This window comes from Phocoena sinus, chromosome 5 (assembly GCF_008692025.1).
Source record: "Phocoena sinus isolate mPhoSin1 chromosome 5, mPhoSin1.pri, whole genome shotgun sequence".
NCBI lineage: Eukaryota > Metazoa > Chordata > Mammalia > Artiodactyla > Phocoenidae > Phocoena > Phocoena sinus.
The window spans coordinates 31,862,063-32,438,778 of record NC_045767.1 but is presented as its reverse complement, the minus strand read 5'-3'; the positions used below and the strand labels follow the sequence as shown (position 1 = coordinate 32,438,778).

Below are 576,716 nucleotides of genomic sequence, written 5' to 3'. Positions count from 1 at the left end.
ACTCATAGAAACAAAGTAAAATTGTGGTTGCCAGAGACTGGGAAGGGGTGGAAAATGAGGAACTGTTTTTAATGGGTAATAGAGTTTCAGTCACGCAAGACGAAAATGTTCTAGCAATCTGCTACACGACAATGCACACACAGTTAACACTACTACACTACACACTTAAAACATGTCAAGACAGTAAATTTATGTTGTGTGTTTTTTGCCACATTTTTTATAAATGTTATCTACTGACCTACTGAGGAAAGTTCCTAAGTTTTTGTTTCTCTCTCCTCCTCTCTTTCAGTTGTAAAGGTGGTTCTGCACTAACATTTCTGAATTTTCTCACCAATTGATACTTGTCTGTAGAAAAACAGATTTGGATTAGATTGCTTATAACCACACTTCAAACAATAAAATTGTAAGATTCTGTTTATTTCCTTTCCAATGGTACCTATTCATAAAACAGCAAACTTCGGGTTAAAAGGGCCTTGATATCAATAAGTCTTCACTGAACTAAGAGGAAGAAACAATTTTGCCGGGTTATGTAAATTACAGGGTTAGCCCAAGCACCTTAAACCTTGATCTAGACCAGTGGTTCTAAACGTCACCTAAATATTAGAATCACCTGAGAGCTTTAAGACTCTTGCTCCTCAAGCCATGACTCGGACAAATTAAGTTAGAATCTCTAGCATTGAGATCCCGGTAACTGTTTTTTTTGAAAGCTCCCCAATCAGCCGTCATAGTTGAGAACACTGGCATAGGCTCATCTGATACACAAACCATCAAAAGTGAGAAAATTTATTCAACTGAAGTACAGTCATCAATTTTATATATCAAACAGAATAACTATTAATCTTCCAGTAGATCTTTCACTGAGTTAGGCGCCAGTCAAAAATTCCAGAATATTTAGTATGAAATAAATGTGCTATAAAGATCTCCAAGTGTAAAGGGAAAGCAAGCGAACGTTTCATTTTCCTGTGCATGATATGAAATAACTCCCTCTCACAGGCTATATTTTAGTTGAAGATAAACAGGGCTGATCATGGTAAAGATACAGAATTTGTAAAGGACGTCCAGTCTTTCCTGCCTTTCTCTAAATCAATTCAGATGCTACCTTCCCACCCCACTCCGCCCCAACCCCATTCCCTAAGTTGACCATCTGTAAGGGAACAGGCAGAATTCTGAATTTTTTTTTTCCATCTGTATCTCATTCACAACGTGTTACCTAAACAGCACTTTAAGCTCTTATTTTTAATTGTGTAACTATAGGCTCTCTCCCTGCATACTTGCAAATAGAACCTGGGTTTGGCTCAAGCTTTGTAGGGTATTGTGTTAGTGAGACTCAGTTTCTGCCTGCAGCAAGGTCTCAAGTCAGACCTTTTTAGGGGAGTTGGAAAAATGCCTGGAGAAGGGAGGGATGAAGTGATTGTCTGAGCTTTCCCAGAGTTAAGGGGGGAATGGCTGCAGTTCGCTGCTCCCCAGCGGTCCTGTATCAGCTGAGGACAAGGAACGTGAAAGACCCTGAGCCTCTCTTTTAAATCTACCCAGGAACACTCCCCTTTGGCAACAGATCACTCCACGACAAACCAGGGATAAATACTGAGAGCTACTAAATATGGGAACAGGTACACAGGAAGTCTCAACTCAGGCCATAAATGAGAGAAGCAGGGCCCCAGGGACCTTCCAGGCTGGTGAATTAGGTGGCTTCCAGGGTTGATTATTTATCCTGTACTAAGTGCCTTACATGCATACCAAGTTTAATCCTCCCCACAGTGCTGGGTTGCAAATATTATTTTCATTTTGAAGATGAGCAGATTGACCCTCAGAAAGGTTAAGTAACTCACCCAACATCACTCAACCTGTAGCTTTCTGTGCATTCAAAAATTTAGAAGTAACATTAAACATAACTTCCAAGTTTTATCATAAGTATCTAAATCATGGCCAAGACCAATCTTCATAAAATTTGGTATGAAACAATTGTTTCACCTGAAATCTTTCACTCACTTCAACTTTAAAATATAAGAGATTTAAAATGCAGTGCACTCATTTCCATTTTATAATGTAAAACATTAAAAGAAAAGCAATAGGAATTTAGAAATTCATCATATTGCAAATGGTAGGGGAAAGGTGGTTATTTATTATTGAATTTGTGGTTATGTCCAAAATAAAACGATTTTTTTTTTTTGCTCTGGCATATTCAATTGCTCTCTGATCTTCTAAACTCAAAGGGATTCTCTTTTAAGGCAAACTTAATTCTTCTAAGATTTGCATACTACATTCTAAATATTAAAGCTATAAAGCCCAGAAACACACCTGGATATCCCAGGTAGACGGAGTCCAAAAAGAGATAATATGATTTAACTTGAACAGCAGTATATCAAGTGTGCATCATATTTTTATCCTTATATTTTATAAACTTGTTTACCAGGCATATGCTATAAAATACACATCACTATAGGCCCATGGAGAAAAGAAATACATTGAGAAGTATGATTTGTCCAAAATAGGTTAGAAAAAAATATGCACATGCATGACATTTCTGACAAGGTGGTTTTGACACAGCTGTGCACTGATGCAGCTGTTTTCATGTGGAGGATTTTTAAACACAGCCCCCAAAACAAACACTTAAACTTTCAGCTCTTTCTATTAACAAGTAATGTGTGAAACGCACATTCTTCCCATTCTAAAATCTCTCCACAGCCTTGAACCTCACCCTGTTGTAGATACCCACCCCCTGGGGTAGAAAGCAGGGATTATGTGGGGGTCTGGAATAAGGTGGGGTCAGGGATGGGTTGAAGATGAGGGATGGGGTGAGGTTAGGTATCGTCCGGCAGACAAACTCTATGTGACCAGAAGTTACATGTTTACGACACTTACTCATCTCGGAGAGGGCCATCCATCATTCTTAGCAAAGTGCTTGCTTATTCTGAGAATTCATTTATATCTTAAACAGTCTGCTAAACTGACAAGGGGCATACTCCTTTACATTCATGAATAAACAGAACTGTCTGTGTAAAAATACTACTTCATCTGTTTTACATTTGAACATCTAGAGAACTCAATTGTGGATACCTCTGAGTTTGGACGTTTCCTAATTATGCAAACTTGACTTGATTGGCTACATAGATATAGCACACTGAAACAGGGGAGAATATTTGAACTATGATATTTTTCTACACAGAAAATGTTCAATCTATTTTCTAGCAGTTCTCAGTGGGGTTTTTTTCTATTTACAAAAGTAATGCATAAAGAATTTCCAGGATTAGATAAAATAAAAAGAAAATGGGGAAGGCATCGGGGATGACAGGGAATATCGGTTGCATCCATTACACTGAAACAAGCGATCTAACCTTTTTAAAAGAGAAAGGTTACTACCACCATGTCAAAGTAGATGAGTCCAAAGGATGATTTGGAAACCCATATTTTGGAGAAGCTGCATCAACGTGTCTGATTTGGAGCAATGCTTACATATGGCCACACCTAAATCCTCTACTTCAAAATAGTGAAGACATTCTTTCTCTCTTATATCCCCTTTTGCATTTTTTTTTTTTTTTTTTTTTTTTTTTTTTTTATGCGTTACGCGGGCCTCTCACTGTTGTGGCCTCTCCCGCTGCGGAGGACAGGCTCCGGACGCGCAGGCTCAGCGGCCATGGCTCACGGGCCCAGCCGCTCCGCGGCATGTGGGATCCTCCCAGACCGGGGCACGAACCCGTGTCCCCTGCATCGGCAGGCGGACTCTCAACCACTGCGCCACCAGGGAAGCCCCTCCTTTTGCATTTTTTATTCAACTGCTTTATTGAAGTCTCTAATGGAATGGAATCAAATTATGACCTTGCTCCAAGAAAATATCTGATGATGACTGACTTTAGCTATCCTACTACAAAGAAATATATACATGCAAGTTGTCCACTATGTTACAAAAGGAACTACTTATTAAATTAGGACTATCTTGTTCAGTGGTACTTATTAAGAAACAGTCCTAATTTGGTTAATTGCCTAAATGAAAACACTTAGTATATGAGTGGATTCCTACAGTAAAATCTATCTTTGAGCTACTATACAATCCAATAAATGTATCCATTGTTCGGGATGAGAACTATTTCTTCTGAATGAAGGATTTGGTGCTTTACCTTTAGGGAGTTCTTTGTGTATCATCTGGTTTCAATTTCTTCTTGGGCTCCATCTCCCAATGGGTGTGTGTGTGTGCTTGTGCTTGGGTAAAACGCGTACATAACTAATCCAAACGTATCACTGAGGATTCACATACGTATGAATATACATCCAAATTATTTCAAAGTAAAACTGTTACATTAAAGTCTATACACACAGAAATAGGAAGAAATGAAACCTGAAGAGACAATGTACAAGGTTATAAAATCAAGATGGAGCTTAAAAACCCCATATATTAGGTCTAAAGTAGCCACTATAGAACAAAATGAAAATTAGAAAATCAAGAAAGTGGTGAATCTGCATAGAAGTAATAGAAAGCATTGTCATTTCACATGAAGCTGCTTAGCACATAAATGTATCAGTCCATATTTTTGAGCTCCTCTTGAATGTCACTCACCGTTCTGGTCATTAGGGATACAGTGATGCACAAGATGGACCAAGTCCCTGCTCTCAAGAGGCTAACAGTCAAGCAGCATAGACAGATGACATGGGTAAACAACTAATTATGTAATTTCAGATCATGATAATTTCTTTAAAGAAAAGTAAAGCAGAGTTAGGGAATTCATAATGACTATGGGGTAGGAGAGAGAGCAGAGATCTGAATGAAATGAGTTAACCATGCAGATGTATGAGGGGAAAGTGTACCAGATGGAGGGAAAACAAATGCAAATGATTTTGGTTTGTTTTTTTGTTTGTTTGGTTTTTTTTTTTGCGGTACGCGGGCCTCTCACTGTTGTGGCCTCTCCCGTTGTGGAGCACAGGCTCCGGATGCGCAGGCTCAGCGGCCATGGCTCACAGGCCCAGCCGCTCCACGCCATGTGGGATCTTCCTGGACCGGGGCACAAACCTGCGTCCCCTGCACCGGCAGGCGGACTCTCAACCACTGCGCCACCAGGGAAGCCCAATGCAGATGATCTAAGGCAGGAAAAGCATGGTGTGTTCAAGAATCATCAAGGTCAGCGTGATTGGAGAAGAGTGAGAGAAAGAGAGAAAAGTAAATAATGAAACAGGAAAATCAGGCAGGAACTGGATGATGTCCTCTCAGAAAGAAGAGGGGAAGGAGAGGTCAGGAAAATAGGAGTGTGTGACATCACAGAAGCCAAAAGAAACAGTTTCGGGAAGAACCAATACACTGTGTCAGATGACACTGAGAGACTTAGTAAAATGAGGACTGAGAATGAACCATGAGATTTGGCAAATGGACTTGTTTCAGTGGAAAAGAGATCCTTTCCAAGAGTTGTTCCAGCAGAGAAATGGAGTATTGGCTACCAGAGAACATGGGATCAAGAGAGGTGTTTTTGTAAGATGAGAAACATTATAAATGTAATAAATGGCCAATGCAAGTCAAGCAACAATAACAAAGATAAATCTTGCACTGTTTATTGCAGTGCACTGATGTGCAAATGTCATATACACAAATGCACACACTCACACTGAAATTCCCAAACACCAACTTGTTTAGCAATGCTAAGTCAGGTCTTTAACTTTCTGTCAATATTTGTCTTTACCCTTTACCCTAACCTATTGAGTTAATTTACTTCCCAGGGACACTAAATTCATGAACAATATAAATTATTACAGAAATTTTCAAAATGCCATCTTTTTTTATATTAGGTAATTTTTTTAACATCTTTATTGGAGTATAATTGCTTTACAATGGTGTGTTAGTTTCTGCTTTATAACAAAGTGAATCAGCTATACATATACATATATCCCCATATCTCCTCCCTCTTGTGTCTCCCTCCCACCCTCTCCAAAAATGCCATCTTGAGGAACACACCAAAGTAAGTTAAAAGTTAAAATTTCAGTCACAAATTGCATTTGACTGTTCACTTTTATAATTTGAAGTTCTATCAGAGTGTAATCAATATTAACATAACTTTTTTTACCCTGAGCACTACTTTGGAGGAGATAATGTCTGTAAACACATACAGATTTTGAAGGACATTGGCAGAATATATAAATCGGTACATAAACACAACTGGATTTGTGGAAAGAGTGCAAGTATTGAAATGAGAGAAAACTAGGAATGACATCCCAGCTCCATCACTTACTAACATGTTACCTTGGGCTCCTGAGTCTCATTTCCCTCATTTGTGAAGTGGAGATAATGATGTCCAGCTCGCCAGGATGCGATAACAAATAAATCAGTAAAAAATGTAGGGAGAGTACCTGGCATACAGACAGTGTGCTCAGTAAATGGTAGCATTGATTTTTTTTATTGCAATATAGTTGATTTACAATGCTGTGTTAATTTCTGCTGTACAGCAAAGTGATTCAGTTATACATATTTTTATATGTATTCTTGTCCGTTGTGGCTTATACAATATTGAATATAGTTGCGTGCATTATATAGTAGGACTTTGTTGTTTATTCATTCTATATATAATAGTTTGTATCTGATAACCCCAAATTCCTACTCCATCCCTCTCTCACCCCTCCTTGGCAACCACAAGTCTGTTCTCTATGTCTGAGTCTGTTTCTGTTTCATAGATAAGTTCATTTGTGTCATATTTTAGATTCCACATATAAGCGATATCATGATGTTTGTCTTTCTCTCTCTGACTTACTTCACTTAGTACGATAATCTCTAGGTCTATCCCTGTTGCTACAAATGGCATTATTTCGTTCTTTTTTGTGGGTGAGTAGTGTTCTATAGTATGTATGTATCATATCTTCTTGATCCATTCATCTGTCAGTGGGCATTTAGGTTGCTTCCATGTCCTGGCTATTGTAAACAGTGCTGCTATGGACATTGGGGTGCATGTATCTTTTTGAATTATGGTTTTCTCCAGATATATGCCCAGGAGTGGGATTCCTGGATCATATGGTAACCCTATTTTTAGTCTTCTGAGGAACCCCCAGACTGTTCTCCACAGTGGCTGCACCAATTTACATTCCCACCAACAGTGTAGTAGGGTTCCCTTTTCACCACATCCTCTCCAGCATTTATTATTTGCAGACATTTTGATGATGGCCATTCTGAACAGTGTGAGGTGGTACCTTATTGTAATTTTGATTTGCATTTCTCTAATAATTAGTGGTGTTGAGCATCTTTTCATGTGCCTCTTGGCCACCTGTATATCTTCTTTGGAGAAATGTCTATTTAGTTCTCTGCCCATTTTTCAATTGTGTTCTTTGTTTTTTTTTTGTTGTTCAGTTGCATGAGCTGTTTGTATATTTTGGAAATTAAGCCCTTGTCAGTCGCATCGCTTGCAAATATTTTCTCCCATTCTGTAGGTTATCTTTTCATTTTGTTTATACTTTCCTTTGCTGTACAAAAACTTATATCTTTGATCATGTCCCATTTGTTGATTTTTGCTTTTATTTCTATTGCCTTGGGAGACTGACCTAAGAAAACATGGGTATGACTTATGTCAGAGAATGTTTTGCCTATGTTCTCTTCTAGGAAATGGCTTAAAGACTCAAACATAGACCTGACATCATAAAACTTCTAGAAGAGAACATAAGCATTGATTTTTAATAACAATGAGGTATGCCTTTTGATTTACATTACTACAAATTTTCTACTCTCCATCAATATTCTTTCATTGCACAGAAGTACAACAATATAAGGTATTCAGTCCTTAGGAAGTGGTTTCCCACAGTCAGTTGAAGCTGACAGATCATAAGGAAGTTATTATCTCTTGGGTAATAACTAATTATTCCTTCAAAGAGGCAGAAAAAATATGTACATTAAACTTTCTACTAGAGTGAAAATCTTTTTGGAAAATGACTGTATAGGATATTTACCCTTTTAAAAGTCTTAAAATGCTCTCAAGTGGTAGCTATTAAACTAGTTCTCAGACCTAGGGGATCCTCAGTGGTGCCTCAAAGGCCACAAGGCGGGCAGGACAGGAGAGATGGATGGGAGTTCACGCTGCTTGGATCAGAGCAGTTCCACTTTCTCTGTTTACGCTGGACTCTACACTGGATTTCATTTGAAGAAACACCCTTAAGATAAAAGAAAATTTGAAATCCTTGCCCTAAATGAACAGTTAGAGGCTACAGTGATTCTCTCACTAATCACTCAAGACCTTTTCTCTCAAAGTCCTTTTCACCAAATTTGATTTAAACACTAAAACCATACAGAAAATTAAATTACAAACAATGCATAATCCAAGTTAGAAATAAGGCTTAAAATTAAATTAGCAACACTGAGAGTTGACAGGTATCTCAAACTATTTCTTCATGACACACCACATCATTGAAGACACAAGCGAACACTTGCTTTGCTTTGCTTCTTGTACACCGCCCCGTGCCATAATAGGGTTTTCCCCTCTTCAATAGTCCGCAGTATAACGGCGAGCTGGAAAATTAACTCTGAATTTCCTCTTTTCAAATGCTCATAACTCACCCGACCCTTGAGTGAGAAATTCTCACACTTTCTCAGGGTGAGGGCCATGTGATTCCCATCGTCTTAATGGAAATCACACTTCTCAGACCCTACAAAGGGCTTTAGCAACTTAGGGATTCACATCTCCACAGCCAAAGCTGTTGCTTTTTATGTCCTCTGTTAAAACTGTTGTAAGATATTTATGATGCATGTCCATGAACAAGACACTGCATACAGCGTCCCTTTCCTCCTCCCACTGTGTCTGTCCATAGCACTATAGTTTCTTCAAATAATCTTCTACATGGTACAAGAAATGTACAATAGTAAACTCATGTATAAATAGGTATAATCCTACTAATCACGGAGGCTCATGAACTCATGTGATTTGTTACGTCTAATACTTTTTAAGTGTGAAAGCCTTTTTAACTTCAAAAATACTCATGAATTTCCACTTAAGTGTAATTGCACTTTTAGTTTCTGAACACTGAGAAAACAAATGGCAAGAAGACACTATGGATTATAAAGTCCTATTAATGAACCTTTGCTTTCTTAATTACAAGAGTAGGTTTGTGTATGTTAATCACAGCATACGTCTGAAAATGGTACATTTGTGTGTGAAATACATCGTACATTTAATTTACAGACAAGCTTAGCACAGTCATGGATTTATAGAGCCTTCGTACTAACTCTGGGCCCTCTGGAAATCCTCTCCCTACATGTCACAAACTCCTAATAGAGGAAAAAGGACATGGTCTTGAGTCAGAAAAATCTGGTTTAACTCACAGGTCTTCTTCTTATGATCTACATGAACTTACCCTATTTGACTCCCAGCTTCCTTATCTGATAAAGTTTAGGATCAAGGCTGTGTACATTAAAATATATGTAGTGCAAATATACAAACAATAAATGCTGGAGAGGGTGTAGAGAAAAGGGAACCCTCTTGCACTATTGGTGGGAATGTAAATTGATACAGCCACTATGGAGAACAGTATGGAGGTTCCTTAAAAAACTAAAACTAGGGCTTCCCTGGTGGCGCAGTGGTTGAGAGTCCGCCTGCCGATGCAGGGGACGCGGGTTCGTGCCCCGGTCTGGGAAGATCCCACATGCCGCCGAGCGGCTGGGCCCGTGAGCCATGGCCGCTGAGCCTGCGCGTCCGGAGCCTGTGCTCCGTAACGGGAGAGGCCACAGCAGTGAGAGGCCCGCGTACCGCAAAAAAAAAAAACAAAAAAAAAACTAAAACTAGAACTACCATACGACCCAGCAATCCCACTACTGAGCATATACCCTGAGAAAACCATAATCCAAAAAGAGTCATGTACCACAATGTTCATTGCAGCTCTATTTACAATAGCCAGGACATGGAAGCAACCTAAGTGTCCATCAACAGATGAATGGATAAAGAAGATGTGGCACATATATACGATGGAATATTTCTCAGCCATAAAAAAACAAAATTGAGTTATCTGTAGTGAGGTGGATAGACCTAGAGTCTGTCATACAGAGTGAAGTAAGTCAGAAAGGGAAAAACAAATACCGTATGCTAACACATATATATGGAATCTAAAAAAAAAAATGGTTCTGAAGAAACTAGAGGCAGGGCAGGAATAAAGACGCAGACATGGAGAATGGACTTGAGGACACGAGGAGGGGCATGGACATATATACACTACCAAATATAAAACAGATAGCTAGTAGGAAGCAGCCACATAGCACAGGGAGATCAGCTCGGTGCTTTGTGACCACCTAGAGGGGTGGGACAGGGAGGGTGGGAGGCAGACACAAGAGGGAGGAGATATGGGGATGTATGTATATGTATAGCTGATTCACTTTGTTATACAGCAGAAACTAACACACCATTGTAAAGCAATTCTACTCCAATAAAGATGTTAAAAAAATAAATAAAATAAATTAAATATATGTAGTGCTTAATATGTAATGGTATTAACGGCTAATATTTATTACATGTTTACTGTGCACCATAAGTTGGGCTTAAAATGTATAGATATACAAACAGTGTAAGACATAAACTCATAAACAACAATTCCATGAAGTATATTGTGGTGGTCAGGAGAATCCACATCAGAGTCCAAGCACTTGGGTTCAAATCTCGGCTCTGGGCTCTAAGACCTACTAGCAACATGACCAAGGACAAGTTATTTAACTCCTCCAGTATTTTCTTCCTCATCAGTAAAAAGGAATAACAATAATCCTTACTTTACATTAATGATATCTGTCAAGTGCTTAGCCATAATGCCTGGAACAGAGTAAGAGCATGTAAGTATTAGATTCTATTATTTTATAGGTGAGGCAATTGGGTTCACTAAATTAACTTGCCCAAGGTCACACAGATGCTAAAAAGCATAACTGGGGCTCTAATCAGATTTCTCTAACTTTACACGTGTCGGCTTCTTTCAGACAGATACTTGCTCCTCTTCCCATTACTCCTATTTAGGTTCAACCGTCCTGGGTAATGCAAGGAAAAGGCAACTCAATCTAAACACTACTCAGCTATAATGACTTCAATCACGCACCAATTTATATAGGCCACCAGGAGAGTGAACTGTTTTCCCATGTGAAGCCGCTCTCAGGGAACAATGGAAACCAACTGAGGCAACATAGACTTGCAGACCCTTGATTTAGCATATTGCTTGCAACTCAGTGGCAGGTGAGATGAAAAGCAAGCAGAGTATCCAGAAGCACTTGAGCACACAGACCCCATCAATCCTTGAATGCACAACCCAGGCCTACCCCCTATGATTCCTCATCACCCTCTGCTACGCAAACATCTGACTTGCTTTCACTAAATTTTTCTCAAGATGGAGTTACCTTAATCAGGTTTCACATCTTTCCTAAATATTACTCTATTGATTTACATAAGACTTGTCTCTTCATAATATGATTAACATAAGGAAAATGCCCTCTTACCAAGCCAACTCAGTAGTACAGGCACAGATAAGTCTTTGCAGAAATCTGTACCCAACTTGGTTGAGCCCCAAATATCCATACACCCCATTCCCAGGGTACAAGTAACCCGAAACAGGGCCAAGTCCTTTCTCTGTAACTCACTGGCCAGATTTATCTTACTGCTAAAGATAAATGATATTATAAGTGTTATTCCACTCAAAATCCTAAGCCCAATATAGTTTATTTTTATTAATTCAACACGAACTAAATTTAAAAACTCAACTTCCAATGTATTTCATAAGACTTTTACCACATCCTAGTGTGACTTATAACCCTTAAACTAAACTTCTATTTTAATACATCCCAGTTCTATCAACTAGTCTTGATAACAATCTCTCCTCTCCTCTAACACAAGAGTATTCACTTCTCATCAGTACTTAATAGGACTTTCTATTTTAACTTGACATCAGAAGTATCTGAAAAATTCCAAGGCATAAATTATAGCAGGCTCAAAGGGCTGGGAGCTCAATGAAGTTCTCGTCTGTGAACTCTTATACATCTGTATGATGCAAGGAATAAACTTTGATCACATGACCTCAAAGACCTTCACAATCTGCTTCTCTCTGCATACCCCTAGGGTTTATTTTAATTTTTTTGAGACATTCCCTCTCGAAAACGTTCAAAGATTCAAATCTGAGGGTTGGTCTCAAGCTTATACATATTCCCAGAGAGCCCTCATTTTTAGCCATATTTTAATGGACCATGCTTTCTGATCAGTACCACAAGCCTTCCACTACGTCCCTCCATTAGACAAAATTGTCACTTAAGTACTAGCAAAGTGGATTGGCATGTCCTCAGCAATTAACAGATAAACAGTGAACTGAAAGCTAGGTCTCCATTGCTACTGAGATGGTCAATATAGTCTTTTTTTTAATTATAATTAAAATTTCCGTTAGAAACGCACAAAGCTCTCTTTGCCAAGCTGAAAAGGACAAAACTGATACGAAGAGAATTTCCAAGCTTTAAAAGGTCATTATGAACAATAGGATTTAAAAAAAAAAAACTTTTAAAAAAAATTGGCACTACCCCTTGAAACAAATTGAAAGAAAAATTAAGCTAAACTGTGACGTCTATAACCAGGGTGCTCAGTCAGCCAGTTCCTTGCCAAAATAGTCCCAGAATCATAACTCTGTTCCATTATTCCTGCCTTACTTGTCTGAAGAATTTTCTTTTGATTAAACCCCTTACAGTGCGGGACTCCACAGCATTCTGAAGGCGAGCTTGGAATGCAAGACAACTAATGACAGGGTGGTTTCCCACAGGCAGGCCTTCAGGAAGAGGTGGGCAGATTAGCCCAATTTAGGGCTCTCTTCTCAAGGAGCCTCAGGATCTAACAATCCAGAAAATGAGCTAAAAGGCAACAAAAGGCTCAATCTGGAAGACACCCAGTCAAAGCTATTTTCTTCTCCCAACACAAACTCAAAACAGGTGTATCACTTATTTTTATTTTAACTCTGATAAACGCTCTGAACTTTCTGCTTATATACACAATGACTAAATTTAACCACTAATTCAACCAAATGGTTGACAATTAAGCCCATCACTGTTATTACCGATTATATAATAAATAATCACAGAGGGGTTTAAAAGCTGGAGCCCAAAGGGCCATGAAGCCTTACACGGGTAAGGAAGCTGAGGAAAAGGATTTTTTGTCATCTTATAAGGTATCAGGTTTCCAGTCAGCTCACTTTATAAACACACACTAAGCCTGCCAGTCTCACTGATACCCTTCCTTGAAGGGTAAGGAAATAAGAGTATGAGGAATGAGAATTTATTTCAGGAGTTATACCAGGCATCGCTCAGGTAAAAGGAAGTAAAAACATGTACCGTGGCCTAAAGGAAGGTGGTGATTATGAGCAAAATGGCTTCCTGGCAAGTTCCTTTCTAAACAAAATCTTGTTTCTCTTTTTAAAGTACTGAACAATCAGCACCATTCCCCACCCACCCACCCACACACACACACATTTTCTCAAATCATCAGCTATCCTATTCTACCAAATAATAATCGCTATCATATACTGAGCACCAGGCTAAATACCATATTGTATCTCATTTAAAATCTCACAGCACTCCACAGAAGGTAAATATCTTCCTCTTCTTTTCATAAATGAGGGACAAGGAAACCAAGTTTTAGAGAGCTTACATAACTTGCCCAAGTTAGCACAAATTGCAAAGGTGAGATTTTTCACCCAGGTGTTACTGGTTTCAAAGTTACCTCTAAACACAATTAGATCTAATATAAGGAACAAATATCTAGTAAAACCTTACAATATTGTGCCTCACTTTTTACACTTTCTCATCATCTTAACATTCCATCATGGGAAAAACAAAAAGGTGGTAGCCAGAAAATAGTAATGTTTAAAGGGCTCAAAATACAACGTCCACCAACATACAACAAATTAGCAACCAGAAACCATGAGCTATGGGTCCGAATTTGACACAAAAGCTTGTTAGCTCCTGACTTCTTGACCAAAAAATCTTCGAGGATGTTTCTGATTTTAAGAGAAGAGATATCATCATTCCAAGGGGCTGAGTTTCAGAGACAGTAAGAAGATTATCTATATTGTTGGGCTGTACCACACAGGCCTACAAGCCCTGTACTCACCCAGCTTCAAGACTGAAGAAAGAGCCCAGAGTCAGTGACAGAGACATCAATGGTTTAATGGATGAAGCTTAAGGTCTGAAGCAAGGTCCCGGAACAACACCCCACTGTGTGTGGCCGACAGTGGGCAGGACACGGCAGCAGGCTTCACTCCGGGGGAGAAAGGGGTGGTTACTAGTTATAGGGGGAATTGACATCAGGTTGGCTCATCAGTTACCAGGGAAACCAGCAGAGGGACACACCCCTTACCACACCTTTGATTAGCTATCTTGTGGAGATGTTCTGATTTAAAGCTAGAACAATGATTAGCTGGGGCCTAGAGCAAGTATGTAGGATATGTAGGGTATAGGTGAAGCAGGCATTGGTTGAGTAAGGGATGTACAGAGAGCAAGAGAATAGCCATCTTGAGTGGCCTGATGATACATACATCCTGGAAAGAAGGAAGGAAGGAAGGAAGGAAAGAAGGAAAGAAGGAAGGAAGGAAGGAAGGAAAGAAGGAAAGAAGGAAGGAAGGGAACTAACAGCAAAAAGCTTTCTCCTCATGATACCTAAAATTTCTTTGATCCTTAATCTAGCTACAAAACAGGTTATATATATACATCTATAAAATTATTCAAACTAAGATGTGAATGATGGAGCTCATAGCTTTCCTGAAAGCATGTCCTTCAGGTGGAAGAGTAAACCAGGGCCCTATAACGGTGGTTTTCAAACTTGAGTGTCTATCAGAATCACCTGGAGAACTAGTTAAACAGACTGCTGGGCTCTGCCCCCATTACTGATTCAGTACATCAGCTATGGGGCTGAAGAATGTGCATTTCTAGAAAGTTCCAAGATGTTGCTGGTTTTAAGACTACCCTTTCTGGGCTTCCCTGGTGGCACAGTGGTTGAGAATCTGCCTGCTAATGCAGGGGACACGGGTTCGAGCCCTGGTCTGGGAGGATCCCACATGCCGCGGAGCAACTAGGCCCGTGAGCCACAACTACTGAGCCTGCGCGTCTGGAGCCTGTGCTCCGCAACAAGAGAGGCCACGGTAGTAAGAGGCCCACGCACCACGATGAAGAGTGGCCCCTGCTTGCCACAACTAGAAAAAGCCCTCGCACAGAAACAAAGACCCAACACAGCAAAAATAAATTAGTTAATTAAACTCCTACCCCCAACACCTTCTTTAAAAAAAAAAAGAAAAACTACCCTTTCAGAACTGCTGCTGTAGAACTGAGGCAGAAGTTTTTAACAGAAGCTGCCGAAATAGTAGCTGAACAGATTTCTAAATAGTAATTTGAAAAATACAAACACTTCATGCTTCACCAGGAGTTAAAGGGAGACAGAAGGTGGCTCATTTAGTCAAGAATAGAAAAGAATTAAAATTCAGAAGCTTGGATCTCTCTGGGCATGAGTGTGGTTTTGGTTGTGCTGTGTTTACTCTTGGAAAAATGTGGCATCCCACTTTTATTCTCAAAGGGCTTTAAATGCTTATTAAAAATGTTCTTTGAAATCAAATATCTCTTTATAGCATCTGTATTTTTTATGATTTGATTGTAAATGAATGAAAAGCATATGGATTAAGTCACACATGGTTTTAAAGAACTTCAGGCAAAAGTGTCTAATAAGACACATTGAGTTTACCAAATTGAAATGTTTGAAAGAAAAAGTCACTGGATAGAGGAAAACAATCTGACTTCATTCTAACTGGAATGCTTACATAGCTATATGTAAATATCTATATGTTAAGAATGTGAATATCACCTCTAGGTATCTGCATTTATTATTTCTGCCAAGGGTCTAATACATTCCCTTATTGTATTTAAGCTAACCACTCAATTGGATAATTATAAAAAAGAAAGTTTATTCTGAAATAGGAGTTTCAGATAAATAATTAATAAGATAGATAATATTTGCCTTCTGACCATGGCTGAGCTTCAGCACCTAAGACAGCTATTGTATTATCATTAGTGGATGATCTACATGTACAAAACATATGTGGTAAAGAATATATTTAGATCTTAAATAAGATTTGTTTTCTTAGAGATTTACTTTTTTCCCTCCCAAAGCACATTTTAGAACAATGCTTTCCTGGGTTTATTGCAGAGGGAAGGGAAAGGGCACGGTAGAAGAGATTCAAAGGGAGGATCCACTTGGCTTCGTGTTTCAAAAACTATGAATTTAGGAGAACCAAGAGAAAAGAAAAATGGTTTGAGGGTTAGAGTTTGAACATGTGGGTTTCTACAGCTGTGGGTAAGCAAATGGAATATATGTAAATAGTGAGGAGAGTGGCCAGGCTAAGAGGCTGGACCTAAAAGACCTGGAGACAGAAATGCAGGAGCCATTTTGAAAGCAGAGTCAGCATCTGGGCTGCACTTGAGAGAATATTAAATATGACCTCTGCTCCATAACCCCATCATCATTCCTTTCTGGATGGCAGTTAGAGCCACCTTGCTGTTGGTGTTCTTATATTACGGATTTATTCCTTCTGCTTACTTTTCATGGTCAGTCCTTCCAGAAACTTGTCTGTGTTATTAAAGTTACTACTGTTATTAAAACTTTCAAAGGACCAGATTTCAGTTTTGATGATCATCTCTGTTGGTTTTTCTTTGTTTCCTTGCTTTTTATGTCATCTTTATTATTTCTTTTTTCTATTGTTTTCATGTTTCTTCCATATTCTTTTCCTAGCTTTATGAGTTAAATGCTTAATATTTTTATGTTATTTTTTTTAAAGAAATACATTTTAGGCTATAAATCTTCCTCTGAGTGCTGCTATAATTGCATCTCACTAATTTTCACATGCACTAGTTGTATTGTCATGTGTTTCAAAATTCCAATTTATATTTCCTTTTTAACCCTTAGTTTACTTAGAATTATGTTTCTAGGTTCCAAATGCATAACAATAGTTTTTATTTTATTGTTGATTTATAATCTATGGGTATTTTGGACAGGGACTGTGGTCTCTACAAAATCAATTAGTTGGGGAATTGTTATTAATGTTCCATGTTGTTCTTAGAAAAACCTGTGTGTTCTCTAATCTCTGAGCTCTATCATATCTAAATGAACTTGTTAAGCACATCATTAAAATTTTCTATATATAGTTATCAAATTTTTTATTGCTGGTCTATTATTTATGACACTCCTCACACCCTGTAAGTAAGCAATTTATTAGTTTCTGCTTTATCTCATCTATATTTCTTTTTGCACACACAAGCAGATACATATATTTTTTTATTTCCCCTTTCTCTTACACAAGAGATTATATATATACTTCTTGTGCTTTCATTTTTAAAATTTAACTATACATCTTAAAAGCACACTCTATGAGTTTCATAGGTTTGCTTTTTATCTTTTCTTACTCCACTGTATAAATGTACCATAACTTAGTCATCCAGTCTCTAATGTATGGGCAAATTACAAATAATGCCTCAATGCATAACTTTTTATATATATTTTTTCAATTTGGTGAGGTATATTTTTAGTGTAAAGTCCTAGAAGGGGGGTTTCTAGGTCAAAGAGGAAATGCATACGTAGATTTGTTATATATTGCCAAATTCTTCTCCATAGAAGATATACCATTTTTGCATTCCCATCTGCAATAAATAAGAGTGGCTCTTTCCTCACAGTCTGGCCAACAGTGTATGTTGTTAAGCCTTTAAATATTTGTCAACCTGGTAGGTTAGAAATGTTATCTCAGCACAATTTCGATTTGCATTTCTCCTATTATGAATAAAGTTGAACATATTTTCACATGTTTAAGGCCATTTTATATCATTTTTGTGAATTGTCAGTTCACGTCTCTTTGCTTATTTCTCAACTGAGTATTTTATCTTTTTTCCTCAAATGTTATTTTTAAATATATTAGAGGTGTCAACACTTTACCTGTGATATAAATTGCAGATTTTTTTTACAACTTGTCACTTGTCTTTTGATTTTGTTCATGGTGCTTTTTTCCATGAAGATATTTTGTAATTCCATAAAATTTATAAATCTTTTCTTTTATTGCATCAGGATTTTAAGTCATATTTAGAAAACCCTCTCCTACACATAGGTTATAGATGAATTCACCAATGTTTTCTTCTAGTTTCAGTTTTATGTTTACATCTCTGATCCATTTGATGTTTATTCTTTTGTATGGTATGAGGAATAAATCTAACAATTTTAAAATTCATCCCTGCCCCAGCAATTTTAAATAATTTTTATCCTATGATAAACTTCTGTATGTACCTGGGTATTTTGAACTTTATATTCTATTTCACTGATCTGAATTTTTATGCACCAGTACCTCATTATTTTATTATTGATTACCTTAGTTATTGAAAACCTTTTTTTTATAGAGAGTTATTGTAGTCCCTCCCCACATCAACCCATAGCAGTTCCTTTTCAATGTTTATTGGCCATGATTATGGGTTTTTTTCATATATATTTTAGTATCAACTTGATTACCTCCAGGTAAAAAGCTTGGAGGTATGTTTGTTGGGATCATCCATGTATAAATTAACTTAAGGAGAATGATACTGAGATGTCTTATCCAAGACCAAGGATGTCCCATTTATTTTATTTAGGGGTACTACATAATCTCCATATAAGGTTTGCACATTTCTTAAGTTAATCCTAAGCATTTTTAGTTTTGGTGAGGAGGGGTGTATTATAAATGTATTCCATTATAATTCCTAAATAATGTTATTTGTGTGTACGAAAGCTATTTCTTTTATTTCTTTTTCATTTTATATCTTGCTACCTTGTTAAATTTTTTCAATGCTTAAGTTAGTTTTATCATTGATTCTCTAAGGTTTTTTAAGTAAACCATCTGCAAATAGTCACTTCTTCTTTTCCAATCCTTATGTCCTTGATCGTTTCCCTTTGTCCAATCACATCAGCTTATACATCCAGTGTTAAATAATACTGGAAGTGGCGAGCTTACATGTCATGCTGCTAGGCTCTATGGGAGTGCCAATTTTGAATTTAAGTGTAGATTTTTTACCATATTAAGGAAGTATCCATTTATTCCTACTTTCTCAAGTGTTTTTATTAGGATGGAATTGTGTCAAAGTCTTTTTTCAACAGCTATGGAACTATTTATATAAATTTTTTTTCTCCTGAGATATACTGTATGGAGATTCATATTAATAGATTTTCTAATATTGAATCATCTTTCCCTTACTGATATAAATCACACTTGGTGGGCTTCCCTGGTGGCACAGTGGTTGAGAATCTGCCTGCTAATGCAGGGGACACAGGTTCAAGCCCTGGTCTGGGAGGATCCCACGTGCCGCGGAGCAACTAGGCCCATGAGCCACAACTACTGAGCCTGCACGTCTGGAGCCTGTGCTCCGCAATAAGAGAGGCTGCGATAGTGAGGGGCCCGCACACCACAATGAAGAGTGGCCCCCGCTTGCCACAACTAGAAAAAGCCCTCGCACAGAAACAAAGACCCAACACAGCAAAAATAAATTAATTAATTAATAAACTCCTACCCCCAACATCTTCATTAAAAAAAAAACAATCACACTTGGTCATGGCTTATTGATTCTTTAATGTGGTGATGGAGTCTGTTCACTAATATTTTATCAAGGATTTTTGCATTAATATTCATGAGTCATATAGTATCGTTATCTTTATCAGGCTTAGGTATCAATGTTACACTAAATTCACTTAAAGAATTTGGATATTTTTCCTCATTTTCTTTATTTTCTATACTCTAAAACAATTTGAGTAGTATTGGGTTTATCTGACGCTTAAGGTTTTACATTTACACCTTAAAACTTGATTTTTCCTGTGTTAGGCATTAGGATTACTTCTTCAAGATCAACCTCATTTGTCAGTAGAGTGAATTGCAGTTACTTTAGTAGATGACAATATTGGTAGGGTGAAAGGGAGGAGTTGGTGTACTCTTTTTCTTTTAATTTCTGTGTGATTCTTAATTCTTCCCTCTTACTTCCTTCTTTTCCTTCTCTCTTACTTCTTCAAGGAAAACCCCATTTTCTCTATTTACCTCTTTATATCCAGAAGCAATGCTTCTGTAAGGCTCTTACCTCCAGTTACACTCACATTCAAGCCCCCTATTTGTGGCTGCTGCTATAAACTAAGTCTCCAGAAGCAATGCTTCTGTAAGGCTCTTACCTCCAGTTACACTCACATTCAAGCCCCCTATTTGTGGCTGCTGCTATAAACTAAGTCCAAGACCTTAGTTTGACATTTTAGCTCGCAATATCAGAACTTTTTGGTGGAAATTTCTTAAATCTATGCTACATCTTTGTCCTTCATGCTCCTCTGTCCCACCTTGGGTATGTACAGACTAGCAGTGGCAATGGGTACTCCATAGGTAGCTCTACTTAAACTAGTATTTATTTCTCTACTTATAGGTAATTTGAAGTTTGTGATATTCTCTGTCTCCTAGAAATACTATAGACATGGGTCATTTGTGGCTCCTTTGTGTTGCATTTTTATTTTATAGTTTTGTAGGAGGGTTTGTGGAGAGCTCTGGATTTTGGTGGTCATCATTATCCTAGAGCCAACGAAAACTCTCCCTTATCTCTTTAAACATTTCCTCCCTCTTATTTTTCTCCTCTCTCCTTTCAGAACCCATATTATACATGTATTGGACTCTCTCATTCTACCTTATATCTCTCTTAATTTTTCATTTGTATTTGCATAATTTTATATCATTTTTAATTTTTATTTTCTATCTCTTTGCTTCTGCTGTATAATATTCTCAGAATCTTGTAATTCATTAATTCTACCTTCAACTGTATATATTTAACTCTCCCATGGAGATTTCCTTCCCAAATTATTCTTTCATGACTCCTGGATTTCTAAGATAATAAGAGTATGTACTTAATACTTCATAGGTATGTACTTAAGAGTATTAAGAGTTTTACAGACATACAGATAAATGGAACACAGTAGAGAGCCCAGAAATAAATCCACACACTGGCAGTCAATTAATATTAAACAAAGGAGGCAAAAATATACAATGGAGAAGAGACAATCTCTTCAGCAAGTGATGTTGGGAAAGCTCGACAGCAACATGGAGATCAATGAAGTTGAACACTCCCTCATACCATACACAAAAATAACTCAAAATGGCTTAAAGACTTAAATATAAGCTGTGACACCACAAAACTCCTAGAAGAGAAGATAGGCAAAACATTCTCACACATAAATCGCAGTAATATTTTCTTAGTTCAGTCTCCCAATGCAAAAGAAATACAAGCAAAAATAAACAATATGGGACCTAATCCAACTTATAAGCTTTTGCACAGCAAAGAAAATCATAAACAAAACAAAAAGACGACCTGTAGAGTGGGAGAAATTATTGCAAATGATGCGACCAACATGGGATTAATTTCCAAAATATACAGATAGCTCATGCAACTCAACATCAATTAAAAAAAAACAATCAAAAAAATGGGCAGAAGTAGAGAACAAATGTATGGACACCAAGGGGGGAAAGTGGGGGGGGGGGAGTGGTGGGATGAACTGCAAGATTAGGATTGACATATATAGACTAATATGTATAAAATAGATAACTAATAAGAACATGCTGTATAAAAAAATAAAATTCAAAAAAAAAAAAAGGGCAGAAGACCTTAACAGACGTTTCTCCAAAGGAGACATACTGATGGCCAACAGGCACATAAAAAAGATGCTCAACATCGCTAATTATCAGAGAAATGCAGATCAAAACTACAGTGAGGTATCACCTTATACCAGTCAGAGTGGCCATAATCAAAAAGTCTACAAATAATTAATGCTGCAGAGGGTATGGACAAAAGGGAACCCTCTTACACTGTTAATGGGAATGTAAATTGGTGAAGCCACTATGGAAAACAGTCTGGAGGTTCCTTAAAAAACTAAAAATAGTTATCATATGACCCAGCAATCCCACTCCTGGGCATATATCCAGAAAAGACAAAAACTCTAATTTGAAAAGATACATGCACCCTAACATTTATAACACCACTGCTCACAATAGCCAAGACATTGAAGTGAACTAAAAGTCCATCAACAGACGAATAGATAAAGAAGTATATTCAATGGAATATTGCTCAGCCATAAAAAAAGAATGAAATGATGCCATTTGCAGCAACATGGATGGACCTAGAGATGATCATACTAAGTGAAGTCAGAGAAAGACAAATTTTATGTGATATCACTTATATGTGGAATCTAAAAAGATAATACAAATCAACTTATTTACAAAACAGAAACAACTCAGAGACATAGAAAACAAATTTATGGTTACGAAAGGGAAAAGGGGAGGGAGTGGGATAAATTAGGAACATGAGACTAACAGATACATACCACTCTTTATAAAATAGACAAACAACAAAGATTCACTGTATAGTACATGGAACTATATTCAGTATCTTATAATAACCTATAATGGAAAAAATCTGAAGCTCTAAAACTAACATAATATTGTAAATATAGTTTAATAAATTAAATAATTTTTTAAGGTATTAAGAGTTTTAAAAGGTTATGGTGGGGCTTCCCTGGTGGTGCAGTGGTTGAGAGTCCGCCTGCCAATGCAGGGGACACGGGTTCGTGCCCCGGTCCGGGAAGATCCCACATGCCACAGAGCGGCTGGGCCCGTGAGCCATGGCCGCTGAGCCTGCGCGTCCGGAGCCTGTGCTCCACAACGGGAGAGGCCACAATGGTGAGAGGCCCACGTACCGCAAAAAAAAAAAAAAAAGGTTATGGTGTTTCAAACATTTCCTGGTACCTAGTTGGTACTCATAAATGTTGGCTATTGTTATTATATATTTAAGATACTCAGCTCTAGCTCTCATTCCCATAGGGCCTTCAACATAGCCTTCTCTTCCTCTGCAGACATCAAAATCCTAGGCGCCAGGCATTTAGACCTCTACCTACTTTCCATAACTCCATCATCCAATTTGATTTCACCTTCCACACACCCCTCTAACTTTCTGGAACCTCTTTTGGGTTCTGGCTTGGTTGTGTGTCCAAAAATTCCTTTATTGTATTTTATAATAACAGTAATAATAAAATCGAAGACATTGTTAGCAATTTTTATAGACTCCATTCAAAAACCAAGATAACTGTCCTTTCCATCCACGTCTGATAAGAAATTCCCTGCAACAACAAACTGCCCAGTGGAATTTATGTCTGTGCAAATTCTGAGAATATGTTTGGTTCCTGGCTTTCCTGTCCATTTTGGAAAATCTTTTTGCAGTATCCTAGAACAGTCTAAGTTCCAAAGAAGGGGAAACTCTTGACTGCTACCTGTATGGAAGGACGAGGGGAACACTCGCATACCCATCTGTGTATAGAACAAGCTTAAGTACTTTGAGTTTAATTGCGTTATACTATAATTTTTTCCAACTATACGAAAAGAACTGTATTAAGAAGGAAAAGCTTCAAAGTCAAATTCCCTTTAGAGAATTTATTTTACTATTTCTGAAACCTGAGTCAAATCCTCTAAGCCAAATAATTTAAAAAAAAATCAAATTGTCAGCAAATAGGAGAAGGGGAAAAACGAAACAGAGAAGGAAAAGGAAGAGGAGACACCAACTCCAATATATTCTAGTGTACAGATTAGTGAAATTTTTGTCATTTCTATTGTTGGTCAACAACATTTGCTGTAGAAACGCTTTTTTAAGCCTAGGGGTCAAAGTCAGCCAGGTTTCCTGCTAAAAATGGGCCCTGCTGTGAATAATATTGAGGAGAAAAAGAGCAGTCAGAGGGACTGAGCACAGCCTGGGCAAAGGATGATGGAGAAGATGAAGCTGGAGGCCAGGGCTCTGAAGGAGACACTTGAGTTATACTAATAAGGCGGTTGCAAAGGGAAATGCAGAATAATATGAAAACTACCAAGAACTACCCAAAAGTATGCTTGGATTTTTTTGTGGAACTGGTGAAAGGGTGGGGTTTTGCATCAAAGTTTGTTTGAAGCTGGAAAGTACTGCATGCAGACAGAGGGCAATTCCTACGTCTGGGTTATGGCAGGAATTGGATCTCTTAAAAGGTTATAGTAGGAATTGTGTCTCAACATAATAAAAATTTTAATGTATATAGTGGAAGGAAATAAATATGCTTTCTGCAAGGAAAAATAAAAAATCTATCTTTACAAAATGTTGTTGTTGTTTAACCACGGTCTCTTTTCATAGCTCCCCCAGTGGCTTCAGTTAGGGACATTGACTCTGAAATACTTTGGATAAGTATTGAAGGTATTGGTCCCATCTCCCAGGACCACCATCAGTAGGAATAGAATTAATACTCGCTAACCAGCCCAGCACTGTATTGCCTTAAGCAGTAGAGGTGGCCAAATCTAGATGAAATGCAGAAATCCCTTCCATTCCTGTGTGTTCTTGCCTAGTAATCTATAATTCTCCTGGCTATAAACCGTTCCTTCCTAGCAACAACACACCATGATTTCACTGGCCATTCTTATTCATTAATACCAGCTGCTTAGCCGTGCCTGAAGGTATCAGAAGAAGTATGTGTGGATGTTTTTACCATATGGTGTTTTAAAAGCTGATGAAGCCCTTTCATGTAAATCCGGGGTTGGCCAAGCGCAATGTGCACACAGCAAAGTCCAGCAAAGTGAAATGAGGATCAAGGCTTCCTTCAAAAGAAGAGTTCTTTTCTCTTTGTCACTTTTGACTTATGACCTTCTTTGTACCTGGGTTACTAAGATTATCTAAAAATATCTCAGACAGTGTCACCACTGTGAATTTATAAATTGTATGTCAAAGATTACTCCTTATTGCCAGCATTGAACCCAAAGGCAGGGAATGTAACTCTTCTGGTAAAAATGAAATCTCTTTTACAAAGTTGTTTCAGGTTGACAGTTACTTGCATTATAATTTCTTATTTGAGAGTCATGCTCAACAACAGGTTTTTATTACACCGAATGACACATAAAAATGCTAAGAATAATCTGCAAAACTTTTACTTCAGTTATTTTTATATTTTTTAATGTATGTGTGTGTACGCATGTGTGTCTGTTAAGGTCTTCTGCCCTTTTTTTTTGTAAGCAAGAGTCTTAAAAAAAAAAAAATGTTGTTAATCACGTTTCTCCAGTAGTAGCTGGTCTCATTTTGTCCCTGAATATGGGTAGATTCTTAGAGGAAGAAATCATCTCAAGCTTAGCCTTGCAAAGCTAAGGCAAGCATGCTGCTATAATTGAATAGGACACTATGCAGAATTCATAAAGGCTTTTGCCTGACAGAGAATCATTAAGATAAATCAACTGGAAAAGAACAAGAATCTGGTACCTTGGCATGGATCCATAAAAAATGTTGCTTTTCATTATGAGATACCCTTTGTTCCTTGTGGAAAATTCTGAATCTACACGGATGTATATGTATATGTCTACATGGGAGAGCTACAAAGAGAGAATAGACAGTTAGGCACGCAAAGCAGCTATGTAAATATACACACAAGGGTATGTCTTTAGAAAGAGGATCCTTAAGATGTCATCTTTTTAAATGCCTTTGGGGCAACTGGATGATTTTTTTGAGGTAAAGATCAAGTTACATAATTTCAAAAGTGATGACTTTCTAATAACATTTAAGATCAGACTAAAGCTTAAGTCAAGTGTAAGGTGAAGATTCAAGACACGTGAGAATGTAAGATACAGGGTATATTTCTTTTTCTCTCATGTGGGCCCAAAAGGAACTCCTGCCTGTGCTCCCCCTCATTTTTTTTCCCCCTCAAGAATGCTGTTAATTACCAATAAGCCTCAACCACCAAAGACCTCTACGAGGGGGAATTTCCTGGCCGTCCAGTGGTTAGGACTCTGTGCTTCCAGTCAAGGGGTAATGGGTTGGATCCCTGGTTGGGGAACTAAGATCCTGCAAGCCACGCAGCACAGCCACACACACACACACAAAAAAAACACCTTTATGAGGGATGCGTATTTATTCTTTATGTTTTGGATGAGGGGGGAGGGTGTACTTACTGCTACATTTATAGATATCCTGGACAAAAATAATATCTACAGAACATTTCCACGTTTGGCAATGCAACTACCAGAACTGAAACCAAAGAGACATCTTTTTCACAATAAACACCTAAAAAGGCTATAATCATTCACATTTCTGATGAGAAGCCACTTTTAATTTCCTAAATAACATATTTGTTACATGGAACAGGGAATGGGGGCAAAAGACATGATGGAGGCCTGAACTCCCATCCCAAGGGCCTCAGAGTCAAGGAATTGTGTGTAATTCATCACAATAATAAGCTAAACATACATATTTAAAGGTCATGGGAATCTAATCTCTAAAGATCCTTTTAGCCACTGCTTCCATGTGGAGGCATAGTCCTGCAGTGACAAAGGCATACTGGATAATAGCTAACCTGCTCCGGTTACTTTAGGAAGTGAGCTGAGTGAAATGATCTTAGGTCTAGGGTATAAAGGCCATTTTATGGTTCTAGTTGAACACACAAATACCATACCCACATGCTCAAATCTTTCCTTTTTATTTTTTTCTCTTGCCTACATTGAAATTAGAAGAGGTATATATGATAGCCAAAGGAATTGCCCTGTGTCTTTAAAAATTAATTTTTTTAAATACCTTTGAGTTTAAACCAGGCATGGAAAATTTCAACCCAAAAGATTAAATTTGGAGAAAGTTACTAGCAGATGAGGACTAAAGTTATAATGGAAACCACATTGCAGACACTATTATGTATGAGTCATTACTAAAACTGTTGCTTCATATATATAGTAAGCTACATGTATATACTGTATGCTACAAATTTACTGAGGTCAGCTCTATGCGTTATCTTGAAGATGTCCACTAATGTTTGCAAAGCATTTTAACCTTCATAAGGAAAGGTACAAAAGAAAGATCCTTTCCCATAGAAGGTATTCAATACAATTTGTGGCAATGAATTAAACTGGATTGCATTATTTCAGATTTTGTGATAACCTCACCAGTGCTAGAATTAAGGTTATCTTTTCTAAATACCAAAAAAAGCTCTGATTTCCTTAAGTAATGCCAGCAGGATGCTAGAGATGAAAGTGGGCATATTTAATTTGAAACCAATTTTTTTAAGTTGAATAAATGATTTGTGTACAAATGCACGTTGCTGATAACAAATAACTCTAAACTACCAAAACAGACTAACATTCAGAGAATTAGCCCTCAACTCTGTGTGTTTTGAAACTGAAGTCTTCTTCCCGCATCTTCAATAACGGGGTGAGACACAGAGGGGAGGGAGCATGGGATAGACAGCAGTTAAGGCTGGTCATCAAAAAGCTTCACATTTAGTTGGTGTTACCCATCCTAAATAACAAAGAAAGAGCCACTTACATCTAATATAGACACTCTGTTAATAAAAACCAAACACAGAACTGAGTCATAATGCTCCATAGCATGTAAGTGCCATGAACCCAGGAATTTTTGTCCATTTATTCACAGCTATGTACTCATCAACTGTAGTCACTTAATAAATATTCAATAAATATTATTGAATTCTTCCATGAATAATAAAATAACACCAGCTTTATCATTTCACAAGGAATAGGGTTGAAGTTATCTTAACAGAAGAATTTCCTTTCCTATGCCGTCTGGAGAGGAATTAGTCATGATCTTAGAGATAGGTTTGGTCCTTGGTAATGAGTGAGGAAGCAGCAACAACTCCAGCTGGTGGGGAAGCCATACTGGAATCACAACCCACATTCCAGGCAGGACCTCCTTTAATATTTACAGGATAGAAAAATAGTATTGGCAAAGCCCTCCAGCCAAAGACCACCAGGAAGGCCTCTGTAGTGTGTTGGGCTTATGGGGAACATGGGCTTTCTTATTAAGAAGGTGTTAGAAGGGACATACAGGATCTGGGCTATGTTAAGTAATTCTGAGGACAGTTTAGGGAAGTGGGAATTTGCCTAGGATTGTGTGCTGCCAGGAAACAGATATAATTTTATGTTTGTGAATTTCAGTAATTCTTCTTTAGAAAATACAAACAAAAGAATGGAAATTAAGTTGTATCCATAAAGAAGTAGCAGCCTCTCACAATAACCAGAAGGGGAGGTTTGGCCAGGTTTTGGTTTGGAAAATGTTCTTGTACTCAGAACATGATTCTCAGGTGGTCCTGTTTCCATCTTGCTCCATCATGGTCACAGACTGACCTTGTCTGATGATGGTGTTCTGTGAAATTGCCCATGTTCCGTGGAGAACACCATTACCTAGCTGCAAGTACCAGGTCAGCTCCTAGCCACCTGAAGCCAGCTCTCAGATGTCTGGAATGGCTTTCCTCCTTCTTGGGACAGAGGGACACCCATATATCATTTATCTAAGTCTTTAAAAGTTAAAAATCAACCTAACTGTCAAATAAATTATGTTTAATCCTTTTTCCTTGATAAATACATTCATAACAACAAAACTGAAAAGACTGTATAAAGCCATGGTTTTTATATGACTGAAAGTTGGCAAAATATTTTAAAAGACTGAATTTAAATACTATTCTGCATGTCTGAATGTCCTATTGATGAGTCAGTGATGTTTATGTGAATAATAAAAGAAAAGACCTATATGGTCTATAAATTACTATGTTATTTATTTTATAAAATTTTCTTACGTACATTCTATGCAGAACAGTATGGAGGTTCCTTAAAGAACTAAAAATAGAACTACCATATGACCCCACAATCCCACTACTGGGCATATACCCTGAGAAAACCATAATTCAAAAAGACACATGCACCCCAATGTTCACTGCAGCACTATTTACAATAGCCAGGACATGGAAGCAACCTAAATGTCCATCAACAGGTGAATGGATAAAGGAGATGCGGTACATATATATAATGGAATATTAGTCATAAAAAGGAATGAAATTGGGTCATTTGTAGCAACGTGAATGGACCTAGACACTGTCATACAGAGTGACGTAAGTCAGAAAGAGAGAAACAAATATCATATATTAACGCATATATGTGAAATCTGTATAGACGATCTTACTTACAAAGCAGAAATAGAGACACAGACGTAGAGAACAAACGTATGAATGCCAAGGGGGAAGTGGGGGCAGTGGTGGGATGAACTGGGAGATTAGGATTGACATATATACACTATTGATACTATATATAAAATAGATAACTAATGAGAACCTACTGTATAGCACAGGGAACTCTACTAATGCTCTTTGGTGACTTAAATGAGAAGGAAATCCAAAAAAAGAGGGGATATGTGTATACGTATAGCTGATTCACTTTGCTGTACAGTATAAACTAACACGATATTGTAAAGCAACTATACTCCAGTAAAAAGAAAAAAAAAAGAATGCTAATTCCTTCTGCTTTAAAAGTATCCACTCTTGGGACTTCCCTGGCAGTCCAGTCGTTAAGACTCCACCCCTCAGTGCAGGGGGCATGGGTTTGATCCCTCATCAGGGTAAGATCCCACATGATACACGGCACAACCAAAAAAAAAAACAAAAGTATCCACTCTTAAACACCACAGAGTCGGGCTTCCCTAGTAGCGCAGTGGTTGGGAGTCCGCCTGCCAATGCAGGGGACACGGGTTTGTGCCCCGGTCTGGGAAGATCCCACACGCCGCGGAGCGGCTGGGCCCGTGAGCCATGGCCGCTGAGCCTGCATGTCCGGAGCCTGTGCTCTGCAACGGGAGAGGCCACAACAGTGAAAGGCCCGCGTACCGCAAAACAAAACAAAACAAAACAAAACAAAAAAAACAGAGTCATTCAGATCTCTGACTTTACAGAAAATATTATTGCCTGTTGTAATCTGAAAAAATTTGCATTAAGTGAAAGGAAAACTATTTTAACTCAGTGTTAATTTAATGGTTTCTGAGCTTATAGAATTTATTCTTGCTTAATGGTACTTTGTACTCTCAAACTAGGGGGTGTTTGTTGATATTGCGTGGCAGCTTTATGTCACAGACATGTAGGTGCTAACTTCAAATAACTCCCATATTTAAGCCCTTAGTTTACTATGGGTCTATGTATTAGTCAGAAAAAAAACCAATAGGATGTATATATACGAAGAAAGAGATCTATTATAAGGAATTGGCTCATGCAATTATGGAGACTGACAAGTCTAAATCTGCAGTGTGGTCTGGCAAGCTAGAGGCCTTGGAGAGTCGATGCAGATGACATCCGAAGGCAGACTCTGTAGAATTCCCTCTTGACTGGGGAGGCTGGTCTTTTTGTTCTATTCAGGCTTTTAACTGATTGAGAGGCCCGCATACCGGGCCTTTAACAGTGAGAAGCCCGTGTACTGCAAAAAAAAAAAAAGTCTACAGGTAAAAATTGCTGGAGAGTGTTGAGACCATCAGCACTGATTATGTGCCTGAAACCCAGTTAAAGCCTCTATATAAAATTTTAAGATTCTGGCAGGCAGGTGCAGAGAACCACTCATCTTAACATCTGCAGGAGACAAGTCTCTTATGTTCGCAGGTCAGAAACATGCATGAATCAAGAGCAAATATATTTCCACCCATGTGGCTAACAGGGTCTTGATGCTCCGGCCTGGTGTCAAGCCTGAGCCTCGGAGGTGGGAGAGGCAAGTTCAGGACGCTGGACCACCAGAGACCTCCTGTCTCCACGTAATATCAATCAGCGAGAGCGCCCCCAGAGATCTCTGTCTCATCCCTAAGACCTAGCTCAACCCAAGGGCCAACAGACTCCAGCGCTGGACGTCCCATGCCAAACGACTACAGGAACACAACTACACCCACTAGCAGAAAGACTGCCTAAAATCATACTAAGTTCACAGACACGCCAAAACACACCACTGGATGCAGTCCTGCTCACCAGAAAGACAGATCCAGCCCCACCGCCAGACCACAGGCACCAGTCCCCGCCACCAGGAAGCCTACACAACCCACTGAACCAACCTTACCACTGAGGAAAGACACCAAAAACAACAGGAACTACAAACCTGCAGCCTACGAAAAGGAGATCTCAAACACAGTAAGATAAGCAAAATGGGAAGACAGATATGCAGCAGATGAAGGAGCAAGGTAAAAACCCACCAGACCAAACAAATGAAGAGGAAAGAGGCAGCATAACTGAAAAAGAATTCAGAGTAATGATAGTAAAGATAATCCAAAATCTTGGAAACAGAATGGAGAAAATACAAGAAACGTTTAACAAGGACCTAGAAGAACTAAAGAGCAAACAAACAATGATGAACACCACAATAAATGAAATTTAAAATGCTCCAGAAGAAATCAACAGCAGAATAATTAAGGCAGAATGAACGGATAAGTGACCTGGAAGATAAAATAGTGGAAATAATTACCGCAGAGCAGAATAAAGAAAAAAGAGTGAAAAGAATGGAGGACAGTCTCAGAGACCTCTGGAACAACATTAAAGGCACCAACACTTGAATTATAGGGGTCCCAGAAGAAGAAGAGAAAAAGAGAGGCTCTGAGAAAATACTGAAACAGATTATAGTCGAAAACTTCCCTAATATGGGAAAGGAAATAGTCAATCAAGTCCAGGAAGCGCAGAGTCCCATACAGAATAAATCAAAGGAGAAACACGCCAAGACACATATTAATCAAACTATCAAAAATTAAATACAAAGAAAAAATATTAAAAGCTGCAAGGGAAAAGCAACAAATAACATAAAAGGGAATCCCCATAACGTTAAAAGCTGATCTTTCAGCAGAACCTCTGCAAGGCAGGAGGGAGGGGCAGGACATATTTAAAGTGATGAAAGGGAAAAACCTACAACCAAGATTACTCTACCCAGCAAGGATGTCATTCAGATACAACAGAGAAATTACAACCTTAACAGACAAGCAAAAGTTAAGAGAATTCAGCATCACCAAACCAGCTTTACAACAAATGCTGAAGGATCTTCTCTAGGCAGGAAACACAAGAGAAGGAAAAGACCTACAAAAACAAACCCAAAACAATTAAGAAAATGGCAGGAGGAACATACATATCAATAATTACTTTAAATGTAAATGTATTAAATGCTCCCACCAAAAGACACAGACTGGCTGAATGGATACAAAAATAAGACCCATATATATGCTGTCTACAAGAGACCCACTTCAGACCTAGGGACACATACAGACTGAAAGTGAGGGGATGGGAAAAGATATTCCATGCAAATGGAAATCAAAGGAAACCTGGAGTAGAAATTCTCGTATCAGACAAAATAGACTTTAAAATAAAGACTATTACAAGAGACAGAGAAGGATACTACATAATGATGAAGGGATCAATCCAAGGAGAAGACATAACAATTGTAAAGATCTATGTACCCAACATAGGAGCACCTCACTACATAAGGCAAATGCTAACAGCCGTAAAAGGGGAAATTGACAGTAACACAATCATAGTAGGGGACTTTAACACCCCACTTTCACCAATGGACAGATCATCCAAAATGAAAATAAATAAGGAAACACAAGCTTTAAATGACACGTTAGACCAGATGGACTTAACTGATATTTATAGGACATTCCATCCAAAAACAACAGAATACACTTTCTTCTCAAGTGCTCATGGAACATTCTCCAGGACAGATCACATCTTGGGTCACAAATCAAGCCCTGATAAATTTAAGAAAACTGAAATCATATCAAGTACCTTTTCCAACCACAACACTTTAAGAATAGATATCAATTATAGAAAAAAACTAAAAAATACAAACACATGGAGGCTAAACAATACACTACTAAATAATCAAGAGATCACTGAAGAAATCAAAGAGGAAATCAAAAATTACCTAGAAACAAATGACAATAAAAACACAATGACCCAAAACCTATGGGATGCAGCAAAAGCAGTTCTAATAGGGAAGTTTATAGCAATACAATCCTACCTCAAGAAACAAGAAACATCTCACATAAACAACATAACCATACACCTAAAGCAATTACAGAAAGAAGAGAAAAAACCTAAAGTTAGCAGAAGGAAAGAAATATTAAAGATCAGATCAGACATAAATGAAAAATAAATGAAGGAAACAACTGAAAAGATCAATAAAACTAAAAGCTGGTTCTTTGAGAACATAAATAAAATTGATAAACCATTAGCCAGACTCATCAAGAAAATAACTCAAATCAACAGAATTAGAATCAATTTGAGAAGACCCAAATCAACAGAATTAGAAATGAAAACGGAGAAATAACAAATGACACTGTAGAAATACAAAGGATCATAAGAGATTATTACAAGATTACAACTATATGCCAATAAAATGGACAACCTGGAAGAAATGGACAAATTCTTAGAAAAGCACAACCTTCTAAGACTGAGCCAGCAAGAAATAGAAAATACAAACAGACCAATCACAAGCACTGAAATTGAAAGTGTGATTAAAAATCTTCCAACAAACAAAAGCCCAGGACCAGATGGGTTCACAGGTGAATTCTATCAAACATTTAGAGAAGAGTTAACACCCATCCTTCTCAAACTCTTCCAAAATATAGCAGAGGGAGGAACATTCCCAAACACATTCTACGAGGCCACCATCACCCTGATACCAAAACCAGACAAAGACGTCACAAAAAAGGAAAACCACAGGCCAATATCACTGATGAACAAAGATGCAAAAATCCTCAACAAAATACAAGCAAACAGAATCCAACAGCACATTAGAAGGATCATACACCATGATCAAATGGGGTATATCCCAGGAATGCAAGGATTCTTCAAAATACACAAATCAATCAATGTGATACACCATATTAACAGATTGAAGGAGAAAACCCATATGATAATCTCAATAGATGCATAAAAAGCTTTTGACAAAATTCAACACCCATTAATGATAAAAACCCTCCAGAAAGTAAGCATAGAGGGAACTTACCTCAACATAATAAAGGCCATATATGACAAACCCATGGCCAACATCATTCTCAATGGTGAAAAATTGAAAGCATTTCCTCTAAGATCAGGAACAAGACAAGGTTGCCCACTCTCACCGCTATTACTCAACATAGTTTTGCAAGTTTTAGCCACAGCAATCAGAGAAGAAAAAGAAATAAAAGGAATCCAAATCAGAAAAGAAGTAAAACTGTCACTGTTGCAGATGACATGATACTATACATAGAGAATCTTAAAGATGCTACCAGAAGACTACTAGAGCTAATCAATGAATTTGGTAGAGTAGCAGGAAACAAAATTAATGCACAGAAATCTCTTGCATTCCTATACACTAATGATGAAAAATCTGAAAGAGAAATTAAGGAAACACTCCCATTTACCACTGCAACAAAAAAAATAAAATACCTAGGAATAAGCCTACCTAAGGAGACAAAAGACCTAGATGCAGAAAACTATAAGACTCTGATGAAGGAAATTAAAGACAGTAAAAACAAATGGAGATATATACCATGTTCCTGGGTTGGAAGAATCAACACTGTGAAAATGACTATACTACCCAAAGCAATCTACAGATTCAATGCAATCTCTATCAAACTACCAATGGCATTTTTCACAGAACTACAACAAAAAATTCCACAATATGTATGGAAACACAAAAGACCCCGGATAGCCAAAGCAATCTTGGAAAGAAAAACGGAGCTGGAGGAATCAGGCTCCCTGACTTCAGACTATACTGCAAAGCTACAGCAATCAAGACAGTATGGTTCTGGCACGAAAACAGAAATATAGATCAATGGAACAGGATAGAAAGCCCACAGATAAACCCACACACATATGGTCACCTTATATAAAGGAGGCAAGAATATACAATGGAGAAAAGACAGCCTCTTCAATAACTGATGCTGGGAAAACTGGACAGCTACATGTAAAAGAATGAAATTAGAACACACCCTAACACCGTATACAAAATAAAGTCAAAATGGATTGAAGACCTAAATGTAAGGCCAGAAACTATCAAACTCTTAGAGGAAAACATAGGCAGAACATTCTATGACATAAATCACAGCAAGATCCCTTTTGACCCACATCCTAGAAAAATGGAAATAAAAACAAAAATAAACAAATGGGACCTAATGACGCTTCAAAGCTTTTGCACAGCAAAGGAAACCATAAACAAGACCAAAAGACAACCCTCAGAATGGGAGAAAATATCTGCAAACAAAGCAACTGACAAAGGATTAATCCCCAAAATATACAAGGAGCTCATGCAGCTCAGTATCAGAAAACAACCCAATCCAAAAATGGGCAGAAGACCTAAAAAGACATTTCTCCAAAGAAGATATACAGATTGACAACAAACACATGAAAGGATGCTCAACATCACTAATCATTAGAGAAATGCAAATCAAAACTACAGTGAGGTATCACCTCACACCGGTCAGAATGGCCAGCATCAAAAAATCTACAAACAATAAATGCTGGAGAGGGTGTGGAGAAAAGGGAACCCTCTTGCACTGCTGGTGGGAATGTAAACTGATACAGCCACTATGGAGAATAGTATGGCGGTTCCTTATAAAACTAAAAATAGAACTACCATACAACTTAGCAATCCCACTACTGGGCATCTACCCTGAGAAAACCATAATTCAAAAAGAGTCATGTACCACAGTGTTCATTGCAGCTCTATTTACAGTTGCCAGGACATGGAAGTAACCTAAGTGTCCACTGACAGATGAATGGATAAAGAAGATGTGGCACATATACACAATGGAATACTATTCAGCCATAAAAAGAAACGAAATCAAGTTATTTGTAGTGAGGTGGATGGACTTAGAGTCTGTCATACAGAGTGAAGTAAGTCAGAAAGAGAAGAACAAATACCGTATGCTAAAACATATATATGGAATCTAAAAAAAAAAAAAAAATTGTTCTGACAAACCTCGGGGCAGGACAGGAATAAAGTTGCAGACATAGAGAATGGACTTGAGGACATGGGAGGGGGAAGGGTAAGATGGGATGAAGTGGGAGAGTGCACTGACATATATACACTACTAAATGTAAAATAGATAGCTAGTGGGAAGCAATCACATTGCACATGGAGATCAGCTCAGTGCTGTGTGACCACCTAGAGTGGTGGGATAGGGAAGGTGGGAGGGAGATGCAAGAGGGAGGGGATATGGGTATATATGTATACATATAGCTGGTTCACTTTGTTATATGGCAGAAACTAACACAACATTGTAAAGCAATTATACTCCAATAAAGGTGTTAAAAAAAAACCCCAAAAATTGCTGGAGAGCATGTGGAGAAAAAAAAAACCTTTCTACACTGTTGGTGGGAATGTCAATTTTTGCAGCCATTATGGAGAACAGTACAGAGGTTCCTTAAAAAACTAAAGATAGAGTTAGCATATGATCCAGCAATTCCACTCCTGGGCATATACCCAGAAAAGATGAAAACTCTAATTCAGAAACATACATGCACCCCAATGTTCATAACAGCACTACTTACAATAGCCAAGACATGGAAGCAGCCTAAGTGTCCATCAACAGATCAATGGGTAAAGAAGATGTGTCATATATATGTTTGTGTGTATATATATGTAAATATAATGGAATATTACTCAGCCATAAAAAAGAATGAAATAATGCCATTTGCAGCAACATGGGTGGACCTAGAGATTACCATACTAAGTAAGTTAGACAGAGAAAGACAAATATTATATGATATCACCTATATGTGGAACCTAAAAAAATAATACAAATCAACTCATTTACAGAACAGACTCACAGACTTAGAAGAGAAACTTATGGTTACCAAAGGGGAAGGGGTGGGGGGGAGGAATAAATTAGGAGTATGGGATTAACAGACACACACTACTATATATAAAATAGATAAACCACAAGGATTTACTGTATAGCACAGGGAACTATACTCAACATCTTGTAATAACCTATAATGGAAAAGAATTTTTTTAAAGAATATATGAGTGAGTGTGTGTGTATATGTATGTATATATCTGTATATATGTATACTTTTATTATACTTTAATATATATACATATTTATATATAAACCAAATTACTTTGTAAATCAACTATACTTAAATTCTTCAATAAAAAAACTATAAAATTTAACTGTCATTTAATCCTTAACATAACCCTCTGAAGTAAGCATACTAATCATTTAACAGATGAGGAAAATGAATCCTAGAGGTTCGGTAACTTGCTGAAGGTTGCACAGGTAAGTGGGGGAAACTGGGATTTGAAACCAGATCTGTTTGACTCCAAACACTGTGTTTTTCTCATCTTCCCACACTGGAAAATATTGGCGTTTTCTCTGGTAACATCAGTCAAATAGAGGTTTGCTCCTGAAAACTTATGAGAAACACTGTCAGTGCCAGTACCTTGTTTGTCCCATCCTTCCTCCTTATAGCTATGTGCTCAACTCTCCCTGCATACACATATGTTGGTAAAAGTAACAAAATCTCAAGATGCACTATCCCTATCCTGTGGATAGGCTAGAAGATTCAGGAGGTTAGGGAGAACAGAAATAGAAAAGGAACGAACTCCATCACAAAACGGCACCTGCATGTCTGCAATAAAAAATGGCTATCTCTACAGACCACTCGATGACTGTAAACACCCAGACACCAGGATTGAATCCATTAATGACTGTGCAACTAAAATAGAGTCTTGTACAGTCACACTGCAAAGAACATCTCCCTGGATAATGTTTTTTGGCAGAATGTCTTTTGGTTTTCAATACCCAACCTTTATGGAACATATGTTTCATATGTTTATCTTTCAGCACAACTTATTTTGGCTGACGTCTACATAAAAAGAATCTATATTTATATCCCTAAAACTCATTGTGTTAATAGGGTTCTCCAGAGAAACAGAATTAATAGGATATGTAATAAGGAAGAACAAATCTGACTCCATGTTGGATCTGTTTCTCTTACTTTAACCTTTGTGCTCTGTTGCCTGTGCTTAGTCATGTTGCCTCTGCACCTTTTGTAAAAGATTGTTGCCTATAGCCTGAAATATACAGGATAGCCCCAAGTTCTCAAGGCTCTGACTTTTAAAGGTATAACACTCTTCCACTCAGATAGAGATAAAAAGCTGCAGAACAGAGAATAACATTTGTTACGGGAACATCCTGACCTGACCTATGCTGGACAGCTGCAAGAACAAAGGATTCTGACACCAAGAAGTTTGCAGCAACCAACCACACCCCCTTCCCTTTTAGTATAAAAGAAGCCTGAATTCGAACTGAGGTAAGATCATTATCTAGGACAGGGGTCCCCAACCCCTGGGCCACAGACCAGTACCTGTCCACAGCCTGTTAGGAACCAGTCCACACAGCAGGAGGTGAGCAGTGGTCGAGGGAGCAAAGCTTCATCTGCTGCTCCCCTTCACTCACATTACCGCCTGTGCCATCCCCCCACCCCACCCCCGCCCGCGGAAAAACTGTCTTCCACGAAACTGGTCCCTGGTGCTAAAACGTTTGGGGACCGCTGCTCTAGGACATTAGTCTGCCATCTTCTAGGTCTGCTGCCTTTCTTTGCCCCAACAACTCATCTCCCAATTTACTGGCCTGTTGTGGGGTGAGCGGAACAATTTTGGACTTGGTAGCTGATATATACAGATGTATATAAGCGGAGATCTATTACAGGAATTAGCTCATGTGATTATGGAAACCAAGGACTCCCATGATCTGCTATCTGCAAACTGGAGACCCAGGAAATCTGGTGGTGTTCAGTCTGAATATGAAGGCCTGATAACCAGGGAAGATGATGGTATGAGTCCAAGTCCAAAGGCACGAAAATTAGGGAGCTGAGGGTGTAAGCCCTGATATTAGTCCAAAGGCCAGAGAACCAGCAGTGCTGATGTCAGATGGCAGGAGAAGATGGATGTTTCAGCTCAAACAGAGCAAATTCACCTTTCCTCTGCCCTTTTGTTCTATCGAGGCCCTCAAGAGATTAGATGATGTCCACTTGCATTGGTACAATGATCATCTTTACTCAGTCTAACAATTCAAATGCTAATCTCTTCCAAAAACATGCTCACAGACACACCCAGAAATCATGTTTCCTACCATGATTTTACCATCTGGGCATCCATTAGTCCACTGAAGTTGACAGATAAAATTAACCATCACACTCATTACAACATATTAAACAAAATGATGTATAGGAAAATTCTACAATTCCAAGTGCAATTGCTAAAATGTCAGACTCTACAGACATTTTTTAAAAGCTGAAGAGTGCTAACAGAGGGGAAGTGCAATGTTACTGTAAGCAAAACAACTATTTATAACCACTATTTTTACTGTGTGGGAATCAGGAAGCAATATTGCAAGCATTTTACAATTATTACTTATGTATGTAAGTAATATACATAATAACTGTTTTAGTTCTATTTAAGGAAATTGGTGGTACGGGAATGGTATATCATACTTATATTTACTACTTAAAGTAATGGGGAACGAGCTGAAAGTCATCATTTGTTGCACAGAACATCTGAGTTTCAGAAATGAATTTCTGATATTAAGAAGGTTACATGCAATTTTATTTCAATAACTTAGGTAGCAGTGAGGATCACCCTATCTTAAAAGAATACAAAGTATCCATTTCCTTTCTTACACCCTGGACATCAGGAAGCTTCAATTGCTACCTCATCCTGGGACTTGATTCCCTTGGAATCATGGACATCAACGGATTAACAAAGTCAGCAGATTGTTCGGTTTCCCTCTCCCTGTCAGCAAACCCCGGGCACCGTGGTGGCGAGCAAGATTTTTGGTGGCAGGAAGGCCTTTGTGATGTTGCCAAACTCCTGTGGAAGGTTGTGGAGCCCGAAACAACTGTTGTCTGCACAGATGCTGACTGCCAGGATTCAGTAGCCTAGAGTAACAACTTTTAAATATTTACCGAGCGATCACTGTACTGGGATTATGTTGATTGTTTAAATACAGATAATACACAGAAAGCCCTGATTCCTCTTCTCTTGGAGTCAGAAATGAACACAAAAAGGAGGACATGGACTGAGGCAGCTTTTCAGAAGTGGATGAAGTCCCTTGATGCAGCCTGCGAGAACTTCCTCATATATTCGCCACGTTGTGGATAAATAAGTTCACTTTTGTGAACTCTGAGCATGGAAATGTGCTTAAAGTTGCTGGGACCTTGCCTGATGACACTCCTAATTTAGACCTTGATGCTGTCAAAGATACAAAAAAGATCCTTCCTCTTAGACAAAGAGATAATGATGGGGGAGGTGCTACTATTTCTTAAAATCCATCCCATCTTCATTTGCAAACAGATGAGCTAAAGAACAGTCTAACTTTAAAAGCATCAGTACATGAAGATGAATCTGCTTAAGGCATGTAGAGGATAAGGAAGGCTTCCGCTTCAAAATCTCTGTACTTTATAAACATGAAAGTTTTGTGTTTCTCTTTTCAAATCAAATATATATAATTTAATGGATTTTATTTAAAAATCTTATCTTCTATTATCTTTGCTCATGGGGAGGAAAGATGACAACTGTTAGTCTAAGTTGGTAACAATGCAAAGTAAACTCCTACTTGTCCTATCAAAACAGTAAGACATCTTGGGCTTCCCTGGTGGCGCAGTGGTTGAGAGTCCGCCTGCCGACGCAGGGGGCACGGGTTCATGCCCCGGTCCAGGAAGATCCCACATGCCGCGGAGCAGCTGGGCCCGTGAGCCATGGCCGCTGAGCCTGCGCGTCCGGAGCCTGTGCTCCGCAACGGGAGAGGCCACAACAGTGAGAGGCCCGTGTACCGCAAAAAAAAAAATTAAGATATCTAAATATGGTAACATTCATCACACTTTAAAAAGGGGCTGACAATCTACTCTCCAAAAGAAATATTTTTTTCTTCCCATGGAAAAAAAAGAAGTTTTCATAGTTATGCAAGCAAACACACACACACACAATCTGCATGATCTCATATTTTCAAGCTAAGGAGCAACGACACAGAACGTAAATTATCTTCCATATGTTATGTATTAGTTATTTCTCTTATCGAACACTCCACGTATAAAAACCGAAGCACATGCACATAACACACTCGCTTTCTTCTTCCAGAAACATTCAGATTTGTGGTGTCTAAACTAGATACTCTCCAATGTTTGTTTCTTTCCTTTCTTTATAAAGAAATATAAAAACATAAAATCCCTTCAGGTATTGTAATGTGATAAGGGTAGACCACAGCTCATAATTATTACCCAGATCGGGAGACTTTATGGCAAAGAAAATGAACGATTTACCGGTCACACGTAACAACAAGAATGACTCCCACAAACATCAAACCAAACATTAGAATCCAGACGAAAGAATACATACTGTATGACGACGTATACATCAAGTTTTAAAGCAGGCGAAACCAAGCTCTGATATTTAGGGATGTACACTTCAATGATAAAACTATAAATAAAAGCAAAGAAACAAAATCCCCAAAAAAGACCGTGGTTTCCTTTGTGGAAACACCAAGAAATAATGACTGAGAGGGGCATGAAGGGTATTTCTGGACCAGTGACAATATAAGTAAACTAGTGTTTGCTTTGCAGTAAATAGATGAGAAATAAACCGTGCTTATGGGTGTAGGCACTTTTCCATCAGTGTGTTTCACTGCATAATGTAAAGTTGGAAAAGACATAATTTGGGAATCCAATTATATTTCAAGAGTCTTAAGAAAAGGCTAATACCTTCTGGTCCTCAAATTCCACCTTTGGAAATCTACTTTATAGACATAATCTCTTTAAAATGTCTTATTCCTCATGATATTCACTGAAACTTTATTACCACTTTGGAAATTAATATAACCTAAAATCCAACAACAAAGAAAATGGCTTAAATTGTGTTTATAAATGATCTGATCTAACTATAAAGGTAGTATAATTATGACTATGTTTTTAAAAAAATTCTATCCATGGAAACAAGACTTGAAAGATACAATAAAATGTTAAAAGTGAGTTTGAGTAGTAGGAGTACAGCTGATTTCTTCTTCATGTTTGATGTGATTTCTCTATTTTCCTCTAATTAGCACTTATGAATTTAAAATATTTTAAAAACAGACTGCTGTCCAGTTTGGGGAGACCTTTTATATGGTTATGACTTAACAAGACTTATTTATATTTGACTGTGCAATATGCTGGAGTTTCAAGTGTCTTACTTCTTCAAAGCCTCCTGGGAATCTTATAGAGAAGGATTATCATTCTTTGGTCAGCTGAAGAAACAGAGGCACACGGAGCTTAAGTAACTTGGCCTAAGTCACACAATCAGGAAGTAGGAGAGCCAGAATTTGAACCCATTCTTCTTAATTCAAACTTCTGAAATTCATAAAATTATACCATACATACATGTAGGGTTACACATATATGATTAGTTACAAATAAGAATAACAGTAACTAATCCTCTCTAAAAAATATAGTAGCAATGTCCAACAGTGAGATCCACACTTACCAGACGGATATCATATTAACAGTGATTCTCAACATTTTGGGGGAAGATACAGATGCCTTTGAGACTCTGCTGAAAGCCAGAAAAAAAAACACACACACATACAGCGTTTGTTTTTTTTTCCACATTTAATTCATAAAATCTATGAAGCCTATCCATATACCCCTGGTTTTAAATCCCTGCCTACATGAACATGAATACTAGATAGCAACAGACTAGTACTGAGTATCTAAATGGCTGGAAAAAATACAGCTTAATTATGCAGAAAGGAGTGTTTAGGACAAACATTTTTTTTCTCCTCAAGCTTCAGTAAAATCCCACAAAAAAGGACAAAGACAGTGGAAATAGCACTACTCGTTCTCCACTGTGAAGTTTTCAAGGATGGCAGATCTTATCCTTTCCTTCCCACACCCAGAAAACGTGCAAAGAACTCCTCAAGGTCAATGATAAATCCCTACTGCCTCTGTATATTGTATAAACGAGAAGCCGAAGGTTTTCTTCACAATTATTCTTCCCTGTACATAGTCCTGAACCCAGATGGATAAAAATGGAAATATAGCAATACAAAGCTGATGAGACAGCTCCAGGCATGAGACCAACCTTTCTTGCTCAGATCTTCCCTGGCAAGTGCATCTGAGATACTTGAAGGAGAGAACAAAGGAGACCCTCAGGGCCCTGACATGCTCCATGCTGTGCTTGCCAGGAAGCTCCCAGCACATCACACTGGGCCAGATCATCATTCATACATGTTTAGCCATATTCTCTCATCCTAGCTCCAAATCCCAAAACATACTCATTGGATTATGACTATGAGCCTATTTATGTTGCCTCTCCCCATCCCATCATTCTTTCCCCTCCCAACCCCACAAGAATAAAAAACTGACTCAAAGCATGTGATGTTTAAGGTTATAGATATAAATATCTGGAATCTGAAGTGTTACAGAACAAGCGGACTACCACGTGCTGTAGCACAGAGTTGGAGGACCAGGTTGTAGCGCTTAAACTGATGTTTGTTCCCTCTGCAGCCATGGTCTATATCCTCCTTGCCTACCCCAGTGCCACATCAGATGGGGATGCAGGTTCTGACTAGAAAATATGGGACAACTACAATAAAGTTCAGAATGAACATTTATGAACCCCTTACTATGCGCCAGGAACTTTGAGTTAGCGGCTTTCAAATATTTTATCTTACCAAACCCCAAATCCCTGTGAGATCCTCATTTTATAGGCAAGAAAAAACCTAGAGGCTCAGAGAAGTCAAGTGACTTTCCCAGGGTCACACCTGCCCTTGACCCTTGCTCAGAGATATAGAGCATTTGGCTCACAGCCCTACTGAAATCAGCTTTCTAACCGCAGCCAACCATGACACACAATTAATGACACTATCCGTTTATAAGCTTAAATTCAGGATCCCTCAACAAAGCTTTACTAAGGGATCTCTCCCAGACCCATCCTCCACCAACTGTCTTGGGGACATAAGCATGACAACTGCTTGTCTTAGCTAAGGTTTCTATGCTTCTGATTTTTATAAAATGGGGAAGGCAATATCAGACTGTTTTCTACTTTCTGAGCTCACATCAAGAGCAAAAATAAGTTATGTGGATGTGGCTAATTAAACAGAATGTCCATGTAGATGTCTTGTTTGACCCAGACACAGGGAAATTGTTTTGGAGTATGAATTCTGAGCTGGCACAATGAGAAAAGGAATAGCAACTATGGTTGTATCATAAGTAAGAAAAGTGTTTCAAGCTCATACAACATAAATGCTTAGTACAAAATATCTCACCTTCATTTTTTCATTGTCCTCATTCAATTATTATTTTATCATGTTTTCTCATTTGCATCCTCATAATATAGCTTATATCTTTTTGGGAAAAAAAAAATCAAGATTTTATTTTTTTAATTGTGACAGAGACTAGCTAAATGTTCAATAATTCCTTTAATGCTTCCTGAGAATTCAGGGAAACTACATTTCTCAGTATCCCACACAGTTAGTTTGGAGTTATGTGACCAATCCTGGTCAGTGGAATGAAGATAGGATGAGATAAAGACCACTTTCAAGGCCTGGCCCTAAACCCTTGCATGATTATTTCTGCTCTCTCTGTTCTTCCACAGTGATCAAGGAATCCACAGATTGAAAGTAATGATATCAAAACATGGAATGATCTACATCTACCTGCAGACTGTGATAAGTGCAAGAAATAAACTGGTTTGTATTAAACCATCGAGATTTAGGTATTATTTTTATAGCAGTTAGCATTGCTTATCCTGATTATATAGTAAGAAAATTTATATTATTCTATCTTGTAAGACTGGGAAACAAAAGGTAGAAAAAAATAATTTTTGAAACCCTAGCAAATTATACAAACTTATAGGTCATTAAGCCCAAGGGAATGTTTCCAGTTCCAGGCAGAATTCCCAACATTGATGCACAATTTTCTGAGACCCTGTTTTCAGTTCTTTTGGAGATATACCGAGAAGTCGAGTACTGGATCCTACGGTAATCCTAGGTTTAACTTTTTGAGGAACCACCATACTACTTTCCACAGCTGTTGCACCACTTTGCATTCCCACGAACAGTGCACCAGGGTGACAGTCTCTCTACATCCTCACCAACACCTGTTATTTTCTGTTTTTATAATAGCCAACGTAATGCAAGTGATATTTATGTTTATACATGTGTCCGCTGTAATTAGTCTTTGTTAATTATGAAAGGTAAGAACAGATTAAATTTGAAAAAGATAGATAATATCTATATTTTTAAATAAATTTAAATTTTTATTAATGTTTCTCAGAACACTGTTTTATACTAAAAATTTAACACTAACTAATGATTTTAGTGAACACAAAGTGATTAAGTATATACTGTCACAGGCAAAGCCCATTAACAATTCCTGGGGAAAAAAAATAGAACCTGGGTAATAAAGTCTAACCTTTTTTTCCTTTGGTTTAGTCTAGTTTCACTTGCTCACAGGATGCCGCATACAGAGGCCTCGCACCCGGCACTTCAGAGCAGAGTCCCTTGTGATAAACGGCGGCACTCCGCACTTCAGCTCCGCAGGCGTCCTGCAGAAACACTACCGCAAGACACTGCAATTCAAGATGGCGGCAGCAGGCCGTGCGCAGAGACGCTGCACCTGGCACTTCCAAGCACCCCGCCCCTCCCCCCGCCCAGATTCCTGTAAAGCAGCCCCTCCCATGGCCTGTTGAGGAGAGCCTGTGCTCTAGAGCTCTGTCTCATACCTCTCCAATTCTCTGATCAAAGAATAAAGCTTGCTTCCCTTTTCTCCTGAACCGAACTTGGTCTCATTCTATTGGCTCAGATGACACCAGGCAGGAGGACCCTTGTTGGGGACTGTCTGGGGAAGGTCGGTAACAATACTTTGTTATATGTTTAAACCTTAATTCAACATTTTGTGGTGTCACTGAGTTTTAGTGGCTGTCATCTGCAAAAATTTCCTTGCACCGATATTTAGAGCCACATGGGAAAAACTGTATCATTGGTTGTAAATCCTGGAGTTTAATTTTCAATTTCATCTACCAATTTTTCTGTTAAAATACCACTACTAGTGGTATTTTTTCATTTTTTCTGATACATCTGTTTTCTTGTAAATGAATCAGAAAGTATTAAATTTTTTAATTATTACCAAATAGTTTCAAAACTCACTAAAACTCTCAATTTGAAGGATGTTTTTTATCAGTTTAGATATGAGAAAATTTGTATGTGACACATTTATGTTGTTTTTGACAAGAAAATAACAATGGAACATTTCCAAACATCCAGGTTCAAAATGCTTTGTTCATAGGCAGGAGTTTCTTTTGAAAAGCAATTACTTTCTCTTTCATTGTTAAAACATCACTTTAAACTTGAAGGATAGATTGTGTTTATATTTTCAAAAAATGCCTGCTGTGTAGCATACTACTGACAGCCACTTGTCATCAGAGAAGATACCAAATTTGGAACACTTGCCTTTTTGTTTAAAAAAGGCAAAATACATTTTTAAGTTAAACAACCCTTTAGTACTTTGCCATGAGAAATGTGGTGAAACTGTTATAGTACAGAAGATTTCCACAGTCTCTTCCCATCTCATTACAAAATCCACTGTTTTATTTTGTTTCTGTAAAACTAAGTGCATCAGTACCTTCTGTATCGTGGAAAAGGCAATACTTCAGGGTAGGATTGTAGCAAGTGAAAGAGGAAGTCAAGCCCCGCTGCTTGGTGGGATTCCCATTGGTAACAAAGTACTAAAGTGACCACAAAATACTATCTCCCTCCTTCTATCCTTTGCAATGTGACCTTGCAATTTGACTTTGCAGCTTCTTCCATTGAGAGATAGACTATTTCCCCTCGCTTTGAATCTGGGCAACCCTGTGACTTGTTTCAGCCAGTGGAATGTGGCAGGAACACCAGGATGAGAGTTTCAAATCTGGGCCTCTAGGCATCTCATGCTCCTACTCTTCCTCTTGAAATTCAGCCACCAGGTGATCAAGCAGGGGCTTCTTAGAAATACAGATCCTTGAGGCCCTTTCCCCAGAGATTCTGATTTATTGGGTCCGGAGGTCTATATTTTTATCAAGCATCAGAAGCAATTCTGACTCAGGAAACCTTCAGATAACACTTCAGAAACCCTGTGAGTCTTGGTTATGAAGCAGCCTCAACTCTAAGCATATTATAAGAATCAGAAAATACATAAGAACTAGTGTTCACTCAGTCTAAAATGTGTGTCACCTTTGCAGAATTCCTGGGTTCGACTCTAGTCCCGACTTTGCATTTTACTAGATTTGTGATCTTAATTCCCCTAACCTCTCTGAGTTTCAGTTTACCTAGTTGTAAAATGGGAATTTTCCCTAGCTCTTTAGTCTTCTGTAAAAATTAAATGAGATAAGTTGTATAAGCATTCAACACAGAACCTGGGTCACAGTAGATGTTCAACTGTTTATTATCCTTGATTCATTATTATATTGTCCTCTTTAAGTAACTACTCCTCCCAAAGGACTAATGTGCATTTCTGGACAATGCCAAATCCCTCAACAAAAACCCTGTCTCACACCAAGTCAGGCTCTGGAATCAGTCACACTTTGGTTCTTGTCCCCAACTCTACCTCTTATTAGCATGTGACCTTGAGACTTAACGTAAGTCTCAGTTTTTGCATCTGTAAAACAGGGACAAAGGTATTACCTTATACCATAAGGTTGTGAAGATTAGAAGAGTTAATGTATGTAAAGCCCTTCGCCCAATGCCTGGCACATGGTAACCCACAGTAAGTATTATCTATTAGGATTATTTCCTCAGGGCTCTTTTTTTTTTTAATGGCTGCGTCAGCCCTTAGTTGTGGCATGCAGAATCTTTGTTGAGGCATGTGGGATCTTTTGTTGTGGTGTGCGGGCTCTTTGTGGCAGCATGTGGTCTTCTCTCTAGTTGTGGCGTGCAGGCTCCAGAGCACGTGGGCTCTGTAGTTGTGGCACAAGGGCTCTCTAGTTGGGGCGCATGGGCTCTGAATTTGTGGCGCACGGGCTCTGTAGTTGTGGCGTGTGGGCTTAGTTGCCCCTCAGCATGTGGGATCTTAGTTCCCCAACCAGGGGTCGAACCCGTGTCCCCTGCATTGAAAGACGGATTCTTTACTACTGGACCACCAGGGAAGTCCCAGGGCTCTTTCTCATACATCCTGAAACTCCAGTTAGGAAAAGACACCTGCATTTTTACAAGAAACAATCTAGAAACTCAGTGGTAAGGTCGCATCATCACAGGTGTTCTTAGTATATACAGGGAGTAACCTGTAACATGACAATATCGCTGGAGCGATAAGAGGGAGGGCCACCCGAGGAGAGGGAGAGGCCGCTAGAGGTTTTCCTGAGGCACAGAACCTAAAAGCAGACACATCTGGTATCTGCAGCTGCCACAACAGGAATAAATTTGAACGATACTGTCAAAAGCTCACCTGTGAGTGAACAAGTGATGTTAAAGCATATGTGGCCACCAAAGAACAGGTCAGACAGAGCTGCGAGGCCCAGGAGTTATTTGGGAAGATGTAAAGGCATCCTCTCTTCTCCACTGTTTCTTCCAACACAGGCCCTCCTAGCCCCTTGTCTGAAAAAACACAGCCCTTTTAACTGATCCCTCTGCAGTTTCTCCTCTCCACTCAGCACACTGTGGCCAGAGTTATCTACTTGAAACTTGAAACCCTGGCAGGATTGTCATGAAGAAAGAGAGGTGGAAATGCTGAGAGACTGGGAGACTAGCTTGGCCCTGAAGAGAAAAAGGCCTGTATTGAGTTCCTGAAAGGGCAATGGGAAGCCTTACACCATGTGGGGCTACATCTGCTTATTTCCCTAGTGTTGGAGGGTCTTCTAAAGCAGGATTGATTTGGAGGAATCTGGAGATGTCTATAGGTACTCCGTATGCCTGTTAACTTTTCCTTCTTAAAAGTTAAAATCCGGGACTTCCTTGGTGGTCCAGTGGTAAAGAATCCTCCTTATAATGCAGGGGACGCGGGTTCCATCCCTGGTCAGGGAACTAAGATCTCGCATGCCATGGGGCAACTCAGCCCACGCGTCACAACTACTGAGCTCGCACACCTCAACTGGAGCCCACGTGCTGCAAACTACAGAGCCTATGCTCCCTGGAGCCTGCGCGCCACAACTGGGAAAGAGAGAACCTGCATGTCACAACTAGAGAGAAGCCCGCACCCCACAATGAAGAGCCCATGCACCGTGATGATAGATCCCGCATACCTCAACGAAGATCCAGCGTGCCACAACTAAGACCTGACGCAGCCAAAAATAAATAAATAAATAAAAAGTTAAAATTCCATTTAATTGATTGTAAGTTTTTCAAGTAAGGACCCTGGGCTACCTAGGGGGTATTTTGTCATTTCCTGGATGGAGTCTTATTTTTTGTGTGTGTGTGTTTTTTCATTTTTTGTTTTTTTCTTTATTAACTTTTTTTATTTTGAAGCAACCTAAATGTCCATCAACAGAGGAATGGATAAAGAAGATGTGGTACATATATACAATGGGATATTAGCCATTAAAAGGAACGAAATTGGGTCATTTGTAGAGACATGGATGGACCTAGAGACTGTCATACAGAGTGAAATAAGTCAGAAAGAGAAAAACAAATATTGTATATTAACGCATATATGTAGAATCTAAAAAAAAATGGGCATAGGCGATCTTATTTACAAAGCAGAAGTAGAGAACAAATGTATGGATACCAAGGGGGATGGGGGGATGAGATGAATTGGGAGATTGGGATTGACATATATACACTACTATATATAAAACAGATAACTAATGAGAACCTACTGTATAGCACAGGGAACTCTACTCAATGCTCTGTGGTGACCTAAATGGGAAGGAAATCCGAAAAAGAGGGGATATATGTATACTTATAGCTGATTCACTTTGCTGTACAGTATAAACTAACACAATATTGTAAAGCAACTATACTCCAATAAAAATTTTTTTTTAATTATTCTGGGTATACAGAAAAGTCGTCCAAATAATTTCCAAATACTCAAGAGTCTCTACATGTTAACATTTTACTGCATTTGATTTCTCTGATTCCCCCTCTGCCTTTCCTGGATGGAGTCTTGAACCAAGCAAACCGCAATCACCTGAAGAGGTAATCTAGGATCCAAGAAAAAAAGAAATTTTTTTTAATGTTCTCTTTTTAGCGGTGGTCTCGTTATATTCCTTAAAAAGATTATATGGACTTTTAGTATCAGGAATCCCTGAGAATTATTTATGGGAGAGCAAATAGGTTTTAACCTTTTAGCAAAGGGAAATAGACTTATCAAAGCCATAGTCAGGTGAGGACCATCCTTGATCCACCTCTGTCTCTAGTTGCAAATTCTCAACATGTTTCTCAAAATGTTCAAAGGACCAGGGCTTTACTAAGTGGTTCTCAACAATAACGTCTCCGTAAACCTCACTTTCTGGAGCTGATAGCCAAGACCGAAGCTTATTAAAGTCTTTCATTGGAATGTATATGCAAATCAAAACATGTTATAACTTTTAAACAAACCGATTCAAAAGAACTATCTACCTGAGCATTTACGCCACCAGATATCATACTTTAGGGTGCATAAGAACGACACAAAGCACATATTTAAATGTATATTCCTGGTTTCACCCAGCGATATCAACCCAGGTATCTTTAATAGATGGGTCAAGGCCACAATTTGAAAAACATTTCTTTAGACTTTTTCAAATACAGCAGAAATTGCTAAATACCATGCATCATATCTTGTTACCGAGTTCGCCAAGGAAGCATTCTGAAGTCTGCCTACCAGACAGGAAGGAAGGAAATACCATGTGGCTAGCTGTGTCCTCTCTCTTTATAAGAAAAGCAAAGCCCCCACCCTAACAGAATTCCTCTTATGTCTTCTTGGCCCAAATTGGTCCCATGACCAATGATAGTTACGAGAGAGTCTGGAAAACACGTAGTGTTTACTTCAAAAGGGGAGGAAGCAAACATATGTTGAATACCTATTATATGGAAAGGTCTGGATCAAGTACTTTCACATTTTTTAAAAATCCCAGTTAACATAATACCCCAAAGTCCGTTGCTTTCACCACATCACCTCTGCTCTCTTTCAGAGTTATCACGGTAGACAGTGTCATCACCCCAGTCCCTTTTCTAAAAAGACAGCCTTTTAAAAGTTTCCATTTTAATCACTCAAAACTGAGTTTCCAGGTTTGTCCCTAAGCTGTATTACATTTTCTTTTCTTGATTGAGGTCCTTTGTTCTCTTTTGTTTATTTCTGGCAGTAAAAGAAAAAATTTTATGCAAGCTTTGAGCACAATACTTTTAATCCATTAGAGATATGAATAAAAGGAATCAAATCCCTTCCCAATGTTCCAAACCTAAGACTCTCGAAGCAGCTATTATGTGGTATATGGTGATTGTCCTGAGAGATTGGGATATTAAAATTTTTCTTTTGTTCTCATTTTTTAAAAGGAAACTAAATGCAAAGAAAAATGTTAATACAATGCACAGGATACAAATTAAAACATGGAAGTCAGGAAATGCAAAGGTGGATGTTCTCATAGGAACCTCAGCTTATATGCCCTGAACACACGCATGATGACCTGTCAGCGCTACACATTTTGTGTTTCTGCTAATAAACCTGATGTTCCTGTCACCAATCATTGTGAATCTGTAATTGCCTGGACAGTCATTGTAAGTATAAAAGTGAAAGAACTACTATTGGAACCCCTGCTTATTAAAAGTTGCATTTACTTTTATTCTCTGCCTTGTATGTATTTTTAAAATATACCTATGTGGATTCACAAATTTTTAGCTCCCATCACCAGAAGAAATACTGCTGGGGGACTTCCCTGGCGGTCTAGTGGTGAAGACTCTGCACTTTCACTGCAGGGAGCAAGGGTTCAATCTCTAGTCGGGGAACTAAGACCCCACATGCTGCGTGGTGCGGCAAAAAAGTTAAAAAAAAAAAAAGAGAAGAAGAAGAAGAAAGAAGAAATGTTTTTGGATCAACATGTTGCTAAAAACTCTGTTCTAGTAATCACAGGATTCCTATAAGAGGGAGGCAGGAGAACCAGAGTCAAAGAGAGAGAGAGATCAGAAGATGCTACACTGCTGGCTTTGAAGAAGGAAGAGGAGGCCACTAGCTGAGGAATGCCGGTGGCCTCCAGAAGGTGGAAAAAGCAAGGAAACATATTCTCACCTAAAGTCTTCAGAAAAAATGCAGTCCTGCTGGATGCCTTGATTTTAGCCCATGAGACTAATTTTGGACTTCCAACCTCCAAAACTGTAAGATAATAAATGTGTGTTGTTTTAAGCAAAAAACATATATACACTATTGATACTAGGTATAAAATAAGTAACTAATGAGAACCTACTGTACAGCCCAGGGAACTCTACTCAATGCTCTGTGGTGACCTAAATGGGAAGGAAATCCAAAAAAAGACGAGATATATGTATACATATAGCTGATTCACTTTGCTGTACAGTAGAAACTAACACAACATTGTAAAGCAACTATACTCCAATAAAAATTAATTAAAAAAAAAAGAAATAAGTAAAATAAAATAAACACTGTTTTATTCAGTAAACAGTTCAATCAACATAGCTCCAAATCGAGTCAGACTGCAAGTCTGACACTTAATTGAATTATTTGGACATGTTACTATCAGAAGCATCCAATCTCACTCCCATGATAGGAGGCAGTTGACCATGTACCACTCTGATTTCTCTGACTTTGCAGGTTAAACCTGCTGAGGGTCTGGGTCTCTTCCCCGTTGCCATCTCACTCCCATCCAAGCTGAAGAAAGGAACAGAAGGGTGAGCTATACAGACTAAATATTGAGTGTATTGCTCCATTCCCCAAGTCTGTCCCCTTCTTTTAGTAGGAACCCTGCTGTAGAAGTAATTGTCAGCTTAGAGCAGGGGTCGGCAAACTCTTCCTGTGAAGGGCCAGATGAAAAGCATTTTTAGCTTTTCAGGCCATAGGGTGCCTGTCTCCACTACTCACCTGTGCTGCTGGAACACAAAGCAGCCTCAGATAATACTTACACGTGTGTAGCTATGTTCCAACACAACTTTATTTACAAAAACGGACAGCAAGCCAGATCACTGTTTGCCAACTCCTGGTCTAGAGAATTCTGCTTCTCTGTTTTTTTCTTATTTTATCAAGGTATATTCTATTTTATAGCTCTGTAACTCAACACTTTTTTTTATATACAGTGTTGCCTAATTCTGTTTTATCTTGCCATTGCTGTTTTAATTGGTTCTACCATTTATCTTTCTAATCATAAAGCTTCTAGGGGCTACTCCAGTTTCCCTTCTTTTTTTTACCTTTACCACAACCCAAATTTCCCCAGCCATCATCAGCTGGTGAGTATAATTGATACATGGGCTGTAATGCCTGTATTAATTAGTTATTGCTGTATAACAGAGCACCCCAAAACTCAGTGGCTTAAAAACAACTACTATTATTTTTCCTGAGTCTTTGGGTCATATAATTATCTTGCCTTTTTAGTACTTGTTATTCCAAATGAATTGATAAAATTGTAATTCCCCCCTAAAAAAATTCATTGAGCTTTTAATTGACTCAAAATCATGAATTTTAGGAAAACTGACATTTTTATGCTATTAAGCCTTTTCACCTGGGACCAAGGTATACTGTTCCACTTTTTTAGACCTTGCTTTTATGTCTTTTCATAAAATTTTATAGTTTTACTCAAGTAGACCGTTTCTTTTCTTCTTAATTCTGTTCCTAAGTATTTGACAGGTTGTGTGACTGTCATTGTTGGGACATTGTTGGTTTACAAAACTTAGGAATTTCCCCAGTGAAATCTGAAAACAGCTCCTGAACACAGAGGGCAGGGAGAAAAGAAAGAAGCAGCCACTCCAGATGCCTAGGCGGCAGTTTTAATAAGCAAGGGAAACTTACAAGGCTTGTCTCCTAAGGCTGCAAAATGAGTACATCTCCACCCCCACCCGTCAGACTCTTGAGTGTGTATAGCAGCCTTAACAGGGTTCAGCCCCGCGTACCATCCAGATGGTCTCAACAACACATTATCTCTCAAGGCTGCATCCTTGAAATGGCTCTGGCTGTGGGAATGGTGAGCGGAATGTACATTCCAAGGATGGAGAGGGATGAGGAATCTCTGATTGCCTGCGTCCAGTTTGCAGGTCAACTGGCAGTCATGTCCTTTTGATGACCCCTGCAACAGACATTTTCACTTGTAGTCAATGATTGTTAATACAGATTTTGATTTTGGCATTTATGTGACTGGTTTTTGCACATTTCTCTTACACTCAACCTCTACCAAAGTTAATTTTAATGTTAATTTCTCTTCTAACAAAATTATATTGTTAATTTCTACTGCAATTCTTTGAAAAAAAATTTTCTTCTCCTTTCTTAACATTTCTTACTATGCCAGTTACCGTTATAAGCATTAAACAAAATAATACATGTAAAGCACTTAGCACAGTGTCTGGCAAATAAAATAGTAAGCACTTAGCAAATGTTAGCTATTATGATGATTTTGATTATTCAAGATAAATTTAAATTTTATGCTATTCTTTAGTCATTATCCTACTCTTAGCTATGAGATCTTTTGACTATATAAACAGGAAAAAAAAATCCCTGTGTGGAAAACTGGGAAACAGTATATACTATTTTGTATTTCACATTCCTAATACCTTTATTCCTGTTATGTCCATAGAAAATACAAATAATTTTCTAGTGCATGAAACACCACTTACAGTTCAATTCTAAAAGTTAAATATATTTAAGATTTTATGCTTTGATCAGAGGTATCAACAAGCTGAACTTTTAAATGAAAAGTGTAACACTTGTAAAATGCAGCTTTAATATAGGCAATGACCACATTAATTAAGGCAGGCCTTCTTCAGTAAACTTAATGCTGAGAATAAACTACCTTTCTAATCTTGATCTTCCTCTCCATGATGCTTTCCCAAAGTACTATCATTTTTTCACAGGATTAGTCTATGCTTGCTTTAGGCAAATGTGTATATTTTTCTGCTTTTTCTCTTTGCAAAAATGTACTAGTTTTCTTAATCTAGAAAACACAGAAGTTGGACACGGAAAAACTGAGGGGAAAGTATGGCTGAAACAGGGATACTGTGTCTGCCTTTAGATTTGTATCTAACATATACCTGTATTTAGTCACTTTGCTCAGTGGGCTAGAGAATGGTTTTATGAAGCAAAGATTACAAGGTATAGTCTCATAAATATTGATATCACTGTGTTTCCTGGCCAAAACACTACATCTTTAAATAAAATAATAATAATAAAGGAGCAGTGCTTTACAAGCATTACCTCATATAATTCCTGACTATAACCTTTGGTCCACAGATAAGGAAATCAAGGCCTCATGAAGCTGAAGGTCACATAATCAACAAGGAATTGGTCAAGTTTGACTTCAGAGCCTGAATTCTTTTTTTTTTTTTTTTTTTTGCGGTACGTGGGCCTCTCACTGCTGTGGCCTCTCCCGCCGCGGAGCACAGGCTCCGGAAGCACAGGCCCAGCGGCCATGGCTCACGGGCCCAGCCGCTCCGCGGCACGTGGGATCTTCCCGGACCGGGGCACGAACCCGCGTCCCCTGCATCGACAGGCAGACTCTCAACCACAGCGCCACCAGGGAAGCCCAGAGCCTGAATTCTTAACCACAAAACTATACGCCCTCTTTTTTTTTTTTTAAGAAGATGTTGGGGGTAGGAGTTTATTAATTAATTAATTTTTTTTTTGCTGTGCTGCGTCTTCGTTTCTGTGCGAGGGCTATCTCTAGTTGTGGCAAGTGGGGGCCACTCTTCATCGCGGTGCGCGGGCCTCTCACTATCGCGGCCTCTCTTGTTGCGGAGCACAGGCTCCAGACGCGCAGGCTCAGTAGTTGTGGCTCACGGGCCTAGTTGCTCCGCGGCATGTGGGATCCTCCCAGACCAGGTCTCGAACCCGTGTCCCCTGCATTAGCAGGCAGATTCTCAACCACTGCGCCACCAGGGAAGCCTTATACTCCCTCTTTTACGCTTGTGCTTCTGTTTAAGTCTAAATGGGTCTTAAATAAACTTTTTTTACTCAAAACTAATGATTGCAAATGCCCACTAGAATTGCCCACAACGTATCAAAAGTCATATTGCTATAACTGCACCTATGTACGACATATAGATCACACAAAATAGCACTAGCCACACACTGAGATTCAATGTCATTCAGGGCAGGCTCTGGACAGCCAGGTGGTGAACCAGTCATGGGTCAGACAGAACTCAGTCTCTCCTTCGCTTGGCTTCTTTTTCTTGAGGACCTGATTGTGCAGCAAGGCCCCAGTTTACTTTTAACAGATAATTACCTTCTCTTGGGCAATAGAAGTGGTTATGCTCTCCGAGAGAACAGACACTTTTCAAAGAGGACAAGCCAGAGCTGTTGGAAGAAAAGCAGAGAGGGAGTCGGTGTTCTAATTCATTTCAGTGGAGAGGTTTTCCCGTTTCCTTTTTCAAATTGAAGTATAGTTGATTTACAATTTTCAGGTGTACAGCAAAGTAATTCAGTTTTACATATCTATATCTGTGTATGTTTTTTTCAATTTTCCAGATTCTTTTCCATTAGAGATTATTATAAGATATAGTTCCCTGTGCTATACAGTAGGTCCTTGTTGTTTACCTATTTTATATATGGGAGAGTGTATCTGTTAATCCCAGATTCCCAATTTATTCCCCCCGCCTTCCTCTTTGGTAACCGTAATTTCTTTTCCTAACAAAGGCAGATCATTACAGATGCTCAGTGCTGATGCAGGTCTGGGAAATAAAGGTCCATGATGAGATTTTTCATGTTTCTAATTTCAGTTCTTCAAATCTAGGCCCTAAACTCTAGTGCCATTTTCCTGAGGATCTGTTGAAACAGGAAGTTAGGAAAAAGAGGTTCTGATCTCAACACACCCCTGGCTCAATTATAGTCCTCAAGTACTTACCTTTAGGGAGCCCAGCTTTTACCTTAGTCCAGAAAAGACTGACCGAGAGTTAGGAGGGCAGAATGTGTTTTGCACAACTTATATATAATTATATTCAGGACAAGACTGTGTGGAGGAGGAAATGGAATCCGCAGAAAATACAAAGAGGCTTAGAGGCCCTCTAAGAAATAGAGCCCACACATAAAAGAAGCCTGGTCGGCACATACTTCCTTACTTTGTGAGCCAACTCACCCCTGGATACATATGTGCTAATAAAAATATACCATATGTGGGAAGCATGACTTCTGAATTTTTCCTGATAAGGTATTTAAATGCCAACTTCCAAGATATGGACATAATTGTTCCCCTCTTGGATGGAAATGAAACTCAAATATGTGGTCTTGATTATCAGAGTGGAATACAGAACTGACAGATTTAAAACATTATATTTCTGCACTTTCTTTTCCTCCTTCTTTTTAAAAAAATAATTATTTTTCCATTCATTTTTCCAGCTGATGGATAGATAAAAATGGCATTCAGATTTCCAAGACCACTTGGCAGTAGAGGTTTGGTGTAAGGGGTGAAGGTTTTAAAGATTGGTTTGGGGTCATCTTTATGAGCTGGGAAAGAAAAATAAAATTTCTACATATTTCCTATTTGTAGATTAAAGACACACATACCAATACCAACCTGTGGACTGGTAGAAATCACTGGGTACTTTTATTTTCTTCTCCGTCTCTCTAAAACACACAAGTGGGTGGCCAATCCCAAGAGCAGAGGGGCTTAGAATCATGTTCTCATCATGTCCCACTCTGGTGGGTTGAGGACAAGGGGCACTATGGGACTAAGAAAGGACAATTACGTGACAGAACACAAAGCTCCTTTTTCGATCACATTTCACCCTGATGCTGTTGATTTCTGTTCTAAAAGTTCTCAGCTTGATTTTATGAGTATATTTTTGTAATTTTAGAAGGATAAGTTTTCTGAGTGCTAAGTATTAAAATTTTTTCTCTATATTTAAACTTTTAAAATATGCTAACAGGGACTTCCCTGGTGGCACAGTGGTTAAGAATCTGCCTGCCAATGCATGGGACACGGGTTCAAGCCCTGGTCCGGGAAGATCCCACATGCCGCGGAGCAACTAAGCCCGTGCGCCACAACTACTGAGCCTGCGCTCTAGAGCCTGCGAGCCACAACTACTGAACCCACATGCTACAACTACTGAAGCCCACGTGCCTAGAGCCCGTGCTCCACAAGAGAAGCCACCGCAATAAGAAGCCCACGCAATGAAGAGTAGCCCCCACTCACCGCAACTAAAGAAAGCCCTCGCACAGCAACGAAGACCCAATGCAGCCAAAAATAAATATATAAAATTTAAAATAAATAAAATATGCTAACAGTAAAAATCACCTTGAATTTAGCAGTATCAAGATTTTAATGTGAAGTATACATTTTTTTCACATCACCTGTTACAATCAGGTTCTTGGCAAACAACAGAAACTCTAGATAATTTAGGCAGCAAAGGAATATATGGGGAGGCTGTTGGGTCTCTTACAGAATTGATGGAAAATGCAAAAGAATGAGGCTTGGAAAATGGTCAGGAGAACGAAAGGAGGTGAGTGGCAGAGGACTCAGCCAAAGTCATACGCCCTGGAATATTCAAGATAGGGTACTACTTTTGCACAGGAGACCCCCACTGCCACGAGCACCACCACCACTGCGCCCAGAATCTTGACTGTCGCTGCCACCATGAAACCACGACTCATTCTGTCCTTACATCTTTGCATCATTCCTACACATTCAACACTTCAGGTTGGAGTTTCTGAATTAGCTGAGCTGAAGCGCTATGTCACACCTTAGCTGTCTGTGGTTGGAGAGCCGCTCTGCAATCTTTCAACCTCTATATACACATAAAAATTGAAGATTTATACAAGATTTATATAAAGGAGATCTCCCTAAAAGAGATCTAGATAATGTGTAACCAAAAAAGTCATATCAACTATCACCTCTAATTCTTCCCATCAACATATGCATTCATATACTTTTTACATTGTCCACTAATATTTTCATTCAGTATCCACTAGTGAATAAATCCATCCACTAGAAACTTTTACTCATATTCTCTGTTTTTTTTCCATTTATCAACTTTCTAATTGATTCCCTCAGTGATCTGCTTTTACTTTGTTTTTGTTTTTCCTTCTATTTCTTTTCCTAGTGGTATTTTATTCCCATTTGCCTTAATGACAATACACTATCTCTGTGTATAATCTGCCATGTCTTTGTAATGCTGAATTTTCAAGGCCAGATCACGCAAGATTATTTCATCATAGGAAATACGACTGCAAATCAAAAATGCTGGCATCTCAACCAAAATTAAATATCCAGCCCCTAAATAAGCATCTCCTCTTGAATATTCTACTTGAGGATATACTACAAAAGCAAACTTGATATGCTGCCCGCCCCCTGCCATGAACTAACCTCCCTCTATCATGTCTCTATTACTAGTACCACCACCTTAGGTACTTAAGAATATTAGAGAGATATTTGGGGAAACAGGTTGAGCTTTTGGATGGAATGAAAATGCATTATTATTTTCCCACTTAAAAATTCAGTATGAAACAGTGCTTGGAACTAATTATTATCAATAGATTCCAGTAATGAAAGATGCCTGACGCCTGTATTTTCCCTTCCCCATGAGAAATTTCTTCACAAGGAGGATAAGGTATGTGTAAACAAAACAATATTTTTAAAAAGTCACATAAATAAGAAGCCAAAAAGTTTAATTTTATTGAATAAAGTTCATTCAGGGCTTACATAGATATTAATATATTTTAGATTATAACAGTTGAGAGATCAATAGCTGATGGGAAGGAAGGAAGAAAGCAGTTTGTACTTTCAATGTAGAAAAAAAAATCTAAATGCTACAGACGTCTTGTAAAATTCCCAAAACAAGGTCTAGCCAAGTTTATTGTTTAGTGGATTTTTTTTTCTTTTTTCAAGAGATGAAAAGTGAGATTCAATGTGTAAACTATTGGTTACATCTGATATAACAGCTTGAAAAATAATGAGACAGAAGCATAAATATAATACGAAAAGAATGTATTGTAGGAATATTTAACTATAGTAAGTGGAAAAGATACATTAAAACCAGGAGTGTGTTACACTAGTTCAGAACAGAACTCATAAGGCAGACCAAAACTGATGCTAGTTAAGGAAAAGGGTCTGTTTTTAGGAAGCATGTCCATACAGATACCATCACAAAGAAATGCCAACAGTAACTACGTGGTCCCCTCTTGTTACTCAGTGAGGTGTCAAAGGTGAAATGACTGGGTTAACAGCTTAAGCTTTCTCCAAGGATTTGTAGTATTCCATCAGCACGGTCCAGGCCTTGGGAGCCATGAAACCTTCAGGAGGTTTCTGGCCTTCTCGGGCAAGTTTGCGCATTCGTGTTCCTGAAATAAATTCAAAGTCTTCATGGCTGAAAGGGAGAGAAAAAAGAAAAATATTTCACATTTTTATAAACTTAGTTATAGTGAAATTTAAAAAAAAACATTCGTTCCTTCTGTTCATGGAAGACAAGCTTAATGAAAAAAATATCTGGATGAAATGTACTACTTATGAATATCAACCTGATTTTAAGTTTGTCATTGAGCAAAAAACACCACACTATCAAAACTTACCAAAAAAAAACCAACAAAAAAACAATAATGATCCCTCAGGTTGCCCTTTTATAGACATACCCATTTCCCTCCCTCCTCCCCAACCCCTGGCAACTAATAATTTAGAAATTTTTTTAGAAAAACATCCAATTTAGATGCACATATTGAAAACTTTTTAGGAAGTCTGAATCTGGAAAGCTAAATGCATTTTGGAACATTAAGAGAAAAACTGGAACTTAAAAAATAACAACAGCACGCAAGTAGCAATAATTAATATTATTCCATTGATAAGCTATTACACAAAGGTAGTGTTAGTTCTTTTCACCTTCACACCTACAAAAACACACAAAAGCCCTTAGACCATTAAGCACAGAGCACCTATGGCTATGACACATACTGTCTATTGGTAATTTCAACCTCTTCCCTCAAACAAGGGAACCAACTAGATAGCAGACCCAAGAACAGAGCAAGAGTTCTGCGTCACTCAAGTCACCAGATCACATCCCCTGTTTACTCCTAGTCAGCGACTGTTATGTTCCATCCCCACTTTGCTATTTGTGGAGTTAATCTGAGAATTGAGTGAAACCATAAACTGCAAATGCCCCTTGTTTCTAGAGGTATGCCAGGTATGTTTTAACTAATAATCACACTTCTAGGAATCTACGTAAAGGAAATAATCAGAGATGCCAACAAACATTATGCATAAAGATAGCTGTCTGAAAACTGTTTTATGATAGTTAAAATGTTGTAAATAATCTAACAGTTGAAGGTCTAAGGAAATTGTGGTACAGTCCTGAGCAGAATTACATAGTCATTAAAGTATAGTTAAAGATTGGATAAAATGTTCACGATGTACTAATGGGAAGTGAAATAATCAGGACGCAAAACTTTATATACAATACCAATGCAATTCTGTTAAAATAAGGGGGTGCGGGGAGGAGAAGATCATAAAGAAATACACCCAAACGTTAATAGTGGTTATTTCTATGAAGTGGTATCACAGGTGCTTTTAGTTTTGTCATGATGTTTTCTGCAGTTTTCTACAATGATGATTTATATTATCAATATCAAAATAAAATAATATATTATTATCAATAAGAGCTTATTTTTAAAATCTCTATCCAAAAGTGATTTAAATAATTTTAAATAATGTGACCTTTAACTGATCTGAAACCTCAATCATTTAGAACACTGCCCTGATGAGAGCAGATAAACAGGATGCTGACATAGCATTACACTCCCTATTCTGGCCCAACAGGAGTTACAATGGCTATTAATTCACCCCTAAATGACAGACATCAGCAGTAAACAGTATATCTGAACAGTGCTGGGACATATAGCATATTCAGTAAATAATGACCAGTGATCAAGTACTTTATTAGCTTTCTAACTAGGAACTCAGTAAATATTTGGTGAAATATGAAAGAATGAAAAGGTATATGTACAGAAAATTTTTATTCAATAGAGAACCATTTAGAGTTTTATACAAGTCACTACTCTCCATCCTCTGGCCAAAAAAGGGTAAGAAGGGGTTTCTGATTGCTGTGGTTCATCTGAGCTCCTTATATATTATTCCCTTCCCTCTAAATCTGGACTATTCACACTAGAGGTTTCTACATGCCCTTCATGACCTCTTCAATAGTCATCTTCCGATCTAGCTTCTCTCTTGACCTTGCTCACCTCCACTTTATTTGGGGGAACCTGGTTCACTCAGTCTATCTATGAGCTCTTGAGTTGTCCACTTGGTAGGACTGAGCTCCAGACCAAGGAAGAATTATTGTGATTTCCTCATGATCCAGCGTGCCCCAGTTTCTGGCCTCTCCTGCTTTTCTAATTTGCACTGTCTGTGTGCTCAATGACCCGACTGCTCACTGGTCTTCTGAACATTGGACTTGGTTATATTATCACCAGCCTCTACGTATCTTGCATCTGGCCTGTCCTTAGGCCTGCCCACTACTGTTAGTTCCTAAGATCAACTTGACTCTTGGTCCTGGATCTAGGTTTCCCTCTCATATTTGCTGCTGTCCCTAATTCTGGCCTTTCCAACTCCCCAGTGAAGTACCCAGACTTTAATGAACGTCCTACCCCACTCTGAAACACCTAAGAGTCTGAGAGTTTTATTCTGGAATGCTACACATACAGGATAAGAATATTAAAAAGTGGGCTTCCGTGGTGGCACAGTGGTTGGGAGTCCGCCTGTCGATGCAGGGGACACGGGTTCGTGCCCCAGTCAGGGAAGATACCACATGCCGCGGAGCGGCTTGGCACGTGAACCATGGCCGCTGAGCCTGCGTGTCCGGAGCCTGTGCTCTGCAACGGGAGAGGCCACAACAGTGGGAGGCCCGCGTACAGCAAAAAAAAAGTGTAACTCATTTAATCAGCCACAGGAAAATCAACGTTAATGCTTTATAATCCCACCTCTTGCTATAAAGCAGAAGTCAGTACTTCTTTAACTCAGGCATGTGACACCTTCCCCTAGCCACCTGTCCGCTCTTCTATTCCCTGCACTACGAGAAAGACAGGAAGATATACATTCAACTCGATATTTCAACAGCTCTCATCTTCTTAGGTAAAACATCTTTTAAATGTCTGCTCACATTTTCAAAGATGACCGAAGAAAAGGAAAGTTTAACAGATATTGCTCCAAAGCAAGATGGATTTAAGTAGTTTAAATCTAGGGAGTATCTCCCACTTCTATCATGTGTTCAATGTGCAAGAAAAGTCAAATCTACTATAATAAACTGGCCCATGCAGATGTGTTGGTTACAATAGTTCAAATATGAAGTAAGCTATCATCTTTCTCTTACATAAATGACTACAAACTTAAGGGGAGAAAAAGAAATTGACTGCATGTGAGATGGGCCCAGGAAAAAAAGCAAGACTATAAGAGGAGATTTCCAAAAAATTCAGGAAAGGTTGGGATTAGAAACGTAATTTTTAAATTCATCAACACTAAAATGAAAACCCAGTTTGAGAAAATGGATAAGTTCTCCAAGAAAGAAGACTTGCCAAAAGGGAAAGCATTTGTCGAAAGAGTAAGAAGAAAACCAAGATGATTATATGCAGGTCATGGAAAAAGAAAAAATTTTAATGTGAAGGCCACAGAGGGGCTAAGGAAGATGACCATGGGGGGCGGAAAAATCCACTGGATAAACGCATCAGAATTTAAATTTTCTTTAATCAAGGAGTTTCAGTGGATGATGAAGGAAAGAGATGAAGTGGTAAAGTGGCAGAGACACACAGTGGAGAAGATTTTTTTTTTTTTTAATAAGAAAAGAGAGGTCTTAGCATGTGTATAGGCAGAAGAAAATAAGTGGCATAGAATGAGAAAAGGGAGAAGGATGAAAGCCAGGAGAGGGTAACAGGAAAGAAATGAAAGATGGAGAAGTCTGGGATGAAGAACACACAGAAAGGAGCTCTGACAAGGAGGGTGAAAAATGAAGAAATAGTGATGACGTGGAGTTAGAAGAAGATGAAGCGGTTAATGTAAGATGGTCTCAACCTTCTCAATAAAAATGTAAGGTTGTCTCCTGTGGGTAAACAACCTGTGTGGGAATGAACTGATAATAGGATCCATCAACACAGTTTGGTGACTATCTCTAGGCTAGAGAGGTTACCCCTCAGGGCAGGGCTCAGCAAAGCAGCATCTGGAGAGGAAGTCAAGGGTGTGGAGGGGTCCAGATCTCTCCAATTGCATCTAAAAAACCCTCATTCCAACCTGATGTAAAACTGGTTAGTTCAGCTGAGAATCATTTGACAAATCTTGCTTGAATGTTTTAGTTCCTTAGGAGGGTCACTTATCAATTCCCTAAATAAGTGTCATTAAGGAAAATTATGACCATAGATCTTTCTGGCCATGTCAATTTAAAATTTTGAATTCAGAAAGGAAAACCCTGTGTCCCATGCATAAAGTACCTGTTCCTGATGGGGCAATGAAAAAGAAATGAGGGAGCAGCCTGTAGAATGACTCTGTCCTGACTTTGTGATTAAAGGGAAAAAGCCAGACCAATTAAAGTCCTTTCTTTCCTCACAATGCCAAACAGTCTGAAATCCAGAAGTCTGCTTGCATTCCTTCTGAAATTGAATTTTAAAACCAAAGTCCCTGGGTACCTCTTTTCCTGACGCTATTTCACACTCTATCTGCCCCGCATGCCACAAGCATTTCTTCATCACATGAAACGGGAGTTTCTGCTGCCACATGCTGGTGGTTCCACTCCACCCTGGCTACGGAAAACATTTATTTCCCTCTGCCTCAGACTTGTATTTCTGTCCCTCACATGAGGATTTTGTTTCTTATCAGAAGTCAGGTGCAAGGCCTTGACACTAGAGTCACTATCTGTAATCTAATCACAGTTTTCACAATTACATCTTTAAATGGACAGCATTTTACAGAAAAAAATAAATCAAGTAAAAACTGAGGCATTTGGGGGATGCCCTAAAACTAGCTCTGAACTTTACCTGTGAGTAATCGGGAATCTGGCAGAAGCAGAAAAGGTTACTAAACCTTAGGCTTTCACTACAAAGCAATTCTAGCTAGTCCATCTAATTACACTCGTTAACCCATCTCCATGGCACCTGAAAAAGGAAATGCAAGTCTTTTTTTTTTCTTCCCTTTTCAAAACCACTTGGTCACAGATTCGTACAATCCACAGCTGACAGAACACCTCCTCTTAAAACACACACACACACACCAAAAAACAAAACAAAACCAAAAAAAAAAAAAAAAAAAACAACTGCAGGGGAAGGGGTTAGAACGCAAGGACAGAAAAAGCACACCATCCAGCACACTATGTGGGACCCTGTGGGTCCAGCATCTTGTTCCATGTGGGACACACAACTACATATGGCCAGCTTCTTGACCAACTGCAAAGTACAACGGCTCTTGGCCACTTGTTGAAGATTTTAATTCTTTACAAATATCTGCTGACTCTCTCGGTCTACATATGTGGCCATCAGAGCCACCAGCACAAGCTGTTCAGACAAGAAGCTGGGGTCAGCCCAGGGGCCTTCAATTTTATCTTTCAAAAGTTCATATTCAATTAGACCAGCTTCTTAAAAAACACTAATTAGATGATAAGCAATCAGAGACGCAAAGGGGAGCTTCTTCTCTGATAGAACTAAAAATAATGGTAGTAACTTATAAGTGAATCTAATTAACTATTTGGGGGCTAACTACCTTTCATTTAACTCGAAAGAAACTCATATATAATACAGTATACATAAAAACACTAAGAATTCTCTTCAAATACAAATCATCTGTTCAAAACCAGATAATTAGTTATTTATGGCTTTCTTTCCAGGAGCCAAAAAGCATGGCATCATGCAGGACAAATTTTAACAATTTTTGTTTCCAAACCAAAGACCAACTGAAATACATGAAAAATGTAATTGTCTCGAACTAATTTATCAAAATCCTTAATGCATCATGTTTTCCTCCCCTCAAAAATCTTATAACTAAAAGCTAGAGAACAGCTCCTATCAGACATTCAGTCAAACAAGAAGTTTCCAGGGAATGCCTACTCATCTTTCTTCCAATCCCCCTGTTGCAAGCTACCTAAAGCTAAACCATCATTTCATTAATTCTTGCCTGCACTAATGCACACCTTCACGCTAACTTCCCTCCCATCTTTCTCTTTTCTATACTGCTAGGTCATTTCTATACTTTTATGTGCCACGTAGTAGTTTCAGACTTGTTTTTGTTTTAATAAACACTGCAAGTATAGTTACTTTGTAATCCATGTCTGGTAATTCTAGTATGTGAAGTCTCTGCAGGTCTGCTTGTGCCAACTGTAATTTCCCTTTTTTTTTTTTCCTTGCTTTGGTGCTATGTTTCCTTGTATACTTTATCATTTTTTACTTAAGCTTGTATAATTATTTGTGGGAATAAGTTACGCTTGTATAATTTGTGGGAATAAATTGAGGTCTAGGACAAAGAAGTAATGCTCTAGCGACAGTCTACATTTGCTTCTGCTGAATATTTAGAGGCATGCCCAGTTAAGAACCACCAAGAACTAATTTCATGGCTTGAGGGCTTTTTGGTTGTTTATCTGTTTTGTTTTGATACAACCCGGGTAGTATGAGTTTGGCCCATGTGAACAGTTCTGAGCTTTGAAGCCTAAAGTCTCAGCTCAGTCTCCTGGGGTAGGGAAATGGGTGGGGTTCACTTCAGATTCTCTCTTAACTACCTACGGTGGGAGGGAGCATCAGCTTAATGGGAGTGTCTCCTGTTGGGACTCCCCACCTCGGTCAAGACCATGGAAATCAACACTCAAATTTGCTAGGTCAACCAGGACAAAAGCAACTTCAACACTCAACTTACCTGAAGTTCTAACCTTCATTTAGTGGCTTAGCCTCACAGTTCTTATCAGCACCACAATACTTTTATGAAAACGTTCTCCTTTATCCAGAATTTTTAGTTAATTTCTCAGGAGAATCAACCTGTATAATCCAACTTACCTAATTACCAAAAACCTGAACTTCCCAATATTTAATGTACATGGTAACAACACACTATCTTTTCAAAATCTATTCCAGTGTGTACCTTTCAAAGAACCGCCTTATCTAGTCCCCGTCTCATCCTCCTCCTTTCACTCTCTTTTCCAACCCACCCTGGCCTTCTTCCCAAACCCTCTGAGTCTATCTTACCTCAGCACCTTTGCATGCACTTATCCCTCTGTCCAGAATGCTATTACCTCCTTCTTTACCAAGGGAATGCCAACTCATCTTTTGGAGCTCAGCTCATATGTCTCTTGCTCCAGGAACCCATCCCTGATAACCCAGACTTGGTCACATAAGTGCTAGCAGAGCTTCCCACAAGTCTTCTGCAAAGCACATGCCATCCTTAAGTGGTTTACTGTCTGTCTTCTCTAGAATGTAAGTCCTATGAAGGCAACAACAATATCTGCTCGTTTCCAACCACAGTGCCCACATTTAACAATGACATGTATGTAGTAAAGACTCAACAAGTAGTTAATAAATGAATAAAGCATAGCAAAGTTGGCAAGTTTTATACTAATTTCAATGTAACATGTTGACTTTAAAACAAGACACAGCACATATAAAATATATAATTTGACCTTCAAAAACATACATAGTATTATGTCCCTAATTATGATTAAAATGTATAGTAAGAAAAGACAATGCAATAGATTTTAAATTAGACCTTATCAGTTAATGGTTATGCAATAACCCCCTGCAATAAAATATGTGCAAAATCTACAAACACAGGACAAGATTCATTGGCAAGTTCATGCAGTTACAGTCAGACTTCTACAAGTTTTTAAAAGAAACATCAAAATTAATAAATGGAATTTATTTAATGAATGGAAAAGACAGTTCCCCAGTACTCTAACAGAAATATTTATGTATGGCAAAGACTACATAGCAAGAAAGAAAAAGAAAAGAATTCACACAAGAAATATTTCAGGGGTCAATATGACAAGACCTGGATGTGAAGAGTGAGGTGGAAGGATAAAGGACTTCAAGATTCTACACAACGGAGAGAACAAGTAACTAAGGAAATTTAGGATTTGGAGATATATGAGGGGAAAGGTAAAGTTGCTTCTGGGCATTTTAAATAATAACAAGAAATCTAAGCAGAAAACACCCATTAGCGTGGTAGACAGAATTCTAAGATGGCCTTCATGACCTTCACCCCATGGTGTTACTACCATGATCTGTCCTTATATGGCAAAAGGAATTTTGCAGATGCCATTAAAGTTGCTAATCAATTGATCTAAAATAGTGAAATTATCTGAGTGGGCCTAACCTAACCACTAAAGCTCTCTAAAAGCAAATATTCTCAGATGACAGCAGTAGTCAGAGATTTGAAGCCTGAGAGGGATTTGACCTGAGGGAGGTTCTACTGCTGAGATGAGGGGGCCCACAAGGAAGACTCTCAACGTGGCTTCTAGCTGCAGAGAGCAATCCCCCCGCACTGTGATAGCCAGTAAGAAGATGGGGAGCTCAGTCCTAAACCCGTAAGGAACTGAATTCTGCCAACAAGGGTCATCTTGGAAGTTGATTCTTTTCAGAGCCTTCAGATAAGAGCCCAGCCTGGCCAGAGAGTCCAGCTTGGCCCACCCAGACTTCTGACCTAAGGAACTGTGAGGTAAGAAATGAGAAATGTTTTAAGCCACTAAATTTGTGTCAATTTGTTACACAGCAATAGAAAACTAACATAATTAGCAACTTGGAAACACTGAGGAATAGCTTTAAGAGTCACCACACAGAAACCACGAGAACAAATGAGCTTTCCTGTAGAAAGTAAATAAAAGAAGTTAAGAATATATGAGAAAAGCCTTGAAGGATGCCTCTAAGTAGAATGCTTTTAAAAAATGACACTAATACTGCTTCCCTGGTGGCGCAGTGGTTGAGAGTCCGCCTGCCCATGCAGGGGACACGGGTTCGTGCCCCAGTCCAGGAAGATTCCACATGCCACGGAGCGGCTGGGCCCATGAACCATGGCCGCTGAGGCTGCGTGTCCGGAGCCTGTGCTCTGCAATGGGAGAGGCCACAACAGTGAGAGGCCCACACGACGCAAAAAAAAAAAAAAAAGACACTAATAGTACATGATTTAAGGTATACTCTAGCATTAAAAAGTATGAAAGAAGTACTCTACTGATAACATGGAAATAACCAGACAGCAAACATTTATGTCCACCTGTCCCTTCACTGGCCCATTTCCACAAGGCACTCTCACTCATGTGCACTCTCTTTTTGGTGAGGTGCTACTTCAATAATCTCAACCAAAATTTTGCATTTATCTATCCAAATACAAAGAAGATTTACTGCATAAAGGAGAAAAAAATAGAAATAGCTGAATTATCTCTAAAAGTTTGTAATATCTGAAAGAATGGGCTTTAATCTTGTACTCCTAAAACTAAATTTCCTTGAGTCATTATTACAGCTAATATGAACCTACTTAACTTCCTAAGTATAAACAGATGATTTTTATCATAATTCTTATCAATATCTTGCCTGTAATCTTGATGAAGTTTGTTTCTTTCTCCCTAAGCCTTGCCTTACACTGGTATTTAATCAAATCAAAAGCTACAAAATCATTAATTACATAAAATCTGGCATTGAATAACATCCATTAATCAAACATAAGACAACCTCATATGTGCATAATTAATAACTGTGTTTTCTCACTACATCAAAGACTATCGCCTTTCCACAAAATTTTAATCACTTTCCAACACACGCCATCAACTTAATTATATCTAAACATAAATATAAAAAATTAGAAAACTAAGGCCGTTTTAAAGCTTCCCAAGTTACAATTTATAAAGATTTGGTAACTCAAAAAAAATTCCAAGAAAATGCGCCAGTTATGCAACTAATATAGAATTCATCACTGGAAAATCTTATGAGAACTGATGCAATTATTTAGCTTTTGAATGATTAAAAGAGAGACTTAAAGAAATATTACACAGATTTAACAAAACATGCAAGTTATCAAGGGCTTCCCAGCACATCATTCAGCTACATACAGATGGGTTCTAGGATCCTGTGTGTGATTAAATCAGCTGATCACGCAAAGAAACCACAGGAAGGAAACACAGCGGCACAAGAAGTGTAAAAGAAAAGCTCAACTCTATTTAGTTTTGCTTCCTTAACTCATCAAAATGGAAACTCACCTAAGTTTTAAGCATTTGGCCACTAGCAGAACAATTCTATTTCTCACCCCTCACTCTGTAAGTGATTGTTACTTTCAGAACAAGGTTATGCTCAAACATCTTGTACACAAAGTATACAAATAAATTGCATGCTGGGTGAGAAGTGAAGGGTTGCCCTGCCCAGGATTCCATCTCTGACACTATACAGTCTACAGATTTGTAGGAAGGCAAGGCTACCCTCTGTGGGGCGGGGTGTGGGGGGGGAGGCTTTCAAAAGAACTGTCAACGGGTAATCCTCTCTCCAGACTAAGGAAATTAAAATCTCTGATGGTGGCCCTACATATTTTGAACCACAGAAGGACAGACCTATATTTGAAACTTTTTTATTTTCCTTAACATTTAATTTGTACTTTCAATCACCTTTTGCAGTAATATAGTTCAAGGTTTACTCTAATTGCTTTTTCTTTAAAGAAATTTTCTCTAAGCTTGTAAGGCATCTCTTTGGTAGAAAAAGTCCATTTACAGCTCTCAGCCCATCACTTTTATAGCTACACTTTTTTTTAGACAGTGAAATTGTAGAATGTGTGTATGTATGTATATAAGTATACATATATAGACATACATAAACACATTTATTTTTAGGGCAAAACAAAACACGCCACGATTTAGAGCTATTTCTAGGTATTGGCAAACCCTGATTTTGTACAAGGGTAGAAATATTCTGGTTTATTGCAAATTCTTCTCATGGTGTGGTTCTGAAGTATACTATAACCTGGGCCACAACTTGGATCTTCAGAAAATAACAGTCTCGAGTGGCCACACCAAGGCTATTGGGAACAGTCAGGAGTTCTTTCATATTTCCCCAAACCAGCTATCCAATAAGCCTTTCTGTTCATTGACTCATAAAGTTTTCCTGTATATTGCTACAGTCCATCACTCAGAGAAGACTGCTATCATCTAAAATTACGCATTTTCTCCAGAATTATTATCATTAAACGAGAAGCCAACAAATGCCTCAAACTCCATTGTTAACAGTAGTTTCTTTATCCAGATAACTTATCATTTAATTAAATGACACCACATTTTATGTCCCTTTCAGAAACGAGAATGTGCTGATTTTTAAAAAGTTTCTTTTTCCTTCTTGTCTGCACCATTACAAAAAAGGCTACAACAAATGAGGACACAGGGTTAGGATCAGCGTTATTCCTGAATGCGCAGTCAACTGAACAGTATTAAGGGAAAAAGGATGAGCGCTCTCAGATTAGAAGTTATTAGACTCAGTCAGTTTTTAATTAGCACCTGCCAGTAGAGGTGAACTGATAAAACATAAATTAAAAATAGAGCCAACCCTCTATATCCATGGTTTCCACATCCAAGGATTCAATCAACCTCTGATTGAAAACATCTGGAGGTAAGGGGCGAATTCCAGAAAGTTCCAAAATATAAATCTGTAAAAACCAAGAGCGGGTTTTTTGAAAGGGTAAACAAAATCAACAAACCTCTAGCCGGGCTCACCAAGAAGTAAAGAGAGAGGACCCAAATAAACAAAATAAGAAACGAATGAGGAAAAAGCACAACTGATGCCACAAAAACACAAAAGGCCAAAGATAAAACTTGAATTTATCATGGGCAGGCAACTACTTACATAGCATTTACAATTTACACAGCATTTATACTGTATTAGATATTGTAAGTACTCTAGAGGTAATTTAAAGTAGAGAGGAGGATGTGTGTAGGTTACATACAAATACTATACACCATTTTATATAAGGGACTCGAGCATCTGCAGATTTTGTTACCTGTGGGGGGTCCTGGAACCGATCCCCCCACCCCCAGATACTGAGAGACAACTACTTACTGAACATGAATTGCAATTTATACTAAAAAAGCAGGGGTACTAAATAAGCAGATGTAATTTGTACTAAATAAGCATCAATCAACGAAGCATGAAGCACCTACTAATGTAAAAATAACTAGGAGCTACGATTCCCAGAAATGACTACAGATTTTGAGCTAGAAGGGAATCAGCTCCTCCACTGCCATCATTGTAGAGAGGAAGAAACAAGGCCAGAGGTGACACAGGAACCTCAAGTCACGCAGGAAGCACAGGGCTAGCACTCGTACCTTCTGATTCTAGAGCCTCACACTGCCACTCTAAATTTACAGAGTGTACTACCTGCAGGCCTATCTCATTTATTGCACTTCATTTTGTAGCACTTTTCACATATTGAAGGTTTGTGGCAACCCTGCATCAAGCAAGTCTGTTAGCGTCATTTTTCCAACAGCATTTGCTCACTTCATGTCTCTGTGTCATAGTTTGGTAATTCTCACAATATTTCGAACTTTTTCATTATTATTATATTTGGTGATCTATAATCTTGGATGTTACTACTGCAATGGTTTTGGAGCGCCGTGAACCACGCCCGTATAAGATGGTGAACTTGATCAATAAATGTGTGTGTTCTGACTGCTCCACCAACTGGCAGTTCCCCAGTCTCTCGCCCTCTCCTTGGGCCTCCCTATTCCCTGAGACACAACAATATTGAAACTAGGTCAGTGAATAACCCTACAATGGCCTCTAAGTTTTCAAATCAAAGGAAGAATTGCACATGTCTCACTTCAAATCAAAAGCTAGAAATGATTAAGCTTGTTAGTGAGGAAGGCATGTTGAAAAGCAAGACAGGCTGAAAGCTAGGCTTCTTGTGCCAAACAGCCAAGCTGTGAGTGCAAAGGAGAAGTTCTTGAAGGAAATTAAAAGTGCTGCTCCAGTGAACGCATGAATGACAGAAAAGCAAAACAAGCCTTATTGCTGATATGGAGAAAGTTTTACTGGTCTGCACAGATGATCAAACCAGCTATGACCTTCCTTTAAGCCAAAGCCTAGGGCCCTAACTCTCTTCAGTTCTATGAAGGCTGAGAGAGGTGAGGAAGTTTAAGAAGAAAAGTCTGAAGCCAGCAGAGGTTGGTTCATGAGATTTAAGGGAAAGCCGTCTCCATAGCATACAAGTGCAAGGTGAAGCAGCAAGTGCTGGGGTAGAAGTCGCAGTGAATTGTCCAGAAGAACCAGTTCAGATCATTAATGAAGGTGGCTACACTAAACAACGGATTTTCCATGCAGATGAACAGCCTTCTCTTGGAAGATGACGCCACCTAGGACTTTCACAGCTAAAGAGAAGTCAACGCCTGGCTTCAAAGCTTCAAAGGACAGGCTCTCTTGTCCTTTGGCCTCTCTAATGCAGCTGGTGACTTTAAGTTGAAGCCAATGTTCGTTTACCATTCCAAAAATCCTACTGTCATCAAGAATGATGCTAGATCTGCTCTGCCTGTGCTCTATAAATGGAACAACAAAGCCTGGATGACAGCACATCTGTTTACAACACGGTTTACTGAATATTTTAAGCCCACTGTTGAGACATACTGCTCAGAAAAAAAGATTCTTTTCAAAATATGACGACTCACTGACAATGCACCTGGTCACCGAAGAGCTCTGATTAAGATGTACAGCGAGATTAATGCTATTTTCATGCCTGCTACCACAACATCCATTCTGTAGCCTGTGGATAAAGGACTAATTTCCACTTTCAAGTCTTCTTATTTAAGAAATACATTTCATAAGGCTATAGCTGCCATAGATAGTGACTCCTCTGATGGACATGGGCAAAGTCAACCGAAAACCTTCTAAAAAGGATTCGTCAGTCTAGATGCCATTAAGAACATTTGTGACTCCTGGGAAGTGGTCAAAATACCAACATTCACAGGAGTTTGGAAGAAGCTGATTCCAACACGCATGGATGACTGGAGGGGTTCAAGGCTTCAGTGGAGGAAAAATCTGCAGATGTGGTGGAAATAGCAAGAGAACTAGAATCAGAAGTGGAGCCTGAAGATGTGACTGAATTGCTGCAATCTCACAATAAAACTTAAACGGATGAAAAGCTGCTTCTAACGGATGAGCAAAGAAAGTGGTCTCCTGAGGTGGAATCTACTCCCAGTAAGATGCTGTACAGATTTTTAAATGACAACAAAGAATTTAGAATATTACATAAACTTTAGTTGATAAAAAGCAGCGGCAGGGTCTGCGAGGACTGACTCCAATTTTGAAAGAAGCTCTCGAGGTCAAATGCCATTAAGCAGCGTTGTGCGCTATCGAGAGACCATGTGTGGAAGGAAGAACCTTCACTGCTGTTCCGCTTTAAGAAATCACCACAGCCCCCCACACTTCAGCAGCCACCATCCGATCAGTCAGCAGCCCTCAACACCTAAGCAAGACTCTCCACCAGCAAAAACATTACAACTCACTGAAGGCTCAGATAATAAAGTTTATTTTTTAGCAATAAATTAGTTTTTAATTGAGGTATGTAAATTGTTTTTTTCGAAATACGGCTATTGCGTACTTAATATACTACAGTATAGTGTAAACACAACTTGTATATGTACTAGGAAATCAATATATTTGCCTGACTTGCTTGAGTGAGATACTTGCTTTAATTACAGTGGTCTGAAACCGAACCCACAGTATCTCTGAGGTATGTCCATACCGATATTATCTATAGATAGCAATAAAAGTTTGTCAGTCAAAGGAAGATAGATGCATGCTCAATACTACCAATAATTTGTATTAAAAGGTTATTTTTTTGCTCCTTCTAAGATCTTTGAAGAAAGAAGTTGCACTCTTAGTGGTCAAGAGCATAGGCTCTGGAGCCATACTGCTGGAGTTCAAGTGCTGAGCTGCCATTTACTGGCTCTGTGACCTTATGCAAGTTATTTGAACTTTGTAGCCCTCAGCTTACTACCAACCTACAAAAGGGGGATAATAATTGCACCTACTGCACAGGATTATTATGGGGTATTAATTACAGGTATTAATACCTGTAAAGCAATTATGACAGTGCCTGTTCACCCAACGATTATACAAATATTAGTTGAACTCACTCGCATTACATAGATCCCCTGGGCTTACCAGCAAAATCATCACTAGGCCTTGGTACTAAGTCCTAAGCACTTCTATATGCTCAGTAATATGGCAGACAGAAATGTCATTACTGCCCTTAAACACTTCACAACAAAATTCCTGAGATCACGAACCATGAAACCAGATTCAATTTTTATTTCTACTTCTAACTTCTGAAATATTGAGAAATTCGTTTCCCTGGTTTGCCTTTCTCTGAAATGGGTACAACAAAGCTTGTCACTGATAAGTTATAGTAAAGGTGAGACAATGCGTTAAAGCCCTCGGAGCAGCTTAGAGCACAAAGTGTTTCACAGATTCGTGCAGAGACTGTAAAGCTTACTGCTCAGAGTCATAGTAGTCCATCTGCTTCTTTTTCTTGTTATAAGCCGCAACTCGAAAGGGAACTATTTCCAAGGTGATTAGGCCAGGGGCCATGGTCAGCACTTTGGCGCCATGAGTTGGCTCATAGAGACCCTTCCCTGTTTCTGGATGAGGCATGCCAGCAGGGTCTCGTCCAACGATGTAAAAGTTGGCTCCTGCAACCATCCGTGCTCTGCAATGCCACTGGACCTAGAACAAAAATTTTCTTATTAGATAACCATGATTTTATGACCGGTACTTAGGAGTAGTAAGTGGATAATAAATGCATATACTTCTTATACAGTCAGTATCAGTAGGAAATCTCAACAGATTAAAATGTTCACTTTGGGAAGCGAGAAACAAAACTGGCAACCCCTCGCCTTCCAAAAAATCTAAAAGTATATGTGGTATGGATGTTTACGTACACGTATCTATATATTTGTTTTACCGGTAAGAGATATGTGAATGTACATCTGTGTCTATGTGTAGGATTTCATACAACTACTAGATGTCATTCATATATAGTTCAAAATCTAATATGTTGGTTAGAAATCAGGCTAGTGGTTGATCCTCTGAGACAGGCAACTGAAAGGGGCTTCTGTGGTAACGATAATGTTCTTTTTTTCTCCGCAGCTTTACTGAGTATAATTGACAAATAAACCTGTTTATATTTAAAGCCTACAACGCAATGATTTGATATACATATACATCGTGAAATACCACAATCAAGTTAATGAACACATTCACTACGGCACAGTTACCATTTTGTGCCTATGGTGAGAGCACTTAAGATCTACTCTCTTAGCAAATCTCAAGTATGCAATACAGTATTATTAACCGCAAACACCATGCTGTACAACAGATCCTCAGAACTTACTCATCTTATAACTGAAAGTTTGAATACTGTGACCAACCTTGGAAATCAAAGCTTGTACCTAAACCACTTCGATGTTAGTTCTAGGAGTCCCTGGTAATGTTGTTTCTTGACCCAGGATCCAATCCGGGTGCTGGTAATCAGAGTACGCTCACTGTAAGAGTTCACTGAGCTGTGTGTACACTGTGATGTATGTACTTTTCTCTATGTTATATTTTAATAGGTTAAAAAAAATTGGATGAAAATTATTTAAGTTATATGAATATTTACATAAACCGGTACTGAGAAAATCCTGTCACCTAAATGATTACTACCTAAGATACTAGGTAAGAATAAAACAAGGTGTTGGTCGTGACTAAACAGCCATGCTGCATCCAAAGCTACCTCTGTAGCCTATACTTTCACATTAATACTGTTTAAAAACAAAAATTAGTTAGTCTAACACCTAGAACTATAGAACGTTAGAAGTTAAAGTAACTAAGAGACCATCGTTCTCATTAAAACTCCAAGGAAGTAAACCCTCAAAGGTTAAGTGACTCGGCCAATAGAGTGTAGGACAAACCCAGGTCTACAAACTTGGTCTTAGCTCCCTTTCAGTGTATGGCTCCATTATTTAGTGATTTACAAAACCATCTCAGTTCTGTGTGAAAAGAGGTATAAATGATGACCACTACACATCACTTTCATTTTATTTCTCTTGACAGTTTCTCTTATACCAAGTACTTTATTTTTATTAACATAGTTCAGAAAGTGCAAGAGCACAGGGGCAATCCCATACCCTATGCTTGAATTGGTCACCCTGAGGAGTTTCAACTTTTTTAGTTGTTTCTACAGATACTTACCTCTGTATTTCTTTTTCTTTTAAATATTTATTTCTTTATTTGGGTGCACCGGGTCTTAGCTGCGGCACGCGGGATCTTCAGTTGGGGCACGCAGGCTCTCGTTCCCTGACCAGGGATTGAACCCAGGCCCCATGCATTGCGAGTGCGGAGTCTTAACCACTGGACCACCAGGGAAGTCCTTACCTCTGTATTTCTAAGCAGCATGTGTACACTGCTGCATCTTGATTGTTTAATTTTAGATATTATACACTGTCATCCTCGGTATCTGTGGGTGCTCATGTCTCACAGTCAGCCCTCTGCACCCAAGGTTCTGCATCCATGGATTCAATCACCCAAACACTATGTAGTACCGTAGATATTTACTGAAAAAAACCTGCGTATCAGTGGACCCGCACAGTTCAAATCGGTGTTGTTCAAGGATCAACTGTAACATAGCCATTATTCCCACATTACTTATATTTCCTACTGTAAAAGAAGATATGGGACTTCCCTGATGGCGCAGTGGTTAAGAATCCGCCTGCCGGGCTTCCCTGGTGGCGCAGTGGTTGAGAGTCCGCCTGCCGATGCAGGGGACGTGGGTTCGAGCCCTGGTCCGGAAAGATCCCACATGCCATGGAGCAACTATGCCCGTGCGTCACAACTACTGAGGCCTGTGCTCTAGAGCCCACAAGCCACAACTACTGAGGCCAGCATACCTAGAGCCCGTTCTCTGCAACAAGAGAAGCCACTGCAATGAGAAGCACACGCACCGCAATGAAGAGTAGCCCCTGCTTGCCGCAACTAGAGAAAGCCCGTGAGCAGCAATGAAGACCCAACATAGCCATAAATAAATAAATAAATACATTTTTTTTAAAAAGAGAAGAAGAAGATATTTGGCTTTTACTCCACTATCTCATTCCCTATCCATTTTATCTAAGAAATACAGTGCTACCAATACTTTGGTGAAATAAACATTCATCTGTAAGATGGGAATTACAATAATATTTATCGCATTCAATTTTTAAGAAAATTAACACATGAAACATGTGAGGACTTTGAATAGTACCTGGCATCAAGTAAGTACACAACAAATGTTAGCTGTTATCATCTTTATTTTATTCCTCTCCTTGTACAACTGTTTGCTTTTCCTAGAGTTAATAATTGTCTTGATTTTCTTCCACTTGCTTAGTTTTCCGTATACCTGTGTTTCTATGTACCTTGTACCATCCTTCTTCTTCCTGAACACACAGTTTAATACAATTCTCAGTCTCCCTTGCAGTGTGGCCATATGGCTGAGTTCTGGTGGAAGGAATGAGAGCCCAAGTGATGTGTGCCACTTCCAAACACAGACCATTAAAAAGCCTCCAGAGTGCTATCCTAGTTTGCTTTCCCCATAAGCCAACTAAATAGAAAGGACCCTAAGGCCCTATAATAAACTACCTATTTTCCTACTACAGTATTACTTCTGCTTGCATTGAGCTGCAACAGTTCTGTATGAACAAGATGGCAAAGCACGCTGCTCTGTTCCCCACATACGCCCACCCATCCCAGATTCAGCTCTTCATGAAATTTCGGCTCATTCCCCTCTGCCCCTTCACAATAGACCCACAGGAGACCTTTGCTAGTTCACACTCAGAATTTTTATCAAGGGGTCAGTCAGAACCAAATCATCAATTAACTACTCTGCAACTCCACTTAAATGGAAAATCTTTTCTGCCTCAGGAAAAATAGCTACTGCTTACATAGTTAAATTAAAAGGGCAGTCTAAGTTTTCTGAATTTAGGTGAACTTACTTTTCTCATTAAGTATTTATGTCTGGATGCTTAAATCATTCAAGGGCCAAATGGCCATTAAACTAGGAATATTTTTCAAAAGCATATTGGTGACAGGGGCCAGTGCTAATTCTGTCTTGTAAAATTGCCAGAAATTTAAACTGCTTCTCTGACTTCTTTTAGAAGGTATATGAGTAAATTAAATGTAAACACAACAAACACGGAGTCAGCATTCTCCTGCAGGTGACCTGAATGATTTCAATATACATTTTAGTGAATGGTTCCCTTATGAGAATACTTTTTAAATTTTAACAGCCATGAATAGGCAAATCACACGTAACTCTTCCAAGAATGCCTAGTGTGAGTCAAGTTACAACCTACTGAACAGGTAATATGTTTTCATCTAGAGAATGCAAGTCAGCCCACAGCCATCAGTATCTGGTTAAGAATACAGGCTTTATATTTAGCGTCAGGTTGTCCTAGATTTGAATCCTAGCTTTGCCCCTTGGTGATGGAATGCCCTTAGGCAACTTCCTTATATAAGCCTCAGTTTCCCAGTTTATAAAAATGAGAATGATAACACTTAATGCAAAAGATTGCTGGGAGTTTTGAAAATATTCAGGACACCACCCGGCCCTCAATACAGGACAGTCACAAATATTGCTGCTGTTAGTATTATTCTGTAAAGTATTTTCTGACAATCACAGTTGAATTAATTGCTTCCTAACCAGTGTTTCTAAAGAAAATTCATTCACTCTCTAAAGGTGACATACTACCCAGAAGACGGCTGCTAAAAATCAGTAAGAGCTATCTATCTACCCAGCAGACTGAGGTCAAGATGTATTATTTATCTTTTCATGCCCAGTGGCTAGCATCATTATCGGGAAACTGAATGCACAGTGAAGAAGGAACATAAGATGATACCTAAAAGTTTCCTATAAGCCCCTCTAAGAATCCGTAAATGGCCAACTGAACAACAAATGACTTATTTTTGGCTTTACTTGCACCTGTGTAGCAAATAACAAATAGCTTTGTCATTCTTTTTCTGATTATAAAAGTAATTTAATTCAAAGGTGGCAAAGACTGCTAGTTGCCTCCACAACAACTGATTTCTCTTTGCCCTGATCTCGCTATTCCTTGATGACAGAAACGGCACCCTAAATGATGAAAATGTCGGGTCCTTGCTTTTCAGCCTTCCCTTGACATACAGCCCTACAGCATGAGCATCTAAGCAAATAATAGAATCTCTTGGGAAGTCTGCTGGAGGGTTCTGAAAAACTTTTCCTCCCTAATAAAATTCTCAACTTTTATTTATCTGAAATGTCTTTACTTCACCTTTATTTTTGCTTGAATACAGAATTCTAGATTACAGATTTGTTTTTACTTCTTTTCTCGCTTAAAAATGTTACTCCGTTGCTTCTAATTCATAATGCTCTTGAGAAGTCAGCCATCATTCCTATTATTTCCCTATTGTTCCCTCTTCCTCTCACCTTCCCCATCCCTCTACTTTTAAGGTTCCTCTCTTTATCATAAATTTTCAGCAGATTGACTACTATGTGCTTAATTGTGCTTTCCTTTGAATTTTTTTTTTTTTTTGCGGTACGCGGGTCTCCCACTGTTGTGGACTCTCCCGTTGCGGAGCACAGGCTCCGGACGCACAGACTCAGCGGCCATGGCTCACGGGCCCAGCCGCTCTGTGGCATGTGGGATCTTCCCGGACCGGAGCACGAACCTGTGTCCCCTGCATCGGCAGGAGGACTCTCAACCACTGCGCCACCCGGGAAGCCCGAATGACTTGTTTTAAGGAGTCTGAATGGTGCTTTTTTCCTTTAGAATGTTAAGAGCCTGATTCTAGCAGGCAGGTAATTTACTGGCACCTCTCCTTATCTTTTTGAGGCTCAGTTTTAAACCTTGTTGGGCAGGTCCAGTCTAGCTTTTTGGGCCAATTATCAACCCACTGCCTTTCAAATCCAAATTCACCATCAGTATTTGCTCTGAGATAACGGATTGAAAACTAAGCATTTCCCCTTCACAGTGAGCAAAATGTTAAGTTTTATCAGTAGAGGGACATTGTAGAAGGAAGGGTGTGTAGTGGTACCTGAGTATGGGGATAGTTGGCGGCAGTCTGGTCCAGCAGCAAACTCAAAGTGCACAATCCTTCAACAACCTCAGAGCCCTAGCCTGAGTCCAGTGACCACCTTGCTGCAGCCCTCCTAATGCAAACACCAGTGTGCTCCAAGCCTACCACCAGCAGCTCCCAGACTCCCTCTGCTCACTCACTCACCACCCTGTGCTCACCTGTGCCTCAGAGGGTTGTTTCCTGCATTAATTCCAACATGGGTACCACACTGTGCACCGATCTGGCAGCAAGCCACCTCCCAATGCCCTGACCCCCAGTGAGCCCAGTCTCTTAGCCTCAGCTAGCTTGTGAACCAGAGGGCTGTTCCCTGCTATGTGGCATCTGTGAACCAGTGCGGTCCAGGCAATCCACTGAACTTCACCATCCAGTGGGATGAAACCATACCTTTTCCAATGAGATCTGAAGCCCAGCTTTGGGGAGAGGATCCCTTTTCCAAGTGTATCTGTTTTTCCTTTGGTAATCTCCCTCAGCCCCAGGACACCCTTTAGAGTTCATTCTACATTTTTATAGTTACTTCTCTATTAAAGCTTAACAATTCTTTAAACTTCCCGTCCAATTCTGTGCGATTTCCCACCTCCTGACTGTACCCAAATTGATACACTGTTTCTCTAGGGTGTGGTCTTTGTTCCTAAAGCATGTGTTTCTGATGTCTTAGTTGAATGCCAAGGGTGTTAGCAAGGTTTCTCCACGCCAGCTGAGCTGGAATGTCATCTTCCAACAATGAATAACTTCTGGTGTCTTCAATCCACTCTCAAACTTACTGCAGCCACTCTCCACCAGGCCTCAGAGTCTTGCCCTGCACGAATGCAGTCCAAGGAACCATGGGGAACACCCTCACAGTCTTCTGCTGCCTTAGCTCTATACTGCAAGTCTCAGCTGCTCCAGCAGCCCTAAAAGCCAATCTCTGCCTTCTCAGCTCAACAGGTATATTTATACAATGGAATATTACTCAGTGACAAAAAAACGAAATACTGCCATTTGTAGCAACATGGATGGACTTAGAGATTATCATACTAAGTGAAGTCAGAGAAAGACAAATATTTTATATCACTTATATGTGGAACCTAAAAAAATGATACAAATAAACTTATTTACAAAACAGAAACAGACTCACAGACACAGAAAATAAACTTATGGTTACCAAAGAGGAAAAGGGAGGGGGAGGGATAAATTAGGAGTACTGTATGGGATTAACAGATACACATGACTACGTATAAAATAAACAACAAGGATTTACGGCATAGCACAGGGAACTATATTCAATATCTTGTAATAACCTATAATGGGAAAGAATCTGAAGCTGAACACCTGAAATTAACACAATATTGTAAATCAACTATAGTAAAATAAAATAAAATGGATGCCAGAATAATGACTACTCAGAATAAGTCATAGAAATAAATCAATATTTGTTTCAGAATTTCCTCCCCAAATACATTTTTGCAGCTAATGTTTACTTGACTCTTTACTTAACTTCCACAATGTAACAGAAGTAAGAATTAAGTTCTGCTACCCAATAGTGCTAACAGGGGAGTAGTTCATGATTCAAATTATAATCAACTCTTAAAGAAATGAGATTGATCTATGCAAATCCTATAACGGCTTCTCCCTGCCAGCCATCATAGATTAAGATATTGTGCAGGACTTCCCTGGTGGCACAGTGGTTAAGAATCCGCCTGCCAGTGCAGGGGACACGGGTTCAAGCCCTGGTCTGGGAAGATCCCACATGTCGCGGAGCAACTAAGCCCGTGCGCCACAACTACTGAGCCTGCACTCTAGAGCCCACGAGCCACAACTACTGAGCCTATGTGCCACAACTACTGAAGCCCGCGTGCCTAGAGCCCGTGCTCCACAACAAGAGAAGCCACCGCAATGAGAAGCCTGCGCACCGCAATGGAGAGTAGCCCTCACTTGCTGCAACTAGAGAAAAGCCCGCGCACAGCAACGAAGACCCAACGCAGCCAAAAATAAACAAATAAAATTAATTAAAAATAAATATTCTTAAAAAAAAAGATATTGTGCGACTAACAAACCAAAAATCATTGATATATAGAAACCTAAATTACCCATCTCCATACACATAATATTTATAATGTAAATTCTTTAGAATTAGAACTGTTCCTGAATCATCCCACTATGGCATATTACCTCGGAGTGTGTCTCTCCCCCATTTTTAATTCACGCCCCTTTTTATAAACATAAAAGTCTCATTTGCTCCCTGACTCCATTAGAAAATAGTACCTATCATTTACCTCTCTACTTGCAAACCTAGCAAGGATTTTGGTAAATTTTATTTTCAGTAGTTTCTGAGAGAAAAATTAATTACTTTCCATATTTAAAATATTACATTATAAAATTATAAAACTGGACTATACACTTACATACAACACCACTAGTACTACACCATCTTCTTCGTACCCCACAATGGAGAAATTCCACTGTCCTAGAAGCCTGGTTAAGTATGTAATATTTTCAATTTTGTTTAATTAAAAATACTGAAGATAATAAATAGAACAGTTATTTAAGTCCCCACTTAAATAACCTATTTCTTTATACATTTCACATCAAAATTTTCTTCAAGTGTAATGAATTTTATTAAAGTCAACATTCCATAAACCCAAACTCATATACTCAACTGGTTTATGAAAGAACTTCAGGCACAGGGACCTTTTTTTTTTTGTAAATGTGCAAATTTGTTTTTTCTAAATCATCAAAAATGTACTTGTTTTAATGTACAAAAATTCTTTAGAAGGTCAATTATCTATTTTTGTTGGGTAAGAAAATCTGTATCTTCATCTCATGAATTTCACATTAAAATACTTGGTTGTACGTTATCACATCACTTTAGTATTAACCTATTTTCTTGAAATTCCCAAATCTTAATGGTCTGCCTCTTGATTTCTCAATGGTAGGAACCATTTTAAACTCTTCAAGTTGACTGGGAAAATCAAGAGAGGCAAATGAAAGACAAGGTTCATCCTTCCCATCATGTAGATTCTGGGTACTTATGACTTTCAATCTTTGTACAGCTAAGTATTCTAAATGCTTCTAGAATTTCCATCCCTCTGTACAGGCACTGAACAGTATTCAGTCGTCATGAGAGTCACATTTCTGATTTGCAAAAATTATGAAATCTACTTAGACATTCCATTCTCCAGCTTGTAGGAGAGAATTAGACACACCTTATAATTACTCCCATCAGAGAATTTTAAGAGTTGAAAGGGAATTTAGATTGTGGAATCCAAACCCTTCAGTCTGCACGCCAGGAATCTGAGGCCTGATTCCTCACAAAATACAGACTTTCCCAAAGATTTCCTTTACCTTCAAGGATAAACCTCAGCTGTCTTAGGATTCAAAATAACACAATTCAAATGTAAGAGAAGTATTTGCTCAGAACCATCAGCAACCAAACTGATTTTATTCTTGTAAATTACCTTGCCCTGGCTGAGCCCAGGCCCCCAGCAGGTGTGAAGAGGATCATGGGATACAGAGCAAATCCAGTATCCTCCTCCCTCTTCCTGCCTCCCAAGCACAGGGACCACAAAATTTGCTTTTGATAAAAGCCAAGGGGCTTCCCTGGTGGTGCAGTGGTTGAGAGTCTGCCTGCCAACGCAGGGGACACGTGTTCGAGCCCTGGTCCGGGAAGATCCCACATGCCCTGGAGCAACTAAGCCTGTGTGCCACAACTACTGAGCCTGCGCTCTAGAGCCATCGAGCCACAACTACTAAGCCCGCGTGCCTAGAGCCCGTGCTCTGCAACAAGAGAAGCCACCACAATGAGAAGCCTGTGCACTGCAATGAAGAGTAGCCCTCGCTCGCTGTAACTAGAGAAAGCCCGTGAGAAGCAAGAAGACCCAACGCAGCCAAAAATAAACAAAATAAATTTTTAAAAAAAGCCAGGGCTGCCCTGGCGGCACAGTGGTTGAGCCGATGCAGGGGACGCGGGTTCGTGCGCTGGTCCGGGAAGATCCCACATGCCGCGGAGTGGCTGGGCCCGTGAGCCATGGCCGCTGAGCCTGCATGTCCGGAGCCTGTGCTCCGCAACGGGAGAGGCCACAACAGTGAGAGGCCCGCGTACCGCAAAAAAAAAAAAAAAAAAGCCAAAAGTCCTTGATAATCTTCTGTCTCTCCACCCGCTCACTGATTATTAAGGAAGCAAAGGAAGGCAACCATGGTGGTGTGTCATTGGAAAGCATTTCATGATATCCCTTACAGGGGTGAGAGAAGAAAAAAATAGGTACCAGTTACTGAGTTCTTCCTAATATGAAAACAAAGTGTTTTATAAATACCTCATTTAATGTTTAGAGCAAATCAGTAAGATAATATTTCTGTTTCACAAATAAGAAAACTTTCAATAACACATTCAAAGCTGCAAAACGAACGACTAAGAGACGGAATATTTGAACTGGGTCTTTCCGACCCCAAAGTCCATGCATACCTACTCTTATTGAGCCACTTACACTGCGTCACGCCCTACAACACAGGACGTCAGAGCAGGACAGGAAACACAAGTTAGTACTACATTTAAGGAAGAAACAGCATAGATTACAATTGCAGAAAAAAGTGAAAAGCCAAACTAAAACACAGTATCTGAACTTGATGCTGCCTGAGTAAGAAACAGGCAGAAAGAGATTCTGAGTTGGAAATCTACAGAAAAGTCAGGAGAAAAACAGGGTTTCCCACTCCCCCAGGAAAAGCATCCTAAAACACCTGTAAAATCTAATGTTTCTGAATTAAGTTAGTAATTTCAGTTCTTAAGACACATATAAGCTAAAAGTATATAAAACAGACTATAGGAATCCCCAAATTATTTTTTAAATAAATCAACAGACTCTAAATGTTTTGGTGATAAAGATCCGCAACTGCTTACCAGAAAATCTGAAGTTCAATTTTTTTCCAGCTTTGTTGAGATATAATTGACATACAACTTTATGTAAGTGTAAAATATACAACATGATGATTTGATATAGGTACATGCTACCAAGTGGTTACCATAAGAAGACTACTTAACACATCCATCTGAAATCCAAAAGCCCAGTTTTTTAACTAACTTAGCAGAACCTGATCAAAACTGACATGAAGTTATCTATGGCCTTTGCTGATCCCAGTTACTGTGGAAAGTCATTCACTTTGCTACAGAAATATTAATGTGTTTTATGTCTCAGAACCATCAGGAGAATTAAGTAGTAATACATGACCCCAAGTGTTTTGGATAAGAGACTGTGAATCTGTGTTACGCTATTCCAGATACATCAATAAAATAAATGAGCAGAAGACAAAATTATCAAAGACCTCAAAGAGAGTCAAAGGTTACAATTAAAACTTGGGAGTTTATGGCTCCTATAATTAGGCTCAGACCCTAAGAGTGTCCCTGTAGGTTGTTAAAGCTCTTGGAAGTGTTTAAGGGGAAGAACAGGGTTTATACCCTAACAGACATCCTATTTACTACTCCAAATACCGGTGTAAAGCAGGAACTAATTAAATATACTGGCATCATGTGGCAATATGTTCCTACTGTAGCTGTTTAAGGGCATCTGCTCACTTAAATACAATCAGTTGCTATTAAGGAGTCATTTACCAAGTGCACGGATAACTTTCATGGCAAAGAAAAATCCCAGCTTCTAACAATGCATTTTCTCCAAAATTCAGCTCGTAATTTTCACTCAAATGCCTTAAGCCCAAGACAGAACTTATTATTTGTACATATCCACATTCCAAGATATATCTTACTTTCAGCACTTTCACGTAACATGTCTTAAAAAGTATTATTTGTCCTTTACAGAAATGGATTTAGCATTTAGTGAGATGGGACAATTTTCTACATAGTGGATTAATGCCTCCAAAAAAAAGTACATGTATGACACATTTTTAGCATTAGAAAAGTAGCTCTCCCACATGCTGCCCTGCACCCCACCTATCCAATTCCTAAAATGGAATTTAGGAATCAAGCCATTAAATCTTTACAGACTGAAAAATCAGGGACATCCTGTTGATAACCAAACAGACTAACAGCTGCTCATTGTTCTGAGAAGCATTTGTGCTGCGGAAGCAAATCTAGTACCAATGCCTTCTAAATGACCTACAGAAAACGATTAAAGGAAGAGTCACTGTTTTTTATTTTATTATTATTAGTTGGCAAATGAGCATTACTGGCAGACTTTTTCCTGATGTCACTGGGTCAGCTACAAAATGAGTGTTGTGTTTTGGTTTTTTTTTTTTTTTTGAACTATAAAAAAATCCTTCACTTGAGGCTGTGAATAAGCCAAATAAGTCAAACACACAAGTGAGGCACTTGAGAAAAAGAAATGGATAGTTTTCAAAATCCACTCAATCTAACAGTTTAAATCCTGCCAGTTCATAAACATTAACATATTTAATGGTTTAAAATATGAAGCCGTGGGCTTCCCTGGTGGCGCAGTGGTTGGGAGTCCGCCTGCCGATGCAGGGGACACGTGTTCGAGCCCCGGTCCGGGAAGATCCCACATTCCGCGGAGCGGCTGGGCCCATGAGCCATGGCCGCTGAGCCTACGCGTCCAGAGCCTGTGCTCCACAACGGGAGAGACCGCAACAGTGAGAAGCCCGCCTACCACAAAAAAAAAAAAAAAAAAAAAAAGGAAGCCGTTTATCAGAATTTCTAAAGTTTGTTCTATAAAAGTTCAGAAGTTAAAAATGGCCTTTGCTCAGGCACCAGATGCGGTGCTTCGTGAGAAGAGCTACACCTCTTAGCATGTAACTGACACTCCAAACAGAGATCTACGGACAGAAACTACTCTAACACACCTTTATACCCTTCTAGGAAACCTGGGAGCTCTGTGTAGGCTCAGGGGATCCTTAACTTCTTTGCCCTCCCACCGACTGCTAAGGCCCCTTTGAGGCTTCCAGGCAGCAAGGAGCCTTGTGCAAAGAACACACAGGCCTTGGAGTCAGAAAGGCTTGAGTTTCAGTTCCAGCTCTGTGTCTTGCTGGCTGTAAGATATGACCAAGACGCTCTCCCTGACCTAACTCTGGTCAGGTTCCTCCAAGCCCTCTATGCCTCGACTTTCAGTGTCCATCCTTGTAGGGCCTGTACCACCCAGTTGCAGCAAAAATCTAAGTCAGTCTTGAAACCCTCCATCCTCGATATCTGATCAAATTCTTCATCCCCACCCCCCACCCCCAAGTGATATCTGATGAGGCTGTCCTGCCTTCCGCAAGGATCCTGCTAGGTCTGTTTAACTAGAATCATCCCATGCCCATTGTTTCTGATGTTTCCTCTTAGTAATTTTCCATCCACTGACTCCCACTCTGCTCCTTGGCTATAAATCCCCACTTGACCACGATGTATTCAACTGAGCCCAGTTCTCTGCTGAGGTCTCTTTTCCCCTGCTGCAGTAGTTCCTGAATGAAAATCTGTTTTTATTGCTTTAACTACTATCCAGCTCTGGTTTTCTTGGACAGACCAAAGTTATGTTACTTGGTCTCTCTGAGCTTCAGTAACCTCAGCTATAAAATTGAAATAAAACCTATCTCACTGAGCTGTTGTGGGGATGAATACAGACTAAACAAAGATCACAACCCACAACTCTAGGCTATGATAAACAAAAAATACGTTTGAAAGGCCCTGTACTAGAGATTCCACCTCTAATGAATGTCAGCCAAGGCCATCCTAATTCAGTGTTCTGGAACTCCCACAGGATATTTTAAGAATTTATTTCCAGTCTGTTTTCCAAAAATCTGCAGCCACATATTTTAATATTATACGATAAGATAAAAAATATTCTGTGGCAGTTATAGGTACCTGGCTCTGGAGCCAGACTATCTCGACACTACTGTGTGATCCCGAACAGGTTATTTAACCCCTCTACCTCCATTTCCTCATCTCTGAAGTGAGAATAATAATAATATTATTATTATTATAGGTGTCGTCCTAAGGATGAAGTTAGCGAATACATGTAAAGCACTTAGAACATTGCCTGGCAAATACAGTAAGAGCGCAATAAAAATAGGCTATTCTTATATTCTCAATCATGGTATATAACTTACTTCTCCATTTCCTCTTCAGTGAAACTGTTGCAATGAAAAAAATTTTGAGGTTCGTTAAGAAATAGTAAAATATTACAGAATGTTTGGTTAAATAGGGCTAGAGGGCCCAAATGGCTAAAATGAAAACAGTCATCAAGTTTAGATGAAGAAATACACTGCTGACGAGAATATAAAATGGTACAACCACATTGGAAAATTGACTGGCAACATCTACTAAAGGTGAACAAAGGCATACCCCTAAATTGTCTAGAATTCCTAGGTATATAACCAACATAAATGCCCACAAAAAGTCATGCATTAAAATCTTCGTACCAGCAAATAGCAAACAACTGAAAACTGCACAAACGCCCATCAACAGTACTGGGTGCAGTCACACAATGGGGCACTCCACAGTACTGAGTGACCAGTTACAACTAACTACACACAACACTAAGGGTGAGTTTCCCCAACATAATGTAAAGCGAAAGAAGCCGGACGCCAAAGGGTATATACACTGTATAATTTCGGTTATGAAAAGCACTAGGACAGGCTGGACTAGATGCTGTGATGCAACTCCCTGGTCCCCCCAGGAAGGAAGGATTATTCCCCCAGCTTTAGGAGTTGCCAACACAACGCCCAGCAGCTATCAGCCCTCCTTAGAAACTGCCTCTGTGGAAAAGAGCAGCAGTGCCCAAAGGCATCATGCCCTTCTTGTGCAACTCAGAACATCTCTGAAGGGCCTTTCCAGAATTCCACATGGGGTCAACTGAGGCTTCCACTGAGACTGAACTGCAGCTCAACTTCTCCCCCTGCCCAATCTTGCTCCCTTCCTATCTCTTCTCTTCCACAAGCGTTGATCCCAAGAGCCATCCCTGATACATTTCCTGAACGCTAATCTCTCACTCTTATTAGAGTCTGCCTCCCAAAGTATCCAACAAGCAAATGAGATTTACGATGTGAGAAGCGAGAACAGTGACGACTACCGTGGGGAGAGCAGGTAATGACAGGAGACGGCAGGAAGGAGACCATCTAGGGTGCTGGTAAAAGGCTTTTTACCTATCTGGGTGCTGGTCCTGTGACTGTTCAAATGGGAAAAATTCATTTAATTGTAAACCTATGAAATATGCACTTCTTCCTACGTATATTATACTTCAATACAAAGTTAAAAGAAAATAAGGCAAATAAGAAAATGATGAGAATGGGACAGAACCTTAAAGAATATTTAGTCTCACCTCCTTGTGCATCCCTTAAATAACCCTCTTCTGTGCACTTAAACATAGCTCAGCAAAGTCTAACCTGCTATTACAGACCAGCTGGTGACAAACCAGGCCAAGAACAGGCCCAGGCTTCGACAACAGCCTGTGTTGTCTTGACCAGACCACACTCTTGTGGGTAGGAACAGGAGTCAAATCCGAGGCCGGGGAAAGGCCTGCTGCAGCCGGCTCACCTCGCTGTCAGCTTTGCCTTGCAAGGAGGGAGACTCTGAGGTTAGCCGAAATGCAAGCATCCCAAAGGCACCTTTAGGTACCTTCACCTTTGAATCTTGAGAAACACACCTGGCTCTGAAATCAGAACGCTTAAAAATGTTTCTAGTGTAGACAAAACAGCATGCTTGACCCTTTGTGGTGTTATCTCAAGAAAGGCCTTTCTCTCTTACCATAGCTGTCTGTTTTGTTTTGTTTTTTGATTAGTTAATTAATTAATTTTGGCTGTGTTGGGTCTTTGTTGCTGCGCTCAGACTTTCTCCAGTTGCGGCAAGCGGGGGCTAGTCTTCGTTGTGGGCATGGGCTTCTCATTGTGGTGGCTGCTCTTGTTGCGGAACATGGGCTCTAGGCGTGCGGGCTTCAGTAGTTTGCGGTACAAGGGCTCAGTAGTTGTGGCTCACAGGCTCTAGAGCACAGACTCAGTAGTTATGGCACATGGGCTTAGTTGCTCCGCGGCATGTGGGATCTTCCCAGACCAGGGCTCGAACCCGTGTCCCCTGCATTGGCAGACGGATTCTTAACCACTGAGCCACCAGGGAAGTCCCATCTGGCTGCTTTTATTATTTATCTATCCCTTCATTGCCTCCTCCTCAAAAGCAGCTTTTAGTTTATTTAGGTAATAAAATGTCACATCTTCCCCTTTTACATAGGGAATAAAAAACACAAACAGGACAAAATATGTCCTCAATAGGGAAGATAAATTCCTTCATTTGCTTCACTGGCTCTTAATGAGATTATTGATAAACTCATTCCTGACCCTAGATTCACCTGCATCATTCCCACAGTGAAAAGCACTTACCCTATAATTCTGGAAAACTTCAGTCCAAATGATTCCCTTAAAATGATGATGATGAAGACAGCACCAAAAAAGCTGAGAAACTATTGGAACGAAATTGTTACTTTATTTCCAAAATAATTTAGTTCATTGAGATGTAAGAACTAAAGACCATGGTGGTCTCTGGGAAACTAAAAGGGCTTTTGGTGCCCAATTCTTATGAACATTTTATACCAACAACCAGGGAAGAATATGAGGAGTTTCACCTCATATGGAAGTTCTAATGCATTATTTAGGCTGGATCCAAGTAAGAGTCAAATACATTGTAATCTTTTAACTTGTTGTTATTGTAGTTTTCTGTCAGTATTTCTTAAAGAGTTGCACAGCCCCACAACTAAGGTCCAATAAAAATTTTTAGGCTTGCATAGCACAGGGAGATCAGCTCGGTGCTTTGTGACCACCTAGAAGGGTGGGATAGGAAGGGTGGGATAGGGAGGGTGGGAGGGAGATGCAACAGGGAGGGGATATGGGGATATATGTATACGTATAGCTGATTCACTTTGTTATACAGCAGAAACTAACACAACAATGTAAAGCAATTATACTTCAATAAAGATGTTAAAAAAAAACCACAAAATTTTAGGCTTGATCCCAAAGAATAGCCAAACACACTTGTATTTCCTTTTAAACTTTGTTTTTGAAGGAAGATATCACAGAGTATATACAACTAAATTATTTAATTCTTTCTAAAAGGGTTTGCCTCACAGATAAATCTAAGTAAATTCATCTCCCTTCAAGGCAGGGATGAAAAAGAATGCAATAATAACATGCATTCCATTCTCTATCTTAAACACTCAACAAGAAGCTGGCTAGGAATTTCCCACACACTGTTTTTTAGGTCATTTATTCATTTATTCAAACAAATATTTTTGGAAAGCCAACTCTACTTTGAAGCAAAAACCTAATTAACTCCTCTTCCTTACATATGGTTATAAAAAGATCTCAAAACCTCCCTTTTGACCACTAAGTAGAACTCGAAAACTCTCTTCCACCCCATAACAAGAAGCAATTTTACTTCCTAACCCTATTAGTCCTTCAATAAAGAACAGGTGAAGAATGTCTTCTGAATGTTTTTTTGAAAAGATACCATGCTTTCCTTCCCACTGAAATACCAGAAGCAAAAGTCAGACCAAATCTGTCCCCTGGGAAGAGTAACTCTGGACTTTGCTAAAGGGATAAGATGAGTGTTATCAGATCTGTATAACATGGTCAGACAAGAGCCTGTGTCACACCTTTCCAAGCTCGCCCATGCGAGCATGCCTTGTGTTTAGAATAGACCTACAGATGAGAGAAAAATCAAAAGTCAGGTCTGTTGTTGACACCTACTGTGTCAGTAACAGTGGTTCAGCACTGCTGCTGTGAATACCTCAGTTGGTCCAGCATACATCATGGGAGACGGGAAGATGGCCACCACTGTGGTTTCAGGATTCAGGACTCCTTCCTCCAGCACTGCAGCATGCTGCTTCATACGCCACATCAGAGGAACATCATCGTCCTTTGTCCAGCCACCAAGAGGGTGAAGGAGAAGGACAGGGCGCCGGTAGCCCCTCTCTAGAAGTTGCTTATGGGTATCCTGCATTAATAGAGCATGGCCATTGTGCACCGGGTTGCGTAACTGAAATGCAAAGACAGCATCTGAAAGAGAATATTCAGAGTTAATAATAGTCCTTTTCTAACAGATTACCTTCCAAAGGATAAGCAATGCTTCTTGAAGCTTGATGCTTAGGATAAAGCAAACACGCATGCTCAGAATCAGAAACTGGTGAAAAACATGTACTGCGCTGACCATTTACTCCAAGGCAACACGATACAGTAATTATTACTTTACAAATCTTACAAGCCTGAGCGTGTGTCACATAGTAGTGATGGATTTATAACAATTACTTTCTGAATTCATGGGCAACCTGAGAATGATAATCAGACTTTCTGGCCCTAACATCTCGGTTCAACTGCTTGCAGTGGATCTAAATTCTTGGTCTATGCCTTAATTACCCATCAAGTCAATCCTGCCGTTGGATCTAAGATACTCCTTTATTGAAGGAAGACAGAAAGACAGAGATATGTAGAGTTTAAAAAATTTACTTACTACCAAAGTAAGCTCATTTATACTGATTACTCTGCTTGACTGGAACCCAATGTTGTTTTGTGATGCCAGGTCTCGATTTTGGATTATAGTTTAGCAACAACAATATCCCTTACAAGGACCGTTGCTATTACTCAAATGTTGAAAACTGCTGGATTAATTAAACTGGTTAACTATGTAACATCTGATTACAACCCTGGCTTCGCTCCTACATGGGGCTCTTGCTATCAGAAGACCTTTCTTAGAAGGCATGCTTCCTTGGAGTCATAGAGTAATTTCACAGAACAGAGTAACAATGCAGTTAGAGGAGCTCTGTATTTGATGCCCTCACAATATCTGATACATCATCACGCCCTGTTGATCCAATCTTGACCCAGAGAGGAACAACTTCCTCTTCCTGCATAATTTCAAGCCGAATAGTACAACATCCCCAATCTATTCTCAGTTCTGACCCTCTTCTATCACCGTGACAAAAGGCACAGAAAGAAAACTATGGCACCCTACTTGACCAGGAGATTTTTGGGGACACATCCTGTGATATTCCAAGATTTAGAGCATTTTCACTATGCTTTGAAGTCCTCAAGTTACCTTTTCTTGAGAAACAAGGCTGGTTTTCACCAAAGAAATAGCTGCTAGCTTTTATCTGCTAGTTTCAGCATGCTGCAAATACTGTCAGATGGTGATTTTTTTCTAATTCCATCATTCCATCCACATTTATTAGTTGAATTTCTACTATAAGTTAGAGTTTCCACTTCTCCTCCTTATATGACATAAGGTACAAAAAAGAAGTCTTGATACAAATATGTGAGTATTTAAAATTATGCTGCTTTAAGGAAAGGGGAGGAGGGGTACAGACCAGAAAGTTTCTCTATCCTTCTGAAATCACTTCAAATTTTGGATATAGTATATGGATATCAAAAGATTTCAAAACATCCCTTTTAGCCATTAAGTAGAACTCCAGAACTCCCCTTCCCCAAGACCAAGAAGGAATTTTACATCCTGACTCTATTATACTCCAGTCCTTCCAAAAAAGAACAGACGAAGGCTGTCTCCTGCATATGAGCACTGAGGCTGCTCCATTTAGGGGCGATTACTGCCTGAACTGAACCTGCATTCTGATTCCGGCCTACGTCTCATCAGCAAGTTTAGTGCTCTCCCCTCTCTTCCCTTCCCTTTGTACTGCCCATTCTTTGTAAACAGCCTTGAAGCACAACAGAGACACTTACTAAGCATTAATAAATCCTACTTCTGGGCTAATGTGAGTTACTGCACTGATGGAGAGGTTGGGGGCGAGGAAAGAGAGTAAGAGGACTCTGGCCCAGCACAAGCCTGTAGCAGCAGGGCCGAGGAGATGCCTGCGTGGTAGGGGCAAACAGGGCCAGGGCTGAGAAGACAGCTCATTTGCCTGGGAGCGTAAACAGAGCAAATAAGAACAAATAAGTAAATAGGAGAATGGCAGCCAGGATTCTCACTGTAGGAGAGGAGGCAAAAATACCAAAAAGAAGAAAGGCTAGAAAACACCGCGTGGTATTGGATTAGGGTTGAAAATGGCAGCGTGACCTCATGGTTTTCAGCTACACAGACAGATATACACAGGAACACATATAAATGTGTGTGAGTGTATGTGCTTATGCACATTTCTTGGTTCTGTCCGCTGAAAGGTCCTACGAGCAATGACTACCCAGTGGCAATGAGCAAAGCTAAAGCCCAAATCTTACATTCTAAATACTATTCCTCACTTAAAGCAGGGTTCCTTGGCAAAATGGCCAATTCTAGGGCTAGGGCACGGAAAGTACAACATGAGCTGGAACGCCTTCTGTGTCATAAGGAAAGGAAGTGCTCAGAGAACAACGAGGACTTGTCAAAAGGATACAGCAACCAGTCTGACACGGTCCCAAAGGCCAACCTAGGACAAGCTAAATATCAAGTAAATAATAATATTAATGGATTGTAAATCACCGAGTAAAATAGGAACCTGTAAATCCAGAAAGAATAGAATAAATGAAAAAACCAACGGAGGAGAAGTGGAAACTCTAACTTACAGGAGAAAGTCAACTAATAAACGTAGATGGAATGATGGAATTAGAAAAATCACCATTTGGCATGCATCTGCAGCTTGCCAAAACCAGCAGATCAAAGTTCGACGACAAGGGGATATCTTATGGAGTCTCAAGATCTCTGCCCCCCAAAACACCCTGTTAGTACAACAAAATAATTTGTTAACTTCACAGCACAAAACCTCGGTAAACGGATCTTAAATGATAAAAGTCTAACTTGGAAAAAGTTAACCTCATCTGTAATGGGACAAAATCAAATTGTGAGCCACCAAATACGATCTGCACCAAGAATTCAGCAGTGTTTTCCTGCAGGATCCCTGACCAAAAATGTGTAACTGGAACCTAATCGTGAGGAACAGCAGATAAACCCAAACTGAGAGACAGTCAAGAAAGTAAACGACTATTGACTATTCAACAATGCCAAAGTCTGTAAACAAGACACGACAAAGACCTCAGCGACCTGTTCCCAAGAATTAGACTAAAGACGACCATGACTGACCCTACCTGAACCAGGAAGAAAGGGGCAAAGAGAAGATTTTTAGTGTCATTGTTGTTTTTGTGATAAAAGACATTATTGGGGACAATGGCACGATGTGAGTGCAAGTGCACAGATTAGACCAGTATTTTATCATGCGGTATCTTCCTGAGTTTGACAGACACACTGAGGTTAGGTAGGAGACTGGTCCTTACCTTCAGGAAACTACATATGGAACTAAACTAATGAGTAATGATGGCATTCATGTCTGCAACTTTCAAAGAAAGTGCAGAATGAGAAAGCAAAGAAGTATAGTGTTAATTACGGAAAATGGGTGAAGAGTGAGAGCTATAGGAGTTCTTGGTACTATTCTTGTAAATTTTCTGCTAAATTTCAAAATTATTTCAAATAAAGTAAAAACAAGTAAAAAATTCATGACAGGAGACACTGTGAACTGGTTTATAACATGTAGATTTTATTTAGATCCTGATTCAAACAAACTATAAAAAAATGAAATGTGACTACTATGAAATTATCAGAAATATAAACACTGACTAGATTATTTGATAGTATTAAGAAACTATTGATATTATTATTATTTAGGGTGCAAAGTGATATCATGGTTGTATTTTTTTAAGTCCTTACCTTTAAGAAATACTTTCTGAAATATTAGATGGTAATGACATAGGGTTTGAGATTTGCTTCGAATGATATGCAAGATGCAGTGGGTAGGGTAGGGGTACAGGTGAAACAAGAGTAGCCAAGAGTTGGTACCACTGAATTTGGGTTAAAGTATATAGGGATTCATTCACACTATTGTATCTACTTACCAGATTAAGTCAGCATATGTTTCAATTTTTCCCTAATTATTTTTAAAAAGAGAAGATACATGTAGAAGCAGCACTGCTTTGGAACATGATATTTACGGGTTCAAATTACATGGTCTAACAATTTTTAACCATGGACTGTGGTCTTTAAGGACTTAATTTCACTTCTGACATCTTCGTAGTGGGATGATACTAAGGTTACTGTTATGAAGATAAATAACATAAAGTACCCAGCACGGTGATATGTACGGTGCAGTCACTTAAAACTAATCTAAGTTCCTTAAGACAATTCATTAAAAAAAAAACAAAAAAACACCATATCTAAAAGTTCCTGGCAGAGAAATTGAACCCACTGTTCTACTGGTGACTTCAAGGCTACTCTAGTACGAACTACACACTCCAGTGAGTGTTTCCAGATGAGGGTGCATTAGCTCTGTGCTGCAATATGCAGCCTTTGCCTTCCTTAATCAGGAAAAGGTGCCTAACTGGAATAGGACCCCCTGGGTAATACATCTCAGGTGTATGATGACTACATATCCTAGACTCCACTCAGGTCAAACCTGATTGTGTAAAACTGCCATTTAGCAAGATTATTTATATGAACAGCATGTGCAAAAGGAAACATAATAAATTCTGTCTCAAATATACGTATTTCACAGATTCTAATAATTCATCTACCTAGGTTTCCTTTCCAAAAAGAATTTAATCTAGCTCCACACTGGACATTTAACAGATAAAGTTAAGACGAATGACTTATTAAAAGTTTCCATTAGCACACATAAAGGATTTTGCTGCCAAAATTTCTTCAGGTAGAATTATTTCCTTATTATCAGTTCCATTCAGAAATCCAATGATCAGTTGCTCTGTCTGCCATTTTTTCTTGCCAATATTACCAGGTCTTTCCTAAACTCCAGCCTTTTCAATCCCTTGTAACTATTTATCAATGAATTACACAAATGGCTTTAACTGCCTGTAGCTCCAGACTGCATTTTTCATCCCTACCATCTGGTTTCCCCACTAGAGAACTTATTGGGATGAACGATGTAATGGAAGCACCTGATCCACTGGAAGCTTACATTCCCAAGGTACTGTCCCAACTAACATAACCCAGTATGCATCACCATTACATTTTCCTCCAACAATTTTCCATCAAGGATGGAAAAAGAATAATGGGCCACTATGGACCTGGGGCCACTGATACTTAGAGCAACTTTCAGTAAATTCTTCACATTCTTCATCTCCCATTTCTAAAGGACAAGTGAATTCCCCGTTGTACACCATAACTGGTAGAAAATACTTGTCTTTCGCTTATAACTCTTTATGGATTAGTTTAAGACTGCTTTACCTGAGAGCAGGTTTCAACCGTGTTGAAAATGGACATTATCTTCAAAATGACTGGAATTTAATAATTAACATTATGATTTCCATTTCTTTTCTAGCCTTCTGCCGCTCATCCCTGGAAAGGACCAGGAATTCCGTAATTGTGATTTACAGAAATTACACTGGGAAGCTGCTGATGCCGTGCACAAAACAACCTTTTTCCTTCAAGAGCTAGAGTGAATATTTTACGCTTTGCAGGCTACTGGGCTTCTGCTGCAACTACTCACCCTGCCGAGCAATGCAAAACCAGCCACAGGACGATGCATAAGTGACTGTGGATATTTCCCAGTAAAACTTTATTTACAAGAACTGGCAGTGGGCCAGATTTGGCCTGCAGGCTGTGGTTTACCAAACCTCTGAAAGACAAATGAAATTCAGGTGATGGAAGTAAGAGCACTGCGACCGAGACGCCTGGTGTGAGCAGAAGTGTGGAGGCAGCAAGGCAGATAGATGCGTCCTGAGGGACACAGAATCATCCATCTTGTCAAAGACGGACACAAAGCCCTAGCACGTGCTAATCATGCAGAATTTTGAATGATAGGTTAGGAGGGATACTGTGTTCCAACAGAGGTTGTGAGTTAATCAGTAATGTTGCCAGAAAATTAGGCTAGTAGGACTGTGTGGGACTGAGGCGGGGGAGGGTCAGTGGGTGGAGTGGGGAGACAGCAAAATCAGAAGACTGTGGCGCAGAAAGAGCTCCCATATTTTCCATAATAAAATAAACCATCGACCAACTTCCATTCTCCCCCACTCACTCAATCTATTCCTCCCCCAGGATACAGACAGGCTAGTCTGACCAATCATCAACTCTACACAGTGGGAATGCGGGTCACAACGGCAGAGACTGGCGCTGCCCACTCCCTCAAACCCCTCCCCGGTGCTGAGGTCACTGAGTAGCGCTCTATGTGTTACTGACTCACAGATCTACGTCATCTGACCGAAAACTCCCCTAAGCTCCAGACCGTCTCTCCACCTGCCTCATAGCACTCCACGGGCACCTCAAATCACCTCCTGCCAGCCTCCTTCTGTACCTCTGGTCTCCTCCACGACCTCTGAGAGCAGGCACCACTACCCACTGCAGAGTCTTAGACTCCGGAGGACCCACTGCCGTCCTCCACACGCAGTGCATCACTCTGCTCCTAAACCTCACTAAACCCCTGCTTTCTTCACTCCCTGTGCCCACATCAGCCCTTCATCCCTGCTTCCATGAGACAACTGGTCCCCCCCGCAACCCCCATCTAGCCTCCATCCAGCAGCCAAAGCAGGCAGGGGGGCAGGGAAGAAAGGAGTTGGGACAGGATGAAAATTTCTGTTTTAGATACACTGTCCTGGGGGGACAGTGAAACTGGTCCTGGCCCCCAGGAGCTTACAATCTAGTCAGAGGAGGGAAAGCAAACAGTCACTAATCAGAGAATAAATCCATGTTAGAAAAGAATATACTGCCTTCAGCTCCAAGAGGACATGATTAGATCTTTGTTTCAGAAGCTAAGTCTGGTGACAATGTGAAGGATAAAGTGATGGAAGAAAAGATACAGGAATGGAGTCACTCCTTCAACTAATTCCTTCCTGCTCTGCCACATGGTGAGTATGAAAGCCCTGCCAAACCCAAAGGTACTTTTCCTGTTTTAAAGTCCTGACCTCTCTGCTGCCTCTGACATTAAAAAAACAAAAAAAAAAAAAAAAAAGGCTATGCCACTGTCTTCATAGCCTCGAGGCCTGTTAACCATGGCACCAACCTTTTCTATTTCATCTGCCTCTTTATGCTTTTTCTTTAGTAAAAAACCATGAAACACTGAAGAAAACTTGGAGGGGAAAAACCACCCCAAATGCACTATCTTTTTTTTTTTTTTTAAACATCTTTATTGGGGTATAATTGCATTTACAATGGTGTGTTAGTTTCTGCTTTATAACAAAGTGAATCAGCTATACATATACATATGTTCCCATATGTCTTCCCTCTTGCGTCTCCCTCCCTCCCACTCTCCCCCATCCCACCCCTCCAGGCTGTCACAAAGCACCCAGCTAATACCCCTGTGCCTGCGGCTGCTTCCCCCCAGCTATCTACCTTACTACGTTTGTTAGTGTGTATATGTCCATGACTCTCTCTCGCCCTGTCAAAACTCACCCTTCCCCCTCCCCATATCCTCAAGTCCGTTCTCCAGTAGGTCTGCGTCTTTATTCCTGTCTTACCCCTAGGTTCTTCATGACATTTTTTTCCCTTAAATTCCATATATATGGTGCACTATCTTAATATAACTGTGTTTTGGGGTTTTGCGTAGTCCTCCTAGTTTTTCTCCTTATGCACACGTTTTTACACAGATGTGATCAAATGTGTATGACGTTTTATATTCTGCCTGGCCCATTTTGGTCTAGTCACCTGTTTCTGACATCCTGTAGTCCTCTCAGAGCCACAGAGTTCATTGCTGGGTCCTAGGAAATTCTTTCTTTACGTACTCATTCAGGAAACTTACCCCACTTCGCCTGGATTCAATTACCAGGCGCATACAGATGGCTTCTGTTAGCTGCATCCCTAAGTCCGGAGCTTCCGACTCATCAGTTACAGAGACTTATTACTAACAATGTTTCAATAGACGCTGCTCATTACCACCCCACCCCTCAATTCCTTCACCTTCACTTACCACCCTCACATCTCAAGCCAAAAGCAGGTCCAGCTGCTGAAACCTGCACCTTCTCCTATACCTCACTGTCTAAGTAAAGGAAGAAGCCCCAGACTACAGTTTCTCTCCCTCTCCTCCGGATTCGACACCATCCAGTCCAGGAGCCAACACACCATGTTACAAGTACGGTCTGATCCCTTCCCTCCAGCAGACGGGAAGGGGAAGAAGACAGTGAAGAAGGTTCTTCTCAGGATGCGCTGATTTCTGACAGGGGAAGGAACGGCAAACGTGAGTGTTTTCTGGTGGTGGGAGGAGGATGGGCCCTGACCCCAGAATACGTGGCAGGACACAGGCTGCCTAATCTAGCGCCACGGCCACGGAACCCTGATAGTGGCACGTACAAACACCTGGGCTGACCCCTGTGCTGCACTTTCTCAGCGAGGGGGTCCGGGGACAACTGCAGCGCACCCAGCAGGGCATTTGTGGCAACGAATGAGCTGGTCAGGCAGGGGAGCGCTGCTAACTCCTTCCCCCAGATTTCTCAGACCCCGCGCTTCGCTGCCCAGCCCACAGGCAAGCCCCGGCCTGCATCCCAACCACTAGACCCAGAATTACAACATCCGCCTGCTGTCGTCCGTTCAACTTCTCTGAAACTGGCCTGCATTACAGCAGTAATTAATAAATCTTCTCTTGCAGTCCTACGCAAGCTCTATTATCTGCCACTTTACCCCAAAGCTCTAAGTACAGGCATTTCTGAATTTTCCCCAAATCAATACGGTAGCTGAACAAGAGGGTCCTGACAAACGCTCTAGCGTTGCTGGGAGGCAGGCTGGGGTGCACGCACGCTATGTTTTCTGTGGGAGTTTTTTGAAGAGAGCTGGAAATGAGAAAAGAGTTTGATCCCCCTCCTCCCTCGGGACTGTCATTTCTTTTACTTAAACTGCTCATGAGGGGGGGAAAAGAAATCAACAAGACAGGGCTAGGCTACTTGAGTAAATATGAATAGACTAGAATTTTTCACCAACAGGCACTCTCATACCCCACAGTACGGCACCAAGTTGTTTTTCTTTCTCAGGACTAGAATGCTTTAAACTTAAAGTGAAAGATAAATGTTGGATATAAAGCATTTTTTGCCAGCTGGACACTGTACTGCCTGTTCTCCACTCCCCTCCCTGTCCAGTCCTGTCTCGTGCCTCTGTGCGCGTGTGCACATGTGCATGTGTGTGCGTGTTTGGGGGCGGGAGTGCTGTACTCCTGCCTCCATACGGGAGACACCCGTAGGCAACCAGAGGACGGAGGACAGAAGTCTCGCCCCCAGTAGCATCCTGCTTCAGCGCTGGGATCCCAGCGGGGTCTACACCCCAGACAACTAGCTCCTGCCCGGCAGCCCCTTGCCACAGCTCCAGCTCCTCTTATCCCACTTCAGAAACAACGCTGCCTTCCGACGCCCTGCAGGAATGGTCATACTACCCCAAATTGCCCGTCCCGGGACGCCTCATCATTCTGTGGCGGTTCCCTCAGCCCTGACCGCCCATCTTTAAACACTCACGTTGTCAGATAATGTTCACAGCCTCATCTGAGTGGGCCTTGACCTGACTGACAAGAGGCTCCATCACCCAACCTCAGATTACAGCATCTCCAGCCCACTGCCACGTACAGGCAAGAAGGCCCAGTGCCTTCAGAGGCAAACTATCTGCTTCCACCTCAGCTTTCTCAGGCATCTGTTGTTCCCCCACTTTGCCTAATATATCCAATCTACCGTCTCTATCCATTCATTTAAAATACAGTCTGTGGTTCAACCAACTCGACAAAGCTTTCTCAGATTTACTCAACACCGTGCTACCACATACTAGCTTGAGAGAAATGATGTCAGCGTTTCCCTTTGTAACCCAGCAGGACACCAGTACTCTGTGTGTAATAAACGCTAACTGGCTCTTACTTGGCTTAAGGTGAAATTCAGTCTTTCTTTCCAGGACAGTGGTCAATCATCGGTGGTTCAAAGAACTTGCCATCAGGAAACCGTGTCACCTTGCAATCACTGACGTGGGTATTAAAGACCTCTCAATCCTTCCAGCTACAGAATGGTCTAAGAAACAGCAAAACTGATATCAATGTGCACAGGACAACAACCCACACAGGGTAATCAAAGATTACCCAATATTCCCTAAGACGAGGGAAGGAGAAGGAGGAGAGGTAAGAAAAGAAACCCTAAGTAAAAGAAAAAAAATATTCCCTGTTTCCTCTCCCTTGAACTATGATTTGTACACAAGAGTAGATGACTTGTTATTGGCTTCCAGAAAGAGTTGAATAAGAACTATAAAGGGACCTCCTCAGTCTGTTGCTTATTTGCCTTAGTCTAAAATGGAAAAGTAAACAAAATAACACTCCATCATCTTTTTTGCTGGATTTAAGGCTAATAAGCAGCTCTCAGCTACTTTAAACAAAGTTGCAATCACTCATTATGCAACAAATCCTCTAAATGATTTTAAATGTTTGGTACACAAGGAAGAATGTAAAACAGACGTAATACAAAGTCTTGGATTATGAATGATAATTTCTTGATAAGACCCCTCAACAGTGCTAAAAATTTATTTAGTAACACGAATTCCAGATATAAATTATTTTGAAAACAAATTAAAGTAAGCAAGGTGGTCTCGGCAAGTCCTCAGTGAAACATGTCCTGTTCACCAGAAAAAAAGGGAGAAGTCTACACATATTAAACTATCAGATGCTTCTGGATGGAAATAAACAAAGACCCAACTAGAAGTGTCTTATACAACTCAAACATGCATTAGGTCTTTGAATAACAAATCTGGATACAGAGGACCCAAGGGCTGGATCAGAAACTCAAACAGTATAAGATTCTTATGGATTCTCAGGGTACAAAATGGCTACCAGAGCTCCAAACACTGTACCCTTACATGACAGCATCCAAAGCAGGAGGAAGAGGAAGGATGGGAAAGGATAACTTTTTGTCCTCAGCCCGTTTCTTTTCAGGAAGGAAAACCTTTCCCAGAAGCCCCACCTGCTTACATCTCACGGGTCAAAACTGACTTACACACAGACCTTTAAGTCACACCGTGACAAAAGAGAAAGCGACACCATCACTGACTTATAGCAGTCATGATACAGTTCATGATACGGTCCTCTATGACTGGGCCCAAAACATGTTAGCAAGAAAGAAGAAAACAAGCTGCTGTATAAGCAAGCGCCGAGTGTAATATTCGGAGAAATTCCCGCACAAGTAGTTTAAGCCAAATATGTGCTTCAAATTCAGAGGAGAGGAATAAAATTCGGAAGGAGGAATGGGGCACCACACTATCAAATACCGTAAGGGGGCCAAGCAAAAAACGTGCATGAACGAGGCAGGCTGGTGGGGACTGTGGAGCTCTGAAGAGTGTGTGTCCATCTCGGGCCTCCAGTTCTTGATCCCTTTCACATCATGTCAAGTAACAGCTAATTACGACACAGCTTAAGAAAAAAACAGATACTCTTTCTCTTCCCTTTACTTGTATCCCCTTTACTTACTGGTAAAACTAGCTTCCAACTCACGTAACAGAAATAATGACACCTTAACCTCTTGCTGTGTGCCAGGTACTGTTACAGTGCCTAAGCATCTGGGCTCATTTCACTTTTTAAAAATAAAAACCTATGTGTCAGGTACCATCACTGTCCTCGTGTGTACAACTAGGGAACTGAGCGGTAGAGAGGAAACCCCTTTCCCCACAGCCACGTAACTTCTAAGTGGTAAAGTAGGGGGCAGTGTGCACACAGGACTCTGAATGACTACCAAGGATCTGAGAGGTCACAGGACCTAAACACAACTGATGAAATGGGAGCTCTTGCCCACATTCTGGAGTCACTTGGGAAGGCGGGCTTCTGCTTAATAAATACGGCTGGGTGGCCAGGTAGTTCCTTAAAAGGCATCCATATCCACCTGACTTTTCTCAGCCACATCTCCTCAATTTGTACACAGAAGGTATTTTTAAAAGCAGCACCAATGCTTAATGTTTAACCATTTCTGTAGTGGGTGAGAATTCACTAGCAGCATGATTGTAGGAGGCTTCAAATTCTTCAGACCTTAAAAAACAGCCTCCTAAAATCTACAGCGAATGCTGTGGCAGGCACCCGGAATTTGCAAGTGTGGGTGCACCCGTGTAAACACATCATTTACCTACTTCTGTGTAAAAGATCTGCTAATCACAGATGTCTAATATAAAAATCCCTGTCCTGGGCACTTTCTAAGACAGTATTATAAAGAACAGTTTCTACAAACTCTCTATATTTACTGCTCCATTTCCTCCTAATCCAGAAATCTGAAATCATTATTAACCTACTCTTCAACAACTTTTTCTGTTACTTGTTGACAGTCTCTCTCTTCTACACCAGAAACTCCTGTCTTATTTATTTATGAATCCTCAGCACTTGGTACTCTGGCACATAAAGACGCAAAACAAACACTTGCTGAATGAATAGCAAATGTGATACTGTTGTTCTATTATTTTCTGCAGTGGTACATTGCACTCCAATAAGACATTCTGGGATATAAGGCACATTGATATGAGTGAACTACACAGGTTGATTCAGATTGACTACCTTTCCTTACATATTCCATTGCTAACTAAATTTATCTTTACTCCTCATTCTGTCTTACATTTTAGCAAGCATTGGAAAAAATCTTCAAGAACCTCCCCATCAAGGAGAAACTCCAAGTAATCCCATGTTAGATAATTAGGTCCATGTCTTACCTGCATTCATATCTTTAAACTTCTGCTTTAGCTCAGTAGGAGTAAGACGGTACTGATCAAGACCATCATTCCAATAAATTCGGTCCAAGACTTGAAGATCTCCTCCAATCAGCCAATCTCCTTGTTCCATAACCATCTAATGGCAAGAGAAAGGAGATCATTTTTTTTTAACAGGAACCAATATCAAAATAAGTAAGAACATTTCTCTCATACAAGCTAAATATACCTGTAAACTACTCTCATCTTAAGGTCAATGGTAAATCTGTTTGGTTTATCAACTGAACTGGCATTAGAGATGCTGGCAGAATTAGAATATATTTTATAATTTTGCAAAGGATTTGTGACGCAGCTATTATATTTGCATACGAAACGCAAACAAAATCAGAATGAATAATTACGACTTTTTTAAGCAACCAAAACATTCTTTTCATTGCTGTTGTATGTTGATTAACAGAAAAGTGTGTGAGCCTGGGTCACCCCGCCCTCTTGTGTTCTCCAATCCTAAACTTTTGAGCAATTAAAGTATTGATGATGGAGCTGAACACAAATTCATGCCTTCCAATCTCCACACCATCTCAAATTTCTTTCGGCTCCACTCGTGTCCTTTCTCTGCATCTGAGAGGAGAAGATATACCCTCAAGGACCCATCCATTTTTGCAATGCAGCTCAAGCTCTTCCCCCACGGCTTCAACTTACCTGCTAACAATGCACCTCAACTGTGTAGTCACTTCCTGCCTGGTCTCCCTCACTAGTAGGTCTCTACCCATCCACCAAACCACTCATTCAACAAATATTCACTGAGCACTGGTATGTGTCAGGGCCTGTGCTAGGCACTGGGAAATACAGCAGAAAACGAGAGAGAAAGATCTTACTCCAACGGAGCTTATGTTTTAGTGGGCGAGACAGAGGAGAAACCAGAGAACTATCAGCTAGTGATAAATAAACGTCGCAGAGAAAACAAACAGGGCACTGGAACACAGTGTCCAGGGAGTAGAGTGAATGGCATTCAAGAGAAAGGAGTTAGTAAATGCCTCTCTGAGGAAGGTGACATTTAACCTGAGATGATGAAAAGGAACTCGTCACGGAGATAAAGTAGTTCATGCAGAGGGACACCAAGTGCAAAGTCCTGGCGCAGAAACACGTTTCTGTCCTTGAGGAACAGAAAGAAAGCTAATGTGGCTAGAAGGTCAGAAAGGCCAAAGCAAGGAGAGGGGCAGCAGTAGTGGAAGAGATGGTGGAAGAAGGCCAGGGCCGGATCCCACAGGGCCTCACAGGTTTTATTCCGATTACAATGAGCAGCCACTGGAGAGTTTTGAAGCGGGCAGTGATATGTTCAGATCTGTATTTTTAAAAGACTCACTCTGGCTGCACTAAGGAGAATGGATTTCAATGGGTATGACAGGAAGCTGGACTCCAGACAGGAGACCGGGAGGGCATGGCCGGTACCGGGGGGCATGGGGCTGGAAGAGGGACACCCTGCTCTGGACCACCCGGCTGGCTTCCTAAATCACCACGTCGTTTGTGACCCTGTCAAACCTGCCTGCCACCTCTCTGTTCCTAGGAAGGCAGAGCAGCACAGGGGAAAGAACACAGAAGACCTAAGACAGACTCTAATCCTGACACCTCACAGGTACCTCTGCAGCTCTGGGCAAGTTGAACCCACTCTAAGACTCCTCAGAATAAAGAAAATAACCTTGTCTACTTCTAAGGGTCACTGTAAGGACTGAAAAAGCAGAAAACGTGCTGAAAAGCATAAATACATGTAAATTGCTATTATGACTTAACAAAATTTTAACACCTTGGAGTAGAAACTGAAGCCCAAGGTCCTCTCTCCCACTCGAACCACCAACTCTCTCTCAAACGCACCGAGTCTTTGCTCCCCCTGCCGCAGAAACCTGGGAAGCCGTTTCTTACAGCTCCCTCCTATCCAAATCCTACTGGTTCCTCAAGGCTGCACACCAAGTACTAACTAACCTAAGAAGTCTTACAGACTGCTCTAAATAAAAGTGGCACACAATATAAACAGCATTCACATATGTTCAGTGATTAAAAAATGTCTCCTCCAATGAATTCATACAAAAAGTACTCTCTAGTGGTAGGGATTACAGAGTACGTGAAGCTCTACATAAGCCAATAATGACTTTCTGCTAAGGATTATGGAAGATGGCTTTAAAGCCCAAGGTCCTGGATTCAAATTAGACCCTCATCCCAACCATAAGCTGCCTAACTTTGGCCAAGAACATATATCCCCCATAAAGTCTCAATTCCTCCATGTGTAAGATGGAATGCCACCCATCCTATAGGTCTGCTATGTGGTTCAAAAAAATTTACATAAGCATGGTTTGTAAACTGTGTTATTATTAACTGTAGAATTTTAATGCTGAAGGAATGTCTGACACCATTAGTTCAACCTCCTTATTTTATAAAACAATATATTTACCTGTTTTTTAAGTTTATCACTTTTTTGTCCTACATAAGACAATGAAATGAAATTTAACACACTTCCATGATCTAAACAGCTGCTATATAAAGTTTCTAGGTAAAGCTACTAAAAATTTCACTTAGTTTCTTTTCTTTTCTTTTTTTTTTGGCTGCACTGTGCAGCTTGCAGGATCTTAGTTCCCCGACCAGGGGTCCAATCAGGGCCCTGGCAGTGAAAGCGCTGAGTCTAACTACTGGACTGCCAGGGAACTCCTTCGCTTAGTTTCTTTAAAAGTTCACACTAAGTTCCAGCCATGATTCTACAAAATATTAACAGTTCCAATGGCATAGTTGATATACAGGTAATGCCTCACATTTCAGCACAAACATTATTGGCAAATCAAGACAAAATGCGGCAAGGTTTACTTAGGACCTTGATGTAGGGGTGGTTCTTGCATGTTGTTCCCCACTGCCTGGCACAGCGCTCCTCCTTCCTGTGCTCAAAAAAACTCTGGATTGCGAAGAATAGCCACGCGGCGGCCCTCGTACATCAGAGCAAAAGCTGTGCAGGCCGTCCAGCCTCTCTTTATCTTCCTGAGTAGCTGTCAGAACTATCGGTACTGACAAGTTAATGACACCCCCTGCAGGGCACAAAAGAACATAAAGCACACAGCTTGCATTACTCAGCGGGCCTGACATCTACCTTTCACACTTCAGTAGACACTCTTCAAATAATAAAAGATTTATTGCTCCAGTGACACTGTTCCACTGGTACCTGGCACAGAAAAGCAGGGAGAGAACAAGCAACAAACCCAGAGTTGAAAACAAAACAAAACAGCAAAAATTAAGAACATCAACACTGTGTGCAGCAATACTCCTCACAACCACCCATGAAACTGTCTTTAGGGGGAAGAATCGCAGAAGTTTAAGCAACTGTTGAATAAGGAAGAATCAGCGGGTTAAGCCTAACATCACCAAAAATATATGAGTAAGACAAAGAATTATGCTTCAGGGCCTTTACAGGAAAAATATTATAACTGATACTGCTGACAACTACATTTTGAGCGGCAAGTTGGTTAAGTAACTTGAGTATACTTGGTATACCTGGATATCCTTGAGAGAGGAAGACGAAAACACTCAAAAAGTTTTTTGTTTTTTAATCAGAATGGAACTGATGCCAGCTATCACTGGTCAGGAAACAAAAGTAGTAAATAATCAGTGGCTCCATTTAAACCAAAATATGTTGCCAGTGAGACCAAAAGCACATTCTCAGTTCCCAACCTTTCAAGCGCTGAAAGTGTTTTTTTCTTTCCTATTCGTCATGCGCAAGTTAGAAAAATAAAATACACTCTCAGATTCATATGTGGATATTATTTACGTTATCAAAGAGAAAGCACACTTTTTGGGAAATCATGGCATGCCTTCTTTGGGCAAAAGACGTCAACAAAATCAATGTTAACAGTTTGGTTGTTTTAAAATTACCACCGTAAGGTGGAGTTCAAAATGGAAAATTAATAGGTAGATTTACACCACACCCAAGACTAAGTCATAACTAAGGAGGCAGTCCACAAAGACTTTACCATTATTTCCAAGGAAGAAAATCAAGAAGTAAAATTTAATTCCTATGTTAAAGGTTCTTGAGAACAATGAGTAGGAATTACATTTTCTAGTATCTATTTTACTCCCCAGTCAAAAGAAGTTATAACACAGAAGAACGTGGTCGCAACTTTGCAGGGTTCTATGACTTTTTTTTAAAAGTTAAGTATTATCGTGGACGTACACTATTATGTTCGTTTCAGATGCGTAGTGATTCGTTCCACAGCATAGTGATTCAACATTTAAACATATTAAGAAATGATCACCATGATAAGTCTAGTAACCATCTGTCACCATACAAAATTATTACCATATTATTCCTTATGCTGTATATTATATACCTGTGACTTATTTATTTTATAACTGGAAGTTTATACACCTCTTAATCCCCTTCACCTATTTAGCCTACCCCCACCCCCTTCGGGCAACCACCAGTTTGTTCCCTGTATCTACAAGTCTGTTTTTGTTTCATTTGTTCTTTTGTTTTGTTTTTTAAATTCCACATATAAGTGAAAGCATATGGTATCTATCTTTCTCTGTTTGACTTATTCCACTTAGCATAATACCCTTCAGGTCCATCCATGTTGCAGCAAATGGCAAAAGTTCATTGTTTTTTATGGCTGCATAGTATTCCATTGTGTGTGTGTGTGTGTGTGTGTGTGTGTGTGTGTGTGTGTGTGTGTGTGTGTGTGTGTGTATATATATATGTATATATATATACACCACATCTTCTTTATCCATTCTCCTATTTATGGGCACTTAGGTTGCTTCCATATCCTGGCAATTGTAAATAATGTTGCAATGAACATATGTGAACATATATCTTCTCTAGTTAGTGTTTTTGTTTTCTTCACATAAATACCCAGAAGTGGAACTGCTGGATCATATGGCATAGTTCTTTAACATTTAGCAATATTTTCTTTATTGTAGTACATTAATCTTACCAACAATATACAAAGTTTAAGGTAGCTGGAATGTAATTACAATACCCTAAATATCAATTTCTTTGGCAAATTTTTTTTTTTTAGTGTTTTAAAAGAGTAGGAAGAACCATCCTTTTAACCACCTATTTCAGGACTCCTTAACTTGGGACTCCCTGATTCCTTGTTAGAGCACCCGGCTTAGGCAAGCATGGGCTTCAGCACAGCACAATTAGTAAGTATGTACACTTCCTGGGGAGAGGCTTTTTACTGTGATCAGGTAGATATGGCATAGGGAAACTGTATTTGTTTTTTAAATCCATTTTCAGCCTTAATCCACAGATTGTCCTTCTCCCCCTGCAATAAGTCACGATCAAGAAAAGTAAAAATGGAAAGATCTCATGATACATTTAAAATATTCAGTACTGATATAATTTAGCCTTTAAGTGCTATCTCCGTTAAGATGTTACCAGTACTCTCTATAAATAGTGACGAATCCCTGCAACTGTATGCTTTCTTTTCCATACTCAACGTACTTGAACATTTTACAATGTCTTACCATCCAGAAGACAATCGAAATGAAGACACTGCAAGTACTCCCTCTCTCTCATAAAGCCATTCAGCGGGGTTGCCCAACCTTCTGCCAACACCTGCACCCACTGCATATCCACCTAGTAAACGAGATAGTAAAGAAAAATGCTTTATTTCATGTACTTATGAACAAAAGCATTAATGGCTTTTTGGAGTTTAATTTTGAAAGCAATGGAAACGAACTTCTCAAGAATGTTTATAGATTTTACAAATCTAATAAACAATAAGGTCACTAGGAAAGTATGTATTTTTCTTAATAAATCTGAATAACATTAGGCTTCCCATAAGAAGAGCATCTCCTAAACCAGCGGTCCTCAAACTTTAATATGTATTAAGAAACCTCTGGAAGGCTTGTTAAATGAAGACTGCTCCACCCCCCCAGTTTCTGATTTAGCTAGTTTGCTGTGGCACAAGGATTTGTATTTTTAACAGGTGCCCAGAAAATGCTAACAATGATGGTCTGGAAACTACACTCTGACAACCACTGTCCTGAACTAAAACAAACTTTAGATAAAATATTTACCAAAAAAAAAATCCCTCACCAATGACAGAATACCCTTCATTTTACAAACACTATATTATTTCTTGAACTTTAAGATTTCTAGTAGATCCCAGCAGAATATTAAAGAATTGATGAACTAACGCAAGTTGGATATGCTCATTTTTTAAGTGTGTGTGTGTGTGTGTGTGTGTGTGTGTGTGTATATATATATAAATATATATATATATACACATACATACATACATACATACACGGAGCACTGATTCTCATATGAGAAAAGATAAAGCACCTGGCCAAGAGGTGTGCGTTATGATGTGACTTACCATGTATACCCAAAGTATTAGGTTGGCATGTTCCACTGAAAAATCAAATAAAGCACTCCCCTCCTTCAATTCACAGGAAAAAATTATATTTGTGCACCAAATTGTTTCACTTTCAAGTTCTCCTCTTACTAATTTTTCCTAAACCTTTGACAATGGCCACTACTCTTCTCTATTGGAATCTAATTCTAGATGGTATCTATTATGGACTGAATGTTTATGTCCCCCTGAAAATATGTTGAAGCCCTAACTAACCCCCAATGTGAATGTATTTGAAGATAGGGCCCTGAAGAGGTGATAAAGAATAAATGAGGTCTAAAGGGTGGGTCCCAACCCAATAGGTCTGGTGCCCTCATAAGAGAAAGAGACACCAGAGCTCCCACGGACACCCTGTGAAGATAAGGTGAGAAGGCGTCTGACAGCAAGTCAGCAAGGGAGCCTCGCCAGGAAACAAATCAGCCAGCTCCTGGATCTTGGACTTTCTAACTTACTGAACTATGGGAAAATTAATTTCTGTTGTTTAAGCCATCCAGGGTATGGTATTTGTTATGGCAGCCTAGTATACATTATATGATGTAACCTAATTTTTTTAATTAATTACTTTGCATACTGCTGTGCAAAGAACAAACTACCGTATTGAAAAAAAGATCACATTTAGAAAAGGCAGCTGTTTTTCTGGGTTTATTGAGTCTAACTGACCTGGATTCATATGCATTCATTCTCAGTGTCGTTCTCTCTCTCTCTCCCCTTCCCTCCTCCCTGCCCAATGTGTGTGGGGTGTGTGTGGTGTTCGTTCATTTGATGCACAGTCTGTCAGTGACAAAATCTATTGTGCCTTTGCAAAGTCAGCTTTGAGTGTCTCTGCTCTCCAACTCTCCCTCTCTCTGCTCCCCTGCAGCATGTCTTAGCCTCTGGTCAGAAAGCCCAATCACACAAATCACCTAGATAACGTAACTCCTATCAGGAATGTAAGTCTTTGAAGAGTCTTCCTCCGACCTCAGAAGGCTTGGGAGGTTATTTTTCTTTCTCCTTACTTGCACATTTGGCACCTCCCTGGGTGTCCGGGATTTAAACTATATTAAAAAGAAAGGCTGGGAAATTCTAGTCCCGGTCCACATTCTTATTCCTAAATCTCTCCATTTTTAAAGTATATCTGAATGACACAATTTAAAATTCTCTAAGATTTGAAGTGATAAATTATAGGTCACCATTGTCCATATCTAGTTTAACTAAGCAGTTTTTTTATTGGGAAAAAACACCTAATGCTATTATTAGAGCTAACATACACAACAGAATTATTCTTCACGATATAAGAAAGGGAAAGTCAGGGTTTTGACAAGGGATTAGAAAACATGTTTAAAGGGAAAAAATGTTCATTTTAATTATTTAATTATTAAAAGTTTTTAACCTTTTAGAACCCATTCCTTCTGATAAGCCTAAAAATCTTACATAATCTTTGTTCTTTGATATTTCATAATAAATAAATGTTATGACTAAAATGAAATCAAAGCCATGGTAATTTGGAAATATGGTTTTACAAATGAAACATATTTCCCATCCCTCGGGAATTGTGATATACACAACTACCACTATCACCCACACCCTCAAACACAAAAATAAAATCACAAATTCTATAGACTAACCACTATACATAAGGTTAAATCACTCAGTAGGAAAAGGAACAAAGCACTCACTTTATTAATTTTCAATGCTGGTAATGTTTCTGCATCTGTTTTTGCCAAATGAAGTTTATTTTCTGGCACATACAGTTCTTTCACTTCGTAAGAGGCATCCACAGGTACAATATCCTATACATCCACAAAAGTACAGTTAAATGTTTGATTCAACAATTTAGCTTTCCCCAAAGGGTATCTTAATGAAGAAAATTAACATTTCAAAATGAGACTTAAAAAACGAAGTATAAGACAGGGATCTAACGCTGTACCTCCCAATCAATTTTCCTAGTGACAGCTGGTCTACTTGCAAGCAGGTAACATCCCACACGCAAGACTTCATTAATCATAATCTCCCACTATCTAGTGAGACAGAAATTCCTGGAATATGCCATATAAGTCAAGATCATGCAACGGCAAAGAAGAGGTAACCTCAAGTAAGGGGTAATGATAAAAATAATTTGGAAACAAAGAAACAGACAAAAAACGCACTCTAAACATAATCATTATTTTCTGTAACATATTATAAAACCATTTCATTCCAGCTTCCACATGCATCTTTGCCACCACTGTCACTAAAGCCACCTTCTTAGTCATGTAACACAGTATTCCAGAGCACGTCAGCTCTACTCCCACCACTGCAGTTTGAGAAACAGTACTCTCTGATGTCTTACGAAATGTAGTCCGGAAATTTTAACCAAGCTTCCTAGTATTCATTTATATCACATTGGGACAGTGCTCTATCTCATTTGTCCCACAAGTATCTGTCTGTAATTACCACAAACTTATATACTGCTCTTATACACTGCTCATCCAGTGATCTTTACAAGGCCTATTCACACTTGTCATATACCTAGGAATAATTAGTAAATGTGTTTTTTGGGGTTTTCCTTTTTTTTTCTTTTTTGGCCACACTGCACAGCATGCAGGATCTTAGTTCCCTGACCAGGAATCAAAGCGGCGCCCCCTGCAGTGGAAGAGCAGAGTCTTTTTTTTTTTTCTTCTTTTTTTTGACATCTTTATTGGAGTATAATTGCTTTACAATGGTGTGTTAGTTTCTGCTTTATAACAAAGTGAAGCAGCTATACATATGAAGGGCAGAGTCTTAACCACTGGACCACCTGGGAAATCCTACCAAATGTGTTTAATTACTTTAAAACTTTCCAGTCAAATCAATCAAGTAATCTCTATAAGCATACAAAACTGGCACTGATTAAGGGTTTTCCATATGTATCCAAGCAATAATTTCTTATGCAAAATAAATTAATTCTCAAGAGAATGAGAAGACAAGCCACAGACTGAGACAAAATATCTGGAAAAGGCATATCTGAAAAAGGACTGTTACCCAAAATATACAAAGAACTCTTAAAACTCAACAGTAAGAAAAGAATCCTATTAGAAAATGGGACAGAGACCTGAACAGACAACTCACAAAAAAGATATACAGATGACAAATAAGTATATGAAACGATACTCTACATCATATATCATCAAGGAAATGCAATTTAAAACAACAATGAGATACCACTATTAGAATATACTTATTAGAATGACCAAAATCCAAAACACTGACCACATCGAATGCTGACAAGGATGCGGAGCAACAGGAACTCTCATTCACTGGTGGTGTGAATGCAAAATGGTACAGCTGCTTTAGAAGACGATCTGGTGATTTCTCACAAAGCTAAACATACTCTCACCAAATAATCCAGCCATCATGCCCCTTGGTATTTATCCAAATGAGGTGAAAACTTACATCCACCTGCACACAGATGTTTATAGCAGCCTTACTCATAATTGCCAAAACTTGAAAACAACCAAGAAGTCCTTTAGTAGATGAATGGATAAACTGTGGTACATCCAGACAATGGAATATTAATTATTCAGCACTAAGAAGAAATGAGCTATCAAGCCATGAAAAGACATGGAGAAAACTTAAATGCAGACTACTAAGTAAAAGAAGCCCTTTTGAAAAGGCTACATATTGTATGATTTCAACTATGTGACATTCTGAAAAGGCAAAACTATGGAGACAGTAAAAACATCAGTGGTTACCCAGGGTTACAGGGGAGGGGAGAAGGGACGAATAGGAAGAACACAGGGGATTTTCTAGGACAGTGCAACTATTCTCTATGATACTACAATGGTGTATAAATGTCATTACACATTTGTCAAAACCCATAGAAGGTTCAATGCTAATGTAAACTATGAACCATGGATGATAACAATGTGTCAATGTAGGTTCTTCAATTATAACAAAGGTACCACTCTGGTGAGGGATACTGGTAGCAGGATAAGCTGTGTGTGGCAGGGAGGGGAGCCATGGGAGTTCATTCTCTATACTTTCCACTCAAGTTCTGCTGTGAACCTGAAACTGCTCTAAAAAATAAAACCCATTTTAAAAAAGGCATAACAACAGAAAAAGTAATTCAAAATGAATATTAATGGAAGAACCAGGTGTTTAAGGACAATACCTACTACTTTTAGAAAGAAAATGTTTGGGAAGAAACTTCAACTTACATTCGGACTTTCATTAATATCTTCAGTAGTGGAAAAAAGCAAAGTCAGATATGTGTCTCAACGCTAGACGATCTCACGAAAGCCTGAGTGCTACCACTCAAGCAGTCCGTATGGGTTCTGAGAATCTAGAAAGAATTATTCTACTACATTTTTCTGATATTCTGTTCCCTCAGAGATGGAAGAGCACTGGCTAAATCATGTACCAAAATCAAGCGCCTCCTACCAGTAAATTCAAGGCCTCTGATCTTTTTCATGAAAAACCCAAGAATGAATAAGAAGAGTAAACATGAAGGAAAAAAGAATAAAATTAAAAGACATAAATAAAGAAGCACTGCTTACTACCACACCACGTTCAGCTAGGTCTCTGGAGGCCCTTTGTCCTTTGAGCATCCCAGTACTCATGGGAAAGTAGAAAGTGTGTGTTAAGCACAAACTCCGCACAGCACAGGGCACTTCATAAACCTTCCAGACCGCCTTCTGCAATTAAGCCTGCAGTAGGTACCCATAGCAGACGCTATTTATTGTATTTACTAACGGTAAACACGACGTGAGGGCATCAAAGAATAATGATGAAGAAGAGAGACAGCTTCCACTGGCTGCCTCAATTTTCTCTTTGTAGATGTAAATACCATACAACCTTGTAAAGACTCTTTTAAATCTAGCGAGAGAAATAGCTTAAGGTAGTCCATTCTGTACCTTCTAACTCCAGGAATTATTTTTAATACATTTATTTTAAATTATAAAACAGCAATAAAGAGAATGTGGAAAGGAGAAAAACCCATCACCCTATATATGGCTATTATTGTCATTGCTGTATATTCCCCTCCAAGCGTTTTTCACCCATGGGCATTACACGGCAACTGGTAGTTTCAGCATATTTTACAAAGGCTATTACTCCATCAACCAGAAAACAAAAATTCAGAATCAGCTTTTCCCAGAACAGTATGATGTGCATTAAGGGAACTGCACACACTCCCTATATGTTCAATTAGCTTCTTGGACATGTAAAGCTCTGAAAGGTACCTTGAGGAACACACATTTTTGTAAAATAAAGAATTTAAGTCCTCCACACTAGGAACAAATGCTAAATTAAATTACACAAAAAGTCAGGCATTCATTAGGGCTTTTGTGAGAAAGAGCATGGTAGTTTCACAAAACACACTTGAAATTAAATATCTGCATTAATCACAAAACATTAGACACACAACATTTTCAAAACCAAAAAGAGCTACAAGAACGCAACACAGGTCTATAGGTCAGTTATTTCTGATTTTTGTACTTAAGACCTGTTCAGATTCTAACAGTGCAACCTTGAGCAGGTTATCTAACATTTCTCACCTTGTCTCCGTCTCAGCTGTTTAACAACACTGCCACCAAAAAGTGTGTGTGTGTGTGTGTGTGTAGTTACAGGGCTGCTGTGACAAATGACTTAAAGTATGTAAACTGCGGGGCTCACATTTACTGGATGCTAACAACAATACCAACAAAGTTCTAAGGGCTTCACGTGAATTAATTCATTTAATTTTCATGCAATCCTACCTATGAAAATAGAAGAAGCTATTGCTATCCTCCTTTTACAGATGAGGAAATTAAGGCTCAGGAGACGTTAATAACGTGCCCCAAATCCCTGTTGTACTGTGTTCCAACGTGCTTACCACACAAATAAATACTCAATAAATAATAGTTACAGTGTGCTTGCTACATGCCAGGAACTGTCCTAAGCACTCTACATTTATTAATAGAATCCTCAGTACAATTCTGAGACAGGTACTATTTTTATTTCCCATCTCACAGATGAGAGAATTGAAGCCAGAGAAATCAGGTTATTTTTTCCAAGGTCGTACAGTTAATTGATAAGTGTTGGAACTGGGATTCCAACTCAGGTCCCAATACTATTCTCCTCCAAATAAGAAAACAAATTTTAAAAAAAAATTAAAAGAAAAACCTTTACTGTTTTTCCCATAAAACTAAGTTATGAAACATTTTGCCACATAAATTGTTCTTAGTTTACTTTCATGATTTTATTAAACATTTACAGTTCCCAGGGTTTCTGGTCAGTGTGTGATCTTTCTGTGTCCTAGACAAAAGTAAAGATATTCAACATTTCAGTTACATCTAAACATTTCTATTAATAACGAGTGAACGATGTTCAACCAACTTTCTCAAACTCCATCACTGTGAATAAATTGAAAACCTCCACTTCCACCACTTGAGACCCCTTAGAACTTTGAAAACCAGAATCACAGTCTGAGGGCTTCCCTGGTGGCGCAGTGGTTGAGAGTCCGCCTGCCGATGCAGGGGACACGGGTTCGTGCCCCGGTCTGGGAAGATCCCACATGCCGCGGAGCGGCTGGGCCCGTGAGCCATGGCCGCTGAGCCTGCGCGTCCGGAGCCTGTCCTCCGCAACGGGAGAGGCCACACCAGTGAGAGGCCCGCGTAACGCATAAAAAAAAAAAAAAAAAAAAAAAAAAGAATCACAGTCTGGGAATAAATGACACAGGAACTCCAGGGAAGAGAAGAATTTCACTGATACAAACAACTCTACGTAAAACATTCTTTGCCATCTCTGAAGCGTATATTATTTTGTAAGGATGAGATGCCTTTTTTGTGATGGGTGTTGACTACTCTCCCCCACCTCCCATTTACCACTAATAGCTGTCAACAATCTTGGAGGGTCAGAGGAGCGCATCCAACAGACTAAATCTTTTCATCTCTGTTGGACGCAACAGGGCATTTTTAGCTGGTTTCCTAAGCCATCATCACTAGAGTCAGCTCACAAATACTAATGAATAGCAGCAGTGCACACCGCCCACTGTAATGCTCCCAGCACAAGGCAGGGTGCGTCTCCGCCTTGCCTCCACCCTGGAATCCCCCCTTCCGTAGAACGCCACGACACTGGAGTGTACACTCAGGTATGTGAATCTGCTCCCTCTGAAGAGACTCTGTTCAGAGTAAGAACTGAGAACCAACAAATGTTTCTTTCTATACATCGTGTCTATTTCTTTCCAACCACACCCTAAGTTAAAAAACAGATTACAAACAGTTTGTGAGCAAATCTAAGAGAACTAGTTTGAACATGAAAGAGTGGTATCTATATTATAAATCCAACCAAATTATTTTTTTATGCTCTGTACACTAATAATGCCACAGCTTTAGTAACGCATGTTAGTAATGTGCTGCTTTGTATGCATGAACTTACAGGCTGTAATCACTTTCTTTTTTTTTTTAATTTTTTTTGGCCATGCCACATGGCTTGCAGGATCTCTGTTCCCCAACCAGGGTTCAAACCCGTGCCCCCTGCAGTGGAAGTGTGGAGTCCAAACAACTGGACCGCCAGGGAATTCCCCTATAATCACTTTCTTTTCAAAATGGAGGGAAGTCGTTCGAGAAAATAATTTTAAATTACATAAAATTTTATTGTTTAACATTTATAATTAAAATTTTATTAAAATTATTTAAAAGGCTTCCCTGGTGGCGCAGTGGTTGAGAGTCCGCCTGCCGAGGCAGGGCACACGGGTTCGTGCCCCGGTCCGGGAAGATCCCACATGCTGTGGAGCGGCTGGGCCCGTGAGCCATGGCCGCTGAGCCTGCGCGTTTGAAGCCTGTGCTCCGCAACGAGAGAGGCCACAACAGTGAGAGGTCCGCGTACCGCAAAAAAAAAAAAAAAAATTTAAGTATAAAACTGTTTCCATTACAAGCATGTCACAAAATTCTTCCCTTTTCAAAATTCACACCCTGCAATTATTTTAAACTGAATTTTAACCTCACAACTTAGATATAAAATTCTTCTGATATCTAACCAATGGCAAAATAAAGGTTCAAGAGGTTGCTACTGTTTTTCTCTTCTAAAAAGGTAAATAAAGTGAGCACTTTTGGAATTAACACAAACATAGCAGGAGCCAACAGGAACATGGAACACATACTCAGAGGAAGCGAGTTCTCTGTGGACTAGACAACTATCAGGAAGACAAAAAGGTTTCAAAATGCAGACACAGCCAGTTCCTAGCACATTCTACTGACAAATAGTTTTCGTTTCCAAACCCACTACTGAATATCTAAAAGAGTCAAAACCACCTCAAAGTGAGACAAGAGATCTGGACAACAGAACATGAAGTCCCTGCCACACGAGCTACCCATTTTAGTTGGGATTCATCTGGATTCCCAGAGACACAGTCAGCCGTTAGAAAATAATGTGTTCTTCTGAAACCTGTACAAATGAAACCCTTCATTTCAGGAAATTTCCTTTAAAACAAAAATAGATCACAAGCCAGGTCAGGAACAAGTGTTCATGTACCTAACCCCTTACTTCCAGTTTTAAGAGCTCCATAGTCGCCAAGTATTTAAGGGTAGAGAGGAAACAGGGAGTGCTCCTAGGAGTTCTCCTGAGTAGGGGGTCAGTAAACAATTCACATGCTACCATTAATGAGGTAGGTCTAGAAATATTTTAAAATTCAATTTTAAAATGTAACATGGATACTCAAAACTTTTTCTTTTTTTCTTTGCTTGACTGACTAAATACAATCTAAGACCTAACATATGTTGTATCCATATCTTTGTTCAAAGAGAAAATTGTTTTTTTCCTGGAAACTGGCCGGCAGAACAAACAACATTCACTACCTGAAAATAGTAGTTCTCGCCTTCTCTTTTTAATCTTCCTAAAGAACTGTGAATAAGTTAATAAAGACAGTGACTTCACATTTAAAATTTTTCCTATAAGTATTTTCTGAACTTTTTCTTGAGCCAAATCTCAACAGATTTGAACACTAGAGCTCAATCATCTTTTTATGAAACTATTAAATTTCTATTATCTAAGCTACATGTCTGCAAAGCACGAACACCAACGACATACTGGCATCACTTTAAAACTGAGCTGCAAAGTCTGGTTTTACATGCAGTATAAAACCCATTTAGAGCACTAAACCACCATTTCATAAGAAGACAAACCCTTAAATAATTTATAGCACTACTAAATCTAGAGTTCCTAGTAGATTTTAAAACAGTATTTAAAATATCACTTTAGATTAAAACTATCAGCAAGAAGCCTACTTCTTTATGTCATAACCCGCCAAGTTAAAATGCAATACCAGCAGGCCATCTAGTGACCATTCAAGGGTTAGGAAAAAACTTAAATAAAAAACCCTCAGTATTTTCCAGTGTCTTCTATCTTCTTGGATAAAAATGTGCCAACTGAAGCATACTGAGAAAATAAAGATGCTCTGACCAAATACTGAGAAATTAAGTATTTATTTAAATGACCACACTGCCTATACCAATTATACTACGTAAGCCAGATCAAAAGAGAAATATGACAATCCAGAGATGACAGAAACAAAATACCCATCATCCTAAAATACCCACTGTAGACCACACTAAAAATATTTTTTCCTGGGCTTCCCTGGTGGTGCAGTGGTTGAGAGTCCGCCTGCCGATGCAGGGGACACGGGTTCGTGCTCCGGTCCGGGAAGATCCCACATGCCGCGGAGCGGCTGGGCCCGTGAGCCATAGCCGCTGAGCCTGCGTGTCCGGAGCCTGTGCTCCGCAACGGGAGAGGCCACAGCAGTGACAGGCCCGCGTACCGCAAAAAAAAAAAAAAAAAAAATTTTTTTGTTGGACAGTGAAAATCAATTCCATATCTTAATAATGATAAAATTTCATATTCTAAGGCAAATCAAGGAAAATTTAAACATGAAAATTTTTCACTGCCCTTTGACCTCTCTCCCCTCTACTGTGCATTGTGTATCTGCATTATGCATTGGCCTAACCTTCCCCACTGGCAGAAATTCATGTTCAATCATAAAGAGCAATGTTCTCCTAGCACCAACAAGACAACTCCTTAAAAGATAATATTCCTTCTTGGGGACTTCCCTGGTTGGCGCAGTGGTTAAGAATCCGCCTGCCAATGCAGGGGACACGGGTTCGAGCCCTGGTCTGGGAAGATCCCACATGCCACGGAGCAACTAAGCCCATGTGCCACAACTACTGAGCCTGCGCTCTAGAGCCCGTGAGCCACAACTACTGAAGCCCGCGCACCTATAGCCTGTGCTCCACAACAAGAAAAGCCACCACAATGAGAAGCCTGTGCATCACAACGAAGAGTAGCCCCCACTCGCCGCAACTAGAGAAAGCCCACGCGCAGCAACGAAGACCCAATGCAGCCAAAAATAAATATATTAATTAATTTAAAAAAGAAGATAACATTCCTTCATGATCTTTAAGAGGCCACAATGACCCCCACTTTGTACTCACAGATCTGGATTGTGAAAACTATCTACGCCATTTAATGTACAGCCCTCTGTCTCAAAAACCTATATAACTGTGCTTTGACCTTTAAGGGCAGAACAGTCCTCAGAGCTTGCTGAGGGCCTGTTCCTGGGTTAAAATACTCTATCTGACTCGAATAAAGTTTTCCATTTCTTTCTTAGATGGATTAATTTTTTTCTCGACAGTAAAGAATGTTAAAGAAACAATACCTGGTAGAATTCATTTCAGAAGAGTCTCTCCAAAGTAATACGGAGCATCAGACAGAAAAAATTCCACTTACCACCAGAGGAGGCAGCACTTGTCAAACACCTGAACTATCCTGAGACAAACAACTTGACCTCCCTGAATCTGTTTCCTCATCAGTAAAATGAGGAAAATTATAACTACTTCTCAGAGTTTTAACAAAAATTAAATGCAATAATGCTACTGAAGGGACTACCAAAGGCTTTGCACATGCTAAGAGTTCTGCTCTTCCATCTCTACCTGTGCCATTCCCTGCCAGCACTCACAATTATATTCTTAGACATAATGCTAGTCAATGAAGAACCTCTAATCTTCACACCCCCACTCAAAGCACACACTAGAAAGCTATGGAGATTTAGTTACTATTCCCTGAAAACACCATTGCATTCGACATCTTCATCCCCTCCACCCGCAATCTGTATTTGTGATATTAGCTCTACCATGTGAGCTCACATAACCCACCCCTGGAAAACCTAACAGATTATCTTTGTGGAACTTCCCTGGTGGTGCAGTGGTTAGGACTCCAAGCTCCCAATGCAGGGGGACCGGGTTCGATCCCTGCTCAGGGAACTAGATACCCCATGCATGCCACAACCAAGAGTTCACATGCCGCAACTAAGGAGCCTACGAGCCGCAACTAAAGGAGCCTGCCTGCCACAACTAAGACCTGGCACAACCAAAATAAATAAACAAATAAATAAAATATTTTTTTAATGTCTTTGTGATGACAATGAAGTTGAATTGCACTGGCTACCCCTGGACCACCAGGGAGAAGGAGCTTGTTAGGAAAAGCACATTACACTAAGTCACCTTGCGATAAGGGTGCAGCAGGCAAAGAAACTCCTTGTATCACCAACTGACCATAAACTCTGAGCTGAACGTCAGGTATGCACCGGCTTCCCCATGTATCCTAATGTTCATCTGAGATTCAACTTTGTGAGAAAATCAAAGGAGAATATGCCAGAACAGAAGTAGTTGGGTACGTGTGCATATTTCTTCCTTCAATTGTACTCTTCAATTCTACATCATGTTATAAAAGAAAAAAAAGAATTTATATAGTCATTGTAGTTTATAAATAATGGTAGTAAGGACCAAAAATTAAGGTCCATGAGGCAGGAATCTGTACTGTCTAATTCACTGCCACATCCACAGTGGTTTACAACAGTGCCTAGCATGTATGGCACTAGGTATTTGTTAAATTAACTCACAGGATCAACCAGTACAAACAGAAATACATACTTTCAATGGGAAGTGAAGTCATTTACTTAGGAAAGCATATAACTGAAATCTTTTCGCCAAAAGAGCGTGGTTCCCAAAAAAGCAATTGCATTAAGGAGGCATTTACATTTATTCTTTTGTCACCACCCAGCTTTAGAATAAAAATGAGTAATTTTCAAAAGAAAATTTCCCTGTCTTAAACTAACATAACCAGAATACCTTTCTGGCCATAAATTTAATTATATTGTACTTGAGTTGTAATAAGAACACTCTTGAAAGTAAAAGCCAGAGGCATATGAAAATGAATTCTAGGAATTCATGTACCTGGAATCCTAGGTATGGAATCCAGTAAGTTCATGAACAAGTCAGTTAATATCTCTGAAATACTTCATAGGCTTACTCTGTGAATAAAACTAGACAACATACACAAAGTACTCTGCAAAGACCAAGTAGGAAACCACCAAAGTAATTCAAGGGTGAGGTGGTTAGAAGCTAAAGTAGGACAAAAGACCACTTCCCCTGAGATTCTAACAATCAAAGCAAATATTTTAAAAGACACAAAGCCCCACATACATGTCCCTTACAGTAAGTAGTCACTAGATGTTAGTTTATCTATCCCTCTTTTTCAAAACCTTGAATGAAACTGTCCAATTATCAGATTGTCTAGCAAGAATAATATAGACTAATATCTGTATAAAAGGAAGAATAATAGGTATAACCATTAATTAGGAACAAACAAATTGGGAGCAAGGCATTAAGGCCACAGAGACCAGAGACTAAGGCAAGCCATGGCATCAAAAAAAGAAAAGAAGTAAACACTGTGGTGAAATGCATAAGGACAATAATTTTTAAAAAAGCAGCTTGAAACCAAACTATGGAGAAGCTTGAACACAAATTACCTTAATTCTATAAACAATGGGAAAAAAATCAATATATATTTTAGAGTAAAAAAAGGAAAGGATTAGACTACACTTTAGAAAGATGATTCTGCCAACAATATAAAATGGAATAAAAGGCAGACAGGACTGGAGGTGGGGTGACCAATTGTACAGTGGCAGTCAACACTCAATTTTTCACTGTTACGGGGGGAAAAAAGGCAAAGTCCTGTGCATAACAGACACCACATGAGCCTGCATTTTCATTTTACGGAATCATGGTTAAAAATAATTTAAGTCTAAATACAGTGAGGGATCTTGGATTGAATCCAAGAATAGGAAAGGATAATAGTGGAAAAGCTTGTGAAATCCAAATAAGTTTGTGCTTTAGTACAAAGTACCAAGCTTAATTTCTCAGTTTTGAGAAATGGTCTATGATCATGTAAGTTATTAACCTAAGAGGAAGCTGGGTGAAGGATATACAAGAACGCTCTGTAATATTTTTAAATTTGCAGAAGAATTGCCAAATTTTCTCAAGATAAATTTTTCTTGAAAAACAGGAAGGAAGGAAGGAAGGAAGGGAGGAAGGGAGGGAGGGAGGGAGGGAGGGAGGGAGGGAGGGAGGGAGGAAGGAAGGAAGGAAGGAAGGAAGGAAGGAAGGAAGAAAAAAAGCCTCTATTAGGTAAAAGTGTCAAACTCAAAGGACACAACTCTGAGTAGGGCCCCAAAGAAGTATTCAGGAATTGAAGGAAAGAAAGAATGGAAGGAGGGTAGCCATCACACTCTAAGTTTAATAATCCCTTAAGTGTCTGAACTATCTGGAATTATCTATAGCCCATAAAATGGCTTCTGAGATTCATGAGCCCCCTAAAATTTTATGAGAATATCTATGTGTATTTTTCTGAAGTTTTGTAAAACACTTAAGAATCAGTAATTAGATATAAAAAACAGACAATCCAAACTAACAGAAAATAGAACTATCGGGAATTCCCTGGCAGTCCAGTGGTTGGGACTCTGCACTTTCACTGCCATGGGCCAGGGTTTGATCCCTGGTCAGGGAACTAAGATCCTGCAAGCCACATGGTGTGGCCAAAAATAGAAAAATAAAAAAGAAAATAGAACTAAGTATAACTTTCTAACATTGATATGACAAATCTCAAGTTAAAAAAAAAGATAGGTTCAACATATAAAAAATGCAAGCAAAACTACAATCTAAATATAAAGGAAAAATACTGAAAACATAGTTTCAATGAAAATGGCATAGAATTAATATTTATTGATTTCATACAAATTTATAAGAAAACTATAAACAACCCCAACAGAGTAAAAGTAGAGTAAGGATAGACAATTCACTGAAAACGAAACAGAGATTACACAATAGACCACCACCTAACAAGCAGAATGGCCAGCTCATCTATAAAATCAAACTTTCTTGAGCCCATCACAGAGCTGAGGTCCTAAAGCAGTAACATGAGTTGCTTCCAAAGAGTGACAAGTCCCACCAAGAAAAGTCAAAACACATGAATTATCTCCCTTTAGTAAAGCCTGGGAGGAAGAGATGGCTGCAAGAAAAGCAGGAAGAAGAAAACAGCTTTAATGTTTTGAAAATTCTTCAAGGCTGAGTGTGGACTAGTGTGACAGGTGAGTATCCCTGGGAACCCAGACGTGAGGAGCTCTGAGCTCACTCACAAGCAGGCCTACAGGAGGTATGCAGAAGGAACGTGAAGAAAGAAGAAAAAAAAAAAAAAGAAGGAACGTGAAGAGCAGGTCTGGAGACCAGAGCGTGCTCCCTCGGTGGCGCACAGCACAAAGCTCTGCCCACTCCCTGCAGCACTCTCTCATCCAAGACAAAAGCCTTAGGCTGATGGGGGAGGGCAGGAAACCGCTCCCCACCCGAGCCCTAGCCTCCCAGGGTCTGCTGTTTTGGGGGAGGGGTAGAAGCAAGTATGGTCTGCCGAAAGGAGGTGGAAGAAACTCTCTTGGCGCAGGATCCTGAACCGATACAAACCAGGGATCTGCACGTGAGGAGCAGAAAACTCACCCTCCAAGACCTCCCAGGTTCAGAGAGAGGCTGCCTACCATGCAGGGAGGGGACGCAACACTGAGAAAGACCCACTCCAAGATCCAGAAGCACAGGTCCTGCTTAAGGCTGAATCTGGACCAGCAGAACTGAAAACCACCACTGCTCCCCCATCGTGAGCTTGGCACTAAGTAATAAGCAACAGTAGTTTACTGCTCTGAGAGAGGAGCAAGAGCCTGGAGGGGGACCCCTTCTGCGGTACAGGCACATAGGGAATGCTAAAAGCTGAGGACAGAGCAGAAACACTGGGGAAAACCCTCTAGCAGGCCAGATCCCACACTAAGCACAAGGAAAACAGCTCACCCCTGGAGAAATGTGAAGCGGGTGCTGCATGAAGAATAACTATAGAATAAGGAAACCCTAACCCAGCTGAACTACTTATTAAACTAACTCAACTCGCTACACTGACAGTGTGACAGAAGAAGCATAAATGCCCAAAGCATAAATACCACTTACCTCAATCTCTACTGTTCTTCCAGACACAACACCCAGCATTCAATAAAAAATTAGGACACATCAAAAAGAGCAAGAAAAAACACCCACTGTTAAGAAATACAGCAAGATCCAGAAATGACCCAGAGGTTAGAACCATCTCAGGCAGGACTTTAAAATAATTAAAATTACTATGTTAAAAGATCTAGTGCAAAAGCGGACTGCATGCCTAAAAAGATAAAGGATTTCAACAGAGAGGTGTACACTATACTAAAAACAAAAAAGCCAAATGATGATAGAATTTTTTAATTATCAGAGTTTAAAAATTCTTCCTATGGGCAAATCAATATATTGGATACAGCTAAGGAATCAGTAACCTTGAAAATAAGTGAATAGAAATTAATAAAGCTGAAAAGTTAAGACAAAAAAGGGTGAAAGAACAGAGCATCTTTAGGCTGTGGGAAAATATTATATTGTCTAACATATGCGTAACTGGAGTCCCAGAAGGAGGAGAGAGAATAGGACAAAAGAAATATTTGAAGACATAATGGTCAAGAGTTTTCAAAAACCAATAAAAGAATAAACTACCAACCCAAGAAAGTAAAAGAACTCTGAACTGAAAGAAATCGATCTAAATATATTGAAAGACCTATAAAGTTCATACTAAAACTGCTGAAAACCAAAAAGATTAAGAGCAAATGTTGAATTTAGGCAGAAAAAAAAAGAAACATTATAAAGAGGGGGGAAAAAAGAAAAGAATCACATCAGACTTTCATCAGAAACAATGCAAACAAGAGGACCATGGAACAACATCTTTAAAGTACTAAAAGAAAAACACCTGTCAACCCAGAACTCTATGCCCAACAAACACATGAAAAGATGTTCATCATCACTAATTACGAGAAAAATACAAATCAAAACTACAGTGAGGTACCATCTCACACCAGTTGGAATGCCCTTTATTAAAAAGTCTACAAATAATAAAACGCTGGAGAGGGTGTGGAGGAAAAGAAACCCTCTTATGCTGTTGGCGGGAATGTAAACTGGTGCAACCACTATAGACAATAGTATAGAGGTTCCTCCAAAAACTAAAAATAGAGTTGCCATATGATCCAGCAATCCCACTCCTGGGCATACACCCAGACAAAACTATAATGCAAAAAGATATATGCAGCCCAATGTTCACAGCACCACTGTCTGCAATAGCCAAGACATGGAAACAACCTAAATATCCATCGACAGATGAATGGATAAACAAGATATGGTATATACATACAATGGAACTACTCAGCCATAAAAAGGAACGAAATAACGCCATTTGCAGCAACATGGATGGACCTAAAGATTATCATACTAAGCAAAGTTAAGTCCGAAAGAGATAAATATCACCTTACATCACTTATAAATGAACATATCTACGAAACAAAAACAGATTTACAGATATAGAGAACAGACTTGTGGTTGCCAAGGGGGAGGGGGGTGGGGGGAGGGAAGGACTGGGAGCTTGGGATTAGCAAATGCAAACTATTATATGTAAGATGGATTAATAACAAGGTCCCATTGTATAGCACAGGGAACTATATTTAATATCCTGTGATAAACCATAATGGAAAAGAATATGAAAAAGAATATATATATGTATAACTGAGTCACTTTGCTGTACAGCAGAAATTAAACACAACATTGTAAATCAACTGTACTTCAATAAAATTTTTTAAAATGTATCCTACGCCCTCCCCCAAAAAACCTTTTAAAAATGAACAAACAGATGAGAAAGATCTGATACAAAGCCCTTCCAAACTCAGTCCTCTGTGCCTCCCAGTATGCTATGTATACATTGAAACTATGGTTTCTAGGACACTTTCTAGGAGTTATATACTCTAATTTCTATCACCTACAATGTAAATTCCTCAAGGACAGAAACACAGCTGGTTAAGCTCTGTAGTGCCAGTGCCCTAGAATGTGACTAACTACAGTAGCGGGCTTTTAACAGATATCGGATTGATGATGGATAATGAAAGAATGAATAATGAAGGGATGAGAGGGAAGCCAGAAGCAGAGCAATAGGACTAGCTCAAGAGCTCAGAAGTTGGTTATCCAACAGGAAAATGAAGAAGAGCAGAAAGATGAAGTACGAAACCTTCTGGGATTAGGTCTCATTGACGTGCAGAGAGTACATCAACATATATGAAGAAAAACATCAGAGCAGGGCAGTTAGCAACTCATTTTGTTTCTATTTATTCAGCTAAAATGCTTATGTAAGGGAAATAAATTAGGAAAGCAAGTCCCAGACTAATCATCTGGTAAACATTTTATAATATGGAAAAATTCAAAGGCTAAACATTCATAGTATATTCAGATATAGGTAATTTTTATTTAAAAGTTGTATGCCTAGTATATCCAGTGAGAAATACTAGATGAAAGAGTTTTATGGTAATAGGATTTTAAAAGTCAAGAGTGGGTTCAGAAATCACAAGCCACAGTTAGGACAGGATAAGGAGCAATGATACAACGCCGACTGTGTACCACCATATCAGGAGTTCCTGTGCAGCACTGAACAGCAAAGGCAGGAACCCCATGACTGGGGAGAAAGGAACTACTGACTCCCACATGAAGGCCACATCCTCTTCAGCTAAATGAACTGTGACCCTCCACTGGAAAAGGGGAAGTATGGAGAAAGGAGCAGAGAAGGGAAGAAAAATAACTTCTAAAAACTGAGATTAAACTAAACTCAGAGAATCACACACCCAGTGGGCCTGCGTTCTGGATAACATCAAACCTCTTTACGTTTCCATATGTTCAGGAACGAGACAAAGGTCGTTATGTCCTGGAACCTTCACCTCCCTAAAATTCAACCATAAGATGTCATCAAGTTATCACAGGGGAAATCTGGACTCTCTAAATGCTTAGGAAAAGTTAAATACATTATGTAACTCAACTTAAAAATATATGGATGCCAAGTTGTAGAGCTGAATAACCAAGGCTGAATCTCCTCTATAAAGCATTTGTGTGTTCAAATTACAGGTAAAATAAAAGATTGTTAGTCTCTCAAGCCTCCTGTGGTTTAGACTGACTGGAATATTTCACATGTGATACATATATGGTGCCCCCCACAGCACCTAACACAGTGGTGCACATGCACAGAAAACCGTCAGTGCTATAAGGAATTTAAAATGCATGTATTCAGCACTTAATGGATTCAACAACACATTAAAAGGATCATACACCTTGATCAAGTGGGATTAATCCCAGGGATGCAAGGATGGTTCGATATCCACAAATCAATCGATGTGATACGCCACATTACCAAGATGAACAACAAAAATTATATGATCATCTGCATAGAGGCAGAAAAAGCTTCTGACGAAGTTCAACATCCATTTATGGTAAAAACTCTCAACAAAGTGGTTATAGAGAGAACACACCTCAATAGGATAAAGGCCATATATGATAAGCCCACAGCTAACAGCATACTCAATGGTTAAAGCATTTCCTCTAAGATCAGAAACAAGACAAAATTGTCTACTCTCACCATTTTTATTCAACATAGTATTGGAAGTCTTAGTCACAGCAATCAGACAAGAAAAATAAATAAAAGGCAACCAAATTGGAAAGGAAGAAGTAACACTGTCACTGCAGATAACATGATACTTTACACAGAAAATCGTCAAGACACTACCAAAAACTACTATAGCTAATCAACGAATCTGGTAAAGTTGGAGGACACAAAATTAATGTATAGAAATCTGTTGCATTTCTATACACTAAAAATGAGCTATAAGAAAGAGAAATTAAGAAGATAATTCCATTTACGATCGCATCAAAAAGAATAAAATAGGAATAAATCTAACTAAGGAAGTAAAAGACTTCTTCTCAGAAAACTATAAGACACTGATGAAAGAAACTGAAGATGACACGAACATGCAAAGATATACCTTGGTCATGGACTAGAAGAATTAATATTATTAAAATGACCACATTACCCAAGGCAATCTACAAATTCACTTCAATTCCTATCAAAATACTAATGGCATTTATTACAGAATTGGAAAAAATAATTGTAAAATTTGTATGGAAACACAAAAGACCCCAAACACCCAAAACAATCTTGAGAAAGAAGAACAAAGCTGGAGGTATCATGCTCCCTGATTTCAAACTACACTATAAAGCTACTGTCATCAAAACAGTATGGTACTGGTACAAAAAGAGACACACAGATCAAAGGAACAGAACAGAGAGCCCAGAAGTGAACCCACACTTATATGGTCAATTAATCTATGACAAAGGAGCCAAGAATATACAATGGGAAAAAAGACAGCCTCTTCAATAAATGATTTTGGGAAAAGTGGACAGCTACATGCAAAAGAATCAAACAGGAGCAGAAGCAAGAAGAACTACAATCCTGCACCCTGTGGAACAAAAACCACATACACAGAAAGACAGACAAGATGAAAAGGCAGAGGGCTATATACCAGATGAAGGAACAAGATAAAACCCCAGAAAAACAACTAAATGAAGTGGAGAGAGGGAACCTTCCAGAAAAAGAATTCAGAATAATGATAGTGATGACCCAGGACCTCGGAAAAAGAATGGAGGCAAAGATCGAGAAGATGCAATAAATGTTTAACAAAGACCTAGAAGAATTAAAGAACAAACGAACAGAGATGAACAATACAATAACTGAAATGAAAACTACACTAGAAGGAATCAATAGCAGATTAACTGAGGCAGAAGAATGGATAAGTGACCTGGAAGACAGAATGGTAGAATCCACTGCTGCAGAACAGCCTAAAGAAAAAAGAGTGAAAAGAAATGAAGACAGCCTAAGAGACCTCTGAGACAACATTAAACACAACAACATTCGCATTATAGGGGTCCCAGAAGGAGAACAGAGAGAGAAAGGACCCGAGAAAATATCTGAAGAGATTATAGTTGAAAACTTCCCTAACATGGGAAAAATAGCCACCCAAGGGAAGCACAGCGAGTCCCATACAGGATAAACCCAAGGAGAAACACGCTGAGACACATAGTAATCAAATGGGCAAAAATTAAAGAAAAATTATTGAAAGCAGAAAGGGAAAAAAGACAAATAATATACAAGGGAACTCCCATAAGGTTAACAGCTGATTTCTCAGCAGAAACTCTACAAGCCAGAAGGGAGTGGCATGATATACTTAAAGTGATGAAAGGGAAGAACCTACAACCAAGATTACTCTACCAGGCAAGGATCTCGTTCAGATTCGATGGAGAAATCAAAAGCTTTACAGACAAGCTAAAGCTAAGAGAATTCAGCACCACCAAACCAGCTCCACAACAAATGCTAAAGGAACTTCTCTAAGTGGGAAACACAAGAGAAGAAAACAACCTACAAAAACAAACCGAAAACAATTAAGAAAATGGTCATAGGAACATACATATCGATAATTACCTTAAATGTGAACGGATTAAATGCTCCAACCAAAAGACACAGGCTTTCTGAATGGATACAAAAACAAGACCCATCTATATGCTGTCTACAAGAGACCCACTTCAGACCTAGGGACACATACAGACTGAAAGTGAGGGGATGAAAAGAGATATCTGATGCCAATGGAAATCAAAAGAAAGCTGGAGTAGCAATACTACGATAAAATAGACTTTAAAATAAAGAATGTTACAAGAGACAAGGAGGGACACTACATAATGATCAAGGGATCAATCCAAGAAGAAGATATAACAATTATAAATATATGTGCACCCAACATAGGAGCACCTCAATACATAAGGCAACTGCTAACACCTATAAAAGAGGAAATCGACAGTAACACAATAATAGTGAGGGACTTTAACACCTCACTTACACCGATGGACAGATCATTCAAAATGAAAATAAATAAGTAAACAGAAGCTTTAAATGACACAATAGACCAGATAGATTTAATTGATATTTACAGGACATTCCATCCAAAAACAGCAGATTACACTTTCTTCTCAAGCGCACACAGAATATTCTCCAGGATAGATCATGTCTTGGGTCACAAATCAAGCCTCAGTAAATTTAAGAAAATTGGAATCATATCAAGCACCTTTCTGGACCACAACGCTATGAGATTAGAAATGAATTACAGGGAAAAAAAACGTAAAAAACACAAAGACATGGAGGCTAAACAATACGTTACTAACTGACCAAGAAATGACTAAAGAAATCAAAGAGGAAATCAAAAAATACCTAGAGACAAATGACAATGAAAACACAATGATCCAAAACCTATGGGATGCAGCAAAAGCAGTTCTAAGAGGGAAGTTTATAGCTATACAAGCCTACCTCAAGAAACAAGAAAAATCTCAAGTAAACAATCTAACATTACACCTAATGCAACTAGAGAAAGAATAACAAACAAAACCCAAAGTTAGCAGAAGGAAAGAAACCATAAGATCAGAGCAGAAATAAATGAAATAGAAACAAAGAAAACAATAGCAAAGTGCAATAAAACTAAAAGCTGGTTCTTTGAGAAAATAAACAAAATTGATAAACCATTAGCCAGAATCATCAAGAAAAAGAGGGAGAGGACTCAAACCAATAAAATTAGAAATGAAATAGGAGAAGTTACAACAGACACCACAGAAATACAAAGCATCCTAAGAGACTACTACAAGCAACTCTATGCCAATAAAATGGACAACCTGGAAGAAAGGGACAAATTCTTAGAAAGGTATAACCTTCCAAGACTGAACCAGGAAGAAACAGAAAATATGAACAGACCAATCACAAGTAATGAAATTGAGACTGTGATTAAAAATTTTCCAACAGGGCTTCCCTGGTGGCGCAGTGGTTAAGAGTCCGCCTGCCGATGCAGGGGACGCGGAATCGTGCCCCAGTTCAGGAATATCCCACATGCCGCGGAGCAGCTAGGCCCGTGAGACATGGCCGCTGAGCCTGCGCATCTGGAGCCTGTGCTCCACAACAGGAGAGGCCACAACAGTGAGAGGCCTGTGTACCAAAAAAAAAAAAAAAAATCTTCCAACAAACAAAAGTCCAGGACCAGATGGCTTCACAGGTGAATTCTATAGAACATTTAGAGAAGAGCTAACACCCATCCTTCTCAAACTCTTCCAAAAAGTTTCAGAGGAAGGCATACTCCCACACTCATTCGATGAGGCCACCATCACCCTGATACCAAAACCAGACAAAGATACTACAAAAAAAGAAAATTACAGACCAGTATCACTGATAAATAGAGATGCAAAAATCCTCAACAAAATACTAGCAAACAGAATCCAACAACACATTAAAAGGATCATACACCACGATCAAGTGGGAATTATCCCAGGGATGCAAGGATTCTTCAATATATGCAAATCAATCAATGTGATAAACCATATTAACAAATTGAAGAATAAAAACCACATGATCATCTCAGTAGATGAAGAAAAAGGTTCTGACAAAATTCAACACCCATTTATGACAAAAACTCTCCAGAAAGTGTACCTCAACATAATAAAGGCCATATATGACAAACCCACAGCAAACATCATTCTCAATGGTGAAAAACTGAAAGCATTTTCTCTAAGATCAGGAACGAGACAAGGATGTCCACTCTCACCACTATTATTCAACATAGTTTTGGAAGTCCTAGCCACAGCAATCAGAGAAGAAAAAGAAATAAAAGGAATACAAATTGGAAAAGAAGAAGTAAAACTGTCACTGTTTGCAGATGACATGACCCTATACATAGAGAATCCTAAGGATGCCACCAGAAAACTACTAGAGCTAATCAATGAATTTGGTAAAGTTGCAGGATACAAAATTAATGCACAGAAATCTCTTGCATTCCTATACACTAATGATGAGAAATTAAGGAAACACTCTCATTTACCATTGCAACAAAAAGAATAAAATACCTAGGAATAAACCTACCTAGGGAGACAAAAGACCTGTATGCAGAAAACTATAAGACACTGATGAAAGAAATTAAAGATGATACCAGCAGATGGAGAGATATACCATGTTCTTGGATTGGAAGAATCAATATTGTGAAAATGACTATACTACCCAAAGCAATCTACAGATTCAATGCAATCCCTATCAAGTCACCAATGGCATTTTTTACGGAACTAGAACAAATCATCTTAAAATTTGTATGGAGACACAAAAGACCCCGAATAGCCAAAGCAGTCTTGAGAGGAAAAAACGGAGCTGGAGGAATCAGACTCCCTGACTTCAGACTATACTACAAAGCTACAGTAATCAAGACAATATGGTACTAGCACAAAAACAGAAACGTAGATCAATGGAACAAGATAGAAAGCTCAGAGATAAACCCATGCACCTATGGTCAACTAATCTATGACAAAGGAGGCAAAGATATACAATGGAGAAAAGACAGTATCTTCAATAAGTGGTGCTGGGAAAACTGGACAGCTACATGTAAAAGAATGAAATTAAACTCAAAATGGATTCGAGACCTAAATGTAAGATCAGACACTATAAAACTCTTAGAGGAAAACATAGGAAGAACACTCTTTGACATAAATCACAGCAAGATCATTTTTGATCCACCTCCTAGAGTAATGGAAATAAAAACAAAAATAAACAAATGGGACCTAATGAAAGTTCAAAGCTTTTGCACAGCAAGCGAAACCATAAACAAGACGAAAAGACAACCCTCAGAATGGGAGAAAATATTTGCAAATGATTCAATGGACAAAGGATCAGTCTAACAGCTCATGCGGCTCATTATTAAAGAAACAAATAACTCAATCCAAAAATGGGCAGAAGACCTAAATAGACATTTCTCCAAAGAAGACATACAGATGGCCAAGAGGTACATGAAAAGCTGCTCAACATCACTAATTATTAGAGAAATGCAAATCAAAACTACAATGAGGTATCCCCTCACACCAATTAGAATGGGCAACATCAGAAAATCTACAAATAACAAATGCTGGAGAAGATGTGGAGAAAAGGGAACCCTCTTGCACTGCTGGTGGGAATGTAAATTGATACAGCCACTATGGAGAACAGTATGGAGGTTCCTTAGAAAACTAAAAGTAGAATTACCATATGATCCAGCAATCCCACTACTGGGTGTATACCCAGAGAAAACCATAATTCAAAAAGACACACACACGATAATGTTCATTGCAGCACTATTTACAATAGCCAGGTCATGGAAGCAACCTAAATGCCCAATGACAGAAGAATGGATAAAAAAGTTGTGGTATATATATATACAATGGAATATTACTCAGACATAAGAAGGAACGAAACTGAGTCATTTGTTGAGATGTGGATGGATCTAGAGACTGTCATACAGAGTGAAGTAAGTCAGAAAGAGAAAAACAAATAACATATATTAACGCATGTAGGTAGAACCTAGAAAAACGGTACAGATGAGCCAGTTTGCAGGGCAGAAGTTGAGACACAGATATAGAGAACAGACATACGGACACCAATGGGGGAAAACTGCGTTGGGGTGGGGATGGTGGTGTGCTGAATTGGGCGATTGGGATTGACATGTATACACTGATGTGTATAAAACTGATGACTAATAAGAACCTGCAGTATAAAAAAACAAACAGAACAACTAATACTAAACTTTCATTGGGTTATTTGTATGGATATATGTTAATATAAATGTTTCAGACATTACATGAAATTTCTAAAAATCTTGTATGTTCTGGTATGTTATAAGTAATAATTCTAGTTATTACTTTTAAATGTATATCTCAGAAATAACTAAATTTCCTTGTCAATTGCATTATTATGAACTTTCATCAAATCTTTAACCGTGGTCATTTTTAAGTCTTTTGTCATTCACAGACAGTTCTGGGTGTACTCTGAGGCCTTTGCAAAAATGTTCCTATAAAAGGGTTTCATCTTCAATGAATTCATGGAAAAGACTATGACAAGTACAGGTTTCTGGTAACTGACTATACTGCTGAACTGAATGAATAAGCATTTTCAGAACTCTAATGGAAAACTGATGAATTCATACAAGTGCTAACAAAAGATCAAGATGAAAAAAAAATTAATTACATGGGATTGAGTGAACTGATGAGGATGATTATAATTTTTGTGACTTTCTGTTTGAATAAAAAAAAAAATCCCACAAGGACTCAGAGGCAAAAAATATACAAATCAATTTTCACTGCAAAGTAAAGGAGCTGTTACAGTGGAGGATTACTGGACTGAATGTCAGTATTATGACATAGTATGAGTGTGTTTCGTGTTTGGTAATTACATTCATTGTTGCTTTTGCTGTGGCCATCCATTTACAATGCTTGGTGTCAGTCTATCTCTTGTAAAAATAAAATGCAGCGTGTGTGTGGTGTGTGTGTGTGTGTGTGTGTGTGAGAAAAAATAATTAATTTTTAAAAAAAAAGAATCACATTGGGACTACTTTCTCACACCATATACAAAAATAAATTCAAAATGGGTTAAAGACTTAAATGTAAGGCCTGAAACCATAAAACTTCTACAAGAAAACATGGGCAGTATGCTCTTTGGTCTTAATAGTATTTTTTTTTTTTTGGCTATGTCTCCTCAGGCAAGGGAAACAAATGCACAAGTAAACAAATGGGACTACATCAAACTAAAAAGCTTTTGCACAGCAAAGGAAACTATCAACAAAACAAAAAGGCCACCTACTGAATGGGAGAAGATATTCGCAAATGATATAGCTGGTAAGGGGTTTATATCCAAAATATACAAAGAACTCACACAACTAACATCAAAAAAACCAAACAGGGCTTCCCTGGTGGCACAGTGGTTGAGAGTCCGCCTGCCGATGCAGGGGACATGGGTTCATGCCCCGGTCTGGGAGGATCCCACATGCCGCGGAGCGGCTGGGCCCGTGAGCCATGGCTGCTGAGCCTGCGCGTCCGGAGCCTGTGCTCCACAATGGGAGAGGCCACAGCAGTGAGAGACCCACGTACCGCAAAAAAATTAAAAAAAACAATCCAATTAAAAAATGGGCAGAGGATCTGAGGATCTGTTTTTCTAAAGAAGACATGCAGTTGGTGAACAAGCACATGAAAAGATGCTCAACATCACTAATTATCAGGGAAATACAAATCAAAACCACTATAGAGACAACACCTCACACCTGTCAGAATGGCTATTAACAAAAACACAGCAAATGACAAGTATCGTCGATGATGTGTGGAAAAGGGAACCCTCATACACTATCGGTGGAAATATAAATTGGTGCAGCCACTATGGAAAACAGTATGGAGATTCCTCAAAAAATTACAAATAGAACTATCATATGATCCAGCAATACCTCTCCTAGGTATTAGAAAACACTAGTAGAAAAGCTATACACACCCCTATGCAGCATTATTTACAACAGCCAAGAAATGGATGCAACCCAAGTACCCATCAATAGATGAATGAAGTTGTGGTATATGTATATAATGAAATATTACTCAGCCATAAAAGAGAATGAAATCTTGCCATTTATGACAATATGGATGGACCCACAGGATACTATACTAAGTGAAATAAGTCAGACAGAGAAAGACAAATATGGTATGATTTCACTTTTATGTGGAATCTAAAGAACAAAACAAATGAACAAACTTAAAACAGAAACAGAGTTACTGATAGCAAAAAGATTACCAGAAGAGAGGGGACTGGGGGAGCAAGAAAGAAATAGGTGAGGGTGATTAAGAGGTACAACCTTACAGTTGCAAAATAAATGAGTCATGAGTATGAAATATACAGTGTGGGAAATACAGTTAATAACTAAGTAATATCTTTGTGGCAACGTAACTAGACTTATTATGGTAATCATTTTGAAATGTATATAAAACATCAGTATGTTGTGTAACAGAAACTAACAGTGTTATAAATTATACTTCAAAAACAAATGAACATACAAACAAACTCACAAAAAAAGAAATCAGATTTGTAGTTACCAGAGGCAGGGGGTGGGGGGAGAGGGAACTGGATGAAGGCAGTCAAAAGGTACAATCTTCCAGTTATAAGGTAAATAAGTACTAGGGATGTAAGGTACAACATTATAAATATAATTAACACTGCTGTATGTCATATATGAAAGTTTCTAAGAAAGTAAATCCTAAGAGTTCTTATCACACACACAAAAAAATTTTTCTATTTCTTAAATTCTGTACCTATATGAGATGACGGATGTTCACTAAACTTATTGTGATTATCATTTCGTGATGTACATAAGTCAAATCATTATGCTGTACACTGTAAACTTATACAATGCTGTATGTCAATTATATCTCAATAAAATTGGAAGAAAAAAAAGAATATAAAATACAAATGTTACTCCATATTACCACCACCCTTTTTTTGGAGGGGGAATGTTATAAGATGGATATAATTATTCTCTGGGGATTCCCTCTTGGACCTCCTCTTACCCGTTCCTGTAGGAGTTCCACAACCTGCTGGACACAGTCATTTACATCACAGGAGTCTGTTTTCAGCACCAATTCCGGGCCTCTGGTTTTTCATATTCAGAATCAATCCCAGTGAAACCTATAAAAGGTAAAAGATAATAGAGGGAGTGGAAATTAAAATAGGTTTGTTTCCTCAGTGCAAGTCTCTGCTATGCTGAAGTTCATATTTATGCTGCCCCTTCTAAGTTACGGGGTTATAATATTGAAACTTCTTTCCTGGGAGAAGATTTCTAATTAAACTTTTGTTTCTTCTTTGAATACAAACAGTCGATCCTTCTTATTCGCAGTAGTTCTCTTCAATAAGTTGCCACACACACAAAATTAATGAATACTGAACCACTGCTTCTAGGAGAAATGTGGGTTTGGTTTTCTGTGGGTCTCTAGTTACCAAATTTTGTCAACCAATTAATATATTTGTTTTATGAGTGTTTCTGTTTAAAGACACCTTATTTCATATATAGTGCTGATTCATTAACACCGAACTCATGGCCAACAGCACCAGAACTCATGTCTGAACAAAGCTAATCTAACACATGTATTTTCTCCACAAGGCAGGTCAGTCTTCCTGCACTTGGGAACACTGGACAGTACTTCAGCATTGCGCCAGGGGGGCCATTTTAAACAGCAAAATCCCCAACAAAAAGAAAAAAAAAAAAGTAAAACACATGGCACTAAACAGGCCATCAAAAGGATACTTCTTGGGCTTCCCTGGTGGCACAGTGGTCGAGAGTCCGCCTGCCCATGCAGGGGACACGGGTTCGTGCCCCCGTCCGGGAAGATCCCACATGCCGCAGAGCGGCTGGGCCCGTGAGCCATGGCCGCTGAACCTGCGCGTCCGGAGCCTGTGCTCTGCAACGGGAGAGGCCACAACAGTGAGAGGCCCGCGTATCGCAAAAAAAAAAAAAGGACACTTCTTTACAGTATGAGAGCTGAAACACAAAAGCCTTGTTCAACTTCAGCTGGGAATGTATATTCCAGGTGACTAAAATTTTGCTGCTCTGTGTGTGTCTACAAGTGACAGCCAAAGCACTGTGGGTATATGGATGTGGGGTAACAAAAGTGCCTACAAGTGACAGCCAAAGCACTGTGGGTATATGGATGTGGGGTAACAAATTTTAGTGAGTAGGCACATTTGCAAATCTGGAATCTTCCAATAATGAAGATGGATGATATTTCTATCACCCTTCCTTTTTTCTGTTAAGTAAATGCCTACAGTGCCTGTGAAGAAAACAGGAATGAGTACCAAGTAATCCAGAGCATCCAATTTCTCCACAGGAACACAGGATATAGTGCCGAAACCCTGGGCATAAATCCAAACTCGACAGGATTTCTTTCCCTCTCAATGCAAAAACCAACGCCAAGTCAATCTGTCCATCATATTCACCAGGATTATCTACAGCCGAATTGAAGCTCTGCAGGGTTCTTCTGCCATCACATTAAGTGTTCAGGCAAGACAGATTAACTACTATTAGCTTAAGCAGAACATAAGTAAGGAATCCTGTTATATTACCAAAAATGTTCCACAATCAAATGTAACCAATTTAGATATTAACCACTATTTAGATTTTCCCTATCTGTACATGTGCTACCGTGGAACTGCCTAGAAGAGAAAGAACACATGATGTTAACCACAGAATGGGCTGGCTGAGCTGAAGATATGCTATTCCTGTCTTTCATATTATTCCATACCTAAGTCATTCGAGATCTGTCTGCCTTGGAATGCCAAGTCATTCTTGGGTTAGAATGGTCAACATGAACTTAAAATCATTACTAAAAAGCTTTAAAATAAACACTACAAGTCTATAGCCCATCTATTTCTTTTTTTTTTTTTCTATTTCGTATTTTTAAGTATCACATGAAGTTCTGAACCCAAGAAGAAATTTTTGCATTACCAATATTCCCAACAGTATTAGTGGTGAGTCACAGTAAAATAGGTGGGGAAAAAACAAACCTGGTTAAAACACTAGTTCTTAAGCTCTGATTCTCAAATGTGGCTACACACTGGAATCACTGGGTCCCACCCTTAAGAGATTCTGATTTCAATGGTCTGCGGTACAGCCTTGGCACTAGATTTTTTAAGTCCCACCAGATAATGCTTATCTGCAGCAAAGCTTTGAGGATCACTGTGTTAGAAGACTTGGTTTAACATTTTAAAAGCCCAGGAAGTCTCTTCCTAGTTAATTTAGCCCATAAATGGTTACAGTAAATGCATACTGTGAGAAAAACGTTTATATTTCAGTAAATAACAACTACTTGAGCGTTACTCATGAAAATAATCCAGGTATTTAAGAGTAGCTGACACAGGCATATATTTCCAGTTTAGTAAATGCCATATAAAGGCCTATAAAAGCCTGAAGTCTGCTGAATGTATGCAATCTCACCTGTCCCTGAAATGTTTACCATCAAGGCTCTGAAATAGCATTGGTAGGAAACTTTTTAAGCACCATTCTTACAGTGAGTAAATGATTTTGAAAACTGTCCAGTCAGGAACTCTAGAACCATGGCAAACCTAAAATAAATAAACATGTGTACACACATGCACACAAGTATACATTAACCTAAGAACATTTTATCAATGTCTATTCAAAGGAGTTACGAAACACCTGGTAAACAAGTAAAACACAGAAAACTGAACTAATACAAGCACATTCCCAGCAACAGAATGCAAACTGTAAGTGACTCAAGGTATTTTGGATTCAGTCTTATTATTCATCTTTGCATCCCCAGCACCAGATATAAACCTTGCAAACAGAAAGCATTGATCAAAGTGTTGAACATCCAATTTCCACTCCACCTTCTAATCCATTCGAGAAGCATTTACTGTGTGTGTGTGTACCAAGTATTATTCTTTGGGCCACGCTCTGTGCTAAATTCTAAAAATACAAAAACGGTAAAGATGTTGTCCTGGCTCACAGGGTGCTTACTCCAGCTGAGCAAACAAATCCACCTCCCTCACCAATCCATCCTTGCAAAAACAACAAAAGCAACTACAGTTAAAATAAGTAGAAGATTCAGACTTCAGGATCCTGGACACACTGTTCTGCTTCTCTTTGCAGAAGTGCACACTGGCCGTCAACAGAGAGAGGGTGACCTAGAAATTAAATGGATAAACTGTTTTCCCTCCTGTTGTCATACATTATTCAGGTCAGGCAGCCTATCCTCACTGAGTCAAGAAAGTACAGGCTTAACGGGTGAAACTTGAGTCTCCATGATGGCCAAGACTGGATACGAGCCCTGCCCAAGGAACCAGATTCACCACGGCCCGTGGAACTTGCCCCAACTGCTAATGGGCTCCCAGGTCCAAACAGAAGAGCCCAGAATAACAAGCATTTTCCTTCCTGTTCCACCTTTTCCTTTCTAGGGCCAGAAGCTGGTGCTAAAATCTACACTTCCTAGAGCTCCTGGGAGCTCCTGGAGTCTGAGGCTATCACACTCCCTGCTGGGAAGGCAAACAAAAGTTAGGGGCATGAATTGATCCCAAACAATGCTGAACCTACGTGCCCTCTGTTACTGTTAACAATAATACCGGTAATAGACCAGGGCTAATGTCGAAGGATGTCTAAAAGATAAACAGAATGACTGGTATCAAGGGCGACAGCAGAACGGGTTCTAAATGTCTCTTTCTATGTCCAAATTTTCATCATAGTTGAAACTCTGGGAGCAGACCATAAAATCGAAAATACAAGCTGTATGTACTTTGATAAAATCACAGATATGTGAAATTTAATCTAATGCAACAATCATACAGAGAATGAATTTCAGACCATTCCAGGCACTATGATATAAATAAGAATGAGACATTTTCCTTGCTCTCAAGATGCTTATAATTCAGGCATTTTTCCCAGCAGCTATGGAATGTCCTACATCTTCACTGGAACAAAGAGAACAGAAGTGGCAGCAACTATCCAACTAATAGCCAATCTAATGCTAGGTACCTAATTATACCAAATAGGCTTCCCAAAGTCCCAATCCTCTAAAACTGCCTTGTGAGTAGGATTTCAACCTGATTGATGATACTGAGTGTACACAGTGCCAGGTACTACTGGTAGGCCTGAGAGATACAACAGTGTAACAAGACCTGCTTTCTCTTCTCAAGGAGCTCCAAGTTGTTCGAAAACTTCCATCTCTTAGAAAAGATTATCAGTCTCAGATATGGTAAGATGAAACATCTAAGGAAAGACAAACTGGGAAAAAAATATTACTTACCTTTAATTTCTCCAGCCCGTGCTTTTTTGTAGAGTCCTTTGACATCCCTCTGTTCACAAACATGCAGGGGAGCATCAACAAACACTTCAAAAAAAGGTAAACTTGCACCCTCATGAATTTGCCTTGCATTGTTGCGATCCTTAGAAAAAAGGCACATACAGAAACGTAATAAAGAGTGCTCATATGAATCAAGGGTACTATATTAATGTCAAGGACAAGTAAAAGTGCTTTTCAGCTGTGTTAGTGGACAACAGACAAAGTTTAATTTATATTTTGAAAATATAAACTGAAAAAGAATAAACCCAAGAAATTATTAGATTAACACACCCATTCTCCATTAAGGATTTTTTTTTTTATTTATTTTTTTAACATCTTTATTGGAGTATAATTGCTTTACAATGGTGTGTTAGTTTCTGCTTTATAACAAAGTGAATCAGTTATACATATACACATGTTCCCTTATCTCTTCCCTCTTGCGTCTCCCTCCCTCCCACTCTCCCCATCCCACCCCTCTAGGTGGTCACAAAGCACCGAGCTGATCTCCCTGTGCTATGTGGCTGCTTCCCACTAGCTATCTATTTTACGTTTGGTAGTGTATATATGTCCATGCCACTACTCTCACTTTGTCACAGCTTACCCTTCCCCTCCCCGTATCCTCAAAAGGCCTGCTATTCTGAGATACTGGCAAGTTCCAGGAGGGAGAACAATGGATGCCCCATTAAAACTTTCACCCTAAATTTTACGAGGAAGCTGAGCCAAAGTCCAGCTTAAATGCAGATGTCAGTCATCAGGCCTCTCTCTTAACAACAGGCTCAACCTCAGCCTGAGCTAGCATGAAAGTAACTTCACAAGGGATCCATTCAGAACCCTGAGGCTAGTTTATTCACTTGCCAAACACAAACCCCTGCAGCCGCTACACATCTCTAGCATTTCCAAAACTTACTTTTCTGCATGGCTCCTAACCCCCAACTCTGCTAATACCTTCACTGCTCGGCCTAAACTCTCTCTGGAACACTGCTTCCTTTGTAAGTGCAACTCCTCTTTCTGGTCTTAACTGAAACCAAGTTCTCCCTTGAGGATTCACTCATCTTCCTGTTCTCAAACGCAGGCTCCACATTCATATTCTATAGACAAGGCAGTGCCACCATTTTCAAAGCTAGCCCCTGCACCTTCCTCCATCCTATCCCCACATGGCTCATGTTATCATTTACCACCTTTCTTACGGCCCCTCAACCCATGCCTACTTCCACTCTTATCAGATGGCCACACTTCTAATTTCAAAAAGAAAATCCCCAGGGACTTCCCTGACCATCCAGTGGTTAGGACTCCGTGCTTCCAATGCAGGGGGCGTGGGTTCAATCCCTGGTCAGGGAACTAAGATCCCACATGCCGTGTACCATGGCCAAAAAAAAGAAAGAAAGAAAAGAAAAGGAAATCCCCAGACACAAACGCTCTCAATCTCCCCTCTGCCATATAATTTACCTATATCCCCCACCTTTATCTCCTTCCCTCCTGCCGCTCCTCCCTTCACGGATCCAAAATCCCCTACTCTGCAATGGAATACTATTCAGCCATAAAAAAGAATGAGATTTTGTCATTTGTAGTAACACGGATGGGCTTGGAGGGCATTATACTAAGTGAAATAAGTTTGACAGAGAAAGACAAATACTGTATGATATCACTTGTATGTGGAATCTAAACAAATACAACAGGACTTCCCTGGTGGTGCAGTGGTTAAGAATCCACCTGCCAATGTAGGGGACACGTGTTCGAGCCCTGGTCCGGGAAGATCCCACATGCCGTGGAGCAACTAAGCCCGTGAGCCACTACTACTGGGCCTGCGCTCTAGAGCCTGCGAGCCTAGAGCCTGTGCTCTGCAACAAGAGAAGCCACTGCAATGAGAAGCCCGCACACAGCAACGAAGAGTAGCCCCTGCTCGCTGCAACTAGAGAAAGCCCACGTGCAGCCATGAAGACCCAATGCAGCCAAAAATAATAATAAAATAAATAAATTTTTAAAAAATACAACAAACTAGTGAATATAACAAAAAAGAAGCAGACTCACAGAGATGGAGAACAAACTAGTGGTTACCAGTAGGAGGGGGGGAAGGGGCAACATAGGGGTGGGGAGTCAGAGGTACAAACTATTAGGTGTAAGATAAGCTAAAGGATGTAGTGTACAACATGGGGAGTAGAGCCAATATTCTGTAATAACTGTAAATGGAAAGTAACTCTTAAAAATTGTTCATAAGAAAAAAAAAATCCCCTTCCTGCTAATGAACCTTGCTCAATCCATTATTGCTGTTGCATCTGGAATTTTCAACCTCCTCCTTCTCCACTGGCAACAAACAAGTGAAAGTCACTCTCTTCCATTAAAAAGAGATGAGCTAACAAATCATACAAAAGTTCCCTCAATCCTGGCACTTTCCAGGCCACATTTTATACTACTAACCCTGTGTACTGAAATCGTGCTACTCCCCGGTCGTTCCTATGCAGGCTCCCATGCGGCACTGGTGTTGCCCACATTCTACCAGGAGACCACTGCTCACACTGCACAGTCCCTGAGCACTTTTCTCAACTGCTTTCACTTTGTAAACTACCGCATATAAACCAACACTCAAGCCTGAACTCTGGACCTCTCCCGAAATTAAACACACCTTTCCAACTTCCTCCAAAATACACCCACCTGGAGATCTCTCAGGTACCCTCAAACTTAACACGTCCAAAACTGAACCCACTCTCTTTTCTCCCAAGCTTGCATTTCCCACCTATACTGCCCAAATCAAGGGATGACGACACTACTCACCCAGAATCCCCAGAGTGTGTCTGGTTTCCTTCCCTTTGCCGTCCCACCCCCTGCATTTTGTCACCAAAGTCCTTCAGATTTTACCTCTAGACATTACACTAACCCAGCCTGCACTTCTTCCCTAGCTCCTGGTTCAACCTCATTTTTCCTGCCTGGACAACACCCTTTTAATACATCTGCTGGTTTCCAGCTTTGACCTGCTCAAAGCCACACTCTACACTGTCCCCAGGATGACAGAGGATGCAAATTCAACCACGTCACTAAACTCTTCAGAGACTGCCCAGCACCATCAGGGTAAAACCCAAGCTTCTCAGTGTGAATCGTCAGGCCTTCTCCACCTGGCCCCACCATTCTCAGTCTTGCACCTGATGTTCTATTGATAATTAACACCTACCTGGTCTACCAGGCTGTTTGGGCCTAATGCCTTTGCCATCCCCCCTGCCAAAAACACTCCACCTCTCTCCTCTGGCTACAGCAATGTGTCCCCTCACAGCACAGCTCCATGCTAAGCCCTCCAGGAAGCCTACCCTCATGTCCAGGCCAACTGAGGCCTCACTTCTGCTGGGTTCTCAGAGTACCCACCATATACCTCTGTCACAGATCTCATCCCAATATACTGAAATAATTTCAGTAGCTTTATAGCCTTAGTATCTGGCAGAGTGATTAAGTCGTGATCCTACTATTCCAACTGTCCTTTTAAATGAAGGTGTTCCCCAAGTTTCCATCTGTGACTCGCTTCTCATTCTATATACTCTTTTGTACACTCAACTTCATCAAGGTTTCAACAATAAAGTTAATGATTCCCCAACTTTTTTTTTTTTATTTATTTTTGGCTGCACTGGGTCTTTGTTGCTGTGCGTGGGCTTTCTCTAGTTGTGGCGAGCGAGGGCTACTCTTCGTTGCAGTGCACGGGCTTGTCATTGTGGTGGCTTCTCTTGTTGCGGCGCACGGGCTCTAGGAGCACAGGCTTCAGCAGTTGTGGCACATGGGCTCAGTAGTTGTGGCTTGCAGGCTCTAGAGCACAGGCTCAGTAGTTGTGGCGCATGGGCTTAGTTGCTCCATGGCATGTGGGATCTTCCCCGACCAGGGCTCAAACCCGTGTCCTCTGCACTGGCAGGCGGATTCTTTAACCACTGCACCACCAGGGAAGCCCCTGATTCCCAAATCTTTATCTCAATTCTACACAACGTTCCTGAGTTCCAGAACCAATTTCCCAATGACCCAGTGGTCATCTTCACCGAGATACGCCACCAGCATTTCAAACCTAACCCAGCTAAAATCAAACAGTCATCTTCTCCCTTCCTACCCTATATTTTCTAACTCAGTCATACCATCTTCTCTTCTGAAAGCACCATCCTTCATGTTCACCCCCAAATTCAGCAATCAACCCGGGCACCACGTTCCACTGATGCTACAGGCTCAAGAGCCCTCAAATATGCCCCATCTTTTCTATTCCCATGGCCGATACCTCAATTCACTCCAAAAGCCTCCTGACTAGTCTCCTACCTCCAGACCCTTCCCATTCCAGGCCTTAAGGGTGACCTCACTAAAATACAAAGGCACCAGAGACACTATTCCCCAGTAGAATCTCCAACTCTCAACCACCTGTGGGGCAAAGTCCCGAGCAGTCCGGAGTTCACCATCAGACCTCTGCAAATCGCTCGAGCTTCATCTCCCCTCACGTTCATCCGGAAGAGCAGCCAAAACAAACTACCTACAGTCCCCCAAAGACCTAAGTCCCTCACATTTCCATGCTTTTGCAAATCCTGTAGCATCTCCTCTGTGAAATAGTTTTCTCCTGCGAGAAAACTGACTCATCTTTCGTGATGCATTTCAAGCAGCACTTCCTCTGTGAATCTTCCATAGCACCTTTATATACATGCACCTAATCACTTGCCTCACGATACTGCAACTGTTCGCATCTCTATGCTCCCACTACCTACTGACTCTTCAAGGGTAAGAACTATCAGGTTTACTTTTACAACCAAGATGCCCAAGGTTAGTGGTGACAGAGAATACGCATATCCTATAATATATGATTTGGTCCAAATATTACCATGAATTTTTTAATTTATTTATTTTTTTTTTTTGCGGTACGCGGGCCTCTCACTGTTGTGGCCTCTCCCGTTACGGAGCACAGGCTCCGGACGCGCAGGCTCAGCAGCCATGGCTCACGGGCCCAGCCACTCTGCGGCATGTGGGATCTTCCCAGACCGGGGCACGAACCCGTGTCCCCTGCATCGGCAGGCGGACTCTCAACCACTGCGCCACCAGGGAAGCCCTATCATGAATTTTGACATGACCTAAGCATAGTCCGAACCTCATTTTCATTCTTAGTGCTTTTGGGGGTGAGATCAAGAAAAGCGTTGCTCCGTGTTATGGAAACAACGGAGCCAAAAAAACAGATCAGCGTATACTTTTCAATACCCAGGTCTCAGCTGCTCGCTCTCCAAATTAGGTGTTACTAACTTTCTCTTTTTCCAAGAGTTGCAGAGCTTCCCAGAAAGTGCAAGAAAATCACTGTTACTATATTACTATGAAAACTGTTTATATCCTAGAATTCAGGAACTCTGACAACTCTCATACACTTCATCATTCAGGATACCTTAAACTGACATACTGACACCAATCCCAGTGTTTCAGGAAAATGAAAAGTACCTAGTCCTCAAAGAACCTTTTAGGACTCCTGCCATGAGTGAACCTGTATGATTAACACTCAGTCTCACACTTATCTATAACCCTTACAGCTCAAATTTAGTTTTTGTTTTAAAAAAAAGTCTAAGTAACCAGACAGATTTATGATACAGTACTAGAATTGCACTATTATTTACTACACTTACTGAATATCTATTACACATCAGGCACTATGCTGAAAGCTGTGAATGCATGATTTGCCTAATCCTCAGAGCAACCCTACGAGGTAGGTATTATCTGAGCTTGGAAGGTTAAGTAAATCGGCCAAGGTCCTAACAGTAACTGGCAGAGCCGAGATTTCAGTCTCTTGTTTCTGGCTTCAAAGCCGCTGTGTTTAACTACTACAGTAACTCACCTGTTCTTTCATATCTGGGCTTCCTAAGGGGCTATGCTATCATTTAACAAACACTAAATATCTACCGTGTTCCAGGATCTGGGCTTGGCATCAAGATTATAAAGATAAATCAGACGTAGTCCCAGCCTTCAAAGAGCCAGCAGGGTTTAGAGACAGCAGAGCACAGTGGGCAAGAGCACAAGTTCCACTGACACTGTCTGGGTGCAAATCCTTGCTTTGCCACGTAAAGCGTGTGAGGTGGGGTGACTGACACTTCTGTTTCCTCACCTCCACCCTCCTCACTGGGTGATGAGAACTAAGTGAGCTAATTCACATAAAAGCACTTTAAAACTGTTACCAGGGCTTCCCTGGCGGCGCAGTGGTTGAGAGTCCGCCTGCTGATGCAGGGGACACGGGTTCGTGCCGCGGTCCGGGGAGATCCCACATGCTGTGGAGCGGCTGGGCCCATGAGCCATGGCCGCTGAGCCTGCGCGTCCAGAGCCTGTACTCCGCAACAGGAGAGGCCACAACAGTGAGAGGCCCGCATACCGCAAAAAAAAAAAACTGTTACCAGTACACAGTAAGCGTTCAATCAACGTTAGCTGCGATTATTATTATTATTATTACTGCTGCTATCAGCACCACCAACCAAAGAACTGGTATTTATAATAAAACAATGTGCTATGGTACAATAACAGGGGCACCAAAGACAGGTACCCAACAAAGCCTGAGAGACTTAGGAGGAAGAAATACCCAACCTGAGTCTCAGAGCATGAACAGGTGTCAACGGATGCTGAGGGGAGGCTAAGAGGAAGGAGAAGAGGGCCTTCGAGGCAGAGGGAAACAAAATTCTCGTGGTGAGAAACAATGTGATTTTTTTCAGAGAAATACAAAAGAGTGAACTAGTGCTCTACAGTCCCTAAAATAAGAAACAGTGTGATGAAAGATGAAACCCAAGAATTGTGAGCAAAGAAGCCACGACAGGACACATGTTAAGAAACCTAAGATTCTCCCTGGTGTTTGATACATGTTGAGTATTTATTATAGGATTTCTGAACTGAAAAGTCAAACTTGAAATAATTTGGCCATTGACTTGTTCAACAACTTTGATTATACTTTGGAGGGGGGCGGTGGGTGTGTGGGTTATAGCAAGCTTTTCAGAAACGAATTTACTCAGGAAGTTGCGGCACAAAAACGCTGTAGGTTAATTGTTTGAATTTGGATTTAGCCTCAAAGTACATGTCAGTGTCTAAATTATTCGCTTTGCCTGACACCATATCCTCAATACACGTAATTATAACAGCAATGGCGCAAAAGCCACATACCTGAGTATAAGGTGATATAAAACTTGTGATGCACACTAAGCCAGCATCTGCAAACAGCTTAGCAACTTCTGCGATGCGTCGAACATTCTCTTCTCTGTCTTCAGGACTAAAGCCAAGATTTTTGTTGAGACCTTGACGAATGTTGTCACCATCCAAAGTGTAGCATGGAATACCATGGCAAACCAAGTACTCCTCCAAAGCCATGCTTACTGTGGTCTTTCCTGCTCCCGATAAGCCTAGAAGTGAACAGTCCAAACAGATTCCACACGTAAAGTTAGGGGGATAAGTAATAAAGAATTTTAACCACAGGCTTAATTATATTCATTATTCAGGGCAGTCTCTTAGCAACATCCTTGTCTAATATTTCTCTGTAAAATTTTACTACATCTTAGCTAGAAAAACATCTGTAGTTTAAATATAATAAGCATAAGCATTTATCTTTTTTTTTTTTTTTTTTTTGCGGTACGCGGGCCTCTCACTGTTGTGGCCTCTCCCGTTGTGGAGCACAGGCTCCGGACGCGCAGGCTCAACAGCCATGGCTCACGAGCCCAGACGCTCCGCGCGGCATGTGGGATCTTCCCGGACCGGGGCACGAACCCGTGTCCCCTGCATCGGCAGGCGGACTCTCAACCACTGCGCCACCAGGGAAGCCCAAGCATTTATCTTTTTAGTAACTTCTGTCTAACCCCGAAGGTATCCTAGAAATCACTGAGCTACAAAGGCTTAACCAATTTTAATATTACACATGGTTGGGTAGATATTCACTTTGTCCTCTTGTTACCACTATTCTAAAGCTGCATGCCAATTTTAAAAGAAAGTTATATGACCAAATTATTTCTGGTGAGGAAAGAAAAAGAAAGGACAAAAGTAAGTGAAATAAATATTAGAAAGTTACCTCTATATCCCAGGATCACCACCTCCCCAAAGCACCTGGGAATCCAATTTATAATATAATTAACCTTGAAAGAATATCCTCATTTCACCTTCCTCTACCAATGTTTAGTCACTAAACGATGAGGAATAAAGGAAAAGGAAAGAGTACATGAGTACATTTATGCACTAATACTTGCCACCCTGGTGAGTGTATCAGAATTCACAACCAAGACAGGTACTTCCCTGGTAGTCCAGTGGCTAAGACTCCGCCCTCCCAATGCAGGGGGCCCAGGTTCAATCCCTGGTCAGGGAACTAGATCCCACATGCCACAACTAAGAGCTCGCATGCCGCAACTAAAGATCCCACATGCCACAACTAAGACCCAACGCAGCCAAATATATAAATACACAGATAGATATTTCAAAAAAAAAAATTAAGATAGTTATGAGACAAGAGATAAAACACTGAAACCTAATGTACTGATACTTTGACATGCTAGTATAGAAGGCTAACTGAAAAATCAATTTTAAAAAGGATGATCTGTTAAGAGGATCAATACAGTGTTATATGGTTTCTACATTAAAAATGTATATTAACATGAGTACAGCAGGTAGTATTTTCCAAAGATTGACTGAAAGCTTGTTTATAATGTGACACTGCCACTGTCACACCCAGAGGTAGAGTATTTCTCAGCCCTTGAATCTGGGCTGGACTTAGGAGTCGCCTGTAGCCAAAACAATATAGTGAAAATGATGAGCATGACTTCCAAGACTGGGTCAGAAAAGGCCATTCAGCTTCTCTTTGGATATTGAATTGGGGAGAAGCCAGCTGTCAAATACTCTGAGACCACCGTGCTAGAGAAATCAGAATTAGGTGTTCCTGTCGATAGCCTTAGCCAGCTAAGCTCCCAGCTGACCGGCAGCATCCACTGGGGAGTCATTGCGGACACCCAGCCAGTTGTGGCTTTAGATGACTGGAGCCCAAGCCAGCACAACTGCAACCAAGCAAGGCCCAGGGGGGAACCGCCCAGTGGAGCACTCCTGAATTCCTTACCCACAAAACAGTGAGCAAGTTAAAATGGTTGTTTCACACCACTAGGTTTTGGGTAATTTGTTACATAGCAACAATGACTGAACAAAGAGATGGATGTTGGGGAGACTAGGTTTTTCTGTTCCTTGTTATTGTTGTTTTTAACTACCAGTTGAACACTAAGTATCAGGGGAAAAAAAACTGAAAACATCAACTTCTTATACAACAAAGACAACCTAATCAACTATATTCCAATATAAAATAAAAATTTTAAAAAACACAAAGATAACCTAAACTACAATTAAACTGTCTGTTTATACATACATGTGTACGTGTTTATGTATATATTTAATTTGAAACAAAGAACAGACACTGCTGAAAACTGAACTAATGACACAAAATTTCACTGAGATGATTATAGTGAACGTAGACAAAAAGGCTAGGAAATCAAAGTGGTTAGAGAAAATTAATAGATAATGCAAGACAGATAATCCAAAACTAAGATAAAGAAAACTGGTATGCCAAAGAGAAACCAAATGTACTAGATTGAAGAGCGTCCTCCCCAAAATTCACATACAGCTGGAACCTCAGAATGTGACCTTATTTGGAAACAGGGTCTCTGTGCATGTAATTAGTTAAATTAAAATGAGGTCACACAGGACTACGGTGGGCACTAAACCCAGTGACTGAAATCTTTATAACAAGGCCATCTGAAGGCGAAAGCAGAGACTGGAGTGGTACCTCCACAAGCCAAGGAACGCTAAGGATTGCCAGCAGAACCAGACGCTAGGAGAGAGGCATGGAACAGATGCTTCCCCAGAGCTGACAGAAGGAACCATCCTTGATTTCAGATTCCCAAACTGTGAGAGAATAAACTTCTGTTGTTTGAAGCCACTCGGTTTGTAGTGATTTGTTACAGTGGCCCTGGGAAACTCATATACCAATCAATGTAAAAATACAAAACCAGAAAGTTTATCCGAAATAAGATGTAAGAAAAAACAGTGTTCCAAGAAAATGACATACAAACCACTCCATACCTGGACAGATGTGGTTAAGCTACTGAATTGCAAGAAAAAGAAAGAAATCATGACTTCCGTTTCCAATAATATCAAAAAAAAAAAGTGAAGGCTATAAATTTGACAACATAATTAACAACCTTGATCTGATGAACGTATATAGAATATTGCCCACATCAGGGGAACACATTTTCTTTACAAATACACATTTATGAAACTGATTACATCCTACACTGTAAAGCAAGTACCAAAAAAATCTGATAAAAGTATTTATAAGCATCATTAGTGGTAAAATAAGTGGAATATACCATGTTTAAGAAAAGGAGTACCCAATATTCTAAAGATCAATTTCCTCCCAAATTGACCTTTAGATACAATATAATCCCAAATCAAATCCCAACTGGATTTTGGTGGAATTAGTTAAACCTATTACAAAATTTATACAATACAAAGAGCCAAAAAAAAAAAAGTCAAGACATTCCTAATGAAGAAGGTAAGAGGATTTACTCCACTAGATTTCAAGACTCTACAAATATATAGTAATTAAGACAGTGTGGCAATAATAGAGCAACAGACAAGTATACCAGCGAAATAGATCAGAGCTCCCAGAAACAAATCCACACATAAGTGGAAACCTGATCTATGACAGCTGGCACAGCAGATCAGAGAAAAAGGATACCCTCATCTTGGGACAACTGATTATCCATATGGAAAGAAAAGAAAATGGATCCGTCCCTCACACTACACGCAAAAATCAATTGCAGAAGGAAAAGGGCCTAAACGAGAAAAGCAAAACTTCTGAAAGAAAATATACAAAAAGAAGTAATTCTTCAGGCATGCAGATGAAAAAAGGGAAGCTCCTTAGAAGAAGAAGAAAAAGAAATTGGATTAGTCACAACATTTAATAGTAGAAATGTCTGCCTCTTATGACAACTTGGCTGGGTAAAAATATATATTTGGTTCATACTTTCTTTGTCCTGGAATTCTTAAAACATTACTCCAACATAAAAACCCAGGGAGGGCTTCCCTGGTGGCGCAGTGGTTGAGAGTCCGCCTGCTGATGCAGGGGACGCGGGTTCGTGCCCCGGTCCGGGAGGATCCCACATGCCGCGGAGCGGCTGGGCCCGTGACCCATGGCCGCTGGGCCTGCGCGTCCGGAGCCTGTGCTCCGCAACGGGAGAGGCCACAACCGTGAGAGGCCCGCTTACCACAAAAAAAAAAAAAAAAAAAACCAAACCCAGGGAATTCAGAATCCAACGGAAAGCCATCTTATAAAAACCACTGAACAAAAAAATACAGACCATAAAAACTTGACTCAAAGAAAGAGCTCATAAGTGGGCATGCTGTAATAAAAGAACTGACGGGAAGGTGGTAAGGTTGAATCAATTTACTTACAGAACTCAAATACAAACACCTATGGAAATTTAAGATTTGGAACAGAATGTGTCACAAGCCTAGACACTATAAATTTAACAATTTAACATCAATCTAGACTTAAGAATGAGGAGATGGGAAGAACTCAAAAATGCTCTCTACTTTCATACAGAAACACACAGACCTATCTACAGTTGAAATTTTCAATTTATAAAAACAGAAAATGGGAATGCTGTTTTTTGGCAATCAGCAAAAGTTTTAAGGATGGGTAATATCCATGTTGACAAAGACATTGGAAAATGGACCCTCATCCACCTTTGGAAAATAAATAGGTATAAATTTTAGTGGGTTGTATGGCTGTCGGCATAACTGATGCCAACTTGGTGCTTCTTTGTCATCAAGGCTTTGTAGTTAACAGATTAATGTTCGTTAGGTCCAGGTGGCCTCTATGCTCTGTTAGTCCCCAAACAATGATGAAGACCTTTGCTAATATATTCCTGGTGCCCAGAAGACTAGTTACCCATTCATAAATCGTGACTTAGGAATACACTTCCTGTTTCCAAGCACGTACCCCCGTACCCTAGGTTAACTATGAAATTGTCCCAGTGGCCCCTCAGCAGTGCAGAGTGCAGCTGTGAATGCTTCCAGATCACTGTTTGCCAGATCCCACCCTGTGAATAAGTTACCCTATAACATAAACTGATCCACTGATTACATGGAGCTGCCTGCCTTGCTTTTCAGTCTCAAGACTCCTTCTCAATTCAGTGGGCACTTTTCATTCCCTCTGTCCTCCAGCATGGGTAAATTGGCAAGATGCAACAAAATGTTATTTAAAACTCTTAGAAGTGAAAAAAGATCCATCATTTTTAAAACCACCTCCAAAACCTGGATCAATTTACCCTCTCAAAGAGAGATTCTGGGAAAATCAACACAAGAATCGATCAGAAGCCAAAGCAAAAGAAGAATCATTAGAAACTGATTGTGTGAAATTCTTTACCACTCATTCTTTCTCTTCATATGGTCTACATTATTAGCCATCTTGAAGGCAGAAGAATCCAGGTCCTATTTGCATGCAGAATTTTATAGAATGTACGGTAGTTATCAACTAGAAAGTAGTTTTAAGCTGCATTCTGATTTTTCCCCTTTAACAGCAATTTTGTAAAGAACGAAAGGAATTACCAAAAGAAAATATGTTATTATTAAGCAACTTTGTCAGTTACATATTATGGTGCTCCAGATACAAGAACAGAGCTCAAAATGTAAGGATCCTTACTCCTGGCTCAAGGCTGTCTATACCACTGCTTTCGAAATAGACTGGCTTGTCTCTCCAGACCATACCTGTTAGCCAAACCGTGCAACCACGAAAGCCACCTCTGGTCCCCACCACCTGACCTCTCTTGTTCCTGCTGACGTGGTGAGCTTGATAGGTGACATTAGTGGCCCTCTGCATCCCCTGGAAAAAAAAGAAAGAATTCTGGTTTACCTGAGTCCCTTAAAAGGTAAACATATATTCCTTGCAAACATACAGTAACTGCCCTATGTAACATGCCAAAAGAAAGGAAAAAGATGAAAACTACCAGCTTTTTCTTTCTTTAGAGTACCTGGCACGGTGTTCAGTTCTTTACAAACACCAATTAATAAGTCTGCAAAGCCCCTCAAGGATGCAGAAATTCCTACTACTGTGGTTTTCCAGATGAAGGTGTTAAACCTGAGAAAAGTTAAATAACTTGCCCCAGTTCCCCTGACTGGTAAGTGGCAGACTCCAGAGCCCAGTCTTCTCACTCATTCATTCGTTCAACCACTGTTTCCTGAGGCCCTACTAAGTATACCAAGTAAACAAAACAGGGTCCCTACTCTCACTGAGCTCATTCCACTGGCAGGAGACAGACCAATAATAACACTTAATTATTAAATCAGAGAGTGACAAGTGCACTCTGAAAATAAAACAGGGTAAGAATGGAAAGAGAGATAGGGGATGAGTGCCTCTTTAGGCAGGATGATCAGGAAAAACCTCTGAGAAGGTGGCATCTGAGCAGATTCCTGAATGAAGTGTGGAAGGGATGTCTGCAGGTATTGTGAAATGCATGATGAAAAAAATGGAAGGTAATTGTTGTTCTCTCAAATTTTCTTCTCCTTAAACAAAAAGGGCATAAAATTACATAGGTCTCAAAGGATCTTAATAGACGTTTCTCCAAAGAAAACAATACAAATGGTGAATAAGCACATTAAAAGATGCTCGACATCATTAGCCAACCAAGAAATGCAAATCAAAACCACGAGATACCACTGCACACTCACTCGATAACTATAATCAAAGAGACAGGAAATGACAAGCGCTAGTGAGGATATGGAGAGATTAGAATCCTCGTACGCTTGCTGGTGGGACTGTACAGTCACTCTGGAAAAGAGAAGTTCTACAAAACATTAATTATAATTATCATATGTCCAAATGATTCCCACTCCTAGATTGATGCTCACAAGAAACGAAAACATGTCCACACAAAACCTGTACACATATGTTCTAGCAGCGTGACGCATAAAAGCCAAAAGGTGAAAACAACCCATTTGTCCATCAATTAATAATCAGATAAACAAAACTGTTTAATTGTATGGTATATACATACAGTGGAATATTATCTGGTAATAAAAAGGAATGAAGTACTAATACAACCTACAATACAGACAAACCTCAAAAACATTATGCTGGGCTTCCCTGGTGGCGCAGTGGTTGAGAGTCCGCCTGCCGATGCAGGGGACACGGGTTCGTGCCCCCGTCCGGGAAGATCCCACATGCCGCGGAGCGGCTAGGCCCGTGAGCCATGGCCGCTGGGCCTGCGCGTCCAGAGCCTGTGCTCCGCAACGGGAGAGGCCACAACAGTGAGAGGCCCGCGTACCGCAAAAAAAAAAACCATTATGCTAAGTGAAAGATGCCAGTCACAAAGACCACATATTGCATAATTCCATTTATATGAACCATCCAGAATAGGAAAATCTAAAGAGACAGAAAGCAGATTAGTGGTTACCTCAGGCTGGGATGTTGGGAGAGGAATGTGGAGTGACTTCTGATGGTTATGGGTTTCTTTTCAAAACTATCAAATTGTACATTTTAAGTGGGTAAATTGAACGGTGGGCAAATTATCTCAATAAAGCTGTTTTCTAAAATTAAAAAAATGAATCACATAGCCTCTATTTTCTCCTCCTATGGAGCAAAAACATAATTTAGATTCTTTTCAACAAGTTATGCCTTTATAAAATAGGTAAGTGTCAGCATTCTTTTAACAGGGTGTTCGTATTTGATACTGCGTATAGCTCTTATTTTTTTTCAAGACAGTTTTATTCATCATTCACTCAAAGATATCTACTGAATGCACACTACATGCTTGACATTCTTCTAGGTGCTGATGAAACAGAAGTGCACAAAACCAGTAAAATCACCATCCTCCTGGGGCTTCTCTAGTCTTCCCTCCCAGGGCAGAGGTTCTCAAAGCGTGGTCCCTAACCAGCAGCTTTGGCATCTCCTGGGAACTGCTAGAAATGCAAATTATCAGGACCTGCCCCAAGGAGACTAAGTCAGAAACTCTGGGGTGGGGCCTGACAATCTGCATTGTAAAGCCTCCAAGTGACTCAGATGCCAGTTCAAGTTTGAGAACCACTGGACTAACAGGAAAAATAGAGCTGAGAAAAGAAAACACCAAGATAAAGAAGGAAATTATGTAAGTTAGAAATAAGTATCAAAGAGGGGGAAAAAGTAAATAAAGCAAAAAAAGTGAAGAAATGTCATACGAAGTATGATATTTAGACAGGGTGGCCAGAGAAGGCTTCAGCAAAAAGAGGATATTTAAGATCTCTGATGACCTCTAAGGGAAGCACCTTCCAGACAGGGAACAGCAAGTGCAAAGAAAAGTGAAAAAGTAACTGGGGAAATCCAGAATGATTGCTGGGCAGTCCAAACAAGCCGTCTGGAGGCAACGGTCATACATCTAAAACAAGAGCCGTGGCCATGACCATGTTTTCTGCAGCCACGTGAGTGGCTCAGGTTGAGGCACGAAATAGTCAGACTGATTCACCCTTGACCCAGAGGTCTTCAAAATGGGGAACAAACACCCTGATAGGTACATGAACATGGACTTTGTCAAGGGACCGTCTCTATCCAGATCTTCAACTTCCAGATGTGTTCTTTTCTAAAACTGGTTGGCCTGAGAAGGTGCCTGAGGTTCAGGATCTCTTTCCCCCTCTCCCTGCACAATTCCCCTAGTGTACAGGAGAAAGCATCTCTGCCCATCTGCATCTTACTCTCACTCACTGCCCTGGGGGTGTCCTTGGAAGCCAAAGGGACAATTGGACAATTCTTTTAATAGGCCCACCACAAAAGCTGCACCCCTCCCCCACTAACCATCTCATTAGCAGATGTATCCATAGTTCCAATAATCACAAAGAATTCTACTATGGGTCTCCCAAACCATTTCCTTTCAATTAAACTGATGAAGCAAACATAACTTTCCAGCTCTGCATTTCCAGGATTTTAAACAAAACCCGGGGTGTCTGACCCAGACATCTGTGTCTCCCGGGAAGCAGCGGCCCCTCTTTCCTGAGGTATCCAGTTTTAGCTCCCAGGCAGGTAGCCTGGGAGGAGAGGAGACAGGAGCTGGGTCTGCTGGAAGGGGACAGGGCAGGGATAGGGGGACAAGGAGGGTGCTATACACATTAGCTGCCTACACTTGCAGAACCTGTTTGACTTCGTCATTTTGTTTCGGGATTTTTTTCCAAGTTACTTTGTTTTGGGGCAAGAAGAAACATGTATTTAATGAGTTTTAATTCATTTTGGCACCATAAAATATCTTCTGCTTTTCTTTTTAAATTGAGTAGAATGTATAAAAACTGAGAAGCTACAAAATGCTGAGGCTGTGGTTGAGAGAAAATATAGCATAAGAGATTGTTTTAATCACTAGAAAAGTATGCTCCCTCCGGGCTTCCTGCCTCCCACATTTAAAAAAATTCTGGCAGTAACTATGGCAGTCTGGGTACAAGGAGGCTTACTGTTTATGTATGCTTGATATTTTCCATATTAAAACACAAACTTAAAAAAAGATTTGCCACAATCTCCTACCTCCTGGTTTTTCAGAATAAATCAAAGAGCACTTTTAAAAACTCTTAGAATTGCAAGGTGGTGGGTGTATGCCTGAATTTTACTAAAACTCTAAAGGTCACTTCCATATGTAACCTTCTAGTTCCCCTTCCCCTCTTTTCCTTTTCCACCCACTCTAGCCAAAGCCTTCCTATAATCCCGCCAGGAAAACATGACATTAGCGGGTGCATCAGTGAGTTATTTCCTTCCAACTCTCCATTCCTGTTCTCAGAGTCTTCAATGCCCTAGTTTCTATTCACAGAACAATGAAATGAGGCTTATTCTTTTCTAAGAGTCTGGGTGGTTGATAGTAATATTTGGCTTGTTGTACATATATCCAAGGCAGTCCCTGTAAGGTTGATAGTAATATTTGGCTTGTTGTACATATATCCAAGGCAGTCCCTGTAACATTTACCGCCCATAGGATTTGTCTGTTATTTATGGACCGTTTTATACGGTGTCTTTTTGTATATAATTTTTACTTCCTTGGGAGAATAGGTCAAGTACTATGAGTTATAGTTCTTTGTGTTTTTCACAACACCCAACCTCTTTTCTTGTGCCTAGTCAGTGCTCAGTAAAAGTTAGATATAAGGCATTTATTCTAAAGCGTGATTTGTGTTCTCCGTATAACCTGCAAATGAAATGATGATTGACATTCAAAGTCTTAAGAATAGCGGAACTGGGACAATTCATTTCAAAAGAATTCCTTCTCTTTCTACGATTGGGACTAAATGACTACCAGTCCTGTTACTAAGCTAACGTCAGGTGGCCTCTCATATGTGTGGTGTACATTTCCTACACATTCTACAAACTGCTGTCCTCAACACCCACACGAGTGGCCCTGTGCCCCTTTTTGACCCACCTTAACTTCCACATGGGCTGTTTTGTTATCTTATCCACTTCCGTACGGGACAAATTAACTTCTCCTATGATGCTACTTAGAGAATTTCATGGTCTGTGAGTTTATGATGATTTTATGAAGAACTCTGCATTTTTCAGTGAAATTTGTAAAGGCACAGAAAATATACCAAATATCAAGCGTAATTCTGGACTTCAACATCTATCACTCACCCCACCACCCATCTTAAACTGACTGCCAAACAGTATATTCTTCCAAAGAGAATACCTGAAATGGTAACACGGGTGTGTCTTTTATATCCCAAAACACTGTGAGTAAACTGGAGAGATGGTAAAGTACCATGTGGATAAAACTGAAAAGAATACAGTGAGAAGAAAGCTTTAGTTCACAGAGTTATTGATAACTGAAGTTAATCTTTTGAACGTTAACAAGCCAAAGACAAACAGCAAAACTGAGGTTCATACATTCCTGGAGGTTAAGAAAACAACTTGAAAAGGCTACACTTAAAACCTTGCTGCTGCAAAGCATGGGGCACAGCAACACTGGCAATGACCTGGTTGCTTCTCAGCAAGTGAATCTCAGGCCCGACCCCAGATCTCCTGAATCAGAGCTAAGATACTGGCATGCCCATTCGATCACCGATTGTCATGCATACACTCCGCATATACATTATGGCTCTCCGACTATTCTGTTTTAAAGATTAAAGAACACTTAAATATTTACTTAATGGATATTTTAAACTGTCAATACTTTTCATGGAAGGGGCCCCGAATGGCCTCCAGTTGGGAAGTCCAGCCAGAAGAGATTCTTAGAAGTCAGAAATGAGCCTGAGACTACCTGTTCATTCATCATTTGTTGATGGATCCCTCCTAGATACGGGGAGTAAAACGGATCAAAAACATTTCAGGGAAGGAGACAAACAATGAAAAGAGAAAGACACCTTTACACTATGACAGGCCCCTGCCTCCCACTATGGTGACAGCGGGGCTTTCCCTACAAACATGATGGGGACGTGTCCTCTACGAGTGGTTGTGCTTTCATGTACTTTACTGTACAATACTGTATAGAGTACAGTAGTACAGTATCTTTATTTCAAGCCCAGGATGTCCAGAAGCAAGCATAAAAGCAACAGTGATGTAGCCAGTACTGTACTGTACTTTTCAAGGTATGTACTGTAAGATTAAAAATGTTTTATTTTTTGTGTTTGTTTGTTTTTTATTTATTATTTTTGTGAAAAGTATATAAACCTATTACGGTACAGTACCATATAGCCGACTGTGTTAGTTGAGTACCTAGGCTAACTTTGTTGGACTTACAAACAAATTGGACTTATAAATGCGCTCTCGGAACGGAACTCGTTCATACGTAGGAGACTTACTGTACATGAATGTTCACAGCAGCATTATGCATAGCAACTGAAGAGGAGAAACAACTCAAATGTTCATCAACTAATGAAAGGATAAGCAAAATGTGATACATCCATAAAACATAATATTATTCAAGCACATAAAGGAATGAAGTATTGATACATGCTACATGGATGAACCTTGAAAACATTATTCTAAGTTAAAGAAGTTAGACACTAAAGGCCATATATTATATCATTACATTTATAGGAGAGTCTAGAATAGGGAAATCCAGAGACAAAAAGTAGATTATTGGTTGGCAGGTGCTACAGAGAGGGAAAGGGGAAGGATAGGGAATGATTGCTAATGGGTACAGGGTTTCTTTTTGGGGTGATGAAAATGTTAAAAGTAGATATTGTGATGGTTATAAAACTGTAAATATACTAAAAAAACAATGAACTGAACACTTAAACATATGAGAAATAAAGACAGAGGAAAGGGATGCAACCATCAAAGAAACTACAGAGAAGAATAAGAACAATGGCTGCAGTCATCTAACTGGATTTCTATATGTACTGTCCAATATTTCCACTGTTTACTCAGCTAAAACTTGCTTGGTAGAGAACTGTGTCCTTAGGAAAGGATATTTCACGGAAATAACTACCACTTAGGTAAATACCAAAATAAAAACAACAAGCGAAAAAAAAAAAGTCTCTTCATTTGAGCTAATTACTTAGTAATTTGCTTTCAAAACAATTCAGGGTTGGATTTTACTGTTTTGTTGTTGGTATGCTATGGGTAATTGATCCATCTCAGAGCAAAAGATGGTAACATCCTAGCTGGTGGAGGAGAAAATGCTAGTATCGGATTTTATTTTAAATTACTAGTTTTGCATTTCAGAGTTACCTAATTTATTTCCCCTTTTTCTTACTCAAAGTGAAGAATAGAACAGGGTTTCTCAACCCCAGCATTAATGACTTTTGGGCCTCAGCATTAACGATAATGCTTTGCTGTGGGGACTGTCCTATGCACTGCAGGATTTGTAGTGGCATCCCTGGCCTCTACCCAGCAGATGTCAGAAGCAACACCCCCTACACACACACACACACACACACACACACACACACACACACACACACACACACACACAAATGTAACAACCAAAAATGTCTCCAGATATTTTCCAAACACCCCCCTGGGGGAAGTAAATTTTTACCTGGTTGAAAATCACTGGAGAAGAAAACTACTCCTCAAAGGTCAATGTAATAGAGCCAAGTTGGGGAAGCTTACTTCATATTTCAACTTTAGAGAAGCCACTATGCTAAAGGGGAGGCTAACTGACAGCTGGGTACCCTGCCGGAGCCAGGACTACAGAATTGCCCAAAACCGTGATTCCAAAGTGGCTACCATCTCTCGAAATTTCCTTCCCCGGGGAAGAAAGTAAGAACAAATACACGAGTACAGAAATATACACATAAGTATGAAAAAATGTCAGCAGCCATCCCAAAGTTACTACCTAGACCTGTCCAGTATAACTTTCTGAGATGATGAAAATGTTCTATACTGCACAGTCCAATACAGTGGCCACGAGCTTCCTATGGAAATGTAGCACTTGAAACATGGCACGTTTCATCTTAGTTTAACTAAATTTAAGTTGCCACAGGTGGCTAGTGGCTACCAGATTGGACCATGCGGAGCCAGACCCTGCTGTCATTCTTCCCGTTCTTGTTTTCAGTCAACACGGAGTGCATTCTTGGTAAAGTCCAGTTCTCCTTCTCCTTTAGGCAACTTTTCCAGCAGTATCTCCCTAGCTTCCAGGGAAGGAAACTCAGTAGCTGCCCCTGCACACAGCCAGGCCAATGCTCTGAAGGAGGAATACATGGCTTTCCATATGCTGTGTGTTCCATTTCTGCATGCTTGCTTCATTTTTGGACCACCTCAGTCTTCCCCCAAATCCAGAACGGGCTGCTGGCCTTCTATGAAAGGCATCGAACAGTATGAGGGACAAATTGTTCAGAAAAGGGAGAACTGATAAAAAGGAAAAATATCTCATTCATTTATTTGCTTTTCGATTAACCCTCTCCCAGGTAGAATGTAATATCCATGAGAGCAGGACCGTTGGCTGTCTTTTTACCACTGCATCCCCAGCACCTGGAACACAGGCACACACAAAGCAGGTGTCAAATATTCGATGACGTAATAAATAAGAACACCTTAAACAGTGCTCATGTGCCAGCACTAGAGTGCTCTAAATGTATTAAATAACTGAAACCTCATTATAACCCTATGAGCTATGCCCTATTAGCTCCACTACAAGCTGTGTTTCATTATCCACATTATTACATTTGAAGACAGTGAGGCACAGAGGAGTTAGGCAACATGCCCAAGATCACACAGGTAGTAAGTGACAAAACCATAATTTTAATTCTACCACGTATGGAGCTTATTCTCTTACTTAAGCTGTGCTAAGTTACTAGTAAGTTATCTAAGACTTTTAATAACAGAAGTACCGAGGCCTACTCAGCACCCTAACCTTTATCCCCATCCTGTTATATAAGGAAAAGCTCCGTGTAGACGCAAAACCTCTATAACGAAATATGATTACATGATACACGATAATAGCAGACTGCAACATAACACAGAGGTGCACAAAGAATTCAGCCTATGTGCAACAGTGTGTGGACACAGGAGGCCACAGTTTCAGTACAGGAGCCCAAGGCTCTTAAGATTTCCACAAGTGATAAAGGTCAACAGGCATCAGGGCAGAAGGAAAGGCTTGTGTAAAACCCTGAGGATACAAGGTATAGAAAGAGAGTTGGGGCTTTCCTGGTGGGGCAGTGGTTGAGAGTCCGCCTGCCAATGCAGGGGACACGGGTTCGTGCCCCAGTCCGGGAAGATCCCACATGCCGCGGAGTGGCTAGGCTCGTGAGCCATGGCCGCTAAGCCTGTGTGTCCGGAGCCTGTGCTCCGCAACGGGAGAGGCCACAACAGTGAGAGGCCCGCGAACTGCAAAAAGAAAAAAAAAAAAGAAAGAGAGTTGGTGCTGGAGATATGGAGCTATAGGAATTTGGGGCGTGGAGGAGAGAGGGGAATGGAACGGCAAACCAGAATGAAATCGTCATATGTGCTTCCGAACGGCAATGCTAGATCTCAGACTACTCTGTGGGTAGTAGAGTCCAGCTCCACTGTAAACCGGGTCCAAGCAGGGATTTGGCCCAACATGAGTCTACAAAATAGGTAGTGACACCTGGGTCTGAACTGAGGGCCAGATAACCCACAGTTTGAAATGTTTTACGGAAGGCAGATGAAAACCAGTCCCAATAGAGAAAGGTTCAATCAGACGTTAAATGAAACTCATTACACCTGATGCTTCGTCAGAATGAGATAAGAGGAGACTAAAGGGGCATGTTCATTCTTGATTTTCTTTACTATTCTTGTAGGTACATGGAGACACCTCCCTTCTCTCTAGTATATTCTCTAACTCGAATTTAACCATCAAATCTTTATTTTCGACCTTAACCTAACTCAATCCTTATAGTTGTGCTGTCCACAGGTCCTGACTGAGTTTTTAAAATGTGGTTATTAAATGTAAAATAGATAGCTAGTGGGAAGCAGCTGCATAGCACAAGGAGATCAGCTTGGTGCTTTGTGACCACCTAGAGGGGTGGGATAGGGAGGGAGACACAACAGGGAGGGGACATGGAGATAAATGTATACATACAGCTGATTCACTGTTATACAGCAGAAACACAACATTGTAAAGCAACTATACTCCAATAAAGTTGTTAATTAAAAATAAATAAATAAAATGTGGTTAGTCTGAAGTGAGATGTGTGCTAAGTTAAAATATATACTTATGTATATTTTTTAATAATTTTATATTGATTATGATAATATTAAACTCATTTTTATATTGAGATGACAGTACTTTAGCTATACTGGGTTAAATAAATATTAAAATTTATTTCAACCTGTTCCTTTTACTTTTTTTTTACTATGACCTCTAGAAAAATTTAAATTACATTATGTGGCTCACGTTTTATTTCTATTGGATAGCCTTGTTCTACAGACTATCTCTACTAAGGCCATCTGTCCCTTACATGCAGCATACTTAATATTGGGTCCACCTTTTACAAGCTCTATGACATCTCTGTGCCTCAGCTGCTTCATCAATAAAATGGAGATACTAATTGGAATAAAGAGAATAACTAACAATAACAGCTAACACACATAATACTCAGACTCTAACAGCTAACACACACACAACACTTACAATATGCCAGACACTGTTCTAAGCATTTTTCATATATTAACTCCTTTAATCTTCACAATATCCCTGTGAGGCCATCACCCCATTTTACAGATGAGCAAACTGGCACAGAGAAATTAAGTGACTACCTAAAGGTTACACGGTTAGTAAACAGTGAAGCCCAGGTTCGAGTCCAGGCAGTCAGTTCCAGGGTCCTTGCTTTAAACCACTGTCTCTCATGATACCCACCTCAAAAATGGTACAGAAATTCAACAAGTTAATTTAGGTAAAAAATTTCAAACTGTCTCCAGCACATAGTAAACTTTCCTTCAGGGTTTAACTATTATCACCATCACTCCAGCCCTCAACCTACCTCCCAAATTCCCTGCATGCCGCGACTTTTCTCCTCATTTCCCAGGATTAAAACCTCAGGATCCTCTTTTAATACGTCTCCCTCTTTCATTGCCTAACTCTTGTCAGGTCCTTCTTACTCAACCTTGAATGCTCTTAACGCATCTATGCTGCTTTTCCACTACCACCTTAGTCCAGTACTCTGCACCCTCACAACTGTATGAATTAACAGCAGTAACAAGACAAAGACCTTAACTGGTGCTCATGTACCAGGCATTCCTCAAGTCTATTAATTCATTTAAACCTTACCATAACCCTGTTCGTTCTCCAGGACTTCTATACCTGGGCTCTAACAGTGTCAGACCTGTCTTCCTGGAATACCAATTTCATCATGAGATGGGAACTTTAAAGGTGTCTGGATTCGCTACATGTGTCCCTATCAGTTGATGTATGTGAGAGGAAAAGATGATGGGTGTTCCCTACTGGGGCAAAGAAAGATTTACAAGGCCCTGAAAATTAAAAATTCTAGCCTCATCCAAAATCTCTCACAGAATCTAGTTTCAACTCAGCAACCAAACATTAACAACTATACAACCTAGCCCCATCCTGCTCATTCAATCTTATCTCCAGTCAACAAAAGCCCTCCAGAGTGGTTAAACAGGTCTCTTCATTGTTCCTGGAGTAAATAATGGTAATTATTATTATTATTTATATTATTTATAATAATAATATATTATTATGACTAATATAAATTATTATTATTAGACCTTATTCATACAGTTCCCCTCTGCCTCAAAAATCTGAGCACACTTCTCCTCCATCACACCCAGACTAAACTAATCTCCCCTCTAAACTGTGATAAAACAGCTGTCTTACCCCACTCACTGGGGTCTATAATGATATATTCATCATCCGGCAAATGCCAATCACAACCCCAACCAGGCCCTGAGCAACTGGAAGGCAAGCACTGAGTCCCTCATTTCTCACCTTCCCCGTGAGTAGCACATGCCTCTACAAAGAACACGCACTTATTTGGCAAATGGAACAGTAAATGGGTTACAGTGTAGCTGAAATGACATGTAAATACCCTAATTCAGCCAACCATATTTCCCTAACCAGGAAACACCTCAAGGTAACTGGAGCAGTATCAATAGTTTCATAGCAGTGTTATCACTGCACTCTCCAAGTCATTATCTTCTTTACTCCTCAAAACTCTCCAGTGAAGTACCACTACTATACCTTTAAGTCAGCTGAGGTTTAAAGAAGTCGAGGGTTTTTACTCAGGATCACACAACTACTACATGGCAAAGCTGGAACCAGAGACCAGGCCGCTAGTCCAGCACTCTTTCCAATGGTCTAATTCCCCTTTTATCTCTTCTCCGTCCTTATCACCTAAGGAAGAGTTAAATAACTAAGAGGGGAAAGAAATCGGGTGAGAATACTTGGTAACAACAGATGTGGTAAATTAATGACTTGAACATTTGTCTGAAATGGCTTTTTTTTTCTTTGACTCACCAAGGGTAATGACGATTTACAAGGCTGCATTTAAACCTCACGATCTTGCTGTACTGTGAAATAAAAATTTCCACCCAAACTTAAAACCAGTATCTTTCCGGCCTCCAGAGCTGGACATCACCTGCTCCACCCCACCCCCTCTACACTTACAAAATCTTAGCTTAAGGCTGTTTCTTACCAAGAATAATTAAGGAAGCAAGCAACCTTCCGAGGTTGCTTAACCATCAAAGCAAACTGGCAGTCCTTGCTAAACGTTATAAACCATTAGTTTCCCCACACTTTACTGTTTCCATGTTATTTGCTGGATATTCCGATTTAGCACCGAATCACAAAGAACCTCAGTTCAGGGCAGTCTCAGCTCATGAATGGCCGCATTGTTGGGTACTCTCCCTTCACGCTGAAAGTCAGAAATGGAAAGACGTGGAGATGGACCCAAAACCTGGGCTCACTGCACTGGCAGAGCCAAGAAAAACCAGGAAACGTACCAAAGACGCCTGCCTCTGCCTCCTCCGCAGACCTTCAGGCCACTGGAGTGGGATGCGGGCAGCTCCCCCTCGAGGGATGCAGGTTTCAGCAGCCGCCAGCTCACTGCCGAAAAGAGCGTCCTCGAGGTCTCCTCTGAGGCGAGGAGCTGGAGAACGGGGAGTTCTTCCCACGGACCCTGGATCGGACCCCCGCCTCCGCCGCGCCACTCCACCCGGCACAACCCACCGCCCCAGGTGGAAGGCGCCGCGGCCTCGGGTACCACCCCAAATTCTTCAGGGCGGATACAGAGGAGGCGGAAGGGAGGCAGCGGCTACGAAACAAGCTGCAGCCGGAGCCTCCCAGAGCCTCCTCCGCACCTCTGCTCCGACTCACCCAGTTCTGCGCGTTATTGCTCAGCTTGACTTTCTTGCACAGGCTACCGGGAACCTCCATGGCTGCTCAGCGCGCGGGTGCCCGCGTTCTCAGCTCCCAGTGAGTAGTCGGAGGACTGGAGGCCGGCGGGGGCGGGACGAGAAGGCGGGGTCTCCTCGCGACCGGGATGGCACGCGCTGTCGTAGGCACGCGCTCGTGCTCGCGGCTCCGACTGAGCGGCGCCTCGGCCCCGCCTCCTAAATGGGTCCGGGGCAGAGGTGTGTGGGGTGGGGCGAAGCAACGGACGAGAACCGGACGCAGGGGATGGGAGCGGGCCTTCGGGGCGCGCACCGACGCGAGCGCGCACGACGCTCCTCCCTCTTGATTCTGAAGTAGGGGCGGGGCCTGAGAAGGTAGTCGTGGAACTTCCAGGGTCCCTCCCCCGCTCGCCGCCTTGCGCTGCGCATGCGCAGAGGCTGGAAACGCGTCCCAGGCCTCGACCTGGAAGGGCAAGGGAGATACTAGCCCCCCACCTCTTTGCGGGTTTGGGTGCTTGCTGCTGTTTACTAGATGGCAGAAGACATTAACGTGGTCTCCCGGCCCTCTGGTTTTTACTCCGTAAACCTGGCCACCAGTTTCCTATCCTCCATATCTGTGCCCTCCACTCCCTGGCCACATTTGAAAAGGAATTTTCCAGCTTCGCGGAGGGAAGATTTGCTAAACAGTTCATTCTCCACACGTTCCACTTAGCTTTAAAATTCTGCTCAACGCACAGTTTCAAAAAAAAAAAAGTCAATACCCCATCCCTGAACATCAGTAATTAATATCTCTCAGGTTTTAGTGGTTATCTGCAAGGTGCCTCCTTCCCCACTTGCAGATGTCTCTTCAGGAGATTTCTGTTGGATACCTCTCACCCGGTAAGCCAGAAAGAGACCTCTATTTTATTAGCTTCTCAGGAAATCCTTAGAGGAATGAAATCCATGCTGCAGGAGGGCCCTTAGTTACCACAGAGTAGAATGTCCATGTGTGAAGGACATTTTCAAATTCACCGAAGTATACCATGGCTACTTCACGGGAGGATGGGCTGGGGATGGAGGGGAGCCTGCTCTAGGAGTTATCTCCCCTTCCACCCCCAGTACCCTAAGGGATTTTCCATAGCTTGTCCCTGGCACCAAGATAGTTGTTTGAAGTGCTTCTCCTCCATAACCCGATGCCCTACCCTACAAATACACACCAATCCCAAAGACCTGACATTACTGCCTCTTTGCTGGAGGACAAGAGGGAATGAAAAATGCCCACCAAACTAAGAAGGTATCTTGCAGGTGGCTCCATGTAATCAATGGATCCGTTTATTATACAGTAACTTACAGGGTGAGATCATGGAGGACTGTGATCCAGAAGCATTTACGGCTGCATCCACACCGCTGAGGGGACATTGGGACAGTTTTATAGCTAACCTAGGGTATTGGAGTAGTGCTTAGAAACAGGAAGTGCATTCCTAAGTCAAGGTTTATGGATGGGTAAGTAGTCTCCTGGGCACTGGGAATATGTCAGCAAAGGTCTTCATCATTGTCTGGGGACTAAGATAGCATAGAAGCCACTGGGTCCTAACGATTATTAAACAATATCTATTAACTTCAAAGCCCTTGACGACAAGAGAAGTGATTTACTGCAGAGTACAGTCCTGGGTAGGGCCAGTGGAAGGACAGGAGGAACTTCTACAGGCCCAAGTTGCCATCAGTTATGCTGAGAGTCATACATTCTTTTTTTTTTTTTTAATTTTTATTTTTGGCTGCATTGGGTCTTCGTTGCTGCGCATGGGCTTTCTCTAGTTGTGGCGAGCGGGAGCTACTCTTTGTTAAGGTGCGCGGGCTTCTCATTGCGGCGGCTTCTCTTGTTGCGGAGCATGGGCTCTAGGTGCGCGGGCTTCAGTAGTTGTGACTCGCGGGCTCTAGAGCACAGGCTTCAGTAGTTGTGATGCACGGTCTTAGTTGTTCTGCGGCATGTGGGATCTTCCCGGACCAGGGCTCAAACCCGTGTCCCCTGCGTTGTCAGGTGGATTCTTAACCACTGCATCGCTAAGGAAGTCCCAACAGTCATACATTCTTAATAGCTAGCAAATCAGTTCCCTGTTTATTTACCCCACTGCTACTGTGTTAATATTAGGCCTTTCCTATATCCAGGATGAATCACAACTAATCCCCGTATCTGGGCATCCTGTGCATCTGCTGCCCACACACTCCATTCTTAACATTGCTGTCAGAGTGTTATTTCTAAAACTTCAATCTTGTTACTTGACCTCAAACTGTCAATGGTTTCCTTGTAGCTTTTTCTTTGGGGACTCTTCATTTGCAGTCTGTATATAGAACTTAATTTCAGTATATTTCTGAACTCTGCCAATAACGGAATGAGCTTAGAAGAGGATCCAAAGCTTCAAATGAAAACACAGCACCGCATTTGGAATCAGCCATTTCTCTAAGGAGCCCCAGGATTCCTGGTTTTCAGAAGGGAGTGGTATTTAGATATCACAATCTGGGCTTCTAAAACTGTTTAGTGCTTCTGAGTCAGTCCATATTTCTGGACTTTTTCAGTGAAAGACTTTTTTCAGGTAAAATATATCATGAGTTTACGTTGATACTATCAATTCAAATGTATTATTTCAGACATCATTCATGCAAGTGAGCCTGAAACATCCTGTCAAATCCAAAACAAGGAATTATCAGAAACCACCAGGATTATGTCAAAAGGACTCAGAAGCCAAACTGAAGCTTTCCCCTGTCAAAATTACACAATTAGAGCACTAAAGAGATAATATCTATAAGGTATAGAAACAAATCAAATATGTTTAAATCTAAATGTTCATAATGATGACAATTTAAAAAGAACTAATTGTCACACTTGGACGACGCTAACAAACCAACTCATTGTTTTGAAAACTTATAAATAAAAGGAAAGAATTAAGCATTTACCCTGGCTTCCATCACTAACTGTAAGTCAGGTAATGAAAAAGCTGATTGTAAGGAACGGCACCAAAAACGGAGGAGAGCTTAAACAAGCTTTATTTGGGAACGCTCCCGGGCGAAGTTCACTGTTCCGAGAGAAAGGGGCCAGAAAAGTCGCGCGCAGGCAAGAGTTTGGGCAGAATTTATACGGGAAGAAGGGAAAGGGGTGTGGTGAATCCGGGAGGACGCTGGGTATTCCTTATTTGGTGGTCTTTTCGGGTATCATGGGGGTCCGTTAGTCCCGCCCCTCGAAAGGCGGGAAGGCTGGGCCGGGTGGAAAGTCCCCAGGTCAGTTCCTGGAACTGGGTGGTCCGGAAGGTCTCCAGGTCAGTTTCAACCTGTGAGTCTGATTGCTGCGTTCCCCTGCCGGGCCAGTTGGCCTTACACTGATGAGCGGAAGTTTTTCTTTGTAGACATACAGCTAATAAATTAGGAAGGAAAGGTAGATTTTATAATGTCACCATTTTACAACTTTAAATGAAATAAATGGATAAAGACAATGGTCCTCAATGGCTGCTAAATCATGAAAATAAAGAACATTAGAACTTTTCTGCTTCCTGATGAAGTATTAATGCCCCCCAAAAAGTTAAAACTGATCTTAAGTCTTCAGGTTTCATTATCAATTTATAGCTAATGCAGAGGAAAGAGGAAGATGTAAAATCACCATAAATGCAATCAGTCAAGTCCAAACTGTGAAAAACTACATCATAAATGACCTGACTTATAGGAAAAACTAAAGAACTAAAGATTAAAAGGTAACTTATGAGAACTATCAAGCAGTTGAAATACATGAACTTATCTGAACACTGCTTCAAACAAAAAAATATCTTTAAATACAGGAAATTTAGAGAGTCCCTAGACTCTTGATATTAAAGACATTCTTTTGGCATGATAATAGTGTTGTTATTATATCTTTAAAGGAGTAATTTTAGAGATTGGTATTGAAAGATTTACCAATGAAATGGCAATGCCATTGGTATTCAGGAAACAAAATTTGTCTCCAGGAAATTAAAAACAAGATAGCAGGAGTGGAAGAAAAGGTGAAGATATCTTTCAGAATGCAGAGCAAAAACCCCAAAAGATGAGAAATAGAGGAGAATTTTTAAAAAGAAAGAACAGTCTAGGAAATTTAAGATTCAAATATTAAGAGTTCCAAAAAGAGAAAACCCACCAGAGGAAATAACCAAGGAAATTATTCAACAAAATTTCCTATAACTGAAGGATTTTAGACATTCGTTGAATGTCCAGCTTAACAGATAAAAATCAAAGCACAGCACTATGAAATTTCCAAACCGTGTTCCCCAGTGTTCTGAAATTGTTTGGAAATCCTACAAGCTTCCAAGGAGAAGATGGAGAGTTCACAAAGAAAGAATCAGGAGTATAAATGAATTGAAGCTATCAAGAAACACACCAAGAGCTAGAAGACAAATGGAACAATAGCTTCAGAGCGCTAAAAAAAGGTATTTCCACAAAAGAAAAAAAAAAGGGAAAAAGAAAAATATTTCCAATTTAGAATCTAGAATTATCATATGCCCTCTCTTAAAGAAATGTTAGAGGATATGCTTCACCTAAATAGGAAGAGAAAAACATGGCATCCAGAGAATAGGAGTTCCCACACAGGAAACAACTGGAGGGAGTTATAGTGAAGGAAGATCCCAGGATGACGGCAGTGTACCAGGTCTAGAAGATAATCATTCAGAAGCCTCTCCAAGAAGTCAGGAAGCCCTTGGAGAGCCCTGTTTAGGAAGATGAAATTGATAGAGCATTTGACGGGAATGACCATACTGAAAATAATTTAGATAGGTGACAGAGTTTGGGATTAAATTAGTGATAACTACTTAGAAAACTAAGTCATCAAAAAGGATACATTGGGACTTCCCTAGTGGCACAGTGGATAAACTCCACACTCCCAATGCAGGGTGCCTGGGTTCGATCCCTGGTCAGGGAACTAGATCCCACATGCATGCCGCAACTAAGAGTTCTCATGCCACAACTAAGGAGCCTGCAAACTGCAACTAAGGAGCCCGACTACCGCAACTAAGCAGCCCACATGCTGCAACAAAGGAGGCCGCCTGCCATAACTAAGACCCCACGCAACCAAGACCCCATGCAACCAAATAAATAAATTTTTTTTTTAAAAAAAGGATATATTTATCGCAGCCTTTCTGTACAAACTGTATTTCAGGGTAATCAAATAGTTGATAAGGGAAAGTTCAGACTGATAGAATTTTAGCTAATAAATGCAGAAGAAATGTTGGCATTTAAAAATCACCATTTTAAACAACTGACGAGGGAATTCCCTGGCGGTCCAGTGGTTAGGACTTGGAGCTTCCACTGCAGGGGTCACGGGTTCGATCCCTGGTTTGGGAAATGAGATCCCGCGCTGTATGGCATGGCCAAAAATACACCTGAGGGGGTAATTGATATAGGCAATAACCATTAGCGACTGATAAAAGTATTAGGTGAAAGGTAGTGTGATGGCTAATTTTGTGTCAACTTGGCTGGGTCATGGGGTGCCCAGATATTGGTTAAACATTATCCTGGGTGTGTCTGTGTTTCTGGATGAGATTAACATTTGAATCAGTAGACTGAGTGGCTTGCCCCTCTAATGTGGTGGTCTTCATCCAATCAGCTGAAGGTCTGAGTAGAGCAAAAAAGATGACTTTTCCACAAGTAAGAGGGAACTCCTCCTGCCTTACTTCCTGGAGCTGAGGCATTGGTCTTTTCCTGCCTTCAGACCTGAACTGAAATGTTGGCTCCTGGGTCTCCAGCTTGCTGACTGCAGATCTTAGGACTTCTCAACATCCACGATCACATGAGCCAATTCCTATCTATCTGTTTATCTATCCTTTTGGTTCTGTTTCTCTAAAGAACCCTGACTAATACAGGTAGGAAGGGGAATTTTATAATGGACACATCAGGCTGACACCACCTGCGTCCACTTGTTAATCTTAGCATCTGTAAAACTGGGACAGCAGATATCTTGTACCTTGAAATGTGAAGTAACAAGAAATACTCAGCACTATTGTTTTAGTTTGGGTTGTTGAAGAAGCAGGCATGGAAAGAAGGATTCGAGTACAAGTCATTTATTTGGGAGGTGATCCCAGGAAACACCATTAGTGGAGTTATACAGGAACAAGAAGGAAGTCAATAAAGAGTGTGCTATCAGGCTACCCTGGTGGCGCAGTGGTTGAGAGTCCACCTGCCAATGCAGGGGACGCGGTTTCGTGCCCCGGTCCGGGAAGATCCCACATGCCGCGGAGCAGCTGGGCCCATGATCCATGGCCGCTGAGCCTGCGCGTCCGGAGCCTGTGCTCCACAACAGGAGAGGCCACAACAGTGAGAGGCCCGCGTACCGCAAAAAAAAAAAAAAAAGAGTGTGCTATCAAGCAGCCATGGTGGGTAACTGGAGCTAAATCCCACCAGGGAACTCTGAGAAACAGTGTAGAGCATGTCCTTCAGAGTATCTCACCTGAGGGAGAGAACTAGGGCATTGATACAACTCCCTTCAGTCATTATTCAAGGACTACTACCAGGGAGTGTTCATTCTCTGGTACTTTTGGATTGCAATGCACATCTATAGAGAGGGCACTAGTCCCAAAGAAAGCCCTCATGCAAAGAGATGGCAGTAAGGGCAAAGTGGATGTGGATGGGCACCAGAAGTGTTTGCCAGAGCCACTAATGAAGTATTCTCTTTTTTTAAAAAAAAAGCATATTTCTATACTATTTCTTTTTTATGTAAGAGTACTTTTTTTTAAGATGAGAAAAGACAAAGAATTTTTCAAAGAAAACCACACAAGCCCACTTAAAAGAAAAAAAAAGAAAAGAAACTGTCTCCAGAGGAAAAATATCATGCTGGAAAGGAGGGCTAATAATAGTTTTACTACATGGCTCCACTCTAAATCACACATATTTAGTCATAATAATGTAAACTATGAATATAAACATTAACAAAATTGCAGTATGACTAGCTGGAGAGTTTGAGGGGATACAATGAGTGTGTCTGTGTTGGTGTGTGTGTGATGATAATAGGAGAGGAAACAGATAAATCCTCATTTTCCATAGTGAGAGAACAAGAGATATTGTCTAAAACATAAAGACCAAGAATACCAATACACCCATTGTTTCAAGATATGGAGATATATACCAAGAGAATTTGCTAAAAGACTTAAGAGTGGTCGCCTCCAGGGAAGGAAAATTGCTCTCTGTTTTAAAATTCCTTATTGAATTATTTGACTCTAAACTATTTGGATATTATCATTTTGACACACATACAAAAAAACTTTTTTTGGAAAGAGTGAATTAGAAGTCAAATGAAGTTAGCATGTGAGAACAACCCTGAAGATGTCTGGCTTGAAAAAAGGAGCAGAGATATGGGACATAGTTGAAGGATAATACAGAATCAAGATAGGATAGTTTAAAAAGAAAGGAGAAAAACTAGAGTAAATTGTATGCTGATGAGAATGATCCAACAGAGAGAGAGGGTAACTGATGGATGGAGGTCCTTGCGGCTGAGAGTCCAGAGCATAAGACGGGCCTTTAATGAGCAGTAAGTAATTCCTGCAAAATAAAGTAAAAGGAGAGGATGTGCACAGATGCCAGTCCATTTGTATAGGTAGTGGAAAGATGAGGGAATTTCCATTGAAGGTTTTTATTTTCTCACTTAGTATGAAGCAAGGCCATTAGTGAGAGAGGACCATACTTTGAGAACTATTGCTGTAAATAATGGATGGGCATTCCTAAATATCTATAACTAAGTAATTAACCTTAGGCATTAAGATCTCTCTCGTAATTTAACTGTATATTTCAAACACCATAAAAATTGAAAAGAAAAAATTAAATATTTTAAGCTAAACTGAGGAGCTATAAAAATTAGGAAACCCAGAGCAATGTGTATTTTAACTCTTTGGGTACACAGGTATTCTCAGTAGGAGAATAATAGGTAAGTAAGCTTGGTCATATTGTAAGGCATTTACCTTGGTATTATTGGAGCATCAGTCTCAGAAGTTCACCTGGGAGAATTAAAAAGATGCCACACAAGTCAGAGATAAATGGTCATTAGGATCTCATTCACCTCCGTACTCCCTCATTAAATCGCCACCAGCTGAGAAACTGGTGTGATGGTTTGGAAGCAGTCACGGATATTTCGTTTCCACCTGGGAGGAATCACCATATATTCAGGAGAGTTCCCCTCAAGTCTCTGGGACTTGCCAGAAGATTTCTAAGTCAGGCTGTAGAGAAAATGACCCCTCTAGTCAAGGTGGTTCCATTTTCTCCACATTTTCTGTGTGAAGATATATGAAGATACGTAAAGGCGTATCTTCTCCACTAGGGGGATTTGATTGAATAAAGAAAGGACTGAAAGAATCCTTGAAACATCGTTCAATTTCATCTGAAGCATTTCCTTCTGGCTAACATTGTCTTTTTCTTCCTTAGAAAAAAGTCTCCAAATAGTGAATTGCATAAGACCAGTTACTAAAAAAAAAAAAAAGATTATATTTTAAAATTATGGCTCATTCAAAATTCAAAGGAGATCTTCAGAGTGACTGGAAATAACTTGCTAGAAATCTACGTTCTCTACTTTGCCCATATGACCTTGGGGAAATCACATAACTTCTGGCGGGGGCAGTTGGATACATTTATCTCAAAGGATTCTTCCTCTAAAATGATTCGATGTTCTTAATTTGTGTCATCTATACATGTAAATAATAATTTAATCAAAACCACAAACTGTCTTTAAGTACCTTACTATATGTAAAGCACTGTGTTAATAATTTCTGTGTGTTAAAGTAGCTAAGTAGTAAGTAATAGGATACATCACCAAACACAGCACATATTCTTCTCCCTACATTCTTTCACCGTAATTATTGAGATTCATCCATGTTGCTCTGTGTATCAATAGTTCATTCCATTTCATTGATGGTTAATATTTCATTGTATGTTGTTATGACTTGATCAAATCACATTTGTGAAGTGGAGCATAGGGAGGGTGCTGGATGGTGAGCTGTGACTCCACTACCGACAAGAGAAATTGAGGCTGCTTAAAGGAGCTCCAGAGACGGGCGCGAGCTGAGGCTAACAGCACGGACCCCAGAGACGGGCATGAGACGCTAAGGCTGCTGCTGCCGCCACCAAGAAGCCTGTGTGCGAGCACAGGTCACTCTCCCCATCTCCCTTCCGGGGAGCCTGTGTAGCCCGCCACTGCCAGGGTCCCGGGATCCAGGGACAACTTCCCCGGGAGAACGCATGGCGTGCCTCAGGCTGGGGCAACGTCACGTCGGCCTCTGCCGCAGCAGGCTCGCCCCGCACTCTGTACCCCTTTCTCCGCCCCCCCCCGGGCTGAGTGAGCCAGAGCCCCCGAAGCAGCGGCTCCTTTAACCCCGTCCTGTCGGAGCGAAGAACAGACACCCTCAGGCGACCTACACGCAGAGGCGGGGCCAAATCCAAAGCTGAGCCCTGGCAGCTTTGCGAACAAAGAAGAGAAAGGGAAATCCCTCCCAGCAGCCTCAGGAGCATCAGATTAAATCTCCACAATCAACTTGATGTACCCTACATCTGTGGAATACCTGAATAGACAGCGAATCATCCCAAATTGAGGAGGTGGACTTTGAGAGCAAGATTTATTATTTTTGCCCCTTTTCCTCTTTTTGTGAGTGTGTATGTATATGCTTCTGTGTGAGATTTTGTCTGTATAGCTTTGCTTCCACCATTTGTCCTAGGATTCTATCCGTCCGTTTTTCTTTTTTTAATTAAAAAATTTTTTTTTCTCAATAATAATTTTTTATTTTAATAACTTTATTTTATCTTTATTTTCTTTTATCCTCTTTCTTTCTACTTTTTCTCCCTTTTATTCTGAGCCGTGTGGATGAAAGGCTCTTAGTGCTGCAGCCAGGAGTCAGTGCTGTGCCTCTGAGGTGGAAGAGCCAACTTCAGGACATTGGTCCACAAGAGACCTCCCAGCTCCACATAATATCAAACGGCGAAAATCTCCCAGAGATCTCCATCTCAACACGAGCACCCAGCTTCACTCAACGACCAGCAAGCTACAGTGCTGTACACCCTATGCCAAACAACTAGTAAGACAGGAGCACAACCTCACCCATTAGCAGACAGGCTGCCTAAAATCATAATAAGTCCACAGACACTCCAAAACACACCACCAGACGTGGACCTGCCCATCAGAAAGACAAGATCCAGCCTCATCCACCAGAACACAGGCACTAGTCCCCTCCACCAGGAAGCCTACACAACCCACTGAACCAACTTTAGCCACTGGGGACAGACACCCAAAACAATGGGAACTACGAACCGGCAGGCTGCAAACCCCAAACACAGTTATAAGATAAGCAAAATGAGAAGACAGAAAAACACACAGCAGATGAAGGAGCAAGATAAAAACCCACCAGACCTAACAAATGAAGAGGAAGTAGGCAGTCTACCTGAAAAAGAATTCAGAATAATGATAGTAAAGATGATCCAACATCTTGGAAATAGAATAGAGAAAATGCAAGAAACATTTAACAAGGACCTAGAAGAACTAAAGATGAAACAAGCAATGATGAACAACACAATAAATGAAATGAAAAATACTCTAGAAGGGATCAATAGCAGAACAACTGAGGCAGAAGAACGGATAAGTGACCTGGAAGATAAAACAGTGGAAATAACTACTGCAGAGCAGAATAAAGAAAAAAGAATGAAAAGAACTGAGGACAGTCTCAGAGACCTCTGGGACAACATTAAACGCACCAACATTCAAATTATAGGGGTTCCAGAAGAAGAAGAGAAAAAGAAAGGGACTGAGAAAATATTTGAAGAGATTATAGTTGAAAACTTCCCTAATATGGGAAAGGAAATAGTTAATCAAGTCCGGGAAGCACAGAGAGCCCCATACAGGATAAATCCAAGGAGAAACACGCCAAGACACATATTAATCAAACTGTCAATAATTAAATACAAAGAAAACATATTAAAAGCAGCAAGGGAAAAACACACAAGGGAATCCCCATAAGGTTAACAGCTGATCTTTCAGCAGAAACTCTGCAAGCCAGAAGGGACTGGCAGGACATACTTAAAGTGATGAAGGAGAAAAACCTGCAACCAAGATTACTCTACCCAGCAAGGATCTCATTCAGATTTGATGGAGAAATTAAAACCTTTACAGGCAAGCAAAAGCTGAGAGAGTTCAGCACCACCAAACCAGCTTTACAACAAATGCTAAAGGATCTTCTCTAGGCAAGAAACACAAGAGAAGGAAAAGACCTACAATAACAAACCCAAGGGCTTCCCTGGTGGCGCAGTGGTTGAGAGTCCGCCTGCTGATGCAGGGGACATGGGTTCGTGCCCCGGTCCGGGAAAATCCCACATGCTGCGGAGCAGCTGGGCCCGTGAGCCATGGCCGCTGAGCCTGCGCATCCAGAGCCTGTGCTCCGCAACGGGAGAGGCCACAACAGTAAGAGGCCCACGTATTGCAAAAAAAAAAAAAAAAAAAAAAACCAAATCGGACCTAATGAAACTTCAAAGCTTTTGCACAGCAAAAGAAACCATAAACAAGACCAAAAGACAACCCTCAGAATGGGAGAAAATATTTGCAAATGAAGCAACTGACAAAGGATTAATCTACAAAATTTACAAGCATCTCATGCAGCTCGATAACAAGAAAACAAAAAACCCAATCCAAAAATGGGCACAAGACCTAAATAGACATTTCTCCAAAGAAGATATACAGAGTGCCAACAAACACATGAAAGAATGCTCAACATCATTAATCATTAGAGAAATGCAAATCAAAACTACAATGAGATATCATCTCACACCGGTCAGAATGGCCAGCATCAAAAAATCTAGAAACAATAAATGCTGGAGTGGGTGTGGAGGAAAGGGAACACTCTTGCACTGCTGGTGGGAATGTGAATTGGTACAGCCACTGTGGAGAACAGTATGGAGGTTCCTTAAAAAACTGAAAATAGAACTACCATATGACCCAGCAATCCCACTACTGGGCATATACCCTGAGAAAACCATAGTTCAAAAAGAGTTATGTACCAAAATGTTCATTGCAGCTCTATTTACAATAGCCCAGAGATGGAAACAACCTAAGTGTCCATCATCAGATGAATGGATAAAGAAGATGTGGCACATATACACGATGGAATATTACTCATCCATAAAAAGAAATAAAATTGAGTTATTTGTAGTGAGGTGGATGACCTAGAGTCTGTCATACAGAGCGAAGTAAGTCAGAAAGAGAAAGACAAATATGGTATGCTAACACATATATATGGAATCTGAGGGAAAAGAAAATGTCATGAAGAACTTAGGGGTAAGATGGGAATAAAGACACAGACCTACTAGAGAATGGACTTGAGGATATGGGGAGAGGGAAGGGTAAGCTGTGACAAAGTGAGAGAGTGGCGTGGACATATATACACTACCAAACATAAAATAGATAGCTAGTGGGAAGCAGCCACATAGCACAGGGAGATCAGCTCGGTGCTTTGTGACCACCTGGAGGGGTGGGATAGGGAGGATGGGAGGGAGGGAGGTGCAAGAGGGAAGAGATATGGGAACATATGTATATGTATAACTGATTCACTTTGTTATAAAGCAGAAACTAACACACCATTGTAAAGCAATTATACTCCAATAAAGATGTAAAAAAAAAGAGAGAAATTGAAATAGAGAAGTTTATTACTCACAGATCCTGAACAAAGTACATGGCACACCTTGAGGGACCACATTGGTAGATCAAAGCAGGGTGCAGGCCGAGAGAGAGGCAGGACCCGGGGCATATGCCTCTATTAGGGTCTGTGGGTGAGTGCTTTGGGGCTAACACTGTATTGTATTGGTTAATTCAAACCAAAGTTAATGCGGCTTGGTAAGGCTTTGGTAAGCCCTGTGAGGGGGTCTTATTTAAGAGGCACACAAGGAAAGGTCTTGGGAGGCCGGGAAGACTTGATCACAGGGGCTGTTGGGGGAGTTGCCTCAGGAATGTTCACTTGCTTGTGACTCTGCAGGCTATTTTCTAGGGCATATACTTGCATGATGGAGCTAGTGTCAGTTTAAGTCCCCTCTCCCCCCAAAGCCTCTTAGCCACACAAAATAATGCTGAAACAGCAATACCATTGAGTAGCTTAGCTAAACTCTCAACACATGGATACACCATGATTTGTTTATTCGTCTGTTGATGAATGGTTAGGTAATTTCAGTTTGGGGCTTTTGCAAATAAAGCTGCCATGAACATTCATATACAAGTCTTTGTGTGGGCATATGCTTTCTTTCCCCCTGGGTAACTACTTAGGAGAGGAATGGCTGAGCCATATGGTAGGTATATGTTTAATTTTTTGAAAACCTGCCAAAACCATTTTCCAAAGTGGATGTACAATTTCACATTCCTGCCAACAGTGTATGAGAATTGTAGTTGTTCCACATCTTTGCCAACACTTGGTATGGCTGGTCTTTTCAATTTTAGTCATGATTGTAGTACGCAATGGTGTCTCATTGTGGTTTTAATTCCACTTCCCTAATGTCTACTGATGTTGAATGTCTTTTCATGTGCTTATTTGCTATTTGTATATCTTCCTTGGTTAAGGGTTTGATCAGATCTTTTGCCCATTTTCTAACTGAATTGTTTGTTCTCTTGTTACTAAGAATAATATATATATATATTCCATCTCAAACATTTTACTTTTCATCTCTAGAAATTCAACACGGGGCTTTGTAAAATATATGTCTTCCGGGTTTCCCTGGTGGCGCGGTGGTTGGGAGTCCGCCTGCCGATGCGGGGGACGCAGGTTCGTGCCCCGGTCCGGGAGGATCCCACGTGCCGCGGAGCGGCTGGGCCCGTGAGCCATGGCCACTGAGCCTGCGCGTCCGGAGCCCGCGCTCCGTAGCGGCAGAGGCCACGACAGTGAGAAGCCCACGTACCGCCAAAAAAAATATATATGTCTTCCATGCCTCCATTTAACATGAGAAGTCTTTCCTCTACCAGTTTGAATGTATGTAATGTAACTGTTTAATATCCTTATATACTAATTCTATTATTTGTGTTTACACCTTTTTTGTATTGATTCATTTTTTTCTCATGATGTGTCATAGCTTCCTCCTTTCCCCCACTTCTTCCCTCCTCCTTATTACACCCCTGATAGTGTGAATTTTACCTTGTTGAATGCTGCATATTTTTGTATTCCTATAAATATTCTTGAGTTTTATCCTGAGTCACAGTTAAGTTACTTGGAAACAGTTCGATACTTTCAAGTCTTGCTTTTAGCATCATTAGGTGCTGCCCAAGCAGCCTTTAGTCTATGACTAAATGTGCCCTACCACTCAGAGCATGATTTTGAATACTTTGCCCAAAGCCAAGTTTTTCTACTCTAGTCAGTGGGAACGCTATCTATTTCTGCTGGTGTGAGCTCCCGGCATTTTCCCCTGTGCTCCTTTTGGGTGGTGTTTTTCTCTGTCCTACATTAGTTTCCTCACTTGCCTCTGCTCAGGTGGACATTCTGCCATCTCTGGAGCTTTCTCTGTGGTAGCTATCTCCTCTCCTGCACTCCACTGTGTCTCTCGGATTCCCAGCTCTATCTCCTAAACTCGGGGGGACTCCTGGTCTCTGCTTGGGTTCCCTCTTCCTTCCACGGTAAGGTAAATGTTAACAATAGGGAAAACTGGGTGTGGGGTATTTGTGAATTCTCTGTACCATCTCCTTAGTTTTTCTGTAAATATAAAACTGTTCTGAAAATAGAGACTATTTTTTTTTAAATAAAAGAATCCTGACACCCTAGAGCAAACATGTTTCTCTCGTGCACTAAATACGCAAATGCTCACCATCCACTGAGCCTGTTCAGACAACAACAGTAAAATTTCATTTGCTCCTGGGGTCTCGACTTAATTTCTTCTCCCTCATGTAAATTACACTGTAGCCTCAAAACTCTCTCCAGGTAGTAAGCTGAGGCAATTGTAGGGCTTACCTTGTTTATTTCCCCATCTCACTGCCCTGCATTGCCTGGTATCTAATGTCTGAAAATCATTGTTTCACGTATTATTTTGTTGGGTTTTTTACCTGTTTCAGGTGGGATAGTACATCCAATCTCTGACACTTTATCTGCCCAGAAGTAGAAGTTACTTTTTATGTGGTTACTGTTATAGTCATAACTTCTTTGCTTTTTTGTTTGTTTGTTTCACCATTTAAATGTACATCTCTAGATAGTGTAATTAATTCTTACCAATTTAAAAAGTATGATATTGTCTTTAAGACTATTTTAATCTGTAAATTTACTTCTCCATCCTTTTCATTTCTTCACAGCATCACTAAAGGGAAGTGGGTGCTGAACTAAGTAAATTTGGAAGAGTGGGATCTGTAAAACCAAACGCAAAAGGAACTTCACATAAGCACCATACTCTAGTTGATAAAGTCATTCCCATGAGTGTACTGGTTAACAATTCTGACGCTACTGTACATGTACAATGGAATTGAACAATTAAGTAGATGGATGGCACAGAATGAGAGCTAACTTTCTCACTGTTGGAGTGGGATTCAGATAAGCAAGGGGTAGGGGTTGAGGAGAGGCTAGAGTGATTCATTTGGTAATGGATTAGAATTGCAGACACTCGTAAGAACTCATGTGTAAATTATTATAGATACAGATGATTACATATAGAACTATTTATTGATATGTGTATATATGTAAGTGATATGCACATGTATATTTCTTTGCTCTGTCAGCTGAGAAGACTCAAGAGAAACAATGCCCCACTCCTAGTAACAAGTACACCTAATGCCCAGATCTTGGTTTCTAATGCCACTTCCAATAACTAACCAGGGTTCCTTGGAGTAATGGCTGATTTTAGGACTAGCTAAGAAATAAACGAGATGAGCCTGGGACATCTTGTAGTGTCAGAAAGTAAGGAAGTACAAAAACCAACAACAAAACGAAACAGAATATAACAAAATAACACATTCATGTGGTTCTGTCGAAGGAGCACAAGAGCCACATGAGAGTTGCCAATGGCCAAAGCTGGAACAACTTGGGCAACAAAATAAAGTAGTGTTGAATCATCACAAGTATAAAATAAATATCTGTGAGTCCATATTGATATAAATAAATGATTGAATGAATAACTAAATGGGAGAAGAGACAAGTCTCCCATGGAGAAGAATTCCAAATAATTTATGTAGATACTTTACCCTCAAGGAGAGGGACCATAAATCTCCACTCCTTAAATATGGGCTGTGCACACTTCCTTCCAAATGTACATTATGGAAAGGGAGAGAAAAAGAGCAACTTTACAGTGAATAAACTTGACAAACACTACCTCAACCAGGTAATCAAGATCGACATCAACAGTGATAAGTCAGGTTGATGGTATGCAGTCTTAATGGGATGTGATGAAAATAACACTTTACCTCTGTGATCCTCCTTCAAAAACCCATGGCTGCAGTTGAATCATGAGGAATACATCAGACAAATACCAGCGGAGGAATAACCTACAAAATACCTGATCGGTACTCAAAACTGTCAAGATCATCAGAAACAAGGTAAGTCTGAGAAACTGTCACAGCCAGGAGGAGCCTAAGGAGACACGACAACTAAATGCAATGTGATATCCTGGATGGGAACCTGGAGCATAGAAAGGAATTAAGTAAAAGCTAAGAAAATCTGAATAAATTGTGGATTTTAGTTAATAATAATACATTAGTATTTGTTCATTAAGTGTTTCTTCTGAAGCTATTAACCAAAGAGTTTCCTACAACAGTTGAAAGAACTTCCTGAGCAATTTGTGTGCCAGCCTACCCTACCATTCTACCTATTATTGGCACCACTAGTAGCAGTTCCCACTGTGTTTACAGGCTTCTGAAGAGAGCGTGTCATAGTGGCATTTCTTCCCTGAGTAGATAATTGAATAGAGTGTTTTCTCGTTCTGAATAAGAGAGCATCAGGCCTCCCTGACATCACATATTAGACTCTTTCAGATACTAAGAAATAGGGACATAGTTGGGCTACCACAGTTAATGGGTTTTATTCTAAAGATGGAGGAAGAAAGGGAAATAGGAAGTGTTTTCAGCAGCCACAAAACCAGGATCATGAAGAAACAGCAACCTAGGGCTGCGTACAATGGAAACGCATGTGTTCTCTGCTTCTGCTTCTACGGCTCCTACCCCGGCCAACTAACTGACTGATTTTCCCACATTCAAACTACCCAAGTGACAGGATCTAATTTACTCTGCCGATCACAATCCAATTCAGACTACTTTTGGTGAAAGCTCTTTTGCCAGGCTATCTTTCCAGTTGCTAGCCAGCCTGTAGACAACTGCCTTTGAGTCAGGTGCCCATGCGAGTCTAGTCACTTGCAGCCAAGAGATGGGAGTCATACTAAAGTACAACAATTAATTATTAGGAAGCACCTAGATGGGGGCTGTAGATCAGGAGGAAACCCAGAATCACATACTCCTTTCACAAAGTTCTTTCCTGGAAACACCAATTCTTTGTAATGTACATGTATGTTTTGTGAAAAGGGGATAAATCTCATTCAACAAATATTTATAAGTGATTACTAAGTGCCAGGCACAGTTCTATGCACTTAAATGTTTGGGAAATGCCAGGTTAAACAAAGTACATATATTTTTATACTGCAAAATCCTTACTGTTTTTAGTAAGCCATTATAAACCCAAGAGAAGGGCTATCATTTCTACTGTCTCCCAAATTATTAAACTAAGTGCTCTTTTTCTGAAAGGCATTTCTTAAGCCTCAGATAACACAAAGGATACATCCGGAGAAATACTCAGTTTTACCCTTGAGGATGCAGGAAATGATGCCATCAAGGGACACATGGACCGAAGTAGCTAAACTCCACAAGGCACCTCCTCTCCCATGATGAACTGCTCATCCTGGTATTCACACCCTGTGTAGTTCTCTTCCACCCTGAATTCATGCTGACCCTGTGATATACTTTAGTCAACAGAATGTGGCAGAAGCGACCGTGTATCTGTTCCAGGCTTCCACCTGACAACTTGAGTCTAAGCTACTTTGCCGGAAGAACTAGAGAGAGGCCACGTGGAGAAATAGAGGTTCTAATGCTATCTGGAGAAGACCAAGGAACACAGCCAGCAGGGGGAACCAAAGCCCCAAATATCTGACGGTAAGAGAGCCATTCCAGTAAGACCCATCATTCAATCCATCCTAGTCCAAGTGACAAATGTGAGTGAAGCAGCCATCCTGGACATTCCAGTCTAGTCCAAGTAGAGAAATCAACAAGCCACAGCCAAATCCCAATCCACGAACCGTGAGGCATAACAAAGTTGTGGTTGTTTTAAGCTAATAAGTTTTGAAGTAATTTTTTAAAACAACAGTAGGTTAACAAGATGTATATTAACTGTTTTGGAAAAAATATTGCATAAACTTAATATATTGTGCCTAAACTATATTTATAAACACGTGTCTGCTTCAGAAATGACCCATTTTAGAGGAAATACATTAGATATTTACTTACAAATACTTAAATAATTTCACTGTTTACTACAATCATTTGCCTTCATTTACTTTTGAAAATAACCACTTTATCAGTAAAAATTACAAATCAAATAAAGGAAGTTATGAAATATTTAATCACACAGAAGCCAATTTAATTATGCATATTTCTTACAGTAAACAAGACTAAAATACTTTCATACAATAAGGAACTAAGCAAAAATTGTATTGAAACTGAGACATCCATTAGTTTATAATAGGCAAATCTAATTTACAAGAATATCTGCTTGTTTTAAGTTGCAACATACATCAATAGCAATTAGGAAATTATAAATTCATAACATAAAAACAAGGTCCTAATTTCAGTGAAGGAACATTATCCTGTTATTTACAAGTTTGCGGATACTCAGGATTTGCCCTAAGACGATGAAATGTTAAACACAGTTCTCTTTCTTTCTTCCTCCTCCTCCTTTCCCCTTCCCTTCCGCCCAGCCCTCCCCTCACCCCTAATTCTTTTCTCCCCGGATGTCCAGGATACTAGGTAGGTCACACTGGTCTGAGTTTTTGTGAGGTGGTGTTCTGAGAAACCCACAGGGTCATTTCACACAAGCCAGTCAGAAGCCCATGCTGTGTTATTATGTTGTAATACTGAAAAATCGTCCCCACTTTAGGATTTGCCCCTTTCTAGGTTGAGCAATCTAGCAACATAAGATGCACAGGATCCCAAATCAAGCTCCTCACTCCTTCCATAAAAGCTGTATTCTTGGTTAACTTTATTGGGCATGGCTTCCAGAGAGTCACACAAAAATTATTCCATTTTGATATTTTAGTACATGAAATTCATGAAAGCAAGAGTTGTAGAACAAGAATTCCAATATTTAAGAGTAAATGTTTATTTTGGAATTATAAGAACACATTTCAAGATAATATGAAAAGACACACTAATAGCATTAAGTCCAATAAAACACAAAGTTAATGTTGTTAAAAGAAAGGGTAGAAGAAAGGAAGGCATCATGGAGCCTCAAAGACAAAGCTTCTGCTCTTCAAACCAGTGTGTCATAGTGTTTGCTATGGACTTGATATTTGTGTGTCCCCCGCCCCCAAATTCATATTTTGAATCCAAAGTGTTGGTATTAGGAGGGAAGGCCTTTCTTTGGGAGGTAATTAGGTCATAAGGGTAGTCAACTTTAAAAACATAATAGCCAGTTATATTACCAGAAAAACTGAGTTTATTCAGAAATAGCAGAGGAATCGCAATCCAGGTTACGTGAACCATGGCAGAGCACAGGCAAATCCAGAGAACGGGGAAGGGGAACTTGCCTTTATAGGGGAAAGGTGGGAGTTGGGAGGGGCTGTGGTAACCAAAGAGTCCATTGGAGTCCGAAGTATGGAGGCTTTTTATTCGTTGGGCTGCCACTGTCTCAGATTGGCTGGGCTGTCACAGGGCAGAGAGTTTTCTTCTTCCTACTGGATGGTAGAGGCACCTTCCTGTTGGAAATATAGGCAGAAATCTCTTCCTAGTTGAAGTGATGATTGATGATGTATGGCAGGATGTGAGAGCTCCCCCTACAGGCCTGTCCTGATTCCAGTTTTAGCTGAGCTTCCTCAATTAATTCCACAGGTGGAACCCTCATGAATGGGATATAAAAGAGACCCCAGAGAGATCCCTAGACCTTTCAAATATGTGAGGACAAAGTGGGAAGACACCAGCTATGAACCAGGAAGAGGGCTCTCGTGAGAACTCAACCCTGCTGGCGCCTTAATCTTAGACTTCCCAGCCTCCATACATAACTGTAAGAAATAAATGTCTGTTTTTTATAAGCCACCAAGTCTGGGGAATTTTGTTACAACTAACTGAACAGACTAAGACAGTGCTTACGTCTATAGTTTCTCCAGGGCACTCATTTATGTCTCATTTCATAATTTATGCAGAAACACAACTTGAGAACTAGATTCTTGATATATCTAGGTACAGTAACTTTAATGAACTATTTCCTCCAAAGTAAATTTAGATTTAAATTAGTGATACTGCTCTGTTTCCTTCAATACAACAGCTGCTCTTAAGATAAGTACAGTGGGATCTGATTTATGATTAGAAGAGGAAGGACAGTTAAAACTAGGCACTGAAAGCTAAAAGATGAAACAAAGTAAAGCAGGGTACTATTGTTACTTGGTAGCGCTCATAAATTCTTACAGGAGACAGAGAGATGAAAGTCTGCCTGAACTTGCAGTACTCCTCTATTAAATGTGTGTGTACATCCCAGCATTTAACCTGGAATAGTCAGATGTAGGAAAGCAATTGAAAGGTCAAACCTGAGGAGAGTGAAGCCAGCATGTTAAAAAGAAACAAAATTAATGCAGCTAAACTTATGCTGACCTCCAAACACTGGGATGCAAGAAACAGCAAAATAATTGTCTGTTGCATTCAAGAGAAAACCTGGATAGAGCAAAAAAAATATAGAAAAATATATGCAAGTATGTTTTCTCTCTCATCAAATCCTAAAAAGGTCATTTTATCTAAAGAGAAAGAAACCAAGATGAATAAAATCTTTGATATATTTACTCCATTTTTTCCTTACTCTGTGTGTGTTTGTGTGTGCATGTGTGGTGTATACACACTTATATAAAAACAAGGCCAAGTTTTTTTTTATTTGGACATCAAATTAGAGGTACTATAAATGTTTGTTAATCAGAATGATTAGAGGAAAATCTGTAGTAATTAACTATTTTATTTAACCAATAAAATGAGTCAAGAGTCTTTTGGTTGCAAGTGACTGAAGACATTCAAATGGATTTAAGCGGAGAGTGACCTTACTGGCGTAAGGAACTGAGAAGTCCAGATGCAGTGCAAGCTTCAAGCACAGCTGGTTCTAGGTACTCAAGGGATATTAGGACTGTGTCTATTTATCTTTTGTCTCTACTTTCCACTGTGTCGATTTTACTCTCAGGAAAGTGCTCATCAAGGAGTATCAGTTTAGTCAACAACAGCTCCATGCTTGTGTCCTAGCCTAGCAACCACAGCAGAAAGAGAGGAGCCAGGAGAGGCAAGTTTGTCGTTCTAGGAAATATCCTTAGACTGAGTCTCATTAGTCTGTCCCGGACAATTTTCCTGCCTATTCTAGAACTAATCACACGGCTGGGGAGGAGGGCTGGTATGTGTATGTTCTGATTGGCCAAACTGAGCCTAAGTCTTCTGCAACTTGGGCTGGAGCAGCAGAGTAGGGAATGTTATCCCCACAGAAACTATAGGGAAAGACAGGGGGAAGGGATGATTCACTGAGGAAAACTGGGGATTCTTTGACCAGCCTAAGGAGGAATAACTACTTGGCAAGCAACAACTTCGTATCAACCTGCTTAATTTCTTTCTTTCTTTCAAAGGTAGACAGCAAGGCGGGGTGAGGGGTCCAGCTATTTGTGCTCGATAGTCATTTGATTTCTAGACAAGGGAGAGTTTTTATCCAATGAAAATAAAAATAAATTCAAGAAGAGTATAAGAATTAAGGAAATGACAACTAAGTCTCAGAGAAATGTACCAACAGAGCAGCTGGTCAAAGACTCGTACTACTGAGGTTTTAAAATGGATTCCCTTTATGTGCTTTTTCTGGTTTACCACCACCCTTTCCCTGTCTAGACAATTTCCTGCCTTTTGATCCACCTGCACACGGCAGGAGTCAGAAATCTCACTCTCCCAACTCACTCACAGCTAGGCTGCAGGCACAGAACCTAGGCTCCCCAAATCTCACACACCCACTAGAGACGTCAGACCACAAATGAGCTACATGGCAACACAGGGCTGCAGGAAATCCATTTTGGGGGCACAGGTAGCCTCTGAGATGTTATCTTCCATGGTCAGAAGGTGAAAGTCCTGGCACCTCATTTCCACAGTGAGTGGTGTGTAATGCAGTGTCTGATTTCATTGGAGCCTTTACTGGCACAATCTCAACGTGGTTTGGGCATTGTTTCTCACTGCATGGCCTCCAAACCTGGCTCTCTAGTTCTCCAAAGATTCTCTGAGCTATCTAATATTCCTTAGGAAATGTCTTTTTAGTTTCTCCGTAAACTTGTATGTACTAAAACATGTATGTACTAAAGTTTATCAAAAACGTAGCACAGGTGTAAAAGGGAAAACTGAACAATTGTTAGATGAGTTTATCGGTTCAAACACCAGATCCAGATAATAAAAATAATAAGATTTTGTCAGCATTATTTGGATAGTTGACTAAACTTTCTATCTAATGTTATATGGTGACCCCAGACCAAGTTCTGTACTTATTTTAGATGGAAGTGTATAGCATGTGTGTTAAGAGCATGGATATTGGAACCAGCCTCTTGGTTTAGAAAAATCAAATGGCAATGTTTTTTCACTTACCAGCTTTGTAACCTTTCTGTACCTCAATTTTCTTATCTTTAAAATGGGGGTAACAGAGTAATTACAGAAGTCAAGTATGTATTACATGCAAAGCATTTAGAATATCTGGTACTCACTAAATACTCAATAAATGGTAACTTTTTTATTATCTAAAACAGAAATCCTTCAAAAGTTGTAAACATCTAACACATTTTATTTCTAAAATTTCCCATCTAATACATTTCAAAGACTAATTTCACTATTTTTCTACTGCTTCAAAGATTTGACCCTCAGCCTTCTCACATTCTTTATTCTCCCTAAAGAGTCCTGGGCATTTGCCGTTTTCTCTTTCCATTGTCTATCCTCATTTATTATGGTCCTCACACGTATGTACACACATCTTTAGTAACCTCCTCCTTTCTTTCCTTAATTTAAAAAATTCTCAGTTACCTCAGGAAACTCTCTTGATCTCTGGCTCCAAGTTCAAAGAGTCAAGATCTTAACTATATTTTTAAAAAATAGTTCTTTATTGGAGTATAACTGCTTCACAATACCGTGTTAATTTCTGTTGTACAACAAAGTGAATCAGCCATATGCATACACATGTCCCCATATCCCCTCCCTCTTGAGTCTCCCTCCCATCCTCCATATCTATTATGCTGCTGCTTCCCACCAGCCAACTATTTAACATTCAGTAGTGCATATACGTCGATGCCACTCTCACTTTGTCCCAGCTTCGCCCTCCCACCCCATGTCATCAAGTCCATTCTCTGTGTCTACCTCTTTATTCCTGTCCTGCAACTAGTTTCATCAGTACCATTTTTCTTTTTTTAGATTCCTTATATATGCGTTAGCATACAGTATTTGTTTTTCTCTTTTTGACTTAACTTCATTCTGTATGACAGACTCTAGGTCCATCCACCTCACTACAAATAACTCAATTTTGTGTCTTTTTATGGCTGAGTAATATTCCATTGTATATATGAGCCACATCTTCTTTACCATTCATCTGTTGGTGAACACTTATGTTGCTTCCATGTCCTGGCTATTGTAAATAGTGCTGCAGTGAACATTGTGGTACATGACTCTTTTTGAATTATGGTTTTCTCAGGGTATATGTCCAGTAGTAGGATTGCTGGGTCATATGGTAGTTCTACTTTTAGTTTTTTTTAAGGAACCTCCATACTGTTTATAGTGGTTGTATCAATTTACATTCCCACCAACAGTGTAGGAGGGTTCCCTTTTCACCACACCCTTTCTAGCATTTATTGTTTCTAGCTTTTTTGATGCTGGCCATTCTGACTGGCATGAGGTGATACCTCATTGTAGTTTCGATTTGCATTTCTCTAATAATTAGTGATGTTGAGCATCTTTTCATGTGCCTCTTGGCCATCTGTAGGTGTTCCTTGGTGAAATGTCTATTTAGGTCTTCTGCCCATTTTTTAACTGGGTTGTTTTTTTGATATTGAGCTCCATGAGCTGTTTGTATATTTTTGAGATTAATTCTTTATCTGTTATTTCATTTGCAAATATTTTCTCCCATTCTGAGTGTTGTCATTTTGTTTTGTTTATGGTTTCCTTTGCTGTGCAAAAGCTCTTAAGTTTAATTAAGTCCCACTTGTTTATTTTTGTTTTCATTTCTGTTACTCTAAGAGGTGGATCAAAGAAGATCTTGCTGTGGTTTATGTCAAAGTGTTTTTCCTATGTTTTCCTCTAACTACATTTTGAAATAATCTGTTCAGGTTACACTAATTTTGTGGGACCAATTCTAAAAGTGAACACTAGATGGCAACCTTCCTAAACTGTGCTGTTTTCCCAGGAAACAGTTTCTGACCAGGACAAATGTTGAGAGCCTCAAAATGGGACTGAATGATTATTTAATTTCTTAAACTTTTGTTTGTTTGTTGTAAAAATCAAATAAGACTTTGGATCTCTCCATAAAGGATCTCTATAGTGGCTCATTCTTGAAAATAAAGTATTCCTTTTTATATCTTGCATGATCATTAATCTCTACCTTTAAAATTTTGTTTTAAATTTTGTTTTATTCCTTAAACAAATTCCTTATTAACGCAAATAATAGTTGTGTCCATTTATTCATTATACCATATGATGCTTATGGCATATTAAATAGATTTAGTTCTTTGTTATATCTAATATATTTTTTATGTAATTTTATAGCCATCCAGAAATGATATTTTATATAATATACATAACAGAAGAACATATGCTTTTTTAAAATTTCTCCATGCTATCCTTATGGAAATTTGAGCTCAGAAACTGTATAATAATAGCTGAGAATTTCCTGATAGTGAGGATGAAGGAGAGCAGAGGTATGTTTTCTTTGAAAAGGGAATTGTATAACTCTCCTAAATTTCCTTAGGAAATTAAAATGTTAACTGGGAAATTATCTCTGGTAAAATGAAAATTTTATTAAATAAAAATACATGTTATTGTGGTAAGGCAAGGAGCTTTATGACTCCAAGATAAAAATAGACAAAGAATATGAAAAATGGACTAGAGAAGAAATGCAAAAAGCTAAGTACTACATGAAAAAACGTGAAAATCACTAGCATTAAAAAAAGCAAGGGAGGGCTTCCCTGGTGGCGCAGTGGTTGAGAGTCTGCCTGCCGATGCAGGGGACACGGGTTCGTGCCCCGGTCCAGGAAGATCCCACATGCTATGGAGCGGCTAGGCCTGTGAGCCATGGCCGCTGAGCCTGCACGTCCGGAGCCTGTGCTCTGCAACGGGAGAGGCCACAACAGTGAGAGGTACCGCAAAAAAAGAAAAAAAAAAAAAAAAGCAAAGGCTTCCCTGGTGGCACAGTGGTTAGGAATCCGCCTGCCAGTGCAGGGGACATGGGTTTGAGCCCTGGTCTGGGAAGATCCCACATGCCGCGGAGCAAATAAGCCCATGCGCCACAACTACTGAGCCTATGTGCCACAACAACTGAGGGCCACACGCCTAGAGCCTGTGCTCCGCAACAAGAGAAGCCATGGCAATGAGAAGCCTGTGGACTGCAGTGAAGAGTAGCCCCCGCTCACCACAACTGGAGAAAGCCCCCTCCCCCGCAGCAATGAAGACCCATGCAGCCAAAAATAAAAATAAACAAAATAAATAAATTTATTTTTTAAAAAAAGCAAAAATAAAATTTTCTTTTGCCAAAAACAACGTTTTGGTTTTATCCCTCCTTTATAGTATAGTTAACAACTCAAGCTCAAATCCCAGCTCAGAAATCTACCTAGCTATGTGACCTTGGCCAAATTTTTTGACCTCTCTCTGCTGCAGTTTCCTAATCTGTAAAACAAGGTTAATCAGTAAAATGAGAGTTAAATGAGTTAATGAAAGTAAAGTTCTTAAAAGAGTACCTGGTTGAACTAATACTTTGGGTATACTAGGTTAAAGAAAATAACTCACCAGTTAAATGACTGATTATACAATTATATTTTTAAAAATCCAGCTAAATACTGTTTAATAGAGAGGGACATAAAACATAAGGACAGGGGCTTCCCTTGTGACACAGTGGTTAAGAATCTGCCTGCCAAGGCAGGGGACATGGGTTCGAGCCCTGGTCAGGGAAGATCCCACATGCCGCGGAGCAACTAAGCCCGTGTGCCACAACTACTGAGCCCTCGTGCCACAACTACTGAAGCCCGCGCGCCTAGAGTCCGTGCTCCACAACAAGAGAAGCCACCGCAATGAGAAGCCCGCACAACGCAACGAAGAGTAGCCCCCGCTCGCCGCAACTAGAGAACACCCGCAATGAGCAATGAGGACCCAACACAGCCAAAAATAATAAATAAATATATATATTTTTTAAAACATAAGGCCATAGAAAGGTTGAAAGTAAAAGTAAGTGAAAAGACATATGTGGCAGATAGTAACCAAAAGAAAGCTTGTTGTCATGTTAGTATTGAAATGGGGGGGTTGGGTTTTGTTTTGGGGGGGGAGTTTTTTGTTTTGTTTTGTTGCTGAAAAAAGCTTTATTGTTTCCATTTGGTCCAAGGCTTAGGGGAGGGCTCCAGGGTGGTTAAAAAACTGCCTAGTGGCTGCAGAGAGGCTTCAGGCAGAAGCCCTGGACCAGAGGGCTCCTCAAAGGCCGCTGGGCTCCAGAGGCTCCTTCTTAGTCATGCTTGACGGTGAACCTTTGGAAGAGATACTCACACAGCCCAGCCTGGGGACCAGAGAGCCATTGGAAGTTAGTCAGGTGGTTGCCCATCTTCTTGATGAGTTTCACCTCCTCATCTAGGAGGTGGCTCTCCAGGAAGTCACAGAGCTGAGGGTCTGCGCGGGCAGAACCCAGAGCAAGCAGATCTAAAAGGGCCTGGTTCAGCTTCTTCTCCATGAGAATGGCAGCTTCCATAGTGTCCTGGGTCTTATTCCACTCATCTTGAGATGGCTTCTGCCCGTCCTGGAAGAGGGCACAGCTGCTGTGCTGGTTTTTCATTTTCAAGAGAGGCTTGGCACCCTCCTGCTTCTTCTCAGCCAATTTGAGGAAAACGTGGCCCAAGCCCTCCAGAGCTGTGGTGGAAATAGAAGCCCAGAGACAGGTAGGTGTAGGAGGCCGGCCCATGCAAGGTGACCGGGTGGGTGAAGGCGGCTTCCACCTCGATGGAATAATTCTGAGGAATCTGGTTGATGGGTAATAAGGAGTTAAGTTCGAAAAACAGTGCTGACTGGTCCCAGAGGCCGAGGATAACTGAGGGGCTGGTTCTGAAAGTTGCCACTGGAAAAAAGATGGAGGGTAGTCGGAGGCTTGGAGGAAGAGGCCTCCCTGGGTCTGTTCCGTCCAAACACTGTTGAAGCAAGAGACAGATCTGCGGGACCTCTGAGCGCACTGCCTTGAAATAGGTTTCATGACCAAAATATAAAAAACAAAACACTAAAAATCTTATTAAGAGAGACTGAGTTCATCAAGATGCTGCAACAATTTTAATTTTGTATGCATCTGATTAAAAAAAAAACCTTAAAAATTTAAAGCAATAGTTGATATAATTATAGGAAGAAATTAACCATGTAATGGAAGATTTCAGTGTCCATTTGCTCATTTTAACTAATAAATGTTCTTGGGTTCCTGCATGCTAGGAATTCTTCTAGCATACATATGGCTAGAATGAAATATAAAAGTCCTCAACCTTTTGAAGTTTACCATAATGGAAGGAGAGGGGGAAACACACAAACAAATACAGTAAAATCCTGTGAAAATACACCCAGGATATCATGAATTCTGAGATCATAGAATGAAGGATTTGCTCCTACCCACCACCAAATGCCACAGGTGGTAGGAAGGAAGGAGAGTAAAGTTCTTATTCTGAGGTTGGGGAATGGAATATGACAGGGGGTGAAGGGAGGAGCCTGGCAGGAAAATAATACAAAAGCCAGAGGGGAGGTGAAGTTTGAATCCTGCTAGCGCAGTGATCTACCAACTCAGTATTCCCAAACTGGGCCAACAAAACTATTGCCAACTGGCCAGCATTTCCTGGAATCACTGGTGCTTTCTTGAAGTCCAGTCAGCTGCAGACCCTGAATCCTTCCCATCAATATGTAAACTGGAGTGGACGATCACCACTAGACGGTTCCAAACTGTAGTGGGGACCCCGATGGATTCTGGGTAATGAAGCAACAACCCAGCATTGTGCACGGTCCCCTGCCCATTTTATTAATCTCATGCTGAAAGACAAAAAAGAAATCAAAGACAAAAAGATTGGAAAGGAAGACAAAGGACTGCATTTTTTCAAAAAGGATGTGATAGCCTATGTAAAAAAATCTAAAAGACAGCTTATTAGAAGTAATAAGAATTTACCATAAGATCAATATGCAAAATTCAGTTGCATTTATATAAAATTTAACAAGTATTCAGAAAACAATTCTGTAACAACATGCACATAGAAAACATAATTTAGAAAGAGATTACATTTAAATAGCTTAAAAATAGATATCTAAAATGAAATCTAATAAGATATATAAAGCCTATACAGAAAAAAATATAAAATGTTATCAAAAGACACTCAGAAGACCTAAGTAAATGGAGAAATATGCTATGTTCATGGAAAGGAAGGATCAATTTCTTTTAAAAGAAAGTTGTTCTCCCCAAATTGATGTGCAGAGTTAATGTAATCCTAATTAAAATATCAACAGAGGTTTTGTGAAACATGACAGTTGATTCTGATGTTTACATGGAAAAGGAAGAATAACCAAGGCACTTTTCAATTTTTATTGAAGGAGAAAACTTGGTCAACCAGACACTGAAACTAATGATGAAGACATAATAATTGAGATAGTGTTGTTTTGGCACAGAGAAGGCCAAATGATCATTGAACAAAAGAGAAAGTCAAGAAAGACCTGAGAACATTCGAAAACTTGACATATGACAGAGGGGAAAATGCTGATTAGTGAGGAATGTTTATACTGAGATTAAATAAATAGATGAGTTTCTTCTGATAATAAATAAATAAATAAGGAAGAAGGAAAACTTCTCCCTTGTAGGAGAATCTCATGTAGAAGGAATAAAGTAGAATATCACCATTTAGCGCTAGTATAGCAGTAATTGATTCAGACAAAATTGTCAATGAATGCCAAAACTATTGGGTCGAAATTTGATGAAGATAGCTACATAGTCTCAAAGTATCTCTCCACAAATTACTTATTAATTACAAAGGGGGAAGATAGTGCTTTTAGAGGGGATAAACCTGGAAGAGATCACCGTAACCAAGTAGTCAAAGTCGACATTACCAAAAATGGAGAACACTGACACCATATGCTGAGTGTTGCATTGAAAAGGACACAACCTCATACAGTATTACTGCCGAAAGGTCATCACCTAAGTCTAACTGAAAAAACATTCCACGAAGAAAATCATGAAGAAAACCCACATTGACAGACATTCTACAAAATAATTGACCTGAACTGTTCAAATATGTCAAGGTCAAGAAATACAAAGACTGACTGAAGAACTGTTCCAGACTAAGTGAGACTGAAGAGACAATTCAACTAAATGTAATATATGATCCTGGACTAGATCCTATAATGGGGAGGTGGGCTTGCGGGGTGGAATAGAATGGCTACAAAAGATATTTATTAGGATAACTGGTGAAATTTGAAAATGGGCTATAGGTTAAATATAGTAATGCATCAGTGTTAATTTTCTGATTTTGATCATTGAATGTCCTTGTTTTTAGAAAACATACACCCAAGGCAAAGAGGTGTAATATCTACAACTTATTCTCAAATGGTTCAGAAATAACAACAACCACCATATGCATAGAGACACAAAACAAGAAAACAAATGTGGCAAAATAATAACAATTGTTGAATTTAGTGAACGGTATACAGAAATTTTTTGTAATAGTCTTTTTTTTTTTTTGGCAAATACATGAAGTTTCCATTTTATTACAGTTTTATACCACATTAGTTCAAATACATTTCTCTACAACTACTCCAACAGAGGTCCTCTGGAATTACTTCAGTCATCCTTAACATGTGACTTTACCAGACTCTGAATGTAAAATAAACATATAAAATTTAAAATTAGTAACTTTTAATTATGAATGGGATAAGAAATAAAGTCATCAGATGATGGCTGGGGCTATTAATTTCCAACAAGACACTTTGTTGAAATGTTTCTCCTGATACGCCAGGTATAAATGAGAACCTTCAAAAAACAAGGGCAGAACCAAAGTTCAATAAAGAAGCCTCTGCAGCTTAAGCCTCCCATAGTCCTAAACCTCTGACAGAAGCTAGGCAAAGCACAGTTCTTGCAAATTAAGTGAGTGTCCAGTATTTCCATGTAGTTGAGCTTTCAGAGACAGACAGCTCTCAGGTATATCATTAGGATATACCATCTTGGCTCTGGTTGTATTAATTATGCCTGAAGAGTTTAATACCCATCCAAGTCCAAAGGTGGAAGAACACACAAAGGGGTATGGTAATCGGCAAGAGCCAACTGTAAAATCACAGGCTGGCTGTGCTAGTGCAGCCCTGTGGGAAGTTTTCTTCCACAGAGGCCGAGTATAACAGCCCTGGTAACGAGACCAATGGAATGAGGACAGTCAACGTAGGAAGAGACAGAAACATTCTTCACTTATTATGCGCCACTCTTTTTTTTTTTTTTTTTTTTTCCGGTACGCGGGCCTCACCGCTGCTGCCTCTCCCGTTGCAGAGCATAGGCTCCGGACGCGCAGGCTCAGCGGCCATGGCTCACGGGCCCAGCCGCTCCACAGCATGTGGGATCCTCGCGGACCGGGGCACGCGGACTCTCAACCACTGCGCCACCAGGGAAGCCCTTGATTTTTTTTTTTTTTTTCCGGTACGCGGGCCTCTCACTGTTGCGGCCTCTCCCGTTGCGGAGCACAGGTTCCGGACGCGCAGGCTCAGCGGCCATGGCACACGGGCCCAGCCGCTCCACAGCATGTGGGATCCTCCCGGACCGGGTCACGCAGACTCTCAACCACTGCGCCGCCAGGGAAGTCCTTGCTTTTTTTTTTTTTTTTTGCGGTACTTGGGCCTCTTACTGCTGTGGCCTCTCCCGTTGCGGAGCACAGGCTCCGGACGCGCAGGCTCAGCGACCATGGCTCACGGGCCCAGCTGCTCCGCGGCATGTGGGATCTTCCCGGACCGGGGCACGAACCCGTGTGCCCTGCCTCGGCAGGCGGACTCTCAACCACTTGCACCACCAGGGAAGCCCCACTCTGGCTTTTTAAAAGGTGGGTGGTATTTAGAAAATTTAGTTGTGTGTGTTGTCGTTTTCAAGTATGACCTAATGCTGCTCCATTTCTTTTTCTTATTTTGATGTGTCATCCTAGCTGCCTGTGGTATCATATTAGGAATCCCATCAATAATTGGATAGGCTATTTCTAACTCTTCGTTAATTAATTCATTTGGCGATGCTTCATATCGGAGCGGCTTCTTGGAGAATGGGCACACCAGGAAGTCCAGCAGCGCTGGGTCGAAGGCGCGGGGCGGTTCCCTTGTCCTCTCGCTCTGGTCTGAGGACGGCCGCGACACCGACGCGTGCACACACCTGTGGGCGACCGCGGGCGGCTGTGCGCGCGTCCCCCGCAGCGCTGAGGCGAGCCGGCTGCGCACTCCGCTCGGCACGGCCTAGCAGCCCGCGACCGGGCCTCCGCGCGCCCGTGACCACCCTGTAATAGTCTTTAAACTTTTCTGTGTTTTAAATTATTTTGAAATAGAAAGTTTAAAAATAGCCAGGGAATAATACAAAACTGAAAACAGTGGTAGCCTCTGGCAGTGATGGGAGAGGCCTGAGGGTGGGAGAGGGACACATAGGTAGATGCAACAGTACTGATTGTGTTCTAGTTCCTAAATCAGATGATGAGATTGTGGACACTTATTTTATTATTTAACTTTAACAATTACATTATATATTTTTGTACGTGTAAAATGTTCTACTTTAAAGGATAATAAAGGGAAAAACAAAGGAAAAGATAATAAGGCATGAGTCAGAGGCTATCTGATGAGCTGTGTGTGCTTATGAGCTCTGTGCCTTTAAGTATGTTTCTTTTCCTCTCTGAGGTCGTCCTCACCTACACAAAAAGAATAAAAGATCTACTGTGTAGTTTTGTTGTAAGGCACTTGGCAATAAGTGCTCACCAAGTGGCAGGTGCTCTTGTTATTGTCTCTGACAGAGCAGAGAGAAAGGGAGTATACATACCTACAGCGGTGGGCTTGAGAAAAGTGATAGAAGTTTGGAATAGTCTTTGGGGTCAGTTGGTAAGCAGGTTATCTAGGGAATAAAACTGAGCCAATGTTGGAAGTCATCAAGTAGTTGTAGAGCCAATGAGCTTTGTGTATTTTTCCCAAGCTGCACTCCATGGTCAGGAAGTAAGACTTGGAAAAACACAGATCTTTATGCTGGAAGGTCTAAAGGAAGGTCAACAAAGCAGAAAGGCTACAGAGAGTGAAGCAGATATGACAGGTCAGAGCATCTTACCTAGGCAATGAGCTTTCTCTCATCTAAAATTTTGGAAAAGGAGACACAATTTAGAAGAAGTGGAAGATAAAGAGTGAGCTGTTAATTTACTAGATTAACTGGAGACTGTATGAAGCACACCTAGCAGAATAATGATTTTCCAGCCCAGAATAAGGACATCCATTCCTACCTTTTATGTATCAAATAAAAAATAATTCTATCATGATATATGTACACCTAGGTTGCACAAATTCCCTCATAGTTTACCAACATTTTATATATGAAAGTCCTTAACAAATTGCAACCAAAAAAAAAAGCAAAAAAGCAAGCAAATATGTATTGAGCTGCCACTTCATTCAAAGATAGCTCTGCTGTAAGAGTTATAATTGAGGATCTAGTATTAGCCAGTCCGTGATTGATTGAAATTTTAATTTTTCAGTATTAATTGCTTTCTGAGTATATACACACAGCTAATTTCAGCCTATCGTGCATGAAATTAAACTCAGAAAGTATAAACAGTAGGGCAAATTTGATGATGCTTATACGTTACTAACACTTAATTCAGTGAAGAAAATAAATAATATCAGTTTTCTGGCATCTCAAACCCCAAATGTTTTTCAATACAGATAGGATACAGAGACAGTCTGTCACCCTAAAGTACTAGAGATACTGCCAAAGAACCACTATATTAGCTGTTGGTGTATGGGAAATGCTTTTGGTTTCTTACTTCAGTGTTTATTTCTTAAATATTAATTATCTATACTATATATCAACTATTATCACTGTATTTTATATCGATATGGTATATATTCATTAACACATTATTATCCATTATTTATTCTTTCCTTGCTTCCTGTACTAAATGCACAGACAATTCCAGAGATGAAGGCGGGTATATGTGGTATTAAGTTAGGGATTTTAAAAGAAATTCATTATAAAATTTTGGGGTTAACGTGTATAAGACTTGGTAACCCAATCATTGTCTTGTTCTGACTTTGACAGTTTTGCATCAGCCACTGTATTCTCCAGAAATACAATTATAGAGAGAAGTTATAATAACTAATGTAAATTTCCTGAGAAATGCAATTCTAGAGGAATTGAAGAATATGTGGAGGAATACTTGCAGAGACTTAGGAATGTTGTATTTGAGTCAATATAACAAACTAACCAGGAGGCACCAATGAAATGAAAAGATTTTGAAGAGAAAGATAAAAAGTTACTTGTGACCAACTAAAAATCCGATTTTCAAAGGCAGCCCAAAGAATGATAATGCTACACTTATTTTTTTTTTTTTTTTTTTTTTTTTTTATGCGTTACGCGGGCCTCTCACTGTTGTGGCCTCTCCCGTTGCGGAGGACAGGCTCCGGACGCGCAGGCTCAGCGGCCATGGCTCACGGGCCCAGCCGCTCCGCGGCATGTGGGATCCTCCCAGACCGGGGCACGAACCCGTGTCCCCTGCATCGGCAGGCGGACTCTCAACCACTGCGCCACCAGGGAAGCCCAATGCTACACTTATTTTAATTCCCGTGTTTAAAAAGAAGAGTAGGATGACTCAGTTCGTGACATATTTCTGCCAAAACTATGTTTGAAAAATAAATTTCACAATGAATGAAATAAAATACTATACTACCACCACAGGATTTTAAATAGAAATAGGGATTTCTGATTCCATATGGTAAATTGAACGGATGTATCACTCCCATTCTCTCCTGAATGCCTATTAAAATGACAATCATAATATTTAAAATATATAGGCCTAAAAGACTAAAAAAACAGGGGAGAAGACACGGGGGGATAGGAGATAGCAACAGGTATTGGAGGATGGAAAGCTGATGAATTGGAAGAATAGAGGAAACTGAACATAATTTCTTCAGAACAAGGAGAAAGAACCAAGCTGCAAAGGCTCAGGAACTTGGTTTTACAGAAAGGAAGTATGAGGCACAGATCTGGAATTCAGAGAGTCGTTTGAAAGTCTGCACAAGAGGCCGCTGGACCTCAAAAAGCCTGGTGACTTCCTCTTACAAATCCTCGGACATGAGATTGATTCCTTGTAGAACATGAATCAAAAAGGTTCTGAGCTTAAGGAGAGAAAAGTTTCAGAAAAGCGCACGGGGAGCTGAGGGGCCGAAAATAGGTGGATTAAGTGGAAGTATATACATTTATGGGAGAAACACACCTGCACCCTTCACCAGCCCTCTTTCCCCATCCAGGTCCTCAAATACCTGTAGCCAGGCACAAGGCTTGAGGGTTTTTCTGTGCAGAAACTGAGTGACCCCTGAGAATACTCCACAAATTCAAAGCCATTGTCAGGCATGCAAGTCTCAAACAAACATACAAATTATAAAATATGGCTAGAAAGCAACCATTCAAGATTGGAGCAGGAGAGCAAAGTTTTCTAGAAATAAATTAAAAATGGAACTCAGATTATCTGACAAGTATTGGTCCATATTTAGAAAATTTATTTAGAAGACTTCCAAATGAATAACTGATACAACTATTGACTCCAGGGGAAAAGAAAAGAAGCATAATCATGGTACACTACTAGATTTAGCAGTGAAATATGTGTAGACAGTCAAAATAATGTAAATACATAATAACATTTAGCCAAATCTGTGATTTAATTATATTGGGAGGTCAGAGGGAAAGGAAGCAGCGTGATTGTATGAGAGATAAGTCCTCATTTATCAATGTGAAAAGTCAATAGATCATGTATAAAATAGATAGAATAAGATATAGCAGCATAAATATATAATTCTCATGTATAAAGATAAATATCACAAGACACAGGGAAAGGACTAGAAATAGGGGGTGAGACTGGCCACAGGGAGAGGTGGGTCATTTTTAAAAATTGTAAGTGTCTATTATATCTCATTTTTTACATATACTAGTGAAAAGTAGCTTATACATGACCTTATATTCTGTGTTTTTCAATCATTTTTAAAACATGATTGCATTTGATAAACAAACAAACCCATGTATTATTTTAATTTTATTTGGAGATTGAAATGAAGCAAACTTTGTAACTAAAAACAATTTAAAGCAATGAGACAAAATGCTGTTTTGTTTTCAAACTGAACATGCTCCTTCTTGCCCCTGCCACAGAATTGGATAAGAACATGCCTCCCCATCCTGGTAAAAAAAAAACAACTGTTCACTTTTTCTCATTTCCTGGCTGAGGATCTTCAAGTGTCTCCTTATTTCAGTCAATCCAATTTAATGCATTCAATCTGAACTCTTTTCTGCCTGGCTTTCAAAGCCTGTCCTTCTCTCCCCCAGTCTTCTACCTATCTAAACTTATTTTCCGTTACATCACAACAGACACCTTCTGTTCAAGTTATATGGATCTCTCAGAACCCTGCATACTCTGGGCCATGCCTGTTTTCATCTTTTGGGTCAAGCTATTACTTGAATACCTGGGCCCATTTCCTCTGTACCTGGCCAAGGTCTTCTTGTGCTTCAAAGCCTGCTTCAGGATTAGCAAAGATATGTCTTATCATAATTCTGCTATTTTATCATCCTTGGCACTTTGGTTTTTTATCATTACAACTTGAAAATACTACTTATTGAAGGAAAAAATTTGAAAATTTTCTTTATGACCTTCTTAGATAAAAGGGAAATTTAAACAAATGGAAATTTGTCTAAAGTCAAGACAAATGTGCTGAATCTTTTGGGTTGGCACCATACCAGTAATTTCCACAATGTGATGTGCCAATAATTTTTTTCAGCATTGTAGCATTCCCTATTAAAGGACCATCTCTTTAAAGCACCTAGTCCCAACAACATGAACACACATATAATTTTTCAATGTCTATTTGAAGGGACAAATAGCAAATCAAGGCTAGATTGAGATACCAATAAATCTGATAAGAATTTATTTTTATATTGATCCTTCCTATTAATTATTTAAAGGTTATCATTTTTATTGTATTTATTGTAGAAACAATATAATAATAATAACAGAAGACAAAAAAAGGAAAAAAACTATCTCTTTTTCTACCACCCAAAGAAACTGTTTTTACTTTTTTCATGTAACTCTTTCATTTCTCATCCCCATAAACACATAATTTTACATATAAAGTATTCTACTTTTTGCCTTAGCATTGTATTATAAACATTTTCATGTTGTAAGACTTCCTTCAAACTTATTTTAATAGTTATACAATAATCCATCTATAAATATCTATATAATAATTCATCTGTTGTAGTACCATAATTATTTGTTTCTCTATCATTAGTCATTTACAGTTCCTTCCAATTTTTTTAGTAGGCTGTGGGCAAATAGGGAATGAATTTGGGTAGTCTAAGTGATCTAGTTTGGCTGACTAGATTTTTTCCTTAATAAAACAGTCGATTTTTCTCTTCACTTTGTACCTGAGAAACTTAGTACAAGGGTACTCGTTTATAATTTGAAGTGACCTGTTTTTCATGATTTTCCAGTAGTGCTAATACCTATAGAACAAATATTTTCTCAAAATTTTGTGCTCTACTGATAGCATATTTTTATCCACTAAATAAGCATTTTCTTGTGTATATTCTTGTGTGGGATAGTTCTTCTTAAAACCACTGTAATTATCCATCTACTTATCTTACAAGTGGGAACATAATTTTTGTGGCTGTTTCACTTACTATGGAAAGAATACAATGTTTTACTACAAAAGTACATCAAAAAGCCCTTTAATTCTGGTACTTCTTATCCTTCAGTCATAAAAACAGGCTAGGATTATGGAAGAAAAGAGATTAGAAGGCAGTGTAGGCAAAACTATACCCTAAACTAGCTACAAAAATAAGTCTTTTTAAAAACATCACACTCAGAACTATGATTTTAAACCCCTTAATTTAACTTTGCCTTGCCTTTGAAAGGAAAAACTCCTTGAACTTTAAATAGCTTTTAAATTTTAACTCTGCTCTCTCATTGAATGTTTCAAGTCCCAAAGCCACTGTTTGTTGGATGACAAATAACATTTGTAAGAGAGGCCCTCACTAACTATGCATGTGTACTTGTCAGCTATCATTTCTAGAGCTAATTTCCATACCAGTGACCAGATAAACCCAGGGGGTAAGACAACAGCTAAGAGAGCAAAACTCTGTAACCTACAAAATCTTTCTCACACTGAATTTTTAAATGTACTGAATAAAAGTGGGAAGGAGGAGAAGGTAGAGAAACTATTTTCTCTTGGCTTAAAAAAGATTGGGCAAATGCCTACATTAAATCTCATAGGAAACCTAAGTTGTTAAAGATAAATGATTGAGAAATGAAAACCTGTAATCAGGTAAATGTTAAAATAAATTTCCCAAAACCTTGACCTGCTGGGGTGGTTCTCAACCCCAGCACACATTAAAATCACCTGGAAAGCTTTTAAATAATACAAAATGAGGTACTGAATTGCCCTGCTGTGAGGCCTGAGCATTGGCATATTTTAAATCACCAAGACGGTTTAATATGCAGGAGGACTGATAACACAGACCCACATATTACCAAATAAAATGGCAGATTTTTTTTTTTTTTTGGTCTTAGTTCCCCCACCAGGGCCAAACCTGTGCCCCCTGCAGTAGAAGCATGGAGTCTTAACCATTGGACCATCAGGGAAGTCCCACTGGGGTAGATTTTGAACCAAAAGAACTTGTTGCTTTAGCATGAATAAATCCTCACCAAGGGCCTGCAAGGGCCAGGCACCGTGTTAGGCTCTGAGGATACAAGAGTATTTGAAAATTAAAGACTTCATGACATATCTGCAGTTCAGATTCTTTAAAAAGTATTATTTTAAAAAATCTTCCATCATTTTTTCCTGTAAAAAGAATATACACCAACACATATTTCTGATGAAGTCCACTCTTTAAGCTTGATTTGAAAATGAGGGAGGGATGGAGACGCAAGAGGGAAGAGATATGGGGTTATATGTATATGTATAACTAATTCACTTTGTTATAAAGCAGAAACTCACACACCACTGTAAAGCAATTATATTCCAATAAAGATGTAAAAAAAAACAAAAAAATTTAAAAAAGAAAATGAAAAAAAGAAAATGAACTATAATTTAGTTTCTGGTCTTATGTTTAGGTCTTTAATCCATTTTGAGTTTATTTTTCTATATGGTGTGAGCAAATGTTCTAATTTCATTCTTTCACATGTAGTTGTCCAGTTTTCCCAGTGCCATTTATTGAAGAAACTGTCTTTTCTCCATTTTATATTCTGCCTCCTTTGTTGTAGATTAATTGACCATATGTGCATGGGTTTATTTCTGGGCTTTCTATTCTGTCCCATTGATCTATGTGTCTGTTTTTTTGCCAGTACCATGCTATTTTGATGACTGTAGCTTTGCAGTGTAGTCTGAGGTCAGGGAGCGTGATACCTCCAGCATTGCTCTTTTTCCTAGTGACTGTATTCTTGAGTCAACATTTCTGAAACACAAATTTCAGAAAGTGTAGTTTCTTGTGACTTCTTTGAAGGGAATTTTGGAAATAACTATAGGAGTGTAAAGTATGCTTACTCTTTAATCAGCAGCAGTTTAATTTCTAGAAATTTATTCTTCAGACCTACTCAAATAAGTGCACAAAAAACATGTACAAGGATATTAGTAGAGCATTGTTTGTAATTGAGAAAAATTAGAAAGCACTTACATACCCATCAGTGAGGGACTATGGTAGGTGCTGGGGACACGGAAGTGGTACCCACCCTGCTGGAGTTTCATTCCAGCAGATATATGACTTATCCTGAAGTATATGTCTTAGTTTGAAGCACACTCTGTGAATTTGCATTCTGGAACCTTTCCATTGCTACCTCAGATGGTATCACTGAGAGATCATAAAATTAGCTTTTCTTATACTGGCACAGCAGGAACCACTAAATGGAGGACCAGCTAAGCTGTGTCATTATTTGTTCTGTTTAAACTAATCCACCTTTAAATATTTTTTCTACTGGAACTCTTAATGTATGCTTTTCTCTCCCCAAAGTGTCAAGGAATTCACATTCCCTGTTTGCCTTCTAGATTTTCTTGCAGTGACATGGCAGCTGGGTATCCAAATCAGTTTTTAAAACACCAGAGCCACCACTGGTATCCTTCCAGAATTTCCATGAAATACAGAAATTGTGGAAACAGGAGAATAAGAGTGAAATTCCTTCATAGCCACTTTCCCCAAGCAGAGGTTCAGGGACAAGGATTATAGCGTGTGTGATAGCCTGAAGTCAAACATTTCAAAATGTGAGCAAAATATATATTTTGGAACAGAACTGAGCAACAAATATTGTAAATCTTTGAATGGGATTTGCAGCCAACCATTGTGTGTGTTTTCTAGAATCTATTTACCCTTTTTTGCTAATGCAACTCATTAGGAAAAGATGGGGATGGGACTTCCCTGGTGGTCCAGTGGTTAAGACTCCACGCTCCCAATGCAGGGGGCCCAGGTTCGATCCCTGGTCAGGGAACTAGGTCCCGCATGCATGCCGCAACTAAGAGCCCGCATGCCGCAACTAAAAGATCCAACATGCCACAACAAAAATCCCGCGTGCCAGAACTAAGACCTAACACAGCCAAATAAATAAATAATTTTTTTTTTAAAAAAAAAGAAAAGATTGGGACTTCCCTGGTTGTGCAGTGGTTAAGAATCCGCCTGCCAATGCAGGGGATATGGGTTCAATCCCTGTTGCAGGAAGATCCCATATGCTGTGGAGCAACTAAGCCCGTGTGCCACAACTACTGAGCCAGTGCCCTAGAGCCCTCAAGCCACAACTACTGAGCCCATGCGCCTAGTGTTCCACAAGAAGAGAAGCCACCACAATGAGAAGCCCATGCACCAAAACAAAGAGTAGCCCCCCTCACCACAACTAGAGAAAGCCCGCACACAACAATGAAGACCCAATGCAGCCATAAATCAATAAATAAATTTATAAAAAAAAAAAAAAGAAAAGAAAAGATGGGGAAAATCAGGTCAAAATCAATGTCAAGACTGTATATTTACTTTTAATACAATTTTATTGATTTTATACAGTAACATATATGTAACTACCATAAGAATCATGCCAAAATTTTTAACAAAAGATATAGAGTATCCGTCCTTTAGATTAGGACATTAACTATATGCAAATTGGATTCCCAGGGTTTTGATTGGGCAAAGGGAAGCTTCAGCATAGCCAAATCCACTATGCTACCACAAATTCAGAATAGTGAAATAAGGTTGGAAGAGATCTTATAGGTTATCTGGTTGAATCATCAAATCAATACTCCCTACCAGTTAGTAAGTATGTATTTGTTAGGCACATACTATGTGCCAAGCCTGTAGTAGGTGATTTCTAGCCTATTCTGCAGAAAATCTCCAAAAGGAGGAACTCCCCACCTCCCCGAGCAGCCCGTTCCTTCTTGGGCAGCTCTAACGATTAACTCTGAGCTGCCAGCAATGTATCTTCTGAAACTGCCCTTACCATGTTTGTCACTGACCTCCCTATTGCAAGAAACAGTGCCCTGTTTTTAATTGCATATTGCTTGAAGTACCTGGAGCACTTGACACCAATGACCACATCTTTTTTTGAACTTCTGGTCTAATTTCATGTCTTCCCCCCAAATTAGATCAAGATCCCCTAGTTAGAAGCTGTTATTGCACCCTATTGCAGTTTTCCTACAGAACACTGATGAGAGTTTGTAAATGAATGTTTCAGAGCCTGGACCTCACTTCCAGACAGCTTAGATTCAAATCCTGCTCTAACATGCACTAGCTGTGTGACCTTGGGCAAGTTTTCACTATACATCTATAAAATTAAGTTAATATATTGATACCTACCTCACAGGCTGTAATGAGTATTAAATAAGTTAATATTTATAAAGTGCTTAAAACAATGTAACTGGCAAACAGTAACCACTATGTGTTTGTAAATTAAATAAATTTGATTAAAATCTGTGGTCTCTACTAAATTATAAATTCCATGAGGATAAGATGGAATCGTGTCTACTCTGCTTAACATTTTATGTCCACTGCCAAATTCTGTGTCTTTCACGTCAAAGTGCTTGTTGAATGAGTGAAAGAATAAGTTTACACATGAAGGAAGAATCAAACAATTCTGGTATAAGTTTTATCATCGCATATGCAGAGTGCACCCCCTCAAGTATCATCCCACATCTGGCCCATGATGGTTACTGGCAAACGCCTATTCTAGACAATCTCTCTGGAGTGTACCCTCCTTGCTAGTACTCAATTGGCAACCCTTGGTCGCTTCTCTTGACTTTCATGTTTCTGATTCCAGAAGCTGAGCTTGAGAAATGCTCTGACCCCTTCAATCTCAGCAACCTGAAAAGATATCATTTTCTAGCACGCTGAATGGGCTTCCCCCTTAGCCTTCAGTTTTGCTCACTCCCTTAATTTTGGTGTTTCCTCAAAGCCCGAGGTCCATAGCTGGTGTGTGTTTAAGCTGACACTAAACCCAGGTGTCAGCTTATGATATATGATGTCATTTAAACTCTAGAAATATGCAGTTCTTGGATAGAAGGTAAAGAAATTTGGCAATCTACTACTCAGAACATTTTATTCTCTTTATTTCTCTGAGGTAGGATCTTTCCATTTTGGCCAGATCGAAAGGTGTGGTTACTATTCAAGGTTTGCCTAGTATATGTTCTATAAAATCAGCTTTGCATTTGCAACGTTGCTCTGTTTTGTTCTTGTTGCTGGGTTCTCTGTCATCCTTTAAAGGAGCTGCTTTATAGCATTTAGATCCTGAAAAACACTGGGACCATGCCAGAAATTATTTGGCAAAAGGGAAGATTATGGGGGTAAAAAATCTGCACTGCTATAAAACAGTGGCAAAGATCCTCATAGTTTTCAGGTTAAGAGATAATAATAGGATGGAGGAGGAAAAGGATAACAGCAAATAGACTTTGGGTAAAAATCTTAGTTTCCTCATATAATATTTAGTCATTAGGTCGTGTATATGTGCCCACTGTAAAACACCTAGGCACAGAAACAAAACTTGAAAGCTACTACATGACAAATTCATGGGTGTCAAAAATGAGTTTGTCTCCATTCAGTCCTCCAGGCAGAACTATTAGTAGAACTTGGTTGAGGAGGTAGACCTGCTAACCTTTGAAAGTCAAGAGAATTAATACAACAGAACCATAGGATAACTAAGGTCAAAGTTCACAAAAAGGGCTCTTCAAGTCAGTCATTTCTCACCATCTCAATTTCTCCTCTGGTTAGTTCTCAAGAAATAAACTAAAAAGATGATAGATAGATAGATAGATAGATTCTATTTGCCCAGAAACAAGTCCTTCTCTAAATCTAAGACCAGAAAATTGGTGGTACAGTTAACTCCAAATGATTTTTTTTAATCATTAAAATGTTCAAACCTTTCAAACACACACACACACACATTTCAAGTTAACGTTTGAAAAATTTTTATAAATATTAATTTTGTTGTTAAAGATTTATCTGGTGATACTATTTGCTATATATCTAGTATTAGAGGAAAAGTTTAAAATTTTGTAGCAAAGACTCAACAACCTCAGTGGACTAAAAATAATGAAGTCTATTTTTCTCTCATTTAAGAGTCCCACAGGGTGAACAAGTGGGCTGCTCTGCCCCACAGAGTCATTTGGAGATCCAAGCTCTCTTCATCCCTCTAACTTTTTTTACTCGCCTATCAGGACATCACACTTACCTGGTGTACTTCCTATCTTTCTTGCTGCTCTTTCTCAGTTTTGGGGGGTGGGACTAGTTGTCCATCATCAGCCATACCTCTGAAGGTATAGACTTCAGTCCTTGGACCATTCAACTTTTCTGTAGCACTCATTCTCTAGGTAATCTCGTCCAGTCTCATGGTATTAAATAACAACAATATTGGTGACTTCCAAATGAATACTTGTAGACTGGATCTCTCTTCTGAACTGCAAACCCATATTTTGCTGGTCACCGATCACCTCCGTTGGAGTCTAATAGACATCACAACCTTGATATACAAAACTGAGTTATGGATATTTCCCTCCAAACCCTCCTATGGTCTTCCCACTCTAACTTAACAGCAACACTGTTTTTCAAAAGTCTTGGCGTTAACTTTATCTCCTTTGTTTTTTAATCTCTCCCATGCTCCATTTCCAGTCCCTCAGCAAACCTCCTTGGATCTCCCTTCAACATACATTCAGAATGCAACAGCTCCTCCTCCCATTGCCTTGTCTACACCACTATTTGGTCACATTTAATTTCCTATAATTGCCTAATATCCAGTCAAGATTTCAAGTCTCCCTTCCCTGCTTTATTTTTCTCCTTAACATTTATTTCTAACAAACAATGCATGATATTTACTTATTATTTTATTGTCCATTTGAGCTCAAAGGGAGCAGGGACTTTGATCTCTTTTGTTCACTGATGTATCCCCAGAATTTAGAATGCTGCCTGCCTAGAGTAGACATTCAGTAAATATAAGCTGCAAGAATGAATGACTCTTGCTTCTCCTCCATAGTCTAGGGTGTTTTACTTACCTACATGATTGAGACCTGGTCCCAGGATGGTTCATGTTTGACTCCTGGAGATGGGAAAGAGCACAGAGGAGTTTACATATAGTGTTTCACAGTCTGAACCAGGAAATGGCACACATCACTTCCATTTTTATTCTATTAGGGAGACCTTAGATTCATGGCCATAACTAGCTGTCAGGGGGGTTGAAAATAGCACTCCTAGCCTGTAAGCCATGACTCACCTGCAGCTCTATAATTTAAAAAGGTGGAACAGAATCTAGTAGGCAGCTGGCAGTCTTCACCTTACCTGCTACTTACACAGCTCATTTTATCCAGAATGACAGTTCAGTCAAACCGCTTTGGAGTTCCGGAAGTAAATTATAGACTGAAGGTAGACCAAGCTGTTCAGTGGTGTGCAAATCAAGAGTACTTTATAAGCCATTGATCACAAGTTTGTTCATTAAAGCATAGCTGAGGCAAATCCCATTGGAAAGGCTCAGCCAAGCCTCAGGTGGTCTTACTAACTGTTTTATGTGTAAACTGCCTGGAACACGTGGACCATATCTTGAGACTTTTCTTATTTTATTGCTTAGGGCAACTTACAAAAGTTGTGCAGAAATAATATTGAGAACTAAGGGTAAAAAGAAGCGTGGGTGAAAACACCTGAAAGAATATAATGAAAGAAACTTGTTATTGAGTTTTCTGCTCTTATCACCTCAGTTACTAGAACTCCTGAAATAAAACAATGGACTAATTTTCCTCCTTCTAAGAGATTCTAGCAACCTATGAAATGACCTCCAGAGAATTGGATGATGTAGAAGCGCTGGGTGTGGAAAATCTACAATCCGAAGTCCAAGCATGGATCTTTGTAGGAAACATAACCTTAGGTGTTGGAATTAATCAGTAGGCTAAAAATTACATTGTTGTGCTTTACCTAAAATTTTTTTAAAAATCTGAAATCCTTTCAAATCTTGCAAATTAATTGAAGTTAATTCCCATAGTTAGCAGATAGAGTTTATGTTTTTATGCATCAGGATATAAACATAACACCAAAAAGCATTTGTTAATAAGGCCTATTCTTTAAGCAAATAAAATATATTAATATTTTATAAATAAACGTGGCTCATATCAAAAAGATATATTATTGCCTTATTGAAAATTTCTGGTACTTTAGGCAGTGAGTTTGTTCCTCTGCCAAGGAATCCGAAGAAACAGTTTCAAATGACCATCCTTTTTTCCATTTTTCCCACTGTCCCATGAAGAGTGTTCAGATAAAGGCAGCTGGTGGGAGCAAGGCAGGGAGATGAGGCCTCTCAACTGTACACGTAAAACTAGTATCTCAATTGCTGTAACTCCAAAATAGCTCAGGATCTAGATGTTCTCTCCTCTTTTTAAAATAACTAACAGAATTTTGGATTTCATCTGACTTATAATTTATTGACATATGTGAAACATATAGGATATGCAGAGTTAATTTTTAGTTACTATTTCAGGAGTTCCTTTTCTTGATTATAGCTGTATCAGAAACCTCTCAGTTTATTGAAGTTATGCACCTTGTGCTCTCAGCATTTACTTGTTTTTATTTTATTTTATCTATTTTATTGAAGTACAATATTATATAAGTTATAGGTATACAATACAGTGATTCACAATTTTAAAGTTTATGCTTCATTTATAGTTACTATAAAATATTGGCTACATTCCCTGTGTTGTACAATATACCCTTGTAGCTTATTTTATTGACTGATTGACTGATTGATTGCAGATCTGACCAACTTTATTTTACTTAGTGAGTAAATAACATACATATAGCAAAGTGCATAAAGTGCACTAATCTTAAGCATTATAGTTTGAATTCTTACATATGTATACATCTGAATAACCACCGTTAAGATAAAACTGCAGAATATTTCCTGCCCTCTATAAGATTCTCTCATGCACTTTTCACTCTTTTCCCTGAAGGGTTGATCACTGTTCTGACTTCTAAAAACATCTTCTGGTTTTGCTTGTTCTTAAACCGTATATAAATGGAATCACATACTAGAACTCTTTTGTGCCTGGCTTCTTTCACGCAATAGAGTATCTGTGAGATTTCTCCGTCTTGTGTTGGAGCCATCTTGTTTTAAAGTGATGGGTAGTATTCCATTATGTAAATTATCACAGTTTATTTATCTGTTTGTGTGCTGAACACTTGCATTGTTTCATCTTCTGGATATTATGAATAAAACAGCTATGAATATAATGTACAAATGAGAGGGTATATGCATTTATTTCTTTGGGGGATAAAAAGTGGAACTGCTGTATCATGAAGCATGACTCTAGTAGAAACTAATAAATGGTTTTCCAAAGAGATTGTATCATTTTGCAACTCCCACCACCTTGTAGCTTATTTTATACCTGTTAGTTTTTAACCTCTTACTCCCCTATTCTTACTTTGCCCCCTCTTCCCTCTCCCCGCTAGTAACCACTAGTTTGTTCTCTATTCCTGTGAGTCTGCTTCTTTTTTGTTCTGTTCACTAATTTGTTGTATTTTTTATTTTTAATACATTTATTTATTTTATTTATTTATTTTTGGCTGCGTTGGGTCTTCGTTGCTGCACGCAGGTTTTCTCTAGTTGCGGCGAACAGGGGCTACTCTTCGTTGTGGTGCACAGCCTTCTCATTGCAGTGGCTTCTCTTGTTGCAGAGCACAGGCTCTAGGAGAGCAGGCTTCAGTAGTTGTGGCACGGGGTCTTGGTAGTTGTGGCTCACGGGCTCAGTAGTTGTGGCACACGGGCCTCAGTAATTGCAGCACGTGGGCTTCAGCAGTTGCAGTGCGTGGGCTCTAGGGTGTGTGGGCTTCAGTAGTTGTGGTGCGTGGACTCGGTAGTTGTGGCTTGCGGACACCAGAGCACAGGCTCAGTAGTTGTGGCACACGGGCTTAGTTGCTCCGTGGCATGTGGGATCTTCCTGGACCAGGGCTCGAATCTGTGTCCCCTGCATTGGCAGGCAGAGTCTTAACCACTGTACCACCAGGGAAGCCCAGTTGTGATCTTTTTGATGATAGCCATTCTGAGAGGTGTGAGGTGACATCTTATTGTGGTTTTGATTTACATTTCCCTAATGATTAGCAATGTAATTAGCCATCTGTGTGTCTTCCTTGGAAAAATGTGTATTCAGGTCTTCTGCCCACTTTTTAATTGGATTGTTTCTTTTTTTGTTATTGAGTTATATGAGCTGTTTATATATTTTGTATATTAAACTCTTATTGGTCATATCATTTGCAAATATTATCTCCCATGCAGTAGGTTGTCTTTTCATTTTGCTGATGGTTTTCTTTGCTGTACAAAAGTTTTTAAGTTTAATTAGGTCCCATTTGTTTATTTTTGCTTTTGTTTCCTTTGGGGAGACACATTTATGTCAAATGACTTATGTCAAGGAGTGTCCTGCCTGTTTTCTTCTAGGAGTTTTATGTTTTCTGGTCTTACATTTAGGTATTTAATCCATTTTGAGTTTCTCTGTGTATACAGTATTAGAGAATATTCTAATTTCATTCTTTTACATGTAGCTGTCAGTTTTCTCAGTGCCACTTATTGAAGAAACGGTCTTTTTTCCATTGTATTGTATATTCTCATACCCTTTGTGGTAGATTAATCAGCCATAAGTGCATGGATTTACTTCTGGGCTCTCAATTCTGTTTCATTGATCTATATGTCTGTTTTCGTGCCAGTACCATACTGGTTTTTTTTTAAGATTTATTTATTTTGTATTTGTTTTTTTATTTTTTTGGCTGCCTCGGGTCTTAGTTGCAGCATGTGGGATCTTCGTTGAGGCATGCGGGATCTTTCACTGCGGCACACAGGCTCTTCATTGTGGTGTGCAGGTTTCTCTCTAGTTGTGGAGTGAGGGTTTTCTCTTCTCTAGCTGTGGTGCATGGGTTCCAGGGTGTGTGGGCTCTGTAATTTGCAGCCCGCAGTCTCTCTAGATGAGGCACATGAGCTCAGTAGTAGTAGTTGTGGCGTGTGGGCTTAGTTGCCCTACAGCATGTAGGATCTTAGTTCCTTAACCAGGGATTGAACCTGTGTCCCCTGCATTGTAAGGTGGATTCCACTGGACCACCAGGGAAGTCCCCATACTGTTTTGATTACTGTCACTTTGTAGTATAGTCTGAATACAGGGAGTCTGATTCTTCCGGCTCTGTTCCTCTTAAGATTATTTTGGCTATTTGGGGTCTTTTGTGTTTCCATACAGATTTTTAAATTATTTGCTATAGTTCTGTGAAAAATACCATTGGTATTTTGAAAGAAATTGCATTGAATCTATAGACTGTGTTGGGTATATGGTCATTTTGACAATACCGATTCTTCCAATTCAAGAACATGGTATATCTGTCCATCTATTTATGTGGTCTTCAATTTCTTTCATTAGCATCTTATAGTTTTTGGAGTACAGGTCTTTTGCCTCTTTAGGTAGGTTTATTCCTAGGTATTTTATTCTTTTAGATGTGATGATAAATGGGACTGTTTCCTTAAGTTCTCTTTCTGATGGTTCGTTGTTAGTGTATAGAAATGCAACAGATTTCTGTGTATTAATTTTGTATCCAGCAACTTTACTGAATTTATTGATGAGCTCTAGTAGCTTTCTGGTGGCATCTTTAGGATTTTCTATGTGTAGTATCATGTCATCTGCAACACTAACAGTTCTTTTCTTGATTCTAGCTATATCAGAAACTTTCAGTTTACTGAAGAAGTTATGTACTTTGTGTTCTCAGCAATTTTTTTTATTTTTAAAGACTTCACAACTTGTTGGGAGATTATAAAGAATCTTTATATAAAGTGTGAGATATTAGAATAGAGAAATTACATAACATTTTCTTTCTTTCTTCCTTTCTTTTCTTTCTTTCCTTCTCTCTCTCTCTCTTTCTTTCTTTCTTGTTGTTTACCATGCTGCATGGCTTGCAGAATCTTACTTCCCCAACCAGGGATCAAACCCAGGCTATTGCAGTGAAAGCACTGAGTCCTAACTGCTGGACTGCCAGGGTATTCCCAACATTTTCTATTTTAATAATACTCTAATGTACTTTAACTATAACACCAAAAAAAGCATCAACACAAGCCATAAAATCAGAAGAACTGTGTATACAATTCTAAATAAAACAGTGATTAGCATGGTCAAACCCTTTCCTTCTTTATTAGCCTTCTCAAATATTAATTAATAAATCTTAGGAGCAACACTTTTAGGGATCATTCTTTAAATATTAGCATGTTACCGAAATGCGTCCTTAAGTTTCTTGAAAACTAAGTAACTGCAAAGAAAAATTAATTTTGAAACAATTAAAATATGGTACAAAGCATTTGGAATCATCTGGGCTCTGAATGAGCATCAGAATTTTACCCTCTCACCTTCATGCCATTTTCACAGCTGAGTGAGAAGTGCTCATTTTCACAGCTGAGAAGTGCTCATTTTCCTTGTACTCTAGCATGGAATCATCTGGATTTTTTTTTTCTTTTTCTTTTTGCGGTATGCGGGCCTCTCACTGTTGTGGCCTCTCCTGTTGTGGAGCACAGGCTCCGGACGCGCAGACTCGGTGGCCATGGCTCACAGGCCCAGCCGCTCTGCGGCATGTGGGATCTTCCTGGACTGGGGCACGAACCCGTGTCCCCTGCATCGGCAGGCGGACTCTCAACCACTGCGCCACCCGGGAAGCCCCATCTGGATTTTTAAAATGGGAATCAGTGGGCAATGGAGAATCAGTAACAGTAATGATGAAGTATTTATGGAAGACTGAGTCTCTTCTCATCTTGTTTATATCACATTTTATGGTTAGACTGTTTAGTTCAGCTGGCTATATCCAGTCTCATGGTCCAAGACTAGCTAGGGGATAAGAATGGTCAGGCTGTGCTCTCTAGAAGGCCAGCTTCACAGTCCCATGGCAGTAGGACTTGAGAAATATTTGTTCAAACTGCATACTGTTCAGTTCTGTGGATCCACTGGATCTGCCAATGGCTTTAGAATCATTTTTTTCATGGTCATACTTCTAGTTGTCGAGATTATTATCTTCCATTTTTCTTAAGATTAGGCAGATGAAACAGAGGAAAGCAAAGTTATTTTTCTATGAACTAAGGCACATAATGGGATAAGTATTAATTCAGATTTACTGCTTTAGGAAAGGAGGCTGTTGTTCATCTATTGAGCAGAATTCACATATACTGTGCATTCCTACCATATTTTTGTTCTCATTCTGTCCTTTGAAACAATTAGTCCATTGCCTCTCCAGCTCATTCAGATTCATTCTGTAGCAGTCATGGTTGTGATTTGTATTTACTTAAAGCCGAGAATTTATTACTCTTCTAACCTAATACATCTGTAGACAATAGATTATATATAATCCATCTGGTAGTCTATGAATAATGCTTTTAAGCAACAACTTTTTTTTAATATTTGATGGCTGAACTCATAGAAACATAACTTGAAATGATAGCCCTTTCCTCTACTAATCCATAAGTTTTTCCCTGGTTCATTGGGGTAGGTTTTAACACATAACTGTTTATATTCTTCCCATCCACCAAATTTAAAAAGAAAAAGAAATCACTTCCCAAGTGAAATGCAAAGCATGTTGAATTACATACTTACAATAAACATCTTACAAGGTACCTACTCCTTGGAATTATTGTTAGAATCTTAATCAAAAACAAAAACCCAGTGGATAAACAGCAAAGTCCTACTGTATAGCACAGAGAACTGTATTTGATTTCCTATGATAGGACTTCCCTGGTGGCACAGTGGTTAAGACTCTGCCTGCCAATTCGGGGACACGGGTTCGATCTCTGGTCTGGGAAGATCCCACATGCCACAGAGCAACTAGACCCGTGTGCCACAACTACTGAGCCTGTGCTTTGGAGCCCGCAAGCCACAACTACCGAGCCCACGCACCACAACTACTGAAGCCCGCACGCCCTAGAGCCCGTGCACTGCAACTGCTGAAGCCCAGGCGCTCTAGCGCCCACGTGCTGCAACTGCTAAGCCCACGTGCTGCAACTACTGAGACCTGCATGCCTAGAGCCCGTGCTCCACAGCGAGAGAAGCCACCGCAGTGAGAAGCCCACGCACCGCCAACAAAGAGTACCCTCTCACTCGCTGCAACTAGAGAAAGCCCACGCACAGCAATGAAGACCCAAAGCAGCCAAAAATATATATATATATATATCCTATAATAAACCATAATGGAAAAGAATATTTAAAAAATAATGTATATATATATATATATATATATATATGTATAACTGAATCACTTTGCTGTACAGCAGAAATTAACAAAACATTATAAATCAACTATACTTCAATAAAAACAATTTGATTAAAAAAAAAAGTCCCAGCCCAGGCTTTGCGAATATGGGCAGCACCATAGGCGATGCTTTGGAATGTCAAAGATTTTGCAGCTTGGTAATTTTTGGTTACCCTTTCCTAAGAAACATACAAGAAAAAAATTTTTTTCAAGCTTAAGAGAAGGGTCCAGTGAATGAGTTGTTTAAACGTCCCTCCTGTTTCCTGAACTGCGGGGCAGGAGGGAGCAGCTTACAAGGAGAAGTTCTAGTAGGGCAGGATGTAGGGTGAACAATTGTTTGCAGACTCTGCTGTCAGCAGGGACCGTGGTGTTCACTGACTGCCTTCCTGAACGTCTGCACACGTGCTCATGGTGTTCGAGGTTTGGGGGCGATCAAACAAACGTGAAGTATTTTCTTGCATGATTGCATTCCTTTTTCACTACCTTGATAAAGCACTATCACCATAATTGATAACCTACAAAATGTGTTATGAAATGTGAGCCTGTTTCACTGGCACTGCACCCAAGGTCACACTCCAATCCCGGGTCACTTACAAGAAGAGAAGCACCACCATTCAGGTTAACAGCTGGCGTACACCCCAACCCGTCTTCCCACAGCAGGTCACCAGCAAACACGCTTCGTCCTTAGGATAAATCACAAATGTTACACATGGCCCACGAAGCCCTGAATGGCGTGGCCCCTGCCTGCCTCCAGCTTCAACTCATACCCATAATCTGCTTCACACACACCACATGACAACCACGCCAACTTGCTTTCAGTTTCCCGAAAGAGCCAAGCTTTCCCCACGGGATCTTCGATGTTCCTTCAGCCCAGGACGCTTCCCATGTCCTCAGCGCTCATCTTGCACTCCTCACACACACAGGCACATGTACACACGCACACACACACTCTGCTAACTCCAAGTCCAGGCTTCAGCTCTTAGCTGAATGTCATTTACTCAAAATAGGGCCTTCCCCACCCCCCAAATCTCTTGCTCTAAGTCAGCTGATTTTACAGTTCTTGGGCCATTTATTTTAAGTGTAGTTCCCTTGCAGTTCCTAATAGGTCTTGGCTATCCATAATTTATGGCTTCTATTTTAAAAGTGCTATCAGAAATCAGTAAGAATACAAGCACACCCGCTGTTTAAAATGTCCTCACAGCAAATATCGTCCCGTGCCATGCTATTCTTTTCACAGAGGTGACTAGAACAATTGATGCCCTTCTTACATCAGTTATTTCACTCAGGTTGAGCCACAGCTGAACGAAACATTAGCTAGTATTAATACCTCGGGACTTCTAACTCAGGATGAATCATTTAAAACATAGGTAGAACTCAGCAGCGCTGTAGCACAGTTGAGGTTTCAATATATTAAAGAATGTTTACTGTATAGATTATGTCAGGATATTTTTCCAACTAGCAAATCTCATTTAAGTTACTACCATGCAAATCACTTTTTGGTATTGTTTGAAGTCTTCAACTATATTACATTTATTTAGTAGTTTAACTTACAATGTTATTGTTTTATTAATGTATGACAAATACCGTCATTAAGTCGTTCAATAAACATTTATGAAATGCTTCCTACATGCCAGCCACCATGCCAGGGACTGGTGTTACTGTGATGAATAAGTCCCCATCCCTGCCTTCAAAGTGTCTTCAGTCTACTCCATTTCCATGTTTAAATTCTCCCCTAAACCCTGGAGGATAGGCGATAGGTCTCACTCATCTATATCCTCAGTGTCCTACCTAGTGCCAAGCACAAAGCAGGTCACAATAAATGCTTATTGAGTAAATTAATAACTGGATAAACTAATAAATTGATAAACAAATGAATGAATGAAGAAATAGAAACTACTGAACAAGTACTTAAAAGATCCAAGCTGCCCAGAGACCACCAGGCCAAGAAGTAATATTCATTTTTCTCTCTGAGTTTAGAAAACAGAAGAGATATAGTCTTTGCCACCATTCCTACTGTTTGGCTTCCACTCAGCCTCCAGTACCTGCCATTTTCTCATGAACGTATTATTTCCCCCTGCTCTTCCATTTGTTCTATATGAGAAAATCATCTAGAGTAGCACAAGGACCAGGGTGTTTCGTTTAAATAAGCAGCTAATAGCTGGGGCTTTCTCTCCTTCCATTTCCCAAAGCAGGTCACATGGTCAGCTCCCATTAGATTTTGATTTGAGATTCTTCTAATAGGCGCATGTCCCTCTGTGAATTTATTAGACCAAGCCTGTGCCCCAGGGGTTCCAGAAATCGGGCACCTCGTGGGAAGCAGAATGTAACACAAAGGTCAGCCAATTGCTTGTGTTCCAAAATTCACTATGTAAATGAACTCCAGATTTGAATGGGGCAACAGATTGATCTGCGGTTCTCTACTGACAATGGCCCAGAGTCACCCCTGTCCCACCTATCTTAGGAAGAGTCTGAGTCAGTGACCACTCAGCAGTGGTGAAGACACCAAGGCACCTGGCACTGAGCACCGTGCCCTGGACACTTCCACGAAGAGACCCAGGAAGAAATCGGGCTCTCTCAGTTTAAACTGTGGGGAAAGTTCTAAGTAATGAAAGAGACTGGTCAGCATATTGTCACTGCTGTAATACAGGTCATTAGCCTGGGTGTCTGTTTCTGCGTGGGACGCAATCACAATTCATGAATCATACTACTTTGAAGACTGTACTAAGTGTGTGGATCAGAAAAATCTTCAAGGGTTCTTTAGTAAAAAGTTATTCATTGATTTAATCAAAAAGTTACCTACAAGGTGACAGACAGCAAATTAGGCAATGAAGGTGAGTGTGGACCAGTTCCTGTCCTGGAGGGGCTCACAATCAAGGAAGGGAATAGCTCCAGATGTATTCAGTGCTGTGGAAGAAATTACATAAACTGTTTTCAGGACACAGAGGTAAGAGCAGCCTCCTGTGTTTCAGACAAAGGAGGCTGTGTAGCTCAGTGTTTAAGAGGACAAGCCCTAGAGACAGATGGCCCTGCCCCACAGCGCACCAGCAACACTCACAGGGTGTGAGGATTAAACAAGCTAGTATGTGTGAGGCCCAGGGTAAACACTCAACAATTGTAACTCCTCTCCCCCAGCGAAGACACCTGACTTGTTCTACCCATTGCTATTTGAAACACTGTCTTTGCTTGGTGTGTACCTCCATCTTTTCCCCTCATCCAAATCTTTATTAAAAATCTAAATATATATTGCTGTTGTGTATTAGCTGTTAATAGTTGTTTCTAAGACTAATGAGGATATTTTCTCCCCCATCCCCCAGAAAAGGTCAGGCTTGAAAGAACCTTGTTCCCAAGGGCACAGCCAATTGAAAGTGGCCCCAAGTGCAACACCAGGGAGTCCTCAAGTTCCCCAGCATCTAGGTAACCAGTTTTTTTCGGTACACGCAGGTATACCCTTGAGCTCCAGGAGAGACAGAGGGACTCCAACTGGCAAATTTTAAGGCAGGACCACAAGCAGTTCTGAAGACCTATTTAAACCTGAAGCCATCCTTGGACTGCATTTTGGCAATGGGGGTGGGAATGGGGATGTTTCCCTACTTCCTCATTTTCTGTAGAGTGGGGGGAGATTTCTCAATTCCAGCCGGAGGAGGAGAGAAAGGACTTGGGAGCACTTCTGGACTTCCTTGACCCCCTTTCACTCCTCCCCAAGGAAGGAGACATGATGTCTCTGACTGGTGACATGGGGAAGAAGGATCAGAAATTAGCTTAAGTCCCTTTTCCTCTATGTTGGATGGCCTGGTCTCAGGATGTTATGGGTTGCATTGTGTCCTCCTAAAAAGGGTATGTTGAAGTCCTGACCCCCAGTACCTCAGAATGGGACCTTATTTGGAAATAGGGTTTTTACCGAGGTAATCGAGTTAAAATGAGGTCATGGGACTAACCTGGCAGTACAGCAGTTAAGAATCCATGCTTCCACTGCAGGGGGCACAGTTTCGATCCCTGGTCGGGGAACAAAGATCCCGCAAGCCGCACAGCACAGCCAAAAAAAAAAGAAGAAGAAGAAAAAAAATGAGGTCATTTGTGTGGTCCCTAATCCAATATGACTGATGTCTTTATAAAGAAGGGAAAATTTAGACATAGAGACAGACACACGTGGAGGGAGGGCTGTGTGAGAACAGATGGGGAAAATGCCATGTGATGATGAAAGCAGAGATGAGAACCATGCTGCCACAAGCCAAGGAACATCTGGGGCTAGAGAAACTGGAAGAAGCAAGGAAGGATCCTTCCCCTACAGGTTTCAGAGGGAGCATGGCCCTGCTGACACCTTGATCTCAGACTTCTAGACTCCAGAACTGTGAGACAGTAGATTTCTGTCGTTCTAAGCCACCTAGTTTGTGGTACTTTGTTAGAGCAGCCCTAACAAACTAATACACAAGACAAACACTTACTTTGTTCACTCTGCTGTAATTACCTGACCCTACCAAGAAAACCTGCATATCCATCTCTGCCTGTGATTGAGAGGCTGGAATAAAATGGGGGTGCAGTGGGTGAGGTGGTGAGTCCTATTCACAAACGTAATAGCAAAGCTTCCTCCAAACAGCTTTTATTGGTAGCAAAGCCAATAGTTTGATGACATCTTATTTCTGATTTTTTTCTGAATCTGAATTAGGGAGAGAGGCCTGATTTTCTGACCAAAACTCCAAATTTAGGCTGAGATACATAGTTTATATGTATTAACTCATTTAACCTTCACAACAGCCCTATAAGAGTATGTCTTACTATTACGCCCATTTTACAGATGAGACAGTTTAGGCAAGTAACTTGCTTAGGTCAAGTAACTTACCCAAGGACAGTGAACGCTGAGGATTGGGTTGTAGGCAGCTTGGAGCCAGAGTCTGTCCTTGCTGCCTCTGCAAGGGCTGCATTCCAAGGAGCAAGTCCTTAAATGATCCCATTAAAAGGATCCCATGGCCAAATATATGAAGAGAATCCTGGGTGAAAAAAGTAAACTTTTCTTTAATCTCTCCTGATCTTCTCAGAGCCTTTACAATGCCAGTGTGCCTTGTGACTCTATCAGGATATAGACTGCAGCATTTGACCACAGAGCACTTTTCAGGGAGCATCTTTTGGGACTAATGTTCTGAGGAACACCAGTTTGGGAAACACTGAGAGAATACTTTAGGTGGGAGGTACTCTTTTCTTTGAATACATTTCTAGGATTTTAAAATAATTTCTATATGCCAATTAAAATACTCAGAAATCCCTTCATTTAAATTTTACAGAGAGTTATATAGGTTTACATCGTAAGGCTGGGCCTTGAGATCTGGGGGCTGAAGCTGACACAAATCCAAACCGTTGTAATATAAGACAGTGGAACTCCTGTAACAGAGGTACAAAGCAGAGCTAGCAGAAGGTAAGGCTCCATCTCTGAGGGAGAAAGGGATGATTTCATGGAGGAGTGGGGCTTTGAGCAGGCCTTAAAGGCTAGGTGGGACTTCAGACAGTCATTTTGGATTAACTACTTGAGGCCTAAATTGGTTCTGCTCCAGGATGGAGTCAGAAACCCTGGTGACTCTCGAGGGAAGTTAAGGTCTGAGTTTGTACAGGGAGCATTATTCCCACAGCTAAGCAGAGATCACAGATTGGTAGCCCCTGGGAAAGACACGAGCAGCAGACTCTTGTTTGGCCAGCACAGAGCGGCTGGTGTGTGTATGTGTATGTGTAAATGTGGGTTTGATTTAATCCATGTATTCTTGGGTCTCACTCTCACTCCCATTTTACTTGTCTGGTCCCTGAAGGCGTCTGAGCGTTGTCTTCCAGGCTAGTGTAGCCACACAGCACAGCTAAAGGGTGTGGAGCCTTTACTGCTCTATCAGCATTTCAGTAGACTGACAGTATCATGGAAGACATCAAGGAGCTAGGTCCCTGATGGGGAATATTATGAAATATCCATCTGGAAGTGGTTGGCTGATTCTTCGCAAGTTAGCTACCACAACTTCCCTCCAAAATGAATCCCCACTCCAGGGCAGTGGCATATGTCTGCACACTAGCCCTGCCTCTAGCGTTCGAGTTCAGTAATCTTTTTTTTTTTTTGAGTTCAGTAATCTTTATAATGAATGACATTGCATTAAACCCGGCAGACCTGTCATCCTCTTAAACATGCTGTAAAAGAAGAAGCATAGAGCTTCCCTGGTGGCACGGTGGTTGAGAGTCCGCCTGCCAATGCAGGGGACATGGGTTCATGCCCTGGTCTGGGAAGATCCCACATGCCGCGGAGCGGCTGGGCCCGCAAGCCATGGCCGCTGGGCCTGCGCGTCCGGAGCCTGTGCTCCGCAACGGGAGAGACCACAACAGTGAGAGGCCCGCGTACCGCAAAAAAAAAAAAAAAAAAAATCATTAGGTAATGATCTACAGGTCATTTTCCTTAGGGACTTTTTATGTTTATCTTAAAATCTCTCATAGATCTGGTTGTTCTTCTGTACTAGTGTGGTTGTTTCATTAATGCTCAGAAAGTAAGTACTGTATGTTCACAATATATTGTTATGGTTATAGGCACTTGAGTGCAATAAAATGTATCCCTACCTACAGCACCCTCAGTAGAGGTGTGACCACAAAAAACCATCCTATGCCTCTTTATAATTATGGTATACAGGGTCCGGATAAAGATACAACAGAAACTTTTGTGAGCCTCTTTTCACCTTTTCTTCCCAATGGGGGCAGAGAGCAGAAATCCCTCTCCTGAATTCCCCAAATCGAATTTAGACCTCACAGCTTTAAGCTATGCCGCAAACAGAACTGGATTTTTCTTTCCCCTTTGCACAGGTCGTAACGAGGACTCTGATTCTGAGAGATCACAGGATTCTGCAGAGTAGCGCCACAAAAATGCCCTAACTGCATGCTTCTCAGCTTCCCCTCTGGGCTTTCCTCTCTCCGTACGGGCTGGGTGGTGGTAAGACCTGGGCCGAGCAGTGTGCCAGTCGGCTTGCTCACGGACTGGTGAGACACTGCTCTCCATTGGCAGAAATCCTGTCTCTGCCCTCCTCTCCCAGGGCACTAAACTGCACTAATGCTACCGGGCTGAGAGAAGCCATAGTTTAAATGTTTACAAGTGAATGGAAAGCAATGTGTTGGAAAGGGTGTGTGGGGCAGGAAACGTTGCTTTCCATTATAAACCCTGCACTATTTGATTTGGTAACTAATATTCTCACTTTAATTTAAAAATATTTAGATCCAGGGAATTCCCTGGCAGTCCAGTGTTTAGGACTCCTGAGCTTCCACTGTAAGGGGCGTGGGTTCAATCCCTAGTCGGGGAATTAACATCCTGCGTGTCTCAAGCAAAAAAAAAAAATTTAGATCCACCCTTGAATGTTTGAGCTGCTACCCCATCCCTTTGCTCCCCTCAGCCTGCAAAGCTTCTTGAAAGAGCTGTCTGCACTTCCTATCTCTTTTTTTAAACCTCCTGTACGATATATTTTATGTATTTAATTTTTAATTGAGGTATAGTTGCTTCACAACATTATATAAGTTTCAGGTATACAACACATCTCTTCACAATTTTTAAAGGTTATACTCCATTTACAGTTATTATAAAATATTGGCTATATTCTGCTGTATAATACATCCTTGTAGTTTGTTTTTTTTATACACAGTAGTTTGTATCTTGTAATCCCCTACCCCTATCTTGTCCCTCTTCCCCTCCCCCCTCCCCACTGGTAACCACTAGTTTATTCTCTATATCTGTGAGTCTGTCTCTTTTTTGTTATATTCACTAGTTTGTTGTTGTTTTTATTTTATTTTATTTATTTATTTATGGCTGTGTATGGCTCTTCCTTTCTGTGCGAGGGCTTTCTCTAGTTGCGGCAAACGGGGGCCACTCACTATCGTGGCCTCTCTTGTTGCGGAGCACAGGCTCCAGACGCGCAGGCTCAGTAATTGTGGCTCACGGGGCTAGTTGCTCCGCGGCATGTGGGATTTTCCCAGACCAGGGCTCGAACCCATGTCCCCTGCATTGGCAGGCAGATTCTCAACCACTGCGCCACCAGGGAAGCCCTAATTTGTTGTATTTTTTATAGTCCACATGTAAGTGAGATCATGCAGCATTTGTCCCATACAATATACATTTTTTAGTTTTTTTATTGAAGTATACGTACAATATATTTTGAAAAGTTTTGTGTATCTGATTTTTGTCCAATATATGCAAATAAGTTTTAAATATTCAGCTAGTACTAAAAGGCTCTAGTGAAGACCACACTCCCTGGCCCAGTCTACGGTCTTGCTCCCCACCCCACTCACTCCCAGTGGAAACACTCCCACTTTCAACTTTTATTCTCTTTCTACTAGTAATTATTGACACATTTTTATAGGATTATACTGCTATTTCTTGAGCGATTTTAAACATTTCCTAAACACCTCCTGTTTCAGAAGTTAAAGTATGTTATATCTCACACACACACACGCACACACACACACACACACACACACACACACAACTTCCCTTTCCTTCTTCATCCGCTTCATGTAACCTTATAATTTTTGGCTAAGTCGGCCATCATTTACATTTCTATGCCCAGTAACGATTCCCTGTTTAACCCAAGATGCATGTTATGAATATTTTCTTTTCATACAACATTTTTGTTTTTCCTGGAGTTGAAATTGCCTTGCTTAGCTTCCCATGTGCTTATCACTTATTTTTTTCTAAATACTTCAATAGACTTGCTGAACCTTTACCAATAGTTTTTCTCAAATGTTTGAACAAATCAGTTCCATTTTTCGTTTGGTGCCCTTCCTCCAAAAGCCCCCTATGTTCGGTTCTATGCAGGAGAGGTTAGTTGCCCTCTAGAAAAGTCTGGTGCGTGGCTCTCTTTTCACTATTCTCCTCTGTTGGAATTGCTTGTATTAATCAAGGTGGGATAACTGCCATTTAAACCAGATCCCAAATGTATAAAAAGGCACACTATCAGTGTTTATTTCTTATTCACTGATATGGACTGAATTGTGTCCCCCACTAAATTAATATGTTGGAGCTCTAACCCCAACGTGACTGTATTTGGAGATAGGGTTTTTAGGAGGTAATTAAGATTAAATGAGGTGGGACTTCCCTGGTGGCACAGTGGTTAAGAATCTATCTGCCAATGCAGGGGACACGGGTTCAATCCCTGATCCAGGAAGATTCCACATGCCGCAAAGCAACTAAACCCGTGTGCCACAACTACTAAGCCTGTGCTCTAGAGCCCGCGAGCCACAACTACTGAGCCCATGCGCCTAGAGCCTGTGCTCCACAACAAGAGAAACCACCGCAATGAGAAGCCCGCACACCGCAACAAAGAGTAGCCCCCGCTCTCTGCAAGTGGAGAAAGTCCGTGTGCAGCAACAAAGACCCAACCCAGCCAAAAATAAATTAATTAATTAGTTTTTTAAAAAAAAGATTAAATGAGGTAATAAATGCAATAGGATTGTTGGCCTTATAAGAAGAGGAAGAGAGCAGCTATCTGCAAGTCCGAAAGAGGGTGCTCATCAGACACTGTACCTTCCAGTGATCTTGGACTTCCCAGCCTTCAGAACTGTGAGAAATGTGTCTGTTGTTTAAGCCACCCGGTCTATGATATTTTGTTATAGTAGTCTGAGCAAACTAAGACACCACCTTTTTATTGTATGATTCTGAAAGTACCAGTATCTGTCAGTCTTTTTGTGTGTGTAGTTTACATTCTCCAATCTACTCTCCAGTCTGTTCACAGAATTCTGGGAGTACAGCAGGAGAAGGGAGTCTAAGAATTATAATTCAGTATGAAAGTTTTCACTTAATCCCCACATTTATAACTCCATGCCTTATTTACTCTTCTATCTAGAAGAGAATAGGGAACCACCAAAGTGTTGCCAGCCAGGAAAGATAAGATCAAATATGCTGGTAGGTCTGGGGCTCAGAGAATTATGAACAGCAGCAAGCAGCTTACTTGGGACACAGATGACCCTTGCTCAACAAACAGTGGACTCATCCTACCTCCCCAAGGGTACCTCCAGTAATTCCCTATGGTAGTGTTTTCCAGAATGGGGCATGACTATAACTGGGGGCTCTAGGGATCATTTTAGTGGCATATAACCAAATATTTTTCAAAGATTAACATATTTATTTCAATGGGAATTCAAAAATAAAACTTGCATTCAAAACCCATGGAAAAAAAAAAATAACTCCATGCCTTGTTCTATCCTTGTCTTAGACCTGGTGTCCCAAAGTCAAGTGTCTCTCTCTGATCCAGTTTCTCCAGAGCATAAAACTCTTTGGGCAGGCTGGAGGTACATGGATTTGTAGTCCTCTGGGTAGGTCATGTAAGGAAGGGAATCAGTGAGCTCAACTATTCTATAAAAATTTTCAACTACCATCCCTGTTTCTATCCAGACATACTACCTTTACCTTCTGTAGTACCTGCTGGATCCAAGTGCAGAACATCTAAAGAGTTCTACATGGCAAACTGACTTGTTCATCATTAAAACTCCTCAATTCTGCCACTGTCCCCGGGCACATAGGCATATATCCCCCTGCTCTGCTAAGTTAAGTCAGCTTCTACTTCTTCACATCTTCCAAAAATGTCTTGACATTGCTGATCTGTTGCTGCCTCCTTTCCTATTAGTTCTGACCCTGTGAGTTATTATCCCTTGTTATCCTTTGTTCTTATTTAGTGGAGTTATATTAAAGAACAGTCCTCCAGTATATCCTCAAGCCACTTTTTTTTAAAAAGAATCAATTTTATTTATTATATTTATTTTTTGGTTGCGTTGGGTCTTCGTTGCTGCACACAGGCTTTCTGTAGTTGTGGCGAGCAGGGACTACTCTTCGTTGTGGTGCGCAGGCTTCTCATTGCGGGGACTTCTCTTGTTGTGGAGCATGGGCTCTAGGCGCACGGGCTTCGGTAGTTGTGGCCCATGGGCTTAGTTGTTCCTCAGCATGTGAGATCTTCCTGGACCAAGGCTTGAACCCGTGTCCCCTGCATTGGCAGGCGGATTCTTAACCACTGCACCACCAGGGAAGTCCCCCTGAAGCCATTTTGGCAAACCCCACCTCAGCTTCCATCTTCCCAGAGACCGTTCCTACCTGGGTGGGCAAAGATCTCCTTTGTTGCCAATATAATGGAGGATTTTCTAGGCTTATCTCACCTAGCTACACAGGAGGAGATGACATTGTTGACTCCTCTTTCCTTCACACAGTACTCCCCCCATCCCGTCCCACCCAGGCATCTCCTGGTTTTTCTCCTACATTACTGGTTCTAAATATCTGCCTTCTTTTATTGGTTTCTCCATCTCTACCTGAGGTCAAAATGTTGACACTTCCTGGGTCTTAAAATTGGAATGTCTCTTTCCTAGTCATGTCTTTACCTTGGGTAACTTTATTCATCCTCATATTTTTAACTAATTTATCACAGATGAATACTTCCAGACCTCATCTCTTCTCTGAGGTCTAGACTCATCTATCCAACCATATATTTGACATTTCTTAGACATCGAATAATTATTTTTACTCATATTTAACCATACTCATAGTAACCAATATTTATTGGGTACTTACTACGTGCCATGGAATATTCTAGATTCTTGGGATATATTAGTATCATATTTCTCTCCTTCGTGATGCTTACGCTCCAACGAGAGGAAATGAAGATTAACAATTGACCTTATAAAAGAATCATAGTATAGGGAATTCCCTGGCAGTCCCATGGTTAGGACTCCGTGCTCTCACTGCCGAGCGCCCGGGTTCAATCCCTGGTTGGTGAATTAAGATCCCACAAGCCATGCGGCGGGGCCAAAAAAGGGGGTCATAGTATAATAGAAGGTGATGAAACAGAAGTGCTATGTAAAAAGAGAAAGTAGAGTGCTAGGGATGGAAAAGCAGTTGTGGTTTTAAATAGGGTGATCAGCGTAGACCTTACCAAGATGCTGAAATCTGGGCAAAGGCTTAGAGGTGAGGTCAGTAAGTTAGCTAAGATATCTGTAGGAAGAGCATTCCAGAAAAAAAAAAAGACACTACAAAGATCCTGAGGTGGGAGTGTACCTGGTATGTTCATGGGACAGCAAGGGGAACAGTGCAGCTGGAAGGGAATGAGCAAGGACGTGTGTAGAAGACGAGGCCATGACTTTGGCTTTTACTCTGAGCTGGATGTGGCGTCACCGGATGGCTTTGAGTACAATTTAAAAGGATCCTCTTGCGGCTGCACCATGAAAAGATACTGTAACGGAGTATGAGTAGAACAAGGGAGATCAGGTAGGACCCTCGTGCAGAAATTTCAAACTTAACATGTGCAACATTGAATTTAAAAATTTTTTCCTCTAAATCTCTTCTTCCCTATGTCAATAACAGACTCCACCCAGAAGCTAAAGCCACACATCTAGGGATCACGCTTGTTTCTTCCTTTTCTATCACCTTCTTCTCCTTAAATCCATTAACAAGTCCTATCCCTTATCCATGAACTCCTCTCCACCACCAAGCCATTATCCCTGATCAACAACCCTTGTCTCTTGTCTCTTAACAAAAGACAGCAGCCAAGTCGAATAAGGTTCTAGCCTCAGCCTCCGGACGATTACTGCCCGCTGCATCTTCTGATGATAGGGGATCCCTCACTCACTCAGAGATCCTCTTGCCTTCATATCCCCCAAGTCATCATTCTCCCTCCATTCTCCAAAAAGTAAAATGTTTTCCATGAATTATTCAAATTTTTTCTGTTTTATCAAAAGGAAAAACCTGCTGAGATGATTTTTTAAAACAAGTCAGTGTCACAGAAACCATCAAAACAATTCAGAAATCAGAAGAAACAGCAATAAAATTTTCCATTTGGGGAAGGGAGGAAAATACAACTACAAAAGCATTTCTTGGCTTTTTTCTCTCTGCCACCCAAGTCCTATTTGTACTTGACAAGGCCAAATGAAACTTTTTTTTGCCTTGTTAGGAACTGCAAGGATTTTTTCATTCTTCTCTTTTTCTCAGACAACAGCAGTGCTCTTCCAAGACAGCAGACTGACTTCAATTTTTCACCATAATCCGACCGGATTTCCCTCCCCATTTTCTCTAGAGAATGTCATTTGAGTATATATTGCAGTGTTAAAAAGGAAATTTTAGTTGAATGTTTTTTAAATCACTGATTACTGCTCAGTGAAGCTGAGACACTGCAATATAGAAAATGGTTTTTTCTTCCAGACGTGTTTTCATTTGGTGAGAAAACTATGCATCTATCTTTCTGTTGTGGGTAATGTGAAGACTTCATGGGAGGCTGTCTGAAGGACTAACAAATTGCCTAATTAAAGATGGTCTTGGGGAATTCCTGGTGGTCCAGTGGTTAGGACTCTGCGCTTCCACTGCAGGGGAACCCAGGTTCAATCCCTGGTTAGGGAACTATAATCCCGTGAGCCACGTGGTGCGGCCAAAAAAAAAAAAAGTAGTCTCGATTTGTTTTGCTTTATTGACTGTCTCACCTCTTTCCTTAACATTTCTGCAACTTGAAGCATTTCTGCTCATGCAAAGGGAGGACAGTCTAATGGTTAAGCGTGCAGAAGTTCTGAAGCCAGATGCTTAGGTTTAAATCACAGCCTGGCTACTTCCTCGCTGTGTGACCATGGGCAGGTCACTTAACCTTTATCTCAGTTTCCCCATCCTATTGACATAAGATTGAGATATGCCCAGCACATTCTAAGTGCAATGTAAGTGCTAGCTACGACTAAGGGCTAGGCATACATTTGTTGCCAGGGATCAAATGATAGGCAAGAGCAACGCCATCTTGCCCTATGGAACCTTCTAGCTGTAGGACTTAAGCAAATAACTTAACATGAGCCTCGGTTTAATTATTTGTCATCAAGTGTTTCCCTCACAGGATTCTTACAGGAATCACATGAGATATGCCAAGGAAAATGCTTAATAGGGTGTGGTGAATATTAAACACTCACCATGAGCTAATACTGTACAGCAAGACGGGCAGATCATTAAACAGCCTAAGAGATGCAATAACTTATAATAGAAGTTTAGAATGCTATAGGAGCGCCCACTAGGATATCGAAAGGGAGTCCTAAAAAATAAGGAGGAGTTCGCCAGAATTAAAAGAGGAAGAGAGTTCCCAGAAGAGGAAGCCAGAGAGCTTCACTGGTTTAAACAAACTAGAAGTTTAATGTAGTAAAGAATGGAAGCCGGGAGTGGCAGGCAGAAATCGAGTCATTAATAGAGCTTTTCAGCTATACTCAAAGTTGACCTTATCCTGAGAAATGGGAGAAATGAGAAGCCAGGTAATGGGCTCAAATAGGGGGTGATAAAACCAGAATGGCATTTTAGAAAGAGCCTGATGGCTGCAGACTAGGGAGTGGAATGGAGGGCGTCAGGAGGCAGGACGCCCTTTGGGAAGCTGCTGCAGTTTCTAGGTTCTAAGTGAGGGCTGGAAGGTGGTGAACTGGGACAGGGTAGTGACAATGGGATGGAGAGACCTGGTGTCCTTCCTCAATCCTGCTGCTTTGGTGGGCATTTCATGTCTTCAGTCTTCTTTCCTATGTAGATCCCACTGTGACTGTTTCTCACCTACTGCAGTGAGGGGTGTTACTGTCCTCCTGAAACTTCCCCAAACATCCTGCCCGAGCAGCAGGCACTGGAGGAGAGCTCGCCAGCTTAGCTGGTTTGAGTGTTGATTTCCTCCCACAGAGAGAACAATTCTTAATCAAATATTGCTTGAGGCCCCCTATCATTTGTTTTACGTGCTGCCATCTGGAGCTGCCCCCAGGTATGTCATATGACCACAGTGTCGCCAAGATGATTAGGACTTCAGTTTTCCGGCTAGAAAGTTAATATTTACCTCACCTGGAGGAGAAGTGCAACTACTTCTTCACATAATAAAATAATGATTTACAAACTTCTTCACCACCTGACCGTACTGTATCCAACTATTTATAAATAATTCCTTGGAAATGACTTGGGTGTTGGGCATTGGGGAGGGTAATTATGGGAGCCCAACCCACTCTAATCACCTAACGCACCTTATCTACGGTCAGAGTTCAATGTAATCCCATATAGAGGTTGTGGGTTGTGATAAGTGAGCAGTAAATATCTAATCAATTGAAGAAGAAATGCCATTTGAGAGGTCATTGGCCTCACTGTGCTTCTCCAAAACCATTATGGGATTTGGGTAGGAGGTTAGCTTTATGGTTTGTTTTTGTTTCTGTTGTCATCTTTGCTCAGTAGCAGTCCTGACTGGAATAGCCTCAAGCAAAATTGTAAGGGTGGTGAATTGAGACGGCGTTTTCCACATTTCACCACTCTTTGCTTTCCTAAACTTCAATGTCTTCACCTGATACTCTCTTGAAAGCAGGAAAAGGTATGAACTAATTTACAGTAAGACTAGTGTGTGTGTCTTAGCGTAAGGTGGACCCAGTCCCAGGGAAGCAAAGGTGATCTCAGACTCAGAAGGCCTGGAAAATTTGCTGAAAAACATGAATTTACGATCATGAAGATAATAGGGGGAAGTGCAAGTCAGAACCAGTTCAACTGAAATCAACATCCAGCCTGAGAGCCATGAACCTCAAGTCTTCCTCCCCTGCTTCCCTCTGGCCATGCCCTGCGCAACTTTAAATTTTAACTTCACAAACCATCCAACACCATAACTTCAGATCTTTAACTGCCATGCTGTAGCAAGCTTCACCCCCTGGTACTTATGCAAAATCCCTTCGCCAGAAATAGGTGAAACCATACCACTTGAACTGTGCCTACTCCAAAATAATAAACTTATAAATCCCTCTCTGAAAACAATGGCCTCAAACCTACACTTCAAGTTCATGGAGACTTCAGTCTTTATCCCTTTTCCCAACCTCAGCCCTTCCTAGTTTTATTTTTATTTATTTATTTATTTTTGGCTGTGTTGTGTCTTTGTTGCTGCGTGCGGGCTTTCTCTAGTTGCGGTGAGCGGGGGCTACTCTTCATTGCTTGCAGTGTACGGGCTTCTCATTGCGGTGGCTTCTCTTGTTGCGGAGCATGGGCTCAAGGCGCACAGGCTTCAGTAGTTGTGGCTTGTGGGCTCTAGAGCGTAGGCTCAGTAGTTGTGGCGCACGGACTTAGTTGCTCCGTGGCATGTGGGATCTTCCCAGACCAGGGCTCGAACCCGTGTCCCCTGCATTGGCAGGCGGATTTGTAACCACTGCACCACCAGGGAAGTCCCCCTTCCTAGTTTTAGAGCCTCTGTAATCTGACCTGAATTCCATTCACTGAACTGAATTTATTAGGTTTCTACTTTATGCCAGACATTGTTCTAGACCAGTTATTGTCAGCCTTGGCTGTAGACTGGAATCATTCAGAGACCTTTAAAAAAATACCATGCCTGGAACTCACCTAGAGAGTCCAATTTAATTGGTTCAAGGTGCAGTCTAGGCATAAGGACTTTCTAAAGCTCTCCAGGTGATTATAATCCACAGTTAATAGCCATTGCTCCAGGTGGGAGATACAGCAATGAACAAGACAAACAAGGCAGAACTCTTATTTTAACAAGTTCCAATTCTGCCCCTCCTCTGATTACTAGCTGCCTCAATTCTCTTGCTAGCTTATCTTTTCTACTATTCTGGCTCTTCCAGGTCATGGTCCTAAACAAAACCGTCTAACACTGTCTTTTCTCAAGCCCCCAGGTGTCCTGTCCCAGCTGTGTGAAACATATAACCGCTGATTAGCTTCATTACACATTTATGAGCTCCGTTCTCAGTCTGGCTCTCAACACTGGCAAAATTTTACTTATCTTTTGGCAGCTTCCTTTCTCATTTTTGATAGCAAACATTTCAAATCTTTATTTCTCTCTTAAAACCCCATATCAAGATCCTGTCTCTCTCACTCTCAGCAGATAACTCAACCTCTTTTTAACAAAGAAAATAGTAGCCAGAGTGGTGAAATCCTTTAGCATTCTTCCTTCCCACCTTAACAGTGCCTTCCTTTTCTCCCCCTTGTATCTGTAATTTCTCTCTACAGCCAGACCCTTCTCTACTTGTTACAAATGTCCTCAAGCATCTGCCTATTAAACCTACTTAGAGGGACCTTCCTGATGGTCCAGGTAAGACTCCGTGCTCCCAATGCAGGGGGCCCAGGTTTGATCCCTGGTCAGGGAACTAGATCCCACATGCATGCCACAACAAAGATCACACATGCCGCAACTAAGACCTGGCTGTCTTCCACTGAAACTGGTCTGGCAAAGGACACCAGTGACCTAACTGACAAATGCAATGTCCGCTTCTCTGTTCTCATCCGTTCTATAGCACAGTTTATTGAACATGGAGATTCTATTTAAAATGACCACGATTTGGTCAAGATAATGTGGAATTGGAGGCCAGGAAGTAGGTGGAGATGAGAAGAGCAGGCTACTTTCCTTTCACTGTCTCCTTAATCAAAGCCCAGTTGTATAGGAGAATCAACAGGCAACGCCTGGGAGTCCATGCAACGCCTGGGAGTCCATGGTCAGATTACGTGGCCAGAGAAGGTCGTTTGCCCCAGGCAAAGGGCCCCAGAGTCTTTTTTTTTTTGGGCTGCCTCCTGCAGTTTGAGGGATCTTACTTCCCCAACCAGGGATCAAACCCGTGCCCCCTGCAGTGGAAGCATGGAGTCTTAACCACTGGACCAGTAGGGAAGTCCCAGGGGCCCCAGAGTCTCAACTGACTAAGCAATTGGTAAATTGTGACACTCAAGAACATTTTGTGTATTACTGTACCCCTAGAATGCTTTCACAAATTAATTCAAATTCATTAAGATCCTGACCATAGACTATCTGCATATTTCTGAGGAGAGGCCATTTAGGGAGTCTTTGCATTACAAACCTTAGGATGGTGTTTGTTGTGTGTGTGGTTTAATTTGGGATTGTCCACAGCATCCCTGCGTCACTGCTTACCTTACCTTCATGTTGGCTTCATTTTCTCCCAGTTGGCCCTTACTCTAATGGTAAAGTTTGGCCTGACAAAAGAGCATTTTCCCACCAAAATAATAGGGGTAAAATGTTAACAACTTGGCTACATTTAAACTATATAGTACGTAGTTGGTGTGTAGTGGGAGGGGGTTTGGGAGACTGACTCGTTACGTTAAATTCTAAGGTCATTGGTCTCTTCAATTTGCCCTATTATGCCTATTGCCAACCAGGCTGAGTTTGCTGGAGTTCACTGCCTTGGAAATCCCTTACCATAAACCTACCTGCGGAGACTCCTAAAACTCTGTAGGGATTTGTGCTGGTTATTCTCTATTTGCCCTTCCAGATCCCTTCTCACCCATCTCAGCTCTGTTCTGTACCCCTGGACACTAAACCTTTACCAACGGTATGGTCTGGGTTTTCTTACCCTTCAGCTTTGGGTTAGGGTCAGTCACCAGGAGGAAATCTGAGGGCAGGAGGAGAGGGAAGTCAGGGTCATTGTTCTCACTCTTTCCCCTCTTGTAACAGTTCTGCCTGGTTACACTCCTCCCCCTAAGGCCATAGCTCCCGTCAGGCTGCCCCTTTACACAGAGCTGGCTCTTATCTGCTGCTGGAAACATCTTTCCCTTTCTTGCCCCTTCAGGCCTAGAGTTAGTAATGACTTCCCAATGTCCCTGGGCACTTCATCGTCTTATTTTGTCTTTGTACTGGCCTCTCTGACTATACCCTTTATAACTAGTCCCTTCATTAAACTCTTTGTAGTTAAACCCTTTGGGTATATCATCTTTTCCCTGACAAGACCCTAACTGTATGAGGACATGTATAGCTGTATGCCAATGGTTCAGCATTTCAGTGAATATAATTACTATTGTTACTCTATGTTTTCCTCTTAACTTTTTCATTTATTTAGATATCTACTACTTTAATTCCCTAACATGTTTCAAGGGGTATTATCCTAGTGATGGAGGGACCGGGGGAACCCAGAAGCTGTTGGCACTAGTAGACACAATTAAAGTGGGTTCTAAACAGCATGGCATGTCATCCATGAGTTGGGTTGAAAAACTTTGAAAACAAATGTGAAATAAGTACATTAAGTTTTAAGTTACTTCCAGGTGAAATAGGATCACATTTTCATCAATGTAATTCTGATGTGTTTATCTTATTTTCCCAACGGTATTGAGAACATTTTGAAACCAGGAATATAGGCTCTACTTTTGTCTCCCTTATAAAACTCAGTATTTTCCAGAGTAAATACTACAGTACTACATGATCTACAGTACTACATGATCTACAGCTGGTTTAATCTGCAAGAGGAACCAAGGAAATGAAGGGCCAACTATCAATTGTACTCAGATTTTTAACTGTGTGGAGGGTGGTCACCCGTAACCCTCGAATTGTTCAAGTGTCAACTGTATAATGAAGGAAACCAGACCAGAGGAAGAGAGGATTAAAAGAAGGACACAATTAATTTATGAGACCTAGCTACAAAAGGGCAAGGGCAACAGAAAGTGAGGAATGCCAGGTTGGGTGGGTAGGGGTGACGTAATGTCAAGAAATTAGATGGAAAACAATGGGTTTTAAAAGCACAAAAGAAAACAGAAAGTGGTTTTTTAAGACTGTTATAGGCAATTACTTTCTTCTGAATCTTAGAGCATTTGATATTAAATAGTGAATGCAGACTAAGGAGTCACCAAAATTTAAGAGAATGTTGTAAAGATATAATAAATGAGTTAATGACATGAAAGTACTCTGGAAGTTTTTCAATAACAGCATTAGTATAAAAGCAAGATGTTATTTCATGTTAAATTTATAGATTGCCTATATGATATACACTCTAATGGCCACTGTCTGAAAACACACCTAAGATTAGAAGGGTTGAAGAAACTGGGAAGTCAAGATTTTCGTCTATTATTTCTCATCTTCTATGTCTCTCTATCCCTGACAAGATTTAACTACTAGAAAGTTGTAAAGATGATTGATATAGTATTTATTACATGTCTGAAGTCATTGACTGAATACTTTCATATAGAAAGCACAACACGATGCAATTATTACCCCCCCTTCATTACAGAAAAGGCTTGAATAAACAGGCAGACTTTGTACCTTTCTCGTTCGACATTTTGGTTTGAGCTAACAGCTGAAAAGTCAGGGCTGCCTAAAGTTACCATGTCCTTCAGCAATATCATCCTCCTTCACATTTTAAATTAGAGGGGTAAAAAGTCTGTTTTAATTTGCAATTCAAGTCCCATCCCTTTTTTTTTTAAACATCTTTATTGGAGTATAATTGCTTTACAATGGTGTGTTTGTTTCTGCTTTATAACAAAGTGAATCAGTTATACACGTGTTCCCATATCTCTTCCCTCTTGCGTCACAATCGCTCCCACCCTCCCTGTCCCACCCCTCTAGGTGGCCACAAAGCACCCAGCTGATCTCCCTGTGCTATGCAGCTGCTTCCCACTAGCTATCTATTCTACCTTTGGTAGTGTATATATGTCCATGCCACTCTCTCACTTTGTCACAGCCTACCCTTTCCCCCTCCGCACATCCTCAAGTCCATTTTCTAGTAGGTCTGCGTCTCGATTCCCATCTTACTCCTAGGTTCTTCATGACTTTGTTAACATGTGTTAGCATACGGTATTTGTTTTTCTCTTTCTGACTTACTTCACTCTGTATGACAGACTCTAGGTCCATCCACCTCACTACAAATAACTCAATTTTGTTTCTTTTTACGGCTGAGTAATATTCCATTGTATATATGTGCCACATCTTCTTTATCCATTCATGCGATGATGGACACTTAGGTTGCTTCCATCTCCTGACTATTGTAAATAGAGCTGCAATGAACATTTTGGTACATGACTCTTTTTGAATTATGGTTTTCTCAGGGTATATGCCCAGTAGTGGGATTGCTGGGTTGTATGGTAGTTCTATTTGTAGTTTGGTGTTTTTTTTGTGCTACACGGGCCTCTCACTGCTGCGGCCTCTCCCGTTGCGGAGCACAGGCTCCGGACGCGCAGGCTCAGTGGCCATGGCTCACGGGCCCAGCCGCTCCGCGGCATGTGTGATCTTCCTGGACAGGGGCATGAACCCGTGTCCCTTGCATCGGCAGGCGGACTCTCAACCACTGCGCCACCAGGGAAGCCCTATTTGTAGTTTTTTAAGGAACCTCCATACTGTTCTCCATAGTGGCTGTATCAATTTACATTCCCACCAGCAGTGAAAGAGTGTTCCCTTTTCTCCACACCCTTTCCAGCATTTACTGTTTCTAGATTTTTTGATGATGGCCATTCTGATGGGTGTGAGATGGTATCTCATTGTAGTTTTGATTTGCATTTCTCTAATGATTAATGATGTTGAGCATTCTTTCATGTGTTTGTTGGCATTCTGTATATCTTCTTTGGAGAAATGTCTATTTAGGTCTGCCCATTTTTGGATTGGGTTTTTGTTTTTTTGATATTGAGCTGCATGAGCTGCTTGTATATTTTGAAGATTAATCCTTTGTCAGTTGCTTCATTTGCAAATATTTTCTCCCATTCTGAGGGTTGTCTTTTGGTCTTGTTTATGGTTTCCTTTGCTGTGCAAAAGCTTTGAAGTTTCATTAGGTCCCATTTGTTTATTTTTATTTCCATTTCTCTAGGAGGTGGGTCAAAAAGGATCTTGCTGTGATTTATGCCATAGAGTGTCCTGCCTATGTTTTCCTCTAAGAGTTCAATAGTTTCTGGCCTTACATTTAGGTCTTTAATCCATTTTGAGCTTATTTTTGTGTATGGTGTTAGGGAGTGTTCTATCTCATACTTTTACATGTACCTGTCCAGTTTTCCCAGCACCACTTATTGAAGAGGCTGTCTTTTCTCCACTGTATATTCTTGCCTCCTTTATCAAATATAAGGTGACCATATGTGCGTGGGTTTATCTCTGGACTTTCTATCCTGTTCCATTGATCTATATTTCTGTCTCATCCCTTTTAAGGTCAAATTGGAGTAAGGCGATATCATCATGTACAGTGCCCTTATGTAAACAGTTTGTAAACTGTAAAAGAGTTATGTAGATAATGGCCTTATTGTTATCACTATTAACAATATTAAAGTGTGAATAATTTTAAAAAATCACAGTAAAAAAAAATCATATACAGTGCCCTAATAAGCTGTATGGAGGAAGATGCATGTGTGTATGCACATTCTAATTGGAATATAACCAGGGATACAGCTGGAGATCCAGCCAGTGAAGAAAGAGAGTGAGGCCTGGGAGGCTAGCAAGCTGTCCAGATGTGTTCTACAGGGGGTCATTTTGGACACCAGTCTGTGAAGTCCAGTCTTTAGTTTGGTAAGCTTAAAACTCAACTTTGCTAGAATAGCAAGGTGACTGGCTTTCTAGAGGCAGCCTGACCAGAATTATGTCATAGAACACTCTAAACATCAGAATATAACTATTAAGCTCATTAGTGAATTCTCTTCCTCTTGGCTAGAGTCCAGACCAGTGACTGTCAAACAGAGAAGGAGGTTGGAAGTAGGGTGGTGGAGGATGACCCTCCCTAGTGAGAAGGAGCCTCAGTTTCTCTGGGGAATCTGTTTAAAGCGACTTAAATCCACACTATGCTCCCTTCGTTCCTCCTTCTTACCCAATCCCAGACAGTCGTGTAATTCTGATAGCCCCGTCCAGGAGGGCATGGTCCCTGATTGAAAATTATGGCTAATATTTCTTATTATTAGAAATAATAATAATTATTATTGAGCAAATTACACAACTATATAGGGAAATTTGCTCAACTATATAGGAAAAAGGTAGAGAATCATTGCCTTAAGCTAAAATTTTCCAAGTTTTTCCTCAGCGTAAGAATCACCTCAGGGCTTCCCTGGTGGCGCAGTGATTGAGAGTCCGCCTGCCAATGCAGGTGACACGGGTTCGTGCCCCGGTCCGGGAAGATCCCACATGCCGCGGAGTGGCTGGGCCCGTGAGCCATGGCCGCTGGGCCTGCGCGACGTCCGGAGCCTGTGCTCTGAAACGGGAGAGGCCACAACAGTGAGAGGCCCGCATACCGCCAAAAAAAAAAAAAAAAGAGAGTCACCTCAGGGGAGTTGGGTTCAATCCCTGGTCAGGAGGGAGCTAAGCCCATGTGGCGTGGCAAAAAAAAAAAGAATCACCTCAGGCACGTACTTAACATGGTGTCAGGAATCCGTCCCCTGAAGGTTCATTGAGTCATGGGTGGGCCCCACGTGATGATGGTATTTAGCAAACTGGCTAGTTTGGGCAGTGCTGCTCCAGGCTAACCTCTGTGGGAATCAAGTCATTATCATGCAGGCCTCCTTTTTGCTGTTGCTGAATTTTCCAAGGCACCTGTTCCCACTGCCCTCCAGGAGACTCTCAGAAATGTATCTGCCATTTCTCATGTGGTCCCAACACTTACCCCTTTATGGTAGAAGTGAGGGTCAAAGAGTAAAAACAAAGCAAACTCAAAGTTAGCCAGTCAGGCATATACACAGACCCCAGAGGTTAGACCAGCCCTTACTTCTGATTCAAGTACTATATTTCAACCAGTCAGATTCCCCCTACTTATGCACCTTTGGTACTATTCTCTCGATCCCTTGGATGCTGGCCCCATAAAGACCACCTGGAGCCGTCGATATGACAGATCTCAATATTAAAATGGAAGGAGGGACTTCACTGGTGGCTCAGTGGTTAAGAATCCGCCTGCCAATGCAGGGGACACGGGTTGGAGCCCTGGTCCGGGAAGATCCCACATGCCGCGGAGCAACTAAGCCCGTGCGCCACAACTACTGAGACTGTACTCTAGAGCCCGTGAGCCACAACTACTGAAGCCTGCGCTATAAGAGCCCGTGCTCCGCAACAAGAGAAGCCACTGCAATGAGAAGCCAGTGCATTGCAACAGAGTAACTCCCGCTTGCTGCAACTGAAGAAAGCCCGCGTGCAGCAGTGAAGATCCAATGCAGCCAAAAATGAAAAATAAATAAATTTATTAAAAACAAAAAAACCATACGGCACTGGCACGACAGACACATAGACCAATGGAACAGAATAGAGACCCTTTGCCTGTCTATTCCATCACTACTCCCATTCTCTGCGCCATGCCCAAGTGGCTGAGTGCTGCCAGAGAAAGCCACTCTTGGTATCACCATGGCCCCAACCGGGCCATCTGTCACATTTACAGAGTTTCTCTAGTCAGTTCATGTTCTTACTCTCCAGTGTGGTTACTTCAAACTTTTCCCATTCTCTCTAAAACCTCCCACGTCTTCCACTTCCTATTCTCAGTTGATGATGTCACTTTGCGCTCAGCAGAATGGGCCTCCCAAAGATGTCCATGCCCTAATCCCTAGAACCTGTGAATATGTTACATTACATGGCAAAAGGGACTTTGCAGATGTAATTAAGATTATGGGTCTTACAATAGAAAAAGTATCCTGAATTATCCAGGTGGGCCCAATTTAATCACATGCTCCTTAAAAACAGAGAACTTTCTCCAGCGGAGGCAAAGAGATGTGGCAGAGAAGTAAGAAAGATTCCAGTTGTGAGAAGGATTCAACATGCTGTGGCTAGCTCTGGGACAGATGCCTCTGCTGCCAAAGGTGACCCCCCCACACCCCCCAGCTGACAGCCAGCAGGGAAATGGAAACCTTTGTTCCGCAAGCGGAAAGAACTAGATTCTGCTAATGACCTGAGGAGTTTGGAAGCCTGCCAGAACCTGCTGAAACTTGGAGCAGAGAAACCAACAGACCAGCACAACTGTGAGCTAATACACTTGTGTTATTTCAAGCTAGTAAGTTTGCGAGCATTTGTTACAGCAACAATAGAAAACTAATACACACCTCCTGACTCACAGAAAAATGGAAGCATCCAAATGGGTGAGTTCAGGGCTTCCCCGGTGGCTCAGTGGTTGAGAGTCTGCCTGCCAATGCAGGGGACACGGGTTTGTGCCCTGGTCCGGGAAGATCCCACATGCCGCGGAGCAGCTGGGCCCGTGAGCTATGGCCGCTGAGCCTGCACGTCCAGAGCCTGTGCTCCGCAACCGGAGAGGCCACAACAGTGAAAGGCCCGCGTACCGCAAAAAAACCCCAAAAAACAAAAAAAACACAAAGGGGTGAGTTCAACATTCTACACGCAGTCTACAGACATAACTGTGTCACTCCCATGCTTCTCTTTCTTCCTTTTTCCCTCTTGTTGTATTGGACTAGCTGTTCTTTCTCATCTCCCAGGACATTCCTTCCATCTGTTCTGAATACCATCTCCTCTTGACTTCTGAACTTTGACTATTGATTATCCGCCCCATTGTCTCCTTCCTCAACCCCCTTACTGATTCCTTCCCATCAGCAGTCCATTGTAGAAAGTTTTCCTCACCTCAGAAAGAAAACCTATACCATTAGCCCTCATTTCCCACCAACCCAAGTTTATTTTACAAATTTATTCTGATACTGCTTTAGCATCCCTGATGGATCAGCCCTCCAGGAAGACAGCTCACTGGCCTGCTGCTGAACCCAGCTTTTTTTCACTCCCACTCAACGAGGATTCCACTCAACATAGCATAACCAAACTCCCTCTGGCTAAGGCTAACAAAGACCTCTATGTTACCAAATCCAATGGACTTTTACATCTTCATTTTACCTGCGCTCTCAGGAGCATTCGATATATTATAGATGGCCATTCTACCTTTCTCAAAAAGTCTTTTCCTTGTTATCCTGGATACTGCACTCTTTTGGTCTGCTTCCTATTGCTCTAGTTATGAATTTACGGCATCATCTTCAGTGTTCTTCTTTACCAAACCTAATATTTTAGGCTCTCTCTTAGACACTCTGTATTCTCTTTCCAGGCCATCTCATTTTGTCCTATGGCTTGCTTTTTTTTTTTTTTAATTGAGGTATAATTGATTTACAATATTATATTAGTTTCAGGTGTACAGCACAGTGATTCACTATTTTTATAGCTTATACTCCATTTATAGTTATTATAAAATATTGGCTATATTCCCTGTGCTGTACAATATATCCTTGTTGCTTATTTATTTTGTACATAGTAGTTTGTATCTCTTAATCCACTACTCCTATCTTGCCCCTATCCTTTCCCTCTCCACACCGGTAAACACAGTTTGTTCTCTATATAGACTATTTCTGTCTTGTTGTATTCATTCTTTTGTTTAAATTTTTAGATTCCACATTTCCACATATAAATGATAACATTCAGTATTTGTCTTTCTGTATCTTACTTATTTTACTAAGCACAGTACCCTCCAGGTCCATCCCTGTTGTTGCAAATGACAAAAGTTCATTCCTTTTAATAGCTGAGTAGTATTCCATTTTATATATATACCACATCTTCTTTATCCATTCATCTGTTGATGGACACTTAGGTTGCTTCGATATCTTGGCAACTGTAAATAATGCTGCTACGAACATTGGGGTGCGTGTATCTTTTCAAATTAATGTTTTAATTTTCTTCAGATATATGCCCAGGAGTGGAATTGCTAGATCATATGGTAGTTCTATGTTTAGTTTTTTGAGGAGCCTCCATATTGTTTTCCACAGTGGCTGCACCAGCTCACATTCCCACCAACTGTGTCCAAGGGGTCCCTTTCCTCCACATCCTCACCAACATTTTTTATTTGTGGTCTTTTTGATGACAGCCCTTCTGACAGGTGTGAGGTGATATCTCATTGTGGTTTCAATTTGCATTTCTCTGATGATTAGTGATTTTGAGAATTGTTTCATGTGCATGTTGGGCATTGTTATGTCTTCTTTGGAAAAATGTCTGTTCAGACCTTCTGCCCAGTTTTTTCTATTTCTGATATTCAGTACTATGAGCTGCTTAGATACTTTCAACATCAACCCCGTATTGTTCAGATCACTTGCAAATATTTTCTACCCTTCAGTGTGTTGTCTTTTTGTTGTCAATTGTTTCTTTTGCTGTGCAAAAGCTTTTAAGTTTAATTAGGTTCCATTTGTTTACTTTTTCTTTTGTTTCATGTGCCTTAGGTGACAGATCCAAAAAAATATTGCTACAATTTATGACAAAGACTGTTCTGCCTGTGTTTTTTTCTGAGTTTTATGCTTTCCAGTCTAACATTTAGGTCTTTAATCCATTTTGAGTTTATTTTTGTATATGGTATGAGAAAATGTTCTAATTTCATTCTTTTACATGTAGCTGTCCAGTTTTCCCAGCACCACTTATTGAAGAGACTGTCTTTCCTCCATTGTATATTCTTGCCTCCTTTGTCGTAGATAAGTTGACCATAAGACGTGGGTTTATTTCTGGGGTCTCTACTCTGTTCCACTGATCTATGTGTCTGTTGTGCCAGTACCATAGTGTTTTTTTGTTTTTTAAAAATTTATTTATTTATTTTTGGCTGCATTGAATCGCTGCTGCACACGGGCTTTCTTCAGTTACAGCAAGTGGGAGCTACTCTTTGTTGTGGTGCGCGGGCTTCTAATTGCAGTGGCTTCTCTTGTTGCAGAGCACAGGCTCTAATAGTGCAGAATTCAGTAGTTGTGGCTCACGGGCTTAGTTGCTCTGTGACATGTGGGATCTTCCCAGACTAGGGCTCAAACCCGTGTCCCCTGCACTGGCAGGCAGATTCTTAACCACTGCACCACCAGGGAAGCCCCAGTACCATACTGTTTTGATTGATGTAGCTTTGTAGTATAGTCTGAAGTCAGGGAGCATGATACCTCCAGCTCTGTTCTTCTTTCTCAAGATTGTTTTGACTATTTGGGATCTTTTGTGCTTCCATACACATTTTAAAATTATTTTTTCTAGATCTCTGATAAATGCCATTGGTATTTTGAAAGGGGTTGCAATGAATCTGTAGATTGCCTTGGATAGCTACTATGGTCATTTTAACAATTATTAATTTTTCTAATCCATGAACACAGTGTATCTTTCCATCTGTTTGTGTTGTCTTCAATTTCTTTCATCAGTATCTTACAGGTTTTTTTTTTTGGCCACACTGCATGGCATGCAGGATCTTAGTTCCCTGGCCAGGGATCAAACCCATGCCCCCTGCATTGGGAGCATGGAGTCTTAACCACTGGACCACCAGGGAAGTCCCATCTTAAGTTTTCTAAGTACAGTTAGATTTATTCCTAGGTATTTTATTCTTTTTGATGAGATTGTAAATGGGATTGTTTCCTTAATTTCTCTTTCTTGTAGTTGTTAGTTTTAGAAATGCAACTGATTTCTACATATTAATTTTGTATCCTAAATTTTACTGAATTCATTGATGAGCTCTAGTATATTTTTGGTGGCATCTTGATGATTTTCTGTGTATAGTATCACGTCATCTGCAGTGACTGTTTTACTTCTTCCTTCCTAATTTTGATTCCTTTTATTTGAAAAAAATTACAGTTACCCTGGGCTTCCCTGGTGGTACAGTGGTTGAGAATCTGCCTGCCAATGCAGGGGACACAGGTTCGGCCCCTGGTCTGGGAAGATCCCACATGCAGTGGAGCAACTAAGCCTGTGTGCCACAACTACTGAGCCTATGAGCCACAACTCTAGAGCCCATGAGCCACAACTACTGAGCTTGTGTGCTGCAACTACTGAAGCCCGTGTGCCTAGAGCCCATGCTCTGCAACAAGAGAAGCCACCGCAATGAGAAGCCCATGCACTGCAATGAAGAGTAGCCCCCATTAGCCACAACTAGAGAAAGCCCATGCGCAGCAACAAAGACACAATGGAGCCAAAAAAAAAAATTACAATTTCCTTTATTGCTGTTTGCTTTGATTATTGTATCACTTAGCTATTGCTGTGTAACAAGTGTCCTTAATTCAAATGGTTTAATATAATGCCTTTATTTTTCTTAGTTTTTATTGAAGTGTAGTTGATTTACAATTTTACAATGTTGTGCTAGGTTCAGGTGTACAGCAAAGCAATTCATATATGTGTGTGTGTGTATATGTGTGTTTGATATATATAGTCTTTTTTAGATTTTCTTTCATTATAGGTTATTACAAGATAATGAGTATAGTTCCCTGTGTATACAGTAGATCCTTTATTTATTTATTTATTTTTGGCTACATTGGGTCTCCATTGCTGTGCATGGGCTTTCTCTATTTGTGGCGAGCAGGGGCTACTCTTTGTTGTGGTGCATGTGCTCTCATTGTGGTGGCTTCTCTTATTGTGGAGCATGGGCTCTAGGGTCATGAGCTTCAGTAGTTGCAGCACGTGGGCTCAGTAGCTGTGGCTTGCGACTCTAGAGCGCAGCCTCGGTAGTTGTGGCACACGGGCTTAGTTGCTCCGCGGCATGTGGGATCTTCCCAGACCAGGGCTCGAACCCATGTCCCCTGCACTGGCAGGCAGACTCTTAACCACTGTGCCACCAGGGAAGTCCCTACAGTAGATCCTTGTTGGTTATCTATTTTATATATAGTAGTGTGTATATTTTCAATTTGGATTCCTTCTATTTATTTTTTTGTCTGGTTGCTGTGGCTAGGACTTCTAATACTATGTTGAATAAAAATAGTGAAAGTGGGCATCCTTGTCTTGTTCTTGTTCTTAGAGGAAAAGCTTTCAGCTTTTCACTGTTAAGTATCATGTTAACTGTCAGCTTATCATATATGGCCTTTATTATGTTGAGTTATGTTCTCTATATACCACTTTGTGTAGAGTATGTGTGTGTGTGTATGTGTAGAGTTTTTATCATAAATCGATGTAGAATTTTTTCAAAAATTTTTTCTGCATCTACTGAGATGATCATATGATTTTTATTCTTAACTTTATTAATGTGGTGTATCACATTGATTTATTTGCAGATACTGAACCATTCTTGCATTCCTGAGATAAATCCCACTTGATCATGGTGTATTAGCCTTTTAATGTATTGTTGGATTTGGTTTGCTAATATTTTGTTGAGAATTTTTGCATCTGTGTTCATCAGTGATATTGGCCTGTAATTTTCTTTCTTTCTTTTTTTTGATATCTTTTTTTGATTTTGGTTATCAGGGTGATGCTGGTCTCGTAGAATAAGTTTGGAAGCATTCCTTCCTCTACAATTGTTCTACAATTGTTTGGAATAGTTTGAGAAAAATAGGGTTAACTCTTCTGTAAATGCTTGGGAGAATTCACCTGTGAAGCCATCTAGCCTTGGACTTTTGTTTGGGAGTTTTTTAATTGGAGTATAGTTGCTTTACAATGCTGTGTTAGCTTCTACTGCACTGCAATGAATCAGCCATACATGTACATATATCCCCTCCCTTTTGGATTACTCTCCCATTTAGGACACCACAGTGCATTAAGTAGAGTTCCCTGTGCTATACAGTATGTTCCCATCAGTTGTCTATTTAATACATAGCATCAGTAGCATATATGTGTCAATCCCAATCTCCCAATTCCTCCCACCCCACCCCTTTCCCCCTTGGTATCCATACATTTGTTCTCTATGTCCATGCCTCTATTTCTGCTTGGCAAATAAGGTCATCTATGCCATTTTACTAGATTCCACATATATGCATTAATATACAATATTTGTTTTTCTCTTTCTGACTTACTTCACTCTGTATGATACTCTCTAGGTCCATCCACGTCTCTACAAATGACCCAATTTCATTCCTTTTTATGGCTGAGTAATATTCCATTGTATATATGTACCACAACTTCTTTATTCATTCCTCTGTTGATGGACATTTAGGTTGCTTCCATGTCCTGGCTTTTATAAATAGGGATGCTATGAACATTGTAGTGCATGTGTCTTTTTGAATTATGGATTTCTCTGGGTATATGCCCAGTAGTGGGCCTGCTGGGTCATAGTGTAGTTCTATTTTTAGTTTTTTAAGGAAACTCCATACTGTTTTGTTGGGAGTTTTTAAATTACTGATTCAGTTTCATTACTGGTAATTGGTCTGTTCATATTGTCTATTTCTTCCTGATTCAGTCTTGGGAGATTGTACATTTCTAGGAATTTGTCCGTTTCTTCTAGGTGGTCCATTTTATTGGCATGTAGTTGTTCATAGTAATGATGCTTTGTGTTTCTGTGGTGTTCATTGTAAGTTCTCCTTTTTCATTTCTGATTTTATTGATTTGGACCCTCTTTTTTTCTTGATGAGTCCAGCTAAAGGTTTATCAGTTTTATGTTTTCAAAGAACCAGCTCTTAGTTTTACTGATCTTTTCTTTCTTTCTTTCTTTTTCTTTCTTTCTTTCTTTTTCGTTCTTTCTTTTTTTTCTTTGTCTCTATTTCATTAATTTCTGCTCTGATCTCTATGATTTCTTTCCTTCCACTAACTTTGTTTTGTGTTTGTTCTTTTTCTAATTAATTTATGTGTAGGGTTAGGTTATTTATTTGAGATTTTTCTTGTTTCCTGAGGTAGGCTTGTATCACTATAAACTTCCCTATTAGAACTGCTTTTGCTGCATTCCATAGATTTAGGATTATTGTGTTTTCATTTTCATTTGTCTCTAGGTATTTTTTTTTTTCATTTTTTTTGCCGTACGTGGGCCTCTCACTGCTGTGGCCTCTCCCGTTGCGGAGCACAGGCTCTGGACACGCAGCCTCAGCAGCCACGGCTCACGGGCTCAGCCGCTCCACGGCATGTGGGATCCCCCCGGACCGGGCACGAACCCGTGTCCCGTGCATCGGCAGGCGGACTCTCAACCACTGCGCCACCAGGGAAGCCCTCTAGGTATTTTTTTTATTTCTTGTTTGATTCCTTCAGTGATTCATTGGTGGTTTAGTAGCATATTGTTTAGCCTCCATGTGTTTTTGTTATCTACATTTTTTGGGTTATTTTTAGTTGATTTCTAGTCTCATCACATTGTGGTTGGAAAAAATGTTTGGTATAATTTAAATTTTCTTAAATTTACCAAGGCTTGTTTTTTTTTGTTTTGTGGTCTAGTATGTGATCTGCCCTGGAGAATGTTCCATGTGCACTTGAAAAGAATGTGTATTCTGCTGCTTTGGGATGGAATGTTTTATATATATATATATGTCTATTTGTTTTATGTGTCCTTATTGATTTTTTTCTGTCTGGATGATCTGTCCATTGATGTAAGTGGGGTGTTAAGTTTCTCTCCTATTATTGTTTTGCCATTGATTTCTCCCTTTATGTCTGTTAATATTTGCCTTATGTATTTATGTGCTCCTAACTTGGGTGCATACATATTTACAATTGTTATATATTCTTCTTGGATTGATCCCTTGATCATTATGTGATGTCTTTCTTTGTCTCTTGTTACAGTCTTCGTTTAAAAGTCTATTTTGGGGCTTCTCTGGTGGCGCAGTGGTTGAGAGTTCGCCTGCCGATGCAGGGGACACAGGTTCGTGCCCCGGTCCGGGAAGATCCCACATGCCGTGGAGCGGCTGGGCCCATGAGCCATGGCCACTGAGCCTGCGCGTCCTGAGCCTGTGCTCCACAATGGGAGAGGCCACAACAGTGAGAGGCCTGTGTACCGCAAAAACAAACAAACAAATAAAAGTCTATTTTGTCTTGATATAAATATTGCTACCCTGACTTTCTTTTGATTTCCATTTGCATATTGCATCTTCTTCCATCCCTTCCCTTTCAGTCTCTGTGTGTCTTTAGATCTGAAGTGAGTCTCTTGTAGGCAGCATATAGATAGGTCTTGCTTTTTTTATCCATTCAGTCACCCTAAGTTTTTTGTTTGTTTGTTTTTTAGAATTCTCACTTCTCTTTAATCACTGAGTTTCAGATTTTACAAATAATCTTAGAACAATTCAGGTAACTAAGGTTTTGGGGGGAAACAGTTCTTACTTGTACATGAAAAACTACTACATGCTACATTTTTCTGTAAATAACTCCATTGGCTAGATTAACAAACATTGTCACAGAAACACAGAATTTTTTTAAAGCCATAGATCACTGCATATATATTCACAAGCCATAAACAAACGTGCATTTCTCCTTACTAGGAGAACTTAATTAGATGTTTGAACATTAAGGCAGTGATGATTCTAAAACATAATGAAATTCTAAGTTAAGCCTTTATGTTTATTTTGAAACCCATATTCATAAGCAACTGTGACCAAAGCAAACTTTTTTTTTTTTTTTTTTTTTTTTGCGGTATGCGGGCCTCTCACTGTTGTGGCCTCTCCCGTTGTGGAGCACAGGCTCCGGACACGCAGGCTCAGCGGCCATGGCTCATGGGCCCAGCTGCTCCGTGGCCTGTGGGATCTTCCCGGACCGGGGCACGAACCTGCATCCCCTGCATCGGCAGGCGGACTCTCAACCACTGTGCCACCAGGGAAGCCCCAAAGCAAACTTTTATCTACCAGGTTGAGTTCACCTGCCCAGGGTATGTTATTTATCCACTACCAAAAATTTTTCTACAGGATAGGAATTAGTAGAGACACCACTGAGTTACTTTAATGAATTCTTAGTCCCCTCCTTAGGTTTTATTTTGAGGATTTAGCTTTCAGCAGCATAAGCATGTGCCACAGGAGGAACAGAGCATTTTTCTGGGTAAACTTAGAAAAATTTACAGACCGCACTGATTTTTACTTGCTTGAAAGTTGGCCAACAGTCAAGAACTCAGAATCTCCTAAATACAGAAAACCCCAAAAGCATGCTTCACCACACACCCATCTCAAAACATAGATGTTCTTGATTGTTGAAGCACTTGGTCTTCCTCTCATTTTCTTTGAAGACTGTTTGGTATTACCCTCTCTAAACAAACAAAGCAAGAAAATGCAGAATACGATATTTTAGATGGATCGATTCTATAATTGCTATCCTCAAGGCACAGATACTATCCTTGCTAGACCAATGTGTTTCCTCATTTAAGGAAAAAAACGAGAGGTGGATGAAAAGAAGATTCACTTTAAAATAGTTGTTGATGGCACTCTTGCCCTATCAAGCTTATGCAAAGTGTTCACATTTAGTGGGGAATGTCCTTTTCTCCTTATGTTATTTTTTTTTAACATTTAGAGAGACAAAACTCAGACTCAGGGCTTCCCTGGTGGCGCAGTGGTTGAGAGTCCGCCTGCCGATGCAGGGGACATGGGTTCGTGCCCTGGTCTGGGAAGATCCCACGTGCCGCGGAGCAGCTGGGCCCGTGAGCCATGGCCACTGAGCCTGCGCGTCCGGAGCCTGTGCTCCGCAACGGGAGAGGCCACAACAGTGAGAGGCCCGCGTACCGCAAAAAAAAAAAAAAAAAAAAACAAACCAAAAAACTCAGACTTAGCTGGTGGGTGCACTTTGAGGAGCAGCTCTGGGGCACCATCTTGGCCTTCTGTAAGGAGTAGGAGGGATGCTCATAGGACACACTCCAGTCTGAGCTAACAGACATGATTTCACAGCCCAGCGTTTCCATAGTTGAGGTGACTTACTGTCACTTAGACTGAAAGTCAGTCACCCTAAGTTTTTTGATTGGGACATTTAGTCATTTACATTTAAAGTAATTATGGACAGGTTGTATTTAATCTCATTTAGTTAATTGTTTTCTGGGTGTTTTTGTAGTTCTTCGTTGTTTCTTTTTCTCTTGCTCTCTTCATGATTTGATGACTTGCTTTAGTGTTATGTTTGAATTCCTTTCTCTTTATTTTTTATGTCTCTCTATTAGGTTTTCGGTTCATGGTTACCATGAGGTTTATATATAGCAATCTTTACATATACATGATTATTTTAAGTTGCTGATGTCTTAATTTCAAATGCACTGTAACAACCCTCCAGTTTTACTCTCCTCCCCCCATCATTACTGTTTTTGACATCATGTTTTACATCTTTTTGTTTTGTGTATCCCTTAACTGCTTATCACAGATATGAATGGTTTTACTACTTCTGCCTTTTAACCTTCCTGCTAATTTTGCACATGGTTGATTTACTACCTTTTCTGTATATTTGCCTTTACCAATGAGGTTTTTCTTTTTTGTAATTTTCACGTTTCTAGTTGTAGCCTTTTCTTTTTCACTTAGAGAAATCCCTTTAACATTTCTTGTAAAGCTGGTTTGATGGTGCTGAACTCTTTATCTTTTGCTTATCTGTAAAACTTTTTTTTTGAATTTTAGAATTTTATTTATTTTTTTATATAGCAGGTTCTTATTAGTTATCCATTAAATACATATTAGTGTATATATGTCAATCCCAATTTATCACCCCCCCCACACCACTTATCTGTAAAATTTTTTTTTTTTTTTTTTTTGCGGTACGCGGACCTCTCACTGTTGTGGTCTCTCCCGTTGAGGAGCACAGGCTCTGGACACGCAGGCTCAGCAGCCATGGCTCACGGGCCCAGCCACTCCGCGGCATGTGGGATCTTCCCGGACCGGGGCATGAACCCGTGTCCCCTGCATCGGCAGGCGGACTCTCAACCACTACGCCACCAGGGAAGCCCATCTGTAAAATTTTTGATCTCTCCATCCAATCAGAAAGCAAGCCTTGCTTGGTGGATTATTCTTGGTTGTATGTTTTTCCCTTTCATCACTTTAGATATGTTGTGCCATTCCCTTCTGGCCTGCAGAGTTTCTGCTGAAAAGTCGGCTGATAGCCTGATGGGAGTTCCCTTGTATGTAATTTATTGCTTTTCCCTTGTTGCTTTTAATATTCAATTTTTGTCATCTTAAATACAATGTGTCTTGGTATGTTCCTCCTTAGGTTGATCCTGTTTTGCACTCTCTGTGCTTCCTGGACCTGGATGTCTGCTTCCTTTCCCAGGTTATGTAAGTATTCAGCGATTATGTCTTCAAATATGTTCTCAGTCCCTTTCTCTCTCTCTCCTCTTTCTGGGACTCCTATAATGTAAATGTTAGTATGCTTGATGTTGTGCCAGAAGTCTCTTAAACTGTCCTCATTTCCTTTTATTCTTTTTCCTGTTCAACCTCAGTGATTTCCACAGCTCTATCTTCCAGCTCGCTGATACATTCCTCTGTATCATTTAATCTACTCTTGATTCCTTCTAGTTTATTTTTCATTTCAGTTATTTTATTCTTTATCTCTCATTCTTCTTTATATTTTCTAACTCTTTGTTAAAAACTCCTAATTTCTCACTCTGTTCATCCATTTTTCTCCTGAGCTCTTTGACCATCTTTACAGTCATCACCTTGAACTCTTTATCAGGTAGACTGCTTATCTCCATTTCACTTAGTTCTTCTTTTGGGGCTTTATCTTGTTGCTTCATTTGGAACATTGTCACCTCATTTTCCAAGTTGCTATTTTTACTTCTGTGTATCTGATAGGTTGGTTACATTTCCAGACCTTGGAGAAGCTGCTGTTTGGAGGAGGTGTCCTATGCATCCCAGCAGCGCACTCCCCTCTGGTAACCAGAGCTATATGCTCGAGGCATGCTCCCTATGTTGGGCTACATAGGTCCGTCTCTTGTAGTGGGCTGACTACTGTGGGCAGTTTGGTAGGTGTGGCTGGCCCCCTGTCCAGTTGGTTGCCAGGCCCTGCCTTGTGTGGAGGCTGCCAGCTGCTGTTTGGTGGGGCCAGGTCACAAGTCGGCTAGCTATGGAACCTCGGTGGCTAGCTTGTGGTGGGCAGAGCTAGGTCTGTAGTGTGTGGTTGTGGGGCTGGACTTCCCAAATATAGTGTTGGCGGTGGGTAGGACCAGTTCCTGACACAGCTGGCTGCAGGTTCTGGGGTTTCCCAAAGCTGGTGCTGGCCCACTGGTGAGTGGGGCTGGAGCCTCAGGTGTCTGAGGAGTCCAAGTATCTCAGACCTGGTGTTGCCCTGCTGGTGGGTGGCCCCAGGGCCCAGGGGGGTCCCAGGACTAGTGCTGGATCACTGGTGTGTGGAGCTGGGTACCGGGGTCTCTAGCTGCAGGGCCCTGGGTGTTCCAAAGCTGGTTTCAGTCCACTGCCGGGTGGGGCTGGATCCTTGGGCTGCTGGCTAAAAGGCGCAAGGTGTCCCAGAGCTGGTGGGCATGGCCGGGGCCTGGGGGTTTCCAGGGTTGGTGCGTTGGCTGTGACCTGACATGTCAAGCTGCAGAGCTGCACTGGTCCTGGGGCCAGTGTCTGCCTGCTTCTGTGTGGGGTCGTGGCCCAGAGATCCCGGGACCGGTGGGTCGCCCACTTAGGTGTATGAGTCTTGACTGTACTGTGTGTGACTCCACTCCTCCTACCCATCTCATTGTTGTTTCTTTCTTTATATCTTTAGTTGTACAAGATCTTTTCTGGTAGATTCTGGGTTTTCTCATCAAACGTTGCTCTCTAAATATGTGTAATTTTGGTATGCCTGTGAGAGGTGGTGAGCTCAGGGTCTTCCTACCCCGCCGTCTTTGCCAAGGTCTCCTGTGGCTTTCTTATCTACATGCTGACTCTCCCCAAATTTATATCTGCAGTTCCTGGTTCTTTTCTGAGTTCCAGACCACTATCATCAGCTCCCCACTTGACATCTCCAATTATACGTGTCAGATCTCAAAGTCATCATGTTTAAATATAATTCATCATCTTCCTTCATAAACCTGTTCTTATCTTGGCATTCCTTGTCCTGGTACAAGGGCACTACCATCCATCCACCCAAGTGCTCAAGTCAACAAAAAAAGTAGGAGTCATCTTTGGCTCCATCCCCATATCCAATTGATTTGCAAGTTCTGTCCATTATGCTTCAGATCTGCTCTACCTTCTACATTCCCATCACTACTCTCCTAATGCAGACCACGGCCATGTCACACCCGGACTGCGGCAAAACTGCGTATTGCTGTTCCTACACCCTCCTCATTTTCCTCCAGTCCAGAAACAGCATGGACAGTAATGTTCATAAAATGTGGCAAATAGTACATTTCATTTACTCTTCTGAATATCCAAAACACTTTCATTTAATATAGAACATTTGTATAGATAGTGTAGTAGTACTAACTCTAAAAAAGATAGCCCAAGGATTTTCATTAGTAGAAAAATATTAAAATATTAAACTAAATTGCTCCCCAATCAAGAACTAGACTACCAGATTTCAGAGAGACCAAGTTCAGTGCACACACATACATGTACAAGCATATATATATATTTTTGGCATACCTTCCAGCCACTAAAGTAATAATCTTGAGGAAAGAGCATATGATACAGTGCTCATTTTTTTAAAAAAAATCAGAATAAGAATAACTTGTATGCTGTTGTTGAAATTATCTTAAACAATGGAAATCTAAGGGAAGGAGACTGGACACCAAAATGTTAACAGTGTTTACATTTTTTCTTCATTTTCCAATAGCAGCATAGTATGGTACTATTACCTTATTTTATTTTATTATTTATTTATTTATTTATTTTTGGCGATACGCGGGCCTCTCACTGCTGTGGTCTCTCCCGTTGCGGAGCACAGGCTCCGGACGCACAGGCTCAGCGGCCATGGCTCATGGGACCAGCCGCTCCGCGGCATGTGGGATCCTCCCGGACCGGGGCACAAACCCGTGTCCCCTGCATTGGCAGGCGGACTCTCAACCACTGCGCCACCAGGGAAGCCCCTATTACCTTATTTTTAAAATTAGTTTAAAATAAACATGTTTTAAAAACCAAAGTAAGAGTATTGTTAACATCAAAAGAGTTATATCAGTGTGGATGCAATTTTTTTTTTTTAGAGCATGTTTCAATGTCAGTGTTTAATGTGTCACAACATTTGGCTCATCTTGGCAAATCATGAAATTTTTCTAATTCCTAAGGTATCATTAAACAGCTGTTGTTGTTTTTTCTAAATAATAATAACTCTGCCCCCTCCCCAACCAGGACTGTCTAGGTTTCAATAGCCTAGATTTTCAGTGCAATGGTGTCAATTTCACTTTGGAATCCTTTCACAGATTATGGATGTCCACTTCTCATGCGGGGGTATGAACATGCAAGAAATGGTCAAGAGTTTGCTGTTCGTGAAAAGACTCAGCTGTAGCGGCAGCTGGACAACACACTTTCAAAACGGGTTTATTTCATAATTGCATCGGCTCAACTCTGACTGCGCTGGACCTTGTCAGTTTATTGTTGGCTCCGCAATTTCACGCTCCAGGGTGGCAAGAACTGCCCTGCTTGGCCAGCCTGGAGAAGGCTTGGTGAATACCTGCAGCCGTGGCTCCATTTCTTGCTGCCCACGATTGGCATGGCATTGGAGTGAAGTCCATTTGGCCTGTGACTGGACCTCTTATTAGTCACAGGCAAAAAGTCCACTGAGGTCCCCAGGAAAAATAAGATGGAATCCAGGTGATAAGGTCTTAACCTCTTCTTGCGCGCTTGGTCTAGTTTCACTTGCTCACAGGGTGCCGCATGCAGAGGCCTTGCATCAACGACCCTTCACACCACAGCTCCTAGCATGAAAGAGCCGGGCTTGACCCCTCAGCTCCGAGATCGTGTGCAGAAGCGCCATGCACAACACTCAGTGTGGATGCAATTTAAGGAATAGTGGCTAAAAGCATGAACTTTAGGGCCAGAAGACCCTGGTTTTATGTCCTAATGACGCCACTTACTTTTTTTTTTTTTTTTTTTTTTTTTTTTGTTGCATGGTTTTAGTTCCCTGACCAGGGATTGAACCTGGGCCCTCAGCAGTGACAGTGCAGAGTCCTAACCACTGGACTGCCAGGGAATTCCCATGATGCTACTTACTTGGATGTGATCTCCAGAAAATGACAATCTCTCTTTTCTTTGGTTACCTTATATGAAGAGAAGGGCATTATGAGTACCTATCTCAGATTGTTGCTGAAATTGTTAAATGAGATAATATAGGTAAAGCAATTTGCACAGTCCCCGGCATACAATAAGTACCAATAAATGGTAGGTGTTTGCTCTTTGGATGGACCTGGCACAGAATAAATATCTGAAACCCCAAATTCAGAGGGTGATCAGCCTTAATCTCTATTGTTCTGGGTGTTATTATCTCTCCAACTAGACAGTAAGCTTCCTTATGTCATGGACTCGTATTACTGCCTTCTCAGTTGTAATATTGCTTGTGTTGTCGTTTTTGATTTCAAAAGTAATATGTCTTATTGAAAAATAGTCCAGAAATACTAGTTTCCCCCTCACTTTCTTACTTTCTATACAGGTGCCCTCAGTATCTGCAGGGTATTGGTTCCAGGACCCTGGTGATACCAAACTCCATGGATGCTCAAATCCCTTATATTAAATGGCAAAGATTTTGCATATAACCTATACACACCCTCCTATATACTTTAAATCGTCTTTAGATTACTTACAATATCTAATACAATGTAAATGCTATCTAAATAATTGCTGGCACTCAAATTAAAGTTTTGCTTTTTGGAATTTCCTGGAATCTTTTTCTGAATATTTTTGATCTTGGTTGAATCAGAGGCTACAGAACCTGCAGATACAGAGGGCTGACTGTATCTCATTGCAAGAGGTAATATATAGTTTGATTCTGGATTTTTTGGGGGGAAGTTTTGTTTTTTTTTTTTTAAACCTGTCTTCCTCCTTTTTTAAAAAATGTTTTCTTTTTGGCTACCTTGGGTCTTAGTTGCTACGTGCAGGCTTTCTTCTAGTTGCGGCCAGAGGGGGCTGCTCTTCGTTGCAGTGTGCGGGCTTCTCATTGTGGTGGCTTTTCTTGTTGCGGAGCATGGGCTTTAGGCGCGCAGGCTTCAGTAGTTGTGGCTCACGGGCTCTAGAGCACAGGCTCAGTAGTTGTGGCGCATGGGCTTAGTTGCTCCACAGCACCTGGGATCTTCCTGGACCAGGGCTTGAACCCACGTCCCCTGCATTGGCAGGCGGATTCTTAACCACTGCGCCACAAGGGAAGCTGTGGGAAGTTATGGGTTTTTTTTTTTGCTTTTAAAATTTTATTTATTTTTGGCTGCGTTGGGTCTTCGTTGCTGTGCGTGGGTTTTCTCTAGTTGTGGCAAGTGGGGGCTACTCTTTGTTGCGGTGCACGGGTTTCTCATTGCGGTGGCTTCTCTTGTTGCAGAGCTTGGGCTCTAGGTGTGCAGGCTTCAATAGTTGTGGCACGTGGGCTCAGTACTTGTGGCGCACGGTCTTAGTTGCTCCGTGGCATGTGGGATCTTCCTGGTTCAGGGATCGATCCCGTGTCCCCTGCATTGGCAGAAGGATTCTTAACCACTGTGCTACCAGGGAAGTCCCGGAAGTTATGTTTGATTCATAAAAATTGAGTGTGTGAATATATTTCTCATCAACTCATATTTTTCACTTAACACAGAGTTTTCTAAGAGCCTATGGAACTATCTTATTCTTTTTTTTTCCATTACCTATATAGTATCTCATAACATGGGATTACTTCACTATTAGTTTGTTCTTTGAGGCTTGTTCATTCATTTATTTCACTCACTGAATAATTACATGCCAGGCACTGGACCCTGGGGAAATTATAAATAATTATAAACATCCTCAGGTAATTTTTCTAAAAAAGCAAACATTCCCATTGCTGAGACATATGTTTAGAAGATGCACATGGTGATTCTTAGACAAACAATGTGGGCACAAAGTGGGAACTCAATAAACATTTGTTGCTTGAGTCAATGACTTAGGTACATCTAGAGTAGGAGTTATTATAAGAGCAGGTAAGTACTACAGATATGTATGTTTTCCTAACTTAACCAGTATGTTGTATCATACCAAAGAAATATATGTAAAACTCGCTTTACAGCATGTACTGGTTTAGAAAAAAAATTGACAGGAACACAACTGTCAGCCCTATCTCTCCTTTAGAACATTCAGCATTATTATTTTCGGAAGGTGATTAATCAGGGACTTAGTAAACTTTGATATGTTGTATGAACAAAAAGTTCAGTTGAAAAAAAATCACCTCTTTCTGTGAGACAATCAATCAGTGTTTTTCAAAACATGGAAATTAAGATGAATAATTTGCTTTCTCATATGTTGATAATGAGTAGAATGGAAAAACTTCATGGAACTCAGTCACAATTATATTATTCAATATTACATTTACTGGGGTATATTTAAGTGGTATAATAAAATCACGTAATTATTTATTTCACAATATTTAAACTGAGACATAATAGTAACTGCAAATTTAAAACTACCCATTAAACAGCCTCTCATACAGACGGAGACCTTTGTATGATAGGGCTGCAGGATTTACATCTGCAATAAGACACATAGGATGGGAGGCCTTCTTTTGAGCTTCTTGACTTCACCCATGTGCACAGACCCCAAAGCCCACAATATCATTTTCTGAGATCTGTAGAAAATCTTACTTGAACATATCTCCATAATGCCTGAACATTTGGGTCATAAAGTAGGGAGTAGGTGGGATATTCACTCAAACTTTCCTGTGGCTACACATTTGAATCTAGTCCTTCTGTGTTACCAGCGGACAGGACACCCAAGCCTCTGATTACATCTGTGATGGTCTATAAAAACTGTTGGTTTGAATTTCTATTTACTTTACATCCTAGCAAACCAATCCATTTGCTAGTGCCTTCTGGGCAAAATGCCTGGGTTTTGTAAAAAACGAACTCCTATTGAAAAGGAAACATAAACCCAAGTGAAATAAATTTCAATTGTTGGTGTTCTGGGTTGTTACCTTTCTGTACCTTGATGTACATTTTCCACAACAATGATGTTGAACCTCTGGTTAACTCAGGAATGTTTTCATTTCAGGGAAACTCCTGTAGTGACATCATACAGTTGTCTGTTTTGGGACTGTCCTGCAAGGTTTTTTTTTGTGTTTTTTTGTTTGTTTGTTTTTCTGTTACCATCCTGTTGAATTATCATAAACAGATGATTGTTTACCTCCATGATTTCTGCACTGAGCACCCAGACATGTCTCTTGATTATTTTTGTTGACTATATGTAATCACCCATAAGTCAGTGCAAATCCTAAGCATAATTACCCTGTCCGAAAGTAGAAATTAACATAAAACATATCTGTCAGTTAAATTCAATAAGAATTTGACCAAATTCCCTCTGATTCATCCTAGTTAGAATCCGAGGCAGCCATCGTTTACTTTGAAAACTGCCCAGCAGGTGTATGAATAGCAACTCCAAAAAGTGTAGAGCCTTGACGATTTTAAAGAAGGCAACACCCCTTCTAAAAACATAACTGCTGAGCTCATCAGAGAAATCTCACACCGCCGTCTTGTGCTCTCGAAAAGCTGCGGAAAAGCGCAGTGTTCCGCTGAGCAAAGAACTACTCTCTCACTGTTCATTTTGGTTTCTGTTTTCTATCCTTAATGAGAAGCAAATCAATTAACAGGACATATGACATGGTGGTTAGTCACCTAAGGGAAAGTATTAGTAGCCTTATTAACTTGGTGAACCCTTCCAGCTCTCACCTAGAGTTACCATCGTGCGGACCCATGACTAATCCTGCCCGGCAATCCTTTGAGGTCTGGAAACCCACTCTTTGACCCAGGCCAAGGCAATACCTAGTGAATAACCGCTGGTGCCCCAAGCCCACTCACACCGACGTCAGGAAGCCGTTTCCGAGAACGGCAACGTGCGGGTGTGGGGGGATCTCTTCCCGGCCCCACCCTTGAAAGTTGCAGGGAGTGGCACCGTAAGAACTTTCCCAGATTGTTCTCTGTCACCATTCAGGGAGGTCCGCTCCAGCCTTTCCCCGCTGAGCCAATCTGCCCCGCCTGCCAAGCCCCTCCTTCCCTGCACCTTTAACGGCTGGGAGCAGAGAGCCGCGGCTGAGGGTTCACTTCTCAAGAAGTCGCACCGGTTTTTCGAGCTCCGCTCTGCGCCTGGAGAGCCACAGCAGCGGGAGCGGGCGCCGCCGGGTGAGTCACTGTTTGGAAACGGAGTGGGCGGGCAAGGGTGTGAGAGAATGAATGATGTCAGGAGCGCGCAGGGCGGCGGGCGGGGAGAGCGGGCCGCGGGGCCGCGGTAAACACCGAGCGCCGCGGCGCGGTCTGAGCGGGGAGACCCCGCCCTCCGCGCGCAAGGAGCCGTTCTCCGGCAGCCAGAGCCCGGCCGGTGCTGCAGCGCCGCCGAGAGCGGCCTCGGAAGCGGCAGCCGCGGGAGCGACCCGGGAGGTGCTTCCCTGGCAGGGCCGAGGCAGGAGAGGGCGAGACCCCGAGCAAACTTTACAGCGGCTTCGGCCGGGGGCGGCTGCGGCTGCGGCTGCGGCAGCGGGCTCCGTCCGCTAGCAGATCCCGGGCCCGGGAGCTGGTGCGTCCGGCCGGGAAGGTCTGGAGCCCCAGGTGAGAGCGGGTAAGGAGCGCCGGAGGGGCCGGGGAGGAGGATGGGCTGGAAAGCCGTGCGGCGGGCGCAGCGCGGGGAGGGCATGGTGGACTGCGAACGCGGACGTGGCTCTAATTCGGCTCCCACGCGCCCCGCCCCAAGGCATCCTTCCCTGATTTTGCCTGATAGAGAGGATGGACGTGTGGCTTCGTCTCCACGCTCTGAGCATTCATCTCATTCATTTGCAACCATTGCGGGTCACTCGGTCCTGACGTTGAAAGGACACAGACTGAACCATAGATTGTCCTGAGCCACTCTGGAGGTCAGGACTTTAGTTCAAAGGAGGTGGAGGAGGGACTGTCTTTAAGCTTTTTTGAGAGGCACTTACTGATGATGTGTGAACGGTAAGAACCCAGCTCTGGGCTGCCCACGCTGAAACGTTTACACGTTTGGCATTCCAAAGCTACTACCCTTAAGGAAAGGGAGGCTTGGTGTTTCAGCGCAGATAGGTGCGACTGGACCCGTCTACTTCTCTGAGGTATGGATGGTTAATAGCCCGTGGCTACGTCTTGAAACAACTCAAACGTTATGTCCTGTCAGTCTCTGCCATTCTTCTATTTCATCTTGCTTGCTCTAATACGACCTTAGGATCGTTTTGACATGTATGTTAAATTTTTGAAGAGATTCAATTGTTTAGTGCCTCTAGGTGGGCGTGGATTTTGAACTTAACTTTCCAAATCCTTGGTTTCAATCCTAGTCACATCTGTTAATGGTGGGTTCTCAGTCGCATTAAACACTCTGAACTAGTAAAATGGGACTGTAACAACTTCAGAGGATAATAATGAGAGTTAAACCTTAGAAGACCTATCATAATGTCTGGCACAAAGCAGACCTCAACAAATTTTAACTGTTTATATATAAATAGTGTGTTCCAGCTGGCTTAGATAATCACCAATTAATTTCCACAGAATTTCCTACTTACAAACGTGGTGGGTTGAGGTTTAGGGTGTGAAATCCTTTGGCAAGTTCCTCAGAGTGTGAAGTAAGTTCAACACTTCTGTGTGGATACCTGAAAGAGTTCAGGTTCCCACCCCATACCAGGGGAACTGCCATTCACTAAACAGAGTCAGAGCAGTGGCTGAAAGTGACAAATGGAATTTGGAGGAAGAAAGGATGTGTGGATAACTCTCTAACTTTACCCTTAACTTGTTTTTTTGCCTTTTAAAAAAATACGCAGGACAAAATTGTAGCCCTTTCCTTGGTTTGCTGCTGGCCTTACTTCACAGTAGTCTTCTGGTTGAAGTGTTTTTTAACGAGTTAATGTTTAATTTGGTTTCTCTAGTTTCATTTTTCAGTAAAGCTGGTTGACTTTTGAACGTGGAGGGAAACACTTGGACACCTTTGGGTTTTCACGGAATCTTATAAAAACCCCTAGGAGACAGTTGGAGGGATAGGGAGCATTTGCTCAGGTGTTACTGAAAACGTTTGTTCTTACCTTATATCTGCAACAACTTTTAGGGTCAAAGGTTACAGGGAATGTTTTTTTCCACAGTGTGATGCAGAGATCTTGGGCATCAGAATCCAGAAGACCTAAGGCTATCCGGGTGGTAACTTACTGGCTGTGTTTCTCTGAGCAATTAAACTCTCTGGAATTCTTGTGGGACTTTAAATAAATATAGGGAAAAACATAGAAATAATCTTACATCTATTAAAATAGACAATGGAATACAAATGAGAACTTTTAAAAAAGTGATACGTTAAAGTGAGATGTTGTTTGTTTTCTTTTCTTAAGGAAGAATTACCGAGAATTCTAGACAGTTTCAGATAAGAGTAGCCTATCCACCTTTATCTAATTCCCTTATGAGGGATTTGAAGCCTCCATTGTGAACTACTACTATCAGATATTTATTCAGTTGGTGAATGTTTAGTGAGCAGCTACTATATTCCAGCCACTATGCTGGGTACTAGCAACGCTAACATGAAGGAGGCACTGTAACTGGCTTAAAGACTGGTAGAAAGAGCCCCTAGGCTTTGATTATGGAGAGGAAAAGAGTCAAAAAGAAGGAGAGAGGAAGGGACTTGGGAGGACACCAGAAATGATTAGGCTATGATAGGCCACCTCCCACTGATAATTTGAGATCTGCTGGCTTTCTAGTGAACTGGGTCTCATAAGTTTTGAGGCTGAACCATGCACGTATGCCTTGCTTTACCCAATAACAGTATTATATAGACAAATTTAGCCCTTAAGTCAATTTTTTTTTTTTGCGGTACATGGGCCTCTCACTGCTGTGGCCTCTCCTGTTGCGGAGCACAGGCTCCAGATGCGCAGGCTCAGCGGCCATGGTTCACGGGCCTAGCCGCTCCATGGCATGTGGGATCTTCCCAGACCGGGGCACAAACCCGTGTCCCCTGCATCGGCAGGCGGACTCTCAACCAACTGCGCCACCAGGGAAGCCCAAGTCAAGTATTTTTTTTTTTTTTGCGGTACGCGGGCCTCTCACTGTTGCGGCCTCTCCCATTGCAGAGCACAGGCTCCGGAAGCGCATGCTCAGCGGCCGTGGCTCACGGGCCCAAGCCGCTCCGCGGCACGCGGCATCCTCCCGGACCAGGGCACGAAACCCGCGTCCCCGCATCGGCAGGCGGACTCCCCAACCACTGCGCCACCAGGGAAGCCCCCAAGTCAAGTATTTTTAAAATAAATTTATTTTATTTTATTTTAATTTTTGGCTGTGTTGGGTCTTCATTGCTGCGTGCGGGCTTTCTCTAGTTGTTGTGATAGGGGGCTACTCTTCGTTGTGGTACGTGGGCTTCCCACTGCGGTAGCTTCTCTTGTTGTGGAGCACCCGCTCTAAGCACGTGGGCTTTGGTAGTTGTGGCTCACAGGCTTAGTTTGCCCGCGGCATGTGGATCTTCCCAGACAAGGGCTTGAACCTGTGTCCCCGGCATCGGCAGGCGGATTCTTAACTACTGTGCCACCAGGGAAGTCCCTTTTTTTTTTTTATGTGACCATTTTTTAAAAGTCTTATTGAATTTGTTACAATATTGCTTCTGTTTTATGTTTTGGTTTTTTGGCTAAGAGGCATGTGGGATCCTTAGCTCCCCTACCAGGGATCGAACCTGCACCCCCGCATTGGAAGGTGAAGCCTTAACCACTGGACTGCCTGCAAAGTCCCAAGTCAAATAATTTAACCATATCAGAGCAAACCTTGGTTAAATGAAATCTGAAGGGTAAAATCAGTTCAGCCAGATTTATTTACTGTGAGCAAAGAAAGCACCGTCGTAGATTTTAAGAGAATAATCACTGTATGTGAATAGTGTAATATTTCAGTTTCTTACTTGTGGAGGTTTAAAAGTACAAGGTAAACAAATCAGCCGCCACCCAGAAAATTACTTAGTGTTATATCCTCAAATGCTTTCTCACCGCTATGAACATACAACATCGAGAGCTAACATGTATAGCACTTACTTTGGTAAGTGCTATATGCCAGTTACTTTATACAGAGAATCTCATGTTATCCTCACTCTAACCTATGAGGTAGGTACAATTATGGAGGAAAAAAACTGCTTTAAGGAAATTAAGGAACTTACCTGAAGTTACACAGCTAGAAAATTATTCTCTACAAAACCGGGTTTGTTCTCTACATACTGTTCTCTAACTTTTTTTTTCACCCAAATATGGATGCCTCTATATCACTAAAATATGCTTAAACAGCGTCTTTTATAGTTTTCTACTGAATGGCTGCATCTCAACTTAACCAATCCCTTATCGTTGGACAGTTAGTTTGTTTCCAGTTTTCACTATTTTAAGCAACTCTGCAATAAGTATCCTTCTAACTATATATGTGTGCAATCCATGATTATTTTAGTCATTTTAAAAAGTGAATTATGATCTTTAATTTATCTGCCTTTTTTTTTCACCATATTCAGAATTAGAAACTTTCTCCTTTCTCTTTCAAATTTGTTATAATTTCTGTTCCTTTAGTGTTTCTCATAAGATTTCAGCAATAGGATCAACATTCTCTATGGAGGGGCGCAATAGGTCAGTAGCTCATTACGCAAGGGATTTATGATGAAAACGGAACACAGAGGCCTTTCTTAACAACTATTTGTGTTTGTATTATTGTTATTAGACATAAAGCTGAACTTCTTTATGGGGAAATATAGCAGAATGGAGCAGTGCTGATTTTGCCAGGCAGAAAAGAAATTTTTAAAAAAAATTTTATGAAGTATAGTTGATTTACAGTGTTGTGTTAATTTCTGCTGTACAGCAAAGTGACTCAGTTATATGTATATATTCTTTTCATATTGTTTTCCATTATGGTTTATCACAGGATATTGAATATAGTTCCCTGTGCTATACAGTAGGACTTTGTGGTCTATCCATCCTGTATATAATAGTTCGCAAATGCTAATCCCAAACTCCCAAACCTTCCCTCCCCCTTGGCAACCACAAGTCTGTTCTCTATGTCTGTGAGTCTGTTTCTGTTTCATAGGTATGTTCACTTGTGTTGTATTTTAGATTCCACGTAATAGTGTTTGTCTCTCTTTCTGACTTACTTCGCTTAGTATGATAATCGCTAGGAAGGCGGATTCTTAACCACCGGACCACCAGGGAAGTCCCAAGTCAAACTTTAATTTTGCTTTGGGTTTATATTTCCATATCCAATGCTAGTTATTTTATCCTCATGGTTTTGATAAAGAATGTTGGAATATGAGTACTGTTCAATTCAGCCTCTTCATACAAGAAACCCAGATAAGTTCAATTTGTTAATTCCTAACAATGACTTTTAATTCAAAGCAGATTTAAAAACAGCTAATAAAATTGCAGTATAAATAGGTTAATCAGTTATTTGCTGATCGGTTTTCCCTACTGTCAAACCCTAATTTGATGATTTGCTTACAGTTTAAAATTCAGCCTTACAATTTTGTGTCTTTAGATTGATAGTGTCACTTAAAACTTTCAAACAAACTTGTGCACGTTCTTAGATCGTTTTTTTAAAAGCAGCATTAACTGGATTGAGTGTTTGTCTTATATTTACATCTTTTCTCCCAGTAGACCCCTTGTACTATTTAAAAAGAATAAAACCACCATACTAAAATTGTTAAAGAGGAAGGAATAAAAGGAGATGAAAGATAATTTTGAAGCCACAGTTGTCAGAAAAGACAGCTAGCTACTAAAAGTCGGATGAAGTGAAAGGCTCTGGAAGGGACCTTCAGGTAAGTGTCATTTCTCCGCCTGGTAGTAGCTGTGCTGAGCTTCCTTTAGGGTAATACATTTGACTGTGGAAAGAGAAATACCCAAGTGTTAGGGCTGGCCTCAGGCAAAATTGAGACCTTGAGCTGAAATACTCACCTTAGGGCATCCTTAACTCTGAGTTTACCGGGCAGGACTTGCCTATACCGAGAAAGTGCTCGATGAGTACCTGTATAAGGGCAAATTGCTATCCAGTTGAAACTGTGGACCTGGAGGCATCATATTTATGGAAAACTAGGGGATGAGTACCCACCTCTGGAAGTTATTTTATTTTTGGCCACACCACGCAGTATGCGGGACCTTAGTTCCCTGACCAGGGATCGAACCCGCCCCCTGCAGTGGAAGCTCTTGACTGCTGGCCCAGGGAAGTCCCCTACCTTGGGAATTTAATGACCTCTTTTCAATTAAGATGATTAGAAATGCAAAATACGCGATAAGAGTTAAACTTCTGAAAAGCTTTTCCACAAATGGGAGGGACTGAAGGGAGGAGTAGCCCTGGAGGTGGGGAAACAACTGTAGAAAGATGCAGATGTGCCAAAGGCAGACTCTGTGTCCCTTGGAAGGTAGTACCTAATCCCAAGGCTTGCTGGGAATTGGCTCCTGCTGTTGAAACTGGGGTCACCTGTGATCCTGTAGGTTCTGGCCTGCCAGGGGTGAAAATGCATGTTCCGGGCCTCTCTTCCCTGCTCTGTTGATGAGAATCATCCTGGGAAGCCCCTCTTAACATGCACCCCACCCAGATGGGTTAAGGATGCTTTTCCTTACCTGGGAGTACTTTAAATAGGTCGTCTGATCTAACTAGAGAAAATGTGAAGGAATGAGTTTGCATTTAGGGAGTAGGGAAAAGGGTTAAAGTGGTTTTGGATTAGGGATCACTTAGCTAATTGGTATGCCAAGGAGGGATACCTCTAGATAGCAGCCCACTTCCAGTGAGAAGTAAGACCTTTCAGGAAAAGACTGGCAGCAGGAGTTGAAAATGAAGCTAAGCCTTTAAAACAGAGAGCCTCCAAACGCTTGAGTTGGTTCTCCAAGCTTCACCAAACACAGACGCTGGAGATAGCGCAGTAAAATAGCCATGGTTAGATAATGGTAGATACTCTGAGATAGGTTCTAGAGGAGATTAAATCAAATTCTCTATCTTCAGACAGCCCTGCAAAATAGAAATTGTGTTATCTCCACTGTGGAAGTAGGGAAGCAATTTAGAGAGGTTAACATACTCAACGCTGCAGAGCTGGTGAGAAGAAGAGCAGGGTTTTGAAGCCAGGGGCAGCCGATTCTCTTGCCCACGCACTGCCCAGTATCCCCTAGGCTTTCTGTAATCTCTCCGCTAGCTTTGGAGATACAGCAGATTTGAGGGGGGGACATATTTTGATATGGGATTGTATGTCTACCACCCATCTCTGGAATGCTTCTCTGGTCTGTGCTGCTTCAGGCCATGAAGTAATGCCAGAGAGATGAAGGCCCATAGGCTTACTCGGGCCACACTTGGACTTGAGTCCCAGCAACATCCCTCACCACTAGGTGACCTGAGCAACTTCCTCTGATGAACCTCCATTTCCTGGCTGTGAAATGGGAATAAGATAGTTTTTACTTCCTAAGGTGATAATGAATTATATTACTTTAAATGTGTAAAACACTAAGGATAATGCTTGGTTCATAGTTAATATTTGGTGGCTCAGCTATTACTTTTTAAAAAATATTTATTTATTATTTATTTTTGGTTGCATTGGGTCTTATGCTGAGCGTGGGCTTTCTCTAGTTGTGGCAAGCGGGGGCTACTCTTCATTGCGGTGCGCGGGCTTCTCATTGTGGTGGCTTCTCTTGCTGTGGAGCACGGGCTCTAGGTGCGTGGGTTTCAGTAGTTGCGGCACATGGGCTCAGTAGTTGTGGCTTGTGGGCTCTAGAGCACAGGCTCAGAAGTTGTGGCGCACGGGCTTAGTTGCTCCGTGGCATGTGGGATCTTCCCGGACCAGGGCTCGAACCCGTGTCCCCTGCATTGGGAGGCGGGTTCTTAACCACTGCGCCACCAGGGAAGCCCTCAGCTATTACTTTTTGCATATAGACTGTATTTCTAACTTTTAAAACAAAGGGTTCATTCCTGTTGTCCCCATAATCAAATTGTTTCTCATTATTTCTCATGAAGGTAGTGTATTTTTCTTGTAACCTAATAGCCATTTGTTACATCTTGCCTGCATTGGTAGGATCTGGGTCCTATCCCTCTCTCCTCCTCCCTTCCTTCAGGGTTAAAATAAAATTATTAAAATTGGTCGTCTACTGCCATTGGATTCAAGAACTTTCGTAAGAAGTATATAACATCAGCTGTGAATGCTGAAAAGCTTTCAAAGCTGCCATCGCAGTGTGCCAGCCCTCTCAGCAGATGCTGGTGGCGCTGGTGAGCATAACTGCCACCGTCCCTCACAAAGCTCAGCCTTCTGCGGAGTATTGTACCATGAACACCACTGTCCCAGAAAATGCGGGGCCGTTAAGAATCACAGACCCTACTGTCCTCCCCGGACAGTATGCTCTACATCTTTCTTTAGGAGGCCCTGAGACGGTCTATCTAACACAGCCGCTACTGTTTTGTGAGATTTGCATTTGATCTGCAAGTTATTTAACCATCCAGTTATTACTGCCCCAGTAGTTGCTACCAAACTTTAGTAGCAACAAAGGGCATTGTTTCTGTTAAATCAATATTTATGTGTGTATATATATATGATATCATATCCTCTGTGATGGGTTAGCTAGTGCTGAGAGGTACACTCCCTTGGTGTATAGTTTGGTTGGCAAAGTTATAAGCAGCAAAGCAGGAACATTTACAATTTTATTTTCCAAATACTTAAAGCATTCGCTATATGCCAGGGTTTGTTCTGAGCACGTAGAACTCTTATACTCATCTCTTCCTCCTTAAACACTCTGCGACAGATATTATTATCCCCATTTTAAGAATCCTCTTTTGAGACACAGAGAAGTTAAGTCACTTGCCTAAGGTCACACAGCTAGTATGAGGCACTGTCGTTTGTAGAATCTAGCATGTATCTCACACCTTGGGCCTCATTTTATCCTTGCACATGCAGTTTTAGCAAAGGGAACATCACACCTGTCCACACATGCTATCACCTCCTTATGATTTACCGTGTGGAGGACTACAGCTAGGCCATATATTTCAGTGTTGCTATTGAAATGTATTGATGATACAGTATTGTCAAACATTTCTCTCAAAAAGCTTGTGAGTGCTCAATCAGGCCTGGTGTTGTGTCTGGGAAAGGAGCAGTGCCTTCATTCTCCCAGTCCCCTGATCAGACACTCAGCTGCAACCTATTCCTGCTGCTTTGTTTTTTTTTAACATATTTTTTGAGTTCTCAATTTTTAAAAAAATTATTTATTTATGGCTGTGTTGGGTCTTCATTGCTGGGCACGGGCTTTCTCTCGTTGCGGTGAGCAGGGGCTACTCTTCGTTGTGGTGCGCGGGCTTCTCATTGCAGTGGCTTCTCTTGCTGTGGAGCACGGGCTCTAAGGTGCGCGGACTTCAGTGGTTGTGGCACATGGGCTCAGTAGTTGTGGCTCACAGGCTCTACAGCACAGGCTGAGTAGTTGTGGCGCACAGGTTTAGTTGCTCCGTGGCATGTGGGATTTTCCCAGACCTGGGATCGAACCCGTGTCCCCTGCCTTAGCAGGCAGATTCTTAACCACTGCACCACCAGGGAAGTCCTCCTGCTGCTTTAATGTTACTTATTTTTTTAAGTTTTAGGGCTTTCACCCATTGTAAATTAAAATATTTAAAAATCCTTATTGGAGGAGAATAGCTTGCACATGTGAGGTTTCTTTGAATGTTTTCTAGTTACTCTTGGAGATGGTGGTAGGCAGAATAATGGTACCCCAAAGATGTTCACATCCTAATCCCCAGAAACTATGAACCTGTTATGTTACTTGGCAAGGAGGGATTAAGGTTGCTAATCAGCTGACTTAAGGTACGGAGACTATCCTGGGTGATCTGGGTAGACCCAATGTAATCACAAGGGTCCTTATAAGTGGAAAAGTGAAAGAGAAGAGTCAGAATCAGAGAGTTGGCACCATTAGGAAAACTTCAAACGGCCATTGCCGGCTTAAGATGGAAGGGGGCCACGAGCCAAGGAATGCACGCGATCTCTAAGAAGCTGGGAAAGGCTGGGAAATGGATTCTCCCCCGGGCCTCCAGAAAGGAGCACAGCCCAGCTGACATTTCAGTGTTAACCCACTGAGTCCCCTTTTGGACTTCTGATTTCTAGAAGTGTAAGAGAAGAAATTTGTGTCGTTTTAATCCATTAACTTTATAGTCACTTATACAGCTGCAACAGGAAACTAATACAGAGATTTTCTAGAACAATCAGTGCTTTGATTTGTTCCTTTATGCCAGCCCTGTGAAAGAGCTGCTTCATCTCGTGATTTATTGTATGCACATGTCAAGTATAGCAAGTATTTACATTTGCGGGGGGCTGTTTTATTTTGCATATAAACTGAACCACTTTGGGGCAGAGGGAGTTAACTTTTGATAATTCTATACATTTGTGTACAGATGTATACTGTCTATTTTAAAGGACAGTATCAAGGTTTTAGCAAAAAAAGAAAAGTCTTGTTGATTCCAGAGCAAGTAGAGCCACCCGGGCCTTTCATCAGAGTTGCCTAACAGAAATGTGGCTCTGTACCCCATGTGGCAATCCTTATAGCCTTGCATTTGTTTGGGGTAAGATGATGGTCCACATGCAGTGGTGGTGATGGTTGTGGGCATTATCCCTTGAGTTTTGACTCCAGATTCTCTTTATTTTATTTTTTATTGAGGTATAGTTTATTTACAATATTATATTAGTTTCAGGTGTATGACATAGTAGTGATTCAAAATTTTTATAGATTATACTCCATTTATAGTTATTATAAGATATTGGCTGTGTTCCCTGTGCTGTACAACATATCCTTGTAGCTTATTTATTTTATATATAATAGTTTGTACCTCTTAATCCCCTACAGCTATCTTGCCCCTTCCCCCTTCCTCTCTCCCCACTGGTAACCACTAGATTGTTCTCTATATCTGTGAGTCTGTTTCTTTTTTGTTATATTTGCTAGTTTGTTTTATCTTTTAGAGTCCACATATAAGTAATAACATACAGTATTAGTCTTTCTCTGTCCAAGTTATTTCACTAAGCATAATATATCCTCCAGGTCCATCCATGTTGTTGCAAATGGCAAAATTTTATTCTTTTTTATGGCTGAGTAGTATTCCATTGTATGTATATGTATCTCACATCTTCTTTATCCACTTGTTTATTGATGGGCACTTAGGTTGCTTCCATATTTTGTCCATTGTAAATAATGCTGCTATAAACATTGGGATGCCTGTATCTTTTCGAATTAGTGTTTTCATTTTCAGATATATACCCAGGAGTGGGATTGCTGGATCGTATGGTAGTTCTATTTTTAGGTTTTTGAGGAACCTCCATACTGTTTTCCACAGTGGCTGCACTAGTTTACATTCCCACCAACAGTGTCCAAGGGTTCCCTTTTCTCCACATCCTTACCAACATTTGTGGTCTTTTTTTTTTTTCTTTCTTTCTGCGGTACGCGGGCCTTTCACTGCCGTGGCCTCTCCCGTTGCAGATCACAGGCTCCGGACGCGCAGGCTCAGCGGCCAGGCTCACGTGCCCAGCCGCTCCGCGGCATGTGGGATCTTCCCGGACCGGGGCACGAACCCGTGTTCCCTGCATCGGCAGGCGGACTCTCAACCACTGCGCCACCAGGGAAGCCCATTTGTGGTCTTTTTGATGATAGTCATTCTGACAGATGTGAGGTCAGGTCCCCTTTACATTTTAAAAATCTTTTTCTTGCTGTGCTTGCCTAGCAATGTTATTATGAATTCTTTGAGAGCAAGAGCACTTCTATACAATGGCTTTTCAAATTGTAATAAATTAAACAAAAGGTGGTATCGTTCATTGGGTCATCTGTAGTAAGTACCTAGAGGGTTATAGACCCCAGAGTAGACGATATCTTGGAATCAACGTGTCAATTATGGAAATTAAAAATAGCAAGAATTATCATAATGGACGGGGTTAGTTTTTGGTTTTTGTTTTGTTAAGGAATCCTCCAGTAACAATGTTAAATTGTTATTTGGAGACAGCTTGCATCAGTTAAGGACCCCTTTGTGCAATGTAGAAAGAGCACCAGTGTAAGAACTAAAATCTTGGGAATTTTCCTGCTTAAGAAATGAAATAAGGGATAATATAAGATTTTTGGTAGTTTTAAAGAAATGTGGGTGGAACACTAGCTGGATGGTGTAATATATGCATATAGCAGTTTCTAGAGGGAAGAGACTGTCTTGTGTAGAAGTAGAAAAAAATTGGAGACTCTTAAAACCACAGAGATAGGATATTTGGAGTCATTTTGTTAAGGACATATTTTATTTGAAAACATATTTTATTTAACCAATGTATCAAAATGTTATCATATTTAGTATTATCGATTATAATCAATATAAAAATTCTTGACATTTTAACTTTTTTTCTAAATCTTTGAAATCTGGTGTGTATTCTGAATTTAACTACGCATGTCAGCTTGGATCGGCCACACTTCAAGTGCTCAGTAACCACATGGAGCTAGTGGCTGCTTTGACAGGCAGTGCAGTTCTGGCCAGTCTTATCCTTAAGGAACAATACCCTGCATGAATCTGAGGTTATCCTCAGAACTATCCCTGTATTTTATTTTATAAACTGAATAAAATAATCTATATACAATAATATAAAATATTATTGCATTTTATAAATTTTTATAATAATAATTATAATTTATTGTATTTTATAAACTGAATTATATCATGGAGTCACCAGAGAAAACTGGTTCTGGTGCCTTTTGCTAGAATGAGTGAACTGGCTGAGATACAGTGAAACATGTCTCTAAGGTTGTCTGTAATATACATTTGTGAATTTCAATGCCAGGAGGTGTGCCTGGGCCTATAAATGAAATATTTAGATTATTAGGTTCTTATTATTATGCTTATAGGAAAGATGGCTGCTCATATGCCTTTGTGAGCTGTGATAAGTGGGATGTGTGTGGCATCTACCCTGGTCTCAGTCCCAGAGCCTCACCACACTTACTTCCTCTCATGTGTCACCTCGCTGTCTACCTGTTCATCCATCACCACCTTCACCCTATCCTTGCCCTGTTTATATGCATGATGCTGCTTGCTAATTTGTGTTCTTGTTCAGTTGCTTATTGTGACAATTTAGGAAGCAAGGCCACTGTAAGACCTAGATCAGAGAAATCATTACTTGATATCAAATATCAGTCTGCCAGGAATAGATAAGATTAGACTGTAAGAAAACACAGGTGCAGTATGAGAGGGAGAGGGCTAGGGGAAAGAGAGGTAGAAGGTGGGGGAGGGAGGGAGGAAGGAAGGAAGGAAGGAAGGGAGAAAAGGAGGTCGGGAGAAAGGGAGAAAGGAGAGAGTACCATTCTGTGCAGGAAAATCACCTAAATGAAGAGGAAGGAAATCGTGGTGGAGGATTTTGTAGCAAAACATCCCCCCAGCCACTGGACAAGCTGCTGTTCTCACCAAGGTCTCAAGATAGTTTGCTCTGGATTTCATAAATATATTGACTTTATCAAATACCTGTACTACACAGGTGGCTGAGACTAGTCCTAAGCCCTCCTCAGTCCCTTCTGAAATTGATAAATGCATTCAACAGTTTTTGAGCACTTGCTATGTGCTAGACTTTATTCTTGATTCTAGGGATTCAGTGACCAATAGATAATCAAGGTTTCTACCCTTAATGCAGATTTTATGAGTTTATGTGTTGAGAGAGGAAAAAGTGCTGAAAAGGGAGGTTGAGCAGATGATAAGCAAGTAAAACTAATAAACAAGATCAGTTCAGACTTGGACCAGTTCTTTCAAGGAAACATGTAGAGATGACTGGGGAAGCCTGCCCTAGCACAGTCAGGAAAGTTTGTCAGAGGTTGGACTTGCACTGAGGGGTGAATGGTGAGAAGGAGCCAGTAGAGGGAACAGGGAGAGTGCTTGGTTACACAAGGGAAGGAAGGGAGACCAGTCTGGCTGCAGTGTCTGCGCAGGAAGGAACAGTGAGAAAGATGGTGGCAAGGCAGGCAGGACCCGGTGAGGAGGGGCTGGTACTTGCAAAATTTGTAAGGCCTATGGATTTTATTCCAAATGCAATGAGAAGGCATTGTGAAGTGATCTAAGAAGGAGAGACACACGGTCCGACTTACATTTGTAACAGATCTGTCTGCTGGGCAGAGTGGAGTAGAAGGGGTCCAGCATAGAAGCAAGGAGACCAGTTATGAAGCTATTGGCAGCATTCTACGTGAGAAGTGATGCGGGCTGGAGCAGCGTGGCAGTATTAGAGATGGAGAGCAGTGCATGGTTTTGAGAGGTTTGGAGATAGAGTCGACAAGACTTAATGGATAGGCCTGGATGGGTGATGTGGCAGAGTAGGAGAAATCAAGCAGGACTCCTTCTGGTAGGTGACGGGGTTGTAGGGAATAGAGTTCTGTTTTGGCCGTTGGTTGGTATAAGTTGTCTGTTAGTCGTCCTAACGGAGATAGTTGTCAAACAGCCAGTAGTGATTCTGAGAACTGCATTCAGGGACAAGATCAGGGCCAGTGGGTGTCAGCATAGAAGTGGTGTATAAAGAGGTGGGAAATCTAGAATCACCTGGGTAGATTTTGTAGGCAGAGAAGAGAGGCAGCGGAGATCAGGCCTTGAGGAATAACGGAGTTAATAAATAGATCAAGTAGGAGACCAGGGAGTAACCAGTGAGGTAGGAGGAGCACGAAAAGAGCAGTGTTCCAGGGGCTCCCCTGGTGGCGCAGTGGTTGAGAGTCTGCCTGCCGATGCAGGGAACACGGGTTCGTGCCCCGGTCCGGGAAGATCCCACATGCCGCGGAGCGGCTAGGCCCGTGAGCCATGGCCGCTCGGCCTGCGCGTCCGGAGCCTGTGCTCCGCAACGGGAGAGGCCACAGCAGTGAGAGGCCTGCGTACCGCAAAAGAAAAAAAAGAGCAGTGTTCCAGATGTCAACTAAATTGAGTGTTTAAGGCAGGATGGAGTAATCAGTTCTGTTGTAAGTTTTTGAGGAGTTGAGTAAGGTGAGAACACAGTGCTCATTGGGTTTTACAATGTGGAGGATTCCTTTACATGGTGATCTTGTTGAACCTTTTCGAGGAGTGATTTAAAGCACAAATGACCTCCAGCATCTCCTGCAGGGAGCTTTCCTCACTCTCTTCCTTCTCCGGTTCACCCTCATAGGCTAGGTGTCCCCTCTTTGTTCCAGAATAGTTAGGCTTTTCTCTTGTCACTGGACTACCATACTGTAATATGATTTTTCTGCTGAAACTATGTTTCTTGCAGCCTAAGCTCCTCCGGAGCAAAATTTATACTTTTTTGTTGTTGTTCTTATTTCCTAGCATGATGTAGGCACTCAACACATGTTTTCTTTTAATATATATATATTTTTAAATAAATTTATTTATTTTTGGCTGCGTTGGGTCTTCGTTGCTGCGTGTGGGCTTTCTCTTTAGTTGCGGCGAGCAGGGGCTACTCTTCGTTGCAGTGTGCGGGCTTCTTACTGCGGTGGCTTCTCTTGTTGCGGAGCACGGGCTCTAGGAGAACAGGCTTCAGTAGTTGTGGCACACAGGCTCCGTAGTTGTGGCTCGCGGGCTCTAGAGTGCAGGCTCAGTTGTTGTGGTGCATGGGCTTAGTTGCTCCGCAGCATGTGGGATCTTCCAGGACCAGGGCTCGAACCCGTGTCCCCTGCCTTGGCAGGCAGATTCTTAACCGCTGTGCCACCAGGAAAGTCCCTGAACATATGTTTTCTAAATTAATGGGTATTTTTTTTTTAAACAAGATGTTGGGGGTAGGAGTTTATTAATTAATTAATTTATTTTTGCTGTGTTGGGTCTTCGTTTCTGTGCGAGGGCTATCTCTAGTTGTGGCAAGCCGGGGCTACTCTTCATCGCAGTGCGCGGGCCTCTCACTATCGCGGCCTCTCTTGTTGTGGAGCACAGGCTCCAGACGCACAGGCTCAGTACTTGTGGCTCACGGGCCTAGTTGCTCCTCAGCATGTGGTATCCTCCCAGACCAGGGCTCGAACCCATGTCCCCTGCATTAGCAGGCAGATTCTCAACCACCAGGGAAGCCCGGTATTCTTTTTTTTTTTTAAATCGTCTTTTATTTTTAAATTTTATTTACTTAATTTTTTATATAGCAGGTTCTTATTAGTTATCTATTTTATACATATTAGTGTATATATGTCAATCCGGATCTCCCAATTCATCCCACCATCCCCCGCCCCTCCATGGGTATTCTTGAAAACTGCTTTTTTGCTCGCATTATTTACCACTGTGTTGTGTCAGGCAGAAGCCAATGAAGAGCCCAGGTTTCCTGATTCTCAAACTGCTGCCCTCTGCCTTCTGTAGCCACTGTCGGGCCTGGGCTGGATATATTTTGCCCAGGATGGCCCTCCCCCCGTCCCCCTCTCCCCCCTTCCCCCCCTCCCCCATACACACCTCACCAGTTGCCAGGGTTTGGTTTGGGAGGGTTACAAAGCTCTAATGCCCTCTTAGACATTTACCTGTACCTTGTTCCCTGTACCTTCTTGAGAGCCACATGTGAAAACCTGTGGAAATCACTTCTTATCTATTTCAGGAACCTCATCTCTTCCCCACCTCAGAGTTCTTTGGGTGAAGTCATCTGCGCTTGCTCCATAGGATTCACCATTTTGGAAACTTTCATTTGCTTTGTTGGATACTTCAGTATCTTTTTTATTTTTATTTTTTGTGGTACGTGGGCCTCTCACTGTTGTTGCCTCTCACTGATGTGGCCTCTCCCGTTACGGAGCACAGGCTCTGGACGCGCAGGCTCAGCGGCCATGGCTCACGGGCCCAGCCGCTCTGCGGCATGTGGGATGTGGGATGTGGGATCTTGGCGGACCGGGGCACGAACCCGTGTCCCCTGCATTGGCAGGCGGACTCTCAACCACTGCACCACCAGGGAAGCCCGATACTTGAGTATCTTAAAGCCCTAGTAGTGACTGCGTAAAGCCACCCCCGAAGGGTTCTTTTTAGCAAGTTTCCTTGTTTCTTTTTGGTAGTTATTTTCCCACCAAGGCTGTGAGGAAGTGGTTTTTTCTTCTATGCTACTTCTATCACTTTGTTTTGCACTTCACTATCCTCCTGTTGCAACACCCCAATTATACTAGTTGCTGTGGAGATATAAAGTGTATTGCTAATAATGGAGGACTATTCTTTTAGGTGGAAGAGTAAAAGCAAGGAAGGATATAAATCTTGTTTTTGTGCAAATGTCTCCTAGTAACAGCAATAACTAAGTGGTACTAGAGGCTATGGCGCAGAAATATCTATACGGGGTTGGTTTTTGTTTTTAGAAAGGATTGGCTCTCTTAATTAAAGAAAATATTAATTTAAGCTTCTGGTTCTATTAGAGATTAACTCCTTATGTTAATACTTTACTATTCATTCTTTAATTTATATCCCTTGTTTAGTAGGATGTTGCTTCATATGGACAAAATCTTTTGTGGACTTTAGCCTTTACGAATCCATTTCTTAAAACCTCTTTTTTCTTTAAAAACTTTACTAAAGGAGAGACATTTTTAAATTGTTCATCTGGTTTGTATTTCATGAAATCTTACAATTTTCTATGAACTCTATTATAATTAAGGTGATTATGTGTCCTGATTTGCCCAGGACAGTCCCAGTGTATACATATTGTCCTGGTTTAATTATTAGTAAGTCTCTCTTTGACTCAGAACTGGCCTGGTTAGGGTGGTAAATTATATGGTCACCCTAATTAAAGACCACGTTCAATAGAAAACTGAGGGAATGAAGTATCTTATATATTTTTTGGTTTTAGTCCATATAACTTAGATAGATAGATATAGATATATATGGATATATATGTGGATTATATACATACATGCATACATACACACACACATAAGTATATCTATGTTTTTTCTTTTACTTTTTCCAACTAAACTTATAATTGAGAACTTGCCAAATATCTTGATACTGTGGAAAGATATATATTTGTTGTTGTTCTCAGCAAATCAAAAGACTTGCTCATCTTCCTGATTTCCTCACGTAATATTTTCATGAAGATAATTTTGACTGTGATAACGCCTGACCTGACTCCTCCTAGGTGGGCAGGATCTATTTTCAGGGGGCGATATCATCCTAACGGCAGCTGTTCTGATTCTTTTTTTTTTTAAATAAATTTATTTATTTTAAAATTTTTGGTGCATTGGGTCTTTGATGCTCTGCGCGGGCTTTCTCTAGTTGCAGCGAGCAGGGACTACTCTTCATTGCGGTGCGCAAGCTTCTCACGGCCGTGGCTTCTCTTGTTGTGGAGCACGGGCTCTAGGCGCGCAGGCTTCAGTAGTTGTGGCTTGCGGGCTCTAGAGAGCAGGATCAGTAGTTGTGCCGGCTCAGTAGTTGTGCCGCACGGGGCTTAGTTGCTCCGCGGCATGTGGGATCTTCCCCGACCAGGGCTCGAACCCATGTCCCTGCGTTGGCAGGTGGATTCTTAACCACTGCGCCACCAGAGAAGTCCCAGCTGTTCTGATTTGAAATGACTTCCTGTATGTCAAGTTTTATTTCCGTCTGCCCAATACACGTGTCACCTCTTGTTCACGTTAGAATTTCCCCTTCAGCATGTGGAATGGGTGTATGTCCTAGACTGTTCTATTGCCTTGTCTGTTAGTGGTTCCATTATTGATACACCCGGAAGCAGAACAACAGCTGTGGGGTAAGAAATGAAAGGTCTTTTAAAATCTTAGATACCTTGAAGAATAAAAAGTGCTATTTTGATATTCATTCTTGCATTTTAAAAATATGCACATTCCTTGCCTATTCCTTTTCTCTTAATATCAGGTTTATTATTGTAAAAACTCTGAAAATCATACTAAAGTTTTTATAGTTGATCAAAGATCCTTGGGAAAATTTCTGGCAGGTTATGCTCTGGGGCCAAGGGGACCTTGAAGTGGTTTTAAAAGAAAGTAAGAGTGAATTAGGAGCATTGGAGACCATCTCTTGCAGTAATGTCTGGAAAAGGGTTCTGACATGTCCTTCAGTATGTCAGGAGAATAAAAGTTGGTTAAGGGGAAAGGCTTGGCAAGAACCAGCAAGCACCTGTTTTGTGCCAGACAGGGTGAACTCCTGTAAACAAACAGACATGGTCTATCATCTCGTGAAGCCTGTCACCCAGTGTGGGAGACACTCAGACAAAACAAGGAAACAAGGATATAATTAAAAATTATGAAAGTGGATCAGCAGTGCTGAGAGAGAATAAGAGGAGAGACTTACTTTAGACAGTGGTTAGGAAAGGACCCCTTTGAGGAAGGAGCATTAAAGTTCTGTCTGGGTTCCTCTCTCAGTGTTTTTCCACCTTTTGCTTTCATTATTGCCTTTTTCGACAGTTTTTTTCTAACCACTCCCTTCCCCCTGAGTAATTGTAATGCCCTTTGGAGGTCCACTCTTAGAGCACTCATTTTCACCACTGAGAATGCACACTCAATCAGTTACTGTCTGTGGACCTCATTTTGGGGGCAGTCAGAAATAAACTTTTATTAGGTTTAACATAGCATCCTTGGATCCTCAACTGGATTTTAAGTTCCTTGAGGCAGGGAACCATCATCTAGTAATAATAGATGCCACTTAACATGACTTAAAAAAAAAATCTTCCATGAGGTTGAGAAAGGTGGAATAAAAATGTTGGAAGTAGAGCATGAAAAACAATCCTTCAGTGGTCTAGTTAGTCTAATTTTTCATTTAGATGAAGAAACTAAGATTACTAGGAAGTTATTAATCAGTCTCTCTAAGCCAGTTTAGTGCCATTTCCAGGCCACTCTGGGTAAGGAGAAGATTCAGGAAGGTGGTGATTGTCAAGAGGAGGACTTCAGGTTTTATTGTAGAGCCCGAAGATTTGCCTGTGCACAAAGTTGAAATCTTAGAAAGACTAATTTGGCAGGCTCTTCTAATACTTTTCTGGAACATGATAAAGATCATGACAAGGGTGCTGTTGCTAATAGGGACAAAAAGGAAAAATTTGATTAATAATTGCTTCTGTGTTTCAGAGGCAGCACGACACTGGTCTACAAAGAAAACTTTATAGGACTTGAGGAGAAAAGTGAACTAAAGATATAGAATACTAATAACCTTTTCCAGAGAAAGGAATTAAGGGGGTGATATAACTGTTCTTTATCATTGAGATTCTTTTTTTTTTTTTTAGGGTGAGATTATACATGTCTAAAGGACATGGGTTTATCAAAGATAATTCATGTTATATATATTAGGTTGGGAGGAAGGTAGAGAAATATATTTGAAATTAGGAGAAGGAAGCTATATTCTGGAGCTTTTTCTGTGTCTCTATTTCTCTGTGTTAGTGTGTATGTGAGAGAAATTTAGCTCAAGCTACTTCTACTTATCTGGCAAACAGTCTTGGAAACTGGAGTAAAGTGTACCTGTCTTAATGAACGTTCGTCTTTCCAGTTGTGCCTCAGTGAATTTTGGAGGTCGGCTCAGTCTGTCAAACAGACATACATTTTGCAGTGATTTTTTCCTTTTACTGTTTCTCCATTGACCACTAGTCACATATAGATCTTAATTTTTTTTAAAGGTTCTTTATCCAGTGGTGTAATCTAAGCCTACTCCCCCCACCCCCCACCCCTGCCGACCCCTTTTAATCTTTTTTTATTTTGTTCTCCTTCTTGACAAGTCAATTGCCTTTAGTAGGTGAGCAAGGAGCAGGAAAATTGTGAGACAACAGCCAGAAGGATATAATTTGCAAAAGTTCTTTCTAAATGGTTTAGTAGAGAAGACAGAATACTAAAGGTAATATGGTGTTAGACCCTAAGTTTCATTTCTGTTCTTTTTGCCCCATTTGCCAACCACTTGAGCCCCTGCCCTACTCTACCATCATCATTAAAGAAAACGAGGGTGAATTCTTCTGTTTTAAACGATGTACTTGAACCTAGATTCTAAAGTGCTATTTGTAAAAATAATCTTAAGATTGGGTACATACTCACTTTTTCATACAAGTAATTAATTAGCTATTTTTGAATTCTAAGAATCCTTTGATCCCTTTCAACATGAATCTTAAAAAGAAGGAAATATTGACAAAATGCTTTTTTTGAATCACTTGTCCTCAAACACATTTTTATTCATTTAAATGAATAAATTTGATTATATTCTAATGAGAATTTGGATTTGACTCTTTAAATACAACCAGTTTAACAAATATAGTTGTCTGATGAGCCAGCTTTATTATTGTTTGTTTATAAACCACAAGTGTTACTAATAGTTTCTAAATATTGTATCTGAAAAGGGAAGTAGTGGAAGTACTGTGGTGTCAGCCATGAGTTGCCATGGAAACAGTTGTCATCACCTTGAGTTGCCAGGGACATGGTTGTCAGTGAGAAGTAGAATGAGCAGAGGGTGTGACTGCAACAGGAAATTAGAGGTGGAGCTCTGAGGTCTAGCGTCCTTAGGGTCTACCTCCATCCGAAGGCTGCCTACACAGGAAAAGGTTCAAAGATCCCACACCCTTTGAGGTGGGACTGAAGAGTAAAATTACCACTCAGGGGGTGCTACTTTACAAAAGGTGCTCAGGGTGACCACCTAGGTCACCTGCACATGGTTCCATGTGTAATTCTGAACTGTAATTCACAGAAGGCTTAAGAAGGCTGTTTGAAGTTGAAATGTTTTAATTTAAAATCACAGTATAAAAACTTACATGGAATTTTGCAAATAGCTGAAAAAATATCTTTTGGGACCTGGCTGTTATTTCTGTGGTCAGATTTCTGTTTTATTGCCGGATGTGTCTCACGTTACCTGCATCTTCTTAGCTGATAGCAAGGCTCTTGGTAGCAAGGTTCCTTCCTTGAGGCAAGCAGTTTGGGAACTCTTCACTTAGGGAGCTCTATTAAAGTGCATCTTTGGCTAGGAGAATGTTCTTAAGGGATGTGGTAAAAATGTCATTTTGGAAGGAAAGCAGGTCTTCTCTTAGGTGTAGTTTCATCAGGGTACAAGTTTGCAAATGGCACATTACGTATTTGTGCTGAGCCCCCTCCTTATATGTATGTGCTTATGTTGCGCCCTGAATGAAGCCTTTAATTTCAGCAGGATAAGGTGTGCCCTGCCATGTGGTACACAAAGCATCATCTTCATGTCTGTTGGAATAAATATGTACATAAAGTATGAAAACCTGTGGCGGCAGAGTTATGGAATGGAGCGCTGCCCTGACCACGAATGTTGCTTCATCAACATTAAGCAGTATTTAGAAAGTTCTCTGTATTTAAAAGACTTAAGTGTTTTTGAATTACAAGGCAGTTTTAGATTAGTGGTTGGTGTTTGAGCAAATTGTCATTGTCCTTAAAGAACATAACTGGAGGCTATTTTGCCATTAATTTTCGAGTGTTGCTTTACAGGTTAAATCACAATATTTGGAGTATTTCTTGTTTTTATTTTTGAAAAAATTATTGCTCTCTTAAAAATATCTTTAAAATGAATGAGTTTATAGCTAATTCTGAGAAGTAATTTTTTGGAAATTAATAAGCTTTATTTTTTGGAGCAGTTTTAGGTTTACAGAAAAATTGAGCAGAAAGTACTGAGTTCTCATATATGTCCCCTCCTCCCCCAGTTTCCCCCTATCATTAACACCTTGCATTAATGGGGTACATTTGTTACAACTGATGAGCCAGTGTTGATACACTATTTTTTTTGAATTTTATTTTCTTTCTTTTTTTTACACAGCATGGTACACTATTATTAACTAAAGTCCATAGTTCACATTAGGATTCACTCTTGTACATTCTATAGGGTGTTTTTTTTAATTGGGGTATAGTTGCTTTATAATGTTGTGTTAGTTTCTGCTGTACAACAGAGTGAATCAGCTATATGTATACATATATCCCCTCCCTCCTGGACCTCCCCCCCCAGTCCCACCCATTTAGGTCACCAAAGAGCGCTGAGCTGAGCATAGCCATCATTTACAGTATCATATAGAATAGTTTCACCACCCTAAAAATTCCCTGGCAACCACTGATCTTTTTACTGTCTCTGTAGTTTTGCCTTTTCCAGAAGGCCATGTAGTTGGAATCATATAGTATGTAGCCTTTTCAGATGGGCTCTTTTACTTAACAATTTGCACTTAAAGTTCTTCCATGTCTTTTTGTAGCTTGAGATAGCTCATTACTTTTTGTCACTGAATAATATTCCATTGTATGATGTATCCATTCCCCCACTGAAGGGCATCTTGTTTGCTTCCAGTTTTTGGCAATTCTGAATAACCTTGCTATAAATATTTGTATGTGTGCAGGTTTTTGTGTGGACATAAGTTTTTAACTCCTTTGGGTAAATACCAAGGAGCACAATTGCTAAACTGTATGGTAAAAGTGTATTTAGTTTTGTAAGAAACCATCAGACTGTCTTCCAAAGTGGTTGTACCATTTTGCATTTCGACCGTCAGTTAATGAGTGTTCTTGTTGCTCTATGTACTCACCATCGTTTGATTTTGTCAGTGTTCCAGATTTTGGGCATTCTGATAGGTGTAGTGGTATCTCATTGCTGTTTTAATTTGCATTTCCTTTGTGACATGTGATGTGAAGCACCTTTTCATATGCTTATTTGCCATCTCTGTATCTTCTTTGATGAGGTATGTTCAAGTCTTTGACCCATTTATTTATTGGGTTGTCTGTTTTCTTATTGTTGAGTTTTAAGAGTTTTCGGTATATTTTGGAGAACAGTCCTTTATCATATGTTCTTTTGCAAACATTTCCTCCCAGTCTGTTGCTTGTCTTCTCATTCTCTTGACATTGCCTTTCACAGAGCACAAGGTTTTAATTTTAGTAAAGTCCAGCTTATCAGTTATTTCTTTCAAGGATTGTGCTTTTTGCTGTTGTATCGGAAAAGTAATCTCCATATCCAAGGTCAATTGGTTTTCTCCTGTCTTATCTTCTAAGAGTTAGTTTTGTGCTTTACATTTAGGCCTGTGATCCATTTTGAGTTAACTTTTGTGAAGGGTGTAAGATCTGTGTCTAGATTCATTTTTTTGCATGTGAATGATCAGCTGTTCCAGTACCATTTATTGAAAAGACTATCTTTGCTCCAAGGTATTGTCTTTGCTCCTTTGTCAAAGATCCATTGTCTTTATTTATGTGGGTCTATTTCTGGGTACTCTATTATATTTCATTGACTTCTTTGTCTATTCTTTCACCAATATGAGACTATCTTGATTACTCTAGCTTTAAATTGTCTTGAAGTCAGGTAGTGTTATTCTCCTTCAGAATTGAGTTGGCTATTCTGGGTCTTCTGTCTCTCCATATAAACTTTATTTATTATTTATTTATTGGCTGAGTTGGGTCTTTGTTGCTGGGCGCAGGCTTCTTCTCTAGCTGTGGTGAGCGGGGGCTACTCTTCTTTGCAGTGCATAGGTTTCTCATTGCAGTAGCTTTTCTTGTTGCAGAACACGGGCTCTAGGCGCACGGGCTCCAGTAGTGGCAGCATGTGGGCTTAGTAGTTGTGGCTCGCGGGCTCTAGAGCGCAGGCTCAGTAGTTGTGGCGCAAGGGCTTAGTTGCTTTGTGGCATGTGGGATCTTCCCGGACCAGGGATTGAACCTGTGTCCCCTGCATTGGCAGGTGGATTCTTAACCACTGTGCCACCAAGGAAACCCTCCATATAAACCTTAGAATCAGTTTGTCAATATCTACAAAATAACTTGCTGGGATTCTGATTGGGATTGCATTGAATCTGTGCTTCAATTTGGGAAGAACTGACATCTTAACAACATTGACTCTTCCTATTCATGAACATGGAATATCTCTCCATTTAGTCAGTTTTTCTTTAATATCTTTAATCAGTCTTGTAGTTTTCCTCATGTAGATCTTATACATATTTTGTTAGATTTATACCTAAGTATTTCAATTTTGTGGGGAGAGCTGCTAATGTAAATAGTATTGTGTTTTAAATTTCAAATTCCAGTTGTTCATTGCTGGTATATAGGAAATTGGTTGACTTTTGTATGTTAACCTTGTATCCTGCAACCTTGCTATCATTGCTTATTAGTTCTAGGAGTTTTCTTGGTCATTTCTTTCAGATTTTCTACATAGATGATCATGTTGTCTGTGAAACAAAGATAGATTTCTTTCTTCCTTCCCAATCTTTATATTTTTTATTTCCTTTTCTTATCTAATGGTATGAGCTTGGATTTCCAGTTTGATGTTAAAAAGCAGTGGTGAGAGGACACATCCTTACCTTTTTCCTGATCTTAGTGGTAAAGCTTCAAGCTTTCAGCATTTAGTACGATATGATATTAGCTATAGGCTTTTTGTAGATGTCCTTTATCAAGTTGGGAAAGTTCCTCTCTCTCCCTAGTTGACTGAGAGTTTTTATCATGAATGGGTGCTGGATTTTGTCAAATGCTTTTTCTACATTTGTTGGTATGATCATGTGATTTTTCTTCTTTAGCCTGTTGATGTGATGGATTACATTTTCAGATGTTTAATTAGCCTTGCATACCTTTTATAGATCTCATTTAGTCATGGTGTATAATTCTCTTCTTACATAGTTGGATTCAATTTTTGATATTTTGTTGAGGATTTTTCATCTGTGTTCATGAGAGATAGTGGTCTACAGTTTCCTAGTATTGTTTTTGTCTGGTTTTGGTATTAGGGTAATGCTGGCCTCATAGAATGAATTAGGAAGTATTCCCTCTGCTTCTATCTTCTGTAAGAGATTGGTATGATTTCTTCCTTAAATACTTGGTAGAATTCACTGGTAAACCCATCTGGGCCTGGTGCTTTGTATTTTATAAGGTTATTAAATTTTTTTTTTTTGGCTATACCTAACCACTGGACTGCCAGGGAATTCCCAGAGTTATTAATTATTGATTCAATTTATTTAATAGATATAGGCTTATACAGATGGCTTGTTTCTTGTGAGTTTTGGCAGATTGCATCTTTGAAGCAATTGGTCCATTTCACCCAGTTTATTAAATTTATGGGCATAGATACATTAATAGTATTCCTTTATTATCCTTTTAATGTTTGTGGGGTCTACAGCCCTCTCTTTTATTTCTGATATTAGAAGTTTGTGTTCTTTTTTTTTCTTAGCCTGCCTAGAGACCTGTTGATTTTATTGATCTTTTCAAATAACAAGCTTTTTGTTTCATTAATTTTCTCTTGATTTCCTGTTTTCAATTCCATTGATTTATGCTCTAATTTTGTATTATTTCTTTTCTTCTATTTACTTTGGGTTTAATTTGCTATTCTTTTTCTAGTTTTCTAAGGTATAAGCTTAGATTATTGATTTTAGATCTTCTTTTCTAAAATGTGCGTTCATTGCTATAAATTTCCTTCTGCTTCTGCTGCATCCATAATTTTTTTTTTTTTTTTTTGCCATACCATGTGGCATGTGGAACTTCCCCGACCAGAGATTGAACCTGCAGTGGAAGCGCAGAGTCTTAACCACTGGACCACCAGGGAAGTCCAAAATAATTTTTTTTTTAATTTGGCCACGCCATGTGGCATGTGGGATCTTAGTTCCCTGACCAGGGATCGAACCCTCGCCCCCTGCATTGGAAGCATGGAGTCTTAACCACTGGACCACCAGGGAAGTGAGTCCCTGCATTCATAAATTCTGATGTTATATTTTCATTTTTATTTAGTTCAAAATATTTTAAAAATTTCCCTTGGGATCTCTTTATTGGCTCATGTGTTAATTAGAAATGTATTATTTAATCTCCAAGTATTTGGGGATTTTCCAGCTATCTTTCATTATTGATTTCTAGTTTAATTCCATTTTGATCTGAAAGGAGACATTGTATAATTTCTGTCCTTTTAAATTTATTAAGGTGTGTTTTATGGCCCAGAATGTGGTCTCTCTTGGTGAATGTTCATGTGAGTTTGAGAAGAATGTGTGTTCTGCTGTTACAAGAAGAAGTAGTCTAGAGATGTCAGTTAGATCCAGTGGATTGATTGTGTTGTTGAGTTCAACTTGATTTTCTGTATGCTGGATCTGTTAAAGTGACTTTTAAAGATCACACTTAGCAATGTCAGAATCCAGGTTAAAACCAGGTCTCCTGACTGTAATAAAGTATTCTTTGCTCATGCTCTGTCCCTCAGGAAGCCTCTTTCCTTTCTTGTTTTCATCATATTTCCCACTGCTCTCAATTAGAGAGTGACTCACCACCTAATACATTATTACAGTTTAAAGTACCATGAAAAAGTGAAAAATGAATGTGTGTATTCTCAGTGGGGAGAATACGCATGCTTGCGTTTCCTTGACATATTTTTGTTTGTTTAGAAATGTGATCCAACATTGGGATTATTTACTGTCTGTAAACCTTTCTGTAGGGTGAATAGGAATTATTCTTTACTTTTCTCTAGAGCAAGCTTTAGACACTTCAGGGAGGTTAGGGAGGACCTCAGAGTTTCTTTCTCAATGCGCTAAACCTCATCCTCTCTTCCCTGAAATCAAGGTGGTGTCCAAAGTATTCAAAGCCCATGGGTTGATTTCAATAGCAAGAGAGAGGGTAGGATGGTCATTAATAATGACATTCATAATGTTTACTCAGACTTTTCCTTCGTGTACTCTGAGATATAGCCTCTGACCGTGCATGACTTAGAAGCTCAATGTGAAAGTACACAACTGATTTATTTACTTGGTCAGCATCACTATCCATTTTTATGACAGCCCGTTAGAGCCTGGTTTCTACCAGCAGGTTCTACCAGCAGGAGCTCTGGTTTACATCTTGATTCTCACCACTGGCCCCTGCCCTCAAAATATGTTCATCATCCCTGGGCTTTGGATGCGTTGCTTCTTTTTCCTTTATTTTGCTCAAGGTTCAGTTGCAAAACCTTCTGCTAGTGTGCCCCTCATTTCACTTCTTTCTTCTTCCCCCTTTCCAGTTATTCCTGGTATTTTAATTGTTCTTTTATTTGGACACCAAAGAACTCTTCGTGGTCCTGAGAGTTTGCTTTCTTGACTCAACATTTTGTTCTCTGAACATCATCTTTCCTCCAAGACTTAAAAAGAGGATCTTGAAAGACATTGCTTTGTGAAACACAGGATTATGTAAATATGCCAGTATGTATTTTGCTTTGATATTGCTTAGAAGGAATGTTGGAAACCTGTTGGGTGAGGATGTCTGTGATGGGTCATGATACACAGGTAGACCAGGTAAACTTTATAAGAGTTAAAGTAAGTACAAATTATTCATTTTCTAAAACAAGAGAAGCAAACTGCTGATAACTAGTGAGGAGGCTGGAGTAATCAATCTCTTAGAAACGTTAAGAGCAAGGACACCAAAAGATTAAGAGAGAGAAAAATAAGAACTAGAGGAAATGGATTACAGAAGCAAGAAACTTGGGAATCTAAAGGAGACTTCCCAAGCTAGAGCTGGAGACCTAGCGCCAGTTTAGTGCTGGCTGAATTACTCAGGTGTAGCTAGTCTGCTCGTTCTGTTAATCTACTCAGGTACCTGTACTACAGAATCCTTGTGGTTTTGATTATAATGCTTCTGTATCCTGAGGAGTTACTCTGCCTCCCCACAAAAGTCCTTTCTCCCTGACCAGAGGTGAATTCTTTCTGTCTGGCAGCCTCCTTCTAATAATACCCCCTCCACTGCCGCCCTCCCCCCACACCCCACAGTTTGTTTCTGTCTTAATTCATATTTACCCATGTCTGGTTTCATTTTTACTTCTAGTTTCATTTTTATTTTCAAAGAGAGCCTTTTATTTAAGCAAGAGTAGTAATCACAGCAAATATGTACATTTTACTTTAATTTTATGAACTATATAATTATGCTATATTTAACTAGAGGGGCTGATCTCTTTGCTACCTGGTGGCATGTGACCACAAATGGCATCTTGCTAAAAAGAAAACTTTTTAAGTTTCCGAGACAGAATGTTTTTATTTGCCTACCCCACACATAGTTACCAAAATGAAAAATGAGGTTTATTATTTTTATCCTTGGTACGTGATATTAAACAGACTCTGTGCTTATCATAATACTAAACTTCTTTAAGAGACTGTTACTATAATAGCTGATATTTGGAAATTTATTTGGGGAGTTTAAGACTCACCTTTTCTCTTTAACTTTTAAATTATAGTAACAACTCCTGTTTATTTTAGAAAATTTTGAACCTTGATACGCAAAGGGAAACCTTAAGTCATCTATAATCTATCACCTGTTAAAATTTTGCGTGATCTTTCCAACATTTACATTTACGTGTGCAACTTTTTTTCTGCAGTGCCGCCCGGCATGTGGCATCTTAGTTCCCCGACCAGGGATCGAACCCATGCCCCCTGCAGTGGAAGCACAGAATCCTAACCACTGGACTGCCAGGGAATTCCCATGTACAACTTTTAAAAAACAAGATAAATAAGGTCATACATATATCACTGTTTTGCACTCATGGATATATCATGAACCTCTTGTCACTCCCCACTCAACATGGTAGAGAAGTATTTCAGTATTCTGTTGCATTCATCCATCACAATTTATTTAAGCAATCCACTGTTGTTGGATACTTAGTTATTTCCAGTTTTTCACTGTTATTAATAATGTCAGAGGCTCAGAGTTAAATCTTGTTCACATTCTTAGGGTGTTTGTAAAATATAAGAAATGTATTTTACAGTAGTCCTAGAGAGCAGCTTGATAATTTTGTGGGTTTTTTTAACACAAATATTTTGATTTGGGTTTCTTTGCTCACCAGTAAGTTTAAAACACCTTCTCACTTTCAGTGTTAAAGTATAAAAATATTGTTTTCTTTGGTTGCAGTAGGTCTGAAAGCATTTCTTAAAATTAAGTAATTATTGAAGTTTCACTGTTATGATACTATGTGGTACTATTTCTTGTGACTTTTACTCTAAAGAGTTGAGGAATTCGAATGTAACAACAACTTTGTGTCCTGAAGGAAAGAACTAGATTGACAATTGTCTCTTCATGGAAGACCTAACAGAAAAACTGTAGAGGCTGGGAGACACAGGGCTTTTTAAATCTGTTCAACTTTTTCTCTCTGGGCTTTAAAAAAAAAAAAAAAGCGCTCCTATTTCTGGGATGTTTGAATGCTGCTTGTATTAGGCAGAGAGAAGTACAGAGTGACCTTTCAAGACATTTCAAATTTGAGTCTATAATTAGAAAACACTATTTGAGTTCTCATCATACAGTTTTACTCTTAAAGCCCCCGCCTAAATTAGTCCGTCCTCCCTCCCTGCCCCGTTTCTCCCTCCCTCTCTCACTCATACCTGCCATGTGTACATCCAAGGACTCTGCTTCTGAAAATTTTCAAGGCATCAAACTTGCGGGTTTCATGATATGTAATGCTTTCCTCTCTTCCTCCCCCCTTTATCAGATTACTTCAAGGACTTCATTGTCTTACTGGCAAGGGGCTTACATGGGAGTTTTCAGGAACACAGCTGGCTAACTTATAAAGCGGGGGTTACTCAGTGAACAAATAATATCAACTATGTGCCAGGAACAAGATAAACCTGACAGATGTGGTCCCTTCCCTCATGGGGTTTACAGTCTGACAGAAAAGAGCCAGTAAACCTTTACCAGTAGTTGACTAGTTAGTTACAATTAGCAAACAGTTATGGTGGAGAAAAAGTATAGAGCGATGTGGAAGCAGGTAAAGGGACCCTAATCCAATCTGGAAGAGTCAAGAAAAGGCTTCTTTGCAAGGAAGTGATGTTTGTCCAAAGATGCACGGGGATTTATTATACATGCCACCCTCGGTTCTTCTTCCTTGCCAAGTGCTATGTTTAGTGCCTGTAAACTGCAAGTGAATTCATCTATTTCTGCTTTCTTTGGGTGGCTTTAGTAATACCCCCCAAGAATTAAAATGAAAATACATTGCTACAGTTGATTAACAACTTTAAGATGGAACACTATTTCAATCTGAAGAAACATTCTTAAATAATCAGTCCTAAGAACAACATACTTTGCCTGATGGAATGAAAAGAGCTGACAAACCACTGGAACATCAGCTAATCCACAGGGTTTGTGGAATAGCGTGGGAGTTCAGCTGTGTCATGTCTTCCATGTACAGCAGGGGAATATCTGAAGGAACAAAGGTCCTTTGCTAGCTAAGGTTTGCTCTCTAATAACTAGTCTTTAAAATAAAAATTAATCTATTTTCCAACTTACAATAAAATGTGCCTCCAGCACAATGGCTTTTGTAATTTGGAAATGCTCCATGTTTAACTGTTAGGCAGAGCCTGAGATGACTGTGACAAATAGGAATATTCTTTGAGCTGTTCAATCCCCTGAGATATTATGGCTGTTCTTTGGCCAGATGGTGACTCTCAAGTCCATTAGACTTAAAAACAGAGGCTTCTGTGGAAAGTCACTTTCAATGCATCAGGTTACTTAGTGTTTTTACGTGGCTGTATCTTGGCCATCTCCCGATGGTAGAGGATTTGTTCCACAAATTTGGAACTGTCTTCTCTTCAGCTCTTATCAGATGCATGGCTGAGGGATATGGAAGTAAAGGATGGATTTCTGGTGCAGTTGTGTCCCTGAAATGAGCCAGACCATCAGAGCTGCTTATTTGTATTGCATCGCGTTGGCTTCCTACCAAAGAAACTCTAGAGAGCCATGCTTCGGAATTTATTGAGGGTCACGATGAAAAGCTAACATGTGACATGGTCTCCCTGATCTGTGCTGTTGCTCACTGCCTCTTGTGTCTGTACACAGTGAGCATGTTAGAGCTAAGTGTCAAGAAAAGCTTTTTTTCCCCTAGGGAACAAACATGGTTCCCCGTTCCCCATCCTCCTAATACTTGCAGATATGGAGATACTCACACTCTGAGTTTGGAAAATTTTGTCTCTTCTCTTTTTTGCTTTAGCTGCAAAGGAACTGAGAGCCAAATATGTATCCCAGTTTTTGTCAGGTTGTAAGACTTAACCAGTACACTCAATTCCCCCTGTTCTTTCCTTTCTATTTTAGTTAGTTAACAAATATGAATAATGCATACTATATTCCAGGTGCTGTTTCTAAGGTCTTTATAAATGTTAACTCCTTCACCCCTCTTAAGGACCCTGTGAAGTTAGTGTTGTTGTTATCCCTACTTATAGATGAGGAAACTGAGGCACAGGGAGGTTATGTATCATGTCTGGAGTCCCAGAGGTGCTGAGTGTGGCGATTCCTTACTGGGATTGGGTGAGACAATATTCAGTCACAGGAAACACACCCACACTCCTCCCACTGCATCTTGTGATCAAGAACCCCTGGGCTTCCCTGGTGGCACAGTGGTTGAGAGTCCGCCTGCCGATGCAGGGGACACGGGTTCGTGCCCCGGTCCGGGAAGATCCCACATGCCGCGGAGCGGCTAGGCCCGTGAGACATGGCCGCTGAGCCTGCGCGTCCGGAGCCTGTGCTCCGCAATGGGAGAGGCCACAGCAGTGAGAGGCCCGCGTACCGCCAAAAAAAAAAGAACCCCTGGTCTCTATTTACCCGGCTTTCTGATCCTATGTACTCCTTTTACAGGAGTATTTTACTTCTTAGCTGTATCATTTACTTTATTCCTTTCTGAAGTGATGCATGGTATATATACTTCAAATTAAAATAAATGAACTTCCATGACACTCTTTTAAATGGGTCTTCTCTTAACTACTTCAGGATGTGTACAGAGTGTTTGGAGTAGTGAGCATGAATTTGCAGTCTAACATCCACCCCCTTTACCCATCTCCTTTGCAACAAGAGCACACATTTTGAGTTTGACTAGATGAAAAGAACTATAAGCTGATGATGTTATCAGTATCATTAATACCATGTTAGAAACAATTATAAATGTCCACAGACTTAAGTTATGGCCCAGGAACCACTATCTGCTCTTCTTTAATTTGACTTACCCCTGCTACCTAAGAAATAAACTGTTGCCCTGTTTTATGAGCTACTTTAAGTTTCAGCTTCTCCCAACTTGACACTCTGGGCTTGTTTCTACATACCGCTGTGTGTAGGTACATGAAAAGCATTGGACCTTCGGGATGTGTGTCTTCTTGAGAAATCTCTTTCTTAGCCCAGTTCTTACCTTATCAGGTATCTTACCTTATCAGGTATTTATCTAAGCTAACTTGACTCTTGACCTTATAAATAGGCAATTGAATTGATCCTTTTGATAGAGTAGCTCAAGTTGGCAGATGCAAAGATTAGCCCATGAGATTATTGGTGGGTGTTAACAGTACAACCAGTGTCCCTACAGGCAGGGACAGGCATGGTTTGGGAATACTTTGAGGCCATATTTTTAGGCACCTTTATTATTAAGAGGCACATGTACTACCTGACTGAATATGAATATACATTAATTTCTTCTAATAGTACCTCAGTGTTCCAGAAATGGCTTAAATATGGGGAACCTCTGAAGGGTTTCAAGTGAGAGTAAATTTTTAGAAAGATCAGATTTTCCTGTGGAAAATCCGGAGCGGGAGAAGATTAAGGCAATCCAGGGGAAACACTGGTGGCTGGAAGTAGGGTCAGGTTAATGGCAGTGGTGGGTGAAGTCAAGAGAGAGGTCATAGCTGGCACCAGGTCCCAAGTGAAATGAGAAAGACATTCTCTGAGGGTGGGGCGGTCTTTTCAAAGGAGTGAACATGGCCCACTGAGAGTATTGTATGGTGTCTGCAATGTAAACTAAGTTGCTTCCTATTATGGGCCTTATTGGAACGTAGCATTGTTGACCAGTTGAAGTCTACTCATCTCTACCCGGCATTTCAGATATACTTACATTTTTTAATTTTAATTTTAATTTTTGGCCACGCCGAGCGGCTGGCAGGATGTTAGTTCCCCAGCTAGCAATCGAACCTGGGCCCCGGCAATGAAAGCACCAAGTCCTAACCACTGGACTGCCAGGGAATTCCCTTGTTCTTTAATTTTTATAACAACTTTATTGAGATGTAATTCATACCATAAAATTCACTCTTTTAAAGAGTACAGTTCAGTGATTTTTAGTGTATTCACAAAGTTGGGCACCATCACACTATCTAATTTTAGAACATTTATATCATCCCCAAAAGAAACCCCATACACACTTTTGAAAAAGATTTACTTATTTTTGGCTGCGTTGGGTCTTTGTTGCTGCACGTGGGCTTTCTCTAGTTGCTGTGAGCGGGGGCTACTCTTCTTTGCGGTGCCCGGGCTTCTCATTGTGGTGGCTTATCTTGTTGTGGAACACGGGCTCTAGGTGTGTGGGCTTCAGTAGCTGTGGCTCACAGGCTCAGTAGTTGTGGCTCGTGGGCTCTAGAGCGCGGGCTCAGTAGTTGTGGTGCGCGGGCTTAGCTGCTCCACGGCACGTGGGATCTTCCCGGACCAGGGCTCGAACCCGTGTCCCCTGCATTGGCAGGTGGATTCTTAACCACTGCGCCACCAGGGAAGCCCACTGCACCACCACTGCGCCACTAGAAACCCCATACACATTGATATTCACTACCAATTCTCTTCTGCCTCCAGCCCTTGGCAATTCTCATCTACTTTCTCCATACCTACTTCTCTCCAAGGTATGGATTTGCCTCTTCTGCACACTTCAAATAAATGGAATCATGCAATATGTGATCTTTTGTAACTGGCTTCTTTTATTTAATGTTGTCAAGGTTCATCCATGTTCTAGCATATATCACTCCTTCATTCCTTTTTATTGCCAAATAATATTTTATGATATGGATACACCACATTTTGTTCATCCATTCATCAGCTGATGGACGTTTGGATTGTTTCCATTTTTGGCTGTTATGAATAATGCAGAATGAACATTTGTGCACAAGTTTGTGTGTGGACTAGGGCTTTCATTTTTCTTGGGTATATAACTAGGAGTGACACATTCGTTCTTGAGTCTCTTCCAACAGTTGAGTATTTTTGGTGAAAGTGGGATCTCAGTTGAAAATCAGTTTCTGGTTGTGGATATGTATGTATATGCCCTGTAATTGTTAAACATACATTTTAATGAAATTTGTTAAGCATTTAAAAGGTATATATACGTCAAGTACCAAATATCGTGTGTGTGTGTGTGTGTCTGTGTGTGTATCTCAGTCTATACTCTTAGGATATTCATATAGTGGTTCTATGAATTGTAAACTTCTGGAAAATGGTATACATTTTACTTCCACCCACCAGTCAAATTTCAGCTACTGAAAATCCATTGAAAGAGAGGAGGGAGAGATGAATAGGTGGAGTGTAGCGGACTTTTAGGGCAGCGAAACTATTCTGATACTTTAATAGTAGATACGTGTCATTATACCCATGTCCAAACCCATAGAATGTATGCCAGCAAGGGTGAACGTTGCTGTAAACTGTGGACTCTGGCTGATTATGATGAGTCCATGTAGGTTCATTGATGGTAACATATGTACCACCCACTCCATGGGGGACGTTGATGATGGAGGAGGCTATGCATGTGTGGGGAAGTATGGAAAATCTCTGCACTTTCTGCTCAATTTCACCGTGAATCTAAAACTCCTCTAAAAAATAAAGTCTATTTAAAAACCCATTAAAATATCACAGCAGTTGTGTGTATTTCGAAGGGAATCCTCCACCATTTTGTTTGAACATGACAGATTATGCACCACACAGCAGCCTGGGTTTTGGTGACACTGAGTTTGCCTGTGTATTGGCGGTTCCTCACCTGCTCTGCAAAGCCCTCGGTGACCTGGCCTCTGGCCTCTGGTCTCCGCTGCACTTCTCTATTCCTGAGTTTCAGTGCTCCATTGCCTTTCCATTCTCTCAACCTGCCTGGCTCATTCCTGCCTCAGGGCCTTTGAACCAGCTGCTTCTTTGACCTGCAATGCTCTTCTTCCATATCCCAGCCCCCATTATTATTAAGTCTTAACTCAAATAGCATCCCCTCACTCCCTAACCACTTGCTCTAAATCAGCCGCGCCAGCCTCGCTCTGATTCTGGCTGACTTCTCTCAGTGGCATTTATCACAGGCTTCTTTTATCTGCTTGTGAGCATCGTGATGGGAATCCACCTACCTTCCTTGCTCCGCCTCTGAACAGGTCTGTCAGGTATTAAATTGATGTTGGTGGAATGCATGGCCAAGTTGCTTTTCTCCCCCTGAAATTCTGGTACCTGTTAGAGCCAGTGTTCTCCCATGACTCCTGCAGGGAGGGCAGTATCATAGAACTCATCATTTCACCCTCACCCCCAGAAAACCAGCAAAACATAACAAAGCATCATTCTTATTTAACCTCTCACTTTCTCTGCCTTTTAGAGCTATCATCCCCTGCCCCCCCCCCCCCCACTCTTCGCAGAAAGGATCTGCTACGAGACTGAATGTGTTCACTGCTTCGAGGACCAGGGACCACGGTGGGATTTGCTGTGCTGCCATCTGCAAACAGTAGGTTGGGTGCTTCCTGGTGCTAGATCGTAAGTGTGATTTGCGTCCGCTGAAGGTTGGTTGCCTACCAGTTGTCCTGCAACTTCTCGGCTATCTTCTCTTTTCTAGTTAAGACATTTGGAAAATGCCTTAACTCTGAGAATTTCTATTTTATCCTCAAGAGAGTCTTAGATTTCAAGCTGTTTCAGGTGAGTGGATGTTTCCTTACTTGTTGGATTGTTGTCGTAAATGACAGCAAGAGAAATAGAGGTGACACCAAAACTTCCCAACCTCTTTGTGTGACTGCCAAAATACGGCACTCAGTAACCGCCTCAGCTGTGCATTAAGAAAAATTAGTGGCACTAAAAATCTTCAAAGAAACATTGGTCAGCTGTGCACCTGTTCAACAGCATTACTGAAATGATTACTAGCAAAGTTATCCTGTTTCTGCACTTTTTAAACTAAGGTCAAAGAGATGTGGTAGTTATACCCGTTCTCTGCCCACTGAGGAGGAAAGTTTTCGCGTTCATGGTTGACATTGTACAACTCAACTCACTGTCTAAACTAATTTGAATTTAGTTCCTAGGATAACTTTACTCTTGGAAATATAAATAGGAGTTGCATTTTTAATGCACAAGATTTTCTTTTTCTTCTCTATAGATAGGGCACCTTAGGAGCGGGGCTCTTATGATAGCCATTCTTCTTCATCATTACTAGTTAATGTGGTGTTTGCCTAAAAAGTCTTCAGCCCAAAGATGGACCCCAGGGCCATGTAATCCCAAGTTAATTAAAAATAAATTTTTAGGAATATTTAAGAGTCACTGTTCAGCACAGCATTCCATAGGCGTATTTGTTTGTCTTCTGTAAAATTCAAAATAATTCTAAGAATGTGGCTAGGATTAGAATGCCCATATGGGCCAATACTAGGAATGACAGCTATTTCTGAATATTTGGCCGCAGTGATATCTCTCCCTTTGTCTGATAGTGTCTGTCCCATGGAAGCTGGGTAAAGAAAAGAATTCATGTATTCAACAGATACTTACTGAACAATTTCTGTGGGCCACACGCTCATTTCAGTGTTGCGAATGAGGCAGTGAACAAAGCAAAATTCCTGCTTTCGTGGAGCTTTTAAAAAGCCCCCAAATAGGGCTTCCCTGGTGGCACAGTGGTTGAGAATCCGCCTGCCAATGCAGAGGACGCGGGTTTGAGCCCTGGTCTGGGAAGATCCCACATACCACAGAGCACCTAAGCCTGTGAGCCACAACTACTGAAGCCCGCGCGCCTAGAGCCCGTGCTCCGCAACAAGAGAAGCCACCGCAATGAGAAGCCCGCGCACCGCAACAAAGAGTAGCCCCCGCTTGCCCCAACTAGAGAAAAGCCTGTGCGCAGCAACAGAGACCCAACCCAGCCGTAAATAAATAAATAAGATAAGCCCCCAGATATCCTCAGCAAACAGATGGGAGAAGGGAGGCGCAGATAACTTGACTCACTCTCAGGTGTCCTGGGAAGTGCTCCTTCTAGATGGCAGACAGGCACAGATGAAAAGGAGAGAGTTGGAACCTGATTCGGAAAATAAGAAAAAGCAATGTTAATGCTCTAGTTTAATCACTGCAAAATAGAGAAGCTTGTTAAAACAATAAACAAAAATCAGGTGCCAGGGTGTTGTGACCTAGGCTTAGAAAAGAAGGATTACTTTTCAAGGATAGCATTTTACTTCATGTTTTTCAGGTTCACAGATTCTGCCCAAATTCTGCCTCCACCACCCCCTCCCAGCCTCAGCTATCAGTGCCTAATGCAGCCTTCCAGAGTATCTCTGTGCACAAATAAGAATTCATATTTGCCCCCTTCATAAAGTAAAAGATAGCAGACTATACTTTTGAACAATGTATTTTTTTCTCCTGATATATGTAGGAGGGTTTAACAAATCAGTACAAAGAGAGCGTCCTCATTCTTTTTTTTTTCTTCTCTCAACAGTCACAGAGTGGTCCATTGTATGGATGTACCACAATTTAAATAGTGACCTATTGATGCACATTTGGGTTGTAGCCAATCCTTGCTCTTAAACAATGCCGCAATAAATAACTTTGTGTGTAGGTTATTCTGCATATACACAATTATATGTGTATAAATTTGCAAAGTAGAATTGCCAGTCATAAAGGATGTGTATAATTTTGATAGCTGTCTTGTCAGATTGCCTCCCAGAGGGGATTTATCTTATTCTCACTCCCTGCTAGAAACTTGTGAGACTAGCTGTCATTTGGGTCGGGATTTTTCACCAATCTGATAAGTTAAATGGTTTCTCACAGTTTCAGTGTAGGAATACTATTCGTTCAGAATTTTCAATGGCATTTTTAAGAAGAAAGTGCCCAGAAAAGTAAACATGACTAGAATTCAGCTCTTTTTATTATGCAAAAAAAAAGGACACTGAAGGCCATCTTAGCTCTTCTACTATGTAAGTTAAGACAATGTCCACGTTAAAAATGCTGCATTTTAAATCCTGAAAGTATTACAGGGTAAAAGTGCTTCTTAGGCTCTTGATGTACCTAGGTGACCTGCTAAGAGTAAGACCTTTCTCCTATAGTTTGGTCCTGTATGGTAGCTAATTGAAATAGAACAGTGTACAAAAATGAGTTAACACAGCAGGTCTGAGACTGCGCTCCTTAGAAACACCCACTTGCAAGGTTGGCCCTTGACTGGTGGTACCTGGTAACTTAGATTTGAGGAGGGTTCCCACCATTTCCTGGTAAGAATGGCTCACTGTGCCTGGACTGTTTGTGCAGACGGTATGGTTTCTGTTGAATGCCTGCTTGCATTCCGGGAGTGTAGAATTTAGGTACATGTCTAGCAGAAGGTTCCTATGTGACCAGCCCTAATAAAAACCCCAGACACAGAGTCACTAATGAGCTTCTCTGGGAGACGATATTTCACAGGTGTTGTCACAACTTCTTGGGGAAATTAAGCACCACCTGTGTGATTCCACTGGGAAAGGACTCTTGGAAGCTTGCTCTGGTCTCCTCTGGACTTTACCCCATGTACCTTTTTCCTTTGCTGATTTGCTTTGTATCCCTCTGCTGTAAAAATAGCCATGAATACAACTGTATACTGGGTCCTATGAGTCCTCCTAGTAAATCATCAAACCGGGAGTGGTCTTGGGGACCCTGACCCAGTCAGCTTGCAAAGACTTTAATATTCTCTCTGTCTATATTGGTATTAGTGGTGAGTGACACATATTTTTAGCATGCAATTAATTGACCTTTGACATTGTATCTTGACTTGTAGTCTGTGTTCTATTGTAAAATGTGCTTCAGAGTTCTAACTGTGATTTAGCATTTACATCTAACAAGTGGAGGCAACAAGACGGCGGCTGGATATTGGAGAGGTTTTTTTTAATATAAATTTATTTATTTATTTTTGGCTGCGATGGATCTTTGTTGCTGTGCGCAGGCTTTCTAGTTGCGGTGAGCGGCGGCCACTCTTCGTTGTGGTGCGCAGGCTTCTCATTGCAGTGGCTTCTCTTGTTGTGGAGCACGGGCTCTAGGCGCACAGGCTTCAGTAGTTGTAGCTCGCGGGCTCTAGAGCGTAGGCTCAGTAGTTGTGGCACACGGGCTTAGTCGCTCCGCGGCATGTGGGATCTTCCCAGACCAGGGCTCGAACCTGTGTCCCCTGCATTGACAGGCGGATTTTTAAGCACTGCACCACTAGGGAAGCCCTGACATGTATTTATATTCACAGTGGTGTTTGAGGGTGAACCCCTTCAATTCTGAAGCTACTTGTATTACGGTATCAATTCTTTCAGGTAAAAAGACAGGTATATGTAAAGGTGTAATACTTTTTCTGGCCTGAAACATGGCCCACCAAATGAGTCAACCCTCTGGTTGACTGAAAAAAATTCCTTCTTTGACTATGAGGTCAGAATTAGTGACTCAGGGCTGTTCAGGAATATATAAACTATGAATTCATGAGAGAATTAATTCTTATAGGGATGGCAAGTAACTTCCATGACAGCCTATAATTCCAATTCACTTTTATATGTAAGAATCCTGTAATTGCTTTTTGTGTTAAAGCTCTTCTTCAGAGCTCAATAGAAAAAATAATGTAGCCTGTATTTCAGCTACAAGAGATCTGTAGATTCTGTGCACAGCATAGTGGCCTTTGAATTCCCTGACTTGAAAAGAATTGAAGGAGCCTCTGCTCCCAGTGACATGGAAAAAAACAGTGTCAAGGTTAAGCATGAAACCCACTGTCTAGTGCTGGGAGGAGTTCGCACCGAATAAATATCTGTCCTGCATCTGACTGTACCTGTGCCTGAGTCACTTTCCTCCTGCCAAACACAAACAGGTTACTAGGCAACAGGAGTGATTCAGACACTCTAAACATGTCACCACAGTGAAATGTCCATCTGCCAGATTTCCAGGAAATGCCCTTCTTGTAAGTCACTGGGGAGCTAGATAAACATTCACACAGGCACCGAAGGCATCAGATGACCCAGAGCTAGTAGCTGTGTGTTAAATTGTAGGGCCAGCTAATATCTGGAAGGAAGTCATCTCTCAGGGCAAACACAGACTGTTATCTGCATGGTAACTGTGGGAAGGAAACATGGAGGAGAAAAAGGTGAAATCTCTCCCCGGAAGGACTCATGGGGAAGGAAATCCATTGCTCTTGGGGTGGGAGGGGGGAATAAAAAGCACATTCCAGATTGTTAAAGTAGACCAAGATTTCAGAAAACCTAGCAGAGTGGCTAAGATTACCTGGGTTCAAATCCCACCTTTGACCACTTGCTGGATTTCTGGGTTTCACTTCCTCATGCCTCACATGGAGGTGGTAATGGTACCTACTCTGTAAGGTGGTTGTACGTATTAACATGTTGATGTTGGGGAAGCTCCAATGCCTGGTATCATAAGCTCTGGGGAAGTGTAATCAATCACGTCCTCCATCCTCCAGGCATCTCCCTAAGTAAGGGTTGGGGGCAGAATTGTGTAGGAATGAAGGAAAACCCAAAAATAGGTGAGAACTTTTCAGGGATTTATCTATTCTTTTTATCATTTTGAGAACTGCAATTATAGAAATTATAGCATCTTTTAAGAAACGTCTCCAAGGGTTTTCAGCATTACATACTTTGAAAATTATTTGTATATTGATAAAGTACATCAGGATTATGCAGGGGGAGGAGGATATAATCATGGAGATTGCTTGGGGGCTTCCAGGGTATCAGTAATATTCTGAAACCATGTATGGGTTTTTGCTTTACTATTTTTTATACTTGATGTTTTATCCCCCTCTTTATATAAGATGTATTATAATTAAAAATGCAGTCACCCAAAGTAAAGCACTCTTAAGTTGGGTGAAATTTGGGGGTCTTGTATCCCGTATGGAAATTATAATTATGCAGATCCATTATTGACTCCTTTAGAAAAAGAAAGGTGCTGGTGGTATTTTGGAAAAGGGTGAGATAGAGCTGGAGTCTTTCAGTGTGTGAACTGACACGTTCATTCACAGCCATTCTAGTGCCTCTGAATGCCAGGCCCTTGGCTGGTGGCCACATTGACACAAATCAGACGCGGACTGTCCTTGCACCTTCTAACCCAGCAGAGGAGATACCCTGTGTAGGCTGCAAACTACAAACCGTAGGCTAGACTAAAGAAATGGGAGGAGCATAGGTAAGGGGAGAAAGGCATGGCATTGAATCCCAGTCTGATCTTTTAAGAGTTCTCACTTCCCTTGAATTTATTTTTTGAAGGGAAAGCAGAACGTTAGCAGATTGGATTGAGAATATGTTGCTGCACGTTGGGCTGGGCTTAGTGGCACGGCAGTGCTGCGGTGACCTGAGAGAGTTGTGAGATTAGGAACTGTTTTTCCTCCTGAATTTGTAGAGTCTGGTTCTATCAGGTGGGGATGCATCCCAGGGAGGGATCCACTGTAAAGTCAAGTGAAAGAAGGGGATTAGAGAAGTGCCTCTCAGGGTTGTCTCAAGAGCTCACCATAGTCGTCCATGGTGTAGCACTAGTACCTGACACCATTTTGTTCAATAACCATACAGATTCCTTTATTACCGAATTAGCAGCCCAATGACTTAAGGTTAACTTTTAACTTTCTATAAAAGGTAAGAGACAAATCCATTTAACTCTAAAATTTTTCACTTTCCCTAAAGCCGCAATGTATAGCGCTTCACTCACTGAATTTAGCATTGAAGGTAGCATTGTTTTATATCGAGTCTTATACCTTGAATAACTTTCTGAGTGTAGAACATTGATTTTGGGGAAATACTTTTTTTTTTTTTGGCCACTCCGCACGGCATGTGGGATCTTAGTTCCCCAACCAGGGATTGAATCCATGCCCCTTGCATTGGAAGCATGGAGTCCTAACCACTGGACCGCCAGGGAATTCCCAGGGAATGCTTTTAAGTTTGACTTGTTTTATAAAGAACCTAGAGTTTTCCCATTAATTAATTAATTATTCAGTAATTAATTATTGAAGATAATTGGTAATATTATGTAAGTTACAAGTGTGCAAATAGTGATTCACAATTTTTAAAGGTTATACAACATTTATAGTTATTATAAAACATTGGCTATAGTCCCTCTGTAGTACAGTATATCCTTGTAGCTTATTTTATAGGTAATAGTTTGTACCTCCCATTAATTTAGATTCTCAGTCTTTCATCAGGAATCTTTATGTTATTTGATGGAAAACTGTATTAACCATTATTTACAAAAGCTGACTGAACCAACATAACTTATTTTCAGAAACACAAGAAGCCATAAATAATGCCTCAAATGATTCAGATGAACTTTGATGGAGTTCACTTAACTTTATTTGTTGCAAAAATGTTTGCAGTAGGAATTTGTTATTTTAATTAATGAAGTTCTAACACATGATCGGCTGCTTTTCTAAAGTTATTTGTTCCTCTGCGTGTGTGTGTGTGAGAGAGAGATGTGTGATATTAAAAGTGGAATAGTCTGCTACCCAGAAAAAAAAATCAATCTAGGATTGCTAATCCTGATTACCAGAGAAATCTAGTCTTATTTGACTCTGTAAATTGTCTGCCTTTAATCATTAATGCTAGTAGAATAGGTAGTTTAACTCTTCAAATCAAGATATACAATTTCCAGTTACTTGGAACATTTTTATTTCTTAATTTTTAATATTTCATAAAAGGCCTTTTACAATATAGTTTATACTAATTTGTATTATTTCCTAATTTTGAATCTGCATCCACATAGTGGTCAGTTGGTATAATAAAGAATAATACTTGATTCTTTTATACCCTTTGGTGTTGGTCCTGAGCTGACTCAATAACTTTCTATCTACCTTGCATCTAATTAACCACCTCTTATTCTATGGGATAGGACCTTTCACTTCAACCTTATGAAATGATTTTCTTCAGTTTTAATGTCTTATTTCTTCTCTATTTAATTAACCTGAAATTATTTTCTTCAGTTTTTTTTTTTTTTTTTTTTTTTTTTTTTTTTTTTTTTTTTTTATGCGTTACGCGGGCCTCTCACCGTTGTGGCCTCTCCCGTTGCGGAGGACAGGCTCCGGACGCGCAGGCTCAGCGGCCATGGCTCACGGGCCCAGCCGCTCCGCGGCATGTGGGATCCTCCCAGACCGGGGCACGAACCCGCGTCCCCTGCATCGGCAGGCGGACTCTCAACCACTGCGCCACCAGGGAAGCCCTTTCTTCAGTTTTAATGTCTTATTTCTTCTCTATTTAATTAACCTGAGGTCAGAAGCTCTTTGTTAAAATTTTATTTTCTTCAGTTTTAATGTCTTATTTCTTCTCTATTTAATTAACCTGAGGTCAGAAGCTCTTTGTTAAAATTTTATTTAATTGGCTTCACTCATGGTAGGAAATGGGTCCTGCATCAGGCCCCCCACAAAAGTCTTCTTACTCCATACAGATGCCCAAATAGTGGATGGAACCTAATGGGTGATTCTTCCATGAATTTATTTCCCTTTTCATGTGGTCTCTTCTGACAGGATGACTTCTGACATTGAGAAATAAAGACATAAGCTAACAATTTTAAAATTGTAATGTGCCAATGGCCAATCATTTAACAGAGTCCCCTATTTGAGAATGTGAGACAGGTAAGGTAGAAGAAACTGAGGACCAAGGGGATTGCTTTAATTCTCATCAAGTAGTAGAGTCAGGGTTAGAACCCAGATCTTAGGATTCTAAGATGTTACCGTACGTGGTTGACCTGTATTTATTTTTTTTCTGGTATTAGCAAGGGCATATTTTAGGCGCCATGGTTATTGAGTGAACTTTTGTTGTTCATTGTTTTAATAAACTCATGTGGACCTGTTACCCATAAATTACCTGCCTCAAGCTAATTAAAATGCCAAAACATTTTAAACCTTTGAGAGAATCGATTTCTCACCCACAGGACCAATCTCGTGGTGTTCTGAGCACTAAGAGGAAATACCTAGACCCTCTGATGGTTCGTACACTCTTTATCAGTAAGGTACCTTACTCTACTTCTTTCTTTCTGTGAGAAATGAGATTTTTGTTTGCTTTCTTTAACCGTCTTTGGTGGAATCACCAAAAATACAATCATCAATTGACTTCACAGTGTGAATTAGATTTGTTAAAGCCCCAGAGAAATCTTCTCGTCTACCTAGTTATTAGGCATGGCCTTATTTTTGTAGATAAGGAAAGCTACCAAAGCGGTCAACCAGCATTTCCAAGAAAACTTTCTGACAGTTGATCTTCAAATATAGGTTTCTGATTGCACTTTGGTGAAAATCTATGCAGAGAAAGCCTGTTTATTTAGCCAGTTATCTGTTGAAGTACACTAATGTCCTTGATGAGTGCATTTTTGTTTTTAGAGTTGGTGCCACTTTAGAATAAAATGAAGCAATTATCTGCTCCAGTAACAATAGGATTCTGAGCTTTTTTTTAGAGTTAGAGTCTTCTTTTGCCGCTAGCTCTTTTGTCCCTGTCGCTACCACACCCAGATATTTGCCAAATATCAAATTCACATTTGAAAGCTTCCTGATTATTAAATATAATGTTTAAGTAATTCTGTGGATTTTCTTATTACTGAAATCTTTGCACTGATGTCTGATTTGCCTCTCTAGAACACCATTTATAAGAGGTTTGTATAATAATTGTGCGTGAATATATAGTCAGAAGGCAAGGTAACAAATGGTGACCGTACCGTGAAAATGTCAGACACAAAGCACCCCAGAGGGGAAGGTTGGTTTCTATCTAACAAGCAGGAAGTTATAAATTGGCATTTGTCTTTCAACGGGGACACTAGGTTTTGTAACCTCTCTGGGCAGTGAGTGCTGTGTTTGACAATTCATTTCTGAGTCCAGGAGTTGTAGCAAGAAAGGTTGTTTGGAGGAAGTGACATCTAAGCTGGAACCTGAAGCATGAGAGGCAGGTGAGCAAGCAGGAGGGTAGGGGAGAGAGGAGGTTCGGGCTGCTGAAAAATTATATGGAAAGGCCTGGTAAGAGGAGATATTGCATGTGAAGGGAACAGAACTTAAGCAGTTATGTCTGGAAACACAGGATTTAGGGAAAGGAAAAAAAGAAAAAAAACGACTCACAAACTGAGCCTGAAAAGGAGGGCAGAGGCCAGATTATGAAGGTCCTTGTAAGCAGTGTCACCCGTCAGAAGGACACACCAGCATCTGAGAAGCAGTCTGGGGAAAAAAGGTAATTGGGGAAAGGTGATCTGACCAGATATTTGTCATTAAGGAAAGAAAGTTTATTTTGTTTACCTATAACGGCATTAGTGTTCTGTTGTTTTTGCTTTTGTTTTTGTTTTTTTAAAGAGAGCCTTGAAGAGGCATACTGAAATATTTACAAGTGAAATGGTTTGGGATTGTTTCCCAAAAAACCCAGGATAGGGGATAGATGAAATAGATTTCCCATGATGATCATTGTAGCTGATGAGGTTTGCTGTACTATTCTCTCTACTTTCAATACAACATTTGAAATTTTCTATTATAAGGTGTTTTGTTTTTGTTTGTTTTTTGTTGTTTTTTAAGTCAAAATAAGCAATGGACTTTTGGCCATAGGGAGCCATCTAAGGGCTTTAAGGAAGCCAGTAAAGCAGGAAATGGACTGGGAACAAAACCAGAGAGGGAGGGAGTGCTGCATTAAGTACTTGCTCAGTCCTTTTCCCACAGTGACTGTGGCGCTTCAGTTTCTCCTTGTGCAAGATTCATAACTTCAGGTCTTCTTAGTGACCTGTTCTCTATTATCCACTTCTTAATACTTTCACTTTGTATTCAGTAGTCCAAAATACTAGTAGTACCCCATACTCCTAGTACTACATCAGCTTTCTTTTTATTAAAAAAATTTTTTAATGTATCTTTTTGGTGGATGGATTTAATCCATTAAAAATTTGTTGTAGCTATTGATATGTTTGGACTAATTCACGCCCTCTGTAAGGAAGGGTGTTTGTGAGCTGAACTAAGCTAGAGAGAGCAGAGTTAGGTGGATAGTTGGAAGATTAAAATGCACAGGACCTGGGGTGATTGGCAGGGCAGCAGAGGAGGGAGTTTGAAGCCCAGATGATAACTAAGGTTTTATTTACCCTACAAATAACCCCCCCCAATGGAATTCCTTCATTTCCTTTAAAGATACCCCCCATCAATCCATCATCCTTTTTGACGTTCTGAAGAAGTACCTCTAAAGTATATAAACATATTAACCAGAATGTCATTTTTCGTCTTGTTCAGTACAAGCCTTGGAAACGGGCTCGCAATCTTCTAATAACTTTATTGCTGCGGATTAAGCTACAGAAGAAAAAACGAAAACAAAAAACCAGAAAGTGAAAAACTTCTAGGCTGTTACTTTGTTTCAATTTATTTTAAATATAGGTTTTTGATAACATTTTTTTTTCAAAAACAATTTCAAGTGAGTATTTATAGCCAAATACTTTTATTTATAGAGAGTCATCAATGAAAATTACATTTAATGGAAATAAATTAAATATGGAATTACACCTTTTAGCTTCCTGATACTAATTGAGCATTCAGTTTATAGCGTTTCCCGACTACCTCTTGGCATGAGGTTGAGGTTTAGAGACAGTGCTTTTAATCATCCTGTGTTTTTCTAAACCTGCTTCACTCTGTAGAAAACAGCCTGACCATAGTTTACTCCCAAGGATAGACCAGTGCTGAACCTAATAGAATGATTTTCTATTCATTACTGATTAGTGGAACTTGGCATTTTAAAAAGCTGTTTAAAAAAAAAAAAAAAGCGATTCTAGTTTTTAAAATTACGGTTTTCAGTTTTCATCTATATACCCTAGACTTTTAAAGTTTCTAAGACATATATATATATGTTTCCCTCCCCACCCTCCCCTTTTATGTTCATTATTTGAATTTTATTTTTACTTTTACTTCTAGCAGGTACCTGGTTTTACTAAACTTCAAATGCTGTTTCAGGCTCTTCTCTAATTTGTAAAAGTTGTTTTTATTGCTCATTGGTCTTTTTAAGTGACTTCTGGGTGGAAGGGGGAGGGTGGGAGTTACTTAATCAAAAACCTCTTGAGGATAGGAGCCAGCCTTCTCTTCAGCTTACCTTCCTGAGCATTTAGAGCCGAATTCCACACAGAATGGAAGGCCAGAAATAGTTCTCCTGGTTGGCCCGCCATTCATTTGCCTCACCTTCCAGGCTTTCAGCAGTGTCACAACATTTGCTATGTATTTAACCTTTGAGTATTGCTTATCTTGAGTTTGGTCGCTCTGTTTCATTAAACAGCTTTTTAAGTTTTCTATATCTGTAGTTTCTATCCTACCTATTTAAGATAAAATAAAATTTCTGCATCGAAAGTCAAATTGAGTTCTGAATCCTTATTAGATATTTGATAGCTTCAGCTCTTCTGTCCCCACATAATATCTTTCTTTTTATTCTTCCTGTGTTTATATAATAATATTGCATCTTTAACCTTTTCTTAAATCCTCATGTGGGTTAAACATTTCTTAGAAGATGCCCTGGGGTGATCAATTTTTTTAAAAGTCCATTATGACTTCTAAAAAAACAGAATAGAGGGCTTCCCTGGTGGCTCAGTGGTTGAGAGTCCGCCTGCCGATGCAGGGGACACGGGTTCGTGCCCCGGTCCGGGAAGATCCCACATGCCGCGGAGCGGCTGGGCCCGTGAGCCATGGCCGCTGAGCCTGTGCGTCCGGAGCCTGTGCTCCGCAACGGGAGAGGCCACAGCGGTGAGGGGCCCGCGTACCGCAAAAAATAAAAAACAGAATGGAATTAGAATACTGTAAACATGCATACATTATTTCAATCTATTAGAAATGGAAAGGACTCAAAAGCAAAAATCCACAGCTGAGTATGGGAGCATTTTCGGTGGAATTCCTTTTTAGTTTTAAAAAGTTGCATTTGTGGGACTTCCCTGGTGGTCCAGTGGCTAGACTTCATGCTCCCAAAGCAGGGGGGGCCTGGGTTCAATCCCTGGTCAGGGAACTAGATCCCACATGTCACAACTAAGAGTTCGCATGCTGCAACTAAAAGGTTCAGCATGCTGCAACTAAGACCGGGAGCAGCCAAATAAATATTTTTTAAAAAGTTATATTTGTGCAGGTTTCTAGAAGCTATTTATTGTAATTGGGTTTCAGCAGGTTGGAACATAGATGTTCTTGATGATCTTTTGACTTGATGGTGTACTGATTTTTTTTTTCTGATAACGAGTATTCATTTAAAAATTTTAAATTGAGTGTTGCCTCATAAGCCTGGTGATCTAACTTTGAATAACCCTCCTGATTTATTTTTCTTCATAGCACTATATATATATTTTTTAATAAATTTATTTATTTATTTCGGCTGTCTTGGGTCTTTGTTGCTGTATGCAGGCTTTCTCTAGTTGGCAACTAGTGGGGGCTACTCTTTGTTGCGGTGCACGGGCTTCTCATTGTGGTGGCTTCTTTTGTTGTGGAGCACAGGCTCTAGGTGCTCTGGCTTCAGTAGTTGTGGCACGCGGTCTCCGTAGTTGTGGCTCGTGGGCTCTAGAGCGCAGGCTCAGTAGTTGTGGCTCACAGACATAGTTGCTCCGTGGCATGTGGGATCTTCCCAACCCGGACCAGGGCTCAAACCCATGTCCCCTGCATTGGCAGGCGGATTCTTAACCACTGCGCCACCAGGGAAGCCCCAAAACGCAACATTCTTAAGCATATACTTTTTATTGCAGTTAATTGAGGCTGAGTGAAGACATGAAATAAATAGATTTCAGTAAATACATATTTCTGTGAAAGCAACAGCAACAACCATATGTGGTTTCCAATACTTTTAGCTATAAAATGCCACATTGGTAATGAAAATGTTTTTAAATGTGGCCTCTACACAAATGTAGGAAGGAAAAAAATCTCATACTCCTGCCACTTGGACAACCATTCTTAATATTTCAGTGCACTTGTGCACTGACTGTTCTGTATGTGCATTTTTTACATATTTGAAATCGTATAAACCAAAATTAACTCTGTCAATACTTCTATAGTTAAAATAGCTGTTAGCATTTTCCTGATTATAAGAATGATTAATGTGGAAAATTAGAAAATACAATCCAGAATAAAGAAAAAAATTAAAATCACCCATAAATTCATCAAGCAGTATTAATATTCGATATATTTTCTTCAGACTTTTAAAAATATATATGTAACATACGTCTGTACATTGCTGAAATCATACTGTAATTTCCTCATCATTAAAATCTTAAACATAATTTTAATAAATTATTTGAAAATACAGTTGTATCTAGATATATGGGTGAATACTTTTATCATAGAAAATTTGGAGAAAATAGGAAAGTACCAAATAAAACAAAAATAATTGGTAAATCTGGTAAATTGGTAAATAAAACAAAAATAATTGGTAAATCTCACGACCAGCATTAACACCTTACCTTTATTTTGGTGTATTTATTATTAACTTGTTTTTTAAAAATGTCATACATTTACATTTTAAGAAAATAAGAATATGGTACTGTTTTTTAAATAGTAAGTTTAATGAATTTCATGGATCCTTCAAAATGTCTACTCTAGACATTTAGACTGTTTTAATGTTTCACTGAATGTATTTTTGGATAATGTTTTTTCTGTCTTTAAAACTTGTTCCAAAATAAATTGTCAGTAATAGTTATTATAATATGTCAAGAAGTAGAAGCATTTTTTAAAACTCATCATGTGTTTAAAAAGAGATTTTCAAAAAAATTGTACCGATTTATGATCCTATCAGTAACTCGTATTTTGTATGCTTCTTTCTGATTACAGCTTAAACTAGATTTTAATGGGCTTTGTTTCAGGGTAACTTCCCAGTGTTCTCATCCATGGGTTACAGTCGGGTAGAAGCTTGCGTATTTAATCTGTCAACGAGACGTTCTGTAGGAAGTTTTTGTTTTTAGAAATTGGGAGACATTTAGTCGCAGAAATTCTTTTCTTAGGATTTGTCAGAGGAGGTGTAGGAAGTAAGGCAATGAACTCTGGCAGTTTTATCCTTTACTTCTCTTTCCTTTCCTGACCAATCTTCACTCACTGCATGGATAAACCAGCAGAAATCATTCTCTGCTCCTCTTGTCTCTTTCCATGTTCTCCAAGTGGCTTTCTTTTTTGCGGTACGCAGGCCTCTCACTGTTGCGGTCTCTCCCGCTGTGGAGCACAGGCCCCGGACACGCAGGCTCAGCGGCCATGGCTCACGGGCCCAGCCGCTCCGTGGCATGTGGGATCTTCCCGGACCGGGGCACGAACCCGTGTCCCCTGCATCGGCAGGCGGACTCTCAACCACTGCGCCACCAGGGAAGCCCTCCCAGTGGCTTTTGAGGGTGGACTTCAGGGCTTGGGTTCATGAAATCATCTGCCTTTACTGCAAAGATTGTGAGAATGAAAAGCTGACTTAATATGCAAATAAAGATGAGAGCCAAGGCCCATGTGAAAGCCTTGATTAAATAAATCATCATACTTAAAGGATTTTACATGTTATTTGTATAGAACCTATCTATATGTTATAATTATATATTTATTTATTTACATATAATACCTAACCATTTCTGCTAAATAGAATATCTGACTTTTTCATATGCTGAATTAATTTTACTGTGGTTGTGTGTACTATTGCTTGGGTAGAAATGTTTCAGTAAAGGTGGTCCCCAGACTTTCAAACCTATGTTGCTGTGTAACAGTGCCAGCCCCCAATCCCTACCAGTTTTTTGGTTTTCTAGCCAAATCCTCTGGGCTCTCCTGGTTTTGATGACAAGGATTAATGCTCACCTACAGTGCCCCTCTGGACTCCCCAAGCTGCAAGTGCCCTTTTATGGAACATGTCTTACTAGGAGCCATTTAAGTGCAGCTCTGATGTCTATACTTTTCCATATTGTCCTTCTCTTTGAAGGATTCCTTGTAAAAACTCTGACTCTTGTACTGTTATCCCTTTTATTTCCAAACTCTCTTCCCTCTTTTTCTAATTATCTCCTGGAGGGACAGCTTGGGTGTATTGGAGCTAGATTCCTCATATTATGGTATTCCTAAAAGAAATACAAAATAAGAACTGTGTATCCTGTTCTAGATTTTTGCTTAAGAGAAACGGGCAGTTGGCTAAGGGTCACTACGAAACCAGCGGTGTGCAAAAACTCACTCTGTGGTCTTTATTATACCAACAGCCACCTACGCTTTGTGGTGGAGTGCTCAAGCTTCATACAGGGGACATTTCGTAGAGTAGGCAACAAAAGACACATTTGTTTATTAAACTTTGCAACTTTATGAACCAGCACAGTTGGTCACAAAAGGAAATAAAACTCTCGAGTGAGCTGTTCTCCCTGCTTTGAGAGAGAAATGCCTCAAAACACTTTGACACAGCTGAAGGTTCCTGGATCACTTGCTCTTGCTAAAGACATTGAGATTTAGTTCTGAACAGCCTCATTTTCCCTAGCAGACCATGTCTGTTGAGAGTTATTCTGAATATTCAGATATTCACTAACATTTTGCAAAACAATATTTAAATACTATGGTGTATAAACCAGATTTCTTTATTTCCTTCAAATGAAATTTTTTAAATATGCAAACTCTCTGGTGAAAATTATAGAAAGGGACACTTTGTGAGTTTCTTCTTTTCCTTAATTTATTAAGATAAGTTAAAATTTGATAGATAAATATTTTATAGATCTATTTCAAGTCCCAATATAACAGTCACTTGTATTCCTTAAAATTGTTAAAATGGCATTGTTAGACTCAGGATTTTTTTTTTTTTTTTGCGGCACGCGGGCCTCCCGCTGCCGTTGCGGAGCATAGGCTCCGGATGCGCAAGCTCAGCGGCCATGGCTCACGGGCCCAGCCGCTCCGCGGCATGTGGGATCTTCCCGGACCGAGGCACGAACCCGCGTCCCCTGCATCGGCAGGCGGACTCTCAACCACTGCGTCACCAGGGAAGCCCTAGACTCAGGATTTTAATCTTTTTAGTTACTCTTTTGCTGCCTCTTCCCCACGTGTGCCATTCTTTATGTTGGAGTTATATGCAGCAACCAATGCCTAGGTTGGAAGCGTTGGTCAAATAAGTGCTTTTTGAGAAAGAAATAATTTATTTAAATACAACATAGGAATTTAAGTTCTGGAGGCCAAATATAGTGACCTTAATGGCTTTGGAGAAGGTATGGCTTTTTATAGCCTCATACCATTTGAAAGCAATGGGTTATTCGGCCAGTCATTGCAAAAAAACCTTTTTGTGGTTGGCATAAGAGAATGAGAAATGAGGGCTTTATACAGACCTTTCTGGGTCTTCCATGCTTGCTTTCTTTTCCTACTTTGTCCTTTCCTTATATGAAACCGTGCTCTGCCTTGAGAATGCCAGATGGGCTGCAGCACAGGACTTTAAAACCCAAAGAGTTGTCTAGCCTTCCTGCTCCCCACTTGCCTTTGCCCTCTACCAAAGCCTGTAGAACACCACACCTAAATTGCAACAAGCAGATGGGACTAACCTGTTGAAGGTGCAGATTCTAGAAGCTTCCTTTTCCTTAATTTTTCAGCATTTAATTCTTGCTAACAGGAAGTGTTCCCCTTAACGTCTTAGGCTATATTAAGCGATTTTTTTGCACTTGTTTCGTTGGTACAGAGCACTAAGCAGAAATATAATAACAAGTAACCCATTGTATTTTAAATACATATTGCACTGTCCGAATTCTAGACTTTAGACCTCTACAAGGAAATTGTGTTAAAGTGCACCTAGGTGCAGTTTCTGAAGCAGCACTGGGGATTGAGTAAGCTTCCTGTTCTTAGGCATCTGCCTCTGTTTACAACTACGAAATGTACTAAGTGTACTAACCGCAAGCTCCGGGTTAAATGTTTCTGCTGAAGTCTGGCCTTTGCCTCCACACTAGAGCAGGATTATTTAACTTCTTTCTATGGATTCTTGCTTAAAGGTGATTGCGCTCAAATCTCAAAACAAAGTGTTAATATTGTCTTCTAATGTCCTAGCGAACAGCAAGCAAAGTTTCAAGATGTCATTTTTTTGAATACTCATTTAAATAGCCTGTTAACAGTATTTTATGCAAACTTTTGAAATTGTATAAAATATACACAAAGTTTGGTCACCACGTGGCAGAGGGAGAAATCAACAGGTGTATTTTATAATAATCTGAATTATGAATAAGAATTATGAAATTATTTTTAAGGAACTTTTTTTTCTTCTCATGGTTTTCCTATAATATTTAAGACACTATGCTTCCAACAAATCTAGAAAATTTGTTGTTGACAAAGAAATATACTGTTGACTTTGTGGTCTATTTATTTATTTAGCATGAGATCTCTAATATAGTTTAGAAAACGTTGTGTGGTTTGGGAGTATAGTGTTAAACTCTTAGACCTAGCTTCCGCATTTCTCTCTTTCTCAAACCAGCCACTGTTGTTGGGAGAACATGTAAGCTCCACTGTCATTTAACAATATTAAATGGAGTAGTTTTTTAATGGTTTTCAGAAACCTCTCACTTCAGTAGGTAATCTGTGCAGACTCCTATTACAGAGTAATAAGTATTAAAACCTACGGGAATCAGTTTCTAGGTATATAAACCTTTGGGGTATATAAGGAAAGCTAGGAATGGAGAAACATAATTACCACTGTTGTTCAGTTAGGCTGTTAGATTTAACCTTTGTGATAAAGCCCCCAGAGTGTTTCTACTAAACCAGTGCCAGCAGCTTTTGTTTGACCATTAAACATGGAGCCGGTGGTGCCAGTTAGCGCAGAATGATTCTCTGACCAAACATCTCTCTGGCAGGGTTGCTCGGGAATTAACAGAATCGCAGTTCAGGTTGTTAAAAGTACAAATGTCTTTGTTTAAATTATTGGGGACTTCTTTTGCTTACCTGCTGAAGTAGTTATAAGCATTTTACCACAAACACAAACCTTCAACCCGCCTTACTTATTCTCCGGGGACATGGGTTTATCATACTGGCTGTAAATTCATAAAGGGGTGGGAAATAAAATGTGCCTGCCTTGTTGTTTTTTCTCAACACTGAAAACACCCAGGCAAAGGAGGAAGAAACCACCTGGAAAGCCCATCCACCCCCATCCTCCAGAAGTTCTCTAAGCTCCTAGATGTATCAGGAATGGAGGTGGGGAAAGGGGTTTGGGGCAAGCGTAATCCAGTATTTGGGGAAAATGTGTGATGTTCCCCCACTCTACCCCTTAACTCTCAAAACCTCTGATTTAGGGTATTTCCCAAAGAAATACAAAGGATTATTTAAATATTCCCTAGTCTTTCACCTTGTTTTACAGCCCTCTTCTCTCTTCAGGGTCCTGTCTGTCTGTCTGTGTGTTTACTTATCTAATCTAATCTAATCTGTTCATCTACCCCCTCATTCCTTTATTCATTTGTTCGTTCATTCTCCTTACCACATGTTCCACATTGTACCAGGGATTGTTAAGTTGTCTTTCCCTGGGTCCCCACCTCTCTTTAAGATTCCTCTCCTGGAATCAGATCTGATCTTCGGAATTCTCCAGCCACAAATAAAAAGATGAACAGGAAATAGAATTAAAACATCCTATGAAACATTTTGCATGTCAGATTTTCGTGAAGGTACTTTTTTCTATCAAACTTAGTGATGTCAGAAACAGTTGCTCCAGGCTGGGTGCCGTACCGCCCTCTCAGGCTGCCCTGTGGCTGCAGATTATCCCTTCTGGTGAAATACTCCCAGTCCCACAATTTGTTTTCAAATTTGCACAGCTAATATTTGCTCTGTGTAAATAAGTAGTATGCATTTCAACAAGTATTAAATGGTCTACCTTGCCAGTTAAAGTGATCAATTTTTTTTTTTTTTTTTTGGTGAGAAAGAAAACAGATCATCTCTTTTTCCTTGAGATCCAACTCATAGTAAATTTTGATGAATTCTGTTAGAAAATCCTTCTGTTTTTTTGTCACTTCATATTATTTAGTTACAAGTTTATTTTTGGAGCAGTTTACACAAATTTTGTAAAACAGTTTGCATTTTATTGGCTTGTTCTTGATCCTGTCTGTAGAAAACTTTAAAATGTGTGTTATTTCCACGTCACTGCTAAAGAAGTGCTCAGCTGGTAAGTACAGCACTTTAAAGGGATAAGCGAGCCTGAAATATAGTAACAGAACATGGGTTAGTCCCTGGTTTCTAATTCTGTAGAAACCATATATCTCCATGGGCTATAGCTTTAAAAAAAAAAACTTAATTGAGTTATAACTTTCATCCTATAAAATTCATGTGCTTTAAGGATACAATTAAATGATTTTTAGTAAATTTACAGAATTGTGCAACCATTGTCACGATCTAATTTTAGAACATTTCCATCATTCCCCCAAAGAAACTTCCAGCCTGTTTGTCGTCACTCTCCATTCCCACCAGCAACCACTATTGATAGGCTTAGTCTTTCTTTTATAACAACTGGATGCAGAACTGTAGTTGTCCAGTCTACCTTAGTGTGAGATAGTAAATTAGTACCGAAAATCAAAACGTCTATTCTCTACCCGAGCATATCTCTTCCAGAGTTCAGAATTACAGTCGTGGGTAGCTGCTTTTTCAATTCTTATCTTTTAAATTAAAAAAAAAAAAAGTTTTTTTTCCCCCAGTCCATTCTCAGAATAGTGTCACAAGCCACCTTACCCACCTGTCCGTTTCCCTAATTTAAATCTATCATACTTGTACCGATGTGGGACCTGTAATGGTATGACAAGGCCTCTTTTCCATGTTCCTTTTGTTGGGAAAGTATTTCACAAATATACGCAATAATTTTTGAATAAACAGTGGATCTTCTTTTCAGTTTTCAAGAACTTGTTAGTAAAAATATTTAACAAATTTTATGGGTGTTTCTGAAATTAGAATGCCATGACTCACAAGGCACCCTTGTTTCTGTAAGCATATTAATGCCTGTCCATTTTAGGCAGGAGGATTTTTACAGGTAAATTAAGCTCTAAGAATGTTAATAAGGAAAAGCTAAGATGTCTTGGTCTCTGCAAAAACTTTTATAGGCATAAAACTTCTTAGCTAAAGTGGATGCTGTTAACATAGCAATATACCTATCTTATAAATGTAATATAGTGGTTTGTTAGTTACAGTAATTATAATTAAATGGCAAGTATGGGTAACAAGGAAATACTTAACAGGCTCCTTCCCTCTCCCCCCAAGAGAGGTGATTTATATATTAAATTTTTTCTAAGTTTATATTAATTTTTGCAAAATTATGAAGATTTAAAAACGCCTGTAATGTTATCTGGAGACTTTCCTATGTATTTTATGTATCTCTCTGTTTTAAAAAAGCTTGTCATTGATTATCTCAATCTTTTTTTTTTTTAACAAATTTATTTATTTATTTATGGCTGTGTTGGGTCTTCGATGCTCCGTGTGGGCTTTCTCTAGTTGCAGCGAGCGGGGGCTACTCTTTTTTTTTTTAACATTTAACACAATTTTTAAAAATTATTAATTTATTTATTTTTTGCTGTGTTGGGTCTTTGTTTCTGTGCGAGGTCTTTCTCTAGTTGTGGCAAGCGGGGGCCACTCTTCATCGCGGTGCGCGGGCCTCTCACTACTCTCTTGTTGCGGAGCACAGGCTCCAGACGCGCAGGCTCAGTAGTTGTGGCTCACGGGCGGGGGCTACTCTTCGTTGCGGTGTGCAGGCTTCTCATTGCGGTGGCTTCTCTTGTTGCGGAGCGCGGGCTCTAGGCGTGCAGGCTTCAGTAGTTGTGGTATGCAGGCTCAGTAGTTATGGCTCACGGGCTCTAGAGCACAGACTCAGTAGTGGCACATGGGCTTAGTTGTTTCCACAGCATGTGGGATCTTCCCAGACCAGGGCTCGAACCCGTGTCCCCTGTGTTGGCAGGTGGATTGTTAATGGATTGTTAACCACTGTGCCACTAGGGAAGTCCTAATCTTTTTCACTGACTGTTGTTGACCTATAATATGTAATGCACTAGAGGTAGTGATGTGGTAATAAGAACAGGGACTCCTGAGATTGGATTCCTGGTTCAAATCTGAGCTCTGCCACTTCCTACCTGTCTGACCTTGAGCATCTCACTTATCTCAATTTCTTTTCTTTAAAATATTTCCTAGCATTGTTATGAGGAATAATTAGATATTACACAAAGCACAGTACCTGGCACATAGTAACATTTGCTGAGGACTATTATATTGTGGCCATTTTATTCTACAACTTGACTTTTTAACGGCTTTAAGGTGACCACTGGGTTTTCTGTTTTAAGGGCTGAGAAAGCTTAATGTCTGTTAAGAAACTCATCAGCTCTTTTGTTTCCCTTGATCTTCAACTCTGTTTCAGGACCTTGTTTTTCTTAAGCCTTTAAACAACGCCTAAATCTCTTTCATTCAGAATTGCAATTTGTAAATGTTAGCACCACATTGTGTTTGGTCAATGTTTAACCTCTGTCTTTAACAGCTTACATCTTTTTAAACATTGAAACCCACATATAAACTTAGATAAGTTTCCTTAATGTTTAAACTACATTTACATGTTTAATACATCTTATCTTCTTAACCACTGCAAATGCACAGGGAGGCCAACATACAAATTTAACAAGCAAAGTATTTCTAAGCCCGTCAGCTGGAGCTCATGCCTGCATTTAACCTCTTATGTGGGTTGCTGTCCGTGAGCTTCAGATCAGACCTGGGGGTGAGTCACGAGTCGCACACTTGCACCTTTTCTTCGAGCCTTGAACCTCTGTCACGTGGCCCCTTTCCTATTCTTTTGGTAAACCATAACCTCTGATACGAATTACTGAGGTCCTACACCTCCTATTCATATCTAAGTCAGTACTTAATTGGATACTGCATCCTTCTTATAGTATTAATATGCTTGTCTCACAATTCTGTAGTTACTCTATCAAAATAGAGTATTAACATGGCTATAATTTATTTAATCCCCTGTTGTTGGATATTAGGCTGTTTCCAATTTGCTCTTATAAATAACTGTGTTGAAAGCATATTTGTAGAAACATTTTGTGTACATCCTTATCTCCTTGGGATAAATTCCCAAAATAGAATGACTGGGTACCATTACCCCAATATTGGTTGTATAATGTAGTGTAATATCTACTGGTACAAACCTTCTACTGCTGCCCTCATTTTCACTCCCTGATGAACCTTAGAATCATTTTTTGTCAAATTACAGGAAAAATACTATTGGGATTATTAAGAGAAAATGACTAATGTTGTATACTAATATGGTAAGATCAAACCCTTTATGGTATAATAGAGGTGAAATAAAACATAGAAGCAAAATTATGTATTTTCTTATAATTTGACAGAAAGATCCTGAAGTTCCCTTAGGGGTGAAAAGTGGAGGATTTTTTCCACTAGATATTAGAACACATATTACACAGCTAAAATAGTGATATTGGTGTTGAAAGAGCACAGCTATATACACACTTCTGTTCCTACTACTGAGTACTTTCTCTCCCCCAAATCAAGTGGATACTGAATTTTATCAACTTCCTTTTTTAACTTCACTCAAGATGATCGTATCTTTTCCGTTTACATTTCTTTTTTGTATTTAATAAAGTACAAATTAGTCATTTCCTAATTTGAAACCTCCCTTGTATTTCTGGAGTAGATCATACTTAGTTCTTAAAAACAAAAGCAAAACCTAGTAAAACAGTATCATTGTACTATAAGTTTCAGAGTTTCACAGTTGCCTTCAAAAGAAAGATTAATCTATAGAGATCTTGAACTTTTAAAATATTATCTAGACTAACTTCCAGTATATATCGCAATGTAAGAGAACTTGGAAATCCTTCCGTCTGCTTTGTGCTCTGACAGAGTACCCTAAACAAGTGACCTAATGGGATTGCCATCCCTCAAGAGGAACTATTGCGGCTTTTGTCACTTTCCAGATCCTTACTGGTAGGAAAGTCTCACCATAGGGATGAGTATGTTGTAATCATCATCTTGATGATAAACATGGCATCTCAAGATTGGCTGACACATGATGAACGTGCTTTGTATACTTAATCCTCTTGATGAAACCCCAAGGAAAATATCAATCCCGCCACTAATGTTGATAAATGGGCTTTGTACTCACAGAATGCTGTTGCTCCCAGGAGCACAAAGCTCTTCAGGATTAATTATTTCAGTCGTTCTCACAGTTGTCCCAGGAGGTGGATAGCTGAACGCTTCCTCTTTAAAAAAAAAAAAAAAAAAAGTAACTGTTTTCTTCTGTTCTACATTCTGTATTCTAGAACTAGGTAGCTACCTTTTTAAAGACCATCTGTATGTCCCCTGGTGGACTTGGGTTTCAAAATCAACAAGATTCTTACCCCTATAGACACCAGGCTCGGAGCAGATGTGTAGTAGTAAAGTTGGACGGAATTTGGATAATAGTTTGGCAAGATGCTATGAGTGGTGTAGCCTGAAGTTGGTAACGAGAGACAGGCAATGGCTGAGTTAGTGCTTTGGTACCTCCATTAGAAGTAGTTGTCCATGGTGTTGAAGGTTTGGTTTTGAAAATGCCTTACTCAGGCACCTGTTCATTATACTTGTCCTACAACACTGAGCTAGGGCACTAAAGAGAATCTCTGTCAGTCTTCTTTCACAGAGAGGGGCCCTGATCCTTTCTCACCCTGCTCTGATGCATTAGTATCTGGGGGCTTTTCACAGGGGCAGAACAGTAGAAAGGTAAGAGGTCCAAAATTTTTGGTACTACCTCTTAGCCAATCTCCATCTCTTCTGTTTCCCTGCCAGACTAACTTTCCTCTTGCTTTCGCTTCCTTGGAAATGGACAGTGACTTTCTGTGGACACTTCTTTAAGGATACAGCTAAGGCTACTTTTTTCTTTTTTTTTGTTTGTGGTACGCAGGCCTCTCACTGCTGTGGCCTCTCGCGTTGCGGAGCACAGGCTCCGGACGCGCAGGCTCAGCGCCCATGGCTCACGGGCCCAGCCACTCTGCGGCATGTGGGATCTTCCCGGACCAGGGCACGAACCCGTGTGCCCTGCGTCGGCAGGCGGACTCTCAACCTCTGCACCACCAGGGAAGCCCTAAGGCTACATTTTGATCTAGCGATCCACCTCATCCTTCTTCGTCTTAACAATATGCCGGTCAGTCTTCTCCAAAGTTTTGCTATTTTAGTTCCGTCTCTTCAGCTAAACTTCAAGCTCTTTGGGTGAATGTTCAGGTCAGTGTTTGTTTTTTTTTCCTTCAAACTCCTTTTAATTGCACCCACATATTCCTCAGTGCTGGGACATTTAGATGCACAATAAACATTTGTGGTTGATCATCTATTTGCCATTCACAACTGTTAAGAAATATTGCTTGTCCATACTGACTGTGCCATTTTAACTTTTTTTTTTTCCTTTTTCTTTCGTTAAACAAAGGCTTAGCTGTCACCACCTTGAGTTTTTCCTCCTCCCTATTTTTCTCCCCTGAAGTTACCCCGAAGGGGAGGTCTTTAAAATGCAAAGGATTGTGCTTAAGCTGTGCAGTGTACTCTGGGTGGGGACTAATTACGAGGTTTGAAAACTTCTTCAGGCGGCTGGGTTCTGGATTGGGCCGAAAATACTGCTTTCCTAAATTGACAACAGCTGGGGCCGTGTTGCTGGCACATATAAAAGAGGTGGTGCTGGTGCTGTGTTGTGGAGCAATCTTCACTCTTTAAAGCCTGTGGAGCTTTAAGCAGAGGGCACCTTTCATCACTGGTGTCGTGGTGGGTAAGTGCCCCGAGCTGGTCCTCTGGGTCCGCGTTTCTGTTGTTTGGTAGAAATTGTGGTGACTGTATCGAAATGTTGTCAGTTACTAATTTACCGTGTTAGTTGTAGTGAATTATTTTATCCTTCCAGTAATGAGGAGAATTTCTCCCTAAATGGGCATAGCTAATAAGGCTTTGTGTATCTTTTCACTGTGTTATTTTGAAGGCTGTCAGTTTTCCTTCTGTATGGTGTGCATCTCTGAATATATAAGGATAAACAGAGGTAGTGCCATTTCAAGTATCTTGAATGCATAGTTCTTGAATATGTTCTGAAAACTAGTCACTTAAAAAGATTCCAGTTTTTAATATGAAAGTAGAAAGTTGACCATTTTGACAAAGGCAGAGAATAACAATTATTCTATGCATGTAAGCAATTCATCACAGTTTTTTTATCCTTTAAGGTTCATAGAAAAGACCCAGTCTTAGGAAGGGATGATGTGATCTCTGGGTGGGTTCTAGCTTATTATGACTTCATGGTTTGCAACAAGTGATAGTGTCTGATGAAGTGTTTGCACTGCTGGGTCCTGACATGAAGTGTTTGCAGTGCTGGGTCCTGACTTTTATTTATAGAAATTTAAAAGGAATTGTTTATTAAAATTTTCCTATTTATACTGACATCAGCTCAAAAAGAGAAGAATTCCAAGATGAAACAATTCAATGTTTTATTTATTTATTTTTAAATTTTATTTATTTATTTTTGCCTGTGTTGGGTCTTTGTTGCTGTGTGTGGACTTTCTCTAGTTGCGGCGAGAGGTGGCTACTCTTCATTGTGGTGCGCGGACTTCTCATTGTGGTGGCTTGCGGAGCACGGGCTCTAGGCACACAGGCTTCAGTAGTTGTGGCACACGGGCTCTGTAGTTGTGGCTCACGGGCTCTAGAGCAAAGGCTGAGTAGTTGTGGCACACGGACTTAGTTGCTCCGCGGCATGTGGGATCTTCCCAGACCAGGGCTTGAACCCATGTCCCCTGCATTGGCAGGTGGATTCTAAACCACTGCGCCACAAGGGAAGTCCCTCAATGTTTTATAAATAAACATCATCTCAGTAGCTTTAACTATGTTCTGACGATACATTTATAAAGCAAATGGCTTTGGTATTTGTTTCCTTATTTTGATAATGTTTTTGTTTTGGATGCTTGACAACTGGACAAGCACAGTTTCTGAACATGGTTCTGTTTTGTTTTTACAGGTGGGATAGTAACATCTTTAGGGGAAAGAAAATTGGCTTCCTTTCCTGAAAACGGTGAATGTACAGCAGATGGTTGCCCAGGAGGAACAGTAGTCCGATGGAGACCCTCTATGTTTTGTACTAGGAAACAGAATCAGTTGTAAGAGTCCATGTTGATCTTGGCAATAGAAGGATTAAAAAAAGTTGAGTTTCCACAAAGAACAAGAACTTTACCATCTCCTTTTTGATCTGAAGACCGGAGGACAATGGATATCATAGAGACAGCAAAACTTGAAGAACATATGGAAAACCAAACCAACGATCCTGCAAACACTTACGCAAGACCTGCTGAGCCTGTTGAAGAAGAGAACAAAAATGGCAATGGTAAACCTAAGAGTTTATCCAATGGGTTGCGAAAGGGCACCAAAAAGTACCCGGACTATATCCAAATTGCTATGCCCACGGAATCGAGGAACAAATTTCCCCTAGAGTGGTGGAAAACGGGCATTGCCTTCGTGTACGCTCTTTTCAACCTCGTCCTGACAACCGTCATGATCACGGTTGTGCACGAGAGGGTCCCTCCCAAGGAGCTCAGCCCTCCACTCCCAGACAAGTTTTTTGATTACATAGACCGGGTGAATTGGGCATTTTCTGTATCAGAAATAAATGGAATTATATTAGTTGGATTATGGATCACCCAGTGGCTATTTCTGAGATACAAGTAAGTAAGGTCTAACATGTTTTGGGGATTTGCCATGAGTTTATATTTTAGTGAGCCGGTGTGTAATTGAAATGATCTTTCTCGGTTTTATCTGATAAATTCAGTCTTATCCAGGCACTTAATGAAAAGAATCAACAGAAAGATCTACAACCTTGAGTAAATCCGGTCATTATTCCATAAGCATTTATTGAGCAACTGTATGAAAGTGGCAACTGTGTGTGAAGGTGCAGAAGTACTGTGGTGGATGATTCAGACTTTGTAAATTGAAGGTGCAGTTCTAATTTCAAGCAACTTGGCACTCTCGTATTTGCATGATACATTAAGAGCCTTGGAAAGGAATAACATTCACTTCATCATGCTTGTGTTATTCCAGGCTCTTGACAGGTGGGGAAAGTTGTAGGCTGGGAAGCTTTTTTCTCTATTACTCATAATGTGATGACTATATTGGTCTACAGTCAATTGCAGGCTTTGAGGTTTGCCTCTCTTCAAGAGTTCTCGAATTTTACATGCCTTTTCCTTTTGCCTTTTGGCAATCCAGTCACAAGAGTTTGTTTAATAAACTGCATTTAGAACTGGGTCCATGCGGTTTGGGTTTTAGATTTCTAAAGTAAACATGCCTTCTGGTTTCCTCAAGCCATCACAAAGGAGCACTTAGTTCATTGGTTTCAGTCTTCCCATTTTAGAATAGCAGGAATCAGGAAATGTAGTAAGCCAGGTACTTTTGCTTTGAAGATACTTAAAAATAGGACACAGCTCTGAGGTGGTTATTTCTGCTTCCCTGTTGAATTCTGACTGCTACTCCATTAAGAAAAAAGGCCCCTCAATTCCTCTTTTCTCCTCAGCCATCATTCAGATGTTTTTTCTCTACTAAGATTCTAATAATTAAATCACAAATATAAGTTTAATTAAAACATTGCCCATAAACGGAGGCTTTTGAAAGCGTAATACACACTAACATAGCCAATACACTTCAGAGTCAAATAGGGTGTCAGTAGCAATGCCACAAGATCAGTTTTTGAAGAAGGAATTTACGCTATATTGTTCTGTCAATTGGTTATTGCTTTGAGATTTGAAGAGTTCAGTCTATTTTTGTTAAAGAGTTCCCCACATGCAGGTGTGCAGGTTTGAAAACTTATTCCACAAACTGAAGTCATTCCTAAGCATTTTCTTTAAAATATTTCTCTTAATAATGTATAAGTAAAAGACGTAGCTGTCAATTGTCTTTTACTTAGTAGGGGAACTTTACGCCAAAGTTGTTAGTTATAACGTGCTTTATGCTAAAGGCAAACAGTGTAGCAGTTGGACTTTAGCGTTTTCCTTTTTAGTGTCTGGAATTGACACTGAATATAAGAGAGACTGCTCAGGCCAAAGATATTTGCTCTCTCCTTTGTTTTAGAGCAAAGTTTTATTTGTATTTGTGTGTGAAAGAGAAATTTCCCAGGGCCGGGTAAGTAGCTGGCTTCCAGCCTGCAGTACAGTCCCGGTGTATTTGCATCTTCACGTAGAGGACAGTTGTTACCTGTCTCTCAGTGCCAACTTCGGTTTTAACCATGTCAAAACTTGTTTTCACACAGGCCAGCCGCATGTTTTTAATGATAGCTACTGTTGGGTCACAATCCACCAGCAAAAACTTGGGGACATCACACTATTTTCCTTTTACTTTTTCATATAGAATTGGATCTTATATTTTAATAACTGGTAGAGTAATTTTTATAACCCGTTTTGAACATTCCAGCTGAATAGAAATTCTAGGTGTTTCCTCTCTCTTTCACTCTCACTTTCTCGCTTAAACACCTTGAAAGCTATGGGGGAAAAAATCACTGGCAGTAGTCTTTAACTAAGGCTGCAGAGTGCATGTTTCACCTCTTAAGTAATTCTGTTCTGAGTACAGCTGAACTCTGAATACTGGCATGAAGATAATTAACCCATAATAATTCCTGCTTATTACTTCACCTTGTCTAACAGCATGGAGCACAATTCAGCACTCTTTTTGAACCTGGGTTTGAATCAAAGGGAGAATAGTTTTTCACTTAACCAAATGGAAGCACTCAGCAATGTTCATTACCTGTTCCTTTTCAGTACTAGAAAAGGCAGGGCTAGAATAGCAAGCCTTTGAAAGAAATGCCTTGCAAGAAATAGATACTTTCATCAACTAGTCAAGGTGTTTCTCTCTATATTTTGATCCCAGAAACCCTGGAATCTCCTTAAAATAGCTCTTGGAGGCAGGCAGCTAAAATTATATTTGTACATGATGCTTTAGAAGTCCCAACAGTAACCTGAATTAGACCTTGATCCATGGCAGACCACAGTCTTGGAGGAAACTTAAAATATTCCACATGCCTAAAATTGCCTGTTTTTCCAGAGGTTTTTGATCACTGGTTTTGGAAGTTTGAGTGCTCTGAAAATGGGAGACCTGGAGTAACATATTTTGTGTACTAGGGAAGTTATAACTAGTAATTCTAGGGGCTTTGTGGATCCCAGCCATCTTTATAGAGCCCAGAGTTTATAGGCCCACCTCTAACTACACAACAGTTATCTTCAGAATTCTTGATGCCCATTCATGTACCCAAGAGACAGTGGTGCAGATGGGCAGAACCCTTCCCTTTGGAGGACAGTGTGCTCAAAGCCAGCTTCTGGGAACACTTCCTTAGACTGACGACTTAGGGGGCGAAGGACAGGGACTAATGTTAGTCAAGACAACTGTCTTCACCGAAACATATAAAGTGAAAAAGGACTTGTGGGATTCTTTTTTTTTTTTTTTTTAACCTCTTTTGATCAAGATTGCATAAAATCAGGGTAAACTAATCAGTTTACAGCTTCACTCTTAAATGTCCTTAAATGCACGAGGACACTTTGAACATCTTCAAAATATAATTCTCTGAAAATCTCTAGTTGTAGACAAAATAGTTCATGCCTAAGTTGTCAGAATATTTTTGGATAGTCTCCAAATAAACCTTGCTTATATAACTTAGGTTAAAAGAGTTGTCCCATTTCCCTGTGTGCCCAATTATGTCGTATCACCTTAGCTCATTAGTTAATTCCTCTGTGACCGTGGCTCACTTATACCTCTGCTGTGTTCTCAAGAGAGGGTTTATTAATGCAGTGAGTTGACTGACAACGTAGAGAGGTTCATTGAATTCTCTGGCAAAGAGGGCCTTTTTTAGGAGTGGTAGTTGTGTAAAACCCTTAATCTACTTTAACACCCCCTCTCCTCGGAGACTCATTCCTTTGGGGCCCAACCCACCTAGATCAATTGCAGTATGTGAATCTTCACTTCTGAAAACTCCAATTATTCTTTATTCTGTTAAACATTATTTTATGTTGCCTTAGGAGCAAAAAACCCCAGTAAACCTATTTTTCCCCATCCCTGTTTCTCCTTTAGGTCAATAGTGGGGCGCAGATTCTTTTTTATCATTGGAACTTTGTACCTATATCGCTGTATCACGATGTACGTTACTACTCTCCCTGTGCCTGGAATGCATTTCCAGTGTGCTCCAAAGGTAAGCCCCTCTGAATTACCATTTAGAGGACATTAAGCAAACAGTGATTGAACACCTGCTCTCTGTTATGCATTCTCCTAGACACGTTCATATATGTTAATTGAAATCCAGCATATTTTGTTTTGCTTTAGATTTTGGGGGGAAACATTAAAATGTGTTCATAAAACTTATATGTTTGTGCATAAAAAATTCATTTTCTGCTAACTGGAAGTTACTATTGGGTCTTTGACTCTGCATTTTTGCCTTCTCATTTACTCATTCATGAATTCATTTTGAAAGTATTAAGTTCCTGTTATATACCAGGCACTACTGTGTAACAGCAATGACCAAAACAAAGTTCTCCTCCTCCGAGAACATATATTCTTTTTTTTTTTTTTTTTTTTTTTGTGGTGGTACGCGGGCCTCTCACTGTTGTGGATGTCCTCTCCCGTTGCGGAGCACAGGCTCCGGACGCGCAGGCTCAGCGGCCACGGCTCACAGGCCCAGCCGCTCTGCGGCATATGGGATCTTCCCAGACTGGGGCACGAACCCGTGTCCCCTGCATCGGCAGGCAGACTCTCAACCACTGTGCCCCTAGGGAAGCCCTTAGAGAACGTATATTCTTATTGAAGGATGGCGACAGTTAAATGAAGTCATAACTTGCTACATGGTGGTAAGTCAGGTGGCTATCAGATGGAGAACAGTAAAGCTGAGTAAGGGTGAAAGGGTCTATGAGGGTAGGTACTAATTTATAGAGTGGTCAGGAAAACTTCTTCAATAAGAAAGCTTTTGGGCAGCCAAGATGAGGGAGTGAGCCGTGTGAACGGGGTGAGAACTCCAGGACAAAGAAATAACTTAATCATAGTGCATTCAGGGAAGAGCAGGAGACACGTGTGGCTGCATAGGAGTTGAGATGATGCAGCCACAGATCTCACAGGGTCTCTGTGCCCATTGTAGGAACTTGGACCTTGGTGGTGGCAATGGAAATGAGGAGAAGCCGTTTGACTCGGGATATATTTTGAAGGTAGAGCCCACAGGATGTGCTAATAAGTTGGATATGGGTTTAAGAGAAAGAAGTCAAGGATGACCTCCAAGTTTTTAGCAACTGGAAGGATCGAGTGGCCTTTCACTGAGTGTGAGAATGGATACTGAAACTGTTGTAAGCAGGATTTATAGTTTCTTCAGGTAGAGTCATTTCTCAAGAGAGCTGTTAATCATCTTAGACCCCAGTGTGCCCTGGTTTAAAAAGGAAACTGACAAATCATGTGCTTTCTGGGCAAGAGAATGAAGTCTATCATATTTAACTGAACACTAAGCAGATGTCCAAGGTGGAAGGAAAAATAGAGTTGTTCTGAAGAAATCAACAGTCTCCTTCAACAAATATAGGTGTGGTTTGGAGAAGCTATAATTTTCCAAAGCCATCAAAGCAGAAAGTGTCTGTAATTGAAAGTGTACATATTGAATTTAAACATTGACTGATTTTTAGTGAAACTAATTTAAGTCATGGGAGAAGTTCAGAAGCATAATAAACACTTCTAAGGGGTTATTGCAATGGGTTAAATGAAGAAATGGCCACAGGAAAGAAGGCAAGCCCGTCCTAGTAACGGGTGAGGTTTGCAGGGATGAATTGCTATGATTACAGAAAGCATGTAAAGATTATCTTCTGTGGAAAAGTTGCAATTTTCAGAAGCCACAAGAGCAAATGTACTGCTGGATAACCAAGCTACAAATGTTCACAGTGGAAGCTCTGGGAACAGCGCCTGTGTTCAGATGTCAAGACCTAAGACCTTTTCCTGAAGCATCAGCAGGCTATTGGTGCCTGGATCGTGGTTCAGTAAAACAAACACAGATCAGTTTGTTTCAGTAGAGGTGATGTGGTCTTACAGAGCAAGAGGCAGAATTGCATTCTGAATGTGGTTCAGCCGCTGGCTTCGAGTGTTCCTTAGATTTTTGTGGTTACAAAACTGTTAGATAATCTACCTGTCTCCTTTGTTGCTGACTCTATAGAATGCCCTTAGTGACTGAGAGCAATGACAGAACTGTGTATACTGAAGCCACTTGCTATGGAAGGTTATCTGACTAATCACTGATGCCTCCCATCACTTGTTACTTAGTGGATGTGATCACAGAAGCCATCACAGTGATAGGCCCTTAGTGAAATCCTTGGCTCTCACAGTTTTCCAGTTGTCTTCCCCCTTCTCTATCCTATGGTTTACTTTAAGTCCTTGGCTTAACGATTTGCTTCATCCCACACACCCAAGTTTTAGTTTGCAGTTGCAAAACTTGAGTTCTGAAAATTGTGTTCAAATAGATATTGACCTAGTTATTAGAACTCACATGAAATGATTTAGCTTCTCAAACCCCTTTTGCCACAGGAATGTTGGGCTGGCACAGCTACATTCCTTTCCCTGGGAGAGCTTCCCTCTCATCCTGGCCATAGAGGTCCAAAGGACTTCTCTTCTAAATTGAAGGGATGGTGTGGATGGTAAGGTTTCTGGTTTGGCAGCAGCCAAGTTGGGCTCTCTTGTACCTAATTTATTTTTGTGGGAAATGTTGTGTGGAGGTCATAGTTTGAGGAACCCTTGAGAACACTGAGCTCTGTCTGTTTTGCTTATTATGGTCAATGCTTCTCTTCCTGGTTTTCTACATCTTCAGCTTCATAACCAGGAATGGCATAGAATGGGTCTGAAAAATGAGGAAATTAAGAGGAACTAGAGTCTTTAGTGGTGTGTGATAGAGGGCCTCAATGAAATAAGACAGAACTAGAAAATAATCTGTTAATCCCAACTCTCACTATTACCCTCCCCCTTCCCAGTTTTCTTTCAGCCCTCTTTTAAAATTTCCTTTCTTGAAGTTCAGTTTAACATTTATGCTGAGCATGATCTGACATCTTAAGATAGCAGTGACAGGACTGAGGACTTAAGAACTGAGAAAGTACAGAAAAAGCAAGAAGAGAGTCCTTCCTCTGTTCTGTGAAGGCATATGGAATCAAGGGGGGAGAAAAGAAAGGGGGGAGAAGAGAATGTGTGGCAGTATTTTAGTTCCTGGTTTAATTATGTCTTTTGATCCATCTAAATTTCTTTCTAGTAAAGAAATTTAAGTGTTTCTGCCCTTAGAAAATTCAAGTATTGAGTTGGGGTGGGTCAGTGGATTACAAAAATATTATTATAGTTTTGAAATGAATAATGTGTTCTTTAAACTGGGAACACAATGGTCAGGCAGAGTGTATGTACCTTTCTATTTGATCTCATTGTTGACAGTTGTTTGTACCAACCGCACAACCAGAAATTCCTGAAGGTCTGTGGCTGATCTGATAAAGCGCATGCTAGATTCTATCCTCCACATCAAGGGCTTTCACGTCATTTTATGTGGTTTGCAGTACGCCTTTCCTGAGGGGCACCTGAAGTGAGTCCTGCCACTCTGTCAACAGTCCTTATCTTCTCCGGATTTGGATCCTTTACTGCCTGCTAGACCCTGTCTTTTCAAGGCAGGGTCACCTGTTACTTGGCATGTTTGGTTTAAGGACTCAGTTCGTGATAAAATGCACATGTTCTCTCGGTTTTGCCAGCTGGGCTCGGCCTAAGCAAACTCTTGAAGAAAGTTGAGTTTCTTTGAAACCTCCAGTTTCTCACGTTGCCCTCTAATCCCGTTTCATGTCATTTTCTGCTACAGAGCGTAATTCTCAACTATCACCCGATAGTGTGTTTGCCTTTTTACAAGGGTCACCTGAATACCAGAAAACTTTCCAGATCCATAAGATATTTTTAATCAGGAAAGTTTTAGGAAAGGAATCCTGCCGTAATTCCCATTTTACCATATAGGATGGTTTCCCACCTGCTTTGGAGACTCAATTTCTCTACTCCTAGACCGTCTTCTCCTCCATCTGTACACATCTTACCCTGAGAAAGTACAGGAGACTCAATTTCTCTACTCCTAGACCGTCTTCTCCTCCATCTGTACACATCTTACCCTCCTTCACCACTACATGTCTACTTGGACTAGACACTACCTGTCTACACCACCAAACAGTTTGCCACCATCATGTCTGGCCTGGCCGTGCTTCAGGGGCCAGCTGCCCAGAAGGATCATCACTGAGTATGAAAAGCCCTGTATCTTACAACTGTGCCCCTGGTCCCAAGTGAAAATAGTCATTAATGGTCTTTCTATATTTCTCTTCTTGTGTATACCCTGACTCCATTTTATTTCTGAGTGTCATTCTTTGATTTTCTAAACCCATTCACTTGCTATTAGACTGATCGGAAACCCTCCATCCGGCCGTACAGTGTTTCAATGTTCCATTTTCCCATGTATTCTATCTCAGTCCACTCTCCTTCCTGTATGCTTAAGGTTTGGGTTTTGGGGGGCGTTTTTTTGGGGGGGGTTAATACAATTTTTAAAGGTTACACTCCATTTACAGTTATTGCCAAATTATTGGCTCTGTTCCCCGTGTTGTACAATGCATCCTTGAGCCGATCTTACACCCGGTAGTTTGTATCTCCCACTCCCTCACCCCTATTTTACCCCTCTCCCTTCTCTCCCTGCTGGTAACCACTAGTTTGTTCCCTATATCTGTGAGTTGGCTTCCTTTTTTGTTATTTTACTAGTTCGTTGTATTTTTCAGATTCCACATGTAAGTGATACCTGTATGCTTAAGTTTTAACGGGATATGAACTTTTGAGTGCAAGCTCCCGCCCTAACCCATCATTGTTCCCCATGTCATCACGACAGCTTCTCGGGGCTTCTCCACCCTTGCCCAGGGAGCTCTCTCCTGACCTCCTGCCAGAGCACACAGGTTATTGCTTTGGAGGGTGTTTTTCCTGATCGAGCTACTCATTTTACAGCTGCCAGTACATCCCTAATCTGTCATTTTCAAGCCTGTTTAAGTTAGTTAATGTATTGCAGCTCTTTTTAACTGTAAATGTTTTGATCAGATGTTAATACAGCTATATGCACACTTTAGGTTGCCCACCTAACACAAGGTATGAATACGCTGTAGAATATTAGTGATGTGGAGTGCAGCCGAATCAAGTATTTGCCATCTGAAACCCCAGCCTCCCCCTGCAAAGAGGAAAGAAAGGAGCTTTGATCTTTTTAGTCCATAACTGTGGTGAAGTCATTGGTTATTAGTATTTTTAAAAGCTTTGCCCAAGGACACACCACCACTAAAATGTATTATTAGTAACATATTGAATAATTTAAAGCGTATCACTAAAACTGGCCAATACAATGAATAAAATCCAGTTTGAGGAGCTTCCCCCTTGGATTCTTTTTGACTGAAGTTAAAAAGAAAAACATCACAACCTGGTGGCCTTTCTAAATATCACATAAATTAGGCTAAAACATGATTTTATCAGCTTATACATTTTTTTCCTGATCTTCTTGTGTCATTCAGCTCAACGGAGACTCTCAGGCAAAAGTACAGCGGATTCTACGGTTGATTTCTGGTGGCGGATTGTCCATAACTGGGTCGCATATCTTGTGTGGAGACTTCCTCTTCAGCGGTCACACAGTTGTGCTGACACTTACTTACCTGTTCATCAAAGAATGTAAGTAATAGCTCATTCCTGCTTTATTGATTGTTGTAGTGGGCGGGATCCCTAAGCCCTGAAACCGATGAGTCCTTATTCTATTGGAATCGATAGCTATGGAAAGAGGTGTGTGTGTGTGTGTGTGTGTGTGTGTGTGTGTGTGTTTAAATCATTTCAACCAGTCGTATGTGATTTGAACACTGAAGGAAGGCTTAAAGCTTGGCCCTGGCTTCTTGCTAACATTTAGCATACCTCCAAAATGTCTCCCTCCTTGGTTAGTACTTCTTAAGGTATGAAAAGCTATTTTAATGTTGAAACAAAGAAGAATCATTGTTAAGGTTACTGCAAAAAAGAATCAGTGTGCTCCAGAGCCAAATGGAAAGGACTTTTTTTTTTTTTTTTTGCGGTACGCGGGCCTCTCACCGCTGTGGCCTCTCCCGTTGCGGAGCACAGGCTCCAGACACGCAGGCTCAGCGGCCTTGGCTCACGGGTCCAGCCGCTCCGGGGCATGTGGGATCTTCCCAGACCGGGGCACGAACCCGCGTCCCCTGCATCGGCAGGCGGACTCTCAACCACTGTGCCACCAGGGAAGCCCTGGAAAGGACTTTTGAATGAAATTTCCATTGTATGGAACATGCATTCCATCACCCCAAATACTTTGGTTAATATTTTCCCCTTTTTAAACCTTTTGTAACGTTTCCTTATCCCACTTTATTCTAATTTCGTCCCTTCCAGTAGCTTTCTGTGCTTGAATATGCATCTTCATGAAACAGTTTGCCAATACTAACCGTTTTCTTCTTAGAAAGCAACATGGAGATGAGAATGTGAAATATCTCCCCATATTTATATGCTTAATTCCCATTATACAAAATTCTTGTGTATTCCAGTGGAATTTTTGTTTTTTTGGGGGGGGGGGGGCTGGAATAATGTCTTGTTCATCGTGAAGGAGGTTGTATTTGGTTTTAGCTGCCTAGCAGATTTCTGAAGCTTTGTATATTTGGGCCCATTATCTCAAAATCCTTTTGAAGTAGTGATGCTTCTCCCTCCATTTTTACCAAGCTGGTCGGTATTAACCTTCATCTTTAGTTCCAAGATACCCTATCCCCATGCCATTGTTCTTTTAGAGGCTTATCTCAATTTTCTTCACTCGAAGAACATATCACGGAGGTCTTTGGGCAGAGACCAGGGGAAGGAGGCCCTTCCCGTCTGTCCTCCTTGGTTAATCCACTTCTCTCCCTTCTTCTCTTAGTCTGTCATTAATCCAAACAGGTTTAGACCCATCAAGGTTTATCTTCCAGTGGTGCAGAAGTGAATTCTTGCCCCATAGACTGCCCGGGGTTATAGGTTTTAATTCTGCTTTGAGGGCAATATGACAAAGAGAGGAGGGTCTCTGTAGTAGATGAGGTCTTTTTTTTTTTTGGTGACAATTGTATATCTTCTGAATTGTTTTCTTTCTAAATGCTACACACAAGCTTTGAGTTAGGAGAGCAGCATGTTGAGTGTTCGGCCTTTGTCATACTGTCTGACTTGAAGGCAGAGGGCCTTTTGCACCTTGCCCCATAGTTCTGTTCTTACACGGTTGGAGAGGGGTGGTGGAGGGGAGGAACCTAGCTCTGTCTGTGCGCCAATAACTCCCCCTTAAATTTCAATCTTCTGAAATTTCTAATTTCTAATACCTAGTTACAGGTTCTGGGTGGTGGGCAGATTGATTTATGTTGTTTATAGTGCTCACTCTTTTGCTGTGGAAAGTTCAGCAAAAACTGATCTGTGTAAGATCAGTCATTTTCCAGTCCAGAGGTTCATTTGGGTTGTAGGATCTTCTCTCTAATCTGCAGATCCTAAAAGCTTATAGAAGAAGAGGAGGAGGATGGGCTTCCCTGGTGGCGCAGTGGTTGAGAGTCCACCTGCCGATGCCGGGGACATGGATTCATGTCCCGGTCTGGGAAGATCCCACATGCCGCGGAGCGGCTGGGCCCGTGAGCCATGGCCGCTGAGCCTGCGCGTCCAGAGCCTGTGCTCCGCAACGGGAGAGGCCGCAACAGTGAGAGGCCCGCATACAAAAAAAAAAAAAAAAAAAAAGAGCAGGATGAGGGCCGGGAGAAATTACATGTTAGAGTGAAGCTACTGTGGGTGGAAAACATAAGGTAATGAAGAGAAAACATCCCAGGAAACTGAGAGTCAGTTTCATAAAATAATTGAAGACCAAGTGATATTACCAATAACAGCAAATAGACATAGTACTATTTTTTTCTGTTCCAGGCACTATTCCAAGGCCTTGATGCAAATTAACTCATTTAATCCTTGTAGCTACCTCATGAGGGAAACACTTTTTCCCCATTTTTCAGAGGAAACTTAAGCATAAAGAAAGTGAATTAATTAAGCCACAGTCCGCAGTTAGTAATTGGAGGATGGGGTATTCAAACTCAAGCAGGCTGACTCCAGAGGGTACACTACCAATTTCCTGGCTCTGTTTAGAATTTTTGGAAACCCAAGCTGTCTGATCTTATAGAATTGCTAAGAAATAGCCTGGATGTATTGCTCATTGTTGTACTTTCACCTCAGAACAATAGCAGGGCAACTTTGTGTTTATTTCTGTGCTTTAATAAAGGCTGATGCAGTATGTAGAGACATTTTCTTCCCCACGTATGATTTGAGCTTGATGTTGTTTAAATTGTATAAGTCTACGTACATCAAGAAAAGAATTACATTCTGCTTTTTCCTTTCTATTTTTTTTTAAATAGATCTTTATTGGAGTATAATTGCTTCACAATACTGTGTTAGTTTCTGTTGTACAGCAAAGTGAATCAGCCATATGCATACATATGTCCCCATATCCCCGTCCCTCTTGCGTCTCCCTCCCACCCTCCCTATCCCACCCCTCTAGGTGGTCACAAAGCACGGAGCTGATCTCCCTGTGCTATGCAGCTGCTTCCCACTAGCTAGCTATTTTACATTTGGTAGTGTATATATGTCGATGCCACTCTCACTTTCTCCAAGTTTTGGTGAGAAACAAAAGGGCACATCTGTAATGCTTGATACAAACCCAACTTCAGAATCAGTTCTGTACATAAACTGGGCATTCCATGTTTACGCCCATTTCCTATGCAATTAGGAAAAACAGTTACCTCCTAAATTATACCATGTGTTGTTGTTCCGAGTAAGCATTGGTTCCAGTGGTTTCTTTGAACATTCTGCTTCTAGAATTAGATACATCATTTGTATATTTTTTGCTTTCCTGCCTTTTGATCATTTTGGACTCTCCCTGTTTACTCCGTTGTTACAAGCAGATTTGAATTTAGTCATGAGAGGAGTTGAAAACGTGGGACCAGAATCATTTTGTGGATTAGCAAGAGAGGGTCTGACACAGGTGTGCAAATATTATCTTTGGGACTTAGGTTCCTTATAAAATTAGCCTGGAGAAATCAATGTAGCTCTTAGAACCAAATGTCTTGCTAGTCGAGAAAACTACTTTTTCTTTTATTTTTTTTTACCTTACTACTACACAAAGTCTATTGTCTCTATTATTCATTGACAGCTAGGGCTAGGATCCCACACAGACAGTGGAGTTCATTAATAATTGTATCATCATCTCTCAGCTCAAGGTTATCCCTGTGGGTAGAATGAGAGAACAGAGAGGATTACCATTTTGCCATTTCTATTTCAAAACAGTTTATATTAAATCTTTTCTTTGGGCCAGCCAGTGTTCTCAATTAATGAGCAGTGATCCCATTGTGGTAGCTCATAGAGAATACATTTTTATGTGCTAGGAGAGCAGTGCTAGGGCATCTAGCCATTCCTGAAACCTCATTTTCAATTCCACGAGTAGTAAAATGGGCCACCTCTTTACTCCCTGCCTACTTCAGCTTTGCTTCTTATGGATAAACAAATACAAAATAGTTGTGCTTTGCTCAGACATTTTGGACTTTTAAGGTAAATACCAGATGACCTGTTAGGAAGGGAAGCAGGGCTGATGTGAGGCTTCAGGGAGGGGTGAGGTCTGTGGTGCTGGAGAATGCATATTTAGTGAAATCTCCAGATTTCTGAATGTTACTTCAATTTTTAACATTCAGATCCTAACAGAACAGTTATGGGGACTGGATCTGGCCCCCCGGGCTGCAGAAGTAAGGCCTCTCCTAGCTATAAAATTCTCGGATTTCCTGAGTTATCTGCTAGAACCTCGTGGCAGAATGAACCAAGCAAGAGTTGGAAATAACGAGCTGCACATTCAGAAGTAGGAAATCAGACTTTCAAATGCAAATACGGGTTTATCATCTTACTGTTCCACGAAGGACTAAATGAGCAACAGCTATTTAATTTCTATTTGAACCATGTTTGATTTGATGTGTCATGTAAAGTTCTGGAAATGGATCTCTTTGCTATTCAACCATTCTTCCACACTTGAAAGTAAATATCACTATAAATATAAACACGGTTAAATATGAAATAAATTTTAGTTTATTCGATTATTATCTTTGTGAGCTAATAAAGCTTTAAAATAGAAAAAAGGAAACAGTCATTCAAAGAAAAGAAAAGTTGTTAGAGATGAGCACTGGTTCCGGTTACACCTGTGTCATTACCACCTGTGTGGGAAGGCTGGGGGGCGTGCGATCATGTGTAACCTGCCGGGCGCTTTAGTTCTCTCTTATAGCTGATCAGTGTCATGAACTTAGTGCCCTCTCTAGGTAAGGCTCAAACCCATAAGTGAATAGGCAAGAATCCCAAGCTTTACATAGGGAGTGTCTTATAGTTGCTATTGGCAATAACAGTATAAAATTGCTGAGAATCAAAATATTGCTAGCCACAAATACTATTTTTCTCCCCCTGCAGAAATCAAAGTAAGTTTATATATAAGACCTAAAATTACTCTTGCTTTCTCATTACCTCCTCCACCCCACCGCCCCTTTTTCATAGACAACGACCCTTTCTTTTTCTTTTTTTGGCCACACAGCATGGCTCATGGGCTCTGAGTTCCCTGACCAGGGGTTAAACCCAGCCACAGCAGTGCAAGTGCTGAGTCCTAACCCCTGGACCCTCAGGGAGTTCCCGACAACTATCCTTTCTTTTCACTCTCCTGTTTCTCTTTCCAGTGGGGTCCCTACAGGAGCCAGTATGAGCCAATTCCAACCTAATGTGAAATATTTCTGTTCTCTTCCCAATTATTAAACACTGTGGGTAAGACCTAGAGTATCTAGTGTTACCAACCGCCCCAGGCAATTGCTATTAGACCTGTTACCAACAGCACCCCATCTCCCCCGGGCAACCGGAGCAAATCCCGGCCAGTTCACAGGGACTCATTTTGGGTAATCCATTTTCTCCTTCAGTGACTTCCTGGCCTTAGACTTTTCTCCGGTCATTAGGATAGACTGTCATCATTCAGTCCACCTCTGGACCTCTCAGTCTATTAACTGTTCACTTTTCTGCTGTCCAGATTCGCCTCGTCACTTCTGGTGGTATCATCTAATCTGCTGGCTGCTGAGCGCTGCTGGAATCATCTGCATTCTTGTAGCACACGAACACTATACAGTCGATGTGATCGTTGCTTATTATATCACAACACGGCTCTTTTGGTGGTACCACTCCATGGCCAATGAAAAGGTGAGAGTGGTGAAATTATCTTTGGATGATTTCTTTTCTTTAAATGCAGCGGACCCCTTTTCACACAGCGGAGTTTCCAGTAGCTTAATGGGAATAACTGCTGTTGCCGCCTAAACGTGTGGTTTAGGTCAATTCACTTAAACTTATATGCTCAACCTTATGAGCTCTCCTTTCACTCTTCCATCTTCCTTGACCCACAGATCTGACCACTGACATATCCTGAAAATTTTTCCTCCCGGAGAGCTAGCTCTCCCACCTATTCTTGAGTCGCCAGTCTTACTGGAATTGCAGGCAGAAGATTTGCCTGAGAACTTCTCTGGTGGTCCAGTGGTTAAGACTCCGCGCTTCCAATGCAGGGGGCACAGGCTTGATCTCTGGATGGGGAACTAAGGTCGCACATGCCACAGGCACGGCCAAAAAGTAAAAGAAAAAAGAAAAAAGCCACAGAGAGGGAAAGAGTAGAGGAGGTTGGAAGTGTGGCCAGAGTCCTGTCAGAGTTAGGGGAAAGGAGCAAAGACAAGCATTGTATTGCCTTGTGATCCGGATTCTGCTGCTTTCCCTGTTCAGTTACAGCAAATGACAGTTTAATTAAGAAACAAATTAGGATGCAAATTGTGAAAAATATGTCTCATTTTACTTTTTTTCTACCTTTTACAGAACTTGAAGGTCTCTTCACAGACTAATTTCTTGTCTCGAGCATGGTGGTTCCCCATCTTTTATTTTTTTGAGAAAAACGTACAAGGCTCAATTCCTTGCTGCTTCTCCTGGCCACTGTCCTGGCCTCCTGGCTGCTTTAAGTCATCTTGCAAGAAGTATTCACGGGTTCAGAAGATCGGTGAGGATAATGAAAAATCTACCTGAGGAGCAAAAACAAAGGCATCAGCTCTTAGACCAAAAGAGTTATCGCTGTAACCAAAGGTATAGTTTTGTTTTTGTTTTTATTTTAGGAGAACTGATTGCTAAATGAAGCAGACCAAATTTTGTGCAAATGATTAGAAAGATGAACGAAGTATTACCCTTTGACTGGTTTTTTATTCATCCTGAGAAAGTTATATTCTCCTGCAGCTCTTCATTCATTGGTCACAAGCCCTCAAACTGGGATTTTACTAATGAGCTTGTTAAGGAGGTGCCAGAGAACATACTACTCCTTCCCTCATTCTTTTTCTCCACTGAAGCTCTCTACTTCAGAATTTTTTCAGGAATATTTTTCCCTCCAAGGTCAAAAGAATTTGTTAATGTTTTAAATAAAAATCTGATATATACGGCCACTGTGTAAATAGAATCACCTAATGTTGAGAGTGATTTTTAGCATCAGGCTTATCAGCGAAGGGGAGATCCATGGGTTGTGAGTGAACTTCAGGTGAACTTTGTTTCTGCTCTGTCAAGGGGAAGGTCAGGGTCAGGTCTGGGAATATGCGCTGCTGCTACAACCCAACGTACTATATCACTTTCACTTTATTTATTTTTTTTAACTGATAATTTTATAACTTAAAAAAAAAGATGAACTAAGAAAATATCAAAGTATTTGACACACCCCACAGATTTTACATGTGTGTAAATATTTCATTTTAAGATCTCTATGACAGATATACAGGAGACATGGGGCTGTTTATGCTAACGAGGAGTCCTGCTGTCCACCTGGTAACTCTGCACCTGTACCCCCAGAGCAGTCAACAGCGTAGCACAGGCTGAACACACATAGCTGTATGAACTGCTGCTCATGTCCTTGTGGGGAACAAGCCTGTGTTTCTCTCCCAGGTCACGCCCTGTGTGAGATCCGTTTTAGAGCTGCAGATTGGAACTCAGAAATACAGTTGCTCACATTTCACTGAAATCCATTTCTTCCTAGTGACATTGTGCTTTATGGAAAAACCAAGATGGAATCCAAAAGTTTAATGCATCCTTGCCTTTTAGCAAGAGACTCCGTTTCTTATGTACTGGTCCTAAGGACACATACCACAATTGAGTAATTTTACTTTGACCCTAAAATTATACCACGGTGCTGCACTATAGTCTACGGTTGGAATTGGTGTGTTAGTCGGTTACAGCTACTCAATAAAGGGGGATAAGAGTTTCTAAAGTTCTTTCAGGTGATGCAAAAAAAAAAGAAAAGATGGATTTTTAAAAATCTGACCAGATGTAATGCATTATTTAATGCTGTTGCATCTTTTGGATAATTCTTGGCTTAATTTCTTTAGACTTCTAGTGACCGTAGGAAAAAATTTAAGGTCACAAAGTCATCAACACTAGTTAGAGAGTGGAGAGGCCAGGGGGGCTGGTAGGAGGCAGTTACATTTATACTGAAGGTGGAAACTTCTCCCCACTTAGAATGAAAAACATCCCTAAATTTGTCATTGTAAACAAGTCGGCCTTGATTCGGTACACAAGATTGACCTTTAGATTGTTGGAGAGAAGCACAGTACAGATCTGTTCAGAAGGGTCATCGTCCTTTGGTGCTATAATTCTGTGTATGTTTTCAGTATGGCTCTTGCTCTGTGTAAAAATGAAACACTACAAGTTGAATTCAAAGACAGAAAGACAGACTAATCTGGTTATTTACAACAAGAATTGAAACCCTAAACATCCTTGGCAGGCTTTGGAATGCAAGAAGTTTTCCTGGTATTTATTATTAAGTAAGTCAGTAAGAAACATATGTGTAGCTTACCTGCTGTGTTTAGCTATATTTCTACCTAATTTTCACTTATTTTCATTTGTTAAATATTGACATCTGCGATAAGACAATGTGTTCTACTTGAAAACATTGATTTTAAATTTCTGCTGTCTAATTGTGACGAAAAGTATCTGATACGGAAGCCTGGGTTTTGCTCTCCTAACATTGGTATATTCCTTGAGCCTCGAATTCAAATAAAACAACCTGATATACCTTAGAGCCTTATTCAGCTGCATCTTAGATAACCCACTCTTCTTCAAATTAAGTAAGGAAAGGTGTTTAAGCTTTAAAAATCATGGAGATCCTTGAAAACAGTATAAACCTTGCATTTTAGTCAAATAATCCTGTTTTTTTTTTTTTTTTTTTCACGTAATACCATCACCTTTTAAAGAACTTTAAAAACATCTATGACCCCATTTGTGGACACTACTGCTCCCGTGTTCTTTACATGTATATGTCATAGCTCTCTAATAAATGCTGTGAAAGCATGTGCTATGAAAATAAGGGGGGTGGGGAATATCAAAGTTTCTAGATGGGAAAATAAGAGAAATAACAAAACCCATTTAGGAAAGCAAACTTCAGTTTCAACCCAACATGCCACTTTGGGATATAAAGCATAAACAATTACTAGACTTACTGTGGTGATCATTTCACAATATATACAAGTAAATCATTATGTTGTATACCTAAAATTAATATAATGTTATATGTCGATTATACCTTGATTAAAAAATCATAATTATGAGCTTGCCTTTTGAAACAATAAATTTTTGGAACTCCTTTTCCTTGCTAATCAATCTATAAGATCTTATCCGTTATCCTTGTTTGAAGCTTTTTCTGTGATTAAGTCCTCGGTGCAGTATTTCTATAATAGTTCCTGTAAATGATGCCACATTTTTTTCTAAATTCTTTCAAATGAAAATAAATTCCTTTCAGATTCTATTTTTTTGATCTCCTCCACTAGCTCTGAAAATAAAGCCTTCTTACCTACTCGGTTCCACCCAAAGTAATTTAGAATTTGTTATTTAATTTACTGGCATCTTGGGAAACAAGTTTTGCTGTGGAACGAAGGCGGTTGTGAGTGAGCCCGAGTTTCTAGTCTTGGTTGATGGATGACGTTGCAAAGGTTCTTTGCTGTATAGCAGTGCCCCCTTGTGGAAATACCTTATATGACTTGGAACACAAATGCCACTTTTTTTTTTTTTTTTTTTTTTTTTTTTTTTTTTTTTTTTTTTGCGGTACGCGGGCCTCTCCCATTGCGGAGCACAGGCTCCGGACGCGCAGGCTCAGCGGCCGTGGCTCACAGGCCTAGCCGCTCTGCGGCATGTGGGATCTTCCCGGACCGGGGCACGAACACCTGCATCGGCAGGCGGACTCTCAACCACTGCGCCACCAGGGAAGCCCCAAATGCCACTTTTTAAAGTGTATTTTCGTGTTTTGAAAGGCATTTAAAAAATTATTTTTGTCAATAATCTGAAAGCATCATGCAAAAGGATAATTATTTTCAAGGCATTTTAAACCTTTCCCAAAGGGAAAATGTGCTTAGATCACAGGGGGTTGCAATTCTAATCTTTTGTAAGTTTGATCAAAGAAAACTTGCGGACCGTTTTTACCTCTCACCATCACAATCATTAATGTCTCCCTTTATAACTGCCTATACTTTGTTTACTTTGAAACATCAGGTTGGCTGTCTTTCTTATGTGGTTTTTTTTTTTTTTACATGCTAGAACTCATGCAGTTTCTTTTTCAGTCGGGAGTTCACATCTTGTTCCTTGAATATTTTGAACATTTCTTTTAAAATTCTTCTATAAAATTTTTTTGTTTTGCACTGGTAAAACTGATTAAAAGTTTAAGCTGGTCTTAACACACTCACTTCTGTAGTGTAAGGAAGTATGAGAAGGAATTTCTTAATAACTGAGTTTACATGGTTAAATCAAGCATATAATAGTTAATATTCCCTGTGTTAAAGGCTTTTCTATTTGTATGTATAGTCCTTTTTTTAATGTCATTGTGTTGCAATAATTTAACTCCTTTGACTTACTTGCTAAAAATTTTTCTTCTATTTAAGAAGTGCTCTTGATTTCAATACCTAAACACTGAAAATCATGTCAAAAGGTACCCAAAGATAAGTTTTTATACAGATACACACCTTATAAGTTGTGATTTATTTTATGATTCATTTATCTAAATATGTTGTGTTCTGAATGAATCATGAATGAGAATAGTTCTTTATTGTGGAATTATTTAAAACTGTCCTTTAAAAGCAAAAGAAGAAACTATAAACATATAAGTTAATCTAGTTGCCAAGTTGGAATTCATTATTTAATTTACCTCCTATGCAATGATTAATGCTGCAAAATGTATGGTTATGTTAGAGTATATTCACAAAAGAAATATTATTACAAGGTTTGAGAAGTAGCCAATTACATCTTTTGGAAATTTACTGTACTGTTTCAATGTGTTAAGTGCCTTGTTGTAAAGTAAAATTTTAAGTCTAGAATTCATTATTTTCCTGACATATATTTTTCATTATCATATATACTGTATATTATTGTAATAGTTTTATTAAATGCTTAAGTTTTAATTAAATATGTAAATTTCAGAAGCTCTTTTCCCCTACCCACCAGTACCTTAATCATTGGTCTATCATATGGGATTTGAATTCAGGTTCTTTTTTTAAAAGGGGAAAATTATCTTAGTTTAGAAATATGTTTTCCATGCTTGTGCATTTGTGTTTATAAAAACATTTCAGGAGGAATTTAAGAGTGTAACTATAGTTTGTACTTCAAAATGCCATTTTACATTTACATTTTAAGTGCCTAATTGTTAGTTAAAACTAATTTATGTTTCTATTCTAAAGAGAATATGTCTACTTGGTTTCTAATCTCTTTGGCTTTGCTTAAAAAAATAAAAGAGCAAGGGCCTATACTTTGTATTTACCCAATAAACCACCATGACATCGACAGTCTTTTCAAAATTAGTATTACTGTTTTTTTAATTAATAAAACTGTTTTCTTTAAAGATTTGTAAAAAATATTTAGTTTTAAGTAGTTATTAGAACCACAAGAGGGTTATTTTCTTCAAGCACTGTTTTTTTGTTTTGTTTTGTTTTTTTGCTGTATGCGGACCTCTCACTGTTGTGGCCTCTCCCGTTGCGGAGCACAGGCTCCCAACACGCAGGTTCAGCAGCCATGGCTCACGGGCCCAGCCGCTCCGCGGCATGTGGGATCTTCCCGGACCGGGGCATGAACACGTGTCCCCTGCATCGGCAGGAGGACCCTCAAACACTGCGCCACCAGGGAAGCCCTAAGCACTGTTTTTGAAATAAGCTGATAACCTTCAAGTAATGGCACACTAAATAAACTGGAATGTGTTATTTTACCCGCCCTTGCATTTAAGGTGAGAAATAATTCACAATATAAGGTCACTCATGGAGAAGGTTAAAGTCAGTTACGAGTTCCATGATTCTCATTCTCATTGTTCACAGAGGAGCAAATATCATTAATTCTTCAAGGAAAGCATTCTCTCTGTCACTCAGTTGTGAAAGAAATGTCATCCTCTTCCTTCACAAAGGGGCACCAGGGTATGTCCTCAACCAGACTTTAGTAGTCATTGCAGCAGTAGATCTCTGTAAGTTGTTTTTGGACCCCCTGAGAAAAAATGAAAGCATGACCCTCAAAGACAAATTTAGTAAAAGAAACTCAGTGGGATGAGGGGACAAGGATAAGATAATATGGTTCAAAGATCAAGTTGTTGGATAATCCAAGTTTCTTTGGATTATCTGGAAATGATAGAGGATAAATCACAATAGTCTTTCTGCCACCTCCACCCAGGTCTTGGATGAAAAGCTTGTCCCATCCTCCTGTTTGAAACAATGGCTTGCTGATTTTTCTGGCCAGAGCCTCAAAGACTGCCCTTATTATCTCCAATGCATTATACAAACCTTGACACATAACATTTCATTTCTTCTAATAAAATATGTAAGAATATCAGAAGCATAAACTAGATTACTCACCGACATGTTAGAACAATAGTGGATTATGTATACTGTGTGTCTATACAATGCGTATTCAATTCATACGTGGCAGGTTGTAATGAGGCATCTCATTTTACTGTTTTTATGCTTGACATACATTCTTGAATCTTCACAAAACCCCACGAGGTAGGCAAGGAAAGAGTTGGTGACCCCATTTTGTGAGATGAAAGAACTCGGAAGTATTAGGGCTGGAACCTGAATTTTGTTTTCTCTGTTTTGCTACCTTCCTGTGATAATTACTGTGATCACCATCACTGTTCAGAGGTTTTGCTGTTGTCACTGTTGTTGCTTGATTTTTAGGGGAGTTTATTCCCTTATCAGCCAGTTAGTTTGTTGAGAGGGCAGCTGGTCGTTGGAACAGGTTCTTTGTCAAATGCTACCGATTTTTCCTGTAATTGGAATTTACTACATTTCAGAGGGGAGAAAAGTCAATTCTTCTAGTGCAAAATGGCCTTGAAAGCAAAAGAATCCCCAAGTGTTTGAGCTTTCAACTTTGTTAGAATAAAGCTAACTCGTTGCAAGTATCACTTATAGGATAGTAGGTAATCATGTACCTAAGCCTTACACAAGTTGGCGGGGTGGGGGTGGGGGTGGGACGGACCAAGGTGCATAAGGTTTTATCTCTAAATGTGACTCTCTCAGGGATTATTCCCAAGGGAATGTCAAAAGGCCGGAGAGATACAATGACCTGTTTTCAAAGGATAGCAAAGCTCTGAGGAAATGGAATGGAGTCTTGGGACACACTGTAGTCTGGATTGATTCTGGGCTCCCCAAGGGACCAAAGTGAAGCTATAGGATTGTTTGGTCCTGGTGTGAACTGGTGAGTTCTCTGTGCTAAAAATCTGTCCAACCTGTGCCCTTGCTTCTGATCAAGTTTCTGGGCACGCTTTACTTCAGTTCTTATATCCAAGAAGTTATCTCTTTTTCTTCCTAAGTTCCTTAAATCATGTGTTTATTTGGGTAAAGAAAAAAGAAGCCACTACTCTTGAGAAGCTACCATGGATCAGGCACTGCTCCTTGGTTTCCTCTTGTTTAAAGCCAGGTGAATCTCATTATGCTCTTTTTTACACCTGAGGGAACTCCAGACTCAGATAGCTAAATATAGTACAGGGAGCCCCGCTGGCTGATTGGCACACAACTGCCCAAAGCCCATAATCTTCCCACCATATTAATGGGATGGAAGAATCACCTGCCGTGGGAGGAATGCAGGAGAGGAAGAATTGCCTCTTCCAGAAATCTTTGGACAACCAAGTTTTGTGCTGTTGAGAGCAAAGTTATGGAGGGCTTGAGCTTGAGCCTGTAAGATTCTTTGACCCACATTCAGCAGATTTCCTTTCTCCACCTTAACTCTAGTCCTTTCATCTATAAATATGCTCTTTCCTCTTTATATCCTCATGCCCTATTACTGACGTGTGATGAAGGGGGCAAAACCCAGTTGCCCCGTCATTCCTCTCCTGTCATCACACACCTGCCTGTGGCAGATGGCAGGGGCTCTGGGTTTGCGAGGAGACTGAGCCCCCAGAGCACACACCCCAGGTCCCCAAGCACACAGGGTTTTTCAGGGAGGGAGTGATACTTTTGAACATATTTTATATTACATCTGGTCAGTTTCCCAGTCCATGGGTTGAAGGGAATGTTTACATTTGACACCAGGGGAAAGACATTTCCCAGATGTCTGCGTGGGTTTAAGCCATTTTAACAAAAGACCATAAACTGGGTGGCTTAAACGAAAACGTTTAATTTCTCACAGTTCTGGAGGTCGGGAAGTCCGAGGCCAGGGTGCCAGCATGGTCGGGTTCTGGTGAGGGCCCTCTTCCTGGTTTCCTCCCCTGTGGGACCGGTGGAGGAGTGAGAGCTCTAGTGTCTTTCTCTTCTTCTAAGGACACTAATCTCATCACCCTCCTGACCTCCTCTAAACCCAATTACGTCCCAAAGACAACCTCCCATACAATCCCCTGGGGGTTAGGGTTTCAACTAATGGATTTTCACCAGTACACAGACATCATGTAGTCCACAACACCTGGGTTTTTTGATTTTATACAAATACATCTTTCAAAAGCAAAGTGCACTTTTTTGTGCAAGATGTTAAGCTCTTTGGGTCCCGTGGCTTTTGGTAATCTGTGAGCCTGTCTCTGCAAGGCACTTTCCCACTGCTTCGGTGAACAGTGCCCTCTGTCCCGGTCAGGCTGCTCTCATCCCGGTCCTCTGTGCTGCAGCAGCCAGTCCAACCACGTGAGGTGCTTCCCCCAACCAGACTGTCACCTGTGTACCCAGGAAGGCAGTGTGACATGGTGGCCCTGTGCTCTCTGGGTCTGAATCTCGGTTCTTCCAGTGCTGGCTGAATGTGGAAGATGTCAAAAAAGTTGCCTAACCTCTGTGCCTCGGTTTCTTTATCAGTGGGATGGAAATAATAATAGTCCATGTCTCACAGAATTGTTGGGAAGACTAAAGATGTTGTTATAAGATACACATTCGGTTAAGTGTTAGCCAAATTCAGTTAAATATTTTAGGTACCATAGTTCTAGCTCTGAAATTATTCACGTATCAATATATCCAGATCTTGCTTGTCCTGAAAGTTCAGCTGAAGTCTCATCCCCTGAAAACTTTACCTTACTTCTCTGAATCTGAGTTCCTCCCTAAAAGATACATACAAACTAATTGTCAAAATGTGAGATACACTCACTGATATAAGATTTTTAAAAATGTCCTGTTAACATACCAGATTTTCTTAAGAGAAGGAATTGTCTTAGTATTCATTCCAGTGTCTAATAAAGTTCTTATCACATACAGCAAATATTTGTTGAATGAGTTTTTTTAAATATCATCTTTTGTGTTTGGAATATTAACAGAATGTATGAGGCTTCGATGAAAAGGAAATTGCCCGTCATGCCTCTAAATAACTTGCTTTAAAATAATTGAAGCACTTATCAAATCATCAGATGTTTATAATTTAAATGTTTCAGTAGCCATCATATTATATGTATTTTATGAGATTTTAGCCAAAAATATGGATTAAAAAATAAAGGCTGAAGTGGAAAATCCAAAGACTTTGGACTCAGCCCCTAGGTTTAATTCCTAAGCAAGTTACTTTACCTTTCCGAATCATCATGTCCGTCCCTTCTGTAAAATGAGGGTGAAGAAAGCTACCTCCCAATGTCATGGTAAGGATTGGAGATAATGTTTAGTAAAGCACTTGATACTACCTGACTCGTTAATATATATTCAAGTCTAATCAGAAAATAAATTCATGGGATTTTAAAACTTTTAAATTTTATGGGAAGGGATTTTAGAATTTTTAAATTGCAAGGATTTAGAATTTTCTACTTAATACAAGATACATGTGTTTGTCACACTGTACAAGCTTTTGGATTTCAGTTGAGAACAATGTCAGGTGTTTAAGCTTATGTTTCCAAAGCCTCCTCTGCCTCTTGCCCACATTTTGTACACTAATCAGATGCATGAATTGTTTTGCTGTATCTCTCCAGAAACATCCAGAAAAATGAGTGATGAATTGCTAGTGTGGAAACGGTTTTTTCTAATGCAAAAGGACAATTCATTCAAAGAGGTAAACTGCGGCTTGCCCTTGACCATTGAATTAAGGGTGATTATCCCAGTCATAAATAGCTACAGCTGGTCCATCACAGTGGGGTTATATGTTTGGTGTAATGTTGAACTACCGACAAAGTTACTAGATTTCACCAGAAACTAATCTAGCGAGCTGACTTTTGAATGACCTGCCTATATATTGGGGGAACACCAGAGTTTGGGCAAGTGCCAAAAGGTCTTAAGATTAAAGAGAGTTAAGCTCAAAAGCAGAAAAAGTTGTTAAAGACTGTTTTGGTATACGACAGCCTTTCCAAGAGAAGTGTTGAGAAATCTGCTTCTGGAGCTATTTAAAATGAATTGTCCAAACAGAAAAATTCACAAAAATATGAGAATTAGCCAATATACTCTTTTTTAAAAAATTTATTTAATTTATTTATTTTTGGCTGCATTGGGTCTTCGTTGCTGCGTGGGCTTTCTCTAGTTGCGGCGAACAGGGGCTACTCTTTGTTGCGGTACGCGGGCTTCTCATCACGGTGGCTTCTCTTGTTGTGGAGCATGGCCTCTAGTCGCTTGGGCTTCAGTAGCTGTGGCATGCAGGCTCTAGAGAGGAGGCTCAGTAGTTGTGGTTCATGGGCTCCAGAGGGCAGGCTCAGTAGTTGTGGTGCACAGGCTTAGTTGCTCCGCGGCAAGTGGGATCTTCCCAGACCAGGGCTCAAACCCGTGTCCCCTGCATTGGCAGGCAGATTCTTAACCACTGCACCCCCAGGGAAGCCCAACCAATACACTCTTTAACTAACGGGTCAAGGAAGAAGTCACAAGGGAGATTTGAAAATACTTTGAGACAAATGACAATGAAAAAAAAAAACACCAACATGTATGGGATACAGTGGTGCTGAGAGGGAAATTTATAATTATAAATACATACATTACAAAGAAAGATTTCAAATCAATAACCTACCTGTAGTTCTTAAGGAACTGGAGAAAGAGAAGCAAACTACACCCAAAGTTAGCAGATGGAAAAAAATAAAAGTTAAAGTAGATATAGAGAATAGAAAAACAACAGAGAAATCAATGAAGCCAAAATTTGCTTCTTTGAAAAGACCAACAGAATTGACAAACATTTAGCTAGATTGACTAAGGAAGAAGAGAAAGAAGGCTCAAATTACTAAAGTCAGAATGGAAGTGGGGACATTACTACTTGGTTTTATAGAAATAAAGCATTTATAAAAGACTATGAATAATTGTAAGCAGACAGATTGGATAACTTAGATGAAATGGACAAATTTCTAGAAGCACAAAGCCAGCCAGTACTGAATCTTGAAGAAACAGAAAATCTAAACAAACCTTTAGTAATGAGAATTGAATTAGCAATCAAAAATCTCCCAACAAAGAATAACCCTGGACCAGATGGCTACACTGGTGAATTCTACCAAATATTTAAAGAATCAACACCAGTTTTTCTCAGTCTCTTCCAGAAAATTGAAGAGAATACTTCCTGACTCATTCTGTGAGGCCAGAATTACCCTGACACCAAAGCCAAACAAAGGCACTATGAGAAAAGAAAACTTCACACCAATATCCCTTATGAATATTGACACAAAAAGAAACAAAATATTAGCAAAACCAAATTCAGCAGCATATTAGAAGGATTATACACCATGACCAAGAGGGATTAATTCCTAGAATGCAAGGATGATCCAATACACGAAAATCAATCAATATAATACACTACTTTAACCGAATGAAGGGGAAAAATAACATGATCATTTCAATTGATACAGAAAAAGCATTTGACAACATTTAACACCCTTTCATGATAAAAAAAAGAAAACCTCAATAAACTAGGAATAAAAGGAAACTACTTCAACATAATAAATGGTATATATGAAAAACCCACTGCTAACATCACACAATGCTTTTCCTCTAAGATCAGGCAAAAGACAAGGATGCCTGCTTTCATCACTTCAGCATAGTATTGGAAGTTCTAGCCAGAATAATAAGACAAGAAAAAGAAAGAGCATCCAAATTGAAAAGGAAGAAGTAAACTTAACTCTGTTCAAAGATAATACGATCTTATATGTAGAAAACCCCAAAGATTCCACACACAAACTATATTTAGCTCAAATAAATGACTTCAGCAAAGTTGCAGGATATAAAGTCAAAAGACAGAAATCAGTCACACTTCTATATACTAACAATGAACAATCTGAAAAGGAAATTTAGAAAACAATTTGATTTACAATAGCATCAAAAAGAAAAAAATAGGAATAAATTTATCCAAGGAGGTGAAAGATTTGTATACTAAAAAGTATAAAACATTACTGAAAGAAATTAAAGAAGACCTAAATAAATGGGAAGACATTCCATGCTCATGGATCGGAAGACTTAATATTAAGATGATAATACTACACAGAGCAGTCTACGGATTCAATGCAATCTATATTAAAATTTCAATGGTGTTTTTTACAGAAAAAGAAAAGCCCATCCATAGGTTCATATGAAGTCCCGAGGGACCAAAACAATAGCAAAACTGTAGGCAAATTGTCCATATAGCCAAATTTGTCAGAATAGCCAAAACAATCTTGAAAGGAGAAATAGTTGGAAACCTCAAGCTTCCTAATTTTAAAACTTACTATAAAGTACAACAGTCAAAACACTGATACTGGCAAAAGGATGAACATACAGACCAATGGAACAGAATGGAGAGCCCAAAAATAAACCCTTGCATTTCTGGTCAATTTTTGGCAGAGGGTCCAAGAGCATTCAGTGGGGGAAAAGACAAGTGTTAATAGTCCTAGAAAAACTGGATATCCACATGCAGAAGAATGGAGCTGGACCTTTAGCATATAGCACACACAAAAATTAACTTGAAAAGTGAATCAAGACCTAAATTTAAGAGCTAAAACTATAAAACCCTTAGAACAAAACAGTTCTAAGTGAAAATCTTCAGGACCTTGGATTAGACTGTGTTTTCTTAAGCATGACACCAAAAGCACAGGCAATAAAAGAAAAAAAATTACATAAATTGGACTTAATCAAAATTAAAAACCTTTGTGCATCGAAGAACAATGTCAAGAGAGTGAAAAGACAATCACAAAATGGGAGAAAGTATTTGCAAATCATAATATATCTGATAAGGGATAAGCATTCAGAATGTATAAAGAACTCCTACAACTCAAAAACAACAAAACATCCCAATTCAAAAATAGGCAAAGGATTTGAATAGACATTTCTTTAAAGAATATATACAAATGGCACATAAATATATACAATGAAAGCACATGAAAGGAATCTCAGCATCATTAGTCATTAGAAAAATGTAAATCAAAGCCACAATGGGATACCACTTCATACTCATTAGGATGGCTATTATGAAAAAATAAAAAGAACAACAAAATAACAAGTGTTGGTAAGGATATAGAGAAATTGGAGCCCTCATCATTGCTGGTAGGAAAGTTAAAACTGGTACAGCTACTGTAGAAAAAGTTTGGTGATTCCTCAAAAAGTTGAACATGGGGTTACTATATGATTCAGCAGTTCCATCCCTAGATAGATACCTGAAAGAACTGAAAGCAGGGGCTCAATCAGATATTCATATACCAATGTTCATCACAGCATTATTCACAAGAGCCAAACGTGGAAACAACCCAAATGTCCATCGATGGATGAATGGATAAACAAAAGGTAGTATGCGCATACAGATGGCCCCTAACTTATGATGGTTCAATTTAAGATTTTTTGACTTTACAATGGTGAGAAAGTGATATGCCTTCAGCAGAAACCATACACTGAATTTTGAATTTTGATCTTTTCCTGGGCTAGCGACATGTTATAGTACTCTCTGGAGACACTGGGCAGCAGGAAGCAGCTGCAGCTCTCAGGCAACCACGCAATCGCAGGGGTAAGCAACCGATACGTGTACAACCATTCAGTATCAGACAACCTTTCTGCTTTTCACTTTCAGTACATTATTCAAAAAATTACATGATTTTGCCCAACTGTAGGCTAATGTAAGTGTTCTGAGCATGTTCAATGTAGGTTAGGCTGAGCTATGATGTTTCGTAGGTTAAGTGTATTAAATGCACTTTCGACTTAACTGTTTTCAACTTAGATGGGTTTATGGTTTATCAAGATGTAACCCCATCATAAGGAGAGGAAGATCTGTACAATGGAATATTATTCAGCCATAAAAAGGAATGTAATTCTGAGATGTGCTACAACATGGGTGAATCTTTAAAACATTATGCTAAGCAAAATAAACCAGACACAAAAGAACAAATATTGTAGGATTCCACTTATATGAGGTATCTAGAATAGGCACTTCAGAGAGACAGAAAGTAGAATAGAAGTTACCAGGGGCTGGGGGAGATAGTGAGTTATTGTTTAATGGGTACAGAGTTTCTGTTTGGGATTGTGAAAAAGTTCTGGAAATAGATAGTGATGGTAGTTATACATCATTGTGAATGTCCTTAGTGCCACCGAATTGTAAACGAAAAATGGTTAAAATGGTAAATTTTATGTTATGTAAATTTTACCACAATAAATAAAAACAAGCCCCTCCATATTTATTCCAGCATAATTTTAATAGAAATTGGAAATAACCTAGATATTTGTTAACAGAGGATTGGGCTAACATTGTGACATGCCTGTATGGATTTCTCAATAGTCTTGCTTTCACCTCTACCCCTTTACAGAGCAGCCAAAATGATTCTATTAAAACATCAGCGTTAAATGAGAAGAGCAGGTTAGTGAACTAAATGCATAGTATGATGCCATTTATGGGGCGGCGGGGGAAATCTATATAAGCGTAAAAGAAATCTGAGAGGAGGTATATCATACTTTTAACAGAGGTTATCTCCAGGTGGTAGAAAGACAAAGTGCATGCATGCGTGCGCACACGCGTGTGTGTGTGTGTGTGTGTGTGTGTGTGTGTATGTTGTGTGTACTTTGTTCTATGTAGCAACAGCCTTAGTACCAGTTCTGTTTCTTGGTATTTATCTTAACTGAAATAATCAGAAATGTATATATCACATTATTGTTCATAATAGCAAAAAAATTGAAAATAGCCTGTGTTGACAATAGGATATCTGTCAGATAAATTTTGAAATATTCCTAAACAGTGAACTACACTTTTAAAAGTCCAGAAGTCAACAAATAATGGCCTGAAGAATAAGTCCAGCTGTTGTCTTTTTTTTTTTATAAATAAAGTTTTACTGAAATATGGCCATGACCATTTATTTACATATTGTCTATGGCTACTTTCCTGCTCCCGTGGCTCAACTGTACTGTTGTGACAGAGACCAAATTGCTGGCAAACCTAAAATATTTACTATTTGGCCCTTTTCGGAAAAAGTTGCTGAATCCTTGGACTAGAATATAGTAATTAAAAATGATTTGTGGGAGAAAAACATGGAAAATGTTAATGATACATATACATATCCATGGTTATAAATTAAACTATTTATAAAGGTACCATAGATATATGTGTAAAAAGGCTGGAAGGATACATACAGAAATGTTATAAATTACTTCTGGGTGGAAAAAAATAAAAAGGTGATCATTATTTCCTCTTTTACAGTTTCTTGCATTTTCAAATTTTCTACGAAAACTATGTATTGCTATTTTTTGAATCAGAATAAAAAATCAACTTTCAGATATCTGGTTTGCTTTCCTAAAGGGAAGAGTAGGTCATCTTTCAAAGTCTTTCCTAAAACGTGATTCTTTGTGAGACTTGGAAATGAGTCTTCATTATTAGGCAAATGGCCAAGCATGCTTACCGCCACCAGGAAGTAAAAACCCTATGCTTTGCTGAGGCAAACAGGTTATACTTTACCTTGTAAATGCACTTTATTTTTTCAGATTGTATTGACTAAGTATGTTATTAATCAGGGTCCAAGTTCAAGGTCCTGACAATCTACTTAAGAAGGTGAATCTTAGGGACTGGAGGTATTTTAGAATCCTTGTGTTAAGCTCCCTCATTTTACTATGAAGAAAAAGTCGGAAAGGTTAACAACTTGTCCCTGTTAGATCTGGGCAGACTCCCATTTGGTTTCCATGCTGAGTTCTGCAAAATAAATGGAAGTAAGTGAGGGAGAAGAAAGGAACATGGATTCCAGCAATGCTTCGGCTTACATAAAAATCAAAGGAGTCCGTAACCATTATGTCCAGGCTAATTAAAGTAAGTGTATGTTTATTTTTTTAGAGGAATGTTACTCTAACCATTTTCCCTTCTATCCCTCTTTATTTACATACTAAACTACTAGTAACTGTTGTTACAATAACAATATATCACATAACTGTTACTGTGGGCATACATTTCACAATAGGTAGCTAAGTCTTCTTACTTCACCGTGTCTTTTCCTTCTAAGATATTGGATTTTATTCTATTTTATTTATTATTTTATTTTTATTTATTTATTTTTTTGCGGTACACAGGCCTCTCACTGCTGTGGCCTCTCCCGTTGCGGAGCACAGGCTCCTGACGCGCAGGCTCAGCGGCCATGCGTCACGGGCCTAGCCGCTCCGTGGCATGTGGGATCTTCCTGGAACGGGGCACGAACCCGTGTCCCCTGCAACGGCAGGCAGACTCGCAACCACTGCGCCACCAGGGAAGTCCTTGGATTTTATTTTTTTAATTTGTTCTACTGAGATAAAATTTACTTTGAGTGAAATGCACAGTTCAGTTTTGACAAATGCGTATGCTCAAGTAACTAACACCCCAATCAAGACATAAAACATTCCCACCACCTGGGAAAAATGTCTCATGTCCCTTCCCAGTCAGTCTTGCCCTCTGTCCTGATTTACATCACCATGAGTTAGTTGTGCCTTTCTAGAACTTCTTATAAATGCAATGCTTCAGCATGTAGTCTTTTGGGTCTCGCTTCTTTACTCAGCGTAATGTCTTTTTTTGAGAGTCATCATGCTGTGGGGTGTATGATAACTTATTCCTTTTCATTGCTGACCAGTCGTCTATTTTACAAATATATCACAGTTTCCTTCCTCCTCCTCTTTTGTTGAAGGACACCTGGATAGTTTCCAGTTTGGGCATTAAACAAAAAATTTCTTCTGATCCTGGAACCTCTTTGTCCAAATAAAAAGTTTTGAGAATTGGATTTTGTTACTTTGGAGATTCTGCCTTCCACCGATATGTTTCAGGGTCCTTCCTCCCTTCATCTCCTCTCCAGAAAATCATAATACATTCAACTGGAGAAGAATGATATGGGTAATATTGAAGATGGGCAAGTTTATTTGTTCATCATACAAGTCCTAAAGGCTGAATATAGAAAACCAGTTAATATCCTGACCAGTCTCACAATCTAATTTTGGAAAGGGCAGGTAAGGTTGCAAGGAGTGAAAAAGTGAGACAATACGGCCAACCCATAGAATTAAAAGCATTGTCAGGGCCCGAAGGTAATTATTACAATTACAGCTTGTACTTATCGAGCCTGAGCTAAATGCCAGACATTGTGCTAATTACTCCATCCAGTCTTTACGCTTGTTGTAGGCACATTTGTTATCCCAATTTCATGTAGGGTACATGGACGCTCAGAGAGTACATAAGGAAGTACCTAACACTATATGTAGAAGACACTCAAAGGAGTATATATGAAGCAAATCATAGGAATTTAAAGGAAATGAAGGGATTAATTTTTAAATGGCTAGTGGAGTTGTGCCACTAAATAAATAATTAGCATTTCAACTTTCTCTTCTCATTAGCATTTTGCAAACTCTTCTTAAGCCATAAGCCCTCTCTGTTCATGCTCACTGACTCTGGATGGATATACTGTGTAGCATTCACCTCCCAGGGAATTACCAGCCAGCTGGACAATTGTAGTTTTACAAACAGAGTAATTTAACACCTCTCTCTTTTAACACCACTCTTTTTTTTTCTTTTTTAATTTTTTATGTATTTTTTTTTTGGCTGCGTTGGGTCTTCGTTGCTGCGCGCGGGCTTTCTCTAGTTGCGGCAAGCGGGGGCTACTCTTTGTTGCGGTGAGCGGGCTTATTGTGGTGGCTTCTCTTGTTGCGGAGCACGGGCTCTAGACCTGCGGGCTTCTGTAGTTGTGGCATGCGGGTTCAGTAGTTATGGCTCACAGGCTTAGTTGCTCCGCGGCATGTGGGATCTTCCTGGACCAGAGCTGGGACCCGCGTTCCCTGTATTGGCAGGTGGATTCTTAACCACTGCGCCACCAGGGAAGCCCAACACCACTCTTGATAACAAAATAATAGTACAGATATTTTGGATATCTGTACTATTTGTACTGTTACCAACAATTCTGTTATCTGTACTGTTACCAACAATTCTGGCTGAAATCCATGTACAGCAAGAAGGATTCCAGTGAGAAAGCAAGTGGTTTAAAATTATCTTTGGGGATTCAATTTTAAAGTGTTTTCCTTAATGCCCTTCTTGTCCTCCTTTCCCTCTCACCCCAGCCCAAAGATCTTTTAGTATTCTCTTCCTTTACTGCTACTGATTATTATATTATTCATCTATTTAAAATAGGAAGGATGGAGCAGAAAGTATTCCTTTTTCTGGCAAGAAAGCCCTGAATATCATTTGGGGAAATTCATCCCTAAGAAGCACTGAATGAGCTATGTGGTTTTATGTTTAAAATAGTTTATCCATAGTATGTATTATGAACAATGTAGCTTTCTCTATTAGCTTGCAAGGGCTGCCATAACAAAGTACTACAGACTTATTTCCTCACAGTTCTGGAGGCTAGAACTCTTAAGATCAAGGTGTTGGTAGGGCTGATCTCTTCTGAGGACTCTCTCCCTGTCTTGTAGATGGCCATCTTCTCCCTGTATTTTCATGTTGGCTTCCCTCTGTGTCTGTCCATGTCCTAATCTCTTCTTCTTAAAAAGACACCAGTGATATTGGATTACAGTCCACTTATATGACCTCATTTTACTTTACCTCTTTAAAGACCCTATCTCCAAACAGTTTCATTCTGCGGTACTGGGGGTTAGGACTTCAACATATGAATTTTGGGGGAACACAACTCAGCCTATAATACTTCCTATCTGCATCACAGAGCTGTTAGCCTAAATAAGAGAATTACTTAGGAAAACAATGTGAATGTAATTATATCCTGTATAAGAGGGTGTCTGTTAAGGTCGTTAAATTAGTCACATGGTCAACTATTTTAAAATCATTTGTGAATTTAAGTTGCTTGTAAGGAAAGATGTTAGTGGCTACTATTTTGGAGAACAGGCTATGAAGAGAATCAGATGACATATTGAAGATCATCTGTGCAAACAAGTGGTAAAATTTTTTAAATTCTCTAAATTAAAAAAAATGAGAAAAGTAATCTAACAATGGTTACTTATAGAAGATAAGAGGTGTGTTTTTTGGGGAAGCTTAAAATAATTTATGAAGAGCATGGCAAAAATAGTATTAGAACAGAGTAGATGTGAAATAAAGAATAAAAAGGATCAGAAAATGGGAAACATTTGTTCATTATCATCAGTTACGTTGATTTATACGAGACTGGCCTTTTAGCAGACAGAAAATGGTCTAGTATCGACTATTCTGTGTCAACCTAACATAAAAGAAACCAGAGGATTTAGCCTGTAGAAGACAGAAAAGGGAAGTGCCTACGAGCCATAATTACGGAAAATTAAAGGACTTTGTATTGAAAGCATTACACAATTCTCACTTAAAATCTCAACCTCAGCATAGTTATAATGATACTGTGACCCACTCCTCACCCGATTGATTTTCTTTTTATATTATTAGCTACTTAAATCCTCCAAGCAAATTTCTGGATTAGGTCTTCGGCTTTACCCAGGCCACACGCTGAAACGGACGCTGAACTTACACTCTCCACATAAAAGGGATATTCCCGTGTATGGCAAGTTATAAGAGCTTTACTCCATCACCCCACCCACCCCACTATTCCCCCCCCATCCTTTCTCCGGAGCGTTGGCCACCTACATCTACAAATTCTACACATTGCATTTCCATCATCCTGCTGTCAGTGGGTGGAGGAAAGGGTCATTTCTTCCTCCGAATCCCGATTTGGATAAAGCAGTACCCCTGTCTTTTTGCTACCAGGAGATAGGGCGGGGACCCCCCTCGCCCACCTCAGGGTAGAAGCGCTGGTGTTGAGGCTGAGTCGTACGAGGGGCCTGTTGACCTGGCACGGTTTAAGCACTCAACTGACAAACAACACAAGAAATCCGGTAACCAATCAGAGCGTAAGGGTTTGGTGCGAGCATCTTTTTTTTCAGGGGCGGTCACAGCCAAGTCTGACCCAGCGGAGGGGCGCGACCCGGATTGGGCGGCCAACTTCCAGACAGCTTGCCCAGCCTGGTCCGCGGACCGCCACAGCCTGGTTGCGAGCGCGTCCCCGTTTCTTCTCGGGCGTCGCTGATTGGAGAGGCTGGGGAGGAAGCGGTGGGCGCAGCCAATCCGGAGCGGCCTCCGCCGCTCTCCTCCCCGCCCCCGGGCTTCCAGGGGAGTTGGCCTTGGGGCCGAGCACCGGTGTCTGCGTGTGCTCTCGTGAGGATAGCGGCAGGAGCCCGGGGCTGAGGACTCCGGCGCACAGGCCATGGCTTCCGCCGGGCTGCCCCAGGCTCCCGCTGAGGACTACCCCTGGCCTCTGCGCCTTCTGCACGCGCCCCCGGGGCTGCTGCGGCTGGACTCCACGGGCGGCGCGCTGCTGCTTCTCGTTCTCGCCGCGCTGCTGGGCTGGAGCTGGCTGTGGCGGCGCCCGAAGCGGGGCATCCCCCCCGGGCCCACTCCCTGGCCCGTGGTGGGCAACTTCGGCTTCGTGCTGCTGCCGCCTTTCCTCCGACGGAAGAGCTGGCCGTACCGGCGGGCAAGGACCGAAGAATTGAATACCTCGGGCCTGGGCGTGCAGTTGCTCCTGGCAGACATGGCCCGTGTGTACGGCAACATCTACAGCTTCTTCATCGGCCACTACCTGGTGGTGGTCCTCAACGACTTCCACAGCGTGCGCGAGGCGCTGGTGCAGCAGGCCGAGGTCTTCAGCGACCGCCCGCGGATGCCGCTCAACTACATCCTGACCAAGGGGAAGGGTGAGCTGGGCCGCGGCCGCGGGAGCCTTGGGGGTCAGGGGTCACGGGCCGTGTGAGCGCGCGGATGGGGCTGCAGGTGCGCCGGAGCTGGGGGGTTCTGTGCCCCCTGCGGCCGCGCGCACCCAACCTGCCTCACACCTGCACCCAGCGCGGGAGGGGGAGGGCGGCGCTGCCTCCCACTCCCGGTGCCTTTGAGATCCCCTGCAGCTGTGATAGGTTCCATCTTTCCAGGAGTATTCGCTCCTTCCCAGAATAAGGCCTCACTCTTCAGGCTGTTCCCGACGAGAAAATTCGGCCGTGTTAGAAAGAGAGAGGGATGTTTACACCTTTTGCGTTTTGGGTGCAAGAGTTTAAGATTATTTCCCCATAAGATAGGAAGTCCAGAAAACACGATAGAAACTAATTGGCAAACCTAATGTACAATAGGTTTATAGTTTCTGTGATTCCTGCTTATGGAAGGCTAAGTTGGGCAGTTTTGAGCATTGGTAAACATGTTATCCGCTGCAATAGAATATCACATTTGCCCTTTTGCCCTTTTTGTTTATCAGTGTTCCCCTTTGTCTTATTGGCCGGCACAGGTCCCAGACTGTGTTTCCGTCTGTGTCAATCCTACCCTTCGGTCAGGTGTTAATTTTTTTTTCTTTTTTTACATCTTTATTGGAGTATAATTGCTTTACAATGGTGTGTTAGTTTCTGCTTTATAACAAAGTGAATCAGTTATACATATACACATGTTCCCTTATCTCTTCCCTCTTGCGTCTCCCTCCCTCCCACTCTCCCCATCCCACCCCTCTAGGTGGTCACAAAGCACCGAGCTGATCTCCCTGTGCTATGTGGCTGCTTCCCACTAGCTATCTACTTTACGTTTGGTAGCGTATATATGTCCATGCCACTCTCACACTTTGTCAGAGCTTACCCTTCCCCCTCCCCATATCCTCAAGTCCATTCTCTAGTAGGTCTGTGTCTTTATTCCCGTCTTACCCCTAGGTTCTTCATGACTTTTTTTTTTTCTTAAATTCCATATATATGTGTTAGCATACGGTATTTGTCTTTCTCTTTCTGACTTACTTCACTCTGTATGACAGACTCTAAATGTCTTTCCCTCAGGGAGTTTTTTTCCTCACTTCCGTTCCAGGTAAGTTAGTCTCCCTTGTTAGAACCAGTTTCATTGCACAAGTACTTTTCCTTCACTGCACTTATCAATATTGAGGCTTCATAATTCTGTAACCTTGGCCTGAATGTGAGTCTTCACCACTAGACTGACATCTAGGAAGACAGAGTTATTCCTTGTCCTGCCTGGCACATATAGGAGTCAATAACTATTTATTAAGTAAATGAACTACTACTTCCTTTTCCTGGCATGTGGTATAAAGAGATCCAGGCTTTTCAGAATCTGATGAAGCCAGAATAATGATGATCTTAATATTCTAAATGTCCCACTGAAAAATAAATCATACATGTCACAGTTCATACCTTACTCTCTCCATGTCTTTACACCTGCTTCTTCTACCTGGAATTCTCTTCCGTTCTCATGGCTGCCTGGAGAACTCCCACCTGCTTTTCTTTCCCTCTCTCTTTTTAAAAAAATAATGGTGAAATACAAATAACATAAAATTTACCATCTTAATCATTTTTAAGTGTACAGTTTAGTGGCATTAAGTCATTCACATTGTTGTGAAACCATCACCACTGTCTCCAGAACTCTTTTCATCTTGCAGAACTGAAACTTTATACCCATTAAACAAACACTAAAAACCCATTAAACATTTAAAAACGCTCTAACCCCTGGCAACCACCATTCTGTTTTCCGTCTCTGTGAATTTGACTATCCTAGGTACTTTATACAAGTGGAATCATACAATATTTATCCTTTTGTGACTGACGTATTTCACTTAGTATAATGTTTTAAGGTTCACCCATATTGTGGCATGTGTGAGAATTGCTTTCCTTTTTAAGACTGAATACTATTCCATTGAATGTATGTACCACATTTTGTTTATCCATTCGTCCCCTGATGGATACTTGCATGCTTCCATCTTTAGACTATTGTGAAAACTGCTGCTGTGAACATGGTATGTCTACAAATACCTGTTGAAGTCCTTGCTTTCAGTTCTTATGGGTGCAAATCCAGAAGTGCAATTGCTTGATCATATTATATGTTTAATATTTTTGAGTAACTGCCATACCATTTTCCATAGCAGCTGCACCATTTTACATTCCTGCCAGCAACAGCCAATGTTTCAGTTTCTCCACATCCTCACCAACACTTGTGTTGTATTTTTTCATACCTGCTTAAATGTCACCTCTCTGAGAATGTGTTCTGTGACCTATTTCTCTATCCTCCCAGGTACAGGTGAGCTACTCTTTTCTCTGTGATACCACTGTTTTCGTTTAAACCCTCATCGCATTCCCTAGCAGTCAGTAAGTCTTGTCAGCCTGCTGCAGATATATCCATGTTCTGTATCCATTCACTTCTCTCCATTTCCATCTCATCCAAGCTACCATCGTTTTTCATTTCTTACTCCAGAAGCCTCTTAACTAGCCTGCTTGCTTCTGCTCTGATCTTTTATCCATACAGCAGCCAAAGGGATTTCTTTAAAAAAAAAAAAATAAAAATGTGAATCAGAACAAATCATGTCGCTTCCCCCACTGAAACCAGTTGTTTCCGACTCCATACTAGACCTACTGTGCCCCAAAGGATCTGGCCTCTGCCTGCCTTTCTCACTTTATCTCTTTCCACTCTCGCTTTATTGTACATTTCAAGTACAGTGTCTGCTCTGGACACACTAAGCTGATTCCTGGAAGGTTGGTGACTGCCTCAGGCTACTGGGTTTTGTCGTCCTTAGGCCTGGGATAACTTTAAAAAAATTTTTTTAAATATTTATTTGGTTGCACTGGGTCTTAGTTGCGGCAGGCGGGCTCCTTAGTTGTGGCACGCATGTGGGATCTTGTTCCCTGACCAGGGATCGAACCCGGGCCCCCTGCATTGGGAGCTCGGAGTCCTATCCACTGCGCCACTGGGGAAGTCCCCTGGGATAACTTTTTACTTGGTTTATTCCTTATCATCTCTCAGGCCAATTGTCACCTTTCACTACTATTTTAGACACTGCCCAATATCACAGCTTATTTTATCTCATTTATATTTCACTAACCTCATTCATTAAAAACTTTGAAAGCATTTAGCCTATTACCAACCCCACTTACCATTGGAATGTGAACTCTGTGAGGGCGAAGATCTGGCTCATCTTGTTAACCACTGTATGCCTTCTAATCGGCACAGAGCAGGTAATCAAGAAATGAATGAATGCATGCATACATCTGTTGATACATACATACATCTAACATCTGTTGATGCACTTACCACATTATATTGGCACTTTTGTTGCTCATCTGTCTTTTCCTCCTGATTTTTAAAGGTAGGAATTAGATTTTCTTCTTCGAGGTCCTTCTTGGTGGGTGTATAGTTTGGTTAAGAATCTATAAGGCAGTTTCTAAGTATTAGTTGGATCACAGTTTATTATTGGATCCCTCCTTATTTTGTAAAGTCCTGGGAGCCTGGGGTAATCTGGTGCTTCAGCATCCCAACTAAAGCATTAATTCCTCCAAGAGACAGGACTTTTTAGGTGATGCTGCTCTTGTATTCTGGTGGATGTGTGTTGGACGAATGTGCTGTGAGAAATTTATGTTGCTGGTGAAAATGATTGACAGGAGAAAGTAAAGCAAGAACCATATGTCACAAGGAAAATGCTTGTCGATTTAACTTGGAATAAAGAACAGGCCATCTGAATAGGAAAATGTAGATAGTCAAGGAATCTTTTAATGGAATTGTTTCAAGGGTGAAAAATAAAAGGGGAGAATGTGAGTTTATTTCAAGATGCCCGTCGAAGGATGAAGAAGCAGATGAGTTCTGGGTAGCCGTCATAGATCAAGAATTGGATGGCATAGTCATCCTGAAGAAGATAGGCCACAGGAGTGAAAGGCTGAGCGGCTCAGCTCAGCAAGATTTGAGGAGTGCCCGAGCCACCTTCAGTGCTGTTTCCAGTGACAAGATTGTAAAATGCGGAAGTTGTCCAGAAGCAGGATGCGTAGACTCTAAGAGAAAGAAAAGTGATATTAAGAATTAGAGGCCAATAACGTTATTAAATGTTTATATTTATTTTTATAAGATATTTGTAAAAGAGTTTTGCTGCTAAAGTTGATGAGACTCGAAGAGAAGGAATATTTCATGAACAGTGATGTGCTGGAAGTAGTTCACTTAACACATTGCCATCAAGTTCTAGAATGTAGGGAGGTTATTTATTATATTTGAGTTTTTCAAATTATCATGCTTGTACAAGTTGATGTTCTTTTTAAGCATGAAAATTATAGTAAGGTGGATAGGCCAGAAAGATGTTCTACATTAGGTATGCCCATCATACTTATTCATCCATCTGATTCTGTTCCTGAGCAGGAAATAAAGTTACAAAGTCAGATTAAGAGGTACAAACTACTAAGTATAAAATAAATAAGCTACAAGGGTATGTTGTACATCACAAGGAATATAGCCAATGTTTTATAATAACATTAAGTGGAGTATAATCTAAAAATTTTGAAACACTGTCTTATATGCCTGAAACTAATGTAATATTGTAAATTAACTATACTTCAATAAAAAAACATACAGTCAGAGCCAAGGCTACCAAAAGAGTACTTTAAGTGTGGTCTGTTTCTTCTCAAAGGTTTATGCACATCACATTTTTATTATAAAATATTTCAAATATAAAGTTCAGAGAGTAATAGAAACTCATTCATCACTGTTCACATTTGCTTCAGATTCATAAACAGTGCATAACTTCATTTGGTATGTTTTTTAAAACCTTACATATGTCATATATTTATAAAGTATCTTTCTACCTCTAGCTTTTGTAATTTATCTATTTCCCTGTTGATAGAAATTAGATTACTTCTAATTTTGAGAGATTTTGAGAGACTTGGAGCAAGAGTCAAAGGAAATTGCAAGACATGAAAATGGGAGGCAAAAGGAAATTTTGAAGAACTTTAGAAGTACAGGATAGACCAGTCAGGACTGACTACCTTGAAGGGGTACAAGATACAAAATGAAATTAGGAAATAAAAGAAAGAAAGTGAAAGTTCATTTGAGCAATTTGAAAATAAATGAGGAAAACGAGATAACTGAATCTTGTAGTAAATGCAGTAAAGTACATATTTTAGATAGTTACGTGCTCATTTCAAGAAGGCCTGAAATCCCACTAAGAGGGACACTTATATGACCCTATGGAAGGAAAGGGCAAATATAATCAGTGGATAACACTTTCTCTGCTTCAAGAGAAAGAAAACGTATGTGTGATTAATGTAGAATTGCATCAAATTTAATGTATTTTAACTATTTTTATTTTAGTAATATATGTTGCTTATTGTAAAACATAAAACATGGAACAGGAGTAAAAGAATTCTTTTAAAAAATAATTGAAAATCATCTGTGATCAGTGTTATTTTGAGATAGCCACTATTAACATTTTCATGTATCACCTTTGTTTTAGTCTATTTGAGCTGCTGCTGTAACAGAGTTCCATGGGCTAGGTGGCTTATAAACAACCGAATTTATTTCTGGAGTCTGAGAGTTCAAGATCAAGGTGCCAGCTGATTGGTGTCTGTTGAGGGCCAGCTTCCTGACTCACAGACAACTGTGTGTAACCTCACAAGGTGAAGGGAGCAAGGGAGATCTCTGGGGCCTCTTTTATAAAGGCACTAATCCCATTCATGAGGGCTTCATCCTCATGACCTAATCACATCCCAAAGATTACTTTCCAATACCATCACACTGGGCATTAGGATTTAACATATGAATTCTGAAGGGACACATTCAATCTGTGGCAGCCTTCTAGTATTTTTTTTTCTATATGTACAGGTATTTTAAAAAATATATTTGCTTCCTTGAAATGGAAACATATTCTTCACACTCTTTAAAATTATTTTTATCACTTAAAGTATTATGAATATTTTTCCATATTATTGAATTTTCTACAAAGTTCTTAAAAACTGTACAATATTCCTTTGTGAGAATGTATCATAGTCAATTTAGCCTATCCTTTGTTTGGTTTGAGGTAGATGTTTGTTTCAGCCGTCTAGCACCTAGTCCTCTGACAAGAGCACTCCCTTCTTCTGAGTAACTCTGGCTCCACCACCCTTTTGTATCCATTAACTGTGGCTGGAATGGGAGATGCCATATCTTTACATGAATTCCCGTCTCTGACCACAGTGATTAGTCAGGGGATAGACCCCTGATCAAAGGTGATTTGAGCAGAATATCTCACCTCTTTGTGATGGTAGTGAGTCTGTGGGCTGGACACAACTCAAAAGTTCATAGCTACAGATCGATCCCCACATAGTTTTGGGGTAAGAATTGATACTTGTGGCATAGTTTGGAAACCTCAAGCCAAATAATAAATGTAAAGTATTCCAAATTGGTATCACCATGGAATACCTGACTGAAACATCTGAGTCTTTCCCCAGCGTTTTTCAGGTTAGAACTAGAGAATAGAGGGCTTTAGAGGGCTTTTATCTCCCGTGGTGAAAATGGGAGAATGGGCATCTCAAGATAGCTCCCAGTTCTTGGAAAAGCTGGTTCACAGTAGGAAAGAATGAAGTCAGTCAGGAAGAAAGAAGTGAAAAATAGGTGCAGAGAGGAGTTCAGTGGCATTTAGTCTTCTCGAAGGTGGTAACACCCAGCTCTTCCTGCTTTTTGGTTTCATCCACAGCCTAACTGGCCTTTTTGCCAGACTAGCTTGAGGGTATGTTTTTGTCATTCCCAAACAATAGTCCTGGTTTTTGCTTTGGAGCCATGTTTAATTTTCAGTGTTATTATCCTCCTTGAGATGAAGTCTTTGTATACATCCATTGTATACATTCAGGGCTAAGAATGGAGATGTCAGCAACTACAGGGTATGCCTGAACCTCTTCCAAACACTCTAAGACTCTAGGCCAGCGGTCCCCAACCTTTTTGGCACCAGGGACCAGTTTCGTGGAAGACAGTTTTTCCACAGATGGGGGGGTGGATCGTTTCAGGATGATTCAAGCACATTACATTTATTGTGCCCTTTATTTCTATTATTACTACATTCTAATATATAATGAAATAATTATACAACTCACCAGGAGTCAGAGCTCAGGCGGTAATGCGAGCGATGGGGAGCGGCTGTAAATACAGGTGAAGCTTTGCTTACTCACCCACCACTCACCTCCTGCTGTGCGGCCCGCTTCCTAACAGGCCACGGACCGATATCGGTCCGTGGCCCGGGGGTTGGGGACCCCTGCTTTAAGCCATTCTGGCTTCATGACATGGATATTTTGTAACGTTTGAAACCCTGAGGCCATTAATTCTGTCCCTGCCTCTCATCCCTGGCATTCTCAGGCACTGTCTCCTTGGTCAAGTCTTATCTTGCACTTCATACCTGTCAGATTGTTGTCAAATACCTAATGCCCAGATACTAGTCTCTTTTGAGAAGCCTCCCTCCATTTCCTTGCCTTACCTAAACCTGAATTTTTCCCTGAAGATAATTCAGCCCTCTTGAAATACTGTACCCTCTTTAACTTCCCCCAAGTTCTTTATTTTTCTAAAATGTGCCTTCATACACATCCTTATTTACAAATGAAGTATTGCTCAGATGTCCTCTCTGAGAAGTACTGCTTTCCCTCAGCTGACATGGTGCTTTTTCCTTTGTCTACATTGCAACTTCAATACACCTCCAACATACAACATTTAATACAATGAATTCCAACAATGCAACATTCAATATAGTCCAACATAACAACATTCGATACTGTACATCCCAACAGTGCAACTTCAGTACAGTCCAACATAATTCAATACCATATAGTCCAACAATGCAGCATTCAATACCATGCATTCCAACTGTGCAACTTTAGTGCAATCCACCATACAACACTCAATACAATATGCAACTTCAATACAGTCTAACATACAACAGTGTATTACGAGTTGTTGGTTTATCCAGCTCCTCACAAAACTGGAAGCATCTTGAGAACAAAGACTGTGTCTTTTAAATCTGTATGCCCTTAGTATCTGGCATGTAGGGGACTGTAAGTAAATATTGAAAAAACTAATAGAGGGCATTTATTTCTAAATTTGAGTGTACCTAACAATGTTGTCTAGCATACATATGTACCTAACAATGTAGATATATACAATTTTTAATACATTTTAATTTTGTATATTTATATATCTTAATTTTAAAATATTTTATATATTATGTATAAATATCTATATAGCCATGATATATATCTACAAGTAACAAAAACTTACAGAACTGAAAAAAGGAATTGACAAATGCACCATTAGTGCAAATTATTTTAACGTAAGTATTTGAATAGTTGATAGATCAGGCAGATAAAACTTTGGCAGGGATAAAGAAGATTTGATTCTGACAGTTATGTAGCTTTCTCTGTTGGAAAGAGGGCCTTATACCCAACAATTGCTTATATAAAAATTCTTCTCAATTTTATTTGGAAATTTTATTAAAATTGATCACATACTAGACTAAAAAGTTAGCCTCATCAATGTCAAAAATCATCATACTTCCCTGGTGGCGCAGTGGTTGAGAGTCTGCCTGCCGATGCAGGGGACACGGGTTCATGCCCCGGTCCGGGAAGATCCCACATGCCGCGGAGCGGCTGGACCCGTGAGCCATGGCCGCTGAGCCTACACGTCCGGAGCCTGTGCTCCGCAACGGGAGAGGCCACAACAGTGAGAGGCCCGCGTACCGCAAAAAAACAAAAACAAACAAAAATCATCATAAGCCAAATTGATCTAGGTGGCAAAAGAGAATCATCATAGAAAAAAATGTTTATACTTTTTTTAAAAAAGATTTATTTTATTATTTATTTATTTTATTTATTTTTGGCCGTGTTGGTTCTTAGTTGCGGTATGAGGGCTCTTCGTTGCGGCGTGTGGGCTTCCCTCTAGTCCTGGCGTGCAGGTTTTCTCTCTCTAGTTGTAGTGTACAGGCTCCAGGGCACATGGGCTCTGTAGTTGTGGCACGAGGGTTCCGGAGCGCGTGGGCTCTGTAGTTTGCAGCACGCAGGCTTTCTGAGGCGTGCGAGCTCAGTAGTCATGGCGCACATGCTGCATGCTTAGTTGCCCCGCGGCATGTGGGATCTTAGTTCCCTAACCAGGAATCGAACCAGCGTCCCCTGCATTGTAAGGTGGATTCTTTACCACTGGACCACCAGGGAAGTCCCCAAATTTTTATACTTTAAATGCATTGAAAAGACATGCACACAATACTGGTGGACTGCAGCTAAAGTGCTACCCAAAGGCAATTGTACAGCCTTAGCTATCCTTTATTAGGATAAAGTTCTGAAAATTAGTTAGATAGCTAATTTTATATATCTGAAAAAGAACAAAAGAATAAAGGTAAGGAAAAAAGAAGAACATGCCATTATAATTATAGACAAATTCTTCCAGAGAGAAAGAATACACCATGGCTCATTTTAAGAGGTGAGTATATCCAGACAAATACATTATGAGAAAGGAAATTTATAGTCCATTTTCATGTATGAATATGAATTTTTAAAAACTTAACATATTAGGAGACCAAATCCAACAATGTCTTTTAAAAAGCATAAAAATGTCATAACCAAAGTTGGATTTATTCTTGGATTGCAGGTAAGTCCAATTATAAAGAAGACAATTTTCAAATTAATCTGTAAGTTAAATGCAATTCCCATCAAAATCTCAAAGGTGCTTTTTTAAAAATAGAACTTGACAAGCTGATTAAAGTTTGATAAATATGAGTAAACAGCCAAGAGTAATCAAAAAACAATTTTGGAAAAGAACAGGGTGGTGGCGGTGGGGACTTCCCTAGTAAATATTAAGACTTACTATAAAGTCTATTTAGATCTTATTATAGAGTAACAATAGTTAAGACAGTGTGCTTTAAGCACAGTCATAAATAAATACACCAGTGTACAATATAGCAGACTAGAAAACCAATAACCTGAACTGCCTGTGTACAGCAAATGTTGTAGATCAGTAGAGAAAAGGAGAGGCTGTTTCATAAATGGTGCTTGAACAATAGGTTATCAAAATAGGGAGAAAAGTGGATTCCTTCTTCACAATAAGTAGGAATACCTAACATAAATATAAATTCCAGGTAGGTTATAGAGACTTAAATGTGAAAAAGCATAATTTTACAAGAGAGTAGAGAATGTATTTATAAACCTGTGGTAGGAAAAGATTTCTAAAATAAGACATGCAGCACAAATCACTAAGAAAAAGATTGAGAAATGGAACTACCTTTAAAACATGTTTATCAAGTAATAGCATTAAAACATGAAAAAGCAATTCATGTACATGATGGGAGACAATGTCTGCTATGCACGTAGAATATATAAGAAGAAGAAAATTGCACAGTTATTAAGTACAAATCACAGAATAGGAAACCTGGCCAGTAACCATATGAGAAGCTGCTCCAACCCACTGTAACAATCAGGGAAATGCACATAAAAATCAGATGAGATGCATTTCAGCCCTCTGATTGGCAAAAATAAAACGTTGATGACTGCAAAGTGATGGTAACTATTTGACAAGAGATCATTCATGTACTTCTGGTGTACTCTCCACTTTGGAGAAGAATTTGATAATGTCTAGTCCCATTGAAGGTGTACATATTTTATGACGCATCGATGCACTCTTAGCAATGTCTTCAAAATTCTGATGGAGGGGAAAATGTACAATAAATACATTTTCGAAAAATGTTTAGAAATTTGCCTCTGATGCGTCCTTTCCCAGGAACCTGTTAGAGGATGGCCTTCAGCAAAATACAGGAGTGAAATAAGGTAAAGACATAGAATCCAGGAAATGAATTCAATACAGGAGGGTCCAAAAATTTTTCTAAATGATGTCAAATGGAAGTCACAAAACACCTGAACAAAGGGCCTAGAAAGCAACATCAGATTTGAGCAGATGTGTGGAATATTCGAGGCAGGAAAATGGAAGTGACAAGTCATCCAATACATTAGACCACGTCGATATTTCTATCGAGAGTCATTTTATATAGGTATCAAAGATTGTGAGAAAACATAACCACTGAGAGAGGTCTTTATTTCATTCTCAGCTGTATTCACAGCATCCCAGTGTCTAGCACATAGTAGGCATTCAGAAATATTTGTTAAATGAATGAAGCATGTCCTTGAAGGTAGCAGGAATGAAGTGGATGAAAAATGGAAGGAGGAGAGCTGGCTGAAACAATAAAGCACACCATGGAAAAGAGAATGAAGTAGTGACAGGAAACAAGGAAAATTTGAGAACAATCTGATACAACATCTGGGAGCAATTCTTTTGGGTTTGATGGTGGAAGATGTATAACATAAGTGAGAATCAAATAAGATGTAGTTGTGAATGCCCTTGAGTTCAGATGTTTTAAAATTAGGGCTGTTTGCAACTACAGACATTTTAGATTACCTGCCAGTTATTTGATCCAAACTTTGATGGCCAATGGGCTGTTGATTTATTCAGTTCATATTTAACAATCTCCTCCTTTGTACACAGCACTATGTCAGAAGTTTGGATTTTAATGATGAGCAAAATCAGATATTGTCCCTGCCCTCATGTGCAATCTGTTAACCATGCTTATCCTTCTGTTCACATTTATCTAGCCTGAAATATTTTCTTAGTCTGTATTCACTCTTATGAAAATAAGGTTTTGAAATTTACACTAACTCTAGAAATGGAAACTCATTTCATTTCACCAGGAGTTAGTATATATAATAATAAGCTTTATAGAAAATTTTCCTAATCAAATTGGATATGACTTTTGTTATTATAAACATACACTATCTTGATAACTAAATTTTGCTAGTCATTCTTGGCTGGTGATCTTTATCTGTTCGTATATGAACTTTGCACAAGTGACTTGAGAAATACAAATACCCTTCATGGTTGGTCCTGTTGAGTATTAATTATCAAGCATTGCTCTTTCTTACCTTCTTTCCTTGGTGTCCTTTTGCAGGGATTGTATTCGCACATTATGGTCCAGTCTGGAGACAACAGAGGAAGTTCTCTCATTCAACTCTTCGTCATTTTGGCTTGGGAAAGCTTAGCTTGGAGCCCAAGATTATTGAGGAGTTCAAATATGTGAAAGAGGAAATGCAAAAGAATGGAGAAGTCCTCTTCAATCCTTTCCCCATTGTCAACAACGCGGTCTCTAACATAATTTGCTCTTTGTGCTTTGGCCAACGGTTTGATTACACCAATAGTGAGTTTAAGAAAATGCTTAATTTTATGTCACGAGCGTTAGAAATCTGTCTGAACACCCAGCTCCTCTTGGTCAACATATGCTCGTGGCTTTATTACCTTCCCTTTGGACCATTTAAGGAATTAAGACAGATTGAAAAGGATTTAACTATTTTCCTTAAAAAAATCATCGAAGACCATCGAGAGTCTCTGGATGTAGAGAACCCTCAGGACTTCATAGACATGTATCTTCTCCATGTGGAGGAGGAGAGGAAAAATAATAGCGCTAGTAGTTTTGATGAAGATTACTTATTTTATATCATTGGCGATCTCTTCATTGCTGGCACTGATACCACAACTAACTCTTTGCTTTGGTGCCTCCTGTATATGTCACTGAACCCCGACATACAAGGTAATAAACAGATGTTTCCTTTATTCGTGGCAAAACCAGGATATATTTTTTTCCATTTCCATTTAAATCAGCAACCTTTGTGATCCTGTGGCTCCTGTCAGTAAGCAATGTCTTCAGGCTGGAAAACAAAATGGAAATACTTGCATCTCATAGGGAATGGGTAAGGTGTTAACAACGAAGCTCCAAGTTTCTAGACAGTGGCACTAAGATCACAGCTTGCTTGAATCTGCTTTAAATCTCTACAGGTCTGATTCTGTGTGAAATCTATGATGAAGAAAGAACTTTAGAGAAGACTATTTTAGAGTTGAAGAGAGTCATAGTGATCATCTGAACCCATTCATCTTTTTTGAAGATGAGACCAGAGGCCCAGAGAAGTTCTGTGATTTTCACAAGGTCACGGAGCTAGTTCCGCCACATCAATACCAATAGGTAGTGAATTTCAGTGGAAGTTCATAGTGGAAGGATACAGGAGAGAATAGTGTATTCATTTTCCGTTGCTCCTACAACAAATAACCACACAGTTAGTGACAACACAAATTTGTTACGTTACAGTTCTATACACTAGAAGTCTGACACATGTCTCAGTGAACCAAAATCAAGATGTTGGCAGGGCTGCGTTCTTTTCTGGAGGCTCTGGAGGAGAATTCATCTCCTTGCCATTTGCAGCTTCCTTGGCTCGTGGCCCCCTTGCTCCGTCTTTGAAGCCAGCAATGTTGCATCTCTCTGACCATTCTTTCACAGTCATATCTCCCTCTGACTCCAAACTGGGAAAAGTTTCCAATTTTTTTTTTTTTTTGGCTGCATCGGGTCTTCGTTGCTGTGCGCGGGCTTTCTCTAGGTGTGGTGAGCGGGGGCTACTCTTCTTCGCGGTGCGCGGGCTTCTCATTACGGTGGCTTCTCTTCTTGCGGAGCACAGGCTTTAGGCGCGCGGGCTCGGCAGTTGCTGTGCACAGGCTCTAAGGCGCGTGGGCTTCAGTAGTTGTGTCTCGCAGGCTCTAGAGCGCAGGCTCAGTAGTTGCGGTGCACAGGCTTAGTTGCTCTGCAGCATATGGAATCTTCCCGGACCAGGGCTCGAACCCATGTCCCCTGCATTGGCAGGCGGATTCTTAACCACTGTGCCACCAGGGAGGTCCCAGTTCTCCAATTTTAAAACCCATGTAATTAGGCTGGACACACCCAGAAAATCCAGCATAATCTCCCCATCACAAAGTCCTTAATTTAATCACATCTGCAAAGTCCCTTTTTACCAAATAAGGTAGCATATTCACATGTTCCAGGGGATTACGGCATGGACATCTTTGAGGGACCATTTCCTGCCTACTATAGATGGGATTGTGCCTACCTATATTCATTAACTAGTGATGAGTAACAAATTATCCCAAAATTTAGCATCTTAAAACAACAACCAGGGCTTCCCTGGTGGCGCAGTGGTTGAGAGTCCGCCTGCCGATGCAGGGGACGCGGGTTCGTGCCCTGGTCCGGGAAGATCCCACATGCCGTGGAATGGCTGGGCCCGTGCGCCATGGCCGCTGAGCCTGTGCGTCCAGAGCCTGTGCTCCGCAACGGGAGAGGCCACAACAGTGAGAGGCCCGCATACAGCAAAAAAAAAAAAAAAAAGACCCAACCATTTATTATTTCACATAGTTTCTGGGGATCAGGTATCCAGGAGCAGCTTAGCCTGGATGGTCTGGCTTAGGATTTCTCACGAAGTTGTAATCAAGATGTTGGCCTGGGGCTACAAACATCTATAGACTTGATTGGGACTGAAGGATCCACTTGCAAGATGACTCATCCACGTGGCGGCTGGCTGCAGGTCTTGCCACTTGGAACTTTCCGTAGGGCTGCTTTACTGGCAGCTGCCTTCCCCCAGAATGAATGACCCTAGAGAGTAAGTGGCCAAGACAAAAGCCATAGTGTCTTTTATAACCTAAGCTCAGAACAGTCATGCCATTGCTTCTCCTTTATTCTGTTAGTCACATAGACCAACTTGGAACAGAGTGGGAGGGGATGGCACGAAGTTGGGAACACCAAGAAGTGGGGGTCACTGGGGGTCATGTTGGGCTACCATACGTTGTCACAGGTAAAAGCTTAGAGTCAATCAGATGTTGATATGAGAGAATAATTCCGAGTGCTCATGAATCCAGAGTGCTTTCCCCTTTGCCACTCTGTCCTGCCGTCGTCCTTCAGAATCCCAGGCTGGTACAGGGTTCCTGGGACCAGCTGCCTCCACTGGAATATCTGATCAGTGTTTCACTTCACTGAGGCCAAGTCAGGCGTGTGCTGCCAACTTGTCAGCTGTGTGGATGTGGTGATGGGAAGAGTGTATGGGAGGGCAGTCTCTCCTGGCTTAGCTTTTGGATTATGCTTTCCTTTTTTTTTTTTTCCTGTATAGAAAAGGTTCATGAAGAAATTGAAAGGGTCATTGGTGGTGACCGTGCCCCCTCCCTCACTGACAAGGCCCGGATGCCCTACACAGAAGCCACCATCATGGAGGTGCAGAGGCTGAGTGTGGTGGTGCCACTCTCCATCCCTCACATGACCTCAGAGAAAACAGGCAAGTCCAGGGCCTTCCTCCTTGCAACGCCCTCGAGGGAAGCCCGTCCCCTTCATCCAGAGGACTTGAGGTGAGGTTGTGGCAAGGGTTTGTTGTCATGGATAATCAAATGACCAGAGGATGCTTCCGCCTCAGCTGTCCCTTATTTGCCCTACGGCTGGCGTTCCAGCCCCGCCTGTTTGGTAAATAGCTCTCTAGCCTTCAGAGCGTGCACACTTACACTGGTCAAATTTTGCTGCCGTTTAAGATGGCTGTACTGGCAGAGAAAAACTCCAGAATGAACAAAGGCCCCTCTCTGTCCTCCTGTTCTTGGAGGCCCGAAGAGCTAGCCTAATTATGAAATTAAGGAGCTTAACTGGGAATTATTCTACTTCATTTTTTGCGGTTCTGCAACTGAAGCACAAGTATTAAAGAATTAGAAGAGCCCATCTGATTCTGAAGGCATGTTTCAGCCTTTCACCTACAGTGTCCTGGCCATTTAGGCACTCAGACTCATTGTAAGCATCCCTCATAACAAGGAGTTTTCGTCCTCCGGAGATAGCCCGTGATGAAATGGGCTTAAATCTAGTTATAAGACAGTTGTAGGAGGCAATCACTTATAAATGACATTGGATCACTTAACAGTTTCTTTGGTGTAAATTAGATACAAGGTGTGTGCAGTATCCTTGGGGCATTGTTTAAAGTGCATGTGAACTTGTCAGCTGGTATGAACCAGCATTGACTTCCCTGTACATCCCTTTACCTTAGTTTACCTTCTTCATTGTATTGTGTGACATAAAAGCCTGGGAACTATAAAATTGTATACACGTATTAGGGATTTGCAATTCTTTGGGAAAGTTCACCTGAAATGCCCTATGATTTCCGTTTTAATGTTTTCTTTTAATTGTAATGTTTTTATCATTTGATTTAATTGATTAACTCAACATCCATCAGAGCAACTCCTGTGCCCTGTCTCAGGCTGGGTCCTGGGAGGGTATGGAGAGGATACCAGTTGATAAGGTTTTGCCTCTGCCCTCAAGTACCTCAAAGTTTACTCTCAGCAGATTAAGAAGCTAGATATGTAACTAGTTTTTGTCTGTTTGTTTGTTTGTATTTTTAGAGAGTGTTGTTTACCAAGAGTTATTAGTAAAAGTGTGTTGAATAATACTGTGGTTTCGTTTTGTTTTGTTTTGTTTTAGTGCTCCAAGGGTATACCATTCCTAAAGGCACGATAATATTACCCAACTTGTGGTCAATACACAGAGACCCAGCCATTTGGGAGAAACCAAATGATTTCTACCCTAATCGATTTCTGGATGATCAAGGACAACTTATTAAAAAGGAAACATTTATTCCTTTTGGGATAGGTCAGTTAAACTTTTATTTTCTTAATGGCATAATTTTAAAAAGAAATAGAACCAAAAGAATCTTCTATTATTTCATGATACTCTTTTAAAAATGTTTCTTTCTTGGCAAGCTAATATAAGAGAGAAATAATTTAGATAATGCATCTCCCCTATGTTTATTTCAGATTTTAAAAACAAAGTGAAAGCAGTTGGTTTTAAATCTTTAAATATGACTAGAAATCTTCCTTTTTGAGTTGTCCAGGTGATTGTTTGAGTCCCAGGGAACTGTTAGAGTTAAGAGCAGCTTTTGACCTGCCTGAATGGTGGGTGAGAGGGTGGGCTCTCTAATCTCACCAGGCCCTCTTTTAGGTTCCTAGATTAGGGCATGTAGGCTTCTTTCTGTAGAAAAGGAATGCTCCAGAGATTCTTATTTGATATCTTTTCTCCTTAATCTTCCAGGTAAGAGCAAGGAAAGAGATAAGTAAGTGTGGAGGAGACAAGGTAGCCCACCTCATTGGCTCCGTCTCTAGTTCCTATCTAGGATGTGGATAGATTTTTATGAGTAGGAGTTAAAATGTGAACTTGGTATGCAAAAATTCTGATCAGCATAGACTCTGGGAAGCCACGGGGTATATGTGGCAATTTTATTTCAAAACTCTCTATGTCTGCCTTTAAAACACTCAATTTAGAAATTTCATAAATTTATCCCTTTTGAGGTAGGAAAAGGGCTGGTATTATAATCCTTACCTTTTTTCCTGGTCTCATTTTTAGGGAAGCGGGTATGTATGGGAGAGCAGCTGGCAAAGATGGAATTATTCCTGATGTTCGTGAGCCTAATGCAGAGTTTCACATTTGCTTTGCCTAAGGACTCGAAGCCGATCCTGACTGGGAAATATGGTCTAACTTTAGCCCCACATCCGTTTAATATAATCATTTCAAAGAGATAAAGAACATCTCCAGGAAGAGATGGTGCAGAGAATGTAAATACATGTCCTTCTAAACAGATTCTTCCTTCTGTAATTGACAGCGGATCCAGCAACTCTGCAGGTCTAGGTTAGGCTTGGATTAGAGAGAGATTGGAAAGAGGGTAGAGCACGTGGGACCTTTCATCTCGGAGGGTTTCTCAGAAGGAAACTTCAGCCATTTTAGTAATGCACGTGACTTGGGGGATGGCGACGAAAGTACTGGATTCGGAAGCAGGGGATCCGGATTTTATTCCCAGCAGCCTCCACCAATGAGCATTTCTTCTCATCCCTCAGTGCCTCAGTCATTCCACATGGAAAATGACGGTAACAAAATTTGACTTCTCTCTCTGTCTTGGCATGAATGATGGTCAAACGCTCCATCTTTTCTGACATCACCAAAGCACTGTTAAGCTCTGGAGAACAAATTCAGGAGGAGGAGGAAGACCTACCTGTTTAAGACCCATGACAACATGAAAGTGGTGTTCAGACTTGAATACTTCATCAGAGAAGGACGTGGGTTTAGGGAACAATGAATTAGAGCTTTTCTTATTTATTTATTTTTTTACTTAATTTCTTTTTGGCTGTGTTGTGTCTTCATCACTGTGTGGGCTTTCTCTAGTTGCGGTGAGCAGGGGCTACTCTTCATTGCCGTGCGTGGGCTCTCATTGCGGTGACTTCTCTTGTTGCGGGGCACAGGCTCTAGGGCACACGCGGGCTCAGTAGTTGTGGCGCACGGGCTTAGTTGCTCCACGACATGTGGGATCTTCCTGGACCAGGGCTCGAACCCGTGTCCCCTGCATTGGCAGGCAGATTCTTTTTTTTTTTTTTATTTTTTTAAAAAATTTATTCATTTATTTTTGGCTGTGTTGGGTACTCATTGCTGCACGCGGGCTTTCTCTAGTTGCGGCGACCGGGGGCTACTCTTTGTTGAGGTGCACAGGCTTCTCGCTACAGTGGCTTCTCTTGTTGCGGAGCATGAGCTTTAGGTGCACAGGCTTCAGTAGTTGTGGCACATGGGCTCAGTAGTTGTGGCTCATGGGCTCTAGAGTTCAGGCTCAGTAGTTGTGGCGCACGGGTTTAGTTGCTCCGCGGCACGTGGGATCTTCCCAGACCAGGGCTCGAACCCATGTCCCCTGCATTGGCAGGCGGATTCTTAACCACTGTGCCGCCACCAGGGAAGCCCTAGAGCTTTTCTTGACACAGATCTTATGTCGGTTTTGGAGGACTTGTTTTGTTATTATCTTTTCGTTTATGATTTTAGTTTTTACTTTTTACAGGGTAGACATGCGATGAAGTGGACCCTTGTTTAGTATGTTGAGGAAAGGTTATTGTCTGAATGTATACGTCTGCCTTCTATTTCAACTACATGAACAGTGAGACTAACTGAAGAAGTGGCTTCATGGCAGAATTCCTTTCTGCTGTGTTTACTCACAAGGATGTAGCTCTGGCTTTTGACTTGAGCCCTGAATAGTGAGCTCTGGAATTTTTTTTTTTTATTTTTTTTTATTTTTTTATTTTTTAAACATCTTTATTGGGGTATAATTGCTTTACAATGGTGTGTTAGTTTCTGCTTTATAACAAAGTGAATCAGCTATACATATACATGTGTTCCCATATGTCTTCCCTCTTGCGTCTCCCTCCCTCCTACTCTCCCCATCCCACCCTTCCAGGCTGTCACAAAGCACCGAGCTGATATCCCTGTGCCTTGCGGCTGCTTCCCCCCAGCTATCTACCTTACTACGTTTGTTAGTGTGTATATGTCCATGACTCTCTCTCGCCCTGTCAAAACTCACCCTTCCCCCTCCCCATATCCTCAAGTCCGTTCTCCAGTAGGTCTGCGTCTTTATTCCTGTCTTACCCCCTAGGTTCTTCATGACATTTTTTCCCCTTAAATTCCATATATATGTGTTAGCATACGGTATTTGTCTTTTTCTTTCTGACTTACTTCACTCTGTATGACAGACTCTAGGTCTATCCATCTCATTACAAATAGCTCAATTTCATTTCTTTTTAAGGCTGAGTAATATTCCATTGTGTATATGTGCCACATCTTCTTTATCCATTCATCCGATGATGGGCGCTTAGGTTGTTTCCATGTCCTGGCTATTGTAAATAGAGCTGCAATGAACATTTTGGTACATGACTCTTTTTGAATTTTGGTTTTCTCAGGGTATATGCCCAGTAGTGGGATTGCTGGGTCATATGGTAATTCTATTTGTAGCTTTTTAAGGAACCTCCATACTGTTCTCCATAGTGGCTGAACCATTTCACATTCCCACCAGCAGTGCAAGAGTGTCCCCTTTTCTCCACACCCTCTCCAGCATTTATTGTTTATAGATTTTTTGATGATGGCCATTCTGACTGGTGTGAGATGATATCTCATTGTAGTTTTGATTTGCATTTCTCTAATGATTAATGATGTTGAGCATTCTTTCATGTGTTTGTTGGCATTCTGTATATCTTCTTTGGAGAAATGTCTATTTAGGTCTTCTGCCCATTTTTGGATGGGGTTGTTTGTTTTTTTGTTATTGAGCTGCATGAGCTGCTTGTAAATTTTGGAGATTAATCCTTTGTCAGTTGCTTCATTTGCAAATGTTTTCTCCCATTCTGAGGGTTGTCTTTTGGTCTTGGTTATGGTTTCCTTTGCTGTGCAAAAGCTTTGAAGTTTCATTAGGTCCCATTTGTTTATTTTTGTTTTTATTTCCATTACTCTAGGAGGTGGGTCAGAAAGGATCTTGCTGTGATTTATGTCATAGAGTGTTCTTCCTATGTTTTCTTCTAAGAGTTTGATAGTTTCTGGCCTTACATTTAGGTCTTTAATCCATTTTGAGCTTATTTTTGTGTATGGTGTTAGGGAGTGATCTAATCTCATACTTTTACATGTACCTGTCCAGTTTTCCCAGCACCATTTATTGAAGAGGCTGTCCTTTCTCCACTGTACATTCCTGCCTCCTTTATCAAAGATAAGGTGTCCATATGTGCGTGGGTTTATCTCTGGGCTTTCTGTCCTGTTCCACTGATCTATCTTTCTGTTTTTGTGCCAGTACCACACTGTCTTGATTACTGTTGCTTTGTAATATAGTCTGAAGTCAGGGAGCCTGATTCCTCCAGCTCCTTTTTTCGTTCTCAAGATTGCTTTGGCTATTCGGGGTCTTTTGTGTTTCCATACAAATTGCGAAATTTTTTGTTCTAGTTCTGTGAAAAATGCCAGTGGTAGTTTGATAGGGATTGCATTGAATCTGTAGATTGCTTTGGGTAGTAGAGTCATTTTCACAATGTTGATTCTTCCCATCCAAGAACATGGTATATCTCTCCATCTATTTGTATCATCTTTAATTTCTTTCATCAGTGTCTTATAATTTTCTGCATACAGGTCTTTCGTATCCTTAGGTAGGTTTATTCCTAGATATTTTATTCTTTTTGTTGCAATGGTAAATGGGAGTGTTTTCTTGATTTCACTTTCAGATTTTTCATCATTAGTATATAGGAATGCCAGAGATTTCTGTGCATTAATTTTGTATCCTGCTACTTTACCAAATTCATTGATTAGCTCTAGTAGTTTTCTGGTGGCATCTTTAGGATTCTCTATGTATAGTATCATGTCATCTGCAAACAGTGACAGCTTTACTTCTTCTTGTCCGATTTGGATTCCTTTTATTTCCTTTTCTTCTCTGATTGCTGTGGCTAAAACTTCCAAAACTATGTTGAATAAGAGTGGTGAGAGTGGGCAACCTTGTCTTGTTCCTGATCTTAGTGGAAATGCTTTCAGTTTTTCAGCATTGAGGATGATGTTTGCTGTGGGCTTGTCATATATGGCCTTTATTATGTTGAGGAAAGTTCCCTCTATGCCTACTTTCTGGAGGGTTTTTATCATAAATGGGTGTTGAATTTTGTCGAAAGCTTTCTCTGCATCTATTGAGATGATCATATGGTTTTTCTCCTTCAATTTGTTAATATGGTTTATCACATTGATAGATTTGCGTATATTGAAGAATCCTTGCATTCCTGGAATAAACCCCACTTGATCATGGTGTATGATCCTTTTAATGTGCTGTTGGATTCTGTTTGCTAGTATTTTGTTGAGGATTTTTGCATCTATGTTCATCAGTGATATTGGCCTGTAGTTTTCTTTCTTTGTGACATCCTTGTCTGGTTTTGGTATCAAGGTGATGGTGGCCTCGTAGAAGGCATTTGGGAGTGTTCCTCCCTCTGCTATATTTTGGAAGAGTTTGAGAAGGATAGGTGTTAGCTCTTCTCTAAACGTTTGATAGAATTCACCTGTGAAGCCATCTGGTCCTGGGCTTTTGTTTGTTGGAAGGTTTTTAATCACAGTTTCAATTTCAGTGCTTGTGATTGGTCTGTTCATATTTTCTATTTCTTCCTGATTCAGTCTTGGCAGGTTGTGCATTTCTAAGAATTTGTCCATTTCTTCCAGATTGTCCATTTTATTGGCATAGAGTTGCTTGTAGTAATCTCTCATGATTTTTTTTATTTCTGCAGTGTCAGTTGTTACTTCTCCTTTTTCATTTCTAATTCTATTGATTTGAGTCTTCTCCCTTTTTTTCTTGATGAGTCTGGCTAGCGGTTTATCTATTTTGTTTATCTTCTCAAAGAACCAGCTTTTAGTTTTATTGATCTTTGCTATTGTCTCCTTCATTTCTTTTTCATTTATTTCTGATCTGATTTTTATGATTTCTTTCCTTCTGCTAGCTTTGGGGTTTTTTTGTTCTTTCTCTAATTGCTTGAGGTGCAAGGTTAGGTTGTTTATTCGAGATGTTTCCTGCTTCTTAAGGTGGGCTTGTATTGCTATAAACTTCCCCCTTAGAACTGCTTTTGCTGCATCCCATAGGTTTTGGGTCGTTGTGTCTCCATTGTCATTTGTTTCTAGGTATTTTTTTATTTCCTCTTTGATTTCTTCAGTGATCACTTCATTATTAAGTAGTGTATTGTTTAGCCTCCATGTGTTTGTATTTTTTACAGATCTTTTCCTGTAATTGATATCTAGTCTCATGGCGTTGTGGTCAGAAAAGATACTTGATACAATTTCAGTTTTCTTAAATTTACCAAGGCTTGATTTGTGACCCAAGATATGATCTATCCTGGAGAATGTTCCATGAGCACTTGAGAAAAATGTGTATTCTGTTGTTTTTGGATGGAGTGTCCTATAAATACCAATTAAGTCCATCTTGTTTAATGTATCATTTAAAGCTTGTGTTTCCTTATTTATTTTCATTTTGGATGATCTGTCCATGGGTGAAAGTGGGGTGTTAAAGTCCCCTACTATGAATGTGTTACTGTCGATCTCCCCTTTTATGGCTGTTAATATTTGCCTTATGTATTGAGGTGCTCCTATGTTAGGTGCATAAATATTTACAATTGTTATATCTTCTTCTTGGATCGATCCCTTGATCATTATGTAGTGTCCTTCTTTGTCCCTTTTAATAGTCCTTATTTTAAAGTCTATTTTGTCTGATATGAGAATTGCTACTCCAGCTTTCTTTTGGTTTCCATTTGCATGGAATATCTTTTTCCATCCCCTTACTTTCAGTCTGTATGTGTCTCTAGGTCTGAAGTGGGTCTCTTGTAGACAGCATATATAAGGGTCTTGTTTTGTGTCTTTTGGTGGGAGCATTTAGTCCATTTACATTTAAGGTAATTATCGATATGTATGTTCCTATTTCGATTTTCTATATTGTTTTGGGTTCGCTACTATAGGTCGTTTCCTTCTCTTGTGTTTCGTGTCTAGAGAAGTTCCTTTAGCATTTGTTGTAAAGCTGGTTTGGTGGTGCTGAACTCTCTCAGCTTTTGCTTGTCTGTAAAGGTTTTAATTTCTCCATCAAATCTGAATGAGATCCTTGCTGGGTAGAGTAGTCTTGGTTGCAGGCTTTTCTCCTTCATCACTTTCAGTATGTCCTGCCACTCCCTTCTGGCTTGTAGGGTTTCTGCTGAGAGATCAGCTGTTAACCTTATGGGGATTCCCTTGTGTGTTATTTGTTGTTTTTCCCTTGCTGCTTTTAATATGCTTTCTTTGTATTTAATTTTTGACAGTGTGATTAATATGTGTCTTGGCGTGTTTCTCCTTGTATTTATCCTGTATGGGACTCTCTGTGCTTCCTGGACTTGATTAACTATTTCCTTTCCCATATTAGGGAAGTTTTCAACTATAATCTCTTCAAATATTTTCTCAGTCCCTTTCTTTCTTTCTTCTTCTTCTGGAACCCCTATAATTCGAATGTTGGTGCGTTTCATGTTGTCCCAGAGGTCTCTGAGACTGTCCTCAGTTCTTTTCATTCTTTTTTCTTTATTCTGCTCTGCAGTAGTTATTTCCACTACTTTATCTTCCAGGTCACTTATCCGTTCTTCTGCCTCAGTTATTCTGCTATTGATCCTATCTAGAGTGGTTTTAATTTCATTTATTGCATTGTTCATCGTTGCTTGTTTCATCTTTAGTTCTTGTAGGTCCTTGTTAACTGTTTCTTGCATTTTGTCCATTCTACTTCCAAGATTTCGGATCATCCTTACTATCATTATTCTGAATTCTTTTTCAGGTAGATTGCCTATTTCCTCTTCATTTGTTAGGTCTGGTGGGTTTTTATCTTGCTCCTTCATCTGCTGTGTGTTTTTCTGTCTTCTCATTTTGCTTATCTTACTGTGTTTGGGGTCTCCTTTTTGAAGGCTGCACTTCCGTAGTTCCCCTTGTTTTTGATGTCTGTCTCCAGTGGCTAAGGTTGTTTCAGTGGGTTGTGTAGGCTTCCTGGTGGAGGGGACTAGTGCCTTTGTTGTGCTGGATGAGGCTGGATCTTGTCTCTCTAGTGGGCAGGTTCACATCTGGTGGTGTGTTTTGGGGTGTCTGTGGCCTTATTATGATTTTAGGCAGCCTCTCTGCTAATGGGTGGGGTTGTGTTCCTGTTTTGCTAGTTGTTTGGCATAGGTTGTCCAGCACTGTGGCTTGCTGGTCGTTGAGTGAAGCTGGGTGCTGGTGTTAAGATGGAGGTCTCTGGGATATTTCCACCGTTTAATATTATGTGGAGCTGGGAGGTCTCTTGTTGACCAGTGTCCTGAAGTTGGCTCTCCTACCTCAGAGGCAGAGCCCTGACTCCTGGCTGGAGCACCAAGAGCCTTTCATCCACACGGCTCAGAATAAAAGGGAGAAAAAGTAGAGAGAATTCGTAGAAGTATGAGGAAAGAAAGAAGGAAAGGAGGAAAGGAAGGAAGGAAGAAAGAAGCAAAGAAGGAAAGAAAGGAGGGAGGGAGGGAGGGAGGGAGGAATGAAGGAAGGAGGGAAAGAAGGAAAAAAGACAGAAAGATGATACAGTAAAATAAAATAAAGTATAATATAGTTATTGAATTAAAAAATATTTAGAAAAAAAAAGGGACGGATAGAACCTTAGGACAAATGTTGGAAGCAAAGCTATACAGAGAAAATCTTACACAGAAGCATACACATACACCTTCACAAAAAGAGGTAAAGGGGGAAAAATCATAAATCCTGCTCCCAGAGACCACCTCCTCAATTTGGGGTGATTCGTTGTCTAAAGGAGGGAAGGAAGGAAGGAAGGAAAGAAAGAAAGAACGAAGGTAAAGTATAATAAAGTTATTACAATTAAACTTAATTATTAAGAAAAAGAATTAAAAAAAAAAATCATGGACGGATCGAGCCCTAGGACAGATGGTGGAAGCAAGAGTATACAGACAAGATCTCACACAGAAGCATACACGTACACATTCACAAAAAGAGGAAAAGGGAAAAAAAATCATAGATCTCGCTCCTAAATTCCCCCTCTTCAACTTGGGATCATTCCTTGTGTCTTCAGGTATTCCACAGATGCAGGGTATATCAAGTTGATTGTGGAGCTTTAATCCGCTACTTCTGTGGCTGCTGGGAGAGATTTCCCTTTCTCTTCTTTGTTCTCACAGCTCACAGGAGCTCAGCTTTGGATTTGGCCCTGCCTCTGCGTGTAGGTCGCTGGAGGGCGTCTGTTTTTTCGCTCAGACAGGACGGGGTTAAAGGAGCCGCTGATTGGGGCCTCCGGCTCACTCAGGCCGGGGGTTGGGGGATGGGGGAAGGAGGGGCACTGCGTGCGGGGCGGGCCTGCGGCGGCAGAGACAGCGTGACGTTGCGGCAGAGGCCGGCCTGACGTTGCACCAGCCTGAGGCCCGCCGTGCGTTGTCCCGGGGAAGTTGTCCCTGGATCCCGGGAACCTGGCAGTGGCGGGCTGCACAGGCTCCGCGGAAGAGGGGTGTGGAGAGTGACCTGTGCTCGCACACAGGCCCCTTGGTGGCGGCAGCAGCAGCCTTAGCGTCTCCCGCCCGTCTCTGGGGTCCGCGGTTTTAGCCGCGGCTCGCGCCCGTCTCTGGGGTTTGCGCTTTCAGCCGCGGCTCGCGCCCCGTCTCTGGGGTTCGCGCTTTTAGCCGCGACTCGCGCCTGTCTCTGGGGTTCGCGCTTTTAGCCGCGGCTCGCGCCCTTCTCTGGAGATCCTTTAAGCAGCGCTCTTAAACCCCTCTCCTCGCGCACCAGGAAACAAAGAGGGAAGAAAAAGTCTCTTTCCTCTTCGGCAGGTGCAGGCTTTTCCCCGAACTCCCTCCCGGCTAGTCGTGGTGCACTAACCCCTTCAGGCTACGTTCAAGCCGCCAACCCCAGTCCTCTCCCTGAGCTCCGTCCAAAACCAAAACCGGAGCCTCAGCTCGCAGCCCCGCCCGCCCCGGCGGGTGAGCAGACAAGCCTCTCGGGCTGGTGACTGCCGGTCAGCACCGATCGTCTGTGCAGGAATCTCCCCGCTTTGCCCTCCGCACCCGTCGCTGTGCACTACTCCGCGGTGCCGAAACTCCCCCCTCCGTCTCCCGCAGTCTCCGCCCGCGGAGGGGCTTCCTAGTGTGTGGAAACTTTTCCTCCTTCACAGCTCCCTCCCACTGGTGCAGGTGCCGTCGTTATTTTTTTGTCTCTGTTTTTTCTTTTGCCCTACCCAGGTATGTGGGGAGTTTCTTGCCTTTTGGGAGGTCTGAGGTCTTCTGCCAGCCTTCAGTAGGAGTTCTGTAGGAGTTGTTCCACGTGTGGATGTATTTCTGGTGTATCCGTGGGGAGGAAGGCGATCTCCGCGTCTTACTCTTCCGCCATCTTCAAGGTCCCCCCGAGCTCTGGAATTTTAACACTGGGATTTATGAGAAAAGGATTCAAACTGTACTGAATATTCCTTAACTGTTCTTCCTGCCACCAGGCCTAATGTATCTCATCCTTGAAGACTTGCAAAGACAGGAAGGCATTCTTAATTTTTTTAAGATAACTAAATTGTTTCTTAATAAATAAACTCCCTCTAAAAGAACAGTTCTCAAAAAAGCTTATGACTTCTCTCAGGGGATATTTGGAAATATGTGGGTGTGTTTTCAGTTATCACAGTGATGGGGGTGCTAATGGCTTTTTTGTTGCCATGAGGCCAGGATGCTAAATGTCTGAGCAGTCCTAGACAATGAAGAACTGACCTGCCCAAAGAGAACATGCTCCAAAAGTTGCTAGCCCTTTTCTTTATTCTCCCATTATACTCCTTATATAGAAAGAATTGTGATAATAATATAAACAACTGTACTTTTGAGCCTTTCCTCATGCTGGCACCGTACTTTATGCTTTACTTGTGTGCTTACATAATTCTTAAAGAGTGTTTAGTAAGAGGATGCCATTCTGTAGCTGATGGAGCTCAGGCTTAGAGAAGTTGCGGCCTACATGTAGTTAAAAAGTACCGCTGTGCATTTCAAACCTACCAGTCGTTGTAACTGGAGAGTTCTTCCTGTACCACGTCTTTATAATGCCCTCTGCATTTTCAATATGGATAAATGAAATACAGGCCAATCTTTAGGTGCCTTGAGGATTTTTGTTAATTAAAAAAGAAAAACTAAGAACGAAATGCATAGGCACTGTGAGTGAATGGAGAGGTTGTTATAGAGACTTTATTTATTGTTTATTAATTAATTTTTATTTTTGGCTGCACTGGGTCTTCTTTGGTGTGCGCAGGCTTACTCTAGTTGCGGTGAGCAGGGGCTACTTCTCATTGCGGTGGCTTCTCGTTGCGGAGCGTGGGCTTCAGTAGTTGTGGCACATGGGCTCAGTAGTTGTGGCTCACGGGCTGTAGAGCGCAGGCTCAGTAGTTGTGGCACACAGGCTTAGTTGCTCCGTGGCATGTAGGATCTTCCTGGACCAGGGCTTGAACCCGTGTCCCCTGCATTGGCAGGCGGATTCTTAACCACTGTGCCACCATGGAAGCCCCTAGAGACTTTAGATGGATGATGCATGTGTGGATTACCGTGTACCACGTGCAGGGCGGTTTGTCCTGATCTGGAATTTCATATGCTGCGGAATTGCACTAATAACTTTGCATTAGCATGTTTATTACTCTTCGATTTATACATGCATTTTCAGTACCCCCTAACCAAACAGTTTGTAGCTAACTTGAGAAAAAAACTCTTCTGTGAGATTATGTTGAAATCAGATGTTTATTAAACTTTAAAATGTAATGCCTTAAACTGTAGCACTTTTAAAACATCTGTTTATGGCAAATCACTGAAAGGACCGTTAATGCTTCCCTTGCACATGTTGATATTTTACGAGTTTTTACTTTATGATGTATTTGAAGTGTAAAAATAATAGTACTTTGTTTTATAAGTTTGCCTAATACCTACTTTTTAGTCCTCATCATTAGCATGATTTTTGATGCTTATATTAAACTTTTAATTTTAACTGAAATAGTGTCATGTGTGGTTTGGGGGGTTTTGTTTTCTTTAAATTGCTAAACAAAATTCTCTTTTACCAGATGTCAAGTTAAGAAAAAGAAGAGGGAATAGACTTCCAAAAAGAGGGAGATGGCCACATATAATATAAGCATGATCTCTAGACAGGAGGATAATTGTTTTAAAATATCCTCTCAGAGCACAGTTACCCTCAGGACTGTAGCACAGCCCAAGCTTCTTATTTCCCATGTCAAAGTCCAGCATTATTTGAGAGAGGGATGAATCTACATAAGCCCATTGTGGCAAAATATCGAGTGCTTGTCTCTATTACACTCCTTAGCTCAGGAAGAAGAGTTTTTTAAAATACCCAAACCTATGGATTTTTCCTATAGATGAGCCCACTGCCGGCTTTTTCCACGGCCCAGTCTTCCTCCTGAGGTCACAGTGCAGAGGTCACCTCCTGAGGGATGGCTTCTGCTAAAGCCCTATCTAAAGTGGCCTTTCCTGAGAACACCCTGCTATAGACTGAAAGTTTGTGTGCCCCAAGAATTCATTAACTGAAACCTGATCCCGATGTGATAGTATTTGGAGGTGGGACCTTTGGGAAGTGATTGTGTCATGAGAGTGGAGCCCTCATGCATGGGATTAGGATCCTTATAAGAGCCCAGAGAGCTCCCTGCCCCCTTCTGCCATATGAGACTGCAGTGTAAAGACAGCCATCCATGAACCAGGAAGCAGGCTCTCACCAGACACTGAATCTGCGCATGCCTTGATTTTGGACTTCTAGTCTCCAGACCTGTGAGCAGTAAACTTCTTTTATCTGTAAGATACTCAGTCTATGGTATTTCTGTTATAACAGCCTAAATGGACGAAAATATGCCCTGATTTATCACCCAGCTTACTTCCTTCAGAGCCCTCCTCACTATCTACAGTTACGCTGTTTATTTAAATCCTGTTTCCACCATTTCTTCCACCTCTGGCCAGAGGTGCCGTTTGTTGCACAAGTTTTCAATTTTGATGAAGTCCAATTTGTTAATTTTTTCTTTTGTTGCCTGTGTCTTTGGTGTCACATCCAAGAAATCATTGCCAAATCCAATGTCATGAAGCTTTTTGCCTGTTTTCTTCTAAGAGTTTTATAGTCTTAGCTTTTATGTGTAGGTCTCTGATCCATTTTGAATTAATTTTTGTATATGGTGTAAGGTAAGGGTCTAACTTTACTTCTGTGCATATGGATAACAGTTTTCCCAACACTATTTGTTGAAAAGACTGTCTTTTTCCCATTGAATGGCCTAGGTACTCTTGTCGAAAATTGTTTGACCATATATATGAGTATTTATTTCTGGGTGGATACTATCTTTTTTTTTTTTTTGCAGTACGCGGGCCTCTCACTGTTGTGGCCTCTCCCGCCGCGGAGCACAGGTTCCGGACGCGCAGGCCCAGCGGCCATGGCTCACGGGCCCAGCCGCTCCGCGGCATGTGAGATCCTCCCGGACCAGGGCACGAACCCATGTCCCCTGCATCGGCAGGTGGACTCCCAACCACCGCGCCACCAGGGAAGCCCTGGATACTATCTTTTAAAGTAATGTATCACTAAACAGTTTTGTAGTAACACTGGGATATTCAGACAAATCAATGAAAGGAAATAGAGAGTATATCCTCTAGTGTATAAAAGTGGCATCACATTATGAAAGAACAGGAATAATATATTTTAAAAAGTGCTAGGACAGTTGGTTAATTACTTAGAAAACTAAAGTAACATCTTTTCTCCAGTTAACTTCTTTTTCCAAGTTAATCCCCAAAGGATGAATTTCCCAAATTAATCCAAGTTAATCCCAAAAGGTCTAAAAAGTAAAAATAATACATCTGTATGTGTCTCTGAAACATTTGATATTTTCTAAGCATAAAAAAGTCATGGACATTTTGAAACACATACAGAAGTTATGGGCAAATCTTGTTTCATCTACATTATCCCACTTCCCACTAGCCCCATTCTGCACTGATATATTGTGAAGCAAATATTAGACATATCACATCAACGTATTCATAACGTAGAATATGACTTGCAAGGATGGCTAATCTCTAGTCGTAGTTACATTTCAAAGAAATATTGACAAGGGGTACAAATATATTGACAAAATAGCCTAAGAAAATATTTCAGAATGTCAAATCAAACAGACCAGAAGAACATGTTTTTCTATCTTTTTTTCTATATAGAAAAAAAGCTATTTTTCTCAAACATGTTTACAATTAAATTACTAATGGAACAACTGCTAAGAATGCTACTAAATGACCTATATCTTATAGTTCCTTCTTAGTCAGGTTTACGACTCAGAGTTTTCTTTCTTTAGGTTGTGCCTCATTTAAAAGAAAATTTTCCACAAGGAATCTACCAATTTGGCATTTCTGATTCTGAAACATGGCACTAAAGAGGGAAATTCCACCAGTGAAAACTCTTTTCTCCCATCATACTCTGCTCGGCAGCATTTGTCCTCATTGTATTACTTTTTGTCAATCTGAGCTTGTTTAGCAACCCTCTTCCCACCTGGTATGCAAAGGCATGTAGTGAATTGTCAATTATTGTAGTTTTGAAAGATATCTTCCAAGGATATTTAAGTCCTTTATATGGTTTCCTTGTACACAAACTAATGTTCATGAAAAAGCTGGTGCCTAAAGATAAAAATAAAAACAAATTAACTAAAACCTCAGTAAAGCTGTTGTTTGAAAAAAGGGAGAGAGAGAGATGGCAACTAAATGCCATACCTGACTCTAGACTGGATTTGGTACTAGAAGGAAAAAAAAAAACTATAAAGGACATTATTAGGTCAGTTAACTAAATTGGAATACAGGCGATCAGTTGGATAGAAATGTATCAATGTTAAATTTACTAAAGTTGATTACTATCGTTATGTCAGAGGATCACCCTATTCCTAGGAAATATGCATAGAAATATTATAAAGGACCATGATTTGTGTAACTTACTCTCAGATGGTTCAGATTATTCATAATATATATAATATCTGTCTTATCTATTATAGATAAATAGATCTAGACAATTGATAAGATAAAGCAAACGTGATAAAATGTTAGCAATAGGTAAATATGGGTAAGAGATATATGGGTTCTTTTGTACTATTTTTACAATTTTTCTATGTGTAATTCTAAATAAATTGAAAAAAATTAAATATGATTGAGATCATGATTCTCATAAAAAGGTCCACCCTCATCTGGCCCCTGCCTACCTTTGCAGTCTCATCTTCATTCACCCAAAAGTACCCTGTGCTTTTGTTATCCTATGTTAATGTATTTCCAGACCACTCTCTAATCTCGGTTCCTTCACAGACTACATATACATTTTTCTCTCTGTCTGGAATGTCCTCAAAACATTTTCTCTGCCCGAAAACCTTCTAATCATCCTCACTACTCTGCTGTAATATATCCATCGTGATGAAGTAGGTTAGGACACTGGTTATGAGCAACAACTTTGCACTCAGGTAGACTGGGGCTCAAGACCTGCCTCTATTCTTCCCGCCTATCACACCTCAGGCAAGTTATTTTCCTCTCTAAGCTTCCAGTTTTCCCATATGCAAAAAGAGAATAAAAATAATGACATCAGACTGATGGGAATGGATGAGAAGTTACGTATTACATGCTTAGCACAGAGCCAGGCAAATTAAGCATTCACTAAATGCTAGTCTTCCCGTTGCTTCCCCCACCCCCCCTTACTACCCACCTCCCACAGCCCCTTGCATTCCCTTCTGGAAAGCACAACATTTTGTTCCATGTTTATTTCTCCTACTACTTTATGAGCCCTTGAACGGCAAAGACTACATTCTAGTCACCCCTGATTTTTCCAGCATCTAGAGTGATGTTTCTTGCTCACATAGAGCAATGAAGAACTTGCTATTTCCAAAATCAATGATTTTACTTTGAAAACTAAAACAAGGAATCACTATCAGCTTTCTTTAAATACCTGACTCTGTAAGACATGGAGACAACCTAAATGTCCATTGACAGATGAATGGATAAAGAAGATGTGGTACATATATACAGTGGAATACTACTCAGCCATCAAAAGAATGAAATAATTCATTTGCAGCAACATGGATGCAACTAGAGATTATCATACTAAGTGAAGTAAGTCAGAAAGAGAAAGACAAATACCATATGATATCACTTACATGTGGAATCTCAAATATGGCACAAATGAACCTATGAAACAGAAAAAGAATCACGGACATAGACAACAGACTGGTGGTTGTCAAGGTGGAGGGGGTTGGGGGAGGAATGGAGTGGGAGGTTGGGGTTAGCAGATGTCAGCTATTATATATGGAATGCATAAACAAGGTCCTACTGTATAGCCCAGAGAACTATATTTAATATTCTATGATAAACCATTCATGGAAAAGAATATTTAAAAAAAGAATGTGTGTGTGTGTGTGTGTGTGTGTGTGTGTATATATATGTATAACTGAATCACTTCACTGTATAGCAGTAATTAACACTGTAAATCAGCTATACTTCAATAAAAAAATAATAAATAGATAAATACCTGGCTCTGAAAATGTCTGAGAATTAGTTATTCAAAATATATTTTAGCCTTCAACTAATTTATAGATACTAGGATCTTTATAAAAGATGATTTCTAATTTATAAGTTAGGAAATCAACTTGGTTCTTTGTGGCTAGGCTTTAAGATACTTGAGAAGGAGTAGAAGGAAATAGGTGAGTTTAAAGTGTTGGCACCAGGACTTAGAAGTTTGGTCTTTATCCTGTGAATAAAATTTTTAAAAGGAGAGTGCAGTGACCCAGTTTATAACTTGAGAAATCAGTCTGAGAAGAATGTGAAGTATGAACTGGGTCAAAGAGACATTAGTTACAGTAAGGCGCTTCAGGAATGGGCTCAGTCTCTACAAAGGAGACAAGGGCTTGGATAAAATGCCGATAAATAGGGATAGAGATAAGAGGGGGAAATGAGGGAGGAAGCCTGTATGCTCCTAAGGTGGCATCAATGACATCTGACCGAGTGAATGGGGATATGGTGGTGAGGGGGAAGGAAAATGCCCTCGGTTGTGTGTCATCGTGAACTGACAATGAATGCAAGAGGAGGTGAAAGGTATTGTGGGAAGTGAGAAATAATAGGTTCAAATTTTGATAAGTTACATTTGAAGTAGCTGAGGGATTTCCAAATAGAGGTGATCAGTAGACGATTATAAATGGATGTTTGTGTTTGAGAAGCATGAGTCCACATGCTAGAAATCAGGAAGGAATAAAACATGGTTTTATAAAGTCTTCAGGTGTAAATATTGGGACTCACTGTGTGAAACTTAACAGTTCTGGGGCTTATTGGTAGGAATGTCTAAATACATTAATCTGTTTATAACCTTAATGATAACCTTAGTAGGACAGTTAAACCTCCAAATCTAGACATGTATGTTTACTGGAGACCACTCCCCAATTTTTTTCCCCTCTAGCAACAGCAGCACTTTCTAAAGAGTATGAAATTATGAAAGGAATGGGAACCTTGAGGTCAGAATGGATTCAAATCTGAGCTTGGTCAGTTATTGGGTGAGTTACATTTAATAAATGACTTAATCGCTCAGAGCCTCAGTTTCTTCACCTTTAGAAGAAGATAGCAGTGGTAACCTTAGGGTTGCTATAAAGAGAGGCAAAACAGCATAGTGGCCAAGAACATGAGCCCTGAAAACAGACTGTCCTGAGTTTGAATTCTGTCTGTGCTATTCATTAGCTGTGTGACCTTGGCTAAGTTTCTGGACTTCTCTGGGCCTCAGTTTCCTCACCTGTAAAAAAGGGGTACCCTTTGCTGTTTTTGAGTTGGTCAGTGACCAGTGTCACGCTTCCCAGTGCACCACTCCTGCAGAGAGAAACGAAGCACCTCCCCAAGAACAGGGTGAAGGTGCAAGTCGGGGACCACAGAAATTGTTATTGGGTGCCTGAAAGTTCAAGGCCACACTTGGGAAAAGACTTGCAGTTCTGGCAAAAGAAGAATGATTCTATTGTAACTGTCATCTGATCAGGACTGGGCAGGAATAGAGGCTGGGGTGGCCTTCCTGGTTCAGAAGAGTGTAAATGAGGGTTAGACTCTCAGTATGAAACAGCTGGAAAGATACCTGTCCAGCCCTTTTCCTTTTTTTTTTTTTTAACATCTTTATTGGAGTATAATTGCTTTACAATGGTGTGTTAGTTTCTGCTGTATAACAAAGTGAATCAGCTATGCATGTACATGTATCCCCACATCTCCTCCCTCTTGGCATCTCCCTCCCTCCCATCCTCCCTATCCCACCCCTCTAGGTGGACACAAAGCACGGAGCTGATCTCCCTGTGCTATGCAGCTGCTTGCCACTAGCTATCTATTTTACATTTGGTAATGTATATATGTCCATGCCACTCTCTCACTTCGTCCCAGCTTACCCTTCCCAGCCCTTTCTTTTGAAAGACAAGGACCCTGGAGCCCAGGGAGGTTGTCTGCAGACCATCATACTGCACACCAGTGACTGAGACAGGACTCCTGACTCTCACTTCATTGCTCCTTTCTTCACATCACACCTTTATATAATACAGATGGCCTCAGATCTGAGAACTGCTAAAAAATACTGCAGTGGTTATTCTTTCTGTTCTGAGGAAAACAAATCAGAGATCTGAAAATATACCAAATACTCAGGGATTATGTTTTACATTATACACATTTAAAAAATACATATTGTGACGACACTATAATCAGAATGTTTGGCCTTGCATTAAACACAACTTTTAAATGAGAATGAAAATTTAAACTCCACCGAAAGAATCATCTGTGCATCTTGCTAATCTACTGTCCTAGCGTCACCTCTAACAATACCTAATTCCTCACCCTTTTCCTGTGGCAATATTTTTTTACGCTTCTACCTTTGCATGTGCTGCTTCCTGTGCCTAGAAGCCTCTTTTCTTCTAAATTGACTCATTTGTTCAAGTTACTAGGTTCTCCGTGTAATCTTCCTATTCCAATTCTAGTCCTATTGGTTTTTGCATTTGGTACATTCTAGCACTTAATGGACTTTAATTATTTGGATGTGACAGTGTCTTCAGCCAGTAATGATCTCCTTAGAAACGTCCCAAGCCTTAAGGAGTGCTCAACACCAGCACTTCTCCCACACTTTTACAGAATTAGAAATAAAAATGAGATGTAAGCAAAGCAACGGTGAACACAGGATTCACTATGTAAGTTACCTGCAATAGGAGGAGGCAGACTTTGGATGGTGAGTCTGTGGGTCCTTATTACATATTTAAAAATAAATAATAAAAATTCTATATTACTAAGGTACAGTAACTAGAAATTATTTACACGAGGGAGAAGATTGGCCTATTATTACCAGTTACTCCACAAAGGTTCCTCTTTGACTTTAAACTGTCCACATGTTCCCTGCATTAATAAACATGTTAAGTCGAAATGGGCAATTAAAGGTTAAATTTCTCTTTCCCTTAGTGGGCCTGATTTTTGCATTAGAACTCATGGGTCACTAGACATTTGCTTTGGGTGTGAGCAGTTTGTTTCCTTCCGTTTTTAGCAGGAACAATATGCACCGGGTTAAAATAATCCCTAGACTTGGTTTATGGTGACACGTACGGAAGGTGCTCATTTTGGGCTTCCTCATCACCACAGCCAAATAACACGTATTTATTTGGCGCCGAGTATGCACAAGGATCAAAAGGGAGAAGTTAACAAGGCAACACCACGGACTTCCCCTTACAAGGGGCCCGTGGCTTTTGCGAGGAAAGGCTTGCACTGGGTCCGGTACCAGAACGCTAACCACTCAACGGCACACGACCAGCTGCGTCGACAGTCCGGGTAGAGCTGCTCTGCAGAGGAGGGCGGCGGCCCGCCCTAGTCCTCGTGAGCTTGGACGCCGCGCTCGGACGTTCGAACGCCGTCCCTGCGGCCTCCGCCAATGGGGAAAGCGGGCCTCGAGGCTCCGCCCCCGCCGTCGAATACGTCACGGCGTCGCCCAGGGCGCGCGGGCCGCGGGCCGCTAGGGCTTCCGCCCCCAGAGGTCTGCTCGCTCTTAGGTGTTGCGTGAGGGAGTATTCTCCGCCAGGTCTTGTCGCTGTCGCCGCTTTCGCCGTCTGCACCATGGCTTTCGTAACCAGGCAGTTCGTGCGTTCCATGTCCTCCTCGTCCACCGCCGCGGCCTCAGCGAAGAAAATCCTCGTCAAGCATGTGACGGTCATCGGCGGCGGGCTGATGGGCGCCGGCATCGCCCAGGTGGGCAGTCCTCGGGCAGCGCTCCCCGCTCGCTTTGCTGCCCCACCCCGACAGGAAAGCGCTGGCGGGCCGCGACCCGGCGGGGGTTGTCAGGCCCGGAGGCCAGCGTTCACGCGAGCCCCGCGGAATTTCCACCCTGACCCTCCCCCGTGTAGTTGAAATGTCTGGGCCTGTTAGTCTGCAGCCCCCCAAAGATCTAGTGTTCTTGGGCCGAGCCTCAGTTTACGGCGGTTGGCTTCCAGAGACCCGCACTGCGATCAGTTTTAATTTTATTAGTTTTTTATAATTCTGCAGCCGTTGTCAGAGCAGTTTTCTGCTCTCTAAATGGTCTCTTCTCTCCCAGTGTGTGCTTGCTGAGTTACAAAGAATAATAGTAGTAAGCACTTTTGAAGCATTTGGTAACGTTACCTAATCGGCGCTTGTGAGGCGCTGGGACTCCACCAAGTGCTGCGCAAGAAGTCTTTGACCTAGTGCCCTCTGGCGCTGGGTAGAGTGGGAGGGGGAGGCAGAGCGGTTGAGGGCTCTGAAGGAGTCGCTAATCTCCGTGTGCATCTTCAGGACTCCGCGCGGTTCCAACTAAGCTGTGATTCAGGGTCAGTTGTGCAGCTGTTACCTAGGTACTGTGATCCTTGTGTTTTTACTGATTGGGTTTTAGCGTTTATATTCCAACTCGTATCGGGGAACCGTGATTTTCATAGCCTAGCTGATTATATGCTTAGCATGTCGGCCCTTTGTTACTTGTACTGTTGGACGGGGGAGGCATTTATCTAATTTTTCTTAAGGGAAAACTCAAGTTAAGTGGCTATGATCATGAAGGAGTTTAATTTTTGTAGTGTCTGTTTCCAGCCAAGTCTATGCTTCTATGCTTGCTTTGTAGAAAAATCTTTTCTTCTTATTATATATCTTAAAACTTCCCAGACTGCAGGTATTTTGCAACATATTAATTTGATTGCATTTTCTTCTAAAATCTGTATTTCATTAATGTTTTATCCTTCTGACTCCCATTTCTTCTCAGATCATGTTTTTGGACATATATTGCCCTTTTTATTGTGTACATGCCCTGGCTGCTGGGTTATGGTGTCCCATTAATCTTTATTATACGTGAGATGGGAGGAGTAGGTCTTTTTAACATGAAAGTTTATTATACTACGTGATACTTAAAAGAAAGTTTAGGTTGAGTGCATTTGTATCTCCCTGCTCCACCCAAATCTCCCTATGCTGTGAGAGTGAGATTTGTTGTGGGCAGGTATAAAATAATGTATTTGTTTAAAAACATCTAAACAACATCTTAGTGACAAGATATTAGGGCCTGAAGCCCCCAATAACAATATAGGAAATGGGTCCAGAAACTATTGTTGATGGTCCCTTGAAGACATCAGTGGAAGAGGATTAGAAACTAAGTAGAAAGCATCACTTCAACTTTTGTACAAATTCAGGTTGCTCAGTTCTTGGAGTACCGTATCCACTACTGGCCCAAAAAGTGTTATGTTGCACAAAAAGGCACACACGTAACACCTAAAATTATGGGTACGGTGTTGGAGCTTTCATCTGAGAAAGGAGGGAGGAGATTGACAATGATGGGCATTCAGACTTGTGGATCAAATCCTTGAGTAGTTGGACCAGGGTGGCGTGCCTTTTGAAACCTAAGGGGTAAAAAAAGAAAGCTATTTACCCCACACATTGGAAATATAATGGAATTGTCATTCAAGAAGTTGATAAGGACCAGAGATTTAAATAGTGGACAGTCCTAGGGAGCAGTAGTTCTGTGCTTACATAACAAGGTTTAAAAGAGCCTCAGCCGCTGTAGGTGACAGCTTTAATCCTGTGGAGGGGAACCGCACTTTCCTGCATTATATCTCTGTGTGCCACTTTCAGCCAGTTGGTTGGTTTCGGCTGTTTAGCTGATCCATTTTTGCACTCTATCCTGCAGCATGCTGCTCGAGGCAGTACTGCCTCATTCTTCATGCTCCTTGACCTACAGCTTTTGTCACAGGGTAAATCTGTTTTGCTCATTTAGTGCCACAGCTATTAGTTGGTGTGGTTTGACTGTACGTTGGATCCAGTTCACTGTGGGGACTTGGGATGGTCTATGCTGGCTCTGTGCTAACATGGAAAAGTTACTTCTGTGCCTTGCTTTACTAATCTCTGAGGTAGGACTAGCCTCCTGGGAGTATGGAGAGGATTGAATGAAGTAGCACACGTCAAGCACTTAGCACAGTGGCATCTAGTAAGGGCTCACAGAATGTTAGCTGCCTTCAGGGTTATCACCATCATGGTGTTATCCTTGTCCTTTTGTCATTGTCCCCTCATGCCACGCCCATCTCTGATCCTTGCTGCTATGGTAGGCCTGTGATGTTAAGGTGGAGAGCACTGGTTGTGATTCTTTTCCATCTTGCTTAATCTTGAAGGCAAATGCCAGTTGTTGACTGCAGTTTGTTCAGAGACCTCTGAAAAGAGGGAAAGCACTTTTTATCCTCCTCAGTAAAGCCTTAAAAACACAAGCACAAAGTAACATCTAACTTTATGCTACTAATTCACACTTAGCTTCACTCTCCAGAACTCTTTCTGAAGTAGGGTTTTTTTTAATTTGGGGTGGCACCAGGTCTTAGTTGCAGCAGGCTGACTCTTTAGTTGTGGCTCACGGGCTCCTTAGTTGTGGTACATGTGCTCCTTAGTTGCAGCAGCAGGGTTCCTTAGTGTGCAGCTCACGGGCTCCTTAGTTGTGGCATGCATGTGGGATCTAGTTCCCTGACCAGGGATCAAACCCGCGTCCCCTGCATTGGAAGGCGGATTTGTAACCACTGCACCACCAGGGAAGTCCCATGAAGTAGTTTTAATTTTAATCAAGGTGTAGTTCTGTTTACATTTTTAATATTTCAAAAAAATTTGTCATTTTTGCCATATGTTCCAGTTCATGCTGAGTAGGATAAAAAAAAACTGAGTAGATTTTGTGGGAGCCTGACACATTTCTCAAGCAATTAAGCAATTTAAGACGAGTGAGGTCTGTGTTTAATTATACGTAGTTGATCAGAGCACAGGCCATTTGTATATTTGTATTCTCTAAGAGTATCTACTTTGCCTGTCATTACTTTTGCTTGTTTTAAATTAAAAAAACAAAAAACAAAAACTGTGGGTTAATATTTAAGTAAGGTTAACTTGTGTGTGTTTGCCCATTATTCTGACTTGGGTCTGATTGCCAGTTTATCTAAAGCTGGATACTTAGGCCAGCAAAGAAGCTTCCAGCAGTAATTGACCCTTGAGTGGGGGACAGGTTGGTTTTTGCTTTGTAAAGAAGGGAAAAAAGGAAGAAATTATTAGCTGTGCATCTCTTCAATTTATAGAATGAGTCAGAGCTTTGCTTCTTGCATTGCCTTTTTTTCATATGAGGAGCCCAGAGAGCTTATAGCTTTTGTTAATTTACTAGTGAGAAGCCAGTGGGCTTTCTGGGAATGGCATTTTAGGGGCTGGATTTCTTGGCTCTCTGGTAACAACCTTCCTTTTGGTGCACTATACTTCTTTGAGGAAGTGAGAGTTTGCATCTAGAAGGAGGTTGGAGCTGAGTTCACACCGAAAGCTTTTTTATTTGTTCTTCTTAAAGAGCAAAAAGTGCACATTTTTTCTGGGGAGAGCTCCTTAGGCTATTAAAACAAGGGGAGGGGTATTCTAAACTACAAGTACACGTTTCCCTGACATTTGTAGTACTCTGCGATGCTTGATGAGGACTCAAGTGGATAGGAAGTCTTCTCCCCAGCCTCTGCATTTGTTTGCCCATCTCTTTTTTCCTGCCCCCAACTCTGAACTTTCTGATGCTGAGTAGAAGAATGATCAGAGTTGCTTTGTGTTGTTTAGCTTTATTCTTTTCTGTCGCTACAGTGAGTATGCCTCTGTTGAAGTTTGTTTGAAAACAGTGCAGTGGCCTAGGAGAAGTTTTAGGAGCACAAGAGGTTGGCACAGTCACGTGGCTGTAAGCTCGCATTTTGACTCAGAGTTCTTTATGGAGGGAATAGTTGTGTTTTGTTTTGTTTCTTTTATTTTTGGCTGTGTTGGGTCTTCATTGCTATGCGCAGGCTTTCTCTAGTTGCAGGAAGCAGGGGCTTCTCTTGTTGACGAGCACAGGCATGTGGGCTTCAGTAGTGTGGCACGCGGGCTCTAGAGCACAGGCTCAGTAGTTATGGTGCACGGGCTTAGCTGCTCCACGGCATGTGGGACCTTCACGGACCAGGGCTTGAACCCGTGTCCCCTACATTGGCAGGTGGATTCTTAACCACTGCACCACCAGGGAAGTCCATGGAGGGAATAGTTTTATTCCCAGGTGTTAACTTTGTCCTCAAGGGTACGGGGTGTGTGTTTGTCATGAAGTTCATCCCTCATTTACTGTGTTGTTGCTCATTTCTTTATTGGTCTGTTCTCTGATATCCATGATGTACTAGGACAGTAAAATCAGCTTCTGTCAGCATGTTAGTCTTTGGACTTGGGGTGTGGCTGTAGATGCTGTAGAAGAGGTAGGGCTGACAGGCAGAAAAATGAATGCCGTAGAATATGTTTGGATATTGTAGAGCAGAAACGGTACCTCAGTCAGGTTTTGGGTTTTCTCTGCCGTTTCCTAGACCCGCCTCACTGTTATCTGCCCCTTTCTTGAGTTTCTCATTTCCTTTCCTCCTCCTTCTCTCTTCTCCCCATATCTGCCTTAGGCACATGCCTCACTGCCTAGCTCTCCTGGGACCACAGGAAGATAATGCTGCTGCTTTCTGTTCTATATCTCCCTCTAGGTTATGCTGACTATGTGATAGTTTCCGCTCAGTGGTGGTCTAATGCCTGAAAGTGAGCAGGCTGTAAGGTGCCTGCTGGAGTTTGGATCCCAGCCCTTCCTCTCCTGGCTGTGGAACCTTGGGCGAGTCTCTTAACCCCTCTCTGCTTCTTCCCTTATCTACGAATAATACTTAGTGTTCTGAGAGTTCTATGAGCTAAGCGCTTAGACTGTACTAGTGTTTTCAATGGTAACTGTTCAGTAAATGTTAGCTGCCTTTATGTAGATCCATCAGCTGTAATCTGGTGATGACTTCTCTTATTTTAGATTCTCTTAACTGTCTTTGAAGATATGATAGGGAGCTATGGAGAGTTCAAACAGTTCTAAAGATTTTAAGACTAATTGTGTGGGCTGTTGAGAGAGAGAATCTTAGTGCTTTGTTCACTTGGGTATTACAGTAAGTTCATTGTCATAAAGCATTTGCAACAGAGCCTGACACTTAAAAAACACTCTACAGATGTGACATTTTTTTCTGTTCCAAGCACTTTAATGTCTCTGTCATTTCATGTGACCATTATGATATTCATCCCTGCAGAGATGGCACTTGGGGTCAAGGGTCAGAGGCAGAGCAGGGCCTGGAACTCGGGTCTCTCAACTACTCTTCTGCTTGCTGGAGATCCCTGTGGCTGCAATGACCACAGTTCTACCTGCACCTTTAGCCTCTGCTGTCTTGTGGGGAGAAGTATGGCTTCCATGGGCAAGGGGATTTTTTGTGGGTATCTGGAATCAGCAGTTATCAGCTTGACCTCTCTTCAGCTCTAGATTCAAAGTTAGAGTCACCTGCTGGTCATCTCCATCCTCTACTACTATCTTTCTGCCCATAATAGACTCAAATTCACCTGGCAAGACTTGTTTGTTCTCTCCAGCTTTCCCAAAGAGTTTCCTCCCTCTGTGATTGCCATTGTTGATCTTCTAGCCACCTCATGCACTCCAAAGACAGGGTTTCTGTCAGAGTGTCCACCATACAGCAGAAGGCTCTGAGGCTTTCCTCCGAGCAGAGCTGTTTCCCCTGTTCTTTCCTTTGTAATTCCTAGACCAGGCGTTGATACCTGAATTGTTGAGGAAACATCTTAATTGGTTCATTTCAGCAGAATCTAATAGGAAAGAAACACTCATCCTAATAACCATTGCCATATTAATCTTCCGAGAGAGCAGTTTGGAATTGCAGCTCTCTCTTCTACTCAGAAAGTGTGCATCCTGGCAACATCTTTCAGAGATTCTTAAATATAACTAAGAGTTGGTTGATGCCACTGACATGTCCAGTTATCCCATCTCCTTTCCAGAATTTGTGGGAGATGGGAGTGGAGGGTCCAGGGAGAGAATTTATTTTCTCTACATTACCAAACCCAGATGCTTACTGAATTAAAAAAAAAATTGTGTATTTAACAGGCTCACTTAAAAATTGAGGCACATTTCCTTGGCTTTTTAGAAATGCTATTTAAAATATAAAAATCTCAGTTAAAAAAAGAGGCCAGCCAATGAACTTAACTGTTTTAAGTACAAACCACCTATCTGTGGTGGTGGTCGAAAGCCTCAATGGAATGCCTTTTTCTGATTGTTGAAGTTTGTGAAGACAGCTTGTGTTGATGGCAGAGTTCACGGCATTGCACAGAGACAGTCATAAACCCCGACTTGCCAGCTCTGAGAGATGCAACTGATTTATGACTTTTTTCCTCTCTGGATCAAATCATGAGAACCCAAGGGCAGGCCTAGATGCAAAGGCACAGCAGCCTCCGGGGCGCAGCAGCCTCATGGGGAGCAGCGACTCTGTGTACTTATTCTGGGCCAAACACTTACTCTGAGGATCGAGAAGTCCAAATTTGCGTTTGGCAGATGGTATATACAACTTTGCCGTTTTTCAGAGAGAATGTAATGTTGATGAAACGCAGCCCTCCTGTAGTGTAGGGGCACGTGGAACATCTCACTGGACCAGTTGATGTAATTCTCACAAATTCTCCACTCAAATTACACTTCAGAGAAGGGGCTTCAAATCTGGTGGTATGTTTGCAAAAATAGAGAAATCCAGCAAGCTTCTGATTGGCATGCTTCCTTGGCCCTGTGGCTGGAGTACGCAGGGGCTTTGACAAGTGTGCTGTTCACTGGACCTATTTTTACAGCTCTGAGCACCCTTGTCCAAAAATATTTCTCTTTGGCTAAGCCTGCTTTCCACCAAGGCTAGAGAAGTCATAGAGCTGAGGACATAGCCTTCAAATAAAATTTTTTCCATTGCAGACTGCTTGTCCTCAAGGTCTTACAGTGTAGGTCACTATCACATAAAACAGGAGTTCTCAGTGGGTTGATTCAGATTATTGGCACTCAGATTAAAGTGCCAGGGAGAGTCCTCCTTATTTATTGAAAAAATAACATGTCTATGGGAGGAGGGAAAAAGACCTCTTTATTTTTGTGATCCACTCTTCCCCTACCATCTCCTCAGAAAGCTAGGGATAATTTATCACTGAATAATTTGAGAAGAATGAGTTTGATTGATTTCCTTGCAAACAAGACACATGAAATTCTTTTCTAAGTAAGAGAAAATTCAATAATTAATTAAAAAATCAAATCAGGTGTGAATCATCAATATCACTCTTATCAACAAACAATGCTGATAAGCTGGTACAAACCACCCCAAAACTTTAGACTTCAGTTTGCAAAGCAACACTATAAATCAGTAGGTTTCATGCCTTGACCAGGGGTCATTGTGGTGCAGGAACTTTAGCAAAACAACTCAGGCTAATTCTAGACCTGCTGGAATTAACCGTCACAGCACTGTTGCTATGAAGAGTCATGGTCCTGTCTTTTGACATACATGTGTGGACATATCTCTTGGGTGAAATTACAATTTCAGTTTCAATTACAGTCTTGCTGGATTACAAGATATGAATATATTTGACTTCAGTAGATAATGCCAAACATTTTTCCAAAGTGGTTATACCAGTTTACAGTTCTGCCTTCAGGGTATGAAGATTCTCTTTGCTCTATAGGATTATATTGTTCCTTTCAAGTTTAGTCATTCTGGTGGGTGTAGTGACATTTCATTGTATTTTTATTAGAATTCCCTGCTTACAATACTAGTGAGGTGAACCCCTTTTCACATGTTTCTTGGACGTATAGATATATTCTTGTGTAATATGCTATTAAATTTCATTCCTGTTTAGCTCTCATGTTGTCCTTTTTTTTCCTAATGGATTTTTAGGAAATGTTTATAGATTCTGATTATGAATTCTTATATTCATATTTCAGATATCTTCAGTTCCCTGCATTGACTTTTAATTTTCTTTGTGGTTACCATGAGGCTTACATACAGCAACTTGTACAGTCTATTTTAATTTAATAACGACTTAAGTTTGATCCCATTCTAAAGCTCAACATTAATACCCTCCCCGCCATTTAATGTTTTTGATGTCACATTTTACACCTTTTTATCTTGTATATCCCTTAACTAATTATTATAATCATAGTTACTTTTACAACTTTTGTCTTTTAATATTCATGTTAGCTTTATAAATAATTAATCTACCTTTACCATATATTTACCTTTCCAGTGAGATTTATTCTTTTATATGATTTCTTTTACTAATTAGCGCCCTTTCTTTTCAGCTTAAAGTCCCTTTAACATTTCTTGTAAGGCTGGTTTAGTAGTGATGAACTCTTTCACTCCGAGCAATAACTTTGCCAGGTAGCGTATTCTCGGTTGGAAGTTTTTTTCTTTCAGCACTCTGAATGTATTGTGCCACTCCCTTCTAACGTACAGAGATTCTGCTGTTGGTCTTACTGGGGGTTCCCTTGTGTGTAGCAAGTTGTTTTTCTCTTGATGCTTTTAATATTTTCTCCTTGTCTTTTTTTTTTTATTCAACACCCATTTATTCTCTAGTTCTGCCCACATGGAGACACCCTCCTTGAAAAGGTGTTAAATCCTTCGTTCACTTTAGCACCTTGTGCTGAAAACACGTGTTCCAAGGTTTTAACTATGAGATCCACATTCTTAAAGCATTAATTCTTAAACCTCATCTAGATTTCTCCCCCTTGGTTGCGGGGAGATGACCCAAACACAGCGAAGAACAGCTCAGGACTGTGGGCTCTGCTCGCCCAGAAGACCTTGCAGTTCCCCTGACCACCCGGCTGGAGCCAGGATTAAGGCCCTGAGACGAGGAGTGCCTGCTGGGCTGCCGCCACCACCACTGGCCCCAACTCCTGTCCTCTTCACTGGCTTGCTGTCACCTTTAGTTTCCCTGGAGTTTGGGGATTCCAGACGGTCTCTGCTCACACTTCTGTGTCACGCCTGCTGCCTCAGCACTGCTGATCCACACCAAGGGGGAAAAGCACACAGAACTGCTTTTCAACACACCAACGTTCCACACAAAAGTTATTTGATAAGCCTGCAGGTTCTTTTTCATCAGAGGACATTCCCAAGGCCGTGACTTCCCCGGCTCTCCTCTGCCCTTGCCGGCAGACTGGGTGTGCGTGGACGCCGTGCTGTGAGTCAGGCACACACCCCCCGGCTCCACTCCGGTGTGCTGTCCTGCAGAACTGAGGACGGTGCCCTGGCCTCATCAGCAGGATCTGTCCTGAAGCCAGTCCTAGAGTGACAAGAGCCACACCTGCAGATCGATTCCACTGACCAGCTGCACAGGACCAAGCTGGGCCCACGGACCTGAGAAATGGAATCCAATCCGTGAATCACCCCCAAACCATATTTTCTATAGCAGGTTTTGTCAGCCTTGGCCCTATCAGCATTTGGGACCCTGTAGCTTTACTATGGAGCCATCCTGGGCACCACAGGACATGTAGTTACAGCCCTGGCCCCCACCAACTAGATGCCAGCAGCACCGCTACCCCTTTCCTGCCCTGCACATTGCCATGTGCCCTGGGAGGGGGACAAACTGCCCCTAGTAGAGAGCCACTGACCTACAGCTTTTGTTCAGCCCTCCAACTTAAACATTTCGGGAAATAGCAAAATGCACTCTCCACCCGCAAGGAGACCAGGACGCCCCTGGTTTGGATGATCATTTTATAGGGTTACATTTGGCCCATTGAGGGGCTCCACACAGGGGCCCGACTAATGCCTCATCAGCAGGACAAATGCCAGGAGCAAACCCCTGGCCTTCCTTCCAGAGTGACACGTCTCAGGGTCCTCAGAGCACGAGTGCTTGTGGACCAGGTGGCTCTGGGCCCCCCTTGCCCCCACCTAGGACCCTGCTCTGAACAGGGCCTGGAGGCCCTACAGGGCCTTGATACCACCTCAGCGGCCCTCAGCCAGGGATGCATGTCACACTTGCCCAAGGATTCCTAAAAAGTCCTCGCCAGACAGACCAACAGAACAATCATTTCCAATAAGGAGACCCTCTCCTGGTCAATCCCATTGTGCCCAAAGCTTGCCATGTGGTTGTACACATATCTCATTTAATTCTCGCGACGAGCCTTATTTTATAAAGAAAAAGAATATCAAAGTGTTCAAGGGCCTGCGCACAGCTCCCACTGCAAGTGCACGTGGAAACAAGGTGCTTTCTCACGCAGCTTTTGGTGATGTCCGGCTACAAAGCATCCTAAGCGCCCACTCTTCTGAGCACTGAGCGTAGAAGTAGCCGCTTCCTCTCTGCCCCAGCGTCACAGGTGCAGCAGGGCAGCCGTACCCGTGGTGCCGGCAAGTCCGGCATCTGCAGGGCAGCTCTCCTTGTCTTTCACTTTTGACATTTTAATTATAATGTGTCTTGGTGTGGGTCTCTTGGGTTCTTCTTATTTGAAACTCTTTGGCCTTACTGGATCTGGATGTCTGTTTCTTTTCCCCAGGTTAGGGAATTTTTCTGCCATTATTTCTTGGAATAAGTGTTCTCCTTTCTCCCTCTCTTCTTCTAGGACACAGTAACGTGAATGTTAGTATACTTGATGTTGTACAAGAAGTCTCTTAAGCTATCTTCACTTTTTTTCATTCTCTTTGTGCTGCTCTGATTGGTTGAGTTTTATGCTTTGTCTTCTAGTTGACTCATTCCTCTGCTTTATCTAGTCTGCTGTTTAACCTTACAGCTTTTTTTTTCAGTTCAGTTATTGTATTCTTTAGCTCTGTGACTTCTGTTGGGTACTTTCTTTATTTTCCATGTCTTTGCTGAAGTTCTCCCTGTGTTCATCTATTCTCCTGCTCAATTTGGTGAACATCTTTATGACCGCTACTTTGAACTCTATCAGGTACATTAGTTGTTTCTGCTTTCTTATGGTTTTTTCCTGAGGTTTTATCTTGTTCTTTCATTTGGAACATAATCCTCTGTTTCTTCAGTTTGCTTGACTCTAAACGGTAGATGGAACAATCACGTCTCCCAGCCCTGAAGGAGTGACCTCACGTAGAAGGTGAACCCTGTTGTTCATCCCTGCCTCAGCTCCTGATTGTCTCCAACCTCTGTGCTTATCCAAGTACCCTGTTATGTTTTTAACAGCTCTTTGTAGTTGAGGATGTGCCAAGTCCTGTTAATGTCCCAAAGGGAAGAATCTCAGCATCTAGATTCAGGCCACCTGGAAGCCAGGCCCTCAGGCATCAGCTTTTAAAAGTAATTAGATACATACAGTCCTTGGAACCTTAGGCATTAAGCCCCTCTGGCCACCAGAGCCAGGTGATCTGGAAGTGTTCCCTAAGTGGCAGCCACAGAAATTAGGGCACCGGATGAGTGTATAAGCTCTTTTCTGGTAGCCCTTTAAGAACTTTCTCTGTTGGTTACAGTCCTGTGGGAACCACGAACATAAACCCCGCTGACCACCAGAACCAGGCGATGTAGAGGTGTCCCCTGGCAGCAGTAGCAAAAATTGGGGTGCCAGATGGGTATGAGCTCCTTTCTGGGTGACACCAATTATTACAGTCCTACGGGGCCAGGAATGCAAACTCGCCTAGCCTCCAGAGGCAGGCAATCAAGAGGCACTGCTTAGCAGCGGCCGCAAAAATTGGGGCACCAGACACGTGCAGAAGCTTCCCACCAGGAGACACTGGTGCTCTGGAGAATGGCACAGGGAGAGCGCAGAGGTGGTGCCTACCGGTCTCCATACCGGGAGAGTGTTACAGCCGGCTTCTAGATGTGTGTGTGAAATTAGATGCCTGCCCTTCAGGCTGATGCTTTAATATAGCAGGTCAGCTTCCTTTATTTTAAGTCTGGTGTGATCAGCTGCCTCTGAGCTGGGCCCTGGGGTGTGTGAACCTGAGCATGTGAGCCCTTTAAGAGTGGCTTCTCAGATTGCTAGAGTCTTGTGGGTCTTGGGACATGAACCTTGTTGGTTTTCAAAGCCAGAAGTTTTGGAGGGTCATCTCAAGTGTATGACCCAAAAGTTGGGATGCCTGATGTGGGTGCAAGCCCCTTGCTCTTCAGGGAGAAGCTCCAGGTTCCAAGGTCCCTCCCTGCATGGGGTTTATGATGAGATTGTATCCCAGCCTCTCCTACCCACCTTGTGGTTTTCTTCTCTTTTGCCTGATGTGTAGTCATCACTCAGCCCCTCTTTAGGTTTTTTAAAAGAGGAAATTGTTCCATATGTAGCTGTAGACTCAGTGTGTCTATGGGAGGACGTGAGTTCAGGATCTTCCTACTGTACTGTCATGAACTGGAACTCCAATATAGTTATTTTCACATTATGAGGGGAGGCCCTAAGCAACCCTATGAAGAGAGCCTTGGACCTTCAGGAGACCTAATCGCATCTTGGCTTTTCCCACCAGATGTATTTGTTCAGTCAACATTTCCTGAGGGCCCACCCCAGCCAGGCAGGGTCTATTCAGCCGACAGAGATAGAATGACGTTTAGTCAGAATCCAGGAGTCGGGGAGACAGCACTTAAACGGATGGTCATCACACACCATGGTGGGTGGATGGTAAGGGTATGCAGGGGTATTACAGGAACACAGATGCCATGCCTGGGATGAAGAGAATCTTGGGGTGGGGATGCTTAGTATCTGGAAGTGCTTAGTATCTGGAAGTGATACTCAGGCTTAGTTAATGAGGGGAAGTTGGGGAGGAGGCATGGGCAGTACAAAGTCCTGGAGGTGAGAGGCAGTAGTAGCAGGTGTGGGCAACTACGAGCCTTGTGGTGGTCTTAGAGTCTCAGGCGACGGTGAACAGCATGTCTGGAGAGGAGGTGGGTCCCTTTCCTGGAGGACCTTGCATGTCATATGCAAGAACTTTTATTCTGTGGTCTTGGGAGCCACTGAAAAGTTTAATGGAGTTAGTAATGTAGACAGAAGTGCCTTTTACAGAATTATGTTTTGGATAGAACACTTTAGTGCCTGTATGTGATCTTAGGTGAATACTTTTTTTGCTTTAGTTAATGTTTCTTTCTCAGTAAAATGAAGGTGTTGTGTTGGATTAAAGGTTTTGTGTGTGTGTGGTAAAAAATACATAAAGTAAGACACCATTTTGATCATTTAAAAATGTACAGTTCAGTGGCATTTAAGTGCATGCCTGTTAAGTAATAACTCCCCATCTCCCCTTCCCCCAGCCCCCGGCAGCCATTGCTTTACTTTCGGTCTCTGAATTTGACTGTGTTCTAGATACTACCTATAGGAGGAATCCTACAGTATTTGTCCTTTTGTGACTGCCTTATTTCACCTAAAAATCTTAAAGGTTCATTTGTGTTGTAGCATGTGTCAGAATTTCTTTCCTTTTTAGGGAATAATTTTGCATTGGAATATTTTTAATGGCATCATATTCCATTGCATGTCCACACTACCTTTTGTTTTTCCATTCATCCATTGATGGACACTTGGGCTGCTTCCACCTTTTGGTTATTGTGAATAATGCTTCTATGAACATGCTCTACAACTGTGTTACGGTTGTAACTGTGTTACAGTCTTGCTTCACTTCTTTTGGGTATATACCCAGAAGTGGAATTGCTGGATAATATGGTAATTATTTTTAATTTTTTGAGGAACTGCCATACCATATTCTACAGTGGCTGTACTGTTTTACCCGTCAGCAGTGTGCAAGGGTTCCAATTTCTCCATATCCTTGCTAACACTTATTTTATGGTTTTGTTTTTGTTTTTGTTTTTTAAATAATAGCCATCCTAACAGATGTGAATAGATCAGAGGTTTTTACACTATGCTCTGATAGACTTTAGGGTTAGGAGTTCAGTGAATCTCCTTGGTGGTTCCCAAACCCCTCTTCCCTGACCCATGCTTTATGTATTGTTCTTCTGTATACATTCTTATGAGGAAGGATTTCATGGCTAAAAAGTGTGAAAGCCACCACACTGATCTTCCTGCTCTAAAAGTAGAGGATCTTGATCATCTGTAGCTAATAAAGCTGAACAGTAAATACTTTTGCCAATCTCTGACCTTGCAGTAGTTGAGAAATTAAGGTGCCTCACTTTCTCCCTTCTGTGATAGAGAAGAAACATACGTTGAAGAGAAACCTGAAGAGGAACCTATGTCACATGTCTGTGGTCATCCTTGACCTGGCTCACGCACGTGTCCCTCACAGGATGGACGGACACATCCTGTCCGTCAAAGGGGCAGTGTGTGCCCACAGCCCCTTTGATAAATGGTACAGGACACATTGACATGCTGGAGGAAATTAAGCATAAATCCAGTTTTGAAATTATAGAGGTGGTCATATTACACGGCGGTTGCCCTCCAGTTCCCCTTTTGCCTGGCATCTCCACCAGTGCCAGAAAACGGTTGGACTGCTCACAAAATACCAGGCATTTTTTTCACTTGGTAATTGACTAAAGCCTCCAGTTATTAACTCTTTTTTTCTTCCTATCCTTTTCAAACTAAGAGTGATTTTTCATAATTCTAAAATAACTTGGTTTGTAAAATTTGTTATAAAGAGTTTCTAGTAGCAAAACCAGTCATGATTTCTTGAGAACTTATTCCTAAGATAATTTACAAATTGACGCTTTTAAAAAATAGAGCTATTATTCATGCCTTCTTTTCATGAATATTGTGTCCCTTTGTGCCAGGCATTGGGGCAGTTGAAGGTAACATGTGGCTGCTGCTCTTGAATTGCTCACTGTCTAGAGGAAGGAGCACAAGTATGAACAGTTAATTGTCACAAAGGCACAGATCGCCTGCTTATCATATCTGGGGTGTCACCTGATACAGATGAAAGTTTTAGTGGTTTAAATACCTTAAGATATGGCTTTTAGACACTTAAGATATAACATTACATATAAGATACATCTTCTTAGGGTGAGGGAAAAGGAACATTAAAAAAGTACATGTTATAAAAAGGCATATGTATACATTGCACCACATATATGTATATGAAATTTATATTTACTGGAAATTTTGGCTGGATTGCAGTTAGGAGTGTGCCAGAACTACCCTATGTTGGGATTTGTGGTAACAGCTGCTTCAGACTCTGAAGAAGTGGATGATACAGCAGCTCTTTTGAAAAGGTCTCTAGGTATTATTTTGAGTCATCATCAAGAGTTGGTGTTGGTCAGCTTTTCCATGTTTAATTTATCTTTCACATCTGGAATTTCTCCTAAATACTCATTGGTTTATGACCTTTATTCTGAAATTTGTGAGATTTTTTACAACATGAAATTGTTTATGACCATTTGTTTTTGATTTCTCTGTTGTATTCACATCCTGGGTTCTGGCTACCGTTACATAACTGAGTGGCCATTGGTAGCTGGTGGCTCTCACCAGCTCCGCACTCTATTTTCTTTCTGTATTTGGAGTCCTGCAGGAAAGACCTGCTGTATCTGTAAATCGGAGGCACAAAGGAGTGACCACCTCTGCTAGAGGTTGGGAAAGCTTTCATTAAAGGAGAGAGGGCCTCTCTTGGATCATGAAGGACGAGTTGGAGTCCCCCAGGCAACAGTGAGGCGGAGGTGCTTTCTGGTGGAGGGAACCTAAGGGCAGGGTCGTGGAGCCATGAAGCAGCGTAAGGGAGAAGTGTGTGGCCGGAGGAGAGCACGGGCTCAGGTCACTGTGCTCTAGGCACCTGGTACTGAGCAGTTATTTATTGGACAACCACCGTGTGCAAGTGATGAGTGCTGGGGCACACAGGGACCAGATGAGTGTCTGCTATCAAGGGATTCAGATCCAAGAGCAGAGATCGTTAGACAAAGATCCACATGACACAGCTGACTTTGGTGTGAAGCAGCATAATAACAGCAGTAAAAGTCTAGATCTAAGGTTTCAAAACAGAGGAAAGAAGACATTCATTTGGAAAAGGGCTTCATGGAGAGGGTAGCTTTTGAAATGGGCCTTGAATAGTGGATATAATTTCTTTGGACGTAAGTAAGGGTTGAGGTTAAGAAAAAAGTGTTGTCCAGCAAATTGTGACCCTCAGGATAGTGGTAGTATTAATGAAGGTCAAGGAGAATTGGTTTTTAGGGTCAAGGTGTTGACTGTAGCTTAGGACAGAATATGCTGGTTTCATACATAGCTGGAATTATGTGAATGATTAAGATTCCAGAAAGAAAGGCTATAAAGACAGAGAAAAAGAATATTGACAGCAGAACCTTGAAGGATACCTCTGTTCAAAAGCTGAGAAGATGGAGAGAATTAATATGGCTAAAAGGAACGGATAAAAAATAGAGATAAGAAATTGGAGAGTTTCTAAAAGGATGGTTTAGCTGGCAGTGTGTAGGGCTGTGGAAAAGTAGAATATGGAGCCAAAGAACAGGCATTGGCTTTAGCACTTAGAAGACCATTGATAAGTTATCTGTACATTCATACCACAGTAGTGATGGAGGAAGCCTCACCGCTAGCGTTTAGGAATTGCATGGCTCAGGGAGGAAAGTGAGAGTGCAAAGTGTAGTGACGAGAGTGACATCTAACAAGCATTGTGCACCTTCTTTGTGCTTGGCATTGGTCTATACACTTTAAACGCTTTAACTTCTTTAATTTTCACAACAATCTTATGAAATGGGCACTGTTGTTTTCCTTATCACAGATCAGGAAATCATAGATAAAGAGGCTGTATAACTTGTCCAAAGTTATGCAGTAAGTGGCTAAGCCAGGGTTTCAATCTAGGAAGTCCAGTTCTAGAACTCACGCTCCACATACCACTGTGCCCCCCCAGTAATTGAAAGACTTCCGTGGTGAAGCGAAGGTCAGCTTCAGGTGGCTAAGGAAGCTTGTGGGTGTCCCCCCTGCTTTTTAAGCATTCTTATTTTTTTAATTAATTAATTTGGTTGTGTTGGGTCTTCATTGCTGCACACGGGCTTTCTCTAGTTGCATTGAGCGGGGGATGCTCTTTGTTGTGGTGCTCAGGTTTCTCATTGCAGTGGTTTCTCTTGTGGAGCTCACGCTTTAGGCACGCGGGCTTCAGTAGTTGTGGCTCGCGGGCTCTAGAGCGCAGGCTCAGTAGTTGTGGTACATGGGCTTAGTTGCTCCGCGGCATGTGGGATCTTCCCGGACCAGGGATCGAACCCGTGTCCCCTGCATTGGGCAGGAGGATTCCTAACCACTGCGCCACCAGGGAAGTCCCTAAACATTCTTTTTTTTTTTTTTTTTTTTTTTTTGCGGTATGCGGGCCTCTCACTGTTGTGGCCTCTCCCGTTGTGGAGCACAGGCTCCGGACGCGCAGGCTCAGCGGCCATGGCGCACGGGCCCAGCCGCTCCGCGGCATGTGGGATCTTCCCGGACCGGGGCACGAATCCGCGTCCCCTACATTGGCAGGCGGACTCTCAACCACTGCGCCACCAGGGAAGCCCCCTAAACATTCTTTTTAAATGAAGAGAGATCCTAGCCTGTTTGTAAAAATGGAAGGACACAGAAGAGGAAACCTGAAAATGAAAACCAAAAAGGGAACAAGTCGTGAGATCAGAAGATGTAATTTTAAAAGCAAAATAAAGTAATTTACCTTTGGAGTCTGTACCTGGATCCAGCATTAGGCCTTGGACCCTTGCAGAAGGAGGAAGGGGCCTGCCTAGAGTAAAATCATTAAGCTGTTGTGATATGCTAGGCACAGTCCCTAGTGTATAGTAACTCTTTTAATCCTCTCAACAGCTCTGCTGCCCATTTTTATGGGTGAGGAGACAGCCTCTGGGGGTTAAGGAATTTTTCTGTCTCACAGTTGGCAGACGGGCTCCAGAGTCTGGCCCTTGCCCAGCTCAGAGCTGTCTCAGACTGTTCCCCTCAGACCCAGCCATGCCTTTCGGGGTCAGGAACAGCCAGCACGTGAGCTTGGATACAGGCGGCCCTAGCGTCAAAGCCCCATCGCATCCAGACTTTGCTTACTGTTACAGTGCCTCCCCCAAAGGCTGTTGTGCAGACCGAACGGGGTAATTTATGAGCAGTGAAAGCTCTCTGAGAGCAGGGGATTTGTTTTGTTCCTCACCTTGTCCCAGGGCCTGGAGCAGCCGTGACACGGTGTTGAGCCACGAGGAGGCAGTAGTAGTAAAGGGAGCGCACGTAGAGCCGTGCTTAGCACGGGACTCTAAATGGTGCTTGCCCTCCACCCCAGGGGAGTGCGGGTGTTGGCGTGGGGGAGCAAAAGTGCTCACCTCGGAGAGGCCAAAGTTCTCGTCTGTGGCCCCTGGTCATTTGGTGGAAAGCGTTTCCTAATAATCTGCATTTTTTTCATCCAAGCTATTTGACAGCTTCCCCGCTGTCCAGATTGTTTGTATACCCCAGTACAGTTACTTGGCTTCCAAGAAAAACACAGCACTTCCTGTTCTGTTTTTTCTGGTTTTTGCCTTCAAACCCGCGTGTAGCTGAAGCCATGAATGAAGATCTGACTGCTGGCCATGCTTAAGGTTACATCAGCTTACTGAGCCAGTCTGGGATGAGAGTCATGCAGCTTTCAGGTTGGACATGGATTGCAGGGGGGCAAGGGACAGGCTGCCTGCATCCTGACTCTATCCCAGTGGTAGCCCGTTTAGACACACAGAGTAGGAGAGGAATATCAGCCCCACTTGGAGTAGATGAATAGAATCAAAGAACATTAGACTCATCCTGTGGAAATGTTATCAGGCATCTAATACATTACCAGGCAGTGGGCTAGATGTAGTTTGATCATTTACTTATTCAACAAATATACATTGAGTGCCCACCATGGACCAGGCACTGGGGTTTGCAAAGATGAATAGGACAGGAAGTTGCCCTCAAGATACTGCCAACCTTGTGTCTCTTGGGTATGTCTGCAAGAAATGATTGCAAGGAACTTTAGCATTAGGTTGGGTTACTCTCTGCAAGTGGGTAGGATGAAAATAACTGCTTTCTTTGAAATCATTTGAAGCTGTGCTGTAACGGTAATTTACTGCTATGCGGCCAAGAGCTTCACCATGAGATGGAAAATATTTCAAGAATGTAAATTTCTCTTTCACTCGTATTTTCTCTACTCAGTCCGAACCAAATCCATTTTGGGTTTTTTTTTTTTTTTTTGGCTGTGCCGCACAGCTTGCGGGATCTTAGTGTCCTGACCAGGGATTGAACCCAGGCTATGGCAGTGAAAGTGTCAAGTCCTAACCACTGGACCGCCAGGGAACTCCCCACTAACCATATCCACTTTGGGTTTAAACCAGAATGTCCTTCTCTAACTATATTTGTGGAATGACTCTACCATAAGATTTCCTTCGTATTTTCTTGAAGCTTTATGAGTTAACCAAGGTAAGAAAAGCTGAAGTAGAAATTGTTAAACGGATAACCATTTAGAGTATACAATTGTTGCTTTCTTACTACACCAGAAATACCAGTTTAGGCATTTTGGAGAGCCCAAAATTGTAGAAAATTCTGCAGTCAGTTGAGGTAGGGAAAAAAATTGAGCAAAGTTTCTACAAGAGCAGCCTCTTTCAGACCACTGAGGCACTGTGGGGCTGAGGGAAGTTTTGCAGAGTGAGGATGTGATCAGTGACACGGGGAAGATCTGTCTTCTTTCTCTCTGAGGTTCGGCCCCTCCTTGCACATCCTGTATCTTCTGGTTGAGATGAGAAAGTAAACAGAAATTTTACACCCTCAGTAACTTTGACATGGGTCATTTGACACGTGCACTTTGCTCTTCTGGAACATTGCCTAGAGAGCCTTGATTTAATAGCTGGTTTTGGCTGCTGTCTACATACTGTATCATCTCTAGTGTGCTCATTTAGACGCCAGGATGAGCAAGGCAGTGACTGAATTGCCCGGTGTCTCCTTATGGCTGGGGCGGGGGACTGGGGTGGGGAAGTGTGGGTGGGTAGCTGGCGGTGTTTATCAGAGGACTTTGGATAGGAGTGGAAAGTCAGCATTTAGGCTGAAAATGCTTTTTGGCCAGGGTTTTTCCCAGTTGAATTTTAGTGTTTTTGTAAGTCTCTCTTGGTTCACTTGAATTTTTGAGGGTTGCTTCCTCTCTAGGTTTGGTTCTGCTTGCAATTTAAAAAAAGTAATCATAAGGATAGCGTTATGGCTTATCTGCCACATAACCAAAAATGCCCTGTGACTGTCACAAACACGATTATAATAACTCTGAAAGAGGCTTTCTAGAGAGATGGCATGATACCACCTCCTTCACTTATTCTGCTCCACCTCTTTAAGGTTAATACCTTGTTCCTTGGGAAGATGGTGCATTCCAGGTGTACTCTTCTTACCCAGCTTTCTGAGATCTGTTACCTGACAGAATTCTTCACCATGTGGTTTTAATTTTCTTTGACATCCCACATATGGAGCTTTGTATTGTTGAGTGTTTTTTTCTTCATGTTTTCTCAGTGGGATTATAAAGTTTTAAAGAAAGACACTGCCTTTGCTGTCTTTTTTTTTTTTTTTTTTGGTCGCCAGTTGCAGCTTCTGGGATGTTAGTTCCCCGACCAGGGATCAAACCAGTGTCCCCCGCAGTGGAAGCGCAGAGTCCTAACCGCTGAACTACTAGGGAAGTCCCTTGCTGTCTTTCTTTGTCTCTATTCCCTTCAGCTTTGGCACTGTCTTGTTCCAAATGTACTTGAATTTTCCTCCCCAACCCCTTGAGGAGCAAAAAAGCCCGAGTGATGCTGGAGGTGAAGTGCGGGAGAGTGGATTGGGACCTGGGCAAAAGGGGGAACCTGAGGAATCCTGTCTGGCCTATTGAAAGGATGACCTAGGTCAGAGGTTAAGAGGAGCAAGGTAAAAACCACTTGTGTTATTCCAGACGGACTGTCAGACAGAGGAACCAAGACAAAAAGGGAAGGTCCCCAAGCCAGCACCTCTGCTTGCCCCACCTTGCAGACGAGGTGCCCGACCAGTGGTCATCACACCTCCCTTCAGCTGTTGCCCCCCAGTGCTGCCTGCCTCATAGCAGTTCAGTTTCATCACCAACTGCATCTGGAATTTGAGATTTATTTTCTTAGTTTTCTGTGTCAGGGTTCCTCACCAAATTCCCCCCGCTTCTCCAGGTTTGGTGATTTACTTACAGGACCAGCATAGAGTCATCACCATGGTGGCTATAACTTATTACAGGAAAAGGATATAGAACAGAACCAGCAAAGGGAAAAGGCGTGTGGGACAAAGTCTAGAGGAAATTAGGTGCCAGCTTCTCAAGTCCTCTCTCAGTGAACTCAAACAGGACACACTTAATTCCTCTAGCAGCAAGATGTGACAGCACATGTGAAATGTTGTCTACTAGGGATGCTCACTAGAGACCCAGAGCCCAGGATCTTTATTGGGGCTGGTCACATAGGCACCCTCTTCCTGGCAAGCACCAGAATTTCAGACTCTCAGAAGGAAAGCAGTTGTGAGTGTAAACCATATTGCACAGTTTAGATACTGCGAGCAGGAACTCTCTCCAAATGTACGTTTCCAGACACCAGCCAAGAGCCTTTCTAAAGATAACAGTCTCAGAGTGTGGTCTTTCCTGCACAGTTTCTAAACTTGCTCTTGCTTTTTTAGTTTGAATTTATTGAATTGGAGGTTCAGATTTGTGTCCAGTGATTTGAGGTGTTGGCCAGATGGGCCTTGGTCTCTTGTTACTTAGGGAGAAACCTGGTCTGGACTGATGTGTGTTTAGCTTTCGGGGTGTTATTTTACTTTGACCTGCTGCTGCCTGCAGCCTGTGTTTGTGCCGACAGGGCAAGTTTGCTTCTTTCCTCTGTTTTTTTGTCAAGATAACTCATTCCGTTACCCCCATTGCCCTGCTGTGGTTGTCAGACCTTCCGGTCCTGGCAGTGTTTCCTTTTCTCGGTTCCAGTCTCTGGGGCGCTGGCGGTGCTTATGCGGCCTACAGGCCCCACAGGCTCAGACTCGCAGTCCTAAGTGCAACGTTCTCAGGGAGACGCTGTTGTTAATTAACTTCCATCTAAAACCTGTCTTACCGTTTTTAGAAGTGTTCCTTGGAAATCTTTCTTTGGGATATGAACCTTTTTTCCTTTGCGTTTTTCTCTTCTGTTTCTTTCTTTTCCTCTTTGGTTTTCAACTTTGAGTTTTTAGTTGCCTGGTTTCCAGAATCACATCATGATGGTGGTTTAGAACTACTCTTTACTGTCATCTCTGGGCAGGTTTGTTTCTGCTAACCTGCCCCTCTTTTACGTACCACTGGTCCACAGACGTTCCAAAGCCAGTGGTTCTGTGGGGTCTCTCCAGACCCTGAGAGGCATCTCAGTTGTGCTGTTATCTTGCATCATTGATGTTTGTTTTAGGCCATATGTGTCCTATTACTTATGGCTTGAACTGAGTATAACACCTACCTGTAATATGAAATAAGAAATGTATCTACCTTTTCCACAGTTTTTGCCAAAGCTGTTGGCAAACTGTGATGAAGTAGGTAGGACTTGACTTGTCATTGATTATGGCTCAACTAGTCTGGCTCCATGTGAACTTGGGGCAGCTTCACTAAACGTATCCTCAGGATTTAACCAAGATGGGCAAGGGGACGGGAGGGGAATTTTCCTTTTAAATTGGTTGATGACAAGACCTAGTTTCCTGGGAGTCTTGTCACTAATTAGCCCTTGGGGACATGAGTCTTTTTGCCACCATTGTTAAAGTCTTACCCATTGCTGCCTTAAGGACTGCAGCGGAGATGAGCCATGGGTCAGTCTGCACAAGCTGGGCCAGCTCTAAGAAAGCAAGGTGGTTGGGGAGGGAGTAGGTGCTCTGTGAATGGGCTGTTGAACACTTGGGATAGGACTGGTGCAACTGAGGAGCTGAGTTTTTAATTTTACTTAATTTCAGTTAATTTAAATAGTCCTGTGTGGCTAGTGGCTTCTGTGTTAGACAGCGCAGCCCGGGGTAGTGGTTACAGTGTGGCCTTCAGAATCTTGATTCAGATCCCAGCTCTGCGGGCTACCTATTGTGTGACCGTGGGCACATTTCTTAACCTTGTAAGGTTGTTTGGAGAATTGTCATCGTGTTAAGGGTTTAGAGCAGTGCCCGGGAAGAAGTAAGAAGTGTGTGTTTAATTACTGTTGGCTTATTATGTTTATTCGGTATTTTGAGTAGAATGGTGTTAGAGTTCATGTAGAATATGAAACTTTACTGTTTCTTTGTTTTTGTTTTGAGCCACGCCACACGGCTTGCAGGATCTTAGTTCCCCAACCAGGGATTGAACCTGCACCCCAGTGGTGAAAGCGCCGAGTCCTAACCACTGGACCACCAGGGAATGCCCATCTACTGTTTTTGTTTTTTTTTTTAACTTTTATGTTTTCTTGCTTTTTTTTTTTTTTTGCTCCAGGTTGCTGCAGCAACTGGCCACACAGTAGTGTTGGTGGACCAAACAGAGGACATCCTGGCAAAATCTAGAAAGGGAATTGAGGAAAGCCTTCGGAAAGTGGCCAAGAAGAAGTTTGCAGAAAACCCCAAGGTAATTTCTTGTCGGCCATGTCCTCAAGACCTGTCCTCTGACCACTTCACATTTGTAAGGGTGTTCTCGCCTTTGCTTGCTTTTTCAATTTGTTTGAATTGAAACCTTAGGCCAGTATAATAGGCCTAACTTTAGGCCAGTATAATAACATAATCACTAAATAGTCCATGAGAAATATTGGGGTTAAATAAAATTAATTTTACCTGTTTCTTTTTGCTTGTTAAAGTGCAACGAGTAGACATTTTAAATCACCTATCGTCTTGCGTTATATTTCTGTTGAACGGCTCTGAGAGTTGTTTTAAATCACCTGTCGTCTTGCGTTATATTTCTGTTGAACGGCTCTGAGAGTTGTTTATTTCCTGATGACTTTGGATGCCTTTAGCTGATTGTGACCATTTTGAATCCTCGTGGGCAAATTACATTTTGAAGTAAAATGGCAGCTGATAGGGGCACTGTCTGCTTCTGCCCTAACCGAGGTCTCTTTGTGGAAACCTGGAGGCACAGATGAGGAAAAGACAGGACTGTGAGCTCTTTTAGAGCAGAGACTGTGTCTGGCGTGCTTTTGAACCACCCGTTGCCGGCACGTGCTGGGCGATCATTATTTGATGAGCGACTGCTGAGTTCAGCTTTCTTACTCCTCGCTCCTGCCCTTACTGGGCTCTTCCCTGCCTCCTACTAGAGGGATATAGTCAGCACTGCCTCTCAGACTCATGGCTGGGGCTGAGCTCAGCCTTTACCCTTTTCTGGAAGACAAATTACAGGCTTCCAAGAAGCCCGTCATGGAACAGTACATGGCTGGCTGGCTGTTCACTCGGAACAGATAGAACAGGCCAACACAGGTGCTGTGAACAAACAGTTTAGCGACTGGAGCAGAGCTGACTGAGAGCTTGAAAGATGATGACTGACACACGACAGTGTGCTGACCAGCAGTTGGGATTGTGCACAGGCTGATTCTTGCCCTGGTGTCCAGAAGTATATTGAGATGCTGTCTGCCCTAAGAAGAAACGCAGGGAGTTTTATTTCTCAGAATTTCAGGACACATTCAGGTTGTGTCTGGGGTATCCTCGCCCTCCTCTCTCCTCTCGCCTTAGCAGCAAGTCACACACCATTTTCTAGTGAGCCCAGTGACTGTTCTCTTCTTACTCCACTGCATTAGGCTGGCGATGAGTTCATGGAGAAGACCCTGAGCAGCATATTGACCAGCATGGATGCAGCATCTGTGGTCCACAGCACAGACCTGGTGGTGGAGGCCATCGTAGAGAATCTGAGGGTGAAGAGCGAGCTCTTCAAGAGGCTGGACAAGTTTGCTGCCGAGTACGTGATCTCTGGGAGATCTTGTAGGGTCTGGGGGCTTCCTCCTGGGCGCTTGGGCTTTTCTCCTGGGAAGGAGTCTTCTGACACTAAGACTTTTTATTACCCTACAGCTGTTTCCAGAAGAGTTGACACTGTTTCCTTTGTTCTCCATCCTCCACCCCCAGTTTGCTTCCCGAGGCTTGGGCTGCCCTGATCTGATCCTTGTCCCCAAATTAGGGTGGAATTTCCCATGTGAAGTGGAGGGCCCATCCAGGGACAGGCCTTCATCTCTTGCAGCGTCTTTGTCTTGGACCCTCCCAGGCCAGAGGATGGAGGCACTCGGACATGTCCTTAAATGTCTGCTGAGCAACCTCAGAGCAGTTTGGTGTGTCCCCTCTTTTGGGTGGAACCAACAGAATGATGTAATTGAAGGGAATGCTTCTCTGTCCACACAGTTTTCTAGGACCCTCCTGCTTTGAGCTTTCTGTGGGTTAAATCACAACACTCTTGGGAGCCTTTAAGGCGCACTGAGTTCTTACCCAGCTTCCTGGCAAAGCGTGGGAGAGGAGAGCCAGCCTCATGCAGGTCAGGCACAGGGCCGCCGAGCTCAGGGCCGTCTGTGCAGTGTCAGCAAGCTGTGCACATGTGCAGCTCTAGTTCTGCGTGTGGCTCTTGGTGATACTGACACCTGATGTATTCATTCATGCTCTTCTTGTGGTTTGCCTGGCCACGCTTCACCCTTCTTGGTTGGGACTCAAAGTCAAATAAGATTATATGACAACAGTAATTCTTAGGCAGCCACCAGTGAGCACCGGCTAAAGAGAAACACTTGCATACCAGGCTGCTGGGTTGTCAGCCCTTAGAGCTCTACGGTCTGGTGGCCAGAGAGGCCCTGTCCTGACAGAGAAGAGGCCTGTGTTTCTGTCACCTGTGTGTCACTCTGCTGACCAGCATGCTCACGTGCTTTACACGGGCATTTAGGGGCTGCAGCACCATCTACAGAAACAGAAGGCTGTCTTGGTAGGGGCGTTGGCTCCCAAGTCAGCGGGGAGCCCTCTGAGTCAGTAAAACACCCACCCCCAGAAAAGGGAGTATTGTCAAGTAGTTTGGTCTTTATTGGAACGTTGGTCATTCCCTCGTGACAGTGACGGGTCTGACTGCCCTCTTTTGTCAGCGTCGAGTAAGGGAAGGACTGTTAGGGGAAAGTCAGGTGGCCTGGGACCTGGTGCCAGGCCCCCCCCCCACTTCCCTCTCTGACCTCGGACAGTCATGAACCCCTTCTGGCCCTCAGTCTTATCATCTGTAATTTGAGTTCAGGAGTTAGGGGTAAATAATTTCCAAGACCTTCCCAGTTCTAACTCTTAAGACTAGTTGCTCTGTCCGTGAAATAGGGGTAGTGGTACCTATTGCACAGGGTTGTTTGGGAAACTCATGTAACTCAGCTCACATTTCCGGAGAGCTACTGTATGTCAGGCACTATACTAGCCTCTTTCACCTAAGTTATGTCATAAAACAGATGTGACACGTGACAGGACCCGTAGTAGGCACGCCGTAGATGTGACTTTGCTTCTGGCCCCAGCCATCCTTCTCCACACTCTCGTCTTCATTTTAGATCACCGCCTTTATTGAATGTTTGCTGAATTGTTGTTGCTGTGTTTTTTTTATTGATAAAACAGCTTGATTGAGATACTTTACTGCTTAGTTTTGCAGTTAGATCCTTATAATGGGAGACGAAAATATATTCTAGTGATAAAGATCCACTTGGAAGCCCTGATAAAACAGTTGCATCCTGGAAGAGAGCACAAATTCCCTAGCTGCAGTATAAGACATGCAGATGAAAAGCTTCCTTAGGGCCCATGGCCCACCCCAGCTGAGTCCTGGCTGCCCCCTTTTGACAAAGCACGATGGGCTCTCCTCCACCACAGTCCACCACCCCCTCTAGTCTTCTTCACACCTGGGGGTGTTGCCAGTGACCATCATGCTTGTGCTGTTGATTTTCTGTTAGTGCATTTAAGAGGAAAGTTTTTTGGTATGTGAATATCAGAAAGGGAAAAACAAAAGATGGTCCTAGAGAGTCAAGTGTTTCAAGGAAAATGTGAGAGTGTGCTTTTTTGTGGAAGATAATATGTGCATACATCGTGTTTGTGTTGAAGGAAGGCAGTGTGAGACACTGTTAGTAGCAGAGCCAGCCTGGTCGATTGGGAGAGGTGGCGGTGGAGGTCTGTCGGCAGGAGACATCTTTCTCCTTCTGGTAATACGTGTGCTGGGAATGTCCTGGGTTGGAGACACTCGGCACTGGGCCCTGATGTACAGTCTTCCTTCTGTATCTGTCGGGGTTGGTTCCAGGACCCCCTGGGAATACAAAAATCTGAGGATGCTCGAGTCCCTTACATAAAGTGGTGTAGTATTTGCATGTAATCTACGCAATCCCCCATATACTTTAAATCATCTCTAGATTACTTATAATATCTGATACAATGTAAATGCTATGTAGACTTCCCTGGCAGTCCAGTGGTTAAGACTTTGCCTTCCAGTGCAGGGGGTGCAGGTTCGATCCCTGGTCGGGGAGCTAAGATCCCACATGCCTCGCGGACCAAAAAAAAACCAAAACAAATGAACAGCAGAAGCAGTATTGTAATAAATTCAGTAAAGACTTTTTAAAAATGGTCCACATCAATGTAAATGCTATGTAAATCACAAGCAAGTCCAAGTTTTGCTTTTTGGAATTTTTTTTTGGGAATATTTTGATCCGGGTTGGCGGAACCTGTGGATCCTGAGGGCCGACTGTAACTTCATTGTTTGACGAAACGTGCTCTCCAGTCAGTGTGCCTTTGTTTCCCCTTTTTGCAGATGAGTTGCCCTTCAAATGTCCTATAAAAAGATGTCACACTCATCAAAGATGAGTGTGTAACCCTCACCTTTGAGATAGCCCTTTCTTTTCTTAAGGGTGGTGTGGAACCCCTGCTAGCACAGCCTTGGATTGTGGAGACCCTGCTGCTGTGCTTCAGGGCATGTCAGCCACTCCTTGTTACTGCAGAGGGTCTCCTTGCCTTCTGTGATGGGGGATGGTTTATATTATGTGACAGGATAATTTATATTATTTTCCCCAGACCAAAAAGCAAGAAACTTTGAAAACTAGAATTTTAAACCTTAAAAAAAGTATTTTTTTTTTTTTTTTGGAAATGACAAGCCCCTCCAGCTGGCCTTTAAGTTGGCCAACTTAGAAGTTGTTTGAGAAAGGTCAGTGCTCTTGTGCTGTAAAAGTGAAATGCTGTTTATGTCAGAGAGTGTTCTGCCTATGCTTTCCTCTAAGAGTTTTATAGTGTCCAGTCTTACATTTAGGTCTTTAATCCATTTTGAGTTTATTTTTGTGTATGGTGTTAGGGTGTATTCTAATTTCATTGTTTTGGTTTTTATTTGCAGTCATTTTTGTGTGCTTTTATTTTTTTTTTAATGGACTAGATTGAGAATCTGCTTTATTTTTTTGTGGTTTTTTTTTTATACAGCAGCTTCTTATCTATTTTTTTAATAGCATCTTGCTTTATATTGATTTTCTTTATAATTTTCTTTTATTTAATTTTACTTATTTTTATACAGCAGGTTCTTATTAGTCATCCATTTTATACACATCAGTGTATACATGTCAATCCCAATCTCCCAATTCATCACACCACCACCCCCACCCCACCACCCCCACCACTTTCCCCCCTTGGGGTCCATACATTTGTTCTGTACATCTGTGTCTCTATTTCTGTCTTGCAAACCGGTTCATCTGTACCATTTTTCTAGATTCCACTTATATGTGTTAATACACGATATTTGTTTTCTCTTTCTGACTTACTTCACTCTGTGTGACAGTCTCTAGGTCCGTCCGCGTCTCTACAGATGACCCAGTTTCATTCCTTTTTATGGCTGAGTAATATTCCATTGTGTGTACCACATCTTCTTTATCCATTTGTCTGTCGATGGGCATTTAGGTTGCTTCCATGACTTGGCTATTGTAAATAGTGCTGCAGTGAACATTGGGGTGCATGTGTCTTTTTGAATTATGGTTTTCTCTGGGTATATATATGCCCAGTAGTGGGATTGCTGGGGTGTGGTCTAATTTCATTCTTTTACATGTAGCTGTCCAGTTTTCCCAGCACCACTTATTAAAGAGACTGTCTTTTCTCTGCTGTATATTCTTGCATCCTTTGTCATAGATTACATGACCACAGATACATGAGTTTATCTCTGGACTTTCTATCCTGTTCCATTGATCTATAAATCACAGCAAGATCTTTTTCAGTCCACCTACTAGAGTAATGAAAATTAAAACGAAAATAAACAAATGGGACCTGATGGAAACTTAAAAGCTTTTACACAGCAAAGGAAACTGTAAACAAAATGAAAAGACAACCCTCAGAATGGGAAAAAAATATTTGCAAATGAAGCAACCGACAAGGGATTAATCTCCAAAATATACAAGCAGCTCATTCAGCTCAATATCAAAAAAATACCAACCCAGTCAAAAAATGGGTGGAAGATCTAAGTAGACATTTCTCCAGAGAAGACATACAGATGGTTAAAAAGCGCATGAAAAGGTGCTCAACATCACTAATTATTGGAGAATTGCACATCAAAACTACAATGAGGTATCACCGCACACGGGTCAGAATGACCATCGTCAAAAAAATCCACAAACAATAAATGCTCAAGAGGGTGTGGGGAAAAGGGAACCCTCCTACATTGCTGGTGGGAATGTACACTGGTACAGCCACTATGGAGAACAGTATGGAGGTTCCTTAAAAAACTAAAAATAGAGCTACCATATGATCCAGCAATCCCACTCCTGGCCATATATCCAGAGAAAACCTTAATTCAAAAAGATACATGCACCCCAATGTTCATTGCAGCACTATTCACAATAGCCAACACATGGAAGCAACCTGAATGCCCATCAACAGAGGAATGGATAAAGAAGATGTGGTTCATATATACAATGGAATATTAGTCAGCCATAAAAAAGGATGAAATAATGCCATTTGCAACAACATGGATGGACCTAGAGATTGTCATACTGAGTGAAGTCAGACAGAGAAAGACAAATATGATATCACTTATATGTAGAATCTAAAAAAAGGCTACAAATGAACTTATCTACAAAACAGAAATAGAGTTACAGGTGTCGAAAATACACTTATGGTTATGGGGTGGGGGAGTAAGGGGCAGGGAGGGATAAATTGGAAGATTGGGACTGACACATACACACTGCTATATATAAAATAGAAAACTAATAAGGACCTACTGTGTAGCACTGGGAACTCTACTCAGTACTCTGTAATGGCCTATATGGGAAAAGAATCTAAAAAAGAGTGATTTACTTTGCTGTGCACCTGAAACTAACACAACATTGTAAATCAACTATACCCCAACAAAAATTAAAAAAAAAAAAAAGTGAAGTGCTTTCCTGGGCTGAGCACACGAAGGGTCCTCCTTCAGCCTCTGGTAGCCACCACCTAGCACACCAGCTGCTTTCACCTCACTCTTCTCTCCTCTTCCCAAATTACTAGTTTCTTCTCCTTCCCTTCTCCTTCCCACTTGCCCCTGATTTCAGGCAGATTGTAGTATTGCCTTTTGAGCAAGCAGGAACCCCCAATCTGGTCATAAGGAACCACTCCCCTTCCTGCGCAGTGACTAGGCCCTTGTGGTTGTAGTTAGCATTAGGCCATTTAGTGTACGTTTATCCACGAGGTGGTGCTGTAGGAAAGCTCGTAAGTCTTGCCTGTCTCTTTAAATATTTGCCTGTCCTGCCTTTGGCACCCCACTTTACTGAGGTCTTAAAAAATTAAATTGGGTTTAAGTCAGTATGGATTTTTTAAATTAATAATTTAATATTTTATATACTCAAAAGAAGATGGTACTGCTTTTTTAAGGAGATTTTATAATAATAAGAATGCCTTGAACTACGTTTATCATGTGTATACGTGTATCCTTCCTTCCCCAAGTCTACTAGTATAACCTTAAAACTTCTTTTGGACCATGTTGGTTTTTTTCTGTTTTCCTTTGAATTCCCAGTCAATGGAAAAGTAAAGCTTTTCACTTGAGGGGAAAAGATTGTAGTTCATGTTTATGTCAGATGTTTCTTGTTAAGGATTCAGGTGTTTCTTCACAGTTTTTTGCTTATTTTGAGTGTCTGTGATGCATCCTGTTTTTCCTTAGTCTTTGTTCACTTGGAGTTTCATCTTGTGACTGACGTTGTTGCCTCCTTTTGTTTCTCACATACTGTGTGAATTAAATAATGCAAGTAGCCAGGAGAAATTTTGCTCCCTAAAATTAAGGAAGGTTTGGTAAAGAATACGTAGGCTTTTGGAACAGGTAACTTTTGAATTTAAAATTTCAAAATTTAAATGAAACAGGTCACTTGACTTCAGCCTCTTGTGTGAAGCTGTGTCTTTTCCCTGATTTCCTCTAGGGTCAGGAAAGGACAGGACCTGGGCAGTAAGCAGTCACCTTGTGTGTTGCACCTGAGAGGAGTCCTGACTGTTTCCAAAGATGGGACTCATTTCAATACTCTACTGTCTTTCTCTCCACAGACACACAATCTTTGCCAGCAACACTTCCTCTTTGCAGATCACAAGCATAGCCAATGCCACCACCAGACAGGACCGATTTGCCGGGCTCCATTTCTTCAACCCAGTGCCCCTGATGAAACTTGTGGAGGTCAGTGGGTGTCTACTTGTGCGTGCGTGCTTTTGCTCTGCCAGCCCTCAGCCCTGCTTCTGTGAGTCGCATCCTCCCTGCCACTGGGGATTGCACTGGATAGATTTTAGTGGCAGGGTGGAGGGTTGTCCTTGTGCTTGGGTTTCTCTGGCCAGACTCTCCTTTCAGAGCCAAAGGAAGAAACAGCACCTAATATCTAGGAAGGCCCCTGTGCTTTGTTTCTTTGCAGCCCTGTGTTCTGACCAGTGATGTCCAGGAGGGCTGTTAAGTTTGTGGAATGTCACTTACTTGTTTGTGCCGTAGCTGATAGGTAGTGTAGAGAGAGGCATCAGACTGGGAAGGCAGCACTAAAGACCACTAGCTTGATGAGACCACGGAGGGGAGAGCCACCCATGTTCATATTGTCTTGTCCAGGTCAGTTTGTCTAGGCTGGATGTGGAATTCTATTAGAAGCTTGGTTTCCCACAGGAGCCGCTGTAATATGCCCTGACCACTGTTCCCGGGGTGAATTCAGCTCCAGGTAACGGGGCCTTGATATTGTCACCAGGGGAGGCACAGCTCCCGTGTGTTATAATCAGACCTATTAAAGCAGCTAGTGGGAAGCAGCCTCATAGCACAGGGAGATCAGCTCGGTGCTTTGTGACCACCTAGAGGCGTGGGATAGGGAGGGTCGGGGGGAGGGAGACGCAAGAGGGAGGGGATATGGGGATATATGTATATGTAAAGCTGATTCACTTTGTTATACAGCAGAAACTAGCACACCATTGAAAAAAAAATTAAAAAGCAGCTTCCAGTAGCCTTGAACCTCCTGACCTCAAACCTGGGAGGTGGAGGAAAGTGGCCAGGGAGGGCTGCCAGCGATCCTGTTTGGGCTGCTTCTGCTTGCTTGCTTAGAGTCTTAGGTACCAGGGAGGTGGAGTCACTGTAGATAATTTGCACCTGAAATGTGGCAACTTGCCATTAATAGGGGGGCTCATTACAGGATCTGAGGAGCAGCTGCTATTAAAGTAGCATTTGTGCTGAGGCTGCGGAGTTACTGCCATGCGCGAAGCTTGGGGCTGTGGATCCAGGCAGGCCTCTGGAGGCTGGCCCGGGCTCCCTGGGCACGCGGCGGGGTCTTTTTCTCCACTGCTGCCTTCTCGTCCAGGCCCCTTCCCCTCCCGTGTCCCCTCCCCCCATAAGTATTAGCATCTAGTTTAAGGGTGACTACGTTTTCTTACTGTTCTCTTTCAAGGACGACTCTGACCCATTTTGCAATAGGAATTATCTGTTCCACTAACATTGCTTCTTATTTTCTTCCAATTTACTGCCAACCCCTTAGGCTGTTTTTGAAGAAGTTAAGGAATGAAAGGGAGGGGCACAGGGAATTAGAAGAAACAGCATTTCTCCTTATACAAAAAAGAGCAAGGAAGTGGAATGGAATTTTCAGCATTTCAGTACTTAGGGACTAATTACTTTTTCGGTTACCATATCATGCACATAATGTGTTTCGAAGATACAGACAAATTTTGTAGATTTACTTCAAACTCTAATACTGTTTTCAACTGCATTTATCTGATAATGTCCATCTGTGTCTTTGGAAATATGGCACCTTGATTGTTAACAGTTAATGCTTGGCAAGTGTTAACATTTTCTAGAAAGTGTTTTCCAAAAATGCTCTTCTTTATGCAACTTTTATTCTTTAACTTGAGCATTCATGTATGTGTTGCTGGTGGTAAGCACCACAATGAACCGTAAGTTGAGTGGCTCTTCTTTCCTTGGGGCTGGGCTCAATTTATGTGTGTATATGTATATTTTTTCAGACCCTGTGTTGGAACAGAATATATGTAGCCCATTGCTATTTGTTGAACGAATGAGTAAATATGCATCCTTCCTGTTAAAAAAACAAAACAAAACTATATTATTGACTCCTTTAAGCCAACAGATTATTTTTTTAAACTCCATAATTAGCAGCCCTTGTCCTAGCTCAATCTATATGGTTCTGATGGAGGTGGTTTTATACCTCCTCTTGAATAATTCTCCTATTGCTGTTTGATTTGTGATGCCTGCAGAGCAGTTTCTGGCCCATCTCATCCCATTCCTCAACCCCATCTTCATGGTGCTTTTTGCTATTTCCACTCATTTACTTCCCTTAGTGCCATAACGTAGTCCCACACCCCAAGCTGTGATCACATTAAAACATGAATGATAATGATTCTCTTCATTTATATAGAGCTTTTCATCCTGCACAGACACTAGCTCATTACACCATATAGCCCTCTTAAAAGAGGGAGGATGTGTCAAATGTCATCATCCCAATTTCATATAAGAAAGGTGAGGCACAAAGGGTTGATTTGACTTGCCTAGGCTCATATAAAGGGTCTGATGGAGAAGCCAAGCCTGTTTGCTTTGACTCTGGTTGAAGTCCCTTAACTGGCATTTAAATTGTATATTTAATTTATATATTTTTTTAAGTTTAAGTTCATCTGGGTCTCTCTCCATTTGCTGAAATCTAATTGCTGACAACGCCTGAGAGTTGACTGCCAGGTGTGACCCTTGGTGCTGACTTCGGTAGAGCCCAGCAGCCACTGTGAGGAGGGTAGCAGTCATACTCTGGCAGTGCACCTCATAGAGAAGGTCAGGAGGACCGCTAGGGGCCTTCCTGAGGCGCCTGGCAGGTGGCAGGCCCCAGCCATTGGCTGGTGTTTGCTGGTTATGAAAGCCTTCCTCTGGGATGAGCCTGTCCTGAGGCAAAGGGAGCTGTTGGGCTTTGGGGCATCTGTGTGGGAGAGGGCGCAGTAATGGGGGGATTACTCATCTCAGAGTCCACAGGACCTGGGTGACCTGAGTGCACCTCTGTTTTCCTGAGGCTCCTTCTCATCTGTATGCTAAGAGAAGGTGTGACTTCATGCAGAGTACTTTAAGGGCAGTTGTTACACTCTAGTAGACTTCCAGTTACCTCCCTGAAATAATTAACAGTAACAAGTAAAACGCTAATAAAAGCCAGCATTTACTGAGCACTTCAGCCCTCATAGGAGCTGCCCTTAATGCTTTACTTCCTAATCTAATTCCATTCTCACCTTAACTCCTTGAGGTAGGTAGAGTGATTTCAATGTCATTTCAATTTCAAGAAACATTCCCAGGGTCACAGAGCCAGTAAGTGGTGTGATTGGTATTTGAACCCAGGTCTGTCTCAGTGACAAAACCTGTAGAACTCTCCTGCGCACACACACACACACACACACACACACACACACACACACTTGTATGGTTTTTTAAAAAATATATTTATTTATTATTTTTGGCTGCGTTGGGTCTTCATTGCTGTGCGCGGGCTTTCTCTAGTTGCGGTGAGCAGGGGCTACTCTTTGTTGCGGTGTGCGGGCTTCTCATTGCGGTGGCTTCTCTTGTTGCGGAGCACGGGCTCTAGGCCCGTGGGCTTCAGCAGTTGCAGCACGCGGGCTCAGTCGTTGTGGCTTACGGGCTGTAGAGTGCAGGCTCAGTAGTTGTGGTGCACGGTCTTAATTGCTCTGTGGCATGTGGGATCTTCCCAGACCAGGGCTCGAACCCATGTCCCCTACATTGGCAGGTGATTCTTAACCACTGCACCACCAGGGAAGTCCCCACATTTATATTTTAAGCCTTGATTTTGTGTGTTCTGCTGTAGTCCACTATCTCAAAGTGGACGTTTTGTTTCTGGCTTGAAATCCTAATCTGAAACTGAAATTATTTTTGCCACCTGTGTGGCAATATTTGATCAGTGCTTCCTTGAACTGTTCTGTTGAGATTGTTTGCTGACTTTCTGATTATAACTCTTCTCTGCTTTACGTTTCCAGGTCATTAAAACACCAATGACCAGCCAGAAGACCTTTGAATCTCTGGTAGACTTCAGCAAAACGCTGGGAAAGCACCCTGTTGCTTGCAAGGTAGAGTATGGATAGCTTGGTAAAGGTGTGGGGGGGGTGACTTTTCGCAGAACCTGACTTATTCCAGGTAGTATTCTTCCATAGCAGGATGATGTGGGACGTGGGCCACTTTTGCTGCAGGCCTGTCCGCAGGCTGTAAAGAGCAAGTTGCATCTAGCCATGCTCCTAAGCCGTGCTCCAGGCCATCAGGTGGATAGTCTGCGATCCGAATGGAGCCACGGCTTCAGCTAAATCGAAAACTCGGATTTCTCTCTGGGTCTTGACTTTTGTCTCTTGATGAGTGGTTGTGTTTCCATCAGTGGATTTTGTTACCCCATCAGCTTCAGCTTCTTCTGGGCCCTGAGGAGCCAGAACCCTGTGTGTCAGGCACAGCCTGGTGGCACATGAATCCCGAACAGAAAACTGGGGCTTCCCTTTTGGAAAGAACACTGCAGGTGATTAGCGAAATGGTGTGAGAGAGGAAGAGCCCACCTCAACCAAGGTAGCAGAAAATGAAGCTGTTTCTCAGTGGAATGTTGCGTATGATTTTGTTTGTGTTGTTTTGTTTTTCAGTAAGAAGTGTGGTGGGTGGAAAGCTTGCCTCCGGCCTTTTTCCCCTTTCTTGAGATACCTGGTATTATATGTAAAATTATCCCCAGGTGCTGTCACCTACTTTGTTTTGATTACCTTCAGTCTCTCCATTTGCTGTAGTTCCTCTTTAGTTCCCCGCAGATTTAGGGACTGCACTTCTTCATGACTTGGCTGTTTTTCTGAAAGGACAATTGTGTCACAGAATTCCATTACAAATTTTTATAAATATGTTATCTACTTTTTTGACCATAATTATTTTATTTAAAAAAATTATTTTTAAACAATTTTAAAAGGTTACTTTCCATTTACAGTTACTACAAAATATTGGCTATATTCCCCGTATTGTACAATACATCTTTGAGTCTACCTGATACCCAGTAGTTTGTATCTCCTATTCTCCCACCCCTGTATTTCCCTGTCCCCACCCCATGGTAACCACTAGTTTGTTCTCTATTACTGTGAGTCTGCTGCTTTTTTGTTCTATTTACTAGTTTGTTGTATTTTTTAGATTCCACATATAAGTGATATCATACAGTATTTGTCTTTCTCTGTCTGACTTCACGTAGCATAGTGCCCTCCAAGTCCATCCATGTTGCTGCAAATGGCAAAATTTCATTGTTTTTTATGGCTGAGCAGTATTGCATTGTATATATATCATGTCTGCTTAAGCCAGTTGTCTGTTGATGGGCACTTGGGTTGTTTCCATGTCACGGTTATTGTAAATAGTGCTGCTCTGAATATTGGGGTGCATGTATCTTTTTGAAGTAGTGTTTCTGTTTTTTCGGATATATATCCAGGAGTGGAATTGCTGGTTGACTGTAATCTTTTAAATACCATTGTGGTTCTTCTCATACCATAGTTTTGCTTTCTAAAATAGTCTCAAGTTTGAACTCAAACTTCAAATATTTTATTAACCCCTGAAAACTCAAATTGTTCATGAATCATCTGAATCAGTCATCTGTCGATGTGGACCCCAATAGTCTTCCACATGCCAGTCCCCCCAGTGGAGGTCTGTAGTGTTATATTAGGGAATCTCATTTTTTAACACTCATTTTTTTGGTTTAGTTTTATGGTTTTAAATATTTTGGATTAAAAAAAAAATCACATTAATAACCAGAGGGTATGGTTGCACTTTTTCTTACCAGTTGATGCTTTGTTTGTGGCAGAAAGTAGTCATAATGTTAGAAAGGGCATCAGCTTGCAGCAGATCAAAAGCCAGGTATGAAAATGGAGGTGTGGGAACAAGCCAGGGATGGTCTTCAGCAGCACAGTCATTAATTCATGGAGAGTCATGATTCGTTCTTCCATCAGACTGGCCATGGCAGATGCAGGCCTGGCAACTCTGGTCTCATAAAATTGCCCTTGTTATACCTCTTATTAGGTGATACCTTAGGGCTTTGGGGGAGTCTTTCAGGGTCAGTTATTCAAGCTCTTGCTGAGGCACCCAGACGACGGAAGGCAATCACATAGAACAAGGGTCAGCAAACTTTTCTGTCAAGGGCCAGATAGTAATACTTTAGGGTTTATGGTCTCTGTTGCAACTACTCGATTCTGCTGCATGGACCTTACCAGCAGAGAAGTGTGGCTGTGTTCCACGAAAGCTTTATTTACAACTGGATTTGGCCTGCAGGATTGTAGCTTACCAACACCCGACACAGAAGAATGGCATGAACGTGCCTGAAATGTGTCTTTCTTCCTAGTAAGACTTCACAGGGAAAGTGTGGTGTGAAAAGGTTAAGGCCATGGACTCTGGAGCCAGCCTGCCTGGGTTCACATCCTGGCTTTGGCACTTATTAGATGTGTAACCTTGGGCAAGTCACTTAACCTCGCTGTGCCTCAGTATCCTCTACCTCACGTAGAGGTAATAATAGTACTTGTCTCACAGGGTTATTATGAGGAATAAATGAATTAATATTTGTAACGTACTTAGAACAAACAATACCTGGTATATAATAAATACAGTAAAGTATATTTAATAAATATATGTGTATGAAAAATGTAAGGTGTATCTTATATAAAATTAAACTGCTTAATTAAAGGACTGTGTCCCTTTACATTCTGCCAATATTGAGAGTATCACTCTGCATCCTCAACAGCATTGAATATTATAATGGGGAAAAAACCTCTTGCCAATAATCTTACTGGCAACATGCTATTTTGTTCTAATGAATATTTCTTTAAATATTTTGTGAGTTTTAGCATGTTTTCCTTATTGAATTCTATGAGCTCTTTATGTAAATGATTTTAAAACTCCATATATTATATATGGAGAAAATATTTTTCCCAGGCTGCTTTCTGATTTCTAACCTTGTATATGGTGTCCTTCATGTATTCAGGTACCCTACCCCATCCTGAATTTCTACAATAAACTTTTTGAAGTTGAAAAGCATTTTTGCCCTACTTATTTAAAAAAAATTTTTTTATTAGAGTATAGTTGATTTACAATGTTTCATTAGTTTCCGCTGTACAGCAAAGTGTATCAGTTACACCTATATCCACTTTTTTAGATTCTTTTCCCATATAGGTCATTACAGAGTATTGAGAAGAGTTCCCTGTGCTATACAGTAGGTCCTTATTAATTACGTATTTTATATATAGTAGTGTGTATTTGTCAGTCCCAGTCTCCCAATTTATCACCCCCCCAACTTTCCCCCGGTAACCATAAGTTTGTTTTCTACACTTGTGACTATTTCTGTTTTGTAAATAAGTTCATTTGTACCACTTTTTTAGATTTCACATATAAACGATATCATGATGTTTGTCTTTCTCTGTCTGACGTATTTCTCTCGGTATGAGATTCTCTAGGTCCATCCATGGTGCTGCAAATGGCATTATTCCTTTCTTTTTTTCTAGCTGAGTAATATCCCATTGTATATATGTACCACATCTTCTTTATCCATTCATCCGTCGATGGACATTTAAGTGCTTCCATGCCCTAGTTATTAAATCAACATGGTTATATTAATATAGTCTTGGTTAAACTGATAAAGCTCTTTTGTGCATCTCTGTATTCCTGGGAGATGGGGTAGGCGTGGTTTCAGCTTGTCCAGAGTGAAAGGAGCTACAAATCCTGTGGCTACGGTGTGCAGTCTGGTGAGTTGGAAGAGTAATGCAGGAGGTTGGGCGTCTTTAATTCAGATGTTTATGGCGTGTCCAGTGTGTGCTTGAAACAGGACACAAGGCCTGGGGCCAGGGTGCAGATTTCTTCCTGCAGGAGGATCACAGCCTTTTGTTAAAAGAGCGGGCTCCCTTTACTTAGTGGAAATCAACTTCACATAAATACCACCAAAAAGTTAACCAACCCAGCCTGCCCCACAAGCTTCCAAAAGAGATCAGTAGGTAGAATCCAGACCCCATACTAGGCCTCCAGGAGAGATGGTTAAGCATTTTAATGAGGGGGGAAATGAAGAAAGGATGTGCAGTACAAGGAGTCCTCAGGGTAGAGAGTCTTCGGTAGTGAGCTGTGAAAGGCCATCGATCTGTTAGCATCTGCTTGTTTGCCCCGGCACCTGTCCCCAGCTCCACCATCCTGTGCTGTGCGCTGGAGCCTGAGAAAATCCTGAGCAGCCGGGAGGTTGTGCTCCTACAAGGAGTGTTCAAGATGGACTGTTACTTTTTCTAGACTCCTGAAAGGGATGTGGGAGAGAAGAGGAGTAAAAGGACTACCATTTGAGGGGAGGGCTGTATGCACAGCATTTTATGTGTTCTGATGTATCTTCACAACCTGTGAGGTGGAAGTTACTATTCCCATTTCACAGATGATGAAACTGAGATTCAGAATGATGCAAGGTCAGAGAATATTAGAATTCGAGCCCACATCTGCCTGCCCCCAAAGCCATGCTCTTTCTAGTGACCCCTCTGCCTTATCTGCCTTTATTTCAGGGTCCGTGCAGTAGGGGCTTATGGGGTACTATAATTGTTGGATAAATTGTCATGTGAGATAAAAGTGAGACTGTCTTGGTACCTTAAAACATTTTGAAAATGTATAGCTTGATAAATGTGGGTAACAGTCCAGGGTGAGAAGGAGTGATCTGGTGACTTTACAAAAGATAAAGTTCATGGAAAATTCATTTGTCTACTGTTTTTCTCTCTCCTCTGACAGGATACTCCTGGGTTTATTGTGAACCGTCTCCTGGTGCCATACCTCATGGAAGCAGTCAGGCTGTATGAACGAGGTAGCTGTCCCGACCCAGGCTGGGTGCAGCGAGTCTGGGAGTTCTCCCGCAGGGTCTGTGGGAAGGGATGGGCCATGAGGCGTAGGGGAGGAGCTTCTGTTTTCTGGCTCTGTGGATCAGCCTGACCCTGGGCCCCCATGCCTCTGTCACTGTGCTCCCAGGCCCCCCTGGATTCCCTCTGAGGTGGCTCTGGGACAGCCCCCCCACTACAGTCCCAGCCAGAGCAATCATAGGCCAACACGGATTTATATCCTGGATCTCTGGTTAAAGGGTTTATTGCTTAAAATAATAATCATGATGATGATGATGATGATGTAGATGAAAAAATCACAGGGCTAGGAAACCTTTAAAATTCCCTAAGGTTCTAAAATTGAGACAGGAGAAGGGAGATGAGTAACAAGGCTGTTGTGTGACAAGGAATGTTTCTAACAGCCTTGTCCATCCTTACTGAGTGATGTTCTGATGCATTTTGTTTTTTTAACCTTAAGAATGGTCTGAAATGGTTTTTTCTCAATACTTTGTTGATTGACAAAGAATCATTTTCCCTGTTGCAGAAGTAGACTTGGGACATGGTCCAAGGTTATAAAATGTCATGTATCCTCCTGCCTACCTTACCTACCGCATTTCTGGAAAGGTAACTATCATGTCTGCTTCAAAGGCAAACAGGCCTTAATAGGACTGGATGAAAAGCAAGTGTAATTGTTTTCAATTACTTCATTTACAAATGCTTGCTCCTGAGAATGTCATTTTTGAAACAAAACATTTATACTAGCTCTTCCAGAGAGATGAAAGCATATTTTCTTCCTCAAGATCTGCTTTAAATATTAAAACTTTTCTCTGTGTTTTATGGAGGCATTTGCCTCACTTTTGCTCCAAGATCAAACCAACACTTCTGTGTTTATCTATCAACAAATATGCCTAATTACACCTCAAAGACAGCATGAAGCATTTTGCCCTACTTTGAAAGGCAGAGTTTTTTTTTTGTAATGTAATGTTTTAGAATATAGCATGTGGGTGATCCACCTCGTAATGGTGTCTTTCTCACTGAAACATGCTGTCACTTTGATATATTTTCAACTGAACCATGTATCTGGTTGTAAGTTGAAAGTCATTTTCTTATCTTCTACTTTCCTCTTACCAGCAGTGGTCCTTTTCTAAACAGATGGAATCCCTTTAACCTTCACCATCACTAGCCACCTGGGAGGTGAAATTCGGAGGGGAATCTGACCCCACAGGGGAAGTACTCTTACTTTGCCCTTGGCGGCGCCCTCAGTACCCTGGAGGTGCTGGGGGTCATGTCTGGCTGCTGTTTCCCAGGAAGCCACACTGTGGTCTGGACTCCTCACACCTCAGGCTTCTTACCATGTCCGTTCTGCCACCTCAAGGTTCTGCCCTCATTCAGCCAGCGCAGGGGGTGCTCACATGCACGCCTGCCACCCCGCCTCTGTTAGCCTGCTCTGAGTGGCTGGCGGAACTGCATCCGTTCTTCTTTGACACCTGAAGGCATTCTGGATTATCCTGTCTCGCTGCCGTGTCTTTTCATTTGTCACTTTGGATTCCTCCCTGTCACACCAGTCTCCCTGTGCCGGTCAACCTGCCTTTAGTGAGGCTCCCCCAGGCAGCCAAGGATTTCCCGTTACCTTGTGTCTTTTCCAAACTGGTCTCCTCAAGTATTGTGTTGTCCAGGAGGGTGAGGAGACAGTGCGTGCAGTGCCGCGCCCCGCCCGCTGCCAGCAGAGTCAAGCCGTGAAGGCAGTTCAGCCCAGCCTTTTCCGAACTCATTGTGGAGAATTTCTCTGGATGACATTGTCTTGGTCAGCAATATAGATTGGGTGGCATATAAATGACAGAAATATAATTCTTACAGTTCTGGAGGCTAAAGTCCAAATTTAGGGTGCCAGCATGATTGGGTATCTGTGCAAGCCCTCTTCTGGTTGTAGACTGCCTCCCACGGCAGAGAGCAGAGAGAGGAAACAGGCTCTCTTATGACTCTGAGAAGAGCGCTGATCCCATTCATGGGAGCTCTACCCTTGTGACTCTTCTAATCCTAATTCCTACGAGACCCCACCTCCTTATACCGTCGCATTGGGGGGTAGTATTTCAACATGAATTTTGGGTCTATTACAAACACTTTTGTAATTCCCGAGGTAAGTGTGCCACTCAGGTTGGCAGAATGCTGCTTTGAGCGGTAGAGGGTCGTCAGAAGGATGTGTGGGGCGTTAGAACAGAGAATCAGCTCCGTTGTTGTCCGCTCGGGCCTCCTGGGCAGCTGAGCGTCTTTTCAGTGCACAGGCCCCCAGCAGCGCTTCCGTCAACTGCCTGTGGAGTCTAGCTGCGCTTCACCGCCCCCATCGCTGCTCTCTGGTGTTGGGAGCCTCCTTGCTTCTGTCGTGCCTTCCTCCCCAGTGCCCTGCAGCTTCTGTCCTCTCTCCTTCGTTGCTCTCATCATTCCCACTGTAACCGAGGCCTGATTGGTGGGCTCGGTCACCCTTGCCCCTGGGGGTCCGGGCTCTCTCTGCAGACCTTTGAGCAGGCTGGTGCCTGGAGCCGACAGCTGCCCCCGTCAGATGCCACTGTGACAGGGTCCACTCTGGCAGCGTGGTGGGGCTGCATGGTTAGCTCTTCTTGGGTGACGCCCTGGGAGTGTCGTGAGCCTGTTCCCCAGGCACTGTGTGACATCCTGCTCACACTGTCCCTCCCCCGCCCAAGACGTGTTCAGCGGTTCCATTGTAGCCTACCAAATACGGGGCCCTCACCAGGGGGCCTTCTTTCTCCTCACCCTCTGCCTTCCTGTCATCACCCCACACCTTACTCCCACCCTCTCACAAGGCCCCACTGGACTGTCCCCAGCGCTCCAGGCTGGATGTGATCTGTGTTGTCGTAACTCTCTGTACACTTTGCTTTTCCTTCGGGGCATGTGCTACTCTCTTCCCTGCCGCACGGCATGTGTCTCTCTTCTCCTACTGTACTCTTGTCTTCTGCGGCAGTATTTGGGTCCCCATCTTCATACCCCACAAAGTGCTTGTGTAGGACAGGCTTTAGGTAGCTGTTGATGAATAAAGGAATGGTGGCTGCACTGCGGTTCTGATCTCTTTGCTGTGACTCTGGTTTGTTGTTAATGCCAAGAATGGTCGGTAGGTGGTGCCGATGAGCCGGCAGAGGAAGCCTGTTGGGGCAGGTCCCAGGTTCTCAGGCCTGCAGAAGAGCTGGGAGTTCACTGAGGACGCCCTTCTTTGTTGTTCAGAGTTGGGGGCTCTTAGCTGACGGTGGGGGTGGGTCCCATGAGCCTCCTAAGGCTGATGCCGAATTTTGTGTATATGTGCATTTTCTTTGGAGAAGGTGTCAGGTTCCAAGTGAAGTGCTTGATTCTAAAGAGTAGGAATTATTGGTCTAAAATTATTATTGGTTAAAATTATTGGTCTATACCACATGTTGTTAACTCCCACTTGGCACACCGGTCTGTATTTTATTTCTCTCTCTTTTCTTTTTGCCTCTTTCACCCTGTGTGACTCAGAACAGAATTTTTGGAATTATACTGACTTTGTAAAGCTTTTTAGATTTTTTTCCATGATGTGCTGTGTCTTCATATTATTTCAGTCAAGTGAGTCTCTGAATCTGGAATTACAGTTTTGACTCTAGGGTTTATTGTCTGTCTTGAATATTGATTTGATTAAATGGCTTTAGGTAAGTTGGAACCGTTATGCTATGAGATTTCTGTCCCCAGGGAGCCTATATTCTAATGAGGGGAGACAGCCTGTAGCAAATGAACCAACAGATAACATGTTAGGTTGTGACCAGTAATCCCCAAGAAAGATAAAGTCTAGGGGATGGCTGGAGTCCTAGCCTGGAGTCCTGACAGTTGCTAGTGTATATGCAGGGAGGAGGGGGAGGCTCTGATGCGGTGACACCTGAGCAGAGGTTCTGCGGATGGTGAGGACAGGTCACCAGTACAGGGAGCATCCTGGGCTGTTGTTCCAGCATTCTGGCCCGGACACCACGGAAACCTCGAAGTCTAATGAAATCCTCTCGGCATAATCCACTTATCAGCTGCCGGCTTCTTTCTCACTCCTGCCTTTGCACGTGCTGTTCCTGCTCCCTGGAATGCCCTTCCCTGCCCTTCCCTGGGATTCTTTTCAGGACCGCCAGGACCCGGGCCTGGGTGGCAGTTGTGGTGAAGTCGTGGCAGTATGAGTAAATCTCTCCGTGTTTGTGAGTCTTCATGAATCCTCAGCACTTGTCATGATGAAATTTGTGCTTTACACATCTGAATCCTCCCATTGTACTGTGAACGCTGGAGTGCTTGTCTTGTTTTTCTTTGTCTCATTCCAAGTCTCTGGTGCCTGATACATAACAGATATAGACAAACGTTGAATGAATGAGTGAATGAGGCTGCCTGATAAGGCTAATGTGTATGTGATCATTTTTGCTCTCTTATGGCCTGAAGCTCAAATCATGGGTCTCAGGATCCTCTGCTGGAGGACTGATAATGTCTCCCGTAAGAAATAATTGGTTGGTATTTTAATCATCTTGAAATCCTTTGGCATTAACTCAGTACTTCCTATGCTTTTAAAAATAGAGTCTTTATGCATGTTAAGTAGTTCTTGTTCCTCATGTCTAAAAATCTGAAATATTTAGGCTGTGAAACCTCTCAAGTCTTTTATAGCTTTTTAATTTTATTTAGCTTCGGTATAATTGACCATTTCTTTATGCTTTGGAACAAAATTCTAGATAGACACTTGTGACAGGCTAGTCCTGATTTTGGAGAAAGGGACCAGGTTGTTCTCTGTAAAGACCTCTGTGACCCAAGGACATTATGTGAAGGATAAAAACTCCAAGAAAAAAGCACTTGGCCCTTGACTCCTCAGCACACTTGCACACTTACTTACATGGCAGTGCTCAGTCGGGTTTGGGCTTTCCTTTAAACATTATCGTGACTAAAGAGTTTGTGTGCATGTGACCAGAGGGATACTCGTTACTTATAAAACCAGGAAATCTGGAAAAGAAAAATACACATATAATACATAGAAAAACAAAAAAAAAAGCCCATTTATCAATCAAAAACATGTCCTCGCTTTAAAGGATATTTGAGTAAGTTATTCCAGAGAAGGTGATTCCCAATCCATTAGAAAGTAACTAATGTTTCCAGGCCACTGGGGCCTTCTCTCTCCATGAACAAGGTTGCAGTGCTCTAGAATTCACCTCACAGAGTAACTTCGTGGAGTAGCTTTGAAAATCTTGTGACCTATTTGGCATTTACCTCTAAGAAAAATCTTACCTAAGCCAGAGTTCCTGACTCCAGATGTTTTTTGAATGTGCAAATATGTAAAATGCTGGTAATTCAGGGACTCAGCACGTGACCAGGAGGATTCTGGGAAGGATGGTGGTGACTCAGCACTGCCCTCTTCTGCGTAGGTGATGCATCCAAGGAAGACATCGATACTGCTATGAAGCTGGGTGCTGGGTACCCCATGGGCCCATTCGAGCTTCTCGATTATGTTGGGCTGGATACTACAAAGTTCATCATGGACGGTAAGAATTGGAATTCTCTGTTGTCTGTCTTGAATTGAGTTGAGGTAGTCTCTCTCAACTATGAATTAAAGTATAATGCCTGTTTAAACAGATAAGGAGTCTTAGTAGACCTTCCAAAGTCCTGCCCCACCCGCTTAAAGATTAAAGTGAAATGGCAGAAGGAAAAATGTGATTGCCTCTTCTCCTCATAAGGCAACTTTTTTTTTAAACTTTTCATTTTGAAATAATTATAGATTCACAAGAAGTCTCAAATACAGCACAGACAGGGCCTGTGTACCCCTTTATATAGTTTCCCCCTGTGGTTCCATCTTATATCATAACCACAGTACAGTATCAAAGCCAGGAAGCTGACATTGGTACACAGTCATTCTATCACATGCTGATATGTGTAACCACTGCATTCAAGATGCATGACCATTTAAAAAAGTGTATTCATTTTACTGTAGTGGCTCTGAAGACAGGTTTAAAATAGTAACCAAAATTGGGCTACCGAAGTTGAATGTACCTCATAATACCAAGTTGCACAAAGAATACTTACGGGAGGAGCAAGGAGGGCTCTGGTTTAAGCATGAACTTTTGAATTTTATGAGGGTACAAAATACCAGGGGCAGCAAATTCAGATTTGCTGAAAAGTCATTTCACTGTGTCACTGAAGGGTCCAGCCACCAGGTGAATGGGTTCTGTTTGTGACCCTGGACCTTTGGCATTAGCGATTCCCAGGAAGGGGTCGGATGAACAGGACAGCCATTGGTAGAGCTGGGCCTCGAGCGGCGCGGCCTGGTGGCAGCACACCCGCTTTAGGGCTCATGCTCAGCCTTCCTTCTGCCTCTGCCGTTTTGGCCTGAGTGACACCAAGCCTGTGGGGCTCTCCCACATCAGAGTAAGGACCCTTCTCCCCACGCTCTGCCTCCAGACTTGCCCAGAAACGCCGAGACTTAAACCCAGCAATTCATCCAAAGCTCTTTTCCCTCCTCTCAATAGGATGGCATGAAATGGATACAAAGAACCCCTTGTTTCAGTCCAGCCCATCCATGAATAAGCTGGTAGCAGAGAATAAGCTTGGCAAGAAGACTGGAGAAGGATATTACAAATACAAGTGATGCGCAGCTTCTCTGGCTCTGGGAAGAAGCCCCGTAAGCACATACCAACAGCTCCCCAAGTGCCCAGGGGAATGCTCTTTGGTCAGACGTTCCCTCACACAGCACGGTCTGTTCGATGTGCATTTTGATTGTAATCTATCTGAACTAATTATTTACAGTAGTTACAGTAATAGCCGATTCCTCCATTGAGAACTAATTCCCTTTTTAAGTCTGTTTGTTCATTTCTGTGTATTTTCTAAAAAGCTTTACACCTTAGGTGCCTTGGAGTAAACATTTATTTTGAACCTTGTCGTTTTTGTAAAGAGTGTCGTGAACCTGAACTCATTCACTTGTAACGAGAGCACCCTGTGTCCGTCGTTGCCACATGGGAGAGCCGCGAGCCGTTGCCTCGTCGTGGTGTGTCTGCGGAGGGCTGCGTGCGCAGCACCTGCATCTCGCCTTTACCAGAACATGTGCTGCCTGCAGCCTCAGGCCTTACCCTACTTCGGGCGTGACGTCAGGTGTCACGCCTCGGTTCAGCTCATCATCGAGATGCCGCTTCTGGATTGGTGGGAATACCTCCATGTGTTTTGTTTTTGCGGGAAGAGGTTTCATTCACCTCTGAAATCTGAGTGGTTATTGTCTTTTTTTTTTTTTCATGAGAAATAATTGCTGCAGATTGACTCTAATGAAATGCAGTCTTTTATTCTGTGAAAATTTGAATTCAAATAAACATGTAAAATTTAAAATCATAATATGCTTAAATGGTTATAAAAGTAAAGGTTGGTAATTTAGGCAGAAGCTGTGCCATCTTCTTTGGCCTGTAGTCACTTTTTTGAGTGGTAATGGAGGGGGAGGAGTGGCAGGAGAGGGTGTTCATGTACAACCTGCCTGCAGCTGTCACTCCAGATTTCTTACCCACAGAGCAAGAATAAGGGCACAGAAAACGCTTTTTAAGGAACATCTGTTTCTTCTTTGCCAACAAAAAGAAACAGTGTAACATAAGCTTCTTTTAATCATTGGCTTGAGAAAGTGTCTTCCAAGATAGAATTTTGAAGCTGGAAAGAAATCAAAACCCTGAGGTCCAGTGGCCTCATTAACAGAGAGCTGAAGTGATGTGCCCAAGGTCACCAGAAATTCTGTGGCGGAGCCAGGATTAGAACTAGGTTTCAATGATTAAAAAATAAAATACAAAAAAGCAAATTTGAAAATTTCAAACAGGACTGTCCCCAAAATGGGCATCCTTGTTTGGTATCCTGGGTCACAGTGCCAGTGGTTGAGAGATTTCTGCCCCCCTCCATTTCATGGTGGATAAAGGGGAGTTTATTCATTTTTTTTTTTTACTTGAATCTAACTATAGCATAATGGAAAAATTAATATGTACTTACATTTCTACCACACGTAGAACCTGGTTTAGGAAACTTGTAGGTTATTCTTACAAAACATTTCCTAACGATAAAAGGAAGCACCTGTGACACCATCACCATTTCCATTACTTAAGGTTACCCTGTGGTCAGGCAGCCCCCTGCTCACTCTCAGGCTGGCTCCTGACCTTTGTTTGACAGGAGCCCCAGGCTTAGGAGGGGCCTTTCTTTCTTACTATTCTCTGACTGGAGTGCCCGCAGGATGTGGGCCCTTGTCTTGGAAATGGCAGGGCTCGCTCTTGACCACTGAATTCCAGGAAAGAGAGAACTCAGTGGTGTGACTGTCAGCCTGCCTGGGTGAGGGTGGAGGTTACCTCCACCTTTCTGTGGGTGAGGGTTTTCAGTTCACTCAGCCTGCCAGAATGTCAGAACGCCTGGCCTCTGAAGATTCTTTTCTCATTTTCAAAAATCCTGTTCCACGTGCCATGTTTGAGTCCGGGAAGGAATTTTGAACATCTTCTTACACACAGGAGCAGAGAGCGGCTTTCTCAGCCCCGTCTCTGCATTCTTGGGTGAGCCCAGCTGCTGCCCGCCGAGGGCTCCGTGGGGAGAAGGGTCTCCGTGGTCAGGTCCTCTGCTTTCAAATCAGGACGGCTGCTGCTGTTTGCCGCGGTATGTGTTGCAAACTGAGCCTCAGCAGGAACCGTAGGGGCTTGGGTTGGCCTCCACTGTGTTTGGCTGCACTTGTTCAGGAGGGAGGGCAAGTCCAGGCGGGGCTGTGGGCCTGGCTTCCCCGATGCTGTTCCTCCTCTCTTCCCTGAACTCTCCTCCAGTCAGCGATCCAGGGATGTTTGGTCACATCTTGAACGTAATCACTAGATTTTTTAGATCAAGAGGATACTCTCCCCCCTTCTCTCCTGTACTCCCTTCTTAGTGATATTATTATTCCTATGATAGAAATGAAAATTTGAGATTAAAAAGAAAGCTGTACGATGGATGAAATAGCTTGTCGAAAAAGACCAAGTGAGCCTCTGAGCATAGCCATCACCTGGACTTCAATTATGGTTAGCCAGATGGCGTTCTCTGAAGGATAGTTTTAGCACTTCTGAAGATGTCTTTGTAAAGTAAAAATTGTGGCCCTTTAATGTCCATAAGCTTCACTGTTAGTTTCTCAGGGGGCAATGGTTGGCTAATTCTCTTTTTTTAAAAAAATTAATTTATGGCTGTGTTGGGTCTTCGTTGCTGCGTGCGGACTTCTCATTGTGGTGGCTCCTCTTGTTGCGGAGCATGGGCTCTAGGCGCGCGGGCTTCAGTAGTTGTGGCACACGGGCTTAGTTGCTCCGCGGCATGTGGGATCTAAGTGGACCAGGGCTCGAACCTGTGTCCCCTGCATTAGCTGGCGGATTCTTAACCACTGTGCCACCAGGGAAGTCCTGGCTAACTTCTCTTGGCATCAGTTGTAAGGTCTGTTTCCAGTTTGGGGACTGTTAACTGATGCAGCATGGGGGTAAGGCAGGAACAGATCTTGAAACTACAGTATAAAATCTGGCGGAACAAAATGATTCCCCACTGGGTTCTGTTCTATGGTAAGTTTTCTGACTCTTTAACACATCAGCTTTTAAAAGCTCATTTGAGACCCAGCCATTAATTGTTGGAGGAGGTAAAACTAATATGTTAGTCACCGCTTATACAACATGCACAAATTACACTTTCTCTCATAGTTTTCAAGTTATAGTTGTCACACATTTGAAACAAGCTTTTGTCTTGATTTTAATCCCTTTAACATTTCAACCTAAGTAACTAATTGATTAAGTCTTAGCAGAAATACAAGGTGTGGCTGTAATTTTGTGGAACTAATTTTCCTGTAAACAGGCATTGATGGTACATAAACAGTAATCAAAAAATGCTTTGAACAATGGAAGCATTGCTGCGTTTTCAACCCAATTTGATTGTGTAAATTCTGTTTTTAAGATCACTCGATTTCATAATCACAGTTTTTATTTCTATGGCAGAACAAATTTTAACTCCTGAAAGACAGAAAAATCCCTTCATTGACACTAATTCTATTCAGCGTTTTATTTAAAATGACCAAATGTAGCTGTTTCAGAATTAATCAGTATAAGTGATTAATACCATGGGCTTTGGAATTAAACAGACTTGGGTTCTAGTGCTCAGCTGCACTCTCTTTACCTATGTAGCTAACCTCGAGGGGGCGGGGCGGGCAGTTGTCTTCTGGAGAAATCTAGCAGAATGGGCACAGTGATGGGGCCTACCCGACAGGGTTTCCGAGGACCAAATGAGATGATGGACGTCCGGTGTTGAGCTCATTGCCTGGCTCAATAGGCTGATCGTGACTGCCTCCCTCTGTGTCCATTGGAAGGAAGCCACGGTTCCTCAACCTGCAGGCTTAAGAGCCTTTTACACTTGCGGGAGGGAGCTGAGTGAAAGGGAGTCTTAGAGGTGAAGCTGCGGCGACAACTGGGTGAAAAGGTAAGTGCGGGCGCTCCATACTCCACCCCGCGGCTGCTCCACAAGGGCCTCCCAAGCCTCGGGAGGGCCGCTGTCAGGGCTGATCCGGAGGGAGAAGCACGCAGGAACCAGCGAGCGGGCGAGGTGGCCGTCACCCAGGTGAGTTACGTTTTATGTGTGGGCAGTAGACTGTGGAAGATTCAGGACCCCAGAAGGAAAGTAAGTGTGTAGGAGAGAGGGCCCCAAGACTCGCCGAACACATGCAGAAGTCAGGGAAGGGGGCGGTGTAGGAACAGAAGCAGCGGCGAATGTCGTGCTCTCCTAGTGTTTGTCAAGGCAGAGCCAGGAGACCGGCCTTCAGGCACAAGGGCTGCGGCCGCTGCCGGCCTGCAGGCCTCGAGTCCGCCAGAAACATGTAGCCTGTCCTCAGGCGGCCGAGCACATGTTACAGGGGAAAACTTAGACTAAGAACTCCCCGTAAACGGTCACTTTACCACGTTTGGAAATCCTGGGTTTAGAAAACAGGAAACTGAGAAACCACCCACACAGGCCTGGGGAGGAAGACACGTTTCCGCGAAGTTTTCTGGTTGAAGCGTCTGAAGGACCGAACCCTGAAAGCCTCACTCTGGAGCCGCGTGGAGGTTTTGCCACCTACCCCTGGGGAGGGGGATTTCCAGAGCTCTAACACCTCAGTGTTACAGCTGCAGGGCAGCCCCCCCCCATCCATGGATTCCTGGCGGAGCAGGAGCGCCCTGGTTGGGCCCAGGGCTGTGATTGGCCCTCTGAGTCCAGCCAGAGGAGAGGCTGTCCGCCCTGAGGCCCGCAGGTGACACCTGCTTAACTGGCATCAGGTGATGCGTGAGGGAGGGAATTGGTACCGAGCTGCCTTCCCCTCCCCCCCAACCCTGCACAGCTGGCAGAGCTTAAGCGAAGGCACACACCTCCTCGGCTGGGAACCAGCCGTGTGCGCGTGGGGGTGTTCAGAGAGTCCGCTGCCCTTTCAGCACTGGGTTTCTTGGGGGATTCTGCCGGTAGCTGGCTCGATGCTCTTAGGTCAGAGGCCTGTGTGAGTTCACGAATGCTCAAGTCTTGATTTTCTCTGTTGTCCTCCCTTGCCAGTTAAGGCTCGCACGTGTTAGGGGCTGACTCGTGCTAGCGTCGTCACGCTAGTCTGCAGTGCCAGGGGGTCTGGGGACAACACATCTCTGTCCAGCTTCTTGCTGTTTGCAGTCCCCGCCCCATCCCTGTGGTCACAGCCTCCTCGCGACTCTGTGCTCCAGGGCCTCTCATCACCACTTGAAATTCCCCATCCCTGCTGCCCCGGGGGAAAGGACTGGAGGGGAGAATAGACACAGTGCTCCTAACATTTCAGAGTAAAAGTTGTGGTGGCCACAATATTGAGTGTTGCATTCAGGTTGAAAGCGCATGGAAATGGGCCAGTTTTTTTTTTTTTCCTTTCTACCAATTTTTTTTTAATTAAGGTACATTTGATTTACAGTGTCGTGGTAATTTCTGCTGTACAGCAAATGATTCAGTTATACATATTTATGCATTCCTTTTTCACATTCTTTTCCATGATGGTTTATCATAGGATACTGAATATAGTTCTCTGGGCTATACAGTAGGACCTTGTTGTTTAGGCATTCGATATATAATAGCTCACATCTGCTAATCCCAACCTCCCACTCCATCCCTCCCCCAACCCCCTTCCCCTTGGCAACCACCAGTCTGTTCTCTATGTCCGTGTTTCTGTTTCATAGGCAGGTTCATTTGTGTCATGTTTTAGATTTCATGTGTGATATCATATGGTATTTGTCTTTCTCTGTCTGACTTCACTTAGTATGATAATCTCTAGGTCCATCCATGTTGCTGCGAATGGCATTATTTCATTCTTCTTTATGGCTGAGTAACATTCCATTGTATGTATGTACCACATCTTCTTTTTATCCATTCATCTGTTGATCGACATTTAGGTTGCTTCCATGTCTTGACTATTGTGAATAGTGCAGCTGTGAACAAAGCGGGGGTGTGTATATCTTTTTGAATTATACTTTTGTCCGGATATATGCCCAGGAGTGGGATGGCTGGGTCATATGGTCTATTTTTCGTTTTTTTTTTTAGTTTTAGTTTTTAAAGGAACCTCCATACTGTTCTCCCTAGTGGCTGTACCAATTTACATTCCCACCAACAGTGCAGGAGGGTTCCCTTTTCTCCACACCCTCTCCAGCATTTGTTCTTTGTAGAGTTTTTTTTTTTAATTTAACTGTTTTATACAGCAGGTTCTTATTATCTATTTTATACACATCAGTGTATACATGTCAATCCCAATCTCCCAGTTCATCCCACCACCACCACCCACCCCGGCCACTTTCCCCCCTTGGTGTCCATACGTTTGTTCTCTACATCTGTGTCTCTATTTCTGCCTTGCAAGCCGGTTCATCTGTACCATTTTTCTAGGTTCCACATATATGCATTAATATACGATATTTGTTTTTCTCTTTCTGACTTATTTCACTCTGTATGACACAGCTAGGTCCATCCACGTCTCTACAATGTTAGTTGTAGAGTTTTTGATGATGGCCATTCTGACTGGTGTGAGGTGATACCTCATGTAGTTTTGATTTGCATTTCTCTAATAATTAGTGATGTTGAGCAGCTTTTCATGTGCCTCTTGGCCATCTGTATGTCTTCTTTAGAGAAATGTCTATTTAGGTCTTCTGAAAATGGGCCAGTTGTTGTTGTAAGGGGTGCCTGGATGGGTTGGAGTTCTGAGACCAGGCACTGAGGAAAGAAGAGTCCCAGCTAGTTGGATCCTAGGAATCGGAGCAGACACAGCCTCTGCCAGATGCTGGAATGCGGGGAACAGATGAAGTGGTTCAGCAGGCACCCCTGGGCTTTTTAAGTCCCCAGCAAGCACTGCACAGGCCTTGCTTTGTACGCTGCATGGTAGCTAGAGCTGGGCATGGAGGGCGAGCTAGATTTTGAAACCGTGGGTTGCCTTTCTCCAGCTGAGTAACGTTGATAGGACCTGTAAAAACAACAGGCCAATTTGTGGGGCTCCGTTTTACTTTGGTTGTCTTGCACCTTCTTCCTGGTGGGAGAAAATATTACTACAGTGTAGAACATAATTTAGTGATTCTACTGAGTTCAAATTCTGAGACAATTAAGTTACGAACAGAGAAGAGAACGACTATTCTCACTGCGACTACAAAGAGAAACAACAGTTGTGTGATTAAGTCTGTTTGTAGGCAGTGTTCTCATTCCATCCGGCAAATAATACATTTTCGAACAACTTCTCCATGTATTTAACGGAGATCAAAATTTAACTGAGCCGGTAACATCTCAAGCTATTAGAGATGAGATAAAGAAAAATATTTAATAAACACATCAGTGTAAATGACCCGATACAATCCAGACTCTGCACCCTTAGTCTGACCATTTCCTCGCTCTTTGGTCCAAATCAGAGTGGTTAGGCCTGGTTACCAACTGCTTCCACGGGCAGAAGAAAAATGCTTATATGTTCTATGGCTACAGGCATTACAAAAACAAAGTAGTATTTTTTTACATTGGGGAAAAAACTGTTTAATAACAAATTCTAAAACAATTCAAAGGGAACTTCATTTGCTAGTTATTTTGTATGTGTGGAGTGTCTCTCATTTTCCACTCGCCGTATGTTCGCGGAGGTCAGTGAGATCTTCTTCAGCCTGCGAGGGGGTGTGCGCAGAGGGATGAAGCACACAGCTCCTGGCAGCGGGCGCGGCAGACACTGTCTGGCTCCGCGCGACTCCAAACCTGGGCTTTCCCCACTGTGTACCTCCTTCCGTTATAAGCAACTGATTTTTAAAGTTTAAATTACTATTCAGGGAGAAGGATGCCTGTATATTATAACAAATGCAGGTGGTGAACAAGCTTACAAACAGCAGAAACATTTTCCTAGTGGACAGTTATTTTGGCAGAGCCCATGGGCAGGTGCTCACTCAGTAAATAGGTATTGAATGAGCGCATTGACCAGTTCTGTTTAACGCCACCTTACTGGCCTGCAGCACTGCCGACGGTAAACAAGGGGAGCATTTTTCTTCAGCTAGGCAAGTTCTAATTTAGGTTGATTCATGCTCGTGACGTTTATTTTAACTGGCTGTTTCAGTATACCCGATACATTCTCTGATCTCCCTCAAAACCACTCCTAGCTGCAGAGTAAGACATGTAGGTTTTCCGCATTAGAGAGCTGGAGAAGTTTTGGAGGTTTGCAGCTGCCAAGATGGTATCCACTAAGTAATAGCCAACAAGACCAGTCATCTTATTTTTTTCCCGTAATACATACATAGGCATTTAGAATCCCATCTTCTATTCATCTTAAGATGTTTGACTTCAGACTATTCAGTGTCTGTTAAAAAGCGGTTCAGATTTTGTGCGCGTATATACGTACGTATCCATGGAGGTCAGGCTTCACAGGGCAGCTCTTAAAATTTCTGCGTATGAAAGATAACATCCTGTGGCAGATGTAGCAACCTGTACAACTAGTACGTCGTGCGGAATTTAAGTTTCTCCTTTCTGTCGGGACCATGCGTCGCTCCCATCGTGACTTTGCTTCCTTTAAAAAGAAAGCCACGCAGACATCTTGTTCTTGCTTGCGGGCCCCTGACCAGAAGTTTCCGTATTGTTTCAACCTTCTAGAGGAAAAGACATAGTTTCCTAACGTATAGAGGAAAAAATTGTTGTATTTAGGACAGCCATAGTTGTGAAGGTGTTCCAAGGCTCCTTCCAGCCGAACAGGTAGTTGCCAGCAACCAAACACACTAAAGCCACAAGGAAAGCGCCCCTTGCTTGGTAAGGACCGGCACATCCGCTGCGACCTCCGAGAGAGGCTGGCCGTCCTCCTCTGGCAACATGCTCCAGCCTCGAGCTCGCCGCGGGGAAGGAAGCCCAAGCCGCATCACTGCAAGAGCAAACAGAAGCAGTGGCCGGAGGGGAGTCCCTCTGCCCCGTCGCCCCAGGAGACTGTGTCCCTTGGTCTGTGTGTGCCTCTCAGGGGACTCTTGGACTCTCCTTTCACCAAAACTGCTGCCTGCAGAAAGCAGGATTCGGGAAGAATGGGCCAGGAGTGAGCACCGTGCCACGACATCCAGGTTATCTAGGAAGAGTTATTCTGGAGGAAATATGAATAGAAAACTAGGAGGGGACCAAGTTGTGGCCCGGAGGATTCAAACAACCCATTTCTTTCAATATTGTTTACCCCATTTTTTGCGTCATAAAAACGTAGAGGAGGAGGAACCCAGGGAGAGGAGACTTGCGTAGGCTTTGGCTGAGGCACAAGTCTCACAACTATCCTTGCTCTGTTCACTTGACGGACAGACTTTTATCACTAATCAGTTTCTTTCTAAGACTCAGAAGAACCAATGTGTTGCTATGACCTGTTTTTCCCCCCCAAAAGTAACACCCTAGATTTTCCTACACTTCCTTGGATCTTATAGTTAACTTCTGGAGAGAGCACGGTGGCAGCTTTAAACAGTTATAACTTCTTGGTTCATGTATGTTAAAGAAAACAGAGAGTTTCAAATGAATAGGAAACCTTTAACAAGTAGGTCCCCTGAACGTAATAGATATTTTTCCCTGCTTCAAGTTTAGGACTAAATGAAGAGGAATTGGAGAGGTTCCAGAGGATACTAATGAAAATGATTAAAGGACCAATGATGAAAGGTTCAAGGAATTGGGATTACTTAGCCTGGAGAAGAGAAATTTGAGGGGTGATTTAATGGCAATCTTCAAGTACAGTATGTGGAGGGTTATTACAAGTATGGTAGCCAGCTGTTCTCTAGCTGTAGTGAAGGTTGAAAAAAGGAAACAACTAGAATTTCAGCAAGACATTGAAATGAGATCAGTGGTGTCGGTGGTTTGCAGACTAGCTCAATGGACTGTGGAAGCTTTGTGGAAGGCCATGAAATGCTGATGTTTTAAACTTAAAATATGGAGGTTCTACTAAATCCGATACCAACCTATATATATAGTATAACAAACACTTAAGGGAAAATTATGGAGTTCAAACTCAAAATTGGGAAAATGTCGTCTTTGGGAGATGAATGGGAGTTAAAGCACGGGGGTACCTTGATTCGGGGAGCCCAGTTTTGAGAACCCACGGGCTCTGACCACGGGCTGCAGCAGCACAACCTGCAGTGGCGCCGGCTGGAGCCCGTGAGGATGTCTGGGTTCTCAGGAAGGGAGAGAATCATTCCCATCTGAATCCTGTTGCCCTGATTTCCATCCAGCCGTGGGAGAGGAGGAGGTGGGGTTCCAGGCTGCAGGAGGACCCCTACGGACTGCATGGCCTGGAGACGGGGGGAGGGTGTGGGCCTGTCCCCGGGGCAGCCTCACGGGCAGCGCCCCCATCATGTGGACACACCAGCTCTGGCCTGGCCTATGGATTTAGGTCACCATTACACAACTGCAGGTTATCAGGAACTTCACTCTTTAAAAAAAAAAAAAAGACTTGTTTTTAAATGTTTTATTACAAAGCTTTTTTTAAAAAAAATGCTCAGCACGTTAACTCAAACTGGAATGACAAACGTTAGATGACAGTTTGGGGCAAAGGCTGTGCCTTGCTATTTAAAAAAAAAATGGGTACATCAATGCTCATTTTAACAACTGGCTTAAAATTCCACTAATTGGCTAATAAAAACAGATACAAGTACAGAACATTTAAAGTAATAACAATTCAAGTGCTGGGCTTTTTACAACAAGGGGGTGAGAAGGAAAGAAATGAAAATTCACTGCAAACTGGTCTGCTGAAAGTATCTGTTAAGGTTTACCATTTAAAAAAAAGAGAAGAGATCATAAGAAAAATAAAATGAAAGAGGACTGCCAACTGCTACCCACAGAGTGGACTGGCTGTTACAGTTTACTTAGCTCTATCCGACACCTTACAAAGACAGGCTACTATTATTACAGGTAATTCACCGAGAAGCCCCTTAGCGGACAAGATATCCCTCAAAAGAAGAAGGCTTCTTTTCATTTCGTTTTTATTTCAAACTCTTCCAGATCTTTCGATTTTACTTAAACTCATCACTAGCAAAATATACAAGAAGATTAAAACTAAAAAGTGTAAATTAAAAAAATTCAAGTTTAAAAAAAAAAAGAAGCAAACAAGATTGATCCTTTTGCACTGTTAAATAAAAGCTTGAGGAAAAGAGAAACAAACATGAAGCCAGAAACAAAGAGGGAACTCTTCCACAAGTTCCCTCCGGGATGCTGACGGCTGTGCTGCGGCCGCTCCCAGGGCTCGGGGCAGGCAAAAGCAGCCAAGTTACTGTCCTTGCCAGGAGGTTACAGGTATGGAGGCGGGATGCTCTGGGAAGTGCACGGCGGAGACGGGGGAGGAAAGCTGCTCAGCTGACCCAGGGCCTGCTAGCATTCTCATGTGCTTTTTTTCTTTTGAAAAAACCTTGTATGCTTTTTATTGTGGAACATGGCTCTCGCAGTAGATGAAAGGGGGGTTGGCAGTGATTGTCTTTATGGATCAGCGTCTCTAGCAGTGACCTCAGGGTGAAGTTGGTGTCATTTCTCCTTTGGGGTCGACTGGGCAAGCCGTGGAGACAGTCCGGGTGTTCAACAAGCTTCCATCTCCAGGAGAGGTCCCGGGGTCGCTGCCTTGGCTTTGCACGTGGGGAATGAGCTTCGTTTTCCACCTCAAGAAGGAACAAATAAAGTACTGTGAATGTGCCACAGACCTTTACAGATTTTAACCTCTGTTTCATACAGCACATGTCTTAAGATCTCTGCATTTAATTAATCCACGTTGTTGATCTGGTGATGGCTAAAAGAGGTTGCCCTATGGTAGCCCTAAATCCTCAGACTATGTTAGAGAATAAGTGTACGTTACTGAAATGTTTACCCTGGTTCCATGTATATGTACATAAATGTACAGGGTTACGATGTGAAATACACATAATACTTTAGGTCATGGTTAAAAAAAAAAAAATCTGTTGGAAAAACATCAGGAGGGAATGGCCAAACATGAATCGTAATGGCAGGCAATGGCCGGATCAGGGAAGACTTGTCATTCTAAAGTGTTTGTTTGGTCTTTTTAGTCCACTGTGGAGAGCCAGTGTAGGATTTTACATGAGACTAAACCACACGCAAGTTAGTCAGTGCCCCTCACACTCCTACAACAAGCCCCCTTGTGACCGGGATGGTCTATGTCCGCTCATATTCAGTCTTGAGGTGCATACACTTCTCCAATCTCCGACTTTTCAATTCTCAAGAGTTTTTTCCTTCCTAACAACCAGGATCTCTAACGTTAGCCTTGGAATGTACACTCAACAAGTATTTAAAGGTACTGCTGATAAGAGCATTCAGAAAGGAGAATCCCTAAATCCCCAAAGCTTTAATAATCTGAGTTTTTAAAAGTGATTAAAAATAAAATATAACATTGCAACAAGATGAGACAAAGACAAAAGGAAAGTGAAAGCATCTCCAAGGTCAACTCCTTTCTGGAGAGCATCCGCCTCCCCTGCTTCACACCTGGGGAGACTGCTTTGTCCAGCTGCAGGGAGGCACCTACTCTACCTGGGTCTTTGGCACCTCAGATGCATCTCAACTCTTTGTGCTTGCAGTGTCCTTGTTATTAGCAGACATTTCCTTTAAAAAAAAAATTAATTCTAAAAAGTGGAGTGCATTCCCTTTATGCTTTTTATTTGAGTGGAAAGACATCTTAGAGGAGAAATAAAAGGAAGCTTTGAGATAGTTTAATAATGAAAACTCAACTCAACTCTGGGTAGCGAGTTACAGTCTACACCGCGCTGTTCAGAGAAGATGGATCTGTAGCCTGGGAGCCGTGAGGACGGGCTCTGCCAATGCCTCTAAGGGGCTCAGAGAGTGCGGGGCGCAGAGTGAGCCCTGCTATTAGGGCTCTTACCAGCCACGTGTTAGCATCGTCAGAATCACGGCAACCACCACCGCTGCTGTCCCTCAAAATGACTTACCAGAGCTGAGAAGAAACTGTTTACCCACGTGGCTAGTGAACAAACAAAACAAGCAGAAGCAAACTGGGAGGAAATCAGCCACGGAATGTTGCCTCCAACAGAATGAGGTCTTCAATGACGGTTTCAATTCCTATTCTCCTGCTTCCCCCATTTAACAGGAAAACCACACTACAGCTTTGTGGTTTTTAAACTTGACGCAGAGTAGAGATGCTTCACACAGGAAGATGGAAGAGCTGCGAAGGGCCCTGGCTTTCCAAGGAGACAGGAGCAGAGCCCGGGCGGGGGTGAAGGCAGCGCCCGCAGACTCCTATCCACACCGTGCTCGGGCTCACCGACTCTCAGAGGCCCGGTCCCGGTTGCTCTTGCTGGTGAGGAATGGCGAGCAGCCCCGGGCCAGGAGCGCACAGCAGCTGGAGACCAGTGCTGTGGTTCAGGACAGACTGGCCTCAGCCGCCAGGAGCGCCTGTCTGCTCACGGAGACAAACTGTCCCTCTGCTGGGACCCGTGCCCACCCCAGCCTCAGGCTGACTCCGAAGTCAGACGATCAGCGGCCTGCGTGGCCCTGCGGCGGCCTCCACTCCTGCACTGACCACTCATCGAGTCGCCCTCTCTCCTCACGGCACCCAGAGTGCCGCCTCCTCCCGCTTCTTGAGAGCGTAACAACGTAATTACTAACCGGATCCTGGCTGGCCAGAGTGGCCATTTATCCCAAGGATGATACGCGCTTCCCGGGGAAGAATTTCGACATCTCCTAATAAAGCCAGTGCTTTCTACAGTCTCACGTTTCCCCACTGTTGTTTCGTTATCTTAGTATCCTCTTATAAATCCTCCTGAAAAGCTGGTTTCAGAGGTGCTCTGTACAACTGCCAACTAAAAAGCGACTCTTCCCCACCTGGGATGCTCTCCTTATAGTGTAGCTAGTATTTAAATAGGTGCGCAAGGAAACTGCCTATCAAGTAAGCCGCCTTATTTGAACCTGGTTGCTCCTTTAAAATATCGGGTCACCAGGGCAGACCAGTCTTACCCCCAGATGGGAGAAATGGGGGTAAAAGGCCTTGCAGTGTTGCTTTACAGACATAAAACAGGTCAAATCAAGATTCTTTTCAAGAAACCACAGGCATGAGGCTCGGGAGACTGGCGACTTCCCACATCTAAGTCTTCACGGGGGGCTGCAGCTGAAGCTGGGCCGGCCAGGCGAGCCCCGCGCAGCCCAGCCCGGCGGTGGGGTCGGTGTAATCAAAGCCGCAATTACCGCGCCCGCTTCAAAGGGAGCTCGGAGCCCCGTCTTACACGTCAGGCTTGGGCTCCCTCCACCAGCACTCACCACGCGTGGGCCACTTGCTGAGTGGGTGTGAAGGAAGCACAGGAAAACACCCTCCCCCCACCGTCCAGCCGAAGCTCCTCTCCTGGACCAGACTCCAATCTGGACAAAATATCCCACGAACCAAATGAAAGCAGGAACCCAAACAGGCGGAGTCGCTTATGAAGAGCCCAAGCGGTAAAGGGACATCTCAAGATTTCAAGAGGGACCTGCGTCCGGAAGACGACCAGCACTGAGGCATTAGGGCCTTCTAGGCCTTGGCTCAAAAGATGTGATGGGAGGGAGAGGGGAAACTCCTCCTTCTTACGTGCAAACGTAAGCCTCCACTGGGAGCCAAGCGTGGGGTCAGCCCATATCCTTGAGGTCCTGCGGCCCAGCCCCCTTCCCAGGCTGTCCCCACAGCAGGAGGGGCTGCGGAAACAAGCCCATTAGAGGCCGAGGTGGGGGCGGGAGGAGGGGCGACGCGTGACCAGGACCCACCGGCTCAGCTGGAGCCCTGCCTGTAAGCTCACTTCCCCGTCCAGAAATGGTGAGTTAACCCGAAAGGAAGCTGGTTGGAGTAAGAGCTCCTCCCTCCCCCTCCCACATGTTACTAGCAAGGAGTGGGAAACGTTCAAGTGTTTTTAGTTATGATGTGAAATTTGAGGGGAGAGTATCAGAGATCAGTCTGTGAGAGATGAAGCTTTGCAAAGATCGCCCTCCTCACAGCAGCAGACTCCGCCTCACGCCTACTGCCTAAGTTCTTCTGCCCCACCTTGGGGCCATCGGACGCAAGCCTGCCATTTCAGGGCGTGAACTCCCGCGCTGCACAAAGGCGCCTGTGGACGCAGAGAGCAGACTTCCAGAGCAGGAAGCGAGCGCGACAGAGCTGGTCTGGCCCTGCTGTCCTAGAGAGAACTGCGGCATCTGGTTGTCAGCGGCTGGTGTGAGGGGCCCCTGGAGATTCCCCAGGCCTCCTGGTTCCCCATGGGTCACAGGAGCTGGTGAGGAGGAAGGAAGAAGAACAACGTGCGCCGAGCGCTGCTGTGCCAGGCGCTGGGACACGACGTCATGCGATCACGACAGCTCCGCTGACTTCAGCGCGTTTACACACAAGGATCCCGCTGCGGGAGGGGCGAAAGGCCTTGCCTAACGTCACCCAACCTACAGGTGGCAGGATTAGCTTTTGAGCCCTAAACCTACATTCTCTCCAGCACACCTCGGGGCTAAATTATCACTCATTTGCTTCTCCTTGCCTACCTGCCTGCCGTGCCCATCACTAGTCAGCATCACTGCGGAGGTGGAGGTGGTCTCCATCTAGACCACTGCCCACCCCAAGAGGCTATGCTCTGTTTGAAAGCAGGGTGAGAGAACAAAGGGCCTAAGAAAGTAACTTTGAAAATTAAATCTCTTAAGATTGAAAGTATAACCCACAAAGGCCACCTTCAGGTCTTTGAAAGTAAGTACTACCCAGTATTTGAGAAAAAGAAGAGATGGTAACGCGTGGTTAGGAAGGTTAGTGCTGACTCTTTCTGCAGCTGAGCTAGTCCTGAAGTCCCAGCATCAAGCCAGTCAGTCCCCCAGTCGCCAGCCACAGCTCTGACACCAGATGATTCCCAGAACGTGGAGGAGGGAGGGAGGGGTCAGCGAGACAAGGGGTCACTGGCCCCGGGCTTGGATCCAGGTTATACAGACCGAGGCAGGGTCACTGAATCTATGCGGTTCCTTTCCGTATGGTTATTCAAAGTGTAACTGTGACCAGTGAAAGCAGACTTCTTCGGCAATGCCAAGATGACGCTGAGGCAGGCCTGGAACTATTGATAAATTGCTCGAGGGGGAAATTCTGGTTTCCATCTGCAGCTGATGTTTTCTCTTCCTGATCAGCCCTTTGTGTCTCCCTGTGAGGACGTACACCACCATCGGTTGGCTGGGCCTCCCAGTGTAGGTCTCACCCACTAGACCTTCACCTCCGCTGGGAATACTACCGAAACATTCTCGAGGAAAGTTTTTTAATAAGAGACCCTCAAAACCCATTTTAATTCTGTATATTTAAGTGCTTCAGGAGGACAGTAACTATGGAGACTCATCTACCCACCTCCAAATTCTTTATCCAGTTCACCTTTCTCTCTACAAGTTCTCCTGCACTAAAAATGCTAACGTCACCTTCTAAAAACGAGGCAAGAGAATGAGCACACACTTCTGTGCGTTTTTCCTTTCCGCCGTCGTGTAGTACGAGTCTACGTGTCTAAGTATATGGGGCCTAGGGAGGTGACAATGCGTTGTGGGTTCTGGGCATGAGCTCTGAAGACAGAGCTATCCTGAGCAAGTTACTTGAACATGCCACACCGGTTTCCTCGTCTGTGAAATGGAAATAGTTAAGTCGCTCTACCTCATAACGTGTGTTGAGGGGATGAAAGGAGATAATACACATGACAGGCTTGGTAAGTACCTGGCATCTGAAAGGGCACAATGAATGTTGGTTACTGCAGTGGGTGGAGACTTGAGTTAGAGAGACAGAGCCAGGTGTGAACCTGTCCCTGCTGCACACCAGCCACGTACGTGGCCCTGCACAAGTTACTGACGTTTTCTCATCCTTCAAACAGGGCAGAGATCCCTCCCCATGCAGGGCTGCCTCAAGGACGGGAATGGAGAGGCTTCTATTAGAGCACCCAGGACGGGATACGTGGTCCAGAAATGTTAGTTCCATTTCTGTTGTTCCAATCTCACACAGCATGTTCAGGGGGTAAAAGCAAGATTTATACTACTTACAGAACTTCCGGTGGAAAATTACGACCAATAGAGAATTCTGGAAAATCTCTCATGAAATATTACAAAATATCTTATCAAATAGAATGTCTGCAGAAACACACCGATAGCTGGGAAAAGTAATCCCAAGAGGGCAACAAAAAATTTGTCATTATATTTACAGAGACTGTATCTAAAAATTTAGAAAACTTCGGGTTAGATTTGACTTAGGACTTAAGCAGAAAAGCGGGCACTACTGTTTGAGGTGCTTTCATTTTTTTTCCTCCTCATTCTGTCAAATAGAATAGAGTGACTTTGCTAAGGCTCACAGGTAGTTCTAGGCAGGATCACCCCACTCCTCTGGATCTGCTGACTGGCAGCTTCAGACCCAAAGCACACAGCTGAGGAAAAGGAAGTGAAAAGGGCTCAGGGTCTCACTGTAGTTATCAAGAAATTCAAGCAAAAAAAAAAAAAAAAAAGCATATTTACCCTTCCTAATAAGAGCACCCTCCATGCGCCAACTCAGGCCCCGTTTACTTTTAATGTATATATTATTCAAATAAGCTTTGTTTTCTGGTTCCCAAATCTACAAAATGGATCAGAAGGAAAACTACTTTAGGGGAGGGGTACACAGTCCTAGACAGAACAAGAAGACACAATAAATAGAGAAGAGCAGATATTTAAAAAAAAAAAACATTTGGGGTCATCTAGAAGGGTCAAATGGTATCAATTCCTTGTTACCATTTACCATATGGTACATTACACTGTAGAATAATGGCATGAGGTAGTAAGAAATATTTAATTGTCACATACTCTGGTGAAGAAAGAGGTGCACTCACAAGAGTGAAAATTTAAAATTACATGTTTTGATACTTAAAGAGGTAAACCTAGAGTTCTCTGGGAAACTCCATTATCCAGAAGGATGATTTCCCTCAAGTATCTGGATGGCTCAGTGAGAAAACATTCTCTCAAACTCAATTTGTCCAAAATAATTTTTTTATTCTATGAAGTCTTAGGATAATAGCATGGGTCTTAATTTCATAGGGCTTCCATGAACAATACTAAATACCACGTGTCTTGAGAGGGTTGTAATAATGAGCCTTATTCTTCTCTCCGTCTACTATTTTTTCATGGCACGTGATCACTCTTGCTAGCCCAGGGTCCAGTTTCCTGTTTGTTTCCCAAGGCAACTTAAATACAATTCTAGCTCTTCTGACCATTAAAGAAAGAGGGGGAAAGACTTGATGGGAAGGACACTGCAGCACAACAGAGATTTTAAACGCTTTCACCCTATGTATGATCCTCTCCCAGTTCCTTCACGAATGCACAGTTGCCTAGATGAGATCACCCTGTCTGCTGACCTAACAGGCCCAGCCACCAGCTTATTAGTGAGCTGTGGTGGACGTCTGCTGGATTGCAGCCTGCCTCCCTCTTGATTATCCCAATGCCAACACAGCCCCGGTGGGAGTGGTGAGCCCCCGACAGCTGTCTTGTACTGTGTGACCATCTGCTGTGGCCACAGTTGATTGCAGATGGGGGTAGAAGTTTGACCCAAGCTGGGCTAGCCAGAGTCCCTTCTCTGGAATTTGACTTTGTATTGGTTTATTTTTTTGGCCACGTGGCACGTGGGATCTTAGTTCCCCGACCAGGGATCAAAAGCCTGTGTCCCCTGCAGTGGAAGCGCAGAGTCCTAACCACTGGACTGCCAGGGAAGTTCCCCCTTCTGGAATTTGAAAGAGTTGTCTCTTGTGGAGACTGGTACTGTAAGAATATGTGAGCTCGAGGGGTTCTGGACACGTGGATCAAAGAACCGAGGAGGCCAATCTGCAGAAGGGGAGGATGTGATTTGGGGGAGGGGCAGATATGAGAGACAGCAGAAGCGTCTGGACGGTTTTCCAAGCCCACCTTCTAGTGCTCTCCTCGGCCTCCGCACGACGCTCCTGCACCCTTAAATAGAGGCACTCAGCCTCGCGGGGTCTGTTTCTGCTCCTTGTGATGAAAAGGCTTGCGTCTCATGAGCGCGCGTAAGGCATTCTGGAGAATGATTAGAACGTGAAAACCTGCGGTCCACGCACCGCTTGGTCTAGCCACACGGTGCCGTGAGGCAGCCATCTCCGTTTCAGACAGCGTGCCCAAGGCTGCCCTTGCTATCAGTGTCTGAATTTTCCTGCTGAATGGTCTTACCTAGGGAGTCCCTAGTAAGAACCCTGCAGTCCAGTGTCATTGCCGTGTGAATTCTCTACAAGTTTTCCGCTAACTCACGACACGTCTCGCAGGGGTTTGCAGCCAGACGTTAGAGGAGGGGAACACGGGTAGGCTACCACCCCAGGCAGGGACAGACCTCCGTGTCCTAGGCACAGCACACCTGCGATCCTGACAAGACAAATGACGCGCCTGCGGTCGTTTCCATCAGGATCCAGACGCTCGGCCAACTGGCGGGCGAGGTCCTGCACTGGCTGGGCCACCACTCAGAGGACGCTCAGGAGGAGCTTGGGGACAGCACTGAGCAGGGTGCAGGCGGCCGTGCTGGTCTCCCACCTCCGGATGTGAGGCTCCCTTCCCAAGAGCTCCTAACTCTGCCGTCTCCTGTGTGGTTAGTGGCAGTTCTAGGCTAAGTGCCTGACACACTTAGCGCCTCATCGTGTGACAAAAAGATGAAGGATGGAAAACAGGGTGTAGTTTTTTCACTTTCTCATTATCAAAGCCTTAATTTTTCTCTGAGACTTTGGACAAGCCTTACCATTTCTCTAGCTGCTTCCAACTTTACTACTTTGTAAGCACTTGGCTTTGCTTTCTAACTAGACATGCCAACCTAGGAACAAATACCCAGAGGCTCACTGATACTTACTTAATGGGGGTGACTACATACGTACTCAGGGAACAGAGTTCAGAGCAAAGATTAGGCAAAAGCATCAAGTTCCCCAGGGTGAGCTTCAAAAACTATACGAAATAAATGTTTTTCTCAAGGAGACTGCTGAAAATATTTAGACCTCTCCCAGACTCTTAAGAGGACAGGGCTAAGTCCCGAGCTTCAGACAACGCTCCTAGAAGACCTTCAGGGTCACAGTCCTCTCGCTAGTCCTGCACATGACTCCAGTCTATAATGGAAAGCTAGAGACAATTTTTTTTTTTTTTTTTTTTTTTTGCGGTACGCGTGCCTCTCACTGTCGCGGCCCCTCCCGCTGCGGAGCACAGGCTCCGGACGCACAGGCTCAGCGGCCATGGCTCACGGGCCCAGCCGCTCCGCGGCATGTGGGATCTTCCCGGACCGGGGCACGAGCCCGCGTCCCCTGCCTCGGCAGGCGGACTCTCAACCACTGCGCCACCAGGGAAGCCCTAGAGACAATTTTTTTAAAGATGTAAATCCAAGCGCTGCACAATTAACTATTGCATTCTATATTATACTAGAAATTACTTCTCCCACACACCTCTTGGCACCAGGGAAATAAAGGCGAATGTTTTTATTTAGTAAAAAAATATATACTAATTTCTCAGTTCAGCAAGTGTACAAGCTGAAGATTATGCCAAGGCTAAAATCATAGTGTCCAGAAGAAGTATGTCTGTATGTGAGTGCCTGTATGTATCTCTGAGTGCGTTTAACCAGAGATTTTTTGCTTTTAAAAAAAAGATAGCTTGTTTCTACTTTTAAACTAGACCTTTGACGTTATATAATCAAATGAAATACACTGAAATATCATAAGAGTATCTTTTCAATCTATATAACTTTAAGATAGTGGACTTTTTGTGTTTTGCTAAAGTAAATATTAGTAAACCAACCTGTAAAGTTAAGTTTTTAAGTTAGTAAACTCAGAATGGTAATTCTCTCCAGCTTTTCAAAAATTCGAATTCTCTGCTTCTTTAATTCTTTATGAATCTTGATCAAGTCAGGAAGAAAGGGAAGTTCAGTATTTGATGATAATCTCTGACTTCTGACAAACTCTTGACGTTACATATTCCAAATGAAACGTGCACCAATATACTGGAAACTCAAAGAAAGCAACTCGATCATTGTTCTGTCAAACTCAAGAATTCCCCCATGACTGGGCACGCAAGTGTTACCTACTGCAGGAGGCCTTCCTTGAGCTCGCTCTGATTTCCGTCATCTTTGTTTTTACACACTGCACTGTAGGCACTTCCTTGGTAGCGTAAAACGTATTATTTTATAATTATCCATTTGTACGTCTGCATCCTCTTAAACTGGGAGCGCCTCTGGTAACGGACAGGGTCCGCTTGGCAAGTAACCCCACTGCCTAGAGCAGCTCTGGCTTGCAGGAACAGGCCTCACTGGATGTTGGCAGAATGAATAAATAAACAATTGGCATTTTATGATATTGGCCATCACAGGAGAACGTGTGTAAGTCTCACTGCCTGAGGCCCTGGGCTCCCAGCTCCCACAAGTGGCAAGTTAGTTAAAAAAGCTAAGGATGAATCTGGATTTCCTGAATGATCCCACAGCTTGGGGATCACCTCCAACTTGGAGGGATGTCTTTTAAGGATCCCGTTTCCAATAATCCTAAAGTCTGCTGCAAGGTGTTGACACTGGGTTAATGCTAAGTTCTTTGTTTCAACTTGATTTCACCAGAGTGAATATTCTTATAGAATACACAAAAGTGGAAACTCACAGGGAGATGGGGACACAGCTGGGTATATGAAGCAATTGCAATGGCATTTCCCACCATTGGGAAATGAGAAAGTATTAAGTGAAACTCATGTCTTTCAAGGAACAGAAACAAGTTTTCAGAGGGCTTTTGTGTTCACAGAGGAGTCCTTTCCTGATGGGTGGGGTCTTTTCCTTATAGTCCGCTGTCCCACTCTAGTTCAGAGTACTGAGAGTTCCCTAGCATTTGAGCTACACCATGGATTGTCTAAGCTCAGTGATCTAATAGGAATTTCCTTCAAGGGCAGCAGGATTGTTAAGTTTCGCTGTGCAGAAAGAAACCCTCTCAAAAGTCTCTTCACGTTGGAGTCAACGGCATCCTCCCTGTCTGGGCACTGCGCTCCGTTAGCTTTACCTTCCTGCAGGGAGGGCCGTGACTTTAGAACTTCCCTTCAGAACTGAAAGCAAGTCCTGTGAGCTTTCACGGACACTATGTGCAGGAACAAGTCTAATCAAACATTTCAGCTGTCTTCGGCTTTTTTATAAGGTGGAGCCAGCACTAGCGGGACTGAAGTCTGGCAAACAAGGAGCCACGTGACGGCATCAGTAGAGAAGCAAAGCCCCAAACTAGAGGCAGTGCTTCTGGGCACTCATCCTGTGGAGGGGGAGGATAGGCAGGAAGTGATCTATACAGGAATTGAAGAGCAAGCACATCGTGGACAAGTCGTTTTCAAGATCATACAGGTGCCTTATAGTTATACAGAGCCACTCAGACCTAGAATGAGGACGACAAATTAGTAAACAAAAAAGAGACCCGAGTCCCTTTACTAACACTGGGAGGCAGTGCAGCCCGCGGAAGCACAAAGCAGACCAGGACGTTGGGACCTGATGCGGCCGGGTGCGTAGAGGCCAGCAAAGCGCCCCTTTCACTTGTGCGGAGGAACCAGTCTCCAGCTTACACCTACTGCCCCGGGGCCATACAGCACAGGGAGGGCTAATGTGAGAGCCCGTGTGGCCTCACTCCTGGTCTAGTCTAAGCTCTTTCTACAACAGGGTGTTCTGTTGGCCTGGTCTTTCGTTTAGAACAATACACACAATACCCCTCCAGGGAAAACAGCTGGTTATTACTGAGTGTCACCTCCTCAGAAGGGCCTTTCATAATCTTCAAGCCAAAGCCGACCCTCAAGTCACTCCCTGTCTTATTTTTATTATAGCGCTTACACTTTCCTGTTTGCTTTAAATCAACTGCTGTCCCCGAGATGTAAGCAGTACAGAGCGGGGAGCTTCTGAGCCTCGTTCGATACTGTATTTCCAGTATTATGGAGCTAACTGGCATTTATAAAGTGCTCATTAAATGCGGAATAATGACTAAACAAGTCAACTACTACACAGATAGAAGTTTCTGAATTCCTAAAACAAAGAAGGGGATGGGGAAACGGTAGGGATAGTATCATTCCTAATTTGCGGAAATCTTTATGAATGCAAATCTGACCTTCTCTCTGCTTAGTAATTCTTATCAGATGACTGCCAGTGCCGCTCTCTACAACAGGATAGTGGGGAGGACAGAACTTCAAAGGCTGCATGACTGATCCAGCAACGAGAGGGGAGAGGAACACTGGAGACACTGATTAAGTGCAGCCCAGCCGACGGGAGCCTCACTGGTCGCTGGTGAAAATATTTTTCTTGCGGGGAGGGGGGGAGACTTTGTTGTGTTTTTCTGGGACAGGGCAGAGGGGACACACCTTTAGAAAAACGAGTTAAGTGACAAGAAAACACCATGATCACTGTAACATTATTTTAAAAAGAGATATTTGGCATACATTCTAGGACAAAAATGCATTCAGCCTAATCGTCTAATTTAAAATACTACATAAGGTTAATCATTAAGGATTGAAAACCAAGTATCAAAGTGTGAAGCAGAGAAATACATTTCTGCATGATTTTTAATAGAAATAGCATTAAAGATTTTGGTGCAAACAGAGGACACGGTAAAATCAGCGAATGTTGGTCCTTAGCATGGTATGCTTATCAGGGTTTTCTGTTTCGAGGCAGAGCATAAAAAGCGCTGCTGTCCATACCTAAGTGTTTAGTCATTAAAAGGACAATATTCTTCTAAAAACACGCAAAGAAGAAGTACAAGAGCCTGTGCTTGCTACTAAAATTACTTCTGAACTATGATGCCATGAGCACCTGGGGGCAGAGCCTGTGCTCCTATAACCAAGCTGGGGGGCCAGCTCAGAAGAGGTCATCAATTAATAGCCGTTAAGTTGAATTAAATATGAACATCATCTGAGACATTATTTTTCTGATACCTTGTTTGGTCACCTGTATGAAGGGCTGATCTTCTTGTCAGCTGGAGAAAAGCCTACCACTCAGCGCTAGTTTAGAAGACTTTTGATACCGTAAAACAACAATGATGACATTTTGAAGAACCTGGGGAACGTGAATAAAGATGAGGAAAGTTTCACAGAGGAGAAGGCAGCTGCATTAGGTCTTTGGGGTGGCGCCTAGGGAGGGAGGGAGGCCACATACGATAAACAAAGAACCCTAGCGGGTGGCGGTTATTGTTCCCATTTTACAGCGGAGGAAAATGAAGATTAAAAAGCTCACGCAGATTGCCGGGGCAAACAGCTGATGTGAAATTCATACCTATTTGGTACCCCAATCTCTGCAGATTCCCCTGGGAAGGTCTGCTGAAATTTGAGTTCTGAAAGATTAAGCGGTCATCTGGTTCTAGTCAAGAATGAAGTGACCCGCAGGCTAATGCTCTTCTCCTAAGAAACACCACCCTCAGGCAGAGGAAACGGGCTTTCCAAGCACAGGGACAGCACGTGCCGCGGCCTCCATCTGTCTCAGGGACGGCAAATAATTTTGTTTGGACTGAGCCCAAGACGCATGGTTGGAGGTGAGGCGGGTCAGAGAGTGGAACCCCCCCAGGACAGGGGAGACGCAGATCCACACTGACGTGGTCTGCACTGCGTCCCTCAGACAGTGGGGAGCACTGAGCGTTTGTAAGTCGGGAAGTGACACAATCCGTTTGTGTTTCAGCCGATCCCTCTGGGAGCAACACAGAGGATGAACTGGCAGAAAGGAAGTCTGGAGGCAGGAAAATTATCCAAAGGCTTATTACAATAATCCAGATGGCAAGTCTGAGCACCTGAGCTGGGGCTGTGAAACTGCTGAGTGTGAGAGGAAAGACTCGAGACAGACCCAAAAGATAGAGCTGACGGGACTGGGATGGGGGTTCCTAGAGAGAACAGAGTCAAAGGGAGCGCCTCTGAGAAGAACTGTCGCAGTGTAGACACACTGTGAACTCAAAGCCTAGCAAAGACGGAGGCAATTTACAAAGCCAGGTTCCCGCCAGGGATGGTGGTCAAGTGGTCAAAAATCAAATAACTGCAATAAAAAGAAATGAAATAAATATCACCTATAAAGATGAGAGTGAGATCTAGCAATGGCTACCAATAAAGAACTTGAGAGAATACAGTTAATAAGTCCCCATGCCACATTTTTAAATTAACAGGTAAAATGAAGCATCCCTCTCTTTCTCACTAGAAACAATACATTACTTTTTAAGCCTCTATATATCATCTCAACTGAGAAAAAGTCTCTATACCACAAAACCTTCCAGGTCCTGGGCCAGCCTGAGCTCCTCCAGTGCAGCCCTTGGGTTTGCAGAGTAAGATGGCATTTTGCCGGGTTTTGTTATTTGTTTGTTTCTGAAGCAGGCAGATTTGCCACTGGTCAGTAAGGAATGGCTGACAAGAGTTAGGGGAAAGGGAACAGAGAAAGATTAAAGGGGCAAAAAGGGGAAGAAGAGAAGAGAGAGACACATACTATATTGCAAATCCAGAGCCGGTATAAAAACCATCAGATGTTTTAAAGCACTAATTTGATTTTGGTGGTCTTTCCTCTTTAAAGGAGCAACGCTGAATGGCATCAGTATAAGCAAGAAGATTCACAAGCAAGTGCCTCTGTTTATAACTAACGTCAGCAGTAGGACCAGAGAGTCGTTCTTACCATGTTTCAGATGTAGGCAGCTGTCATTCTTGGACCTGTACCTGCAGAAAATTGTGTCTTTAACAAATTTTTATTGAAGAGGTTTTTGTACATTCCAAATACGTAGTAGCTACAATATAATGTGGACCTGTTTGCTTTATTTTTTTATGGTTCTTATACCAGCCAGTTTTATTTGTGCCGTACAAGTAGAGGCCTTATCTTTTATGAAAGAAAAGGGGAAATAAACTGGACCTCACTGATCGATGCCTTGAATTAATGTACACGAAAGATAAACCCTATCATCATGTTTTATATCTTTAAATAACCCCAAACCATAGAAAGGATTCTCAAGGGGATATAAGGTAGCATATCAGAGAGTGATAAAAAACTGTATTGTAAGGAGTTTTGCAAATAGAAGAACAGAAGTGTTAAAGAAAAGAGAGCACAGACAACAAAAGCAAAAACAAAACCTTAAAAACAACCACAGTTAGCAACCAGGAATCCAGGTGACAGGGTTTGCAAGAGCTTTTTAGGTGTACCTTCCCATAGTCACATTTAAAAGAAAGGTCTTTCAAACATTTTGAAAGAATCTCAGGAAGAAAAGCAGAGTTCAAGAATCATACGTTATAGCTGAAGAATAAAGCAGCATGTAGAAAGATGCAGACTACTTTAAAAGGTGCTTGTCAGAAGCACGAGAATTGGCTGGAAAGTCACATGGCGCCTACCTGATGTAGATTCCTGGAGCTTCTCTCTCTTCCTCTTCTTTTTCTTACCCTGGAAGAAGACAGGTACAAGTTCATGTTATAGACTGTACTGTGAACACACGGGTGAACGTGATACAAAAGGACCAGCAGGCCGTCAACCAAGAGATCAAGATGCCTCATTCTCTCTCTCTTTACCTTCTGTACCTAGAAACAGGGCAAGAGAAAGAAATTCTTATCTGCGACCTCTGTAGCTTCGCATTTAATGTCATCAGTACCGTACTGATGTAAGCAGTGGTCACACACACACACACACACACACACACACACACACACACACACACAGGATGATGATGTCCTAGGGCTGTGGCCACAGACCCCTCCGCCCCCCGCCCACCTTCAAGGAAAGCCCGCTTCATAAGGAGGCCCCGCTTTTACTGCTAAGCCCCACACTTAGGACCCACTTCTGGTAGTGTCGATGACAAATCTTCCTCACTGTGAATTCCACCATCTAATTAAAAATCCACAATGTTAACTGAGGCCCCTCAGCTCCCATGGCACAGACAAGATGTAACTGAAGACAGCAGTAGAAGGGTAAGCTAGAACCTGAGAAAATTTAGAAGGTAATTTTAAAGACTTATTTATGGCAGTTAAGGACCCTGCTTCCTAAAACAAACACAATAACGTGAATATGCCTGCAATTTAAAATACGTTTCAAAATCATCTTAATCACAAATTTATAATTTTAGGTCCCTCTGGTAGTAGTTTAATTTTCTGTTTTTCTTCATAATTACTTTCCCCTCAAAAAATAACTGTAATAGGGCATAGACACAGCATGTATTTGATTTATATGAATAGTAAATGACCAACCTGGATTAGGATGGTCTTTTCAAATACGTGTCATAGGACACCTATCACATCCAGTATGCCTGCTGTAATAATCACATTCACAAAAAAATAAAACCATAAGATTATACTGAGTATATTGTGTGAATATATAAAAGTATCTATTTTTATGCACCTCGATAGTTTTTCTTCATGTCACATGACCCGACCACTGAGGCTTTATATCTTCAGAAGGTGGACTGAAACTAACCTCACAAACACTAAGGCAAACAACAGATATTAGTGACCTGGGGAAACGGCATATCAAAACTAATGGAGTCTTCTTTCAGAAGATTACGGTGCTCCAGGAGGAGGAGGGTGGACAGGGGCATCTGCTAGCTCCCTTTCAAATGCAACGACTGTGGTTTCCAGAAGGTGTAATAAAGTTGTTTCCTGTGTCTGGAGCCTTCTTCCTCACCGTCTCCTAGCTCCCATTTGCCCTTTAAGACTCACCTCGGGTGTCGTCTTGTCCAGGACCCTTCTCTCCCCCGCCACTCCACCCCACCCCACCCCGCCCCCCGACGTCAGCCCCAGGCAGAGCTCACCACCATAACGTAACTCCGCACAGGTGTCATGAGGGGCTGTGGCCCTGGACCCCTCAGCCACATGGCTATCGGCTCACACGAGCACCGCCCAAGTCGCAGCACATCTCTGCCACCCAGCACATGCCTAGCACGTGCCTAGAACATGCGACCGTGCCCTGACATGTTGGACTGATGTTGCTTTGTGAAATAACCTGTACTATATTCTAGGTATACATCAGTGCTTCAAGAGAACTTACATTTATGGTAGACAAAAGGACCTAAGGAGTTTGGATGTATTCATATCAGCTTAACACAAAAACAAAAATTCATGTGTAGTAAACACATATAAAATTTTCATTAAAATCATATATAGTACTTGGGTTTTAAGCACCACATTTAAAAGCTCTAATAATATAAATAATACACCTAAGAAAATATGTGCACTGATTTATGAAAACATGAAAGTTATAAAAACAAACTGAAGTTATAAAATCTACAATGCCATAGAATAGGACAACTTGATATTAAGTCTTTGAGATATATATTTAATATGATTGCAGTGAGCATCAGGATATCATTCTGACAATGAAATGCTAAGATACAGGGCATGCATCTTATTTAGACTGTATTCCTGTACTCTTATTTTAAGAATACTATGGGCTTCCCTGGTGGCGCAGTGGTTGAGAGTCCGCCTGCCGATGCAGGGGACGCGGGTTCGTGCCCCGGTCTGGGAGGATCCCGCATGCCGCGGAGCGGCTGGGCCCGTGGGCCATGGCCGCTGAGCCTGCGCGTCCGGGGCCTGTCCTCCGCAGCGGGAGAGGCCACAGCAGTGAGAGGCCCCCGTAACCCAAAAAAAAAAAAAAAAAAAAAAAAAAAAAAAGAATACTATAATATCTTTAGCTAAAGTGATACCACTTGACTTACTTCTGTTTGCCTTAGTAATTAATAGGCTTATTTTGATTGTTATAGACATTTTAAGTAACAAAGCTGGGCTTCCCCTTCATTCAAAGAGATCCTAAAATCAAGTTACGCAAACAATTTCCTTTAAAAGTTGCGCAGAGGAAAATCTTTAAAGGTAAATTCACATAACACCGGTTTTCTTTAAAACTACTCTCTTCCCGTCTCTCCACATGGAGAAGAGGGGAGAGAGCAAGAGGGAGAGAACGTGTGTTTCTTTTATCTCTTTTTAAAAGTGGAAACTCACTCCTTAAGGATCAGAAACAGAAACTTCACTCAAAGACATGATATCATTCATATATGTGGAATCTAAAATACAACACACATAAATCAGGAGGTTGGGATTAACAATATACACACTTCTATATATAAAATAGATAAGCAACAAGGACCTACTGTATAGCACAAGGAACTCTACTCAATACTGTGCAGTAACATATGGGAAAAGAATCTGAAAAAGAATAGATCTATGTATAAGTGAATCACTTTGCTGTACACCTGAAACTAACACAACACTGTAACTCAACTATACTCCAGTATAAAACAAAAATAAATAAATAAATAAAAAGGATGAGTTTGAAAAAAAATAAAATACAACACAAATGAACATATATCTATGAAATGGAAACAGACTCACAGACATAGACAACAGACTTTTGGTTGCCAAGGGGGAGGGGGCGATGGGGAAGGGATGGACTGGGAATTTGGGATGAGCAGATACAAACTATTATATACAGGATGGATAAACAACAAGGTCCTACTGTATAGCACAGGGAGCTATATTCAGTATCCTGTGATAAACCGTAATGGAAAAGAATATGAAAAATAATATATATATATGTATAACTGAATCACTTTGCTGTACAGCAGAAATTAACACTGTAAGTCAACTACACTTCAAAAAAAAACAGACAGTCAACACGCAACACTAAGTCTATGCAAAGTCACAGCACAGCAAAGCTCTCCCAGAGGTCAAAGAAGGAAGGCCACTCCCCGCTATAAGGCCAACCACATCCAAAAGAGATCCAGGACGGGGTTAGAGGAGGACACTTCTGAAACCCCTTAGGTGGGGGACTGATCTTCCCACTTAAAGGGCATCACGAAGGCTCTATCCAGAAAATACTAATTACGGCCCAGAGGATGGAAGCCCAGTTCAGGGAGAAAAGTCTTCAACTAAAGCAGGCTTCCTAAAAAGGTCCTGGAAGACTGAGCTGGTCCACCTGGAGGAGGAGGGAAATGGCATAGACTGTGAAGTCTGGGGGACCTGGGTGTCCCTGGTAGCTTAGCCACTACCTGGCCCTGGACCAATTACCGAACCTCCTGACAATTTAATTTCCCTCATCTGTAAAATACAATAATACTGTTGATGCCACAGGATTATCAGAAGGACTAGAAAATAACACGAAAAGCATTTAAGACAGCTCTTGACCATTGGCATATAGCACTGCGCTGGCCAAAGAGTGCATTAGCGTTTTTCCATAGCACCTTACAGTACAACCCAAACGAACATTTTGGCCAACCCAAGTAGTTATTTAAAACAATCAGGACAACAGTTCAGGAGAGATGATGAAGCTGCTGCTCCCAAGTCATGAAAGGAGGACTCTTACTTCCTATGTCATAGTTGTATCCAATGTTTAAGCTCCAAATCCTGACCAGTAGTGACTTGGCCACACACTGGCCACACACTGATTTACATATTGATTCATGGCTTCACCCTCGCCCTATTTTTTAAAAAAAATTTTTATTTATTTATTTATTTATGTATTTATTTAACATCTTTATTGGAGTATAATTGCTTTACAATGGTGTGTTTCTGCTGTATAACAAAGTGAATCAGCTATATGCATACATATATCCCCATATCCCCTCCCTCTTGCGTCTCCCTCCTGCCCTCCCTCCCTATCCCACCCTCTAGGTGGTCACAAAGCACCGAGCTGATCTCCCCGTGCTATGCGGCTGCTTCCCACTAGCTATCGTTTTTACATTTGGTAGCGTATATATGTCCCTGCCACTCTCTCACTTCATCCCAGCTTACCCTTCCCCCTCCCCGTGTCCTCAAGTCCATTCTCTACATTTGTGTCTTTATTCCTGTCCTGCCCCTAGGTTCTTCAGAACCATTTTTTTTTTCTAGGTTCCATATATATGTGTTAGCATACAGTATTTGTTTTTCTCTTTCTGACTTACTTCACTCTGTATGACAGTCTCTAGGTCCATCCACCTCACTACAAATAACTCAGTTTCATTTCTTTTTATGTCTGGGTAGTATTCCATTATATATGTGTGTCACATCTTCTTTATCCATTCATCTGTCCATGGACACTTAGGTTGCTTCCATGTCCTGGCTATTGTAAATAGTGCTGCAGTGAACACTGGGGTGCATGTGTCTTTTTGAATTATGGTTTTCTCAGGGTATATGCCCAGTAGTGAGATTGCTGGGTCATATGGTAGTTCTGTTTCTAGTTTTTTAAGGAGCCTCCATACTGTTCTCCATAGTGCCTCGGCCTTTTAAAACAGGACAATTCCATTTAATGTGAAGTCTGTCCTAGTGGGCACTCTGAATGCTTGTCTCACAAGAAACATGAAAATGATCTTCAAATTTTTAAATTAAGAGCTTAAGTAATCAAAATCATTCCCCTCTATAAAACAGGATACAACTAATATCACTTATAATAGTCTTTCTCAGTAGTTTTTGCTGTATCAAGACTACATGAGTAAGGTATTCAAACTCTGAAGTAATAAAATAATTGGTAATATAAATGAGGTATTTTTTTCCCAATGAAATTAGTACAGCTTAAAAATATGATAATACCTACTCCATCTGAATAAAATATATAATAGGCATCAGGGTACGTTAATATGAAACGAACAAAAAAATGGTTTTTTTACCCAGTTTTAATTAGTCTGTGCAAAACAGTCACTGGAATATATTGTTTGTAAGAAGTGTAAAATAACACAATCCATTTTGGAAAGACATCTGACAGTACATATCAAGAGGCTTTAAAATATTTATAATCTGTACTCAGCAATTTCACTAGTGTTTCACTACAATTTCACTACTGTGAGTCTATCCTGTAGAAATAAGTCCTAAAACAATCCACTGCAGGATAATTTCCAATTATTAACAAAACAATAGCCAATGTCTGAAAAGCAGGGAAAAAATGGTTAAGTAAATTGTGACATTCACTCAGTGAAATACTGTATACGTGTGAAAAGTGATATACAGAAACACTAGGCTGTAACAGAAGAATGCTGATTACAGAGAAGAGCAAGGAGCATGATGCAAGAGCGTATGTAATACACAGCCACCCACCCACACATATCCACGTAAAAGATAAAAAGCTATGCACAACACACCGCTGTAAAAAGCAATTATACTCCAATAAAGATGTTAAAAAAAAAAAAGATACGCACAGAAAAAATACCGGAAGGTAGTGTAACTAGTTATTACTAATGCTGCCTTCACATGATGAGATTATATGCTTTTAAAAAAATCTTTTTCAGGCTTCCCTGGTGGCGCGGTGGTTGGGAGTCTGCCTGCCGATGCAGGGGACGTGGGTTCGTGCCCCGGTCCGGGAAGATCCCACGTGCCGCGCAGCGGCTGAGCCCGTGAGCCACGGCCACTGGGCCTGCGCGTCCGGAGCCTGTGCTCCGCAACGGGAGAGGCCACAACAGTGAGAGGCCCGAGTACCACCAAAAAAAAAAAAAAAAAAAAAGAAAAAACCAAACCAAAACAAAAAAAAATCTTTTTCATCAACATTTTAATGATAAGGTTTTCTTCGATTTAAAAAATTTTACTTAAAAATTTCATTAGCATATAGCCAAAAAAAACCTGACAGCACAAAGCTTTCAGAATGGAATGTATCCATGAAATCTTTATTATAAAGTTCATTAACTTTCAAAAACAGAGAACGGTGCCAGCATTAGATACACTCTACAACACATTTCCTTCACGAGAGCAACACAGAGGGAGAACGAGTGAGAGGAGAGAGCCGTTGGTGTGCATAAAGTGCTTACATAATTGTCTCTTGCAGACCAGCCTGGATAGAGCTGCATATGTAGCTGTCTTTCCTTCCGCGCTAATTCATAATATTTAGCCTGCTCTTCACGAGAGAGGGCATGCCACTGAAAAAGAAAGGGGAAGGGGGAAAAAATCAAGTGAAAGCAAAACAGCGACAGTATTATATGTTTCATATTTCAGACACTGAAGAATGAAAACATTAAGCATTTAAGCTTCGATTTATTTTTAAATGGCAGAAGACCACGTGTTGCAGAAATCCATCTAGAGTTCGGTGGCTGGAGTGAGACTCAAACTTTGATTTCTCTATTCTGTTCTCATGTGACATGAAACCTGTCAAAGTATCCAAAGTGCAATGGCCTGTCACCCAGCCTTCCTCTTCTCCAATACAAATTAAAGAGAACATTCACTGGTGAACCTCAACACCCACCTTAGCCCTTTTTCATAGTTTGCAGCACATTCTGACATCTGAGCCCCAAGCACCATTTATTTATGCAAAATGAAGTAATTTCCACAGATATATCCTCACCTCCCATGCACTCTCCCACTCTGTCATGTGAGGAATCTGAAACCTTCATCATATGATCCTGTCTATAAAGCAAGACATCAAAAGTCAGTCTGTCTCAGTCTCTTCACCCTCCCCTCACACTTATTTAAACACTAATTGTCCGCAGGGAGAATACAGATAACGCTGTGTAATCAAACATGCACACTTTATGGCTGTGTTTTTTAGCTTCCTTCGGATGGAAAACAAGGAGCATGACCTAAGTTTATTTTGCCATCTAGACTTTGAGACCGTAGGATCTAATCTGGGGAACGTAGCAGCTGACACCCTGCAAAATTTCCACTTCCCTTTAGGTAACATATATTTATTTATAATACAGAGCAGAAGAGTTTATGCAGGCAAGGTGCTGTTTGGGATTTTTAGCAGCCTGTACCGGCACTTTGTGTGTGTTTGCACACAACTTACCCCAGGCCCCCAGGGAGCAGTTTCCAAGTTCGTCCCCCTACTTCCCAAATGCCAGGATCTGTTGCCAGAACGTCCCAGGAGAACTGGCTGCACTTTGGGGAACCCACTGGCTGGAGGTGACGGCACAGAGGCGGTGGACCCGACGCCACAGCACTGCACAGCCACATGCACGCTCACACGCTCTGAGTGAGCCCGGCTCCCAGTCCAGGGCTCCCAGCTCTAGGGTATGTCGCTTCCCATTTCGCTAACTTCCCCTTAAAGGCTGGGCGATTCTTTCTCATTCACCTCTACCCTGCATATTGATTTTAATTACCCTGTTCTTGTTTTTTTAAGTGATAAGACAAAAAGAAAAGAAAGGTGTGACTGGATTGGGGGAAAGGAAGGAGTGAGGGAGAGAGGCTGGTGAGCGAGAAAAGGCTGCCCTCCAGGACAGCGATCCAGTGGTTAGGATGCAGTCCCCAGAGCATGGCAGGGATGCTCTCCTCAAGAAAACGAACACCTGCTGCTCTTGCCTGTTAGAAGAACGAGAACCTGATCTCAAGGAGAGCACTAAAGCACCTTCGGCCTCCTTCCATCCTCCCATCCACCCTCCCGTCCAGAGGCTGTGGGGCTTACAGGCAAGGCAACCAATTCCATTTCCTTTGAAAAGCCCCCTGAAGGCCAGGGCCTCTGTGCTGGATAGAGCAGATGATTTCATTTTTAATTGCTTTACACGTGCAGAGTGTAAAGTTAAGATGCATGACACAGCGGGACTTGGCCTGAGTCTAAAGGCAAATCAGGAAATATGCTTTTCTTTTTTAAAAAAAAAAAAAAGGGCGGAGGGGGGAGAGGAGATTGGGAGGTGGCAGGAAAAAAAAAAAAACAAAAAAACCCCCAAACACCTGGGAAAAGTTACCTGAGACACAATTCTTTGTACTAGCAGAGTAATCACAGTTAGTCAAGTGGAGCCTAAGGAGGCACGTCTGGGGAGCAGTGGAAGTTCAGGCAGGAAAAGTCACACCGCCTCTGTCAACTGACAGCTTTTCTAAACCTGAGGTACTGACCTCGAGACCTTCACAGGGAGAAAAAGCCGAACTGGGCACAGCGGAAAAGATCGGCCTACACTTTTTTTTAAAAGAGACTGATCATTAGTGTTTAGACAGTTCTGGTGCTAACATGATCAGTAAGAGGCAAAGTGTTATCAAAAAGGAACAAAACAAAAGAGACTAAGAGGAAAAAAGGTAAGGATAGAAGTCTTACTTTGTACATCTGTTTATTCATTTGACAAATAATCTCTCTCATCCTACTGCAGTATGTCAGGATAAAGATATCTTTTTTATAAATATAGTTATTTGTAAATATATTTTATAGTATAAAAAAGCTTAAATAATTTAAAGTATAATTTTATGTAATTTATGGCAGTTTTATAACTTGCTGAGAAAATCTGGCATTGTGAATAGAACTTATCTCCCAAATACGTATGGAGGTTGGGTCTTCTACCCAAAACAAGCAGTTAATAAACAAGCACGCATTTTTCAGTTACAGCAGGAAACTTAGGTTGACAAGACCCCAGCTAACAAAACAGCAAAGTTCAAGGAGAAAAAAAAAGCAGACCACAAACTAAACTGTTTACTTGCTTACCTTAGATTCCTTTTAGTTCCTTGATATTATTTCGAATTCACAAACTTTACTCACAAATGAAACATCATTTACCGGAGTAAAACAGTAGGTGAAACTATGTATTAAAGTTTTGCACTGGAAACAAGAATAAAGTCGGATGCAGACTAGAAAGATGATCTTTCTTTACAGGAATTTCTGAAACACAACTGACTAAAAATGCTTTTCCATCTCTTCTGCTTACTGAAAGATTCACCAAGTGTTTGGGAAAATACCCATTTAATTTGAAGAGACATTCTGACAATAAATATGCAATAACTGGACTTCCTTTAGTAGCCTGGAAGGTCTGAAAACGAAAGGCTTATTTTAAAGTAATATTTGTGTTATTATTATTTAGAATACGAAGTAGAAAACTTTAATGCATTCATATGAATGAACATTTCTATGCTAGAAATACAGTAGAAGTGAATAAAAAGCAGAAGATCAAATGTTCTAGGATGAATTTCAGGCCCACTATTAAGAATTCTAATTATCCCAATGTAAAACTTCATGATTTTAAAGCTGGGAACTTTAAAGAACTCGCAAGGACTACCCTGCCAGAGGCAGAGTTATGAAAGGATAGAAAACCTGATCTTAATCAAAGATCTCAGAGACCTATAAATAGAAACAGGTGTCCAAATTAAAAACAGAGAGAGACCTTAAATGAGAACCATCCTTTAGGACACATGCTCTGATCTGGGGATTGTTAAGGGAGCTGAGAAAGTAGCAACTGTTGGAAATGTGCATTAAAAATAGGAAGCATACGTTCATATATTCTTAACTCTATAGAGCAGGAAAATAATTCCCACTGGAGGACCATGGGCCTTTAACTCAAAAAAGAAACAAACAAACAAACAAAAAAATCTAAGAGTTTTACACAAGCGGAAATAAGAACCCGTCTTTTCCTCTGATTTCTTCTTTTAAAGGGTCAGGGAAAATGGTCATCAGCCTTTAAGCTTTCAAGGAGGAATTCTTCAAAAAATGATGGGAATCACGCATCTGCTACGATCTGGCTTTGGAAATCATTGTAATTATTGTTATTAAGTGTTTAAGAATCCACAGGGAGATAGAGTACTGTACACAGGGCACCAAAAGAGCTATAATCTACCACTGCATCCCACCCCTGAAACCCTGGTGTCTTGCAGATTGGAAATTACTGCATTTTTATGCTCTCCAACAGGAATCGATAATACAAGAACGCCTGCTTTCCTCCATCTGCTTCCTCACGTGGACTGGTAATCTCCTAAATGTTTTCTGTTATGAATGCTGAAATGTATTAGGTTTGTAACAAACATGACAAAAATTATCAACAGCAGCTAAAACATGATCTCTAGGTCTCACAAAGGTTGTCAAGACCCTCCTACTGAATGTTCATTTGCAAATCATGAATTTCTTGAGAGGTTGCAAAAACAAATACACAGGGTCATATTTTAAGAAGCTACCGGGACATTCCTGGTGGCTCAGTGGTCAAGAATCCACCTGGCAACACAGGAGACACGGGTTCGATCCCAGATCCGGGAAGATCCTACGTGCCCCAGAGCAACTGAGCCTGTGCACCACAGCTAAAGAGCCTATGCTCTAGATCCCATGAGCCACAACTACTGAGCCCTCGTGCCACAACTACTGAAGCCCACGCGCCTAGAGCCCGTGCTCCACAACAAGAGAAGCCACCGCAATGAGAAGCCCCGCGCACCGCAACGAAGAGTAGCCCCCGCATTGCCGCACGCAGCAATGAAGACCCAACGCAGCCAAAAATAAATAAATTAAAAAAAAATAAATAAGCTACCACACATATATGAAGAGCATCAACAAGTTAAGATGAAGCATTTCTAAAATTACAATGTAATTACAGAAAAATGCAATTTGAATTAGAAAAATTCAAATGTTCTCCACCACCCACCCGTCAGATACCCAACTAAACCCATTTCAATCCTGAGAAAAGTACTGGGAAGGACTTGACTAGCCTCTGGGCTGGTGGCTGGACAAAGAAATCTAAGAGTGTCTGTCCTAGCTGTAAGTCCAGGTCCTGGTACATGACAGGTGCTCAGAAAAATATCTTTGCGTGGGTGAAAGAAGCAACAACAACAACAAAAAGAGAGGCAGTCGAGAACCCTGGCCCATGTACACGTTAAGAATCAGAGAGCAATTGTCTAGAAAGACTTCTCAGGCCTGTGCCAATTCTTCCATTTAAAGCTTCGAGGTGGAATGATCTGCTTATGTCTTGCAAGGTGCAGCCGACCACATGTGCTTGACAGGGTTCACCCAGAAGCGTGGCTGGTCCCGCAGGCCTTTCTGTAGCCCCCTGGGTGGGCTAAGTGGTTTCCTGCTTCAGAGCGTGCACGCACACGCACGCAACGCACGCACACGCACTCGGACACACACACAGACAGCTTCACCTCACCCCGTTCATCACATGGCTAACTCCAGGCAGCTCTCAGGCCTCAACTACGTTCTCAGTGGGCCCTTCCCCAGCCACCCTGTGGTTCTTTCTCAGATCCTTGCTCTTCCTACAATATTTATCACAATTTTAATTATATATATACTGGGTAATTATTCGTCTAATATCTGTATCCTGTCACAAAACTTCAAGCTTTCCGAGGGTGAGCACTACATCTATATTATTCAGCAATAATTACCTAATGCCTACCACAGTGCCTGGTGCCTAAAAGACACTCCAGACATATCTGTTTAAAGAATGATAATAGGACAAATAGTTATCATTTTCAGGAAGTTTTCTATGTGCCGGGTACCATCTCAGTTGCTTACAAGGCATTGTATCATTTACTCCTCCTAAAGGCTGTCGTGCTCTCTCTGTTACTCCCCAAATGGCGGTGGCTGGTGACTATACAATGATTCTAGGACTACCTGGCATGTAAGTGCATTTGGGCAGATGTTACCGAAGAAGTTCCGTGGTTACCATGAACATCTACATACCATCCCACTACTTACCCTTCTGCCTAGAATCTGGTTGATAGCGGCACTTTCCTTTAGGGTGCACTCAGCTACGACATTCGCTCTCATTTCTTTCATGTATAACATAAAGGCATTCAGAGGCTTCTTGATGTGAGGTCTCTTGGGCTCCTGCTCCTTCCTCTGTTCATGCTGAGGCTTCCTAAAGGGCGGGGGTGGGGAAGAGGTGAGCCCAATAAGGAAGACATGGCAGGAGAGAAGCAGAGCGTCTGCTTATACCACAAGTCCAGCTCAGGCTGGGACCACCCTCTGGGCTCTCTGTAAGCCCCCAGAACACCATCAACTTAGAAGAGCACCTCATCAACTCCTTGTGGATAAGGATCCTTTGGTTTGAGGAAGTTTACCTATAGCTGTAGAAGGGGTGAACACAACATGGAAATGGGCTTGTGAAGATGCTCCATCTAAGCTTTTAGATGCTCCTTGGTCACCTCGGGAAAAGCTGAACATATAGTGCGGGGGGTCAGTCCTCCTCCAGAACTGAGGTTCTTAACTTTTTTGGGGTCAACGGCCCCTCTGAGAAGCTAATGAAACCTTAGACTCTCTCCCCCAAACACACGCACACCGGTTTTGCCTGTATTTGCAGGGGTTTTATGGATGATCACGTGCTCCCTGCCACCCCATCCATCCACCCATCCCAGTACAAACCCTAGATTAAGAAACTCAATTACTAATCTCTTCGGACAATCTAGCCCTGCTGTAACAGCCTGGGATAACCCTGGCCTGACAGGAAATCCTGGGCTTGGTTTGCCCCTTTCCCTTGAATTCTGTGCTCTTGAAGCCTCGATGCAGGGCGACTGCCTTTGCAGAAGGAAATGCACTGAACCCTCCAATCTACTTCGCTCCTGTGCTCCTCAAGAATCGGAACCCAGTTAAAGCCTTGTTGTAAATGGCTAAACCGCTCAAGTTACTCAGTCGCTATGCTCTGAAGATCACCCCCCTTTGGTGAGTTTCCCTTGATCTTTTGAGGTCTGTGCTCCTCTTCAATCTCAGACCCAGAAGCAGAGCAGTGAGAATCAAGCTGCTTTTGAGGACAGAGCTTTTGAGGCGGGGCTACACTGAGTTCCGTAATAACAGACAGGGGGCAGATTCAACAACAGTGAAAGAGGAGAAACTGTGTGGTTTAAGTCCTTAGTACCCGTAAGGCACTCGCGGGTGAAGACAGGGGCACACTTACACGTGCATTAGGTCGCTGTCAGTGTGCGGGTGTTCCTGTTTGACCTGAGGCGTTACGATAGCTGGATGTGGGATGCCAGTTGTGTGGGGACCAGGAGGACCAGGAATCATATGATGAGAAAACCTAAAAGAAGGAAAGACAAGAAAACAAAATGTACCGCTGTAGCAAAAGCTAGACAGAATTTCCAAACAACCCACTGACTGCTATTGGCTGAGTGAAAACACACCTTCATACGCAGAAGTATTAACTCTAAGTTAGAGCAGGCTGATGATTAATTTCTTTCCTTTCTGTATTCAGGTGGAAAATATTTATAATTACGTGCCACCTCACAGATTTTTTTTCAAGCTAATGGTACAATCTGGCATTTCTCCTGGGAGGGCTCTAGGCCATAGGATTAAAAAAAAAAAAAAATGAGTCACTTTTCTTGTAAAGCAGTTTTCAGAGAAGAATTTCAAGAACAATTACTGGAAATATAACACTATATTAAGATTTAGCTTTTTAAATGATTAAAAAATCTAAAGACATCACATTTTAAACTCTCTGTCTACATTCCTAAGCAAACTTTCAAATTAAGAGTCTTCTTCTCCTGTTGGCTTTTTTCCTACTACTAGGAGAGAACAATTGAGAAGACAGGGGACAGGAAGATTTGTTCAGTCCCCAATTTAATAAGGTCACCATCAACATCACCCCAAATAATTTTCTACACATAAAGAAAGTAGTGTTTGAGAGATCTGGCCTAATGGAAAACTGATAACAAAATTAAGGGGAAGGATTTAATTAAAGGGAAGGATACAGCTCTGCTTCAAGGTAAAAACTACGTATGCTAAAATGAAGGCTTTTTCCCAGAGTATACTTGTAGAGCGTTAAACAAATCTTAAAACATCCAACTACCATCCAACACAAAGGAGGGAAACAGCCATGCAAGAAAAATAAAACAAATGAAGACAGAACTTTCAACAGGCTCTTTGGATAAATTTAGATACGCTTTAGAAATTTTTGTTTTTCAAGCTCTTTTAAAGTCAACAATTTAATTCAACAAAAACAACTTTCTCAGGTCTTTTCATCGCCGCCTGTACAGTTAATTCCTTCTTCTGGGAAGGAAAGAAGGGACTCTGCTTGGATATGTAATATTTCAGAAACAAATTTTTAAAAATTAAGGAGGCATGGGAAAAATACAAACATCTGATCAAATCATAATGCTCTGCTAACTGTACCATTTGCAAAAATACGTGATGCTGGTTATTTGCCCGTGAGAAAATCCCGTCGTCACACAATTCTTACAATGTTAAAAAAAAAAAAAAGTGTACAGAGAGATTTGGGGGGAAGGATATTAATTTCATCCTCTCGCAATCAGCTAGATTTACAACGTACTGAAAAAATAACGTTTCTTAAAAAGCTGAAATTCGCCACAGAAAACTGCGAATTTCATACCGATGTAAAAAAGTAAAGATTCACAACCAGTTATTAACCCAACAGTTTGACTTCTAGCACGTTAATGCTAGCTCCCTTGAAAAAGCCACATTGAACACGCAGATGACACACCACAAATGTGTGTGTACATCAAAGCACAGGGCACAGAAGCCATCCTTTCCAGAGGCAAAAGCATTACACACAGCGGTGTGGCACAGCAGACCTCACAGAGCTTCGCTCGCACCAACGTGTCCACACGGGGCCTGATTCACACACTAGGACACGCAGCCCCGTATGGCCTGACAGCCTGTGAGCACCGTCCCTTCTCTTCCGACGGCCTTGGTCCCGAAGGCTCTAGACTATCTGGGCGTTTTCAAACACTGGCACGTGAAACTGATACAACTTTCCTCATAGAGAGCAAATTAGAAAACTCAGATCAAACCAGTCTCTGTTCTCTGCCCCCCCGACCCCACCCCCATCATATTTTGAATCGAACAAGCTCTTCTGATAATGTCCCCTCTGGGGACGTTTCCCGTCCCACAGTCAGGTGGCAGCGAAGTCTTCTGGAGGGAGACACGGGTTCCCGGGGCGGCCGAGTCCATCCCCCTGGTGGGCGTGGCTGGCGCTGCTGGGGGAGGACCCTCCAGGACGCCTAGTGTGGGAGCCAGGCACCCTGCGCAGACAGACGCGCGGGCCGAGCCGTGCACCCGCCCGGCCAGGACCGAGAGGCAAGCAGAGGCGCGCGAGCTGCAAGCGCAGGAAGGGCAGCCTGTCCTGGAGCGCCCGGTTCCACCTCCACCTACCTGGACATGGAAGTGTCGACTGACAGGGAGGATGGGTAGGGTTGCCTGAAGCCTCCCGTGACGGGATATACAGGCTGACCTTGCCTGAGGTCACAGAAGAAAGGAACCCATCAATGACAATGCATGACTTACCAACCAGCAGTAAGAGTTTCAGGAGGGGAGGAACTCAACCAGAATTTGGGGGGAGTGTTACCAGGGCATTGCTTCAGTCACCCGTCTCCTTCCCTTCCTGGACACCCTCCGCCCAACCAAAGCATCGTCTGCCTTGAAGGAAATCTCCCACCGCAGTCCGTGAACGACCTGTCGTCTATCCCTTCCCCTCTCCCATCCCCACGAATGCTTTGAACAACAGGTAAACAATGTTTTTACTGAATATAACAGAACCTGAGAATGGTGAGATACTCCTTTTAGGTTAGTAGATTCTTTATCAGAATCTTTGAGCATTTCAGGGAAGGGAAGAAAGAAGGAAATAAAAGTTTATATTTACATAGAAATGAACCGAGTTTTTAAAACACTGCACTTCCCCCCCCCCCTTATATATCCATGCTACAGGGAAGAAATAAAAGATCGATTCATCGGAGTTATTTTCTCTCTCCTCTGAGAATTCCATCTCTCCCTCTGCTTTTCCTACATCTCACACTTTGCATTTACACGGTCTTTATTTCCAGATGCCACTGATGCAACTCGGCCCAGGATTATTGCCCCTGAGTAGCTAAGTTCAGAGAGAATAACTGATGTAGCTTTGAAAATATCTGCATAATCAATTAAATGCAGACAGAGTTATTGACTGAGAGATTTAATGCAAAGAGAAGAGGGAAAGCTGGAATTTCCATGGCAGGATGAGCCTCCTTATGAAGAAGAGATAATCTAAGGATGTCAAGGGAGGGAAACTGGGGCCTTGACGTGGGAGCTGTGGGGACTGAGAGCCAGATGAAGAAAGGAGAGAAAACATCTGCTGAAGTTGCAGCGCTCTGTCCATGGAGTGAGCGGTGGGGAGAGGAGAGGAAGGGAAGTGGGAACAGGGAAAGCTGCACGCTAACAATAAAATGACAAAAATAGGCTACATCACATGCAGTGATTCTTTCTTCCCTAAATACATTTCTTTTCCTTTACCTTTACAATTAAAAAAATTTGAAAGGAATGTTACGGATTTTTCAGAAATAACAAAATAGAGAGCATTTGGATTCTGCAAAGAGAAGTCCAAACATCAGTTTTTCACGCCTCTGAACTCAAACTGGTGCTTATTTTATTAAAATTCAAAAGATGCTTTTGCACTTGCATTTCTCCCTAGTTATCTGTCATTTATCTCACTTGCCCATTTATAAGCAAAGATCGATATTCAATACATCTAAGGTTATGTTTCAAAAATACAAGTTGTTCATAAAGAACTAGAAAAGAAAAATCCACACTAAACACTTTGTACAGGCATAGCAAATGCCCAAAGCCACAAATTGAATCCATAAAACTATAAGCTTCAAAGCAAATGCTACACAGCCATTTTCTACACATATTAGCAAACGCATTCAATCCATTTCAAAGTCTGTATGTTTTTTAATCTTTTAAATTGAAATGAAATAAAGTTAGCACCTTGCTTGTTGATGTGAAGCTTCTTCAACTCCAGTGTTATCATTCATAAAGCTAATTTCCATGAATGGGAAGTAGAAGAACACGTGTTCAAACGCCTGGCTAAATGTTGCAGGAAGGATCTTACCAGCCAAGAGGTGGGGTAATCTGTCCAACACCACCCGGAGACAGGGGATAGAAGGTAGGGATCTCGGGAGCTGGAGGATGTCTGGACATGCCTATTAAAAAGAACAACAGAGAGGTAGAGTTTTCAGATTCATAGGACATTCGACTTTAAGAGAAATAGAAAGGCAAGCAAATGCGTGATGTCATTAATACTTAAGCTCTAGAATGAAACAGTATTTATTTTTCAGATCCATTTAACAGAAGTCAGTTTGTTAACTTTTCTCAAGATTTCAGCATCTGAGAAAACAGGCATTAAGGTAGTACATCTTGAGGAGTTCCTTTGAAAGAGTAAATATGCTGCTAGTAAAACAGGCATCAAAATAAGACTTTAAAATTATTTAGTTTGCCCTCATTATAATATCATTTTGGTCAGGAGAATGGTAGACAATTGTTTTTGTGTAGAATGGAAAATGACAGCCCTTCATAAGTAGAAGGCCTGCCATGGTGTTCAAGGATTAGGTAAATTGCTACTTTCAGATTTTCACTGGCTCCCTTATGGACACATAGATTTGGGAAATGTGATACCTCAGAGGATCAAAGATTAATTAGAAATCATCTTCAGCCCCGTAATGGTCATACTTGATATGATTCATTTGGTCTCTGCCACTTCAGCTCCAGCTAAGCTCTTCATCAAGTTGAGTCCTCTGGGCTCCAAGGTCAAGCTGTTCTGGATTAGTTGTATTCCACAGAAAATGAGAGTGCCACCAAATTGTTTCTTGAGCTCGCACTCCCTGGAGCACACTGCCCTATAACTGTAAAAACCACCTGAAGGGGCTTCCCTGGTGGCGCAGTGGTTGAGAGTCCGCCTGCCGATGCAGGGGACACGTGTTCGTGCCCCGGTCAGGTCAGGGAGGATCCCACATGCCACGGAGCGGCTGGGCTCGTGAGCCATGGCCGCTGAGCCTGCGCGTCTGGAGCCTGTGCTCTGCATGGGGAGAGGCCACAACGGTGAGTGGCCCGCGTACCGCAATAAAAAAAAAAACAAAAAAAAAACACCACCTTAAGATTGTACCTAATCCTAGTCCCAGATGACACCTCTTTGTTTATATCTCTTACCTTGGGTACAGAAAAGAAGGGCTAAGACGCACACATAAAAATGCAAAATAAAAACTTAGATTTAGATTTGGGGGAAAGTGCTTCCGAACAGAAAAGAGCCACATGAGTTTCTTTACATAGCTAATCTGGCTTTAAAAGGCCATTTCCATGTGCAAAGACATATTCCCAGGTTTAACACCCAGCATATGCATTCAGTGGCTGTAATTATATTAGCCGGTATGCAAATTAGGTGAGTATACAGAAGATGCCCTTTAAGTATGCTGCTTTTTTTTTTACTATTTAAAATGTTTATGAATTTCATTTGGATCTTAAAAGATACTGAAGGCCTTGAGCATATGGGAATGGCTTAAGAAGTGTTGCCTTCAAAGTGGATGTTAATTTGACTTTGAAGTTAGGACAAACTATTTCTCAACTCTCAGAGAAAGGTCTTTAATCTTTCACTTAACAGAGAGTTTACAGGAGATCATCTGAGGTTTTACTGTTTTTAAAAGGTCTAAAATCTCCTTTTTTGATCTCTTATCACTTTCAAATTTAATGAGTATTCTTTTAATTCCTTTATATCATCAATTCACCAAAAGCACTGCATACAATGGGACCTAGGGCATTCTGCGGATCCACTCTCTCCCACTGAAGCAGAACCACTGGCAGCTGCTTTTTGGAAGCTGGAAGTTCACCTTAGCAGAGTTACCATCAAATCTCCCTTTTTTTTTAAAGCGAGAAATACTGCTTCTTTTGGTCACAGTAGACCCCAAATTTCATACTCTGGGATTTTTTTCTTGGGTCTGGGGAGGTAGGGGCAGCAGGGGTGCCTACAGTGGTGATTCTTGACGTATCAGAATCACAGGGAAGTTTCTCCAACTCGCTGCCTCCCTCACTCTGACACTCTGATACCTCTCCAAGCCTCAGGTTCTGCAGGGGGGCTGCTCAGTTTTGAAAAGAAAAACCAGGCCAACTCAGAAGAACTTGGAAAACGTTGCGGAAATTTGAACTTGAAAATCATAATTAGAGATGGAATTGTCTGAATTGTCTCTCCTTTAATCCCTTTGTTGGACCTAAAAAATGCGATTTGTCCTGGGATCTTATCTCTGGGATGCAGGGAAGTAGCCTGCTTTCAATCACATGTCTCTAAGCAGACAAGCTCGAAACCTTGCTCTCCACTCTAGTCCATGTTCTGAGTACACGGAGAAGGCTGAACTAGTGATTCTGTGTGGGAGTAATCTGACAGAACAAAAAATACAAACTAGCTGGATTTGGTTTCACTGCTTAAGAAGAAAGGAGGGAACTACCATTTACTTAGCACCTGCTACATGCTAGTTCCTATGCTGGGTATTTAATTTGACTCTTCCTATTAAAATTCTACTCATATTTCCGATACCTCTCTCTCATGGAACATTCTCTAACTTTTACTGCTCTGAGAAATCTTTCTTCTTTGAATTTACAGCATTTTCATTTGTACTTTTAACATGGTACTTAAGATATTCTTCACTTTGCTTTATAGTGAGGTTGCACAAATGGTTTCCTGCCTGAGCCTTGTACACTGCTTGGAAAAAAGAGACCGTGTTTTCCCCATCTGTGCATCAAACTATGGCTGTCTCCGGAGGAGGCTCTGAATATACTTCTGAGCGACTAAACAAATGAACAGGTGAAATAAATGGACCCATTCCCCATGCTGGGTCAGCACTATAACCGTTTTGCACGTACATACACGATGTGGCTTAGGTCATTACATGAGTAGAAGAAAGTGGATCTGTGTTTTCTAAATAGCTTCTTGTTGTTTTAAGGTCCCGTTTTCAAAGATTCCTAGAAGTGTGTGCCTCTCTACCAACTCCTGTGCTACTTTAGACACATTTCACATCATTCATTTAATGAGTATTTATTGAACACTTAACTAGATTCTGGAGGCTCTACGCAGTATATCCTTAAAATTTTTTAACTTTTATAAATAACTTTTATAAACACAGCTAAAATGATTCTGGTATCAGACTTCATGGATACAGTAATTCTGCCACTCACTAGCTATATGTCCTTGAGGAAGTTATTTAATTATTATTCTGTAAAATCAGAATGAAAATGAAATAAGTGTTGTTGTGAGGAATAAATGCATTCGTATATAGTACTGAGAAGTGCCTGGTATATAGTATAAACACTATGTCGAGTGTTTGTTGTTATTTACAAGGATACAAACATATGAACAGGTACATAAACCCAGTGTTCCTTAAAAGCTCTTTCCTTTTAACATTTTTATCAGACACAATGAGTGGAACAAAATGATAGGTATTAGCTTCCCTTGCTTTTCCTACAACTAACTACACCTACACACCTGCACCCCACACCCTATCCCGAAACACACACCGAGGGAAACGTAAAACCTAATACGCTTCCTAATAGGAAATTAACCTAAAGTTATTTTCCTACAAATGAGAATGGGCTCTGCTGACAAGCAGTTTATATTTATCGGATAATTCCATCTAGGGTTAGAGGATGAACACGATATTCTTGTTTTTGGATTTGGGGGGGGATAAAGCTAGCCAGCTTCCCAAGGAACTTTGAAATCAGCAACTCAGTACCACCATGTTATAACCAGCTGTATGTGATATAACCAAAAGGCAGGCAGAAGGAGAGGAAAGAGAGTAAATGCAAGAGATCCAGTAAGGCTTAGACTTTTTTTTCCCTTATACTTATTTTTTGGTGATCAATGTACCCAAATATAATGATATGAACTCAAAATCATGTAAATTAGTACTTTTTTAAAAATTAGTTCTTTTCAAACCAAGGTTTTATATCCCCCTAACTACACGGTGATGAGGTACATGAAGTCCAGGACAAAATAAGTAATTAAAAACAGGATTTTTATATTAAAACAAATGTAAACTGTGTATGGAGTAGAATGCAAAAATCACACGAATTTTTAGGACAAAATACTTCAAAGAAACTGCAAGCAGACAATTTCTGTTCATGCCCACTAGTCCCTTCTCTAGTTCTAAAAAGTTTGTTTAAAAAAAAAAAGTTTGAGGAGTAATGATATAAATTACAATTAGCAAGGTAAAACAAGGTAGGGTAGCCGTAAGATATGGAAACAGAAGAGAAAGTGTAATTGTAATTGGTAGCTAGTCAGAAAATTGTCTGTTTCAAAAAACTGAACTCTCCTAGGGACTTCCCTGGTGGTCCAGTGGGTAAGACTCCGCGCTGCCAATGCAGGGGGCCCAGGTTCCATCCCTGGTTGGGGAACTAGATCCCACACGCATCCCACAACTAAAGCCCGGCGCAGCCAAAATAAATAAATAAATAAATATTTTTATAAACCAAAACAAAACAAAAAATTGAACTCTCCTAGACTTCCTGAAAGAACAACTTCTGAACCATCATGTGTTACTCCTTTAAAAATTTTTATCATGTTATTCTTTTAAACAAGTCCGTTTCAAAGTGCTCAGAACAGGGACTGGGATATAGTAAGTACTATGTAATTGTTAAGTAAATAAACGGTTTAAAACTAAATAAAACATGCTGTGGGATTATTTTTGCTAATAGCTTGTTCGGGGCTTTTATATCTATCTTTAACTGTCATCCGCATCTTTATGGTCCTCAGAGGCCAAGGTCATATTGGTCACATGGTCCCCCTTGGCCATGGCCAAGGTCATATTCATCATATGGTCCCCCTTGGCCACGGCCAAGGTCATATTGGTCATATGGTCCCCCTTGGCCACGGCCAAGGTCATATTCGTCATATGGTCCCCCTTGGCCATGGCCAAGGTCATATTCTTGAGCTTCCCTCTCAAACTCAGCCTTCTTCCTAAGATGCCTATTTTAATTCCCTTTCTCACTACATATTCACAGACCTGTCTCTGATGTTTCTCATTCTTTGGAGGTCCTTGACAAAAGGAAATAGAGGAGAGGAAGGACTGGAAATGAGCAATAAAACAGAGACAAACCCAGAAACATCAGCCTTGATGATTTCTGCCTTCTCTAAGTAAAGGTACCTGGGCTCCACTCAAGCGAAGTCCAACGGTAACTAAGTCCTCAAAGAGTCGTCTTTTTAATAAAGGTGGGAAATGAACATGATACATATTTAACCTAGAAGTGTTCACAGCAGTGGGAAAAACACCCAGCCTCTGAACTCCACTTTTTTTTTTTTTACATACTTACTATATTTTGTTGTTCACTATCGATCAAAGATAGGCCTGGACAAACGGGTGAAGTGCTGGAGGCGGCACATTTGACCCCTATATACATTCTCTGCCTTCATGTGGTTTTACAGGACCCTTTATTTTGAATGTCTAAAGAGCCGTTGAGGTCCAAGGATGTATATACGTGGGAAGAATAAGGGCTATCCTGTGAACAAACTCCCCCTCAAAGTCTGCTCTAAGCTGACATGACCAGAAGGCTTGGAGAACCCGAGCTTTGTGTCGGGTGTGTATGAACCCACACCCACACCCATCAGGTTAGAAAACAGGCGTCTTGATTTTTCAGACCGCTTATGATGTGTGTTTCTCTGTAAATGATACGGAAGTAGAACTTGGTAACAATGTAGAGAAGCAAAATAAGACTCACGTTGCTTTGACTTTAGACAGAGATGGTTTCGTATTTTAATTATATTTATATCTAAATTGGTGCTGGGAAACAACAAAGAGAGGAGAAAACACAACAGGGATATAAAGACCAAAAGAAATCACAAAAGGCTCAAAAAGGTAACATTTGAGGAAAAAACAATCTCCTACTTTGTCCTTTTCTACCTTTTTTTTTTTTTAACACTATCATCAACACCTAGTACATGCTAAAATAAACAAATACGGCAGGGGGCACTGAGGACTGAATTTGTAATATATTTTCATAACATATTGGTTTACACTGTGATCATAGATCATCAGAGCTGTCACTTTGAAATGACCCTTCAATATTTTTGTTCTGTTTTCTTTTTTTTTAATCCTGAAAAGAGAAGAAGCCAACAAATTCTTGTATGCTTATTAGATGTGGCACATATATACAATGGAATATTACTCAGCCATAAAAAGAAACGAAATTGAGCTATTTGTAATGAGGTGGATAGACCTAGAGTCTATCATACAGAGTGAAGTAAGTCAGAAAGAGAAAGACAAATACCGTATGCTAACACGGTATAATATATATATATATATTGAATTTATGGAAATTTAAGGAAATTTGTAGGAAATTTCCTTAAATATATGGAATATATTTGGAAATTATATTATGGAATATATATTTAATATATATATTTAATTTAAATATATATTTAATATATATTTTAATATATATTAATATATATTTACAGAATATATATATATAATATGTATTTACAGAATATATTCTGTAATATATATTTACAGAATATATATATATATATTCTGTAAATATATATATATATGGTGGATAGACCTAGAGTCTGTCATACAGAGTGAATTAAGTCAGAAAGAGAAAGACAAATACCGTATGCTAACACGGTATATATATATATATATATATATATATATATATATATATATATATATATATATATATGGAATTTATGGAAATTTGTAGGAAATTTCCTTAAATATATGGAATATATTTGGAATTTAAGGGAAAAAAATGTCATGAAGAACCTAGGGGTAAGACAGGAATAAAGACACAGACCTACTAGAGAATGGACTTGAGGATACGGGGATGGGGAAGGGTGAGCTGTGTCAAAGCAAGAGAGAGGCATGGACATATATACACTACCAAACGTAAGGTAGATAGCTAGTGGGAAGCAGCCGCATAGCACAGGGAGATCAGCTCGGTGCTCTGTGACCGCCTGGAGGGGTGGGATAGGGAGGGTGGGAGGGAGGGAGACGCAAGAGGGAAGAGATATGGGAACACATGTATATGTATAACTGATTCAGTTTGTTATAAAGCAGAAACTAACACACCATTGTAAAGCAATTATACTCCAATAAAGATGTAAAGCAATTATACTCCAATAAAGATGTAAAAAAAAAGAAATTGCTATGAAATAAATTCTTCTCCTACAATTGTATTATGACCCACCCAGTGACACGGGCGGAGGCCCTTGTGAGGTCACTCAGACTGATGAGATGAGGCTCCTTGTTTATCCAAAGCGGCCTGGGGAGGGAGGCAGGGCTCTCACCTTGTTTGGAGCTGACATCCGATGGGATGTGTGACGGGTGTGATCCTGGAGAAAAGTGCTCGTCGCTGTAAGTGATGAGGGGGGTGAGAGGATGGACTGCATGGGATGGCTGCACCACGGGCACTTTATTTGACTGCAAAGTAACCACAAGGACAGCCGTTAATATGGACGCCCAGCTCCTGTCTCCTCTCCCTGCAGAAGTCACACAACAGCAGTCACTGGGCACCAGCACAACCCGAGAATCCTCCTCTCCAGACCTGGACAACTGAATCATCTGCTCTACTCACTTAGATCTTCAGGATTTTCTCATGTTCGGTGCTCAAGTACACGAATAATCCCACCAAGAAACAACCAGTTATTTAACCAAGGCCCCTTTGGAGATTTAGGTTGGTCACTATTATTCCATATGACGTAATTTCTAAACATACATATTTACATTCCCCTTTTGGATTATCTCCTCAGGTTAGAGTCAGCAAAGAGCTACTGGAGCAAAAGCTGTGAATGTTTTATAAACTCTTTATTCATTATATATGTTTGGCATAAAAAAGGCACTCAATAAATATTGTTCCAAGAATACATAAATGAATAAATATTGTCAACTTGAAGGGCAACTTTTAAAACAACCCAGTATATATAAATCTGCTGTATTGGTATCACCTTAGTTTATAAACTTCATAATTCTAGAGTTGTACATCTTTAAGAACCACATTATACCATATAGTTTTATAGTTTTGTCAATCAAGCATGACCATCATTCATTATGCTTTAGAGCTGCTCAGTTCATCTTCAGGTTCTTCAGTTCCTAGAAGTCTTAATTGATAAGAGCAAATTCCCCATCTTGAGTTTAACCGCATAATGTGAAATATGGCTTGTCAGAACACTCTAACTTGTTAGCATTTATATTTTAACATATTTTATATGTCTTATATGTGTTTAAAAGTAAACTTTATTATTTAATTTGGAATTCTAAAACAGTAACCCGTTTTAGAGGTTCAGGTTATTTATCTGGACCTCATCAATTTGAAATCTGGAATTCTTTTGCTTGGCTAAAGTTGACCCCGCCCCCGAGAAAGTGCCTACAAAGCAAATCAGTAATATAAACAAGATTCAGGCAGTTTAACCTAATCAGGGGATTGTTTTAAAAGGAACTCTACCCACCCCCCCAAGAGAGTAAACTCCACACAATTATATACATGCAAAATACACTCCTGATTTTAAGTTCATCTCCTCGTTCAAGCAGTCTCGGGAAGATCTCTATTTAGAAACGCTACCGTAATAAGTAACCTGTGAATTTAAGAGGAGTAGACTGTAATGAGTTGTAACTATTCTCTCATTCACTAGTTCAGACATGCCTTCACCACAGCCAGTTTGAAATAGTGAGACTGTTGCTGTACTACAGACTAAAATGTACACGAAATCACTTTCTCCGGAAACAAATATCTGTTTCAACAAATATTTTAAAAATGTAAGTGCCTGAAAACTGCACAGTGTAAACTGCTTAAAATGTAGGGACATATCTGAACGGCTGAGGGCCCATAACACACACACTTGTGTGTTATGGGCCCTCAGCCGTTGTACGCTGATGATTTCATGTTTTTTTTTTTTTTACAAATTAGGTATAAACGGTACGTGGCTCCAACAGGAAAAACCATCCTCTCAGGAAAATTAGGAATGATCATCCTAGTAACACTTAATTCTCTTTACAGTTAGTAATAGTGATTCTCTACACCCTATCATTACAACCTGCGCCCAAAAGAAACTGATGAAAAAAAAAAAAGCAAGGGGGAAAAAAAAAATCATACTTCTTTAGACAATAACATAAATATCCATACTAGACTTTCCCCTATTTTATAATTATCAGCTTCCCTCTAATGGCAGAACTTGCGTAGCTCACAGAGCCCTTGGCGTTTATTAAATAGAGCACCATTATCAAAGCCACATGCTTTTCTCCCTACACTTCTGCAGACATCTATGCATATAAATGTGTAAAAGGTTAAAAAAAATCTTTCAGTGCTTTTCAAGGGTTAATGATGCAGTTTGTCAAATACACAGAATGAGCTTCTTAAATACTTAGAATGCTAAATGGATGCTTCTTAAATATTTAGAATGCTAGCGGAAGTGGGAGGTGGGTGGGTGTGAGAATATTATTATTATAAACCCTTTTAAATACAGCAAAAATCGCAACACCCAAATGCTAAAATGAATATTTTTCAACTATAGTTTAGAATAACTGCTTTGAGTTTCATTTTTCAGAAGTTTCCTAAGAAGCATAATCGCCAAACAATGTACTTAGATATTTTCTTGGGGTAGTTAAAAAAGCATTGCAGAAATCTTCTGGGGGAAAAAAAATATGTATTTATTTTGCATGCCTTTCTCATCTCCAGAGCACCACCTTAAGGGACCTGCATTAGCAGGCAGCATCTTCTTGATGTCTGACCTATCCCTCCAGTCATATAGCTCAGAATCCGGTGCCATGAATTTTTGTTAAATTATCGCTATCCTTGCTCTCCTCTTAATTTTACGGCTTTCAAGACAGATTTGCTTTCCTGTGGGAAGGAGATAAGAAGCTGAGGATTTTCATTTAAGCTCTGGCCTTGTCTTATATTTTGCAAGATGGATAGCGGAAGCAGTACTAGTAGGTGTGCTAAAGCCAACAAGGATTATGTCTATTTTTGTGGCCAAATAATAAAAGCAATATGAAATCTCAATAATATGAGCGAGCCCAGTTCTAGGGTTTATATCTTGACTCCTGCTGGTCACCTCTGCTACGTATACAAAAGGGTCCAACCGACGCCACGGATGCTCGGCATGTCGCCCTCACAGTCGAGTGTCCTCAGCCCTGAACAGTGGGCTTCCTCTGACATCAGGAGCTGCTGCCCTCTGATGCTACACGCACACACAAGGCGAGAAGCCACGCACTGCGACTTTGCATTAAGTTTTAAGACAGACAATATAACCATTCTTTTTTATCGCCCACCTTAGGGTTTTTTCTCTTTTTTTTGAACTTTTTATTTTATATTGGAATCAACAATGTGTTGGTTTCAGGTGTACAACCAAGTGATTCAGTTATACATATACATGTACCTATTCTTTTTCAAATTCTTTTCCCACTTAGGTTGTTACATAATATTGAGCAGAGTTCCCTGTGCTCTACAGTAGGTCCTTGTTGGTTATCTTTTTTAAATACAGCAGTGTGTGCATGTCAGTCCCAAACTCCCAACATAACCATTCTTAATTCTAGTCTTCTCATCTCCAAATGACAATGTGCTGTATATTGGGGAGGGGAGTGTGTGAGGAGAGAAATAACTAATCGACTACTTGGCTTCTATAGACAAACTTACGTAACTACATTATAATGCCTAGTTACAGGTATATATGCGGGCACGTGTATATTCACTAAGCACCTAAAATGTTCCAAACACTATTCTAGTGCGGATGGCCAATACAGACAAGGTCCCTGTTCTCACGCAGCTTCCTTCCTAGGGGCCTGGAAAATGGGGATGCGGGTATTGGAGGCTAAATAAATAAATGTGTAAAAAACAAAACAAAAACCCCAAGCAAAATCTGAAAAGACGACATCAAGTGCTATGAAGAAGAGGAACCAGGTGATAGAAGAGGCAGTGTATATCTAATCATATGCCTTCGTATCACATTAAAGCTGTAAGAAACCGAAAGTTCATTTAGTCCAAGATCCTTATTTTCTAAGACAGGAAGCTGAAAAACAGAGGTCACCAGGGAATGGGTGATGAAGCCATAACTACTGTCAACACTTACAGTAAGACAACCTTACTCACTACACAACTCCAGTTAACACAGGGCCACTGTGAAGAAAATGGGAATGGAGACCCCCCAGGCGCACTTAAGAGTGGAACCAAGCAGTAGAGAAATACCATCTTTCTGGCTCCTACTCTGTGCTGGGAACTGTGCACCTAGTATTGTACCTAATGGGACCCCAGTCTCCTGACTCCCGCTCTGGTGCTTTTCCCAGCATACAGCTCCCTGTAAGGGAGGGAGGAAGGGCAAAAATCATTTCGATTCTTTTTCATTCACAGGTACAGTCAGGTAAGTCTTAAGCTTCCAGAGGAGAGCCACCCGGTACTCTCAACGTGTGTCCTTTCCTTGATCATCTCAGGAAAACAGCATGCACAATTATTCACCTTTATGAGACACCTGGCAGCCTTAAGTCGTCCCAAATTCTCCACGCCTGCTCAGAGAGAGGTTCAGTGACTTGTCTACACTCCTACGAGAGCAAGTAGCTGAGCCCGGCCACAGACCTTCATCTCCTGATTCCAGCTAGGCATCTCAGGCAGGTGAGCAGGCAGGGGAGCAAAGGAAAACGATGGAGAGAGCAGGTACTGGAAAAGGGGTAGAAAAGATCAAGGGTGGATTCGAGAACACAGCTCTCCTGCCTACACTCAGCACCCACAAGTGGCCATTCAGGAGGAATCCCGCAACCTTTTCCCAAACTGGAAAAACCACCATCAGGCCACCCTACCCGCGAAGCACATAATAATTACAGCAACTAACAGTTAGCCAAGTACTTCCTATGTACTAAGCACTTTATAAGTGTCTTTGAGGCAGACACTATCATTATCCTCCTTTTCCAGAAGGGGAGGCTGAGGCACAGAGAAGGTAAGTAACTTTCCTGAGGACCCAGAGCTAGTAAGTGGCAAAGCTCGGTTCAAATGCAGGAAGTCTGGCTCTAGAGGCCACGTTCATTACCAGTAGACCATGCGGCCTCCCTGAAGAGCCCAGCTCATAAAATCCTGGACACCGAGTTGACCATCTGGGCCATAGCTGACAGTATGTGACATCCACGAAATGCCCGTGTGGTCTCTGTACCCCTCACAGGAATCACATCAGACAAAGAGGCACCTTAGTAGAAGTGGTTAGAGCTGGAGACTCAACAGCCACCTTTCTCTCCAGGACTGGAAAACATTCCAAGGAAGCTAGCTTGGCTGCCACCCAGGCTGGTCCCTGCACGTAAGGACTTCTTCGGCATCACGGCCAATAAGACCCACACCTCCTGCGGACACGAAGTGGGTGCCAATTAGGGATCCGGAGAGTCAGCCCCAAAGCAGTATTCCCAGAAACGACCCACTCACCGCTGGCGATAACTCGAGCTGTCGTGAATGTCGTCAGCCTCTGAGGATGTGGTCTGGGAAGGACTAAAACGTGGTTCAGCTCCCTCCTGGCTAAGGCCGTGGGCCTGCTGGTAAGTGGAGTAACTGAGGGGGGAAACCTGCCGGCCTGCTGGCTAGTTCCCGCTGTGCACATCTCCACACCTCCACTAAACCCACAGCGCGGGATCTGGCTGTGCATAAAGGTCCCGAGTTCCATTTCAACTGGCTGTGCATTTTATCAATAGTCCTCCTGGTAATAGCCGAATCCAGGGGAATTTTGACACTCCACCAACTTACCGAGATGAGGAATTTCATCTGGCCTAAATTGTTATAGTGGCATTTTACTTTTTATTAAACTCTTAATAAGTCTGGTGCTCGTGAAGTAGAAGCCGCGTAATTTCATATCGTGCCTTCCCGTCCTCTTCTGAGAATCTGAGCTTCTCAAGCCTTCCCACAAAGAGCAGCAGATTTAATTTGCCCAAATAGGATACAGTGACTCTTGCATTCGCTAGAACTCAAAAGTAATACTTGGTACTGGAAATCTTTCCTGAGATCCACCAAAGCTAAACACCTGATTCAGATCTGATGCGGCTGTCAAATCTCAGATGACTACCGGCTGAGAGGCAGCAGCTTTTTTCAGATAATGATGAGGTCCCAGACTTTGCAGACTTCCCGAGCAGGAACTGATAAAACTCTAAGGTTCGCAAAGGACAAGTATTCCACGAGCCCAACTCTGGAGGCAAAGGGATGGTCTCTACTGGACACCTGGAATATTTTCCCTAAGAGAGGAAGGAACATGTTGTAGGGAAAGGAATTAATATGCATTGGACACCCAGTAAGTGCCATCATTATGGCCATGCCTTTATATCTCTGGCTCATGCCAGAGATATATCTCTATCCCATGCACAGAGGTGGGCGGTATCATCTCTATATTTATAGATGAGAAGGATGAGTCCTTTTGGACACAGCTAAGTAATGATCAGAGGAGAGAGAACTTGTGCTGGCACAACTGGGCACCCACGTCCCTGACTGTCCTGCCCCACATTGCTCGCTACTCAGCTGCTCTCTCCACTGCTGCTCCAAACCACCCTGCCGGCTGAGCATGGCCTGCCCCGGGCTCAACTGTAGTGAAGGGTCTGGACAGAACAACGGGCCGCTTGCAAAAGACTGATGTCACCAGCAGGACTCCAAACAGACTGATGGAATTGCTGATAAAATGAAAAGGTGTGAAGCGCCCTCCGTGTTCCCACTTCTCTATAAGGTGATGATTCCTACAGGTTTCCTCATTTAAACCTAAAGTCACCCCTAAGTTAGGTGTTACAGTTTACGTTACACAGAGAAGAAAGCCAAGGTTCTGAGAGGGTAAGCAGTTTATACAAGATCACACAGGATGTTAAGCGGCAGAGACAGGATTTGGACCCAAGTTAGAGACTCTGAAGTCCACAGCTTGTATCCCAAGGAACCAAAACCAGACAGTGCCAGCAGCCTCTGGTTGCCAAGTGGATGAGATGAGTAATAATACAGTTTAATATTCGAGTACGTGGGCACTGGAGGCAGAGTGTTCAAACATTCAAATACCGGTTAACTGCTATGCTTAGGTAACTCACTTAATTTTTCAGAATCTCGGTTTTCCCATATGTAAAATGGGTAGACTAATACCTCACAGGATGAAGGTGAGGATTAATGAACAATGCAAATAAAATATCTATCAAATCCTGGCATATAAATGCCAGGCATATAAATAAATATCTGTGGAATGGATAAAGGGAAGAGGAAAGGGGAAAGAGGGCCAATAAATGAATTAGTCTGCTCCCCAAAGTTCAAATCACTCATCTCTAAGACACAGTACATTTTAGAATTTAGAACTGTGCTTTCTTTCAGATGAATTACCCGCCGACTCTCCCTTCTGCAACTGGTTTAATAGGAAGATAATTGCATTCTCCTATCTGCTTTCACATTCAAATCTCCAATTTGATATGTTATTTTGGTTGAAATATAGGAAGAAAATCTGACCTCACACAAATACGTTGTTGAAAAGGGAAGGATTATTTTAATCATTTTTTCAGATAATTGTGGACCTTCTTCTTTGATACTAAACCAAAACTCTACAAGTGGTAGCTGAAACGCTTGCTGCCATGTAGACTCAAAAAGCTTATCAATATATTTTTCCTACTCTTACATTAAAATCGATTGCTCTGTCTTGCACTTTGAATTCACCCATGTACCATTTTGCATTGGGCCATTCGGAAAACAGCCTTCACTGAGTTGACATATTTTGTTACACAATATAAAGATCACATTCATTCATGTCATCACTCATGTCATCAGAAAAGCTTTAAGGATTTGGGAAGTTATCAGGCCTACAGTAGTGGTTCACAAGTTTTCTAAAATTCTCATTTTTGCTCGAAAGCTCCAATTTTATCACTGGCAACAAATGCTATCAAGTGTTTTCACTGAAGAGAGAGACTCACCTTACTCATTTGTGAGAAAGTATCAGCCAAATACCAGAGTCCAAAGAACCGCAGTTTGTCTGTCAGTTATGCAGTCAAGATTTAATCAAATTCAAAAATTTTCTACTGCTTCCTCAAGGATATTCTAAGTGACACTGGCATTTCTGCTCCCCTGGGAGGGTGTTGTGGTACAGAATTCAGTGACTATCAGTACCTCTTGGTGCCAAGGCACCCACAGCTTTACCCACTGTTGCTCTTGGACCAGTGATGCAAAGGCCAACACACAGTGGAGAAGACAACTAACGTGTTGCCGTTATCACGACAGGAGTTTTGACCTCGTGCACACCCTATCTCAGGGAGCCCTTTGAAAACTGCTGCCTGTAGCAAAGTAATGGTACAGAAATAGTTGTTGATTGTCGATGATCCAAGTCAATAAGGTGGAAAGTATTATTTTTGTTAAGCTGAATTCAGAGAGAAATTGATTAATGCGTTACAAAGGTAGAAGGCTTTCATGATGTACTAAGTTATCATTTTTTCCTTCCTATTTGCGAGTATCATAAATCTGTAAATCAAGAGAAATTTGAAAAGCAAACAATCAAAAGTAATATATACCACATCCTTTTAAATAACATTAAATTTTTTTTACACTCCTTCAACTCTTTTAACTCAGTATAGAACCCCAGAGACTTGTGTTCATTCATTCAATGTGAATTATTTTCTTCAAAGGAATTCTTGACACATAATAGCTGGGAATAAGGATTTGCACCCTTTGGGGCTAAGAAGCCTTCTTCAACTTCCTCAGGTACACCAGTCATCACTGGCTCTAGGCTTGCAGCCCCAGGACATGACGCCATGCATTTACCACACTGCATTGTTACTACTTGTTTGTGCATTTGTTTCCTAGATAGAGATCAGGTCTTGGTAACTCATCGCCAGTGTCTAGCATAGGTCCCGGTAAAGTGGAGACAATCAGTACCTACTTCTTGTGACTAAAGGTCTGAATGAGGCTTTCAACAGTAAGAAGTCAGCTCTGCTCAAGAAAGAATTCCTACCCTTAAATTAAAAACAGGGATTGGTCCTCGTGTTTTCTATTGCTGCCTGAAAAATTATCGCAAATTTATCCGCGGCCTTAACCCATCACAATGTACTGTCCCTCAGTTTCGGTAGGCAGGATCCCGGCACGGTGTGACCTGTTTCTTAGCTCAGGGTATCACAAGGGTTGGCTGGGCTGAGTTCCTGTCTGCAGACTCTGCCAGCTCTCTCTTGCTGTTAGTCGGATTCATTTCCTGTGGTGACCCCCATTTCCCTGCTGCCTGTCACGGGGCGGGGAGGGGGGGGCACTCACATTCCTTGCCAAGTAGCCCCTATGCTGAGCATCAAACGTTTCTTGCTTTGAGTCTCTGATTTCTTCTTCTATGACCTCTGGAGAAACCTGCTTTCCAAGGGCCCCCCGTGTCAGGGGTATGTCAGGCCTACCCCATAACCACTCTTTCCTAAAGCCAACAGTGAGAGTAAGAGAGCAGAAGTGGGGGGCAGCTCTGATCAGCACAGGAGGCTGCAAGACCTGATGCCACCTGTTAAGACACAGATCACCCCCTTCACTCTGTGTTTCTCTGTTTGCAAAATGTTATCATCAATTAATCTTCAGCAGATAAAAATGAAGCACCATTACAAACATTATTTATCTGGTGTTATAGTTCTTCTGGCTACACTATAAAGTCCTGAGGTTTAGTTTTGTGTTTCCCTCCTCTCCTTTTCGCTCTTTTTAATCCAGGGACTACATCGTCAACAGCGTGTTAACTCACGCGCATCAGAGTTGACGGCAGTCGCGGCTCAGAAGGGAAGGGATAAGAGAGGATTCAAACATCTTCCCCTCCCCTCCTCCCAACGTCAGGGAAGTCAGGGAGAGCTAGGTGCAAGGAAAGTTCCAAGGCAACTACAGGGTCATGGCTTAAAGAATGGAAAAGGGCAATCACTAAACAGGGCTGAGGCTCCAAATAGATTTATCTTGAAGAAAACGTTAACAACCAACATATCAGATTTCGGCCAATTATCTGCCTTTTAAGAAAGTTTTCAGAAAGATCATTATTTTATATTTAAGTGCAACTCTCTTATTACAAGGGTTTATCTGACCTGAAGCTTTTGGCTTAATTACCTGACCCTAAAGAGCCATATAACTGTCTTACCATTTATTAATCACTAATAGTGCACTAAATGCTGTAAGAAATAAACATGGTAGAAGGGAAATATATCAAAGTTGTAGGTTAAAACCTGGATGCTTGAGTGAGAAAGACAAGAGAAGGGACATTCACGGAATATTTACTCTATTCTAGGAACTACGAATGATACTTACACACTTGTGATCAAATTTATTTCCTCATTTTCAACTAAGGAAACAAACTGAGGCTCAGAAAGGTTAAGTGCTGCCCAATGTCACATAGGTTAGCCTGTCAATGTTTGAACCTGGATTAAATACAGATCTGTTCTATCCCAAACAGATGAACTGTTCACTGTGAGCTGCTGAAAAGAATGGCAACAAGGGGAATAACTCATTCTGGGAGCCTAAAGGGGACCCACACGTTTCAGTCACTGGAGTCTATAACTCAACAGACTGGGGTTAAGCCGAGAAAAGAGCAGAGTCAAAGGGAAAATGACTTATAATTAGGTAAAGCTGCAACATCCTATTATGTGATTGATTTCACAACACCTTCACCACACCCCTAATCCTCTGAGTGCTGCATTTATTTTTCATGCTAAAGGCTGTTCTTTGAAAATTATGAGAAAGAACTGGAATCATTCAAGATAAACAAACCAACCAAAGAACAAAACAAACAGGCTTGAGATTTACTGTGTTACTGGTAAGACATTACGAGATGAGGCCAGACAGTGGCTAATTCAGAAGCTGAATAAAGGGGTGAAGCACAGGTGAAAGGAAGGATCACTAGACTCTAAGCAAGAGGAGACTGCCTGGGCTACGGGCTGTAGGAGCGTGGGGTTCTGTGGGGTGCATAGGTAGATGTAAGATTTTACAGCGGAAGGACATGGGGTAGAACAAGATGCCAACGGTTCGCAGCATTTTCTGGATCACAGACATCGTGATCTGAGGAAAAGCGGCGTGTAAGTGTTTTCATATACAAACACAACCACACATTAACGGACCGGGGTGGGAGGTTTCAGTGTGTACCGGGGAGGACAGGGTACGGAGTAGCCCATGGACCCTAGATTAGAAAGTGCTACCCTATTCTAAGAGACAAGTGCTTTAGCAATCACTAAATCATAAAGCTTTATTATTATTAATAAGCTGGAGTTTAATTAGCATGTTGAAAGTAGTATTTGTGGGGGTCATTGGGAAATAATGAAAGGCAAGCAAGTCAGTGAAGGTGGGTGAGAAGTCAGGGCCGGGGCCGCCTTTGTCTACCCCAGAGAGCACTGAGCACAGGCAGCAAGGGACAGTTTCCTCCGTAGTCCAGTGACAAGGCTGTGTAACGACAACAGGCCAACGGGAAAGGGCAGAAATGAGGCAACTCCAGGAGCTCTAGAGCCAGAGAGGGAGTGTACTGCTTCGGGGTGAGTGGATCCCCAGAAGTTCTCTGAATCTCATCGGCCATCCATCCTGAATAGGCTCGGTCAGGTTTCCTGGTGCTGGTCTGAGCGCAGGCTGGTTAAAAAAGACTCTCTCCACCCACTGCCCAGGGATAGATATTCAAAGGGAAGGTTAAGTCTTCCTACTGCCACCACAGCAGAATCTATCTATCATCCAGTTGCAGAGGGTTGGAAGATTTCCCCCACGGCACTCAGAACGTCCAGTCCGAGAACTGGATGACCCCAGATCTCCTTGGGGGGAGAGGGGAAGGGGGGAACCTGCATGGGATAGAGGGCAAGGAAGTCCCACAGCTACCCAGGAGAGTGGATGAGTTGTTTTTATGTTCGGGCTGCAAACGGATGGTACAAAATTCCACAGGAGCAAAGGCCAACAGGCTTAAACCTGGTATTTTCATACTGAAAGGGATCCTTCACACTTAAAGTAACTATGGAAAGCATGTGCCTTATTTTAGTTTAGATAAAATTGATTTCTGTTTTAAGATCAGGTGTGAAGCATTTACAGAACAGTAATAGAAGGCTTATGTGCTAATTCTGTCCCATCAAGCTGTCTGTGATTTTAGTAAGTGCCATACGTGTAAAATATTCTCTGCTTAAAACTGGGTGTTTTGAAAAGTGAAAAGTAACATTTATGTCTGTGAGGAACCCTCATTTTTCTACACTATTTGCTAAAGGGTCTTTCAGAAATCAAAGAAAGAAATGCGAATTATTTGGGGTTCAGCTACTAACAATAACACTCTAATTGAGAGCTACAGCTTACTAGGAAAAGCAAATCATTTTCTGTGAATGTGTAAATGTGATATTTACACTGTAAGATACGCGTTAAAGCTATTCCACAGAGCCATGCTGTCCCATATGGTAGCCACTGGTCACCAGCTTTTGAGGGCTTGAAATGTGGCTAGTCCAAATGTAGACGTGCTGTTAAGTATAAAACGCACACTGGACTTCACACAGTTAATGTGGAAAAAAGAATGTAAAATATCTCAGTAATTCTTTACATCGATTACATGTTGAAATAACATTTTGGTTATACTGTGTTAAACAAAGCTATTACTAAAATTGACTTTACCTGTTTCTCTTTACTTTTCTGATGGGGCTACGAGAAAACTTTAAATTATATGTATGACTTGCAGTTGTGGACTCACATTATATTTCTAACAGACAGCTCTGCTTTACAGTTCGAAAATCTACAGGTAAGAATACACCTTTCCCTATTATACTCCGATTTGACTTAGAACAAATGAACAAAAAAAGGCATATTTATTAACGAAAGGTCCTTTTATGGAAAAGGAAACTTACGGATAAAGAAACTGAAAATCAGAAAAGTTTAGTGGTAGAGCTGGAAATTAAACATTGGATTCCAATATCTCATACTGAGGGCCAAGTCAGTAAGTTTAAAACCAAATATTTATATGACAAGTAGTATAAAACTATACATTTCATATTATAGCATGAAAGGAATTACTAAATGATATCTATCTTTTACAGGTCAGTGAGCCTTTTGAATAAATGGTGTGTTGCACAGCACAGGTTATATGTAACTTCTTCCACTTGTCAGCAGAGATTACTTTTAAAAACACCTAATACACATTTTCAGATTCATTACAAGTTAATGGTTAACTCATTCCCTGATGGGTAACCATCTTTCCGTCTCACACCAGAATATATTGTCTGAAAAACAACAAAACCCAACACACTAGAGTTTATCTGGAGTGAAAATGATGCTGCAGACATCACCATTTATAGGATATACTTTTATGAGTCAAGGAAAAAAAAACTTTCGCTTGGGATTTGAAACCAAATTCTTGAAATGAGTTGAAACTGAGGCATAAAACCTGAGTGACAAATGAAGGAGGCTACATAAACAGGATTTTATGTAATTTACTACATTTTGATTCATCTTAAAGCCCACAAATAAGTCAAACTAGAACAGCAAACTTTCCTTGAAAATGTTTGTCTCAATGGTATAAAAAGAGGAAGCAAAATGTAAAGACCCTATAAAAACTCAGTTCTGTTCATATATTATAACAGAGAAATGCCCTATAGCCAGTGGAAAAGTATAGCAGCAAAAACGACAATAGCTATTCTCTGCCGGTGAAAAAGGATACTTCCACCAATATAAACTCAAAGATAAACTCTATTTTGTAGCATTTATTGTGAATAGGAAATTTCCTTTTTGAATTTTATTTTGCATCCTTTTTGGGAAAACTTGCTGATGAACTCAAGGCAGATACCGAATGCCTGATCTACAAACCTTTCCCAAGAGCAACCTAGGTTACTGTTTACTTACAGCACTGGATTGGAGTTGGCTCCTACTAGCCCTCCAGAGCCGACTGCTAAATTTTCAGGAATTTTGAGAACCTGTTAATATTATGTTGGTAGCTTGAAATTGGCCAGGGTGGGATTATTTATACCATGAAAATTGGCAAATATGAAAAGTCACTGCCACTTCCCCCCAAACTGGTTGTTAAACATCAAACAGCACACCACTGAATCCCTTCCTAAATGACCGGGTGAAACAAACTTTTCTTTCCTTATTTCTCTTTGACAAGCAACAGGAACGTATTCTCGATCTTTGTCTGAAACCGTTCCAGAATAAGACGTTTCAAAGATCGTCATTTGATGCGATCTAGGATGACCTGAGCCATGTCCCCAGGCCCTGCTAACACTGGGAAAACGTGTGGCGGCTGGGCATGAACTACTCTGCCTGGTTCCCTGCCATTGGGCTTCAGCAGCACCGCGTCTGAGTCAGCAGACAGGAGGAGCTCCACCACGTGGCACCGACAAGAGAGGTGTAGAAGATTTGCTGGCAGGCATTTTCTTCCCTCCTCTCCTGGAAATAGTTCGTGCAGCCCCCAAAAAGGATAAAATGCTTAATGGAATTACTTTTGAAAGTTATCCGTAACAAATGAATTTTACACAGAAAAGCAAATAATTGAAACTATGTCATACGTGCATTAAAGAAATCAGCTTCCAACATGAGGGCGGTATATCAAAGAGCAATTGTCCAGACAAACTGCACAGAACCGGGTACTGGACTAAATATTAAAAAAGAGGGAGATGAGAGGCTGCTGCCTTTACAGCACTTTTACTCAAAGAAATAGGACATAAATACTCCGTAGAGAATATGAGAATCAACTTAGGGATCTCTGAAAGCAATTACGAATCTTAGGGAGAAGTGTAAAGGAGCAAAAATAATTTAAGGGCTAATTAAGGAATATTCTTAAGACACTATACTCTTTGCTTTAACAAAGCTTTTGCCTGGGTTTCTATACGAAGGCTGGGGGTAGTGGTCGGTTCTTGGGCAGATAATAATAGCATACTGGATTTGAAGTCGAAACACCTGGATACTATTCCTGGTCCTACCTGTTGTGTGGGCTTAGGCAAATGACATACCCTTTTTGTGTTTCAGACTGCTCATTAAATGAGGCTAATATTTCCCCAGCTAAGTGTGTATAAGGATCAAGTGAGATCATGCATGGAAACACTTTGCAAATGGTAAAACACTATGTAAATACAATAGTTAATTCCACTTTGGAAAAAAAGGAAGTCATTAATCTCATTTCCTACACTGAGAAAGTTATTACCTGAGTCCACATGCATGAGTCCGGCGAATACCAGATAAAGCTAACTTAGAAATTTGCTGAAACAGTTAATAATGGCCTCAAAGAATCCTCTCAATCACTGTCTCACTACTGATTTGCAGCCTTAAAGAAATCTCTACTCCCTATTAAGATAACTTCTTTGTGTAAGAATGTTTCTTTTCCGATGCAAATATGCTACACTATGGTCTATCTAAATGCACGAAGAATATTTCAATTTACCTCTTTAATATGTGTCACCTGCTCCATCTGAATACCAATATTTTAACGATGTTTGAAGGTAGTGGTTGACTTGCTAATACAGAAAGTGGAAATATATACGTACTGGGGGGCCAAGAAAGCCCGAAGATGATCCATAAACACAAGAGGGAGCAAGAAAGGTAAAGCCACGTGAGGAGCGTAAGGCAAGGCTCTTAGGTGCAACAACTTGAAGTTCTTGAGTCTGACGTTGTGGGATTGGATTCCCGCCATCAACAAATGATAAAAGTGTCGGCCCGAGTATCTTCAACGCCATCTCCAGTACCAACGACCCTGTGATCCCAAGGGTTTCTAAAGCTCTGAATTCCAATATTTTAATATTCTGTAGTTCTGACTCTTCTAGTAGTAACTAGGAGGAAGGAAGAAGGTCAGGAAGGTGAAAGAAAGAACTGCATATAATCAGAGATGACTGACTGACCTGAACATTTAAAAGATCAGTTTGAAGATGCATCAGTGTCACACTGCTGATGGGGCCCTGGCTTGCTGGCAGCACGTATTGGTAACCTGAAGGAACATCCATAAAGCTCACAGAACAGATGTAAGACAGAGGGCGAGAGCACTTTCACTGTCGTGAAACCCGATTTCTCCCAGTGCAAGGACCTGTAAGACTGTGCTAATCGTGACAAGGGTCAGAACTTCCAGATGAGATGAGTCATCCTGCCAAGATTCCACTGAGGGCTTCTCCCTTTCTGCAGCAAAGACAGGAACCACTGTGTACTCCTGCACCCCAAGTCTACCTTGAATCTCCGCCACTAAATTAACCTTCAGAGACAAACCCAGTTGGACTAGTCTGTCAGAAGGGCAGGGACATGGCAGCCCCCTGAGTTAGGCTCACTTACACCAAAAGGCCAGTCCAGAGCCTGCACTGACAGAGTGAGCTAATGTTCAGTACTTGTAAGTGCGATGAATTGTATGGCTACAGAGTTATGGTCCTACAAAATAACAAACATGGAAGAAGAGTCCTGCTTTATTTCAGGAGTCTAGATTCCTGGTTTCCTCTAAGTACTTTACTGCAAAGAGGATTCAGCGTTGGCAGTTTGGTCTAGCTATGAATAAGCCACCCCAAGGAAAGGCTGATGTCTTGTGGGGAAAAGCCAGAACTGAACTATGACAAAACAACCAATTTACATTAGTTTACAAAGTGTCTTCATGTCCCTTGTCTCATTCGGATCTTGGCATTGCCCTGGGCGAAAAGCATTATTAATTTCCCCATTTTTCAGACACGGACAAGAAAGCTCAGGGAAGTCCAACACCACAAAGTAATAAGTAAGAAAGGCTGGACTAAATCCTATTTTCCTTCACGTAACCATGATGCAGCCCATTTTCTGATTATCCAGTGGCCGACAGCCTCTCTCACTAGGTTGGGAAAGTTGACCTGGAACAGGTCACAGGGCCTCAGAGGCAGGCGTGAGAAACGTCAAGCTGTAAAGGCGTAGCCAAATAAGAAACCACCACAGACCGCCCCCCCCCCCCGCCAATGCTATCATCATCTGTGTTTATGCTTTAGAAATAGCTATGCAACATACTAATGTATAGTATAATCAATCAATACATTATCCACAAGCCTTGCAATTCCCAAGCCAAGCTGATGAATGGAATGTCAAGAAAGAACATACGCTATCATTCTATTTAGAAAATTCCTGCCTCATACAAGTAATCATTTTAAGGAACCTATGGGCCTCTGTTTTTCACCTTCCCTTTAACTTCCAGTTTATGTAAACAACGGTCATTCCTTCAGGCTCTCAAGTCTTTCAGCTAATTAGCAATGCTCAGGACACCTTCCCAACCTTGATTACTACCGCTAATTCTTGAAAATAATTAAACTTTATTTCACGAGAGTTTGAATATGTCTATTAAAAAATCCAAGGGAATTCATTTTCTCCACCAACCCTATTTAAGCCAGCTTAATGTGGCGATAACATAAATCAACGTTTTCTTGTATTTCACAGAACCTGAAATTTCCCAACTCAGATTATTATTGCAATACTAACTCAGTTATGTTTTCTCGAACCAAATATACTGACTTGTTTAACTCCTGCCTCCCTTAAAAATGTTTAAACTAGGTGATATTTAGGCCTTTAAAAATATTACAAAGGAATAGACAGGAAAATAGTTTTTCAGTTCCTCAAAAAGTTAAACATAGAATCACCATATGACCTAGCAATTCCACTTCTAGGAATGTACCCAAGAGAACTGAATGCATGTGTTCACAGAAATGCTTGTACACAAATGTTCATAGCAGCATTGTTCATTAATAGCCCAAAACTGGAGCAATCCCAATGTCCATCAACTGATGAATGGATAAACAAACTGTAGTATATCCATACAGTGGAATATTACACAGGTATAAAAAAGAATGAAGTTCTGATATATGCTAGAATATAGATGAACCTTAAAAACTATACGAAGTGAAATAAACCAGACACAAAAGGCCACATATTATATAATTCCATTTCTATGAAATGTCCAGGATAAGCAAATCCATAGAGACAGAAAGAAGAGTCGTTGCCAGGGGCTGAGGGGAGGGAAAAATAACTGGGAGTGACTGCTAGTAGGGATTTCTTTTTAAAGTGATAGAAATATTCTGGAATTAGACAGTGGTAATAGTTCTACAACTTAGAGAATATACTAGAAACCACTAAACTGTACAATTTAAATGGTAAATTTTATGTTATGTGAATTATATCTCAATTTAAAAAAATAAACTAGAGGCGCAATAACTGATTTGGACTGAATGAAGGCTAATTGTACTGTATATGTAAGGCAAATCCAAGTGATATTTTACTGTGTATGTGAATTATATCTCTGAACCTTGTAATTTTACATACAGTGATGACAGGGCAATCTCAGAAGGCTAAACTTGGGATTATATATAACCAGGGAAAAGCCCACAGCAAAAGCATGACGCGCTGTGTGTGTGTAGGGACACAGATGACACCCACATAATCAGACTGAGGACACATCTAGGAGCGAGCCGCCCCTTCCCTCACAGACACTTTCCTGGGCCTTGCTCACATGTTGGCAGGAAGGCTATTATTGGCCCTGTGGTGCCCCTGCCCTTCCAGGAGCTCTCTCTGGAGTCGTTCCATAAATGGCATCAGTCTGACTGTGGGCACCGCCGCAAATGGACAGAAGGGAACCGGAAAATTTTCCAGGTGTTCTCCAACCTACCAGAGGATGATTAGGGTGTTTGCAAGCCTCCTGGGAAATGGCACTGACTTCTCAGCTTGCTCTCAGCTGTCAGGTAGACAGACGGGCATGCTTCACGGGAGCTGAAGAGAGCATACCTTGTAGACTCGGAATCTGGGCACACACGGAAGGGCGAGCTCCAAGGGCTTTCTGCTGGCCTGGTCGGCAGGCCACATTTATAGGCAGCAGAAACCTGGGAAGTCTCCATTTGTAACCTTGGAGTTCTAAGTACTAAGGTTGATATTTTATCCTATTCTTAAAAAGGCAGTGAGTTTTTAAAGTTACAAGTGTGTAAAGAATCCACTGCCATGTAATATCCACTTCTTTTTTTTTTTTTTTTTTTTTTTTTTTTTTTAATGCGTTACGCGGGCCTCTCACTGTTGTGGCCTCTCCCGTTGCGGAGGACAGGCTCCGGACGCGCAGGCTCAGCGGCCATGGCCCACGGGCCCAGCCGCTCCGCGGCATGTGGGATCCTCCCAGACCGGGGCACAAACCCGTGTCCCCTGCATCGGCAGGCGGACTCTCAACCACTGCGCCACCAGGGAAGCCCTAATATCCACTTCTGAAGAGGACTCCTGGGGTTGGAATAAAGAGTTTAAAGGTCACGCTCTAATTTTAAAACATTGTTTTCACCTCAAATATCTCCATTTTCCCGAGCGGTTTCAAAATTAACTTCAATCCTGCTCAAATCATGACTTTTACCATTATATGTGAAAATTTTAAGTTTTCTCTCTTATTTCTCTACAGAGGATTTGGCCAAAGGTCTTACAATAGAACAATGCAAACGATCCCATCTCTTCCAACATGGAGTCTCTGGCAGGGCTCTCATTAGCCGCCCTCACAGGACATGCGCAGAATGACTCCTGGGCTTGAGATGAAACATTTTATCTCATACGAGACGGGGAAAGTTGCTACTTCAAAGTGATCAAGAGCAAAGCAGTTTACTGAAGTGGGATTCGAGAGCTGGAAGGGGCCTAAGGGCTCACACAAATCTGACTGCCCTCAGTTGACCAGTTCGGGGAGCGCCGTCGCCTGGGGATGTGGTCGTCTGCAGCCAAGCCCCAGAGCCAACGCTCCCCTGCAACAGCATGCCACGACCAGATCAGCCAAAACCGCTCAAAGGTGAGCCCAAACCTGGCTCAGAGATTAAACAATCCAATCAGTTCAGTTCACTTCTACCCCATTCAATAAACTTTAAATCGGGCACCTACCACGTTAAGGTGCAGGGCCAGGCAAGGAAGGGTGGCAAAGGGGCCAAAGATAAGAAAAATCTCACCTCTGTTCTCAAGGAACTTGGTATCTGCTCAAGGAGGTAAGACACATATGCAAGGAGCTATGAGGTGGAGTGTGCGAAGCAAAGCTAGGCCAGTTGGGAGAGGAACGAGTCCGGCAGGAGGTAACAGGATGGAGGGGTGGCAGCGACAGAGGAATGGTCACAAATGCGAGCAGCAGAGGACAATGGGCTGGACGTGACGGCAGACTGGGTGTGCTGGTGAGGGGGATGGCCAGGACAAAGAGCCTTCTAGGTTTCCAAACTAGCAGCCCCAGAGAATGGAGAGGCTGCCTTTGTGGACTAGGTTGCGGGTAGGCAGGTGGGTGAGAAATGATAATGGGCTTTGTTAGCTCACACACGTTCTGAGAGCATTTTAGGTCCACCGAGGGGGAAAAAACTGGTGTTACGGCCTTTGACTGTCATGAAGTCCGACAGACCACTTTCACTCCCCCTCCCCCAACTCTGCTGCCTCTCACGGCCACTTCCCCTGTTATACATGACCGCACACTCACGGACCAGTTAGGGCATTCATGTTGTTTTCCTTTCATGAAACAAAATTGACAAAGTGACTTTCATGAGGTCACTGGGCTAGGAAGAGGTAGAGCTGGCACCAGACTCCAAGGAAGGCCCACTATCTGAGTTCTTGCCCCGGGCCATCCTGTACCTCCAAAATGCTACCTCTATTGTGGATGAGTTTCAAAGACCAGTTGCAGAAATACAAATTCTTTTTCCAAACCCACTCATGTTAGTAAAAAACATATAAGAAAAAGCAACCTCACAGGATCATCAAACAACACTTGATAATGAATGGCAGTTTACATATTTATAGTCCCTTTCAACTTTTGTCGAGTGCTCAGAGAGAGGAAACCCAACTGACTGAGGAGGCAGACAGGTTGAAAACTGAGCAACAACAAAGGGATGAGGAGAAATGAGACAGCAGGCTAGACACAGACAGTGTGTCCGCCGGAGTCCAACTTGAGCCTGATTGAAAAATATTAAAAAAAACCCACACCTGGGCTTCCCTGGTGGCGCAGTGGTTGAGAGTCCGCCTGCCGAGGCAGGGGACACAGGTTCGTGCCCCGGTCCGGGAAGATCCCACATGCCACGGAGCAGCTGGTCCCGTGAGCCATGGCCGCTGAGCCTGCGCGCCCGGAGCCTGTGCTCTGCAGCAGAAGAGGCCACAACAGTGAGAGGCCCGCGTACCGCAAAAAAACAAAACAAAACAACAAAAAAAACCCATGCCTCTTATTATAAAAAGGCCCGCCCATTGGTCTTGGTGGAAAGGCTGACTGGGCTTTTAAACAGTCCACTCCCTCTGTCCTCATTACGCCCCTCGTCATTTTTATCCGCATGAATGTACCGACTCATGCCTGGAAGAGGGGCTGAGGTCAGTGACCTCTGCAGGCCAACACGATGGTGCTTATGGGCACAGAGAGGGAAAGAGGTTTTTTTGAAAATGTTCCCCATGCTTAGCAGCCTTTGCTCTGGGAAAAGTGAAATTTCAAACAGTACCTATGGACAGAAAAAAGACTGGAAATACACGCACTGAAATGGGAACCACAATGTTAACTTGTCAGACTAGAGGTGATCTTGTCTCTGGTGCTTTTCTGTATGCTCCAAAATTTCCACCAAGGATATTATTATGCATTAGCCTTATAATCAAAGAAAAAGAGTTTCACAACAAAGTGAAATTTTAGTGTTAACTCGAGCTTTCTTGTATAAAAAAACTGTATACTATGAACTGTATTCCGGATAGCCACTGAAGTCAGCCTCATGTGTAAATTTTTTGGTTTTTCACAAAATTTTGCCCTATTTTTCTGTCAAGTGTGTGATGATCTTCACGCAAACACACTAGAACACTGAAAGAAAAAAACAACCGGGGTGTTATGTCCTTTGACTATCATGGAATCCAACAGTCCACTTCCACTCCTCCCCGCCCAGCCCCCGCTGTCTCCCACTGCCATTTCCCCTTTTATTGATAGGAGAAAGAATAAGATATAGAAAACCTAACACGGGCACACAAACCCGTGCAGACAGTTACCACATGAAGGTCTTATAAACCAGGATACCCTCAGAAAGCACAACTCTGAGGACTCAGAGCCAGACGTCTACATACAGCACAAAGCTGGCTAGAAAGGGACAGCTCCCTGGGCAGGGACGGGGTGAGACAGAGAGCCATGAAGGGAAACGCAACCTCACGGAACTCGAGAGAAGAGGCGGAAGTATCGACGAGACCCAGTCATCTATCTATTCAATCACTCTGCAAAGTGTACAGCTGCAGGGACCTCAACCTGGATACGTGGCTTTACAACAGTCTGCTTCAACTTTGACGTTTCCCCTCCAAGTGGCTCAGATGTTCCACATCAACCTTCAGGCGCTTTGCCAGAGACGACAGTTGTGCAACAAGCCAAACATCGTGCTGGTAGTGAAAAGATCTCAGTTCGTCATCTTATCTGCCATCAGTTTGTCACATCACCTCTTTCTTACTTTCGACTTCTTCTAGATTTGACTCACTCGTAGTACACCCTTTTCTCCTTGCACCCTTATCTGGTTAAGAGGTACTGCACTAATGTTCTCCTCGGCTCGGTTTTTCCTACCCAAATTAAGGCAACAACACGCACAACGACTGGTTATCTGCCTCCTGAACGTGTACAATAACTCGTATTACAGCACGGGGGATGTCTCACAGCCTCGGCACTGGGAACGGTTCCACCAAGATAAGAGCAGTCACATGGTCAGGAGGAAGGCCTCCCACCTCATCTCACCAGCTCCTTCCCATGAGGTAAACAGGATCTGCCAGGAAACCCGTACAAATCACTACCTTCTCAACTTATTTATAAGGCACACTTGCACGAGGTTAGGATTAACTGTTAAATATGAGGTTTAAAAATAAACAGAGGGCTTCCCTGATGGCGCAGTGGTTGAGAGTCCGCCTGCCGATGCAGGGGACACGGGTTCGTGCCCCGGTCCGGGAAGATCCCACATGCCGCGGAGCGGCTGGGCCCGTGAGCCATGGCCGCTGAGCCTGCGCGTCCGGAGCCTGTGCTCCGCAACGGGAGAGGCCACAACAGTGAGAGGCCTGCGTACCACAAAAATAAATAAATAAACAGGAAACAAGCAAACTAGTCCTTCCTGTTGAGCTGCAAGTCTCTCTCTCCTCTCTCGCATCCCTACCCCTATAAACTCTCTTAATTACATTAAAAGGATCTGGAGCAAAGATCTTACTAGTAATTAGGGGTGACTTATATGTGTGCTTTTCATTCTCTATCTGTGAACCAGGAGTATAGGACTGGATCCAGACCAAGTATGAAATTCAATAGGTCCCTCCTGTCCCCGGCTTAGCATGCAAACTTTGATGTGTAAAAACTTACATTTCTACCTAGGGATATAGTTTTGATAACAAAGGAGCTTGGCAGACAAAGGATAATTTGTTAAATCTGCTAGAAGTTACTTATCTGCTGTGGGCATGCGGATCTCTACGCATATTTGAGTTAGCACCTGTGTGGAAGAACTATTTAAATTGGAAGAAAGAAGAGAAATCCACTCCCTGTATGGCCATCAACTATTCCTCCTTAGTGTTTTTTAGCCTGTGCACTTTCTCAGTGCTCAATCTGTTTCAATGATGAACAGACGAAAGCTAAATGCTGTTCCCCTGCTGGAGGCTGTCATCTAGAAACGCCTCAGAGAAAAACGAGGAACAAGCTGTCTTCCAATATAGTAAGGGGCTGAGCTGTGGACTCTGGATCCAGGCTGCCTGGGTTTGAATGTCACTTCTGCCCCGTAACAGCTGGACGATCTCCGCCAAGTCACTCCATCCCCATGTGCCCAGTTTCTTCACATGGAAAGTGCGGAACAAGAACAGGAGCACGCCTGAAGGACTGCACGAGGAATACACGTGTTAATATCTGCAAGCCCCTTAGAACAGCGCCTGGCTCACGGTAAGTACTACGTCAATGCTGAACAAAAATAAATGCATGTGAAGTGCTTGGAATGGTGACCAATGAGCACTAGATATTACTACTCCTGTCTAATGTAAATTTTAAACTACAAAACGGAAGACAAAACATTCAGGGTCCTGAACACTAAAGACATTCCCTGAGGTTCTCAACTATGGCCTCCTGCTGTATTAACAGATTCTTAAAAATCCAGACAAGTTATTTTCCATCAAGTCCCAAGCTCTCGGGGTCGGAGTGGAGGGCAGGAACAGCAGGTCCACAGAAATACCCATCTGCCCAGCCCCATAATTAAAAACAAGTCACCGTTACAGAACGCAGATGTGTTTGAAGTTCACCGGAGCTTTACAATACAGTACAAATTACTTTCTCCCGGTACTTCAAGCAATTATCACTTTTAAAGTCTACTGGGGGAGGGGTGTGAAAGGGAAAGTAATGGGATTTGTATCAGAACTGCTTTTCCCTTCAATTGTTTATATTCGGCAAGGGCGAGCCGCCTCCAGTGGGGAGGGGAGATGGGGAAGAAAGGCAGGTGGTAATAATGTTGGCTGAACAGTTTTCCGGGTAGAAAATTAACATCCTCCAAACAGTATGTAATTGTTACATTTTTCTGTCTGCTTATTTTGAGTACAATAACAGGGGTCACTAAGTATTATAATCATTTCCTTATGGGACATGTTTTCACTCTCTAAAATTAACACGTTTTCGTATTTTATACTAGAATTTCTCACGAGCATCCTACGGTCCGGGTATTTACTATCTCTACAGTGTAATCGCTTCAATCTGCCCCTGGTGATACAGCCATTTGTCTGTCGCCTAGGAGGCTCCTAATAATAGGATGATTATAATTGTCTTTGAGATTGACCCTTGTGTTACTGGCATTTAATAAAAAAAAAAAAGAAAGAAAGAAAACCACCCACAAAGGGGGTTATTTTCAATAAGGAAACAGACACATGAGTGTTCTTTATTTCTTCACCCTCCCAAGAATGCTCCCCTCTCCACTCCTCTCAGGAAATCATCCCAGCTAATCTCTGCCCCTCCCCTCACATGGGCACTCCATGCAGGTCTCCTGGTGTGGTGTGAAGCTGACAGATCTGGGTTCAAATCTTGACTCTGCACCGTTGGTAATCCTTGTCTAAATACACCTCTCTGTTTCCTCCATTGTAAAATGGAAATGTTAACATCCAACATCTAGCGTTAATCTTAACACTAGATGTTAGTATTATGAAAAGGATTAAGGAAAACGTAGAGAGAATTCACAGCCCTTAGTAGCTCCTCAGAAGTACATAGTAATCCTTCATGTTATCTGAAAACTTGGATGGGTCCTACAACCATGAGGTCTCTGAAACCTGTCCGTATTGAGCATTTATTAAATTGGAAGAAAGATGCATCTTCTTTCTATATGCTGAATTTCCTAAAAATTGGGCAAATTTCCTCTATGTTCTTCTTAAGCAGAATATAGGGCTAATCAACAACTTACCTCCCCCTCACCCAATATTTCCATAGGATACACCAAAGAACACATGAGTCACAAAAGGAAGAAGAAAAGATCATTCATGTTGATGATCTGAGAAGACGCCTACAAAGGTAAATGAAGGATGCCCATCTGTGAGATATACCCCTGCAGACTCAACTCTACTTTCTTTCCATTCCCATTGTTGTTTCGGAATGTAGCTCAAGCTCTGCTGACTTCACAAGAGCTGTGTTTTTATCTTGATTCCCAGCACACCGGCCTATAGCATTTTTTGAAAGCACCACCTGCTAAGTGTACCTGGGGATCCAGCTAATGAACTGCATTGTTGGCTAAGTCACCTTTCAGCAACCAGGCCATGCTATAGAGTCCCCACAAACTCCTGCTTGAGGGGAGGGCAGGAGGGAAAAACAAGAGACGGCTACAAAGAAGAGGTTCTTTACCTTTTGCAGCTACCATATAAATTCCCAGCCCTGATTCTGACACTTATCTCCACCACTTAATAAGAGGGAGAGTTAAAAGAGAATGAGCTAGAGATGAGCAAGAAAGGTCCTGGCATATCAAAGAGTGGCAGACGAATTTAGGTTCTATGCTTAAGGTAGACTATTGGCACTATACCTTCTTACCCATGATGGCAGTACCTAGTTCGCAGGGTTGTTAAGGATTAAGTGAGCTACTATTAGTCAAGTTTCTGGATCAGTTCCTGGCTCATAATAATGACATACATATATGTTTGTTAAATAGGTAAAATGTAAAAATAATTCAACATCTGCTGCACAGTAACTGAACGTGACTCATACCTAGTACAAATGGCCTACAGGAATGTGATTAGTACACGTGCCTCGGTTTAAACCCGAGCCCTTTTACAGATACAGCCCTCTCAGAGGAGGCAGAATCAAGCCAAGGTCTGCCTCCACATAGTAAAGCGTTATCTGTCCCTAAGACGTCCCCCAGAGATCCCAGAAGTACACCGTTAGGCAAAGTCAAAAAAAAAAAGCACTGTCAGAAACTGCCCCGGTGGAGTGGAAACACCACTAGGAGAGGCAGGGGCCCAGGAGTGGAAGCCGGGCGCTGCCATGAGTCCCACAAGCTGTAAGCTGGAGACTGCGCCGCAAAGGTGAGGTATGTTACCGAAGCGAAAACCATGCCAAGTGTTTAATTAACAAGGCTGATGGAAACCATTTTCCTGGTTTAAGGTCATTACATGATCAAAGTGAGGAAGAAATACAGTAAGCCGGTAAATCCACCAACCCCTAACTTTTAATTTGGAAATCAGAGAGCGCGCATGGGACAGAAACTTTCTGATGAAGACAGAGAGGAGGCGAAACGGGGGACCTGGGGAGCGCCAACTGAGTGACTGTCCCTTGACAAGTCCTGAAACTAACCTGCACACAAAGAGACAGAATTGTTGTGGGTGTGGAAGGGGAAGTGGGGACCGTAGTCAGGGAGCACCCACCCTGCCACAAGCCTACCGCCTGTACAGTCAGGCTCACCTAAAACATCCTGTTTTTGCCGCAGATCACAAGCACCTTAAGCCAAGTCTGCATCTCATGCTGTCAAAATACCAAAACAGAAAAGACACATCTACAAATCTGCTCTTCGAAGAATTCAGCAAGATTCCCCTGGCACTCTTGAAAACGGGAGGAAGGGCAGATATACAACAGCAAGCGCAGGGTGGGGAGCTTGGGGCCCTGAACACACAGCCCGAATGTGCACCGAGAGGAGGGGGATGTAGGGAGGATGAAGCAGTAAGTGGCTACTTCTCCCCTTGGGCCACCCGTTGTCACTACTGCTCAGAATAAGCATTTTGAATAAAAGGCAAGGCAGACTCAAGTTGAAAGCTGGTTTGTTCTACTTTCAGCTGTAAAAGATTTAGCTCTGGACACAAAGCCCATGTTAAAAACCGCTGTGTGAAGACAAAGAATAAAAGAAAGGCAACAGAAGAGTTCCAAGCAATTTGGGCTTCCTTCTGTTTTTGTCTTAAAAGGCAAGTATGTTAGGGCAACTTCAGGAAGTTTTAAATACTCAAAACTTCTTAACCTATTTTATTAAAATTTTTCAAAAATCCATTTTTTTTTATTGTAGAAATTCAGCATATTCAAGCCAACAGTTGCAAGTATTCAAACTTGCCCAGAGTATTTACCATTCAAACAAAACAAGAAACATAAAGAAAAACTGTCCTTCGGAGATTTTCTTTCTCCTTTAGAGTTAACTTATTTGGTAAAAGAACCAACCTTAAAAATATTTTCCGAGTCAAGTAAAGGAATGTATAAGGACAAGCAGGGAGGAGGACCAAGCTTGCCTAAATGACAGACATAAAAAAAGCCATACAAACAATGGTATCACCATCATCATCATTGTTGTTGTCGATACAGCAGGATAATTAAGAATGAACTGGGCCGTTCGAGAAAATGGTTTTCACAGAAAGCAAGTTTTTATCACCCCTACCATTCCAAAGGTCCTGTGTTAAAGGGGAAAGGTTAAAATGAGGAAAACACCAAAAGCACAGAGGTGAAAAGGTACACGGTTAGGGGAAATAGCTCAAATTAATATGAAAACAAGTGTTCTCTAGGAAATATGGAGACAATTTTGGTGCATATGAGCAGACAAACTCCATGAGCTGAAGATACGAGATTATGCTGTTTAGGGAGAGACACTGACTAGGAATGAGTAGCTGCTACAGGGCAAGGAAAACACCCTGTGCCCTGGAAAAGGGTTTACAGAGGGCAGTTATGACCACTGTCAGAGGCACATGTCATACGTGACACATCATTTGTCCTTATCAGTGGAAGTGTCAGCTTCCTCTGTGAACACTGCCCCTCAGCGGCCCAGGACTGTGTTACCCCAGGCAGCAGCCCTGGGCATGGTGACAGCGGGGGGCGGGGGGGGGGGGCGGGGGTTGCCTGCCTGGGGAGAAAGGGATGTGGGAGACCGGCATTTGAACTGGGTTCCCTCTGGCCTGCTACGGACAACCTACGCCCAAGAGGCTGCATTTAAAGCAACTGATTTATTATCCACTTTAGATTATAAGCCGTCAACTAAAGGTCCCCTTCCCTTTATATATACACTGGTATAACTGATATATTCTCCTCTGTTGAAGACAGAAGATTCTCTCCTGGCCGTGCGAATACCCAACTTTATATATTGAAAATGAGCTGTCCAAATAAATCAGACCAACAGGCACAGCTTAACATATGAGGCAACCTGAGGGTGAGAACGGGAGTAAGTAGAAACTGTACAAAGACCTGATGACGAGAAGTTAGATGTAATTTGGTAGAATGCTGGGAAGCTGCCTCCTCTCTCAGTGGCTATGGTGAGCCCAGGTCATTCCTCTGCTTTATAACCTTGAGAAAATTCCTACTTAAATGTTATTTTAAAGTGGTTCACTTTGAGAGATAATGGTCTATCCAGAAACAATTTTGCTAATAACCCCAAAATTGCTAACTCCGAGCTCTCCATCAAAAATAGATTAGTAACTGATGCTACAGTAAGAAAACTGCCATCAAAACAATAGGACAGGGCTTCCCTGGTGGCACAGTGGTTGGGAGTCCGCCTGCCAATGCAGGGGACATGGGTTCGAGCCCGGTCCGGGAAGATCCCACATGCCGCGGAGCGGCTGGGCCCGTGAGCCATGGCTGCTGAGCCTGCGCGTCCGGAGCCTGTGCTCCGCAACGGGAGAGGCCACAACAGTGAGAGGCCCACACGACGCAAAAAAAAAAAAAAAAAAGCAAGGGCTTCCCTGGTGGCGCAGTGGTTAGGAATCCGCCTGCCAGTGCAGGGGACATGGGTTCGAGCCCTGGTCCGGGAAGATCCCACATGCCACGGAGCAGCTGGGCCCGTGGGCCGTGGCCGCTGGGCCTGCGCGTCCAGAGCCTGTTGCTCTGCGGCAGGAGAGGCCACAGCAGTGAGAGGCCCGCGTACTGCAAAAAAAAACCCCCAAAAAAACAATAGGACACAGCTGAGGTACTTATCAGACCTGACGAGGTTAAAGGAAGGAAAAGAGTTTTGCGGCTGTTGTAGAAATATACAATAAGACTCCAACCTCTTTCTGCTTCTGGAATATACTAGAAAAAAACAATATGTAACAGAAAATGTTGAAAGACTGCACCGAAACTTTTTCAAAGAATCAGAGCAGTGAGAGACCTTGAAATTCATTTAATCCTGTCCTTGAATTTTTCCAATGAGGAAACTGAGGCCCAGAGAGGTTAAGAGGTCTGCCTGTAACACACACAGAGATGGCTTAGGTACACTTGTGGTTTGAAGCCCTCAGGCCAGGGGTACCCTTTCTCGTTACCTTGCTTTCCCTCCCTCTATGAGAAGCAGTTATGGAAGAGTTATTTTTATAGGGAGAATTGAAGCCACCGACTATGACAGAAGGAAAAGAAATGGTGGTTTTAATTTTGAGTGAAGCTATCGACTCATTGATATGCTCACACCCAGGTAAGATGTTTGAGCCTCAGGTAAAATAAATAGCAGGCCTTCGTAGCCGAGGCTGTTGTGTGGGGTTAGGACTGGGGTCCAAACAGTGACGAGATCGGAGGACCACGGGCTGGACTCGGCTAACAGGACAGAGAATCAACAGGTTAAGAGAAAGGGTCCAAGCAGCTCTTCGCATCCACTTGCAACTGCATTTGGCCACGGCACCCCAGTTCACCTTGCCATGGCTACACGTACAAAATCCACCTTGGAAATAGCTTGCCAGGAGCGCTGTTAGAGCTCAAGGCAACCCGGGACCGTGTGGCTGAAGCGCGGGCTCTGGGTCTGGGTCGCGGTTCTCCTGCTCATGTCTGTGCGAGCCTGGCTGCGTTAACCTCCCTGTGCCCTGGTTTCCCATAGGGTACAGATAACAGGCTCTCCTCCGCGAAGTTAACAGATCCAGAGCACTGAGAACAGTGCTCAGCATGCGACGTGCACAAGTCGTTTGGGACTGGCTCCTTCCACGGCTTCAAGGCCACAAGCCTCCTAGGGTGACGACACGTCGCTTCTGCGGCACACAATTCACACTCACACATCCTCTTTTCTCTGAAAGGTTAACCTTTTTGTCTGAAAGACAATTTGGTTTCTTTCTTTAAAAAAAAAAACAAAAAACCAGCTTTTGTTTCTCCTTACTAGAATTCTCAACTCATGTAAAACATTTAGAAAATCCAAGTAACAGTTAACAAAAACTACCTGATATTGCCACCCAGAAAAAAACACTTCAACACAGAGATAAACTTCTTTCCAATCCTTTTTCTCTATTAGTTTCACACACATATATTAATTTAAAAAACAGAACTGTGATGTTGTTTTGTAATCTGGTTTTTTACTGAATACATTGTGAATATATCCCCTTATTGATTATGTTTTATGACACCACGTTTTAATGGTGGCACTATTTGTGCCATAATTTACCACTTCTAACATCTTCGACGAGACTTGACCTCCACCTCCACCGTCCTAGTCTCACCTTTTATATATCCCCAAAGAAAACAGAGACATAACAATGAAAGCTTTTTGATGGTGACCTCCGTACAAGAATTCTCCCTTTTGTTTCTCCCCAGTTCAGTTAGCCCTGGTGCTCAGAAAGTGGCTTCCAGAAAAGCTTCTCCATGTAGAGGCTGGAGCTTCTGCATTACTAGACTAGGGAAGGGCAGCTATTATAGCCAGCAGAGTGTCACAGTGCCAGGAATGCCTGACCTTTCCCAGGGCTTTGATCTAGCAACCTCCTGCTGGGAGCTAACTGGCCAGGGCTGCTGGGGAGGAGGGAAGTAAGATAGTGGGTGGGGAGGGGAGAGTGAAGGACCCTCCACTGGGCAGCGAGCCAACCTCCTGAACCAGACTCAAATGTCCAGCTGGAAGAATTACTTAGAGCTCACCTACCAACCCCACATTTTAGAGATAAGAGAACCAAGGCTCTGGAAGATAACAGGACTTAATTAGTACTTGAGAAATACAGCTTAATATTAGCAAGGATAACAGCCACAATTACTATTACTACTATTGGGAGCATTTACTTTGTACCAAGTACCGTGCTAAACAAATGTTTAATCCCAACGACAATCCTGTGAGACTGTATAATTATCCCCATTTTAGGAGCGGGGGAGTGATGAGTCTTGGATAGATGAACTGAGTTCCCTGAGATCCCACAGCGGGTACACAGTACAGGTAGGAGTCAGATCCAGATCTGACACCACAGTACGGGCTCCCTCCAAGCACACTGTAAGAGCGATTATCTTTATTTCCATTGCATTGGTTTTTTTAAAAGATGAGCTTATTAGTACTCACTGTTAATTTAGAAGTTGGCAAAGAATCCATGCTTTCATCTCTCTAGTCATCTTTTTAACAAATCCATCTTTCTGCATTTGCTAAACAGTGACATAAAAATATTCAACAGATCAATTTGCTGGCAGTCAACCTCCATATATTTCATATGATGGTTCTGGTAATAGCCTGACTGTAAAGTTTAGGCTAAATGTGAACTACCAGCTGCAATGATACAGCTGAACTAGCAAAGAAGGTGACAGACTCGATAAAACACTTTGTCTCCAATGAATGACAAATACAAAGACATTTCTTCTAAATTTCTCCTAGGCCACTTCAGGTTTGGAAAGGCCTCAGGCCAAGGACTGTCCCAAGTACATAATTACCATGCTTCTCTTAGATGATTATCAGGTAGAAGACAAAGATTTCAAATAGTTTGTTTACTTAGTTTTTTAAAGGCAGAGTCTCTTCACGTGAGCAATTTAAAACAAACAGCTGTGGCAGGAGATGGACAGCCACTGCCACCTGGTTTGGTGGGTAAATGTGCTGAATCTGTGTGCGTTAATTTGATCGTTTTCCTTAATGAGACAGTATAACACAACATCCACCCAACCTGTTTTCTGGATTTTGTTTTACATACATTTGTTGTTACGGTCAAATCTGTTCTTGAGCTTCTTGTTGGTTGAAGCAAAAAGTTTACAACTATTTTTTTTTCCAAACACATAATTTTGGTGTGCGTATATGACAGCTATGCTCCCTTGTGAGGGAGCTGGACTTCACCGCACGTGGTCTGTGATCATAGATTCAAATAACTTACACCAAAGAAACATAAAAATAAAATTTAAAAAGGAGGATTTTATTCCATTTCTTTGCCTTCTCATTAGATCAGCTATGTAGACTACAGATGCAAATTCTACAGGAAGGTGGGCTTCTCAGTCTTGATATTTTTCTCATTTTCTAGAATATCATATGGACACATGGGAAGATGATTGTTCTTTCTCACTCTCATCTCTCTTAACTGTGCTTGTGGAATTCTGAGGTCTAAAGGCCAAGAGGAAAGGTTGTGATCACAGCCCTGTCTGTAGAGGTGAAGGCCAACTCCCACATTCAGGATGAAAGCTCAAACACCAGGTTACTGAAAAACCACGTGCTGAGGAAAAAAGCAAGTCTTTGCGTTCTGAATCATTTGTTTTTGTTTTCTGTTAAATGAGGAAATCTTTTTGACTTTCATTTAGAAAAGATCATTGCTATTCTTGATCTTTGAGTGAACACACTGAAATTTTATTTTAAGTAAGAAAGAACATGGTAGATTCTCATAAATTTTCACTCAAGAAATTTCTGAGCCCACTTTAAATACATAATAGGCTTCAGATTCATGGGGTTCAAAATGTCATTTAATACTATTACAGTCATGTACAAAATGACAGTGAGAATTACCCACACTTAAAAAATGCACAAAAAAAAAATAGCTCAAAACACTCAATAAAATGTCTTAGGTCTTGCCAATACGGCCTATTTGGGATTATTTTGAATGGTGTGGTTCATCACCAACAGACTTTATTACAAAAAAACCAAAAAAAAACCCTTGTATGTATCTGTGCATTTGGCAGCCTACAATCTTTCCCATGAAAAAGCTTAAAAGTTTGACTCACTAAACTAGGAGTTCTCAAACTTTTTGGTTTTAGGAGCCCTTTAACTCGTAAAAATTATTGAGGACCCCAAATAACTTTTGTTTATGTGGATTATATCTACCAATATTTACCACACAGAAATTAAAACAGAACATTTAAAAGTATTTACTTATTTATTTAAAACAATAGTAATAAATTCATTACATGTAACTATAACTGACATTTTTATGGAAAATAAGTGGTACTGTTTTACATTTTTGAAAATCCCTTTAACATCTGGCTTAATAGAAAAGAGCTGCCTTTTCATATCTGCTTCAGCACAAAATCTGTGGTGATATGTTGTTTTGGTTAAAATATATGTAGAAAATCTGGCCTCACACAGATATGTAGTTGGAAAAGAGAATTATTCTAATAGCCTTTTTAGATAATTTTGAATATTCTCCTTATACATGCAGTATAATGGAGATATTATACCACATCGGACAAATGATGGTTTCTTAAAGGTTAGGTGCAAAATGAAATTTGAAACCATACCAGTGTACTTTTCCTACCCTGTCACATCAAAATCCATTAGTCTACATTGAATGGATCGTTCATCCATGTATGATTTTGTAATAAGTACTGATCATTTTGAATATGTTGGTTTCCTGAGTTATCGCAGATCTTCCAAATATTGACACATTTCATTATACAATATCAAAATCACATTTGTCAATACTCCCAATGAGCTTATTAGAAGAGTCTTTAAGGATTCAGGCTTCAAGCTCATGGAGAGGGATGCAAGACTTCCAAAATTCTAATTTTTGCTTGAAAGTCTGAATTTTATCATTGGTAACAAATATATTGTTTTCCTTGAAGTGACAGGCTTAGTTCTCATAAAAGGTCTACCACAAGGGTCCCCAACCTGCGGGCCGTGAACCGGTACCAGTCCATGGCCTGTTAGGAACCAGCCGCACAGCAGGAGGAAGCAGCAGGCAAGCGTGCGAAGCTTCATCTGGCGCTCCCCATCACTCCCCATCGCTCGCGTTACTGCCTGAACCACCCCCACCCCCACCCCCTCCCCGCCGGTCCGTGGAAAACTGTTTTCCACGAAACTGGTCCCTGGTGCCAAAAAGGTTGTGGACCACTGGTCTACCGAGTCTAAATAGCCATATTTGATCCTCAATCATTCTGTACAGTAAAAACTCAATCACACAGGTGTTTTCTTGAGACAGCCGTGGCACTTCACTACACACGAAAAGTACCTTCTTATGTGTACTTCTCATTCATCACCAGAATATATTAAAAAAACAAAAAGACTCAAAGGGTTTAGGTTTAATAAAATAACTTTTACTGTTTTATCAAGGGGCACCAGCATTTTTTAATTGAATTCATGATAGGAAAGAATATAATCACTATTAATAGAGTTGGTGCTACCGCCTTGATCTGTGCTGTTGCCACTAGTTTTACTCATTGTTACTTTCATACTACTAGTGCAAATGTTGTTAACACAGTGAAACAGCAAAAAGAAGAAAAAGAAAGAAAAAAAGAGGACAATATTATATGTTATCATGAAAACAGTTTTGATCTCATGGACCCCCTCAAAAGTGTCTCAGGGACCCAGGGGTTTAGAGACTACACTTTGAGAACCTATCTAACTAAACCAAACCTGCTGATACTGATCCACTCAACTAAGGAAGTTGGTTTTATTTTTGCTCTGAGCAAAGAATAGAGATACCAAAGCACAAGCCAAGCATGCGCTCGTATTTTGAGTACTACAGCGTAACCACTTTCCTTTTCTTACCCTCTGGACCAGCTGTTCCCAATAACTTGGACAACATTTTCTGGCCAAGACTTTGAAAGACTGATTTCTCAGAGTCATGAGTGACTGCTAGCAGCAAAGGAGGATAGTCCCTGGCCTGGACTCTGTTGCAATCACGCCTCATGGCTCAATCATTCTCTTTTGATTCATCAAATATTCACCACACCTTTAATCTTTCCTGTTTTGCTCTCATGAGCATTTAAGGCTATAAATTTCCCTCTAAGTATCACTTTGGCTGAATACCACCGGTTTGATATGCCAACTTTTAATTACCATTCAGTCCTAAATAATTTCTTTGACCTTTGTGGCATTTAGAAGAGTCATCCTTATTAATAAAAAAGTTTTTTCTGGTTTCCTTCTAAATTAATAGCTTTATGATAAGAGAATACAGTTGTATAATAACTAATCCTTTGAAGTTTGGTAACACTTGATTCCTGGCCTAATATTTTATATCCCAAAGCAGCTGGATACAGCAATCCACATAATCCATTTGAACAAGCTGTGTTGTTCAAATATTTTATAGCTTAATTATTTTGAGGAGGAGGAGGAACATCTGGTGATTTATCAATTATTGAGATATGCTGAAATCCCTTATTGGAATGTAGATTTGTCCATATTTCCTTATGTTTCTGTCAATTTTTCCTCTATAGATTTTGAAGTTGTATTATTATAAGCATGACAGTTTAGCATTTTATTTTCCTTTGTCTGATAGTATCATAGTTCTATCAGCTTATTCTGGGTTGGTCTTTGCATGTAATACCTTTTACCTTAACTTTCATAATTTTCCTTTTTTTGTTTGGTCTCTCCATACGAGTTCTGGAAAATTTCTTCAGATCTCTCTTCCATTTCATTAATTCTCCCTTCAGCTAAGTCCAATCTGCTCTTAAACCCATCCATTTTAGTTTTTAGCTTTAAATGCTCAATTTTTTCCTTTCTAAAAATTCTGTTTCTTTCTTAAAACTGTATCATCATATTTCTATAGTCTCTTGATCTTTACTCATATTTTTCGATTCCCTTTTCTATTTCTTAAGCATATTAAACTAAGTGTCTAATAATTCTACTTTCTAAAGCTGTACTGTCCCATACAGTAGTCCCAAGCTGTATGGCTACCTAAATTAAACATTCAGTTTCTCAGTTGTACTAGTTAAGTGCTCAAGAGCCACATACATTATGACTACCATATTGGATAATACATATGACAACACTGATTTAAAGACTCTGGTGTTTGACTCAACTGAATCTGTTGAGTATGGGCCCGTGTTTTCTTGTGTGCTGTGACTTTCTTTTTTTCTTTACTATAAGTGCCTATTTCTTGTAACTTTATCTATGGAAATTCTTTGAGACCTATTTTAAAGGTAGGACTTCCAGAGGGAACTTGTCTCTGCTTCTGCTGTGTGTTGAGAAACATTACCAAACTAGGATTCCTGTAAAGAAAAGTCTCAGTTTGAGGTCTTTAGTCCACCTGGGTAATATGAACTTGGGTTGCAAACCTCAGTGAAAGCCAGCTGTGTTTACAATTCTCATGAGAGTATTTTTCCAACCTTCTAGTCAGCGCCAATATTTGAGACAAGAAATTTTCCTTGCATTTTCCTGGAAAGGTGGGTTTATTGCTAGTTCACCTTTATACTGAACATACAGCTTTTGGCATCCAGCTTTCTGCTGGGATTGGTGTTTTTCTTTTACTAGACTCTATCTACTTTTTTTCCTGTGTACTCTGCAAGATGTAAACTGAAGCTTGATTCACTACATTCAACAAAAGCCAGCTTCTGTGGGCCATTTATATCACTGGGTTCCTACTTTTACTTGTTGATTGGCCTCTGAGTATCCCTTACTTTCTAGTTAGCTGACAGATGCATTCAAAATGTATATTTTGACAGTAAGTTTTTTATAGATTGGGTATGTGTATGCATGTTTGTGTATGCATCATTAATGTGCATATATGAGTGTGTGTGTAAGTAAAATAGATCTCCATAATTTTGGCTCATTTCAGCAGAAGGGTTGGTGAGAGTATCTCATTTACCATGATGCCAGAATTAGAAGACCACATCAATTTTCAAGATGCCTGTTGCCAATTTTAAATCTGAAGTTAATAATCAAAGCTACTACTAGGGAGTATTTTGACTTATCACCTATCAAACAACGGTATTTTAGAAACTTTCAAAACAAATAACCCTATAATCTAAGAATTATTCTTTCAGAGGTTAAACAACCTGTCCCTGGTCTCACAGTAAAAGGCAAAGGCAGATTTAAATCCAGATCTGTCTGACATCGAAAACTTTTCTCTTGCAAAACGGTATGGTATCATCAATCTAATTTACATGAAATAACTAAGGTTCTGGTCTACAACGTACGTTGTTACGTGAAACCCAAGGGGACGTGTTTTTCAGTTTTCAGAATTTTCATATGTATGTAAAGTAATACAGGATGTAGACTGTATGTCTACAGGATGTGGACTGTATGTATATGTAATACCCCCAGCAGAGTCAGGGGCAGCACCCCTTAATCAGTTAGATGAACATTCCTTCAGCAAAATTCAACAAGAGTCACATTAAGTGGGTTAGATATAGGCTATAAAAAGTCTCACATCAATTTTGGTCAGCTCTGGTGACCAATTAACTTATGAAAACACTTTCAGATCTCAGAGTGTTTTTGGATTCCCACACTCTTTTATCTGCAAGCAATCTGTCCAAAGTTCATCTTGGACCTAGGATTAGAGCTTAGCTTTTCTAACACTTCCTTCTAGGTATCACCAGAATCGTTTCATATATTTTAATGTAGCAAGATTGGTACCAAGCTGTGGGAGAAACATTACTTTTGACTCATTAAATCTGAAATGAATTCTCTGCTGAAAGGCTAATCATACAGAATTTATCTCCTTCCAACTTAGAATTTTAACTTACCAACATCTTTTCCCATTAGAGACTAGCAATTATTTCTCTCTGGACTAATGCACTGAGCTTACTAGTATTCATTGCACTTACTAATTCAATATAATTCAGTCATTATTATATCAATATTACTTACAGTGGTAGGATGCCAGCTCTCTTAAATATATCTCACTATCGGTTTTTAAATTTCCCACTGCTACAGATAAAATGTTTAGTGTTTTAGAATTTACTTGATGCACTAGTGAAAATCTGTGAGAGTCCAGCAGATATGTATATATTATTGATAGCTTATATGTTCTTAGTGGGATTTTGCAACTTTGAGGTCTCCCAGAAAAACCATTTGTTTGCTGCGTAACACTACCTTAGAATCTTTTTTTAAATACATTTTTAAAGCACGTGAGTTTGAAAGAGACTTCAGTAATCAGACTTTGGAAACAGCCAACCCTCAACAGATGGTTTAAGCACAGTAGTGTGGATGTACAGTCTTACCACCAGAAAAGAGAGGTCAAGGCTTGCCTGAGACTTCAATTCAATGTACTCCATAAATGCTGATTAAATCCACTATTATACTCGTACGAGGTAATCCTAAATGTATTATGTTGTATTATTTAGAACTCTGAGTTCAGAAAGTTACTAATCATAAAACTACCCAAAATCTCCAGTTCTTAATATTTAAGTCCTTAGATGGACATGAGACAACTTTACTGGAGTGGAGTAGCTTCTTGTTGTTTGTTTCTGGAAATGGTCCTATTCCAGAGTCCCGTGCTCTTAATTATGTTCTGAAATGCTCTTTTTCTACTAAGGACTTAAAGCTCCGATTATAAGTCCCTTAAGTTGCAAAAACTTTCACATACACATGCATAAAAAAGCCAATTCTAGATTTCTGATAATAATGAAAACAGATATCATGGATATTTTTAGTAAACGTTCAGCAGTTTTTTTAGTCAACTATGTCAACTTTCTCAATCAAATTTTTTCATCTAATCAGGACTTAAACTGATTAGTTTGAATTTGACCTTTTTGTGCCTTTTGATATAGGTGTGATAGGGACAAAAGAAAAATGGGTCAAAGAATCAGTCAGGGGCTTCCCTGGTGGCGCAGTGGTTGAGAGTCCGCCTGCCGAGGCAGGGGACGCGGGTTCGTGCCCCGGTCCAGGGGGACCCCACATGCCGCGGAGCGGCTGGACCCGTGAGCGATGGCCGTTGAGCCTGTGCTCCGCAACGGGAGGGGCCACAGCGGTGAGAGGCCCGCGTACCGCAAAAAAAAAAAAAAAAAGGATCAGTCAGGATAAATGACAATTGGAATAATTAATCAAGACTGCAATTTAATAGTTTCTCAACATATTCATCTCCTTATTTTTTATCCTTAGAAAAAAAAACGAAGTGGAAAGTTCCATTCATTTACTTCATCATTCGTTGATTTGTGTATATGTGGCTCTATTTTAGGGGCTAATCATAAAAAGGTGGTCCCTGTCCTGAAAAATCTGTGCAGTCTAGTGAGAGGAATGGGATGTAAATTAATAACCTTCAATATAATGTGGAAAATGCTGTAAGTGAGGCATGAATAAAAAAAAATATTCTACATGAGTAATTAAGGCCAACTAGGGCTCAACTAGAGCTTCTGAGGAGAGGTGACATGTGAGCCGGTAGTTTTCCCTGCGGAGCGAGCACTCAGGCACACTGAAACCTGGGAGAGGCCCGAGACGGCACCTGGGACTTCCCATCCGACGAGTCAGTTCTTTGGATTATTCTTCAGGAGGACTCCTAAGGTTGTTTCAGAGCCCTCCAAATTTGGGGGACTAGTAAAGGAATGAAAGACATCTAAAAGTTACTTATTTCATTTATGAAGTTGTGTACCTAAGGAAATGCTGAGGACGTGATGACTGCTATATAAATCGCTGAAGCCGAATCTCGTGACCCTCCAGAGAGAGGCTGAAGAGAGCTGGAGGGAGTGGGGGCAGAAAGAAGCAAGCACAGGGGTTCACTGTCGTAAATAATTATTTACGATTACCACTGTGTTGTCATCAATTTTATGTTCTCTCTTTTCTCCATGCATTTGAAAACCATCCATCATCAAACTACCTCACGGACTACAGGCAGTCTCCTGAACTTGTCTACAGTACATCTCACTTACAGAGCAGGTACTGTAGCTGCTCCTCACTTATTTAAGCAGAAAATGTACTGTAGCATTCTTGCCACTGTGAGGAATCAGAGATTTTAGGAATGTAAATACATAGTGGGAAAAAGGAAGTTATAGAGAACTTATGGATGTAGGGAGTATAACACGTCAAGATAGTAAAGGCTGAACTGTGGGAAATAGGAATTTAAGGTCTCAAATTGTTTGGGGCCAAGCAAAGAGAACAAGATGAAGGGCTGGGTCTCTGTCCTTGCGTCCTCTTTTATGGGGCTTTTGACCATGGCCCTGAATCTTCTCCATAAGGTCTGGTGCTGGACATTTCAATCCCACAAGTCCTATTTCTTTATCTTTCCAGCTGTTGGAGGTTTGCTAATGCAACACATGCAGAGTATATTTTTGTAATATATGATTTGCTGGGGAAAAAACAGCAAATGAATTATGTACGGTTCTTAAGAGAGAGTAGTACTCTCAAAAAGAAATATACATGCAAACCCCAGTATAAAAGTGACAATATTCACCTGTTGTGGAGTTCCCACAAAAGGACCTCTTACTAACGGAGGGAGTCCAGCAGTCAGGACCTCCACAAGGACCTTCAGTCTTGCCCTCCAAAGACACGTTAGGCATTCAAGAAAAACAACAAAAAAGATGAATAAAACTGCAACAAGAGCTCCTAAACGTCAATGTTTACAACATAAGCAAAATTATTTAGCTGTCATTAAAAAAACCTGTATCCGTAAAAGCTTGACAAGAAATCAGTCACTGGTAGAAAAGCAAAGTGGGATTAAAATCTCAAGGAAAAGAAAAAAAAAAGACGATGTATTTTTCTTTAAGGATAAACTGATCACTGAAAGTAAGGAGTTAGGGCTTTTTTTTTGCCCTTTGGAAAGACATTACTTATTTTATTTTTTAAAATTGAAGTATAGTTGATTTACAATATTGTGTTAGTTTCAGGTGTACAGCATAAAGAATCAGTTTTTTTGCAGATTATATTCCATTATGGGTTATTACAAGATATTGTGTGTAATCCTCTGTGCTATATAGTAAATCCTTATTGCTTATCTATTTTATGTAGTTTGTATTTGTTAGTTCCATATTCCTAATTCGTCCCCTTTGTAAATTCCATATTCGTCCCCTTTAGTTTGTATTTGTTAATTCCATATTCCTAATTCGTCCCCTTTGTTAATTCCATATTCCTAATTCGTCCCACAAATTTGTTTTCTAAGGATATATCTTATTTTAAAGTTGACCTTAAACTGTTCTTTTCTAAATTGTGAAATATATTCATTTTAACTAGAAAATGAATATATAGTTAAGATACAGCACCCATTCTTATTGAAAGGATATAAATATCTAAACAGATAAGATTACAAAAATGCCCAAAATACATATGTATATGGGAAAGGACTAGAAAATAGAAAAGATCATGAATAATCAAAAGAGGTATTTATTAGGGTAGTAAGGCTGTGTATGGATTAGCTCATCTGATTTCCTTTGTTGTTGCCTTAAGACAGATTAACACTAAGAGGAAAAGAACTCCTAAAAATGCCTATTATAAATGGATGTTTGTAGCAATCAAATAAATATCACAGATAAAATAAATGAACACTTCCCACACTATTAAATCACAGGCACGATTTTCACTTCAGAAAAGAAGGCCAGGTAAAATCCCAGAGAGCGTCCACTGGGCACCATCTTCACTGCTCCCTGTGCCCCACACCCCATGCTGAATCAGGACGTCTCTTCTGTTTTTGTTCTTTCTCAGATTCCTGACAGAACCAAACCTGCTGCTCCCAAGGGAAGAAGAAAGAACTCAGAAAACCAAGTTTCTCTGAACATCCTGCAGGATTTGTGCCACTTCACAGTCTTTCTGATTATATGGAACTCTGGTCAGTTCCAACCGGCTCACTAGAGAGAGACAGAAAAACACAAACCCCTTCCATTCCCAAGAACCAGTGGTCAATTAGAATGCTCCCTTTGCCTCTAGCATTACAAGAGCACTAGAATTCCAAAGAAAATTATAATTTTGGAGGAAAAAATATCTCTGAATCATAGATTCTCTAAGCTTCAAGTCATAATTTTTTTTTTTTTTTGGGGTAAGGAGTAAGTTAGAAGCTCAAACCATGTATATAGATTGCATGAATTTTGAATGCTTTGTTCTCAGAAACATGGTCATTCATGAATAATGGAGAGGCAGAAGGAGAGAGAACAATCTAAGTAAAATAACACTTTTCAGATTCTGAGAAAATCCCAGATACAGAACAAAAATCCTGCCCTGGGCATTCCACTTAAAAATATATATGGAATCTTTAAAAAAAAAAAAAAAGGTTCTGAAGAACCTAGGGGCAGGACAGGAATAAAGACGCAGACATAGAGAATGGACTTGAGGACGTGGGGAGGGGGAAGGGTAAGCTGGGACGAAGTGAGAGAGTAGCATGGACATATATATACTACCAAACGTAAAATAGATAGCTAGTGGGAAGCAGCCGCATAGCACAGGGAGATCAGCTCGGTGCTTTGTGACCACCTAGAGGGGTGGGATAGGGAGGGTGGGGGGGGGAGACGCAAGAGGGAGGGGATATGGGGATATACGTACGCATATAGCTGATTCACTCTGCTATACAGCAGAAACTAACACAACACTGTAAAGCAATTATACTCCAATAAAGATGTTAAAAAACAAACAACAAAACTATCTTTGGTTGTTCTCCTCATTCTTCATAAGTCTATCCAACAACAAAATGTTCCCAGTTAATTCAGGTCATATCTTGGCATTCAAATTGTTTAATAAAGTTAGAAATATACTTAGTTTATCTTATGTTAGTTATAGCTAGTTGCAAATCCTAGGTACAAAAACGTGATATCAATATTGGGTACTTACTTACTAGGGTATAACCCTAGGAAGCACGTTGTCTATTCTTTGAACAATTTTCTTAGCCTGTCTGAAGTACCAGTAATACATGGTATCAACTTAGGAGAGAAACACTGTCCTCTTAAACCACGTTATGGGTAGCAGCGCCATTCACAGAGTGAGTAGTCATTGAGGCAGTTGGTAGTGATCCCGTTTTTCATTTCTTTTTTCCATAACATCATCAGTCCCAAGATCACTTTTAAAAAGTATTTGATTCACTTCCCTTTGAGTTTCAGGATGAGTTAAAATAGTCCTTCAAATCTCTCCCTTCATACAAGAACTTTTAGAGCAGCAGCTGGAATTGAGGTTGAAAAAAGAGGAATGACAGCCTGTAACACAGGTGACCAGAACCGATTATTAAGTCTGCTTATATGATTCTCTTTAAATGAAGCCATTAAGAGCTTGACAGATAACTATCCACCTGGACAATAATGTTGATGGGATCCTTAAAGACACAAGAAGGCTCTCTTGTGTTGACAGTCCTATGAGGCAGTGTTATCAGCCTATGATTACATTATTAACTGTTTACAGTTCTTCAAAAGGCTTTCTAGTTAATTTGCTGTGAAGTGAAAATAACATGTTCTCTTCCCAAGTTGCTTCCTGGAGCTTAGGCTTGTCCTTAACCAACAAAGAAAGAAAATGAATAAGTGCACGTATTTTTTTTTTTTTTTTTTTTTTTTTTGTCTTAAACAGCATCTGACTGTCACATGGCGGCGGGGGTGCCACATAGAAATCGTTTTTTCTAACGTAAACCACTCGAAAGTGCCTCCGCAATGCCCACACGACTATGCAAGAGGCCCTCACAGAAACACGCTTCCGTGTGTTATTAGACAGAATTTTGGTCAAAAGAAAGACATCTGGAAACACTGTCAACTCCTGAGCAACTGCATCCGAGTCGGTCCCCGCAAACTGCCTAAGCGGTCTGAGAGGAGGCTGCAGAAGGCCAACTCGTGAGCCTGTGCCTTGGGTAGTATTCTGGCACAAGCCAATATGTGCTACTAGTCACCAGTAAGGCTTCCGTGAGGCATGGGCTCTTTGGGAACATACAATAAAAATTTTAAGTTTCTGGCAGGCTAAAAATCAGACAAAATTCTGTCCTTGGGCAGCTTACCATATAGTATAAAGCATATCTTAAAATGTAAAGCAAGCTTAAAATGTAAAAAGTTCCCAGTAAAAAATTTAGTGGTGTGCTGTACAGGGTATGATGAGAAAACAAAAGAGACTTTTGTTTGTTTTGCAAACCACGCAAGAAATCAAGGTTATTTCTTTGTACTTCAGCAAGTGCACCGACACGATGTTAGGATTCAGGTCAACCTGGAGGGAGATTTCAAACGCAAGTTCGAAGTGTCTATCGATGACTTGGATGAGGATCTAATTAGGCAATGCGGTTCAGGAATCCAAAACATTATGGGACTCAACGGAGGTGCCTATTTGAGCAAGATGAAATTTAACAAGGATAAATAAGGTAAGGCACTTGGGTCCAAAGAGAATTGATTTCACATCCAAAAGCATGTGAAAAATGTAACCCAGTAGTCTGGCTGATATACTTCTTTAGTCCTCCCTTGTTACTGCTGTATCCCCACTGACATTCTAGAGACAACAGATTTCCCAGTGGGGAGAGAATTGTTCTTCCTCCTGAGCCAGGAATACTATTCCATCTGTAGCCCAAAGTCTTACCCCGTCGTAAAGCACCCTCTTCTCAATGAGCCTCTTCTCATTGTCCCAGTTAGAATTCCTTTACTCCTCCCCTACTCTCCTTCTGTATTTTGAGTTTCATTTGCAGCCCTTTCAAAATAGTAATTGGCACAGAATAACCTGGGCCTAGACTGCAGGCACCATGGGCCTCTCCAGGTGTTTTCTTCATGGCAAGTACTCAGTACTGCTTACTGAATTAGCATGCCTCAGAATCACCTGGAGGACTTAATCAAACACAGGTTTCAGGACCTCGCCTTACAGAGTTCTCCGTAGATCTGGGATGGGAACAGAAATGCTTTTTTAAGAAATTCCCAGGTGATGCTGATTCTGCTGACCCCTGGACCACACTTTGAGAACCTCTGACCTCTGGTCAGATCAAGCTCATGAAACAGAAGTTTATCACACAACTTTTATTTATAATTTAAACTTTACAATGACTATAGCATTCTGTGTAATCGTGAGACATAAGTAATAAATGTAAAGCAAGTACGGGCTTCTCCGTCGGTAGGTGCCTGCACTCTGGCATGTAGGGCTGGAAGAGACTTCATAGGTCCAGTTTCCTACTCAATGAACTCCTTGACAACATCTTCAAGAGGTGGTTGCATGGCACCTCTCCACCTCCCCCTACCCCGAAGAGTGATCTCAGTGTCAGAGACGTCATCACGTTGGAAAATAATCCCACTTTATTGCCAAGTATGTGAGAAAGTCTTCCCTAAACTAGGCTGGTATTTGTCTTTCTGAGATTTCTATTTACCCACCGGTACAGGCCTACAATCTAACCTCTTATCTAAAGCCCTTGGGGTCATATGTTTCGTAACTTACTTTTTCAGATTTTAGAAAAGTAATATGGTACACATACTACATATCATATACCGTCCTCAGTGGAGTCCAGGGTGGTACTCTATAATCAGACATGTTTTTATTTTTGCAGTGAGGCATCTGAATATTCACACTTAGTGGAATAAAGATATAAATAACTTCACATTGATTAGAGTCAGATTTTGCCACCAAATTTACCAAAACACTCAATTTTCGGGTATTTTTCAATTCCAAATTTATAAATAAAGGACTGTGGACCTGTATCAGTTTGTCCTTTGTGATTACACGAGGCAAGTCTACTTCCTCTTCCACCCTAGCTAGCAGTCCTTCAACCATCTGAAGACTGCTATCACACCCCTCCCTCTTATCCACTGTGTCTCCTCCTACATGTCACCATTCTTCCAAATTATCAACTGATAGATTAATCCAGTGTAATGAAAGAGGACTAGGTAAAAGGTCAACTACTCATCCTAGGCAACCTTAGTTCTTTCCTTAAAGTTCAAATGTGCAGAAATGTAGAGCACAGAAGGAATAGTCAAAAGTGGCACTCAATCCTCGAAAAGAGAAGGCTTGTGAAGCTGATGAGGAGATAGTGATTCAGTTAATCCAAGACATATGGATGAAGTATTAAACTTTATCTCCATGATTCCAAAGCACAGGAGAAAAAGAGAATTAATCTTTGTTGGCAACTACTCTGTGCCAAGCACTGTTTGATGACTGACATACGTGATCTCCAATCCTTACAACTGCTCTATGAAGTAGGCGGTATCGTCATTTTACATATGAGGAAATAAACACTTTGAGAAGTCAATTGCTCAAGGTCATACTGCAAGCCAAAGGCAAAACGAGGATTCTTATTACCTGATTCCAAAGTCTAAGCAAGATCCTTCCAAAGTACCCAAAGGGTACTGATGAATGGCTCAGTAAGTCCGTTCTTAGTCCTGCCTCTATACGCATTTTAATCAATGAGTTTAAAGGGAATGAAGATGCCTGCCTTCCAAATTCTGATAGGACAAGAAAATGGCAAGAATAAAAAACACTATCACTGGATCCAAAATGACCCCATATGGCTAAAAGTGACAAAGTAACGCTGAGAAGGGCGGTTTTAATATGGCTTAGTATGAAATTTTACAAGTTGATGGGTCCGTCCATCCACCAACATGTTGGAGGAAGACAGGAATTTTAGTTGCCCCAAATTAACTTTAAGCCCACATGCCAAGAAGTGATGAAGACTTTAAAACCTATGGTTGCATTAATAGAACTCTAATGCTTAGAATGAGGGACCCCACAGACCCAATATGAAGTACGGAGGAGTTCAAACCTCAAGCCTTTACTGAACCAAAACAAATGTAATGGGGCGGGGGGCGGTGGGGTGCGGGGCGACCAGAACAGCAAAATTTCTGAAAGCAGAGGCTTGGAAGAACTAAGAACGTTTAGCCTGAAACAGGGGGAAAGAGTGAGAGGAAGGCAAATGACAGCAGTCTCAAAAACACATGAAAGAGTGATTCCATTTATTTTCAGTGATGGCCCTGAAAGGCAGCTACCTCTCCCCATGGGGGTGGGAGATGGTGGGAGGGTGAGAGATGAGGGAGTTACTCTCGCAGAGGGCTGGCCTCACCTGGGGAGAGGCGCAATGCTGTGTCTACCAGCCAGAATGTTAGACAAGCCCACCTCTAAGGCACTCCCCATCGCCAGCATTAGGGTTAAAGGCACTGAACAGGGGCCTTAGGCAGCAACGCCCCTGCTTTGTCTGTAGAGAACCTCTAACAGTGGGAATTGGGAGCAAGTAGGCCAGCTGAGTGACATTTCAATGGACTGCCAGCAGGGAAGAGATTTTTAGGCAAGCAGAGACTTGTAGGCCTCCTCAAGCCCTACAGTATAGGTAATTATCCACTCTGAATCCTTCAGGGGCTAACCCCACTTGGAGCCTGCAATCCCTTCTACCCTTCTCCCCCTCACCCCATGGGCTGGCTCCAAGGAAGCTTTTCTTTTTGGCTTCATCACTCCCCTCCACCCCCCCATGCAAAAGTACATCAAACAGTATGTGTGATTAAGTATATCCTTTTAAAATCCCTTAGGTTGACTTATTCCTTACCCATTCATAAAGAAAATCAGTTACAAAGTTATTAGACAAACAGGCCAACTGAACAAAAACCGGTCTCATTTTACCTGGAAGCAGTGTAACCACTCATAGGAAGGTGATGATGGGGGGTGAAAAGCAAATCGTTCAAAGGTTAAAATTCAGGTAGAAAAACAAAACAAAACGTGGCAGACAAGAACAAAAAACCTCTGAACTTAAATGCAAGATGATTTCCAGAAGATTATATTAAAAACTTTAAAAGTATAAGGCATGGTTCATTTTTTCTAAGACGCACAAGCAAACACTGTGTGTTTGAGTTCTATGAAGAACTCTTACCTTTCAAATTTCCGTGTGGTGTTGGTTGAGCATTTTATACAATTTATATCTTTCTATCATGCCTGCTTTGTCCTTCTACTATATATATTCCCCCAAACCTTCAATACTTCAGTTGCACGGGCTATTCAACCAAATATTCCAAAAATCAAAGCATTAATCTTCATAGAAATGTGTGTGCTAAACTGCCAGGTCAAATACTTCTAATAATGTCTCTAATGAAACATCTCCTTAATTTCCTTTTTTTTAAAAAAAAAAACAACAAAAACTTTAGATGCTTATGCTGCATAGAAACATTCCGGTTTGGAAAAAAACCCACTCAAATCTGGAAAGCAACACACAGGATCAAATACCAGAAGTTTGCCTTTTAGGAGTCTTACAACTGCAAAGCTAGAGGCAACATTTACATGTGTTACAAAGCGTGCTGTTTAATTCTCAGTGTGCCTGAAGAGCTAAATAAAATCATTTAGGGTCATGTGCCCTCCCATAAGACTTGCATTTTTTTTCAAAAGCGTCAATGGTTGAGATTGTTTACCCTGTTACGCTTGTAAGATTTTGAAAGCATGTTCTAACTCCAAATAGCCAAGAGTAAAATGGGAGATACCGGCCAATAACTTTTATGAAGTTACTATATAGGTTATGTAATCACTGAAATTTTTTTTTTTAAATATATTTATTTATTTATTTTTGGCCGCATTGGGGTCTTCGTTGCTGTGCACGGGCCTCCTCTAGTTGCGGTGAGTGGGGGCTACCCTGCATTGCGGTGGCTTCTCTTGCCGCAGAGCACGGGCTCTAGGCGCATGGGCTTCAGTAGCTGTGGCATACAGGCTCAGCAGTTGTGGCTCACGGGCTCTAGAGCACAGGCTCAGTAGTTGTGGCGCACGGGCTTAGCTGCTCTGCAGCACGGGGGATCTTCCCGGACCAGGGCCCGAACCCGTGTCTCCTGCATTGGCAGGCGGATTCTTAACCACTGCGCTACCAGGGAAGCCCTGTAATCACTGAAAATTAAATAGCTACAATTAAGAGCTCTAGAGTGTTCCTTTAAAATTCTGAGAAGTTGATCGAAACAGCATTTTTTGTACACCTTTAGTATGTACAATTTTTATCTGTCAATTACACCTCAAAAAAGTTGGAAAAAAATCTGAGAGATTGTCTGGTCCTTTCTGCTAAGGATATAGCTATTTACTCAGACTAAGTTTCTTTTGGCTTGTCAAAAATTCAGAGGTTTTATTTTAAATATTTGTAAATGGATGTTAATTAACCTCAATTAAAATATACATTGGTGCCCCTCTCCTAAATAATTCTTCTTCAAACAGTACAGAATTTTGAAGTTAAGAGGAGTAAAACTGTTAAATAAGTTATCTTCAGCAGTTTTTACAAAAACAACACAAATCACCAAAATTGGAGATTTCCTATTAAAACAGAAGGTCCAAGTACTATTTTAAATACCACATGGTTATCTTCCCACTGCAACTTAGATTTTACATTTTGGAGTTCGTATGTGATAAAACTGCCCTCAAAGGCCTGAGAAGAGGAAGGTAAAGCAGCACTGACGACTGTCCGCACGATGGTGAGAGGCCGTGAGTGCTGGTAGGGAAGAGGCGCAGTCTGAACGCAGGAAGGACAGATACTAGTCACTGTGCTGCCCAGAGTCTGCTTTTATCCTGGAGGATTTACAATAATCCAGTAACCTGAATCTTGTTCGTCTCATCCACCCTGGATATTATATTATTATATTATAAATTTTAGATCCTTAACCAATTTTTTATTTGTAACTCAAAATATCTGAATATGGCTCTCCTTTTCACCATTCCAAATGCTAGTGAATTACGCATGGATAGACTCTGTAAAAAGAACTTAATACTGTCCTATGGAATGTATCCAACTAACAAATACAATATGCGAAAATATAACACTCATGTAATTAAAATTTTTTCCTTTGAAAGAGATAAGCTATTTCCTTTAGTATATTAAAAAGGCTAGAAAAAAATGTGAATTATGGTTGTTTTCCTCAATTCCAAATTACGAAACCTAAGAGTTAAACAAATTATTTACCATGTATTTTCTCCCATGATTATGCAGCCCTTAGGATCATTACAACAAAACCCCTTATTATTGCATCTTCAATAGACATTCAGGCTTAGATGAGACATGCTGGACTCAACGTTTCCCTCCAGAGCCTGGGCTCTACTCTGGGAATGGGTCATGAAGAAATTCAAATACCAAAAAATGCATAAACAGATAATACAGCTCAAAAAATTAGTAGCAAAATGCAAATTATCTTTTAATTGAGTGCAGAACAGATGTGTTCTTTTCTAACATGAACCCAAGAAGAGCTAACATTAGTACCTAAACGTCATCTATGTTTGCATCTGCATTACCTTTACACAGAGTCCCCACAGTAGTTACTACTATTACTTCCATTATACAGATAAGGAAATGGAGGATTAAAATACTTCAAGCGGCTCGCTTAAGGTCCCACAGCCATTAAGCGGTGGAGCTGGGATTCAAGTACAGGCCATCTAACTGATCAGCTTTAAACACCGCATTATATGTACATGTATATCCATATATATACACTCACACACAGGGGAATATGCCTGACAATTTACCTAGCATGTACATTTCCACATAAAAGGAGCTTAGGGACGGCAATCCAGGTGGAAGAAGGGATTAGAGGTTCCATCTTGAAGAATGCTTTTACTTGGCATAGGTGTTTATTTGGGGCAGTTGCTGGAGGCAGTTTATGAGGATATTGCTGGAGATTATGGAGGCTAGCCCACCCTCACACTCCCACCCCCCAACCCCTTGGAGCTTCTACTGCCTGTGTGACAGTAAACGCCCTGAGCTCAGAATTTAGGGCTGGGATGACAGGTTCTTCCACCTGGGCCAGAGAGAGCTTGCTTAGGGCATGGTACCTACGTGCTGCATGTACACCCTGCCCCATTTTCCTCCTCTGTCTCCTTTCCTTCCTTGCACGTAAATGTGAAGACACTTACAACAACATCTGCTAAGTAGCCTGGAAGGACAACAAAATGGGATTAGGGATAGGAAATGGAAGAGGGAGACTGGAGTAGAAATGCAAGCCGAACCCAGCCTGAAGGAGAGTCAGAGGACAAAGGCCTAAAAATACTGACTGCGATTCTCGACCATAGCTTAATTATAAGAAACTAGAAAGAATCTTCACTTCTTGTCTCAAGGCCTACAGCTCACCCTTGCAAGCTTCAACGTTAATAAAGTACATTCGTGAAATAGTTCCAAAGAAATGCAAGTCTTTCAGATTTGTGGAAAATGGCTCTACCAGTTTTCTGCTCATTAACTCTGGACTAGGAAATAAAAGTTGCAACCCACAGTGTGTGGTTGTTTTCCGTTTGAGTTTATTTCGTTTTCAAAACAGTGAGTCACCTGAACTTATGCAAATGAAAGTTATGATGATTTTACTCAAGTGATTAACTCCAGTTTATATGTAGAAAAGTTTCTTTAAATAGCAGGGCATTCAGTTCTATAAAGCCAAGCTATCTTGTTCTCCCTTAAAATCTGGAGACTTATAACCCAGCAAGAGGGCAAATCAGGCTCCACAGTGGTTGCGGAGGTGGATGCGGGTGGCTCCCGGGGCAGAAACTCAGGTACACTACTCTATCAGCGAGGAAGGTAAAAAGAAACCAAGGGAAAGGTAAAAGTGTAAACTGTGCTGCTACTTTAGGAAAGACCTTTAGGGAAGCTAATGAAGGAACTGTATCTTGGGTAATTTCAGAAATGTTTACAGCTGTAAAATGAGTGAGCAAACAGGTCCACTTTTCTATAAGGATATCTAAAAATACAAGCCTTTTAAACTCTAACTTGGGTTCATAAAAATACATACCGGCTCATATATCAACATGAGTGCCAAACTGCTTCAGATAGAGAGTTAATCTCCAAAACTATCTGCCATTACCCACAAGAAACAGAGGAAAAACACAGATTTCTTACCTCAGAAAAGAATTCATGGGGGCTTTCCAGCTCTCCGTAATAATTTGGCTTGGGGAAAGAATACACACTGTAGAGATTTGCCTTACTTTTCATATAAATCAATGGCTTTCAATAAACATTAAGGAAAACCTCTCCTCAATTTATATTCAAAATATCAAGGGATTATTGAAACCCCTAATTTGCTGTTAAAGTCTGTGGCAAGTGTTATACCTTGAGTGAAATGCAATCTAATTCCTATGTGGTTATATTTAAAAAGGGTCGGTGGGGCGGGGTGGGGGGGGCGGTGGCTGGTGGTGGTGGCGGGGAGAAGCAACGTTATTAAAGCCAATGCTCCAGGCAGCCCTGGAGCAGACTGGATCCAGTTTGAAAAGAACTGGCAACCCCAAAACTTTTTGATAAGATAAAAATTCATTGATGTTGGCTCACACGAGGCCCACTTCAACCCTGCACTTGTCCTCCGAGTTTCCTTGGCATATCTGCTCCTTTCCTCTATGTGCTTTAGCATAACTTTATTTTTCTCTTTTATCTTTCGATAACTGCACCCAGGGACCAGAGGGGATTGATTTTTTGTTTTGACTTATTGTTTGAAGATCTGTAACTCAAAGCAGCTCTCACGCCTCTGATGTCTAAGCTGGAGCGGCATAAAAGGTAAACCCGGGCCTGGGTAGCAAGCTGAGCAAGCAGCAATACCATTTTATAATCAGCCATCTAGGTTTTCATCTTCTTCTGCCTTCCCTCCCACCCCCTTGAGCTGGGCTAGCTGGCCAAGTGTGAGGTTACTCCTACGCCTTTGTTAGGTGACAAGAGCAAGTTAAAATAAAAATAAATGCCTCGACATCTTTGCGTGCCAGAGCTCTGAGACTAAATATACTTCTACTTACAGCAAAAAGTTATTTCCTACCTAGAAGAAAGGCCTTGCTTTTATTCACAATGAAAGGAAACTTCAACGCATTTCAGAAGGCTGCTTTAGAAAAATAACCTGTGAAAACAAGGGACGACAGAACAACTGACAAAATCATTTTCCCGAAGGGCTTAAGTTAAGATGAAAAAACGTAAGGCTTTTTTGAGGTAGATTAGCAAATTCAAAACAAAAATGTTACTCTTGAACCGGAAGATGTTTAAAGACAGGCTCACCTATGTTAGGTCAGAAACTCAGTTGTGTTTCCAGAGTTCGGTGTCAGCGGTATAAATTCCAAATTAGCAAATGTAATAACCCCAAGCTCTCTTTCTCCCTTCCAGTCTAATCCTCAAATTATTAGGATTATTTCTGCCTTAATTAAGCTAACTTCACATTCACACGCTAGTATACATACACATAAACACCCACAAGAGTATCTAAGGGTCTGTTCCCTGAAGTTGTTCAGCTTGATGAAATATGGTTACATATGCAAACATTACTGCCCAATTGTAACCTCATTTTCTGCTCTGCTGGACAGCGTGACCAGCATTTGTCATCGTGCCTCCCCCGCCCGCCACGTCATTCGTATGTCTGTAATTGTCATCGAGATGTGGCATGTCAGCAGGACTCCAGTGTTCTCTGCACCCTGTCTCCACAGTCACTCAGGTAACAAACCCGTAATCTCGTCCTGTTTTCATGATGGTTGAATTACACATAATTGTTTCTGCACAGTGATTGATTTCTGCCTGAATAGAGACCTCTGCCTTTTTTCAATGCAAGCGAGTGGCAGCCAAGTCTCTCCATCTAGGAGGAGGCAGCAGCCTTTGAAGAGATCAAAGCCAAGGCCGCAAGCAGTTGTGCGCCCTGGGAATATGGAAAGCCTTTATGCTCTCAACCCCATTTCCAGCATCTTGTTGGACTGCAGCTGCATTACATTCTGCCAGCATTCTTAATGCTTTTAGTATTGACTCTGACATCACCAATAGCTGCTTTAAAGTAACAAAAGCCGAAAGATGACTTATTTTCACAACTCTGTAATTGGAACATGCAAAGATGGGGGTGGGGAATCAAGAACGAAGGGGAGGGAAGTACATTTGCTTTTAATTTAAAGCAGCACAAAAGAAAGCCCAGCCAAAGAAAAAAAATTATATGAGTTTTCACAAATGAAAAACATGTTTTTCATATGGAAAAACCAGCAGGGGCATTTTTATAACTCAGACCACACAAAATGAACCGATGGCTAAATACATGCTTTTTCAAGCTTGAAGGGTAAAATGAAAACGATGGGGTAAGTGACTCCAATTGGGAAAGGGACTTTAACACGCACTGGGTCTGAAGACACCTGATGCAAGGTGAACCCTGCAGCTCAAGAACTGCCTCCTCCCCACTCCTTTTTCTATTAGAGGAGAGCTGAAATTTGCATCTGTAATACATCACAGGTTCACTCGGGAAATTGTAAATGCATAATTCCTTACTAATAAGAGAAGAAAAACAGGAAAGTCAGAGGAGCTTTTCAGTTCTGGCTCCAGATACACAGACACACAGTCTGCCATGATTACACCTTGGCATCTGAATCAAAACCGGAAGCCACCAAACAGCAGAAAAATTCTTAAGGATACGATAACCAAAACATATCAACATCAGTATCCTACCCTTTCTTAAAATCGCAAATAACAGTGAAGGTATTTCTGACTTTTTAAAAATTAAGGCAGGAAGACATATGGGAACATATGTATATGTATAGCTGATTCACTTTGTTATAAAGCAGAAACTAACACACCATTGTAAAGCAATTATACCCCAATAAAGATGTTTAAAAAAAAAAATTAAGGCATTTTGGACACTTTTATTAAGCACACTGTGTAAATAATCCATTACTGCCTTTAAAATCAACACAGAAAACAAGCAGGTCAACCATAAATCATTATACTGTATCTCCAGGGTTACGTATAGTGCTATCTATGTCCAGTAATCTCCACTCCCTAGCTACCGGAAAACCCTCTCATATTCCAATTCCAACACTTAAATTTCTGCTTTTGAAAATATCTGCCCCAATTAATATATGTAGCTTTATAAAGAAGCTCCAAATGTAATACAGGACAAGACTTTAGGGCAGAAAAAGTGGAAAAGCAGAACTTTTTAAGAACTTACAGAATTGAATGCATCTCATTTATTAAAGCCCCCTTTTCAAAAAGAGTTAATATCGTTTATGTAGCTATTAATCAATGAACCATAAGTCTTTTACTTTTTCAAGTCTACGAAGTTCTAAAACTTACTGACATCGAAGAAACGCATCCTTTCCCTCTGCACAAAATCTTAGTTTTGAAACACCAAGTAACTGGTGAACAAAAGCTGCCTTTGTGTTTCTGACAGGATTTTGAATCAACAGGCCTGGTTGTAAGGTTCCCCAACTGTAAATTTTCTCTGAAAAATTTGTCCGAAACTCTGCTGAACTGGAAAGTTCTACCTCAGTTTACTGGGCTACAGTTTTGATGCTTGTTTTATTTGGGGTTTATTTTTGGGGTTTGTTTTGGAAAAAGGAGTGCAAACTGTGTGAATTTAGACTTGCAACAACAAAATTCAGCAAGGAAATATGAACAACAACATTTCAAAGTCTAGATCTTCTTCTCCTGGAAAAATGCTGTCTTTCCTGAATTTTACCATTTTCAGAAATAAGTTCCCATTATTTTCTCTGTGTTGCATTCCTAAGAAGCTTAACACATTTTCTGTACCCCAAGGCCCCAATCTAATTTCACATTATCAGGCAAAACCCATTTCTTTATGATTCTATCATTAGCGCTCTCCAGCAAAGTAACAAGCAAAATGGCCACTGGGAGCATCCCCTGCTTCTCATTCACACCTGAGGGACAGTCACCACAGGCTAACCGAACCCAGGCCCCCGCTCACAACCAAGCGTCCCACTCTTCCTAGACTCTTTCTCTTGAGTCCAATAACTCTTCAAGGCTCTCTTCAGAGAAACCTGAATTTAGAATTTTAGTCACCTGGACAGGATGTGAAGTGGTACAGCACCCTTTGCTCAGCCACCAGCCTTAAGAGCAACACCACGGCGGCTAAGCAGAGACACGCTGAAAGCACAGGGAATCTCAGGTGCCGCGGGCTCACCAACTCCTGAGACGGCCCCTCAGCAAGAATTGCCATAATTGAGAATTGAGGTGACAACACTGTGATAATAATACACAGGAGACTCGTTATAGAGCATCATCTATACGCTGGCCTATTTATTTTTCCCTTCCGGAAGGACTATGATCTCTTGGAGGACCTGGAGGGCTTGCATGCTGCTGACTGAAAAGAAAATACAACTGCCTCCGAGGTGAAGGGTGGGCGAGGCAAGGCGGGTGAAGCACAGGGTGAAGCACAGGACAAACAGGCACAGCCCACGCCTGGGGTCGCTCCAGGTGAGGCATTTTCATCACTTCATACAAGCGTTTCTCCTTAAAACCTTTAAAGAATCAGACTCCATGCTTCTCCTTTGGTAAACCATTCTAATGTTTATTAATCCCTCCCTCTGAAGTAATTCTTCCAACCTCAATTCTTTCAGCAATTTAAGCCCGTTTTCTTTGGATATTCCTTCAGCGAAAACAAAGCTGGTCACAAACTCATTTCTGAAGAAACAGTCTTACACTTAGGGATGATTTCAAACTGCTCTTCTGCCTTGTCCAAGTCAGATGACCAGCTTCTTATCAGGCAGGTCCCTCTGGGGACATCGACAGCCACAAGAATATGTCAAGATTTGGATGGTGTCCAATTTCCAATGTGCTCGTGAAAGACTGAGAACTGTCTCAGATAGCAGAGGGCTTTCTTTTCAAGCGGTTTCATCACTTGCACACACACTGTACAGTTTGGGTTGAAAATAGCAAACACCCCAGCGCAGACATCTAATCTAGGGGGAAAAAGGCAGCAGAATTCTCACACAGCTGCTGGAGGGCAGGGGCCACAAGAAGGGCACACAGGAGATACCGCAAGGTCGGCATGAAGCGCAACCTCCGATGATGTAACTTAGCTGGGCCAGAGCAGGGTCACACATGGCCTCAGCCAACAGCCCAGCGTGCAGCAAACCCAGGTGACTCTGAGCCATCTGCAAGTAACCTACACGCAAAGAACCTACTTAACCGGACAAAAAGAGGAGTATTTTCACGAGTTTTGCAGAATCTGCTGGTCTCATAAAAAAACCCTCACAGGAAACACATAGCAGCCAGCTTGTCAGAAGTATCTTATTGGATCAAATAGCAATACAGCTTCCTTTTACTTTCTCCATCAATCTAGAGCAGTGGGCTATAATGTAGCATAGGAAGAGTACATAGCATCGTCCGTTGGGGTGCAGGAAGAAAACATTACAATGTCCATAATATTTTTATGTTAAATCACTTAAGCTTTGCAAAATATTTTTAATATACAGATTGTCACTGGGAAAACGCCCCCATTTACTCTGTATGTCAGATGGGCAAGAAGGCAAGTGGATTGAAGACAATGCTAACAATGAAAACACAAGTAAAATCAAGAAAATGGCAAAGCTAACAGTTATCCTACTTCTAATAACAACTCTTTAAGAGCCTGTCTTAGAGCTAAAATCTACGATGAGATCTGACAAGAAGCTAACTGAAATAATTAGAAATTATTTATTTTATTTGAAATGAGAATTTGCAGCTTCCATCAATGACCATAAACAGTGCCCTAAGTGTATACTCTAATCTGAGTTATTAGATAAATGTGTAATTCAGCTGTATAATTCGTAAATAATTATACAGTGGTCAAATGTTTTAACTGGTAGCGATCTGCAATCAAAAATATTCTCATCACTGAGTTATATATCTGAAATATCAACTGACTTTAACTTTCCTCCCTCCCAAAAAAGACTAAATCAACCCATTTTCTCACTGTACTAATGCCCATACCTACATCAGAGAGGGTATCCAACCTCTGGAAGGTGAGACTCAGCCATGGAGAGGCAGAGGAAGAAATGAACGAAGTAGTGATAACATGCTACAACATGAATGAACCTCAAAGATACTATGCTAAGTCAAAGAAGCAAGTCACAAAGGACCACCTAGTCTGATTCCATTCTTACAAGATGTCCCAAACAGGGAAATCTATTGAGACAAAAAAAAAAAAAAAAAAAAAATAGATTAGTGGTTGCTTAAACCTGGGGTGGTGTGGTGAGGGAACAGGGAGATGGCGGGGTGACAGCTGAAGGGTACAGGGTTACTTTCTGAGGGGATGAAAATGTTCCAGAACTGACTGTGGCGATGATTCCTCACATCTGTGAACACGTTAAAAACCATTAAACTATACCCTTTGAATGAGTGAACCGTATGCAACGTGAATTACATCTCAATAAAGCTATTTAAAAATAAGTAATCACTGAATAAATGCTAAATAAATGAATAAATTCCTGCTCCCCAATTTAAAAAAAAGGCAAAGTTTCGAGAAAACCCTCCCAGACATGATCTCCCTGAGTCAAACTACTGTGGGACTTAATCCTTGTCCACAGGGCTACCCTGTGACTTTAAAACGACCAAACGGTTGCTTGTGGCAATGCAGCATCTGGATGACAACTGTGGGCAAGGAATTCTAGGAACATACTGGGGTGTGCGAAAAGGAGGAAAAGCAGAAATAGTTATGGGTTGGTTCCCTGAAGCAGACCTTTATTGGTCAGCAAGCCCACTGCATGGAACTATTCAAATTAGATGTCCAGATCTCACTTGCATGGGTTAGTCTGCAATTGGGGCGCCCCCAGAGGTTACTAATGGGCAACGAGATGCCCTCCCAGAGCCAGGCAGAAGCAGTACTGGGTTCATTTTCTTTGCTTCTCAAACCATCAGGCCTTGCTCTGCTCTAAGAGCAGAAACACTCCTTTACCAAAGCACCGAGGTCAATTCTGATGCTTTCAGTGCCAATAAAACAGCTCAACAGAAATGCACATCTCATGCAGCTCAGCAGCCTGGTGCCCAAAAGCCCAGTGACTGTGCTTCTCAGTCCCCGCAACCAGTTGTTCCCACTGTGAGACAAGAATACCAAGGCTCGAGGGTTAGGAACCCCTTCAGAGACAAACAGCCGGTCAACGACTTGCCTAACTTCTTGTCAGTATTTTTTCCCCACCATGAAATTAGCAACAACAGAACTTAAAGAAAAAAATTAAAAGCCTTTTAAAATTTATTTTTCCAATCCTAAGGAAAGAAAATTAATTTTTTGCAGGTAGCCAACCATTTTCAAACTTCACATTGCATACACATCATTGAATTCATTCAGAATAACTATTTAGACAACCAACAAACATAAACACCTCAGATGTCCCTGAATTACAAACCGTTTTCTCAATTGTAGGCTAAATGTCAAATTTCTCTTGCTCTTTCCATCTTGGGAGGAAATATTTCCTTTTGAAAAATTTCATCTCTGACTAATTTCCCCAATTAGATACATGAGAACCCCTCAAAAATCTAGTTAATTTGATCTTACATTATTTAAAGTTGGCTTTAGCTTAGAATTATTCAATAAATGGTATAGAAGGCATGAAAGCAAAGATCCTCAGGCCTGTGATTCACAGATCTATCTTGATACCTATTCCAAGCAGGTAGTCATTCCCTGCCATGGATTTTGACCAAATATTTCCTATATGTGGTAACTAAGTAACATCGTTTTCAAAGCAGTCGTTTCCTGCTGTATTTCCAACTATCAGGAAAAATTTCAAACTGTGAGTAAAGAAACACAGAAACAGAGAGGTAAAAGTAATTTTCCCCTTGGACAGCTACCAAGTGGCTGATCCTGCATTTGGGCTTAGCCATTCAAGATCCAGGGCATGTGTTCTTAGCCCTACATGACATAAGCCAAAGGAAACTTGTCTACCTTCCTGAGCTTCTGTTTGCCTAATTCTAATTGTGGTCAAGTCTGACAATAACTCTTAATGTGGTTAAAGAGTACACAAAGCAAATGTCTCACAAGTTAAGGTTTCTGGTGGTGGTGCTAATGAAAGTGACACAGTACCAACAACTAAGCAGAGGAGGGTCTGACGCCGAGCCTTCATTCTTACCATCAATCAACTTGGCGGCGATGTTGATAAACTCGCCCCTTTAAAATGCTTTATGATGGGTGTGTTAACTTACTTTAAAAATAAATAAACAGGGCTTCCCCGGTGGCGCAGTGGTTGAGAGTCCGCCTGCCGATGCAGGGGACACAGGTTCGTGCCCCGGTCCGGGAGGATCCCACATGCCATGGAGCGGCTGGGCCCGTGAGCCATGGCCGCTGACCCTATGCGTCCGGAGCCTGTGCTCCGCAACAGGAGAGGCCACGGAAGTGAGAGGCCCGCGTACCGCAAAATAAATAAATAAATAAATAAATAAAACAAAATGCTCTATAAATTATTGAGTTCTTTTCTTAAATAGTCTTAGGTTACTTACTATGCGTAACTTTTAATTTTAAAAAGTGTTTATTTATTAAAACAACTCTCCTGGCCCAACCCAAACAGAACTAGCTACACAAGCATTTTAAAATAACTAAACCAAATACTCTCTATCATACATCAAATGGTCCATACTGAACTGAAAGCAGTAAAGACAGGTTGGCACATATGAAAACTACAACCCTCAGGAACTGTTCAGTAGGCTGCACCACTGCAGGAAGACCTGCCCACTCCTGTTCCCTGGGTCCTGCTCACTCTGCGTTCAGCCGTGGGTGTCTGCACAAGTGTCTCTCCCTTCCTAAACCTTAAGCTCCTTGAGGATGGTGACCCTGTCTTCACTGTCATGTATGTTAACAATGGGGCTCAGCACAATGACTTTCAAAATAAGTACCTTCAATGAATGTTTATGAGATGAATGATAAATCACACCTGAAATAAACATTCTTTGGTGTTTGCCTTCGTTCTACCAGGAAACCTGTTTTAACCCTAAACTTGAGGGTTAATTCAGAAACTGCTACAACAACAGGTATCTTCTTCTGATAGTGAAATGAAATAAAATGTTTTTTCCTGGTTACTGTACCATCCTACAAGAGTCAAAAGAGTATCTTCTCTTCTGAAATAAATTATAAAAAATGAGCCAAGCTAATGCTGGAAAGCATTTTCTTGGATCAAAATGGTTAATATGCTTTATATATAAAAACCTCTTATAAATCAAGAAAGGTATGATCAAGTGATTCACATAAACATGTAAAAACACATATTTAATCTGAAATCTGCATAGACTTATTTCTATAAACTGTTTAATTCTACATAACCTAAAAAAATAGATTATAAATAAATACGTATTTTTAACAGGGTTTCATTTAGCATTGTTTCAAACAAGTAAAAACAAAAAAATAACACCCATAATTGAGGATAAAATCAATAAACTGAAATATTCTTATAACTGGATGGTATCCAGCCATGACAACTGATGATACAGACCTTTACTTATTCACATGGAAAGATGAGCAACAATACCTTTTTAATGAAAAAGTTATAATAAAATAATAACCTTATGAACCACCTTATAAAAGTACTTGTATTATAGGTACAGTGGAGAAAGAACATCTTAAAAAAATATATAAATGAAACCATTATATCTGAGTGACAGAAATACAGGCAGCTTTATTTTTTTCTATTCTTTAATGAGTTTTCCCCTGACTTTTTAAAAACAATATTACTTTAAAACAACAACAAAAATCTCCTTTTGAGAGAAAGAAGATTGTTTCTAATAATTATTTTCTTAACAAAAAAAGTTTCTTCATTTTTTTTTTTTTAAGGAAACCCACGGCTGCAACTTCTCAGGATGATCACAATTCCAGTTAATCCTAAACTAATTTCTTTTACTTAACCTAACATCATGATACCACAAAAATCACCACAAACAGCTCCTAGAAACGAAGCACAAACCACATTTTAATTGCTCATTGTGCAAAGAACACCCTTCGGCAGCAGATTTCTGCCTGTAAATACTCAGTTCTCATGGAAGGAGGAGGTAACGTCACTCACCAAAGTGATTCCAAGATTTACAAAACCTTTGGCCACACAGCTGTTTGATTAAGCTATTTAGTCCTTAAGACTCGAGGACACTGGGACCCTAGAAGTGAGCAATAGGAATTCCTATACAAGTCAGACATTTATCACCTAAGAAACAAACATTTCCTGGGAATTTTCAAGAACACATTGAGCAATCACATGGTTATGTGTTTCTGAATGAACCAGAAGACAAATTTCAAGTATTCTTAGAGCTTGCTAATCAAGCCACCACTAAAGCTGAACCGTTTACATTGTTTAATAAAACACAAGCATAACAGACACTTTTAATCCTCAAAGTGATTTATCAACATTGACTAAGGATTATTCTTTAGGGGGGGGAACTAGTTTATAAAGCGGGTCCCAGTTCCTAAATCAAGGCTATCTGACTTTGAATCCAAGTTCTACCACTTACTAAGCTTTGGAACTATAGCAATCAATATAACCTCTCTGGGCCTCAGTTTCTTGAAAGGAAAGACGGGAAGACTAGGTAGTGTTCACTTCATAGTGTTACACTGAGTATTTAATAAGAAAAATGCAGGTAAAGTGAACTCATTAAATGTTACATGCTAGTATATTAATACTATTCCTCTCCTCACCTATAGGCAATATGCAGTTCTGTTTTTCATAACCACACAGAGGCTTCTAATCGAGGTCCAGGAAGCTCCAGAGGTAAGTGATTTTGTGAGGCACAAAAAATTAAAGAAATTAGATAAATGATGGACCAAAATGATGTCCATAATGTAAAATGTTTGGTTGCAGATACTGGTTAATTTTTAGTTTTCTTAACATAAAAGAGAAAACACAGGACAGTCCTTAAGCCAAACTCACATATGTCTGTCCTAAAACTTGCTCCTCTTTCTAAATTCATTATTTCCACTAATACTGCCCCCTCATCATCAGGCGAGTACTTCCACCACCTTTTTTGCATCTCTCCCGACACCCCCTCACTTCGCTGCATCTGACTTGTTGCCTTTGAACTCTGTGTTCTCTATTAGCACCATAGCTATTACTGCCAAACATAATGTTAAAGACATTTATAATTCCATATACTATTTTATTTTATGCTTGCAAATACCATATAGATTAAGAATCATTTACATCTTCCTGATGAGAAATTCACTGATTCAACAATCATCTAGCATCTTCTGAGTACCAGTGGCAGTGATGGCAATGAAAACTGAAGTTGCAGAAAGCACCCTGCAGTGAGAGTCAAGGCCTGGTCCAAGCATGGTACCACTACTTACTAGCTGTATATCCTGGCAAATTAACTACTTTATCTGACCAAGCATTTCTTGGTCTGGTCTTACAGTGGTCCTTAACCACTTCCATGGCCCCTATGCCTCAGTTGCTCGACCCTCCTTATGCCTCAGTCTTCTCATCTGTAAAATGGGGATACCGGGGATATCACTGGGTTATTGTGAGGATTAAATGAGCTAACGTACATAAAGTGCTCAGAACAGGTCCTGGCACTTACTAAATACTCAAAACTAATAGCTAATTCTATCCCATGGATTATACTTAATGCTCAGATAATTTCTAAGCTCAATTTCAGGCCTGTGATTCTGTATTAGCTTATATTTTATTAGAGTGTCTCCATTTAAATATAGATCGATATCTGGTGTTACTGCCCTATATTAATGAATTTTAAAATTTTCTGTTCTATTTATTCCACAAATATCCGTGGAGTGACCTGCTCTATGCCAGGCAGTGTAACAGGTTGTGAGCAACAGAGATGAGTAAGACAAGCTCCTTATCCTAAAGGAACTAACAGTGAGACAGAAAGACACGGAGACAACCAATGATTATAAGATGTGGTAACAGTTATGAAGAAGGTCCTGTGGGAACCCACAGGAGAGAGCACTTAGTCTTAACTGGTGGTGCAATCAGAACTTCATGAGGTACCATTTAGCCTGGATCTTTCAGGATGAACAGGACTGTGCTGGCAGGGAAGAGGGAGCAGGGCATTTCAGGGAGACCAAGCTGTAATAACCTGAAGACAGGGATTTGGGAAAGCGTTTAGGATGCAGGTCTGGAAATGTCACTGAATCGTAAGCTGCGGGGTCTGGTGGTAAGGAGGCAAGGCTTGCAAGGTGGATGATTCCAGATTGCATAAAGCTTTGAAAATAATGCCAAAGGATGTGGGTTTCATTCTGTAGTCAGTGGAGGAGGGAAACCCCCTGAGGTCTGACTAGAAGTGAACAGAGTGCCAGTGGTCTCCATGAGGCATAGCGCTGAACTGGGCTGAGTGGAGAGAAAGTAGGCTTTGGGGCCAAAGTGCCTGATTGGTTTCCAGGTGTGCGAGTCACTTGGGATATCTAAGCCCAAGTGAATTAAATTATTGAATGTCTACTTGATCAGTGTTTTTTCAAACCTTACTGTAGGTAAGAATCGCTAAAGTACCTGGTTAAAAGTGTACGTGGTACGTGTTATGTCCTGCTTGTCACTTCTGGTTCAGGACATTTGCAGAAGGGCCTACATATCTGCCTTTTGAATAAGAATACCAGTAAATTCGGATGCAGTTGGTCCACCTTCCACAGACACTACTACTAATGCAGAGTGCCAGGTACTTTCGTAAGTAGACGAGGTGGCAGTCTATGTTGCAGGTGAAGAAATCAAGGTCCAGAGAGGAGGTAGCTGGCTGCAGCCGGTCACTAGCAGACCCCGACATCTAGATCTTCAGACCCCAAATGCAGTGCTCTGCTGTAGCTCCCATCGTGTACGCACGCGTCTCACCACTGTCCCGGCTCACAGTCTGATCAGGGATTATGACTAAGGAGATAAACACACTCTCCTTCGCCCCTCCTCCCTAGCCTGGCCAATAAAGTAGGAACTTCTGCTCTCTTGGCAGCGGCGGCAGCCTTTGTCTCTCCCACCCCCTCACTCACTTTCCACAAAGGAAAGCGACTCATCTCTGGTGATCTGGAGAAAGAACTGGGCAAGGACGGACTGACCCTTTGTTCTCCCTCTTGGGGCCAGCTTGCCCGAGCGTGGGTTTGTTCTCGTCTCCAGTTCTACAGGAGGTAAGCTCCCTGCCCCCGTTAGGGAGGCCTGTGACTTAGTGGTGTGTTCCATCTGGGGAAGTCAAAGGAAGTCCAAATTCGTGTCACGGTTCAAGCCACGTTCTCCAATCCAGCCTTATTAATAATGAAGTTGACATTCTGCTCCCCATCTGTCCAGCTTCTTGTCTATCGCTGGACTGACTCTTGACTAGGAGAAGGCATGACACCAACCATAACCAAATATGAATGTAGTCAAGTGATACTTCTAAATCCTGACTTCAAACAAATGTTTTCTTAAGGTTAAATTGCAACGTTGGGTTAACCCCAAATTAAAAAGGTGCATTCATTGCCTTTGACTCTACAATTCCACTTCTAGCAATTCATTCCAAAGAAACAGAATTTGTGCAAAGATGTAGTTAGAAAATATGCATTGCATCACAATGTTGTTTAAGATAGAGGAAAAAAAAGTGACACCACCTAAATGTCTTACCAACAAAACTGATTAAATAAATTAGGCAATAAATTAGGCATTAGAAATGATGTTACAGAAGATATCCACTGTATACTGGTGGGAAAAAAGCAAGTACAAAATGGTATATTATGTTTCCATTACCATGAATGTATAACATATACTTACGTGTGTTTATGTGTATTTCTAAATGTGCATAGGAAGAGGTCTAAAATGCTGCATGGTGAGTTTTGAGAGTGATCGTCTCTGACGGCAGGATCCTAAGAATTTAATATTTGCTATTCCTTTTACTCATCTGAGTTTTCTAGTGTATTGCTTTTTAAATGAAAGTATTTTCTTTTTATTTTCATAAAAAATAGCTAAGCATTACTGAAAAGAAGTTGCCAACAAAATCTTCAAAATAATAACTTTTTGCTTTACATTTAATCAACATTATGATTCATTTAATAAGTGTTTTATGTTCTGAAAGGCAAATATGGTTCTTTTTTATGAAAATAAACAAGTCTTCCGACCTTAAGAAGGGAAGGGCAGTGACTCTATCACTCACTAAATTGAAGCAGGTTCCTGCTGCCCCTGAGGATGGGCCCTTCTTTTCAGCATGGAGATTACTACACCCAACCACAGTTTCCATTCGCGTAAATTGCCTAGCACAGCACCTGGTGCGTGACCGTAGTTAAAAAAGAAAAAAAAAAAAAAAGTTAATCGTTTTCCCTTTCCAAAGAATTTCTTGAGTTTTAATTTTAAACTTTTAACATATACCAAAAAAAAAAAAAAAAAAAGAGTAAAAACCAATTCAAGCAATGTCTGGGAGACTTGATTCTTTTCTTAACCCCGCCAGATACTTAACTGGTTAGCCCATTTGTAGTAAACGGTAAACATTTTTTACTTTGGTACTCCTGGTTTTGTTTCAGACTTTAAAAAATCTTAAGTGTTGGGGTCTAAGACAATGTTTAACACACTTGAGATAAGACCACAATACCTTTTTCCTTTGGTCCAAGTCATATGAACTAGTGTGCCAAGATGATACGTGTTCATAATTATTACAAGGTATAATACATGATGTTTAAAACTGAAGAAGTCTACCAAGAAAGCTAACTCCACACTGAAATATATTTAACATTCACTGAGTTTTACTTAAAGGAAAAGAAAAGTCTTGAAAGGATGAAAGCTGTAATTTTCCAACGAGACTAGAAAAACGCTGATTTCTCTCTGCTGCCTGGCCAACATATCCCCCCTTGGACCTGATTTTTTTTAGATGCCACGAAAGCTCAAAAGACTTAAGTCAGAAGAAAATCTGAAGGGGGAAAAGAATAACTCTCCTGTCGTCCTCTACATTCACGAGGCTCTTAAATCTCCTCTCTATATAATGTTTGCAGTGGGGAAAAGAAACCCAGCTGATAAAGGATTAAGGAAAAAAAGTTTTCCTAAATAAAAATCAATTATTACCCCCATCCAAGGAGTTAAGAGTTATCTGTCAATTTCATATCAAATGTTAGAAGGATATGAGATTTTTAAACAAATCTTAAATTTAGAAATCCGTTCCCTCACACATCTCATTCCCTTAGTAGAAGAAAATCAGGTGCTCTCCTAACAACTGCGAGAGAAAAAAGAGCCCAAGAGAAGAAAGCTGTCTCTGTAAAGAATATAATGACAATTCCCAAAACTTTTATTTTATGCTAATATTTTCTAAAAGTTAATGTAAGGCCTTGACCCAGTGTCCAATTTCCAGGCCTGCATGGTGCCATGGTAAGAACCAAAAATGTCTCCCCTTTCTCAGGAGCTTCTTGGATACGGTCAAACACCTCTTGTGGCAGAATTCCCACCAGGTGGGCATGAGGGCTTACACCATCTGAGACTTGTGCTTTGCTCCCATAGCTAAAAAACCGAGCACTTTCACAGGCTTTGTGCCATCTGAACTGTACATCCACCATATGAGGTAGGCAACCAGATATTAATATGCCTCACAATAAACAAGGAAACAAACTCTGATAGAGGTCAGATACCTTCCCAAGGCTTTGGGGGAGAGTGGTGGACGTGGGTCTAGACCCCAGACCTTTTGATATCTTGCCTAGGACTTCCCTCCTCCACAGGCTCAGCCTTCACAGGAGGATCCCTACCTCTGCCTGATACAGACTCAAAAGTTTTTCTCTCCACATTGCTGAAGAATATAATCAATTTACAACACACACTGGCCTAGAAGAGTCAGCGCCGATGCTACCATACGTATTTAAAAAGAATATGCAGAATTTTTTAATATCTCAAAATACCTCAAGTGTTACTGAAGAAAGAAATGTCCTTTCTATCTGGGAAAGAATAAAAATGAATTGAAAAGCATTAACCGTACAATACAGAAACATAATTGAAGATGGTTTTCTTCTTTATTACTTTATTTCCATCTCAAGCACCCTTCTGAAAAAAGCGTTTCTATCACCTCTTCTTCTTCAATCAGGTTTCTAGGACATAAGTAAGAGATAAGTACTTCTTGTGATCAGTCCTCAAATGAGGACCAAATCCCATTCTTTTTCACTCTAGCAGCGAGCTCTCCAGCTGACTGTTTTCAGCTGTTACTCGGAAACAACATTCTGAAGGACTCTGACTTCCTCATTAAAGACAATGGTCTAATGCTCTTTTTTTTCCCCACTGAAGCAACAGATCAGAGAAAACGTAAAATAATAAAATACTAAGGATTTATTTAGCAGACACTTTCAGATTTTGCTTTTCATATAGCGTTTGGTTGAATAAAGACAGATCCTTTGGAAATATCCCCAGAAATACATGAAAAATTTCTACAACATTATTTATTCAGCAAATCTACTGAAGTGTCTATCCCGTGCTAGGCTACTCACGACATATAACTATCTCATAATTCATCAGTCGTCCCCGATCAACTGATCAACTATCATTCACAGTTAATAGGCTTTATTGCAAAAGTTTTTAGGATTTAAAAAAAAAAAAGGATTTATAAAAATATTTTTCTGTGTCAGCTTTTAACAGTTTTGGTAACTGTTTCATTCAGAAGCTGACAATAAGAAGAGAAAATTAAAACTACACTAGAGCCATTCCTCTTTTTATGTTATCGTACCTTCCCTTTGTCCACCCCTCATTCAACCTTTCTCTATATTGAGTAAAGTAGTAACAGGCTTCCTTTTTAAAGCGAACATAACAGCAACAGTAAATTACCATGACTAAGATCAAAACTTGATTCTGCAGAACTGTCACCAAGTTCCATACAGTATTATACGTGGGCATAGCTAGAAACAATGGTCAATAATCAAAAGGTTTTTTTAGAGTCTACTTGCCTCCGGTTAGCTGCAAAAATACAATACATTTCTAGACCCTCTGTGATGCAACATCTCTGCCAGTCATATTTCTCCTACAGACGCAGGAAAGAGGACAGGTAACCTAAACTCTTGTTCGCGCTGTAATGCCCTTGCAGTTTTCCCTGTACGGATTGAAGGCAAGCAAGTAACATTCTTCAGTGAGCTTTATACTGATCTACACATAGCAAATGGATAATTTCAGCAGGCTTAGAGATTTGGCTAGAATGGGTATTGTGTATAAATGTACTGCTTTACAGAGACTTTACAGTCCTCTGAACAGCCTCTGATAATAGTCTGCAAATAGTCCCAGCTAGATTGGCTAGACTATCAGAAGCTGGGAGTTAGCAATCCCTGTTCCCTATCCATCCTCTGCTCAACTCCTGACTCTCCTTTTCGGTGCATTCAATCTCCCCCCTTACTCATCTTTGTTGTTGGTCTCCAGGGCATTTTCGGGCTTTGTGCCTCCAAATCTTATAGACTGATAATTTGTATGCTTAAAGTGACTTCAAAGCTTACAGCAGAGTCTACAGTTCCTACAGGAACTTCACGAGGTCACAATTAATATTTAAAAAGTGATCACCAATCTAAAATATATTTTAAAAATTATTTAAATAAAGTCCAATGGCTGCCTTTTCCAAATGAGTAAGGACCTGCTGGGACAGTACAAAGCAGTACTAAGTCCCTTGATTGCTACAGTATTAGCTTTCTACAGACTGGCTCAGTTTGGCATAATGACTGAAGTAATAACTTTAAAGATACAAAGTTTAAGTGAATACCCTCTTTTTAAAAAACTTCAGTCCCATGACAGTGGCACCTATATAATGCTGAGCTCTACCTTTGCCTGGGAATAAAACATATGCGCCTTTCTGCCGGCCCATGGACAGTGCTGACACACTTTCTCTTTAAACTTCAAGTTTATCTTGAAATCACAGGGAAACCAGTTTTATAAAATTCCGATTTTGTCTATAATACGTAAACAAGGAACGAGGGGAGTCAGAGAGGAATGGAATGATCTAATTGCTTCAAAAAATGTCAGTCCCATAAACCACAAACAGTTCTCCCTAAAGAACGAACAGGATTAGTTAAAAACAAAACAAGACTCAAAAAGTTGCAAAAATTTCTCAGTTGATACTGTGGAAGAATACTTGTGAGGTAACAAGTTCGAGTCCAGATAGACCCATTTATGAGGCCCTTACTCTGTCTTGTTGGAATTACACGAGTCAGTCTGCAAGACAGAAATGGATCAAAATAGTTGGGTTGATGAGAGCCAAGTCCAGGACCTGTAAGGGGGCAGGGGAAGGGGGTATTTCAAAGAGCAAGATTTTCTGCAGGTTGGCTTAATGGTCTTGTTTTAGTGAAACTGGGTTGTTCTCATATCTTTATGAATGAACAAGAAATTTCTAGGGTCATTTCAGAAAAGTCTATCGACTAAGGATCACACTTGTGCAGTACCAGTCATGCAAGGGCAATATTAGCTCCTGAAGGGTCACATGTAGCATGGGCTCCCAGGACACTTGAATTAGCATGCCATTCGGTCATAAGATTTCTAAATTATCTGAAGGGGAAATGGCAATCATTCCCAGTTATTCTGACTGTGGTCCTTTCCCAACTTTGTAGCAGTACAATTAAGATGAATCAAACAAGGATTTCCCCGGCAGTCCAGTGGTCAACACTCTGCACTCCCAATTCAAGGGGTGCAGGTTCGATCCCTGGTTGGGGAAGTAAGATTCCACATGCCATGTGGTGTGGCAAAAAATAAATAAATAAAAGATGAATCAGACAGAAGAGTTTGGGGCCCTGAGGAACTTTCCCACACATTCTCCTGACATCACATTCAAATCTGAGATAGAATATACTTTCTAAAACTTAACTTCTCCTGAACTTGAGGTAAAAGGAAAATTTAATATACTTAGCTTCAAAAAGTACACAACTTAGATTAGAAAATTTTAAATAATTTATTAGTAAGTCAAATGAAGTAGCTCCTTGCAGTAAAGTGAAAAAACACTTAAAATTTTTGCTCAAAACATAAGCTATAGTCTCCCTGTACCCTTGAATTAAGAAGCCATAGTCTCCCTATTGATTATTGTTTCTGTGATTATTTTCACAGCCAAGCAGCAGTGTGATGGACAGCTGGATAAGTGTAAGCTTACTGATTAGACATGTCCACCTACTTCCTTAATTCCAGATGTGAACAATGGCAAAAATCTAATTTTAACTGTAAGCAAATACAAACATGGGCGGGGGAGGTTAAGACAAAGTTATAATAGGTAAATTCTGTTCATCAAAAATCAAAATGTTGATTCCCTTCAGGTAAAAACCATACAATAGAACTGAGTTGCTCAAAATAACAACAACAACAAAAAAAAAACCCAAAACATTTTAATAGCAATGTCAACTCAAAATAAAAAAGATGAAATTCAAACAGAAACATCTTCCTTTCCCACCTAAAAATCCATCCTCAGATCACAAAGAAACAAACGATGCAGTCTGCAGTACGATCCTGACCAGGTGTTACCGTGGTTGGTGTGACCCGAGCTGCAACGTTTGCTGGCGCTTCCTGAGCTAAGTCTGCTGCTTTTCCCTTGAGCAGCTAAAGAGAAATGAGATGTTTCTCTGCAGAGAGAGGTGCTAAACATTTGGGTTGCATGAGGGACAAATGGAAGTTTGACACCTAAGACGAATAACCACAGTGCATGAGGCCAATGGGAACTTTCACTATGTATAAAGCCAGCCGAGCTCACTGTCACACAGTATTCAAGCACACAAGTGCCAGGACCCAGCGCAGGAGGCAAAGAACTATTTTTTCCTTTTAATACATTACCATTGGCCTCCAAGGATTTTCATAAATAAGACTCAGAGAAAGTCTTCAGAGTACGCTTTTAATAAACTCTCCAGGGCCCTTGCTCTGAAATATTTAAAAGGCTCCTGCATCCTCTCACACTCGATGAAGGCGACCACCTCAAGCCAAGGTTTTACTGTGCTTTAAGAACTCATGACACCAAAAGTGTCATTATTACAGGTGCTTTCTTGCTAGGCCCAATTTATCTGAACCAAGAAGTCTTATTTAAAATTCTATGAAACACCCTCACAAGATTTCTGGTATAGACACACCTCTAAGAATTTCTGTTCTAGAAGGATGTAATTAGCCAATTAAAGTTTCCCTTCAGATGGAAAAAGAGAAAAAAAGCTCGATTGGCAAAGGTGGTTCTCCTGTGTAGGTACTACTATATGTAGGACATGGGTAAAAGCTGTGCGAGCACACGTGTCAGTGTTTGCCTAAAAAAGAGCAGACACATAATAGAATTGTTAAAATGAGCCACCAGCAGAAACATTTCTGTGCGTGCCAGTTGGATCATCTGCAGTTACATGTGAACAGAAGATTCTGTGTGGGGAAGGGCTGGTCAGGGCCCTCCCTCACCCCCAGATGTTTTTCTAATCCTAACACCTGAGGGCAGCAGATACAGTAAACAAGCAGTTGTTTGTAATGCAAATCCAAGTAACAGGGCTGACATGGGACTGCTCCCAGGCAAAGCCCAAACCCAAATGGTCACCCTGCTCCTGACTCCTGACACCCTACATGCAAACCTATCACTGTGGATGTCAGTTGCACAAACACTCAGTCCTGCTAAGGACAGAGTTAAAGAGAAAGAGGCAGAAGTGTGGTTAGGGGTAAAGAGGAGGGGCTGCCTTCCGGTTAAAGTGTTTTGGGTCTCAGACACACTAAAAACATCTGTTAATTATTAAAAACCAAAGATTTCAACTCACTTCGGTCAGACCCTAAAAGAAAACAATTGAACACTGTCTCGTGGTTAAACCTGAAAAGCTTCTCAAATTGTGCAAACTGCAGAATATCCCAAGAAAGGTGCCTAAAATAAATGTGTTCTAAAATGTAACAGAATAAAGCAAGGCAGCAGATAGGAGGGTAAGGTAGCTGTTTCCTGACCACACCCCTTTCCTCCACTCTACACCCACCAACATTTATTCTGGCCACAAATCTTTCCCAAACAATGAATGACTGTTCAATTCACTGACCTCAGAATTTTAATACATACACTAACAATAAATACTTGCCATTCTAACAATTTAAAATTTAAAAGGATTAGTATACTGGTTTAAAGAGGAAGAGAAGCTTAATTTTCAGTATTCTTAGGAATAATTTATAAATATCAATAGACTTTAATTATACTGACGTTTAAAAATTATTGCTTTGAAAGGAGAAGTGGCTAAAGAATAATTTCCACAAATACTTATTAAGCATTAACTGTGTGCACACCCTAGAAGTATAAGATTATTTTGGTAGCTATATTCTATTGTTACCAAGTCAGAGACTATAATTTGATTTGTTGTTCTAAAAAGCCTTCAGCAGAAGTCTTCAATTATTCCCTATCTAAAACATAGTCTCCTCCCCCTCCCCTCCAAAACATCCAACAAAAGAAAAACAGCCCAACTTTAAAATATCTGAATGTACACATATTTAATTAGACAATATAAAGTCTCCTACAAATTTTAAGACTCAGAAGCATTTATTTGGGTGGTCTCTAAATGTTAAAAACCATATTTGCTTTTATTAGTTCATTCACTTTTTAGATAAGAGATTTATATGTACCACACACACATTTCTATCATTAAGTATTAGAAAAGCCTTTTAAAATGTGAAATCGCTCCTTCCTATAACAACCATCACAAGATTTCCAAGATCTCCATTTTAGCTGCTATATGCAAATTAGAAAAATCTCATTCCCTACTTAAAAGGTCAAATATCTTTTTGGAACTTGTGGGAAAAAATTATAACTTCTAAATCACAGTGCCCGCATAAAGTGGTTGTATTTCATAGATCTATCGCTTCAATAGTTGAGGGCCACAGATAATCAAGATAACCATAAATACTCTTGTTTGTTGATGACTGATTAGGAGGTATTCCTCTCTCCTGCTCTGTAGTATCTCATGGCTCCCAGATTCTGTCCACTGAGGTATCAATGATAGTACTTGCCCCCAGATGTCTGTGACTGATTTTTTTTTTTTTCACTTGGTGAAAGCACTGGGCTAATAAGGCAAAGACTACAGGTTCCATTTTATAATCCTAGATTGACTCGCAGGAGGGCCAGTTAGACTGAAACCCTCATCCTCAACACCCAAATATACATGTTTTTCATTGGGGTTTGAGTGGTTGAGGGAGAGTGAGGCCAGAAAGAAGGTATATATATTGACAGAGCAATAAAAACCCATCACTACCTACGAAGAGACAAATCTCAGGGAGAACTCCATCACCAGCACATTTCACATTCATGTACTACAGAGGTAACCCTTTAGCTGTTTTCTTACTATATAAATGAGGTCTCCATGTTATGCATAATGTGTAAAGCAGCTATAATGCCACTGGATTTTTAAAACTTGAAAGTTAACTGAACCCCGAGATAAAAAAGAACAATTTTCATTAGAATTACCTTCAAGTGATACTTTCTTAACAATTGACAATAACGCAAAAAATAGCTCATTCCTCCCCACCCCCAAACTGATTTTAAAGAGACATTAGCTAACACAATAAAATGAGACACTGTTTTAAAAGCTGAAGTAACATTTCCAATATTCAGCTCCAAATAAGCCAAAGGAGTTCTGATTCTACATAGCTTATGGGCAATGAAAGACATACACTTAGTTAACTGAAAGATTAAATCAATTTCTCTCATCAGAGGAGAAAGCAAAATACTCATAAAATCATGAATTTGCTGATTTAAATTCAATGATTCCATGATAGCTCGTGATCTGTTTTTTATTATCTTAACCAATACCCCGAAAGCTAAAATTCCAAGTGCAAAACATCAAAAGTAGCAATATTGTATGTAAGGCAGCCATTCCTCATAGCAGGTCTTATTTAGCAACGACTGGTCATACATAATGAAAGCATTTCCAGTGTCTAAAAAAACAAACATTTTGCCAAAATACAAATTAATTTACACTTCTGAAATAATCTGCAACATCAGCATGTTACTCACTGCTCTCGGGATGGGCGGAGAAAGAGATCCGTTTGACATGTATGGGTCATTATTCACGTTTGGCATCATTATGTACCCGGAATAACTCGAGTAAGAGGGTCCCTTGTTGTAGAGTCCTCCATCTGGATGCTTTCCTGAGAGAATGCAAAGAACAATCAAATGTGCTTTGACTTCCTTCTTATATCACTGTATTTTTCATTGAAAAGTTAATAGTACTACTACAAATCACACCTTACATAAGAGATTTGTTTACGAAGTATTGTAACTGGATTATTATGCTCTATTTTAGATTGACAGTATTTATTCCCTTAAATGGCTTAGCAGTGAACCAGATGTTTTAAAAACATGTGGTTCAATTTATTGCCACTACTGACTGGTTTTTTACTGGTGTTTTTACAAAAATAAGTGTTATCCATCTAACTTAATTTGTTCTAATACTAACAAACTGGACTAAGAAATACAGACACATGAAAGAAGACACAAAGCTGTAATATAAATATACTAGGCCATTCAGCTATACCCACACGTATATATTTATACACTTGAAGTTATGCTCCATCTTATTGGCAAACTCAAAAATTCTACCTGTGCTTCTAGATTTCTGGAAAATTTCTAGATTTTACTGAGGGAGCAAGTTGTATCTAGCATATGGGCAACTACCCAAATTTATGAAGGATTAACTACAGGAGACTTAATTTTATGTGCTACACTGACATCACTCTGGTAAAGAAATGTGTGTTTGTTCACTGTATACATTTCTTCTCTTTAATCTGTGTAACTACTTTGTAGCTCAGAAGGAAGCCTGATATTATAGTTCTCTTCTCTTCCTCCCCTAGCTGACATATTGTATATGCGAACACCTCATTCTGGTCAGGCCAATTGTAAGTAATTAAAGGAGAACAGAAATGTAGACTGTTCAACAAGGGAACCCTAAAGATTACAGATGCTTTTAAAGTCACACGGAGTTCTCCTTAAATCTTAAAAAATATGTAGAATTTTTACAGTATTGAGCAAGAATCGGAAATGGGGAGAAAGTCTATCACATTCCATATGCATAGTTCTTAATTTTAAGAGTAACGTTTTATATTTTTACAAGTTAGATTCTTCTTTACTGAGCCATATTTAGTCTGCGCGTACAGTACCTGCCTTCTCACTATAACAAGAAACAGCAATTTCACAAATGAAAGCCCATTTGAAACTATTCTTGTTGGAAAATAAACTGGTGTAGACTGTCACTCTTTATAACAATGCAGGAAAAAATAGTAAAGATCTACAATTAGAACTTTAGGTAAAATGAGAAAACTAATTATAGACATTTCTCTTCCACAAAGAATCTGGAAGCCAACAGAAATTCAAAAGCCCCTAAATCATTCAGACAGTTTTTAAAGTATGCAACTATACGTTAGTGATAAGAAGTTTCCCGGGTTTTCTTTCCCATTTTGTTACAACACAGACACAGTCTTATCACATATGATTCGAGTTTCTTGGATGCAAACAAAAACAGCAAAACATACCTACATTCACAAATTGCACGTTAAATGTTAAGGTTGGGAGAGACAGAATTAACGTCTTACCGTCATCAGGGTGTTCTCTGGCCTTGTCGTGGTAGGAGTCCTGAGAGGTTTGTGCTTGTCTGGCCACCTAACAAGACGAATCCCCACCCCCAAAAGAAAGATCACTTTAGAGTTTGTGACAATGATGATATGTGTGTATCCACTGGTAACTCAAAAGAGGAGAATCAGGTGCAACTCAATCTACTTGTTTACTAATCTAAGAGGATAGGCTAAGGCTGAGTACTGGGAAATCTTTCTCTTTTCAACATGTGTTTTTGAAAATTATCTACCCAGGACTACCAGCTATAAATGATAATAACAACAGAAACAAACTTGCGAACAATCCATATGCTGTTCTGACCACTGTTTACTAAAACACAACAAGGCTACTTGGATACCTAATATGACAAGAATTTGAGTTAACGGCGGCGTTAATCATTTTGATGGCTTCTTCAACCACTGTTTACTTCAATCAGAGCTGATTGACAGCGGGCTGAAATATTTTGCAACTGAAAATGACATTTAACTAAAAACAAGCCCATCACTCACAAATGGAGATCTTAGGCAACTGTCCCAAACCAATCCCAGCAGGAGCTCTTCTCCTCATAAGCTACCATGGCTGGCTCAGTGCAAGCTTACAAGAGAAAAGTAAACTGTTCTGTGGTTAAAGGGAGGAAAACTTGAAAATTGGGCTATAGACTTCTAAAAGGTAGCCCAGCTAATGTCAGTTTTGGTAACCATCATCCACCCAGACTCAACCACCTGCAAATCAGCGGTATTACCCCTTCACTGTCTTCCTTGGGTCTGCCCCATGCCCACTTACCACTGGTAAAGATTAACAGAGCCCTAATAGGAGTTCTGGACTTCAAATGCAGCACCCTTCTCCCCAAGGCAGAAACGTTTAGAAAATGTGAAGTGCGTAGCAACTTTCCTTATAGAAAAAGAAAGGACGAGGAAAAGGGGTAGGAATTTTAAAAGGCTGCTCTACAAATATGAGTTTGGCCTCGAATGTTTTGGATGTCATTTGGTTCCTCGGACATCTGTCCTCCCACTGGCCTCCTTCCCCCCATACACACATAGTCACAAATCTTTTAAGTGGAGCTGGGTGTGCCCTGGCCACCCCTAGGTTCCCCCCTAATTGGCATATTGGGATGAAAGACTCAGGGTATGGAGAACACCCCTATGCTCCCCTTAGAACCCAGGCCCCCGGGCTTCCAAAATGCGTACTCACCCCTGCCATTGGGATAAAGAAGGCAACTCTGAGGTGTTCTTAAACTTACTGTTTAAAACCCAAAATGTCCCCGCCCCCAAAACCACACGCTTTCTTTTTGGGGGCAGAAGGATGCCATTTAAGGAAAAAGAATATACCCTCCAAATTTCTTTGGAGGGAAAAAGCGTTGGTGAAATCATCTGAGTGTCAGGACTTTTCTACCGGATTTCCTCCAAAGCGTTTCCCAGTTGTTGAACAAGGGTGGCCAGTAGCGTGTCGGGTATCAGGGTCCATCCGCCCCCCCCTCCCCCCACTTCTCAAGCTCTCCGCGAGGCCTGAAATAGCCCTTCCGCGAGGTCCTGCTCACTGGCTTTCTCTCGCCAGCACCCACGTGTCTCTATTTACTCTACTCGGGTTACCATCGCTATCGCCCGCAGCCGGCCAGGAGATCTGATAAAGCGCTTTCCACCCTCCCCTGAGTGAGTGCACTGGTTTCCGCTGCATCTCTCCGACTCGCCCTTCTTCTGCAAAGATTTAAAGGCCTGATTCGGGCCCAAACTAACCCCAAATATAAGCGTACTTTTTTTCTTTACGTGGCGATGATTGGAGCAAGCTAGTGTTGCGGGCGGTACTGCGAGCCCCCCCCCGCCCCGCCCTGGGGTGGCTCGGCTCGCCCACGGCTGCTGGCAGCCGGCCCCAGCGGCCCAAAGGACCCGCGCCCGCACCGCCCCCGCCGCCCGGGCGCGCGCCCCCTCGGCCGGCCGGCTCCGCAGCGGTTGGGACCGCCCCGCCTGTCCCCGGCCCACGCCTGCCTCCCCTTCCTCGGGCCTGTGCCTCTGCTCGCCTTTACCTAAGCCTTTGGTGGTTTAACGCACTTCTGCAGAGACATCTACCGAGAAAGATAGCGGGTGCACTCTGTCTTCCGTCCTACGGAAGAACTTCTCAGTAGTGTTGTTCAGACATACTCGCTTTAATCGCACTCCCTAAACCCCACTAAAAAGTCCGAAGGCCAAACATGATGCGTTAAGGGCAGGTTCTCCTGGCCGCAAACCAACGGTTTAAGTCACCAAACCCCAAAACCGATCCACTTGGAATGTTTCCCAGCACACCACACACACACACACACACACACACACACACAAAGAAAGATCACTAACCAGGAGCCCAGCCACCCGCCCCCATCCCCCCACCCTGCAGACCTAATCGGGACCCTTCAGCCAGGGCTCTCCAGCGCCTTCCCTCCCTTCTTCCCTCTCTGCTCTTCCCCGGGACCCGCCACGCCTCTCAAAGCTCTGGGCAGCAGCCCGCTCACCTCGTGTCCGTTGCTCGCCGGGATGATTTCGGATTCGTTAACCAAGGAAGACTTGATGTCGGCTAAGTCACCTTCCTCTTCAGGGTGACTGATCTCGGCGAAAATCTTCTCCTTCTGGGGATCGCCCTCGTCTTTGAAGGGGATCATCTCGTCCGTGGCGCAGAGTTCCGGGTCCCCCCCACCGCCGCCGCCTGCCCCGGAGAGTTGGGGCATCCCGACCACTCTGTAATCTCCGCTCCGCTGGGGGAGCACCCCAGGCGACAGCAGAAAAGAGAAGGGGTCAACGAAAAGGGGAGGAGGAGAAGGAGAATTGAAAGGATGCGTGAGGAAGGAGAGCAGGCGGAAGCCGGGCTGGAGAGCGCCTGGCTGGCGGCCGGCAGCCGGAGCTGCTGCAGCGGCGCCCGCGCCCCGGTGGCCGCCCGTGCCTTCCCACTCCGCAAAGACCTACGCCCGCGCCCGTCCCCGACGCCGAAAGACACAGGGATGCGAGGGCCGCAGCAGCTGGCGCCTCTGGGGGCGTCTGTGCTGCGCGCTAGGCTAGGCTGCCCGGGCGGCCGCCCCACGCCCCCAGCGTCTCCGGGGTCTGCGCGCGGAAGACGCCAGTTCCGGAGGAGTTTTGACTCTCCAAAGGCCAGTGGAGAGTCCGTCGGCGCGTCTCTACGCAAATCTCTCCACCTTTGCTTTCCCAGATGCCGATCTGGGAGTCTGTTTTCCAAGAAAAGAAGGGAGCTAGGCAAAACGGCTCCGTTTGTCCCAGTAGAGGCGGTGCAAAGAGAATCAGAAGATAACGAAATGTCCACTTCCTGGAGGATAAAAAAAAAAAAAAGCCACCCGGATTGGAGATGTCCGTTTTAAAGCTTCTTATTTCCTTCCCTTTCGCTTCGGTTTTCCTTCTCCAGGAGCATTTAATCTGCCAGAGGAAAAGGTGGGGGCGGAGGAGGAGGGAAAGAGAAAGAGAAGAAGTTTCCCAAGAATAAAGTTTGTGTCGGCGAGTGCAGGGAGTCGGCAGTGGAGGGTACGGCTGGGTCTCGAGGAGTCACAGCAGGGGCCTCGGACCCAAAAGATTCTGCCGGGAGCTGGAGCCGACACACGCACACGCACACGCGCGCACACACACACACACACACACAAAACCCGATCCCTCTTTGTTCCCGTCTCGAGTTTCCTCAGTCTGGCTCGCTCGCTCTTTTGCTCGCCGCTTTCCACGCCTCCGCCGCACCGCTTGTCAAAGCAAAGAGCTTCACCCCTCGGGTTCGCCAGGCCCGGGGGAGGGGGACGCCCCGAGCTTGGCCGCGTGCGGGGCTGCGGGAGCGTCCCAGCTCCTCAGCCGGAGAGCGCGCAGCCTGGTCCCTCCTCCGCGCCCTGCCCCGCAGGTGAGCGGCAGCGCCTCCCCGCCGCTTCTCCTCCTCCCGCGCCTCGGCGGCGCTGAAAAGCTACCCTCTTGCGTCGCTTCTCCTCCCCTTCCCCTCCCCCGCCTCCAGCTCTCCTTGAGAGCTGAGGGGTGCGGGGCGGGGGAGGTGGGGGACGACGAGAAGGAGGAGGTGATTGAGGACTTTTTTTTTTTTTCCCAGAGCCTGTAGGACGAGTCCTAGGTTTTGGGGGGTGTGTTTGTGTGTGTGTGTGTGTGTGTGTGTGTGTG

General features: G+C 41.2%; 7 protein-coding genes, 1 long non-coding RNA gene, 2 other non-coding genes and 1 pseudogene across 34 annotated transcripts; 4 read left to right on the top strand and 7 right to left on the bottom strand.

The window, feature by feature from the left end:
• Positions 1–59,818: 59,818 nt before the first annotated feature.
• On the bottom strand, positions 59,819–169,677 carry PAPSS1 (3'-phosphoadenosine 5'-phosphosulfate synthase 1). Its single transcript, XM_032632852.1, is given in 15 exon segments — positions 59,819–60,214; positions 75,304–75,533; positions 92,617–92,885; positions 105,439–105,574; positions 108,293–108,367; positions 108,369–108,428; positions 108,430–108,500; positions 110,935–111,046; positions 113,483–113,596; positions 139,463–139,542; positions 139,545–139,580; positions 143,708–143,846; positions 150,866–151,101; positions 156,497–156,611; positions 169,462–169,677. Coding segments are annotated over 15 exon segments (1,872 nt in total). The 5' UTR covers positions 169,522–169,677; the 3' UTR covers positions 59,819–60,075.
• A 26,698-nt stretch (positions 169,678–196,375) lies between these two features.
• Positions 196,376–199,009, bottom strand: LOC116753921 (annotated as a pseudogene).
• Positions 199,010–200,109: 1,100 nt separating this feature from the next.
• On the bottom strand, positions 200,110–200,325 carry LOC116753856 (phosphatidylinositol N-acetylglucosaminyltransferase subunit Y-like). Its single transcript, XM_032631795.1, is given in 1 exon segment — positions 200,110–200,325. A coding segment is annotated over 1 exon segment (216 nt).
• Positions 200,326–201,024: 699 nt separating this feature from the next.
• Positions 201,025–264,839, bottom strand: LOC116753920 (inverted formin-2-like; the record flags this gene model as incomplete). The annotated part of the gene is made up of 4 exons (XM_032631962.1): positions 264,213–264,839; positions 225,714–225,861; positions 213,855–213,862; positions 201,025–201,351 (listed from the first exon to the last, which is right to left on the bottom strand). Coding segments are annotated over exons 1-4 (1,110 nt in total), but the record flags the coding sequence as incomplete, so codon positions are not given.
• Positions 260,130–260,202, bottom strand: TRNAD-GUC. The gene has a single exon. It is a non-coding gene; the product is annotated as a tRNA-Asp (tRNA).
• SGMS2 (sphingomyelin synthase 2) lies at positions 264,391–375,441 on the top strand. Of its 12 annotated transcripts, XR_004350052.1 has the most exons (9): positions 264,680–264,754; positions 300,242–300,367; positions 325,291–325,469; positions 326,694–327,393; positions 330,776–330,893; positions 336,265–336,418; positions 341,829–341,995; positions 342,653–342,913; positions 375,321–375,441. XR_004350052.1 is itself a non-coding variant. In XM_032632994.1 (8 exons), exons 4-8 carry the CDS (start codon positions 326,939–326,941, stop codon positions 342,854–342,856), a joined length of 1,098 nt encoding a protein of 365 aa, XP_032488885.1. In that variant the 5' UTR covers positions 264,680–264,754; positions 300,242–300,367; positions 325,291–325,469; positions 326,694–326,938; the 3' UTR covers positions 342,857–345,448. The 12 variants fall into 12 exon arrangements, 11 of the variants coding, with proteins under 11 accessions (XP_032488888.1, XP_032488884.1, XP_032488886.1 ...); XM_032632994.1 differs by lacking the exon at positions 375,321–375,441 and having other exon boundaries at positions 342,653–345,448; XM_032632997.1 differs by lacking the exons at positions 325,291–325,469; positions 375,321–375,441 and having other exon boundaries at positions 264,391–264,764; positions 300,244–300,367; positions 342,653–345,448.
• Positions 362,233–392,908, top strand: LOC116754398 (cytochrome P450 2U1). Of its 4 annotated transcripts, none has more exons than XR_004350051.1 (6): positions 362,233–363,291; positions 375,321–375,956; positions 378,349–378,510; positions 379,689–379,856; positions 380,607–381,124; positions 392,890–392,908. XR_004350051.1 is itself a non-coding variant. In XM_032632990.1 (5 exons), exons 1-5 carry the CDS (start codon positions 362,802–362,804, stop codon positions 380,780–380,782), a joined length of 1,632 nt encoding a protein of 543 aa, XP_032488881.1. In that variant the 5' UTR covers positions 362,233–362,801; the 3' UTR covers positions 380,783–381,445. The 4 variants fall into 4 exon arrangements, 2 of the variants coding, with proteins under 2 accessions (XP_032488881.1, XP_032488883.1); XR_004350050.1 differs by lacking the exon at positions 392,890–392,908 and adding an exon at positions 389,768–392,882; XM_032632990.1 differs by lacking the exon at positions 392,890–392,908 and having other exon boundaries at positions 380,607–381,445.
• Positions 392,909–393,051: 143 nt separating this feature from the next.
• LOC116754265 lies at positions 393,052–394,698 on the top strand. Its single transcript, XR_004350026.1, has 2 exons — positions 393,052–393,095; positions 393,865–394,698. It is a non-coding gene; the product is annotated as an uncharacterized LOC116754265 (long non-coding RNA).
• A 4,824-nt stretch (positions 394,699–399,522) lies between these two features.
• HADH (hydroxyacyl-CoA dehydrogenase) lies at positions 399,523–447,248 on the top strand. 2 transcript variants are annotated; one of them, XM_032631879.1, is made up of 9 exons: positions 399,523–399,772; positions 423,112–423,240; positions 424,397–424,554; positions 431,109–431,235; positions 435,051–435,140; positions 439,813–439,885; positions 445,298–445,414; positions 446,396–446,547; positions 446,818–447,248. In XM_032631879.1, exons 1-8 carry the CDS (start codon positions 399,641–399,643, stop codon positions 446,512–446,514), a joined length of 945 nt encoding a protein of 314 aa, XP_032487770.1. In that variant the 5' UTR covers positions 399,523–399,640; the 3' UTR covers positions 446,515–446,547; positions 446,818–447,248. The 2 variants fall into 2 exon arrangements, with proteins under 2 accessions (XP_032487770.1, XP_032487771.1); XM_032631880.1 differs by lacking the exons at positions 439,813–439,885; positions 445,298–445,414; positions 446,396–446,547; positions 446,818–447,248 and adding an exon at positions 435,461–438,191 and having other exon boundaries at positions 399,534–399,772.
• LOC116754833 lies at positions 410,101–410,234 on the bottom strand. Its single transcript, XR_004350170.1, has one exon. It is a non-coding gene; the product is annotated as a small nucleolar RNA SNORA43 (small nucleolar RNA).
• A 9,562-nt stretch (positions 447,249–456,810) lies between the features above and the next one.
• Positions 456,811–575,589, bottom strand: LEF1 (lymphoid enhancer binding factor 1). 10 transcript variants are annotated; one of them, XM_032631869.1, is made up of 12 exons: positions 575,078–575,583; positions 572,577–572,643; positions 571,003–571,136; positions 496,913–497,045; positions 489,698–489,788; positions 487,987–488,070; positions 485,774–485,896; positions 484,579–484,741; positions 479,024–479,131; positions 472,668–472,716; positions 471,964–472,004; positions 456,811–458,005 (listed from the first exon to the last, which is right to left on the bottom strand). In XM_032631869.1, the coding sequence occupies exons 1-11, from the start codon at positions 575,288–575,290 to the stop codon at positions 471,970–471,972; spliced, it is 1,200 nt and encodes a 399-aa protein (XP_032487760.1). In that variant the 5' UTR covers positions 575,291–575,583; the 3' UTR covers positions 456,811–458,005; positions 471,964–471,969. The 10 variants fall into 10 exon arrangements, with proteins under 10 accessions (XP_032487760.1, XP_032487768.1, XP_032487765.1 ...); XM_032631877.1 differs by lacking the exon at positions 575,078–575,583 and adding an exon at positions 573,787–574,104; XM_032631871.1 differs by lacking the exon at positions 456,811–458,005 and adding an exon at positions 466,656–468,598 and having other exon boundaries at positions 575,078–575,317.
• Between the last annotated feature and the right edge of the window lie 1,127 nt (positions 575,590–576,716).

Excerpts from the sequence above, each read along its gene's own strand:
- SGMS2 (XM_032632997.1), top strand. The coding sequence starts at position 326,939 with ATGGATATCATAGAGACAGCAAAACTTGAAGAACATATGGAAAACCAA. Across the intron at positions 330,894-336,264 it reads ATTTCCAGTGTGCTCCAAAG|CTCAACGGAGACTCTCAGGC; the intron begins GTAAGCCCCTCT and ends TGTGTCATTCAG. Across the intron at positions 336,419-341,828 it reads TTACCTGTTCATCAAAGAAT|ATTCGCCTCGTCACTTCTGG; the intron begins GTAAGTAATAGC and ends TCTGCTGTCCAG.
- LOC116754398 (XM_032632990.1), top strand. The coding sequence starts at position 362,802 with ATGGCTTCCGCCGGGCTGCCCCAGGCTCCCGCTGAGGACTACCCCTGG. Across the intron at positions 363,292-375,320 it reads CATCCTGACCAAGGGGAAGG|GGATTGTATTCGCACATTAT; the intron begins GTGAGCTGGGCC and ends GTCCTTTTGCAG. Across the intron at positions 375,957-378,348 it reads ACTGAACCCCGACATACAAG|AAAAGGTTCATGAAGAAATT; the intron begins GTAATAAACAGA and ends TTTCCTGTATAG.
- HADH (XM_032631879.1), top strand. The coding sequence starts at position 399,641 with ATGGCTTTCGTAACCAGGCAGTTCGTGCGTTCCATGTCCTCCTCGTCC. Across the intron at positions 423,241-424,396 it reads AGTTTGCAGAAAACCCCAAG|GCTGGCGATGAGTTCATGGA; the intron begins GTAATTTCTTGT and ends CCACTGCATTAG. Across the intron at positions 445,415-446,395 it reads TACAAAGTTCATCATGGACG|GATGGCATGAAATGGATACA; the intron begins GTAAGAATTGGA and ends TCCTCTCAATAG.
- LEF1 (XM_032631868.1), bottom strand. The coding sequence starts at position 575,290 with ATGCCCCAACTCTCCGGGGCAGGCGGCGGCGGTGGGGGGGACCCGGAA. Across the intron at positions 489,789-496,912 it reads GGATGTCAGCTCCAAACAAG|GCATGTCCAGACATCCTCCA; the intron begins GTGAGAGCCCTG and ends TCTTTTTAATAG. Across the intron at positions 479,132-484,578 it reads ACCAGATTCTAGGCAGAAGG|TGGCATGCCCTCTCTCGTGA; the intron begins GTAAGTAGTGGG and ends TTTCTTTTTCAG.